We start from the raw sequence: 554476 nt of genomic DNA, 5'->3' as shown, positions 1-554476 counted from the left end.
CTGTATAACAAAGTGAATCAGCTATACACATACATATATCCCCATATCTCCTCCCTCCTGTGTCTCCCTCCCATCCTCCCTGTCCCACCCCTCTAGGTGGTCACAAAGCACCGAGCTGATCTCCCCGCAATGCATATGCTAACTATTTTAAAGTCACACACTCCCCTCCCCACCAACACACACTTTACTAGCCCCTTTCCCCTTGTACTGGAAGAACTGAAAATTCCACATTGCGTAGAATGTTGCTCCAGAGAATTAGTGTATCAATTATAGGGAGTTCAGACTAAGACCAAAGAAACAAATCAAGGTCCTACCCACTCGAGATGCAGTGTGGAGGAGAGGGCACTGAACTCTGGAAACTGGCCAAATATGGGCTCTGATCCCAACTCCTCCGTGAGCTCTGCAACCTTGACCAAGTCACTTCATCTCTCTGGGCTTTCATTTTCTCATCTGCCACAAATGATTTGGACTAGAAAAGCTATAAGGTTCTAATAGCCCCAAAAACCCATGACCCTAGATTCAAAAATGTTTCTCAATTACTATGCTACACGGGGGCAATATTTTATGTTCTTCATTATTGAGCAATTGCCACAGTCCTGCTGTTGGACTTCCCTCCTTTTCAGATGCCACATCATTTCCAAGCCACAGCCACAGATGGTTGGTGGGTATCAGTATCAGAAACCAAATGGAAGAAGCAGAACCCTCAAGAGCAAGTCAGCAACCACACGAGGCTCCTTACTCCAGTCTCAGTTTCACAGGTTTGGCAGCCCCCAATTTTTCTTACATTAGGGGAGCACACAGAAGAAGTATCTATGCAAAGTCATTTTTGTTTTTATAATAATATTTGTTGGTATCTGAGGAAATGGGAACCAGATGACAGATCCTAAACATGGTCAAACCAAGCCTAAATGAACTTAGAAAGTAAACCTTATGTTAAGTAGGTTGTCATTTTTTGTTGTTAACCTTTTATTATGAAAACTTTCAAACATATGCAAAAGTAGAGAGAATGCGATAATGAGTCCCTGTGAACCCATCACCCAGCTTCAACAGTTTTCAATTCATGGCTAATCTTATTTCATATCCATCCTATTCAGTCTCCCCAACTCTGGAATATTTTGAAGCAAATCCACATCTATATCATGCCACCTATAAATATTTCAATACATATCTCTAAAAGACAAGGTCTCTTTTTAAAAGGGTAACTATTATTGTGGTTTTAAAAACTTTTTAATTAGAATATTTTAAAATTTAACATTAATTCATTAATATCAAACAATATCAGTCAATGTTCAAGTTTCACCAATTGTCTAGTTTTTTAAACAAGTAACTTATTCAAGTCAGTATCCAAATAGGGTCCATATATTGAAATTGATTAATATGTCTCTTCAGTCTCTTTAAATATATAGTTTTCCTGCCATCACGTTTTTTCCCTTGTAATTTAGTTGTTGAAGAAACTGGGCCATTTTTCCAATACAGTTTCCCAGAGTGGCTTTTGACTATTGCATTTCCATAGTGTCATTTAACATGTTCCTCTCTCCATTCTATTTTCTATGAACTGCTAGTAAGATCTAGAGGCTTGATCAGATCGAGGTTCAGTTTCTATTTCTATTAGGAACACAAAATACCTGTCTGTCTTTTTTGTTGTGATGTTAGCAGTTATTGGTCATTGCCTATATCCATTCATTCACTAGAGTGTTCCTGGCTAGTGGATCAGTCATCATTTCTAGGCCTTTTCAGTGGGCACAGACAGGAAAGGAATTTGTCTGTCTGTTTGTTTGTTTGTTTTAAGAAAACACATAACCAGTGTGAACATAACCAGTTCACACTAATACTTACCACTTGAACTCAGGTCCACAGGGTACGTACTTAATCTCATTCTTGCATTCATAGGTCCTTTTACTCATGCTGAAATCCCAGCTCTCAATGGTAAAAAAACACACACATTTGCTCTTCACAAAATACACACATAAGGACAATATCAACAATATCATCAAAAATATTGTTACTAAAAACAGTTTAAGGGTTTTTTGGTTTTGTTTTGGAGAGGTGTGTTTATTTTGCAGGGCTTTTTTTTTCTTTAGGGTATATCTCACTAAGAATTTACTGATAAAATCCTGTATTATACAGACACTTAGAAGAGTTTTGTGTGGTTATGCAACCAACTTGATACACAGGTTTATTTGTTTCTTAATGCTTTCAATTTTTAGAAATTAGTTTTTTAATTGAACTTTCTTTTCAATTATGTGAAACACTTATGTGGTTTCAAAGTCAAATCTACAAAACAAGAAATATTCAGAGAAGTATAGCTTTGATCAGAGTCTTATTCCTTTCCTTTCTAATAGGTAACTATGTTCTTATTAAAACTTCTCTTTTTATATGTTAGCATACTTTACATGCTTCACTCCCTTTGCTTTTAAGTTAACACTGTCTTCTAAAGATTATACCATAGCACTATACAGAAATATTCCTCACTTCTTTTACAGCTACATGGTACACCATTGTATAGATATACCAATAATTTATTCAACCAGTCATCTACTGATGGATTATTTCTAATCTTTTTCAATTCCAAATAATGCTGCAATAAATAGGATGTCTCTCTTTACTGTTTTTTTTTTCTCGTAAGATTCACACGTAGAGAGTTGAGGAAGAAATTCTCCTTGCCTCTATTCTCAACCCTCTGTATCTTCCTTATCTTTGTGTCCCTAAGGCCTGGTACAGAGTCTGACACATAGTAGATGCTCAATGAATGTTTGCTGAGTAAAAAGCACAATCATTCATGTGTAAAGTCTACAAATATACCAGTTAATTTCATGAATAAAAATTAGGAAATGTTGGTGAGGCAAGCACAAATCCTATAGGTTAGTGAATAATTTACATGCTCAAAGATTCTTTTATCTTTTTTTTTTTTTTTTTTTTTTTTTCTGGTACGCAGGCCTCTCACTGTTGTGGCCTCTCCCGTCGCGGAGCACAGGCTCCAGACGCTCAGGCTCAGCAGCCATGGCTCACGGGCCCAGCCGCTCCGCGGCATGTGGGATCCTCCCAGACCGGGGCATGAACCCGTGTCCCCTGCATCGGCAGGCGGACTCTCAACCACTGTGCCACCGGGGAAGCCCCCTTTTATCTTAAAGTACTGTGAATTTAAAAACGTCTCCTAGCTACTTCATCATGAGGATGTATTTTTTTAAAGATACTCTCAGTGAATCATAGAATCTTGGGTTTACCTTCTGGGCCAATTTTTGAATTGGCCCAAACTCAATTTTTGACCAAGAGGTTGGAGGTGTTGGTAACCAGTGTGGAAAAGAAGAGTCCGGCTCCTAGATAGCTGTACATGTATACAGCAGGCAGCACCAAAAGGTTAAGGATGATGTGGTTCTCTCATTATACTGTTACTGTTTAATAGCTCTTTAATTATTTTATCATGCTATAATTCAGTTGTTTCTGTGAAGTCTGTGTTCCCTGCTAGAATGTGAGTTCTTGGTGGGCAGAGTTCATGTCTACGTCTGTCTTGCTCTGAATTTTATCCTCAGGGCCGCACACTGACCCTGGCACGTGGTAGGTTTTCAGTCAACATTTGCTGAATCAGTAAATGAATCCAGGGTTTGAACAGGAAATACCTCTGCTTGGTGCACACCAAAAAGTTCCTGGGTAGCAAACCTGATTTTAACCTTCGTCTTTAGCCGTCTTCCTCTGACACTGCTCCAGTGAGAAGAGAGAAGATGCCACTTCATTCCTGGCACATGGAGGAGGAAGTCCAGATTTCCCACTTAGCCTTCACTGATGCCTGAGCAAGGGAGCCCTTCATTACTGCTGGGCAGAGGGGACAGTTCTGGCTTCCCACTAGGCCTCCACTGATATGTGTCTGACTGGGAGGGTTAGGAGTACCTCCTTAGTGCCCCCCACATGCCCTCTACTGATACCATGTGGGCACAGGTGACTCATTACCTCTCAGCGGGAACAAAGTGTCAGCTCCCTACTCAGCTTTCTCTGTCGTCACCCCAGTGGGGGGGACTTGAGAAAACTTATTACAAATCAGATTCCCACCTGGTTTCTGCTGGCATGGCAGGGGGCCCAGAGGTTTCTTTGTGGAGGTTGGCTGGAGTGGAGTAGTTATTGTCTAAAAGTTCTCTGTCTTTCTAGGCTGCTCCTTTCCTGGCTGTTTGACTAGAGATAGCAGGGTTTTACTGGGGCTTTTTTGGTAGTGGTATTTCCAGGTTGCCAGCTTCCTCAGCTATAAGTCTGGGGTATGAAAGGCAGAAAACAAACCTGAAGAACTCACCCCTGAGTTCTTTGGATCCCCAGGTCCTAACCAGTCTGCCTTCTTTTCTCCAACTTTCAGACTCTTTTTATGCTTATTTTTTATATAATATCCAAGAAGGAATAGGATAAAGTATATACGGTGTCTTCCCAGAAGTGCACTTTTTTATTCCCTCTTTTTTAACACTGATGTGTTAGGCAGTGTTTTATCACTGTGACATTGTACGTATTCTCATCCATTTATTTGTTAATTCAGTGAGAATTTATTGAGCTCTTACCACATGTTCAACACTGAATCAGTCCCTGAAGTTACAAGGATGAACAAGATCCCACTTTCACAGTCCAATAGAGGAGACAAAACAAAGTAATGCCGACTATATAATAGGGATCTGTACAAAGTGCTATAGGAGACCCAGGAGAAAGCAATTCATTGGAATGGGGTGCAGGTGAGGGTGGAGTGGATTTAGGGAAGGCTCCACAGAAGAAGCTATTGAACTAGATTAAAGAATGAGTAGGAACTTTCAAGATGGATAAGAGGGAAAAGTCATTACAGGTAAAATAAATAACATGAACAAAGGCACAGAGGCATGAAAGGGAAGGGAACAGCAATGAGCTCCATGTGGGAGGAGCATGGGATAGGAGAAAAAGGAGATAAGAGTGGAAAATAGGTGTGAGGCAGATCATAGATCATGTCACAAAAGGCCAGAGCCACAGTTTTTCTCAAGCAAAACTTATGCAGGCTGCACTACATGGATGGCAAAACACACTTCCCCTTCAGATGTGGCAGAACTGAGTCTCCTCCCATACTTGCTTGTTATGAATTACTCTCTTTATCCAGCCAAAACACGTTTCCATCAACAGTTTGTCAATTCCAGGTTCCCCAGGCATTGCCACAATCATATCCCAAAGAGAGAGGACTGCTGTGTGTCTCTCAACCAATTAGTGGTCCATTTGTGTCTGCCAGCAAGTTAAAGCCTCAGAAACAATTTCCCATGAAGTTTATTTATGTCGCTGCTGCCTTAAAAACAAAAGATCAAGAAAATAAGAAAATAAGGAGATTAAGGCTGGAAGGAAGACCTTAAATGAAGGCTCCAAACTTAATTTTATTCCTAGTGGGAGGCCCACATATAAAGGAAGTGAGCCTGAAATTGATGGGCTTTGGCTGGAACAGCATGTTCATCTGACAGGCTACAGAAGCAGCAGCTGTAATCAAGGGGGAGGATATGGCCCTCCGACCACAATCAACATTGCTGTTGGGGACTCTCCTGGACTGGCTGTCCCCTACTGTGGTCTGTTTCATGACCCTTTGACCTTAAGGCAGGACCACAAACTTCACTCCTATTAGATCAAGTTTACTGCCCATGCTTTGAGGGGGAAAAACAAAAACAAAACAGAACAGAATTTACAAAAAGTTTTCCCAGAGCTTTAAGCTCAACTTCTAACTTATGACAACAGATATATAATATATGTAGTTGAGTGTCCAAGCTCATAATTTAGAAGACTCAAGGTAAGGGAAATATATTGTATTTATCCATATTTTTGCTTGCTATGTTCTTTCCTCCATCTTGATGTTCCAAGATGCCTTCTTTTGTCATTTCCTTTCTCTTGAGAGAACTTCCTCTAGACATTCTTTTAGAGTGGATCAACAGAGAACAAACTCTTAGTTTTTCTTCATCTGAAAATGTCTTGATTTCTTCTTCATTCATGAAAGATATTTTCACTGGATATGGGATTCTGGGTTGACAATTTTTCTTTTTTTCAGCATTTGAAAAATGTTGTGTGACCTCCATGGTTTCTGATGAGAAATCATCTGTCATTTGAATTGTTTTTTCCCCTAAAGGTAAGGTGTCAGTTCTCTCTCACTGTTTTCAAGATTTTTGCTTTGTCTATAGTTTTAGAAGTTTGACTATGATGTGTCTTGGTGTGGACTTGTTTGGATTTATCCTGCTTAGGATTTACTCAGCTTTAGATTTATGTCTTTTGGCAAATTTGGGAAGCATTCAAGCCATTATTTCTTTGAGTACTTTTTCAGGCCCACTTTCTCCTTTCTCCAGAACTCCTATGACATGAATGTTAGATCTTTCATTGTGGTTCCACAGGTTCTTCAGGCTCTGTTCTTTTTTTTTTTTTTTTCCAGGTAATTTTCTCTCTACTGTTCATATTGGGCAATTTCTATTGTTCCATATTTTAGTTCACTAATTCTTCCTCTGTCTCAGACGTGGGGAGGGGAGCATTAGCCCCTTCTCCAGGGAAGCAGGCTGGGGTCTAAGTGGAGACCAAGGCAGAAGATCCTGGGCCTGTGGGTCCCAAGGGAAGCCACACCCAGTAGCCAGTTGATAATCACTCTTCATGTTACAATTCCTTTTTCTTACCCTTGAGTCATCAATAATATCTTTTTAAAAGATACAGCCTGGCCAAGCAGTTCTATGAGGAATTAAGGGAAAGGATATGTTTACCTGTGGCCCAGAGAAATAAAAGGGCAGCAATAGGAGGAGTTGGGGAGGGGCATCCGGAACTACAGGCACAGTGGCTAGAGGCTTAGCAAAGAGGCAGTTTGCCCCCAGGTGACTGCAAAGACACAGATGTAGTGGGACCTGATGAGGTGACACCTGTCAGCCAATCCCCCAGAACCTTGAAAAGAAATGGAGTTCCTGCTCTCACCAAGTGGGAACATTCACCCAGTAGCAGATTTAATATAATCTCCTTTATATACTCAAACAAGTGAGACCGAAGAGTTATTTGGTTCACACCCATTGTATAGATGAGTAAACTTAGACTTAGGGATGATAACAGCAATAACAGTCAATAGTCATAGCCAGTAAATAACAGAGCTGGCATTTGCACCATGTTGGACTGACCTCAAAATCTATACTATGTTTACTAAAGGGGAAAGGGAAGATTCTGAAAAAATGTGTGGAGGACTAGGCAGATTGAGTCAGACACCATGAACAGTATGAGAGGAAACTTTAGAAACTGAACACTCCAATGGTGCTACCTGTTAAGAAGATACTGGAAGCCTGCAAGTGGAGACCCAGAGAACTGGGAAGAGGCAGAAGTATCTTTTGCCAGGGAGTGACTGGCCAAGTGACCAAGACAGAGCTAAGTCATGTGATTACTAAACGTGGGCAGTCACACATGTTGCTTCAAAAATGATGATAGTCCATTACACAGCATCCACTGAATGCACTCAAAGTTCACAATTCTAGAGGAAAAACTGAGAAAATAAAAAGCACAGTGTCCAGCAAGATTGCTGCCTGGCAAGTGAACCCACAACAATTTTGATGGCCACGTCTCTCAGCCTAACCTAAAACTGGCCATGGGCCACATCTTCAATGTAGAGAGAAAACTTCTTTGAGTCAGTCAGTGCCAGTTAGACTGTGCCGGCGTCCCGGATACACCACTTCCTGTGTGTCTCAGTGTGCTGGTCTGCCTGCAGAGGAGGAAAGAGACCCTACCAAATGCTGGTGTGATGCCTCAATCTTTGAGATGACCCCCAGGTCTCACTGGAAGTGTGATGTAAGTGCAATGCCCTTGAAAGCACTGAGTCAGTGGTGTACTGGTAAATGGTTAGCAACAGGCTGGCCCTTAAGGGGAAAAGCCCTAATTTATAGTGTTTGCCAATTTCTGTGGTATAAATACTCCACCATAGCCGATTTCAAACAACCAATGTGACATCACTGAACATGGAGTTGGGAAGAGATGCACAGTAGTCCATCCTTATATAACACAGATATGACTGAAATAAAATATCTCAAAAGCACAGATATGAATAGAACATCATAAAATGATTAAGTGATGAGTATTATCTTTATTTTATATAATTTATTTAATTGCAAGTTTATCTAATTTAATTTTTAATATTGACTGTGTTTAACAACTGGCTTGCAACTTTCCTGAAAATTTAACAATTGGCTCTTGTGAGCTGGTATAAGCCAGAACCAGTATCCTACTGAGCCAGTGTTCTCTTTTATGGATAAATATTGACTGAAAGGTGAACTTGTAAAAGGATGGGCATTTTACAAAGAGATAAAATATCCAAGGAGGTAAGGTTTTTGGTTTTGTTTTTGTTTTTTACTTATGCTATGTCAGAATAGGTTTGTTATATCGTTTTACTTAATGCTTTGTCAGATTGTGATTTCTCTCCTCTATTGAGCCCTCTACGGAATATATCAAAGGCCCAACCCAGTCTTCCATATGCTTCCATTATAATAAAATATAATAGGTGCCATCTTTACAGTTTTATCTGTCTCAAAGACAACATGAATGGGGGACAGGAGGTGGATGGGGGAAGATTGTAGTTAAAGAAGATAAACTGGTGGTTTAACACCACTTCACTGCCAACAAACTCTATATTAAATTTAATGCTGCTCCCAAGATCAAAGAGGCAGACGGACACATGTAGAAATCAGCAGGATGCGCTGGAGCAATTAAAGATCAAAGATATGGATAATCCCTGCCCTTGAGGATTTTGTTCAGGGATGTGTCCCCAGTGCCCAACACAGTACCAAGCAGATACACAATGGTATCTGGTGCTCACTCACTGGCCGTTGGTCCTCCCATCCTTCAGAAGCAAGCTCAGTGCTCCGATGCAGAGAGACCTATCTAAAGAAGGAATTGCCGAGCAATATGAACATACCCTATGGGAATTCAGTGCCTTGCTACATTGTCCAGAGTTCTAAGGAAGGGCTTCTTAGGAATATTTATATTGCTGGAAAAGTTACAGGAGTTTATAAATTGTAAACCTCACATCCAAACCTCCATGAATTATTAAGGAAAAGCAATTTACTACCACCTGTTTTGTAACAACCAAATACCACACTAAGGTCAGTTTCTCCTTAAACTGTTAATGGCCTCACTTATGATGGGTTCAGCTTCTCTGAGAAAACCTTCAGATTAGTTTGTAGGATTCTTGGCCACGAACTAAATCTAACCTTCATCTGGCCCCAAAGCTTTAGGGGAAATTGTATTTCTCATCAGAAGTTACCTCCTCAGAGTCTGCCTTTTTCCCCTGGACAGGATCCCCTTCCTTGAGCTCCTGGCTATAAATTTCATCTGATTTAAAAATTTTAGTGAGTCTGTGGTGAAACAGTTAGACTGCCAGTAGCACTCAAAAAATTAAAAACAACTCCTTGACCACATACTTTTCATGTTCCGCATAAATCCTCACTTAAGACATACAGAGTATGCAACTTATGGCAAATCATGTTCTCGCTTAACTAGAAGTAATTCGCCCAGGAATATTTAAATCATCTTCCTTCTTGACACTCATGAAAGTAATATTTGGAAATAGGGAATTCAAAGAATGGCCGATCAAACAAAATGTTAAATATTTCTCATTAGAAAGGTATAGACTTGACGGGGTGAAATTTCACAAATGAGACTCTCAGCACAAAAAGAAAAGGCAATAAATATTTCTCTACATATGTAAAGCAAGGAAAATAGAACTTCAAGTTCCACTCACCTTTTAAGATTAAGCATAGCTGGAAACAATAATATACCCAGGAACAAGCATGAAGCCATCTTTCCAAGGTAGGACATTGGAGGAATCTGAACCATTAAAGATAACCTAAGACATCTGTGAAAGACACAGGTTGTATTCTAAGGATAATAGAGACAAGACATTTTCAAATGTTGTATATAGCAGGATGATCAAAACCTTGAAATGTTCAAGGAAATTTTTTTATTACATATGTAAATAACTTCACAAGAAAAACATACATAGAATACGTCCACCAAAAAAAACCCCTGTTTATATAAATGTATAAACAGTTCTGAAGGTTATTTTCACACAAGCATAATTTTAATCTAATTATAGTCTTTTCATGTGTCACTATTTTATAAACTGTTTATCATGTAACAACAAAGTCCACCTGGTCATCCATCATTGTAATGACTGTCGTAGGCTGGGTTCCTCCAGAAGCAGATGCTGAGACAGACGTGAATGCAAATAGCTTCTTTAGGAGGTGATTCCAAGAAGCACTCAGAAAACCAAGGAAGTGAGCCAGGGAAGAATGCCAATGAGCAGGCTATCACTGTGGGCAACCAGGGCTCAATCCCCACTGGGGACCTTTGGAAGACAGTGTGGAACGAGCCTCAGAGTTAGCCCAACCAAGGAGGGAAGCAGTTGGGATATTTCTACACCAACAGCCATCAGTCATGGGTTGAGAACAGTTTCCAGGGGATGTTAATTCCCCAACACCTCCAGGCTGCCCTGTTCATAGGCTGAGAGGGTGCCAACAACTAGAGAAACCTCACAGGCAAAGATCTGTAGATGCCTGTGGTTGGACGTTTTTGGTTAGAGAACATGAATAGGAAGTCCTGCAGGGCCCAAGAGCATCAGACACAGTAACTATGTGATATCTCATCACATTTCTATGCCATTGTTTTTCTATTTGCTTTGAGAAATACAGATTTAATTGTCCAAGTTTCAGAAGGAAGTCAGTCAGTGTAACATCCATGTGAAACTTAGAATAAGTACCTGGGGAAAGAGATGCATTAAATTGTTTTGTAATCAATGCTGTGGAAAGCTAAGTAAATTATTATTATTCAAAAGGCATTCATTCACTTCACCTCCATTATGATAGCTAACATAAAAAAACAGAAAATAGCAAGTGTTGATAAAGATGTGAAGAAATTGGAACACTTGTGCATTGCTGGTGGGAATGTAAAATGCAGTTCCTATGGAAAACAGTATAGCAGTTCCTAAAAAAATTAAAAATAAAATTATCCATATGATCCAGCAATTCCACTTCTGGGTATATACCCAAAACAATTGAAAGCAGGGACTCAAACAGATATTTATACACCCATGTTCACAACAGCCCAAGTGTCCATCAATGGATGAATAGGGAAACAAAATGTGGTATATACATATATAAAGGAATATTATCCAGCCTTATAAAGGAAGGAAATTCTGACACAAGCTACACTATGGATAAACCTTGAAAACATTATGTGAAGTGAAATAAGCAAGTCACAAAAGAATAAATTCTGTGTGGTTCAACTTATATGGGGAACCTAGAGTAGTCACACTCATAGAGACAGAAAGTAGACCAGTGGTTCCCAGAGACCGGGGGAGGGAGGAATGGGGAGTTACCATTTAATGGGTACAGGGTTTCAGTCTGGGAAGATGGAGAAAGTTCTGAAGATGGATGTTACTGAAGTTTGCAGAACAATGTGAATATACTTAATACCACTGAACTGAACACTTAAAAATGGTTATAATGGTAAATGTTATTTTATGTATATTTTACCACAATTTTTTTAAATCCTGCAAAATTTTTTAATTTTTTTAAAATAAAAAAGTGAACTACTATTCTATGCAGCAATATGGATGAATTTTTCAAATATGTTCATTAATTTTCTCAACATCTTCCAAGCTGTATATACTTAGTTTCTGGAAATTAACATCTAGAGCCTGTGAAAATATTTTAGCAAAAGCCACTCCAGGGCCCTCTGATGTTCTTCCCATCCTTATTCTAAATGTGTACACACCAAAGGTCTTCCTCATGCCAGAATAAAGGCAGTGCTAGATCCAAAAAATGGAATGTTTTCACTTCAGCTCTTTCTCCAAGATACAGTTCACTTACAGTTGTGTGTTTCTAGGGTTTGTGCAAAGGAGCCAACTCACGAAACCAGGAGCTTTCAATACTCAAGAAGAGTTGGCAGAGGGAACTACCAGCGGTGTCTGTGTGGAGAGCTGATTGGCCCGCCCCCTTTAGAATGGTTGTCAGAATCTGCTTAGGAAGCCATCAAGGAAAGCAGTTTTCAAGTTAGTCTTTCGGCAGGCTTCTCTCCTCGGCAGGATCCTAAAGGCTCCAGGATGAAGGTAGCTTTTGTCCCTAACTCCTTTCTCTTTAGCACTAATTGAGGCAAGATTTGGGCCTGATACTGTCTTCCATATGATAGCTTGTTCTCAAAGGTGTAGGGGGTGGATGAGACAAAAGCCTCCAAATCGCTTTAAGTAACCTCATGCTCCCACCAAACTGAATTGCTTGCTGTGCCCCAAACACTTTCCCACATCCCTGCATGTGTGCACGAGCCTCCCTTCAGAGGAAAGAGACACTTCTGCCCTCTCTCCCCAACCTCTGTACATCCAAATCCAATCCTCTCCTCCACAATCCCTTGCCCAATGGCTAATTAGAGGTAATTTCTTCCTCTTCCAGAATTCCATAATGCTTTAGCAGTTCTCAGGTTTTTGCATTTGGCATTTTCTACCTTGTATTTTAGATATTGATATTTCTATCTTATCTCCCTTACTAGACTCTAACTTCCTTTAAGACAAGGTCCCTATCTGACTTACCTCATTACCCATTCCACACAGAATGTTAGTTCAGCATGTTTCCCATAATAGGAAGTCAGTGAATATCTCACAAATGAATGAGTAAACCAATGAATGAAGGCAAGCATGAAATCCTACAAGAAAAGCCCAACACGTCTGGGAAAAGCTGTGCCACTAACCATTTGTTTTTCAAATACCCATGTTTCTGGCCATGCCCTGCCCCTCCACACCTCTGCAAGAAATACAGGCTATAATGGGAAGACATGTCATCATCTTCAAACCTCTGTCTCTACCCCTTGAGCCTCTGAAGCACCAGACAAACAATAATTCCCATGGCCCTCTCTGCACACCCCCATCCCCATGCCTTACAGTCACTTCAAATCAGAGAGCCCAGATTCCTCCATTTAAGGAGCCTGAGTATAGACCACACTTTTCCAACTCTTCCCTGGAGCCCTATAGTTCCGAGGAGGAGACTGGGATGGCAAGGCCTTGGGACCCACACACATACACATTTACTCACATTGTGCTTCAGCAAGAGCAGCTCTGGTTTTCATCTATTTTATATTTTAGTTTTCCACAGAAGAGTTCATGGAGAATAGAAGCTTCCCTGCTAAAAAAAATAAGATATCTGAAAAACACTGGTGTAGCCCATGTACTTGGACTATGATCTCTAGGAGGGCAAAAGGTCAGAATTGTACCATTCATTACCCCCTCATACCTGGCACAGTGCCATAAAATTAATTAGTAAGCATCTTGGTGGCACCAGGCAAGAAGTGCCAATAACCCGAGTCCTGGTCCCAGCTCTAGTATGAACCAGTTGGGTAAGCCCCTTCTCTGAGCTTCAGTTTCCTCATTTTCAAAACAAGGGGAGGGCACAAAGAGAGGACACTCAAACTTACAGGAAAGGCACAGGATATGCAGGACACTAAGTAACAGAGACTGCAGGATCCCCGACATATCCCAAAGAAATTTCAACCTTGGCTTTAAGGGCTGAGGCCTGAGTCGCTGCAGTGCCTCACCCACTGGCAGCCCGGCGATGCCGGCTCCTAGTTAAAAGGGCCGATGCCGTGGGGCCAGGTGGCCCAATTTATGCGCAAGTGCGGGCTCCGGCTCGGCAGCCTGACTCCAAAGTGGCACGCGCAGACACGGCGGCGGCTCGAGGCTGCACATTAGAAAAAATATATATATTTTTTATATTAAGACATTGAGTTGTACTTTGAAGTGTTTGAGAAAAGAAGAATTTACCTGTACTTTTATATACATCTATTTTTATTTCATTATTAAAATTTTCAACTGTTTTAGCCAGCTTAGGCTAAGTCATGCTGCAGTAACAAATGATCTCAAACCTTGTTGATGACACAATAAAAGTTTATTTCTTGCTCAAAAACAAAACAAAACAAAAACCAAGGGATTTGTCCAGAAGATTCTAGAATACCACTGTCCAATAGAACTTTCTAAGAGGATGGAATGTTCTATACCTGTGCTACCCAATATGGTAACCACCAACCATATGTGAATAGTGAACATCTAAAATGTGGCTATTGAGACCAAGAAACTGGATTTTAAATTTTAATCAATTTAATTTAAATTTAAACAGCTATATGTGGTAATGGTTGCCATATTGGACAGCACAGCTCTAGAACATGATCTCCAAGAGCTCTTTCAGCTCTGACATTCTAGAACTCTCTAAATAACCCTGCCTCCACCTCACTACTCCCACCACCAGGCATTGTGATTACAAATCCCTCCCACTACCAAACACACACACACACACACACACACACACACACACACACACACACACACACACACACGACATTGGATTCAAAGGACTAAAGCTAGCTGTCTTCCCCAAAATGAACAGTAGGTGTCTCCCTTACCCTGAAACATCCACTGCTGCAATTACCTCAGAAGCTTTGGTGATTAAAGCAGCCATAAGACGTAGGGATCTTAGTGAGAGGTAGATGGGCAAACTGGCCAGAGCACCATAAGACAGAAGGAGAAAGGAAAACCAGATTGGAGGGACTCCATGATTCTTCTCCAACCGTGTGGCTGACAGGGTCTTGGTGCTCCAGCCGGCTGTCAGGCCTGAGCTCCTGAGGCGGGGAGAGCCGAGTTAAGGACATTGGACCACCAGAGACCTCCTGACCCCACGTAATATCAATCAGCAAGAGTTCTCCCAGAGATCTCCATTTCAACGCTAAGACCCAGCTCCACACAATGACCAGCAAGCTCCAGTGCTGGACACCCCATGCCAAACAACTAGCAAGACAGGAACACAACCCCACCCATTAGCAGAGAGGCTGCCTGAAATCATAATAAGTTCACAGACACCCCAGAACACACCACAAGACGCAGTCCTGCTCACCAGAAAGACAAGATCCAGCCTCATCCACCAAGACACAGGCACCAGTCCCCTCCACCAGGAAGCTGACACAACCCACTGAACCAAGCTTACTCACTGGGGGAGGACACCAAAAACAATGGGTAGCTGCAGGTTTGTAGCCTGGGGGCTGCAGGTTATGAACCTGCAGCCTGTGAAAAGGAGGCCCCAAACACAATAAGTTAAGCAAAATTAGAAGACAGAGAAATATGCAGCAGATGAAAGAGCAAGGTAAAAACCCACCAGACCAAATAAATGAAGAGGAAATAGGCAGTCTGCCTGAAAAAGAATTCAGAGGAATGATAGTAAAGATGATCCAAAATCTTGGAAACAGAATGAAGAAAATACAAGAAACATTTAACAAAGACCTAGAAGAACTAAAATGCAAACAAACAATGATGAACAACACAATAAATGAAATTTAAAATTCTCTAGAAGGAATCAATAGCAGAATAACTGAGGCAGAAGAACAGATAAGTGACCTGGAAGATAAAATAGTGGAAATAACTACCACACAGCAGAATAAAGAAAAAAGAATGAAAAGAATTGAGGACAGTCTCAGAGACCTCTGTGACAACATTAAATGCACCAACATTCGAATTTTAGGGGTCCCAGAAGAAGAAGAGAAAAAGAAATGGGCTGAGAAAATATTTGAAGAGATTATAGTTGAAAACTTCCCTAATATGGGAAAGGAAATAGTCAATCAAGTCCAGGAAACGCAGAGAGTCCCATACAGAATAAATCCAAGGAGAAACATGCCAAGACACATATTAATCAAACTATCAAAAATTAAATACAGAGAAAAAATATAAAAAGCAGCAAGGAAAAGCAACAAATAACATACAATGGAATCCCCATAAGGTTAACAGCTGATCTTTCAGCAGAAACTCTGCTAGCCAGAAGGGAGTGGCAGGACATACTTAAAGTGATGAAAGGGAGAAACCTACAACCAAGATTACTCTACCCAGCAAGGATCTCATTCAGATATGACGGAGAAATTAAAACTTTTACAGACAAGCAAAAGCTAAGAGAATTCAGCACCACAAAACCAGCTCAACAACAAATGCTAAAGGAACTTCTCTAGGCAGGAAAAAAAGAAGGAAAAGACCTACAATAATAAACCCAAAACAATTAAGAAAATGGAAATAGGAACATACATATCAATAATTACCTTAAATGTAAATGGATTAAATACTCCAACTAAAAGACATAGACTGGCTGAATGCATACAAAAACAAGACCCGTATATATGCTGTCTACAAGAGACCCACTTCAGACCTATGGACACATACAGACTGAAAGTGAGGAGACAGAAAAAGATATTCCATGCAAATGGAAATCAAAAGAAAGCTGGAGTAGCAATTCTCACATCAGACAAAACAGACCTTAAGATAAAGACTATTACAAGACACAAAGAAGGACACTACATAATGATCAAGGGATCAATCCAAGAAGAAGATATAACAATTGTAAATATTTATGCACCCAACATAGGAGCACCACAATACATAAGGCAAATGCTAACCATTTAAGCAATAAAAGGGGAAATCAAGAGAAGCACAATCATAGTAGGGTACTTTAACACCCCATTTTCACCAATAGACAGATCATCCAAAATGAAAATAAATAAGGAAACACAAGCTTTAAATGATACATTTAACACAATGGACTTAATTGATATTTATAGGACATTCCATCCAAAAACAACAGAATACACTTTCTTCTCAAGTGCTCATGGAACATTCTCCAGGATAGATCATATCTTGGGTCATAAATCAAGCCTTGATAAATTTAAGAAAATTGAAATTGTATCAAGTATCTTTTCTGACCATAACACTATAAGACTAGATATCAATTACAGGAAAAAAATCTGTAAAAAATACAAACACATGGAGGCTAAGCAATACACTACTAAATAACCAAGAGATCACTGAAGAAATCATAGAGGAAATCAAAAAATACCTAGAAACAAATGACAATGAAAACACAATGAACCAAAACCTATGGGATGCAGCAAAAGCAGTTCTAAGAGGGAAGTTTATAGCAACACAATCCTACCTCAAGAAACAAGAAACATCTCAAATAAACAACCTAACCTTACACTAAAGCAATTAAAGAAAGAAGAACAAAAAATACCCAAAGTTAGCAGAAGGAAAGGAATCATAAAGATCAGATCAGAAATAAATAAAAAAGAAATGAAGGAAACAATAGCAAAGATCAATAAAATAGAAGCTTGTGTTTTGAGAAGATAAACAAAACTGATAAACCATTAGACAGACTCATCAATAATAAAAGGGAGAAGACTCAAATCAACAGAATTAGAAATGAAAAAGGAGAAGTAACAACTGACACAGCAGAAAGACAAAGGATCATGAAAGACGAAAGACGAAAAGACAACCCTCAGAATGGGAGAAAATATTTGCAAATGAAGCAACTGACAAAGGATTAATCTCCAAACTTTACAAGCAGCTCATGCAGCTCAATATCAAAATAACACACAACCCAATCCAAAAACGGGCAGAAGACCTAAATAGACATTTCTCCATAGAAGATATACAGATTGCCAACAAACACATGAAAGGATGCTCAACATCACTAATCATTAGACAAATGCAAATCAAAACTACAATGAGGTATCACCTCACAGTGGTCAGAATGGCCATCATCAAAAAATCTACAAACAATAAATGCTGGAGAGGGTGTGGAGAAAAGGGAACCCTCTTGCACTGTTGGTGGGAATGTAAATTGATACAGCCACTATGCAGAACAATATGGAGGTTCCTTAAAAAACTAAAAATAGAACTACCATACGATCCAGCAATCCCACTACTGGGCATATACCTTGAGAAAACCATAATTCAAAAAGAGTCATGTACCACAATGTTCATTGCAGCTCTATTTACAATAGCCAGGATATGGAAGCAACCTAAGTGTCCATCGACAGATGAATGGATAAAGAAGATGTGGCACATATATACAATGGAATATTACTCAGCCATAAAAAGAAACGAAATTGAGTTATTTGTAGTGAGGTGGATGGACCTAGAGTCTGTCATACAGAGTGAAGTATGTCAGAAAGAGAAAAACAAATACCGTATGCTAACACATATATATGGAATCTAAAAAAAAAAAGAAAAAATTGTTCTGAAGAACCTAGGGGCAAGACAGGAGTAAAGACGCAGATGTAGAGAATGGATTTGAGGACATGGGAAGTGGGAAGTGTAAGCTGAGACGAAGTGAGAGAGTGGCACGGACATATATACACTACCAAATGTAAAATAGGTAGCTAGTGGGAAGCAGCTGCATAGCACAGGGAGATCAGCTCAGTGATTTTTGACCACCTAGAGGGGTGGGATAGGGAGGGTGGGAGGGAGATGCAAGAGGCAGGGGGTATGGGGATATATGTATATGTATAGCTGATTAACTTTGTTATACAGCAGCAACTAACACAACAATGTAAAGCAATTATCCTGCAATAAAGATGTTAAAAAATAAATAAATAAAACAGCTGTTTTCCTCCCCAGTGTGTTGTCACTCAGCTATAACTAGGCCCAGGAATCAAGTCGCTCTATGGAAACTCTCCTATATGCCAAACTGTTGGGGAGTTACCCCAAGAAGCAGAAAGTCAGGCTACTCACTGGCCCCCGGGCAGCTGTCCAGCCATTCACCACCAGAGGTTCTCCCTGCTCCCCGGAGCCCCAAGGTCCCCTCCACACTTCCTCATAGATTCCCACACTTCGTGGAAAATGGTGACAAAGGAATTGTAGATTGGTATGTATTTGTCCAAGATGACATTCTGCAAACAAATTTTGCAAGTTATTCACCTAGTCTCTGAGGCAGTGCCAGGACTTCATGTCTAACTATCCTCCCATGAAAGAGACAGAAACTGTAGCTGCCAAGTAAATAAATGGATTAGAGTGGGGGCAATCCACAGGGCACTGAGAGAGTCAGGGCAAAGATCCAGATTTTCTGCAGCTTTCCACCCTTTGTAAACCCAGGCTGACTTGAGTTGACCAGCTCCCTCATTTTAAGGAAATAGTTTCAGACATCACTGTTACACAGACATCGCTATTGCACAGTGATTAACAGAATGGGCTCTGGAGACAGCCTGGATTTGCATTCTAGGTGCACAGTGAGTGAGCTGTGTTACTTAACCTCCCTACTCATCAGTTTCCCCATGTATAAAGTGGATAGTTGAGAAAACTGCAAGAGATAATCACAGTGGCTGTCTTCTACTTGTATGTTAGTTATTATTAAAGAAGATAAGTTCTTTCTTGTAGCTCAGCTATATGATAACTGCTGTTCCATCTTACTCTTTAAAAATGTTGCCACCAAATTAGAGATGAAGCTGGCCTTCCTTCTGGGGAGAGCATCTGGCCTGAAGAGAGTCTGTGACTAAATCCTCCAGGAGTCACTGCAGTCTGGGGTGGATCTGCAGAGCCTGGAGCCTCCCCTTCCACCCATGTTCTTCGTACGGTTTGAGAAAAGTGGAAGACTGGGGGAGTCACCTTGCTCCAAGTCAACTGGACAAGTCCTGCCAGTACATAGGCAGGAAATTTAGCTCATACATGAGTGGTCTTCTGGAGGACACAGGCTAGCAAAGGGGCCAAAAGCTCCTCTCATTTGGAGGTTTCAAAAACAGTAAGATCCTTCACAAAAGGGATATAGATGGACAAAAGGCACAGTATTAGGAACAGAACCTTAGATGGGCAAGTGTCTTATCAAGTCTCTGATCCAATGACTCACCAAACTTTAAGGGCGTTGGTCAGTTTTTGGGTCAGGCAGTACTGGGCTCAAATTCTGATTTATCAGCTATTAGTGGTGCAACTTTGGTCAAGTTATTTACCCTCCTGAACTTCAGCTTCCTCACCTGTAGATTAAGAATAAACAATCCCTCTTTCACAACAACAAACGGTGCCACTCTGGAGATATTCCTATTTAACATCTTAGTAAAACTACCTCTTTCGTTATTTTCTCAGCTTAGTTGAAATTCTTCATTTCAACTAAACACATCTTAATGAAGCCTTTGTTTTCATAACTGGTCAGCTTACAGCACACACATACATATACACACACTTTCACTCCACACCATCCCCCTACACCTCACTCCACATCCCACTGCCCCAGGGCACCCTGGGACCTCAATCCCATCCCTTTCCAGATGTCAATTAAGAAGATGTGGCACATATATACAATGGAATATTACTCAGCCATAAAAAGAAATGAAACTGAGCTATTTGTAATGAGGTGGATAGACCTAGAGTCTGTCATACAGAGTGAAGTAAGTCAGAAAGAGAAAGACAAATACCGTATGCTAACACATCTATATGGAATTTAAGAAAAAAAATGTCATGAAGAACTTAGGGGTAAAACAGGAATAGAGACAGAGACCTACTGGGGGTGGGCTTGGGGATATGGGGGGGGGCTGTGACGGGGCAGGGGAGAGGCATGGACGTGTATACACTGCCGGGTGTGGGGTGGATGGATGGTGGGGGGTGGCCGCGTGGTGTGGGGGGATCGGCTCGGTGCTTTGTGGCCGCCTGGAGGGGTGGGATGGGGAGGGTGGGAGGGAGGGAGACGCAGGAGGGAGGGGATGTGGGAACAGATGTATATGTATGACTGATTCACTTTGTTGTAAAGCAGAGACTAATAAAAAAAAAATTGCACAACTCCAGAAATAAAAAAAGAAAAAAAAAGAAGATAAAGAGATCTCATTCTCCATTTACCCTCAAACACCTTCTTGAGAGATAATTTAATCTGATCTAATACAGTGGTCTGGTGGACAAAGCAAAAACAATAACTCAAATTACTTAGTGCCCACAGGAGCGCCCCAATAACTAGCTCTATTCTCCTCCAACATCAATGTGGTTTTCATCCTCTGAACATTTACTCTAGTAGGATGGGGTGTGTCTAACTCAAACAGCTAGGAAGCTACCACTCCCTGCCCAATAGCTGTGCTTTCAAGTTGCGGTTCAGTTTCTGGCCACAAAACTGTGTCTATATTGCTCTCTATGAAGCTATAAAAAGTCAAATATACTATACAACTCTTCAAATTCACCCAGACCAAAAATAAAAGATCAGCTATCTCACAGACTATCAATAAAAAACTCAAAAAATCCAAATAAAAACAGAATAAACATTTAAAATATACTAAAAAGGAGTTTAAAGTTTTTTACATTATGACTCATAATTAGCCAAATTCTTCTGGACGGATGATACGGGATATTTGGTAAACTGGCCAAGTTCAACAATACCTCTCCCTATGAATGTCAAGAATATACTAAAAGGTCACTCTTCTGTCAAATGTACAAATAATACAGAAAGCACAGGAAAGCCAGCATGGACTTTATTTTGTAATGTCCAAAAGTATAAAGAATAATATACATGAATCCCTATATATCTATCACCCAGTCCCCATCACCAGTTAATTATCAAATTTTGCCAATTCAAAGACTTTTGAGAGGGAGATTTTTTTTTTAAAGATTAGATTTTTTTTCTTTTTTTTTTTTGGCTATGTTGGGTCTTCATTGCTGCACTCGGGTTTTCTCTAGTTGCGGCGAGCAGAGTCTACTCTTCATTGCGGTGCACGGGCATCTCACTGCAGTGGTTTCTCTTGTTGCAGAGCACGTCTCTAGGCACGCTAGCTCCAGTAGCTGTGGCTCACGGGCTCTAGAGCTCAGGCTCAGTAGTTGTGGTGCACGGGTTTAGTTGCTCCACAGCAGGTGGGATCTTCCCGGACCAGGGTTCAAACCCAGGTCCCCTGCATTGGCAGGCAGATTCTTAATGAAAGGTAGATTTATACCATCATCTAAAGTATGTGTTTTCACAAAAAATAAAACAGGCACCTGGTTGTTTTAAGGGAGAGGAAAGACTGGATTAAATTTCGGAGAAACAAGAGGAAGGCGCTACCTACGCTCTGGCCGAGAGTAAACTGTAGAAGTGTGTTGCCTTGAACTAAAGTCCTTGGTCTCTAGGTGCTGAGAGAGGCTGGGGAGGAGGGATTATAAAGTTCTAACCCCCTATGTTCCTGGGAAACAAGTCTCAGGCAGCTACAGCCCAGTCAGTCTCTGACTCACTGGCAGCAGAATTTCTTCCTTCTGACTCCATCCATTCCCCACCGCAGTCACAATAAAGAACAAATCAGCCTTGCCCTCTGGGCTGCAACTGGCCAGGAATGTGAACTGCAGGTGATTCCAGGTTAGTCCAGGAGGTGCACCAACATTGCTGAGTGCCGTTTATGTGCCAGGTAACACTTTACGCCAGCACTTCTCCACGCTGAATACTGCTTTATAATCACCTGGGAAGCTTTGGGAGAAATGCCTGGGATCACCCCAGACTAAGTATCTCAGAGCGAGAACCATTACTTTACAGCAGTCCTTTCAACAGCCCAATAAGCTAGGTACCATTGTGCTCAGAAAGGATGTGGATATTAAATGACAGGGCCAGGATTTAGAAGCAGGGCTCTCTCATTTCCAAAATCCTGCTCTTCTCACTGACCACAGCACCGGACATTGGTATTTCTAAGTCTCTATTTAGGCCATAAGATCCATTCAGACAGTAACTACCAGATCTAGCTCATGGTAGGTACTTTATATGTATCTTAAATTGAATGAATAAGTGAATGGATATTTCAGGGTTAAGTGGGTCCACATAGTCCAGATCAGTGAAACAAAGAATCAGATTGCAAATGTAGGCTCAGACCAACAAAGAAAAGTGCAAAGACTTTCATGCCTTCACCAGGGTTAAGTCTTATCCTATTAATTACCTCTTCCAAGTATTTCTTCTGCTGCTTTGCCTCTCTTCTTATTTGGATTCCAATTTCATGACTGTTAGTTTGATATTGTCCCACAGGTCTTGCATGGCCTGCTCTGGGTTAATTTGTTTCTTTTTTTCATTTTTCTCTTTGTGCTTCAGTTTAGACAATTTTGATTGACTTATCTTTAAGTTCCCTATTTTCTCAGCTGAGTAAAGTCTCCTAATGAGCCCATCAAAGTGATTAGTCTTTCATCATATTTTTCATTTCCAGCATTTCTATTTGGTCCCTTCTTAGTTTCCATCTCTCTGCTGAGAGCCTTCCTATGGTCATATAGTTGTCCATCTTTTCCACTAGGGACTTTAACATAATTATTATAATTATTTCAATTCTCTTTCTGATAATGCTAACCTCCAAGTCATATCTGAGTCTGATTCTGTTGATTGCTTTGTCTCTTGACTGTGTGCTATTTTCTTTGCTTCTTTGTGGGTCTCATAATTTGCAGTGTTTACTAACACTGAGGTAAACAGGTTCATGTCTGGATATGTGAATAACTTCTTTTTCTAGGCCTCTACTGTGAGGAATTGAGTCAATCTAGTGAAGAGTTGATCTGGGTTTGCATTTATTGTTGCTACATGTACCCTAAGGACACCTCAGGCTAGAAATGCCTCTGGCGTTACCTCGTACTTCTGGCTGGGTTTGGGTTTCCAGAGAGCATTTCTCAATGTTCTGTTCCACTTCAGCCTTAGGCTTTGCCTATGTCCCTAAACCTCAAAGATATTTTCTCCTCACATTTTTGCCTCCACCTAGTAGTAGACTATTGTTATTTGTTACTCAGTTCTCGCTATCCTTGGGGTGGGAAGTGGGGAGACATTTTCTGTTGTCCATATTCAGGCCCAGTCCTAGGCAGGCATTGTGTACCTTAGTCTCAGGTGTGGGACCATCTCAGTGATCCTATCTCTGCCCTAGTGACAGAGGCTCTTTTCCTGCCTCTCCCTCAGAAACAGAGGGTTGGTTTTTTTCTCTTCCCTTCTTCTAGCTACAATGTGTCTTCACCTAGACCCTGAGGGTGAGAGTATTTGCTGCCCTTTCCTCAGAAACTTAGGGCTTTTGCTCTGTGAAGAAGGTAGGGGTAAAGCATCCTGGCAGAGCTTTGTGCCCTGCGTGCAGAGGTGGCTGCTCTTGTCCCCTGCACCAAAGGGGAGGCTCATTCCAGTCACTGCCTTGCCCCCAGCTTTCTCCTGGTGAGGTCCATGGAGAAAAGCCTGCCAGCTAGCGTCAATTCTCCTTATGTCTGTAGCTACCAGGGGCACTATATTTTTATGCTAAGCCACACTCAGCCCTGAGGGATTCATTTTAAAACTTATCTGAACTCTTCCGATCAGCTTCTATGACGTCCAGCACCTCTTCTGATCATGCCTTTCTCCAGGTACGTAGGTCCTCCCTGGAGGTACCTGTCTTCCCTTAGGTTTCAGCCTACTTGTTTGACCCGCAGCCTCAAGTCTGAGAAGTTAAAGAAAAATTATGATTTTTTAGATTATCCAGATTTTTCTTTGTTATAAATGTGGAATTAGCACTCTTTCCAACTTTCTACATCCTAAACAGAAACCAGAAGTCTGCAGCTAGAGTGCTGCAAGGATCAACTACTTGTATATTGAAAGTCCCAAGAATTAAGACATAGTAGGAGTAGAGAAAGTAACAGGAAGCTAGGATCTAAAGTTGTCAAATAAAGGGATTCCTCAAAAAGCTTAACATAGATTATCATATGACCGAGCAGTTCTATTCCTAGGTATATAACCAAAAAGCAGAGATTCAAACAGATATTTTTATGCCAATGTTCATTGCAGCATTATGCACAATAGCCAAAAGATGGAGACAACCCAAAAGTCAATCAGCCAATGAATGGGTAAACAAAATGTGGCATATAAGTACAATGAAATATTATTGAGCCATAGCAAGGAATGAAATTCTGATACTTGCTACAACTGAAATAACCTTGAAGACATTAGGCTAAGTGAAATAACACAAGCAAAAGGACAAATATTATAAGACTTCACTTACATGAAATATTGAGAGTAGACAATTTCATAGAGACAGATAGTAGATTAGAAGCTGCTGGAGGCTGGAAGGAGAGGGAAATGGGGAGTTATTGCTTAATGATTACAAAGTTTCTGTTTAAGATGGCTAAAAAGTTTTGAAAATAGACAGTGGTAATAGGTGCATAACATTGTGAATATAATTAATGCCACTGAATTGTATAGTTTAAATGGTTAAATGGCAAATTTTATGATATATATATATATATAAAACCACAATTTTAAAAATTAATAGCTACATATCAAGAACCATTGAATTGTACATTTTAAATGGGTGAATTGCATGATATATAAATTATATCTCAATAAAGTGGTTTAAAAAAAATGAAACGAAGGGGACTGTCCCAGTGGTCGCAGTAGATGCAGCAATAGTGATGTGGTGAGTGATCTAGTGGGGTGAGATGAGACGCAAAGCTGGGGGTTGGAGAATGGGGGAGGAAAATAGTTTGTCGCTTCACTACCTAGAAAACTCACCACATAGAAACCTCTGACCCTAGACCACATCTAAATGACCAAACTATAACCAGAAAGATTTGGTGGGAACCTCATAAAGGTCTCTTCTCACTCTAAGAGTTCACTCAAAGTTCACTCTAAGTCCAAAGCTCAGAAAATCAAAAAAGTTACAATTACCTCTTTCCCACCTGCCCTACTTCAGGGAAATCCCATTCCCACACGTGTCCATCTTCACTGGGAGGCAGGGGACAGGACTGCCCAGATCCCACATCACAGGGTAGGAGAAGCAAAAAAGCCCACTGCCCCTCCACTCTTGCCACTTACCACCACCAATGGAGTCCCCAGTGTTTCAGTTCAGTGAGTCATTCAACTCCAAATCCTACTTTGTGGGTCTAATTTACAAGGTCACTCCCAACTCCTAGTGCCACTCCCAACTGTCAGCCTGAGCTCCCGGAGGGGAGAAGTTATGTTCTACCACTGTCTTAGAGATCAAAATACTTGAGAAGGGGGCAGCAGGTGGTGTGAAGGGAGAAAAGAGGAGTGTTGAGAAGCACAATACAAAGGTGCATGGCTGAACAGGAAACCTCCTGGCGTCAGGCACAACTAATTACTCAGACTATCTTCCAAGAACTCTAAGAATTAGTGCTTCAAAGAATAGCTTATTTATCAACTAGATTCCATCTCCTACTAATCAATAGATTTCCCCAAAAGGCTTGAATTCCCCTACATTTCTGCATCATACCCTAGATCTCAGCAGCAGCAGTGGAGTCCAGTGGTGGGAGGCAAAAGCTGTATCATGCAGGCATGAGGCAAGGTGCTGTCAGGTGGTGCTCAAGATGGTACAAGGCCATGCAGAATTGATCTCCACAGAGTAGGTGGAGAAGAACGAGTGGCCAAGGTCCATGGATTTTTAAAAATATTTATTTATTTATCTATTTATTTATTTATTTGGCTGCACCAGGTCTTAGTTGTGTCACTCAGGATCTTCAGTTGCGGCATGCAGGATCTTTAGTTGCAGCATGCATGAGGGATCTAGTTCCCTGACCAGGAATCAAACCTGGGCCCCCTGCATTGGGAGCATGGAGTCTTAGCCACTGGACCACCAGGGAAGTCCCAAGGTCCATGGATTACATGTGGCCAAGGGGATCTGTGGTGACACACAAGAGGTGTCTGATACAGCAATATTTTTGTGATCACTTTCCATGCTATTTAATGGTTGCACAGAATGGTTGTACAAATTAATCATAATTTACTTACTATGATATGCAGAATAATGTTCCCACCCACCCAAAGCTGCCCACATCTTAATCTCTAGAGTCTATGAACCTTAGTTTACTTGGCAAAGAGGAAATAAGGTTGTAGATGAAACTAATGTTGCTAATCAGCTCACATTAAAATAGGGAGATTATCAGAGTGAGCCCAATGTAATCACAGGAGTCCTTAAATGTGGAAGTAGTAGGCAGAAGGAAAGTCAGTGTCAGAATGAGAAAGACTCCACCAGCCATTGATGTCTTTGAAGTTGGAAGGGGGCCAAAAGCCAAGGAATGCTGGCAGCCTTTAGAAGCTGGAAAAGGCAAGGAAATGGATTTTCCCTTAGAACCTCCAGAAAGGAATGCAGCCCTGCTAATACCTTGGTTTTAGCCCAGGGAGACCCACATCAGACTTCTGACCTACAGAACTGTAAAATAATAAATTTGTATTGTTCCAAGCCACTAAGTTTGCAGGAATTTGTTACAGCAGCAATGGGAAACTAATATGCTTACCTAATTCCTTACTTGGGGGCATTTAGATTATTTTCAACTTTTTCTCATTAGGAACAATAATGCAATGGAGCTCCTTATTGCTAAATTTCACAATTTTTTAAATTATGAATCATAAACATGACTTGAGTCAACAAAGATCATGCAAAATTTAACAACCCTTTCATATGTATTGCCTTCCAAAAAGATAGCAGCAGTTTGAAATACCATCAACACATGAGAATTTCCAACAACAGAGAGTATTTTTTGTGTTTTTTAATTTTTAGTAATTTGACAGGCAAAAATGTACCTAAATGTTTTAAATTGCATTTTTATTACAGATAACTTGTGCTATGTGATTATGCATTCCTCCATAGGTTAGGAATATAGGAGCCATTTTTATTTCTTCTTTTGTAAATTACTTGTTCAAATTCTCTGATCATTTTTCTTTTCAGGTGTTCATCTTTTCTTATTGCTTTATAAAAATATCCATTTGTGTCACATAGATTGAAAATGTTTGCAATTTGGCTTTGTGTTTGCTGTGTTAAGGTACAGAAACTTCAATTTTTCATCATTGAATCTACCAATCTTTTACAAATTCTGCCTTTGATGTCACATCTCAAAGTCTCTTTCTCATTTCTACATGTGTGTGAATATCTGTACCTTCATTTAGTGTTTTTATAGTTGAATGGTGTGCTTTAAGAATCTAACTTCAGTTTTCCCTTGATGATTACCCAGCAATCTCAACAATGAATGCATCAAATATCTGTCCTTTCCCCCACTAGAATAGGTTTAAAGATGTTATTTCAAAATAATTTCTTATATAGACTTGAATTCTCAGATTTTTAAAATAAACTCATATTTGAAAGCAAAAAAGTTGCCAAAGAAGAGCAATTTTCTATTTAGTGTTCTTAATTTAAAATAGTCCCCATGGCTGATTTGCTTTGTTGTGCAACAGAAACTAACATGTTATTGTGAGGCAATTATGCTCCAATAAAGATGTATTAAAAATAATAATAATAATAATAATAATAAATAAAAATGAAAGAGTCCCCATGACTTCACATTTACCCTTTAAGGTAGGAAAGGTCTAACCCTGAAGGAAATGTGAAACAAATAAGTAACCACACCATCTCTAAAATAAAGCTATGTTTTCCAGTAATAAAATACCAAACTCTTTAGCCACATAGCAGAGAAAGATAAAAAGAAAAAACCCACATCCTTTGTGTTTCATTATATATTACTAAGTCAGTACCTGAAACCAAATAGTCTCCATATGTGAGTAACAGAAGCCATGAAAATTCCTTTCCTTTTCTCTTTTCCCACTGGCATGTGTCTCCTTCTAATTCCTGGAGGTAAGACATATTTCCATATGTTTTTTAGTTTTGCTTATAAGAAAATAGAATTTTATATTGCTTTAATTTTTGTTTAATATTATGTAAAAGGGAAAAAGAAATCACAACTTAATTTCCAATAATTTTTCATGTTACCTTTTTTCTTTGCTATCTAAATGGTATATTGGCTTTTTAAGATGAAAACATACTCTATTGTGCCTACAGCAAAAATATGAAAGCATTAACTATATCTGGAGGTTATCATAAATTCAGGCCAGATCTACAGAGCTCAACCTTCAAGTGAAAAACCAACAAAGCCATTAAATTGGGGATGGATAGATGACTTATTAACTGGAGGGCTCGGTCATACAGATACAACTGAGTAGTCATAGCTCTCAGGTAAATCTTAAAACTTTGGTTTTCAGAAGGTATTTGTGAGTGCCTATTTCCAGCAGTGGGGGTGGTGAAGAAAGCAATAACATCAATGTAAAATAATCTAATGAACTGTGTGTGTGTATGTGTGTGCACGCGCCAACACTGCATAAAACTTACAATGAAGTATAGCAGTATTCTATGTGGTTTACTTATACTCTTCTTAAGTATCATTGTTATCAGCGCATTTTATATATGATGAAACCAAGGCACAGAGAGGTTAAGTCCATTTACTAAAGTCATCAACTAGTAAGTAGTAGGGCTGGGATTTGAACCCAGAGTTCACGTTCTTAACCACACACTATGATATCTTATAGCTCAATGATACCTTCAGAGCTGGGATTCTTAATGTGGGATCCATGAGCTCCTTCAAGGCCATGGATGGGCATCAAGAAGTCTGTGACTCTCCCAAAACTGTATGCAAATATTTACATGCATCTGTGTGTCAGTACTATATCAGATTCTCAAATGGCTCTATATTTCAAAACTAACAAAGGTACAGAGCCACTACTTTAGGCAAACGGTACCTCACAGTGGAAAGAGTATGATTTTTCATGATGCGGAACTGTATTAGAAGACTGCTTTGTTATTTATTAGTTGTGTGAACTTGGGCGAGGTAACTGCCCTGTCTAAACTTCATGTTCCTTATCTCTACATGGGAATAATAACACCCACCTTGCATTGTAGCAAACATCAGAACCAGTGTCTGAAACTAACCAGTGCCTGGTAAATCATAGATGCTTTCATTATTATTGCTACTATAGTTGTTGATTTTTTTTCTTGGAATTTAATATAACTTACTAAACCATCATTCCAAATAATAATCTCACCATGGAACACTGTGAGATTTTTAAGGTCAATAACACAGTGTCCAACCAAAGACTGAGACAATGCAGCCTGTAATGGGAAGTGAACAGATTAATAATGGCAGAAATAGGAGAATGGGGTTTCTCCCCAATCTGCTCTTACTGTGTGATGTTAAGTCTTCAATCTTTTTGCTTTTTGAGCTTTAAGAAAAGAGACTCTATTGCCTGACATTTTCTACCTCCCAGGGATAGGAAGGAGACAGACATTATGTTAAAGGTGTTTTGCATTCTTGAGGAAGAGAAGATCGTTTAAGTTCAAGATGCTATTATACAGAGCTGTCATGGAAAATTTTAAAAACTCTGTGCCACCTGGACTGATTTGATCTTCTCTCCCTGACACAGAGTGCACATCTATGTACTCGATCTGGATCTATTCATTATATCAGAGCTTTTCAGAGGGAAGCATGACTTGGTAAGATAGGATTTCACTCTGGATCACTCTTTTAGTTTTTCCAGTATCCTGTGAGGGAATTATAGGAGGAAAAGAAGTGCCACCTCACACAAGACGCTACATGGCTCTAATCAAAGGGCTGAAAGTCTGTGCAGGGGCTTTGATCAAAGAAAACTGGGTGTTGACAGCTGCTCACTGTAACCTGTAAGTAATTCTGAGCTCCTCTCATTCTCAGGCAGTTTGGGGGGTGGGGTGGGGGGGACAGGGGCTGTGAAAATGAAGTCCAAAACCAAAATTAGGTAGGGATGGAGAAGAAAGTATGCAAGCACATTCACTGATATGTACTATTATTATGTTTATCTCTATAAGCAAAGGCCAGATCCTATAGAATAAAATTGAAATGCATGACCATTTTCTCATATTATTTAAAATTTTTTTTCACTATAAATACCAATCTTATCAACATTTTGAAAAACAAAATGGTGAGAAATAGCACTCATAATCTTATCAACTTTACACAATCACTGTTAATATTTTGCTATATTTTGTTGCAGGCTTTTTCCTTAAGTATATTTTACACAGTTGAGCAAATTAAGTGTTCTCTATGATTACAAGTGATTTACTTACTGTTATATAATTAGTTTTGTCCCATGGTGCTACATATTAGATTGAACCATAGAAATTACTGATATTTAACTGTTTGACTTTACAAAATAACCATTTCCTATGGTTCAAACTAATGTTTTTCCTAATTGTGATTTGAAAGTCAAAATAACGTTTATCACAAGGATATGCTGCTGTTTTCTTTATCAGTACCTGTTGTTGGTACCTACTATTTCCCTGCTCACTTTTGCATAAATTGCATGAATAAAAGAAGAGACTTAAAAACTAGCTTCCCACAAAGAAGATCAAAAGAGATCTGCATTATGTTGTTGTATCAAATGAGAATTTATCAAGTAGGAAATTCAGCACAATGTACACTGTGAAGATCACCACTGGCACTCTTGATTAACAGACCCACTTGGTGCAAAGTCTGTCGGGCAAATCAAGAAATGCTTGTGCCCACCTCTCCCAGATTAGCTATCATTAGGTTCACCAACTAGACTTGGCGGCTAGCAGTTTATTTGCTCCTATGTGTGTGTGTGTGTGTGTGTGTGTGTGTTTAGATTCAGCTTTAAAATTTCACTATAAAATCGATTCATTTCTTCAGTCTTACCTATTAAAAGCCTGACTCTTTTCCATCTTTGTCATCTTTGAAGACTTAAGCAAGGTACACTGTCTCCCTGAAACACAGAAAAGCAAACCCACTACCTCTGCTCTCACTCTTAGGTTTAGTCTCTGGTTTTTGGGTTGAGTCTCTTCCATTAGGTGTTGATTCCACAAATCCAAGGCAGATGGAGAATCTGGCAGCTCCTCTTCCTGTGGCAGTCCTCTTTGGTCAGCACCCAAGCATAGCTTGCCAATCTATGTGACACAAACCATAGGCCTTGCCAACCAATGCTCTTGCCTCTGCCAGAAGACCTGGGATTTCTCTCCTGTTGCTTCTTCTTTGAAAAGATGTGAAGCTGAAGCACCTAAGATAACACATGTCTTGGGAGTTTTAGGTAAAAATAACTAAAACAGGGCTTCCCTGGTGGCGCAGTGGTTGAGAATCCGCCTCCTGATGCAGGGGACACAGGTTCGTGCCCTGGTCCGGGAAGATCCCACATGCCACGGAGCGGCTGGGCCCGTGAGCCATGGCCGCTGAGCCTGCACGTCCGGAGCCTGTGCTCCACAACGGGAGAGGCCACAACAGTGAGAGGCCCGCGTACCGCAAAAAAATAAAAAATAAAAATAACTAAAACACCAAAAGAAAAAAACCTCATAAATTCCCCCCTGCCTTGCTGTGCTTGTTTATAAATAGGAAACCATCTGAAATAACTGGTCAGATTTAATACATTAAGTTCATGCTTAATTTCATCTATTCTCTCACATAAATGATACATCGTCCTTGTTTTTTTCCAGGAAAGGCAATCCTCGAGTTATTCTTGGGGCCCACTCTACCTCCCATAAAGAGAAATATGACCAAGTATTTTCCATTAAAAAGGCAATTCCCCATCCATGCTTCAATCCACAGACATTTGAAGGGGATCTTCAACTCCTTCAGGTAAATATGGGTTTTTTTTTTCAATAACTATTTTGAAATTGCAAAATTTTGAAATTTGGTCAGTTTAACCTGAAACTAGTTTTTACACACTGGCCTCATAGCCAGTGGTTGGCTAGTGCCAGGATGTAGGGGTAAGAACTACAGCTGGGACCCAGTGCAATTGTCCAGATGTTCACCCTCTTGGAATTCAGTTCAATTTAACAGATATTGACAGAAGTCCTACTGTGGTAAGACCTGTCCATCCAAAGTGGTAATGCCACCAGCAACTCAACTGCAGACAAACCAAGTTGCATTTATTGATTCTTGCTCAGCAAGGGAGACTGTACACCCTAAGGAACCATAGGGTGGCTCAGTAAGAGAGTGTTAGATGGGGCTTATCCTAGGATCTGTCAGATGAGGGGGAGGGTTCTAGGAAGTAGGAGTTTGCTCTGAACTGACTGTTCTCAGGAAGTGGGGTAATTCTATGACTGAGTATCTCAGTGAAGCTTACTTATCTAGGAGGCTAAATCTGTGATTGATAAGAAGCAGCAATCACTCATTTTAGCCGATAGGGGGCGTTTGATCGTTTTTGTAGTGGGCACAATGACCTTGCTTTTGCCTGTACTCAAACGTGACTGCAGAGCGGCCTGGGTTTTGCTCCCTTCTTGAGGCTCACCCTGCCTGATATTGGTGCTCTATGACAAGTGTTCGTGATCAACAAGAAGAATCATGGCCCAGCTGTGAGTGCCAGTAAGCTTTTCCCTTCCTCATGAGATAAATAGGTTCTGTTCTCAAAGTGTTCACAGTCTAGTGGGAGAGACAGACAAATATATCAACAGCTCTGATCTGGTGGTATGTGACTCATCGGTGATGGAGATGACTAAGAAGGGGACTCTACGGGAGCACATGGTGTGTCCAGGCGGTCAGGGAAGCTTTCTTAGAGAAGGTGCAGGAGTTAGGAGGAAAGAAGGAGGAAAGGGCCTTTCAGGCAGGAAGAGCTGTGTGTATAAGAGGAGTCTTTCTGGAAAATGCATTTGGAAGAAGAAGGGAAGAAAGGGAAGTTATCATGAGATTTGAGAAAGAGGGGACCCAGATATTGTGGACCATGGGAAGAAGTTTGAACTTTATGGGGAAGGAAATGCGAAAGTGTGTTAAGCTGGGCAGTGACATGATCAGACTTGTTTCTAGAAGGATTATCTGGCTGCTGTGCAGAAAGTATAATAGAAAAAGCAGAACTGGAAGGCAGAGTGTGAGCTGAGGTTCACACTTGTCCAAAGGGGCTTGATGAGGAACTTCCCTAGCAGGAGTCAAGAGGATGCTCAGGGGATCCATACACTCTCATCAGTAGGAGTAAAGAGAGGGTCCTAAAGTGCCATGTGTTTCTGGCAAACTCCCCACATTCCCTGCTCCCCAATACTTATCAGTGACCCCCGTACTATCTGCCTTGAGACTCTCAGGCTGGGCCTCTCTCTCAGGTCACCCCTCCTCACCCATACTCTAATTCCCTCCAGTCCCCCTCCCTGGGCAGGGAAAGGCAATTCCCTCCCGTGCCCAGTAGAGGGCACTCCTTGGCCTACGTCCCTCCTGCGGTTTTTCTCCACAGCACGCACTTCTTTTTTTTTTTTTAACATCTTTATTGGAGTATAATTGCTTTACAATGGTGTGTTAGTTTCTGCTTTATAACAAAGTGAATCAGTCATACATATACATATGTGCCCATATCTCTTCCCTCTTGCATCTCCCTCCCTCCCACCCTCCCTATCCCACCCCCCTAGGTGGTCACAAAGCACCGAGCTGATCTCCCTGTGCTATGCGGCTGCTTCCCACTAGCTATCTACCTTACGTTTGGTACTGTATATATGTCCATGCCTCTCTCTAGCTTTGTCACAGCTTACCCATCCCTCTCCCCATATCCTCAAGTCCATTGTCTAGTAGGTCTGTGTCTTTATTCCTGTCTTACCCCTAGGTTCTTCATGACATTTTTTTTTCTTAGATTCCATATATATGTGTTAGCATATGGTATTTGTCTTTCTCTTTCTGACTTACTTCACTCTGTATGACAGACTCTAGGTCCATTCACCTCACTACAAATAACTCAATTTCATTTCTTTTTATGGCTGAGTAATATTCCATTGTATATATGTGCCACATCTTCTTTATCCATTCATCCGATGATGGACAGCACACACTTCTGATGTACCTTCGTTTGTTTGTCTGCTCCCCTCGCTGGAATGTAAGCTTCAAAGAACAGATACTTTTTGTCTTTTTATTTGTATGCCCTGTACCAGGTAGTATAGTTCCTAGTACATAGTAGGCCCTCCATAAATATTTCCTGAATAATTTTGGATAAGGGATGGAATTAAGCCAGACAGTGGCAAAGGTCATCAAGAGAAGAGATTCTGCGCTCAGGTTTCAAGAAAGTGGTGGCTGTTGTCAAGTCCCCTTCAGGAACTAAAAATCTTACCTTTACAATAGTGTGGGGTGAGTAGGGGGTGTGAGGGGATCTTGGCCTTGAAGTAAAGTCAAGAAACTCCCTCTCACCTCTGACACTGTGGCCAGTGGGCTGATGTTGCTAGAGAACTCGTGAAGAGGGCATCAGGACCTCCCTGCGGTCAACCTTCCACGGTTAAAACCTACCGATGTGCTCATCACTGCTGTGTGTGCCTGACCCCAGGAGAGCTACTTACAAACATATGCATCCCGACTCCGATTCTGATCCATTCATTCAGACCTGAAGTCCTTTCTGGGGGTTCTCCTGTCTCCTTGTCCATCCAACCAGATAAAAAGCATGAAGGCTGTGAGAAAGCATGAGTAGGAGAGGAGAGACGTTGCATGTAGGCATTTGAAGTCATGTTCTATGGAGAGATTTTAGACTATGGCCATCTCACTTTCTAAATGCTAGCAGGGTAAGGGTTGGGCACACCAACTCAGAGTGGGCACTGAGGGAGTGGGGACTGTCTAACGTCAGGAAGTGGGGCCTGAAAGCCATGCAGTGATAGGAATGTGACAGTAACCTTTGCTGCTGTGCTCCTACGTTTTTAGAAGGTCTGTAATACCAGGACTCCCTACAGCTTGAGGCAAGAAGAAAAGAAAGAAGTAGAATTACCTTCCTCTACCCTCTACTCAACCTTGATCACACTCCCTGCTCTCCTTGCCTTGACTTTTCAGAAAGAGAGAAAGCAAGGTGGTGAGCCAAGAAGAGAGCTTAGCGAATCAAAGAAAAGGGCAGAGTGTGGGTGAGCCCCCAAAGGCAGTTAGGCTGGTTAGCACTTGCTCAGAAGCGGGGAAGCCACATTTCCACATGGAAAATGAGGACACTGGCCCCTTTCCCACCCCGCCCCACTGCACCTGGAGCCCTGGCTTCCTTCCATTGGTCTTAGTACCAGTCAGTTCACAAACCTAAGACCACTTGAATAAAATAATGATTGCACTCTCCAATACAGCTTTTCAACCACAGAACTGTCAGCCAACACCTACATAATTTCATCACTGACAGGTCAACTGGACTGCAGTTCATCTAGACTAGCCTAGCAAAACATGCATGAAAAGGTGTGCTGTGACTTTTAAAAAATCAGTAACTGATGGTCAGTTAGGTTGGAACAGGACTTTGGCCATGTCCTTCGTAAGAACATGCTAAATAAGCAAGATGTCTATTTCAGTCAGAGCTGTTTTCTGGGTTTGGTTACTGTTATCCTTCCCTAAAACTGCATCTCCTGTCTCTTTTCTAGCTGGATGGTAAAGCAACTATGACCAAAGCTGTAGGAATACTTCAGCTACCAAAAACAGGAGACGATGTCAAACCCCACACCAAGTGTCACGTGGCAGGATGGGGAAGAAACAAAAAAGTTGTGTGCAAAATTTCACATGTCTTGAGAGAAGCCAACATTACTGTGATAGATAGGAAAATATGCAATGATGCCCAGCACTATAATTTTAATCCAGTTATTGATCTCAGTATGATCTGTGCTGGTGGTAGAAAAGGTGAAGATGATTCATGTGAAGTAAGTAAATTAAAACTTTTAACCGTTTGGGGGCTATAGGAAATCAGGTTAAATAGAGTGCCTAGGAACAAGAGGGCAGACTATCATTATTACTTTTTATGTGTGAGGCCTGCAAGAACGTCAGCTTGACACTGAGCTGGTGTGTGCTCCTTTGTCTCAAGGGAAACATTCTGCCCAGGGAATCTTCTCTCTTTCCTAACAATCAGGATCCCATTTAACCACCGCTTATGGATGTTGTTCAGCCCTCTCAAAACTGATCACATCGGGCTTCCCTGGTGGCACAGTGGTTGAGAGTCTGCCTGCCGATACAGGGGACACAGGTTCGTGCCCCGGTCTGGGAAGATCCCACATGCCGCAGAGTGGCTGGGCCCGTGAGCCATGGCCGCTGAGCCTGCGCATCCGGAGCCTGTGCTCCTCAGCGGGAGAGGCCACAAGAGAGGCCCGCGTACCCTCCCCCACCCCAAAAAAGAAAAACAGATCACATCAGCTGGCATTTATCAGATGGCAGGAACTATATCAAGTTCTATACTCTATGCCACTTGATCCTCAAATAGCCCCATGGGATAGACACTATTATTACCAACTCTATTTTACAGATAGGGAAATTAAGGCTTAGAAAGTTACTTCCCCAAGTTAGATAACTTGGCTCTCAGTGGGGTGGACCTGGATTTAGACTGGGGCCACCTGATTCCCAACTCCTGCGTTGTTCTGCCTTTCCATGTGCTTGACTACGGTTTGGCCCTATTTGGAACTCATGATCCGGAAGTGGTTTGCAAGGTCAGAGAGAACATGAAATGAGGGCTGATGAAAACTGGAAAAGATCCCTAAAACTTGTTTGAACTATCACAAGTACTCCTTGGTCTGAGACGGCTTAACCCGTGTCCACCTTCAGAGCAGGGAGTGACTCATATCCCATCTCATGCCTTCAGGCAGCCCCTACATTCAGTTTTTTCCCCTAACATCTACTGACCAAGAAAAGGGGATACAGGTCAAGTGAAGGAGACAATTATTTTTCACAATTATTTTAAAGGCTTCCTTTGTTATTCTTTCTTTGTTTTACTGATGAAAATGGGTTTGTACATCTTCTCCAGAATTGCCTTTTTCAAAATGAAAATGATCGGAAAATATAAACAAATCTGTGTTAATTGATGCTGAGGGCAGACAATTAATAAAAAGAGATATACAATTAGCCTTTAAAAAGGAAAGAGAGAAACAATGTGTGAGCGAATGAGTGAATAAATGAATGACTAAAAAGGTAAGTAAATATCTTTGAAAACATTCCTGTTTAAAACATATGACTTTCTTTTCCAGGGGGATTCTGGAAGTCCTCTGATATGTGATAATATTTTCAGAGGTGTCACTTCCTTTGGGAAGTGTGGTAACCCCCAGAAGCCTGGCGTCTACATTCTCCTTACCAGACAATACCTCAACTGGATAAAGAAAACCATTGCAGGAGCCATATAACATTTCTTCTTCAAAGTAGAAAATTGAGGTAACCAAGTAAAGGGGGTTTTAACTTGACCTATCTGAAGAAACACCTCACAACCCTCTTAACCTTGTGTACAAATGACAGCCTGTCTGAAATAAAATCAGCAATGAAAGAAATAACCTCCTGCCTTCACTCTTCCATGATTAGTGAAGACTGATTCATCACATGTTCTCTATCCATGGCAAGAGATTTCCCTTGAGAAAAAGTTCCCCAGTTCAGTGATTCTCTGTTTTATTCAGAATTTGAGGACTGTCACTTTTGTGTTCATCCTTAAAAGGAAGTCAATCTCAGGGAAATTTAGAATATTCTTCTTTCTTCCAAATGAAACTCCAAAATATTTGTGGCCTTAGGAATTTAGAGCCTGATATTCTATTCCATGTTGGAATAAGGACAGAGATAAAGAGGGATTTTTCACTTCTTATTCTATGCTTCTGTGTAGTTTAACTTTTTACAAAAATTCTAATTATAAATACAGTGGGAAAGATGCAATGTGTGTTTTAGATAGTTGGAAAATTTGGAATTTGAGGTTAGAGATAGTTCAGAGCAATTGCATCATTTATTAATTACAAGTAGACTAAAATTTCATAGACCAATAGGCCACAGTCCAGCCAGTATCTTGATATGTATTTTGCCTTAGCTAATCAATTTATACATGCAAGCACTAAGCTTCATTCTATGTTATTCTCTTTTGGGGGGAGTATAATTGCTTTACAACGTTGTGTTAGTTTCTGCTGTACAACAAAGTGAATCAGCTGTATGTATACATATATCCCCTCCTTCTTGAGCCTCCCTCCCCCCACCCACATCCCACCCCTCTCGGTCATCACAGAGTGCCAAGCTGAGCCCCCTGTGCTATGCGGCTGCTTCCCACTAGCTATCTATTTTACACATGGCAGTGTATATATGTCCATGCCACTCTCTCAATTCGTCCCAGCCTCCCCATCCCCACTATGTCCACATGTCCATTCTCTACGTCTGCATCTAGTTCTATGTTATTCTTAATAGTTTGTGATATGTAATAAGGAAAGTGGCTTTTTATCACCTACCATTTGTATCTCATCTTCTTGTTGTGTTTTTCTCCAAAGAGTTGATTTATAATAAACTCATTCCCTAATAATCCTGGGTGATTTATCCAATTTAATTCCTCAAACATTTCCTGAGGGCCCACCATGTACCAGACTTACGTCCAGATTTATAAATACTAAGACATGACCACTGCCCTCAAAATATTTGAAGTCTAGTAGAAAACAGGACATAAATAAGAGGACATCTGCTTCAGGTTCTGAAGAACACATAACAGAGTAAGGCTCTCTACTGTGTTGGGAAGGTGATGGGGGAAAAGATAAATAATATTTCACTCCCAGACCTCACAATTAGCCCTCAGAGCCTTCCTGCTGAGATCTTCCCTGTTTTTAGACAGACCAATAAAAATTTCAGATTCCTGACTAGAATGCCACAGACATCACAACAGCCTGGTAGAAAGAATCACTGGTCCACAAGTCAGACACCAATTCCATCACTGGACAGTATAAGACCTTGAGCAGGGAATTAGTCTGTGCCTCCATTTTCACATCTGTAAACAGTAACATAAAAGGATCTAATGGGAGGTGCCCCCCAAAATCTGAATTTGAGTGGTCCCATCCTCCTAGCTCACACCTCCTAGGATGGCTGTCATCAAAAAACAGACAATATGGGCCTCCCTGGTGGCGCAGTGGTTGAGAGTCCGCCTGCCGATGCAGGGGATACGGGTTCGTGCCCCGGTCTGGGAGGATCCCATATGCCGCGGAGCGGCTGGGCCCGTGAGCCATGGCCGCTGGGCCTGCGCATCCGGAGCCTGTGCTCCACAACGGGGGAGGCCACAACAGTGAGAGGCCCGCATACCACAAAAAAAAAAAAAAAAAAAAAAAAAAACAGACAATAACAAGTGTTGCCGAGGATGTAGAGAAACCGTCATACAACACTGATGGGAATGTGAAACGGCACAGACACTGTGGAAAAGTTTGGCTGTTCCTCAAAAGGTTAGACATAGTGTTAACATATGACCCAGCAATCCCACTCCTGGGCACACGCGAAAATCCATGTCCTCACAAAAGCTTGTATATGAATGTTTATAGCAACATCGTTCATAATAACCAAAAAATAGAAACAACCCAAAGTCTACAACTAATGAACAGATAAACAAAATGTGGTATGTCTATACAATGGAATATTATTCAGTCATAAAAGGAAATGAAGTACTGATACATGGTATCATGTATGAACATGGCTGAACACAGCTAAAGCTTGACAACACTATTCTAAGTGAAAGAAGTCAGATAGAAAAGGCCACATGTATGATTCCATTTATAGGAAACATCCAGAATAAGCAAATGTATTGACAGAAAGTAAATGGGTATTTGCCAAGGGGTAGAAGGAAGTGGGGGATGGGGAGTGGCTGCTAATGGTTGTGGGGTTTCCTTTTTTGGAGTGATGAAAATCTTTGGGAATTAGATTATGGTTAGGGTGCACAACCCTGTGCATACACTAAAAACCATTGAATTGTACACTTTAAAATGGCCAGGTTTATGCTATGTGAATTATATCTCAATTTTTTAAAAAAAGAGCTGTCTGTCTTCTAAGAATGAAACTAGAAGCAGCAACTTTCAACGGGTGCACAGGGCTTACCCAAGCGTCCCACCCAAAGGGAGGAGTTGTCAAGAACCCACTAAATAGACTTGAGAAGAACAAATCGTACAGTATCTCCAAAGGGCATCCTAGAGATTGAGAAATAGCTGAAGAAAGCTATTCTGTAATCTAACCCTCCTGTTATCACCAGTATGTCTAAGGAAAAGAGACAGGAGGGACAGACCGCTTTCTGAAAAAGGAGAGATAACGAAGAGTCATTTGTCAGTGCTCATTGTTGCAGAAATACGGTATGCTGATTCTGGAGGCCTGATGTCAGCTCCTTTGAGAGAGACAGCACTAGATCAGCAAGGTGAAAGTCTTACTGGAAGGAAATGTGATTTCAGATTCGGGGTAGGAGTTAGGGGAGTTATAAAATCCTATCTAACCAAGCAATCTTCTGCCTTTGAGCTGATGTGTCTTGCGAGGAGAGAAGATGTGCCCAGAGCAAGTGAAAAATGCCACTATGTCACACAATAGTGTGCTAAATCTGCTCTCCATTTTAAACATTACTCTCCTCCAAGTTTGGGTACGTGGGTTAGGCCTCCAGAGCTTCAGCCGAGAGCAAACTGCAACATGGATTTTCAGGAGTGCCTCTCACCAACTCAAAGACATCAGCTCCAGCAATTCTGCATCCCTCCCCAGCCCACCACCTCATCCCCAATTTTTTCTATTCCCATAAGCACATAAACATGCTTCTACCCTCCCCAGCTTAAAAAAAGAAAACAAAACTCCTTCTCCAGGCATTTCCCCCATTTCTCTGTTTTGCTCTATGTCAAAACTCCTCAAATGAGATGTCTATACTCCAATTTCTCTCCTTCCATTCTCTCTGAAACTGCAATATGGCTTTTGCTCCACACTCTACAGAAATGGCTCATCAAGGGCTTCATTTTGTTAAACCCAATGGTCAGTTTTCAGTCCCCTTTTACTTGCCTTGCCAGCAGTATTTGACACAGTGGAGCTCCTCCTCCTCTTTGAAGCCCTCTCTTCACTTGGTTTCCAGCACGCCGTCCTCTCCTGGCCCTCCTCCTACTTCACAGGTCCCTCCTTCTCAGTCCCCATTGCTGGACCTCCTCTTCTCTTCTACCTCTTCATGCTGGGGTGACCCGCAGCTAAATCCCAGGACTTTTCTTCTCCATCCTCACTCCCTCTCCCATGGCATTTAGGCTCTATGACTCTGGAGACGGTGCGCCATCTACACGCTGATAATTCCCAATCTGTCTTGAGCACAGACATCTCCCTAATTCCAGGCTGCTAGAGCCAGCCGCCTTACTCTAAAGCTCCACTTGGGTGTCTAGCAGACATCTGAAGCGCAACCTGTCTGGAGCAGACCTCATATCTTCCCTTCCAAACCTGCGTCAACTCTAGACGTCCCCGTTATTTCATGGCAGCTCCATCTTCCATCCTCCCCGTTGCTCAGACCAAAAATTCTGGAGTCTTTTTGACTCCTCTTTTTCTTTCACTGCACATCCATTCTGCAAGGGAATATTACCTGCCCTACCTTCAAAATATATCCAGAATCAGACTATATCTTATGACCTCTGCTGCTACCTGCTGGGTCCAGCCCACCATCCTCTCCGTCCTAAATCACTGCAATCACCTCCTAACCTCCCCGCTTCCTCCCTTGCCCCCATTCAGTCTGCTCCCTGCACGGCAGCCAAAGTGATCCTGTTCAGACACTTCAGCTCATGTCTGTCCCCTGCTCAAAGCCCAACAATGGTTCCTGTTTCTCTTGGGGTCAAGGTCCCATGAGGCCCTCACAGTTTTGTCTCCAGCATTCCCCTGACTTCATTTCCTTCTGTGCTCCCCTCGCTCTCTTCTCTCGAGCCATGCTGGCCTTCCTGCTCTTCCTCATACTCACCAGGAACCAACTTAGGGCTTTTCCCCTATTCCTGGAAAGTTCCCCCCGATATCTTCATGGCTAGCACCCTACCATCCTCCAAATCTTTGCTAAAGTGTCACCTTCTCAACACACCTTCCTAAATTTCCCTGCTTAAAATCGCATTGCACACATCCAATTCATGCTCCCTCCCCCTTACCCTGACCTTTATATAGTTGACCCTTGAACAACAGCAGGAGTTAGGGGCACTGACCCTCTGGACAGCCGGAAATCCATGTATAACTTTATAGTTGGCCCTCCATATCCACGGTTCTGAATCTGCGGATTGAACCAACCTAGGATCAAGTAGCACCGTAGTGTTTATTTAGTGGGAAAAAAAATCTACGTATAAGTGGACGCTCAAAATTTAAACCCATGTTGTTCAAAGTACAGTGCCTGGCAGGCACACCCAGCAACCTCCACTCACTAAAACCCAGCGTGCATAAAGCCCATGCTGAAAAAACCCCAAGTGATCAAAACAGTGGTTTCAGAAACCCACACCCTGGCCTCGTATATTCACTGACTGTTAAGCTTAGAAGGGCCCCAAAGAGCACTTAGTCCAACTCTCTCCCTCACTATGTAGAGAAGGATGCTGAAGCCTGAAGAAGTTCAGAAGCCTTACTTATAAGAAAATACTCTCTGAAATGTCAGTTTTCCTGCTCCTTCCCTCTCCAAGTCTAAATTATCTCTTCTTTAAAATATGTAGAAATAGACATTTCTGTGTATCCAATGAGACAATTCCAAATATTGAATGCTTGTTACCTACAAGGCACTCAGCCCTGAGCAATCTCCCCCACTGAGAACACTGAGACAACTTGTACAAAAAGAACTGTACTTTCTCTAAGCAGAAACCCAGCTACAGAAGTGATTTGTCTGCAGCCCTGACTGGCAGAGGAAGAAGAGCAGTGAACCTGGGACAGAGGTCCTGATCGCCACTCTGCCTCTGACGCAGCCCAGGACTCGGAAGAAACCATTCAAGCTCTCTGGGCCTTGGTTTCCTCAACCTGTCATGAGCAGAGTGGACAAGAACATCACCCTGTTCCAAAAGTGTGTAAATAAAATGTCCTCTAACAGAGGCCTTTTCACAGACATTGAGAGCAGATCTGAACTTCCCACGGTGTACAAGGCCCTGCTCGAGCTGGAGTCTCTGCCTCACTCACTCCACACTGGCTGTGCCAATATTCTTCTCTCAGTTCCACACACACACACACACGCACGCACCAGGCTTTGTGACCACCCACCTGCCCTCACACATACACTCTCACATACATCCCCATCCCCACAGGCACTCACATTCACACTTGCACACACACACACTCCCCACAAACTAGGTTTTCTCAGGTTGGCACCCTTTCATCCGGCAGGTCTGGGCTTTAACGTCAGCTGCTCATCTTCTCTGAGACAGACCGTCCCTTAGTATTCTCCATTTCGGCACCCAATTTTTTACCTTTATGTTACATACAACAATTTAAAATCATTTCACATGTTTATAAATTTCTTCCTTAGTAGACTCTATGATCCATAATGGCAAAGATTAAATCTGTTTTATTCACCTTTGCTTCTTTCTGTTTTATTCACCTTTGCTTCTTATCCCCAGCATTTAGCACTGTGTCTGGCACCTGAGAGGCATTCAATAAATATTTATGTAATGTATCAATCAATATGATTCCAGGCCTTTTCCTCAATAGCTGATTCACTCCTCTATGACCATGGAAATAGGACAGCAAATTCAAATACAAATGCATGTAACAGCATGCTATACTCTCTTGAAAAATATCGATTCATCGAGTTATGTAGATTTTCCCAATGTTGACACATTCATTGCACAGTATTTTTTAAAATACATTTGTTAATATCACTACCATCTCATTGGGAAAGTCCTTAAGTGTTTGGAAGATGTCAAGCTCGTGATAGCAGACACAAGTGTTCCCCAAATTCTAATTTTCACTTGAAAGCTCTAATTTTATCATTAGCAACACATTGCCAATTGTTTTCTCTAAAGTGACAGGCTCACTTCATTCATGTTTGAGAAAATGTCTGTCAAATACCCAAGTCTGAATAATCATTTTTCGTCTGTTAGCATTCTTTCGAATAAAAATAGTATTCCATCAAAGAGATAGATAAGTTCACAACTCAACCAATTGCACCAGTGCTTTTCCCCAAAGCAACCACTGTACTTTAATGTGTAGCCAACGTGCTTCATGCATATTTTGCACAGTTCCCACATCACAGAGAATATTAGAGACATTTACTACAGGGTAAAGATGTGTTAAATTTTTTTTTAATTTTCTTGTTTCTACTGTCTCGTCAAAGACATTCTTTTTTTTAAAATTTTTATTGCAGTATGGTTGCTTTACAATGTTGTGTTAGCCTCCACTGCACAACAAAATGAATCAGCCATACACATGCAGATATCCCCTCCCTTTTGGACTTCCCTCCCATTTAGGTTACCACAGTGCATTAGGTAGCCTTCCCTATGCTATACAGTATGTTCCCATCAGTTGTCAAAGAAATTCTTAGTTGAAACTGGTTTTCTCTTCTGAGAGTGTCTGACAATGAAGAATACAGTGACGACTAGTACAGTTTGGTGCTACTGCACTGATTTGTGCTAAGGCACCAGCAGTTTCATCCATCCTTCCCTTTGTGACATCAGTGAAAATGTCAACACAGATGAAAAAGCAACACCTTAGTATTATTATGAAAATAATTTTAATCTCGCAGACCCCTGAAAAGGTTTCAGGAACCCCTAGGGGCTCACCAACCACATTTTGAGAACTACTGGCTTCCAATATTGCAATGGCTCATTCACAGCTGGAATAAATTAAAATTTTTCCCAAGAATGTAAATAAACAGCCTTAATACACAATTTTTAGAATTTATACTTTATAGTCAAAACATCTTGAAAAAGATTGTTAGAATGAACAAAGTTAGTGGGAAAGTTAGTGGACACAAAACTTTCAATTTCAAAACTTTCTACAAAGCCTCAGTAATCAAGATAGTGTGACACTGGCATAAGGACATATGCCAATACGGTACTGACATAAGGACAGATAATGTTATAAATTGAGAGTCCAGAAATAAACTCTAATGTTTATGGCAAACTGATTTTTGAAAAAGAGATCAAGACAATTCCTTGGGAAAGAATATTCTTTTTAAGAAATAATTCTGGGACAAATGAATATCCACATGCAAGAGAATGAAGTTGGACCCCTACCTCAAACCACACACAAAAATTAATTTGAACCAGACAAAATTTTAATTAAAAAGGCAACCTAAATGTAAGAACTAAAACTGTAATACTCTTAGAAGACAATCTAAGAATAAATCTCTGTGATCTTGGATTAGTCAGTGATTTTTCAGATGTGAAACTAAAGGCACAAATGATAAAAGAGATGGATAAGTTGGACTTCATCAAAATTTAAAACTTTGGTGCTTCCAAAAGACACCATCAAGAGAAATAAAAGACAACCCACAGACTGGGAGAAAATATTGGGAAATCATTTATTTTATAAGGGACTCATATCCAGAACATATAAAGAACACTTACAACTCAATAATAAAAAGACAAATAAGTCAGTCAAAAAACAAGCAACATTTTTGAATAGCCATTTCTCCAAATAAGATATACAAATAGCTAGGAAGCACATGAAAAGAAACTCAACATTAGTCATTAGTCATTATAGAAGTGCAAATCAAAACCACAATAAGAAACTGCTTCACACCCACTAGAATAGCAATTATAAAAAATAATACTAATAGCAAACACTGGCAATAATTTAGAAACCTGGAACCTTCATTGTTGATGGGAATGTAAAATGATGCAGCCACTTTGGAAAATAGTTTAGAAGTTCCTCAAGATGTTAAACATAGCTACAATATGACCCAGTAATCCTGCTCCTAGGTTTATGCCCACACCCCAAATGAAAACGTGTGTCCGCCCAAAAATTCGTACATAAATGTTCATAGCAGCTTTATTCATAATAGGTAAAAAGTAGAAACAACCTAAATGTATATTACCTGCTGAAATGGTAAATAAAATGTGATATTTCCATATGATGGAATATTATTTGGCAATAAAAAGGAATAAAATGCTAATACATGCTACAATATGGATGAACCTCAAAAGCATTATGCTAAGTGAAAGAAGTCAGTCACAAAAGACCACATATTATACGATTCCATTTATATGAAATGTCCAAAATAGGCAAGTCTAAGGAGACAGAAAGTAGATTAGAGGTTGTCTAGGGCAGGGGAGTGGGGGAAGGAGGGTAATGCAGAGTGACTGCTAATGATTATGAGGCTTCTTAAGGGAATGATAAAAATGTACTAGAATCAGATTATGGTGATGGTTACAGAACTCTAGAAATACACTAAAAGCCATTGAATTATACACTTCAAACGAGTGAACTTGATGGTATGTAAATTATATCTCGGAAAGCTGTTAAAAGTCAACATGAGTCTAGGAAAGGTAACCATAGTCTCATAAAAAGAAACAGAATTATCAATGTTTCCTTTAGGAAATTTTCAGTAGCTGTAGTCAATTAAAATTTGATTTTTTTAAAAGTCTGCACTAAAATTATTCACCAAAAACAGAAGCAGGGTATCCCACTGCTTTACTGAAAATGATTCATCTTTGATGCCCTAGTAATATCTGGGAAAAGGAAACACAGGTGTCTCAGTAGGGCTTTCTTCCAAGGTCATGTGATTTCTGAAAATGCAACTTCTGAGTCTGAGGTCATCGAGGTGTTAATTCTGGGGATGGCTGGTTAACACCAAACACCCTGATCGAACATATGACCATATACATGTCATATAATAAAGACCACATCCTCAGCTCAGAAAAAGAGCTAAAGACATTTCTAATAGAAAGCATACTGAATACTGTTCCTTCAGGGACTGAGGATGATCCTTCTTAGAGTGAGATATTTTCCTTACTGGAACAAAGTAGCCATGTCTGACTCCCATTTTCCTTTCTTAGCTAAATCCAGAAAGAAGGAAGGAAGGAAGAAAGGAAGGATAGGAGGGAGAGACAGGAAGGGAGGAAGGAAGGAGCAACTCAGAGATACTTCCATATGTCTAAAGTTGTACAATCAAATGATCAGGGGAAGCACAATCAGGGCGCTGGAAAGAGCCAACCCTCCCTACCCCACCAGCCTCTGTCCCCACCTGCCAAACTCCAGACAGGGGCACAATAAGTTACCCTCCACAAAGTGGGGAAGGAAAATCCAGGCAGGAGCTTATGAATAAATAAGCTTCCATCCTATATCTCCACGTGCCCTTGGCTGATTAATCCTTACAAAATCCAAGGAGATGACTAGAAAGACACTTCGTTGGTGACCAACTTTTAGGTGACCAATTTTAACTCTCTGATTTAAGTCTTTAAAGAGCTTTCATTTGTGGATAGAAAAGCTAAGTTTGCTTCTGATGAAGACTAGAATCCTCGACATCTCAGCTGAAACATTTGGAGTCTCTTCTTGTATACTATGTTCTGATGGCAACGAGGGCCCATTGTCCCCACCCGCTCTGTAGAATTACAACCCTCTCCCCTCAGCAATCCTAGCCAAGGAAAGCATGCCTGCAGATGAGTGATTACTCACTGTTCTCACTTGTGGTTTGTTGGGTTTTTTTTTTTCCTAATACTCAACTTTGAAATTGGAAAGAAAGAAAAGAAAGGAAACCACATCCTTTGTGCTCTCGATATATAAATAAGAGCCAGTCAAGAACTGAAAACAGATTTTCACATTGATTGACGTGGGGACACCAGCCACAATGAGGAAGTCCTCTACCTTTCTGGCAGCCACTCTCTCAATGGTCATTTTTCTCCTTCTAATTCCTGAAGGTAAGACTGATTCTTGTCATTTCCATTATAGCAATTAAGCAAAATGGAGCAGACTCTTTGGCAGTATTAGCTAAGTGTTACTAAGAGGAGATTTTTTTCTCACAAGCCTTAACATTCTTTCTTGGATTCTACATATATCTTTATTTTAGAAAGAAAAACATCCTTCTTTCTTCTTTACAATTCCTTTACAAAAGATAATAGAACCATCAGTGCTGCCAACTAGTGGCTTGAAAACTGCCAGAAAGGACACTGTAAAAACAAGTAAACAAACGAACAAAAAGTTCTTAAGTTAGGAAAACCAATAGGACCTTTCAGGGAAGGAATAGTGATGCCTCAGCCTTTCTTGCTGCAGAAAATGCATAGATAGCTTTAATGACAAAATCGACCATACTGCAATAATAAATAAATAAATATATTTTTTTAAAACCTGACCTAGACACACCCCAAGATTCAGGAAATATTCGAATATTTATCATCATTTCTCTAGGTTAGAGTGTCCTTGGGAATACATTAAGACATTAGGAGCATCCTCGCATTGACTCTTTGGAAGTGCTATAGTGTTTTGTATGAAGCTTATTCTTTGATGTACTAAGTAGTAACCAACCTGCCTGGTTTTGTGTGAGTTGCACACGCATCAGTTTGAAATGCTGTAAAAGTCATGGGATTATCACTAGAAGGGTAATAGCCCCTGGGTAGCTCTAGGTGTTCCTTAAAAACTTTCTAGGCAGTGAAAAGCACTCTGGGGCTAGGCTGAACTGTGCTGACAAGTGTGGAGCAGCCATGGGTTTTCCCCACATTCTGACAGCTTTTGGAGATGGAAGTGCTGGGCAGGGGCTGATGCAACAACCTATCTTACCAAAAATTCCCAAGGAAGTTCTCTGGTTTATCTTGCATCTAAAAGTTTTAGAAATAATAAGGTTGCAGGGCATTAGAAACAAAAGGGTGGGCAGAGTACAATAAGTATGGCATAGCACAACTATGTTCAGGCATGTTAAATCCTCCACAACAGTGAAAACAGAGCAGATTTTAAAAATCCAGTCTTATCTTTTCTTCAAAAGAAACAACAAAAACAACTTACTCTTTGTTTCCTGTGGTCAGAGAGAGCAATGTGGGTCCCTAAAAGGAACAGCCACAGCAAAGCAAGACTTGATGCTCTGGACGGGAGGTCTCAATCCTTCTACACGTTAGAATCCTCTGGAGGGTTTGAAACAAAGCTGATATCCCAGCCCCAGTGATTTTAATTTATTGTGATTCTGGGTGGGAACCAAGAATTGCTAGTTTTAAAAGCTTCTCACCTGCTCTAAATATTATTCCCGAATCCTAGGTTGTGGGATATGGGGACTTTTTCTGAGGTGGTATGTGTGCTTACCAAACACAAGACTCTGCAAAACGAAGTATTATACTGAGTTTATGATTTCTGCAGCCCAGACGGTCCAAAGATGCATCTTTGAAATCCATCTATTTGTGATACACCCCAGGAAAATTGAGATGTAGGTGAAGTTCTCTGGGTTTCTCTAAGTTCCTTATCCTTTTACTTCTAGAGTCTAGGACTTCCGCTGCCCAACTCCCTTCTGGAAACGAGAGCCCTTCTGGACACCCACTTCCCCTTCCCCCACTCTCATCATTTACACCTCATTGTAAATCTGGCAATGAGTTAGCTTTAATAATGGAGTAACAGGCACTGTGCCCTATTGAAGGAAACCTGAGTCCCAGCCAATGGTCAGGAGAAATGTTTGGGCAGAATCCAAGAACATCTGGTGTAGGAAGCTGAGAGTATATCACACGGGCACAAGATCCTCTCAACCAACAAGTATGGTTTGCTTCGTGCTTTGGTCTCACTGTTCGGTAATAGTGAATCTCTACTCTTGTTCTATCACCGAAGAAATTTGACTAAGGCAGAATTCTCTCCCTATAGCATCTTCTCTCCTCTCTTCATTGGAAAAGGGCTTAGATTAAACCATTTGGTTCAGTCTGGAGATTGAAGGGGAGCTTCAGGTGCAAAAGATATTATTCTCTCAATTTATGAATGAGAAGAGTGCAAATTTCAATAAGCAAAAGTCTCACAATGACCAAAGAACTCAAGGGTAGGGTCACAGCTAAAAGGTACTAATATCAGTCTGTAAGCTGTGGGGTTTTGCAAGGGCTTGGGGCGAAAAGGGTGGTTTTCAAGCTTCTAAAAGCCACTCTACTTCCCCAAATTAATACTTAGCCAGAAAGGGAGAGGTGTGGGAGAGCACTCAAGGTTGTCATCATCACCAGCGGCTCCAGTGCACCTGTTACTGGTATAAACCCATGCACAGTTGTCTGCCTTTGCAAGCCCTGAGGCCTGAGGTCAGCAGCTGTGACAGATTTCCAGCCTGATAATCCCTGGAACGGCCAACGGCATGGTTTCTGTGGATGAAAGAGCAGGACCTTCTCAGAAAGTCCAACAGGAACGGGATTTACATTCAGATATCTGAAATCCACATGAAGATGGGGAGGATGCTCTCATCTCCCCTCCTGTCTAAGTGGGAAATGCATGTCTAGTCTTAGAAACATGGCTTTAGGTAGAACTCTTTGGAGGGGTCACTGATATGACCTGTCTTTTTCTTTTTAACAGATCTCTGTGTAAAAATTATTGGAGGAAATCAAGTGACTCCTCATTCGAGACCCTACATGGTGCTACTTCAAGGGAAAAGTATCTGTGCCGGGGCTTTGATTGCAAATGACTGGGTATTGACTGCAGCTCACTGTAACCTGTAAGTGCTTGGGTTTAAAAAACATTTTGGAGATATTCTAACTTGGGGGAATATTAATGAAGAGAGTAAATACCACTAAAGCCACAGGATCTTTACATCACTTACATCTTTGACAACTTGCTTTACCCCAAAAGGGAGTTGAGCCCAGACTCAGCCCCAAAGAATCAGACCAGTGAGGAAGCAGCATCCAGAGCTCTTTCGGAAGATCTCCCCTAGAGCCACCCGGCTCAGGTGCTGCAAGTCTTTGCTTCTGATCTTGACTTCATCATGGTGCAGAAGGGTGAAAATTTCAGTGTCCCCTCAGGGGCCTGAGCACCACAGTCAAGCAGAGAAAGCTTCTTTTGAATGACTTCCTGTTTTTCTTATGAACTTCTCAGGCCTTCAGCCATCTCTTAACCACCATCAACCACTGCCTTCAGACCTCTTCCAGGGCTGGTCTTTTCTCCGCTCCCTAAATCAAGCCTCTAAACCTGGGCTGTCTATTATGATAGCCACTATCATGTTGGCTATGTAAATTACCTATGGCTATATATATTTACATTTACATTAATTAAAGTTAAATCAAATTACAAATTTAGGTCCTCGGTCTCACTGGCCACATTTCGAGTCCTCAGTAGCCTACACGGGGCTCCATATTGGACAGTGCAGATTTATAGAACATTTCATCATCAAAGTATAGTCTACTGAAAGCACTGTTCTAATGTCTTAAGTGAGACTAATATCAGCTGTGTAATGGAAAAACAGCAATGTGAATATATGGTTGGTGTAGTTTATACACTAAGCTGTGAGTGATAATGACCTTCATCATTAATGCATCAGAGAGTATGTTGATTTTATTAACCAAAATGAACCTTTAGCATGGAGTAATAAAAGGAAAGAATGCTGGGACCCTCCTGCAGACCACCATCCCCTCAAACACACACTCAATGCCATGTAAATAGGGTCTTCCACTAAGCAATCTATCTCTGAAAGTTTTCTCATTTAAGTCTGCTGTTCTCTTACAAAGATTTCTTCAGTGCATTAGTCTACAACTATCGAGTGTCTTTTGCTTTTGTCTCTAGACTACTGAGACCTCTATTTTCCAGTCATCTGCAACCTGATTCTCTATTACAACTAAGGGAAGGTTGAGGGGACAGCAGTAAAACCCCAACAAAGATCCCCAGACTTGGCTTAGCTGCCATGGAATTCTCTTATCCTTAGTTTTTCAATGAAACTAGTTTAGCTTGTTATAAATAAGCTGCAGGTGATCATGATGATCATGATAATGATAAATTCATAAACAATTCACTTTTTATTCTTTAAAGTACACATTTTTTCTGAGCCACAAGCAAGTATTTTCACAGCAAGCATATTTACAAATGGGACAATGAAACTGATCAGCACATAATATGCTCAGTTTCTGATTTAAAGAGTAAACCAAATTAACGGTGTTGTGTCTGTTTTCAGGAACAGAAGATCCCAGATCGTTCTTGGGGCTCACTCAATAACCAAGAAAGAGCCTGAAAAACAGATCATGTTCGTTAAGAAAGAGTTTCCCTATCCATGCTATGACCAGGACACGCATGAGGGTGATCTTAAACTTCTAAAGGTACGGACCTTTGATTATACTTTTGATTGACTTAAAAGTCATAGAAGCTCCTACAGTCTGGCCACCTATATGGAAACCTTTCTCAGTACCCCAATAACTACAGACTGTAGCTGCATAAGGGGGTGGGGGGCCCCTGAGGGTTGGGCTAGAATTTAAATAAAAATGTGAAAATTTTTTAAATTCATTTTTATTGGATGAAATTCTTAATTATCTCATTCTGTTCACTTTTTGCTTGTCTTCCAACAGCTGAACAAAAAAGCAACAATTAATAAACACGTGGCTATTCTTCCTCTCCCTAAATTGGGGGATGATGTGAAACCAGAAACTTTGTGTCGAGTTGCAGGGTGGGGTATGTTTCACAATAATTCACCTCGGTCTGATATTTTGAGAGAGGTCAATGTCACCGTCATAGACAGAAAAATCTGCAACGATCAAAGGCACTATAATTATAACCCTGTGATTGGACTGAATATGATTTGTGCCGGAAGCCTCCAAGGTGGAAGAGACTCTTGCAGTGTAAGTAAAATAAGATCCCAAACTCTAGCTGTTGGCTTAAGTCATGCAGATGTAGAGAACGTGAAGTCACTCTTTGCCTTGTCATGACATTGGATTCTACAGCGTCCTAGTGTTTTTAAAAAGAAGTTTGATAAAACTCCAGTCAAATTAATTAATGTTCTCAGCTCAGGTGAGTTGTTCATCATAAACCATGCTAGTGCCTGTGTTGAACTACTACATCTTCTTGATTTTATATCAAAAACCACTAAGAAGCTATTTTTTCTCATTTTTCATATTAACATATATAGATCTAAGCTGAAAATATATATAACACTGAGGAGAGCTGAAGTCAGGGTTCTTCTAGGGCCTTCAGTACGTTTTCCCCATCTGAGCACCCCCCAAAAATTCCTCTGCCATTTAACCAGGTAAGTCTGAAATGCCTGCATTCCCAAGACAGACTGAAGATCTCTGGGGTAAACCCCATAGCTTCCTAGCACTGAGCTCAGCCCCCGGAAACAACTTCCAAGCATGATCCATTCCAAAGTACACACAAGCCTCCCTACCATACGCCCTGAGAAGGGCTGGGACTGGGCCCTGCTTGAAGATAGGAGTAGAAGAACCCTTGACATAGATTTAAGCTCTGAGCACTGGTTTGTCACTTCTCACTTCACTGGGATGGAGCTGAGCCCTCAGAGCCTTGCATTTGCAGAACTCTGTGTACAAGCCTCAATAGCCCTTCATCCGGCACCACCCATCCTCCCTAAAGCCGGAAACAGCCAATCTGGTCTCTAGACCTTAAATACATTTAAATATGCTGATTCTAAAGTTCCTTGAGAGAATACAAGATCACATATTGGGTGGCTCACGCACAAGAATAAAGCATGATTTACAGCTCACTGAAGCCTCCCTCCTAGTGGAACCAGGCAGTTCCAAAGTGTTATCACTGACTTCTGGGAGCATCCATCTAACATCAGATGCTCAAATGAGACTTGGGAGGAAAAGCAAAGAATAATGTAAATTCCACGAGAGCAGTACTTTTTGTCTATTTTGTTCACTGATTTAGTCCTAGTGTCTAGAAGACTACATGGCACATGGTAGATGCTCCATAAATGTTGACTAAATGAACGATGTTTGCTAGAGAAGAATGGTGTTTGTGGGAGTTTGAAGGAATTGACCTCCAAGGTCTAATTTTAATGTTCATTGATACTATATAGGGTGATAGACTGGCAGATTAATAACACAAGTTTTAAAATGTAATTTTCTCTTCAATGATTACTGTATTGATGAGTTGAATTTTATTGAGTCTTTCACATTCCATACGCTCTTTAGAGATACTGTTGTATAACTTATTTCATTAAATGTTTCTTTCTCATTAAAAAAAAAAAGAAGACTTGAGGTAGCAATTTCTGTCTATTTGAGAAGGGGAAGGAAAAGGTTGCTTCGGTTTCGTTCCTTTGGGAAGACAATTATCTGCTGGAGGAACTAGAAAACATGGCTTTCATTCTTTGCCTCAGTAGCCAATCTGCATTTGACTATTTTATCCCTTGAGTTGTTAAACATTTTGAGAAAATGACAAACAGGAGAGTTTCTAAAGCAGAGAATTTGTCTCAAAGTTAGTGGATTACACAAACAATAATACAAGTTTCATTTCAATTTTCACTGCTTCATAAACAAATCGAGAAAATCAATTTAAACATATTATTGAATATTCCCAAACATTTTGGGTTTTTAAGCACTAATTGTCAAGTAAGTCAAGGTTGGTCTTAACTTCACCTTAAGTGCTCCACATTAAATAGAATTTCTTCCATTCTGCTAGTGGTCATATTTGATGCTGGTCTTCATCATTCCTCTTGTTTTCCCCCAGGGAGATTCTGGAAGCCCTTTGATATGTGAAGGCATTTTCAGAGGCATCACTTCCTTTGGCCTTCCTGGGAAATGCGGAGACCCTCGAGGACCTGGTATCTACACTCTTCTCTCAAAGAAACACCTCAGCTGGATAGCTAAGACTATGAAACATGCAGTTTAGATAACCGTATTTCATTTCATTTGCTGTTACTTCTTTTTCTAAAATTTTTATTAGAGTATAGTTGATTTACAATGATGTATTAGTTTCAGGTATACAGCAAAGTGAATCAGTTATTCATATACATATATTCACTCCTTTTTTTTAGATTCTTTTCCCATATAGGCCATTACAGAGTATTGAGTAGAGTTCCCTGTACTGTACAGCAGATTCTTATTAGTTATCTGTTTTATATATAGTAGTGTGTGTACGTCAGTCCCAATCTCCCAATTTATCCCTCCCACCCCTTATCCCCTGGTAACCATAAATTTGTTTTCTACATCCATGACTCTACTTCTGTTTTGTAAATAAGTTCATTTGTACCCTTTTTTTAAGATTCCACATATAAGCGATATCATATGATATTTGTCTTTCTGTGTCTGACTTACTTCACTCAGTACAACGATCTCTAGGTCCATCCATGTTGCTGCAAATAGCATTATTTCATTCCTTTTTATGGCTGAGTAATATTCCATTCTATATATATACCACATCTTCTTTATCCATTCATCTGTCGATGGGCATTTAGGTTGCTTCCATGTCCTGGCTATTGTAAGCAGTGCTGCAATGAACATTGAGGTGCATGTGTCTTTCTGATTTATGGTTTTCTCTGGGTATATGCCCACTGTTGTCATGTCTTAATTTTATCATAAATAAAATCAACTTGTATCACTGTACTTGTTGCTCTCCTATAACTTTAGCAGGCAAATCTCCACCAACAAAGTGAACCAGAGTAATATAGAGACCTTGTGAATAATGCAAAGGAGAGATCAGGGACCAGTGTCACCTGTGTCATCCATGTGACAAGGGACATGAAAACTTGGCTTGAATTATTCACTTCACTGATTCAGTGGGGCCCAGCAGGAAGGACACCAAGGTCAGTCTGTCTAGTAACAAGTACAGTGAAGGGCTCAGCAATTCTGCAAGAAACAGAAACAGCCAGTCTGGAGCGTTTGGATTAAAAGGAAATGTTTGCCCTTCAAAGGCCATTGTTCCACATCAACACCTGCTATTCAGATTTATAAGTAAGAACCTGAGTCGATGGGAGAAGTAGAAACAGAAAATGCCTTACAGTATTTTCCAAAGGCAGGTGAGAAACAGAAATTAAAATTCTAGGGGATATTAATGAGGCACTTAGCTAGCCAAAAAAAGGATACAAGGAAAGTCAGCCTCCTTTCTCAGTAGTTTGAATTTAAGCCTTGGATTATCTAGGTGATTTCTTGGTTCCCCTTGTCCTTGAGTCTGGGTAGGTCTAATCAACATGGTGGTTACAGTGACTGCCATCTCATACTAGGGAGTGAGTGTTGAATTGTGGCCTGAAATTTTCCTTTGGGAAAAAACTCAAGATATTTATTCAGCGTATTGAACTTAGTGGATAGTCATCAGCCCAGTAGCCACTTCAAGATGAGATTATGTGAACAGATTCCTTTGATTTTCATCAGTTCCTTTTGGAATATAAATCTTATATTTGTGTGCATGTATACATACATAAACATATACATACACACACACACAGTATATCCAAACTAAGAACATACAGCAACACTAAGAGCAGCTTCTTAAAACAAATGAGGAAAATAGTCTAAAGACTGACCAAAATACTGGTCCTTTGGTTTTCAACCATGGCTGCCCATTAGACTTACCAGGCTCTTTAAAATGACCAATGCTCAGGTCTCACCCTTAGGAATTTTTATTTAATTTGATGAGAACCAAGACAAAGTATTCTTTTTATAAGCTCCCCAATGATTTTAATATGCAGCTGGGGATGAGAACCCCTATATTAGAAAGTGAAGTCTCATGCTGATATCTAAAAGAGATGCTCTAAGAGGATATTTTAGATGCCTGCTATATCCCTAATTAGGATTTTAATAGCAATAAGAGGATGGATGGAGTATTCCCTACTGGCAACGTTTATTACAGATTTTGAAGTCCACTTAAAAAGAGTTGTATGAAACCCTTGTTCATTGCTGGTAGAAGTATAAATTGGTAGAGCTTCTTAGGAAAAGTGGCAGTGTCTATTAAAACTGAATGAACACATATGCTATGTCCTAACAATTCTACTCCTGGGTATATACCAAACAGAAATGAGGGCTTTTTTTCCACCAAATACGTGTTTGAGGATGTCTGTAGCCACTTTATTCTTTTTTTTTTTTTTGCAGTACGCAGGCCTCTCACTGTTGTGGCCTCTCCTGCTGCAGAGCACAGGCTCTGGATGTGCAGGCTCAGCGGCCATGGCTCACAGGCACAACCGCTCCACGGCACATGGGATCTTCCCGGACCAGGGCACGAACCCATGTCCCCTGCATCAGCAGGCGGACTCTCAACCACTGCGCCACCAGGGAAGCCTGCAGCTTTATTCTTAAAAGTCAAAATTGAAAATAACTCAAATATCCATTCATAATAAAATGGATAAACAATTGTTGTATATACAATGGAATATTACACAGCAGTGAAAAACTACATGCCTGTGTCATGCATGAATGCAACAATATGAATTACTCTTACAAATATAAGGTTGAGTAAAAGAAACCAGACCAAAAAAAAAAAGAAAGAAAGAATATTTATGGTATGATTACATTTATCTGAAGGTTGGCATAAGGCAAAACATGGTGACCAAGGTCAGAATAATGGAGGGGCATTGACTGAGTGGACACAAAGTAGTCTTTGGGGGTGAAAGAAATGTTCACATCTTGATCTGGATGATTTATTCATATGATCTTGATCTTATTCATAAATTAAACACTCACTGAGCTGTACACTTAAGATTTATGTGCTTTATATGACTTATTAGTCAATAAAATTTTTATATTACAGAATTTTTGTAGCAGAGGCTTCTGTTTTGTGTATTATCTGTAAGTTCATTTTTTTCTTTACTGAAACCATATTCCAGACTTCCACCAAAACTAACAGTAGTAAAAGATATATTGCTATTTTTCTTAAATGAGAGCCTAGTTAACACACCAGTATTAATTGAGAGAAGTGATCTTTGGTCATGTCATAGTGCCGTGAGATTGTTAAGATAGAAGTAACCACATCAGAATGGTGGGGGACACTGGAAGTGGCCTCACCATTTTGCTCCTTTCCCTGCTAAACTTTTTCTTATAGTTTATACCTGGCTAAATAAGAAGAAGATCAAATGAAACCCATTATCTTAAAGAAGAAGAGTGTGTATTGCAGGAATGTAGCATATTTGCAGCTTTTGGTGACCTAAAATTTTATAAGGTAAAAATTACAAGCACTACCAAGCAGATTTTCTGAGTTTAAAAACAGGGAAAAGAACAGAATGTATGGCAACTTGTCAGGAGAGTCTTAACACCCCTTGTATTTACTATTCCACTTTTCAATTATCAAGGCTTTTATTTGTTGTTTTTTTTTTTGAGGAGGGGTATTAAGGGAGTCTGTATGTATTGGTAAAAACCATTTATGACAAAGCAAATAAATTAATCAACATATGTTAGCTGACACATGCAAAACATTCCAAAGGACACTAAAAAATATAACATCCTGACACTAAAAAGCACGTCATCTTGTTTGAGCCTCATGACAACACCATGGAGAAGGCAAGGCCAATATCCCTCAAATCCTCAATCGAATTGTCCGGAAGAAATAAGCATGTTAAAACTTAAATAAACAAAGATTCACATAGTAATAAAAGATTTTTTTAAAACAACTAGAATAGTTATATTAACACAAAGTAGGTGATACAGACTGATGCCAAGAGTTAAAGCCAGGTAACATCATTTCAAAACACTTCCTGGAGAGGTCAGGACTCATGTGAAGGTACAAAGCTAAAGAAGAGATAAGCAGGAATTCCAGACTAGAAAGAAGAGGTGTAACAAAAGCATAAGGCAGGAAATCACAAGACTTAGCCCAGGGTTAACACAGGAGGGAGTGAGGATTAATGTTAAAAAGATAGAACAGGGCCTCCCTGGTGGCGCAGTGGTTGAGAGTCCGCCTGCCGATGCAGGGGACACGGGTTCGTGCCCCGGTCTGGGAGGATCCCATATGCCGCAGAGCGGCTGGGCCCGTGAGCCATGGCCGCTGGGCCTGCGCGTCCGGAGCCTGTGCTCCGCAGCGGGAGAGGCCACAACAGTGAGAGGCCCGCATACCGCAAAAAGAAAAAAAAAAAAAAAAAAAAAAAAAAAAGATAGAACAGTGGCCTGATCAAGCTTGAAGAAGCCTTAGCAGTTATCAAATCCAAATTCCTATTCTTGCAAATGTTGTGACATACCCAAGGTCACCCAGTAAGTTTATGGCAGAGCCATAACTGGCACAGGTCCCCACCTTCATGTTCTGGGCTCAGGACTCCGAGATGGAGGCCTAGGGGGTTAGGTAATGGGAGTCATTGAGAGTTTATGAGTAGGGGACGGGAGGACCAGCACGATGATTTTAGAAATGTAACCTAGCAGTAACGTGGAGACCCATGAAGAATAAAGACAGGAAGCCAGTTAGAAGGCAATTACCACAAACTGGTCATCAGGTATGCAGGACATTACTAGGGTAAAACAAAAAACAGAGAACAAGGGGTAAACTGAATAAACAGGAGGCTCCCTGAGTAATGGGAGGACCAGGATAAGGATGACACCATGATAAGAGAAAAGGGAGTCCCACAGAAGTCCTCTTTTTGAGAAGAAATAATATGCATGCTTAACCTAGAGTAGCACTTTAATCAAATGTTTTTCAAGTGAATAAGTTGTGTTTTTAATGTATTGAGTTTGAGCTAAAGACAAAAACGTATCTCAGAAAAGAAATATCCAGAGACAGACAGAAGTATGAGGCTGGAGCTTGGGAGAAAAGTCGAGTGACAAAGAAGCGTTTAGAAATCTTTGCTGTAGATATTCTTGTGATTATAGCAGTGAAAATGCACCTCTAACGAGGAAAAGACAGAGAGAGAAGAAGAAGAAGAAGAGGGGAGGAGGAGGAGGAAATCAGAGGGAGAAGCATAGAGTCAAAGACAGTGTCTGGGAAATGCAATGGAATGAAGCAGAGTAAATAAAGTAACCTGAGAAGGACGGTCAGAAGAACAGGCATTCACCTCAGGAAAAGCACGTCATCTTGTCTGAGCCTCTTGACAACACCATGGAGAAGGCAAGGCCAACATCATTATTCTCCCATAGAAACGAGGAAGCTGAAGCTGAGAGGGGCTGGGTGACTAGCAGCAATTCCATACACAGGCTGTGCCATCAGCTGCAGCAGAAAAAACCCGGGTCTGGTCTGGACTCAAAGCCAGGTGCAGCACTCTGCCTCGGTGGCCTGTGGGAATAAGGACAGACTGCTCACGTTCCATGTGTCAAGGGCTGTTGCTGAGGACTGGGAAGCAACCTAAGCTGGGGCCAGTTATCCCATACAGGATAAAGGGCTCCTCCAAACCCCTGCCACGTTCAGAGCTGGCGCTCCCACTGCACCTTTGCCATGGAAAACACCAGTCAGGGAGGACTCTGGGTAACACCTTAAAGTGGCTAAGGTTTTGCTTCACTGTTGCCCTTCAGGGCTCTTCCCTCTTGTTTTGGTTCCCTAAGGCTGCTGTAATAAATTACCACAAACTGCACGGCTAAAGACAACGGAAATTTATACTCTCACAGACCAGAAGTCCAAAATCAAGGATTTGGCAAGCAGGGGAGATTCTGTTTCCTGCCTCTTCTAGTTTCTGGCAGTTGTTGGTCATCCCCAAATTGTAGCCACATCACTCTAATCGCTGCTTCTGTGGGCACATCATCTCTGATTCTGTGGTCACACCATCTCTGATTCTGTGTGTCTATTCTCCTATGTGTGCCTCTTATAAGGACACTTGCCATTACATTTAGGGCCCATCTGGATAATCCAGAATGATCTCATCTCAAAATCTTCAACTTAATTACATCTGCAAAGACCCTTTCACCAAATAAAGTCACACTCACAGGTTTCTGGGATTTCACGTGGATAGCTTTGAGGGGACCAGTTTTTAGCTCACCACACCCCTCATGCCTTATACCATTATTAGTTCTATCTTCCCTAACCCACCAATACCCAGGAATTATCATGGCTGTGCTCCTACCACACACTCCATCCCACTTCTTATCCTTCCCTGAAAGTCATCCTTTTGGGATCTTGGTTTCAAGAAATGAATCAAATAAACTGATGCAGCTTAATGGAAAAGGACCCAAAAATCTGTCTCACAAAACATACATGAGTCTTTCATATGGAATTCTGAAGACAATACCCTCTTTCTATTATCTATCTGATCATTTCTCAAAGAACACTCTGTGGAACAATAGTTTTATACGAGGTTGATAGGTATTAAAAATGAAAAGAGTCTTTAATGTTCACATTAATTTGGAAGCTCCAAGTTAAGAAAATTATACAAGATTCCTTATTTCAAAACTGCTATATGCATTAGAAATATTTGGTAGAAGAGGCTATAATAGGCAGCATTTCTGAAACTTATTTCACCAGAATCCTTTTCACTTGAACATCTCAAACTACTAGGGTTCCTTGGAAAATACTTTGCAAAACCTATCCTAATCCAACAGTAACTTTCACGATCAAAAACTTTAGGCCAAAATCCACAAAGCTGACTCCATGAAAGAAAGCTGGGACTGGGAAGATGAGAGGAAAAAAGAGGTTGGATATGTTTTTGAGTGGGTAGGTATTTGGGGGCACAACTAAAATCAAATGAGGTGGGTGGCCACCCCCTCATAGGAGGAGTACTGCTTACAACTCAATTGAGAGCTGGAATTTCAGAAATAATCTTGTTCTCTGACACAAGATTCTCAACAGCAAGGAGTGCAGATACACTATTCCACTCCCAAAGGAGACATTTCTTAGATACTTGGGGCTTTTTCCATCTAAACACATAACTCCCAATGCTCTCCTTCATGCATACACACACGCACACGCACATACACATACACACGTGCACAGACACACCACCAAGGAGACATGGGATTGGCCCTAGGCATGTTGGTGCATTAAAAATGTTTAAATTTATAGATATAATGCCATCTTCTTATTTTACAGATGAAGAAAAAATTTAAGAATATCGAACAATTTGTTCAAGGTCACACAGCTGATTAATGGCAGAGCCAGAACTAGAATCCAATTCAATGCTTTAACTGTTTACCACGCTCCAAATCCAACGCAAAGAAGAATCTCTTTTTCTAATGAAGGCCAGTATCCATTAGTTTTTAAAAATTAAAAAATTTTTAATTTGAGCCATATAAATGAAAAGCAACTTAATTTAGTTAGGAAAATATAGATCATTATACCAATGCTTTAAAATTAAACCTAAAAAAGAAAAATCTATTCAATAAATATAATCAGTGATAAATATTCTTTCATCCTTTATTATGGTGTGTTAAGATGAAGAGGAAGGAAGAAGAGAAAGTGGAAAAAGGAATAACAGGGAAAAAATCCCAAATGTTTTATAGAGCAGGCTTTGAAAAATATCTTGACTTAAAAAGTGGATAGCTGCTTCTAGAACTTGTTAGGAATATGGCATTTGGATGGAAACAAAAACATTCTTGAAATACATTTTTCACATTAGTGACAATCTTAGTTTACTAGATAGTGGGAAATGCCACCTTATCTCAGATGAAAGTCCTCTTTTAGGATTTACATCCTCACATGCCAAGAGTACTGTCACTGAAAGCATTCAAAGTTTGGTTTTCTTTATGCAGCTACATCCATAAATGAAACCACATACTGACGTATGTGCAATGGACTGATGAAACCCAGTCAAAGGCCAGATCTCACTTATAGACTAGAAAGTTACCTACCACTGTTTCAAACCTTGGAAATTACAACTCTCGGGGGGTGGATAGGAGGAGGAATTATAAGGTATCTTTCTTCTGTAGTCAGGTGGGTGAGACCTCTTTAACTAAAATTTTCCCCCAGAGAATTATGACTGTGGGTAACAGGGTGAGACTTACTAAGGGCATGACCACAATCTAGAACAGCATTTTTCCAGCTTTATGACCACAACTCATTGTCAAAACTACATTTTATGCAGTGACCCCATACATAGACAATGCAAATGTACTGATAACTATGACAAAAGTTATTCACAAAATAATACCTACTTTTCCATTTTTCCATTCTATACCATTCTATTTCTTTTTTTTTTTTCAGTGCTGATCTTGACCCACAATGGAAACATTGACAGACAGTAAAAACACATAGAAGCTGAAGACCTCAGCAGCCCCATGCCATGTGGCAGTGCCCCCTGAAGCATGTTCACCGAGCAAGAACCTCAAGATTCTCCCATACAAAGATTTCCCAGATGAATTTGGGAAACCGAGGAGTTCCTCTTGGAGATTCCCAATACACATAATGTATCAAAGGCTTTGAGACATTCTTAGGAAAGAAAAACTGTTCTTGTTTAACCCAGAATTTCCAAATTTATCTGACCACATGATGTGTGTTTGTAAAACAATCTTCCTGCTAAACACTTTGGGGAAATCTTGTACACAGCAGAAACTACTGAGTTAGAGATGAAAATTAGTGTCTAAAAGTTCAAAATTAACTGCATCTTCTCCAGCCAAAAGCATTTTAAAGGAAGGAGAAAAGGTTAAATGTACCCATGGACAGCTATCTAATATCAATGAAAAAAAATTCACAAGTCATTAAAACTAGAAAAGTATAACTTATTAAGGACAGAGAAACAAAAACGCACTAAGTACATTCCTTATTCTAAGCATCAGCAAATGCTTCAAGTATCTATCAGTACTCCCACCTAGCTGCCTGAAGGACCTATCTAGCTGCTGGAATTATAATTTTGTAAAGAACTGGGTTTTGAGGCTTGATTTTAAGTGTTTCTCTAAACTAAAAAGGTCTGGTGAATTGTGATAAAATATTTGCAAAGGACCAGCTCATGCTTCTCCTACATTTGTGCTGGTACTGAAGTGGCTCTGTCAAGAGCTGCCTGCACTTTTTTTTTAACGTTTTTATTGGAGTATAATTGCTTTACAATGACATGTTAGTTTCTGCTTTATAACAAAGTGAATCAGCTATACATACACATGTATCCCCATATCTCTTCCCTCTTGCATCTCCCTCCCTCCCACACTCCCTATCCCACCCCTCTAGGTGGTCACAAAGCACCGAGCTGATCTCCCTGTGCTATGCGGCTGCTTCCCACTAGCTAACAATTTTACATTTGGTAGTGTTTTTATGTCCATGCCATTCTCTCACTTTTTCCCAGCTTACCCTTCCCCCTCCCCGTGTCCTCAAGTCCATTCTCTAGTAGGTCTGCGTCTTTATTCCTGACCTGCCCCTAGGTTCTTCATAACCATCTTTTTTTTTTTTAAAGATTCCATATATGTGTGTTAGCATATGGTATTTGTTTTACTCTTTCTGACTTACTTCACTCTGTATGACAGTCTCTAGGTCCATCCACCTCACTACAAATAACTCAATTTCATTTCTTTTTATGGCTGAGTAATACTCCATTGTATATATGTGCCACATCTTCTTTATCCATTCAACTGTCAATGGACACTTAAGTTGCTTCCATGTCCTGGCTATTGTAAATAGAGCTGCAATGAACATTGTGGTACATAATTCTTTTTGAATTATGGTTTTCTCAGGGTATATGTCCAGTAGTGGGATTGCTGGGTTGTATGGTAGTTCTATTTTTAGTTTTTTAAGGAACCTACATACTGTTCTCCTTAGTGGCTGTACCATGCCTGTATTTTTATTCACCAAGTCACACAGTATAACAGCTGAAGGATATATAGTCATTTTGAGGCTAACCTGAGCTCCAGCCAGCCTGACCAGCAGAATCAGGAAGTTTTTCTGTTAAGGGTATTTTGTTGTGGCCAATAACATTCTCAGATTCTCCAAAGAGAGTCATGGTATTATCACTACCTAATATTGTATATATTTGGTTTTTGTCACACAAAAGTGTGAGCTCTATGAGGGCAAGGATATTGTCTGTCTGGTTCACCTGTGTATTCCCAGTGCCACAAAAAGTGCCTGGCACATAGTAGATGCTAAATAAATAAATGTTGAATAAATAACTTTCAGGGATGAACAGAAGACAAGTTGAGAGGCAAGAGGAAGAAGATAGAATATGTAATCAGAGGTCTACAAGAGACTGGATGCCAGTGCTCTTCCTTCATCAGCCAACACTTCTGTCTCCCTATTTCCCTCAGCCCCCCTTTAACATTTCAGACTGCACCAAAGAGCATTTAAGGCTCTTGAGGACAAGGCCCGGCTCTTGTTCTCCATCATGGGGTCTTGTTCTCAAGAAGTAACCAGTAAACATTTACAGAACTACACCGAGAAAGAACAGCAGTCTGCCTTGAAAGGGCAGAGGCTCCCCAGAGTCTCACAGTCTGGAGTGGTCTCCCCACAGAGAAAAATGTCTCACCCTTTTCATACTTCCTTATCTCCCACACATTTCAGTTCTGCTGGTTCTTCTGCAAAATAGGGTAAGATGAGTTATAATGATAACTCCAGAGTTCGGAAACACATTTTGAAAACTGTCCACAATCATCACTGCATACACGAATGCAAGAAGACATGACAGTTATAAGTGACGCACAGTCAAATTCAGAAACACTCACACCAGAGGTGTGGTGGGTGTAGGGCTTTTTCCTCTGATAAAATATATACTTCAAAGAACCAGAAGGAGAAAATCTTCCATTCATGGATTTTTCCACCAGTAGCAGCTCACTTTGCAATAGATACATAGAATTTTACTTACCTATTTACTTACCAAAAAACCCACGTGACCTGGCCAGAGCAGGACAGGACCACACAGTCACATCATTCTTAGGAGACCCTTGGCCAGTTGCGATCTCCTTTGTCTTAGGTAGCCAGATTAGGGAACAAATCTGTAATAATGACCCCCAAAATATAGAATTATGGCAATTTCTGATTCATTGAACGCATTTTAAACTGACTCTAGTCAGTATGCTCTGTCCACATCTATCCTCCAATCCATACATGGGGTTAGGGTATTAGAGGAATTATGTTAGTTCTAGGAAAGTTTATCCCAAGGCAACAAAAGGCTAAATATACAAATAGGCTTAAGCACAATGAACCTATGAATTGAAGTGGACTATGATCATTGTCCAGGAATAGTCAGACTACTCTCAAGTTTCTCAGTCAAAGCAGTGCTGAGAAAGAAGGGAAATGAAAAAAAAAAAAAGGATACACAAGTTAAATTAACTTTCAACTCACAGATGAAGAAGGTTTTACAAAAAGAAACTCTTAAGAACTGAAATTCCTGTAGACTTAGCAGGTAAAGAGAGGTGTGTTTGGGTCCTATGCTCTATCATAAGTTATTTCACAAGATTCTAGAAGATCAGAATGAAGGTAAACTCCCTGAGAGACGTTTACCTGTGAGTTTGTGCTTGGGGTCTGGATGCTCTGCCCAGTATTTATGTCCAGGATATGTAAGTGTCCATCCTTCATTCCTCCTCCAACAGCGAGGATTTCAGACTGCCAGGGACACCAATCCATGGCCTTTAAAGTTCCAAATAATCACACAGGCAGGTCAGCTTTGGAGAAGGTGAACTCATGAATGAGCTGCACACATATAAGCAGAAGTTCCAGAGCTCTGTCCCCATGGCAGATCTCCAGGACCTCTGATCCAAAAGCAAGAGCTACTTTACTCTCCAGAGATTACTTCTCAGGGAATAGAAATCACATATTGGTGCCTTTTTCAAATTTAGATAACAATTGCAAATATTTTAAACATAGAAAAACCACACAATAATATGTTTGAAAAGCTTCATTCAACACATCCTCTGGGGCAAAAATGTGCTGCTGGAAGAGTTGACATGTGCCCCTAGCATCTGGTTATAAAATACAGTCTTCCTCTGGTTTGTCTACCTGCGTCCTTAGGTTCTAGGTGAGAGAGGGACTAGAAAAGAATGGAGAGCTATACATGCTTGCTCACAACACAAGAAAATCTCATGTATTTCAAACCTTATTACATTTTAGAAAATAAAATTGCCTTTTCTTTAGTTATAAATTGTTATTGTTAATTCTGAGAAACAGAATTTAATATTATAAATTTATATTGATAACTGAAATGATTAGTAACAGTAACTTTAAAAAACATTTTAACAAATACTTCAGTTATATTTACCTGTATATCCTTATCAATCATCCTGGCAACTATTCTCATTTTTACATATTATCTTCTATATGTAAAAGTATTTTATAAAGTACTAAGCATGATGTATATACTATTTTATTTTTCTGTTGTTTTCACTTATTATACGGCTTTCCAAGTTTAACGTATTTTTCATAGTTATCATTTTTAGTAATCCCACAATATTCCATCATGTTATTATACTCTAATTAATGTTTGTTCTAATGCTGGACTCAGGTTGATTTTTTATCTTATTTTGGTTTGGTTTGCATTGGCTTGGGTTGAGTTTTTTGGAAAGAAGTGGATTTGGGGGTACTGTGTTTTTGTTGTTTGTTTTTATAAAGAATACTTTAATAGGGTTCAAGATGGCGGAGTAGAAGGATGTGCACTCACTCCCTCTTGCGAGAGCACTGGAATCACAACTAACTGATGAACAATCATTGATAGGAAGACACTGGAACTCACCAAAAATATATCCCACATCCAAAGACAGAGGAGAAACCACAATGAGATGGTACAAGGGGCACAATCACAGTAAAATCAAATCCCATAGCTGCTGGGGGGGGGGCGGTGACTCACAAACTGCAGAACACCTATACCACAGAAGTCAACCCACTGGAGTGAAGGTTCTGAGCCCCACGTCAGGCTTCTGAACCTGCGAGTCTGGCAACGGGAGGAGGAATTCCTGGAGAATCAGACTTTGAAGGCTAGTGGGATTTGATTGAAGGACTTTGACAGGACTGGGGGACACAGAGACTCCACTCTTGGAGGGCACACACTAAGTAGTGTGCACATCAGGACCCAGGGGAAGGAGCAGGGACCCCATAGGAGATTGAACCAGACCTACCTACGAGTGTTAGAGGTTCTCCTGTAGAGGCAGGGGGTGGCTGTGGCTCACCATGGGGACAGGGACACTGGCAGCAGAAGTTCTGGGAAGTACTCCTTGGCATGAGCCCTCCCAGAGTCCGCCATTAGCCCCACCAAAGAGCCAGGTAGGCTCCAGTGTTGGGTTGCCTCAGGCCAACAACCATCAGGGAGGGAACCCAGCCCCACCCATCAGCAGACAAGTGGATTAAAGTTTTACTGAGCTCTGCCCACCAGAGCAACACCCAGCTCTACCCACCACCAGTCCCTCCCATCAGGAAGCTTGCACAAGCCACTTAGATAGCCTCATCCACCAGAAGGCAGACAGCAGAAGCAAGAAAAACTACAATTATGCAGCTTGTGGAACAAAACCACATTCACAGAAAGACAGCCAAAATGAAAAGGCAAAGGATTATGTACCAGATGAAGGAACAAGATAAAACCCCAGAAAAACAACTAAATGAAGTGGAGATAGGCAACCAGAAAAAAATTTTCAGAATAATGATAGTGAAGATGATCCAGGACCTCGGAAAACGAATGGAGGCAAAGATCGAGAAGATTCAAGAAATGTTTAACAAAGACGCAGAAGAATTAAAGAACAAACACCTATAAGAATTAAAGAACAAACAAACAGAGATGAACAATACAATAACTGAAATGAAAAATACACTACAAGGAATCAATAGCAGAATAACTGAGACAGAAGAACCTATAAGTGACCTGGAAGACAGAATGGTGGTATTCACTGCTGTGGAACAGAATACAGAGAAAAGAATGAAAAGAAATGAAGACAGCCTAAGAGATCTCTGGGACAACATTAAATGCAACAACATTTGCATTATAGGGGTTGCAGAAAGAGAAGAGAGAGAGAAAGACCCAAGAAAATATTTGAAGAGATTATAGTCGAAAATTCCCTAACATGGGAAAGGAAATAGCCACCCAAGTCCAGGAAGCACAGAGAGTCCCGTACAGGATAAATCCAAGGAGAAACATGCTGAGACACATAGTAATCAAACTGGCAAAACTTAAAGACAAAGAAAAATTATTGAAAGCAGCAAGGGAAAAATGACAAATAACATACAAGGGAACTCCCATAAGGTTAACAGCTGATTTCTCAGTAGAAACTCTACAAGTCAGAAGGGAGTGGCACATGGCATGATACATTTAAAGTGTTGAAAGTGAATAACCTACAACCAAGATTACTCTACCCATCAAGGAACTCATTCATATTCGACAGAGAAATCAAAAGCTTTATGAACAAGCAAAAGCTAAGAGAATTCAGCACCACCAAACCAGCTCTACAACAAATGCTAAAGGAACTTCTCTAAGTGGGAAACACAAGAGAAGAAAAGGACCTACAAAAACAAACACATAACAATTAAGAAAATGGTAATAGGAACATACATATCAATAATTACCTTAAACGTGAATGGATTAAATGCTCCAACCAAAACGTACAGGCTTGCTGAATGGGTACAAACACAACACCCATATATATGCTGTCTACAAGAGACCCACTTCAGACCTAGGGTCACATACAGACTGAAAGTGAGGGGATGGAAGAAGATATTCCATGCAAATGGAAATCAAAAGAAAGCTGGAGTAGCAATACTCATATCAAATAAAATAGATGTTAAAATAAAGAATGTTACAAGAGAAAAGGAAGGACACTACATAATGATCAAGGGATCAATCCAAGAAGAAAATATAACAATTATAGATATATATGCACCCAACATAGGAGCACCTCAATACATAAGGCAATTGCTAACATCTATAAAAGAGGAAATCGACAGTAACACAATAATAGTGGGGGACTTTAACACCTCACTTACACCAATGGACAGATCACCCAGACAGAAAATTAATAAGGAAACACAAGCTTTAAATGACACAATAGACCAGATAGATTTAATTCATATTTATAGGATGTTCCATCCAAAAAGAGCAGATTACACTTTCTTCTCAAGAGCACACAGAACATTCTCCAGCATAGATCACATCCTGAGTCACAAATTAAGCCTCAGTAAATTTAAGAAAATTGAAATCATATCAAGCATCTTTTCCAACCACAATGCTATGAGACTAGAAATCAATTCAGGGAAAAAAACATAAAAAACACAAACACATGAAAGCTAAACTATACATTACTAAAAAAGCAAAAGATCACTGAAGAACAAAGAGGAAATCAAAAAATACCTAGAGACAAATTACAGTGAAAATACGACAATCCAAAACCTATGGGATGCAGCAAAAACTGTTATAAGAGAGAAGTTTATAGCAATACAAGTACACCTCAAGAAACAAGAAAAATCTCAAATAAACAATCTAACCTTACACCTAAAAGAACTAGAGTAAGAAGAACAAACAAAACCCAAAGTTAGTAGAAGGAAAGAAATCATAAAGATCAGAGCAGAAATAAATGAAATAGAAACAAAGAAAACAATAGCAAAGATCAATAAAACTAAAAGATGGTTCTTTGAGAAGATAAACAAAATTGATAAACCTTTAGCCAGACTCATCAAGAAAAAGAGGGAGAGGACTCAAATAACAAAAATTAGAAATGAAAAAGGAGAAGTTACAATGGACACCGCAGAATACAAAGCATCATAAGGGACTACTACAAGCAACACTATGCCAATAAAATGGACAACCTGGAAGAAATGGACAAATTCCCAGAAAGGTATAGTCTTCCAAGACTGAACCAGGAAGAAATAGAAAATATAAACAGACCAATCACAAGTAATGAAATTGAAACTGTGATTAAAAACCTTCCAACAAACAAAAGTCCAGGACCAGATGGCTTCACAGGTGAATTCTATCAAACATTTAGAGAAGAACTAACACCCATCCTTCGCAAACTCTTCCAAAAAATTGCAGAGGAAGGAGCACTCCCAAACTCATTCTATGAGGCCACCATCACCCTGATACCAAAACCAGACAAAAATACTACAAAAAATGAAAATTACAGACCAATATCACTGATGAGTATAGATTCAAAAATCCTCAATAAAATACTAGCAAACAGAATCCAACAACACATTAAAAGGATCATACACCATGATCAAGTGGGATTTATCCCAGGGATGCAAGGATTCTTCAATATATGCAAATCAATCAATGTGGTACACCATATTAACAAACCGAAGAATAAAAACCATATGCTCATCTCAATAGATGCATAAAAAGTTTTTGACAAAATTCAACACCCATTTATGATAAAAACTCTCCAGAAACTGGGCACAGAAGGAACCTACCTCAACATAATAAAGGCCATATATGACAAACCCACAGCAAACATCATTCTCAATGGTGAAAAACTGAAAGCATTTCCTCTAAGATCAGGAACAAGACAAGGTCATCCACCCTTGCCACTATTATTCAGCATAGTTTTGGAAGTCCTAACCACGGCAATCAGAGAAGAAAAAGAAATAAAAGGAATACAAATCAGAAAAGAAGAAGTAAATCTGTCACTGTTTGCAGACGACATGATACTATACATAGAGAATCCTAAAGATGCTACCAGAAAATGACTAGAGCTAATCAATGAATTTGGTAAAGTAGCAGGATACAAAATTAATGCACAGAAATCTCTTGCATTCCTATTCACTAAGGATGAAAAATCTGAAAGAGAAATTAAGGAAACACTCCTATTTACCACTGCAACAAAAAGAAGAAAATAACTAGGAATAAACCTACCTAAGGAGACAAAAGACCTGTATGCAGAAAATTATAAGACACTGATGAAAGAAATTAAAGATGATACAAACAGATGGAGAGATATACCATGCTCCTGGATTGGAAGAATCAATATTGTGAAAATGACTATAGTACCCAAACCAATCTACAGATTCAATGCAATCCCTATGAAATTACCAGTGGCATTTTTTACAGAACTAGAACCAAAAAATCTTAAAATTTGTATGGAAAAAAAAAAATTTGTATGGAGGCACAAAAGACCCCGAATTGCCAAAGCAGTCTTGAGGGAAAAAAACGGAGCTGGAGATATCAGACTCCCTCATTTCAGACTATACTACAAAGCTACAGTAATCAAGACAATATGGCACTGGCACAAAAACAGATATATAGATAAATGGAACAGGATAGAAAGCCCAGAGATAAACCCACGCACCTATGGTCAACTAAGCTATGACAAAGTTGGCAAGGATACACAATGAAGAAAAGACAGCCTCTTCAATAAGTGGTGCTGGGAAAACTGGACAGCTACATGTAAAGGAATGAAATTAGAACACTCCCTAACCCCATACACAAAAATAAACTCAAAATGGATTAGAGGCCTAAATGTAAGGCTGGACACTATAAAACTCTTAGAGGAAAACATAGGAAGAACACTCTTTGACATAAATTACAGAAAGATCTTTTTTGATCCATGTCCTAGAGTAATGGAAATAAAAACAAAAATAAACAAATGGGACCTAATGAAACTTAAAAGCTTTTGAAAAGCAAAGGAAACTACAAACAAGATGAAAAGACAGCCCTCAGAATGGGAGAAAATATTTGCAAATGAATCAATGGACAAAGGATTAACCTCCAAAATATATAAAATGCTCATGCAGCTCAATATTTAAAAAACAAACAACCCAATCCCAAAATGGGCAGAAGACCTAAATAGACATTTTTCCAAAGAAGACATACAGATGGGCAAGAAGCACATGAAAAGCTGCTCAACATCACTAATCATTAGAGAAATGCAAATCAAAACTACGATGAGGTATCACCTCACACCAGTCAGAATAGCCATCATCAGAAAATCTACAGACAACAAATGCTGGACAGGGTGTGGAGGAAAGGGAACCCTCTTGCACTGTTGGTGGGAATGTAAATTGATACAGCCACTATGGAGAACAGTATGGATGTTCCTTAAAAAACTAAAAAAAGAACTACCATACGACCCAGCAATCCCACTACTGGGCATATACCCAGAGAAAACCATAATTCTAAAAGACACATGAACTCCAATGTTCACTGCAGCACTATTTACAATAGCCAGGTCATGGAAGCAACCTAAATGCCCATTGACAGATGAATGGATAAAGAAGATGTGGTACATATATAGAATGGAATATTCCTCAGCCATAGAAAGGAATGAAACTGGGTCATTTGTAGAGACGTGGATGGATCTAGAGACTGTCATACAGAGTGAAGTAAGTCAGAAAGAGAAAAACAAATATCATATATTAACACATATATGCGGAACCTAGAAAAATGGTACAGATGAACCAGTTTGCAGGGCAGAAATAGAGACACAGATGTAGAGAACACACATATGGACACCAAGGGGGGAAAGTGGGGGGTGGTGGTGGTGGTGTGATGAATTGGGAGATTGGGATTGACATGTATACACTGATGTGTATAAAATTGATAACTAATAAGAAACTTCTGTATAAAAAATAAATAAAATTAAAAAATTAAAAAAAGAATACTATAATAAATACATTCTGGCATATGTCTTTTGTGTCTGATATATTATTTTTTTAGGTAAATTCCAAGTTTCAGAGGTGCTGATATAGGTTTCCAAATAGTTGTAACTTTTTATAACACCAGCATCAAATGAGTACATTAATCTCAACCTGAGTTTAAGCTTAATTGGAGTTAAAAATTAATCTCCCATCCCACATACCCTTTGCCAACATCCTCCATCAATATGTAGAATCTCATTCTCCTCCCTTTGAATCTGGGAGGGCTTGTGACTGGCTTACAACAATAGAATGCACCAACAGTGTCACTGCGTGACTTGTGGAATTAGTTATAAAAGGTGATGCTGCTTTCACCTTGTTCTCTGAAGCACTGGCCACAAAGTCCAACTCTCTTAAGACTGCCATGTTGTGAGGAAGCCCAAACTGACCCAATGTGGAGAAGCTCTGAGACCACATGAAGAGGGAAAGATGACTAGCCAGCCAACAGCTGTGCCGGCTCCCAGCACTTTTAGCTTCAGTCACTGTCTGACTACAACCCCATGAGAGACCCTGAGCCAGAACTGCTGAGAAGAGCCCTTCCCAAAGTCTGACCCCCAGACACCATAAAAGATAATAAAATAATCGTTGTGTTAAGCCACTAGGATTTAGGGTAATTTGTTACATAGCAATAGATAACCAGAATAAATGCCATAAATAGAAAACTTAAACAATGAAATATGGTTGTAGTTCATACAAGAAAGGCAATGAAGAACTCTAATCAGTCAACCTACCTTCAAAGTAAAGACCTTGACCTTGTATTATGAATAAATGTACAATTTAATTTTCAGTTGAAATAAAATATTTGCAGTATATACGTATCATATCTTATGGTTACCTACCTTAGTATTCTTTTTTAAATAACCATTCAGCTACACCACTGACGGGGCTGGATAAGAGGGCTTTTTCAGTAAACACAAAATTTTGCATACAATTTGAAGAGGCTGAGAAATTCTCCTGAGCCCATGGACCCCAGTTTCATCATAGAATATTTTTACGTTTTTTAGAGAGTATCTTTATGTTTATTAGCAATCATTTTCTTCAATACCCTACTTCCAATTAGCTTTTACTATAAACAAGCTGTTTTGGCAAAACTAGAATCTCCATCATGAGAGATCACACAGACGTCAACCTCTGAGTCTGCTGCTGCTCCTGCTATACTAGTTGGCTAGTCAGTGGTGAGTGTGAAAGTATTTACACTAGTGACTGTTCTTATGATTCCCCAGGTAGTAGCTGCCACAAGGCTTGGCTTGCCCAGGTTTCCAGAAACTCTTAGTTCAATTCAATGTATTTCTGATAAGACATCTAAGAATGTAAGCAGCTCTTTCCAGGAAGCAGCTCTCTGCCGATCTTTTGTCTTGTCACTTCAGCAAAACTATATTTTAACTAACTTTACACCAGATGCCCCATGCTTAACTAACCTCCAGCCCAAGCACACCTTTCAAAACTGTTGGATTTATTACCTTGACTGCTGTAGGTTGGGGTATGACGTTTAGCGGGTGACCCTGTGCATTCACACCTGGATCATGGGGCCATATAGTCAGCAGTCCGTCACTACAGCCACTGGAAAGCAGCCTGCCACCCGGCGACCACTTCAGGGCACACACAGCTTGCTTGTGGTGAAGAGTTCCAACATGGTGCTGGGCTACCCGAACATCATGATGATAAACACGGCCCAGTCTCGACCCACTGCCCAGAGGTAAAGGGGCAGGTTTAGGACAGAAAACTTGAGCCCTAATGCTGCATAAGCATAACATGAAAGAAAGTATTGTTCAAACCCCTGAAAGACCCCTTAGGACAGATTCAAAACACAGACATTTCTTGAGTTAATAAGGATGGAGTATTCTGCCTGGGTGATTCTTCCCACAAGTGAAATAGATTTGCCTGGCAGAGTTTCAAAACTGGATATTTAAAAGATATCTTTTGATAGATAACTCTAATGGCTTTAATATGATGCTTTAAAGTTAATGGCTTTAACTTTAATGGCTTTAATGCAGGCATGGAAAAAATAAATTTAGAAGATTATCATATTTTCCCAGATAGTAGTTTATGTACTGAACCCAGGAAATGTTACTTTTCTGGAATTCAGAATATTTCATATTATCTCAACGAAATGGCATATGTGTATGATATATGTGTTAGACATAAAAATGTATTATTTCCTTTTTCTATTAATCTACTATTAGTTTGCTCATGCTACTGATATCTAAAAAGAATATAAAACTATCTGAATGTCCCAGCAAAGTGCAATATGATTAAAAATCACTGGATAATGTCTCCACTCTCAGTGATTTGGATCCAAATGATGATAAAGGTCCTATCACACAAAGATAATGAACTCTTTCTGGACTAGTTTTCTCCAAGGAGAAAGTAAATAACTGCCTACAATTATTTCTGAGTTTCTCAAAGTGTTGTATCAGATTTTTAAAAACTACTTAGGCATAGCCCTGATAGCATTTTGATGAACAGTATGGACTCTGTGGCCAGACCACCTGGTTAGAAGCCTGACTCTTCCCCTTATGTTAACCATGTGACCTCAGGCTGGTGTCTCAGTTTACTCCTCAGAAAAAGAGGGTGGGGGGATATAAACCACTTTATAATGTCATTGCAGGGATTAAAACGCAATTACACTCCTAAAGAGTTAGCACATTGCCTGGCACAGTGTATTCTAAAATGTTAGCTGCTATGATTATAAGAAAGTATTTGTTCATGTTCCTCATGGATAATGAAACTAAACTTAAGCAATGTAGATAGACTGTAAAAGGAACTCGAGTATAGAATTGACCTGACTACAACAACTTCACAGGGTAAATATTTAGGCCAATAATATAAGGGCAATTTGCTTAAGTAGTTTTAAGTCTGGCATATAATCACAAGGTATTAAAATCTCAAATTTACATCTGTGCTACTTAAAGGAATTGTAAAAGGCTTCAAATTTTATTTAAATTTAAATCTACTTTAAGAAATACAGTATGAAGATGAATGACTATTATTAAATACGTATTTAGACCAATTATGTAGGCTCACAGGGACAAGTCGCTTAACTTTCCTGGTCAAAAAGAAGCAGTTAGGGCTTCCCTGGTGGCGCAATGGTTGAGAGTCCGCCTGCCAATGCAGGGGACACGGGTTCGTGCCCCAGTCCGGGACGATCCCACATGCCGCGGAGCGGCTGGGCCCGTGAGCCATGGCTGCTGAGCCTGCGCATCCGGAGCCTGTGCTCCGCAATGGGAGAGGCCACAACAGTGAGAGGGCCCACGTACCTCAAAAAAAAAAAAAAAAAAAAAAAAGAAGCAGTTAGATGACTAAATCAGTAGTTCTCAAAAGTGATAAAGTGTCAGCATCACTTGGGAAATTAGAAATGCATATTATCAGAACACCCCAGACCTACTGAATCAGAAATTCCCAGAATGAGAGCAACAATCTGGGTTTTGAGGAGCCCTCCAGGGATTCTGACAAACTGTCAAGTCTGAGAATCACTGAATTGGTTAATCTATGAGGTTCCTTCCAGCTCTAACCTCTGTGGGTCTGTGAATTGGAAATGTGCCCCCAGAAAGCTTAACATATTGCAAATTAGTGATACTGATATCAATAAATACCCATTTCAACAAAATAACTCTCTAGTAGGTATTACTTGGTACAGAGAAACTTTTCGCTTAAACAGAGTTTTACATTTTATCTGAACAATCTAATGAATCCTGAACATCACATCTCAGTATGAGTACATGCTTTAGGCACAGAGCCACCATGGTACACGTGGCCACTGGACCGCTTATAGCACCAGGTCTGAATACCTGACAGGTAGGATCATAACTGTTACTAATAATGTCTGCTTTGTTTTACTTTGGTTTTGGTTTTAAATATTGTAGTTCTGTTCACTCAGCACCCATAGTCAATTGGTGATGCAAATATAATTGGTTCCAGTAAGACACTGCTCACCTGCTAAGGATGTAGTTATTCCAGCTTAGAGCCCCAACTACTGACAAATGACCAAGCATATTTCTCAGTCGCTTTTTAGTGACCACATCCCATAACTGAAAAAAAATGAACAAGCACGGTTATGTAGCATTTTCACAACCCACGGTCTTCTCAAAGGCCTGATAGCCAACTAGTGTTGATATAGCCAATCCTTATGCTAAGTGAAAGTTCAGCACCTCTAACCCTAGTCAGCAGTTTTCAATGCTGTCTGCATATTAGGATCATTGAGGGAGCAGGCTATGGGTGCGAGCCATTCTGATTTAATGGTGGGAGTAAGAGCCTGGGGATATGGTATTTATTTTAAAGTTCTCCAGGTGAAGTCAATGGGCTGCAAAGGGTTGAGAACCACTATGACACTTCTAGTTCCTTCAAACTGTGGGAATTCCAAACCTGGAAATTCACCTATAGTTATCAACAAATAAAACTTGAGTGCCTAGACACTTTGTAAAGTCAGGAATTCTATTTACTGCTAAGAGACTCCTTTTCTGCCAGCTATAAATGATATTCTGGCTCATATTAGGAATGAGAACTTTGGCATAAGAAGAAATCATGACATAACCCTCATAGTATCCAGTATCATTACAGAGATGAGAAAACAGTAGAGCCATCTGTGGCCCTCCAACGTCACTGAACACCTGAGCAATATTGTTTACACTGTTGCTAATAACAACAATAACAATAAGGGTACAAGAGAAATTAGATAGATTGATGGAAACTTGGTAAGCTCCCATTTCAGAGAGACTATTAGAAAAAAAATTCACTCAGTTTAAGCAACTCTACTCCTGATCATGGCTTAAGGTGAGAAAGGAAGACTGGAAGGTTGTTTTCTTCTCTCCAAAGTCCTAAAACTGGGGATCTCATAAGTCCAACTTTAGTCTGAGAGAAAGAACGGGGTGGGGGGGGGAAGGAAATGTGACAGAAAGAAAGCTTGTGTGAAAAAACTAAGCAGAGTATCCCTACATCCTCATTAAACACCATTCAGAAAAGACCCCAAATGGTATATCCTCTTACTCCCCATAGCTTCAAGTACCACATCTACTATAGTTTCTTTATTTTATAATAAGCTGCTCTTAAAAGTCAATCTTAGTTACCTAGCAACTATACAGAACACATTATGAGAAAGAAAAAGCTGTCCAGTACTTGCACTTCTCCCTCGCTGGTGCCAACTGCCAGGCAGGTTCCCTCTTTTGTCCAGGACACAGAAGATATATAGTTACAAGTGACACTTAAGTCTATATTTTCAATCCTATTGTGATTATCCCCATTCCAGATGTATACAGAAGATCCAAGGGCTATAGCAACAAGATTTTGCAAATTCCAGTCTAGGATATTCAGATCTATAAGAAAAGCATTTCAAATTAGGGTGATTACACAGCCAAATAAAAATATTTCCAAATAACTTTATTTATAGGTAGAGGAGAAAGATTGATAACTTCCCTATGGTCAGCTGGAAAACAGAATCATGGATCCAAGCAGACCATGAGAAGTTCAAAAATGAGAGCTGGAATAGAATCTTGTATCAAGATACACAGTGTAATAAGCAATAACACTTAACATTTATGCTCTTATATACTTATTTAGAGGCATTTAGAAAACAAGGCAGTTTCATCTACCATTATAAATATAAATGGATTTCATCTAACAGATCATTAAAATTTAAAAGCATGTAATTCTTATGGAGACATCCTCGGACCTAGAATATACATATGGGAGATGACACCATCATTGCTAATCAAAAGGCAACCCAATTACAGTATATCTAGAAGAGGTGATCTCTGGCTTATTTATGATATCTAGAAGTTCTTAGTAGTATTCTCTATCTTACTCTATAAAAATCATATGACTGCTCAGAGAAACCATATTTGTATGACCACATACTAAACTGTACCCTATCTTATTTCTTATAAGACAGAAACTCCTATCCTGATTGACACATATCAGTACAAAACTCTGAAGCACACCAGTTTCACTAGAGCAGTCTAATCCCCTATAACTCATCCTTCCCACTGATGCAAACTACAAACTCTGAACAAAATTCAAACAACAAATACCTGAGAACTCTGGAAAATAAGCAAAAGCAGGTAAACCAAGTAAGGGAGTGAAAACTTGGAGAAGCAACCTGCCCAGGGGTGAGTTTTCCATTTTTTTCTTCACATGGCTTTACCCTGAGGGTGGGTCCCGATCATGGAGTAACACCAGCAGCTCAAACTCTGATAGAAAGCCCACCATGTTGCTAGTCAAAGAAACCAGAGAAAGGAGCCTGAAGTGGCCAAAGTGTGAGGAGAAAGCCTGGGAGGGATGGGAGGGGAGCCACAGAAAGGCATCCTCTGATTGTGAGTGTATAAACCCACACACATCTCAGCCTAACCCCAAATTGTGTAAGTGCAGGGAAAACTCAAATTATCCAATCTAAAGAACATGGAGGAAATGTAAAATAGATAGCTAGTGGGAAGCAGTCGCATAGCACAGGGAGATCAGCTTGGTGCTTTGTGACCAGCTAGAAGGGTAGGATAGGGAGGGTGGGAGGGAGGGAGACGCAAGAGGGAAAAGATATGGGGATATATGTATATGTGTAACTGATTCACTTTGTTATAAAGCAGAAACTAACACACCATTGTAAAGCAGCTACACTCCAATAAAAACTTTAAAAAAATAAATTAAATATATAAAATAAAGAACATGGAGGGAAAAAAATTTTAAAGAAATGGACAGAACCTCCGGGATTTGTGGGATAATATCCAGAGATCTAACATATGTGTAATTGGAGTAAGGTCTTGGAAGCAAGAGAGCAAGATTTCAAATGAGTTCTCACCAGAAACCATAGAGGCCAGAAGTCAGTGGAACATCTTTAAAGTGCTGAAAAAATACATCTGACAACCCGGAATTCTACATCAAGCAAAAATATCATGATAAGGGTAAAAGAAGTCTTTACCAACAGACCTGATCTGCAAGAAACACTAACAGAAGCTTTTGACTGAAAGGAAATTATATAAGAGGGAAATATGGATCTTCAGGAATGAAGGAGAATGTTGTAATTGGTAAATATTTGGGTAAATATAAAGGACAATTTTTTCTCTCTTAAAATATTTAAAACACAAATACGTATGCCTTTTTAAAGTAAAACTTAACAATGGTGGAGTTTTCAATGCATGTAGATTTAAAACATAGACAACTGGGGCCTCCCTGGTGGCGCAGTGGTTGAGAGTCCGCCTGCCGATGCAGGGGATGCGGGTTCGTGCCCCGGTCTGGGAGGATCCCATGTGCCGCGGAGCGGCTGGGCCCGTGAGCCATGGCCGCTGGGCCTGCGCATCCGGAGCCTGTGCTCCGCAACGGGAGAGGCCACAGCAGTGAGAGGCCCGCATACAGCAAAAAAAAAAAAAAAAAAAAAAAAAAAAAAAACATAGACAACTGAAGTAACTCTCCCAAAAAAGTTGGGGGCTGGGGAGACACATGTGACTGCAAGATTTTTACATATTGTGTGAAATATGCAACAGTAATTCTAAGTAGACTGAGAAAGTTTAGATTGCATTGCAATCCCTAGAGCTACAACTAAGGAGATATAGCCAGAAAGCCAATAGATCAACTTAAATAGAATAGAAGTCAAAAAGAAAAGACGTCCAAGGAATGAGACTTGGTGCATCCCAAAATTTAGGAGGCAGAGAGATAGAAGAGAAAGAGAAACCAGCAAAAAATGACTAAGAAAGAGTGAACAGAAAGCTAGGAGGCAAACCAAGACAGTGGGATATCAAGCAGGAGGGAGTGACCAACTGGCTCCAATGTGGCTGATAGAGTTAAGTAAATGAGCTCCAAGAAGTGACTGCTGGATTTAGCAATGAAGAGTTTTGGGTGATGCTTGGAAGAGCAGTTTCAATGGAATGGTGATATTTAAGAACTGACTAAAGCGGATTCAAAGACAATGGGGAGAGAAATAAGAAATTGTGAATATAGACATCTTTTGACAAGTTTTGCTGTCAAAGGGAGGAGACAAAAGGGGTTATGGCCTGAAGGGGAAGTAGGGACAAAAGGTTTTTGTTTGCTTTTTTTTTTTTTTTTTTTTTTTTTTTTTGCGGTACGCGGGCCTCTCACTGTTGTGGCCTCTCCTGTTGCGGAGCACAGGCTCCGGACGCACAGGCTCAGCGGCCATGGCTCACGGGGCCAGCCGCTCCACGGCATGTGGGATCTTCCCGGACTGGGGCACGAACCCGTGTCCCCTGCATCGGCAGGCGGACTCTCAACCACTGCGCCACCAGGGAAGCTCTGTTTGCTTTTTTTTCAATATGAGTGTTGTGCTTTTTAAACATCTCTTGAAATGAATTCTTCAATTTTCATTAGTCATGGCAATAAATTCTCTTAGAGAAGAAGGTATAGGAGGAGAATGGTAGGAGAACTGTTCCCTTTAATGATTTTGCTTTTTCCTGCTCATTCCTCTCTGTGAATGCTCCCCAGAAGCAGACCTCTTCCCTCTGCTCCTTTCTCTCTCACCAGGAGAGCTCACCAGGGCTCTCGGCTTCAATCATACTCATCTGACCTATACTCTAGCCTTTCCCCTCTTTCAACTACAAATCTCATTTCTAATAACCTGCCAGAAACTCTTGTATATCTCACTGTCTCCTCAAGTGTAATATTGCAAGAATAATCTTCCCTCCTCACACGACTTCTCCTGCTAACTTGTCTTCTCAGTGACACCATCCTTCCCCTGCTTCAAAACGTGGAATAATCTTAAACTTGTCCCTCTTCCCATATAGTTTTCCTCATGGAGAGAAAACAGTCCCTTACTTTTTGGTAGCTCTCCTGCTAAATGCACTCTGCATACTCTGCCATGAATTTTCCTTTGATATTTCTCCTAGTTGAGAATTCCCACAACAAATCTAAAAATCTACATCAGGATTTGAAATATATCCATAATCTGCATCCACCTCCTATTCACCAGTCCCCAGTGTATCCTCTTCATTGCCATTAATTACCATGAATTACCAACATCCTGCCTTTGTTCATGCTGCTCACACCACTGAAGATGCTCTACCTTCTCTCTTCCACTCCTCCAAGTCCTACCCATCTTTTAAGATCCATCTCAAGTTTGAATGTCTCCACAAAGCCTTTCTGAACAAATCCAAAGATCAGCAAACTACTTATAGTCCTTATAACTCCTTAAACCCCACAATTTATTATTTATACTCTACATTGGCATGTTGGTAGCAGGTCAATGTAGGTTAGTCCCATCTTCCCAACTAGATCACAAGCTAGTGACATAAGAAGAAGCTGGAGACAAAGAGCCAATGTGGTTGTTTGATAAGATTTATCCATGTTTAAAATATAAGCAAAAAGAGTGGATATATGTATATGTATATGTATAACAGATTCACTTTGCTGTACACCTGAAACTAACACAACATTGTAAATCAACTATACTCCAATAAAAATTTTTTAAATAAAAAATAAAAGTTGTGAGTGTAAATAAATAAATAAATAAAATATAAGAATAAGAATAGGCCACGATTTATACACTTCATTCTTCTTTTTAACATCTTTATTGGAGTATAATTGCCTTACAATGGCGTGTTAGTTTCTGCTTTATAACAAAGTGAATCAGTTATACATATACATATATTCCCATATCTCTTCCCTCTTGCATCTCCCTCCCTCCCACCCTCCCTATCCCACCCCTCTAGGTGGTCACAAACCACCTAGCTGATCTCCCTGTGTTATGCGGCTACTTCCCACTAGCTATCTATTTTACGTTTAGTAGTATACACTTCATTCTAATACAGTAAAACGTAATGTGTAGTTCTTGTGCCTCACCAAGACCAACAATACCCATTCCTGAACATGAAAATTCCACAATGAAAAAACCACTATATTAACCATATTTGGATGGTACACCATTTAAGCATGAGGCACAAGGCCATCTGGTTCTTCCAGAATAAAATTTCAAGTTTATGCCAGAGCACAGAATACATTTTGTCATTTCAACTTTTCAATTCTTGATCTAAGCAATAACTTACAATAGTCATTTCGAAGAGCGGTAAGATGAATCTTCACCTCTGGTTGGAGTATGGAATGGTTTATATCACTGAACCTTTGAATGTGGAAGTATTCATCTCTGACTCCATCACTGCAGCCTACAAGAAATGAACAGTTCTACACTACAATCCTGAAAACAAAATCTTTATCCTTGCAGGTATTAAGAGATAAGGGGGTGAAAAAAAAAGTGGTCATCATGATAAAATTGAATTATAAGTTGCAGGGGGAGGAAAGGAAGAAAAAGACTTCAGTATTAATTTAAACAATTTTTTAAAAAATATTCAATGACATTTTCTAATAAAAAGCACATGAATACCAGGCCTAAATGTAATGACAGATTTTGTGGGGAGCACACAGAGACACTACATCATGCTTTGAATATTTATTCCATCACTTAAGATTTTAAAACCAAAGTAATGTTCACATATCCATGTATCTATAACATCAACAATTATCTAATAGACCTAAGCCCTACTCTGAGTCTTTGTCAATAAGACTGTTGAGTCATTGACTTTGGCTCTTTCTCTCACTGTTTCTGTACCAGAGCACACAGAGTTACTTTTGGCTAGTGTTACCCATGACTATCTGAATTCAAGGTTATATATTGTGCTCAGTTTTACTTCTCATCAAATGACCCCACTAAGACTAAACCACAAGCCACTGTCTTTTCATCTTTCCAACCACTTGGCTTGTAATCAAACTGAGAATGACGTGATCAACAGGAAATGAGCCCACCCAGGTAACTTGTGGTCCTACAACCACATGGCTTCTAATAAAAGAATGAGAGCTTCACAATGCTATACCAAGAAGCCAGAGTGTTACTAATAGTTGCAACGTTAACTATGAAAACCTGCAGTTGTGGGCAGAACTACAAGGTTACTAGAAATACATACTCAAGCACTGCTGATAAAGGTTCAAAAAAAAATCAAGTACAAACTTCCAGTTACAAAATAAATGTCATGAGAATTTAATGTACAGCATGTATGGCATCTTTGAAAGTTGCTTAAAAAGTAGATCTTAAAAGTTCACAACACAAGAAAAAAATTCTGTAAATATATCTGGTGACAGTTGTAAACTAAACTTATTGTGGTGATCATTTTGCAATATATACAAATATATCATTACATTGCACACCTGAAGATAACATAATGTTCTATATTAAAAAAAAAAAGCAATACCCAAAGAATCAACAAAAAACTCCTGGAACTAATGAGTGATTATAGAAAGATATAAGATTAATATACAAAAGTCAGCTGCTTTCTTATATACTAGCAATAAGCAATTGGAATTTAAAATTAAAAGCACAATACCATTTATATAAGTACCTCAAAAATGAAAAACTTAGGTATAAATCTAACAAAATATGTACAAGATCTATATGAGGAAAACTACAAAACTCTAATCAAAGAAAAGCTAAATAAATGAAGACATATTCCAAGTACATGGATAAAAAGACTCGGTATTATTAACATGTTAGCTCTTTCCACCTTGATTTATAGATTCAGTGCTATACCAGTTTAAATCCCAACAAGTTATTTTGTGGACACTGACAAGCTGATTTTAAAGTGTATATGGAGAAAAGTCAACACAATATTGAAGAAGAACCAAGCTGAAGGACCTACACTATCTGACTTTAAGACTCACTAAAAAGCTACAGTAATCAAGACAGTGTAGTATTGGCAAAAGAACAAATAGATCAAAGGAACAGAATAGAGAGCCCAGAAATAGAGCCCCACAAATACAGTCAACGGATCTTTGACAAAGGAGCAAAGGCAATACAATGGAGAAAAGTTAGTTTTTTCAACAAATGGTGTTGGAAAAACTGGACGTCCACACGCAATCTGGGGAAAAAAATAATCAAATCACTTTGCTGTACATCTGAAACTAACACAATGTTGTAAATCAACTATACTTCAATTTTAAAAAATGTATCTAAACACAGACCTTATACCCTTCTCAAAAATTAACTCACAATGGATTGTGGACCTAAAAGTAAAACACAAAGCTATAAAACTCCTAGAAAATAACACAGGAGAAAATCTAGATGTCCTTGGTTTTGGCAGTGGCTTTTTTTTTTTTTTTTTTGGCCACACCACACAGCTTACAGGATCTTTGTTCCCCGACCAGGGATTGAACCCGGGCCCATGGCAGTGAAAGCACCGAGTCCTAATTCACTGGACTGCCAGGGAATTCCCTGGCAGTGGCTTTTTAAATACAACACCAAAAGCATGATCCATGAAAGAAATCACTGATATGCTGGACTTCATTAAAATTAGAAACTTCTGCTCTGCAAAAGACATGTCTAAAGAATGAGAAGATAAACCACAGACTGAGAAAAAATATTTGCAAAAGACATATGTGATAAAGGACTGTTATCCAAAACATACAAAGAAACTCTTAAACCTCAACAATAAGAAAACAAAAAACTCAATTTAAAAATGGGCAAAAGATCTGGACACCTCACCAAAGAAGATGGCAAATAAGCATAAGAAAATATGTTCAACATCATATTTCATTAGAGAATTGCAAGTTAAAACAATAATGAGACACCACTGCACATCTGTTAGAATGGCCAAAATCCAAAACACTGACAAACACCAAATTCTGGCAAGGATGTGGAACAACAGGGGCTTTCATTCATTGCTGGTGGGAATGCAAAATGGTACAGCCACTTTGGAAGACAGTTTGGAGGTTTCATATGAAACTAAATATGCTCTTATCATACAATCCAGAAAACGCACTCCTTGGTATTTACCCAAGTGAGTAGAAAGCTTATGTCCACAGAGAAACCTTCACAAAGATGTTTATAGCAGCTTTATTCGTAATTGCCAAAACTTGGAAGCAATCAAGATGTCTTTGAATAGGTGAATGGATAAATAAACTGTGGTACATCCAGACAATAGAATATCATTTAGCGCTAAAAAGAAATGAGCTATGAAGCCATGAGAAGACATGGAGGACACTTAAACGCATATTACTAAATGAAAGAAGCCAATCTGAAAAGGCTACACACTGTATCGTTCCAACTAAATGACATTCTAGGAAAGGCAAAACCATGGATACAGTGAAAAGCTTGCCAGGGTTAGAGGAGGAGGGAAAGATGAATACGTGAAGTACAAAGGATTTTTAGAACAGTGAAACTACTCTACATGCTGTTATAACGGTGGCTACGTGTCATTACACATTTGTCAAAATCCATAGAATATACAACACCAAGAGTGAACCCTAATGTAAACTATGGACTTTGGGCAATAACAGAGTGTCAATGTACATTCATTGATGATAACAAATGTACTATTCTAGTGTGGGATGTTGGTAGCAGGGGAAGTTGTGCATGTGTTGGGGCAGGGATATAGGAGAACTCTCTGTATTTTCTGTTCAATTTTGCTGTGAACTCAAAACTTCTCTAAAAAATAGGATGGATGGATGGATAGATTGTAGACAGATAAATACATAGATACATAGAGATAGATAGATCTCCTAGGATAACAAGATAATACAGGTACATTCTTTCTGCCTTTATAGAATATACAATTTCTATTCTACATCAAATCTTCAGCATGTTACAGAAACACAAACTTGTTGCTGATCAGATCAGAAGAAATGGGAGAGCTAAGGTAAGACGTGTCCCCAGATATTTTATTTTGCTTTTAAGAAATTATAACTCTAAGAATAAAGAAGTAAAGGATAAGTTTCACTCATTCATCCAACTGTACATTCCCAAATCTCCCAAAAGAATGTTCAGCAGGCCTTAAACTTGTTGTGCCTATTTTTATGCATCTAACTCTGTTTTTGTCCCTTTTATACTGCTGGGAAACAGAGGCATGAAAAATACACATGCACAAAGTTATCTTATCCCAGAGGGAAATTTAACAGGCAAGTTTCCTCGGCATTTATGAGTTGAACCACTAGTTCTCTTAAGTTTCTCTCACAGAGCTAGGCTCCTAATCAATTATTTTCCAACCATGATAACAATCTCATGAATGACACAAAGACTTCCAAGATGGAAAGAGGAAGTAGGAAGGAGAACACGTAGGGTGCAGGGTAAATTTGACTTCGGGAGCACTAAATGCAGCATGGAAGGAGGACCTTCTAGAAACTGCCACAGTAGCAATATCTCCCCACTGTATGGCTGCAGAGTCGCCCTGATGCACACATGACATCACCACCCAAAGATTTCTACCAGCTTTGGCCCCAATAGGTATACTTACAAGTCACAGGAGGAGCCTACTGTGAGGTTTCAGAGTCTTAGCAAATATGGGTGAGGTATGAAGAAATACTTTATATGCACAGCACCTGGATAAAATTTGTCCCAGTGATCCACTTGCCTAAGAGTAGTTACCTGGCTTATGTGGAATCTGTTTCACACTTTAAATCCCCTTAAAAGAATTAAGAACAGAGACCTTCATAGAACATTCCTTTCAATTAGACTCTGCTTCCAACAGCCCACCCCTTCAAATCTTCCTCAGTGCTGCCACCAAAGTCATCTGTCTAAAGCAGAGCAACAGACTTGCAAGTCAAGTCAGAAGAATGGCCACATAAGTGTATTTCCTCTGCCTCCTATTTTCAACCTCACTAGAATGACAGCAAATGACTTTTTTAAGGTGTGAAGATATAAGAACAAAGAGTATGGGAGTGAAATAGCAGTAAGAAGACATTACAGTAATTTTCTGCAAAATTAATAAAGGTTTGATAACTGACCAGTAGGAACATAAGAAATGACCCTCAAGTGCCTATAGAGGGGGCATGGTGAAGAGAAGCAAGCTGATTTGTCTTGCAGAAACCCCACAAGGGGTCAGGGCTCAGAGGCACAGGGAAGGTTTAGAATGAGATGAACACAAGTGCACATGTCAAAAGAAACCAGATGTTTACTCCCTGAATAAACCAAAAAATGACAACCTCAACTCAAGAGCACCAGCAAAAACAGATAGAGTGAAAATTGTCATAGTGAATTTGGCAGGTCACAGCTCTTTACCTTAGTACTATTTCCAGAACACCACACATTTCAGGAAGCTTCACTGAAGCTTTCTTCACTTTGAAAGAGGGAAACCAAAACTACTGTGGGAGGAGCTAAGCAAAGAAAGACAATTCAGGAAGAACAGCAATCCTTCCAAAACTGTATGTGAAATTTTTTCAGAGAAATAAGAGAAAATAGTATATACATGAAGCATGAACAGGATGCTGGAAAGAGAGAAAGAGAGAAGGAAGGAAGGAAGGAAGGGAGTGAGTGAGGGAGGGAGGGGTATAGGGGAGAGAGAGAGTGAAAGAGAGAGAAAGAGAGGCCTGACAGTGTCTAAGAAACTTTAAAATTAAAACTAGGATAGCCAAAATAAAAAATTTAATCGCAAGGCTAGTGGACAGAATGCGGTAACCACCTACAAAGTAGAAGAAAAAGTGAGATGAAAAATAGAATAGAAGAAAATAAGAGAACTAATCCAGAAGGACCAAGAATTATGGTCAACATTTCAGAAAGAAAGAAAAAAGAAACAAAGGTGAAGAAATTACTAAAAAATATTTCAAGAAACTTTCCAAGAATTAAAAGACATAGGTCTCCAAGACTGAAAAGATCCACCGGTGGGCTTGTCAGTTATAAAGAGGTTTTTTTTTTTTTATTCTACACGAAGATTTATCATCATGAAATTTTAAAACACTAATAATAAGAAATTTTTCTATGTGCATTCAGAGAGAAAAAGCAGGTGGCATACAAAGGACAGGAAGTCACAACATCATATAACTTCTCAGCAGCAACAGTGGATGCTAGAAAACAATAAAGCAATACATTTTTTCACAAAATTCTGAGTGAAACTAGAATCTGTAGCCAGCCAAACTATGAATCAAGTGTAAAAGTAGAGTAAGCACACTTTCAGACCAGCAAACCCAGAAAGAGCACAACATGGCTGCCAGGAAATAGCGGATCTAACATCAGAGAAGAGAAATCCCAGAATCACAACTGTGGGACTGGCCAAGAGAGCAGCGTGTTCAGCAGGCTCTGGGTAGGAGGCCACCAAGGAAAACAAGAACTGATGTGGGTGGGCATGTGGAAAATGTTATTGATGGCTGTGGAACAAAACATAGGAGCATTTAAGGAAAACATTCATAATTTCACAGGTATCTAATAAGTGAAAATATAAGGCAACTTTTTAAGTCTAGGAAAAAAAGGTTATACTAGAAAAGAGGCATAGTTATAGTACACTATTTGGCTTGACAGGAAATAATAGTTTTATAGTAATATGATGTGAACGTTAAATACTAATTTTACTCTTTAAAAGTGTAATATAAATAGACTAAGGGAGGTGAATGAAACAGGAGGAGAGCTAAGTTCTTACTATGCTAGAAATTTGTGATAAAGTCTAAAATTGTAAAAAAAAAGCCGTTTACACTTATTATTTAGAACATAAATGTAAATAGCACGGGGCATAGCTGGAAGAGCTAAGGGTGGTTGCCTCTGGGAAATGGGAAGTGTTGGTAAGGATGGTTAAGACAGAGGATCAGGAGAATTATCTACATTTTACAATTATGTTGAGTTTGTTCTAATAAATATAAAAATAAAATATTTTAAGATAAGGAAGAAATGAAGGAGGCAGGGAGAGAGGAGGGTAGGAAAGAAGGACAAACAGAAAATCTTTGGCCCATACCTTTCCAAATGCATTGGGATTGCTCGCACAGCTGCATTTTCCCATTAACCTGCTGAGCCACTTTCTGGGTCGATAATAGCTGGTTTAAGCATTTCTGAAAACAGACACAAAGAGGTTACTTATTCAGAAACATATGTGTACATCTCAGATGTGTTTCATGGTATAGAATTAAAACTGCTAATTCACTACGAAGTTCAAAGGCTACACATCACCGAAACCAAAACTAGAATAATTGTCATTATTTATTAGCTAACCACTGTGTAATAAACACAGTGCTGAACGTTTTACTGCTATATTATTTCTTATCTCCCCAACAACTCCAGAGGGAGGGTATCACTCAGCTACAATAAAATCCTCTTTTATTCTTCTGTCCTAAAAATCCTTTTAGCCCACAAACCAACCATATGCCAGTGACATCACCAAAGCCTGCAAGAACTGATATGTCATATTTATAGTACTCTCTGAAATTAAAAGACCTCCTCAAAACAATAAAGTTGAGTATTAGTAAGAATGCTTTCCTCAAGAAAGATTTATTTCAAGGGGTGCCTCTCAGCATTCAACCCAGAGATGGTCTCTCAGTCTGTTACTGAGATTTTCTCTGGACTTCAATTTTCCTCATCTGTAATATGTTGGGATTAAACTTATTATCTTAAAGGTCCTTTTCCACTAACACCTTTACCCATGAGAACTGGGAATATCAAGTCAGAGAGAGCTTAAGTAAATTGCCTAAATTTCCATGAGCACAAAAATCTGACTGCTATCTCTCTGGGCCAGTATATAAAGAGCACTCCTGATGTTCTTACTTCCAACTTCAATCAAAAACAGATGGGTAAATTAGTAAAAAGGGAAAAAAAGTACTTATTCTAGAAATATAATAGTAAATAGTTAAAACAGAGAAGATTCTCTTTTATCTCTTTCACAACAATACATTTAATCACTGGATCACCATAATTCAGAGAGAAGTCTCTCTGCTGAGCATCATTTTGATATTTTGGTGTTCTTCCCAGATATTGTGTCACATAATAGGCATTGCCAATCAATGAATCATGGATTTAGGTATTCAAAGTAGAACAATTAATTATAAAGCAGGGTTTCACAACTTCAGAACTATTGGCAGGTAATGCATTATTGTGGTCTACTAGATACCTAACCCTGGTTGTGATCATCAAAAATGTCTTCAGACTTTGTCAGATGTGCCCTGGGGAGCAAAGAAGCATTTGAGAAGCAGTGGTTTAAAATAACATTCCTACAATGACCTGCTGGCCAGTAGCTCAATGTAACTCTTCACAGATTCACTTCTTCAGAATCCCATAGTTACCTCAAAGCTGACCAAGGCATTGCCCAGATAGTGTGCTTCTGCTCGATATACCCAGGGATACTCTTCTCTAGGTGAGATCCACTTATTATTGGGTTGGCCAAGAAGTTCATTCGGGTTTTCCTGTACGATCTTATGGAAAACCCAAACGAACTTTTTGGCCAACCCAATACTTTAATGAGCAACTTGGCATACAGCCGACTGGATATGAGAATTCTGAAGTCTCTAGAGTTATGCAGGTCTCACTGCGGAAACACCCTCCAGATGATCTCTGAGGACCACATGAAGACACACGTTTACTGTCAAGATAAAAGACCTCACTTTATATCTGCACCATTCTTGCTGATGTTTGACTTCCCATTAGTCATGACAACAAATACTCTACATAAAGTAGTAAAAAGACTTCCATTATTCCCTGCCCAGATTCTTCAGTGATGCTGGGATGATGTTCTGGCTGGATAACAATTGCTATAACAATAGTAACTTGCCAACACCACTGTGACCCCACAGACAGAGCCACCAACTTTGCTGCCACGAGTTACCAGACAGCACAAGGGGAAGGAAAAGGGGAGTCGTGATGGCCAGGGCAGTAAAAACTCCAAACAGCACTAGAGGGTGGAAAGGACAGTGGTGTTAATAGCCAGGCCTGGGCATGAGCTCAACAGCACCCATAGTTACCTCAATAGAACCCCTTGGCCATCCACCCACCCCAAACCCTTACCCAACAATAAGCACCCAGCAAAAGACCTGCTCTAATAACATTTGTTTCCAACTGCATATGAGTTCAAATAATTAAATTTTACGTTCACAATATTTTATTGTTCCTCCAGCAAGATATATATGCCAAACACAGGAAGCACACACTCAATGAGTAACTTTGCCTAAATTGAGAATTTATGACATTCCTAGTTCAAAGTTTTCTAAATGAAACATTGATTCCTTCAGAGGATCTTCATGGGATTTGATAAACCTAAAAACATGCTACTGATATTTAATGTACACCGAGGATTTAGGGCAGACTCCTATGATCTTAAAACCATAATAAATAAGATACTTAAAAGAATTAAATTAACTTAGTAGAGAAACTAAAAAACAACAACAACAGAGACATAAGGGAAATATTTAAAAGACCATCTTATAGACGAAGAGTCAAACTGATCCTGAGAGACCCCAAAGGGCAGACCAAGTCACCACATTCTTTCCAAATAGTTGGGAAATGATTGTACAAGGGAACTTTTGGCTGAGAGGAAACATACCATAGTACATATAATTTTATTCTATTTTTAGTCTTTACCATTTTGATGGTTAGTCTCATTTTCACTTTTTTAACTGATGCTAATTAAACACTTTTTTTGTGTATCTGCCAGGTATTCTATTTCTTTTTGGAAATGCCTCTTTTCATGTCCTACACAGACTCATTTTTTTCTATTAGGAACCCATCATTTTCTTATTGATTTGTCATAGCAGCTAAGCCAGCTCTTACCTCACATTTAGGACTCAGTTGTCTGAGCTTCTCAAGATGTGAGATCTTCAGTTTTCTCTCTTTACCTACCTGGTCTTTTGAGGCAACAGTTTTCCTCTTGCCTCCATCCAGTGCATGAGGTGCCTTGCAAAAATGGAGATCAGAGCTATTTGTTTCAAAACTTCCTTTGCCCGGGGTCTTCAGTGGCTCTTTGTAGGGTCCTGCCAGAAAAACATTTAGCTTTGAATTTGGTTTTTAAAACAATATAATCTTTTAAACCTTTGGTTGGAGGTCAGCCCTTGGCATGTACCATAGAACAGAATGTGAAGATACAGGCCCTGGTCTCTGCAAAATCCTGGGTGGAGTGGGGTGGAGAGGGTGGCACAGGGCCTATTCAGAGCACTGGGTTCATAAGTGAACACTGGGTAAGAAAGTGCCTCAATGTCTTCCAAAACCAGGAGGAAATGCTAAGATTAAAGACCTGACCCCAACAGCAGCAGCAGCAGAAATGCTTTATGTCTGCCTGGAAAGGACACATTTGCAGATTTGAAGAATGGATACAAACAGTTCAATAGTTTAAAATGATGGAGCGAAGGGTACCTGGTTTGCCCAGGCTGTGATCATCCTGCCAGGAAATCACTATGGGATGCTTGCCTTCCAATCATTGACATTCACTACACGATCAGAAGCAAATCACTTTGCCTCTCCCTCTTCCTATTGCACAAAGATGTAAAGCTAGTTTGAGATGACTTTAGTAAAATACTTCCTAAGTTACAGTCATGGAAGAGTCAATGTTATTTGCATTGTTATTGTCCATTTCTATTCTCTTCTCAAGACTGAGAAAGCCCTTTACCATACTTAACTGCACTGAAAACTTTGACAAGTCATCTTCTAAAGCTAAATATCTGCTATATCACTTGTTCATCAGCGGAACCGAGGGACCACTAGATTAAGTATCTTGGCCTTTTGCGATATGACAATCCCTTCTTCATTTGGACAAATGTGTGCTAGATAAACTGTCACTAATGTTCCTAGAGCCCAACACCTCAATTTCTGGGCTATCCAAAGTCTAAGAGGAAGGAGGAATCCAAAATCTAATTCCAAGGAGGAAAGAGGGATGAAAACATGAAATGTTCTGCAAAGTTTTGTTTTTTTTAAAGGCATTTCTTTTTTATTTTAATGTATTTTATTTATTTATTTATTTATGGCTGTGCTGGGTCTTCCTTGCTGTGCGCAGGCTTTCTCTAGTTGCGGCAAGGAGCGGGGGGGGGGGGTTACTCTTCGTTGTGGTGCACGGACTTCTTATTGCAGTGGCTTCCCTTGTTGTGGAGCATGGGCTCTAGGCACGCAGGCTTCAGTAGTTGCAGCACACAGGCTCAGTACTTGTGGCTTGCGGGCTCAGTAGTTGTGGAGCACAGGCTTAGTTGCCCCGCGGCATGTGGGATCTTCCCGGATGAGGGATTGAACCCGTGTCCCCTGCATTGGCAGGCAGATTCTCAACCACTGTGCCACCAGGGAAGCCCCTTCTGCAACGTTTTAGATCTTACTCTTTGTCTTGCAAAATTATGCATCCTTGTTTTGTCCTATTTGTAGACAAGTAAAGAGGAGGAGACGCCGGCTCTCTGAACCTCAAATGAGAAAGAAAACGTTACAGTTGGATGCTAGTACTGACAATCAGCCCAGTTATCAACAAAGAGGTCAGGTCCACCAGCCTAAGGAATCCGGGACCTCTCAGGTTTTGTCCACAGAGCATGACTGCAAATGAACCTCTCTGCAAACATCCCTTTTAGGATGGGAGGGTTTTCAGTGTTCACCCTTCTGGAACAAAAAGAAAGAAACCCCACCAGCAAAACACTGAGAAACCAATGTTCCCGATTAATATGCAGTATTAACTTAATAGAAAATGAAATATACTTTCTTGTAAAATTATTTTGACTGATAATCTCTCTTAGAATTCTGAATTTCTCATGCCATGCTTTATTTGAAAATAATTAATTCATTAAGGAACTATGAAGGAAAAGGGAGCCCTTAATTTCAGCCAGAAATTCCTCTGATACAATTAGCATTAAAATCACCCCTCAATTAAAACATCTTTCAGAAGATAGCCATAAGAATGACCTTTCTTACAACCCTTTATCTCCTACTGTTTCAATCAGCTATCTTCTGTGTTGATACTTACTATTACAGGAAAATTTCATTGGCTTAAAAATGATTTGAGGTCTTTCTCACCTCTGAGATGGCCCACACTCTGTCTGTGGAGTGTGTTTCTCTCTAAATAAATCCACTTCTTACCTAACAAAAAAAAAAAATGATTTGAGCTCCCTTTCCATCTGCAGGACTATGGTGCTTCACTGTGTCTAATGTCATTGAGAAAAGAGTGGCAGTAAGTTACCATTTGTCTTAAACATACTGATAAGACAATGAATTACATTGCCTAGGATTTTAAAAAGGAAGAACAGAAATTAAATCCCTAAGTGTCAAGTTTTGCTTCTGAAGGATGGGAATAAAAAAGGTTGTGCTCCTATTGGTGGGAATGTAAATTCATGCAGTCACTATGGAAAACGGTATGGAGGTTCCTCAGAAAAGTAAAAATCGAACGATCAGCAATGATCCAGCAATTCCACTCCTGGGTATTTATCCAAAGGAAATGAAAATAGGATCTTGAAGAGATATCCACAGTAGCCAAGATATGGAAACAACCTAAGTGTTCATCAACAGATGGACAAAGAAGATGGGGTACATAAACATACAATGAAATATTATTCAGCCATGAGAAAGAAGGAAATCCTGCCATTTTCAACAACATGGATAGACCTTGAAGACATTATGCTAAGTGAAATAAGTCAGGCAGAGAAAGACAAATACTGTATGATCTCACTTATACCTGGAGTCTAAAAAAGCCGTACTCAGAGAAAGAGAGAGTAGAATGGTGGTTGCCAGGGGCTAGGGGGTGGGGAAAATGGGGAGGTGTCAGTCAAAGGGCACAAATTTCCCATTAGAAAATGAATAAACTCTGGGGATCTAATGTATAACATGATGATTATTGTTAACAATACTGTATTATATACTTGAAAACTGCTAAGAGAATAGATCTTAAATGTTCTCACCACAAAAAAATGGTAATTATGTGATGTGATGGCAATGTTAACTAACTCTATTGTGGTAATCATTTTGCAATACATAAGTGCATTGTGTCATCATGTCATACACCTTAAACCCACACAGTATTATATGTCAATTATTTCTCAACTGGGACTTCCCTGGTGGTCCAGTGGGTAAGACTCCACACTTCCAATGCAGGGGGCCCGGGTTTGATCCCTGGTCCAGGAACTAGATCCTGCATGCATGCCACAACTAAGAGTCCACATGCCACAACCCATGCCACAACAAAGACCCAGCACAGCCAAAATAAATAAATCTCAATAAAGCTGGGAAAAATTTTTTTAAAGTTGTGCTAATATGAGACATATTTTAGAAGGAGAGCTTGTGTTTCAAAGCTTTGACAGGTTAATCCTGGATCCCTGCCCACCAGATCACAGCTTTGGTGCCCATTCCCCATCTCTGTCCCAGGCAGGCATTAGACTGTCCCACTCTCATCTTTCCTTCTCTTTGCTCCCCTCTTCCATCTTTCCCTCTCTTCTTGTTTCCCTCCACTCCCCTCATCTCTTCTCTTTCTTCTTCTTATTCCTCCTCTCTCTCTCTCTCTCTCTGTCTCCTCTCTACTCTCCATCTCTCTCCTCTTCCTTTTCTTTCTCTTCCACTCATCCTCTCCTGTTTTCATCTTTTTCTTCTCCTATGTCATACCTAATTATTTCATTATTAATACATCTTTTTTCCTGACTGTTGTAGACAAGGAATCTTACCAGAGTCATCAAAAACTCTATACTTTATGAAACATAAGAGAAACATATTTGTGTGTATACATATGTATGTATACATATATTTATACAAACTTAAAATCTTTACAAAAGCAATAATCTACCAATGTAAATCTCAGAGACACATTTAAAATACAACATACTTTCTTCTGGTTTTGTTTCAGGCCTCCCCTTCCCCCTGCCCCTGGAAATTTCTTATTCAAAGGGAGAACAAGAGAAAAGCAGTTGACTAAATGTGACATCAGATATTTCTGTAAGACAAAGATTCTCTCAGGAATACATCTTTTTTTTAAGATTTCAAAACTGGCCTGTGGCATTTTTATTACCTCACCTGGAATCAAGGTCTCTTTCTCAGGAGTTATCTTCAGCACAGTTTCTGGGAGGTCAGCTGTTGAATGCTCTTCCCCAAAGGAATGGGCTGCCACATCCCTGGTTTGGCTTTGCCGCCATCTTGTGGTAATTGGGCTACTGGCAACAGGAACTTCAGCCGATAGCCTCTTCGCAAAGTTGCTCTTGAAGTTAGAGTATGTTGGATTAACTGCATCAAATACCTATTTAACAACAAAAAGATACATGATTTATAGTAGCCTCAATGATACAAAAGTTAAAATTCCTTAAAAGAGAATTATAAACAACTCACCTAGTACATTTTATATATGTATGTGTATATATATATCTGTATATATACATATATATGTATATATATATATATATATATATATATATACATATATATATATATATCACACTTAGAGCCTCTGCTCAAGGGTCTGAAGACATACCAAAGCAGTTTCAGGAGTAATTATGTTTATGCTTATTACTATTACATACAAATATAAAATATGAAGTTGAATAATACTATATACTGATCATATAAGATGTTAATATAAAATCATAAAATTTCATAAAAGCATAAAATATCATAAATTCTGGAAATAAATAGCAACTTTCTAGTCCAATCCCATTTTGAAGATGGGAAAACTGAGGCCTAACTTGCTCAACTTCTGTCCATCCCCTCTGAGAAACACCAAGAATTTGGTATTTACAGATCCTTTAGTGGTGAGCCATGACATGTAGCTATGTGAAATTAAAATGCAAATGACAAACTGAAAATGAATTACTTTTTAACAAAATGACAGGCATGTTAGGTTAATATCTTTGTATAAAGGACTCTTACAGAAATTTAGACAAGTTTATCATCCCAAGAGAAAAGTGAGCATGGGACATAATAAGATAATAAAAGAGATATATAAATGCCCCAAATACATTCAAGCTCATTAATAATCAAAAATGCAAATTTAAAATAATAATGAGATGTTAGCAATGAATTTTTAAATGACAATTCCCAATGTTGAAGGTTCTAGAAACAAACACTGGCATACAGTGCTGGTGAAATGTCAATTAGTATCTGGAAAGGACAATTTGGCAATGTGTGTCAAAAGCCCTCAAATATGTGCCTAACCTGTACTGACCCAGCAATGTCACCTCTAAGAATTTAAGGAAGAAATCAAAGATTCCAGCATCTATTGATTGTTTACCACGTACAAACCCATATGTTAATGGCTTTATGCACATTCATATTTAATCCTCTGAAACACTTGGTGAAGCAGGTCTGTTATTTATTCCCATTTTACCAATGAAGATACTGAGATTTAGAAGTTAAGTGAATTGCCTAAGACCACACAAGGAGTAAATGGAGATGCTATACCCTAAACTCATCTGTCTGACTCCACAGTCCATGCTTTCAACTGAGAACGTGAGGGTGGGTACTGCAGTATATATGTAAGGGCAAAAAGATGAGAGGGACTCAGTGTTTACCAGTGAAGAATTGACTAGGTAAACTATGTAACATCCATAAAAGGGAATACTCTGCAGCCATTAGAAATTAGGCAAATGAAATCAAAACCACAATGAAGCACCACTTCATACCCACTAAGATGGCTATAGTCAATCAATCGACCTATCTATAACAACTATTGGTGAGGATGTGGAGAAATTAGAACCTCTCTACATTGCTTATGAGAATGCAAAATGGTGCAGCTGCTGTGGAAAAAGTTTGGCAGTTCCTCAAAAATTTAAACCTCGAATTACCATATGACCAGCAATTCAACTCTTAGGTATATACCCCAAAGAAATGAAAACAGGTACTCAACTACAGGTACACAGATGTTCACAGCAGCATTATTTATAATAGCCAGAGGTGGAAATGGATAAACAAATTGAGGGTGGAATGTATGTGTGCAATGGAGTATATATATGCCTGTATAACAATATGTATATGAATATTACTCAGCTATAAAAAGGAATGTAGTACTAATAAAATGCTATAATGTGGATAAACCTTGAAAATATTATGAAAAGTGAAAGAAGCAGACACAAAAAAGTCACATATTGTATGATTCCATGTATATGAAATATCCAGAATAGGTAACTCCATAGAGACAGAAGACAGATCAGTAGTTTCCATGGATTGGGGGAAGGAGGAAATGGGGAGAAACTGCCTAATGGGTATGGAGTCTTCTTTTTTTTTGAGTCTTCTTTTGGGATGATGAAAATACTTTGGAATGAGATAGAGGTGGTGGTTGTACAACACTGTGAATGTACTAAAGGCCATTGAATTTTTTGCTTGAAAATGTTTAATTTTATGTTTAATTTCATGTTTTTTAATTTTTATGATTTCACCTCAATTTTAAAATCTTTAAAAATAGGATTAAATTCAATAAAACACAAAAATGCTTATACTATACTACCAAGTGAAAAATGGACACCATAAAAGAGTATTCCAATATGATCCTACTTCCTATCTATAAATGAAAGATAGGAAGGAAATATGCCAGAACACTAAGGCAGTGAATATTGGTTTTGTTTGGGTTTTTTAGTAAGTGTGTGTAAGGTGATCACTTGGTCGCCTGCAGCCACTCCAGCTGGTGGGTGGAGATCTCTCCCCTACTGCTGCTCTGTTTTCCTCCAGAAACTGCACCATAAAGGGCACCTTCCCCAGAAAAAGAGAAGTCAGGAGCCCGAAGCCTTTGCTGTTGTGAACAGTGTTGTTTGGGGTCAATTTTCTTGCCTTTCGATTGTTCTACCCTTGTTCTTGTTTTTGAGTAGGAACAGGAAAAGCTGAAAAGCAGGAAAGATCGAGCCCTGGAAACGTAAATCTGGCGTCTCATCCTCAGAAGCCCAGACAAGGGAGCAGCAGGGAAGGAGCTAGCAGAAGCGGGCCTGGAGGGAGAAATGTGGCCCATTCAGACTTTCATCTCCTACTTTTTGGTTTCTCTCAGACAAGGAAACCACAGATCCAGCTCAAAGACTGGAGAGACTCAGCCCCAGTCAGAAGGAGACTGGGCAGTGGGAATCTCTCTCTGATTGGAATGCTCATGTTTCAGCAAGAAAGATAGTCAGAGGGGTACGTTGTCCCATGTTTTAACAGAAGTTATAAATTGAGAATTTTCCTATCAATTTCCCTACTTTTCAAAGTTTTCAAGTGATTCAAAAATTTTAAAACGCGTGGGATTAAGTAAAGCATGTCTGTGGGCCCCATTCAGGCTGTGGGCTAGGCTAGGTCTGCAACCTCTGCAAACACCAGCGAAGCAGCCCTCACCCTTCTAGGCAGCAAGAAAGGGAACAGCCACCATATTTGAAGATATAGTTAACTTGCAACAAACATGATACTCTTGATCAAGGTTTTCCTGGAGTCCCAAATTTAACCATACATTTAAAAACAAAATAATCCTGAGTTTAAAAGAGGGAAAATAAAGAATAATTTGATATGTCAGCTAAGAAAAATGATTAAGAAATTTCACACTGAACTGACAATGAGCCATGTTTCTCTGGCTTGTCCACTGTCACTCTCTCCATACGGTTTCCCCACCTGGGATGCTCTTCAGCAGTTCTCTAGCCCACCCTCATGGCTGGGGTCAGCCACCAACTCCTTCAAGAAAGTGTCTCTGACATTCCTTTCCTCCCCATTCTAAACTGGGTTGGGCAGCCTGTGGTGGGCTATATAATTGTGATGGTTAATATTATGCATCAACTTGATTGAGGTAACAGATGCCCAGATAGCTCGTAAAATGTAATTTCTGGATGTGTCTGTGAGGGTGTTTCTGGAAGCATTTGATTCAGTAGACTGAGTAAAGAGACCCACCTTCACAAATATGGGTGGGCATCATCCGAACCACCAGGGTCCCAAATGGAACAAAAAGGCAAAGGAAGGGCAAATTCTCTCCCTTTGTGAACTGAGACATCCATCTTTTCCTGGCCTCAGACATCAGAGCTCCTGGTCCACAGATCTTCAGACTCCTTAACTTACAACAGCAGTCCGCCAGTTCTCGGGCCTTTGGACTTGGACTGAATCATACCACCAGCTTTCCTGGTTCTCCGGCTTGCAAATGGCAGGGTTGTGTGATTTAGCTTCCATAACCTCATGAGCCTCTTATCTATATCTATATCTATGCCTATAACTATATCTCTGTCTATATCTATATATCCTATTCATTCTGTTTCTCTAGAGAATCCTAATACAATAATGGCCCTGTAAGATATCCATATCCTAATCCCTAGAACCTATGAATGTTACCTACTATGGCAAAGAGGTTTCACAGATGTGTTTAAGTTAAGGATCTTGAGATGGGGAGAACATCTTGGATTATCTGGGTAACCCCTAAATGAAATAACATGTCCTTCTAGAAGGAGGCAGAGGGAGATTTGACTACACACAGAGGAGGAGAAGGAAATGTGACCACAGAGACAGAGACTGGGGTAATGCACAACCAAGAAATGCTGGTTCACCAGAAACAGGAAAAGGCAAGGAATGGCTTCTCCCCTAAAGCCTCCCCTGCTGATTCCTTGCCTTATGCCAGGGAAACTGATTTTGGACCTCTAGCCTCCATAACTGTAAGAGAATAAATGTATGCTGTTTTAAGCCTCCAAATTTGTGGTAATTTGTTACATCAGTCATTGGAAACTAATACACAGCACTCCTGTGCTTCTATAGCTCACTATGTGTGCTTCCAATAGAGCCTGGTCACATTTTATTAATAATAACAGCATTTATCAAGCACTCAATAAGTGCCAAGCACTGAGATAAGTGTATTGGAGGGTTTTTATTTAAACTTCGTCACAACCCTATGAGATAGGTACAATTATATCCCCCATTCTCCAGAGTCGGAAAGTGAAGGTTAATAGGCTTGAACAAGGATAACTTGAGAAAAGATATAGCGCTGATAAGTAGCGGATCCAGGATTCAGACCACTGCACACAATTGTACACAACATTGCCTTTATGAATGGCAGCCCCTGGAGCATGCAGTGCACAACCTGAAAACCAACCAGGGTAACCCAAGGTTTAAACTCACAAAGTGATTCAGTCCCCGTGCTTTTAGCACCTCTGCTCATGCTGTAGTCTTAATGTTTGTGTCCCTCCTCCTCCCACAAAAAAAAATCACGTTGAAATTCTAACCCTTAAAGGTAATGGTGTGAGTAGGTGGGGCCTTTGGGAAGTGATTAGGTCATGAGGGCAGAGCCCTAATGAATGGGATTAGTGCCCTTATAAAAAAGGCCGCACAGAGTTCTCAAGCCCTTTCTATCATGTGAGGGTACAATAAGAAGTCTGCAGCCCAGAAGACAGCCTTCAACCGACCATGCTGGGACCCTGACCTCAGACTTCTAGCCTCCAGAACTGTGAGAAATAAACTTCTGTTGTTTATAAGCTACCCAGTCTATGGTATTTTGTTACAGCAGCCCACAAAGACTAAGATGGCTTATATTCCACTTTTCTGATTATTTTTATGTCCTTCTACTATATTATCAATTCGTTAAGACCAGAGACTTTGTATTTTCTCTTACTATCCTCAGATTATAAGACATTTAGGGCATCTAGGAGCTCATGAATAAATGAATGAATCTCTTCCCTCAGAGGCAATGAATCCTAAAAAGCCACAAGGGATTTAAGAAAGAATCCAGAGGCAAGGAGATAAGCTATTTTCTTTCTTTCTTTTCCATTAAGAAGAGTGATTTTCAAATTGGACAGGATATCATAAACATTTCTGCAGAAACTGGAAAGTGAGATAAATTAAGCAATAGATATTCATCTGGGCAATTTAAATAAGTTCAAGTCTCTGGGACCGGATAAATGGAACCTCAGAACACTGACGACACTTCCAGAATGGATACTGATTAGTGATCTATGATGACAAGTGAGAAAATGCCCTCCCCCCCCCCAAATTTAGATAGACAAGTGTTCTCCATGGTTTTCCAATAGGAAGAACAAGTAACTAGAAATAAGTAGCTTGTCGCCAGTGGCCTGGATCACACGAGTCTTACTGGATCCATGTTGGCCTGAATGAATCTGCCTGTGATGTACAGAAGGGGTTTTGTCCCTGGCCTAATGCTGTTCAGTTTGTTATCAGTAGTTTGAATGGAAATTTATTTATCAAAATGCTTTTTCCTAAGGTGAGAAGAGAGTTAAAATATTAAAGGACAGAGTAGGATTCAGAATAAAGTCTGGGACAAAGACCAAAATCAGCAAAATTCAATTCAATAAGAGTATGTGAAAATTTTTCCCATTTAGATTTTTTCACAGCACAGGCCTAACATGGGAAAGAACTGATAAGAAGTGAAAATGATGGGCAGTATTAGACAACCACATCCAGAACATGAGTCAACAGTATAATGCAATTACTTTTTTTTAAAGTAGTACAATTTTAGGCCTTGTTAAGAGAAAAACAGTGTCCAGAAGAAAAGCAAGCAAAATCTGATTATCTCTGCACCAGTCAAAACTCATCTGGAGAACCGTGGCCAGTCTCAGAACTGTTCTTTTGGAAGGAGATGGACAAGCCAGGATTCAAAACTTGATTTTATTTGGAGGAAAGAGACTGCAGTGATAGGAGGGCAGGGAACACACATTAAATAGCCACACATGAATGGAGTGAGGGCACCTGGGGTATCTAGTCCAGAGGAAAGGAGACCCAAAAGGAACTGTCCTCTTTAAAGAGAAGCAATTTATGACAAAAAAGCAAAACTTATTTTGTGTTTCTCCCTATGACAAAACTAGGACCAATGCATGGGAAGAGGCAAGTCTGTATTCAACACAAAGAATGTTCAAAGAGTTAGAATGCAATTGTTCATAACATTTTGAATATATTATTCTCAGTCAGCCCCTCCACTAAGGACATATGGTCTGTAATGGCACAGATGAACATTTTTTAATAGTTATGTATTTTTTTTTTTTTTTTTTTTTTTTTTTTTTTTTCTTTTTGCGGTATGCGGGCCTCTCACTGTTGTGGCCTCTCCCGTTGCGGAGCACAGGCTCCGGATGCGCAGGCCCAGCGGCCATGGCTCACGGGCCCAGCCGCTCCGCGGCATATGGGATCCTCCCAGACCGGGGCACGAACCCGTATCCCCTGCATCGGCAGGCGGACTCTCAACCACTGCGCCACCAGGGAGGCCCAATAGTTATGTATTTTAACGTGCATTTTTTAATGTTTTAAATTTTTCAATGTTGATAGAAAATTTTCCCTTATAAAAATTAATTTGAGTAAAATAAATGATTCGATTTGGACAAAAAAGTTAGGTAACTAACAAATGGTATGCAGACAGGGCAAATCACTGAGGCAGTATGCAAATAACTACAGCTTAGGAAACACTGCTGTAGGTTGTGGTATTTCATCTTCAATGTTTTTAAACTTTTGTTCCAGGATCTATCTCCTGCTGAGGAAATGCCTGTCGCATAGTTTTAAATGACTCAAGTATTTATTAATAGAGAGGAAGAGGGAGATAAGGAAAATAAGACAAAGAAGGGAAAAGGGATGAATGACTTGATACTCCAAGCACATCAGTGTGCCTTGTTTACCTTTAGAGTTCACATCATATTGACACTAAATCGGGAGGAATTCAGGGCACCGGGGCCAAAAAATAAATAGAAAGGAACCTAGAGAGGTTAAAAATAAGGTCAGGAAGTAACAAAATGAAACAACTGGGAAAACAGAAACAAATATATATCTAGTGATAAATAATCTGACACACAAATATTCAGTGGGTGGGAAAAACCTAGACATTCCAAGGAAAGACATGCTGGTGATGCCAGGGTCTTTCTAGAACCTAATGGCAGAGACAAAAGTAACAGAGGTGGTCCTTAGCTCTCAGGTGTATCCCCCCAACCGCTCTTCCTTAGTCTCTGAATGTCTGCCCTTCCCACCTGCCCCACCACCAGCAGCCCAACACAGCAGCATTCTGTCCACAGGACATTTTGAAATCAGGGTCTAAATATTATTTAAAATTGATCGTGAAGACCAAAATATTTACCGTCTCATTTTTTAACTTCCAATGCCCCCTCATCCTAGGGAGAAATACAACCCAAGCAAAAACAATCAAGGTCAGATATCCTTTATTCTGCATTGCCAACACCTGCCACTGGGGGCTCCAGAGTGTCTTTAGCATCTACCCCTTCCTTTCTATCTCCCTCCTCAAGGTTGCCTTCGTTAAGACACTACCATCTCTCAGCTTGACTTGTTGCTCTGCAGGCTCTGACCCCTTCCACATAACTTCAGTACACGTGGCCAAGGTTTTGGTTGTTGTTCTCCATTCCCTCCCCTCTTCAGACCCTTACAGTGATTTCTTATAAAACTAAATGTCGGGACTTCCCTGGCGGTCCAGTGGTTAAGACTTCACCTTCCAGTGCAGGGGTGCAGGTTCCATCCCTGGTGGGGGAACTAAGATCCCACATGCCTTGCAAACAAAAAAACCAAAACATAAAACAGAAGCAGTATTGTAACAAATGCAATAAAGACTTTTAAAAACCAATGTACCACATTAAAAAAAAAAATCTTTAAAAAAAAAATCTAAATATCTAGTGATGAATAAAACCCCTTCACCAGAGTACTACAGCAATCTCACATATCACATTTTTTTCTAAGTAAACATATTTTGTTTATTACAGAGAAATAGTTTAATGTCATTAAATAATTTTGGTTATGAAGTTGGAAGTCCTAAACTCTAGTCTTGGTTGTCCCACTTACTAGTTCTGTGATCCTGGGTGAGTTATTAACTTCTTCATATTTCAAAGAATTGTTACATAATGTCTGTAAAGAGCTTTATACTACACTTGATGCCCTGTAATATAAATATATGCATATTTATATATTAAATATTTAAAATAGCTTTCTACAAACGTTATTTATTTAGAATCATGGGTAGTACAAAGCTCTTACCAACATGTCATTTCTTTAGCACTTGGTTATTTGCTGCCCTCGCTTCATGTGTGTTTTATCTCCAAACTTGATTTCATACTTGTGTGAGGCTGCTTCCATCACTTACACTTTATTGTATCTTCTGCAGTGCCTTAGTTGGTTGACTGAGTCCACTGCTTTATCCCATTTTTGACCCAGTAGCTTCCCTTAACCTTGACCTTCAACCTCATCAATGTCTTCCCCGCCTTTAGGAAGCCTTCCTAGAGCTTCTGAAAGAGAACTGAATTCTAACATATGATCCCCTAAGCAGAGAAATTTGCAATGTGGATTTATTTATAATCTGAGGATGGTCTTAGTATAGACAGAACATGTAAGCAATGATGACGATCCCCAGAAAGCTGAGAGATATGAAATCAAATATATACAGAGAAAGACTCCAGCAAGGTCCAAAATCTATCTGTGATCATCACTGTCTAGGGTGGGTGTTCTCCAAACTACTCTCTTAAATGTTTGGTTAATGGGCCTGTATGGATATTTAGATATCATAGATATATATACACATATGTTTATATTTATATCTCATGCTCCTAAGCCTTAAGAATTATAAAATTAACAAACTGGCTCTGATCTGATTTTGTCCTTGACAAGAGACTTACTTAAGCTTTCCAAGTAGTTTTCATATAGAGTGAATTTTCTGGTCAAACGAACAGGAAACATCAGGTCTGCACAATTGTTTTATTTCTGGTTGTAAAAACTGGCATGCTGGCTTATACAGCAATCTCTTGTAAATTCATACAGCATAATACTGGCCTTCTCAAGTCCTTTCAGCTCTGAATCACTCAATGGGAGATTCTTAGAAAACAATGGACTAGAAGCTAGCGTAATGAGTTTATCAAAATAATATCACCCTATGGAGTCCTGCCTGGGAGATGGTCAGTCAGCATCCCTTCCAGAGTTATCCCTCTGTCTCCTCCCTCAAAGCACAGTTATAATGGAATGAGTTTACATGGTTCAAATTACAACAGGTTCTATGAATTAACTTTTAAAGCTATTTGCTTAAACAGCCTGCGGAGTTAAAGTAGCTAGTGTAGACACAGAGACATGAAACACATCTACTGTGGAAGATAAAGGGAAACCAAAGAAGCTTATTGCTCTGCAAACCAGAAAAAAATTGAGGTCTAAAGTTTCTCAGACTTAAATGTGCATTTGAGTCATGAGGGGATCTTGTAAAAATGCAGATTTTGATTCAAAAAAGGCTGGGATGGGGCCTGGAAGGCTGTGTTTCTAACAAGCACCCAGGTGATGGCAGTGCTGCAGACAAGGACCTGACCTGGAGGAGCAAGGGCAGAGAATTTAAGCTACATAGCAGTGTTCGGAGGTAATATAAACACAGGCACTTTGACTCTTTCAATAACTCAGCTAGAGAGCTCCAAAGTAAAGTTATCACAGTTAAGAAGTGATATAATACATTTTGTATTAGTATTTGTATTTCTAGTTTTTACTAGAAATTATATTTACAAGAGAATAGTTTTCTTTTGTATCCATTCTTACCAGGTCCGAAGAGTGGGAGTGAAATAGTTTATGTGCTCTGACAGGTTTATGTGCTTAAGCTGTGGGCTTTGTTCAGCTACCTCCAAACACATACCCCAGGAGCAGGGACCAGAGCAGGGCTGACAGCCTCCTTAGCATGTCCTCTAAAGCTCCAAATACCTAACGATGATGGGAAGGGACTCTCACAGCTTCTCAAATCATTCTGTGCACTTTTCTAGCACTTTCTGGAAACTTACCACAACACCAACAGTCAGGCCCTAGTGGAACAAAGTACCTTCATTCAAAACCTGCTATGTGTCCTAGAACAAAAAATTTCACAATTCGTATGGAAACACAAAAGACCCCGAATAGCCAAAGCAATCTGGAGAAAGAAAAACGGAGCTGGAGGAATCAGGCTCCTGGACTTCAGACTATATACTACAAAGCTACAGTAATCAAGACAGTATGGTACTGGCACAAAAACAGAAATATAGATCAATGGAACAGGATAGAAAGCCCAGAGATAAACTCACACACATATGGTCACCTTATTTTTCATAAAGGAAGCAAGAATATACAATGGAGAACAGACAGCCTCTTCAATAAGTGGTGCTGGGAAAACTGGACAGCTACATGTAAAAGAATGAAATTAGAACACTCCTTAACACCATACACAAAAATAAACTCAAAATGGATTAAAGACCTAAATGTAAGGTCAGACACTATCAAACTCTTAGAGGAAAACATAGGCAGAACACTCCATGACATAAATCACAGCAAGATCATTTTTTACCCACCTCCTAGAGAAATGCAAATAAAAATAAGCAAATGGGACCTAATGAAGCTTAAAAGCTTTTGCACAGCAAAGGAAACCATAAACAAGACAAAAAGACAACCCTCAGAATGGGAGAAACTATTTGCAAATGAAGCAACTGACAAAGGATTAATCTCCAGAATATACAAGCAGCTCCTGCAGCTCAATATCAAAAAAACAACCCAATACAAAAATGGGCAGAAGACCTAAATAGACATTTCTCCAGAAAAGATATACAGATCATCAACAAACACATGAAAAGATGCTCAACATCACTAATCATTAGAGAACTGCAAATCAAAACTACAGTGAGGAGCTTCCCTGGTGGCGCAGTGGTTGAGAGGCCGCCTGCCGATGCAGGGGACACAGGTTCATGCCCCGGTCCAGGAAGATCCCACATGCCGTGGAGCAGCTAAGCCCGTGAGCCATGGCCGCTGAGCCTGCACGTCTGGAGCCTGTGCTCTGCAATGGGAGAGGCCACAACAATGAGAGGCCTGCATATCGAAAAAAAAAAAAAAAAACTACAATGAGGTATCACCTCACACCAGTCAGAATGGCCATCATCAAAAAATCTACAAACAATAAATGCTTAAGAGGGTGTGGAGAAAAGGGAACCCTCTTGCACTGTTGGTGGGAATGTAAATTGATACAGCCACTGTGGAGAACAGTATGGAGGTTCCTTTAAAAACTAAAAATAGAACTACCATACGACCCAGCAACCCCACTACTGAGCATATACCCTGAGAAAACCATAATTCAAAAAGAGTCATGTACCACAATGTTCATTGCAGCTCTATTTACAATAGCCAGGACATGGAAGCAACCTAAGTGCCCATTGACAGATGAATGGATAAAGAAGATGTGGCACATATATGCAATGGAATATTACTCAGCCATAAAAAGAAACGAAACTGAGTTATTTGTAGTGAGGTTGGTGGACCTAGAGTCTGTCATACAGAGTGAAGTAAGTCAGAAAGAGAAAAACAAATACCGTATGCTAACATATATATATGGAATCTAAAAAAAAACACAAATGGTTATGAAGAACCTAGAGGCAGGTCGGGAATAAAGACACAGACCTACTAGAGAATGGACTTGAGGACACGGGGAGGGGGAAGGGTATGCTGGGAAAAGTGAGAGAGTGGCATGGACATATAAACACTACCAAATGTAAAATCGTTAGCTAGTGGGAAGCAGCCTCATAGCACAGGGAGATCAGCTCGGTGTTTTGTGACCACCTAGAGGGGTGGGATGGGGGGGTGGCAGGGAGATGCAAGAGGGAGGAGATATAGGGATATATGTATGTGTATAGCTGATTCACTTTGTTATAAAGCAGAAACTAATGCGTCATTGTAAAGCAATTATACTCCAATAAAGATGTTAAAAAAAAAAAAAGAAACTGGCTGTGTGCCCTAAACAGGGCATTTTCTAAGGTGGCTAAAGGAACCATGGATTTCAGGATATGCAGCCCTCAATTCCCTTTCCATATCTGCCCCTAAAGTTTTCAACAAAGTTAGGCCTCCTGTAGAAAGTGACAGCCACAGAAAAAAATGAAGATAATAAGCAACTAGATGATGCACCCAAGTAGGATGGGGGATGGAGTGTTTTTGCCTTTAGTGTAGAAATATCTTATTTATTAAAGTCCTGCTTTATTATACAGTTCAGTATTTTTCTATCTACAGTTTGCAGCCCATTGGTGAACCTTGAAATCATTTTCATGGTTCAGAACCAGGCTGTTTTAAAAATGCAATAGACCAGGGTGCAACGCAGTTCAAAGGGGAAGTATCATTTAATGAAACTTCTCAGTTACACCTGTCTATGTACTGAGCTATATTGTAAAGTGAATTTCTTACTATGCATCATAATCAAAAATTTGAAAAATACTGAACTATAGCTTGCTTTATGATAGAGGAAAGTTTTTTTTAGAGCCATCATAGTTTTTAATCTATTTATTTTTACTATATTCACCTGGCATTGCCTTAGCTAGATGAGGTCATAGCGAGTAGCCTTTTCAGAAATTTCACTGCCCTTTCCACTATAAATTCCTTGAACTCATATAGCATGCTTAAGCCATATGCATTATATATACACATATAATATTAAATTCCTATAGATCATGTGTCATACTAATAGACCAATTTAATTGACACTCTGAACTATTCCTGGGTATTATACACCCAATTCCCTACATCCAGTCAATTGCTGGGAGCACCTCACAGCTTTCAAGTTACAAGGGCACCATCTTCTGGTGAAATATTTTCTTTGTTGAGTCGATATTAAAGAGCTACCCAAAATGTCCTGATTTTTCAAGCAAAAATTGCAACTGACATCATATATACATTGATATTCTTTTGAGCTTTTTACTTCATTCAGGAGTTTCACTCCATTCTCAATCTGAGAAAGGTCTTTCTATTCCTCAGCAGTGAGAGGAGCTAGTGTGTCCTTCCTGACTTTCCGTTACCCTAGGCTGGTTTCAAGTTTCAGCTCCTCCTTGAATTCCAGCCTGCTGAGACTTCCCTCTAGAATCATCCAAAATGGAGCCTCTCACAGCCTACCCTCTGAGATGTTCAGGGCCCAAAGCAAAGGTATTTGCAGTTTTGCTGTCTATGGTTCTATGTACAGTAATGTTATTTCTTCTACAACTAAAATTCCTAAAACCTAAAATCAACAGCTTTTATACATTTGAAGTGAAAGATGCAAATGGAAGAACGGTTTCTCTGGAAAAGTTTAAAGGCAAAGTAAGTTGCATCTTCTGATTTTTATTTCTGTTGTTTGTCTGTGTTCTCTGCTTATTCTCTTAATAGTCCATTTTTCACTGTTAAACGGTCATATTATAATTTAGTCTTCAAAGTAATGTTATTAGTATATCACTTTAGCCATCAGAGTTCTCAGTTTATATACTTCTAATTGATAACTGATTATGTTAACTGTTTGCTTTAAGTGCTGGATTAATACTTTAAGTTGCTTAGGAAATTCTTAGAGTTAGTAATGTGAATATGGAGTATTCCATATAATGCGAATATGAAAGTATTAATTCCATAATCTAACAACATTAAAAAGCACTCTATCAATAATCATATTTTATCTTTTATTTAAACAAATACTTTAGTTGAGTACATAGGACTTTTTCAATGGTCGTGATTTTTCAGAGTTTTAACTCATGCATCCGCGTTATGATTTTCAGCAGAATTGGGTATGTCTAAAAATATGAGATAACCATCTATCAAAGGTTGTATTCCTCCAAAATGGTTTAGGATTTTAACTACTTGCAAATATTTTTTTTAATCTTTTATTTGCTTCACTTTCCGGTTGGATTTTTTTCTTTTTCCGGGAGGTTGCACTAGTTGTAAACGTGGCTAGTGACTGCCAACTCACAGACAGAAATTACTTAGCACTGCAGGAACTGCACAAAGAGTTTGGACCATTCCACTTCAGCGTCTTGGCTTTTCCATGCAATCAGTTTGGAGAATCGGAGCCCCGCCCAAGCAAGGAAGTAGTATCTTTTGCAAGAAATAACTTCGGAGTAACATTCCCCATCTTCCACAAGATTAAGATTCTAGGACCTGAAGCAGAACCTGCATTTAGATTTCTTGTTGGTAAATATCTACCTTGCCTCACCAATTTAATGTTTTTAATTGCTTTTCATTTTTAAAACAAATATACCAGGACAATACATTCATTTGAAATGTTTTAGTGGGAAAGTTTTATAAAACTATCAAAGAGCTAGATTCTCATCCTTTGTGACTTTCTAGAAGTTATGCTTCCCTGAAATCAATGTTTTAACTTCTTGGATGGCAAAATAAATCTACTCCAATGTATTTTATTTTTATGATCATTTTCCTGAAGAATTTACTTTAAGCGTGGTCATGGTTATTTTCACGAAATATTTCAATTCTCATTTAACTAGCATGTGGGCAAATATCCCTCCCCAATATTAAAGCTATACATCCCACATCAATATTGCTGAGCATTATTAGTTGAACTTATCTTTGTGGTTAATTTCATGTTGCCTTACTTATCTAAGATATTATCCTCAAGGGTGAATAATATCTGTTTGCCAGGTGGTTTTTGGTAAAATTCAAAACAATATATCTTGATTTTTGGGGGAGGAGGGTAGTGTTAGGCTATCTCTGTAATTAAGCTAGCTACAGAAACCTATTTAAAGATTTTCCAGCGTAAACATGGTGCAGTATAGTGACTAAAAGCTAAACTTTGGCCCCAGTCTGTGTTGAAACCCCTGCTCTTTTACTTTTGCTCGGTGACATCAGGCACATAATTTCTCTGTGCCTGTTTCCTCATTTGTAAAATGATGTTATCAATAGTATCTACCCCCTAAGATTGCCTGGAGGATTAAGTGTGTTAATAATAAAAGTAAAGTACTTATTCACATACAGCTTACACTGTGGCAGACACTATTCTAAAGGACACTCAGCTAATGTCCTCTCATCTAACTTATATAGATGACAGCCTCAGTCATTTTCACTGTGGGTAATTTGAGTTTTGCTAAAACCATGACCTTAGCCAGGCAATCAAGCTTCCAATCAAACAAACCAGCTAATGATGTTCTATAATATTTCTTTTAAGTATGAAATCAGAATCATCCAAAAACATTATATTCAGTTTCTAGGGAAAGTCAATATAATGCCTAACTCCATGAATAGTAACTAGAGTGAGGTCTTCATTCCTTTTATTTCCAGGGTGCACAGGGAAAAAAAAGCCAGAGCATGTGCCCTGTAATCACCTCTCAATTACAGCAGCCAAATACTTGGGCACAATAGCTCCTAGGTTCTTCCCCTTTGTCACTAAAAAAGCTTCTGAAACTCCACTTACCCTGTGTAACCAAAAAGGTAACAGTGATTTAAGGTTTCACTAAAGTTAGATGAAGCTCCAGAGACAAAGATTATGAGTTGACGGCCAAATGAAAATTAGATCTTTGAAAACTGGCCACAATGGACAGTACCTGATCATGCACTCACAAACAAGATGGCTCTGTACAGGTGTACAGGTTGTTCACTAAACAGGAGTAAGGAGGCAAACAGGGGCTGAAACACAGACGAGTGCAAGGTATGTACCGAGGGACTGTCCCCACCTGGAAGGATATCTTTTTCTAATTCACACGAAGATGTTACACTGACTAGAGAGAGCCCTGCCCTGATGGACATTATCTTTAAAAACACATTTTCCATCATAGAAAATGGCTATTTTTCAAAGCGATTTTAAGAAGGCTTTAGTTAATAAGATGATGTTCATACCAAGTCACTGATGTTTGAGCTAATCAGCAACACTATTAATAATGAAATAACCAGTGTAAATGCTTGGCACAGTACACAAAATAAAACACGTATAAGTAAATATTAGGCTACTTTTCATTCATTATTTTTAACCTGTGCTCCCGCATTTGTTCTTTCCCCAGCATAAAGCAAAGTAGCCCTCAATTTTAAAAACTCTAGGCAGTGTGTTCCTTCTACCTACCTCATCAGCGACGTTTTTGAAAGGATAGTTAACATTTGTTTTCTCCACTTCCCTGTCTCTGCTTCCTTCTTAGATCACTGTGTTTGGCCTCTCACTCCATAACTCTCCTGAGCCTGGTGGGTCTCGCTGCCTGTGACTTCTACTCTGGCCCCTTCTCTCCCTCCCTTGCAGGTTCCTCTTTTCCTCCACCCTTAACTCTACTGATCCTCAGGATTCTGCCACATCCACATGGGCTCTCCTTAACCTGGGTGAGCTCTTGCTCTTAAGCTCCAAAGCCTCCTCTGATTGGGTGTCCCACATAACCTGAATCTCCTTGTGTACAAAAATGAATTTGTCATCTTCCTCCTAAAATCTGTTTGCTTTGCCATGTCCCCTATTTTAACAGCACAAGCTCTGCAAATAGGAAGGTCTAGATATCAATCCAGGCTCTACCACTCACTAGCATGTGACTGTGAGTCCAGGCCTCCATTTTTCTCATCTGCAAAATGGGGATAATAATAATATCCAATGTTTACAGGGTTGCTGTAAAGATTAAAGGAGAGGATCCATTTAAAGCACTGAGCATACATTACTAGGCACATAATAATTATAGTTTTTCTCATGTTAGTCAATAATAATGCACAAAAATCCTGTATGATATAATAGAAAAAAACTTCTACATCTCTTACCTAAATTAAGATGTATCAAAGGATATCTACAATTATTTAGAATTCCTTACTATATAATATGCAACAATATTAAAAACATATATATTTACTACAAAAAGTAATCCATACATTCCTATTACCAAAGACATTTAGAACATCACTTTATCTTAAAAAAAAAATGTTAAGAAACTGAAAGTTTTCAGCTAGTGACAGGGTAAATTTTTTGTGGTGGAGATCAACAAATCTAAAATAAACTAATTTATTTCATTTCTTGATTCTAGGTCAGTAGAATCATCAGTGAAGTCACCAAGTATATAGAAATCTGGTTACACAAACTTTGAGTTGCTTTTTGTTTAGTTTGGTTTTTGAAATGATGACAATCCTAGAACTTGATTCTAAAGTTGTAATTTATGCAGATACTAACAAAAATGCAAATCTTGACAAAGAATTTACTCATGAAAATATATTCTGATATTTTAGATTCGTCAAACAAGGAACCAAGATGGAATTTCTGGAAGTATCTGGTCAACCCTGAAGGTCAAGTTGTGAAATCTTGGAGGCCAGAGGAACCCATTGAAATCATCAGGCCTGAGATAGCAGCTCTGATTAGACAAATGATCATAAAAAAGAAAGAGGATCTATGAAAATGCCATTGAATCATTCTAAGGCAATAGTCAGAATACAGAAATGTCTCCATGAGGGTTTGATCCCATTTTAAATACTCTGACAATTAAATGTGGCACTGAAGGATGACTTTCCTTTTATGTTATCTTGTCAGTGACTGGTAGTGAATGTCCCCACAACAGAGATGTTACCTAAAGCAAAAATGAAGAGTAGACAAAGACTCTAAATGAAATATATTAAATACTTCATCTGACCACACTAAATAATTCAGAATACAGTCACCAATGTGCTTCAATATCCTATTGTCTGACTTGACATTTTCTAGTATCATTCTTGATGGAAATGCCAACACACTAGACCACTGTTTGAATTCAAGACACTGTGTGACATTTCCAGAGTAACTAATTATAAATGATTATTTTTATGTAATAAAAAGCAAAATAAACATTGAAAATGTTGAAATATAGATTCTAATCCTTATGTATTTTTATCTGTTTCAGGTACAGGATTTTGGGGTTTTGGGGGTTATTTTTTTAAGTACAGGTTCATGGTATGTTTTACTACACCTGGCCAAATAGTCACTTATAAATGATATTATCACAACATTTGAAAAAGCCTTCATCTTTCTCAATATTTATTATTTTCTAGAAGCAACTCAAATTCCATAATTAGAATATTAACACTTGAGTCAGTCTGTATTTTTGAGTGAAAATCCCAAGTGTAAGAAAAAAGCCACGAGTATATGATCATTCAGCTTGATTCCCCTTCAGGTTAATTTTGATAAATTCCTTACAGGTTAATTCCTTACAGGTTTTGGTTAATTCTTTACAGGTTAATTCCTTATAGGTTCCTTACAGGTTAATTTTGGTTGCTAATCTAGTCAGACTAAATTAGCCATTTGGAAAGAATTCAATGCTGCATCATTCTCATGGCTGTAGTAAGAAGGATCAACTGCAAACAGTCAAAACTCTTAACAAAGAAAAGGGAGTGATTCCAACTACATGAGTCTTAGAAACATCAGCAATCACTGAGCCTTTTGACAGAGTCACAACATACCTTTTCTACCAAAATCCTGATCTTTATGTTTTGTCAGCCTTCTAATTATTGGAAAAAAGCAACCTGCCAAGTTGATGAAGGTTAATTATTGTCCCATGAAATATATATTCATTTCATAAAGGAATTAAACAGGAATACTGGAGCCAAAAAACAATGTGAAAAAACAATCATGTAGAATTTGGCTAAGAAGGAAGACCCAATCTAAATAACCGTGAATTGGCTCTCCAATTCTGACCTGATGAGTGAAAGTGAAGTGTTTTTTTATGGTGAAATCAGTAGTGCCACCTCAGTAAATAATTCTGCAAAAGTGTTTAAAGTTCTTAAAAAAATCAAATGTATTTCCCAGAATACCTTCTACTTCAACATAAATGTCCAACCCCCAGCTCTGAATGTATTTAGTAAGCTCTCTGATGAGGGCGGAGGTGTGGTTCCCCTCAGGTCAAGAGGATGTGCAGAGGCACCTCAAGAATAGCAGTCAATATGGTTAAAATAGTATGTTTTATATTATGTGAATTTTACCACAATAAAAAAGACATAAAAAAAAAAAAAGAACGGTGCTCACTATGTGAGCAAAGCCCACTTCTACCTCTCACCAGCGGCAGGGCCTTGGGCCAAGCTCGACTACTTTTCAGTTTCCTCACCTATAAATTGGGGGTGGGGTCAAAGTGAATTAAAAGCCCCTTCCAAGTTCCCAAAGTCTTTCAAGTGATCAGGAATCAGTACTAACCTGGATTGTTGTTGAAGAAATGGAAGCCACCTCACTAGTCTATCTGTCTTTTGCAAGCTTGCCCCCAAAAAGCCTGTTAGCAATTTGAATTCTGGGCCTCTTAGCAAAATTTTATTTAGGATAATCCCTGCAAGTGTTGCTTCTGGAACACTCTTGCTGTTTACCCCCGCTTACGACTTCCAGGAGTTCATATCAGTGTTCCAGGACGGCTGGGGTGTTTATGTGCTCACAATCAGGGTGTGAGCAGAAGTGTATCTGCCAGCACCACAGAGGTTACGTAGACACCCCACTGCCCGACAGAGGGTAATGAGCTGGGGGACGACCAGGACTGTCCCAGAGAACGCAGCTGAGATGTCCATCCTGCCCCAAATCACTAGTTCTCTCCAAAGCCATAAAAAGTGGGTTTTTCACTTAGATATCTCCAAACTTGGTTGCCTTATTCAACCTATAATCTCTACTAGGTTAGGCTTGATTCTCTCCTCTTGCCCCTCTGAGTATGCAGGGAAGGCAGGTAGGTATTTGAAAGTGTGTCATACAGGTGTCCATTCAGGGTTCTGTAACAGGCTATGTGTGATAAAAGGGAGGAGAGCCATTTGCTGATGTGTTGCCACCCAGACCTCAAATGTCTCATATGAATACCATCAGGCAAACACACAGAGGAAAAAAATGCATTTTTCTTGAACTGAGCACAATACCTTCTCTATCTCAGCATCAAAAAGTCTGGGACATAAACTGCTATGAGCTGCCTGAACTGAGAAGTATAACAAAAATAGTAGGCATCCCATAAAAGAGTATTCAGCAGTTGTCCTCCTGACAAAGGAAAGGGACAAAATCAAATGCTTTTAACTGTGGTTAATAATTCATTGACGAAGTTTGTTTTTGTTTGTTTTATTTGGGAAGTGGAGAGGAGTACTTCCTACTAACTCCTGATCATCATCTTATGGCAGATGTAAAAATACAGAGTGTTGGAGAGTGGAATAAATATGAATTTGCCTGAAATATTCCCTAAAAATTGTACTTCATTTTTGAAATTGCGTACTAATTATAGCATACCTATAGTATGTATATATGTACATACACATAATTCTTAATAACTCTAGTATGTATAGCATATATATAGTGATGACTGGTAAATGTTTAACAACCAAATCTCTGGAGGAGGAGTCCCAGTTTGCAGCATTTGCAATTTCTATGGTGTGAATGCTCCCACATGGTCAATTTTAATCTACTAACGGTTTGATAACTGGCTTGTAAAATTTCTGAAAATTTAACAATCAATTCTCACAGACCAAGACAAGCTGGCTCCAGCACAACAAAATTTTTAAAACCAGACTTATGGTAATAAGGATCTCCACAGAGAAAAATCTAAAGCAAAAACATATCACATATACTCTTTACTTTTATTACAAATATATTATTTTGACAGGTTATATATAAATGTGGATGTATATGCAGTTATACTGAATTATGAAAAGCTGCTAACATTATAACTGTATAATCACACTATAATCTAACGACGTAACTGGATTGCCTGCAGGTAATTTCAAGTAGGAAAACACTCCAGTAAAAAATAAGAAAAAAATATATATATATATGTAGAGAGAGAGAGAGACAAAGTCTAAGAAGGAAAACAAAAACTAGTTCTCTACATTTATTTTCTTTAAACATACTAACTGTTTCAAGACTTCCCGATATGAGCGGGAAGGTCTTGGGTGATCCCTGTACAAAATCATGTGTATTCCTGCTAACGTGTTCCTTTGAAAGAAAAATGTCATGTTTGGGCACAGCTAATATGTGTTTGGGCACAGCTCTGTATTTATCCCTCAGCTTGACTTCATCTTCCCCCGGGAATAATAAAATCCTAATAACTGTTACACCAAGAAACTAACACATCACGCTTCTTCCCACTCTTCTTGTTCCCTCCTCCCTCTGAACGGTTAAGGCCACACCTTGCCAAGGGAAGCATTCTCTTTTGGGGGCAGAGGCTGGTGGGGGAGAGTCGTTAAAGAGCACTGAGAAACTCAGACATTTTCCAGAAGGTGTGATGGGAAGCAATTACATCCCCAGCACCAGTGAACAGCAGTGGCTGCCCCCAGAGAAGATACTTCCAACCAGCTTTGCCTCCCTCCTCCTCTTTTTTTCAACCCACTTCCGTCTTCTCTTCCTCTGACATCCCAAGTGTGGATCCCTCTCTTTCCTCCTCACTCTTACGAAAACGTTTTCTTTTTGAATTTAAACATTCAATCGCCTCCTTACCCATTGATCTCCTTGTTTATCTTTACTACACTCGATTCTTTCTTTCCTTTCTCATCATCTCAATAATAGGAACTGAACTATGTATTCTGTTTATTGAGTATAAATGTTGGCATTTTATGTCTTGCTCTTTAAAAAAAATTTTTTTAAAGTAAAACACAAAGGACAAGCCTTCTAAATTTAGTAGGTTTTATTTTTAGCAACAGATCAGTGATTTTCTACAGAAAATAACATGTTGAAATTTAACCTTAAAAAAAACAAGATGAAAACAATATTTACATTAAAGGAATACTTAAACACAAAGATGCTGAAAATGGAATGATACTAGACAACAAAAAGAGGATGAGGTTTGAAAGTAACAAAATGCATAAGAATCAAATTATAGGTATCTCTTTAACCCATGGTTCTAGAAATGTTTACATTTAAATAAGGTAGGAATTTAATTTTACCCATAACTTATAGTCCAATGCAGTAGAGAATGTGATACATTTCTCACTTCTCATTTAGGGTGTTAATAATTGACCAGACCACCAAAGTCAGTTCCATGAACTTACTGCAAATGTTTATACAACCACAGTGTGTCTGGGACCCAGCACACACCTGACACGGCTCCATGAGTCAAAATGGCCTCCAAGGGAATGAGAAAATATTTTAAATTATATTGTGCAGTCAGTTCTCCCCCTTCACAAACTAAATATCATGCTCTCTTCCAAACACTGTATGAGTCTGTGATTTTACAGAAAATGAAGACTCAAGGCAAATCTTCCAAACAATTCAGTCTCATCCCCTAACCCCCAAAATCCCCAATTCTCTTGATATTCAAGTGAAAATGTTTTAGTTGACTGACTCATCTGGAAAGTTACTTCAATTCTCCCTTTAGCTGTACACACACATGGTAACTGAGACCTACTCTAATGTCAAATTAAGAAACTAATCATCCAGAAAGAATTCTAAAGATTTAGTTGAAAATTTGAGGAAACATTTTAGGTTTTCCATTCCAAATTGTCATTATATTCTAAATTTTATATTTAAAATCAATATATAATTTCACAAATACTTTAATACTGTCTACAAGTATTAGAGACTCCAGAATATTACCTGAAATTTTTAAAATAATTAATTGGAGTAGTTTCTTCAGCATTATAAAGCTGTTTGTTGTATTATAACTGAAAAGTAGTAATAAGCATTATGGTAAAGAGTGACCCGGTTCATGGCAAAAAGTACACATACACACAAACATACCCACATATTACTTACAGATTTAATTATACTCTGATGTTCATTGTACATGCAATAAGATAGCAGTTGCAAGTTAGCTGATGCCATTCACATATTCAACCAGCTAACAATACACTGCCAACCCATCACACACAGGTAACCAGTGTACTTCGTTAACAAGAAGAATTTATCCAGAAGCAAGTGGCAGGGTAGTTGTGGCTGCTGAATTGACCCAAAGCAGCCAGCTAACAATACACTGCCTACCTGATTCAGGTCACCGCTGCTTTTCATGGCCCATAAAGTCACTGAGACTAAATTTGTAACATGAAACAGTGGCAGGACTTTCATCTTAATAGTCACATTAAAGAAAACTTACAGGCAAAACCTGTTCCTCCAAAAATACTATAAGAAATAAAACCAATATTTTCTTTAATCTATTCAAAAACTTAAAAAGAAAACTTTCAAAATACTTCCACTTAGGTTTTACAAATTAAAGGCTCAGATACTGCTATACAAGTGAATTAACAAAGTTATACATAACTGTAGCTTTTCCCATTACTTCTATTTACTGACGAAAAGACCAGTTGTCTGTATCAGGTAGTCAAATATCTAGGAGCCATGGTGATACGAAAGGTAGGCAAGACAAATCTTCAGCTTTGTTTGGGAAAAATAAATATTAAAGTATTTAGAGAATTTTAGGAGTCAAATGTCGTTTGTTTTCTCTGGCTACAAAGGCTATTAGTCATTGCATTCTGAAAGTTATGTGTTCAATTTATTGTGTCACCAATTAAATACAGAAAAATTTAAAGAAGGTCTAGAAAAAATTCTATAAAACTAGTGATGCTTTTGAAACTAAAATCTATAAGTAAAGACTGAAGGAATGTATTTAGCCTAGAGAGGAGAAAGGTGAATCATGATAATGATTTACACTGATTACAAGAGAAATTAAAGGCCTTTGGGTTCGGACTTTCAAGGTGAAAAAGTACTACAAGGGATCAACTGTTAAATTACTAACCTAAGGGCCGTAAATTATGCCACTTCTGCTCTTGACCACAAGATAGCACCATTTCAGTTTCTTTGGGGGGCAAGCTTATGAACGCAACAGAGGGGAGTGCAACTAGCAACTGTTAAAATGAAATTATAACAGCCATCTAAAGATGCACTGCCTACTTGACACATCCAAGCTTCATCTTTTGCTGTAGAGGCAAAAACTAGAATGTAACATTCAGATTAAAATGATTACCATTATTTGTCAGTCAGAGATCTTCAGTTTCTTACAAAAATGTTTTAATATATACTCTTTAATATATAGACTGTAGTTAGTGATAGTATGAGGTTTTCTTAATTTTTCATATTTTCAGACCAATTCATACTTCCAGCAAATATCTTTAGCAAGAATTAGTTTGTTCGAGGTCATATTCAAGACAGAGAACTGGAGTAAGCCCTGAACACTCACCTTGGGAGAATCTTGACCTCTTTTCTGTTTCATGTCTCTGGCGAGCACCCGCATGACCTCCTCCTTTGAAAATACAGACAACATATATGAATAGAAACTGTTTAGGAAAATCATAATATTAGGCGTGGAATGTTTCTAGATCCTTACTTAGTCAAACTACATTCACTTTTTTTTTGAAAGAAAACAGGCACCCCCAGAATATAACTAAATTACACAACTCAAAATTAAAATCAGGATTTAGAGTTTTGAACTACCTCTTGGTCCTAAACAGGTATTATAAACGGTGCCTTCGACAAGAAGTCCCTTTAGGGAGTTGGGGCGAGGAAACCAAAGGGCGTTACTCACCCATAGGATCTCTTCTTCGGTCCGGACCCTCCTCCGGGCGGTGCGCTCAAGTTTCCACTCCATCTCTGGAGGAGTTTGCCCTACCTGGCTGGAGAGTAGCCTCTCCTCGACCGCTTTTGGTTTTGCCCCCCAGGTCTAAGCCAGTCTTGACGCTTAATCATCAAACCTCTGGAGTCTTGTTCCCCAGGACGATCATATTTCACCCCTAACCTCCCATTTTTCCCCACTCCTCCCACCGCTCCCAGCGAGCTTTCCCCAGGGTACGGTTTAAAAAGCCGGCGGGGCGGCAGCCAGAGCGGGAATCCCCCTCTCCGGCTTCTCATTGGCCGGCGCTGCGGTGACGTAAGAGCCCGGGAGGGATTCCCCCTGCGCGCGCCTGGGTCCTCTCTCTCTTTCTCTCTCCCTCCCTCCCCGCCGGCGGCCGCGCCCCGCAGCCTCCAGCTCTTTGTCCGCGGAGGCGCGCACAGGAGCGCCAAGCTTTGCCGCGAGCGGTGGCGGGCCTGCGCCGGGCCAGGAGCGGAGGGCTGGACAGCTGCAGGAGGCAAGGCGGTTGGCGGGCGAAGAAGCGGGTTCTGGGAATTCACGTTCTTTCCATTTTAGAAACAAAAATGTTCTGTAATAACGAACCCTGCTCCCTTTTCCTCGGCCCCCACTTCTCATTCTCCAACCCCATCATCCTGCCTCTGCCTCTGAGGGATCGGAGGGGTGCATAACTCTCCGGCCTCCTCTCCTTTGACGCTAATCACCCTTTGCTTAAGCTACTGAGTCTAGGCTTGTTCCCTCAACGTGTCATCAGCTCTTCCTCCATCTTCAAACGGACAAGAAAACGTGGCAAGATTTCTATGCTAATGAGAAAGGGGGGGAATCATTGACATATTTATTCAAGAAATTCTTCTTTGCTCTAACCATTTGGCAATGGTCAGGTTCTCTCACTGCAGCTTCTGAGCTTTCTCCCCTAACAATGGTTAGTGAAAGTTGATGAAACGGCCAGTGACGGGGAGGACCTGATAGGGAGTGAAGACCCAGCAAGAAAGCTGAGCAGACTGGGGGCTGAGTGATAAAGGAGACGATGATACTGGGGGTTGAGGGAGGGGTTTGGAGGGAAATGACAGGGAGCCAGTTGGGCTGTGCACACCAGAGCTGCCAGGAGAGGAGAGCTGTGCCGTATGGCAGGGGTCGGGGAAACTGTCTGGGAAACCTCTGACAGTCTAGCAGCCTGCTTTTCCCCCCTCATTACCTCCTCCCTCCTCTTCCCCCCTCCCCCACAATTGACATTGGATTGCTTTCCCTCTAATGCAACATGTGGGTTTGTGAATTTGGGGAGGGAGAAGGGTTAATAGATATCAGATAGTCAAAAGGGTCAGTGATTTTTAAAATCTAAACTCATTTCTCCTGCTTTCCTTCATACTGAAATAAAAATGGCATCAAGGCTAAGATCCAATCTTAGGCCAGTTTTCCATTTACAGTGATAAAGGGTTAGAGGAAATGCTGCACAGGGTAACTTAATCTTCAAATGAGATTTATCAAAATGCTTGCTAGTCAAATAACCTTCGGATTAAAAGATCTCTAAGTTTCACCCACAAGAATTCCACTTTCCTTGCAGTGCATTCAAAGGATACTCATTCCAACTTCCAGTAAATCCTTTCAGCAAACATTGAGGCTAAGTAAAGTGAAATATCGCTGGATGAGAGTCAGAAGTATTGTTGATTTAAAGGATTAGTTTTCAATACCAACTAAAAATAGCAATACATTGAAATAAAATTAAAAACTTCTAATCTTAGTTCTATTTAAAATACCATTTTATGTTCACCCATTTATAAGAATGGGTACAAACATGGGAGTAATAAAAACCAATTCAATTAATGAGCTTGTAAATTCATGTAAATTGGGATTTCAGATCCCATGTTCCTTACAAGTACTAAGAATAGTGAATTATTCATTTAGAATTCAGTTATCTATAAGTAATACATTCAACAATTCTATTTTAGCTACTAATTCCATGGCATATCACACAGCCTCCAAATGTCTTTTCCCCCCAGTGTAAAGTAGAAAAATATTAGTCAAAATCTTCCTTTTAAAAGTTATGTTGCATTTAAATATTCAGATTGAAATTTAACATCAGAATAATGTCAACAGAAAAATCACCATTTGGCAAACACCACATACTGCTCAGTCAGGAACCATGAATGCTAAAATTGGTGTGCATATGATGAGGATGTTTGCCTCCTATAATTAAATACAAAAAGAAAAATTACAGCTTTTCATTGGACAAACCTGGCAGACACCACCTTAACAAAGTAATCGATTAAGGTCACCATTAATGACCCATGGACATCATGTGCTTCTTGATATAATGTACTGGGAAGGGTACAATATTACCTCTGTGATATTTTTGCCAAAAAAAACTACAACTTGAATAATGAAAATACTAAACAAACCCAAATTGAAGGACATCCACAAAATAATTGGCCAGTAGTACTCTTCGAAAGGGTCAGTCATGAAGAAAGACTGAGAAACTGCCACAGATCAGAAGAAACTAAGTAGACATGACAACTGAATGCATTATGAGATCCTGGATTGAAACCTAGACCAGAAAAAAAAAAAAAAAAAGAAAAGGACATTTGTTGAATAATTGTAGAAATGTGAACAATATCTGTAGATTAGTTAATAGAGTAATAGTAATGCTAATTTCCTGTATATAATCATTTATTATGGTTAAGTGTTAATATTTAGGGAAGTTGGGTGAAGGATACAATGGGATTCTTTGTACCATTTTTGTAACTTTTTCTAAGTCAAGTTAGTTCAAAATGAGAACTTAAAATAAAAAAATTAACATCATGTGTTCATACAAATAGAAAAACTATGGTACACCTGTTTAGGACAAAATAGATATATTCTATAAACATTTTATCTTAATTTGTATCAAATATGTTTTAGGAATAATGGCTAGTTCAAATGTTCAGGTGCCTGTGAGTAATTACCTGTTTTCAAAATGTTTCCTCTTTGAGAGTGGGTTTGGAAAGTAGATTTGTAATAATGAGAAAGGCTGTGAGGACTCCTCGGCAAAGGGCAAAGGCCACTTGGAAAGACTTCGAATAAGAAGGGGAGGGTTGGGGGCTTCCCTGATGGCGCAGTGGTTGAGAGTCTGCCTGCTGATGCAGGGAATGCCGGTTCGTGTCCCGGTCCGGGAGGATCCCGCATGTTGCGGAGCGACTGGGCCCGTGAGGCCCGCGTACCGCAAAAAAAAAAAGATGAGAGGGAAATAGGTAGAGTAGTGAGGCAGAGAGAAGGGCGAGTGGGAAGAAGCTTTTCCTGATTCATCTCTTGCCAGTGCTCTGTCTGAGCAGGTCCCTACCTATGGGAAGCAAAAGGATAGCCAAGCTTCCCAAATGCAGATTTTTTTCAATTACATGATCACATTTTCATGCTAAATAATAATAATGTTAAATAGCTCAGAAATGTACAACGTACAAAGTAAGCTCCCTCCATCCGCTCTCCCAAGCTACTCCTTGCCCCAGAGCATCGTCAGACCTTTTCCAGTGCATTTACATACGTACACATAGATAATTTGGCGCTGTGAATCTTTCTACATAAATGGGATCTTACTATACTTATCGGTTTTGCAACTTGCTTTTTCTACTTCACTGATTTCAACTGCTTTCCAGAAATACAAACCGGAGAGCCCCTCATCCCCAACTCCAACGGTCGGTTGTCGCGTCCCTCGGGCCGCTGCTCCTCCCGCCGGGCTGGAGGCTGGTCCCGCGTCCCGGCCCGACCTCCCCCGGGCGCCCCACCTCCCCTGCGCCAGCCAGCCCGGCTCGCGCCCCCAGCTCCCGCGCGCCAGCCCAACCCTCCCTGCGCGCTCCTTACTGGACAAAAGGGACGGCTGGGGTTCGCTCCAACGGTCCCCGGGGCACGTGCCCTGCCAGGTGGTGGGTGGGAAAAGCGCCCGCTGATGGGGATGTATCCAGCTCCAGCCTGAGTGGGACAGGTGGGGACGCTGGATGAAGGGAGACTTCCCTCACTGCGGAGGAGGGAGGGGAAAGGAAGGGAAGGAGACCATCGTGTCCTGGACTAATAAACTCTCTGAGCGTGACTGGTACCCAGAATGTATAGCTCAAAATAGCGCTGGGGAAGGAATCAGTGAATCCCTTATAATTCAGACTATCAGTAGGACAATAAAAACGTAACCTGAGAAGGTTTTAGCAACGTAAAAAAGCTTCAGTCAGAAGAGCAGTCAATAAACTACGTCACCTCTGGTTACATGACTTATTATTTTTCAATTATAAGTAGTTTGTGTATACGCATATTGTCCCGTTACTGAATGATTTCTAAGTAAAGAGTCTGTCCTTTAAAATGTCTTTCTCCAATACAAAATAATATATGGTGAGCCAAATAACTTATGATGTATTGCAGTAAAACTCTCACCACAGTCACCAGAAAGTTCAAGAACTGAGCAGAAGTTCAAGATATGAGAATGTCTGGGTAACTTTGTAAGTAATTCAATAATAACTAGAAAATAAAACTTTCTATTTTAGGTTGTTGTCCTGACACTTTCTAATTACCTTCTTACCTTATGAAGTACTTCTAAAGTTTTCAATAAGTAGATTTAGAAAGCATTAGAGATTAGGTTAATTGTACTAAATGTATATATTAATTTAGAGATAATTGCATATTGTAATATAATTTTTTCCCGTCCGAGAACATGGGATGACTTTTCTTTTGTGCAGATCTCATTTTGTCTCTCAATAAATGTGCCCTCACTTTATTCAAAAAAATAAAATAAAATAAAATAAAATGTCTTCTCCATCCATACCCCAATTAATGAAGATGGGAAGTAAAGTCTGCCCAGCTGAAAGCAAAAAAATCATATCACTTCACCTCCAACCACTTCAAGCATTTCCCCCTTCTCTTTTTCTCTGTGGTATAACTCTTGCATAGGGTACTAAGTTACCTCCCCAAGATTTTAAGGAATGTAAGGAAACTATCAAACTGAAATGAGTACATATCTGAATAAAACAACTGATGAAGTCGGGCTTATGAACATGGTACCCTCCTCAAAAGAGGGCTCATAAATGCTCTAGACCTGATAATCCTTTTTTCTAGATATCCTACCAGCACTTCAAATACAACATAATCCAAAACAGAATTGGGAATCATTCCCTATTCCCATTCTCCCCAAACCACCTATTCCTCTGCATGCACCTTGTTCCCAGGACCACTTATCTTCCTTGTACAGCAAAGTCAAAGCCAGGCTTAACTCTCTCTTTCCCATGTGCCCAAATCAAAGACAGTCGTTTTCACCTCTGTAGTATGGATTACATCTGTTCTCTTCTTGAATAATTACAAGAACCTAACTGATAATTCAACCTCCAGTCTATTCTCCTCTAGTCCATTCATTTAACATGTTTATTTGCACCCAGCAAGTGCCATGCACTAGACAAAGTAGTGGAGATCCAGTGACAAAACTATAGAAGGCAATAAGCACTATCTTGTGCTGATCATATTTCTCCCCTGCTCTAAATCCGTGAAAGGATCTTTCTTACACATAGAATTAAGTTCTAAACTTTCTAGCTCATGTACAAGTCCTCTATTATTTTAACATCTCTCTACCTTTCTTGCATCATCTCTCACAATCCCACCAGCATCTCCGGCCCCCCACAATGTAGGTAATGCCCAGCACTCTCCTGCCTTCTGGCCGTTGCTAAGGCTGCCTCACCTTTGGGTTCTTTTTCCCTATCTTCTCCTGGCAATCTTACCCATGAAATTCCAGTTACCATTTCCATAAAGCCTTCTCAGATCTTCCTATTTGGAATTTTTTTCTCTTCCCTAAGTTCCCATAGCATATCTTTTGTACTGTTTGTCTACTTAGTTCCAGCTTTTGTGTGTGTGTGTGTGTGTGTGTGTGTGTGTTCTCCACTATGTTGTAACTCCAAGAATACAAGGATCTTGTCTTTTTCATATTTGTGTCCTCTTCAGAGAATGGCTAAATGTCTTGTATATAGTAAGCTTTGTACATCATTGTACAATACAATAAATGTTTGTTGAATTGATTTGTAGATGAGATTAGTACCTTTCCTAAATCATGGAACTAGGATTATAGAGTCACAAAAGAAAACCTTAATATGGCTATGCTTAGAATGTAAGAAACTCAATTTTAAGAAATTGTGAGTTAAAAGGTGTAGTGGAAAGCAAAGGTGCTTCAGTAAGGTAGACCTGGGTCTTCCTAGGTCTGCCACTTGCTAATTGTGTGACAGGTATTGAAAATGATATTTTGCCCCTTTAAGTCTCAGGTTCCTCATCTGCAAAATGTGATAATTATTTTCTACTGTACATATTTATGATGAAATTAAGATAACTCATAGAAAGCCCCAAAAATAATAATTTTTTCTTTTGAGATAAGGTAATGGTACTTAGATGTCTAACTTTAAAAAGTATTTGGATAAAAGACACAGACCTACTTGAGAATGACTTGAGGATATGGGGAGGGGGAAGGGTAAGCTGTGACAAAGTGAGAGAGAGGCATGGACATATATACACTACCAAACGTAAGGTAGATAGCTAGTGGGAAGCAGCCTCATAGCACAGGGAGATCAGCTCGGTGCTTTGTGACCCACTGGAGGGGAGGGATAGGGAGGGTGGGAGGGAGGGAGACGCAAGAGGGAAGGGATATGGGAACAGATGTATATGTATAAGTGATTCACTTTGTTATAAAGCAGAAACTAATACACCATTGTGAAGCAATTATACTCCAATAAAGTTGTAAAAAAAAGTATTTGGATAATAAATATGTCTCTATAAAGCACTTGTCCAGAGAACACTATCCTTGGGCCCAGATCCTACACATAGTAGATGCTTGACACATAGTAGGTGGTCAATAAATTTGAGTGAATAAATTCTAAACTTCCAACCTCATTGTCTAAATAGAAATATGCTAAATCAAGAGCAATCCATATGGCTTCTCTAGTTTGATGATTATGTCACTAGAATACACATTTATTTACTTATTTGTTTGTTTTTTACTTTTTTTGGCTGCACTGGGTCTTCGCTGCTTCATGCGGACTTTCTCTAGGTGCAGCAGGAGAGGCCTACTCTTCGTTGCAGTGCATGTGCTTCTCATTGAGGTGGCTTGTCTTGTTAACGGAGCATGGGCTCCAGGGCACACGGGCTTCAGTAGTTGTGCCACGTGGGCTCAGTAGTTGTGGTGCATGGGCTTAGTTGCTCCATGGCATGTAGGATATTCCTGGACCAGGGATCGAACCCCTGTCCCCTGCATTGGCAGGCAGAGAGAATATACATTTAAATGTGCTCCAATTCTGTGCTCACCAAGTAAACTTCTGATTTAAGACTTAAGTGTAAGTCTGGGAAGAGGTTCCCCTGACAGGGAAGTGCCCCTACTCTAGACAGTTACACAGCTACAATTGGAAATGAATTGAATTATGGTTTATCCACCAGATTTGAGCTTGGTTAATGTAAATCAGTATCCCATAATTGCTATGAATTGAGAATAGTTCTGGAGAAGTAGAATAGAACTGGAGTGGTGAAATGAACAGCAGACTTCTACTCCACGCCGGATACTCTTGCTCTGCCATTAACTTGCAGTGTGGTTTTGGCCAAGTTACTCCTCTCCCAAAAGTCAGATTACTTATAAAATGAGGAGCTCTAATATTCTTTCCACCTCTGTATCATACAGTTCACAAATTACCAACTGAAGTTGGTACTATCAACTTAGTAGTTCTCTGCCTTAAGTCACAGCTAGTCATCCTTTCACCATATCTGACCATGCAACACGAATGCCCACTGGAACAGTTCCCACTAACACAGAAGAAGTTAGTTTCCTCAAGTTTAGCATGAGAAGCAGAGTGCCATTAAGGAACAATTAGCCCTAAAGCCAGGGCTTCTTTTTACAAAGCCAGAAGGTAAAGAGTTGGAGAGGCAGTTCAGATAAATCCATGCAAAAAGTTCGCTAATTAAAAAATTCATACTTGTCCCTTCTTTCCTATTTTATGATTGCTTACTCTTATACCTTCATTTTTCCAAGTTTTCTAGGAAGCATTAACACATTAAAGTTTGTATCTAAACTTAGATACAAACTTTGGGGTCTGGGATTTGATTAGATACAAACTTTGGGGTCTGGGATTTGATTTTATCCTATTGACAATCTAATAAGTTAGCCTATTACTGTTTCATGTATGCTGACAGAAGACACAAGACTCCTGGGTCAGAGACAAAGGATTTTACTGCTCACAACACAGCAAGCAACATGAGTACCATGTTTACATCAGTTCACCTTGCCCCCAAACCCCACAGGGATTGCATGAAGGACCCAAATAGGTGCCTTCCCCCACAGTCGGTTGTATTAGAGGAGAGGACTGCATTAGATTGGGGAATCCACTGCTTTTGCAGTAAGCAGAAGAAAGCCTGCTCTTTGCCCCAGATGGAGAGGTTACCCCATCCCTCAAGATTGCCTGTTGCAAATCACTTCTGAGAAATGGTTTAGATAGAGTCACCAGACCTTGCAACCCATCCTTAGCATATTCAGCAAGACATTCAGGAACATGAGAGACCCATGCGGGAGTGTCTTCCAAGACAAATGTTAGGTTTTCTGCTCCTAATCAATTTTATTTTTATTTATTTATTTTTTCTAACCATTTTAAATTGATGTATCTTTAATTTACAATGTTGTGTTAGCATCAGGTGTATAGCAAAGTGATTCAGTTATACATATATATATTTTTTCCAGATTCTTTTCCATTATAGGTTATTACAAGACATTGAATATAGTTCCCTGTGCTACAGAGCGGGTCCTTGTTGTTTATCTATTTTATATATAGTAGTGTGTATATGTTAGTCCCAAACTCCTAATTTATCTCCCCTACCCCACTATCCCTTCTGGTAACCATAAGTTTGTTTTCTATGTCTGTGAATCTATTTCTGTTTTGTAAATAAGTTCATTTATATCATTTTTAGATTCCACATATATGTGATATCATATATTTGTCTTTCTCTGTCTGACTTACTTGACTTAATATGATAATCTCTAGGTCCATCCATGGTGCTGCAAATGGCATTATTTCATTCTTTTTTATGGCTGAGTAATATTCCATTGTGTATATGTACCACATCTTCTTTATCCATTCATCTATCAATGCACACTCAGGTTGCTTCCATGTCTTGGCTATTGTAAATAGTTCTCCTATGAACATTGGGGCACATGTAGCTTTTTGAATTAGAGTTTTCTCCAGATATATACTCAGGAGTGGAATTGCAGAATCATATGATAACTCTAGTTTTAAGGTTTTTAAGGAACTTCCATACTGTTCCCCATAGTGGCTGCACCAATTTACATTCCCACCAACATTGCAGGAGGGTTCCTTTTTCTCCACATGCTCTCCAGCATTTATTATTTGTAGACTTTTTAATAATGGCCATTCTGACTGGTATGAGGTGATACCTCATTGTAGTTTTGATTTGCATTTCTCTAATAATTAGAGATGTTGAGCATCTTTTCATGTGCTTGTTGGTTTCTTTGAGAAATGTCTATTTAGGTCTCCTGCCCATTTTTTGATTGGGTTGTTTGTTTTTTCGATATTAAGCTACATGAGCTATTTGTGTATTTTGGAAATTAATCCCTTGTTGGTAGCATTGTTTGCAAATATTTTCTCCCATTCCGTAAGTTGTCTTTTCCTTTTGTTTATGGTTTCCTTTGCTGTGCAAAGCTTTTCAATTTATTTAGGTCCCATTTGTTTATTTTTGGTTTTCTTTCCATTACTCTAGGAGGTGGATCCAAAAAATATTGGTGCAATTTATGTCAAAGAGTATTCTGCCTATGTAGTCCTCTAGGAGTTTTATAGTATCCAGTCTCCATTTAGGTCTTTACAATTTTTTTTATTGCTTTATTGTCACATGTTTTATTTTGGGCATTATTCTTTTTTATTTTTACCTTTTGGCTCCCTTCACTCATTTCTCCTACCCCCAATTTTATTTTTATTGAATTTTATTATCTTTTATAAACTCGGAGTGAGACAAAATATGTGCCTTCTTGTCCTTCTGTTCCTTTGTAGCATAGAGTTATGAAAACACCAGACTTTGGAGCCAGACTGCCTGGGTTTAGAATGCTAGCTTTTTCATTTATTGCTGTGTGAACTTGGCCAAGTCACCTAACACTCCCCTCCAGAGTCTCAGCTTCTTCATCTGAGAAGTAGAACAAATAATGGTAAGATGATATGGCTGACACTATTGCTTAAAATAGATTTTAGGATTGTTTCTGTATTTCTAAATTCTTAAAACTATTCTCCTCTGCTAGCTATATAGGTGGGAACAGACTATATCATGGTATATTGAATTAGACTTGCTATAATTAGGTATTTGGGTGTTGTTGTGGTAAAAGGAGAGGGATACTTAGAGAATATTCTCTGAAACCAAGGAGGAAACATCATCCCACCAATGTACTCACTGGGGGAATGGCTCTGTAACTGCGTAGAGTCCTACAAATAGCCTGTGTGTCTTGAGGCTTTACAGCACAAATCTGGACTATGGGCTGAAGCAAGTAAGTGTAAATGTCAAAGTTCATACAGGTGTACTTATAGCAACTCAGCTGCAGTTTTCTTCTATCTTGACTCAAATACCTTCACTCTTTTTTAGTGGACAATCCTATGAGTGCCGACAAATTCATAGAGTCCTGTAACCGCCCTCACAATCAAGATGTAGAACAGCCCCATCACTTCCAACAATTCCTCAGTGCCCCTTTTATAGTCATTTCCTCTTCCCATCTTCAGCTTCTGGCAACCACGGGTCTATTTTCTCTTCCTATAGTTTTGTCTATTGCAGAATGTCACATAAATGGAATCATATGGTCTGTAGCCTCTTGAGTCTGGCTTCTTTCACTTAGCATAATGCATTTGTGATACACCCACCATGTTATTTGCATCAGTGGGTCATTCTTTCGTGTTGCTGAGTCCATTGTGTGGATTTAGCACAGTTTGTCTATTCATTCACCAGATGAAGAACATCTGGGTTGATTTGGGTTGTTTCCAGTTTTTTGAGATTGGCTCTTACCTTTTACAAACTTTTCCTCAATTTCTTTTTCATTTGACCTTTACAGCAACATGTGAAGAAGATATTATTACTATTTCCCATGGGTCTCTCACATTCCTGCATGTCTTGTTGAATATGCTAAGGATGGGATGCAGGGTCTGGAATACTCTTTATCTAAACCATTTCTCAGAATTGATTTGCAACAGGCAATCTTGAGGGATGGGGTAACCTCTCCATCTGAGACAAAGAGCAAGCTTCCTTCTGCTTACTGTAAAATCAGTAGATTTCCCAACTTATGCATTCTTCTCTAATGCAACCTACTGTGGGGGAAGGCATCTATTTGGACCCTTTACATCATCCCTGTGGGATCTGAGGGCAAGGTGAATTGAGGTAAACACGATGCTGAGGAGACCTTCAAGATGGCGGAGGAGTAAGACGTGGAGATCACCTTCCTCCCCACAAATACATCAGAAATACATCTACATGTGGAACAACTCCTACAGAACACTTACTGAACGCTGGCAGAAGACCTCAGACTTCCCAAAAGGCAAGAAACTCCCCACGTACCTGGGTAGGGCAAAAGAAAAAAGAATAAACAGAGACAAAAGGATAGGGATGGGACCTGCACCAGTGGGAGGGAGCCGTGAAGGAGGAAAGGTTTCCTCACACTAGGAAGCCCCTTCGCGGGCGGAGACTGCGGGTGGCGGAGGTGGGGAGCTTCGGAGCCGCGGAGGAGAGCGCAGCCACAGGGGTGCAGAGGGCAAAGCGGAGAGATTCCGGCACAGAGGATCGGTGCCGACCGGCACTCACCAGCCTGAGAGGCTTGTCTGCTCACCCGCCGGGGTGGGCGGCGCTGGGAGCTGAGGCTCGGGCTTCAGTCGGAGCGCAGGGAGAGGACTGGGGTTGGCGGCGTGAACACAGCCTGAAGGGGCTAGTGCGCCACAGCTACCCGGGAGGGAGTCCGGGAAAAGTCTGGAGCTGCCGAAGAGGCAAGAGACGTTTTCTTTCCTCTTTGTTTCCTGGTGCGCAAGGAGAGGGGATTAAGAGTGCTGCTTAAAGGAGCTCCAGAGATGAGTGCGAGCCGCGGCTATCAGCGTGGACCACGGAGACGGGCATGAGACGCTAAGGCTGCTGCTGCCGCCACCAAGAAGCCTGTGTGCAAGCGCAGGTCACTCTCCACACCTCCCCTCCCGGGAGCCTATGCAGCCCGCCACTGCCAGGGTCCCGTGATCCAGGGACAACTTTCCCGGGAGAACGCACGGCGCGCCTCAGGCTGGTGCAACGTCACGCCGACCTCTGCCGCCGAAGGCTCGCCCCACATCCGTACCCCTCCCTCCCCACGGCCTGAGTGAGCCAGAGTCCCCGAATCAGCTGCTCCTTTATCCCCGTCCTGTCTGAGCGGGAACAGACGCCCTCAGGGGACCTACATGCAGAGGCGGGGCCACATCCAAAGTTGAACCCGGGGAGCTGTGCGAACAAAGAGAAAGGGAAATCTCTCCCAGCAGCCTCAGGAGCAGCAGATTAAATCTCCACAATCAACTTGATGTACCCTGCATCTCTGGAATACCTGAATAGACAACGAATCATCCCAAAATTGAGGTGGTGTGGACTTTGAGGCAATACAATCCTACCTCAAGAAACAAGAAACATCTCAAATAAACAACCTAACCTTACACCTAAAGCAATTAGATAAAGAAGAACAAAAAAACCCAAAGTTAGCAGAAGGAAAGGAATCATAAAGATCAGATCAGAAATAAATGAAAAAGAAATGAAGGAAACGATAGCAAAGATCAATAAAACTAAAAGCTGGTTCTTTGAGAAGATAAACAAAATTGATAAACCATTACCCAGACTTATCAAGAAAAAAAGGGAGAAGACTCAAATCAATAGAATTAGAAATGAAAAAGGAGAAGTAACAACAGACACTGCAGAAATACAAAGGATCATAAGAGATTACTACAAGTAACTCTATGCCAATAAAATGGACAACCTGGAAGAAATGGACACATTCTTAGAAAAGCACAACATTCGGAGACAGAACCAGGAAAAAATGGAAAATATCAACAGACCAAACACAAGCACTGAACTTGAAACTGTGATTTAAAATCTTCCAACAAACAAAAGCCCAGCACCAGATGGCTTCACAGGCGAATTCGAGCAAACATTTAGAGAAGAGATAACACCTATCCTTCTTAAAGTTTTCCAAAATATAGCAGAGGGAGGAACACTCCCCAATTCATTCTATGAGGTCACCATCACCCTGATACCAAAACCAGACAAAGATGTCACAAAGAAAGAAAACTACAGGCCAATATCACTGATGAACATAGATGCAAAAATCCTCAAAAATAATAGCAAACAGAATCCAACAGCATATTAGAAGGATCATAAACCATGATCACGTGGGGTTTATCCCAGGAATGCAAGGATTTTTCAATATACACAAATCATTCAATGTGATAAACCATATTAACAAATTGAAGGAGAAAAACCATATGACCATCTCCATAGGTGCAGAAAAAGCTTTTGATAAAATTCAACACCCATTTATGCTAAAAAACCCTCCAGAAAGTAGGCATAGAGGGAACTTACCTCAACATAATAAAGGCCATATATGACAAACCCACAGCCAACATCATTCTCAGTGGTGAAAAACTGAAATCATTTCCTCTAAGATCAGGAACAAGACAAAGTTGTCCACTCTCAACACTATAATTCAACATAGTTTTGGAAGTTTCAGCCTCAGCAATCAGAGAAGAAAAAGAAATAAATGGTATCCAAACTGGAAAAGAAGAAGTAAAGCTGTCACTGTTTGCAGATGACATGATACTCTACATAGAGAATCCTAAAGATGCTACCAGAAAACTACTAGAGCTAATCAATGAATTTAGTAAAGTAGCAGGATACAAAATTAATGCACAGAAATCTCTGGCATTCCTATACACTAATGATGAAAAATCTGAAAGAGAAATCAAGGAAACCCTCCCATTTACCACTGCAACAAAAACAATAAAATACCTAGGAATAAACCTACCTAAGGAGAAAAAAGACCTGTATGCAGAAAACTATAAGACGCTGTTGAAAGAAATTAAAGATGATACAAACAGATGGAGAGATGTACCATGTTCTTGGATTGGAAGAATCAACATTGTGAAAATGACTATACTATCCAAAGCAATCTACAGATTCCGTGCAATCACTATCAAACTACCAAAGGCATTTTTCACAGAACTAGAACAAAAAATTTCACAATTTGTATGGAAACACAAAAGACCCCAAATATCCAAAGCAATCTTGAGAAAGAAAAACAGAGCTGGAGGAATCAGGCTCCCTGACTTCAGACTATACTACAAAGCTACAGTAATCAAGACAGTATGGTACTGGCACAAAAACAGAAAGATAGATCAATGGAACAGGATAGAAAGCCCAAAGATAAATTTATGCACATATGGTCACCTTATTTTTTTATTTTTATTTTTTTTTGCGGTATGCGGGCCTCTCCCGTTGCGGAGCATAGGCTCTGTACGCGCAGCCTCAGAGGCCATGGCTTACAGGCCTAGCCACTCCGCAGCATGTGGGATCTTCCCGGACCAAGGCACAAACCCGTGTCCCCTGCATCAGCAGATAGACTCTCAACCACTGTGCCACCAGGGAAGCCCAGTCACCTTATTTTTTATAAAGGAGTCAAGAATATAAAATGGAGAACAGACAACCTCTTCAATAAGTGGTGCTGGGAAAACTGGACAGCTACATGTAAAAGAATGAAATTAGAACACTCCATAATACCATACACAAAAATAAACTCAAAATGGATTAAAGACCTAATGTAAGGCCAGACACTATAAAACTCTTAGAGGAAAACACAGGCAGAACACTCTATGACATAAATCACAGCAAGATCCTTTTTGACACATCTCCTAGAGAAATGGAAATAAAAACAAAAATAAACAAATGGGACCTAATGAAACTTAAAAGCTTTTGCCCAGCAAAGGAAACCATAAACAAGTCTAAAAGACAATGCTTAGAATGGGAGAAAGTGTTTGCAAATGAAGCAAGTGACAAAGGATTAATCTCCAAAATTTACAAGCAACTCATGCAGCTCAATATCAAAAAACAAACAACCCGGGTCTTCCCTGGTGGCGCAGTGGTTGAGAGTCCGCCTGCCAATGCAGGGGACACGGGTTCGTGCCCCGGTCCGGGAAGATCCCACGTGCCGCGGAGTGGCTAGGCCCGTGAGCCATGGCCGCTGAGCCTGCGCGTCCAGAGCCTGTGCTCCGCAACGGGACAGGCCACAACAGTGAGAGGCCCATGTACCGCAAAAAAAAAAAAAAAAACAACCCAGTCCAAAAATTGGCAGAAGACCTAAATAGACATTTCTCCAAAGAAGATATACAGATTGCCAACAAACACATAAAAGGATGTTCAACATCACTAATCAGTAGAGAAATGCAAATCAAAACTATGAGGTATCACCTCACACCAGTCAGAATGGCCATCATCAAAACATCTACACACAGTGAATGCTGGAGAGACTGTGGAGAAAAGGGAACCCTCCTGCACTGTTGGTGGGAATGTAAATTGATACAGCCACTGTGGAGAACAGTATGGAGGTTCCTTAAAAAACTAAAAATAGAACTACCATACGATCCAGCAATCCCACTACTGGGCATATACCCTGAGAAAACCATAATTCAAAAAGAGTCATGTACCACAATGTTCATTGCAGCTCTATTTACAATAGCCAGGACATGGAAGCAACCTAAGTATACATTGACAGATGAATGGATAATGAAGATGTAGCACATATATACAATGGAATATTACTTAGCCATAAAAAGAAACGAAATTGAGTTATTTGTATTGAGGTGGATGGACCTAGAGTCTGTCATACAGAGTGAAGTAAGTCAGAAAGAGAAAAACAAATACCATATGCTAACACACATATATGGAATCTAAAAAAAAGAAAACAATTGGTTCTGAAGAACCTAGGGGCAGGTCAGGAATAAAGATGCAGACGTAGAGAATGTACTTGAGGACACGGGGAGTGGGAAGGGTAAGCTGGGACAAAGTGAGAGAGTGGCATGGACATATATACACTACCAAATGTAAAATAGATAGCTAGTAGGAAGCAACCGCAGAGCACAGGGAGATCAGCTCCATGCTTTGTGACCACCTTGATGGGCGGGATAGGTAAGGTGGGAGGGAGAAGCAAGAGGGAGGAGATATGGGAATATATGTATATGTATGGCTGATTCACTTTGTTATAAAGCAGAAACTAACACACTATTGTAGAGCAATTATACTACAATAAAGATGTTTTTTAAAATTTAAAAATTAAAAAAAATATGATGCTTATGCCCCCCCCCTTTTTTTTTTTTGGCTGTGTTGCGTCTTTGTTGTTGCACTCAGGCTTCCTCTTGCTGGGGCAAGTGGGGGCTACTCTTCGTTGTGGTGCACGGGCTTCTCATTGTGGTGGCTTCTCTTGTTGCAAGCTTGGGTTCTAGGCATGCAGGCTTCAGTAGTTGTGGCTCGCATGTTCAGTAGTTGTGGCTCATGGGCTCTAGAGTGCCGGCTCAGTAGTTGTGGCGCACGGCTTTGTTACTCTGCAACATGTGGGATCTTCCCAGACCAGGGCTCAAACCCATGTCCCCTGCACTGACAGGCGGATTCTTTTGTGTGTGTGTGTGTGTGTGTGTGTGTGTGTGTGTGTGTGTGTGGTACATGGGCCTCTCACTGTTGTTGCCTCTCCCATTGCAGAGCACAGGCTCCAGATGCGCAGGCTCAGCGGCCATGGCTCACGGGCCCAGCCGCTCCGCGGCATGTGGGATCTTCCCAGACCGGGGCACGAACCCGTGTCCCCTGCATTGGCAGGTGGATCTCAACCACTGTGCCACCAGGGAAGCCCCTGACAGGCGGATTCTTAACCACTGCACCACCAGGGAAGCCCCATGCTTATGCCTCCTGCTGTGGTGTAAGTAATGAAGTCCTTTGTTCTCATCTGAAAAAAAAATTATAACTATGTATGGTCACAGATGTTCACTAGATTTATTGTGGTGATCATTTCCCAACATATACAAATATCGAATCAATATGTTTTAGACCTGAAACTAATATAATATTACATGTCAATTATACTTCAATAAAAAAAAATTTTTTTATTTTGTTTAAAAGTTCTTTGTCTCTGACACAGGAGTCTTGTGTCTTTTGCCAGCACCCATTCAATAGTAATAGGCTAATTTATTAGGCTATAAACAGGATAAAATCAAATCAAAGACCCATGTCCTTAAGTGAGAAGTTTCATGAGAGACTAAAAGAGCAGAAAACTTAGTCTCATATAGCCATGGAATTTTTTATGCTTTCTCTTTTGGATCATTGTCATAGTTTGAGTTCAAGATATCTGCAGATGGCTAGAAATTTAGATGTCAGAGAAATTTAGTTAACCCCCAGGGTTAGTAAAATATTAACAAGATCAAAATTATTATTTAAATCTCTACAGAATTTATTTTTTTAATTCTGAAATTATTTGGATACCTTCATTAAAAGTCAGTTAACTCAATTGTGACAGATAAGAATTTTAAAAGCCCAATAAAATGCATTAAAAATTTGCATTCTAAATAGATGAAATTTGTTCCATGGTTGAAGTTTTCAATGTAATTCCATTTAAGCCATCATACCCTCTTATTATCCTAATTGAAATAATGTGCTCAAAGGACCAAACTGGCCTTTATACTCTATATTTTGATTTAAATTTTTAATTTTATTCATTACATACATTTTAGTAAGAATGAAATAGGTCATATTCAACAAAATCATTTCTACCTGACTTGTTTTTGTTTTAAATTCTGTATTGTTCTACTTAGCAAATTAAGCAAATCTACTTAGCAAACAATTTCCAAAGACTAAAGCTTGGTCTTTTAATCATTTTAATAATTTATGGAGTGTGGTGGTATGGAGTCTTTAAAAGAGGGAAGCATAGTCTTTGTTCAGTGACGGAAGACATTACTCTCTGAAATCCAGGCTCATCCATCTCCAGTGACATGTGAGAGCTTCACTAATTTGTTCTCACCTTGTCCCACTTCCAGTTTCTTTCACTATAACTTGACCTTTAGTCTGAAAAATTCTTGGTACTGAGAACCAGAAATACCAATAACTTTATTGATTAAATAAGAGGATTTCCTTCATGAGGATATTAGCCATTTTTCTTAATTTTTTCAGTTGCATTTTTTTAATAGAAATTATTTTTTTAATGTAAGTTTACCTTTAAAATATTTATTCTGCACATGAGAAAAATCTCAGGTCTTTTTTCTTTTTTTTGGCATGTGGGAATCTTACTTCCCAGACCAGGGATGGAGTGCAGAGGCTTAACCACTGGACTGCCAGGGAAGTCACCTCAGGTTTTTTTCTTTTACTTAAATCCACACATGGTACTTGGTTTTTAAAAATGTTCATTCAAATACTTAAGCCTATATGAAGCACAATATAATGTCTTTGTTCCCATGTAGGAATTATTAAAGCACTAAATAACATAAGTACTCTAAAAAGCCCTCTTCTTATCTGAAATCATGTGAGGTGCTTGGGATCATTAACATCCCAAATTTTACCTTTGAAAAATTAAAGGCAGGATATTATAAATAGAGGGTCTGCCTATTTAAGGCTTCACTAGCCCATGGCTTATCATTTGTATTTTTTGGTTGTATAGATGTATAGTTTTCTTTTAAGGTACTGTTCAATCATCAAAAATACTCATAAGAGTTGAAAGAGTCAACATGTCTGGAAGAATTAATTCAGTAGTATCAAAATCTAAAATTACCTCTCCAGGCTGCAACAATGTGCCAAAATAATATTTCATCAAGCTAAATATAAAATCTACACTTATTCTTAAAAAAAAAGTCACAAACTAAAAAAACGAAAACAAAAACCATACTCTTCCAAGCAAAGGATGATTATGATGGAGAAAGAGAAGTAATGTTTAAAAACTACCACCATATAAGAAAGAATTGGGGGTTTTAGTTGACTACAATTTGGTATGAGTCAACAGGATGATGTCAATGTGGCTACCAAAAAAATGCAAGCTCTATTAATAGAAATGTAATGTCAGCACAAAAACAGAAATATAGATCAATGGAATAGGATAAAAGTCCAGAAATAAACTCACACACCCATGGTCAACTAATCTACGACAAAGGAGGCAAGATATACATTGGAGAAAAGACAGTCTTTTCAATAAGTGGTACTGGGAAAACTGGATGGCTACATGTAAAAGAATGAAATTAGAACACTCTCTAACACCATACACAGAAATAAACTCAAAATGGATGAAAGACTAAATGTAAGGCCAGACACCATAAAACTCTTAGAGGAAAACATAGGCAGAACACTCTTCGACATAAATCACAGCAATATCTTTTTTGATCCACCTCCTAGAGTAATGAAAATAAAAACAAAAACAAATGGGACCTAATTAAACTTAAAAGTTTCTGCACAGCAAAGAAAACCATAAACAAAATGAAAAGATAACCCACAGAATGAGTTGAAATGGAGAAAATATTAGCAAATGAAGCAACTGACAAGGGATTAATCTCCAAAATATATAAACAGCTCATGCAGCTCTATGTCAAAAAAACCCAAACTGCCCAATCAAATAATGGGCAGAAGATCTAAATAGACATTTCTCCAAAGAAGACATACAGATGGCCAAAAAGTACATGAGAAGATGCTCAACATCACTAATTATTAGAGAAATGCAAATCAAAACCACAATGAGGTAACACCTCAAACTGGTCAGAATGGCCATCATCAAAAAATCTACAAACAATACATACTGGAGAGGGTGTGGAGAAGAGGGAACCCCCCTACTCTGTTGGTGGAAATGTAAACAGGTACAACCACTATGGAGAACAGTATGGAGGTTCCTTAAAAAACTAAAAATAGAGGTACTGTATGATCCAGCAATCCCACTCCTGGGCATATATCCAGAGAAAAACATAATTCTGAAAGATACATGCACCCCAATGTTCACTGCAGCACTGTTTACAATAGCCAGGACATGGAAGCAACCTAAATGTCCATCGACAGATGAATGGGTAAAGAAGATGTGGTACATATATACAATGGAATATAACTCAGCCATAAAAAGAATGAAATAATGCCATTTGCAGCAACATGGATGGACCTAGAGATTGTCATACTGAGTTAAGTAAGTCAGAGAAAGGCAAATTTCATATGATATCCCTTATACGTGGAATCTTAAAAAAAAAAGGGTACAAGTGAACTTATTTGCAAAACAGAAGTAGAGTCACGGATGTAGTAAACAAACTTATGGTTACCAGGGGTAAAGGGGGGAGGGAAAATTTGGGAGATTGGGACTGACATATACACACTACTATATATAAAAAAGATAACTCATAAGAACCTATCGTATAATACAGGGAACTCTACTCAATACTCTATAATGGCCTATATGGGAAAAGAATCTAAAAAAAGATGGATATATGTATAACTGACTCACTTTGCTGTACACATGAAACTAACACAACATTGTAAATCAACTATACTTCAATAAAAATTTTTTTAAAAAATAGAAATGTAGTGTCCTCAGGAGAGAAATGTTACTCCTTCCTTTGTATGAGGCAGACCATATCTGCAGATATCACTTTTGAGTATCATACTTTGCAATGGTTATCGATTATCATAACCAGAGAAATCTCCCAAGTATATTAAAGTATCTAAAAATAATGTCAGAAAAAATTCATAAACTAGAAGGTAAATCTGAGAAAAATAAATCCAAGTCTGCCTCCTGGGAAACCCAACCCGTGACACCATTTTCCTCATTCTCTCCTATGCAGTAGAGAAAATAGCCTTTCTCCTAAGGTTAATTTCTCTAGGAATTTTACCATCATCTCATCTCGGGATCCATACTGTAGTAGTATCTCCCCAGCCCTCCCTGTCCTACCTTGTTTGCAACCTTTCCCTTGGATTCATCCAGTAAGCACTGAAATGTGTATAAATCTCCAGCTATTGTTCTAGACTATCCTCCCCACAGCTAAGCTTCTCAAAAGATTTGTCTATACCCCACTCTCGGTTCCAAACTCTGGCTCACTCCTCAACCTACTCACTGTCACTTCCCCATTGCTACAGGCCATGAGTCTCACTTTTCATCTTACTTGATAAAAGTGAGCAATATTTGAGATTACTCATCATTCCCTCCTACTTGAAATTTTTTCCATTTTCAGCAACACTACACATTCTTGGTTTTCCTCCTTCTCAGTAGTTACTACTGGTTCATTCTTCTTACTAGGTTTTTGAAATGTTTAAGTTTTATCAGTGGCATGCTGATAATCGGCTGGGAGGCAGGGAGAGACCTAAAACTTGAAGTTTTTGCCAATTTCTGTGGTGTACATACTTCCACCATTGCCTATTTCAAGTTACCAACATGACATCATGCAGAGCAAATTGGCTCATGGAGCAGTACAGACCAGCTCCAGCCCACCACTAACACTGTACCTACCATCCATGGGTAATCTCAACCTTGTCCACAGTGTCAGTAACCCATACCTAATCCAGACCAATATGTTTCACAGGCACTTCAAACTTCTAGCTGGTCTGAACTAATGACCTTCCCCCCAAATCTTGGCCTCCTCCAATATGCACCAACTTAGTAAATGTGCCATAATCCATCCAGTGATATAAACCAGCATTTTAGGGGTCATCCTTGACATCTCATTCCTTCTCCGTGTTCAATCCATCACAAGGTCCAGTCAATTTTACCTCCTAAATTTTGCTCAGATCTTCACAGCCATCATCTTAGTCCAAGATACCATAAATTCTTTTTTTTAATTGGAAAAAAAAGATGGTAAAAGTCACAAGAGTAAAGTAAATAGAAAAAAAGACTAAAAAAATTACAGTGAATTTAATTGGTCTTTCCCTAGTTGGATGTATTTCCATTGAAAACATACAGATAGTTTGGAATCTTAATCTGTAAATGATCCCTTTCAGTTGCCCTCTTAGAAAAAGCACACATAAGTTTTAAGAGGTCTTGATCTGCTAATATCAAGAAATGAACAGAGCAGCTTATGGATCATCTGCAACCTGACAAGTGAAACCTGGGACACAGAAGATGAGAGAAAACGGATAAAGATTTCCAAAGGAGGAGATAATGAAAGGTCTGGTATTTGAAGCCCTATGACCCAAGTCTGTGTATGAGGCTAGGACAGGAACCCACCACTCTGAGATGTCTTCAGCTAAGCCTGTGAGCACCTTCCTTTAAGCAAACTCTTACTAGAAAACTATAGAGATTCTGCTGTGATATCCTCCTGCCCCTCCTCCTCGACCTAGTTAGCTTCTGCCCTTATTCCAGAGCTCAGTTCAAACATTACTTCCTTTCTTGACTTTTCAGACCATATCCCAACCCCCAATTATTTGATGTCATAGAACCCTCTTCTTCTCCTGCTTAGGATTTATCATAATTCATCCCAACCCAAATGAAGTGGTAAACTATATGAGACTCAGCTACAGGAGATCTTGGACAAGTCATTTAACTTCTCTTGTCCAGGAGATCTTGGCCTCATTTTTCCCAATTATAAAACTGAAAGTTTGAATTAAAGCCCTACCTTTTCTACATAGCTCTGATTTCTGTGATTCCAAGTAAAGGTTATTCCATGAGGTTCTATAATGTAGATATTAAGAAAGTGGGCTGAGGAGTCACACTTGGTTCCAATACCCCCTCTTCTACTTACTAGCTGTGATATCTTGAGCAATTATTTAATCTCTCAATTCCAGGTGAAAACATGAGTGATCATGGAACTTTACTTGAAGGTTTCTTATCAGCACTTAGTACAGGGCCAGGCACATGGTATGTGCTCAGTAAATCTATCATTGTTAGAGTGCTACTGCCCCTATAATATGTAGGCTCTAGAGCAGTGCTACCCAAAAGAAATGTAACACAAGCCACCTATATAATTTTAAACTTTCTAGTAGCCTCATTAAGAAAAGTAAAAATAAATAGGTGAAATCAATTTAAATAATTTATTTTATTTACCTAATATAAAGAAAACATAAATTCTACATGTAATCCATATAAAAATATTAATAAGATATTGTAAGATTTTTTTACAAAATGTATTAATCCTTCAAAATCCTGTGCATATTCTACTCTTGTAGCACAGCTCAATCCATACTATCTGCATTTCAAGTGCTCAGTATCCATATGTAGCCAGTGGCTATCATATTGCACAATGCAGCCTTGGAGAGGTCTTGCAGCTCTTCCCCTTTTCCCCCAGGTTGTTTAATCTGAACTATTCCAGCTTCCTCAACCAATTATTCATCCACTGGGTACTATTTTAAATACTAAAAGTAATAGTTTAATTTCATGTTTCATTCAATATAATGGAAAATTCCCTTATGAGACTGATTAAAGAAACAAACTATCAAGGGAGACTGTTAAATCTCCTGTATATAACATTAAAATTGCATACTTTATATATTATGATGTAAGTATGATGCCTGAAAGAAAATAAATTAGAAACCATATGCATTCCCTTTCTAATCAATTTTTTAATGCCCCACATCAAAATTTTAAAACTTACAGACTGATCTTCTGCATTGAACACAGCCAGGCAGAAAAAATCAGAGTAGACATTCTCATGATAACCAATTAAACTAAAACAAACTTTGTCTTTATTATGCCTAATCTTCAGGTATTTGACGTAGCTCAATCCAATAAGGATGTATTTGCACTAAATTAAAACGAAACTTGTCTTTCCTGAAGGAGGCACTGTGAACAAGAAAAAGTAATTAATTCACTAAATTCTTCAGGAAATACAGGACTATCTTATTAGGTTAAAAAAAAAGGCAACATAATATGCATCCTGGTGCCTTTGATTTCTTTTTTTTTTTAATGTAGGTATTTATTTTTGGCTGTGTTAGGTCTTCGTTACTGCGCGCGGGCTTTCTCTAGTTGCGGCGAGCTGGGGCTACTCTTTGTTGTGGTGCGTGGGCTTCTCACTGCGGTGGCTTCATGTTTTTGCGGAGCATGCGTTCTAGGCGCGTGGGCTTCAGTAGTTGTGGCGCTCAGGCTCTACAGCACAAGCTCAGTAGTTGTGGTGCACGGGCTTAGTTGCTCCACAGCATGTGGGATCTTCCCGGACCGGGGCTCGAACCCGTGTGCCCTGAATTGGCAGGCGGATTCTCAACCACTGCGCCACCAAGGAAGTCCCTGCTTTGCATTTCTTAATTGCCATTTTCTTTTCACTCTGATTCCTCAAATTTATTGTCTATTGTAGCTGCACCCATTAACTTTTTGAGTAAGTTTTTAGATTAAGACATTGTTTTCTTGAAAAAAACTATTAGCTAGCATTTATTGAATGCTATGTTCAGCCACTGTACTACAAACTTCAGCAGTGGACTAAAGAAAGCAGCTATTTTAAAAGGATATTTAACTCCCACAACTCCAAATTACTTGGTTTTGCTAGGGAATCGAAGCGTTTATAAACTTGTTTCTCTGCTTTTTTTTTTCCCTGGGACAACATGTAAGGAGTCAAGGTATGATGTTTGCCTTTATTAACTGGAGACTTGACTAAATATGAGCCTTTTTTTTTTTTTTTTTTGCTGTACGCGGGCCTCTCACTGCGTGGCCTCTCCCATTGCGGAGCACAGGCTCCAGACGCGCAGGCTTAGCGGCCATGGCCCACATACCCAGCCGCTCCGTGGCATGTGGGATCCTCCCAGACCGGGGCACGAACCCGTGTCCCCCGCACCGGCAGACAGACTCTCAACCACTGCACCACCAGGGAAGCCCGAGCCTTTATTTTGTTACCTGCTCCAAACAAAAACGAAGATCTCATCAAGGACGTTTTCTGTTTCCTGTTAATAAACACCAACCAACTCACACCAGAATCAGACCTACTTTAGCAAGGTACAAGCCATCTAAATTATTTTGTCATCTAATGTAGGAAGTTGTGATTCAAACAACCTAAATGTTTACAGTTACCTTACTGCTCAAGAAGCTGGTAAAATTTACAACCACCCTCAAAGTTGGAGAGCATAATTTGACGACATGAATTGGCTGTATGCTATTCTTATTTTTTCTTGAGATTTCACAGCTTTATCTCCTAGATATTTAGTTTTTAAAATACCCAGAAAACTTGAATTGTATCACTATGGTGGAAAACTTGCCCCTCAGCTGCAGCACAAGAGGGTCAGATCATCACACTTAAATGAAACACTTCCAACTATGCTTATCCAATAAGTAAATATACCTGTGTAAATACAGAAGCATTTAGTTAACATTTCGTACAGTTCAAATTAGCAAGTGGGTCATAATTTCAACACAATTGTGTTTACATTTCAGTAATATTATACACAAGGACCTGATTTACTAGAGTAAGGCAGCAAAGAAAAGCTTAAATTATTCTTCACGGGAATAAGAAACACACAGTAGCATCCTAGCAATATTTACAGAGTCACATGGCTGGCAATTCCTTCAGAAGCTTATGAAGATTAACATAGTGACTGTAAGCAGGACTAAACTCTGGTTGCTCTCTGTTTCTTTGAGATGTCATCATTATGTTCAAATCGTGTTCAATAGACAGCACACACTACAGGTTAAACAGAGAAATGAGATCATTTCTGCCCTCTGAAAGCTCTCAGACTAAAAGAGGAGACATGGACAATAATAATTCTAATATTGACAGACTGTGAGAGTGACATAGGAAAATACAAGGTGTTGTGGGATATTCTTTTTATATAAATAAATATATAGTCATCTGTAAGCTTCCTCTTCTTAAAGTTAAATAATTTCAAGTCCTATTTCTCAATGCTCTGTTTACTGTCTTCTTCTGAATCCTCAGGTTTCAATATTTATCTTAGATTACAGAACTCAAAACTGTACCACCATTATAAAGGTCCGAAAGGCTGAATTTTGGAAGAAATGCCTTACTTCCCTTAATTTCCTAGCATTTTGTTTGCTTTTGAGATAATTGTAGAAATGTGCATGATCCCATGCAGATTTGTTAAATATCCAGCCACAGGGTGTTGGTTAAATAAATTATTCCACATCTATATAATGAAGTGAAGTCATTAAAATATTTCAGAAATAAAAATCATAAAAGAATCATCACTACTACCACAATGTTCATTGCAGCTCTATTTACAATAGCCAGGACATGGACGCAGCCTAAGTGTCCATCGACAGATGAATGGATAAAGAAGATGTGGCACATATATACAGTGGAATATTACTTAGCCATAAAAAGAAACGAAATTGAGTTATTTGTAGTGAGGTGAATGGACTTAGAGATTGTCATACAGAGTGAAGTAAGTCAGAAGGAGAAAAACAAATACCGTATGCTAACACACATATATGGAATCTTAAAAATAAAAAAAAAAGGTACTGAAGAACCTAGGGGCAGGACGGGAATAAAGATGCAGACATAGAGAATGGACTTGAGGACATGGAGAGGGGGAAGGGTAAGCTGGGATGAAGTGAGAGAGTGGCATGGACATATATACACTACCAAATGTAAAATAGATAGCTAGTGGGAAGCAGCCACATAGCACAGGGAGATTAGCTCAGTGCTTTGTGTCCACCTAGAGGGGTGGGATAGGGAGGGTGGGAGGGAGATGCAAGAGGGAGGAGAGGGCTTCCCTGGTGGCGCAGTGGTTGAGAATCTGCCTGCCAATGCAGGGGACACGGGTTCGAGCCCTGGTCTGGGAAGATCCCACATGCTGCGGAGCAACTGGGGCCGTGAGCCACAGCTACTGAGCCTGCGCGTCTGGAGCCTGTGCTCCGCAACAAGAGAGGCCGCTACAGTGAGAGGCCCGCGGGCCCCAGCTCGCCGCAACTAGAGAAAGCCCTCGCACAGAAATGAAGACCCAACACAGCCAAAATAAATAAATAAATTAATTAATTTTAAAAAAATAAAAAAAAAAAAGAGGGAGGAGATATGGGAATATATGCATATGTATGGCTGATTCACTTTGTTATAAAGCAGAAACTAACACACCATTGTAGAGCAATTATACTCCAATAAAGATGTTTAAAAAATTAAAAATTAAATATTAAAAAATAAAATTAAAAACATAAAAGAATCATCACTACTGTTAGGTAGGAGAAAAAACAGGTGTACAATGGGATGATTCCTGTTCTTTTAAGTATATATTTGTATGTATATATGTAACAAAAATGTCTGAAGTCCCCATCAAAGTGGAGAAATATGGGTGTTTTACGTTAGTCTTTTCGCTTGCAGTCATTGATTTTGTAACAAGAAAAAAAATAATAAAATACTTCAATTTGTAATAAAATTATCAGAATTAAAACAGATTTTAAATCTTGGTTTATTAGCATGAGGCCTAACAAATCTAAAGAAAAGAAGTGTAAATTGGTTTTTATGAGAAAATTCTTATTTTTTTAGGACTTTTAAGCTACCTTTAGTATAGGCACAATATACATGCTAAATCATAATAAAAATCAGAACCCTACTGAGGAGCGGGCAGATCAGGCTGCCTCAGTAATGCTATGTAATGGCCAAAGAAAAAGATACTATTGTAGAGTTGCCTTTCCTTTGGATTCCACAAGCTTTCTTTGGTTTTTAAGATTTCTCTTTTAACATGGAAATTTTCTTGCCTGGGTCACATTATTCAGTGTTATTTATTGACATCTTAGCAGAAATTAGGTAAAAGTAAGAATCAAATAGGGTTAAACAGGGATGAGACAGAGTGACAGACACCAGGAGAGTTTCGAGTGCCAAAAACAAGCTGCTCAAAATTTTACTGAGGCAGAAAGAATGTAAATGTCCCGAGTACTTGTGTTACCAAGTGAGAAAATGTATGTAGGGTACTTTAAAAATGTTAGAGCTCTCTACCAACAATAGCTAACATTTACTGAGCTTTGACGTGAGCTCTGTAACTTGTTCCGGTTGTACCATTCGGTTTTGCATGAAACCTGTGTACTCCGTCGGTGAGTGAAGCAGCCCTGCCAGTATCTCCATTTTCCAGCTAGGAAACTGAGGCATGGAGAGGTTAAATAACATGCTAGATTCCACAGCTAGAAATGGTCAAGCCAGGATTAAAACCCAAGGGCTCTGTATGACAGACTCTAGGGCCCTTGGGTTTTAATCCTGGCTTGACCATTTCTAGCTGTGGAATCTAGCATGTTATTTAACCTCTCCATGCCTCAGTTTCCTAGCTGGAAAATGGAGATACTGAGTGAAGTAAGTCAGAAAGAGAAAAACAAATACCATATGCTAACACATATATACGGAATCTAAGAAAAAAAAAATGGTCATGAAGAACCTAGGGGCAAGACGGGAATAAAGACACAGACCTACTAGAGAATGGACTTGAGGATATGGGGAGGGGGAAGGGTAAGCTGTGACAAAGTGAGAGAGTGGCATGGACATATATACACTACCAAATGTAAAATCGTTAGCTAGTGGGAAGCAGCTGCATAGCACAGGGAGATCAGCTCGGTGCTTTGTGTCCACCTAGAGGGGTGGGATAGGGAGGGTGGGAGGGAGATGCAAGAGGGAGGAGATATGGGAATATATGTATATGTATAACTGATTCACTTTGTTATAAAGCAGAAACTAACACACCACTGTAAAGCAATTATACTCCAATAAGGATGTTAATTAAAAAAAAAAACCCAAGGGTTCCAGAACAGCCCTTAACCACTCAAAATTTTTGCTTAAATATTAGTGTTAAGGTTTTCCTGCTACTTTCTTCAAAGACACTATTTTTAGTGTGTTTTAACAGCTGCAATTGCATAGCATAAAATTCACCGTTTTAAAGTGTACAATTCAATGATTCTTAGTATATTCACAGAATTGTGCAGCCATTACCACAATCAATTTTAGAATATTTTAATCACCTCTCCCCCAAAGAAATCCCTTACCCTCCAACAGTCACTCTCCATTTCCCCCTCTCCCCATCCTTAGGCAACCACTAATCTATCTTCTGTCTCTATGGATTTGCCAATTCTGGAATTTCATATAAATAGAATCATTCAAAATGTGGTCTTTTTGACTGGCTTCTTATATTTAGCATACTGTTTTCAAAGTTTATCCACACATTGTATCATGTATCAGTACTTTATTCTTTTTATTGCTAAATAATATTCAATTGCATGGCCATACTATATTTTATTCATCCATCAGATGACAGACATTTGAGTTGTTTCCAACTTTTGACTATTATGAATAATTCTGGTATGAACATTCATGCAAAAGTTTCTGTGTGGACATGTTTTCATTTCTCTTAGGTAGATACCTAAAAGTGAATTTTTTGCGTTATATGGTTACTCTATGTTTAACTTTTAATGAACTGCCAAACTGTTTTCCAAAGTAGCTGCACCATTTTACATTTCCACCAGTAATATATGAGGACTCCAGTTTTTCCATAGCCTCACTAACACTTTTTATCTGTCTTTTTTTTTTTTAATCATAGCCTTCCAGTGAGTATAACATGGTATCTCATTGTGGTTTTGATATGCATTTCGCTGATGGCCATGTTTGGATTATTTCTAAAACTTAAAAAATCAAGCCTTCAACCAATAGTAACATGGGAAAGACTCTAACCAAGGAAAGGTCACACTTAGACAATAGGATCCTGGTTTCATTCATCTTGGAGACTTTCTCAGCACAAAGCACCATTCTTTACACAGCAGAGGTGTTCCATGACTGTTTGCTGAGTTGCACGCTCCATGTTCTTTTGTAAGTCAATTGCACTTTCCTACAGAATTAATTTTAAATGGTATTTAACTTCCAAAATTAATCCACAAAACCTTTTAAACCTATAAGGTAGCAGAACCACTGTATTAATAATACAAGTCTGAGTCCTGAGTCCTGAGTTTTAAACCTATAATGTAGCAGAACCACTGTATTAATAATACAAGTCCACGTACATAATAATATGTATGTGTATATATGTGTCTCTGAAAAATCTGTGTCAAAGAAAACTGAGGCTATCGGTATAAACTCATTTAACTTCTATCTCTTCTTACCTTTATTTCCTCCCAAACTTACCAGTATCCATCCAACTCGAAGAATATAAGTGATTTTTATATACTGTGCAAGGTTTTTTTCTTATTCATATGTCCATGTTTCCCCAATTCTCTAAATTATTATCTACAACTTCAGGATCTCCTTTATCGGTTCCTTCATTTCAACATATAAAATATGTCCTTCTCATTCTAAAAAAATCTTTTTTGCTAATTATTTTCTCTTTTCATCCAAACTCCTTGAGAGTAGCCTTTTCCCCAGTAGACTGTGAGCTCCTCAGGGAGAGGGGCTCTACATTCCTAGCCTTTCACCACATAGGAGATGTTCAATGTACCCGCCAAATAAATAAATGCATATGAGCTTGGTAGGGAGGAGGGGGAAAACAACCCAGCACAACAAATTTGCACTAACTCATGAATGCCAAACAGCCCCATATTTCTCCCAGAGAAAGTTAGAGAAGCTGTTTACTCATGATGGGGGGTGAAACTAGAGATAATTTCTCATTATTTTCTCTATTTTCTCATTACTTTCTCTATTTCCTACAACTGCATTAATGAACACATACTACTGTTATAATGGAAAAAAATCATACTTTTAAATGAGACTACTTATTAACCCAAATTAATCTTTAATCAGAGGAAAGTTGGACCACGTATCTAAGTGAAATGAGAAGATTCGGGGGAGGGAGATGTACTGGGGAGAGCAGGAGGCCTACCCTGGCTTGGCATCAGCTCTCCTGAATGAACCCTACTTTTTGTAGTTCTTTCCCCAACTCCATTTCTGAATCTGAAAATGTTTCCTAAAATGCCCACCTGCTTCTACACATAAAAGCATTTTACTAGCAGAAGATTCCCTGGACTATAATAATAACATGGAGATTTCCTATATTTTTATTTAAAAGCTAAAATTCGAATAAATAAATTAAAATCCATTACAAAATACCTTAGGTGTTTTCTTTGTATAGAGAGTAAGATGGATCAGTGAAGCAATTTTCAAAATTTTGCAAGTCAAAAATTGCTTTTTCTGAAAACATCCGGAAAACCAATTGCCTCAATTCTCAATTTCACTTTGGATATACAGGAATAACTTTAGTCTCTTCCACTTTACGTTTAAATTCTTCTGTATTGATAAATAAAAGTGGATTTTCAACAACCAGGCATCTGCACTTTCTTCATTTGTTGACCATATAAACTTCATTCTGCACAGTGTACTTGTCTTGACACAAAAGTAGCTTTAAATCCAAAATACAACTCAACTTCTCAGTTTTTTCCTTTGTCTTAAATCTTCATTTGTTTCTGTCAGTTGTTCTAGCACATAAAAATAAAATGTTCAACATTTACATTGGCAATAGTAAACACTCTTAAGATAAAACCAAGATAAACAAGAGTTTTCAAATGTCTTTCTATTTACTTAGTAATCATTAGTTTGATTCAAAGGAAAAAGGAAATGTTTTCTGCTCCCTAATAACCATAGAAGATTTAAGCCTATGAGGCACCAGGCTCTTTTTATCTTTTCAGATGAAGAAACAAACCCAAATGAGTTTACCCAAGTACATGATCTCCTAAATAGTAAAAAAAAAGGATATTTTGAGCCTATGTTTGAGGTAATGTTTGAGCCTGGAAGATTTTTTTCTTTCTCTGTTAAAGCCAAGGCTATTTATAAAACCTCTTCTCAGGGCTTCCCTGGTGGCGCAGCGGTTGAGAGTCCGCCTGCCGATGCAGGGGACACGGGTTCGTGCCCCGGTCCGGGAAGATCCCACATGCCGCGGAGCAGCTGGGCCCGTGAGCCATGGCCGCTGAGCCTGCGCGTCTGGAGCCTGTGCCCCGCAACGGGAGAGGCCACAACAGTAAGAGGCCCGCGTACCGCAAAAAAAAAAAAAAAAAAAAAAACCTCTTCTCATGCAGCAAGTGATAATATACTAGGAATCATTTCATAGACAGTATGCACAAGTATTAATAAGCCTTTCCATATTTAAGTTAAAGGAGCATCACCCTACTTAAATTTCCTACATCACATCAGTTTGCCTAATAAGAAATAGGAACATTTATGGGGCTTCCCTGGTGGTGCAGTGTTTAAGAATCCACCTGCCAATGCAGGGAACACGGGTTCCAGCCCTGGTCCGGAAAGATCCCACATGCCGCAGAGCAACTAAGTCTGTGCACCACAATGACTGAGCCTGCACTCTAGAGCCCACAAGCCACAAATACTGAGCCTGCATGCTACAACTACTGAAGCCCGCGTGCCTGGAGCCTGTGCTCCGCAACAAGAGAAGCCACCGCAATGAGAAGCTCTCGCACCACAACGAAGAGTAGCCCCCGCTTGACACAACTAGAGAAAGCCCGCACACAGCAATGAAGACCCAACGCAGTCAAAAATAAATAACTTAATTAATTTAAAAAAAAAAAACCTTCAAAAAAAAAAGAAATGAGAACATTTAAGGTCCATCCGGACTCCTTGGGAGCCAGGACAATGGAGCCTTCAACCAACTTTCACAGAAACCATTTTAAATACAGCTTATACAGTTGACCCTTGAACAACATGGGTTTGAACTGCACAGGTCTACTTATATGTGGATTTTTTTCGATCATAAATACTACAGCATTAAAAGATCCACGATTGGTTGAATAAGATGCAGAACCGCAGATACAGAAGAACCACTGATAGGGAGGGCCTACGATAAGTTATAGGTGGATTTTCCACTTTGCAGAGGATTGGCACCCCTCACCCCTATGTTGTTCAAGGTCACCATATAGAGGAGATAAACCTTTCCTCCTACATCACAAATGCAACCACAGCTTGGCACTTCCCATGGGAAGCAGCCCTTTATCTCCTCCTTGTATGCTCTGCCCATAAGCACTGAGAGATGAACATATTTCTAGACACCTTGTAACTGGGATTCCCTCCACTGTGTTGAGCATTGATCAATCAGAAAGATAAATATTCAGTATTACATGGACCAGATTCTGTTACCACCGAATGGCCATCCCACCCTCCACCTTCCTTGCTAACATACCTGATTTTATTCACCTCCTTCAGAGCAGCTTCATCCTTCAGGAGAAACCAAAGTTATCCCGAGTATGACGCTTTTCAGTCAAAGGCAATCCTGGTATCGCCATTGCCGTTACCAATAAATGGTTTAGAAATGGATATGAGATAATGCCAGCCAGGGGGGTGTGAAGGGGCATGTGGGAAATACGTCTTTGCTCATGAAAGGAGACGTGTAGTGGATGCTGGGTGCACCACCCAGACCCCCCTTCAGGACAGGAGCTCTCGCTCCTGCAACTTCCAAGAGGTCTATGGCCAAGGTTAAGCCCGCATCCAGTGACTGGTCCACATAGAGGCACATAGGTCCAGCCTCTTGCCTCAACTTGGGAAACTCAGGATTCAAGCAGCTCTAATGTGCCCTGTGGAGTCAGCTGAGGTCTCTGCTGCAGCTGCATCTTGGCTCAATTTTCTCTTGCTGGCCAGTCCTGTCTGTCATCCCTATCAGGTCCTGTTCCTGAGAGCAATCACCCATAACCTCCCTGAATGCCAATTTCCATCTCAGGAACTGCTCTAAGTCAACGTGGGAGAAGAAAGTTCCCTTTTCACTAGAAGATGTTGCTTTCTGCACGCGGAACTACAGAGCTCTGAGGGGACCATGAAGGGAAACATCTTAAGAAGACAAGTCAACAACCTGAGGATGATGGAGCAAAAAGGTGGATGAGCAATAAGGCAGCTGTCTATAAGCCAGGAAGTGGGGCCTTACTAGACATCAGATCTGCTAGTGTCTTAATCCTGGACTTCCCATCCTCCAAAACTGTGAGAAATAAATATTTATTATTTAAAAAAAGAAAAGAAAAGAAATGAGAACAGAAACAGCCAGCACGACAGAGTTTAATTAATGGAGTCTCTCTAGTTGAGGTAGAAAGTTCATATTTGAAAGACTGAACTTTAGGTCACTGTGAATAGATTGCAAATTCTGCAGTTAGCATATCACTTCAGATACAAAGAACTAATCAATTTCACATGGACTGGTGTAGACAGGGAATGTAGAAATGGACCAAGGAATGATACAAAAGAGGGATATTTTAAAAAGAAGAGTCTGGGTCAAGGACAAGTTACATGAAGCAGTCTGGCCCAGGGCTTCATCATCACCCTGCTGAGAAATGACTAATTCTTTTTTTTTTCAACTTAAAAAAATTTAATATGTGTGTGTTTTAACTTTTTGTTTGATATAATTTCAAACTTACATAAAAGTTACAAGAATAATAAGAATTCTTGTTTAACTTTTATCCTGATTCACCAAATTTAACATTTTGCCTTATTTTCTTTATCATTCTAGATAGATAGATAGATGATACATAGATAGATAGATAATAGATAAGTGTATAAATATAGATACGTGTATAGTTTACTTTTCTAAACCTTTTGAAAGTGGTGCATACCTCATGTCCCTTTTCACCCTTCATATTTAAACACGTATTTCTTAAAAACAAAGAAATTAACCTACATAATCAGGGTATGGTTATCAAATTCAGGAAATTTAACACTGATACAATACTTTTATCTAATATGCACCCTTTACTCCACTTTTATCCATTGACCCAATAGTGTAATTTATAGTACATTTTTCCTCCAGTACAGGATCTGGCCCAGGATCACATATCGAATCAGTTGTCATGACTCTTTAGTTTCGAGAAATGAGTAATTATTTTTTTTTAATATTTATGTAATTAATTAATTTATTTTCTTTATTTTTTTGGCCGCGTCGGATCTTACGTGCAGCATGCGAGATCTTTCATTGCGGCGCGGGCTCTTCGTTGTGGTGCGCAGGTTTCTCTCTAGTTGTGGTGTGCGGATTTTCTTTTTCTAGTTGTGGCACTCGGGCTCCAGGGCATGTGGGCTCTGTAGTTGTGTTGCGTGTAGTTGTGGTGCCCGGGCTTAATTGCCCTGCGGCATGTGGGATCTTAATTCCCCGACCAGGAATCGAACCCCCGTCCCCTGTATTGGAAGGCGGATTCTTTACCACTGGACCACCAGGGAAGTCCAGAGTAATTCTTTTTTTTTTTTTTTTTTTTTTTTTTTTGCGGTATGCGGGCCTCTCACTGTTGTGGCCTCTCCCGTTGCGGAGCACAGGCTCCGGACGTGCAGGCTCAGCGACCATGGCTCATGGGCCCAGCCGCTCCGTGGCATGTGGGATCTTCCCGGACCGGGGCACGAACCCGCGTCCCCTGCATCGGCAGGCAGACTCTCAACCACTGCGCCACCAGGGAAGCCCCGGAGTAATTCTTAATTGTAAACACACTTTGTGGCTGTAGGTCCTTCATCATCTGATAGCTGTGCATATACTTGTTTGCAAATGTTATCTGATTCATTTCATAGACTGTGGAGTCTCTTCAATCGGTCTTCTTTATCACTTCTCAAGGTAAAACAATCTCTTCAGGTATTTTTAAGGAGAAGCACTCTGAATGAGTACAGCCAACAAATATTCATAGATACCATCCTGGGCAAGATCTTATGTTCAGTCAAAATCTCCTCACTGTAACTGTACCCCCCAACATTTATTAAATAAAAACAAGCCTAAGCTAAGAGACAGTAAGACCTCTTAATAAGCCACTATTTACCTGATTAACTGAAAAATCTCCTGTCAATATTGCATACTGTATTAGAGTCCATAAGCTGGTCTGATAAAAATGTGTTACCAATAAATATAACACATTTAATAGAATAAGGACACTTATTCTATTACATTTTGACATTCTTAGTTTTAATTTGTCATTCGGAATTGATCTAGTAGTTCCATTTAATTGATAGGTTTCCAATCTAGCTATAAAAATTCTCCCTCCAGTATAAATCTATTAAACATTTTTGTGCCACCATGTAGCTAGCTTTAGGGTGCTTTAAGTACTTAGTGCAGAAGATAAAATAACTTCTTGAGTAAATCATTTTCTACACTAAACCCAGATACAAATGCCATTCTCCTGTTATAGGTGTGGTTTTAGGTGCTCGCATTTCTTTATGTTACAACTATACAAAAATTTTTTCTATAATATAACTGTTTTCGTTATTCATTTAACAACTTTGAATTGATTTAAAAATTTCTGTAAATGACCCAGCAATCCCACTACTAGGCATATATCCTGAGAAAACCATAATTCAAAAAGAGACATGTACCAAAATGTTCATTGCAGCTCTATTCACAATAGCCCGGAGATGGAAACAACCTAAGTGTCCATCATCAGATGAATGGATAAAGAAGATGTGGCACATATATACAATGGAATATTACTCAGCCATAAAAAGAAATGAAACTGAGCTATTTGTAATGAGGTGGATAGACCTAGAGTCTGTCATACAGAGTGAAGTAAGTCAGAAAGAGAAAGACAAATACCGTATGCTAACACATATATATGGAATTTAAGAAAAAAAAAATGTCATGAAGAACCTAGGGGTAAAACAGGAATAAAGACACAGACCTACTTGAGAATGGACTTGAGGGGGAAGGGTAAGCTGTGACAAAGCGAGAGAGAGGCATGGACATATATACACTACCAAACGTAAGGTAGATAGATAGTGGGAAGCGGCAGCGTAGCACAGGGACATCGGCTTGGTGCTTTGTGACCGCCTGGAGGGGTGGGATAGGGAGGGTGGGAGGGAGGGAGACGCAAGAGGGAAGGGATATGGGAACATATGTATATGTATAACTGATTCACTTTGTTATAAAGCAGAAACTAATAAAAAAATAAAATAAAATAAAATAAAATAAAAATAAAAATTTCCGTAAAAGTAAGTTTAACACATAACTCCATTTCCTCAACCTCGTTCTTCATGCCAAGCTCTCCCTCCGCCACTCATCCTCTTCTCTCCATTCCCTCCGAGTAGCAGAGCTCTCCATTCCTGGTATACACGCATCATGGTTGAGCCACTCACTGTGGAGTGTTTACTTTTAAGAATAAGTATCGCCAAAACTTTCTAAATTTAAATGCAAACATGCCTTGCTTTCAATACAGAAACAAAAGAAACTAAAGGTAATGTTTCTCTAAGTACTAACACCTGTAAGTTCTTTATTTGCTGCTGGATTTGCAGTTTACATTTTGTTTGTGCAATACCGGTGTTCCTTTTGCTTTCAAAGTGATATTCTGATTTTTCTTTCTAGTTTTTGCTAAGTGGTGGTTTCCAAAGCATTGCAGAAAAATCTAGCTTTAATTTCTTCCCTCCGGACAGAAGTGTGTTTAAAGTTCACTTTAAAGACAGGGGAAAGTTAAGGGGAAAGACAGGGGAAAGTTAAACTAGAGGACCAAAAGCAAGAAACAAATGAAAAAGATTCTTTTTCTTAAAAGTCTTAAAATTTACAAAGAGACAAACCTAATAAGGCCCAGTGATGTGAGGGCAAAGCTAGGAGTCAGCTGTAGAGGCAGCTCATTCATTAGTTTGCTCTGAGAACTTAGTAATGGCATTTAACTATTTTGTTCCTTCATCTCTAAAATAAAGTTAATAGTGTCAGCATGTAGACTAAACCATTGCAAAAATAAATAATAAAAAGTTATAGAAAATCTTATTGTAAAGTTTTAGGTAAAAGCCAAATGTTAGTCAAAATGAAAGCAAATATAATGAACATTATTCCACTCAGATAAATAAAAGACCTGTCAATTTAGATTTAGAAATAATACAGAGCAAGAGAATTTTTATTAATTTTGTTTGTTTAACTTGAAAAGGAAAGGGCTGATAGATGATTGAATGGGTAAATAGGTAGATAGATGATATACAGATAGATAGCATTGATATAAATGATATTGAGGAAAAGAGACAAATTTCTCATGCAGAAAAACTCCAAATAATTTATGTAGATATTCCACCCCAAAGGAAGGGAAGCATAACTCCCCAATTCTTAAGCATGGGATACACATAGTGGTTTTCATAGTGAGAAGAAGAAAGAGTAATTTTATAGTGGAGAAACCTGACAAACACTCCATCAGCCAGGTGATAAAGTGAACATCAATAGTCATAGATCATATTGATAGAATGTACCCTTGATATGATAGGATGAAAATGGCACTTTGTATTATCTTCCTCCAAAAAACACAACCTTCCCTCCGCCATCACGAGAAAAACATTAGATAAATTCCAGTAGTAGAGGGGCATGCTAAGGTATACCTGATCAGTACTCCTCAAAACTGCCCAGGATATCAAAAGCAAGAATAAGTGTTGGAAACTATCACAGCCAAGATAACATGGTAATTACTACAACAACATCAGCCACCTTAATTGACATTTAAAGAAGACTACACCCAATAAATTCAGAATACACATTCTTTTTAATGCATATGGTACATTCACCAATTTAAACCATAAGCCAGGCCATTAAACAAATATCAGTGGATTTCAAAAGATCAAAATCTTACAAAGCATGTTCTCTAACCAAAGCAGAATATTGACATCATCACAACTAGATAAAGTAGAATCTTTGAAGGTGAGGCCCACATATTTGGTACTTTTTTCAACCACCCCAGGTAATTCTAATGAGAGCCAGTGTTGAAAACCAGCAATTTAGATATGGCAGCAACTAGCACGGGAAACAGCCAAACAAGATAAAAATGGCTGTATCTGGTGAGTAGGGTGGGAATGGGAAGATGAGGAGAGGCAGATCATCATTTTTCATATAAGTTCTTCTCTATTATTTAATTTTTTAAATCATGTGTATGTTTGGCTTTGATAAAATTTCAAATTTAATACTTATAATTTCTTCCTCAGAGATGCATTCCCTGAGCTCCCTCATGTAAGTGGATTCTCTGTTATTATTCTCTATCTCTGGACTCTCTCTTCAAAGTACCTATTCCAATTTTAAATTACTTTTTTTGTGTGTTTACTGTTTATTGAATATCTCATTCTCTAGTTTCTGAGCTCCACAGGGAGATCCACACCTGTTTTATTCACCAATATATACCCAGTACTTAGCACACAGTAGGTATTCAGCATATATTAGTTAAATTAATGAATTATTAAATGGCTGGATTTATTTTTCTTTTTTACAATAAACATGTATTACTCTCGTAAGAAGAAAACTAATGCATTTTTAATATAAATCAGAATGAATGTGCTAAGCACATTCACACTTACTTAAATTCCTTTCCTAGTTTAGTCAGTTAAAGATGAAAAGAGGGCTTCCCTGGTGGCGCAGTGGTTGAGAGTCCGCTGCCAATGCAGGGGACGCGGGTTCATGCCCCGGTCCGGGAAGAACCCACATGCCACGGAGCGGCTTGGGCCCGTGAGCCGTGGCCGCTGAGCCTGCGCATCCGGAGCCTGTGCTCCACAACGGGAGAGCCACAACAGTGAGAGGCCTGCTTACCACAAAAAAAAAAAAAAAAAAGATGAAAAGAGATTCTCACACACAGACAAAGAAAGAGAAATTTATGAAGCGTTAGATGTGTTAATTAGCTCAGTGGGGGAGAATCCTTACACAGTGTGTAGCCACGTATATCAAATCACCACAACGTGCACTTTAAATGTCTTACAACTTTGTCAATTATACCTCAATAAAGCAAAAAAAAAAAAAAAAAAAAATTTTAATGAAAGAAGAAATACAATGCATTTTCAAGGCTCATTTTACGTTTTCTAAGGTCCTTATGCTTTTATTTATGATCTCTTATTCATAAATATTTTTATAAAATCTAAAGATTTGCAGGGAAGATGGAGACACAGATTAGATTTTCATGTTTAGAAGTAATTCTATATATGTGTTGCTTTTGAATAGTAGATAGTTTGCTATTTTTCTACTTTTAGGGCAAGATTAATTTATGGTTTGTCCAAAAAAAAAAAAGAACATTTCTCTCACTCATTTCTCTTTTCTGCTCTATGTACCTAATCTCTAGGGACACTAAGCTGACCTAGGTTCATGGGAAGGATGACAGCTGTTTCAACCTAGTGACCTTTGGAAGACATTTCCCTCCCTCCTACCCATTCCTCCCACAAATGTAGTAAATGGTGAAAGCCAGTCAACAGTAAATTTTTTAGATTATTATGTTTCTTCAAATGTTATTAATATTCACAAGAAGAGGGTGCCTTAATTTTGGTTGCAGCTTTATAAATGTCCTTTTATTTACACCAAATTGTGAGTAGGAGGCATCAAAGTACACGATGAATTGGTTTTGGGGTGTTTTTTCTAATTTTTTTAATTTATTATTTTATTTTATTATTTTTTTATTTTTGGCTGCGTTGGGTGTTCGTTGCTGCGCGTGGGCTTTTCTCTGGTTGCAGCGAGCGGGGTCTACTCTTCGTTGCGGCGCGCAGGCTTCTCACTGCAGTGGCTTCTCCTGTTGTGGAGCACTGGCTCTAGGTGTGCGGGCTTCAGTAGTTGTGGCTCACAGGCTGTAGAGCACAGGCTCAGTAGTTGTGGCGCACGAGCTTAGTTGCTCCGCGGCATGTGGGATCTTCCTGGACCAGGGCTTGAACCGGTGTCCCCTGCATTGGCAGGCAGATTCTTAATCACTGATGGGTTGGTTTTTGTTTTGCACCAAGTATGCAAGTCGCCTCCAGTGTGATGATGAGCAAGCATGTTTACCATCCACACTGTGTCTCAAACCAAATGCATATTTGTCTGTCAACAAAAGCCACATTTTGTATTTTGTGTTTTAAAAGTTGAGCAATATATTATACCCTTTGGAATTAATTGAAATCTAAGATTTACAATAGGCTGAGAAGATTCAATTGCATAAAGATAATATTCACAAAGATCAATAACAATTAAAGCTGTGGTAGTTTTAAAAGGTTATCATTTTCTTAAAAAACAAACTCTAAGAAAAGCAAAAAAAATGTTTAAGTTATAGAAACAATATAATAATATCATAAGGTTTCTGACTATTGTAACTTTTTTAAGAGGACTTTATACTGCAAGTGTTCCTGACTTCAGTGTAAGTAGGAATATCTGTTGGTTTCCCCCCAGAGCTTTGAGATCACCAAGGAAGAATTGTTTTATCCAGGCATCAACAATTCCTTGACACTCAGCCCTAATCCAAAGGTCTCCCTCTTCTTTGTACTCAGAAGAAGGAGAGGGGTTGTCCGCTCCTTAGCTGTCAGTGTCTTTCTGCCCTATACCCTTCCCCACCCCCCGAAGTGGCCTCTTCTTTACATGAGGAGTTTCGCCAGCTTCTCTTAGACAGGGCATCTCCTCCAAGAATCAGAACTCACTTCACTGATCGTCACCACCTGGAATGCTCCACTATGGACCTCTTCCCTGAATGGTGCCTACCCCCAAAGTTTTGATGTTACCAAGTTTTGGATCTTCTCCCCAGCATTTTGCCATTAAAATGACTACTAGTCTCTAAACCTAAGTTCCAAGGTTGAGTTTTCCCAGGAAAGGGAATTCTGATTGGCTTATTGTACATCAAGAATCTCTTGGGTCCAAATATCAAGATAATAAAACATTTTAATAGCATAAAGGACAAAACCCACATAAATTATATTTCAATAAATACTCCAGAAAAGCATTTGACGAAATCCAATACCCGTTTATTAAAAATGTTCAGGGGGCTTCCCTGGTGGCGCAGTGGTTAAGAATCTGCCTGCCAATGCAGGGGACATGGGTTCAAGCCCTGGTCTGGGAAGATCCCACATGCCGCAGAGCAACTAAGCCCGTGAGCCACAACTACTGAGCCTGCGCATCTGGAGCCTGTGCTCTGCAACAAGAGAGGCCGCAATAGTGAGAGGCCCGCACACCGCAATGAAGAGTGGCCCCTGTTCGCCACAGCTGGAGAAAGCCCTCGCACAGAAACGAAGACCCAACACAGCCAAAAATAAATAAATAAATTAATTAATTAAAAAAAAATGTTCAGTAAAGTAGGAATAAAGGGAACCTCCTTAAACTGATAAAGGGCATCTATGAAAAATCCAGATTAAACATCATACTTAATGGGGAGAGACTAAATATTTCCCTCTAAAATCAGGAAAAGCAAAAAGATGTCTGCTTACCCCACTTCTATTCAGCTTTGTACTAGAGGTACTAGTGAGGGCAATTAGGCAAGAAAAAGAAATAAAAGATATTCAGATTGGAAAGGAAGAAGTAAAACTATCTTTATTTGCAGGTGACATGACAGGATCTTGTATATAGAAAATCCTAAGGAATCTATTTTTTTTAAAACTATTAGAATTAATAAACCAAAATAACAATGTTATAGGATACAAGATCAATATACAAAAATTAGTTGTATTTCTACACATTGGCAATGAAACTATTTGAAAATGAAACTAAGAAACCAATTCCACTTACAATAGCAATATGCTGTTACAAAAATAAAATGCTTAGATAAAAATTTTGCAAAAGATGTATACGACGTACACTGAGAACTACAAAACATTATTGAAAGAAGTTAGCAAAGATCTAAACAAAGGGGAAATATCCATGTATCAGAAAATTTAATATTGTTAAGATGGCAATATTCTCAAATTGATCTATAAGTTCAACACAACCCCATCAAAACCACAGCTAGCTGGGGTTTTTGCAGAAAATCATAAGGTAGTGCTAAAATTCATTTGGAAATGCACGAGATCCAGAACTGACAAATCCATCTTGAAAAAGAACAAAGTTGGAAGACCTCACACTTCCTGATTTCAAATTTATGTCCAACTGATTTTAAACAAGGGTGTCAGAACAATCCAATGGGAAAAGAATAGTCTTTTCAACAAATGGTGCTGACATACCTAGATATCCAATGCAAAAAGAATAAAGTTTGAATACCCACTGTGTACAAAAACTAATTCAAAATGTATCACAGACCTAAACTGACAGATAAAACTATAAAACTCAGAAGAAAATACAAGAGTAAATCTTTGTGATTTTTGAGTTAGACAACAGTTTCTTAGTTATGACACCAAAAGTACAGGTGACAAAACAAAAAATAAACAAATTGGACTGCTTCAAAATAACATTTTTGCTGCAACAGATAGCATCAGGAAAGACAAACCAGAAAGAACGGGAGAAAGTGTTTTAAAGTCATTTATCCAATAAGGGACTTGTATCCAGACTATATAAACAACCTCTTACAACTCAACAATAAAAAGAGAAATAACCTAATTTTAAATGGGGCAAAGGATTGAAAAGACTTTTCTCCAAAGAAGATATACAAATGACCAATACACACATGAAAAAATGTTCAAGGGCTTCCCTGGTGGCACAGTGGTTGAGAGTCCGCCTGCCGATGCAGGGGACACCGGTTCGTGCCCCGGTCCTGGAGGATCCCACATGCCGCGGAGCGGCTGGGCCCGTGAGCCATGGCCGCTGAGCCTACGTGTCTGGAGCCTGTGCTCCGCAATGGGAGAGGCCACAACAGTGAGAGGCCCGCGTACGGCAAAAAAAAAAAAAAAAAAAAAAAAGTTCAACATCATTAGTCATTAGGGAAATGGAAAGCAAAATTATAATGAGATATAACATCACACCCACTAGTGTGGCTATGATCAAAAAAGACAAACAATAACAAGTGTTGGTAAGGATGTGGAGAAACTGGAACCCTCATACACTGCTGGTGGGAATGTAAAGTGGTGCAGCTTTGGAACAAAGACTTTGGAAAATAGTTTGGCAGTTCCTCAAAATGTTAAATGTAGAGTTATCATTATGACCCAGCAATTCCACTCCTAGGTATTTCATTTCCAAGAGAAATGAAAATACGTATATGTCTACACAAAAACTTGTACATAAATATTCATAGCAACATTTTCCATGATAGCCACAAAAATGTCCATACAATGGAATGTTATTTGGCAATAAAAAGGAATTAAGTACTGACGTGTGCTATAACATGGATGAATTTTAAAAACAGTATGGTAGGTGAAAGAAGCTAGGACTTCCCTGGTGGCACAGTGGTTAAGAATCCGCCTGCCAATGCAGGGGACACGAGTTCGATCCCTGGTCCGGGAGGATACCACATGCTGCAGAGCAGATAAGCCTGTGCACCACAGCTACTGAGCCTGAGCTCTAGAGCCCGTGAGCCACTACTGAAGCCCGTATGCCTAGAGCCCATGTTCCGCAACAAGAGAAGGCACCGCAATGAGAGGCCCGCACAGAGCTACAAAGAGTAGCCCCTGCCTGTTCGCCACAACTAGAGAAAGCCCACACACAGCAGTGAAGACCCAAGGCAGCCAAAAATAAATTTTAAAAAAAAGAAGCTAGTCACAAAAAAATACATATGATCTCATTTATATGAAATGTCCAGATTATGAAAACTATAAAGACAGAAAATAAATTAGTCGTTACCCAGGGCTGGAGGATTGGGGAGGAAAATGAGAAGTAACAGCTAACAGGTACAGTACTTCTTATAGAAGGGACTTTTTAAATTAGGTTGTGGAGATGGTGGCAAAACCCTTGAATATACTAAAAAACATTAAGCTGTACATTTCAAATTGGTGAATTATATAGTATGTGAAATATATCTTGATAATTCTGTTTAAAAAAACAGAATCTCCTTGTTGGCGATGTGGATGATGAGGGCAAGAGGGGAGTGACAACCTAAACTAAACAGACCCAGCCTTGTGTACTCAGGTCTCTTCCCAGAAAAGGGGCAATCATGATGAGTTTGGAAGCACCCCAAGAGGGATTTTCTACATTAGGAATTTCCATTATAAACAAATAAATGAAAGACAAATCTTGAAGCCTTGAGAGTTAGGCATGATCTTATACAAGTGCTCAAAGCTATCATTACCCCTCACAGAACATGGTATTTGTATTTGCTTTAAACCATGGGATGGCTTAGTAATAAGTGAATTTTCCACATCCTATCCTAAATGCAATTTCTAATTATTACTTGACTGCCCATATAAATCCTAAGTAAATCTGTGGTATTGCTTTTCCCTTACGTCAGTACAATACGAATAAATGTAAATAGTTGTCATGTCTGATTTACCTTGTGTTTTGTCAGGCAGCTAAAAGGAAATATTGGAAACAGTTGTTAGTTATTCAAGTTTGAACAGGTGTTTGCCTAAAGGAAGGCTATAGGTCTTTAAGTGTAGGAATGATTGAATCAAAGCAAATTATTACTACCCTAACTATGCTGATTTCCTTACATTTAATGGTACTCAACTTTAGCAGCCCTATTTCATGTAAGTTTTCATTACAAACGGTCTCAGGTCAATTTTGGATGTACGTGGCAATAAAATATAAACAACCAGGTGAAAATAATATATAGAACCTCAATAAATCAGTGAATTAAACTTCACTCCAGACAGAGAGAGGTGCTGGATGAAGATGGCATTCTTTAATATGAAAATGGAATTTCTCAGAAAAAGATCTGTTAGTTACTTGGGATGGCAAGAAAGACTCTGTTAACCCAATGAATTAGAAAAAAATGTAGAACTTTTAAATAGCACTTTTAACAGGCTAGTGGTCACATAAGGATGAATTTTTAGGCTTGGGCAGAGTTGCAGGACATTGAGATGTGCATGAAATGCTCTTTTCTCAAATCAATACATCTTTTCCCAACAGGAAATTTTTGCACAGCATCAGGACAAAGATGCCTCCAGGACCCTGGCAACTTTCCTTCTATAACTCAGTCTGAGGTACCTTGAGGCAGGGAATTCCACTGGGAAGCAAGAACTGGATTTATTTCCCTGTTTCTTGATTTCCTCCCCATGATTGCCTAGAAGGGTTAAGAAACTGTTGTGAATGTCTTCAGCACTCATTAATAAAGCTGCTCTCTAGCTTCCTCCATTTGACAGGCTCCAGAATTCAGCCGTGAGCAAGGGCACCATTTTTGCTCTCCAGATAACCCATGCCCACACTTTTGACATCTAACTCATGCCTATATTTTTACTTCTTGGGCAATTTTCTCCAGTTGAAAGCAAGAGAGAGATACAGCAGAAGGGAAAGTCAGAGAGCCTCCAGTGAGAAGGATTTGACACACGTTGCTGGCTTTGATACATAGGGGTCCAAATGCAAGGACCAGAGTGACATCTCTAGGAGCAAAGACAAGTACCTGGCTTGCAGCAAGCCAGGAAATGGGAACCTCTGTCTTGCAATCATAAGGAACTGGATTCTCCCAACAATCAGACTGAGTTTGGAAATGGAGTCCTCCCAGAGCCTCTAAATAAGAACCCGGCCAACACCTTGATTTCCTAGAAATCCAGAGCAGAGAACCCAGCTTAACCATCTCTGACCTACAGAATTGTGAGATAATAAATTTATGTTGTTTTAAGCACTAAGTTTATGGTAATTTGTTATAGCGGCGATAGAAAATACAAACAGATAACTATAGTGTTCATCATGTAACAGGTACTGTGTCAAGCATTTGAGATGCATCACCTCAATCAATCGCACAACTTCCATTGTCCCAGTTTCAAAACTGAGGAATGCGGCCCACTCACAGACTCAGGTCACCCAGCTGGCCCATCCTAGCAGGGCCAGGATAGCAACCATCCATCTCTATTTGACTGCAGAACCCTTGACCATTTCTATACAATGGTCAATTGTTGCTATTCAATAATAATATGTAGGGACTTCCCTGGTGATGCAGTGGTTAAGAATCCACCTGCCAGACTCCCCTGGTGGTGCAGTGGTTAAGAATCTACCTGCCAATGCAGGGGACACGGGTTCGAGCTCTGGTCCGGGAAGATCCCACATGCTGCGGAGTAACTAAGCCCGTGCGCCACAACTACTGAGCCTGCGCTCTAGAGCCCACGAGCCACAACCACTGAAGCCTGCGTGCCTAGAGCCTGTGCTCTGCAACAGAGAAGCCACCGCAATGAGAAGCCCGCGCACTGCAACAAAGAGTAGCCCTGCTCGCTGCAACTAGAGAAAGCCCAAGCACAGCAACGAAGACCCAATGCAGCCAAAAATAAATAAATAAATAATAAACAAATAAATAAATTTATTTAAAAAATAATAATGTCTAGAGGATCCAAGTTTTAAATACACACAAACATACTTATGCACTCACATATGTATATACATTAAAAATTTCTGAAAGGAAATACACCAAAATATTCAGAATAGTATCTTTAGTTGTTAGGATTACCACTTGTTACTTCACTGTACTTTCATTACCACTTGTTACTTCATTGTATTTACAATGAGTATATTTTCCTTGCATAAAATTTTTATTTCCATTTTTTTAGTTAAAAGATGAAGATGAAATTTATTAAGGAGAATCCAACCAGAGTACCAATCACTTCCTTCATCTTATTCCCAGAGGCTCGCACACTCAAAGACTCTCATCACATACCCAGGCCTCAGGCTCCAGCTGCAGCACCACTCTGAGTGCTTCCTTCCCTTTCAGGCTCCCAGGTCCCCAAGGGAGGCCGAGAACTATCCTGGGCCCTCTCTCAGGATGGAAGCCCACCTACTCCCTGCTGGGGAGGCCAAGATCTGGTGTCAGGGTCTGAGGGACACATTCCTCCTGTATTTTCTCTTTAGGCTTCCCTATATTACTGAGACCAACTAAACCTCTGTGACAGATACTGTTAGTTAGATAGGGTAAGAGCTTTTCCCAACTCCCTTCTCTCTTGCCTACCTCTCACTATAGTGGCTAGGAGAGTGAGAAACTAGATTCCCAGCCTCCCTTGAAAGTAGGGGTAACTGTGTGGCTCAGGTCTGATTATGAGACTTGAGTGAAAGTCCACCTGGGGGTTTTTTGGCAGAGTTTTTGTCTTCCCTTTCAATCTGTGAAACCTTGTACTCTTTATTTTTATCTTGAATGCAGACATGATGTCTGGAGCTACAGCAGTAACCTTATGGTCATGACACATTGAGCATGAGGACAAACTGCTAACAAGTTAGGGGGGCATAAAGTAGAAAGATAAAGTCTGGTTCGTTGATAGCATCATTAGCAGCCAAAACAAATGTTAGCAACTCCTGTCTCAACTTATTATGTGTTAAAAATAAACCCTTATCTTAAAATTCGAGTAAACTCCATTCCTATCTCAACTGCCTGGCACAGACTTTATAGTACTGGTGCTCTTTTCTGTGAGATGCAAAGATGAGAGAGAGAGAACAAGGGAGAGGGGAGAAGGAAGAACTAATTTGGGGAAACCTGTTTGTGAGTGTTTTCAACATGTAGGTGGCTTCAAGCCCCTAATTTTGTCCCATAAATCCCTATGCTGAAACCAAGACATCATGCTTGTCGCTTATGACACAGATTTCAGCCCACAGCGTCTACTTCAAGGAGGACACAGTAAGATTAACAGATTAGATTCAGTCATGTGACCTACAGGATCACGCAGCTGATGATTCTTGCTCCAAATAATTTTTTTCATGAATAAGTAATAAAATAAATGTTAAAAAAAAAAGAATTCTGAACTATCCAGTGTATTTTTTAAGAGTCCATTTGTTAGACAAAGTATGAGGAAATGTGCTCTATTTTATCACTTTCTTGTTTGTTTTCAAAATGGCCATTTAAATACAGATAACAGTTACCCAGGACAAACTGGAGAAGCAGGTTCCGCCAGCCTGCCCAGCTCACCTGTAACCTGATCTCTCCATTCAGATGGCATTTGGATGGCAGAACCAGCAATGTGGTGTTAACAGGGTTGGACACTTGCCCATGCTGAGCCCCCAAACGCAAGAAGCAGCCCTCTTGTTGAGAACTGTGGAGGTTAGGACAAATCACGACTTGACATATTATACTAACAAAACTTCACAACAGAGTAGAAAAAGGAAGCCCACGCAAAAGGGGATAAAGAAAAGGCAAAGCGAAGGCACCATATAACACCTAAGTTTTTCTTAGAAGATGAAGCCAAGAAATATAAAACATGAATGTGTACCCCAATTTTATCCATGGAATTCAAATAGATAGTTTTACTTTTACCAAGGTTTCCACACTTGGTTTCTGCCCCCCCAAAAATATGAACACCCTAAAATATGCACATTCTTTTCCATGTGGGATGTACCATTTTCTTAAAACAATGTGTGTTTCTTACTAAGTTTGCTTTTTCTGTGGTTATTCTGTCTAGACAAATAAAACTATACATAATTAATATAAACATTTATCATAAATCTTACAAAATTATGTAAATGATCATTACAAACAAACGTGTTTAGCACCTATTTTGTCAATAACCCATCGACTCTGAGAATCTTCACTTTCCTCTGTTTTTTTGCCTGCCCTAAGACAAGGGTTTAGGAATTCCTAACCCTAACCTCTCCTAATTTTTTATTCTGGCAGCTAAAATGAAAGATTCCAACAGTAACAAAATTAAGTGATCAGGGGAAGTGAGTGACGTATTGAAACGTTCACCCAGAGACCTGGCCTCTGGACCTACAATCTTTAAAAGACTAGCGAGAGCACTCGGAAGGTTCCCATGACGCTTCTTTTTGTAGAAAATTGCTTAACTTCTTAGAGCCCCCTTTTGCTTCGTATGAAAGTAGGGCATTATTATAATTATAAAATACTTAAGTGGTTTTTAGGTTCCTTCCAGCTCTAAAAAGTACGTAATTCAAAGCTGCTAAAAATAAATACTTTAAAAATTGACTGTGATATATAAGCGTATGTATACATATGCACGCACACACACACACACATACACACACGGTTTCGCTGTGAAAAGGGGAGGGACCACACAGTATTTTGTACCAGAATTTTACAGTGCATCGGTATCAAAACGTTTTTGTTCCTGAAAAAAAAAGTTTCAGGCTGGCGTCGGCCCTGCAAGTGGAGTTCTTCTGAGAAACCAGGTTTCAGCTATTCCCGTTTAGCCTCCAGGCGCTTCAGTTTGGATAGAGGGCAGTGTTTCGGAGGACCACATCCCAGCTCAACTGGGGACCCAGCGGAATTTGTAACCCCCGTTGGCTGTCCGGATGGTGAAGGCATTGCCCTGGGGGAAAGCGAGGGTACGGATGGTGCTGTGGCTGCGGATGGAGGTGCTGAAGGAGCCGCCCTCCTCCAGCTCACTGTGGCTCAGGTTCAGCGCGCTCCGGCTGCAGTCTGTGCGCAGCCCCCGGAAGGCGCCGTGCAGGTTCCCAGGCCTGCCGTCCGTGCTCGGGGGCTCGGGCTGCAGCCGGAGCCGCTTGGGATCGCGGCTCTGCAGCGCTTCATCGCAGCGCTCGGAAATCTCCCTCAGGATAGCGTCCACTTCCGCGCAATCCTGCCCCGCAGCGCTGAACAACTCCTCCAGGCTCCTTTTGGAAGTCGCCTTGAGCGGGATGGACTCGGCTGCCGCCCCGAAATCCCGGGACTGTGTGATCATCAGCTTCTACAAAAAGATGGGGAGGAGCGCCACCCTGGGGCCAGCCGGACTCGCCTCGTGCTGGGCGCTCAAAGGAGACCTGGGCGCACTTCGAACTGCGCGACTCGGCCGACTTAGGCAACGCCTGCAAGTGACTCAGAGAGCTCCCAGCGGTCCTCTCCGTTCCCCGACCCCCGCCGGCTCCCAACACGGGGAGCTGGGTGGGAGGTGCACAGAACATTTCCGACTTCCTGCAGTGTTCTACACGCGCGCGCCCCACTTACATCCAGCACCGAGGCCAGGTGCCGTGTCCGACTGGCGAGTTCCTTCAGTTGCACGTTCCGCTCCTTCAGTGAGGCGATCTCCTCCTGTTTCTGGGTCAACGTCACGTGCAGCTGCAGGAGGAGACCCAAACATTCAGCGATAGGCTACCGTGCTCGGTCTCGTCTGTACAGTCTGCATAAATTGAACCCAGATCCTAACGTCTAATTAGAAACTGGGGCCCCAAGGACGTTTACACTGGTGAGAATGATAATTTGATTGATTGATTGATTGATTGATTGATTGATTTTTACAGAGCACTTAGACAAAATATTTCTCAGTTAATCCTCAGTGTAGCGGTGAGGAGTGCTGACTTGGGCAACAGGCAGATATAGAAGTTCAACCTTCTTGTAAGTCAGTTTCCTTATCTGTAAAATGGGGCTGGTAAAAGTATCTAGCTCAATGGCTGTAATTAATGGGGAAAGTAAATAGGTAAGCACAATACCAGGCATATAGAAAGCCTTCAATAAATATTGGTGGCCCTATTAAAAATCTGGTGGGTAAGATCATTCCCACTTAGTGACGTTGTAAACTGAGGTAGAGCCAGTGGAGCAACAGCAGCTACGTAAACTCGTCCACTGCTTTTAACGTCCAAGGGGGCTCATTCCCGCTCCTGCAACCCCACTTCCTCCCGGAGCCCCATACCCTGCCCCCGCCCCAAGGACTCCTGGACGCCAGCCCAGTGTCCCTACTTGGTTATTCTCCACGAGTGCGTCCCCCAACGCCCTCTGGTGATGGTCGGCCACCTCCTTCCAGTACTGCTCTGGCGGGGGCACGTCGGGAGGGCGCAGCGGCGGTGACTGCAAGGCTTGTGGGGAGAGACAGGGACCAAACGGCAGTACGTCGCAAGGAGAGAAGGGGAAGTCTCCGCCCGCCAGGGGAGGCGACATCAAAGAGGATGAGTCTGATGAAGAGGAAGAGAGGGAGCTGGGTTTGCAGCCTCAGACTCGCGCCCAGCTAACGGCAGGGACAAAATATCACGCGGGTATAGGGTTTACGTGATTTTTGTTTATTAATAAAGCACCCCTCACTCTGCAATCCCTACGATCCCCAGGCTCTTCCTGATATCCTGTACATACACAGCAGGCGCTCAATAAATGCCTGTTGAGATGATCTGAACTGAATTTCCACGGTGGCCAGGGCAAACTTGCCTGAAGTCACACAAATGCACTACTCTGCACACTCCTGTCACTCAGCGTCTTCCAGACCACGTCACAGCGTAGGGTTCTCTCTCCCAGAACTCACACGGGCAAACTGAGAAAGCGCTATAGATCCAGCGACTCATCTCCAGTAGGAAAGGGGGGGGGGCTAAATATGGATGAGCCAGACCCTTTGATGAGTTGCTGGCGAGTCGTTGACAGGTACAGGGTTTACCACTTTCAGGACCACGAAATCCGAACTAGTCAGATTTGAGGGGTGAGGACACCCCCGCCGTTACTGATTGAACTGCAAAGAGATTGCACTTGCCTGCAATGAGCTCATCCACGGTGTCTCTGAAATCCTGCAGATCGAAGTCCGCTGCCGTTTGCTGGGAGTGGTTCTGAAACAAACCAGAGGTACAAACTAGTTAATGTTGAGCCTGGCGGGTCTGGAACACTTCCTAGACCGACAGTTAACCTCCCGGGCTCGATGGCAGGTCTGCATGCACTCGCGTTCGCAGCGGAAACTTGTACCTGAAAATCAAAGCCCTGCCCGAGACACGGAATCCAGCAGGCTTGCACTGCCATGGTGGGGAGAAGGACGCACGAAGCGGGGACCCGGTCGCGAGGGTCCTGCCGGGCGCTGAAACTGCGCGCTGCTGCGCCGCGCGTCGGTCCTTCTGCGCGCAGCACAGCCGCCCCGCGCCCGGCCTCTGGCAGATGGCACAGTCCGGCGCCGCCTCATTGGCCGGTCACCAGCCAACCAGGCGCGTCGCTAGTGCGCCCGCAGACCTTCAGCCCCGACTTACCTCCCACAGACCAAGGAGCCACAGCTCTAAGAGCTGGGAGCATGGCGTACGGACACGCCGTCCTTCCTCCCAAGACCCGCCAGCGTGCGGAGGCATCCAAAGCAGTAACTCGAGTCCACATATCCCGCCAAGGCTCAGTCACAACTAAACCACCTCTCCCCACACAGAAAGAGAAAAGGTAGGCTAAGATATAAGGGACCAGGGATGCTGTGGAAAGTGCTTCTGTTCAGCACGCAGCAGGCGTGGCCCCTCTTGCTCTTCCGTTTCTCAAAAAGTTGGAGTTGACTTTTCACGTACGGCGTGATGCATCTCCAGCATCTTGGACTGGACACTCTCCTGGGTTCCTGCAATGTGCCTGGGTGCGTGAGACGGAAGGACACTGTAAAAGGCTGGTGACCAGGAAACTTCTTATTCTCTTAATTCGTGCACAGAGTTGACACAAACTTTTACATCGAGTCTCTCTGTTAATTCTCACACCAATGTAGGAAGTAGGCAGGGCCCAGGAAGTGACTCCTCCCATGATGGAGAAGCTGAAGCTCAGAGAAATTGCGTTGTCGAAAGCCACCCAGCTCTGAAATAGTAAAACTGGAGCTTCTGCCCCAGAATGCTGGTGCCTATTTCAGTCCTCTTTCCTCTATACCTCATTGCCTCTAGCTTTTATTTCTCTTTTAGGAAAGCCTGGCTTCCAATGAAGACAGTTCTGGGAAGGGGAAAGAAGCCTCTCAAGGAGCATGGTGTGAGGGGTGCGTCCAGTATGCCCATCAGAAATATCTATTCTACTGATTCCACTATTATCAATTGTTTTATTCCTTTGGGTTAATCATATTCTTCTCCCAAACACCCTTCTTTACTATTCAAATACTTCTGAGAAGAGGAACTTATTCTGACTCTAACTTCGAAGAATGTACAAGTATCAGTTTCCTTCAGGGAGGAGAGCTTCAACCAGGGAGACCTCTAGTACCAGTTGAGAACTGAGTCTGTAAGGGGAAGGGAGCTTAGAAAGGAAAGACTGAGGGCCCCAGACAAATCCTGAAGCACAAGTACTCCCCTGGTTGAAGGAGTCAGAAATGAGACATTTCCCAAGGGCTCAAAGGTCTCCCTCAGTAGAGAAAAGCCCTTACCATGAGGAGACTAGAGGCCAACTCTCAGGGACGGCCACCCAGGAAATGCTTCCTCCTGTGCTATCCCAGGTCTTAGCCCATTCTGGACCTCAAACACTTCTAGAGCACTTCCTCTCTCTGTCCACTTTCCCCAGCAGGAAGGAGAAATATAACCAGTGTGCACTGGCCAGGGGGTTCCCCCACAGAATCTTCCCCTAGGGATATATCTCCTTCTGTACCAGTTCTGCCTTCCCGCGGGGAAAATCCTGGACCTCTTGCTTGGGCCATCGGGCATGAGCTGTCCTTGAAACTGTGAATCTTGTCTTCCCAATTAGGTAAAAACCTGGCATTTCTCCAACAAAAACAGCAGCCAAAAAACAAAAACGAAACAAAACCAAAAAACTTAACGCAGAGCATGATGTCAAATTTAAGCTCTGTATACATAAGCAAAAATTCAGCAAGAGCCTGTTTGGTTTTGTTGTTGTTGTTTGGTATGGTTTGGTTTGGGTTTTTTTCTTGCAAAATAAACATGTTGGAGAAAGGGCACGATGTAGCCCTCTGGGTCCGTTGAAAGATGCTCATGTATTGTCTTTTTTCATTTGAGCATCCAGACCCTAAAAGAACAGGAGAATGGCCTTTGCAGGGCAATTCCCACTTTTACCTGTTGCCTTCACAATCTCTGCTCTCAGTTGCCACCTACCCTGAGTCTCCCTAGGCTCTATCCCAATTCGAAGAGGCACTTAGAGAGGCCCTGGGAAGCTTCGCTCCACCACCCCAACCCCAGTTCTAGGAGGTGGTCATTTCCTCTGGAGAGTTCTGTACTTGGTCTGTTCCCGTGAAACCTCATATCCCCAGCACCTGCTGCCAGGAACCTGGAACTGGCACCCTTCCTGGAGGTTGCATTTAGCTACTCATATCCATTCATATGCATCGGTGGATGCCTTCATATCCATCGATGAGGCAGGCTTCTGGCCTCCCAGACACCAGTGCTGGGAGGTACCATCATCTGGCTGGGGAGTCTCAGTCCTAGCAAGTGGTAGAAGTGGGATGCAAGTAAGAAGATAGGTTTTTGGGGGGAAATGCCTCTTTGCCCCATGGGAGTAAGTGACAGCAGCCTTTGCAGGGGGCGAAAAGGACTTTTATAAAGTGCCCAACTGCTGAAGGGCCATCTCTGTAGAGAGCAACGTTTTCAGTCAGATTTCTTTGAGTCCTTTGTCACTCTTCCCACTTCCTCCAAATGTAAATTCTCTTCGTTTTTTCCAGTCTTGATCGAGAAGTTATTCTCCGATCTCCACACTCCTTAGACATCCAGGGAATGAAAATGGTTAATGAATGGCCGGGAAAGGCATGTTGGGAGAACAGATAGGTGCCCAGAGAGCAACTTTGCTCCCATCTACCCACCTGGTCCCTCAGTGCGCAATCTCCACGTTGCTTTATCGCAGCTCCAAGGAATAGATGGGGAGGGGAATGGGAGACCCGTCTGGCAGGGGAGCCCTCCAGATGAGCTTCCCTGTACAGAGCTGGTCAAAACAGTTCTGAGAATGCAGCCACCGTTAACATACTAGGAGGGAGGAGGAAGTTCTAATCCTCGAGCCTTGGATTTCTGCAGGACATCTCCCCCCGCTAGCCAGATGTGCCTGCGCTCCCCACCCAAAAGGATTCTTTGAGCAAACTCGAGAACTGACTCCCGAATCGAAGTTTGGGCTTCGATAGGCCGCGAGTTTCCACCAGGAGAGGTACCTGTGAGGCGGCCGAACTACCACTAGGCGGCGCGTCGGACCCGAGTAACGAGGAGCAGTCAGCGAGGTCCTGCAGGTCTATGGTGGTGAGGACTGCGTGGGGAGAACCGGAGACACGCGCCGGGCGGACCCTAAGCCTCCCCGTAAGGGCTCGCCGCTGGCATCGCCGCCAGGACTCCGAAACCCCCGGGAGAAAAGCTGTTCTGAGCCCCGCGCGCCCCACCCACCTGGCGCGGGGAACCCGAGGGGTCGCGCAGGGACCACCGGTATCACCTGGCAGCGCAGCGGGCTCGGCGTCTGGGGGATCCTCGTACACCGACACCGGGCTGCTGCCGCTGCTACCGAGAAAGAGCTTCCGCGCAGGGGCGAACTAGCCGGGCACAGAAACGGTGAGCGCGGGTCAGCCCTCACTGCCGGGAGCGTGAGGACCCTGCCCGGCTCCGTCCCGCGGCCCCACCTTCCTCTCCAGCTTCCCGGGCTTGCCGAACTGCCGGCCTCGCGGATCCAGCATCCTATTGGGGCAAATGCTGTCGAAGGCCCGGCGACCCGCCGCGGTGCCCCTGCACGCTTGCATCCTGCCTCCCCGCCCGCTTCAGGCCTGGAGCCCCGCGTCGACTGCTCGGAGGCGGCGGCCGGGCCGGGATGGCGACCCCACACCCAGCGCTCCAGAGGCTCTGAAGCCGGCCGGAAGTCGGGGAGGCGCGCGGCCGGGGTGGGGCTCAGGGGCGACTGTGAAGGTGCGGAGGGAAGGCGGGGTGGAGTAGGAGGACCGCCGCGCGGGAGGGGCGGCTCGCGCCTGAGCGCCAGTGGTGGCGCCTTCAGCCCCGGACAATCTGTGCGCGGGCGGAGGCGTTAAAACCCAACCTGGCAACGCGGCTTCCCCCGGGAGCCGCGAGCGCGGGGCCCGGGCCCGCGAGCGCTCTTTTGGCTAGCGTTGGCGCCGCAGCCTCCCGGCCACGCCATAGGAAGGGAGAGGAGGGGAGGATAACCCCTACTGGTCCCTAACGCTGGGTACCGCCTTTCCGCGTACGGACAGCGGGAATATGGAAAAGTTAACGATTCTTATTTCATTTTCTTCCCACGCCAGCCACAAGGCACGAAACAAACTTGGAGTGTCAACTGCCAAAGTCAGACCCCGGCATTTGCCCCGCCATGTAAGGTTTGCTGGGGATGTATTGTAGAAGTCCAGCAGGGACTCCCCAGAACAGCCCCAGATTACAGAAGTCCCCAAGGCTAGGGAGCCCTCCTGGGTTTGACATCCACTTGGTCTGATGCCTAGAGCCCCGCTCCGTACCCCTACCCCTACCCCGCACTTTCTCAGGCAGCAGCACCTGAGCACAGCCTTTAAAAGAGAGGGTCACACATGTCCACAGTGGACAGCCCCAAATCCCCAAAACCCGGTCTCTTCCCCGGAAGCCTCAGCTACCGCTCGAGGCATTTGGTCACTCTCTGTACAACCGGCCTTGCTTGCTCAGCCAGAGTCTTCGCTCCTCTTCCCAAGCCGGAAGCCTCTCCCAGGAAGGGGCATCTCTAGATCCTTGGGTGAGGGGTCTCTTTCAGGACCACTCTTATATCCATACGGTTTGAACAATCATCTGAAATTGAAATCCTTGTGACCCCCTATTGGGCACTTTAAATTGGTGCCTTACACCTCATAGGAGTAGTGAAAGATCCTCTTTTATTTGCATCTATTATCTGGATTAATAAACAAGATCCCCCTAACAGTGATGGAAAGCAATCCAATGATATAGTTATAGACTTAGAGACTCTCTGAACCATCTATAGATGCAGGAACCAGTGATTTCAGCCAGCTAGAGTTGGTGTGGTGTCGCTGATGGTGAGGAAGAAGCTCTGGCTTTAGAGTCGGAACCCAGGCTCCACCAGATACCTGAACCCCAGTTCTTTTGGAAACACATAACACTAACTTCAGAGGAGTTGCTGTGAAGATGAGATTGTTTATGTAATGCGACTGGTGCTTGGTGTGGATAAATCAATGTTGCTGTTTTGAGGCGCCTTTTCAGCTGCACCTCCAGGCTCCCACAGCCTCTTGCTGGCTTTGTCTCTTACTTCCTCTGGTTCCTGAGTAGCCTAGCCACTAGTCAGTCCATTCCCCATCCCTACCCTTAATGACTTCCCAGTCTGTAAAAGGAGTGGGGAAGCTCTTAGCTGAGTTTTGGGGGATCTCTACACATGGCAAGATCCAAAACAGGCCCATTTTCCATCAATGAGTTCCACACTGGAGTAGAAAAATATGGGCATTGTGCATAAAAATGTACAGTAGATTGTGGCAACAGGAGCTGGAATAGCATGATTACATGATTCCTGGTCTGGATGATTCTGGAACCAAATCCCCCATATCAATCTTAGCTGAGTAAATGCTGGTGAAGACAACTCCCCCCAAAATCACTTTTGCAGAGGTACCCCATGCCTTAATAGCCAGGCTGAGAGCTCCAGATATTTTGGAACTTGGAACAGGTGATATGATTTTCCTCCTCCTTTTCACCATCACAGACCAGCTTTTCCTCAAACAGCTCGGGGATCACCACTTCCCTCTCCCTGAGCCAAGGAGGAGAAAGTTCCTAGAGAGCTTAGCATAACAACATATCAGGAGAGAAGGGCTCGTAAGGGGCTCCTGTCTCTGGAGAGTACTTGGGTTCACAAGAAGTGCAAGGAAATTTCTCTAAGTATGTTTTGAGTTTGCTTTTTATTTGTGCCATTTGTCATACATTTAGATTTATTCTAAATGCAGTAGAACATGACTGAGTTTATTCCGCCAAAACTTTATTTTTTCAACCATACAGAAAATTTGAAAAACACAGTACAATGAACAACAGTAGCATTAACATTTTCCTGTATTTGCTTTATCTCTATTTTTTCACCAAGTTTTTTTTATCTGTGTAACTCCTCCCCCACACCCCATCATTGTGCAGGCTGCCACCAGCCTTTTTTTTTTTTTTTTTTTTTTTTGGACTGCCTTGGGTCTTTGTTGCTGCCCGCAGGCTTTTCTCTAGTTGCCACAAGCTGGGGCTATTCTTCGTTGGTGTCCGGGCTTCTCATTGGGTGGCTTCTCTTGTTGCAGAGCACGGGCTCTAGGCTAGCGGGCTTCAGTAGGTGCAGCACACGGGCTCTAGAGCGCAGGCTCAGTAGTTGTGGCACACGGGCTTAGTTGCTCCGCGGCATGTGGGATCTTCCCGGACCAGGGCTCGAACCCGTGTCCCCTGCACTGGCAGGCAGATTCTTAACCACTGCGCCACCAGGGAAGCCCCTAGCCTTCTTGAAGACTTGCTATGTGCCAGGCAGGACCTGTGCTGAGGGGTTTGTAGAGAACATCTCATTAAATCCATACCTCAACACTACCAGGTAAATGCTACTGTTACTCTCATTTTTACAGAAAAGACTTAAGCATAGACATGTGACTTGCTTAAGGTCACACAGCAAATTGACTCCAGAGTCCAAGTGTTTAAGCACTACTTTATACTGCCTCATAGCGATCTCATTTAAGCTTCATAATAGCCCCGCTATCAGTTGGCGATTGGGCTCAGAGAGGTTAATTTGCTGGAGGTTACAGATTTAGGGTCTACAGCAGATTCACAACAGTGAGAATGAAGATGATGGGACAGCTGTGGAGTCACAGAACTCCAGCAAGCCTCTGTCGCATTTCTTGACTCACTTTTCCTATCTGTAAAATGACTCCTGTAACATGACTAGAGGCAAGGACTGTACTGGCTCTCCAAATATGTTCTCCATAGTCCCTACTAAATGGAGGGCACTGAACAGATCACTTGTCCCACACTTACCTTGGGAAGAGAGGTGTTTTTTTTTTTTTTTTTTTGAGCATTTCCAGAAACCTGTAAGTGGAGGAAACTGAGCATGTGGCAAAGGGTGGAACTCTGGACTCAGATCACCTGCCTCAAATCCTGGCTGCTCCACTGTTGTTTAACCTCTCTGCGGCCCAGTGTCCTTCTCTGAAAAATGGGATAATAGACTCTGCCTCGTAGAACTGTTGAAGGATTGAAATAATGAATGCTGAACACTGTGCCTGGTACACGTAAGCACTCAATGATAGCCATGATTACTATTGCACCATTGTTACCATGGGCTCATACATAGTAGGTGTAAAACAAGAGAGAACTGTTCAACCATGTGATTGCAGGATAAATTGACTCAATTTGCAATGGCCATAACTGCCTGCAAAGCCTTCAATTTCCCACATCTGGCAGTTGTCAGGGTAACTCTTGGTTGCCCTAGCTAGTGGGACTGTGCAGTCCCCAAAGCTTCTCAGCCTGGGATCTTCTGCACCAGCAGTGTGCCCCCTGGTCCCGCTAGACAACATGGACTGCTGTGGGTTCTTTTCAGCCTCACACCCCACCCTCACCCTTTGAACCTCTAGGAGTGAGCAGTCCTCAGCCTCCTAACAAGGTCACCAGTTACAGGCCAACAAGTGACCCTGACTCGCCTTGTAACTGGAACCTCAGTCTACAGGAACCTCTCCAGACCTGGTGTTCCCAAACAGAGATGCCTGGGGGGGAGGGAGGAACCCTGCATGGTTACTGACCGCCTCTATTCCCGGATTGCCTTCACCGTCCCTCTTCGTGGACAAACACTCACATTGGTAGAATTCAGACAAACCACCACAGACAGCCTGTTTATTGGGGAAAGATTCGTCTCTTCTCTCGTGTGCTGTTAGCAAAATAAATAAACAATGAAACCCCACAATCGTACACTATTTACAACCTGCAGGATGACCTGGTGACCAACTGGGAGGCCTGAACCCTTCTCTGTGGGCCAATACTGCACTCTTTCAGAGCAATGGGAGAGGTCCAGCAGCCAGGCCAGGGGATCAAAGGAGACCAAGGGTCTACTTCATTTCAAGCTCGGGGACAGGCTGCACTTCTTGCAGATCTGGAGGGGCAGCATGTGAGTCAGGGACGTTCTGTTTATGGCCACCAGTAGCTGCAGTTTGCCCAGGCAGTCCTGCAGCGCCGCCTCAGGGTGCCCGCCCAGGCGCAAGTCCATCGGGCGAGGGAGCTGCAGCATACGGTCTGCCAACGCCAGGCAACAGATGGCCAGCAGGGAGGGGGTGTAGCTGGTGAAAGCGTAGTCAGCCAGGCTCAGCTCCGCCACCCCGCGCGCCAGGGCTTGCGCTTCCAGGGCTTCGGAGACCTCTGCCTGCCCGGCCTCCACGCGTGCGTGCGTGAAATGCTCCAGGAAGAAGCTGATGGTCGGCGCGTCCAGGCTGAAGTGCAGTTTGTGCAGCACGATGCACTCGAGGTTGCAGAGCTGCTGCCGGGAGAAGGCGCCGCAGCACAGGGCCAGGAGCTGCTTCACGCGCGGCGGGTGTACCTCCACCTGTAACACAGGGGCGCTCATCCCTCGCTGCGCAGCACCCAGGGCCGGAGGCCCACCCAGTCTCACACTCGGGAGAAAACCAGGACTTCCCCCATCCCTGCCAGCGAGATATTTGGGGCTTCGCCTCTCCATACTTCCACTGTAATCATCTGGGGTGTACTTCCAGCGCAACGCTGAAAACAGGTTTGAGAAATTTTGAAGTTTTTTTTTTTTTTCGGAGACTAGAATAGAGGGGCTAGAGAGAGCTGTTGATACGCGGCCTATTTCTTTGGGGGCTGGGTGAAAGGACTGTTCGTTTTGGGGGGAATTCTGTAGTTAAGGCTGTGGAGTATGTATGTTTGCAAAACGAGTTCAGGGAACCCAGCACTCAGCCGTGTGCACTGAAAAGCCGGGCGGCCAGACAGCGGCCGGGAGTCTGGCTGCCCCCCAGACCCCGCGTGGAGGTACCTGTTTGCAAGCGATGAGCAGGGACGTGACCCCGAGCAGCTGGAAGCAGTCTGCAGCCACAGGCGTAGTGATAAGAAAGCGGTCCAGAGTGTTCACCGTCAGGCACAGCGACTCGAAGGAGAGGCCGAACTGGTGGTGCACGGGGATTAGCCAGCTGAGCAGCTTACAGCGGGATTCCGCCGTTACCTGCCGGAGGGAGGAGGGAGGCGGGCCAGCTGAGCCTAGGGCTGAGAGCGGCTGGAAGGGACAGGGCACGAAGACCTAAGGAGCGTCCCCGGAGGGAGGCAGGAAACAGAGGAAAAACCTAAAGGCGCTGGAAAAGGAAAGAGGTGGGCAGCGCTGCTGTGGAAAAAGCACAGGCAGGGCTAGGAGCCAGGATGCCGGGATTCGTGCCTGGCGCCGTGCCGAGCGCGGATACACGTTACCTCGTGTTAATACTCTCAGCAATCAGTGGGGGCAGAGAGGTCACCACTTTGCAAATGAAGAAACAAGTTTAGGACTGTGAAGTAACTTGCCGGGGTCGGTAGGAGTCTGGACTCGAACCTAGAAACTGTCTTAACTAATCTGCATTCTACCGTGTCCCTGCTAAACAGTTTGGAGACTTCGGGCAGGTCACTTAAGCCGTCCAGGCCCCGCTTTTCTCCATCTGTAAAATGAGGCTGGTGGCCCGGCCCTCCAAAGCCCCTTCCCGCTCGGACCGGGGGCAGAAGTCGGGCTGGCGAGGGCCGGGGCGCCGCGGAGGGCAGACAGAGCAGAAAAGGAGAGAGCCCGGGAGAGGAAGAGTAGCGGCGGTGGAGAGCTGGCTCCACCAGCGCCTCACTTGTGGCTGCCGCGCCAATGACTCCCGCGGGTGGTAGTGGCTTTCCCGCGCCTTGCGGAAGGCGTAGCAGCTCTGACCGTAGTCGCGGAAGGTCTGTAGATCTAGCTGCACCAGCTGCTGGGCAGGACCGGGTAGGGGGCTGCAGCCTCGCGCCGCGGGGCTGTCTGCGCCATCCGAGCCGGAGCTGGGGGACTCGAACAGGTCGCAGACGCCAGAGTCTCCGGGTAGCGGGCACGGGTTCAGCGGCTGCAGCGGCTGCTTCCTCCGGAGGCGTGGGCGCCTGCTCTTCTTCACCGGGGCACGGAGGTTCTGGTCGTCCCGCCTCCCAGCCCGGGCGGCGGGGCTCACGGGGCTGGTGGGGCAGGGGGTCACCATGATGAAGCCGTGTGGCTGTTCTACGACTCCCCGGCTGCGGTTGAGGTGGGCACGCGTGCGCGAGAGTGCAGAAGAGGCCAGGCCTGACCTGCGGCGAGCCCATAAGTACTCTCCCTGCAGGTTCCCTTAGCCACACCCCCGGCTTCTCACTGGCTGAGCCCAGAGCGGCCCGAGAACCGCGCTTTCCCGGCTAAAGACCCGCTCCCGAGCGCGCCGCTGGCACACTCAGCTGCCGGGGTCTGCAAGGGGGAGGAGGAGCTACAGCGCGCAGGGCGCACTCGCGTTGCGCGGCCCGCTCCGTGTGCATCCCTTGTTACCCGGGCAACTGAGCTCGGGTTGCGGCAGGAGCTGAACGCGCACGGCGTGGGGTAGCGGTGGGGTGGGGCGGCAGCTAGGCCAGGTGGACGCCGGATCCAGATGAGGGGATCTAACCGCGCCCGGGAAAGAGATTCCCCTAGGGGACGCCTCCTCGTCCTTGGCCAGATGGTTTTGACAAGTGCGAGCACCTTCTATGCCGGCTGTAACCAGGTCGGTAATTTTGTAAAGGTCCGCTTCCGAGCTCCAAACGAAGGCTCCAGCTAGAATTCTGTCAGCACAGACGTTTTCTTCAGTGACCCATACAAACAATAATTATAATTCAGTTGCGTTTGTGATTTTCGTTTTAGGCAGGACCTGAGGAGCCAGCATCCCTCCTTCCGCCGGGCTGGGGAGCACAGCCTCCGCAGGTTCCTCGATGCTGCTGAGTATCTAGGGGCCAGTCCAGCCAGCCAGCCGGTATTAGTGCTCCAAACAGAAGGCTGCCCGAGGAACCTCCAACAGCAGGTCTGCAGTCCTGTGATATTTTCTCCGCAGTTTTTCCCCAAACCAAGTAAGCTGCAGCGTTTTAAGAACTTATCATTGTTGGAGGGTTGCATTTCTAGCTTTATTAAATTGCTCACCGCCTGCTATGTTCTAGGTCATTAGCTTCTGACCCCCTGCCCCGCGCGGCGCAATCTTTCTCGGTTATTCCCTGCTTCCTGTTTCCGCTGCTTCAAAGTGGAAGTTTCCTTTGAGGAAGCTTCCTTCAGAGGCTACGGAAGTAGAGCTGGAGGGGGGGCGGTGAGAGAGACTGGACTAGACGTGGCAGCTTCCTGTTCTAGTAGAAGCGGCAGTCCTTCTCCGGCCTGAGTGAATCTCCCTCGGGCTCAGACCCTTTAGGAGAAGGGGCACAAGTAGCATCTAGTCGGCCTTACAGGCATCTCCCAGTGGCAGAAAGCCCACATACCCTCCGGCTGATGAATTTTGCAGAGGTGCTCGAAGAGGTGAGTTACTAGGTGCTGTTTGGAGAGCAGGTTCAGCCATTTTTCATTCCAGAAGAAAGCTGACAAATATATGTAATCAAAATGTAAATCCTTGTCCCTAGAAATTTAGCGGAGTGTGGGGTGGTGTCTTCTAGAGATTCAGGTAAAAGAGAAGGAACAGATTTCGGGTTCCAGTCAGTGTTACTCCTATTTTCCTGTAATTCTGAGCAAGGTCTTTAGTCTTCAGACCTAAATAATGTCATTTATAACATGAGAGATTAGCTAAGACTTATCTGTATTTCAAAATACAGATGCCAGGCCTGCCTGTCTCCTCTCAGGCAATTGTTGGGGAACTTTTATAGGAGGAGCAATTAAATCTGTGGAGCGGAGTCAGGTATCAGACTTCTTCTTTGAGAGGGTGTGTAGGTGAGGAGGAAGGACCTAAGAATTCTGATTTAAAGAATTCTGATTCTTTAAATCGGCCCAGATGGCCATGTGGTATGGTGGGAAGAGTGCACAGTCAGCTCCTCGGGTTAAAATGGTCGCTCTCTTTGATGGTCATCTTGGGCAAGCTGCTTACCTTCTCTGAGCCTCTGTTTCCTCACCTGTTAGTTGTGGATATTAATACTTGCCATAAGAGTCAAGTGAAATAGGTGTGAAAACTCAAAGTCCTTTTTGGAATATAAAATAGTGGGGTCACCTTAAAATTGTCACTGGGGAGTCGATATTATCACACTGGAGATATTCTGAAAAGCAGTACCATCATTTTATCCACCTGTGGACAAGAGGCTAGTGGTACCTTGTTGAAAAGGCTTTATCCTCCCAGAGTTTGCCTGATGTTAGAGTTAACTCGTAATAGGTGGTGCCTGAGCTTTGGCCTGATGGCTCTATTCCTCAGTACTTGTGGAATGCCTGCCATGCCAGGTCTAAAACAGTTAGCAAGGCTGCCTGGGCCCTGCCCTTGCACAGCTACCACTGTAGTGGGGGAAACAAAACCACTTGTCATACTTTTTAAATTACTGAAGTGTGGTAAGGGTTATGATGGAGGATCTCCCGGGTGTGGGGTTGACAGATGAAATACAGGACTCCAGTTAAATTCAAAAGTCAGATAAATAAGTGTTTAGTATCTCAAATATTGCATAGTACCTATTTTTACTAAAAACTCATTCATTGTTTATCTGAAATCCAAGTATTGCATGGGGCATACTTATGCTAGAAGAGTATTTATTGTTTATCTGACATCCATATTTAACTGGACCTCCTAACCTCTGGCAGTCCTACCTGGGGCCGTGGGAGCCCATATGAGAAACAACTGGCCTGGACTGGAAAGGCTTCCCAAAGCAAGTGGTGGTTAAGCGAAGATAGAAGGATGGGGGTGGAAAGAAGATAAGAGGGAGATTTGGCTGCAAGTATTTAAAATAGAGAAACAGGATGTGGGAAGGTCTGGAAGCATGATTCCTGGGACATTCTAGGGCCTATCTGATGCAGAATGGCTGGAACACAGAGTTGGGGGGAAGGGAGGAGAAGAAACAGGGGAGATAAGAGATAGTAGCTAATATATAAAACTTCTTATGTGCCAGGGATTGTGTTGTGCTTTTTATATGTATATATTATACTCACTTTATCTTCACAACTCTATGAGAGGGATTCTATTATTATCCCCATTTTACAGAGAAGAAAAACTGAGGCATAGACAGGAAAAGTAATTTACCCAAGGTCATGCAGATGGTAAGTGGCAGAACTGGATTCAAATGGAGACAGCCTAGCTCTTTGCTCCATAATCACCATGCTGTACTCCTTCAATAGCAAGATCGTGCAGTTCCTTGTAGGCTACATTAAAGGTTTAGACTTTACCTGAAGCGACTGAAGATGCTTGACCAAGGGAGAAACACGATCTGTCTTTTGTTTTAAAAAAATCACTCTGATATGTGGAAAATGGATTGGAGGAAAAGAAACTGGAGGCCTTTAGGTACAGTATTTGTGGTTCAAGCTAAGGGCATTTTATTTTCCCTATGAAGCGTCTTTAAAATTAATTTCTGTTTTTTAATCTTTCTGGGACCAGGGCCCAATGCACCTTAAAGGCACTAGGCAAACCTAAAATACTTTAAAAATGTAAAAACTAATTAAACCCAGGCTGCTATGATGAAAGCTGCTTAGCCACGATTTGACACTGCTTATTTTCAGGTGGTGTTTATGAAATCTGCAAGTGAGTATTAATATAATGGAACCAACCTCGTCTTTTTTTTTTTTTCCAGTTTAGCACTTTAGCTTCTGTCAAAGCCCCTACCCTCATGCTGCCCCATGTCTAGGATTGGGGGACTGAAGTAGGAAGATTGCATTTCCTGACAGTACCTTGTTTCAGCAAACAAAGCAAGTGGGTTGCTACTTAGATATGGACAACTTTGTTGGTACCTTACATGATCTTTAAACTCGGTTTTGATGTCACTAAAAATACTTGCTTAAGACTCTGTTTTCTATTAATGTATTTAAGTGCCCAAATTGAGAAGTATTTAAGGTACTTGAAATCAGACAAGTTTTGCTGGTATTTAGTAAACAAAGGGCAGGAATTTTCAGCATATTTTAAAAAGCCAGACATTTTACTTACACATCTAAATGTCCACAGGCACCCACACCTGGGGAAAAGGCCATCTCTTTGTTACCTGCCTTCCTGGTGCTTTGCCAATTACCAGTTCATTAAGGGTTCAGTACACATGCTCAAGTGCATTGCTTCTCCCTTAGTGCATATGTGTACTTTTTCTCCCAACTCACATCCACCTGTGGCAATCTGCCTGGCACAGGTGGTAGCATGTAATGGTTAAGAGCTTTGGCCCTGGAGTCAAACTCCTTGGGTTTTAAGCCTGGGTATGCAGTGCACAAGCTCTGTAAACATGGGCAAATTGCTCAACCTTTTTATTCCTCCATTTCCCCAGCTGTTAAACAAAAAAAATGGGGTAGTAAGAGTATCCCATAAAATTGTTGTGTGGATTAGATAAAGCATATAATGTGCCCACATATTACTCAATATGAGTTATGTGCTGCTATAATTATTGAGTTTTTCCAGCTGAGGTATGTGGGTTATTTTGCCATCCAGGGTGACTGAGGAAAATAATACCTGTCATCCAGTTTGTTGATACATATAATATATGTATTACATATATATAATATCTCATATGTATCTGACTTATATGTTGATATATGTTTATAGCTGTAAGAAGCAAGGAGGCTGCTATTCATACTACAGTTCCACTGAACTTCATTTGAGATCTGAGGCGGGTCTTGGGAGTGTTGAACTAAAGATATAGTTCTCCAAATAAGCATTACCTGGGCTAACATTTAAGAAATTTTACTTCTGTAAAGTGTATGTCTTTTTGCCACATTCAGATGCTGAATTCCAGCTATGAGAAGGAAGTTGTAATATTGGGTTGGGAGGTCTCCAGCAGCAGCCTGTCCTTCCAGGGCCTGGATCAGAAAAACTAAAAGAGTAGTGAGCACAGTAGCATAATTATGCTTGAGACCAACCCGGCTCTCTTGAAATCTAGGAGACTAAGTGACTTGCCTCAGTGAGCCTTCAAAGCATTTCCTCAAACTGTGATTGTAGTCTGATACTCACTCTGCTGTTTTCCTTTTAGATGGTGGGGTTGCCCATGTGGACTCAGAGGTATCAGGAGGGAACAGCCCTTCTAGCACTGTGGATATAACATTTAGGGTGTTGACATTTACTTATGAAACAGTCAAGATGTTGTTTTACTATCAGACTTGTTTTAGGAATGTATTATGTAGCTTTATTGAGCTACTGCCAGTGTATAGAGAGCAGAGTCTTACCTGAAGACTGAGGTCATTCCTGGTGTGTTTGCTTGGAGAAAAGGTGTGCCTTCCCCAAAAGAAACCACAATAAGGGGGATATTTTTGGTAATCTGCAAGAAAGAAATGTTTCTCTCTTGTGCTTGTCCCCTCAGGTAGTGAGGTATCTAAGGAGATTTGCTCATGATGGTAGATGTTAAAGTGGCATGCCTCAGATTTTGTGATATTCTCAGAATGGGTAATTATGACACAAAACCAAGAGACTATAAAAGAAAAGATTGATAAATTTGATTATGTAAAAGTAAAAAAAAGTTTTTATAGGGAAAGATGTATTTTCAGTCAAAACTGGAAAAATACTTGTAACATGTCACAGGCTTGAGCCTAATTTTCTTTTTTTCATGTTTTATCTGTGTTAGCTGTTTCTTTCCTTTTTTCTTAAGCCCAATTTTCTTAAAATCTAAAGAACTTCTATAAAATCAGTAAGAAAGAGTGGCAATCTAATAGAAAAATGAGAAAATATTTGAATAGATAGTCCACAGGAAAATGTGTCTCATATGAAATGATGCTCAAATTCACTCATAGTAAGAAAAAATGCAAATTAAAACTATCATGAGATATTATTTTGCACTTAATCTGATTGATAAAAGTCCAAACCTTTGATAAGAGGATATAAGGAAATAGGGCCTCAATATATTGTTGGTGAGAGTGTAAATTGGTACAACCATTTTGGAAGACAATTTGGCAAGATCTGTAAACATTTATAAAAGGATACTTATTGCAGTATCCTTGTTAAAAGCAAAATATTGATTGTCTTCAATAAGGGACATGTAAAACACAGAATATTGTGTAGCCATTGAAAAGAATGACGAAGAAGCAACATGGATGCAACTAGAGATTATCATACTAAGTGAAGTAAGTCAGAAAAAGAAAGACAAATACCATATGATATCACTTATTTGTGGAATCTAAAATATGACCCAAATGAACCCATCTATGAAACAGAATCACAGACATAGAGAACAGACTGGTGGTTGCCAAGGGGGAGGGTATTGGGGGAGGGATGGAGAATGGGAGGTTGGGGTTAGCATATGTAAGCTTTTATATATAGAATGGCTAAACAACAAGGTCCTACTGTATAGCACAGAGAACTATGTTCAGTATCCTATGATAAACCATAATGGAAAAGAATTTAAAAAAAGAATATATATATATATATGTATAACTGAATCACTTTGCAGTACAGCAGGAATTAACACAACATTGTAAATCAGCTGTAGTTCAATTTAAAAGAAAGAATGAGGAAGATGTTTATGGACTGATATAGAAGATTTTCAAAATAGAGTGTTAAATAAAACAAGAGGGAGAGGGACTCTTTACTGTATACCTTCATCTAACTTCTGAATTTTGAACTATGCATATGTGTTATCTGTTTTTAAATGCAATTTTTCATATGCAGATGAGCTGAAAGTTAGAAAGCAGGGCCCCTAGGAGAGGCCTGAAAAGTGGCAATAGCTCTCATGTGGACGTTAGAAAAGAGTGGGTAGAATAAAACAGGGCCTGGGTACTGTGGGAGCAAAGTTGTATTGCTTCATATGTGAGACTTTTGTTTTGGAACTTGGTTTATATCAGGGAACAGAACTGACAAACATCCCTGCCTTCATGGAGCGTATATAGGGTGGTGGTACAGGGAGAAACAAGCCATATAGGGACTGGGGCATTGAGAGTGCTGGCATGCAGGTTGCAGGATTAAATAAGTTGGTCAGGTAAAGCTCACTGGGAAGTTTTGAGCAGAGACCTCTAGGAACTGGGGGAGTTGGCCAGGATGGCATCTGGGGGAAAAGCATCCTAGCCAGATAAAATAGCCAGTGCAAAGGCCCTGAGGCACGAGCAAACCTAGTGTGAGGAGGAACAGTGAGGAGCCCAGTATAAGGAGTTGGAGTGAGGGGATTAGCAGGTGAGGTAAAAGAGGTAATAGAGGCACATCTTGTAGGACCCTGTTATTGCCAGCATTCGCTGAGTTCTTATGCTTTGTTAGGCTGCACTTTTTTTTTTTTTTTTTTTTTTTTTTTTTGCGGTACGCGGGCCTCTCACTGTTGTGGCCTCTCCCATTGCGGAGCACAGGCTTTGGACGCACAGGCTCAGCGGCCATGGCTCACGGGCCTAGCCGCTCCGCGGCATGTGGGATCTTCCTGGGCTGGGGCATGAACCCATGTCCCCTGTATCGGAAGGCGGACTCTCAACCACGGCGCCACCAGGGAAGCCCTAGGCTGCACTTTTATTTGCTGTAGCATTTAATCATCACCTGAACCATATGAGCTACATACAGTTATTGTCCCCATTTTACAGATGAGAGACTCTTTAGAGAGGTTAAGGAGCTTGCTTGAAGATTCACAGCTAGTAAGTGGAATGCCAGGCCTTAAACCCGAGTCTGTGATTCTAGTCTGGACCTTTATCCTGATGCTGTTCTGTGTTTATTAAGTGCTAAGGGAGAACTAAGGAAGGCTTTGAGTGTACTCTTGGGCCACGGCATTGAAGGAGAACAAAGCTGAGGGGATAGAACCCCCAGAAGAAGGAGGAGCCCACGTGGTCAGAGCTAGGTGCACTTTCTCATGATAAACCTTGGAGGCTCTGCAGTCTGGTTTAGCAGGCCAGCCAGAATTGTCTTGCCCAAGTATGTGCCTAGAGGTTCAAGCTGAGCTAGAATTGAGAGCTTGGGAAAGGAAGCAAGGCTTTGAGGCCAAAGGAAGTGTGAAGCCATTTGGAGTGTGATGAGCACAGACTGTGTCTAATTTCTGTGACTCAGCCACCTCTTAGGAGGTGATCGTGTAACGAAGTGACAGTTCACTTAGCTTCTCAGAGAAAGCACGGGTACTGAAAAGATGAGTTTAAATTGTCTGGAGAGGGAATTCCCTGACAGTCCAGTAGTTAGGGCTCCTTGCTTTCACTGCCCAAGGCCTGGGTTCAGCCCCTCGTTGGGGAACTAAGATACTGCAAGCCGCGGCGTGGCCAATAATTAATAAATAAATAAATACATAAGTTAATTGTCTGGAGAGTGTAAGTTCTGCTATCTAGTGGCCTTGCTAGGAGTAGGAGGTCTCAGAAAGCAGGCTGACCTGAGGAGTGAGGGAAGTTGGCGCCTTTGCTCTTTAGTCGAGACTTATTGCCTGTTAAAAAGTGCAGCTTTCTTCCCACCTTCCATTCCTGGTGCAAACGGTGTTTCACATGAAGCAGCAGATCAAAGACAATCACTAAAGGAAGCTTTTACTTTTTTATTTTATTTTTTAAAATATTTATTTATTTATTTGGCTCTACCGGGTCTTAAGTTGCAGCATGTGGGATCTTTGTTGTGGCATGTGGGATCTTTAGTTGCAGCATGTGGGATCTTTAGTTGTGTCATGTGGGATCTAATTCCCTGACCAGGGATCAAACCCCAGCCCCCTGCATTGGAAGCATGGAGTCTTAGCCACTGGACCACCAGGGAAGTTCCTAAAGGAAGCTTTTTTTTTTTTTTTTTGCGGTACGCGGGCCTCTCACTGTTGTGGCCTCTCCTGTTGCGGAGCACAGGCTCCGGACGCGCAGGCTCAGCGGCCATGGCTCACAGACCCAGCCACTCCGTGGCATGTGGGATCTTCCTGGACTGGGGCACGAACCCGTGTCCCCTGCATTGGCAGGCGGGCTCTTAACCACTGCGCCACCAGGGAGGCCCCCTAAGGAAGCTTTTAAAGAGTTGTCTTGTTACTTGAATATAACTGTACCTGAACACTGTAGTTGTCTATCTCTGCGCCTCCACAATCATTATTTAATGAATACCTACTAAGTGCTGGGCAAGTGGTAAGACACACAAGGTCATATAGAGGGAGGAGAGGGGAGGTTGAAAGTAAAACAATAAAATATAAACGATACCAGGCCATGGTAAGTTCTCTGCAGAGATTTTAAAGCGTGCTGGCCTAGAGTGTGAATGGGTGGCCACTTTAAACTGGATGGTCAGGAATGCCTCTTTGAAGAGAGTTCTCACTTCATATGTTACTAAAGTCAGGATATCAGTCTTTTTCTTTTAATGTTGTGCAAATCCAGTCCCTAAGTGAGGTTCCTCATACTGTTGCTTAAATTGCTGTGCCATTGTGTGGTAGCAGTGTTTTCTTGGTGAGGGGTGGAGGTCCTACAAATGTTTAGATAATGATATTTAAATCCTCTAAGAGTAGTTATGTTGAGGTGAACTGCAAAGGAGTGAGAGTGTGAAGTAGACTTACTGTATACAATGGATTTTTCCCAACCAAGTGCAAGATAAAGCTAGTACATCTCTGTGTTTATTATTGTTGTTATTTTAAATGATGAAGGTCTAGCTTGCAGAAGAGTCTTCTTCTGCCCAGTGGGGCGTCCTATGTTACCATCACGTCGGACTTCTCTGTTAGATAGGGGCAGATCTATCATATCTTTTCTTTCTCTACCACATAGAAAACAAAGAAGGCAGCAATTAGTATCTTCAGTCCATGGTGAAACAACCCCCTGTCCCAAACATAAAGCAAAGCTGGTCCTATTGAAAAACAACAAGGGGGAAGGCTGAAGGGCACAATATGAAATGCGCCTACTTGGATGTCAAATCACAGGGTGCAGATCAAAACAGAGCAGCTGGTGAGGGACGCCTAGTCATATGTTTCTTAGAATTTATGAGAAAAGGCACCAAGGGCCTGCAGTTAACAAAGGCACTCAGCATGGAGCAGGTTAGGCTGCCCTATTGGGAGGCATCAGCCAGTCTCTGAGTGTGTTCAACTATGCGGATTTGAAATGAATGGACGGAGTGGCTGGATTTTTCTCCCCATGTGGCAAGTCTGGGTGTTAAAGTTATATCCTTCAGGAACAATGTTGCCTAGTACTTTTGGAGAGGCTGACAAATTTTCATTTTTCTTCAGCATTATAACCTGCATTTCTGTATGTTGATTATGTCTGCTCTTTCAGCATCGGCTTGGAGGTATACGTGTGTGAACCATTTGTGGAGAATCTGTTTTTTGTTCTAGACATTGTGCTCTCCTGTATTTTATGTTGTACCATCAATTTGAAATTCAAAGACCAATTGGAGGTTGTCTTTTTGGTGATATTCACAATACAAGTTTAACATAGAAATATGCAAACTGTAAGTAACCAAAGTAACATGTTTAGAGAATGCACCTGACTTATTCTGGAGATGTACAATCACTGTAAAATATCTAGGCATTCCAGGAAGAGCCGTGACAGTGGCATGCACCCCTTCCTCCAATATGGCAGTCAGATACTCGCCGGAATACTTTTCAGTTCATCTACCAATGTTCATTCAGTGTCTGCCCTCAGCCTGGCCTCGTGCTTTTTCATTAATAACATTTGTTGTATATTCCTGATGAGAAAAGTAACGTCTGTTTATTGCAATAAAATTAGAAAAATCTCATAATGAATAGAGAATTTAACAGTTACAGTTTTATAACAGAAAACACTGACATTTCAGTATGTATCTTTCAGTTACCTGTGTGTATATATCCAAACACATACATGCAATACATACATATATAGGTTTTTGTATATACTTTTTATTAACAAAATTAAGCTCTTCATATATATAGTTTGGTATCCTAGTGTATTCATTGCCCTAACAACTAAATCTAATCTTAATGGCTTAACAGAATGAAGGTGAGTTTCTTGTTTTTAGCACAGTCCTTGCAGGTCAGGCAGGTCTCCTGGTCAGCTTTCCTCTAACAGCGAGTTGGAGATAGATTGATCAGAGCTGCTTCTGGTTTGCAGATCACCATCTTTGGAGCTCTATGCTTCCAGCCCTGTGTTTAGGAGAGTGAGCTTGGCAAATTTGCAGTGGTTCTTTACTGCCTAAGACTAGAATGTGATTCATCAGTTTTGCTCACATTTCCATTGATGAGAAATCCAATCACATGATCCCTGCATAACCCAAGGGAGGCTGGGCTGTAGTCTCCTGTAAGCTCAAAAAGAGGAAAGAGTTCAGCCAACATATCACACTGTCTCTGTCCCATCTGCTTTATCTCACTTAACATTGTATCATGGCATTTTCCCCAAATCATTAAATATTCATCAAGATCATGATTTTTAATAGCCTCAGAGTTTCCCATCAAATGCACATGCCATTCTTTACTTAGTTAAAGTATTCCAGGAAGTTTTGTGTACAGTGACATACAACCCTCACTCCAAAGTGATTTCCTGAAGCCAACTAATCTAAGGTTTTGGACATTTAGTTTTTTGGCATTTATTTAGAAATGTTAGGATACTAATGTTAAAGATGCAAAGGAAAAATTTCTCTCTACATTAGCACAAACTTTTATGGCCCAAAACCATAAACAGAAGGGCAAAGCTGTCTCCTATATCCTCAAATGCCCCATCTTTTCTATAAATAGACTGTTTCCCTGCACCCTCCCATTTCTCCCTACTGTTGTCTCTCTTCATTCACACCCTTTTATTTTCTTCTTTCCTAGGCAGATTCCCCCCCCCAAAAACCAACTAACCTTAAGTTTACACCGCTCAGTTTTTCCCCTTTTGCGCTATATTTCAGCTCCCTCCTCAACCCCTCTCAACACTCTCCCTCCTCCAGAGGTGCTGGGCTTGCCAGCCAGTGTTACCACTCCCCTTAGTACTTTGTCCATAGGCAGTGGTTCCCAACCTTTTTGGCACCCGGTTTTTGGACCGGTTTTGTGGAAGACAAGTTTTCCAGGACAGGGTTGGGGGGTGAGGTGGGGGGGCGGGGAATGGCTCAGGTGGTAATGCCAGCGATGGGGAGCAGCAGATGAAGCTTCACTAGCTTGCCCGGCCCCCTCGCCTCCTGCTCTGCGCCCTGGGGTTGGGGACCTCTGTCCATAGGGACTTAGGATGAAGAGAGAATGTTCAACCAGCTGAGAAAGAGAAGGGGCTTGTGTAACCAAGAAGAATAGGACTTGCTTTTTTTTTTTTTTTAATTTAATTTATTTTTTTTGCGGTACGCGGGCCTCTCACTGTTGTGGCCTCTCCCGTTGCGGAGCGCAGGCTCCAGACGCGCAGGCTCAGCGGTCATGGCTCATGGGCCCAGCCGCTCCGCGGCATGTGGGATCTTCCCAGACCGGGGCACGAACCCCTGTCCCCTGCATCGGCAAGCGGACTGTCAACCACTGCGCCACCAGGGAAGCCCAGGACTTGCTTATTAATAGCTCTCAGCAGACTGTGGTTTGAGGTAAATTAACAATTCCATTTTACAACTAAATGTGAAGTGTGTGTGTATGTGTGTGTGTGTGTGTGTGTGTCTCCACCAGTCTCTAAATTCTGTCTTCTATGTAGAAATGAAGTAGGTAAGAAAAATAGCCCCACTGTGACCTTTTGGAAGGGTATAGGTCATTTGTTTTAGAATACTTTAGCTCAAAATGACTGTAAGCCAAAATCAATATAGCTTTTGGATTTATCAAAATGGCTTAGTAAAAGGTGTCAACTGAAAAAAATGCACGAGCCAAAAGGTGAGAATTATGTTTTATTCAGGGATGTTACAGAGGACTGAAGCCCAGAAACAGCCTCTCAGGTAGCTCCGAGGAACAGTTCCAAAAAGGTACAGGAAGAGCGAGGCTATATATATATAGGAGTTTTTGCTTCAAAGAAAAACATGTAGTCTAACATCAAAAGATGACAGCTAATCACAAAAAAATCAGACTTCTCAAGTTAATGATTTTAGTGCTTTTCTATGTATGGGAAGATGCAAGAGTCTGGGCTCATTGAAAGTATTCCTTTGATGTGCATCTTAACTTCTAGGGCCCCGTATCCTGTTTTTCTCCATCCTGAATTCCCCTCAGGGTGCACTGGAGCGGGGGCGGGGTCAGGGGGCTGGGGTGGCCCTGCAGCAGTGGATGGGTTGATGGCGCAACACTCCGTGTTTACTCAAATGACAGGCAACATTTTTTTTTTTTTTTTGTCCACAAAGGAAAACCCAGTGGACTAACATGGGCAGACAACCCTGCTTCTGTTTGGCCTTTACTTCAGAGAGTCCAAATACTCCCATTGGACCACAGCTACCTCACTCACCTGACCCTTTTCTCTTTTGTTTTCTAGAGGCTGAGGTAGAATCTTTTACAAACATATTGACTAGAAAACTGAGGGTAAAGCTCTACTAACTAGTTGTATGACTTTGTCCTGATCTAGTTGTTTGGACTCCTGGCTAGAGAGAATTTTAGTTTGGTGCCATTATTTACTCTAGTCGAATTCCTCTTTGCTCCTAGGTTATATTTCCTAGTCAGTGTTTTCCAGATATGTGAGGTCTCTATGCTAGATTGAATTTTACTTGTTAGACAGCTACCCTACTCATGAACACCATTATATAGCAATTCCCTTTCTATATGGCCTCAGAGATTCATAACCTGAGGGCCAGTCTGCCCAAACCTAACTTTAAAATCTCTTTCTTCATCTCTTTTAGTAGTTCTTTAAGACTATCACCCCATAAGCCCTGCCCTTATCCTGGACCTATTTTTCTTAGTCTTGTTTGGTTTGTCTAACTAATGCATACTTATCAGCTAGTTCTTAAGGCTGGTACTTTGGTGAAGTTGTCTTCTTTACCTATGACTCTAACCTGATGCTTGGATTGGTCTCCCTAGTGTCTGAGTGGCATGGACTGAGTTGACAGGGCACTCTTCATTGGAATCTGCCTTTTGTATGAGTCAGCAGAAAATACTTTCTCTGTTTATGTTTCAGATTGTGTCCTCCCTAGTGGACCTGTCAGGGTCTGGTTTCTTGTCCAAGAAATACCTCCAATTTTTCTCACCCCAGAGCCCAGTGAATAATTACACCTTTCCTGGCATGTCTGTCTTCCTTTTCATTTGCATAATTCATTCTGACACTTCTGGAGGAGTGACTCCTTCCAGCATCTCATTGTATAGTTTTACTCTAGTAAAATATAGATAAATCGATTATTGGAGTTTGTAGACAAGAACTTAAAATAATTATTATAAGTATGTTAAGGAAAACACACGGCATGGATACACAGGACAGAAAGAGAAGAATTTCATCAGAGGATTGAAATCTATAAAAAATAATCAAATGTGCATATTATAATTAAAGAACACAATATCTGAAATTAGCACTCATTTGAGGGCTTTAACAGCAGTCTGGATATAGCAGAAAACAGGATCAGTGAACTTGAAGACAGATTAACAGAAACTATCAAAACTGAATTACAGAGAAAAAAGAATGGCAGGAGGTTGGAAGCACAGAATATAAAAACAACACGTTTGATACAAAAGTATAGTCTAACAGTCCAAAAAGTCTAACATACATGACATTGGAGCTCCAGAAGGAGAGAAGAGAGGGAATAGTTCAGAAGCAATAGTTGAAGAGATGATGCTTGAGAAGTTACCAAAACTGGTAAAAGAAATCAGTAGATTCAGGAAGCTCAGTGAATCCCCAGCAGGATGTATGTATATGCATCCTAGCACTTCATAGTCAAACTGCTGATAACCAGCAGTAAAGAGAAAATTCTCACGAGCTAGATAGTATGGTTGGGGTGAGGGTGGGAAGACACATTAACTTTCAAAAAAACAACAATAATATTAATCGATGTCTTTTCAGTAGAACTCATGAAAGTCAAAATACAATGGAATAACATATTTAAAGTGCTGAAAGGAAAAACCAAGAACTGCCAACCTAGAATTCTATATTCTGTGAAGATATCCATTAAAAAAAGGTGAAAAAAAAAGAAGGTGAAATAAAGGCGTTTTCAGGCAAACAAAAGCTGAAGGAATTCATTACCAGAAGATCTATACCATAAAAAATACTAGCAATAGTAACGATAATCTTTTGGTATTTAGAATACCTGTGGAAGTAAAATATGTGGTAACAGTAGCACAAATGGTGGGAGAGTTAAATGAAGTTAAATGTTGTAAGCGTAATTGTTTTATTTATAACTGTAGGATTTTAATTTATGGAGCTGAACAACATGGAGGAGCCAATGCCATTGAAAAAAAATCTATTACTTACATTTCCTGAGAGAAGGGGGCCTGTCATGCCATGCAGGGCCACATGAGGAGCACCAGATTTTCATCAGGAGGTAGAACTAGGAGTGAGGGGAAAGCCTAGGTCAGAGTCTTTACTGGGGTTTCTGTGGGAAAGGCAACCCTCAGAGTAAACAGCATAGCGCTGGCTAGTTTGAATAATTCCAGTTAGCTGTGGGCTACAGGGGTGATCTGTCATTGCCTAGTACCTGGCCCTGGGATGATTTAGTTCAGGGGAAATACTAGCTTGGTCTGCGAGAGTTAGGTAAAGGGGGTCATTGGGAATATAAACTCAGGATCGGTTGGCTTGCCCATGAAGGGTGTGCTCCTACCCAAGGTCTTTGCTGTCTCTAAGAATTGGCTAGCCCTAGGAAGGGCAGTTTCTCCCTGGTCAGCAAGATTTTTAAAATGTCAAAACATTATAAGATACAGAAATAAAAAACATGATTAATACAATCATGCATTGTTCAGGAAGTGGTAAATGTAGTGATTTAGGGTAGACTGTAAGAAGGCAAGGATGCATATTTAATGTCTAGAGATGTGCTCTCCAATATAGTAGCTACTAGTCACATGTGGCTATTTATATTTAAAGTTAAAGTAAAAATCTAGTTCCTTAGTCATACAACCACATTCAAGTGCTCCATAACCACACGTGGCTAGTGGCTACCACAGTGGAGAGTGTAGTTATGGAACAATTCTATCAAGATAGAAATTTTTATTGCATTATGCTGCTCTAAGGTAATCACTAAAGACTAATACAAAACACTTAAGTTAATAGAGTAGAAAAATAGAATAAGAAAAATACTTGATTAATCTAAATGAAATCAGAAAAGAATAGAAAAAGGAACAAAGAACTGATATGACAAACAGAAAACAGAAAGCAAGATGATAGACTTAACCCCAAATGTAAGTCAACGTATACATTTCAGTTAAAAGGGAAAACTAATAGTACGTAAGTCAGATTTATGGGTCCCCTGGAGCTGTGGGACGCATTGACGAGGAAGGAGCAGTACAGTACAGTAATGCATTACAGGACATGTAAACCAGTGGCTTGGTGAAGGCAAGTGGGAGGTTTACTTTCTCCAGTTTCCATCCTCTACTTTTTAATATACCTTTACTACTGTTTATTTTTCATTAAATGTTCTATGAAAAAGTATCACTACACCTTTTCCTTTTGGGAGTTTTGACAGAAGACTCGGGTTATAGAAAAAAATTTCTGTGATTTATTTCTTATAAACACATGCTTCTTGTTGGCTCTGGAGAATTTAGGTGGATGACTCTGAGACTGAATGGTCAGTCAGTGCCCTCAGCTTTGTCAGACAGTCTTATACGGCTTCATTCTTTTTTTAAAAAAAAATAAATTTAGTTATTTATTTTTGGCTGTGTTGGGTCTTCGTTTGTGTGCGAGGGCTTTCTCCAGTTGTGGCAAGCGGGGACCACTCTTCATCGCGGTGCGCGGGCCTCTCACTGTCGCGGCCTCTCTTGTTAAGGAGCACAGGCTCCAGACGTGCAGGCTCAGTAGTTGTGGCTTGCGGGCCCAGTTGCTCCGCGGCATGTGGGATCTTCCCAGATCAGGGCTCGAACCCATGCCCCTGCATTGGCAGGCAGATTCTCAACCACCGTGCCACCAGGGAAGCCCCAATATGGCTTTATTCTTAGTGGGATAGCATTCTACTGCCGTGTGAGGATGAAAGTTAACCTGTGATCACTCGGAATTAGACGCTGCCCTGACAATATTTTGTAAATTCATACTAACCTTTCCATGTTCCTAATGTATTTCTAGCCTTCTTCTCAACGTCCTGTTTCTCTTCCAGCTTATCTCCACCTTTTCCCAAATCTGATTCATTCCTTTAGCTTTTTGCTGTATCCTTTTTGGTCCTTTGGTTCTATTGAGAGTAACAGTCCAGTGCCAGGACTCCAGATCTTCACTCCCAAAACTGCTCTATCCACAATCATCCTTAAAATTTCTCTTTGTTTCACACCTCACACCCAAGCCATCAGCAAATCCTATCAGCTGTATCTTCTAGAATCACTGTTTTTCACCCATATCCAGGGCTACCACCCTGGTCCCAGCCACCATTGTTTCTTATTGCAGTAGCCTCCTAAAGAGTCTCTCAGTTTCCCTCTTGTCCCTTGCCATTTATTTTCTATACAGCAGACTGTATGATCATTCTAAAATCCAAGTCAAGACTATTTTACTCATTTGTTCAGAACCTGCCAGTTTCTCCTCATTTCACTTAAAATAAAAGCCAAAGTCCTGTAGACCTTTTTTTTTTTTTTTAACATCTCTACTGGAGTGTAATTGCTCTACAATGGTGTGTTAGTTTCTGCTTTATAACAAAGTGAATCAGCTATACATATACATATATCCCCATATCCCCTCCCTTTTGTGTCTCCCTCCTACCCTCCCTATCCCACCTCTCTAGGTGGTCACAAAGCACCGAGCTGATCTCCCTATGCTATGTGGCTGCTTCCCACTAGCTATCAGTTTTACATTTGGTAGTGTATATATGTCCATGCCACTCTCTCATTTCATCCTAGCTTACCCTTCCCCCTCCCCATGTCCTCAAGTCCATTCTCTCCATCTGCGTCTTTATTCCTGTCCTGCCCCTAGGTTCTTCAGAACTTTTGTTTTTTTTTTAGATTCCATATATATGTGTTAGCATACAGTATTTGTTTTTCTCTTTCTGACTTACTTCACTGTGTATGACAAGACTCTAGGTCCATCCACCTAACTACAAATAACTCAATTTCATTTCTCTTTATGGCTGAGTAATATTCCATTGTATATATGTGCCACATCTTCTTTATCCATTCATCTATTGATGGACACTTAGGTTGCTTCCATGTCCTGGCTATTGTAAATAGAGCTGCAATGAACATTGTGGTACTTGTCTCTTTTTGAATTATAGTCCTGTATATCTTATTTTTATTTTTATTCTATATTGGAATATACTTGATTTACAATGTTGTGTTAGTTTCAGGTGTATAGCAAAGTGATTTAGTTATACATATACATATATCTATTTCTTTTCAGATTCTTTTCCCATATAGGTTACTACAGAGTATTGAGTAGAGCTTCCTGTGCTAATTATCTATCTTTATATATAGTAGTGTTTATATATAAATCCCAACCTCCTAATTTATCCCTCCCCCCAACCTTTCCCCTTTAGTAACCATAAGTTTGTTTTCAAAGTCTGTAAGTCTGCTTCTGTTTTGTAAATAAGTTCATTTGTATCATTTTTTAGATCCTACACATGAATGATATCATATGCTATCTGTCTTTCTCTGTCTGACTTACTTCAATTAGTATGATAATCTCTAGGTCCATCCATGTTGCTGCAAATGGCATTATTTCATTCTTTTTTTTATGGCTAATACTCCATTGTATATATGTACCTCATCTTCTTTATCCATTCATTTGTCAGTGGATACTTAGGTTGCTTCCATGTCTTGGCTATTGTAAATAGCGCTGCAGGGAACATTGGGGTGCATGTATCTTTTCAAAGTATGGTTTTCTCCAGATATATGCCCAAGAGTGGCATTGCTGGATCATATGGTACCTCTATTTTTAGTTTTTTAAGGAACCTCCATACTGTTTTTGATAGTGGCTGTACCAATTTACATTCCCACCAACAGTGTAGGAGGGTTCTTTTTTCCCCACACCGTCTCCAGCATTTATTATTTGTCAACTTTTTGATGATGGACATTCTGACTGGTGTGAAGTGATACTTCATTGTAGTTTGATTTGCAGTTCTCTAATAATTAGTGATGTTGAGCATATTTTCATGTGGTTTTTGGCCATCTGTTTGTCTTCTTCAGAGACATATCTATTTAGATCTTTTGCCCATTTTTTGATTGGGTTTTTTTTTATATTGAGCTGCATGAGGTGTTTGTATATTTTGGATATTAACCCCTTGTCAGTCACATCATTTGCAAATATTTTCTCCCTTTCTGTGGGTGGTCTTTGCATTTTGTTTATGGTTTCCTTTGCTGTGCAGAAGCTTTTAAGTTTAATTAGGTCCCATTTGTTTATTTTTATTTTCATTACACTAGGAGGTGGATACAAAAAGATATTTCTGTGATTTATGTCAGAGTGTTCTGCCTATGTTTTCCTCTAAGAGTTTTATAGTATTCAGTCTTACACTTAGGTCTTTAATCCATTTTGAGTTTATTTTTGTGTGTGGTGTTAAAGAATGTTCTAATTTCATTCTTTTACCTGTAGCTGTCCAGTTTTCTCAGAACCACTTATTCAAGAGATTGTCTTTTCTCCATTGTATATTCTTCCCTCTTTTGTTGTAGATATATTGACCATAAGTGTGTGAGTTTATCTCTGGGCTTTCTGTTCTTTTCTGTTGATCTATATTTCTGTTTTGCCCCAGTACCATACTGTTTTGATTACTGTCGCTTTGTAGTATAGTCTGAAGTCAGGGAGGCTGATTCTTCCAGTTCCATTTTTCTTTTTCAAGATAGCTTTGGCTAGTCGGGGTCTTCTGTGTTTCCATACAAATTTTAAGGTTTTTTGTTCTAGATCTGCAAAAAATGCCACTGGTAACTTGATAGGAATTGTATTAAATCTGTAGATTACCTCGGGTAGTAGAGTCATTCTCACAGTATTGATTCTTCCAATCCAAGAACACAGTATATCTTTCTATCTGTTTGTGTCATCCTCTATTTCTTTCATCAGTGTCTTATAGTTTTCAGAGTACAGGTTTTTTGCCTCCTTAGGTAGGTTTATTCCTAGGTATTTTATTCTTTTTGATGTGATGGTAAATGGGATTGTTTCCTTAATTTCTCTTACTGACCTTTTGATGTTAGTGTATAGAAATGCAACAGATTTCTGTGTATTAATTTTGTATCCTACAACTTTACCAAATTTGTTGATGAGCTCTAGTAGTTTTCTGGTAGCATCTTTAGGATTTTCTAAGTATAGTATCATGTCATCTGCAATCAGTGACAGTTTTACTTCTTTTTTTCCAATTTGTATTCCTTTTTCTTCTCTGATTGTCGTGGCTAGGACTTCCAAAACTATGTTGAATAAAAATGGTGAGAGTGGACATCCTTGTCTTATTCCTGATCTTAGAGGAAATGCTTTCACCTTTTTTCACTGTTGAGTATGATGTTAGCTGTGGGTTTGTCATATATGGCCTTTATTATTTTTTTATTATTATTATTTAGAATATTTATTTATTTGGTTTGCTGGCTCTTAGTTGCGGCAGGTGGGGTCCTTAGTTATGGCACATGGGCTCCTTAGTTGTGGCATGCAAACTCTTAATTGCAACATGCATGTGAGATCTAGTTCCCTGACCAGGGAACATACCTGGGCCCCCTGTAATTGAGAGTGCAGAGTCTTAACCACTGCACCACCAGGGAAGTCCCTATGGCCTTTATTATGTTAAGGTATGTTCCTTCTATGCCCACTTTCTGGAGAGTTTTTATCATAAATAAGTGTTGAATTTTGTCAAAAGCTTTTTCTGCATCTATTGAGATGATCGTATGTTTTCTATTCTTCAGGTTGTTAATGTGGTGTATCACAATGATTGATTTCTGGATATTGAAAAATCTTTGCATCCCTGGGATAAATCCCACTTGATCATGGTGTATGATCCTTTTAATGTATTGTTGGATTCAGCTTGCTGGTATTTTGTTGAGGATTTTTGCCTCTGTCTTCATCAGTGATATTTGCCTGTAATTTTCCTTTTTTATGGTATCTTTGTCTGGTTTTGGTATCAGAGTGATGGTGGCCTCATAGAATGAGTTTGGGTATGTTCCTTCCTCTGTAATCTTTTGAAATAGTTTCAGAAGGATAGGTGTTAACTCTTCCGTAAATGTTTGAGAGAATTTGCCTGTGAAGCCATTTGGTCCTGGACTTTTGTTTTTTGGGAGTTTTTAAATCACAGTTTCAATTTCAGTGCTTGTGAGTGGTCTGTTCATATTTTTTATTTCTTCCTGGTTCAGTTTTGGGAGACTGTACCTTTCTAAGAATTTGTCCATTTTATTGGCATATGGTTGCTGTAGTAGTCTCTTATGATCCTTTGTATTTCTGTGATGTTCGTTGTAACTTCTCCTTTTTCATTTCTAATTTTATTGATTTGAGCCTTCTCCCTTTTTTTCTTGATGAGTCTGGCTAAAGATATATCTGTTTTCTTTATCTTGTCAAAGAACCAGCTTTTAGTTTCATTGACCTTTGCTATTGTTTTCTTCATCTCTATGTCATTTATTTCTGCTCTGATTTTTATTTCTTTCCTTCTGATAACTTTGGGTTTTGTCTGTTTTTCTTTCTCTAGTTGCCTTAGGTGTAATGTTAGATTGTTTATTTGGGATTTTTCTTGTTTCCTGAGATAAGATTGTATTGCTCTAATCTTCCCTTTTAGAACTACTTACGCTGCATCCCACAGGTTTTGGATTGTCGTATTTTTGTTTTCATTTGTCTCTAGGTATTTTTAAATTTTCTCTTTGATTTCTTCAGTGATCCATTGGTTGTTTAGGGGCATTTTGTTTAGCCTCCATGTGTTTGTGTTTTTATAGTTTTTTGCTTGTAGTTGATTTCTAATCTCATAGTGTTGTGGGCAGAAGAGATGCTTGATATGATTTCAGTTTTCTTAAATTTACCGAGGCTTGCTTTACAGCCCAGCAAGTGATCTATCCTGCAGAATGTTCTATGTGCACTTTCAAAGAATGTGTATTCTGCTGCTTTTGGATGGAATGCTCTATAAATATCAAGTCCATCTGATCTAACGTGTCATTTAAGGCCTGGGTTTCCTTATTGATTTTCTGTCTGGATGATCTGTCCATTGATGTAAGTGAGGTGTTAAAGCCCCCCATTATTGTGTTACTGCTGATTTCTTCTTTTATGGCAGTTAGCATTTGCCTTATATATTGAGGTGCTCTTATATTGAGTGCATATATATTTCCAATTGTTGTATCTTTTTCTTGGATTGATCCCGTGATCATTATGTCATGTCCTTCTTTGTCTCTTGTAACAGTCTTTATTTTAAAGTCTGTTTTGTCTGATATGAGTATTGTTACTTCAGCTTTCTTTTGTTTTCCATTTGCATAGAGTACATTTCTCCATCCCCTCCCTTTCAGTCTGTATGTGTCCCTAGATCTGAAGTGAGTCTATTGTAGACAGCATACATATGGGTCTTATTTTTGTATCCATTTAGCCAGTTTATGTCTTTTGGTTGGACCATTTAATCCATTTACACTTAACGTAATTACCAATATATAGGTTCTTATTTCCATTTTGTTAATTGTTTTGGGTTTGTTTTTGTAGGTATCTTTTCTTCCCTTCCTCTTTTTTTCTCTTCTTTTGTGATTTGATGACTATCTTTAGTGTTGTTTTTGGATTCCTTTTTCTTTTTTGGGTGTATATCTTCTGTCTTGATAAAGTTTTGGTTTGCAGTTACCATGAGGTTTTGATATATCCGTCTTTAAATATACAAGATTGTTTTAAGTTGCTGGTGTCTTAATTTCAAATGCATTTCCAATATCCTGAATTTGTATTCTCCTCATGATTGCTGGTTTTGATATCATATTTGTGTGTGGATGATTTCCTACCTTTAATGTATGTTTTGCCTTTACTGGGTGCTTTCCCATTCATAATTTTCTTATTTCTACTTGTGGCCTTTTCTTTTCCACCTAGAGAAATTCCTTTAGGGTTTGTTGTAAAGATGGTTTGGTGGTGCTGAATTCTCTTAGTTTTCGCTTGTCTGTAAAACTTTTGATTTCTCTGTCGAATCTGAATGAGAGCCTTGCTGGGTAGAGTATTCTTGGTTGTAAGTTTTTTCCTTTTCATCCCTTTAAATATATCATACTACTCCCTTCTGGCTGGCAGAGTTTCTGCTGAAAAATCAGCTGATAACCTTATGGGGATTCCCTTGTATGTTATTTGGTGCTTTTCCCTTGTTGCTTTTAATATTCTCTCTTTGTGTTTAATTTTTGTCAGTTTGATTAATATGTGTCTCGGTGTGTTCCTCCTTGGGTTTATCCTGTGTGGAACTCTGCACTTCCTGGCCTTGGGAGACTGTTTCCTTTCCCATGTTAGGGAAGTTTTCAGCCATTATCTCTTTAAATATTTTCTTAGGCACTTTCTCTCTCTCTTCTCCTTCTAGGACCCCTATAATGTAAATATTGGTACATTTAATGTTGTCCCAGAGGTTTCTTAGACTGTCCTCACCTGTTTTCATTCTTTTTCCTTTGTTTTGCAACAGTGAATTCCACCATTCTGTCTTCCAGCTCACTTATTTGTTCTTCTGCCTCATTTATTCTGCTGTTGATTACTTCTGGTGTATTCTGCATTTCAGTTATTGTATTGTTCAACTCTGTTTGTTCTTTATGTCTTCTAGCTCTTTGCTAAACATTTCTGTATCTTCTTGGCCTGTGCCTCCATTCTTTTTCCGAGATCTTGAATCATCTTTACTACCATTACTCTGAATTCTTTTTCAGGTAGATTGCCTATCTCCACTTCACATAGTTGTTCTTTTGTGGTTTTATCTTGTTCCTTTGTCTAGAACATATTTCTCTGCCATCTCATTTTGTCTAACTTTCTGTGTTTGTGGTCCCACAGGCTGCAGGATTGTAGTTTCTCTTGCTTCTAGTGTCTGCCCCCTGGTGGGTAAGGCTAGTCTAAGAGGCTTGTGCAGGACTCCTGGTGGGAGGAACTGGTGCTGCTCACTGGTGGGTGAAGCTGGGTCTTGTCCCTCTGGTGGGCAGGGCCATGTCAAGGGGTGTTTTTTTTTTTTTTTTTTTTTTTTTTTTTGGCCGCACCTTGCAGCATGTGGAACTCCTCCAACCAGGGATCGAACCTGTGCCCCCTACATTGGGACCATGGAGTGTTAACCACTGGACCACTGGGGAAGTCCTCAAGGGGTGTGTTTAGAGGTGGCTCTGGGCTCAGGAAGACTTTAAGCAGCCTGTCTGCTGATGGGTGGGGCTGTTTTCCCACGCTGTTTGTTGTTTGGTCTGAGGCGTCCCAGACTGGGGCCTATGGGCTGTTGGGTGTATCAGGTCTTGGCATCAAAATGGCTACCTCCAGGAGAGCTCATGCCATTGAGTACTCTTCAGTACCACCACCACCAGTGTCCTTGTCCCCACGGTGATCCATAGTCGCCCCCTACCCAGGAGACCCTCCAAGACCAGTAGGTAGGTCTGGTACAGGCTCCTATGCAGTCACTGCTTTTTCCCTTCGTCCTGGTGTTCACAAGACCTTGTGTGTACTGTCTAAGAGTGGAGTTTCTGTTTCCCCCAGTCCTGTGGAGTTCCCATGATCAAGCCCCTCTGGCCTTCAAAGCCAAATGCTCTGTGGGCTCCTCTTCCCTATGCCAGACCCCCAGACTGGGGAGCCTGACCTGGGGCTCCAAACTCTCACTCCTGTGGGAGAACCTCTGCAATGTAATTATTTTCCAGTTTGTGGGTCACCCACCCGGCAGGTATGGGATTTGCTTGTGTTGCAAATGTGCCCCTCCTTCTTCTTTGTCTTTGGAAGTAGAATATCTTTTTTTTGGTAGGTTCCAGTCTTTTTTGTTGATGGTTGTTCAGCAGTTAGTTGTGATTTTGGTGCTTTCATGAGGGGAGGTGAGCTCAGTTCCTTCTACTCTGCCATTTTGTCCTCAGTCCAAGATCCACCTGGTTATGTGGAGATCTTTCTTGCGACTTTAGGTGTTTGAAATATTCTTCCAGCATTCAGTAGGTATTCTGTAAGAATTGTTTCAGATGTAGATGTATTTGTGGAAGAAGGTGAGCTCCATGTCCTTCTATTCTGCCATCTTGACTGGAGCCTACAAAGTCCTATAGATCTTAAAAGTTCTCATCATAAGAAAGAACAAAAAAGGAATAAAGAAAGAGAAAAAAGAAAAGAAGAAGAAAAAAATATTTTTGTAACTATATGTGGTGATGAATGTTAATAAGACTTATTGTGGTGAGCATTTTGCAATATACAATTGACCCTTGAACAACGTAGGGGTTGGGGCTCAAACCATCTGCCTACCCCCTGCACCACTGAAAATCCACATATAACTTTTGACTCCCCCAAAACTTTACTAATAGCCTACTGTTGACTAGAAGCTTTACTGATAACATAAACAATCGATTAACACATATTTCATGTTATATGTATTATATGCTGTATTCTTAAAATAAAATAAGTTAGAGAATAGAAAATACTATTAAGAAAATCATAAAGAAGAAAACAGATTTACAGTACTCTACTGTGTTTATTGATACTGTACAATTACATTGTTCTGTTTATGAGATGAATTGTCAGTACCTACATCAATATTGTCTATTATGATACAAAACACTGTAGATGTTATACATATTACTAACACTAAATATCAAAAATGGAAAGATAATGTGAAAGGAAATTCATATTTATTTACAGGTATAATGATTCATGCATTGATAATGAAGAAGCAGCAATATGATAGTTCAATGGTAGCCTAGTGTACTTGATACAATTGCTTTGCTATAGCCTAGCCTATACACTAATGAATGAATCGTTATAAAATTTTTATGGCAGGGCTTCCCTGGTGGCGCAGTGGTTGAGAGTCTGCCTGCCGATGCAGGGAACATGGGTTCGTGCCCCGGTCTGGGAGGATCCCACATGCCACGGAGCGGCTGGGCCAGTGAGCCATGGCTGCTGAGCCTGCACGTCCAGAGCCTGTGCTCCACAACGGGAGAGGCCACAACAGTGAGAGGCCCGCGTACCGCAAAAAAAAAAAACACCAACCCCCCCCCCCACACACACACACAAAATTTTTTTATGGCATACAGTATTACAGTCATATTCGTAATATAGCATTGGAAACATTGTTACTTAAAAAAGACGCCCCTTATCTAATATGCTGATACACGGTAAGAAAACTAACACATTGTTAATTTCATATTAAATATCACTCACCTTATGCCTATATAAGGGTAGGCTATCCACTTTAATACTAGTCTTGCACATGATGTTCTACATGATGAATACTTAGGTGATGATGATGATGTCACAAAAAAGTCTCATATAGTTCTTGCTGTAGTTATTAGATTTCCACATGAAGACACACATACACAACAGATAAGCTTATTAGCTGTATGACATGATGATTATTTACTATTCATTAAGTAGAAGTGGATCATCAGAAATGTCTTTGTCCTTGTCATTTTCACATTGAGTAGGCTGAGGGGGAGGAGGGAGAGGAAGGGTTGGTCTTGCTGTCTCAGGGGTGACAAGAGGTGGAAGAGGAGGAGGAGGTGGAAGGGGAGGGAGGAGAGGCAGGCACACTTGGTGAACTTTACAGAATACTTTATAATTTCTGACTTTTTTGCTTTTTCATTTCTCTGAAAATGTTTCTGTAATATATGCTACCAATCTTTCTTCTACCATTTGCTTTAGTTTCAGTGCCTGTATCACAGAAGGGCCCATGTCATAAAAGGAGTTAAAAGCAATCTGCCAGTTTGTCTAATGTCAATTTGTTTTCTGACACTGCTTCTTTTACATCTTCTTCCTAATAGTCTGGCACTGGTTCAGAAGCGCTCACCTCCATCAAGTTGTTTTCTGCTAATTCTTCTGGTGTGGTGTCTGTTAGCTCTTGAATCTCTCCAAGATCCATATCTTGAACCCTTCAGCTTCCACTTTTTCTGTCATATCCACAGTCTCTCTCTTTCATGATTTCGTTGACCGGCTATGTAGCAAATCCTGTGGAGTCATGCTCAACAACTGGACACAGTTTTCTCCAGCAGAAATATATTGTTTCAGGCTTGATGGCTTTCACAGCTTTTTCTATAACAACGATGGCATCTTGAATGGTGTAATCCTTCCAGACTTTCCTGATGTTCTATCAGGGTTCTCTTCCATAGTGTGACAATCCTTTTCATAGAGTACCATTTGTAATTAGCCTTTAAGGTCCTTATGATCCCCTGATATAGAGGCTGAATTAGAGACGTTATGTTTGGGGGCAAGTAGATCACTTTGACGCCTTCAGTGTTGAACTCATGGAGTTCTAGGTGGCTGGGGGCATTGTCCAATATCAAAAGAACTTTAAAAGGCAGTTCCTTACTGGCAAGGTACTTCCTGTCTTCAGGGACAAGCATCGATGGAACCAATCCAGAAAAGCGGTTCTGGTTGTCCAGGCCTTCTTCTTATACCACCAAAAGACTCATTCTTTAATTGGATTGTCTTTTCATCACTGACTTGTAAGAGATCTTCATATATTCTAAATACAAGTCCCTTATCAGAGACATGATTGCAAATATTTCCTCCCATTCTGTGGGTTGTCATTTAAATACTTTCTTTTTTTTTTTTTGCGGTACGCGGGCCTCTCACTGTTGTGGCCTCTCCCGTTGCGGAGCACAGGCTCCGGACGCGCAGGCCCACCGGCCATGGCTCACGGGCCCAGCCGCTCCGCAGCATGTGGGATCCTCCCGGACCGGGGCACGAACCCGTGTCCCCTGCATCGGCAGGCGGACTCGCAACCACTGAGCCACCAGGGAAGCCCTAAATACTTTCTTGATGGTGTGGCTTTTTTTTTTTTTTTTGCGGTACGCGGGCCTCTCACTGTTGTGGCCTCTTCCTTTGCGGAGCACAGGCTCTGGGCGCACAGGCTCAGCGGCCATGGCTCACAGGCCTAGCCGCTCCGCGGCTTGTGGGATCTTCCCGGAGCGGGGCACAAACCCATGTACCCTGCCTCAGCAGGTGGACTCTCAACCACTGCACCACCAGGGAAGCCCTGATGGTGTGCTTTAAATGACAAATGTTTTTAGTTTTTACACTTAGCTCTATGATCTACTTTTAGTTACTTTTTGTATGTGGTGTGAGGTAAGGGTCCAGATTCATTCTTTTGTATATGGATATCCAGTTGTCCCAGCACTATTTGTTGAGAAGACTGTTCTTTCCCCATTGAACGGTCTTGGCACACTTGTTGAAAATCGGCTGTCCACAGACAGATGGGTTTACTTACTTCTTTTTTTATTTGAAGTAGAGTTGATTGACAATATTGTGTTAGTTTCAGGTGTACAGCAAAGTGATTCAGTTGTATATATTTTTCAGATTATCTTCCATTATAGGTTATTATAAGATATTGATATAGTTCCCTGTGCTATACAGTAAATCATTGATGCTTATCTATTTTATGTACAGTTGTTTGTATTTAACATATTTTTGAACTCTCAATTCTATTCCATAGATCTAATATGTCTATCCTTACACCAGTATAATGCTCAGATTATTCTGGAATGGTCTTTTCATTTTTCCTCATTAGCTGAGCGACCTCGGAAAATTTAGTTGCTTAGTGTCAATATCCTCATTTGTAAATTGGAAATATGTTATCCATCTCCCCTCAGGATTGTTGTGAGGACTAAACAAGAATATAATAAAGCTTTTAGTTAAGTGCTTATCACATAATACTCCATTTAAAACAATTTTAATGGAAATCTACTTTCCATTCATAATATTTCCTTTCCTTCTGGCTAATCCTCCCCAATATAGACTATTCCTTATATTTTAAAATGTCTTGTGGGTAAGATTGATTCAGTGAGAAGAAGTGGGCATATTCCTTTACCACCACCAGGATTCAACAACCCCTAACCTGAAAAGCATGCATTTTCTCATATGACTCTCTCCTTATTTTTTATTTTTATTTTTGCCACTGTGTATTAAGCTCCAGGGCACCTTTCCACTTTCCCCAATAACCATAGAAACCGGCGTGGTCTTCTCCATCCTTTTCCTGCATCCACACTTATGAACCAACGTGCTGGCTATCCTGCTTCTGGACCTACCTTCAGTGTTTCTTATCTCCATTTTCCTCTCCACCAGCAGGGAAGCCCTTTGGGTTTATTTATTGTTGGAACAATTGCATCTCAGATTTTAAATTATGAAATTCTCTTCCTTAATCAGTTTCCTTACTTTTCACTTACAATGAATTTGGGATTAGATCCTGACCTCTAATCTTTCAGCCTCTCCCTGTTTTCTTGGTCCATGGCCTTTTTTCTGGACCCATTTGCCTGTATGTAAGCATTTTGGTCAACCATTTCAATGAGACAGTCTCATTCTAAGAACCCAAGGTCACTTGAATGCAAAAAAAGGCCCTTTATTAACTTTAGAGGCTTATCTCCTCAAGTCACTAAGCATTGCTGGGTGGGGAAAGCCAAAAAGCCTTTCCAAGTTGTTCCCTGTATTCTTCTTTAGTCCTTTCTTGGGCTCCCTCCAATGCTAATCTTATCTTTACTCTCTGCTAGTTATTTCTGTTTTGTCTGCAGATCAGTGAGCATCTTTCCTATCCTAAAATATCTCATTCTTCAGCCTCTTATGTGTTCTCTGTTTCTTCATCACATCCGTAAAGAGTATTCCTTACTTGGTGCACCGCCTTTTGGTTTGTATTCATTCCCTAAAAATTATGCTTTGTGACTGTGCAGGGCAGAGTTTTTAACATAGCAGGCCTGAGTTTGCTGTCTTTAGAAGGGCCTACTTGCAGGGTTGGCTCTTGGCTGGAGCCTGAAAATTTGGCTTTTGAAAAGTTCCTTGCTTTTCAGATAACACTTTTGCCTGCTTGGGGCACTGAATGCCTGCTTTCCTTCTGGGTGTCTGGAATTTTGATAGTTATGATTTTGGTCTTTGTGCCTGTAACCAGCCCTCAATAAAACCCTTGGATTCCGAGTCTCCAGCAGGCTTCTCTGGGCAGAGACATCGCACAACACATAGGAGGCCTGTGTGTAGATTCCTCCAGACTCCATGTGTCTTTTTCCCTTGATGATCCTGTTGTATATCTTTCTCTACAATAAATGATAGCCTCCTGAGTCCTGCAAGTCCTTCTAGCAAACCACCAAAAGTGTAGGTGGCTGTGGGACCTCTTACAGTGTCTTTCCTCGCCATCCTTAATTCAAACTGCTCTCAAAAGCTTGATCTATTTATGAAATCTGGAAGTCTTTTCTTAGTTTGTAATGTCTGTTGCCAATACTCTTGCTTCCAGAAACTTTCCTTCCTCTACTTCAGTAAGAACGCCTTACCCTGCCTCTCCTCACACCTCATTCATCTTCAGCAGACATTTATTGAATGCCTGGATGTGCCAGGCAGTGGGCCTGGTACACAATAGCGAGTGAAAACAGTCATGGTGCAGCATATGGTCTAGTGGGAGAAGACAAGCAGATGGTACATTCTGAGAAAAGTACTGTGTTGTAAGAGTGATTAAAAGGGGAGATATACTTCAGAAGGGTGGTCAGTGAGGAAGTCCATAGGATGGTCTGTGGAGATAGCAAACAGGCAGGTAAAGGCTGTTGGTAAAGAACCAAAACAGCAGAGAAGAGCACATGTAAATGATTAAAAAGGCACTTGGCATCTTCTAGGATTCAAAAGGAGTCTGGTGTGGCTGGAGCACTGTGAGAAGAGGGAGAGTGGAGAGGGGTTTGGAGGGTAGCAAGGTCCAGATCACTTAGAGCTTTGTAGGCATGTTCAAAACTTCATACTCTAGGGGCAATGGGAGGCCAGTAAAGGGTTTATTCAGCCAAGCAACAGGTATCTTTTCAAAAGATCATTCTTACAGTTGTAGAGACAATGGATTAGAGAGGGGTAAGAAGGGGAGAGCCTAGTTTGGAGATTATTAGTGATATAGGTGAAAGATGATGGTGATGTGGGTCTGTGTGATGGGTGAGATGGAAAGGAGTGAATGGACTTGGAAGTATGGAGGTCTGCAAGATTTTAACCTTACTTATCTTCTATCTGCTCTCTCCTTTGGTGATCATCTTCATTCCCACATTGTTAACTATCACCTCTGTGTGAAAGACTCTAACCCTATGATCCTAATCCTGATGTGAGCCAGTTTCACATTTTCAAAGGAACGGTTACATTTCAGAAATGTAAATGGTTCCAGAGCCATAATGCTTCTGCCACTTACTATCAGTGTGATCTTGGACCAGTTATTTCACTTCCTCATGCCTCAGTTTCCTCATCTGTAAAACGGGGATAATGCATTACCTACCTAATAGGATTGTTGTGAAGATTAAATGAGTCAGCAAACAAAAAACATCTGGGCAGTAGCTTGCACAGAGTAATCTATCAACATCAGTTCCACCAGCAGGACTCCACAATTTCTCTGTCCCCGTCAGTCACAGGTGAAACTGCCCCCAGCACCCAGTCTAGCTCTTTCACCTAACACTTCCATTTCTGTTAATGGCACTAGCCAGAGATTCTTAACCACAGTCACATTTGACTCCTTGCTGTCAAGTAGAAACCTAAAATTAGCGATTGCTACTAAGTATATTTTCACTTTTATCTGCACATAAAGTGAAAGTTACAGCTTCTTTTATTCATCAACAAATACAGTTGACCCTTGGACAACACAGTTTTGAATTGTATTGTGGGTTCACTTACAGAGATTTCTTTCAGTAAATATATTGCGAAGTTTCTTTGAAGATTTGCAACAATTTAAAAAATTTGCAGATGAACCATGTAGCCTAGAAATATCAAAAAAAAATTAAGAAAAAGGTATGTCATGAATGTATAAAATATATGTTAGATATACAAATACATACAAAATGTATGTTAATCGGCTGTTTATGTTATCAGTAAGACTTCTGGCCAACAGTAGGCTGTTAGTAGTTAAGTTTGGGGGGAGTCAAAAGTTACAGGCAGATTTTTAGCTGCATGGAGGATTGGTACCCCTGTGTTGTTCAAGGGTCAACTATATTCACTGAATGCCTACTATGAGAGTCAAGCAATTAGACTACGTTCCTACTCAATTCTAATCTTTTGTCCTTCAGATACAATTTCTGCCTTTGGTTTACACAAAAATATATTTGAAGTTCCTTAACAATCTTGATGGAAAATTCCTCTACATAATCAAGATGGAGTTTCAAAGATCCTCAGTGAAACTCAATGAAACCACTGAAAAATTTCTAAGCATGTTTTACTATCTCAAAGTTACCGACCTTATCAATCCAATTATGGGTACAAAAAGGGTTCAAGAGCAGTGATATCAAAGCTTATGACTGAGGAAAATGGTGCAAGCTACTCATCCCTGAGTTGACATTAGCTATAGCTGCCTATCCTCCAGTACTATATCTTTGTACTTACTGAATGTTACTGATATAGGTGGCATCTATTAATAGTGTATACCTTATTAGGTTTTGACTTTGAGTACCAAATATTAAAAAAGTGAAGTTGTTCTTTTTTGTGAAAATTCAATTACAACTGGTTTTGGAGCTCATTTTCTCTGCTGGGTCAAGAAGGTCTAAACTCTCTAGACATCAAGGACTGATAGGATGAGGTGGGTACAAAGAGAATCACAACACAAAGTTATAGATACTATAGACACAGACCCTGCCCATAAGGCAAATAATGATGTATACAACATGGATGATACCAAAGAATTTATTGTAAATGTAGTGGCAAATGCATTGAGAATAATCATCATTAAAAAGAAATTAGAAAATTACACGTTTAAAGTATGTGCTCTTTTCCACCACCTTTACGTTATGGCTAGTACCAATATTTTAAGTACTGAAATACTTAATGGGATGGTCCATTTTCACATAATTTCATGACTTGGTCTTCATCTTAATTGTTAAAGCAGTTGACCATGAATTTCAGTTTCAATTATTATTCTGTTTTTATCAATTCGGTAATGATCTGTAGAATCTTGTCATCTGGATGGAAGGAGAAAAAATTCCCATGAATAAACTCATCACTGACTAATTTTCCAATATGTACACATGTAAACCACAGATATACTTCATTAAAAGATTCTTTTAAATTAGAATACAGAATTAACATCAGCAATATTCACTATAAAACTAGAGATGCCTCTATAACTTGTTGCCATACAAATATTATTTTCATTATCATTATAGTTGTATTACACCTACTTTGATAAAAAGAAGGCAAAGGCCTGAAGAGATGATGTGATATAACTGTTGGTCCTTTATAAGGAATTATTTCCTTAAAAATTCTTTTAAGACAGAAGTTTCCTAACTTTTTCACCTGGCTCAAATATACTAAAGGCTTTTTGACTCTTCTATAAACTTCAGAACGTGTCAGGATTCGAACAGTATGGGCAAGGAATAAGGAACTCTTTATCCGTTTCTCCATGTTTAGTCCAAAGGAAACAAAGACATTTAACTGGGAAGTGTTCTTGGAGAGGTGTCAATGGCAAAGTGACAGACCTCTCCACACAACAAAGGAATCAAACCAATTAATCTGATGAATAGACCAATAGAGGCTACGTTATTTGCTAGAGGTTTTAACAGCTGCTTCCACTTTTAAACAGTTGGTCTGATATTGTGACTCCCTAACTACTCTCTGGATAGCTGTAATTATCAGGGCTCCAAGACTGAAATTCTATATCTTATTAGATACTTCAGTAAGAGAATGGTCTATGTTTCAATGATTGCAATGGAGAATTCTGATAACGGGGCCCATGGCCTGACACTCTGGTTCCTAGAGGCTACAGTGGCATTAAAAAAAAAAAAAAAAAGGAAAAGAAAGGTCACCTGCTGCAAGGGGAACACGGCAGGTCTAGAAAGAGCCATGATTTTTAGTTTGAGGAAGAGTAGAGTAAAAGAAAGTACAAGAGCAACGTCAGTTATTTCAACAGCTTGGTGTTATATCCCAACTTTTCTTATTATAAAGTCCAGAAAGAGGACACTAATGTACCTTATCCTCCCCCCAAGTCAAAAATATACGCTTCATCAGAGGGCAAGTTCTGCTTTCTCTTTTATGGCAAAGAGAAACACTGAAATCATTTTAAAATTCATTTTTCTTAACTTAAAAGTTGAGGTTCAACCTGTCCTTTATATAATGTAATTTTTTCTAAGGCTGAGTTGTAGTGCACAAAGTTCCTCAAGAAAAGAGCTCACATCTCTTAATATGTCAAGACCTGATCTAAGTTTCCAGCAGTATAGGAAAACTAATACAGTTTAGCGCTTATTCATTCACCTTCAGTTATGCAAATAAACAGAGTGTGAGGCTTCAGGGTAGTAGCACTAGACCAGTAGCTCCCCCCTTGCCTAACTATGAGAATTAACTGGGATACTTGTTAAATATAATCACATTGAACAATAAGTCAATTCTTAACATCATTAAAAGCAGGAAAACCAAACTGATGTGATGCAATGAGAGGAATATAGCACCAACCAAAAAATATTCTTTTCCTGAAAATCTGATTCTAATCAACTCTCTAGATATAACTACCAGTTTACAGGAAATATAAGAAACAGAGAAACACATTAAATCAAAGCATGAAGATGCAACCACCCAAATCCTAAATGTCAGAAATTCTACCAGAAAAATAACCTAGTTTACTATAAATTTAAAAATGGGGAAGGTAGTAGAGCTGAAGTGTTACAGATTAAAAGAGATTACAAAATAATAACATGGCCATCGGCCTCTTCCACAGAGGAGATTCAGTATGCCTGGAGTAGGTCTTTGGACTTTGTATTTTTAACAACTGCCAGGATAATTCTGATTATTTGGCAAGTTTGGGAAACACTATACCAGACTAAGTGGCAACTCATGTGTCCACTGCAGATTTCTGTTAAAGGATAATGTACATATTTTATACAGACTAACAGCTCTGCATTTGTGAGAATGGTAGAGAAAACATGCTGGGAACCTCAGAGAAAGTCCCTCTTTCTTATTTTTTATAATAACTGTATCACTAGTTTACTAGTATGTAAACTAGTAGCAAAATGACAAATGCTCAGTTTTATCAACCTTTTTCTGTGAAATGGCCCGAAGTTTAGAAGTGAAGCTTAGAAGAGGAAGGAGTAAACCAGAAGAATCATAAGAGGATAACTAGATTGTGAATAATGAAGAATTGTCTGCGCCTGGTGGAATTCAGCATAAAATAAATTTTATTAAAGTAATTTTTAGTCACCTGGAATTTAAGCCTCAATGAGCTATAGTGTATGCCAGTGTTTAAAAGTACACTGTTTGCTACCTACATTATAATCAAACACTTACTTTCAAGGGACATCTTAGGATTTTCAAGCTTTTTTCTTAAAACAGAATCAATGAGAATTCTTAGCTGCTTGAAAATGACAGCTATCTTAACAGGTGCCTATTGAGAGGAGACGACAAATTGAACAATGTTAATCCCAGGGAGTGGGAATGTGTTTAAATAAAATCAAAGTAAGCATGTATACCTTACAATATGCTTTAGCACATCTTAACTTTAAAACATTATGGGAAAAATATAAATAAATTACTTCCTGTAGCTAAGATACATAAACTTCAATTTCCTTATTAAGTACCCATAAATTTGATATCTCTTTCCAAAATAAAGCAACCATTATTTCAATTGTTTGTTTTCTTCTCTTACTAGTTTTTAAAATGAAATTAAAAAAAAAAGCTTTATTGAGGTATAATTTATAGATCATAAAAAATTCATTGTATACAATCCAATGATTTTTAGTTAATTTATAGAGTTGTGCAACCATCACCACAATCCAGTTATAGAACTCTACTACCACCTCAGCCTCTTTTGTGAGAACTGCACATATTTTTTAAGTTGCCTTTAAAATTTACATTTCCAGTCTTAGACAAACAGCTATCATGGTACATCAGCACAATGTATTAGATTTGCTTAAACTGGTCAACGTTGATGAGTTACAGAGAAATAAACTTATTGCTGGTAGCACTGGTTGGTCTAATTTTTCCAGAGAAGAATGAAGAATGTGACAATATGCATTTAAGCTATGAATCTGTGTCTCTTTATAGGTGGCACAATATAGCGGAAGGAGCATGAGTTTGAGGATCAGATAGTTCTAGGTTTAAACCTTGCTCTACCATTAACAATCCATGTAACCTAGGTAAGTTATTTAACTTCTCACTGAGCTTAAGTGCCTTGTCTATAGAAAGAAACTATAGAAATTATCTAAGAAGACTGTTAGGGTATTAAATTAGGGATAAACCATGTAAAGTTAACTACTGAAGTATACAACACATGGCAAATTATAATTATTACTGACAATAAATGAAATCTGTAATAGCAATATAATTTGATTTTCAAATTAAACAGATTTAAAACCATATAGGCAAGATAAAATAAGTAAGTCTTCTATTTTAAGTCAAATTATTGGAAGAAATTATGCAAACTCCAATAAAATTTTAAAAAAAACCTACCTCAGTGGTACTGGAAGTAGAAATTTTAATATAATCAATAAGATCAGTTGTAGCATGTACCTGAAAATAGATCCAGCCATCAACAGAGAGAAGACGTTCTCGGTGTTGAACTTCTATGTCACCACCAAAAAGCAAAACTGGAAAAGGGGTTATTAGGGTAGTTTCCCTCAAATATACTCGGGCATACCTTATCTGCATAAAAACAGAGAGGAAAAAAAACACTTTAAAGCTTAAAAATATTAAAAATTCATTTATCTGTTTCATGTAAGCATTTTTCTATAATTCGCTACTATACATTTTAAACCAGGTTTTATAAAGCTACATGTCTACATTCTCTTATGTGCATAATTTGTCAATTTTATAATCATCACAGTCACCACCTGTGCATTTATACTATTAAAAGGATTTTAAACGTTAATTGTAAGGCTGAATTATATACCTTGAACATAAATGAGACTATGAACAAGCAATTTTATGCTAATGCTGTTAAATAATTAACACAACAATAAAATTATGATTAAGTTTCAGAGTGTCTGGTTTCTAAAGCAAGGTTCAGCAATGGCCATTAGTCAGGAATTTGTTATGTTTTACACATTTAAGTTTGATGATATGCTGGGAGTTATTCAAGCCAATTCTTGAAATTATGGATCTTTATTAATTTAATGAACTATGATTCAAAAGGTTGACTGTTTTAATTGTAATCTACAAATATTTGTTATTAAATTATCTTAGGTTGCACTGTGATTCAAACTGTTGCCACATCATATATAGTTCTATCTCATCCCATATCTCCCTTATTTGGAAATGTGGAAAGAAGACATGTTATATGTTTTTGTTGAGAAACCGTGTACATCTTGATTTCAAATATAAACAAACATGAATAGCTCAATTTAAGAACCAAATACGGTATCTGCTGGGGATCCTAATTTCTTATGACTGATTTCTAGAATAATGCCCTGAATATTGGAATTTAAGAATGAGTACTTTACCTTCTCCTGGTATAAAAGCCATCCATAAGTTTGCAAATCTCGATTTACTGAGGATGGATGTACTTGTGCTTTGCCTTGGGCTGTCTCCACAATGCAAGCCAATTTTTCTGTAACATCAACTGATTTTGTATAGATTATCTTCCCCACATTGTCATACAGTCCAGCAGTAAGTACAGCTTTAAGAAGGGCAATTTCTTGGAAGGAAAGGGTCTGTGAGGCTCTGTTTCCTTCCAAGCCACTGGAAGTTGTAGATGATAAAAATCCTGCTGCCTTAACCAACTTTATTAACTCCTGCTTTACATCCTGGATTGGTTTGTTGAAAAGAGACAAGATCATAATTAAAATAGAGAAGGTACCAACCAACCTTGTATTTTATATTACTGTTTCCTATCAAAATTGACAGGACGCCAAAAAGCTAAAAACAGAATTATGACATGATCCAGCAATCTCACTCCTGGGCATATATCCAGAAAAAACAAAAACACTAACTCGAAAAGATACATGAATTGCAATGTTCATAGCAGCACCATTTACAATAGCCAAGATATGGAAAAAACCCAAATATCCATCAATAGACGAATGGATAAAGAAGACGATGTATGTATATACAATGGAATATTACTCAACCATAAAAAAGAATGAATTTTTGCCATTTGCTACAACTTGGATGGACCTGGAGGGCATTATGCTTAGTAAAATATGTCAGACAAAGACAAATACTGTATGTTATCACTTATATGTGGAATCTAAAAAATAAAACTAGTGAATATAACACAAAAAGACTCACAGACATAGAGAACAAACTAGTGGTTACCAGTGGGGAGAGGGAAGGAGGGAGGGGCAAGATAGGGATAGGGGACTAAGAGGTACAAACTACTATGTATAAAATAAGTAAGTTACAAGGATATATTGCCAGCACATGGAATACACCCAATATTTTATAATAACTATAAATGAACCATAATCTTTAAAATTTGTGAATCACTATGTGATACATCTGAAACTTATTAATACTGTAAATCAACTATACCTCAATTAAAAAAAAAGCCTTTGTGGAAATTTGGCATGCTAAAATTTTTCATTTATAGCCTTATTATAAACGTTAATATTTGTTAAATATTTTTCTAGTCTATCATATTACTAAGTAAAGCCAGCAGTATAAAGTATATATCTTGGGCTTCCCTGGTGGCACAGTGGTTAAGAATCCACCTGCCAATGCAGGGGACACAGGTTCGAGCCCTGGTCCAGGAAGATCCCACATGCCGCAGAGCAATGAAGCCTGTACACCACAACTACTGAGCCTGTGCTCTAGAGCTGCAAGCCACAAATACTGAGCCTGCATGCCACAACTACTGAAGCCCATGCTCCTAGAGCCTGTGCTCTGCAACAAGAGATGCCACTGCAATGAGAAGCCCACGCACCGCAACAAAGAGGGGCCCCTGCTTGCTGCAACTAGAGAAAGCCTGTGCACAGCAACGAAGACCCAATGCACCCAAAAATAAATAAATAAATAAATAAATTTTTTTTAAAGTATATATTTTTGTGCATTAGTCTTTGTATAAATAGTATTTTGTTAGTTTAGCAAACTGTTCAGATTATGCATTTTATTAATATCAGTTTATTTTCAAGTTTAGCACCAGCCAATACTTGTGAAGAAATGTCTTAATATATTACTATTCCTCAAGTTCCATAAATATCTAATATTATAGTAAAATTTTAGATGAAAGACGAAAAGACAACCCTCAGAATGGGAGAAAATATTTGCAAATGAATCAACGGACAAAGGATTAACCTCCAAAATATATAAACAGCTCATGCAGCTCAATATTAAAAAAACAAACAACCCAATCCAAAAATGGGCAGAAGACCTAAACAGACATTTCTCCAAAGAAGACATACAGATGGCCAAGAAGCACATGAAAAGCTGCTCAACATCACTAATTATTAGAGAAATGCAAATCAAAACTATAATGAGGTATCACCTCATACTGGTCAGAATGGCCATCATCAGAAAATCTACAAACAACAAATGCTGGAGAGGGTGTGGAGAAAAGGGAACCCTCTTGCACTGCTGGTGGGAATGTAAATTGATACAGCTACTATGGAGAACAGTATGGAGGTTCCTTAAAAAACTAAAAAAAGAATTATCATATGACCCAGCAATCCCACTTCTGGGCATATATCTGGAGAAAACTGTAATTCAGAAAGACACATGCACCCCAATGTTCACTGCAGCACTATTTACAATAGCCAGGTCATGGAAGCAACCTAAATGCCTATCGACAGACGAATGGATAAAGAAGATGTGGTACATACACACAATGGAATATTACTCAGCCATAAAAAGGAACGAAAGTGGGTCATTTGTAGAGATGTGGAGGGACCTAGAGACTGTCATACAGAGTGAATTAAGTCAGAGAGAAAAACAAATATCATATATTAACACATATATGTGGAATCTAGAAAAATGGTACAGATGAACCGGTTTGCAAGGCAGAAACAGAGACACAGATGTAGAGAACAAAAGTATGGACACCAATGGGGGAAAGCGGAGGCGGGGCAGAATGGACTGGGAGATTGGGGTTGACATATATACACTAATATGTATACAATAGATGACTAATAAGAACCTGCTGTATTAAAAAAAATAAAATTAAAAAAAATTTTAGTAAAAATAAAAGTGAAATCCTGCCATTTGCAGCAGTGTGGATGGATCTAAAGAGTATTATGCTTAGTGAAATAAGGCAGACAGAGAAAGACAGATATTGTATGGTATCACTTACTTGTGGAATCTAAAATAAACAAATGTATACAGCAAAACAGAAAGAGACTCACAGATACAGAGAACAAACAAGTGATTACCAGTGGAGGAAGGGAAAGGGGGAGGGGCAAGATAGGAATGTGGAATTAAGAGATATACACCAGTATGTATAAAACAGACAAGCAACTAGGATATACTGTACATCACAGGGAGTTATAGCCATTATTGTGTAATAACCTTTAATGGAGTATAAACTATAAAAATACCAAATCACTATGCTGTATGCCTAAAATGAATATTATGTTGTAAATCAACCATACGTCAATTAAAATTAACAGTATGCCAAATTTTTAGTTAACTACAGCCCATATTACATTAGGGAGGAAAAAAAGATACTGGAAAGTCAAGGATTAAATGGAGTCATCTGATTCCGTAACATCAACTGATTTTGTATAGATTATCTTCCCAAGACTTTAGATGTCATAAAATAAGAGTGTCTAAAATGTGAGAGCAATAAAAAATGTACCTGAACGCATTTTCATTCAGTCTATTTACTTCCACAGTAGCTCTCCTTTCAACATTTTTACTCAATAAGGATGGTCACATAGAGAACAGTAAGGAAGAATTAGAGGACTCTGAACCTAGACTGCAAGAACCTTCTTCATTTGTCTCTGGGAAACATTTTAATTTCCTAAAGAACTCTGACAAAGTTTAATGGCAACAATCTAAACTTGTTGCCTAAAATCTTTTTCTACCTCTAGTAGTGCCAATCAACTAAAATACTACAGGGAGGATGAGCATTTTAAAGTAAACAGGATACAAGTGATTAAAAGGTGAAGTGTACATTTAGGATTTACTTTAGGCTTCTGGTTTGTTGGGACTTAAGGGACTTTAAGTCCAGGAGAGGAAAGACCAAACAGACAGTTGCTGCCACACCACAAGGCTGGTAAAGAGACTGAAAACCTTGCAGCCCAGGGGAGGTGAAGAAAAGGCTCACAGAAGGAAGGGAGTGGGAGGCAACTTGGAGGTTGGGAGGAAGTGGAGTGGAGATAAAGGAGTGTTGATTAGCTCTCCATATCTTGAACCCCAGTCAGCTGGCCCAGAGGCATCTGTTTCTTCAATTTATCCCTTTTTCTGCTTCAAGAAGGACAAAGTTTATTCCACTTAGCAAAGTCCCTGCTGTCATCTCAGCAGTTATTTATTTTTTCTTGCATTCTTCAAGTCTACTGCATATCTGACATTATAGAAGTACACTGTTAGGCTAATCTAATAATCTAGTTTTTATTTATTAATTCAAAAATATTGACTAAGCACCTAATAGATGCTTAGGTACTAGGTTCAGCAGTTATTTTAAATCACACACACAAAAATTGGTCAAATTATATGGGAATAAAAAATATTTTTTAACCTTTTAAAATATGAGCATAGAATAGGGGAATTATGTGAGAGGTTATGGGAATTATGTGAGAGGTTATGAATACTTTTATAGCATGTCTGCACTAAACACCATTTCCCTTTAAATGTACTAAACTTGAGACATATCAATCAAACAATGTGTGGACCTTGTGTGGATCATGATTTGAACTAGCTGTAAAGAAACATTTATGAGATAATCAGGGATATTTAAATATTGTATAGTTGATGATATTAAGGAATTATTTTTTAAGGCATGGTAACGTTAAAGAAAAAAACAGTCCTATACTTCAGAGATATATAACAATCTAACGCCTGGGATTTGCTTCAGAATAATCTAGAGGGCAGATAGTGGATTAACGGGAGTATAAGTAAAACAAGGTTGAGCACGTGTTGATAATTATGGAAGTAGGAAATGAGTACCCAGGAGTTCCCTATGCTATTTTGTATGTTTGAAAATTTCCATAATAATTAAAAATAACAGCTGATTATCAGAGTTGAGAAAACCTATAGAATATCCCCAATTCAATTCCATTTTTTAAAATGAGAAACTGAGACTTAATTAACCTTCCCCAAGCTGAGCTGCTGAATAGACAACTATCCTAATTCCCAAGCTACTGTTATTTCTATGAAATCATGTTGCATCTTTGATCATTTCCTGAATATATTACGATTGTTACATACTATTTTGAATCACTGTGTAATACAGGTTAACTGCTGGGATAAACAAAACAAAAAATCACAAATTTATTAATTCAGCAAATGTTTATTAAACCCTTACTATGTGTCAAGTACAATACTAGGCATTTCTTTTTCCATATTAATCCTATTGACTATGTGACCCTGAATTAAGATAGTTGCATTAAGACCTACCTCTAGGGTTAACAGTGATGTTCTATTAAGAAAGTTCCTCCGGCAATATGCTATTTCAGAACGATAGCCTCCTTCTTGCCGTGCTTTCTTCCATCTACATAAGTAAAATGACCAAATTTTAATATGTTTCCAAACTCTTTTTCAGATTACTAACCAAAGCTTTAATTACCGTATAATCATATCAAAAGAGGAAGTTTTAGGAACTAGCCAATTGTATGTAAGAATTTCAATTACAATACAGATATTTTTTGTTCATGTATAACAGTAAATTAATAACTTCAAATACAAGGTAATATACACATAATAATAGAGTACATTGTTCATAAATTTTAGGATTATAAAAATGTGAATCTTTAAAATAATTCAACTTGACAGATGCAGTAACTAAAAATAAATTTAAATCTTAAATGTATCCTTTTAATAAAAGTCAAAAATAAATTTTTTTAAAAAGTAAATACCCTCAGGTTTGACCTACTGACAAAACCCAGATTATTTATTTACCCCAGATATGCATTGTAGATCGTCAGATGGTCTGAATCTGCCATAGCCAAAGCTGATTTTGCAAGATCCGCTTCATCTTTTCGACCAATTGGTGTGGTAAAAGGAGACTTCTCTGTCATAACTGCAGCTAGTGTTGCCTATCCATAAATAACCAAAAAATTTTATCATTAAGGAGGTATATATTGAAAGCTGATTTGAAATAGAAAGCAAATCATAAAACAATTGCACTTTCAAGTTGCATGTTTCTTCTTTTCAATTTAACGTGTTCTATAATAGCTACATATTTTCATTTTAATTAGTTACTTTTAGTTTCATTTTATGGAATTTTAAACATTTATCACTTTACTTTACACCATCTTTGTGGGTAGTGAAGTAATACCACCAGAATCAGAGATTTTAAAAAATGAATATTTGTGTGATTTATAGTCTGTCACACAGTTAAAAGAAATCCCTCAATCACAGCTCAGAGATCTTGACTCCTAGCCTGAATTTCCATTGCCTGCAATGCTCTTTAAATACTTCTTACGTAATCTGGACTACAGAACAACCCATTTGTTGTTGTTGCAGCTTTTCAGATCAACTGTCATGGCAGAGGATATTTCTTGGACTCAACACAATTCTGGTGAGTATCTATATCTGATACTAGAAAAAAAGAGACTAGAGTAAGTCATACTCTCTCCACTTCATTTTCAAACAGCCTTGATTTGTAGTCCCAGAAAAGGCCACAACTTGATATAGCTGGAAAGTTGGAATGGCAGAGCATGCATATGAGCCAAGAGATTCAGACAGAGTCACCAAGTTTGTTAATTCTGAGATAATTTGAGAAAACAGAATTGCTGGTAATTGCTAGCTCAGAAAAAAGGAAGTTTTTTTTTTTTTTTTTGCGGTACACAGGCCTCTCACTGTTGTGGCCTCTCCCGTTGCGGAGCACAAGCTCCGGACGCACAGGCTCAGTGGCCATGGCTCACGGGCCCAGCCACTCCGCGGCATGTGGGACCCTCCCGGACCGGGGCATGAACCCATGTCCCCCGCATCGGCAGGTGGACTCTCAACCACTGCACCACCAGGGAAGCCCAAAAGGAAGTTTTGATTCTACTTATGTGTGGAGTTCAAAACGCTCTAAGAATCACTTACTATATATTCAATTAAGTAAATATTTCAAGTGGGATGTTTGATAGCAGAAGTCTAGACAAGCCAAAACCCTTTTACAAAATAGTACCTACAATACACTTAGTAAATGGATGATTTTCTTGTATATAAATATAAAAAGTTAAATATTCAAAAATTCTCATTAAGCATTTAGATTTCCTGGTTTTAATGTTAGTACAATCTGTTTAGTTAAAAAAAATAAAAGTTAAAATTTGTTTCTAAACTTAATACTTCCCCAGCCAAAATGATATTTACAGTGAAGAAGCAGCAGTGTTGTTTGTCTTACCACTGGATCAAGACAGCCAAAAATGGCACCAAAAATAAGCATCTTGCCAATTTTGACATTCACAGGCAAAGCTGCAAGGTGTTGGCCCAATGGAGTCAGTTTAGGTTCATTTAGTTCACAAGCTCCAATTTTTCGGAGTAAATTCATTGCATTGCTGATTACTTGAAGTTGAGGAGGATCTAAAGCTTTGGAGAGGAAATCTTCAGGAGAACCAAGATTGCATTTCTGCAGATTGAAAAAGTGATAAATTAGTATGTGATCAGAAAGAATTAACAAAGAGATGGTCAAACTGGAACTTAATTTAAGTAAAATTTTAAGCAAAGAGGATAAATGTCTGTGTCTATTAAGGGAGTAGGAAAAAGGATGAGATCTTCCAGTCCATATCTTTAGTTTCTTCATTTCTGATTTTTACAGAATCAAAAATCTGAGAACTGAAAGATATTATAGATCTTTCAGAGTAGGAAACCTTTGGTCTAGGCCAGGATTTCTCAAGTCCAGCTCTATTGTTATTTGGGGCCAGGTAATTCTCTTTTAGGGGACCGTGCTGTTCATTGTAGAATGTTTAGCAGCATCCCTGGCCTTGACCCACTAGATGTCCATAGCATGGTCTCCCTCTCCTCCCAGTTCTGACAACCAAAAATGTTTCTTGACATTCCAGTTTTTCCCTGGTGAGCAATATCATCCTCAGTTGAGAACTACTGGTCTAGGTTATGAGTCTATATTTTCATCTATAAAGTATGAGTCCCTATGGCAGACTTAAAGCACAGTGGGTTTACTTATAAAAGATGGGGGAAGGGGGCATTTATTAAAGAGTAAATAAAATACTTGAAAATGTAGAGCAACAGAAGGTAAGATAAGTTTAAGTCTTCTTCCCCCCCGCCCCGCCCAGAAAGGGGTGAAGAACAAAAAACTCATCTAAATTCCTTTGGGATTACCATAATATGAAGACATAATTCCTCCAAAGGCACACGCAAGATTTCAGGAACAGCATAGTCCATAAAGCCTTCAAATCTGCAAAATAAAATAAAATAATACTAAATACATACTATCGGAAATGTCACACTGTACTGGTTTATGTGTTCTTAATTTCCGGGCTATGCCATACCTTTCTCTCGTGTACATTCGGAAACAGAAGCCACCTCTGACGCGCCCAGCTCTCCCCTGGCGCTGCAGAGCACTTGCTTTGCTGACAAACGTCTCCACCAAAGAACTCATCTGACTGCTTTCATGGTACCTAGAGAAATGTTTTAGGAGAGGATATGTAGATAATTGACTGAAATCAAAATCTGAAAGAACTGGAAATATTTGACTCTAAAATTAAGTTGAGGGCTTCCCTGGTGGCACAGTGGTTGAGTCCGCCTGCTGATGCAGGGGACACGGGTTTGTGCCCCGGTCCGGGAAGATCCCACATGCCGTGGAGCGGCTGGGCCCGTGAGCCATGGCTGCTGAGCCTGCACGTCCAGAGCATGTGCTCCGCAACGGGAGAGGCCACAACAGTGAGAGGCCCGCGTACCATAAAAAAAAAAAAAAAATAAATTGAAGATTAGAGTGCCTCTTAATTATGCAATAAGAATTCTTTGCGAGTTTGAGAAATGCCACTGTGAATGTTACAATTCAACGCACCTTTCACAAGATACAGTTCAACCCTGAAAACACCTCCTCTACAGGTACAATTAAAAAAATCAAGAGTTTATTTTGTACTGGATAGTCATACTCACTTCCAAATATTGCTCAAGTTTCCTAATATTAGGGACAGTGTATATAGATTACAATAGACTACTAAGGTGGTCTCCCTTATTTGTGAAATATAAACATTAAAACATTTATAAAGTAATAATCTTTCTGTTGAAGATTCAGTTAATGTATTATATGCCAATTACTGTACTAGGTACTTTCAATTATGAAATTTTAATTTTTCCCATTTACATATGAGGAAACTGATGATTACAACTGATGGTCATATTACTTGCTCAAGATTATAGATCAGAGATTTATAATCCAACTCTGATTCTAAAACTCATGCTCTTTTTTTTGGTAATCCCGTAAATAATGCTTTTGTAAAACATTAAGTTATAAACTAATTTACAAAATCTATGTTCTGAATATTTTCTCAGCACTTTTCTAAAAGTAGCAGGACATTGATATTACTTATGGGAAAACTGATGACATGAATTTTGACATTTATTCTCAGACATTTTAAACTTCCCTACAGTTTCTCTGAGACGTTCTGTTTTGGGCAGAATTAGGACATTTGAGATTTTCCTGATATGATTCTGTGATCTAGTGCTTGCTTCAGCAGCACATGTACTAAAATTGGGATGATTCTGTGATGTCTCCTAAGAATTCAAGAGTCCCAAGCCCTTTTCAGGTTAAAAATGTTTTGATTTGGAAAATTCAAACTTACTTATTTTCTTTCGTTCTTCCGGTATCAATTACAAATACAACATCTGGAATAGTGATACCCGTCTCTGCAATATTTGTTGCTAAAACAATCTGAAAATAAAAAGCCAAAACATTTAGGTAACAACTTTCAGCCATGTGCCATCATTTAAACTTCTTTGGATAGTTTAGCCAATGAATTTTTAAAAATGAATTTCAATTTTATTTACAAAAATTCACAATCTAATTGCTATTACTGTGTAATCTAAATTTGCTCTAATTAATTTTATCACCTTAGCTTATTAATTAAAGTTACAGATTCTTATTCCAACAAAAATACCATTCCCCTAATTCTAGTCAGTCATCTTAAAAATGACATATATGGAATGAGAAATTGGATCAGAGAATGGAGACTGCTCAGGAGAAATTTCACAGTTAAGTAGAAAAAAAAAAGTAATAGTTCTTCAGTAAGAAGAACTGGTGGGTTGTTGCCCTGGCTCTGCTACTTATTAGCTCTGTGACCTGGGCAAGTCATTTTACCTCTCTGGCCTCCAATAACCTGACCTGCAAATTACAAGGTAGAAATAGATGATTTCTTAAGTCCCTTTCTAGCTCAAAATTTCTTAATGGTGATGGCTGAATAGTGCAATCTTCTTGTGGCTTTTTTGTTTGTTTGTTTGTTTGTTTTCTGTTGAGTCCTTGGAGGTAAAACATTTAGGAAATTCTAGGTCAAATTCAATATATTATGGCTCTATCTCAATACTGATTGCTTGGTTTTCTTACTCATTTATCCTAGGAAACAGAACCCAAATTATTAAGATTTAGATGGGACCTAGGTGATCAAATTTTTTAGAGGTGGAATTCTTTTCTTAAGACAAAATGTTACAGGGAAGCCAAATGTTACAGATCAGAGCACACAGCCTCTGAACCCCTGGAGTTTTCAGAGCACAGTTAGAAAACCGTAAATTTAATCCAGTTCCTGTTTAAAGGTGAGAAAGGAAGTTGAGTGGGTTGCCAAAGGTCACAGACATGGCAGCAGCTTAGGGACAAGAACCCAGGCCTCCTGCATTAGAGTCCAGGCTCTTGCTGGGAGCGCTGTGTTCCCCAGAGTTTCTACATTGTGCTCGTCTTTGCCCCCGCCTAAGAAAGGGTCAAAATCTGAGAAACTCTCTTTGCCAAGTATCTCTTTATTCAGCATCCGAACAGAGGAGACGATGAAAATACTTAGATTGTTTCCTAACCTAATGGTCTCTGTATTGCAAAAATAATCAGGGATGAGTAGCAAAGAGAACAAAAAAGAATCCTCCCAGGATTCAAGTAGCTCCTGATATCCAACATCCTTTGTGGTATCTTCTTTAAGGAACAGTAGTGATTTTTCTTTTCATAAGCAACACCCATGCCATATTTTTAAACTACCACTCCCCTAAAGTTATTAATAACATATAATATAAACACCTAATATAATATAAATTGAATTTTAATATTGGGTTCACTTTTGATTATGTTAAGCTGCAGAGCATCTGGAGTCTGCATGAATTATAAAGCACTTAATATTAATAACTGTCTTTGATGATAAAAAGTCGTAACACTTTAATGAAATATTCTCAGTTGGATCACATATAAATTTGCTGTACTGAATTTTACCTTCCTGACTCCTTGAGGAGGAAGTGTGAACGCTGCAGCTTGATCTTGAGTTGAAAGAATAGAATGCAGAGCTATCACTTTATATCTGAAAGTTAAAATCATAGTTCTTAGCAAGAGTTTCTCTTTAGAAGACACTGCAAAGAATAACAAAATTTATTTGCAAATAGAAAGCAATTTTTAAATTTTTTATTATGAAAAATTTTAAACACACACAAAAGTTCTGAAAATGGTACAATGAAACCCCATATATACTCATCAAAGAGAAAAAACTTAATATGAATGAATTATACGGAATGTAGGGTTTAAAGAATTTTTAAAATATATTCTGATGCTGAAGTGATAACCATCACAGCAGTAATAAACTGTATCAAAACAGGCATAGTAAAAACCCAATTCAATATGTATGGATGGGCTTCCCTGGTGGCACAGTGGTTAAGAATCCACCTGCCAATGCAGGGGTCACGGGTTCAAGTCCTGGTCCGGGAAGATCCCACATACCCTGGAGCAACTAAGCCCGTGCGCCACAACTACTGAGCCTGCGCTCTAGAGTCCACAAGCCACAGCTACTGAAGCCCATGCACCTAGAGACCGTGCTCTGCAACAAGAGAAGCCACCGCAACGAGAAGCCAGCACACTGCAACAAAGAGTAGCCCCTGCTCGCCGCCAACTAGAGGAAAGCCCACACGCAGCAATGAAGACCCAACGCAGCCAAAAATAAATAAATAAATCTATTAAAAAGAAAAAAAAAGTGCTTCAAAGATATTAAAAAAAAATGTATGGATGATAAACTGCAATGCTGTTAGGGTTTTGCACCATCCAGTGGGCTGGGGAGGGGAGTCACCACCATCTTACTCTTAACCACAGGATTCCCTCTGCTTAATCATATTGAGAAAATAAAACAAATGTAGAAATAGTACCTAAAAATTTTAGTAGATAAAATGCTATAATAGAAATGTTAAAAAAAAAAAAAAGAGCTTTGCCATGGACAATTTTAACTAAAGGTGAAAAGACTTTGAAAGTTCTGATCAAAGTTTTAATGTGCGAAACATTTTTCTGTTTTAAAACTACCAGGAATATAATGAAGATCTGTAGTTACCGTTCTGAAAAAAATCTTCTGTCAGTTGATAAGAGATCATACAACTGTTGAATATGAGCAAGGCCTGGTAAAAAGATCAGAACTGCTCCTTCAACATTTTTGAACTGGGGACTTCTGTCTGAAATTTTTAAAAAGATACAATATTCAAAAATAAGGAACAGCATATAAGATATTAATAGAGCATCTCCAGTTAGTAGAAAAGTTTTATCAAAACAAATAGAGACACATTAGAAATAGATACATACCTAAATATGTAAGAAGTTCCAAAATGAGATCCAGGTTGATTTTATGAGGATTCATGTAGAGAATAGCATGCTGAGTGCGGCTGCTGTACTTTTGGTAAAATGGATTTAAATCGTCACTTGTTCCAGTCTGAACTGGGATGTATTCCTAAAAGAAACACAATCAGAAAAAGCCGAACAAAAATATTATGTATTTTTATAAGACAAAGAAGGAAAAAAGGAGCTATTTGCATTCATTCAAATCTGTATTTTCTCATTGTCACTATTATTTTGTTAAAATATAGCAAGAATACAATTTTTAACAGAATTAAAGTATTATAAAATTTCATCTCTCCTATTAATTTCATTTTATACAGCCCCCTTAAGTATAGCAAACCTTTTTATCTTGGCATGTAAACCCTAAATTAAAAAAGAAATGAAGAAAAACAGAACAATGGAAGCATTGTTCTGTGGCAGCTGGAAAGCACCCTGGCCAAGAGAGGTCATAATAACTTTATTAAGTAATTTACACCTGCCTCATTCCTTCTAGATTCTACTTTGGTTGCTGAATTCCAATCATCTTCTCTGAAATACTACTTTTAATTTTTTTTAAGTCTTTCTTTAGTTTCTAATTTCTGTCTCTGCAGTTTTAGGAAAAGATTTTAGTTTTTGCTTCCTTGGTTTATCTGCTTAACTAAAGGATAAAGTAACTTCTACTTTGTGCTTCCATTAGATGAATGAAATATTGTGGATATAATGAAAATACTGTATATAGTACCACTGGCCAAAATGCAGGATAATGTAGCTTTTGTGATATTTCTGAAATTACGTCATTGAAAGTAAATTAACTCTCTATGAAGATTTGTGCTTGCCCTGGATAGTATAGAGCTGAGGTTGGCTCATGTCAGGACAGAGGCTGCTAGGAAAACCAATGGCAAGGATCTAGATTTGGGTCCTGCCCCATCTTGACTATCTAAAGTGTTGAGATAGAGTAAATATCGTAAGCCAAACACTAGAGTCAGTGAAACAAAGATTTAAAGAAATGACCTTTAAAATTTGCTCATAATCATATCTGTTCTTCTACCAGATTATATTTGAATGCACTGTGTCAGCCATGTTTTTTTTTTTTTTTTTTTTTTGCGGTACGCAGGCCTCTCACTGCTGTGGCCTCTCCCGTTGTGGAGCACAGGCTCCGGACGCGCAGGCTCAGCGGCCATGGCTCATGGGCTTAGCCACTCCGCGGCATGTGGGATCTTCCTGGACCGGGGCATGAACCCGCGTCCCCTGCATTGGCAGGCGGACTCTCAACCACTGCGCCGCCAGGGAAGCCCTCAGCCATATTTTAAAACTCTTACGGCAGTTTGTGCCCTGGATATCACAATCAGATGTCTTTCAAAAATGTTTTATTTTTACCTGATACTTTTTTATTCCCCCTGCTTTGCCTGTAACATGAACGGTTATTTCTTCTTCCTCCTCCAGAAATTTCTGACAATATTCTGAGTCTTTCTCCAGGACAAAGCCTGTTTCTTCTATTATATCTTCAAGATGAAAAACCTGCATAGATTAAGGCATATAAATAGTGAACTCAAATTCATTTCAGTAAATATCACTTTAAAGAGAACAAGGGATTGTTACCTTTTGAATGTCACCAAATGCTAATTTAGAATATTACGAAAAAAGCTTTTTTCTGCATTTATTGGTAGTGAAGAACTTGGCTGATGTAGATGGATCTATTCCTAGTAGTCTCAGGACAAAGCACATTAAGGTGTGTATATTTTTTACATGTGAAAACCAATTAAAAGAGCAGCCTTTATCAGCTGAACCAAAAGGGCAAACATTAAGAATAGAAGGAAGCTTCAAAGACAAGCCTAAATTTGAGGGATGGGTGAAAAAGGAGTTCCTTATTGCTAGGCAGCTACCCCCAATCTGGATGTAATGCCTTTGCTATGGAAGTGTGTTTTACGCTATGTACCTCTGAAGTATGTTGTTCGTCAGCAGAATCCTCCTTCCAGCCCACTCACCCTCAGTCAAGGCAGCACCAGCCATCTGATTCCCAAGGCCATCTCCAGGTCCTCCCTTTCTCTCTCTTTTTTTTAAAATTAATTAACTTATTATTATTTTTTTTTTGGCTGTGTTGGGTCTTCGTTGCTGTGCGTGGGCTTTCTCTAGTTGCGGTGAGTGGGGGCTACTCTTCGTTGCGGTGTGCGGGCTTCTCATTGCCATGGCTTCTCTTGTTGCAGAGCATGGGCTCTAGGTGCGCAGGCTTCAGTTGTTGAGGCACGTGGGCTCAGTAGTTGTGGCTCGCAAGCTCTAGAGCACAGGCTCAGTAGTTGTGGCGCACGGGTTTAGTCGCTCCGCGGCACATGGGATCTTCCCCGGGCCAGGGCACAAACGCGTGTTCCCTGCATTGGCAGGCAGATTCTTAACCACTGTGCCACCAGGGAAGCCCTCCAGGTCCTCTCTTGACTTGCAATACCCTAGGAATCGTTCTAGGCTCAGACTTAAGGGCCTGTCTTATGGTGACACTCACTGGTGGGAATGTAGTTTCTATTTACATATGCATTATAAAGAAAACTTACCTCAACAGGATAATTTCTTCCTGAAATTCTCAGAATAGGGCAGTGTATGAAATAGCTAGAAAACTTTTCACTGTCTACAGTGGCACTCATTAGAATCAAATGTAGATCAGAGCGTTTCTGTAAAATTTCCTTCAAGATAATTAGTAGGAAGTCTGACTGGACACTTCTTTCATGAACCTAGCATAAGGGGAACAAAAAAATCATAAGGTCAAGTAATAGGCTAAAACAATCAGACACTCAAATCTACTAAAAGTTAATCAATATTTACATATAGTCAGTACATGCAGAAAGAGAAGCTGTATGTTTCAAATAAGGCAGATCTTCAGAATTGAAAATAAAGTCACCCTCTAAAATTGAAGTTGGTAAAAATCAGTATGTAATGAACAAGATTAGCTATGATAGTAGGACTCTACCTTAGGAGATGGTTTGTAAGTGTTCAGCTGATAAGATTAGGGTATCTCCCAATTTCACTTAGAAGCCAGTGTAACTCTTTAAGCGCTGCTACTAATATACAACTGAACAGACATAAAACTGCAACAAGACAGATGGTTTATCCACTATGTAGAAAAAGGGGAATTTTGATTAGTAGGAATCTGACAGGTTCTCTATCAACTGTCTGAGAAAAAGGCTCTTATGCCCTTCCAACAGATGCATTTTAGGGATGAGAGCATTGTAAACCTGCTATAGAGCATAAAAAAACATGGGACATTGTCAGAACTCAATATCTGCTGGATGTACCAGTCTATGTTCCAACTTCCTGTACTGGAGTTACTTCTACTCCATTTTATTTTATGAGATTAAGGCAGCATACAAAAGATAGAATACATCAAGATAACAAAAATTAAAGCAGTTTTGATCATTCATTTGCTCAGAAGGGAGGCAACAGCGGTCAAATATTCACTACAGTACTAAGTATTGTGCTAGATGCTGGGGATTAAAAAATGACCAAGATAGTCTTTTCATTTTAGAGTTTACAGCCTTGGAAGAGGATACTGTAGAGGATGGTTTGAAATTATGTATGAAGGGTAGTTAATTTTTTTTGGGGGGGGGTCTAATATTCTCTTTTTGTTTGTTTTATATTTAATTTTTTTTAAATTGGAGTATAGTTGATTTATAATGTTGTGTTAGTTTCTGCTGTACAGCAAGGGGTAGCTAATTCAGGTGGTCGGGAAGGCTACTAAGAGAGATCTGCCATCTGTGCTGAGAACTGAAATGAGTTTTAAAAAAAGGAGGAGAAAGGAACAGTATGATAAAGGGAGAAAAAGTAGTCATGGGACACAACTTGTGCAAAATCATGGTGGACAGGGGGATAATTATACATTTCAGGAAATAAACAAAAATGATGCCTTGAGCATGGGATGAGGAACGGGCAAGAGATTGAGCTGGCGAGGTACTCAGTAATCTGCCCATATGCGGTCTTGTAAACCGTGTTAAGGAGCTGAGACTTTATCCTAATGAGTCAGGGTAATGAGTAAGATATTTCAAAGCAGGGGGATCATGTGGTCTGAATTTTGTTTAAAAAAGATAACTCCAGCTATAACTGAAGAATGTAGTAGAAGAGAGCAAAACAGAAAGTAGGAAGTTTAATTAGAGGCTTTTGTACTAATTAAAAGAGATAATGGTAGCCTATATGAGGGCAATACCAGTGAATACGGAGAGGTAAATGAATGTGAGAAAAGTAAAATCAACAAAGTCTAGGTGATTGGATTTAGGGGATATGGGAGAAAGAAGAAGGAATAATCTTGGATGTTTTTACTTTGGTAGTTTGACCAGGATATTTATATCTGAAGCTCAAGAGAGAAAGATTTCCTGATAGATGAAACAGATCTGGGGAACCTCCTCAAATAGATGGTAATTTATATAGATACTGACATTTTTTAAAAAGAAAATTAAAAATGAGGATAAAACATAAAATAGAGCTAATAAAAATGTATGCTTTATTAAGTACACTTGGAAGAGGTGGGCAAAAAGTTTGGCCGTAAACATACCAGCAGCCAGAGGAAAAGCTACTTAACTCACACACTGACCAGAAACTAAAACAAATCACACAACTATTCCTAATAAGAAAGCCGGAAGTATTATCCTGAGCATCTTCATAAAGAAGGTCCTGAATAATGTAATGAACTCTATGCCAGCATCTCTTACATCATTATATTTAACATGATGATGAATTTCACTGGGTTTTTTCTTACTCTTACTGTACTTTTCAACAAGAGGTTGACATTATCACACTGAAGCACAATTCAGTAAATCAGGCCTACAGACTGCTAATACTAAAACATCAAAGAACAGCTCCCTGAAGTTGGTCTAACTTTTAAATTAGGGTTCATTCTGATATATATTTATTGATCAATTTTCTAATAATTTGGGGCTCCAAAAAAACTTACTGACTGGCTGATACAAGTATTTCATCTTACCTAGCAGTAAAAATTTCTCATTATAAATAGATAAATTAGCATTTGGACTTAAGTTGATTCTTGAGGATACTGATAAAATCTAGGTCTTAGCCATGCACAGCTGCAGCTATGACACCCCATTCCCCACCCAACACTGCCAGGAGCAAGTTACCAATGGGCCTGCTCAATCAAGCAGCCATACATCCTCTTTCTTTTTGACATCTTAGTGATAACAGTACAACTCCTTCCCCCACTGAAGATTAAAGACTCCTTAGATAAAAATGAATTCCTATCACTCATCTATAACCAAAATTATTATATTAAAAAACATCTTACCCTAAACTTGTCCAACAACAGGAAAATGGTTAAATAAATTATGGGACATCCAAATTATATACTTCTATAAAGCTATTAAAAAATAGTGTTTTTGTAGACTAATGATGTGAAAGAATTATAAAATAAATATCGCACATGCTAAACACACATATATATAAATGCACAAATGTCAACATTAATTTTTTTTCTGGATGAGACTACAGATAATTTTTATTTTCATTGTTGTATCTCTCTATACTTCTAATACTTACTAACCAAAATGAGGAAAATAACCCAATAATCTATGTATAGTCTATTAATTAAAAATCAAAGAATGACTGAACTTTCACTAATGCCTTCTGAACTTGGTGAACAGACATTCATAGAAACTTTACATCAGGGAAAATTGAAAAAAATTTCAATTTTTGAATAATAGAAATGCTGTATATCTTATTTTTCAAAAAATTATGTACAAAGCAAGTCAGTTTAACATATACTAGGCTAGTATACCATTTAAAATAATTCTAATGTGAAACTTTTGGCATAATTCAATTTTAGTGTGCATTCAAATTTGATTCAAGTAGGGGTATATCTATAGAGAAAATGACATTCTGATGAGGATTCCTTGTCTTTTATAAGAATCCGAGAAAATCCTTTAACAAATGTAGTTGAGAGGCAGCAGACTGGTAAGAGATGGCTGCAGATGTACTGCCAGGGTTTGAACCCCCAGTTGTAGAGCTTATTGGCTGTGTGAATTTGAGCAAGCTGTTTAACCTCTGTGTGCCTCAGTTTCCTCAACTGTAAAATAGGGATAATAGTATCTACTTCACTGGATTGCTGGAAGGATTAAATGAAGTTGTATATATGAAGTCCTTAAAATAGCACCTTGCATATAGCAAATGTTATACAGCATTTGTTAAATAAATCAATTTACAGGAGACACATTTGTTAGAGGAAATTAATTATTATATGTAGAGGAAATTAAATAATTATTATATGTAAAGGGTCTGGCATTCAATAAGCATGAAGAAAATGTTAGCTAGTTTTAGAAGTAACATCTTTTTAATACAAAAATGTTTAGAATTTTTTTCTGAAGATGACTACAGAATCAACTCACCTCATCTACAATAACATGAGACACATTAGTTAGGAGACCATCTTCTTGAAGTTTTCTTAGCAAAACCCCTGTTGTACAGTAGAGTAACCTGGTAGATTCACTCACTCGAGACTCCATCCGGATCTGATATCCACACAAAGAATTCTGAAGGGAAAACACAAGGCCAAGATTAGAGTCTCACAAATGATCTAGGAAACAAGCTTTAAAAAGTACAGGTGCTGATCCTGCTACCATATGGAGCAGTCTAAGTAAATCTGTTTAGTGCAATTTATTACTTTCCCATGGTTTTCAATTATATAAAACTATAAAATTAGTTTCGGCAATTTTAAACAAGAAAAACCTTTTTTCAGTTTTGAAACAAAAAGCTGTTCACCTGCTTTGAGTACCATTAACATTATTACGAAAATATTAATAGATTTAATCAATTTCTTATCTTGGAGCAAAATATTGAGGTACTGAGGAAGAGAATTTTAGAGAAGCTCCTACAATTTGGTCTACTTTTCTATCAAGATCTCATAAAAGATACAACCATTAAAAACCAGTGGTTCCTGATGGGAATCCTGAAGTCACTTCTATTCCCATCACATTTTCTTTCTCCTTCAGTCATTCCTTTGTTATACTTGTAAACATGTCTGTCATCCCCTTAAATTCCTAATAAGACAGAAATTGTCCTTTTTCCTCTTATATTTCATGAGAGAAACCAAGCAAAATTGCCAAATAAATTTTTTTTAATGAAGGGATACCTAACTTAAAGATAGAGACAAAGATGTTAAGTATCATATTTATAAAGAACAATTCAAAGTATAATTAAACTGAGCTATATGAACTGGGAATTCATTACATTTGGTTCTAAAGCAATTTTATTAATTCCTATACTTTGCTGTCACTCCGGTTAAGGTCTGGCCAGTTTTGTGTATACTTTTATCGCAAAGTGTGACAGCGGATATTAAAGTACTTTTTCTATTTTTTTTTTTATATACAGGATTTGAAAATAGTCTGGCATGTTCTTTTATATTGTTTTTTCCTTCTGTTCACTGAACCAATGAAAATCATTCAGGAATACATCCCACAGAAAAGATTTCCAAATACTTGAGATATCTGATATTACAGTTATACTTGTATGTGTTATATTCTTTGAATGATCACTTAGTATGTAATATATTTGAATATTCAACTTATTAAAGTGCATATATTTTTCCTTTTATGTGAGAATTTAATGATAATTACTGACAATCCTTTTCATATACAGGAGAGTGGCATAATATCACATCTATCCAAGAAAACATGAGAAACACCTGAGATACGCTACTGAACAAACAGCATCGGTCAAAACTCATATATGGCACAGGCTCCATTTGGGTCCCGAGGGCACAGGTTGAGTGAGGTCAGCGCTCTCTGAGGTGAGGTTGGACAGTGTCTCACCTTTCCTCCAGGTCCATTTTCACAGCCCAGTTCATCACACACTCTTGTGGCTAAGCTCACCGCTGAGACCCGCCGGGGCTGGGTGCAGACAATGCTGCATCTACTTGTTTGCCACTCGTTCAGAAGCAGGTCCTCCAACAGGAAATGTGGCACTTGAGTACTCTTGCCGCTCCCCGTTTCACCTGCCACCACCACAGCCCGGTGCCTTCTAAGAGTTTCGACAATTGAGCTCCTGTGTTGGAACACGGGTAACTGTTGCCGTTCCTTTAGCAGTCTCTGGTACTTAGGTGTGCTTTGCAACTTTCTGAAGAGGTTTCTAACCGGCTCCAAATCTTCTGCCTTTTCTGATTCCAAGGACAGTGCAGAAAAATCCTCATCAGAAACTAAATCTTCCCAAGATTCCTCAGGATCTTCAGAGGTTTCTCTCGTATTCTCAGAGTGCTGTTGCTGCTGTTGCTGCTGCTTCAGTTTATTCAGAAGTTTCGCAATGAAAAGGTCACGTGGCTTATTGGTCTCCATTTTATTTAACTGTTCCTTTCTCTTCTCCGCATCACTCCACTCCAGCCAGACATCTCGGTAAGTGGGCGGAAGTAACTGATGAACTGACTATAAAGGGAAAACACAGTAGTTATGTCGTTTTCACTAACTACTGGACACCAAAATTCAATAGGTTAGAACTTAAAAGGATAGCTGCCTCCTTCTTAAAATGTCTCTTAGTGTTACTACTTTAATATAAGATATATATGTATATGATGCAAATTTATAAATAGCATATCGTATTCAGGCTTCTAGACTTACTAGCTGTGTGACCTTGGGCAAGTAACTTAACCTCTTGGTGTCTTAGTTTCTAAGTTTGTAAAATGGGGCTAATAATAGTACCTCCCTTACAGGCATACTCCAAGGTAAACTAAGTTAATCATGTAACGTGCTTATTCCCGGAACACAATAAACTATTAAATACATGTTTATTATTTATTCCTACAGTGGTGCTATTTAAATATACAGATGATCCATAAAGCATCTTTAAAACAAAGTTCCCTCTGAGATTCCAGCAGTTGTATAGTATTACAGGTCAAAGTATTTTAAATGGACTCCACTGGATGAAACTAAGTTATCTTAATTCTGTGTTATAAAAGAGCCCACAATTATTTCTGTAACACTGACAGTCACTTCCATCAATTAAGCTTAGCTTCTGATACCTTATTCTGCAAAATGAGGGAAATAAAGACATTAAGAACTTTTACTGACACAAAATGGAAAAGAACTATTGTTGGAGTTCCACTTAATCAGTGCCTAAATTTTCAGTAGTCCTAATTCCCCATGAAGAAAGATATATATGTTTATTATAAAAAGAAGATGTTGACAATACCCCCCAACCAAAAAAAAGAGCATTGTGTTCTCTTAAAAGTGCTCTCTTCAGTAATACTTTATTTTCATCTTCCCTTAAACTGGAAGCTTATAGTCAATATAACCTAAAAGTGAAAACTGGAACCAGTGTCTAATTTTTTAAAGTTGAGAGACAATATAACATTAAAGGAAAACAAATGTTTAAAAACTCTCCTTAATTCAACCACTCTAGCACAACTATTTTTTAATCTGTAAATTAGTATAGCTTACAAAGCTGGACCAAATGGTTCAGAGCCTCTGGTCTAAGGAGAGAAAGACTGAACTATGTTTAGAAGTGACAGGAAGTCAAAATTATAAATAAGCAGAAACAAGGATTAATCAGAAGAAGCATTCAGTAAAGAGAAAATTGGCACAAAGGGCCATAATTAAAAACTAACTTCCACATGCAGATACAGTTTTATGTTGACAAAATATACCCATTACTCCAGAAATGATTTTTGAAACACTTAGGTCTAAAAAGTCTCACCTGCCCTTTCACTAAACGATAAAGAGCTAAAGTAGCTCCCAGGTGCTGAGCTTGCATGCCATCCTCTGTTAAGATTGTAGGGCATACTACCAGTACATCATCTTCAGACTTGATTACCCTTACCCTACAAAGAAGCCAAATACATTTTAAAATAAAATTGATGAAGTAAAAAAGGTCAGAATTCCATTAACCTGTAGTTTAATTATTTAAATTAAATATTCCCATGGAAGAGATCATACTACATAATGACTTATAAGCAGTATCAATCTGAGATGTGGAATTAGCTTCCTAAATATCTACTTAACTCATCAGAAAAAAAAGATTTTCATCTTAGATTTTTCTATAAGTTCATTCAGTTAACCAAAAACATACCTACATTTCCAGTATCTACCTACTGCAACTTTTTCAAAGGAAGGATTTGGACTCTTGGGAAGATTCTTCCTGACCCAATCGATCAGAAATTGTTTGGGAGATTTTCCAGTCCAGCTTCGAGCAGTATAGTCAAAATTTCTTACATCATGAGGTTCTTTCTTTTTCTCTAAAATGATAAAGATTGGTTCTTTAAAAATGGTTATGTAGTAATATACAGTCTCTTTTGAAAGATTAACGTTCTCTCACTTTTGGGAACGGACTTTTAAAAGAGAATAGGTTTAAAATAAGACAGACAGAAAGGCTTACTCTTCTTTAAGTGATGTAAGGAAATCCTCTTGATGGACAGAATCAGTGAAAATCTGGATCTTTTTAAAAAAGTATCTTAAGTTATGTGTTCTTGTAAAATATCTATGATACAATCCATGCAATGAATTGTTTAGAATACTCTGAATTACAATGTTTGGTAGACTCTCTTTTGAAAAGATATAAATCAGATGTCATTTCTCTGCTTAACAGCTGCCACTACCACCACTGTCAATAGCTTCATGTTGCGTATAAGATAAAGTCCAAATTCTTCACTACTGCCTAAAAGCCCTCTGTGGCCCATCCCTGCCTATTTGTTGTCACTCTTCCATCATGCTCACTATGCTGTAGCCACACTGGTCATGAGTCAATTCCTTAAATGCTCTAAACCTGCCTGGCCCAATACAGTAGCCACCAGCCACATGTGGCTAAATTTAAATTAATTAAAATTAAAATTTCAGTTTCTCAGTTATACTAGTCACATTTCAAGTGCTCGATATAGTTGACCCTTGAACAACACAGGTTTGAACTGTACAGGTCCACTTATATGCAGGTTTTTTTTCAATAAGTATACAAAAACACACATGAAGAACATCATGTGTAAGACTTATATTGAAGTGGATAGCCTATCCTTACACAGGCATGAGGTGATAATTAATATAAAATTAATAATGTGTTATTTTCTTTGTTTTATAACTTTGCTTTCAAAGAATTACCTTACCTTACAGAATGCCTCTCTTACAGAATGCCTCTCTCTCATAAATGGAGAAACTGCATATCAGCCTATCATCATAGGTAAGTGGTTTTTTAAAAAAACATTAACAGTGTTTCCAATAGTATATTATGAATACTACTGTAATACTGTATGCCATAAAAATTTTATAATGATTCTTTCATTAGTGTATAAGGCTAAACTAACAGTGAAGTAAAGCAGTTGTATTGATTACACTAGGGTACCATTAAAGCAATCATATTGCTGCTTCTTCATTATTAATGCATGAATCATTATACCTATAAACAACTAAGAATTTCTTCTGCACATTATCTTTTCATTTTTGATGTCTAGTGTTAGTAATACGTATAACATCTACAGTGTTTTGAATCATATAAGACAATGTTGATATAGGTACTGACAGGCGATTCATCTTGTACATAGATAACATAAACTCACAGAATCTATACAGTACAGTACTGTAAAAGTATTTTCTCTTCGTTATGATTTCCTTAATAATGTTTTTCTTTCTCTAGCTTACTTTATTGTAAGAATATAGTATATAATACATATAACATACAAACTATGTTAATCAACTGTTATCACTAAGGCTTCCAGTCATTAGTAGGCTATTAGTATTTATGTTTGACTTAAACATAGTATTATGTTTAAGTCAAAAGTTATACGCAGATTTTTGACTGCACTGGGGTCAGCGGCCCTAACCCCTGAGTTGTTCAAGGAACAACTGTACTCATATTTGGCTAGTAGCTACCACATTGGATAGTGCAGATACAGAACATTCCCATGATGGTGTGTTCTGTTGAATAGTGATGCTCTGAGCTCTTTTCCACCTTAGACTTCCAATGTACTGTCTCCTTCCTTAGAAGTTCTTTCCACCAACTCATTACCAGGCTAATACCTAATCATTTGTCAGATCTCAGAGCAAGACCTCAGCAAGGTTTCCCCAATGCAAATTAGGCCCCCTTATTAGCTCTATTATTGGAAGCCAGTTTTCTTTCTTCAACAGCACACATCACAGTGTGTAATTGTGTATCTGTGTCTGTTTAAAGCTTACATTCCCTGCTAGACTGTATACCTGAAGAGGGCAAAGATCAAGTTATTTTGCTAATAACTGTACGTGTAGCACCTGATATTATGAACAATAAAAATTCAATAAATATTTGTAGAAAGAATGTACAATTAAAAGAACTGACTATTTAGTGTGGGACTCAACTGACTGTACTACAGACTGATAAATATACTAGCTATGTCAATAATTTACCTATGAGCACAAAAAAGAACACACACAACTCTGGTGGCACAGCAGGAATCAGGGAAGGTTTAAAGAAGAGGTGCTGTTTGATTCAAGCCTCTAAGCAAGGGAAAGGTTGGCCAAGAAGGGGAAAACAGGATGAGCAAAGTCATGGAGCCATGAAACAATATATGTTTTAAAGAATGATGTAGCTGTAGTACATAGCTGGGAGAATAAGGTGGAAAGGATCTTCAGTGCCATGATACAGGGTTTGAACTTGCTAAGTGATTAAAATTTTTAACAGGAAACTCACATTTTGATCTGTGTTATGGAAAGATAATTCTGGCAGGAGTTTGGAGGAGGGACTGAAGAGAGATGAGGCCGAAACAAGATGTTTGTAATTACAAAATGCTATACAAGTTATCATAATTATTACTTTTCCAAGACAGTATGTGGAAGCATAACTTTACTGCCATCTTATGTAGTTTGCTGGAATACAAAGTAACAATTTTTCAATTATATAGTCCTTGACATTTTTCTATTTACAAATTATACCCTGGAACACTTGCCCTTCATTTTACCTTTCTCTTCTTCAGTAGCAGCTGTAGATTTTTCAAATAAATTAAAGTTCAAAGCACTTTCCCCTTCTGTGGCTACAGGAGGCTTCTTCCTTTCATTCTGTTGATGTGAAATCTTTATGGCTGGATTGAATACTGGATGGTCTTCTAAAGTTTCCATTTCTACCAAAAAAACCATGATGCTTATTTTTGTTTTATTTGTATTTGTTTTTCATGCCTTTTTACTTTGCAAAAATTGGTTTAAAAAAACAACATTCCTTCTTTTTCCTTGTAGTCAATTATTCAACACTTCCTTCTAGGAATTTGTGCTAGAAGTCAGAGGCAATTTATTTTCACATCATATACTAACATTTTCAGAACAATTACTTCACAGATGTAGAAGGCCAGGAAAAACATCTTCACTAGAAATAAACACTCATGGAATTATATCCACCTCTTGTTCTTGAATGGAGATGGTATTTTATGGTATACATCGGAGGTTAACAAACTATGGCCTGCAGGCCAAATCCAGCCCTGCTGCCTATTTCCATATGGCCTGTGGGCTAAGAATGATTTTTACATGTTTTAACTGGTTGAAAAAGATAAAAAGATATATTTGGTGACATGTGAAAATTATATATGAAATTTCAGCATCCATAAAGTTTTATGAGAACATAACCATTTGCTTATGTGTTATTTATGGCTGCTTTTATGCTGTGACAGCAGACTTAAGTAATCATTACAAATTGCAAAACCTAAAATATTTACTATTTGGCTTGTTGCAAAAAGTTTGCCAATCCCAATTATAAACTGTTAGGAAAGAGCAGACATATTCAAAAGAGGCAACCTCCATCCTAGGAAGGCCAATAGAGAAGAGATATTTATACGTCTGAGAATTTTAAAGTGTTTACCTCTTTGAAATTTCCTTATTTTTTCTTGAGCCTCTTTTTGGCCTTGCTTGTTTTTTTCTAATTTAAAGGTAGCTGCTTGCTCCTTTGCATCCAGAAGTTTTGCTGCAAGGTGCAAGTACCTTTCATTCTGTTGTTCCAAATAAGATGATAAAGAAATAAAAAGAAGAGCAAGATTAGTTTATTGTCAATGTATTATATCAAAACCTGTGATCTTTTGATCTTATTCTTTGATCCAACAAATCTTTTAGAAATTTTTCATAGAGAAATGATACAAATGTGCAGATTTGCAGGTACATAGATGTTTACTGCAGTACTGATTGAAAAGGAAAACTGGAAATCAAGTGTGGTACATCTCCACAGAGAAAACTAGTCAGCCATTGGGAAAGAAAGTGAGGTAGCAAAAGAATGAGGGTGATCCACATGGAGAAACTTCCTTGACACATTAAATAAAATAAAGCAAACTATGTAATAAAATGTAAGTATGAGCTCATTTCTGTAAAAAGAAAAATTAAATTTTTATACATTTTATAAATACATGTATTTAAAGGATTACATATGCAATAATAGGATAATACTCATTTCTGAAAGTTACCTTCCCATAATCTTTATCTTATGGAAGACAGCCAGGGACATTAAAAAAAAAAAAAAGGCCTCTGGGGAAGATGGGTGCTATAAAACTTAAGGACTTAACTCTGCTGAGCAAAAACTAGACAGAGTTAAAGCTAAACTCAAATTACTGCTTTTTTCTTTAGGTTAGGTTGATAGCAGATGAGAAGCATTAAAGCTCTGGGTGGAGAAGAGGGCATGTGCAGTGCTGCTATGAAAGACAACCGCTGAGACAAAGGGAAAAGGGACAACTAAGGAAGCACAACCACCTGAATTCTGGGACCATTTTGTGTAGAAGCAAACATCAATACAGTGTAACAGATAGAAGGGTTGGCTATAGCCTCAATTTCACCTAAATCACACTCATTCTTTCAATCTTTCCTATCTATGGCACTGATACCACCATCCCTCCACCTACGAATCTCTTGCTGACTTTGGCTTCTTAACCTTTATGTTCAGTACATCATCAATTTCTACTGATTCTTGCTTTAAATGTTTCTCTTCCAAATTACAATTTGGCACCTTATTATTTCACACCTGAGCAAGTGCAAGAGCTGCCAAAATGGCCTCCCTACCCTTTGCAAATCACCTTAAACACTACTAAATTTGCCCTAAAATGTCAAATTCTTCTTGTCGATCACCTGCCCCCATACTTCTAGCAACTCTTCACAATCAGTAGGAAAAGCTGTCAAATTCATTTTCTGGGCATCAAAATCTTCTAGTCTCAGTTTAACTCACCTGTTTACTCCTATTGGCCAGTACTCACCTACACATTTTATCCTGTTTATTGTTTAATACTCAAAGGCCCCTTGCACAATTCCACTGCTGTACCCTTATTCACATTATTTCACCCATCTGGGTCATTTTCCCATTCTTTGTTGCCTATGCACACTTCATGCATCCTTCAAGTCCCACTTTTTTCTTTGAAGTATTGACCTAATGCTCCTATCAGAAGACACCTCTTTCTCTGAACCTCAAAGTAACATGTGTAACTGTCCTAAATTATTTGTTTATATTACTTTAATACAGGCACATGGTTAAAAAAACTTATGAGGATACAGAAGAGTATAAAAAAGAAGTCTCCCTCCCACCCTACCAACCCCAGTCCTAATCGCTAGTAATAGCTTCTTGTGTATCTCTCCCGATGTTTCCTTTGCATACATAAGAATGCAAATATATGTGTGTGTGTGTATTGTTTTACTCAAATGAGTTCATTATACTACACATGCTGTTCTGCAACTTCCTTTTTGTCTTTCTAAATCAACTTTATAAAAGTATGATTCACTTCTAATAAAATGTCATTTTAAGTGTATAAGTGAATGTGTTTGACACATGTATACATCCACGTAACCATCATCATAATCAAGACATAAAACATTGCCATCATCCCCAAAAGTTTCCTCACCATGCCTAACAGTCAGTCTCTTTCCTCCATCCCTGGACTCAGGCAACCACTAACCTGCTTCCTCTCACTAGAGACAGATTTTGCATAGATGACTTTTCTAGAGTTTAATATAATGAAATTGTTCAGCATGTACTCATTTTTGCCTGGCTTCTTTCATTCTTATATAATGTTTTTGAGAGTTGCTTGCAGTGTTTGGCTGTTATTAGTAAAGTTGCTATGAACATTTGTGTATAAGTCTTTTTTTGTTGACATTTTCATTTTTCTTGAGTAAAAACCTAGGAATGAAATTGTTAGGTCATATGGTAAGTGTATGTCTAACTTCATAAGAAAGTGCCAAGCCATTCTGAAAAGTGGTTGTACCATTTCATTTTATACTCTTACAATCAGTGTATGAGTACTCAGTGGCTTCACATCCTCCCAACACTTGGTATTACTGATCTTTTTAATTTTAGCCATTTTGATTGATATATACATAGTGGTATGTCACTGAAGTTACCATTTTCATTTTTCCCATGACTAGCGATGTTGGACTTATTTTTACATGTTTATTGGCCATCCATGTATCTACTTCTGTAAAGTGTCTGTTGTCCTTTTAAAACTTCTTTATAAATTCTATACAGAAGTCTTTTATCAGATATATGTATTGTGCTATTTTCTTCCTACAACTTGCTTTTTTCACTTAACCTAATATTTTATCTTATGATATGTAGGTTTTCTCTTTCCAGGCAATGGGTTTCCTCTATAAAGGAAGGTGCTTTTTAAAATTAACCAAATAATTTAGCATACTCCTTACACAGAACAATCATTTAAAAATACTTGGTGATTATCTCTTTAAACATGGAAGGAATGTAATTAACATACATTGAGCAGTTATTTTGTGTCATTTTTTCCGTTATTTTATTTAATCCTCACATAAACCCCTAGAGGTAACTATTTCCTCAATTTACAAATGAGGAAACTAAGTCTTATAAAAGTTGAATATTTTGCCAGGTATATCCAGCTAGAAGCCCAATATAAATTTCTACTCACAGGGTCAAATTTTTCCTCTTCTAAACTTTTAGAAGTCTCACTCTTTTCTTCGTTTTGTTGTTCAGCATATCGCAAAATCCATTCTTTCATATTTACTTCCAAATTTTTTTCTTCCTTTTTTGGCTAGAAAGAAAAAACAAATATCTGAAAAATCAAAATTAGAAAAAGGTGTCAAAACTATCATCAAGTGTCACTGCTTTTATAATTTCTTTACACTCAGAAACAGTAGACACATAAGCCTCAAAAATCACATTCTTTACTGTTCAGTGAAGGACAAATGAATGGAACTCAACGTTAATTAAGTCTAAACTTACATGATCCGAAGAATACATTTACATAAAGAGGCAAAAAAATGAAAGAACTGTTAAAAACTAGTGTTGCCCTTAAAAACAGTGGTTTTGTGGGGATAATGTTTCCACAGATTTTTGCTGTTTATTTTTAAGCTTTATTGAGGGATAACTGATACATTAAAAATTGCACATTTAATGTACATATTATTAAAATGTTAATTATTTACTGTATATATATACATATAGACTCATCATTTTGATGAGTTTGGACATGCATACACCTATGATATCATCACCATGATCAAGGTACTAAACATATCACCTCCAAAAATTTTTGTGTGTTCTTTTGTGTGTGTGTGTGTACAGTATTGTACTGTTAACTACAGGCACTGTGTTGCATAGCAGCTGTATAGAACTTACCTATGTTGCATAAATGAAATTTTAAAACCATTAAGCAACATTTCCCCATTTGCCCCTCCTCCCTTTAGCCCATGGTAACTACCATTCTATTCTCTGTTTCTATGAATATGACTATATTAGGTACCTCATATAAGTGACATAATGTATTTGTCTTTCTGTGATTGGCTTATTTAACTTAGCATAATGTTCTCTAAGTTCACCCATGTTCATATATGTTTTATGATATGCAGAGTAGTTAGGTGTAATGCGTAATGAAGTGTAATGAAGTGCACCTTCCAGTATTAATGCCTTTCTGTAATCCCCTTCCATACAGATTTTGAATTGGCCACATGACTTGCTTCAACCAATGGGACATTAGCAAGAGTGATACAAGCAGAGGCTTGATAAAAATTTGTACACTGGGGCTTACTATCTCGAGATACTTGCTCTTGGAAGCCATATGTCAAGTAAGAAGTCTGACCACCCTAATATCACCATATAAGAGGAAACCTAAGCTAGTCATGTGGGGAGAGAGATGACTTGCTAGCTCCCAGCCAAGGCACCTAGTCATGTGAGTAAAGAAGCCACTTTGGATGTTCTAGTCTGAGGAGATACCTCATGGAGCAGAAGAACTGCCTAGCTGAGCCCAGTTCAGACTGCAAAATCATAAGAAATTCTTGGTTTAAGTCACTACATTTTCGGGTGGTTTGTTATGTAGCAATAGATAACTGAAACCGACAGTGATAGAAGAGTTTGGCAAACCCATTAGACATTTTCAATAAGTAAAAACATTATTGTAACCTAATATTTATACCCTTATGAACTATTACATGTGCTTCATTCTGATTTTATACAACTTTAAATGTTTAATTCTTAAATTACCTTTATCTTAGGATCTTCTTCCTGTTTTTTGGTTTTAGATTGCAGTGGAGGTGAAATAGTGGCTTGTATTTGAGGAGATTGGAATTTTGGCCTACTTAGAGGTTGTTGCTCTTCAAATTCCTGACTAAATCCTTCAGGAAGTGCATCTTAAGAGAAATTGGGATGAAAATAAACATGTACATGATACATAAAACACACAAATATTTATTAAACACTCACATAAACTCTGTCTAGACAAAGAGCACCTAATTTTATTCTACTGCTCATCTCCTAGGAATAGAAATCCTATGATGAACCTCGTTTTATTATCAAACCAGTGGGAACACTCTCTAGATGATAACCAGCCCACCTCTATTTGACCATTTATTTCACCCTCAATATGCTAGACTCCTAAATTTCCATAAGAAAATCTTAACCCTCCCCTCTCTTTGGTTGCCTGTCACAACATGCGACAGTATCCTTTATCAGTCATAGAAGCAATATGCATTCCAGGTTCTTGCCAAAGATTACAACCTTGACGCTCTGCTTAATTAAATATTATTTATCCAAAGCCAGACAGCCCTAATTTCTAAACCAAAATGAGGATACACAGCCTGACAGGTTACAGACAGGCAAACTTTGAGAATCTGCTGTGTTATGTGCATTGTAAAATGGCTATCAACAACTGAAAGCAACACACAAAAAAATAATTTCTTCTTGCACAGACAACAACCTTTAAGAAGAATATACTAAAAAGACTAGAAAAGTGTAAGAACATCCTAAAAATAATTATAACAGTGAAAAAAATTTTCAGTACAAGTCAAAAGCTTGATACAAATATCATAAACATTGAAATTATTTCAAAAGGTTTTATAAACTGAAAGACATTTATGACAATACTGCTTACCATCTGAAAGGTTTAAACAGAGCCAATCCAAGGCAGAATGAAGATCACCTCCGTGTAAGAGTGTGTTAGTCATGGCATCTTCAATGTCCTTAGTCTTAAATGAAAATGCTTGTAAAGCCATGTATAAATCCTATGAAAGGAAAATGTAAAAAAGTCATTCTGACAATTTTCTCTTTTTTCATTACTAAGTCTATTCTCCCATTCATTTTAAACCAGAAACTCTGACACAAATTATAACTTCAAAAATATTTTTTTCTTTTTTTTCCAGTTAGAAGAGTTAAATGTGCTCACTGTATTGAGATTTTTTTTTGATGTGCAGACCATTTTTAATGTCTTTATTGAATTTGTTACAATATTGCTTCTGTTTAATGTTTTGGTTTTTTGGCCCCGAGGCATGTGGGATCTTAGCTCCCCGACCAGGGATTGAACCTGCACCCCCTGCATTGGAAGGCGAAGTCTTAACCACTGGACTGCCAGGGAAGTCCCTCTCACTGTATTGAGAATCTGAGAACTATAGATAAATAAAAAAGGACCAGGAGAAACTGCTCATATTCTCATTATCTAAAGATACTGTTTGCAATGTAGTATGCTTCCTTTCAGTCATTTTTCCATGATTTTGTAAAAGCAAACTTTACTTAACATTATAACATAAGCATCTTCCCAAATAATTAGAAACTGTTCATCAATTTTAAGTTACAGAATATTCCACTGGGTAGACATATCATAATCTATTTTCCTATTGGTGACCACTTAAGATGTTTTCTTTTTTTTATTATTATTATTATCAGCAGTGCTTCAATGAACATGTTCAGACATAAAGCTTTTTATTGTACTTTCTAAAGCATGATCTTTACAGCTGGGCAGGACTGGGTTCAAATCCAGACTCTGCTTACTTTGCTACTTAGTAATTAAAAACCTCAGGCTATAATATATGTAATCTTTCCAAGCCTCATTTCCTTCATTTGAAAAATGGGGCAAAATACCTTCCAGGATTGGTGTGTCAGAGAAAATGTAAGCAAAGTGCCCACCACAAGTCCAACATAATTTGGGGAATGTAATTTAGTTTTCTTATCACTATTTTAATGCATGTACTTGTTTTTGGCACAGTTCCTTCCTTATTCTTACAGATGGAACTAATCTATATGAAATTTCAATGGAAGGTGAAAAGTCATTTTATCTCACATGTGGAGCTGTCTTAAAAATGCTCTACTAAAAATAAGTAACTTAAAAAAAGTTTGCAAAATACCTGTAATTTTTTGGCAGTAAGTCTTCCAGAAATCACTCCCTTGTCATTATTTTGCTTTTTATGCTCATTTATCACTCCAATAATTTTTTGCTCTAGTTTGTTATTAATTACCACCTGTTGAGACCAAAAAGGTCGTATCAATTAGAAGATAAATTATTAAATAACATTTAATAATTAAATAATTAGAAGCAAATCACACAGTTTTCTATATCCCTTCCAACCAAGCCCAGAATTTCAGCTGAAATCAGATACAGTGATTATCATATATTGGAATACCATTCACTGGAGCACATTCCTACCATATATTTAAGAAAAAATGGGATACGGAAAAAGCAACAACATGTGGCAAGGCAAAAATCCTTTTATAAAGCCTCTTGAAGCCATATGTCTCAAGACTGTCCTTGGACCACCCTTAGATTGCCACCACAAAGACAGATTCTTAAGCCCTATCCTAAACATACTGAATCAGAATCCTTGGGGATGGAACCCAGAAATTTGCCTTAATGTAAACCAGCCCAAGCACATTGCCTGAAAGAATGGATGCTACACTAAAAAGAGGGCAATCAAGTAAAAGTAAAAACTTATATAAATTGTAATAATTAGGTTACACAAATTATTTTGGCTTCCAGAGTTTGTTTTCTATTTTTTCCTATTGGCCATTTTACCTTCTGCTGTTTCCATATGTTTAACCTAAGATTATACAGCCAACTACCTTCAAAAATACCTTCTTTTGATCACATCTTTACTGAATGCTCACTATGAGCAATGCACAAAAACATACTTCAGGAATTCAGTCTAGCACAGGAAACATATATAAAAAGATAAACTGTAACCCAGCACGTCATTATTTAGAAAGATGTAAGAAGTGCTGATGGAACCACCAGGAAAATAACCTGGTGAGTTATGATGGACTTCACAGAGGTGACAAATGGAGAAAGGGAAATAGAGCATTCTAGGCAGAGAGCCCATGGACAAAAGCCTGGAATCGTTAAAATCATATGGGATTTGGGGGAACAATGAGATATGAACTAAAATTTTAAGTGGAGAAGAGTTATGGAGAGGAGGCTGGAAAAGTATACTAAGTCAGACCTGAAAGGATGTGTATGATATACTTAGAAGTTTGGACCTTATCCAGCTCTTCCTTAATTTCTTACAGGCTCTCAACAGATGTGTATGATTTACTTTTATTTAGATGAGGAATTACTGTACTATTTACAAAAATTTAAAACACTCCATCACTTGCTTACATTTAAGAGTATATCTTTTTTTTTTAAGGTAACATTTCTTGAAATGACTCAAAACCTTAATACTCACTTTCAAAATAGATTTATCCAGATTTGCAGGACCACCAGAATCATTTGCAGAATTAAAACTATAAATTTTCGGACCTGTATATAACAGACAATAAACAGTCAAGGTAATTTAATGATTAATATCCATTACACTATTTTAATTTTCCTCTAAAGATCGCTAAACATTAAATATTTGATTTCAGCTCTTTCTTTTCCACTTTACCAAATAACTCAATCTGGAAGTCAGCAATACTTCCGCTAAATTAGCAAAAACGTTCTACCGCTTAGCACTCTCTAGGTTAACTAGTTTCTCATAGAGTGCAAATGCCTGGGACTTAGCTGAAGACCTCTCAGAGGATATCTGATTCCTGGCAGAGAAGATGGGTAATTTTGAAGAGAAAGCACTCCTCCTAAGGCAAAAAGGAGGTGGGAGTTCCTCTCATTCTCTCCTACTGAGTATAAGGTTGCTATATTAGTTTCCAAGGCTGCTGTAAAAACTTGATGGCTGAATATACAGAAACATTCTCTCTCAATTCTGAAGTCTAGATGTCCAAAAATCAAGGTGTCAGTAGGACCATGCTCCCTTTGAAGTCTCTAGATAAGACTCTTTTCTTGCCTCTTCTGGCTTCTGGTGACCTCAGGCGTTGCTTGGCTTGTCTGCCTCCTTCTTTTGGTAGGTTTTTTTTTTTTTTTTTTTTGCGGTACGCGGGCCTCTCACTGTTGCAGCCTCTCCCATTGCGGAGCACAGGCTCCAGACACGTAGGCTCAGCGGCCATGGCTTACAGGCCCAGCCGCTCCGTGGCATGTGGGATCTTCCCGGACCGGGGCACGAACCCGTGTCCCCTGCATCGGCAGACGGACTCTCAACCACTGCGCCACCAGGGAAGCCCTTGCCTCCTTCTTAAAATGGGTCTTCATGTGGCCTTATTCCCTCTGTCTCTCTGTATGCAAATCTCTATCTCCTTTCTCTGGACGCTAGTCATTGGATTTAGGGCTCTCCCTAAATCCACGATGATTTCATCTCAAGATTCTTAACTAATTACACCTGCAAAGATCTTTTTTCCAAATAAGATCACATTCCGAGGTTCCATGTGGACATGAAATTTTGGGGGACACTACTCAACCGACTACAGTTGCCAAGTCTGTTCCAGTCAATAGAAATGCTATATATTAAGTTTTCTAACAATGAATAACCGGGAAGGAACACATTTTATTTTCAAACTTTGGTCTCATGATCTCCTTACTCTCTTAAAAATTATTGAAGATCCCAAATACTTTTTGTTTATCTAAGGTTATAATATTGATATTTATCATACTATAAATTAAAAGGGAAATTTTATTTATTTATTTTTAAAGACTTATTATTTTTATTTATTTTTGGCTGCATCGGGTCTTAGTTGCCGCATGTGGGATCTTTGTTGAGGCACGCGGGCTCTTCGTTGCGGTGCACGGGCTTCTCTCTAGTTGTGGCATGCGGATTTTCTCTTCTCTAGATGAGGCGCGTGGGCTCCAGTTGAGGCATGCGAGCTCAGTAGTTGCGGCACGCAGGCTTAGTTGCCCCGCGGCATGTGGGATCTTAGTTCCCTGACCAGGGATTAAACACACGTCCCCTGCATTGCAAGGTGGATTCTTTACCACTGAACCACCAGGGAAGTCCCAAAAGGGAAATTTTTAAAAATATTTATTAATTCATTAAAAATAAACCTACTACATGTTAATATAGTACTTTTATGAAAAATAACTATATTTTCAAAATCAAAAAAATTGTTTTCTACTTTTGCAAATCTCTTAACATCTGGCTTCTGCATTCAGTCTTCTGTAATATCACACATCATGTAGTCACTGTACACTAGAGAGAAAATGAGCATGAAAATGGTAAATAACATTTTAGAATTATTATGAATATAGTTTGATCTCATTAAGCCTCTGCTAGAAAGGTCTCAAAAATTCCCCAGGATCCCCTAAGCACACTTTGAGAACCAATGCTATATAAAAATAATCCTGGAATCGTACAAAACCTTGTTACTCTGCTTTTATAAACCTTAAAATAGGATTTTTTTTCACTTTGAGAAACCTAAACATTAAAGAGTTGCTTATTATAAATAAAGTTCAGGATTTTAGTCTCTGTTGACTTACATTGGGTTGTTCATTTTAAGATGCTAGTTAATATAATGAGGCATTTAAAAAGGAAAACCAAAGTTTCTGAAAATAACTATTTACATTTGAGCAGTCTGAACTAGGAACATTGGTGGGTCCCTGAATTACTTCTGTGCTATAGTTAAGAAGGTACCCAAAGCTACCTAGAATACGTTAAAAGATAATAACAATTCTGGTATAGTATGGTTTTCCTCATCTTTTAGTCTCAGACTTTACCTTAATCTTGGTAACCTTGCTCATAAACTCATGTCAGTGGTTATAAAGGAGAGTATATATCAGTAGTCTTTAACCATTTCTGGGGGGTCTTATCACTTGTAGTAAATTCATTCACAAATTTAGCACACTAATCAGTTTTAGAGGTCCCTAAACCCATGGAGGGGCCCCAGTTATAACCCTTTCTGAAAAGGTACAGATGGATGAATGTTTCATTACCAAGACAATACTGAGAAACAGTTCAGGTTCCTGTGTTACTGACAGAGGTAAGATTGTAAATTCCATTAATAAGTGTTTTTTGGTTTTGTTTTTTGTTTTGGCCACGCCACGCAGCTTACGATATCTTGGTTCCCCAACCAGGAGGTGAACCTGAGCCCCAGCAGTGAAACCTCTGAGTCCTAACCACTGGACCACCAGGGAATTTCCGATTGGTTTTGTTTTTTAAATTAGTGAATTAAAGATTGCAGTCAGCTCTCATTTTTCTCCTCCAACCATTCCACCTAAAACGTCCAACCATATCACTTCCTTGAGGTCAGCTTATACTGCAAACTTCAGGAGGGCAAATAAAAGATCTAAGTCCCCAGACTATTAGGAGGGGAATGAATACCCACACTGCTGTGCATTCGCTGGGTATCAATCAGGGTCTCTAAAAATGGTATGTTTTCATTTTATTCAATACTCTGAGGAACTGAAGCAATAATGAGATCTTGCCAGGGATATTACCAATTAAATCAAGTAAACCAGTAAGGCCCTTTCATTTTCAAATTCTTCCTAAAACATGTTCATGTAAGAATTTTAATCAGTATGAATGAAAACTCCAAAATCTGAAATGCATTTTAAAACAATTTGATAGAAATCCTTCTAAACTGTATTTACACTTCCTGCCATAATACATACAATAAGCAAAATTCAAAGCTTTTCATGATGCATTACTTATTATGAGTATCTATGACTTTGCACAGAGGCTTGAAGAGGCTCCCCAATTCCCTGAGACTGCTCTAATTTTCTATTTAGTGATTCTTTGGTCTTCTCTCCTGTCAGCTTCCACCTTTCAGAATGTCAACCTAATAACTCCCCACCCCCAAATTCTAATCTGTTACCTAGGAAAAAGTGATGGCACCAGAAGAAAATAGATACTGAAACTTGTAAATGAGTAACCCTATTTTCAAATACCATTCTAAGTCAATAGGCCATGGAATAAAAATGGTCCCCATTCTTCTGCCAAGTAATGTGCATAAGATGTATGACAGCTACCTTTCTTGCTGCTTAGAGACCCTTCTCCACAAGTTTTGGTTTTGTTTCAGGTGAAGGGAGTTATTGGAAATCTGACTGGAAATAAGGAAGTTAGTGTGCAGAATGTATCCCTAAGGCAAAAGCACTAAGGGTTTCGAATTTATAATGACTGTTCATGGAACAAAGGAACATACATAACTGGCTCTCAAAAATATTTATTACATTAAAGTTGAAGCACAGAAAAACTAAGTGATTTCCTCAAGATGACTTAGCAAGAAAAAAGAAGCATCAGCCAGAATCAATTTCTTGTTGCCCAATACTCTTTTTTCTTATGGAATATTTTCCTTTTATACAGTATTGCATTTTACATCATACAGTGATTGTTAACGACCCACTACCACTGAAACATTCACTTCGAGGTGCTGGTGCTGGTGATAGGTGCACTGAGGCACTGTGGCTCCCTTCTGCCCAACAGTACACATCTGCAAGGGGAACCAAACCAGCCAAGAGACCCAGTCAGGAATAAATAAGACCCAACCTTGTCCTCATGGAGCTCATATTCTGGTGGAGTAATTAAGCAACTAATTACCCAAATAGGCTATGAAGGGGAAGTACAGTGTATCTGGAGAATAAATTAGAGTTAGCTGATATAACCTAAGCAGTCAGGGTCTGTGAGGAAGTCCATCCATACTGCCAAAACTACCTGACTAATCTTAGCTAAGGTCTCTTCCCCATTTAATACAAACACCAGTCGCCCCCCAGCCCCGCCTCACTCCACCCATACGGACTTTCTTCTTGTCTTCCTGTATCATGACAAGCTTGTTCCCACCTTAGGGCCTGTGTCCTTGTTGCCTAAGCCTCAAACATTCTGTCTCCAGATCTAATAACTGGTTGCTTCAAATCATCTCAGCAGGTTTCCTCAGAAAAGCCATCTCTGTTCTAAACCAAAACAGACCCCACCACCCAATTTATTCTTTACCAAGTCACTGTTTTCTGACTTTCATGGCACTTTTTCTATTTTATTTTGGTGACCCTAAAAACTATTTATAACGGTTTTTATGAATTTATTCATGACATCAGTCCCTTAGTCTTATTTCCCTCTTAAGATTTTAAGTCTCAACTAGGTTTAAGAATTTTCACAAACACAAGCCTTATGGTTGTAAGCATCCTCCACCAGCCCCCAATAATGTAAGCCCCTTGAAAGCAGTGATCTCAGTCCGTTTTGTTCTTGTGGTATCCCCAGTGCCTAAAATCTTGCCTGGCACATAGTAGCTCTTCAAACATTATTTGATAAACAAAAGAAATGAAAAAATAGAAGTGGAAGAATACCCAGGATTGTGCCAAGAACCATTTCGTGGCACCAGTCATTTTCTACCTCTAGATGAGAGTCCAATTTTGAGAAAGTATGCTAGTACAATCCTTCAAATTGTTTGAAAAGCCAGAGAGAGATGAAAGTGGAGTAAAACAATTACATTTACATTAGGAACAACAAAGAGTTCAGAGATAATTTTTTCTATGTACTTTTCCACTTTTTTCTTCCAAGTAGGCCTATTATATGTAATATAAAAATATCCAGACAGAAAAAAAGAAAACAAACAAAATCATGTGGCAATCTTGCTGCAACATTTTTATACTGCTATATATATTGATTTATGGTTATAAAAAATTCTCTACAAATTTGGTAGATAACCTCTCATTTTCTCTTTTGATTTCTTGGTCTTAGTGACTCCTCTGAAATTTTCCTTGTCACTTACCCAAGAAATTTTTTTGGATGACTATATTCAGAGCATTTGACTAGATACTGAGGGATGTTAATACGTAACCATAAAACTGTTCCTACCTCCTACAATTTTATAGGATAGATAAAATGTATAATTGCTCACATAGGCAAGATCTAAACATCAAAAAGAATGATTCAAACAACAATGATATACATGAGCTAGGGAGACAGAAGAATTCAAAAAGTAGTTGATATCTGGGGTGGGTATTACAGGATTCTGGTAGATAGCATTAGGGATAGATAGCATTCCAATGAGAGAAAACAGCAAGAATAAACATGAGGAGGCAGAAAGCCAACAGCTGCATTTGGAGCAGTGAAAATACACCAGATTTGCTAGAGCTGAATATAGGAACTAGTAAAAAGGCTAGAAAGGGGGTCTTAGATACAAGCTGAATGGTGTGTATTTTATCACAAAGTCAGTGAAGACGCTGTAGAAAAAACTGGTAAGTGACATGATCAAAGCATGGTTCTGAAAGATCAATCTGATGCTTTATGCAAGACAGACTGGAGGAGGAAAAAAGAGCACTGCTAGGGAAACCCATTAGAAGGCTGTGTTGGTACTCCAGAAATTCATGAGAAATTCATGAGTGCCTAAACTGAGGTGTGACCAGTATAAATCAAAAGTGAAAAGGGCATACATAGAAGAGAATTAAGAAAAGACTGCACGGAGCTTGACAACAGATTGGATGTGAAGAAGAAAGGAAGACATAAAAAATAACTATTGACACTGGATAGAGGAATATGGAAAAACAGAAACAAAGAAGTCACAGGAGAAGCTAGTTTGGGGGAGAGAAGTATAGTTCAGTATTAGCCATGTTATTAAATTTGACATGCTTGCAAAATAGGGCCAAAAGTCCAAGTAAATGTAGAAATGGCCGACTTGAGCTTGGAACAGACCAGGACTAGACATGTTGACTGAGGAGTCATCCACAAAAGAAAAGACAGAAGTAATGGAAGTAGATGAACTCTCCCGAAAGGGCTGTAGAGAGAGAATCATACTGTCACAGACTGACACCTACGGTAATGGTCATATTTTGGGGTTGGGAGAATGGGAAGCCAAAGAATACAACAAATGACTAATAGAAAGTTCAAATAATTCAGAGGAATATCAAGGAAAGACAGAGAGTTAGAAAGAGGCTGATTCACAGAGTAAAAGTGCCACAGAATACTTAAGGAGAAATTCTATGTATTTGTAATTGCAGGCATAATAACTTTGTAGTTAAAGGGTTACAATATATTGTAGGGCAAAGAATTATTATTCACCTTCTAAGTGAAGGTTTGTTACCTGCCTACTTCTTCAGTCTCATCTCTTTTCCTCCTTAGGCAGTGCTTACATTCTGAGTAGCTTAAAGGCCCATGCTCTTTCGTGACTCAAGATCTTTGCACAATAGTGTTCCTTACCTCAGCCAGAAATACTATTTCCCCCCTTCTGTACAGCGTTAACACCTATTCATCCTCCCGATACTGTCACTTTCTCAAAGAGACTGTCCATTACTCCTCCCTTTCCCCAGTAAAAATCAGATTACGCTGTTAAATTCTCTTCCTTAGCTTTTCTTTGTGGCACTTATCAATCATAGAGCAACGTTTGTGTGACTACTTCATGGCTGTGTGCGCCATTAGATTGGCAAGCTCCAGGAGAGATGATTTGTCTATTTTGCTCATCCCATCCCTAACTTCATGCCAAATACACAGTAGGTTTTCAACAAATATTTGCTAGACTTACATTTCAGTAAGAACTACAAGCAAACAAGCTAAGCAGAAGAAAACAGCGTATAACTGTCCAAATCAGCTGTAAGTGGCCCGCTGATCTGCAGCCAGAACCGGCAATCTCCAAATTGAGTTATCAAACCAAACTACACAGTAAGCAAAAATGCACTGCTGCAGTAAAGATCGCTGATAATTTTGACAATAGGTTACCCATATTCGGTGTGTAAGTGCTTAAATTCTTAAGTACTGATTTTTTCCATAACACGTGGAAACGCTACATCGTGGCTGAAAATGGTTTGAGAAGCAAGTAGAAAATGGGTCTGGCTCTAGAACGTTAATAATTCCACACACTCTAGAACGTTAATAATTCTACACACTACTCTCTGCATTCGCCTCGCTGGTTTAGATGACGGCTCAGGACGGACCCCCACTGAAACGGGAGGTAATGCAAATTTCTTTTGTTCTCAGGAGATGAAGTGGAGGTTAGGTGGGGGACGCTAAAATCGGAACTCTGGAGGCCCAAGCAGCTTACACTGATCTAAAACAAGGCTACCCGATGGGGAGCCAGCAGCTCCGGGTGTGAAAGAGAGAAATTTTAAGACCGAGGGTCCGCCCAGGTGCGAAGGCTTCTCCCTCGGGACTGGCAGTAGCGGTTCAGGAGGAGGCCGGGGCCCGACCGCTCGTACCTTGCTTGACTCGGGGATCCCTGGTGCTAGTAGCGGCGGAGGGGGGCGGCCTGACCACAGGCTTCTGGTTTTGGGCCTCCCCGGCAGCTCCGGCCTCGGCGGATTTGGCTCTGGAAGCTGACACAGCGGCCCGGACCGCCGCGGCCCCCGGCGCCTTGTGTTTCTTGTTCTTGCCGCCCATGTTGCAGCTGCGGCAGAAGATTCCTCCCGGTCCAGGTCCCGGAACCACTCCCGCACCGACTCCAGAAGCTCTTCACATTCCCCAAATCCCACGCCGCCACCTTGCGTCCTCCATCCGGGCTTCTAGGCCCTGCTACAACCGCTGCTTCGCAATTGGTCCGACTCACCAAGGTCCCTCCTCCTCTCCGCCCACCTAGGCGTCTGCTGCGTGCCGGGAACCCTCGCCTCGCTCCCTCTTTAGCCAAGGAGCTGCCTATCCGCTGGTGTTTAGGAAAGGAAAGGAAAGGTCGGAGGAGAAAAAGGAGGTAGGGGAAAAGTCTCCGGGGCTGCGTGACTCGACTAATTTTGTCTCCCACGGGCCCCTGTTGAGGCTTCGCTTGGCGTCACTGTCGGTGCGGTCGCGGAGCATCTTGGGTAGGAGGGAGATTCGGTCTCCCAGCTCCGAAAGATGGCGGACGCTTTCGGGGATGAGCTCTTCAGCGTGTTTGAGGACGACTCGACCACTGCGCCCGGAGCCAAAAAAGACAAGGAGAAGGGGAAATGGAAGGGGCCGCCAGGGTCTGCGGAAAAGGCCGGGTAAGGAAGATGTCCGAAATGTCTTTTTTTCTTTCTCTCTCCTCAGTGTTGAGGGAAGAAAATCCCACTCTCTTCTGAAGACCACGAGAAGTAGGGTGTACGTTAGTGGCGTTGGGAAGTGAAGGGGGTTGACAAAAATGTTGAGGAGGGAGGAAGAACGTTGGTTTGGGGAGGCCGGGTCTTGCCGTTCTCCGGTGGCCGCAGGCAGCGTGGACTTAAGCCGCTGCAATTCCCTGACGCCTGCGTAAGGCCTATTACCCCTGCCTGCGCTCTGGGGTCGTGAGGGCAGGTCAGCTGTCTCTTAGTTTCTGTACCCCCAGCTCCAGCACAATACAGGAAACGAATCACCAGTTGAGTAAAGGGTTAAGAAGCTTAGAAAATGTGACTTGGATTGACTGGGAGGGGAAAGGGCAAATAGTAGCAGGAGACGGGAGAGAGATTCAGTCTCCCAGCTGCAGTTTTCTTGCCTATAATGAGGTGATAGCCTCACTAGCCAACCACTAGGGTTCTTGTGAGGAGTAAACGAGATAGTATGTGTAAGCGCCTAACGGTGCTTAGCACATAATAGATTCTCAGTGCTGGCTTTCTTTGATGTTATTAAGAAAAATTTAAAAAATTACTGGTCCCTGAAACTTAAAGTAAGATGATTCATGAGTAATGAATAAAATTTACTCTTGACGTTGGGGGAGGATACCCAATGGATGCTTGAATTAAATTAGTCATGATTTTGCTCTCAAGGAACTTTTCTTTGAGGTAAGGAGGTGGTACAGATACGTATTTTAAAGAGTTAGTAGGAGATTGAAATACAATAAGCTGTGTATACAGTTAAGTGCTATAAAAGTTCAGGAAAGAGAGCTATTTGTGATATCTAGAGAGCCTTATATGCAAGAAGCTGTTCTGTGTTGAGATGATTCCTTATTGACGCTTAGATTTTTTTTGATTTGTTTTGTTTGGTAGCACAAATTGGGCTAGGCGGAGTGTTTGCTTAGGGACTACAAGAGATAAGCCTGAGAATATAAATTGGTTTTAGATTATGAAGGGCCTTGAATAACAAGCATATGAGTTCTGATTTCATTTTAAAAACCCAGGTGAACATGTGTTTTTTCCCCAACTTGGTGACTGGATAGGTAGAGTGATAGTTTAGAAAAATTAATTTGGTATCAGTAGTCAAGAGGAAAGACACTGATAGTAAAAAGTAAATTTAAAAGTGTTTCAGTTATCTAATTATGAGATTATAAAAACCTCAACTCAGGAGGTGACAGATGGAAGGAAAAGGAAAGATTAAAATGTTGTGAAGGAAAAAATTGACAGGCCTTATTTAAGGAGGACGATGGAAGAGGGGGTCAAAAGAGACTTTTTGAACTTGGATATCAGGAAGAAGAAAAATAGGGAAATTTATAGGAGATTTTGATTTCGAAATTAATTTGGCTTGAGACAAAGTGAAGTGATGATAGTATATCCATATTGAAGTATCCATTGGGCAGTTTTAATCTGGGTTTGAAGAAATACCAGAACGGTAGGTATATATTTGGATGCTATTTCAATTGGTCCTGCTTGAAGTGGAGATTCCTGTGGGAAAGTATAGTTTTCCCACACATAATATAAAGATTAGAGGGATATTAGAACAATCAGGAGTTTGAAATGTCACATAAGAGTGAAACAAAGGAGAAAAATAGTCTTCCTCTCTCATTTTTTTTTTTCTCTTCCTCTCTCATTGAGTTAGAGGGTGTAGTAGTCTTGGAGAACTTTTCAGGGAAAATGAGAAAGGAGGACAGGTTCTTTTTATTTTTTTCCAAACAGGAATAATTAATAACTTCTGTAGTTTGAATGGGCAACTATGATGTTATGAAGATGATACATGTATAATTTCCTACTGTGGTAAATACTTTGTTTCAAAATTACTCAAGTAAAATTCACTTTGCAGTATATTAGGGGTAAGCTGTTTCTGCAACCTTCCAAAGTGAAAATTTGTAGGATATAAAAACAATTTATATTTTAATTTTACTAGGAAATATGTGAACATTGGAGAAAGGAAATACATAAGAAAATATAGACCATGATTAACTTACAGAACTTTGTTTACTACCAACACTTCTAACTAGGCCTAGACGTCTAGGTATTTTTAGGGAAAAATCCAATTTGCCTTATTGTAACTATCATACTATCATAATTATTTGTATCGTAGTCAGTATGTATAGCATGATTTCTATCTGATTTGTATAACACAGAAGGGCAAATCCTGGAACTTTAGAGGATCTTGTCTTTTGTATTGATATGTAATACTCTACACCAAGTGGGTGCTTTTTAAAAAAACTTTATGAGAATTGTCTGGAGAGAGAGAATAATATGAAAAACTCCATGTACTCATAACTCAGCTTCAGTATTATCAAGTCATGGTCAATTTATTCCCACACCCTTTTTTTGTAAATCAAATTCTACTAATCATCTTATTTCTCCCTAAATATTTCAGTATGCATCTCTTGTTGATAGTGACTTTCTTTTCCAACATAACTGTCATGCCATTGTTATACCTAACAAAATGTATGATAATTCGTTGATATCATTGAATAGTCAATCCACAGTAAGATTCCCCAGTTGTCTCAAAGGTATTTTTTTGTACTTGGTTTATTTGAATCAGGTTCCAGACAAAGCCCTTATACTGTTTTGCTTGTTATATCCCTGAAGTCTTTCATTTTACAACAGTCCCTTTTTTCCTTACGCTATTGATTTCTTTTGGAGGGGTGGATGAGAGGAGAAACCAGCTCATTTGTCCTGTTTAGTTTTCCACATCCTGAATTTGCTTTCTTATGCTGTCATTTTACTAGCTTTTTTATCTTCAAGTATTTACTGTAAACTGTCCTTATATCTAGAGCTGAACTATGCAATCTATAGTAGTCCCCCACCCTTATCTGAGGGGGATAGGTTCCAAGAGCCCCAGTGGTTGCCCGAAACCTTGGATAGTACCAAACCCTATATGTAGTATGATTTTCCCTATACATACATACCTACGAAAGCATAATTTATAAATTAGGCACAGTAAGAGATTAACAATTACTAAAAATAAAATAAAATAATTATATCAATATATAAGTTGAGAACTTTCACCTTTTCATTTAAAGTAAGCACTTGACGGCTTCTCTTTGGCGTTGCCAGCATCACTACTCTTGTGCTTCAGGGCCATTAATAAGTAAAATAAGGGTTACTTAAACACAAGCACTGCCATAGTACAACAGTGATCTGAAAACTTAGACAGCCACTGAGTGACTTAACAGGCTGGATACTGTTGGCAAAGGGATGATTCATGTCCCAGGCGGGATGGAGCAGGAATGTGCAAGATTTCATCATGCTACTCAAAAAGGCATCCAGTTTAAAACTTATGAATTATTTACCTCTGGAATTTTCCATTTAATATTTTTGGACCTCAGTTGACCTTGGGTAACTGACACCTTGGAAAGGGAAAACATAGATAAGGGGGGACTCCTGTAATAGCTACTACCTACCTGTAGCTGTTGAGCGCTTAAATGTAGTTAATCAGAATTGACGTGTTCTGTGAATGTAAAATATACACTGTATTTTGAAGACTTGTTATAAAAAATGTCAAATACGTCATTTTTATCTTTATATACTGAAATTATAATATTTTGTATATTTTGGGTTAAATGAAATATAAAATTTGTTTCTTTTTTAAACTATTTTAATATGGTTACTAGAAATTTAAAGTTATATAGGCACTTGCATGTATATATCTTGGACAGCTGCTGACGTTGAGACTTGATTAGAGTCATATTCAATTGTTTAGATAAGAATACAGTTGAATAGAGAGTTGAATATAGTATTAAAGAATAATGGGGCTCTTCTGAAGGAAAGTATTCTACAATGAATTTAGGTTTTAAGCTTCTCAAAGGTATAGGAATGATGTTTCTTTGTTTTATAGTTGTCACCAACTCCTAGTAGGTTTAATTACAATGCTTTGGTTGATGCTTACTTATTCAGAAAGAATAATAAAATGTTAGAACTAGAGGGATCATAATTATCATTCATATGTCTTCTTTTACTGAGGACCAAGGATATTGATCGCTTGTCCAAAGGAGATTCATGTAAGTAATATGGAACAACTGTGAATACCTATTCCACTAAATGGGGCGTGAGAGGAATTACATATTTCAGGTTTTGCCAAGCATCAAAGAATAAACTTAATTATGGAAATGTTATTCAAGCATATAGATCAGTACTACTATTTGTTGACTCTTTTTTAAAAAAAATTTTCTGTTAAGATAAAACATACCAAAAAAAAGTGCGAAAGTCATGGGACAAATTTTTGTAGTGAACACACCAATGTAAGCCCTGTTCAGGACAAAAAATAGAGTATTGCAGAAATCCATCTTTTTCCCCCAGTAAAGTGACTAACACGATAACCACATGTGTTAGTTTTTTTTCTGTTTGTAAATATAATGTAAATGGATTCATACAGAATATGTTATATTTTGTTTCTGGCTTTTGCTCAATATTGTTTGTAAAATTCTTAACTGTAGCTCTGGCAGTAACTTTTGAAGTATGACTGAGGTTTGGTGTGGGATCAGAGGAATATTCCCAATTATCTGAAAAGCCTGCTCTTTTTCAACTATAGGAGACTGAATTTTTCTAAACATATTTCAGCCAAAAACTGTATCACAACAAGTTCAATGTAGAGATAGATGAGAGTCCAGCTGCCTTCTATTAAGCCAGACATTAAAGAGACTTGCAAAAATATAAAATAATGCCATTCTTCTCATTAAAATTTTTTTGGGAAAATACTAATTTTTTTCAGTTTTAATATTTAATATGGTAAACATCAATAGATAAGACTACAGAAACAAAATTCCTTGGAATCCTCAGTAACTTTTAGAGTGGAAAATCAAAACAAAATCTCTCATTTCTGAGATCAATAATTTTGGAGCCACTGATCTAATATAGTCTAATTTCCATTTTCCTGGTAATGGTTCTTGAGCTCCTTTTCGTATGCTTATTGGTCATTTGGATATCCTCTTTCGTAAAGTGCCTGTTCTAGTCTTTTGCTCATTTTTTTATTGGGTTATCTTTTTTTTTTAAATTTGTAGCCGTCACTTCCATTATTTTAGATACATACGCCTTTTGTCGGTTATATGTGTGTTTTCTCCCACTTTGTCTTTTCTCTGTACTCTCTTAATGGTACTTTTTGATTTACAGAAACTCTTAGTTTCAATGCAGTCCAATTTAGCAAACTTACTTTTTGGTTAACAATTTTATGTCCTGTTTAGTAATACCTAAAGATAATTTTCTCATTTTATCTTCTAGAGGCTTTGTTGTTTTTGCCTTTCACAATTAGATCTAATATCCATATTGATTTTTGTGTGTAATTGGCATAGGGGTCAGATTGATTTCCCCTATGGTTATCCAATCCACAAAGCACTGTTTATTGTCACTACTTTTGACCAGTGAATCCAACCACATAAAAAAGTTTTCTCCCAAATAGTAATAATATGCTGTTAGAAAAGCATTAAATGTTTATTGAAAGTGTTTACATAAATGTCTAATGGTATTTTACAGTTTTTAAGAATATTATATTAGTAATAGTTGTGTTAATGTGAGTTGCAAAATATTTTTAGAACAGAATTTCCAAGAAAATATGAAATGAAAGAGTAGTATTCAGTTTCATTAGTTAAAATAAGAGTATTCTGGGCTTTAGCCACTTTTGATTTGTAACATCTATTTACATGACTTTTTTTGTTAATAGTGTATATTATACATGGGATAATATTTTATGGAGTCCCCCTTAAAGTAAGAAGTGCTATTGCAGAATTCATTCTAAACCATTCACTTTTCAGAAAACGTTTTGATGGTAAATTACAATCTGAGTCAACTAATATTGGAAAAAACAAGAGAGATGCAGACTTCGAGGGCACAGATGAACCCATTTTTGGAAAGAAGCTCAGGGTAGAAGAGTCAATAACTGAGGACTTAAGGTAGTATTTCCATTGTTATAAATGTTAGTAATTCTTAAGTTGGGTGGTTGCCTGAAGTTTTGAAAATTGCTTGTATGTTGTTACTTTGTGAAAATATTTGTTGAATTAGAGAAATGAAAATAAATATGCTTTATATATTCATATAAACATGTAACTGTAGGACAGTTATGTAAGTTTGGGGAAATGGAAGACAATATAGAAAAGAAAGGCTTTTAATACTTTTGAATCCAATTTTAAGAAAGAATCTTGAAGCCTGATTTTTTTTAAAAAGAAGAAATGCCATTTCATTTATTTGTTAATGTCTTAGAAGAGGATCACTGGAAGAGTGGGATAAAAGGAAAGAATAAAACTGACACAATGGAAGGGAATACTTGAGAAGGAGCATTAGGAGGAATTAGATTTTCACTGTTGCATGTAGCAGTAGAGTGGCTATGAATCTCAAGACTGCTATCAATGAGGGAGACCCATGGATATGTTTGTCTGAAATAGCTGGGTGTTTCTTTGATTTCAAAAGTTGGAACTTTTCTAGAAATTGATTCCAATTTCTTAGGTTGACCTGTTTCCTCTCGTAGCGATGATCATGACTTTGCTTTTCCCTTCTCATTTGCCATATTCTAGCTTGGCACTACAATGAAGAATTTACTCCTGTGGGGTTTTTTTTCGTTGTTGTTGTTGTTTTTTAACCGATTAGCTGTTGTTGTAGCTAGCAAAAGTAGCTACTGTAAGTGGTGGTAGACGCATCACTGAAATACTTAAGATGCACTGTTTGTCCAAACTAGTGGAATAGGTTACAAAATAATACTGATAATTTAAAATCATTGTTGCTTATTGTAGTAACTCTTGGGTTTTATCCAAAGTATGGTTATTGCTTTAAAGTAAAAAATCAAAAGTACAATCAATAATAATGGATCTAGTGCAGAAATACATCTATTTTTCTTCAATTTATCCACAGTCATGTCCTTTCAGAGTCTAAACAGAGAACCTCGATGAGTGTAACTTAGGATTTTGATGAGAAGAGGGAACACTTCTATAAATTATAGCAACATCTGTATTAGGCTAGTTTATTTTATACTTCCTATTACGTAATTTTTTTTTTTTTTTTTTTTTTTTTTTTGTGGTATGCGGGCCTCTCACTGTTGTGGCCTCTCCCGTTGCGGAGCACAGGCTCCGGATGTGCAGGCTCAGCGGCCATGGCTCACGGGCCTAGCTGCTCTGCGGCATGTAGGATCTTCCTGGACCGGGGCACGAACCCATGTCCCCTGCATAATCCACTTGGAGTCTGTTTTGTATTTGTAATAAAAGATGCTAACTCACCATTTTGAATTCCCAGCATATATAATTCTCAGAAATTTATTTTAATGTAATTTTAACAATTTTTTTTTTTAAGTTTGTCAGACTTGATGCCCAGAGTCAAGGTACAATCAGTTGAAACTGTTGAAGGGTGTACACATGAGGTAAGCACAAACAGTGGATGGTAAGTTGGTGTTATAAGTGGGATTTTGCTTTGGCCTATCTAGTTTGATGATTGACAAGCAGTTTAGCCTTAAGGGCTTTGGAAACTTAGTTTCTGTGCAGTCAGTGTACATAGTCTAGTGGAAGGAGCTGGGGGTTTGTATTCAAACCTGAGCTCAGACACTGACACAGCGCTTTTCCTAACTACAGTCTTGGATAAATTTCTTAACCTCTTTGACATTGGTTTTCTAATTTGTAAGTTTAGAATAATGGGATTTACATCATGGGGTGGTTGTGAAGATTATGTAAGAAAATTAGGTGAGATACCCAGCACAGAGTAGGGGTTTTTTGTTTGTCTTTTTGTTTTGTTTTTCAGAGTAGGAATTTAGTACATGTTTATTACCATGCTCCTAAAGTCAAGTAACAGTGACATTTTGCAGGTTCCCTGCTTTTTTGTGTTTTGCTCTGATGACTGATACATTGCAGTTTCATTGTCTGCCACAAGATGGTGGTCACTGATAGCTTGTAGTAACCATTTATCAGTGAGCGTTTATAAACATATGGGACATAAGGAAACTGTAACACTAGTTCTTTCTATTAAGCCCTTCTGCCTTTACCATGTAACCTTATATGTTATTACTACAGTTAATTGGGGAATCTTATTAAAGACTTTATTAAATAAGCAGAGTAATTACAAATTAAAAATTGCTTTTGATGTAGATCTGGAGCCTTATTTTTTTAAACACCTGTTTTTCTACTTGAAATTTCCTTATGTTCCTTTAGAATAGCACTTAGTTTGGCAGGTATAATATCCATTAGATCATTCATTAAACACTTACATTAGACCCTATTTGATGCTGTGGTCTTAAAAAGATGGGAGAGGGCTTCCCTGGTGGCGCAGTGGTTGAGAGTCCACCTGCCAATGCAGGGAACACGGGTTCGTGCCCCGGTCCGGGAGGATCCCACATGCCACGGAGCAGCTGGGCCCATGAGCCATGGCCACTGAGCCTGCATGTCCGGAGCCCATGCTCCTCAACAGGAGAGGCCACAACAGTGAGAGGCCTGTGTACGCAAAAAAAAAAAAAAAAAAAAAAGATGGGAGAAAAACCTCAAACACACACAAATTTTGCTCTCAAGAGGTCAGAAGTTCTTTCTGTCCTCCTTCATGATTGTCCTCAAGCCCTCCATTCTGTTATCTCCTCTCACTTTTTTAGCAGGTAACCTTACCCTTTACTTTATCTAGAGGTTTGAAGATATCAACTTGGAGTCACATCCACTCAAAGGACAAGGCACTGCGTTGTTTAGGCTGAGGAGAGTTGCTCTGCCAGTGTTCTTGTTTGTATCCTATCCTGCCTCCACAAAGACTTGGATCATTCCATTTTCCCTTGACTGTTTCTGGTGTCTCCTTGTCTCTATTTTCCTTTTCTTACCAGCATATGAATATTCAAAAGCTTGTCTTCTGTTCTGTGTTGCTTTTTAGCCACTGTGTTGTGTTTCTTCTTCCCCATTGTAGTCATTAGTCATTCATTCAGTACCTATCTTTTGGGTGCCAGGTATATTTTATTATTCACTGAATATAAAGAGATAAATAAAAAAAGTTATGGTCCCTTTGTTTTCAGAGTTGTTATTGAGTGCTCCGCTTAGAAAATCCCTGTTAAACTTCCTAACCTTCCAGTCATCTTTTAATCGTCTATAGTTAGATTTCTTCTTTCTCCATGTCTTTCAAACTGCTCTGACAAAAATCACCAATAACTAATTGCTAAGTCTATTTGACTCTTGATTATTCTGTTGGTTTTCTATTTTTCTGACTCCTTAGTCTCTGTAGGCTTCTCTTCTACCTGTCTGTTATAAGTTAGTGTTGCCCAGACTGTTTTCAGAGAATAAAAACAAAACTCTGATTCTCATACATGTGAAAACACAATTTGTTATTGTTGCTGCTATTAAATCTCAGAAATGTTAAAATCTTAATTGCTTTGTGTTAAATGTTTTTTGTTCATGTCATAGCAAGTATCAGGAGAGATGTGAGGGAGGTGAACCAAGTAGATGTGAGGGAGGTGAACAAAGTAACCAGGTATGGCCCCGCAGGTTGATCATACCTTGATGAGGATCACACCATGTGATTTAGGGTCTAGTCTTCAGATTTTCGGATTCCGAAATTTGATTTTGCCAGTGCACCAGAGGTTGTGCTCTTTGGATAGAATCACTTTCATCCTACTCATGGTATGGTATAACAAAAGAAGGACCTTCCCTTAAATTAATGGATAAGTAGTCCTCTTATTGTCAAACTACCTAGGAGTTAGAAACTACTTAGAAGTTTCTTGGTGTCATAATAAAGGGGAGTATGTAGTCTTAAGGGGAAGACTGGTGAAAACTATTCCTGTCCCTGGAATGGTTCATTCACTAATAAAAACAACTCATAAATTAATTCTTTCATAATGTGTGCTGGATAAACCACCAAATTCTACCCCTTTATAGATTCCATTTAGAGTTTCACATTGCTTCTAACACAGTTATTATACTGGGTATTGTTCATTGAGTTTCATAATTTATCGTTTCACTTAATTACAGTCAAGTTCTAGTTATTCCTTTTGAAACACTACACACATCATCTTGATTGTAATTGAATTGCAAATTTACCAACAATCTCTCAATATTCTAAGACAGCTAATCTTATCTCATACTTGTTTGTTGAAATTTTGCTCTTAGAAATTATTTCTAACTTCTGTGTGTACCGTACTTTGCCCTTGATGATTGATTATTTATACACTAATTGGCTTATGTATTGGGAATTTAGATATATTGTGAACTGCTCTCCAGATCTTAATCTTCACTGGAGGAAAATTAGTTTCCTGTTCCAGGAAATAATACCATTTTATTCCACATAGTTTTCTTTCATATTGTGGCATCCCTTTTTATGTCCATTCTGCTTTTTTGAGCATTCATTAATCTCAGGAAGTACATTAGATATAGAAAATACAAAGATAGCTGAGATAGGTCCTAGACCTTAATAAACACAGTTTCTTCTGGGAGATAGACTTAAGTGCTTTTAATTAGATTACTGTCAGACAAACACTAATACAAGTTTTTTGAATGTTGTAGCTTTTGCATTTTGACTTTTTCTCAAAGGTGGTTATTTAATTTTACAGTGTCTAAGACTGTCAGAAACACTTTAGTTCACCACCTTTATTTTTCAAACCATCATTGATTAGGGAGTGCTGAATGCATCAATTCTCGAATAGTAAATTGATTTTTTTTTTTTAACATCAGGTTGCACTTCCTGCAGATGAAGATTATCTACCACTTAAACCTCGCGTTGGAAAAGCTGCAAAGGTTTGTACTTTGGGCAGTACGGTTTGTACAGTTTTGTGAGTCTGTTTTCCTAAAAATCTTAAAGATAAGCTTTTAAACGAGATTCTTACACTTCCCAGTGTGTGTGTGTGTGTGTGTGTATATATATATATATACACACACACATATGTATGTACAAATTAAGAAGCTGCCACCTGAAGTCAAATATGGTGAGAACCAAATCAATAAACAACCATGCTGAAAACCAAGTATCATGTGATAAGATTTTTAAAAATGAAAATAATTCTCAACCTTTTTAATGAATCTAATGAATAGTACTGATCTTTCTCTAGAAAAAAAATGCATGTGTACAGTTTTGCATATAGTTTTGGGAGTTGAACAAGCTTCTAATGAAACTTAAACTCTTATGCTGATATTAAATGGATTTTGAAACCCTGATAGATTTTAAAAGAGTAGTATAAATTTTCCAAGTCATTTTCTTAAGTAAAAAAGGCAGTATGGTGGGGTAAACATGAACTCTTCAAGTCTAATAGATATATTATTCTGCCTTTGCTGAGTGAACTTGATTGAGGCCTTGCCTTATCACAGCCTCAGTTCCCATCTGTGAAAGGAAATTATATATACGTTAGGGGGTGCTGTGAAGATTAGTATGTGGAAAATGTGTTGCACAGTGCCCACCATAAAGCATGTTCTTGATAAATGGTAATGATTATTGTGTTGTAATTAATATATATGTAAACATAATAATTGAAAGATCAGATAGTAGAAATAACTTCTATGCTGTCTGGTTAAAGTTTTTTTTTTTTAATTCTTCCTAATTTTCTCTAGTGGGTGGCATATTTCCCAAATAGACTCATAAAGAAATGCTCCCAGAATGCTTCTAGGGGTAGCGTCTCTTGGTTTTAAGTGTACTATGATGTGTCTAGGTATCTTCATACAGATACTAATTTTTTTTATAGGAATACCCGTTCATTCTTGATGCTTTTCAAAGAGAAGCCATTCAGTGTGTTGATAATAATCAGTCTGTTCTAGTATCTGCACATACATCAGCAGGAAAAACTGTATGCGCTGAGTGAGTAACTTTCTTTTTAAATGGAATTGAGGACTGTTAATATTTGCTTTATACATTTAGGTGCTCCTATGTTGGGTGCATAAATATTTACAAATATTATATCCTCCTGTTGGACTCACCCCTTTATCATTATGTAATGCCCTTCTTTGTCTCTTGTTACAGCCTTAGTTTTATTTTTATTTGTTTATTTATTTTTATAAATTTATTTATTTATTTTTGGCTGCAGTGGGTCTTCGTTGCTGCACGTGGGCTTTCTCTAGTTGCTGCAAGTGGGGGCTGCTCTTCCTTGTGGTGCGTGGGCTTCTCATTGTGGTGGCTTCTCTTGTTGCAGAGCACAGTCTCTAGGTGCCCGAGCTAGTTGTGGCTCATTGGCTCTAGAGCTCAGGCTCAGTAGTTGTGGCACATGGGCTTAGTTGCTCTGCGGCATGTGGGATCTTCCCAGACCAGGGCTCAAACCCGTGTCTGTTGCTCTGGCAGGCGGATTCTTAACCACTGTACCACCAAGGAGGTCCTTACAATCTTAGTTTTAAAGTCTGTTTTGTTTTACATAAGTGTAGCTACCACAACTTTCTTTTGGTTTCCACTTGCATGGAATATCTTTTTCCATCCCTTCACTTTCAGTCTGTGTGTCCTTATATCTGAAGTGAGTCTCCTATAGGCAGCATATAGCTGCAACTTGTTTTTTTATCCATTCAGCCACCCTCTCTTTTGATTGGAGAATTCGTCTATTTACATTTTATTATTGATAGGTGTGTACTTACTGCCATTTTGTTAATTGTTTTCTGGCTGTTTTGTAGTTTATCTCTGTTCCTTTTCTTGCTCACTTCCTAGTTTTAAAATGAAATTTTAAAATAACTTTCTTAACCTACTCTTTAAAAAAGTTTAAATTTTTTCTATTTGATTTCTGTAAGTAAATTTAGACTCTTACCTTTATTTCATTTCTTCTACTTACTTTGGGCGTCGTTTGCTCTTCTTTTTCTAGTTTTTTAAAGGAGGAAAGGTGAGATCATTGGTTTCAGACCTTTTTCTAATACATTTAGTGCTGTAAACTTCCCTTCAGTCATGAATATGTATCATGATTCATATGTTCATTTTTTGTGCATTTTTCATTTCAGGTCTTTTCTAATGCTCTGTCTTCAGATTCATTAATCTTTGCTTCTTATCTAATCTGTCCTTAATCCTATTCAGTGCATTTTTTCATCTCAGACATGATAGTTTTCTTTGCTAGAAGTTCATTTTTGTCTGTTTGTTTTCCATGTGTCTACTTAACTTTCCTCCAGCTTTTTGAGCATACAGAATACAGGTTAAAAACTGTTTAAATGTTTTTGTGACTATTATTTTCATTTGTGTTACTCCTTGATCTGTTTTAATTAATTGACTTTTCCCTTCGTTATAGGTCAGTATTTTCCTGCTGCTTTGCATACGGCTCTGATGGGATGTTTGGCTGTTTTTTAATTTCATCACTGACTTTTGGCAGTTTAATTATGATGTGACTTCACATAATTCTTCTCATGTTTCTTATGCTTGAATTTATTGGGCTTCTCAAATCATGGGTTTCTTAGTTTTCATCAGATTTGGAAAAATTTCAGCCATTTTTTATGTCAAATAGTCCACCTTCTCCTAGTACTCTGAGGACTTCAGTTAAACTTATATCAGGTGACTTTAAGTTGTCTCAGAGCCTAGTGATACTCTTTTGGTGTTTATTCTCTGTGTTTCATTTTGGACAGCTTCTCTTAAATGGCTTTAAGTTTATTCATCTCTTTTTCTGCAATGTCAAATATGCTATTAATCCTACCCAGTTTATTTCATCTTAGATTTAGATTTTTTTATCGCTGAAAGTTTGGTTTGGGTCTTTTAATATTTTCCATATTTCTTCCAAACATGCTGTTTTATCCTTTCTCAATTTTCTTCAATATATAGAATATAGTTATACTATAGTAACTTTCAATATTCTTGTTTACTATTTTATATTTTCTGTCTCATTTTTGGATGCCTTTTTATTTATTTATTTTGACTCATTATTATAGGTTCTATTTGCCTCGTTCTTTGCTTACCTGATTATTTTTTAATGCCTGCCCAGGACATTGTGAATTTTACCTCCTTGGGTGATGAATATTTTTACATTTCTATTAACATCGTTTTTTTTTTTAAACATCTTTATTGGAGTATAATTGCTTTACAATGGTTTGTTTCTGCTTTATAGCAAGCAAAGTGAATCAGCTATACATATATCACCATATATCTTCCCTCTTGCATCTGCCTCCCATCCTCCCTACCCTACCCTTCTAGGTGGTCACAAAGCACCGAGCTGATCTCCCTGTGCTATGTGGCTGCTTCCCACTAGCTATCTGTTTTACATTTCGTAGTGTATATATGTCCATGCCACTCTCTCACTTCGTCGCAGCTTACCCTTGCCCCTCTCCATGTCTTTCAGGCCATTCTCTGCATCTTTATTCCTATCCCGTCCCTAGGTTCTTTAGAAGCATTTTTGGTTTTTTGTAGATTCCATATATATGTGTTAGCATACGATATTTGTTTTTCTCTTTCTGACTTACTTCATTCTATATGACAGACTCTAGGTCCATCCACCTCATTACAAATAACTCAATATAGTTTCTTTTTATGGCTGAGTAATATTCCATTGTATATATATGCCACATCTTCTTTATCCATTGATCTGTCTATGGACACTTAGCTTGCTTCCATGTCGTGGCTGTTGTAAATAGAGCTGCAGTGAACACTGTGGTACATGATTCTTTTTGCATTATGGTTTTCTCAGGGTATATGCCCAGTAGTGGGATTGCTTGGTCGTATGGTAGTTCTGTTTTTACTTTTGTAAGGAATCTCCATACTGTTCTCCGTAGTGGCTATATCAATTTACATTCCCACCAACAGTGCAAGAGGGTTCGCTTTTCTCCACACCCTCTCCAGCATTTATTGTTTGTAGATTTTTTGATGATGGCCATTCTGACTGGCGTGAGGTGATACCTCATTGTAGTTTTGATTTGCATTTCTCTAATGATCAGTGACGTTGAGCATCCTTTCAGGTGTTTGTTGGCAATCTGTATATCTTTGGAGAAATGTCTATTTAGCTCTTCTGCCCATTTTTGGATTAGGTTGTTTGTGTTTTTAATACTGAGCTGCATGAGCTGCTTGTAAATTTTGGAGATTAATCCTTTGTCAGTTTCTTCGTTTGCAAATATTTTCTCCCATTTGGAGGGTTGTCTTTTCGTCTTGTTTATGGTTTCCTTTGCTGGGCAAAAGCTTTTAAGTTTCATTAGGTCCCATTTCTTTGTTGTTTTTATTTCCATTTCTCTAGGAGGTGGGTCAAAAAGGATCTTTCTGTGATTTATGTCATAGAGTGTTCTGCCTATGTTTTCCTCTAACAGTTCTATAGTGTCTGGCCTTACATTTAGGTCTTTAATCCATTTTGAGTTTATTTTTGTGTATGGTGTTAGGGAGTGTTCTACTTTCATTCTTTTACATGTAGCTGTCCAGTTTTCCCAGCACCACTTATTGAAGAGGATGTCTTTTCTCCATTGTATATTCTTGCCTCCTTTATCAAAAATAAGGTGACCATATGTGCATGGGTTTATCTCTGGGCTTTCTATCCTGTTCCATAGATGCATATTTCTGTTTTTGTGTCAGTACCATACTGTCTTGATTACTGTAGCTTTGTAGTATAGTCTGAAGTCAGAGAGGCTGATCCTCCAGCTCCGTTTTTCTTTTTCAACATTGCTTTGGCTATTCGGGGCCTTCAGTGTTTCCATACAAATTGTGAAATTTTGTTCTAGTTCTGTGAAAAATGCCAGTGGTAGTTTGATAGGGACTGCATTGAATCTGTAGATTGCTTTGGGTAGTATAGTCAGTTTCACAATGTTGCTTCTTCCAATACAAGAACATGGTATATCTCTCCATCTGTTTGTATCATCTTTAATTTCTTTCATCAGTGTCTTATAATTTTCTGCATACAGGTCTTTTGTCTCCTTAGGTAGGTTTATTCCTAGATATTTTATTCTTTTTGTTGCAATGGTAAATGGGAGTGTTTTCTTGATTTCACTTTCAGATTTTTCATCATTAGTGTACAGGAATGCCAGAGATTTCTGTGCATTAATTTGTACCCTGCTACTTTACCGAATTCATTGATTAGCTCTAGTAGTTTTCTGGTAGCATCTTTAGGATTCTCTATATATAGTATCATGTCATCTGCAAACAGTGAAAGCTTTACTTCTTCTTTTCTGATTTGCATTCCTTTTATTTCTTGGATTCTTTATTTCTTTGGATTCCTTTTATAGTGGTGAGAGTGGGCATCCTTCTCTTGTTCCTGATCTTAGTGGAAATGGTTTCAGTTTTTCACCATTGAGGACGATATTGGCTGTGGGTTTGTCATATATGGCCTTTATTATGTTGAGATAAGTTCCTTCTATGCCTACTTTCTGGAGGGTTTTTATCATAAATAGGTGTGAATTTTGTTAGAAGCTTTTTCTCCATCTATTGAGATGATCATATGGGTTTTATTCTTCAATTTGTCAGTATGGTTTATCACATTGATTGATTTGCGTATATTGAAAAATCCTTGCATTCCTGGGATAAATCCCACTTGATCATGGTGCATGATCCTTTTATGTGCTGTTGGATTTTGTTTGCTAGTATTTTGTTGAGGATTTTTGCATGTATGTTCATCAGTGATATTGGCCTGTAGTTTTCTTTCTTTGTGACATCTTTATCTGGTTGTGGTATCAGGGTGATGGTGGCCTCGTAGAACGAGTTGGGGAGTGTTCATCCCTCTGCTATGTTTTGGAAGAGTTTGTGGAGGATAGGTATTAGCTCTTCTCTAAATGTTTGATAGAATTTGCCTGTGAAGCCCTCTGGTCCTGGGCTTTTGTTTGCTGGAAGACTTTTAATCACAGTTTCAATTTTTGTGATTGGTCTGTTTATATTTTCTATTTCTTCCTGGTTCAGTCTCAGAAGGTTGTGATTTTCTAAGAATTTGTCCATGTTTTCAAGGTTGTCCATTTTATTGGCATGTAGGTGCTCGTAGTAATCTCTCATGATCTTTTGTATTTCTACATTGTCAGTTGTTACTTCTCCTTCTTTATTTCTAATTCTATTGATTTGAGTCTTTTTCCCTTCTTTTCTTGATGAGTCTGGCTAATGGTTTATCAATTTTGTTTATCTTCTCGAGGAACCAGCTTTTAGTTTTATTGATCTTTGCTATTGTTTCCTTCATTCCTTTTACATTTATTTCTGATCTGATCTTTATGACTTCTTTCCTTCTGCTAACTTTGGGGGTTTTTTTGTTATTCTTTCTCTAATTGCTTTAGGTGTAAGTTTGGGTTGTTCATTTGAGATGTTTCCTGCTGCTTCAGGTAGGATTGTATTGCTATAAACTTCCCTCTTAGACCTGCTTTTGCCACTTCGCATAGGTTTTGGGTCATCGTGTTTTCATTGTCATTTGTTTCTAGGTATTTTTTTATTTCCTCTTTGATTTCTTCAGTGATCTCTTGGTTATTAACTAGTGTATTGTTTAGCCTCCATGTGTTTGTATTTTTTACAGATATTTTCCTGTAATTGATATCTAGTCTCATAGCATTGTGGTCGGAAAAGATACTTGAAACGATTCAGTTTTCTTAAATTTACCGATGCTTGATTTGTGACCCAAGATATGATCTGTCCTGGAGAATGTTCCTTTAGCACTTGAGAAGAAAGTATATTCTGTTGTTTTTGAATGGAATGTCCTATAAATGTCAATTAAGTCCATCTTGTTTAATGTATCATTTAAAGCTTGTGTTTCCTTATTTATTTTCATTTTGGATGATCTGTCCAATGGTGAAAGTGGGGTGTTAAAAGTCCCCTGCTATGATTGTGTTACTGTCGATTTCCCCTTTTATGGCTGTTAGCATTTGCCTTAGGTATTGAGGCCTTTGGTATTGAGGTGCTCCTATGTTGGGTGCATAAATATTTACAATTTTATATCTTCTTATTGGAATGATCCCTTGATCATTATGTAGTGTCCTTCTTTGTCTCTTGTAACATTCTTTATTTTAAAGTCTACTTTGTCTGACACAAGAATTGCTACTTCAGCTTTCTTTTGATTTCCATTTGCTTAGAATATCTTTTTCCGTCCCCTCACTTTCAGTCTGTTTTTGTCCCTAGATCTGAAGTGGGTCTCTTGTAGACAGCGTATGTATGGGTCTTGTTTTTGTATCCATTCAGCCAGTCTGCGTCTTTTGGTTGGAGCGTTCAATCCATTTACATTTAAGGTAGCTATCAATATGTATGTTCCTATTACCATTTTCTTAATTGTTTTGTGTTTGTTATTGTAGGTCTTTTCCTTCTCTTGTGTTTCTTGCCTAGAGAAGTTCCTTTAGCATTTGTTGTAAAGCTGGTTTGGTGGTGCTGAATTCTCTTAGGTTTTGCTTGTCTGTAAAGGTTTTAATTTCTCCATCTAATCTGAATGAGATCCTTGCTGGGTAGAGTAATCTTGGTTCTAGGTTTTTCCCTTCCATCACTTTAAATATGTCCTGCCACTCCCTTCTGGCTTGCCAAGTTTCTGCTGAAAAATCAGCTGTTAACCTTATGGGGATTCCCTTGTATGTTGTTTTTCCCTTGCTGCTTTTTCTATTTTTCTTTGTATTTAATTTTTGATAGTTTGATTAATATGTGTCTTGGTGTGTTTCTCCTTGGATTTATCCTGTATGGGGCTCTCTGCATTTCCTGGACTTGATTAACTATTTCCTTTCCCATATTAGGGAATATTTCAACTATAATCTCTTCAAATATTTTCCTAGTCCCTTTCTTTTTCTCTTCTTCTTCTGGGACCCCTATAATTCGAATGTTGGTGTGTTTAATGTTGTCCCACAGGTCTCTGAGACTGTCCTCAATTCTTTTCATTCTTTTTCCTTTATTCTGCTCTGCAGTGGTTATTTCCACTATTTTATCTTCCAGGTCACTTATCCGTTCTTCTGCCTCAGTTATTCTGCTATTGATTCCTTGTAGAGAATTTTTAATTTTATTTATTGTGTTGTTCATCATTGTTTGTTTGCTCTTTAGTTCTTCTAGGTCCTTGTTAAACATTTCTTATATTTTCTCCATTCTGTTTCCAAGATTTTGGATCATCTTTATTATCATTACTCTGAATTCTTTTTCAGTTAGATTGCCTGTTTCCTCTTCTTTTGTTTGGTCTGGTGGGTTTTTACTTTGCTACTTCATCTGCTATGTGTTTCTCTGTGTTCTCATTTTGGTTAAGTTACTGTGTTTGGGCTTTCCTTTTCCAAGGCTGCAGGTTCGTAGTTCCCGTTGTTTTTAATGTTTGCCCCCAGTGGCTAAGGTTACTTTAGTGGGTTGTGTAGGCTTCCTGGTGGAGGGGACTAGTGCCTGTGTTCTGCTGGATGAGGCTGGATCTTGTCTTTCTGCTGGGCAGGTCTGTGTCCGATGGTGTGTTTTGGGTGTCTGTGACCTTATTATTTTACACATCCTTTCTGCTAGTGGGTGGCGTTGTGTTCCCATCTTGCTAGTTGTTCGGCATAGGGTGTCCAGTACTGTAGCTTGGGTCGTTGAGTGGAGCTGGCTCTTGGCGTTGAGATGGAGATCTCTGAAAGATTTTTGCCATTTGATATGATGTGGAGCTGGGAGGTCTCTGGTGGACCAATGTCCTGAACTCGGCTCTCCCACCTCAGAGGCACTGGGCTGACAGCCTGCCAGAGCACCAAGATCCTGTCATCCACACAGCTCAGAATAAAAGGGAGAAGAAAGAAAGTAAGAAAAAAAATAGTTTTTAAAACAAAAAATAATTATTAAAAAGTAACAAAAAACAGGGCTTCCCTGGTGGCGCAGTGGTTGGGAGTCCGCCTGCCAATGCAGGGGACGCGGGTTCATGCCCCAGTCTGGGAGGATTCAGCATGCCGCGGAACAGCTAGCCCTGTGAGCCATGGCCGCTGAGCCTGCACGTCCGGAGCCTGTGCTCCACAGTGGGAGGGGCTGCAGCGGCGAGAGGCCCACGTACCACAAAAAAAAATAAGTAACAAAAAAAAAAGAAGGAAAGAAGAGAGCAACCAAATCAAAAAAGAAATCCACCAATGATAAAAAGTGCTAAAATCTGTACTAAAAGAAAAGAAAAAAAGATAAGTGAGCAGATAGATCCCTAGTACAGATGATAAAAGCAAAGCTGTACAGACAAAATACACACAGAAGCATTCACATACACACTCACAGAGAGAAAAAGGGAAAAAATATATATATCATTGCTCCCAAAGTCCACTGCCTCAATTTGGGATGATGCATTTTCTATTCAAGTATTCCACAGATGCAGGGTACATCAAGTTGATTGTGGAGTTTTAATCCACTGCTCCTGAGGCTGCTGGGAGAGATTTCCCTTTCTTTGTTCGCACAGCTCCTGGGGTTCAGCTTTGGATTGGCCCTGCCTCTGCCTGTAGGTCGCCTGAGGCCGTCTGTTCCCGCTCAGACAGGACGGGGTTAAAGGAGCAGCTGATTCGGGGGCTCTGGCTCACTCAGGCCGTGGGGAGGGAGGGGTACGGAATGCGGGGCGAGCCTGCGGCGGCAGTGTACAGCATCACGTTGCACCAGCCTGAGGCGCGCCGTGTGTTCTCCTGGGGAAGTCATCCCTGGATCATGGGACCCTGGCAGTGGTTGGCTGCACAGGCTCTCAGGAGTGGAGGTGTGGATAGTGACCTGCGCTCGCACACAGGCTTCTTGGTGGCTGCAGCAGCAGCCTTAGCGTCTCATACCCGTTTCTGGAGTCTGTGCTGATAGCCGCGGCTCATGCCCGTCTCTGGAGCTAGTTTAGGCGGTGCTTTGAATCCCCTCTCCTTGCACACTGCAAAACAAAGAGGCAAGAAAAAGTCTCTTGCGTCTTCGGCAGTTCCACACTTTTTCCCGGACTCCCTCCCGGCTAGCTGTGGCGCACTATCCCCCTTTCAGGCTGTGTTCACACAGCCAACCCCAGTCCTCTCCCTGGGATCTGACCTCTGATGCCAGAGCCTCAGCTCCCAGCCTCCGCCCACCCCAGCGGGTGAGCAGAGAAGCCTCTCAGGCTGGTGAGTACTGGTCAGCACTGATCCTCTGGGGGAATCTCTCCGCTGCCCTTTGCACCTCTGTTGCTGCGCTCTCCTCTGTGACTCCAAAGCTTCCCCCCACCCCACCCCCATCTCTGCCAGTGAAGGGGCTTCCTAGTGTGAGGAAACTTTTCCTCCTTCACAGCTCCCTCCCACTGGTGCAGGTCCTGTCCCTATTCTTTTGCCCCTGTTTTTTCTTTTGCCCCTGTTTTTTCTTTTGCCCTACCCAGGTACGTGGGGGAGTTTCTTGCCTTTTGGGAGGTCTGAGGTCTTTTGCCGGCGTTCAGTAGGTTTCTTTAAGAGTTGTTCCACATGTAGATGTATTTCTGATGTATTTGTGGGGAGGAAGGTGTTCTTCACATCTTACTCTTCCGCCATCTTGAACGTCCCTTTATATTAACATCTTGAGCTTTTTTTTTTTTTTTTTTTGCGGTTCGCGAGCCTCTCACCTCTGCAGCCCCTCCCGCTGCGGAGCACAGGCTCTGGACGCACAGGCTCAGCGGCCATGGCTCACGGGCCCAGCCGCTCCATGGCATGTGGGATCCTCCCAGACTGGGGCACGAACCCATGTCCCCTGCATCGGCAGGCGGACTCCCAACCACTGCGCCACCAGGGAAGTCCCATCTTGAGCTTTTTTCTGGAGTATAGTTTCTTGGAAAAAAATGTAATCCTTTCAGGGCTTGTGTTGATGATGATTTTAGGCAGGACTAGAGTAGCATTCAATATAGGGATAATTTTCTCCGCTATTTAATATATTTCTTGGTATTCTAGCCAGTATTTTGTGAATTATGAGTTTTTCCACCATGACCAGTGGGAACCTGAATAACTCCCAGCCCTGTGAAGCTCTGGTTATTTTTAGCTCTGCTTCATCTGGTTGGTTTCCCCCTGGCTTTGGGTTGTTTCCGAACACTTATTCACTGATTATTACTTACTTGGAAACACAGGAGTGCTCAGCAGATGTTCAGAGCTTTCCCTCTATGCAGCTCTCTCCTCTCTGGTTATTTTCCATTGCAGTGTAGGTGCCATGGCCTCCCCAGGCTCCCACCTCTGTCTGCTTAACTTAGGGAAACCTCTAGGGTCCATCTCCTAGAACTGTGAATTGGAAACTCTGTGGACAGTAATCTGGAATTACCTCATTTGCTTCCACTTTCTCAAGGATTACTATGCTTTTATTCAGTGTCTGAAATCATTGTTTCATATATTTTGTCATGTTTTGTAGTTATTTCAGGTGGATAGGTAAAGCCAGTCCTTGTTAGTCTGTGTTGGAAGTAAGTATTTTCTACATTATTTTTAATGTATGTTCTCTTTTACTACAGTAGTTATCTAATTTTGTAAATAAATACACATATATTGCCTGTGTTTTAAATTTTTTGATACATATCTTTTCTTCTAAACTGTATTTAAAGACCACAGTTCTGGAGTCTTGCTACTCAAAGTATGGTCCTGCACCAGATACATGAGTGTCACCTACAGACTTATTAGGCAGAATCTCAGGACCCACCCCAAAACTACTGAATCATAATCTGCATTTAACAAGATCACCAGGTGATGCATATGTCCATTAAAGTTTGAGAGGAACTGGGCCATTCTGAAAGTGGATTGTGCTCTTTCACGTGGATGGGATTTTGCAGTCTGTTGTAGATAGTCTTTTGTGGGTTAACTTTTTTTTTTTCCTTCGTATGTGCTGCTGTCTCTACTGTCTAGTTCGCCAACACCTTCGCCATGGCAAAAAGAAGCTGTGTACACATTAATCAGTCGTTCCGCATTTCCTTAGCCTCAGTTCCTTTCAGCCACCAGTCTGTTTTCTTTTTGTATGACTTTACCTTTTCTGGGCATTTCATATAAATAGAATGATACAATATGTGACCTTTTGTTTCTGTTTTATTTCACTAAGCATAATGATTTTAAGGTTCATCTGTGTTGTAGTTTACATCAGGGTTGGATTGCATTTTATGACTGATTAATATTGTATGGCTGGTTAATTGTATAGTATTAATATACCGCATTTTGTTTATCCATTCATCAATTTATGGGATATATGAGTATTCCCAGTTCTTTGGCTATTATGAATGATGCTGTTAGAAACATTTATGTACAACTTTTTGTTTGAACACATGGTTTTACTTCTCTTCAGTATGTACCTGGGAATGGAATCACTGGGTCATGTTTAATTCCATGTTTAACTTTTTGAGGAACCAGCAAACTGTTTTCCACAGCAGCTGCATCATTTTATTTTCCCATCATCATTTTATGAGGGCTTCAGTTTCTCCATATCCTTGCCAACACTTGTTACTACCTTTTTTTTTTGAAATTGATTATACAGTAAATTTATTTTATGATTGTTTTAAATAAAAACTTTTTAACGTGGATTTTCAGCATAGTACAAGTTAGAATAATGCAAAACATTTTTAAAGGTGAACTAATTAGGTTTCTGAAAAGAATTCCAGAAAGATAAAAAGCACAATGATGTTACTTATTTTAGACAAGATTATGGTTCTGTGGGTATCAGCATAATCCTGTATTATGTACATTGTTTCTAGATTCTGATCATGTGAAGTTTATTATTTTTAAATTATTTTTTCTTCCAGTTTTATTGAGATACAGTTGATACATAGCACAGTGTAAGTTTAAGGTTTGCAGCATAATGATTTGACTTACATGCATCATAAAATGATTATCATAATAAGTTTGGTGAACATCCATCATTTCATACAGATACAGATTTAAAGAAATAGAGAAAAATTTTTTTCTTGTGATGAGAAAGAACTCTTAGGATTTACTCTTTTAACAACTTCTTTATGTAATCTTCAGCAGTGTTAATTATATTTATTGTATTGTACATTACATCCCTATTACTCATAACTGGAAGTTTCTACCTTTTGACCATCTTCATCCCAACATCCCCCACCCCAACTTGTGGTAACCATAGATCTCATCTCTTTTTCTGTAAGTTTATTTTGAAGTGTAATTGACCTGTAACACTATGTTAGTTCCTATTACACAGCGTAGTGATTTGATAATTCTGTACATTTCAAAATGGTCACCACAATAAGTCTGGTTACAATATGTCACCATAAAAATATATTACGTAGTTATTAGACTATATTCCCCATACTGTATGTTTCATTCCCATGACTCATTTATTTTGCAACTGGAAGTTTTTACCTCTTAATCTCCCTTACCTATTTCTTTCCTCCCCTCACCACCCTCCCCTCTGGTGACTACCTGTTGGTTTTCTGTTTCTATAACTGTTTCTCTTTTGTTGTGTTTGTTCATTTGTTTTGTTTTTTAGATTCCACATACAAGTGAAATCATACAGTATTTGTCTTTCTCTGTCTGACTTATTTCACTTAGCACAATACCCTCTAGGTCCATCTATGTTGTTGCAAATGGCAAGATTTCATTTTTTATGGTTTAGTAATATTCTATTGGATATGCAATACCACATCTTTTTTTTTTTTTTCTTCTCCACATCTTCTTTATCCATTTATTGATGGGCACTTGGGCACAAGGGTTCCCTTTTGTCCTCATTCTCACCAACACTTGTTTCTTGCCTCTTTGATGATAGCCATCCTGTCAGGTGTGAGGTGATATCTCATTGTGGTTTTGATTTGCATTTTCTTAATGACTGATGATATTGAACATTTTTTAATGTGCTCTTTCTCCTTTTTATGTCTTTGGAGATATGTCTGCTTAAGTCTTTTTTTAACTTGTTCATTGGGTTGTTTGTCTTGTTGAATTGTGATAGTTGTTTTGTATTCTGATACTAGTTCCTTGTCATATATGATTTTCAAAAATTTTCTCTCATTCTGTAGGTCATCTTTTCACTTTCTTGAGTGTCCTTTCAGGTACAGATGTCTTTAATTTGATGAACTGCAGTTCATCTGTTTTCTTTTGTTGCTTGTGTCATTTATAAGAAACCGTTGCCTAATCAAGGTCACAAAGATTTACACCTATATTTTCTTCTAAGAGTTTTGTAATTTTAGCTATTATATTAGGTCTTTGATCCATTTTGAGGGTTTTTTATTTTTGTAGGTCCAACTTCATTATTTTGCATATGGATATCCAGTTGTCTCAGAATTTGTTGAAAGACTATTTTTTCCCCTCTATCTTGGCATCTTTTCGAAAATCAATTTGAGTTTTCAGGTTAACTATTAATAATTTATAATATATTTTATTTCTTCATTATGGAGAAATTACAGCTTTCCTATTGAGCAGCTGAATTAGGTATTCTTAACAGTGATCACCTAAAGAGTAAAGAAGATCATAGAGGAAGAAAACTTAAAAATGGCTCCACTCTCCCTATTCATCATTGCCTTTACCTTGGCATAATGGTGGATATATTTCATGAGTTCTGGAATATTGTCCTTTGGGATAGTCAGGGCCTATCTGGTTATTGTATATTAGTCTTTCTAGACCTTGGCTTAGGTGTAACTCAAAATTTTTCTCTTTGCAGGGGAGTTAGACAAGTGAAGCTTTGGATCTTAGATTATCATTCTAATGGCATCAGCCAATTGCAGATTAGTCTTTATCTGTTTCCGAGATTCAAACACATTATGGTCAGGTACTGCCCTAGTTCTATCCAGTGGAGTAGGACTAATTTTTTTATTTTTATTTTTTTTTTATTTATTTATTTTTTTTTTGCGGTATGCGGGCCTCTCACTGTTGTGGCCTCTCCCGTTGCGGAGCACAGGCTCCGGATGCGCAGGCCCAGCGGCCATGGCTCACGGGCCCAGCCGCTCCGTGGCATATGGGGTCCTCCCAGACCGGGGCACGAACCCGTATCCCCTGCATCGGCAGGCGGACTCTCAACCACTGCGCCACCAGGGAGGCCCAGGACTAATTTTTTTATTGGTCCACTTTTCAGAAGGTGCTGAAGTCAAAAGTTGGTTTCCTCCTAAGGCACAAATATAGAAGAGGTTTGACTATTTTTAGTTCAATTATTTTATCTCACTTAGAAAAGTATACAATAGTTTGGTGCATTATCCATTTAAAGGCAACATATATAGTCATTAGGATTCTGGGCAGTAGTGTAACTTTGTTTTCATTTTTCCTACAAAAGCAGACTGATTTTCAGTGTGGGAAATTTTCATGTATATGCTAAAACCTGCTCTCATACTCTGGGTTAGGAGAACATAAAGAGATGTTTAAGAAATTCACCAGGTTTATAGACACCTTTGAAAACCTGGTGAGGACTGCTGTGGAAACCAGTCTGGTACTTATTCAAAAAGTTAAATGTAGAATTACTATATGACTCAGCAATTCCACTCCTAGGTATATTACTCCAAAGAATTGAAAACAGATACACAGATACTTATACATGAATGTTCATAGCAGCACTGTTCACAGCAGTGAAAAGGTAGAAACAACCCAGAAGTCCATCAGTTGATGAATAGATAAATAAATCTGGTTTATCTGTACAATGAAATATTACCCAGCTGTAACATCAGTGAAGTACTGATACACGCTACAGTGTGGGTGAACCTCAGAAACATGCTGAGTAAAAGAAGCCAGACTCAGTAGGTATGATTCCATTTGTGTGAAATATCCCGTATGACTTCATTTATGTGAAATATCTCAGGTAAATGCCTAGAGACAGAAAGATTGGTGGAGGCCAGGGGATGCTGAGAGGAGGGGAGCAAAAAGTAACTGCCTAATGGGTATGGGGTTTTTGGAAGGATGAGAATTATGTTTCAGAATCAGGTAGAGGTGGTGGTTGCACAACATAGTGAATGTACTAAATGCCACTGAATTGTACACTTTAAAATGGTTAATTTTATGTTGTATGAATCTTACCTCAATAAAAAATGTGATGAGGTATATATTTTTATGTACATACCATATTTTATAATTTCAGGGAGTGGTTCATGGATCTCAGATAAAGATTTCCCCTAGGGATTCAAGGACTTGCGGTAAACTCCGGCTTTAGCTGGTTAACTGTAGCAAGTACAATATTTTATTTGTACATCTGGTGCTAGGGTTAACATTTTGGTACCAGATTATCTATGTAATTGAGTAGTTTTCTGGCCCTGATGGTTTTTTTATTTTATGTAAAGCTTTTTTTAAAAGCTTTATTAGTATATAATTTAAATATTATTAAATTCACCCATTTAAAGTATACAGTTCAGTGAGTTTTAATAAATTTGTACAGCTGTGCAACCCTCTCCAGTTTTAGACTTCCATACATACAGTTTTGTTACGTGTGTTTGCTTTCAATTCCCACCTCCAACCCTAGGCAAACACTCATCAGCTTTGTCTAAATAGTTTTGCCTTTTCTAGAAGTTTCATGTAAATGAAATCATGTAATGTGGAGTCTTTTGTGTCTTTTTTTTTCCCTGTTTAGAATAACATTTTTGAGGTTCATTCATGTTACATATATCACTAGTTCATTTCTTTTTTTTTTAATGCTTGGCTTATTTATTTATTTTTGGCTGTGTTGGGTCTTCATTTCTGTGTGAGGGCTTTCTCTAGTTGTGGCAAGCAGGGACCACTCTTCATCGCGGTGTGCAGACCTCTCACTACTGCGGCCTCTCTTGTTGCAGAGCACAGGCTCCAGATGCGCAGGCTCAGTAGTTGTGGCTCATGGGCCTAGTTGCTCCGTGGCATGTGGAATCTTCCCAGACTGGGGCTCAAACCCATGTCCCCTGCATTAGCAGATGGATTCTCAACCACTGTGCCACCAGGGAAGCCCCCATTTCCTTTTATTTATAAGTAGTATTACATTTTATGGATACCTGACATTTTATTTACCTATTCAGTTGATAGACATTTGAGTTGTTTTGTGTTTTTGACCATTGTGAGTAGTTCTGATATAAACATTCATGTACAAGTCTGTGTGTGGACATGTTTTTATTTCTCTTGGGTAGTACCTGTAATTGTTGGGTTTTATGGCAAATATATATTTAACTGTTCAGTAAATTGCCAGATTGTTTTCCAAAGTGGCTGTACCATTTTGTGTTCCTACTGATAATGGATGAGGGTGCCAGTTTCTCTATGTCCTTACCACCTCTTGTCATTATCTTTTTTGATTATACCTATTTTAGTGAGTATATAGTAATGTCTCATAGTGGTCTTGAATTTCTACAATGACTAAAAATGTTAAGTATCAATTTCCTCTGCTTATCTTAAATGAAATATCCATTTGTATATCTTAAATGAAATATCTATTTCAGTCTTTCACTGATTTTTAAAATTGAGATGTTGGTCTTACTGCATCATAAATAATTCTTTAAACTATCTTAATGTTATCTTTTGTAGAACAAAAGATTTTTATTTTGATGTTCAGCTCAGTTTTTTCTTTTATGGATTGATTGATTATGCTTTTGATGTCAATACTTAAGACATTTTTGCCTATCCCAAATCACAAATATTTTCTCTTATATTTTCTTTTTTTTTTTTTTTGCGGTATGCGGGCCTCTCACTGTTGTGGCCTCTCCCATGTGGAGCACAGGGCCTGGACGCACAGGCTCAGCGGCCATGGCTCACGGGCCCAGCCGCTCTGCGGCATGTGGGATCTTCCCAGACCGGGGCACGAACCCGTGTCCCCTGCATTGGCAGGCGGACTCTCAACCACTGTGCCACCAGGGAAGACCTCTTATATTTTCTTTTTGAAGTTTATAGTATTAGCTCTTACACTTAGAGCTATGATTTCCTTTGAATTAATTTTTATGTATGATGTGAGGTAAAGGGGGTTTAAATTAATCTTTTTGTATGTGGATAATTGTTCTAGTTGAAAAACTTATTTTTCCACTGAATTACCGTTGAATTGAATTGACTATTGAATTACTAGTGAATTGACTATAATTGTATGGATTTGGTTTTGGACTTCCTATTCTGTTGGTCTCTGTGTGTATCCTTATACCAGTACCACACTATCTTGATTACTGTAGCTTTAAAGTCAGTATTGAATTTAGGCAATTAGAGTCCTCTAACTTCCCTCTTTCTGAAAATCGTTTGGGCTTCTCTAGGTCCTTTGCATTCTTCAATAAAATTTTAAGATTAGTTTGTTAATTTCTACCAAAAAAGACTACTTGCATAGGGATTGTGTTGAATTTATAGATTAATCTGGGGAGAATTTTCATCTTAACATTGTTATATACTCTTCCAGTCCGTGAGCATGGTATATTTCTTCATTATTCACATCTTCTTTGATTTCCCTCAGCAGTATTTTGTAGTTTCAGTGTACAGGTCTTACATTTTCTTAAATCTCTTTCTAAGTATTTTATTGCTTCATGCTATTGCAAATGGCATTCTTTCTTAAGTTCATATTTGTATTGTTAGTGACTTGTATACTGAAGTACAGTTTATTTTTTAATTTTTTTTAACATCTTTATTGGAGTATAATGGCTTTACAATGGTGTGTTAGTTTCTGCTTTATAACAAAGTGAATCAGCTATACATATATCCCCATATCTCCTCCCTCTTGCATCTCCCTCCCACCCTCCCTATCCCACCCCTCTAGGTGGTCACAAAGCACCGAGCCGATCTCCCTGTGCTATGCGGCTGCTTCCCACTAGCCTATCTATTTTACATTTGGTAGTGTATATAAGTCCACGCCACTCTCTTCGTCCCAGCTTACCCTTCCACCTCCCCCCCATACCGTGTCCTCAAGTCCATTCTCTACGTCTGCATCTTTATTCCTGTCCTGCCCCTATGTTCTTCAGAACCTTTTTTTATCTTTTAGATTCCATATATATGTGTTTCTGACTTATGAAGTACAGTTTATTTTTATATGCTGATATTTTATCTTGTCAGTTTGTTAATATACTTGCTTACTAACAAGTTTTAGTAACTTTCATGTTCCATAAGATTTTCTACATAGGTGGGCATATTGTCTGTGAATAAAGACAGTTTTTGCTGCTTCTTTCTGATATGTTATCCCTTTAGTTTCTTTTTCTTATTGCATTGGCAATATCCAGTACATTGTTGAATAGTAGTAGTGATGGTAGCTGTCCTTGTCTGTTCCTGATCTTAAAGGAAGAACATTCAGTGTTTCACCATGAAGTGTGATATTAGCTATAGTTTTTTTCCTAGGTGCCTTTTATCAGGTTGAGGAAGTTCCTTTCTATTCTCAATTGGGAATAAATGAAAAAAATTTTAAAACACCTATTTGAATGGCTATTATCAAAATGACGAGAGATAACAAGTGTTGGCAAGGATATGAAGAACAGGGAACCTTTGTGCACTGTTGTGGGAATATAAATTGGTACAGTCACTATGGAAAGCAGTGTGGAGGTTTCTCAAAAAATTAGAAATAGAGTATAATCCAGCAGTCCCACTTCTGGATATATATCTAAAGGAAATGAAATTAGTATCTCAAAGAGATACCTGCATTCCTATTCACAATACCCAAGACAAGGAAACAACCTATGTCCCTCAACAGATGAGTGGATAAAGAAAATGTGATATCTATCTGTCTGTCTATATCCATAAACACACACACTGTTGATCACAATGGAAAATTATTTAGCCATCCAAAAAAGGAAATCCTGCTATTTGTGACAGCATGAATGGACCTTGAGAGCATTATAAGTCAAATAAGTCAGAGAAAGACAAAGACTGTGTGATCTCACTTTCACATGGAATCTAAAAAAGCTGAACGCATTGAAACGGAGTTGAATGGTGGTTGCCAGGGGCTGAGGTGGACAGGGTGGAGGAAGTAGGAAGATATTGATCAAAGGAAACAAACTTCCAGTTACAAAATGAGTAAGTTCTGGGGATCTAATTTAGAGCATGGTTATTATCTTTAAAAATACTGTATTATACACTTGAAAGCTGCTAAGAGAGTAGATCTTAAATGTTTTTACCAGAAAAAAAACAAAAGGTAATTAGGTGATGGAGATGTTAATTAACCTTATTATAGTAATCATTTCACAGTATATATGTGTAACAAATCTTCTTACAGTGTATAGTTTAAACTTACACAATGTTACATGTCAATTATATCTCAATAAAGCTGGGAAAAATAAGTGTATTGAAGATTAAAAAAGAAGCATTGTATTTTATCAAATCCTTTTTCCATCTATAGAGACAAGGATATGGTATTTGCTTTTTACTCTGTTAATGTGGTATATTACATCTGTTTTTTGTTAAACCATCCTTATGTTCCTGAAATAAACCTGGTTGTTTATGGCAGATGATCATCTTATATGATGTTGCCAGTTTCAGTTTGCACATATTTTCTTCTGGAATATCTTTGAATCTTATCTTCATGAGGGATTTTGGTGTGTAATTTTCTTTTCTTACAAGGTCATTGTCTAGGTTTGATACCATGTTATTACTGACCTGATAATGTAAGTTGGGAAGTGTTCCCTCCTGGTCTGTCTTCTGAAAGGATTTGTGTAGTTTTGGTATTTTCTCTTTAAATGTTTGACAAAATTTACTAATTAAGCCATCTAAACCACCTAGGCTTTTCTTCGTGGGAAGATTTTTAAATTCCTAACTCAGTTTGCTTTCTTCTTGAGCCAGTTTTGGTAATCTGTGTCTATCAAGGAATTACTTAAAGTGGAATTAGATTGATTTTAGATTATTCTTCCTGTCTAATGTAAGTGTTTAAAACTATTATTTTCTCTCTTAGTACTGCTTTACATGCATCCCATAAATTTTGGTAGTTACATTTTATTTTCAATTCAATTCATTTTTTTAATTTCTCTTGGTTTCCTCTTACGTTTACTTTTCAAGCATTTGGTGGTTTTCCATACACCCTTCTGTTTTGGTTTCTAATTTAATTTCTTTGTGGTTGGAGAAGATACTTTATGATTTCAATAATTTGATTTAATGACTGATGTGGTTGATTTTGTTGTTTTTCAGTAATGTGTCTCATGTCTTAACAGGCTTCTATTATATTTAACAAATATTTTTTAGTATACTATTTTAATTCCTCTGTTGATTTTTTTTTTAGCTTTGAGTTATGTTTTTAGTGATTACTCTAGGGCTTACAGTATACATTTTTAACTAAATCACAGCCACAATTTCTGTAAAATATTGTTACCTTGCTCTAATATTTCTTCCTCCTTTTTTTCTGCTATTTTTGTCACACATATTTCAACTATATGTTATACATCCAGTGTAATACAATGTTAAAATAATGTTTTTGCTTTAAACAGTCTTATATTTTTAAAAATATTAATTGAATAAAAGAGAAGCACAAACCCTATACAGTCTTGTATTTACCCACATATATATCCTTTTTAGAACTATACTTTTCTCTATATTCGAGTTAAAGAATTTTTTAAGAATATTTCTTCTGGGGTTGATGTGTTAGCAGTAAATTTACTCAGTTTTTATTTGGAAATGTCTTTATTTTGCTTTTATTTTTGAAAGGATAATGTCACTGAATATGTAATTCTTGGTTGACAGTTTTTTTTCTTTCAACATTGGATACTCATTCGGCTGACATTGTTTCATTCTACTCCATTATTTCCCGTCAGAAGTAAGCCTTAATTTTAATGGTATTCTCTTGTATGTTTTGAGTTGTTTTTCTCTTGCTGCTTTGAAGACTTTCAGCAGTTTGACTCTACTTCTAGGTGTGATTCCAAAGGTTTTCCTGCTTGGGTTCATCGTGCTTGTGGTGTCTATAATGTTCTTTAAAACAAAACTAGGAAGTTTTTTTATTGTTATTTTTTCATATATTTATCTTGCGTCTTTCTCAGTTTGGAACTTATATTTGGACACTTGAGGTTGTTGCATAGATCTTTGAGTGTCTGTTTATTTTTCTTCTATTTTTCTCTTTAGATTTGATAATTTCTGTTGATCTATCTTCATATTTAGATACTTTCTTCTGCCATCTCAGATCTGCTCTTGAGCCACCTAGTGGATTTTTCATTTCAATTATTGTACTTTTCATCTGTAGAGTTTTCATTTGGTTATGTTGTTATAGTTTCAGGTGTCTGTTGAGATTGCCTATTTGTTGAATCATTGTTCTATTTCCTTTAATTCTTAGAACATGGTTTCCTTACATTTTTTGGACATGTTTGTAATAGCTTCTTTGAAGTCTTTGCTAAGTCCAGCATCTGGGCCCACTCAGTTTCTCGTGACTGCTTCTTTTTCTTAAGTATTGATCACTTTCCTGTTTCTTTTTATATCTTCTAATTTTTTTGTAGCATCTGTATATTCTTTTCTCTTTCATGTATGTCTCTTACTATTCATATTTGATCATGTTTGGACAACTTTTAATTTTTTAATTGTTTATTTCACTGGGGGCATGGTTGGGATAAATTTTTTTTAAGTAATTTATTTTTATTTATTTATTTATTTTTGGCTGCATTGGGTCTTTGTTGCTGCACGTGCAGACCTTCTCCAGTTGCGGCGAGCAGGGGCTACTCCTCATTGAGGTGCGCAGGCTTCTCATTGTGTTGGCTTCTCTTGTTGCAGAGCACAGGCTCTAGGCACGTGAGCTTTAGCAGCTGTGGCACATGGCTCAGCAGTTGTGGTTCATGGGCTCCAGAGCACAGGCTCAGCAGCTGTGGCGCACAGGCCTAGCCACTCCGCGGCCTCTGGGATCTGCCCAGGCCAGGGATCGAATCTGTATCCCCTGCAATGGCAGGCGGATTCCTAACCACTGTGCCACCAGGGAAATCCCATATTTTTTTTCCCCAAATAGGTTATAAGTCTGTTGTGGATAGGAACTGTATCTTAAATAAGGAGGATCTACCATGCTGCTAATAAGTTTAGTTCTGATTTCATGGTCTATTTTTAAATACTTAACTCTGCTGAATTTTCTTCAAAAAGGAAAAACTATATTGCATTCTATTAATCTCTGCAGAAGAACTATTGGAACCTGCCTTAATTTCCAGTCAAGGACAGACTTGATGGGACTTCCCTGGTGGTCCAGTGGTAAAGAATCCACCTTACAATGCAGGGGTTGTGAGTTCGATCCCTGGTCAGGGAACTGAGATCCCACATGCCACAGGGAAACTGAGCCTGCGTGCCACAACTAACCGAGCTCATGCGCCTCAACTAGAACCTGTGTGCCGTAAATTACAGGGCCCATGCACTCTGGAACCCATGCGCCCTGGAGCCTCCATGCCACAACTAGAGAAGAGAAAATCCACACACCACAACTAGAGAGAAACCCACACACCTCAGTGAAGATCCTGCTTGCCGCAACTAAGACCCAACACAGCCAAGAATAAAATTTTAAATTTAAGTAATAAATAAATCTTTAAAAAAGAAAAAGTTTGCTGACCAAAAAAAAGGTCAGAACTGTTTATTTAAAATAACAGAGGACAGACTTGATAACTAATACATGTGGGGAGAGAATACATATGTGTTAACTTATTTGTGAAACTCAGAAAAACTCATTTTCCAGTGTTTCCTAAGTATTTATACTCTGTGTATGTATAAATTGACAGGCAGAGGCTCTGTAAACTTTTGGAGGCCCATCTAGAGAAACAAATGTGTTTTCCTTCCAAGAAATAGGGTAATAACCATTAGTAATCCATTGGTATTGGTAATTAAGTTACATTAACTCCAAGAGACCAGAGTTTAAACCATTGGTATTAGTAATTAAGTTACATTAACTCCAAGAGACCAGAGTTTAAAACGTTTTTATTCATTTAGACCAATATTCTTCACATTTATCATCGTTATTACTATTATTATAGTTTTTTGAAAGTAAATAGAATAAGACATTAATATTCTGCAAAATCTATTTAAGATACGTAATTAGGGAAAGTTTGAACACAATTTATGTGTGAATAGAATTTTTTAAATCACATACTTCTAAAGACATGGTTTTGTGAATTCTTTATTCTTATTTGTTTTCACATTTTTAGATATGCCATTGCATTGGCCTTAAGGGAAAAACAGCGTGTAATATTTACTAGCCCAATTAAGGCCCTGAGTAACCAGAAATACCGTGAAATGTATGAAGAATTTCAAGATGTTGGTCTGATGACTGGAGATGTTACTATTAATCCTACAGCATCTTGTCTTGTTATGACCACAGAGGTAATTTATATCGTGTCTCAATTAAATTAATTTTCCTTTTAATTAGTGTGGCTATTCAGTTAAAACAGCTAATGTTTTATTACTTGCTCTATATCGATAAAAATGTTACATTTTACTGTCTGAGTAGATTTACTTGAAAGGGATAGAATTCATCTTAAAACAAGTTCTAATAATTGAATTTAGTTGTAAATTACCAATATTTCTGTTATTTGTCATAATATAGATGCAGTTTTTTCTTCACAAAATATTTTTAAAGGTGTATTGTCAGTGACATGAAAATAATTTGATGGTTTTGTATAATTTCAAGGATTTCAGTACATAGTTTCGAATATGTAGTAGCTCCTTGTTCTGTGTGATTTTTTTTTCTTCTGTATCTGAGTGTTGATACAAATAGATAACTAACTTTTTAAAAAATGCCCAGTTATGTTTAGCTTCTTTCCATAATCACAGTTAAGTTTTACATATCTTTGTAACATCTTACATTTTGGACACTATTAGCTGTCTTTACTAAGTACTTTTGTACATGATTGAATTATATCATTGTATTTTACAAAGACATGGTACACTAGAGAGCATAAATTAGCTTCTGACTTTTAGAGTTACCCAAAAGCATTGCTCACGTTTCATTTTGGTGCCTAAAGTAAGTTTATTTTCCATTCTCAAAACTTTCTTCCATCCGTGGAAGATTTCTTTAACTCAGAAATCAGAATAACAGTTGCTAGAAAGTATTCATATTGGTAAGATGAGGTAGAAAAAGTGGATAACAGTATAAGATCCATTGTGTTAGATAGAAGATAACTTTAAGTTATTCTTGTATTCTAGCAAGTGTAGGTCTTGGGTTAAGCACTGTACATGCAAGGAAGTGGCTTCTTTTTCAAGATATGTGGATATGGAGATGATAATTCTTTCCATGGATTATATCTGATTACTTACTTGAGAAGTCATTTATTTTGGATTTAGGGAAGGAATATTATGTATTTAAGAGATATGTATCTCCCTAAAATTATTATCATTATTATTATTATTTTGTGGTACGCGGGCCTCTCACTGTTGTGGCCTCTCCTGTTGCGGAGCACAGGCTCCGGACATGCAGGCTCAGCAGCCATGGCTCATGGGCCTAGCTGCTCTGCAGCATGTGGGATCTTCCCGGACCGGGGCACGAACCCGTGTCCCCTGCATCAGCAGGCGGACTCACAACCACTGTGCCACCAGGGAAGCCCTCCCTAAAATTATTTTAATCTTTCCGTTAAAAAAGAATATCCAGGGGCTTCCCTGGTGGCGCAGTGGTTGAGAATCTGCCTGCTAATGCAGGGGACACAGGTTCGTGCCCTGGTCTGGGAGGATCCCATATGCCGCGGAGCAACTAGGCCCGTGAGCCACGACTACTGAGCCTGCGCGTCTGGAGCCTGTGCTCCGCAACAAGAGGCCGCGATGCTGAGAGGCCCGCGCACTGCGATGAAGAGTGGCCCCCACTTGCCACAACTAGAGAAAGCCCTCGCACAGAAACGAAGACGCAACACAGCAAAAATAAATTAATTAATTAATAAAAACTCCTACCCCCAACATCTTCTTTAAAAAAAAAAAAAAAAAAAAGGTTAAGATCTAACGTCTTCATATGTCCAATTAGCCCTTTAAAAAAAAAAAAAAAAAAAAAGAATATCCAAAATTTCTTGTTAGATAGAAGAGCTTTTGATATGTCAGAATCCTGCTAAATCTTCTCCTTTTTCTTTAGATTTTGAGAAGTATGCTGTACAGAGGTTCTGAAGTTATGCGAGAAGTTGCTTGGGTCATATTTGATGAAATTCATTACATGAGAGATTCAGGTATATTCTGTAGTGTTGTTGAGATGTGAGCATGTATTCTATTTAAGAATGGCATTAGGTAGGGCGGAGTCAAGATGGCGTACTATTAGGATGCGGAATTCGCGTCTCCTCACAACTAGGGTACCTACCAGGTACCAGTGGGGGACCACGGACACCTAAGAGACAGGAGAAAACCCCAGTGACCGTGTAGGATGTGGGGCGTGGGGGGAGTGAAGTGGGAGGAGAAGTGGAGACAGGATGGGACTGGCATCCCTGAGGGGCAGCTTAGGGAGGGGAAGGGATCCCATGCCCAACGGGGGAAATTGGGGAACCATTGGATCAAAAGGGAGCATGGCCAGGTTTCCCCTCCCCAGTTGGACCCCCAGGAACCTGTTGAGATTCCGGGCCTGATCCTCTGCCCACCTAGTCTCCCTCCAGCCACGTGGGTCCTGAGGGAGTGGGGGGGAGGAAAGGGGGAGAAAAACTAAAGGCCGGACCTCTGGGATGGCACCCCTGAGGGGTGGCTGGGGGAGAGAAGGAGTTCCTGCACCCAGCAGGACCTACCCACGATTAAGGGTCCAGTGGCAATGTGGGAGACCCCAGGGGAGACAGTGGGGGAGGTTCACGAAAGAACAGAAGGGAATGGGGCCAGTGCTTTCCCTGTCCACTTAGGCAGCAGGAAGCATTTTGGGCTCCCGGACCTAATACTCTGTCCTCGGAGCCTCCCATCTACAGAGCACAGCCCAAGCCCCGCCACTACACCCCCACCCAGGGCCCTACTTCTACACTCGGAGAATCCCTCCAATGAGCTGGGCCTAAATCCCACCCACACACCCTCAGTCAGGGCCCTACCTCCTAACTCCTGAACCCCACACTCCAGAGGCCCTCCTTTCGACATGCTGCCTTTCCCCTTCTGCTCAGGCCCCGCCCCACGCTCACCCCACCACCCGCCTAGGTCCCACCCCACCCTAAATCCTGCCACTACCTAAGTTCCACCCCCTACCTAAACTCCTTCTGCATAGCCAAGGCTTTTTTGTTTTTTCTTCCCTTTTTTTTTCTTTTCCTTTTTCCTTTTAGATTGTTGTTCTGTTTTACATTGTTGATTCATTGCTGTTGATTCTTTTATATTTTTATTTTTCCTAATCTTTTATTTTTCTAATTTTATTTTATTCTTTATACTTTGTTAGTGATCTCTCCTTATGGCTTGTTGCCCCCCCCCCCTTTTTTCCTTCTGCTGTGGTTTTATTTTACCTTGTTGCAGTTGTTTCAATTATAGTTTTATTTTTCCTAATATACCTTTATCTTTCTGATTTTATTTTCTCTTTTATTCTTGATATTGTACTACTCCTTTTTCCTTTCTTTCTTTCTTCTTTTTTTTTTTTTACTGCACCACGAAGCTTGCAGGATTTTGGTTCCCAGGCCAGAAGTTGGGCCCGAGCTCCTGTGGTGGGAGCTCCAAGTCCAAACCACAGGACTAACAGAGAACCTCAGACCACAGGGAATATCATTAGGAGTGAGGCCTCCCAGAGGTGATCATCATAGCATTAGGAACAAGCTCATCTAACTGCTTGCAAACTCCAGTGCTGGACGTCTCAGGCCCAACAACCACTAAGGCAGGAATACAGCAGCACCCATCCAAAAAAACAAAAAAAAGAAATGGCAAAAGGATATATTACAGACGAAGGAGTAGGGGAAAAACCTACAAGACCAAATAAATGAAGATGACATAAGCAACCTCCTGAAAAGGAATTCAGAATAATGATAGTAAAGATGATCCCAAATCTCGGAAACAGAATGGAGAAAATACAAGAAACATTTAACAAGGACCGAGAACGAAACAGCAGACAAGCAGTGATGAACAACACAATTACTGAAATTAAAAATACTCTAGAAGGAATCAATAACAATACCTGAAGCAGAAGAACGGATAAATAAGCTGGAAGATAAAACGGTGTAAATAACTGCCAGGGAGCAGAATAAACAAAAAGGAATGAAAAGACTTGAGGACAGTCTCAGAGACCTTTGGGACAACATTAAACGCAGCAACATTCGAATGGTAGAGGGGTCCCAGAAGAAGAGAAAGAGAAAGGGATTGAGAAAATATTTGAAGACATTATAGTCAAGAACTTCTCTAACATGGGAAAGGAAATAAGTCCAGGAAGGACAGAGAGTACCATCAGGATAAATCCAAAGAGAGACACACTGAGACACATCTTAAACTATCAAAAATTAAATACAAAGTAAAAATATTAAAAGCAGTAAGGGAAAAACAACAAATAATATACAAGGGAATCCCCATAAGGTTAACAGCTGATTTTTCAGCAGAAACCAGGCAAGCCAGAAGGGAGTGACAGGACATATTTAAAGTGATGAAAGGGAAAAACCTACAGCCAAGATTACCCTACCCAGCAAGGATCTCATTCAGATTCGATAGAGAAATTAAAACTTTAACAGATAGGCAAACGTTAAGAGAATTCAGGACCATCAAACCAGCTTTACAACAAATGCTAAAGGAGATTTTCTAGGCAGGAAACACAAGAGAAGGAAAAGACCTACGAAAACAAACCCGAAGCAATTAAGAAAATGGTAATAGGAACATACATATTGATAATTACGTTAAATGTAAATGGATAAAATGCTCCAACCAAAAGACGTCAATTGGCTGAATGGATACCAAAACAAGACCTGTACATATGCTGTCTACAAGAGACCCACTTCAGACCTAGGGACACGTACAGACTGAAAGTGAGAGGATGGAAAAGGATACTCCATGCAAGTGGAAATCAAAAGAAAGCTGAAGTAGCAATTCTCATATCAGACAAAATAGACTTTAAAATAAAGACTATTACAAGAGACAAAGAAGGACACTACATAATGATCAAGGGATTGATCCAAGAAGAAGATATAACAATTGTAAATATTTATGCACCCAACATAGGAGTACCACAATACATAAGGCAAATGCTAACAGCCATAAAAGGTGAAATAGACAGTACTACAATCATAGTAGGGAACTTTAACACTCCACCACTTTCACCAATGGACAGATCAACCAAGATGAAAATAAGGAAACACAAGCTTTAAATGATACATTAAACAAGATGGAAAAGAAAAAAAAAAAGATGGGTTTAATATTTATAGGATATTCCATCCAAAAACAACAGAATACACTTTACTCTCTTGTGCTCATGGAACATTCTCCAGGATAGATCATATCTTGGGTCACAAATCAAGCCTTGGTAAATTTAAGAAAATTGAAATCATATCAAATATTTTTTCCAACCTCAACACTGTGAGACTAGATATCAATTACAGAAAGAAATCTGTAAAAAATACAACCACATGGAAGCTAAACAATACACTACTAAATAACCAAGAAATGAAGAAATCAAATCACTGAAGAAATCTAAGAGGAAACCAAAAAATACCTAGAAACAAATGACAATGAAAACACAGTGAACCCAAACTTATGGGATCCAGCAAAAGCAGTTTTAAGAGGAAGTTTATAGCAATACAATCAGACCTCAAGAAACAAAAATATCTCAAACAACCTAATCTTGCACCTAAAGCAATTAGAGAAAGAAAAACAAAAAACCCCTGAAATTAGTTGAAGGAAAGAAATCATAAAGATCAGAAATAAATGGAAAAGAAATGAAAGAAGTAGTAGCAAATATCAATAAAACTAAAAGCTGATTATTTGAGAAAACAAAGAATATTGATAAACCATTAGCCAGACTCACTAAGAAAAAAAGGGAGAAGACTCAAATCAACAGAATTAGAAATGAAAAAGGGGAAGTAACAACTGACAATGCAGAAATACAAGGATCCTGAGAGATTACTACAAGCAACTGTATGCCAATAAAATGGAAAACCTGGAAGAAGTGGACACATTCTTAGAAAAGCACAGCCTTCCGAGACTGAACCATGAAGAAATAGAAAATATAAACAGACAATCACAAGCACTGAAACTGAGACTGTGATTAAAAATCTTCCAACAAACAAAAGCACAGCACCAGATGGCTTCACAGCCAAATTCTATCAAACACTTAGAGAAGAGCTAGCATCTATCGTTCTCAAAGTCTTCCAAAATATAGCAGAGGTAGGAACAGTCCCAAACTCTTTCTATGAGGCCACCATCACCTGATCCAAAACTAGATGAAGATGTCACACAGAAAACTACAGGCCAATATCACTATGATGAACATAGATGCAAAATCCTCAACAAAATAGTAGCAAACAGAATCCAACAGCACATTAAAAGGATCATACACCATGATCAAGTGGTTTATCCCAGGAATGGAAGGATTCTTCAGTATACGCAAATCCATCAGTGTGATACAGCATATTAACAAATTGAAGGATGAAACCCATATGATCATCTCAATAGATGCAGAAAAAACTTTTGACAAAATTCAACACCCATTTATGATAAAAACTCTCCAGAAGAGAGGCATAGAAGGAACCTACCTGAACATAATAAAGGCCATATATGACAAACCCACAGCCAACATCATTCTCAGTGGTGAAAAACTGAAACCATTTCCTCAGGAAACAAGACAAGGTTACCCACTCTCTCATTTTACCTCACCACTTTTATTCAACATAGTTTTGGAAGTTTTACCCACAGCAATCAGAGAAGAAAAAGAAGTAAGAGGAATTCAAATTGGAAAAGAAGTTAAACTGTCACTGTCTGCAGGTGACATGATACTATACATAGAGAATCCTAAAGATGCTACCAGAAAACTACTAGAGCTAATCAATAAATTTGGTAGAGTAGCAGGATACAAAATTAATGTACAGAAATCTCTTGCATGCCTATACACTGATGATGAAAAATCTGAAAGAAATTAAGTAAACACTCCCATTTACCACTGCAACAAAAAGAATAAAATACGTAGGAATAAACCTACCTAAGGATACAAAAGACCTGTATGCAGAAAACTATAAGACACTGATGAAAGAAATTAAAGATGATACAAAGGGAGGGAGAGATATATTCTTGGATTGTATGAATCAACATTGTGAAAAGGACTGTACTGTCCAAAGCAATCTACAGATTCAGTGCAATCCCTATCAAACTACCAGTGGCATGTTTCACAGAAGTAGAACAGAAAATTGCACAATTTGTATTGAAACACAAAAGATCCCGAATAGCCAAAGCAGTCTTGAGAAACAAAAACAGACCTGGAGGAATCAGGCTCCTGGACTTCAGACTATGCTAGAAAGCTACAGTAATCAAGACAGTATGGTACTGACAAAAAACAGAAACAGATCAGTGGAACAGGGTAGAAAGCACGGAGATAAACCCACGCACATATGGTCACCTTATCTTTGGTAAAGGAGGCAAGAATATACAGTGGAGAAAAGAGCGTCTGCAATAAGTGGTGCTGGGAAAATTGGATAGCTACACGTAAAAGAATGAAATTAGAACACTTCCTAAACCATACACAAAAATAAACTCAAAATGTATTAAAGACCTAAATGTAAGGTCAGACACTGTAAAACTCTTAGAGCAAAACATAGGAAGAACACTGACATAAATCACAGCAAGGTCGTTTTTGACCCACCTCCTAGAGAAATGGAAATAAAAACAAAAATAAACACATGGGACCTAATGAAACTTAAAAGCTGTTTCACAGCAAAGGAAACCATAAGACCAAAATGCAGTCCTCAGAACAGGAGAAAATATTTGCAGAAGAAGCAACTGACAAAGGATTAATCTCCAGAATATACAAGCAGCTCACGCAGCTCAATATCAAAAAAACAACCCAATCCAAAAATGGACAGAAGACCTAAATAGACATTTCTCCAGAGAAGATATACAGATTGCTAGCAAACACGTGAAAAGATGCTCAACGCCACTAATCATTAGAGAAATGCAAATCAAAACTAAAATGAGGTATCACCTCACTTCAGTCAGAATGGGCATCATCAAAAAATCTACAAAGTAAATGCTGGAGAGGGTGTGGAGAAAACGGAACCCTCTTGCATGGTTGGTGGGAAAGTAAATTAATACAGCCACTGTGGAGAACAGTATGGAGGTTCCTTAAAAAACTAAAAATAGAACTACCATACGACCCAGCAGTCCCACTACTGGGCATATACCTTGAGAAAACCATAATTCAGAAAGAGTCATGTACCACAGTGTTCATTGCAGCACTATTTATAATAGCCAGGACATGGAAGCAACCTAAGTGTCTGTCGACATATGAATGGATAAAGAAGATGTGGCACATACATACAATGGAATATTATTCAGCCATAAAAAGAAACGAAATTGAATTATTTGTAGTGAGGTGGATGGACCTAAAGTCTGTTATACAGAGTGAAGTAAGTCAGAAAGAGAACAAATACCGTATGCTAACACATGTATATGGAATCTAAAAAAAAAAAAAATGGTTTTGAAGAACCTTGGAGCAAGATAGGAATAAAGACACAGAGGTAGACAATGGACTTGACATGGGGAGGGAGAAGTGTAAGCTGGGATGAAGAGAGAGTAGCACTGACATACATACAGTACCAAATGTAAAATAGCTAGTGGGAAGCAGCTGCATGGCACAGGGAGATCAGCTTGGTGCTTTGTGACCACCTAGAAGGGTGGGATGAGGGTGGGAGGGAGATGCACGAGGGAGGGGATATGTGGATATATGTATGCATATAGATGATTCACTTTGTTATGCAGCAGAAGCTAACAACACTAAATCATACTCTATTAATAAAGATGTTTAAAAAAAAAAGAATGGCATTAGGAATTTGGAACAAGTAGTTGTTGATTTCCATGTGAGTAGAGTTCTCATAAACTAATTTGTGGATAACATGATGTGATATTTCCAGTAGGATCTCATTCAGTTACAGCTTCTTAAAAAGTAACAACTTCTGTGTGAGAAAATGCAAATTCACATTTTAAAAATGGAATTAAAATTAGTTCCCTTTAATAGAGAGCTCTCCTGTATAACTAATGCTAAGGAATTTCCAAAACTTCTAGCCTACAAAGTTAACATTCTTGATTTTTATTTTATTTTTTTAAATAAGTGCATGTTTATGGTAAAAATAAAGTGAGGATTATGAAATAAAAATGAGCAAAATATTTATCCCTTTACTTGAACGATTGCACTACTGTAATGGAAAAGTAAGTTTACTTGGAATTTTGGGTGGAACTTGGAGGGCGAAAGTTAACAGACACATGTAAAATTTAAATGTTTAATATGTACACACTTAAAGCTTAGTTTTTATTTGAATTAAAGCAGTGAGTTAACCTGTATTCATAGTGAAAGTAATACAAGTTTAAGAAATCATTTACCCTTTTTTCAAAATTTCACTTTTGTGAAATTCATAAGATTAGGTTCTATACAGAGTTATTTTGGTTTTTAAATCATGAATCCTGTATTGATTTGTTCATTTATGGGAGGGAAATTCTCACATGGATTTTTCCATTTTTTTTCCATCTGACTTATAGTTTTGTTGTTTATCAAATCTTTCTTTCATCTCTGGAGATCATGATGGTAATTTAGATGAACGATGCTATATGCTGTAGTAATGGTGTTTCTTTGAAATTTGTTACTGTGACTTTCTATAAGCCAGCAACTTCTGCTTCTCTAAGTGAGATGGAAATACTATTTCCATTGTCCTGGGACTCTTGTTAGGCTGTTTGAACAGCATTCAGTTTGGCACTGCTTTTTGCAGGCTGTTATTTCAGAGTACATTGTGTTCATGGTGGTTTAGTCTACTAACTTCCTACTAAATGAATTCATGGTTAGAACTAAAGTAGTTTACGGTAAGGGTCTGTGGCTAAAAATATCCTTGTGCAACATGGTCTGTATTTCTAATTATTGAGCTTGAGAGAAAATAATGAAGTGACATTGAATTCCAAGGTGTATTTGTATTTTTCAGAGCGTGGTGTCGTATGGGAAGAAACTATTATTTTGCTTCCTGATAATGTTCACTATGTCTTTCTTTCGGCTACTATTCCAAATGCCCGGCAGTTTGCTGAATGGATTTGCCACTTACATAAACAGGTATTTTCTTTCCCTTTTTTGATGTTTTCAATATTTAAAATGTTACAAGTTGGCCTTACTATATCCTGTACTTCATTCCTGATGCTGCCTAGAATAAAGAAGACATTTTAATGTAAAACTACTTGTTAAATCAAGCAAGCTTATCAAAATAAACCGACTAATTTTTTATAAGTGTGAATTTTCTGAGTCCCATCTCAAACCCAATACATCAAAATCTCTGGAAGTAGGATCTTGGGTTTTGAAATCTTTAACTTTTAAACGCTCCCAAATTGATCATGATGACCTGCCAGGTTTGGAAACTATCTGTTCGTACAATGAACCACGAGTACACAGAGAATTTTCTCTAAGACCTCGGTACTGGGAAAAAGCTGGGCATTTCCTGAGAGGGTGATTTGATTGTTTTCATGTGAATGCAGACTTTTTACTGACTGTATTTCCTTTTTGCTTTTCTAGTCTAATTTTAGCAGCATTAAAGGACCTTATAACAAGCTTTTGTTCATGTGTACTAAATTTATTCTTGGTTTTATTTTTCTGCCCTTATTTTTCCTTTATACCAGAATGCTGACAAATTTTTTTTTTATCCATTTATAAGCTCTCTAATGGTATTTTTGTAACATCCATGTTGCTTCTGTAGGATAGAAACACAGTGGATCTTCTGGAGGAGTTAGATCAACCTGCTGTTTTAGTAAGGCTTTGAAAAGCCTCTGGGCTAGAAAAGTTCCATTTTACCTCAGGGAGCATTCTGTGTCACCATTACTGCTGCTACGGAGAAATTGAAGTCTTCTTTAATTATGACATCACAGGTCTAGGGTATGGATCCAAGATCATATGGAAACTCAAATCATGTATTGATATTTATCCCTGATTAGGGAATTAGTAAAATTGAACAGATGGTAGTGTAATTTGATAGACCTCATTTTTCCCCATTTTTCTCTTCCTGACTTAAGGGTTTTTTTAAAAAACTTTTTTCTTTTTGAAATGTTGAATTCAAAAGTTTGTCTCCTTAAGGTGTTTTAGGTAGGTCATATACATGGTATTATTTTGAAGAAATAAAATATATGGTTAATTAGTTTTCTTTGTTTTTACAGCCTTGTCATGTAATTTACACAGATTATCGGCCTACTCCATTACAGCACTACATTTTTCCAGCAGGGGGAGATGGTCTGCACCTTGTGGTTGATGAAAATGTAAGGGAGTAATTATAATTCTTATATCTATAATATCATACTTTGCTGTTTATACCCATTTTTCTTTAAACTAGAGAAGAATGGCAGAAATCCGTTTTTTTTCTTAAGTAGTTTTGTGGTCCAGAGTTATTGTTGGTTTTTTGTGTATGTATGTTTATGTCAAAAATTATATTTAAGACTCGTATTTTTTAATGCATGGATTAGATTTCCTTCCTTTTCCAGTATTTTTTAAATGCCTTGAGAATAAGGGGCTCTGGACATGTTTTAGATATCTTATGTTTTGCTTTTCCCAGTTATTATATTAAATTATTTATTATTTAAGGAGCTCTGTTTTGAGGTATGAAAAAATATTTGCATTATGATTAGGTATTAAGTTACACAGAAAAATTTTGTGATTCCAGGGTGACTTCAGAGAAGATAATTTTAATACTGCGATGCAGGTACTTCGAGATGCTGGTGATTTGGCAAAAGGAGATCAGAAGGGGAGAAAAGGAGGAACAAAAGGTGATTTGGAACTTTGTTTTAAGAGAATTTTACATGTAAATTGTATTTTCAGGTTACATTTTTTGGGGTTTTTTTATTTAACTTTTTTCCCCTCAGGGGGCTGTATAAAGAGCTAGATAGTGTATGATAAAATTGGATGAATAAAGGTTTAATCTCTTTTTCCTCTATGACATTTACTGAGATATAGTTCATATACAATTCACCCATTAAAGTATACAATTCAACAGTTGTTAGTACATTCACAGAATTATGCAGCCGTCACCACAGTTTTTTTATTGAGATACAATTCACGTATCATAGAAGTCACCATTTTTAAGGGTACAATTAAGTGGATTTTAGTATATTCACAAAATTGTGCAACTACTATCTAATTCTAGAACATTTTCATTAACTCAACAAGAAACCCCATACCCATTATCAGTCATTCTTCATTTACTCCCAACCTCTTCCCCACCACCCCTCAGCCTTAGGCAATCACTAATCTACTTTCTATTTCTATTTTCCTTTTCTAGAAATTTCATATAAATGGAATCATGATATATGTGGTGTTTTGCAACTTAGCTTGTTTTCAAGGTTCATCTATGTTATAGCATATGTCAGTACTTCATTCTTTTTTATGGTCAAATAACATTCCATTGTATGATTTTACCACATTTTATGTATTCATTCTTCAGTTGATGAACAGTTAGGTTGTTTTCAACTTTTTGATTGTTGTGATTAATGCTGCTGTAAACATTTGTGTACTACCAGTTTTTGTGTGAACGTGTTTTCTTTTCTCATGAGAATATACCTAGTGCAATTGCTGAGTCATATGATAATTCTATGTTTAACCTTTTCAGTAACTGCCAAGTTATTTTCCATAGTGTCTGCCCCATTATACATTGTCATCAGAAGGATATGAGGTATCCATTTCCTCCACATCCTTGCCAGTACTTTAATGTAGCCTGTCTATTTGATTATAGTCATCCTAGTATGTATGAAGTCATATCTCAGTGTGGTTTTTATTTACATTTCTCTGTTGGCTAATGAAGATCCTGTGCTTACTGGCCATTTGTTTATCTTTGGAAAAATATCTATTCAAATCCTTGGCCCATTCAAAAATTACATTGTCTTTTTGTTGTTTAGTTGTAAGGATTCTTTTATACTCTAGATACTAGACCTTTATTAGATATCTGATTTGTAAATATTTTTTTCCATTCTGTGAGTTAGGGTTAGCTTTATTATTGTTGTCTGTTGAAGTACAAAAGTTTTAAATTTTGGTGAAATCCAGTTCATCAGGGTTTTTTTTTCTTTTGTGGCTTATGCTTTTGGTATCATATCTAAGAGTGCTTTGCCTAACCCAGCATCATGAAGGTTTACTCCTGTATATTTTTTAAGAGTTTTGTAGTTTTAGATTTTACATTTAAGTCTTTAATCCATTTTGAGTTAATTTTTGGATATGGTTTATGTACCTATTTTGCAGGACCATCAAATGTGTTCAAGATTGTGAAGATGATTATGGAAAGAAACTTTCAACCTGTAATTATTTTCAGTTTTAGTAAGAAAGATTGTGAAGCCTATGCACTTCAAATGACCAAATTAGATTTCAACACAGGTACTATATAATTTCAGTATAGTTTTAATGTTACGTGAAAACTAGTGTAAATATATTTCTGGTAAGACATTTTTGTGTATTGCTAGAATTTGCAGTTCACCTTACTGTTACAGCAGTAATTACATCACATTTGTAAAAACTTTAAGGCCCTCAATTTATCATTTCTTTTCCTTTCTTCTGTCTTTTATTGGAAGGTAAGTATAATACATTGTTCTATATAAAACCCAAAGACCCCTAGTAAGAAATATTAGACTCATACCTTCTTATACTTCATTGCCATAGCTCTTTGGTTATTGTGGTTTTCGGTCTGATTACTTAAGGTTAGTCTCTTGGTCAGACTACCTTCTGTTATGTTTCATTCTTCTAGAAATCCAAACTGGGAAGACCTGCCCCTGTACCTAACTGTGGTATAATTTTTGAATAAAGTAAAATAACTTCTAGCAAATGAATATATTATTCTCATTTATTAACTGTAAATATAACCATTTAAAAGTCACGCAGCTAGATAGTAGCATAGCCTAGGCAAAAATTGCAGCATGCCAAATAGCAACCCAGTTGTCATTCATTTCAGCCTTTTACATATCTGATCCTGTGCAGTGAGAAGTAAATAGTATATTCAGTCATGCAGAATCAAATTTCAGTCGTCTTGTTTTCTTTATCAAGGCACAGAACTAATCCCATGATTTTAAAGCTAATTTTTACTTTTCCATGGGTAAAAAATAACAAATGACAGATAACCCATATACCCTGCTAAAGCCAATAATATTTTTTTTTGACTGAGTGAATTGCTCTACTTAGAAATGTTTTCTTATAACTACCAGTGCTGTATGTGCTTGATGTTGCAAGGTTATATATTGATAAAGTCAAATATTTATTGACAGATAGTCACTTTATAAGCAGGCAGTGTAATGGTTAAGAGCATAGGCTTTGGAATTGCTGATGTAACAGTTAATACCAATGCCCATTATTTGCTCAATGCCTTACTTTCCTTAATAGTGAGCAATAATAATCCCTGTGTCCTGTAATTTTTTGACTTAAATATTGCATGTAGATACCTAGCGTAATTACTGTTACTGCTTTTATAAGATAGTACTTTTATTCATGGACTAACTCTGCTAGATCTGTTTTGAAAGGCAATGAATTTTATTAAATAATTATGTAGAAAATTTGATCTACTTTACCTTCTGCCTATGTAAAATCATGAGTCTTTACTTTTACTCTTTATAGACTCTTATTCTTTGTGTTGTGTGAAATTTGTTATCACTGACTCATTTAGATACTTACGTACCTTTGGGTTTTCTCTCTTAGATGAAGAAAAGAAGATGGTTGAAGAAGTATTCAGTAACGCAATTGACTGCTTGTCAGATGAAGATAAAAAGCTCCCTCAGGTGTGTGTTTAATGTCATTAAGTAGACTGTGGCTATTAACAGATAGTATATATTCACTTTGTATTTCCTGGATTTGTTACTATATTATATATTGCACTGTTTGCACACTGCAGTAAATATGTTGCATTGTGCACTGAAATGATACCTTGATTCTTATTTTGAACTTCTAAGAAGGTGACAAAAGGAAACATTTGCTGCCTTGAAGAAACTTTTCTCTGAAAGCTAGCATGATCTGGAAATTACTGCTTCTGTTCCTAATACTACAAAATTTTTAATGCTGATTTTAAGTCAGTGAATTTCTTAATTCATAAGGCTACCAGACAAAACAATAGAGAAAACCTAAGTTTAGTGAGAAATTTGATTTCTACTTTGCTTTAATTAATTAAAGTGGTTTTTTCTTTTGACTATTAGAATTGCCTTAGGAGTTCTAAAATACACTGATGCCTTGTTGCCACTCCAGAGATTCTGATGTAATTGTCTGGTGTGTGTCCTGATCATTAGAATCTTTCAGAAACTCCCCTGGTTGTTCTAATGTGCATCCGAAACTGAGAACTAATGCTTTAGCCCAACCTAATACTATATGAAAGTTTTATTTTGTGAAAAGAAAAATTGGAGGGGCATACTCTGCTTACAGACGATTGCTTTGATTTGTGTGGGATTTATGATAAGACTGCAATTGCATGTTTCTTTGTATTTAAAATGATATTTAATTTATGAAATCTTACTGTAATTTTTCTTTCCAGCTGAATTATTAGTATCTAAGAGCTTGAGCCATGTCTTTATACATACTTGTTATCCTAGCACACTTCTAATAGTAAAATTTAATGGAATTTAATAGTGTTAATGAGAATGAACTCTTCAGTAATTCATTTGTTTTTAGATAAAGTACATATTTATATTAAATATGCTTTATAGTTATTTATTTTCTTTTGGTTTGAGTTGGCCAGTATTTTTTTTTTAAATTTATTTATTTTGGCTGCATTGGGTCTTCATTGCTGTGCACAGGTCTTCTCTAGTTGTGCCGAGTGGGGGCTCCTCTTCATTGTGGTGAATGGGCTTCACACTGCGGTGGCCTCTCTTATTGTGGAGCACGAGCTCTAGGCGAGCGGGCTCACTAGTTGTGGCTCCCGGGCTTTAGAACACAGGCTCAGTAATTGTGGCTCACTGGCCCAGTTGCTCCGCAGCATGTGGGATCTTCCTGCACCAGGGCTTGAACCCGTGTCCCCTGCATTGGCAGGCGGATTCTTAACTACTGTGCCACCAGGGAACTCCTGGTGGTATTTTTTAAGTTCATTTCATGCAGATGCAAACTTTGCTATCATAACCTTTAATTTTTTTAGAGGAGATGAAGTAATACTGGAAAATTTGAATGAGGAAGCAAAACATTTATAAAGTTTATTTAAACATGCCTTTCATGTTAAAGCTAGGACAGAATTATATTGTGTTTTAAGTTTAATAATTTGTGGGAATATGGGTTTGGTTTCTAGTTTTTCTGGAAAAGTTATATAAAATTTCTTTAAACAGCATTCTTTCTTGATTACCCATTTTTCTTAATTTTGTTAGTTTCACATTTTAAAAGTTCTTTTCCTCACATCTTTTTAAAAATAAAATTGAATCCAATCGTAGGTTGAACATGTACTTCCTCTTTTGAAGAGGGGCATTGGTATTCACCATGGTGGTTTACTTCCTATTTTGAAAGAAACTATAGAAATTCTCTTTTCTGAAGGATTGATAAAGGTATGATTTTATTTTATTTATTATGCCCTAAAATTGTGTTGTGTGAGCAATTTGAAAGTTATCAAGAACACTGTTTGAGGCAACTTTTTTTTTATTGTTATTTTTTAAGTAAGTCGAATGGAATGGCTTAGGTAATGAACTTATTTTTGTATACAGTGTTACACTTCATAAATTTTGGACTGTAGGTAAAAGTCATTTGTTTCTTTTCCTAGTCTTAAAGTAAGAAATGGTATCATTACTGAATACAGTTTAGAATTTTCCAGAAGGTGCTGTTTAATTTTCAGACCTGAAGTTGATACTGTAAGTGGACTCCATTCTGTATACAGATTAAAAGGACTAGTTTAGAAAAGACAAGGAGAATTGCTGTTTAGACGAGTTTTTAGGATGTTCTCCTTTAAACCAAAGAGAGTCTAATTTAATTTTTAATATTATGTCGATGTCTGTACCCCGTAATGGGATGTTGAAAATGGGAAACAACTCCAAAATATAGTTGTAAGCCTTTATATGACTCATAAATTATTTTATGTTTAAAAATCAGATTAGAGATTTGTCATGAGAACTTCAGCACTAACTAGGATATTTAAAAGAAATTTACTCACCCTAAAGACCATACTTTAGGATTTTAGATAAAGAATTGGTCACTATTTGTACCTGGGTCCTGGTAAGGCCCTGTTGATGTCCTCATATAGATTTCATGTTTTGTTGAGACCCATTTTAAAGAATCTTTTAAGTGATACTTGTGGATTGTAGAATTCAAATAGAATAACTGTACATAAAGTGAAAAATTAAAGACCACCATTGCCCTTCACTTCCTAGAAATATCCACTAGGATACATACAAATAACATTTGATTTAATTTGTAAACAGAAGTGATTATATTACCCATGTTATTCAATTTCATCATATGCGTTGCTATTCATTCTTTTTAACAGATGAATAACATTCTGTTAAGTTGATGAAATAAAGTGTTTTTATATTGTTATCAATTGATGAAAATTTAGATTATTTAATACAGTACTTCAATGACTTAACTTGTACACATACCTTTGTGTGCTCTTTGGTAAAGTCTTAGATGTGAACATAAAGTGCCACTGATTTTGATCTCCCCTCAGAGATTTTAAAGGTGTCTCTAAAAATACTGCATCATCAATGAAGAAACCAGGAAGTGTGACTGCGTTTAGAAAAATATTCTCCAGCCTAATAATGCTTTGTCCATTAGACCAGTAGTAGTCTCTCCAAGTTACCACCACTGGAGTTACAGAAAGAAAGACTATTTTCCCTGAATTAAAAAATTTCTGGGATGCAAGGGACATTAAATATTATAAAATAAATTTACTATAATATACATAATTATATGTAATTTTAATAATTTTGTATATAAAAAACTGAAATACACCTGGGATAGCATGTCTTATTTTTGTACAATTTCATTAACAACTAATTTTTAAAATTAATGATTTATTTATACTTGAGTAATCTATTAACGAAACTAGTTTTTCAGTTTAAAATATGTGTTTAATTGTATATTTATTCATTTAGGCCTTATTTGCCACTGAGACTTTTGCTATGGGAATTAACATGCCAGCTAGAACTGTTTTATTTACAAACGCCCGAAAATTTGATGGGAAGGATTTCCGATGGGTAAGTAAAATAATTCATATATTGAAATAACTTTTAGCTTCAGTTGTTTTACCTAAGATAATTTTGGCTCATGTAGTCTTTGAGATTTTCAGTTCTAAATACTTTAAAACTTGTACCTGAGCGAATATGAGAAGTTCATCGAAGTTTAATTTCAGATCCTTTATATTTCTATCCTTTAGCCAAAAACAAAAACCAAAAACTACTTTAGGTGAAAGAGTTTGGTGATGAGGGATAGGTGTGCAAATGAGTCATGAATGCTTTAACGCATTTAAAATACGTCGAATTATTTATTTCTTCAAATTTTAAGTTATTTAAAGCACCTCTACTATAGCGGCTACAGTTGTAGCTCACTGTTTTACTCTTTAGGTTTAAAATAGAGATTTTTTTTTTTTAACAGGTTTGCACATATGTCTTTCCTAAGGCAAAAGTTGGGATCATGAGTGAAATGGTGAATTGGAGTAAAAATAAATCCTTAATCCAGAAGCAAGTAATCGCTTCTTACCAAACTTAAACTATGGGCCTAGAGCTATGGTAGATACTGAGGATGCTAAATTTAAAGCAAAACCAAACTAATCCCTACTGTGAAGAGACTTAGTGCAGGTGGAAGTTTATTTTATGGGCTCTGAGAAGTATGTGTAGGAAGAATAGAACACAAGAAAAGAAGTCATTTGTATATAAGTGGTCAGGGAGGCGTCATAGAGAAGGCCTCTATGTTTTGAGAAGGCCTCAAAGTTTTGAGAAGGCCTGAAAAACTTTCTGTAACTTGTGACTTTTTTAAGTCAAAAGAAGACTATTTCATGTAGAATATAATTTTTAATTGCAAAGTGGATAAAGTCTTCCATATGTTTTATATTTTAAGTTAATGTAAATTTTAAAATTCTTCATCATCAGTTTAAAATTACTTAATTCTTTGAATAAAACTGATGCTACAAGAAAATAAATAAGTTTTTCATGACTTTACATGCTCCTTGGCATCCAGTGGACCCCAGGGAAGGGTATGTAGTAAAGTGGGCAATTGAATTTAAGAAAACCATTTCTTGATGATTCAAGATCCTAATTATGAAATCTAAAAATCATAATGTGTCAAAATGTAACGATGCCCTTGAGTGCTGTTGAGATTTTATTGGACTGCCTTTTTGAAATGTTCTTTTCTGATCTTTAAGGTTGGTCCCAAGTCGTTAGGTCTGTTTTAGATGCTATCAGTAATATGCTTTCTAGTAGCACAGTGGTTTGTAACTCTTCTTGAGTCAAACATTTTTGGAGAGTCCGAACATGCTGGACCCTTTCTACAGAAGAAAAGTATACATGTAGTTATAGGTAAAACTTTGCCCAGTGTTCAGGTGGTTCAGTTTTACCCTGAAAGACTATGCATGGGAGGCTTACTAACCTTTCTCCCTTAGGTGGTTCTTAGTGATGAACGGACTCTTCCGAATGCCAAGGACATACAGTGAGAAAATAGAAATTGTGCTTTTTGTATGTGTTGATTTTTATATTAATCTCATTTGGAAATTAAGAAAATTTGTTATGATCCAGACAGAATTGGTATTTAATAGAGTTTGGGTCATTGTTTGCTTTCTTAAACTTTCCTGTTTTCCAGAATATCTAGTTCAAAGATATTTTTTATGCCAGTGAATTAGCCAGTATTTCTCTATAGCTATTTGATCATTTTGGATCTAAAATTTAGTTTTGCAACATTATTCTTAAGTGTTTTGCATTTTTATCTTTTTACTTAAACTTTCCTAAAAGTTCATGTTTTTAATCTTGTCTCCTGTCATGGAATGTGTAGCTTGTGCTTGTGAACTTTATGATAAGAATAATTTTAAGAATATGTTTTTCACCAGGTTTTCTCCTAAACTTTGCATTTTTAATTACATTCATTCAGATTTCCTCTGGTGAATACATTCAGATGTCTGGTCGTGCTGGAAGGAGGGGAATGGATGACAGAGGAATTGTAATTCTTATGGTAGATGAAAAGATGAGCCCAACAATTGGAAAACAACTACTTAAGGTAACAAGTTAAGCTTCTGTGCCTTCACCAGGAATTTGAGAAACATGCTTCAGGACCACATTGAAATTAATTGTGTCAGTTCAAATACCTCTCTTGAGTAGATGAGTTAATTTACTAAACTATCTGGGCTTAGGAAGGTGGAAGAGGGTAACTGCTCAAATTGCTGATACTTTGTACCCTACTTTCTGTTCTAATAGGAAAAGAGCAAGTCGTGCAGTGGAGGGGATGGAGATCTGCAGAGGGCAGAAATATTTACTTTGCCCTCCAAATTTGAGATACCTCTATATCTGCCCACTCCACTGCACAAATCTCTTCTCACCTATCAGCACAGGAAGTAGGGCAGATATTATCAGTATTGTGCACAGTTATCTTCCTATACCTTTGCAAGCCCAGATAGCTTAATAAATTAATTCTACAATCTACCATTCTGATTCATCCTGTTGAGAGATTATAATATCCCAATAATAAAGTTAAATTTATAAGCTTTATTTCAAATTAACCTGTTCATTCTGCTTGCTTAGTATTTGTGTTTTGGATTGTCTAAGATTTTTGTTTTATTTTGAAGAGCTTCCCAAGGAAGTTTGACCTGCCTGATTGCTTTCCTTCTCCTTCTCCTTCTCCATGTATTGATAGTAAGGAATTATTAAGCATATCCATAGAGAACACTGTCAATAAGATAGGAAACTTAACATGAATTAAAATATAAAATTAACTGCCAGCTGATTAGCTACTTAAAATAAATCTTCAAAACATGTTAAGACATACATAGGTCAATATCTCTGAAATATACTGTGTTCAACTTCTAAGACTCAGGAACTGCATGGAGAATTTGAGATATGGTTGTAGGAAGCCTGGTATGTTGAAGCAAAAATAGGTAAAGTTCTTTTTTCTTTTTTTTTTTTTTAATGTTTTTATATGAGTAAAGACAAAGCTTATCTGTACATATTCATAGTGATCGTATGGTGTCTTATTTTCAGTTTTAAAGATTAACACTTGGAAACCCATCTTTAAGTGTCCATATAACTTTAATTCTTTGTGTAAGGAAAATGGTCAAGACTGAAAATTTGTGTTATTCTTTTCTTTAAATTTTGTCACATATAATAAACACTATTTTTCTTACCTCGTACTCTGTGTATGGAAATAATTGAATCATGAGGTAATATTTTAATGGCAGCATCTGGTTCCTTTAGTACAGATTTTTTCATTCCATTTACTTGATATCTCTAGATTTGTTACCCTGTAAGTGTAAATTTCTATTGTCTTTCATTTCATTTAAAAAAAGTTTTTAAATTTTATTGTGCAAAGAACATTTAACATGAGATCTACCCTCTTTTTTTTTTTAATTTTTATTTTTTTATTTTTTATTTTTTTGCTGTACGTGGGCCTCTCACTGTTGTGGCCTCTCCCGTTGCGGAGCACAGGCTCCGGATGCGCAGGCTCAACGGCCATGGCTCACGGGCCCAACCGCTCCGCGGCATGTGGGATCTTCCCAGACCGGGGCACGAACCCGTGTCCCCTGCATCGGCAGGCGGACTCTCAACCACTGCGCCACCAGGGAAGCCGAGATCGACCCTCTTAATAAATTATTATGTTGTAAAATACGTTGTTGTTGACTGTTGTATAGCAAATCTCTATTTATCTCACTTGACTGAAACTTGATGCCATTTAATTAGTAACTTCCCAATTACTCCTCCTCTCAGTCTCTGACAACTACCATTCTACTCTTTAAGTCCATGAATTTGACTATTTTGGATACCTCATGTAAGAGGAATTATGCAGGATTTGTCTTTCTGTGACTGGCATGTTTCATTTAGCATAATATCCTCAAAGTTCATCCATGTTGTTACATACTGCAGAATTTTCTTTAAGAGTAAATAGTATTCTGTGTAGTTACAGTCCTCCCTTGGTATTCTCAGGGGATTGGTTCCAAGACCCCCACGTATACTGAAATACCAAAATGAGAGGATGCTCATGTCTCTTACATAAATGGCACAGTATTTGCATATAACCTATGAACATCTTTCATATACTTAAATCATCTCTAGATTACTTATAGTATGGAACTGTAAATGCTATTTAAATAGCCGTAAATACAGTGTATATAGTTGCCTATGCTGCATGACACATTCAAGTTTTGCTTTTTGGAACTTTCTGCAATTTTTTTTCCCAAGTATTTTGCAAAGCACAGTTCATTGAATCCTCAGATAGGGAACCCGAAGACACTGGGGAACGGCTGTATAGCCATATTTTTTAGCATCAAATTAGGATACTGTAATACTGAAAGAAGGGACTATTAATAATTACATCAATATATCAGGCATAAGTTGGGGTTGTCCTGGGGTCACTTGGATACAATGTTAAAATGCTATGTTGAGTTTAAGGTGATGGAGAATTCAGATAGGTGTATTCTACAGCAGTTTGAATATAGAAGCAGAGCTTGAGGTTGGAAATAAACATTTGCAATATTGAAGCCCCACATTTCTTAAAGGAGGTAATAGTAGAAAAGAAAAATAATAGAATAGTAAAAAGTTGGTCTGTTTGCAAAATTATGAAGTAGCTGAAGTTGTCTTTCATTCCTCTCTTCCCCAAGAATGTGATTTTCATACTAACTCCACATCTCCCTTTGGCCCTATTTTCAAGGAAAGTGGATAAAAATGAAGGTTTTAGGGACTTCCTAACTAATCCCCTAGGGTAAATGGCTCTTGATTTTTCAGGAGTTAAGGAATAGCACCATTTCAGACTGTTGAAAGTTCTGCTTCTTCTCATAAAATCCTATATCCATACATTTATAATTCTGAATGCAATAAGGCTGGCTTATAAACCTCAATTTAAAAGCCTCTGAATACCCTAACAGTATTTGTGTATTTTGCTATTTAAAGATTTGCATGTTTTGTGACACTTCTAAATATTTCAGCATGTATCTCCCAAGAATTTGGTCATTCTCATTTGGGCACTACATAACCATTTTCAATCTTAGGAAGTATTTGCATTTAGAAAAAAGTATTCCTGGGCTTCCCTGGTGGTGCAGTGGTTAAGAATCTGCCTGCCAGTGCAGGGTACATAGGTTTGAGCCCTGTTCCGGGAAGATCCCACATGCCATGGAGCAACTAAGCCCATGCGCCACAACTACTGAGCCTGCGCTCTAGAGCCTGCGAGCCACAACTGCTGAAGCCCATGCGCCTGCAACCTGTGCTCCGCAACAAGAGAAGTCACCGCAATGAAAAGCCTGCTCACCACAACGAAGAGTAGCCCCCGCTCCCCGCAACTAGAGAAGGCCCACAAGCAGCAACAAAGACCCAACGTAGCCAAAAAAAAATATTAAAAAAAAAAGGAAGGAAGGAAGGAGGGAGGGAGGGAGAAGAAAAGAAAAGAGAAGAGAAAAGAAAACGTATTCCTGAAGAAACATTGAAAGAAAAGTTTAGATCTCAAGGAAGTATTTTGGACATAAACCTTGTTGCAAATTAAGGTCACACTATTGTAACTAGCCCTTCTTTGGTAACGGCCACAATTAGGAGGAGAAAGTGGAATTACCAAAGTGTTGACAAAGACTGGTCTGTAAATTTTGGGGAAACACTTAGGCAGTTTTATGTCATTTCAGAAAGCTGAGAGTTTCAAAATAACTAATTTTTTCTGAATATCATTCTGAAATTTAGTGTGCTTATTAGCATAGGCTAGGTTATGCTGCAGTAACAAACCTAAATCTCAGTAACTTAAAGGTTTGTTTCTCTTTACTTGTTCATTGCACGTTTACAAAGGAGACTATGCTTATTATTGTTTAGGGATTCAAGCTGATAGAGAAGCCACCATCTTGAACATTGGCAGTCACTGTGCCAGCAGGGAAAATGTAGCTTTTCACACCAGCAGTTAAATATTTGACCAGGAAGTGATACATCACTGAAACTTATTTGCCCTCCCCACTGAGGGCAAAATGTGTAATCCTGTCAAGTACCTAGAAGGCAGAGAGCTAAACATACTTGGCCAACAGTATTTTAACTACTACTGTCCTAGTTGGTGTTTTTTCCCTCCCTTCACTTTCCCAAAGATCAACTCTTATCACTTTGTATTGGTCATTTAAAGGAAAGAACTTAATACATTTCTGTAGTATTCCTTAGTGAAGACTAAACTGTTATGCAGTTCAGGAGGTTAAAAATACTTTTATGAATTTATTTTTAAAATCTACAACATTGACATGTTTTTTTCTCTCAGGGCTCAGCTGATCCTCTAAATAGTGCTTTCCATTTGACCTACAACATGGTCTTGAACTTACTACGAGTAGAAGAAATAAATCCTGAGTACATGTTGGAAAAATCCTTCTACCAGTTTCAGCATTATAGAGCAATTCCAGGAGTAGTAGAGAGTAAGTATAAAATTACCATAACAGCCTCATTTAGCTAGGGTAGACCAAATAGCAAAATTATGGTGTTATTGACTGCTTTAGCCATTGGTTTTTTTCTGGTAAGCCAAATCATTGTAACCAACTAGAACATTTTAAAATGAAAGAAAACACTATCAGGACATAATTCTATGGTTAATTCAAATTTAGTATAATTTATTGTTATAGACATATCACATGATAATTCATATTCATGAATAATAATATTCAAAATTAATATAATGCTTTCTAAAGTCCAAAAAGTAAGTGTTCTATTGTAACTATGTTCAAGTAGAATTGTGTATTGTGTGTTGATCCTTATTCTAGAAGATCGTGGCTGATTATCATATAGAACTGATTAAAATCTAAAACAGAAGCAAAGATTTAAAACTCTGGTTTGGGTAAATCTTGTAAAAACAATGCATAGTTGTAAAGAAAAAAACCCCAAATTTGGCAAAAGGTACAAAGGAAATTTAAGACCATTTGTAATTTCACACAGACAGCCACAAAACCACTGCTAACACTTCGTGGTTCTTCCATCATTTTTATTTTTCATACATATTTTTCATATTTTTTTCAAAGTCGGGATTAACAATGTTTTGGTAATAACGATGTTATTATAGTTGATATCATTTGTTAAACATTTATCATATGCCTAGCCTTGTGTTAAATGCTTTACATTCACTAACTCACTGATTCTGGCTTTTTAAAATTTAATTTCAATTCTTTGAAAGTATGGTTTCTAATTGCATAATATTTCCATTTTATGAATGTACTATGATTTATTTAACAATAAAGGCAAATTTGAGATATCTTTCTATCACAAGTTGATAGGATACTACCACTCAATTTTATGCACTTGAAAGTAAATGAAGTGTAATAATATACCTTAAAAAAATGAAAAGGCTTGGAACATCCAAGTAACTTAAATTCTCATTTTTTTTTTTTACCCTTACCTGGATGACATCATAATTATTTCCTCTTAATTTCTTTGGTCTTAATTAAGAGAGCTTCTTCTTCATTACAAATTATAGAGCTGGAAGAAGCTTTGGCATCATTTTACAGACGTAAAAAAATAAGGCATAAGAGAAGTTAAATCTGTATATAAGGTTACACGTTTGATTGATGGCAGGTTTGACTTAGACTCCACTTCCTAACTAACCCATGCTGTTTTTATTAAAGTGTGGGTCATCCGTTTTTAATATAACAAGAATAGATGTAGTAACTTCTCTGGCTGAAAAAAAGACAATGAAAAAAATTCTTGGGCTTCCGTGGTGGCACAGTGGTTGAGAGTCCGCCTGCCGATGCAGGGAACACGGGTTCGTGCCCCGGTCTGGGAAGATCCCACATGCCGCGGAGCAGCTGGGCCCGTGAGCCATAGCTGCTGAGCCTGCGCGTCCACAGCCTGTGCTCCACAACGGGAGAGGCCACAACACTGAGAGGCTTGCGTACTGCCAAAAAAAAAAAAAAAAGATTCTTAAGCTGGCTGATATTAAGACTTACCTTTGGACTTCCCTGGTGGCACAGTGGATAACAATCTACCAGCCAGTGCAGGGGACACGGGTTCAGTACCTGGTCCGGGAAGATCCCACATGCAATGGAGCAACTAAGCCCGTGCACCACAACTACTGAAGCCCGTGTGCCTTGAGCCCGTGCTCCACAACAAGAGAAGCCACCGCAATGAGAAGCCCGGGCACCGCAACAGAGTAGCCCCCGCTCGCAGCAATTGGAGAAAGCCTGTGCATAGCAACCAAGGCCCAACACAGCCTTAGATAGATAGATAGATAGATAGATAGATAGATAGATAGATAGATAGATAGATAGATAGATAGAAAGATAGATAAGATAGATTAGATAGATAGGTAAATTTATATATACAAAAAGATGAGTCAGATTTTTTTTTTTTTTTCTGGTACACGGGCCTCTCACTGTTGTGGCCTCTCCCGTTGCGGAGCACAGGCTCCGGATGCGCAGGCTCAGCGGCCGTGGCTCACGGGCCCAGCTGCTCTGCAGCATGTGGGATCTTCCCAGACCGGGGCATGAACCCGTGTCCCCTGCATCGGCAGGCAGACTCTCAACCACTGTGCCACCAGGGAAGCACATGATTCAGATTTTTTTTTTTAATTACTTTTTAAAACATTGAAGTATAGTTGATTTACAGTATTGTGTTGGTTTCAGGTGTACAGCAAAGTGATTTGGTTATACATATATATATGTATATATCTATGTTCCTTTTTAAAAATTCTTCTCCATTATAGTTTATTATAAAATATTGAATCTAGTTCTCTGTGCTGTACAGTAAAACCCTGTTTATCTAATTTATATATGGTAGTGTGCCTCTGTTAATCCCATACTCCCAATTTATCCCTCCCCCACCCTTCCCCTTTGGTAAAGTAAGTTACTCTTTAAACTTCACTTTCTGTTATTCTTTTGTAATGCCATAGAAAATATCCCAGATACAGCAGGGGATAGAGGGAGAATTCTCCAAGTATTTTCCCATTTATTTAAAGCCCTTAGGACTTTTAGCTGGGCTCAGATTATTCAATATGACTTTGAACAAGGCTGCTACCCACACTGTGAGCTTAAACATTGCTACCAGGACTTCCCTGGTAGTCCAGTGGTTAATACTTCACCTTCCAGTGTAGGAGATGCGGGTTCACTCCCTGGTCAGGGAGCTAAGATCCCACATGCCTCAGGTTCAAAAACTCCAAAACATATAACAGAAGCAGTATTGTAACAAATTCAGTAAAGACCTTAAAAAGGTTCACATTAAAAAAAATCTTAAAAAAAAAAAATTGCCACCATTTCTCCATCTCCTGTCCTGTGTATCCCCAAGCCCCAACTGTTGTTGCTGTTGCTTTTAGTGTGGTTCTAACTGATTTTTTTTTTTTTTTGCTTAACAATGGTGTGTTAGTTTCTGCTTTATAACAAAATGAATCAGTTATACATAAAAATATGTTTCCATATCCCCTCCCTCTTGCGTCTCCCTCCCACCCTCCCTATCCCACCCCTCCGGCAGTCACAAAGCACCAAGCTGATCTCCCTGTGCTGTGTGGCTGCTTCCCACTAGCTATCTACCTTACGTTTGGTAGTGTATATATGTCCATGCCTCTCTCTCGCTTTGTTACAGCTTACCCTTCCCCCTCCCCATATCCTCAAGTCCATTCTCTAGTAGGTGTGTGTCTTTATTCCTGTTTTACCCCTAGGTTCTTCATGACATTTTTTTTCTTCTTAAATTCCATATATATGTGTTAGCATACAGTATTTGTCTTTCTCTTTCTGACTTCACTCTGTATGACAGACTCTAGGTCTATCCACCTCATTACAAATAGCTCAGTTTCGTTTCTTTTTATGGCTGAGTAATATTCCATTGTATATATGTGCCACATCTTCTTTATCCATTCATCCGATGATGGACACTTAGATTGTTTCCATCTCTGGGCTATTGTAAATAGGGCTGCAATGAACATTTTGGTACATGACTTTTTGAATTATGGTTTTCTCAGGGTATATGCCCACTAGTGGGATTGCTGGGTCATATGGTAGTTCTATTTGTAGTTTTTTAAGGAACCTCCATACCGTTCTCCATAGTGGCTGTACCAATTCACATTCCCACCAGCAGTGCAAGAGTGTTCCCTTTTCTCCACACCCTCTCCAGCATTTATTGTTTCTAGATTTTTTGATGATGGCCATTCTGACTGGTGTGAGATGATATCTCATTGTAGTTTTGATTTGCATTTCTCTAATGAGTAAAGATGTTGAGCATCCTTTCATGTGTTTGTTGGCAGTCTGTATATCTTCTGTGGAGAAATGTCTATTTAGGTCTTCTGCCCATTTTTGGATTGGGTTGTTTGTTTTTTTGTTATTGAGCTGCATGAGCTGCTTATAAATTTTGGAGATTAATCCTTTGTCAGTTGCTTCATTTGCAAATATTTTCTCCCATTCTAAGGGTTGTCTTTTGGTCTTGTTTATGGTTTCCTTTGCTGTGCAAAAGCTTTTTAAGTTTCATTAGGTCCCATGTGTTTATTTTTGTCTTTATTTCCATTTCTCTAGGAGGTGGGTCAAAAAGGATCTTGCTGTGATTTATGTCATAGAGTGTTCTGCCTATGTTTTCCTCTAAGACTTTGATAGTTTCTGGCCTTACATTTAGGTCTTTAATCCAGTTTGAGCTTATTTTTGTGTATGGTGTTAGGGAGTGACCTAATCTCATACTTTTACATGTCCTGTCCAGTTTTCCCAGCACCACTTATTGAAGAGGCTGTCCTTTCTCCACTGTACATTCCTGCCTCCTTTATCAAAGATAAGGTGACCATATGTGCGTCGGTTTATCTCTGGGCTTTCTATCCTGTTCCATTGATCCTTCTTTCTGTTTTTGTGCCAGTACCATACTGTCTTGATTACTGTAGCTTTGTAGTATAGTCTGAAGTCAGGGAGCCTGATTCCTCCAGCTCCATTTTTCGTTCTCAAGATTGCTTTGGCTATTTGGGGTCTTCTGTGTTTCCATACAAATTGTGAAATTTTTTGTTCTACTTCTGTGGAAAAGTGCCAGTGGTAGTTTGATAGGGATTGCATTGAATCTGTAGATTGCTTTGGGTAGTAGAGTCATTTTCACAATGTTGATTCTTCCAATCCAAGAACATGGTACATCTCTCCATCTATTTGTATCATCTTTAATTTCTTTCATCAGTGTCTTATAATTTTCTGCATACAAGTCTTTTGTCTCCTTAGGTAGGTTTATTCCTAGATATTTTATTCTTTTTGTTGCAATGGTAAATGGGAGTGTTTTCTTGACTTCACTTTCATATTTTTCATCATTAGTGTACAGGAATGCCAGAGATTTCTGTGCATTAATTTTGTATCCTGCTACTTTACCAAATTCATTGATTAGCTCTATTAGTTTTCTGGTAGCATCTTTAGGATTCTCTATGTATAGTATCATGTCGTCTGCAAACAGTGACAGCTTTACTTCTTCTTTTCCAGTTTGGATTCCTTTTATTTCCTTTTCTTCTCTGATTGCTGTGGCTAAAACTTCCAGAACTATGTTGAAAAAGAGTGGTGAGAGTGGGCAACCTTGTCTTGTTCCTGATCTTAGTGGAAATGGTTTCAGTATTTCACCATTGAGGATGATGCTGGCTGTGGGTTTGTCATATATGGCCTTTATTATGTTGAGGAAAGTTCCCTCTATGCCTACTTTCTGCAGGGTTTTTATCATAAATGGGTGTTGAATTTTGTCAAAAGCTTTCTCTGCATCTATTGAGATGATCATATGGTTTTTCTCCTTCAATTTGTTAATATGGTGTATCATGTTGATTGATACATTTGCGTATATTGAAGAATCCTTGCATTCCTGGAATAAACCCCACTTGATCATGGTGTATGATCCTTTTAATGTGCTGTTGGATTCTGTTTGCTAGTATTTTGTTGAGGATTTTTGCATCTATGTTCATCAGTGATATTGGCCTGTAGTTTTCTTTCTTTGTGACATCTTTGTCTGGTTTTGGTATCAAGGTGACAGTGGCCTTGTAGAATGAGTTTGGGAGTGTTCCTCCCTCTGCTATGTTTTGGAAGAGTTTGAGAAGGATGGGTGTTAGCTCTTCTCTAAATGTTTGATAGAATTCGCCTGTGAAGCCATCTACTCCTGGGCTTTTGTTCGTTGGAAGATTTTTTATCACAGTTTCAATTTCAGTGCTTGTGATTGGTCTGTTTATATTTTCTATTTCTTCCTTGTGCAGTCTCCGAAGGTTGTGCTTTTCTAAGAATTTGTCCATTTCTTCCAGGTTGTCCATTTTATTGGCATAGAGTTGCTTGTAATAATCTCTCATGATCTTTTGTATTTCTGCAGTGTCAGTTGTTACTTCTCCTTTTTCATTTCTAATTCTACTGATTTGAGTCTTCTCCCTTTTTTTCTTGATGAGTCTGGCTAATGGTTTATCCATTTTGTTTATCTTCTCAAAGAACCAGCTTTTAATTTTATTGATCTTTGCTGTCATTTCCTTCATTTCTTTTTCATTTATTTCTGATCTGATCTTTATGATTTGTTTGCTTCTGCTAACTTTGGGGTGTTTTTTTTTCTTCTTTCTCTAATTGCTTTAGGTGTAAGGTTAGGTTGTTTATTTGAGGTGTTTCTTGTTTCTTGAGGTAGGATTGTATTGCTATAAACCTCCCTCGTAGAACTGCTTTTGCTGCATCCCATAGGTTTTGGGTCATCGTGTTTTCATTGTCATTTGTGTCTAGATATTTTTTGATTTCATATTTGATTTCTTCAGTGATCTCTTGGTTATTTAGTAGTGTATTGTTTGGCCTCCATATGTTTGTATTTTTGTAGATTTTTTCATGTAATTGATATCTAGTTTCATAGCATCATGGTCAGAAAAGATAATTTGAAACGATTTCAGTTTTCTTAAATTTACCAAGACTTGATTTGTGACCCAGGATATGATCTATCCTGGAGAATGTTCCAGGAGCACTTGAGAAGAAAGTGTATTCTGTTGCTTTTGGGTGGAAGGTCCTATAAATATCTATTAAGTCCATCTTGTTTAATGTATCATTTAAAGCTTGTGTTTCCTTATTAATTTTCATTTTGGATGATCTGTCCAATGGTGAAAGTGGCGTGTTAAAGTCCCGTACTGTCAATTTCCCCTTTTATGGTTGTTAGCATTTTCCTTATGTATTGAGGTGCTCCTATGTTGGTTGCATAAATATTTACAATTATATGTTCTTCTTGGATTGATCCCTTGACCATTATGTAGTGTTCTTTCTTGTCTCGTAACATTCTTTATTTTATTTATTTTTTTTTTTTTTTGCGGTACGCGGGCCTCTCACTGTTGTGGCCTCTCCCGTTGCGGAGCGCAGGCTCAGCGGCCATGGCTTACGGACCCAGCCTCTCCGCGGCATGTGGGATCTTCCCGGACCGGGGCACGAACCCGTGTCCCCTGCATCGGTAGGCGGGCTCTCAACCACTGCGCCACCAGGGAAGCCCACATTCTTTATTTTAAAGTCTATTTTATCTGATATGAGTATTGCTACTCCAGCTTTCTTTTGATTTCCATTTGCATGGAATATCTTTTTCCATCCCCTCACTTTCAGTCTGTTTTTGTCCCTAGATCTGAAGTGGGTCTCTTGTAGACAGCATATGTACGGGTCTTGTTTTTGTATCCATTCAGCCAGTCTGTTTCTTTTGGTTGTAGCATTTAATCCATTTACATTTAAGGTAGTTATTGATATATATGTTCCTATTACCATTTTGTTAATTGTTTGGGGTTTGTTATTGTAGGTCTTTTCCTTCTCTTGTGTTTCCTGCCTAGAGAAGTTCCTTTAGCATTTGTTGTAAAGCTGGTTTGGTGGTGCTCATTTCTCTTAGCTTTTGTTTGTCTGTAAAGGTTTTAATTTCTCCGTCGAATCGGAAGGAGATCCTTGCTGGGTAGAGTAATCTTGGTTCTAGGTTTTTCCCTTTCATCACTTTAAATACGTCCTGCCACTCCCTTCTGGCTTGCAGAGTGCTGCTGAAAGATCTGCTCTTAAACTTATGGGGATTCCCTTATATGTTATTTGTTGTTTTTCCCTTGCTGGTTTTAATTTTTTTCTTTGTATTTAATTTCTTATTATTCAATTAATATGTGTCTTGTCTTGTTTCTCCTTGGATTTATCCTGTATAGAATTCTGTGCTTCTGGACTTGACTATTTCCTTTCCCATATTAGGTAACTTTTCAAATATAATCTCTTCAAATATTGTTTCAGTTCATTTCTTTTTCTCCTCTTCTTCTGGGACCCCCTATAATTTGAATGGTGGTGCATTTAATGTTGTCCCAGAGGTCTCTAAGACTGTCCTCAATTCTTTTCATTCCTTTTTCTTTATTCTGCCTGTGGTAGTTATTTCCACTGTTTTATCTTCCAGGTCAGTTATCCATTCTTCTGCCTCAGTTATTCTGCTATTGATTCCTTGTAGAGACTTTTTAATTTCATTTATTGTGGTGTTCATCATTGTTTGCTCTTTAGTTCTTCTAGGTCCTTGTTCAAAATTTCCTGTATTTTCTCCATTCTCTTTCCAAGATTTTGGATAGTCTCTACCGTCATTACTCTGAATTCTTTTTCGGGTTGACCACCTATTTCCTCTTCATTTGTTTGGTCTGGTGGGTTTTTACCTTGCTCCTTCATCTGCTGTGTGTTTCTCTGTGTTCTCATTTTGGTTAACTTACTGTGTTTGGGGTCTGCTTTTCACAGGCTGCAGGTTCGTAGTTCCTGTTGTTTTTGGTGTCTGCCCCCAGTGGCTAAGGTTACTTCAGTGGGTTGTGTAGGCTTTGTGGTGGAGGGGACTGGTGCCCATGTTCTCGTGGATGTGGCTGGATCTTGTCTTTCTGGTGGGCAGGACTGTGAGTGGTGATGTGTTTTGGGGTGTCTGTGACCTTATGATTTTAGGCAGCCTCTTTGCTAATGGGTGGTGTTGTGTTCCTGTCTCGCTAGTTGTTTGGCATAGGATGTCCAGCACTGTAGCTTGCTGGTTGTTCAGTGGAGCTTGGTCTTAGTATTGAGATGGAGATCTCTGGGAGAGCTTTCGCCATTTGATATTACGTGGAACCTGGAAGTCTCTGGTGGACCAGTGTCATTAACTCATCTCTCCCACCTCAGAGGCACAGGCCTGAAACACGGCCAGAGCACCAAGACCTTGTCAGCCACATGGCTTGTGTTACTGCAGAAATTATACTGGTCTTCAGAACAGTCTCTCTACAGCTTTGAGTGGAATTCAAACTTCAGTGCAATTTGTGTAAAAACAAGCAACCCAAGTTCATAGATCACATTGGTTTCCTTCCACAGTGTTCAGGGTCCATGGAACTCCTGACCTGCTAGTGTTGGAGGGTCTCCTGCAGAGGTGAGGAGTGGCTTGGCTTACCGTGGGGACAAGGACACTGACCCTAATTTTTAAATGGACAAAAGATCTGAATAGACATTTTTGCAAAGAAAATATATAAGTACTGAAGAAGATATATAAGTACATTTTTTCATATAAGTACATGAAAAGATGGTTGGCATCATTAGGGAAATGCATATCATAACCATATTGAGCTACCTCACACTTGCTAGGATGGGTATTTATTTTTTTAGGTAATTAACAAAATGGTGTGGTTGTTGTAAAAAATAGTTTAGCACTTCCCCAGCAACTTAAATATAGAATTACTGTAAGACCCAGCAATGCCATCCACTCATGGTATGTAAGCAGAAGAATTGGAAATACGTTCAAACAGAAACTGGTGCATGAATGTTCATAGCAGCATTACTCACGGTAGCCAAAAGGTGGAAATAATCCAAATGTCCATCAACTGGTAAACAAAATGGTGTACCCATATAGTGTGATATTATTCCACCATTAAAAGAAATGAAGTACTGATACATGCCACAACATGGATGAACTTTGAGAAGATTATGCTAAGTGAAGGAAGCCAAAGACAAAAGCCACACATTGTATGATTCCATATATATGGAATATCTAGAATAGGCAAATTCATGCAGACAGAAAGGTTTCTGGGGTCTGGTGGAGAAAAGAATGAGTAGTGTTTGCTTAAAGGGTATGGAGTTTTGGGGTAGTGAAAATATTCTAGAACTACATGATAGTGATGGTTTCATATATTGTTAGTGTACTACATGTCATTAATAGTGAATTTTATATGTGTTTTACCCAAGGAAGAATAGTGTTTGTTCACAGTGGGAAAGAGGCATAATGGAATGAGTGAGGATGGGAGGTCAGCACTAGCTGCAAGAATTGGAGCAGGGAATGGCATCAGAGATGGTTAGATTAACTAAAAGGACAGTTGCTGAAAGGGGCTAGTGTTTTGGCCACTGACTGAGTAGAGAGATAACTGTGGTTGAATTTCCTGTGTTCTGTTTTAGGAGACATAGTCCCAGGTGGTGGTGCAAGCCTGATGACATTAACAAACTGGGTTTTTTGCTGAGTTAAAGCAGCATATTAGAAGATCCAAAATAGTGCTGTCCAGTAGAACTTTCTGTGGAAATATTCTCTCTGTGCTTTTCAAGTACAGAGGTCAACAGCCACATATGGCTGTTGAGCATTTGAAATGGTGCTAGTGCAGTTGAAGAGCTAAATGATTAATTTTATTTAATTTTAATTATTTTAAATTTAACTCGCCACATAGTGTCTAGTGGGTATTATACTGGAAGGTGCTGATATGGAACATTTCTACCATAATACAAAGTTTTACAGGGCAGTGCTTGTTCAACAGTGTAGGTCTAGAATTCTCAGAAATAGCCTTCTCCCCCTATCCACAGGAGAGAATTAACTTACCCGATAAAACCACTCCAGTTCAGAATCACCTTGAGGTCACAGTGAGTTGGGGAACTGTGAGAAGAGATAGAGAAGGTGAACCTTAATGGGGAAGGGAGAAACTAGACAGCATGTATTATGGTTGTCTCTGAATCTTTTCCTCAAAGCTTCTAACCTAAACAGTCTGAATTTGTTCCCTACAATTGTAGTAGGAAAAAAAGATGTATCTTTAGTATAATTTACATAAGATGTATAATTTTGTGATGTTGTATATGTGTTTTATTTACTTACAGAGATAAAGAACTCAGAAGAACAGTACAATAAAATAGTAATACCAAATGAAGAAAGTGTAGTCATCTATTATAAGATTAGGCAGCAGCTTGCCAAATTGGGTAAAGAAATTGAAGAATATATTCACAAACCAAAATATTGCTTACCATTTCTACAACCAGGTCGTTTGGTAAAGGTATGTCATTATTTTTGTCATAAATTATTTCAATATTTAATATTTTTTGGATGAATCTTCCAATTTTTTTTCTTATCTTGGTAAAATACAGTAGTTTTTGGATCTATATTAATTTTATTCTTTTACCTGTTTCATGTGGCACTGATTAAGGAAGGAGGGGTCATGTGAAGGCCTTTTAATCGCTACTGATTTTCATTTGGGGGGATATAAATTGAAGTGGACAGTTTTGGAATTAACATGAAATATTTCCAGTTATGAAATGCTGTCCCAGAATAACGCAGTTTTAAGACCTGGATGAATTCATTAGCTATAAAAGACTTCAGATATTCTCCAAACAAATACACCATATCATTTTTAACATTTATTTGCCAACTGGGAGATTCCTGTTATTACTGTTCTGGAATCCCTTGAAATTTGGCAGTGATTTCTTTCTGTAGGATTAATTTCTTTTTTTTCCTTTTTCTTAAGTTTAACAGTGATCTTTCAAAAAAACATTTTATCAGGAAAACTCAAAAGTTTTATTAGCCTATAATGTGGGCATGATATCTAAATTGCCTTTTGGACATAAACATTCCTTTTTACTTGCTTTACTTTCTTTTCAGGTAAAGAACGAAGGAGACGATTTTGGCTGGGGTGTAGTGGTGAATTTCTCAAAAAAATCAAATGTTAAGGTAAACTGTTGTCCTAAAAGTGGAATTGTATGTAAATTTTTAGTGAAATGTTTTTTCAGGCTCAGGAAATTGATCAGATTAGAAATACCATAACCAAAAAAAAAGAAAGAAAAAAAGAAATAGCATTACCTTAAGAGAAACTAATAAATTCTATAAAGGAATTAATTTTTTGAATAATCATAAATTTTATCCTTAAAGTGGTATGGTTATTTTCCTAACATTATCACAGATTTTAATTTCATGACAGTTTTACATTTATTCTCTGAGTTCACCAGTCCTTTTTATAAATTTACTGTTTAAATTGAATATTAGAAAAAATTAGCATTTGACACTGAAAATTGGAATTTTGATTCAGGTATATGTTAGAGACTTAAAAGAACGAACTTAGGAAAGCTGGTTAATTTTACTCTCTCTACATGAAGGCAATAATAAAGTTGCTTTTGGTCATTATTTATATAAATACTTTGAAAAGATTATGTATACATAAAGTCAAGGATGATTTTGATAATTTGTTAGAAAAATTATTACCTCAAAATTAAATCAGCCTTCCCGTCTATTATATTTTCTTTACCTGCAGTAGGCACCAACCAACAAGTGCCAATATATGACCTCAGGCAAGACATTCTGAATCTTCCTGCCTGTTTTTTCTTTTCTTTAAAATGAAGGGTTTGCATGAGATGATTTCATGATTTTGTTGTCATTAACTTCTTTGTCCCGCCTATGTGTAAAGGCAATTGAGAATTAAGCTTTGGGATTGAAAGTTAGTCCTGAAATATGTAAATGAACTTTGAGATACTGAAGCCATTTGTTGTGGAGAAATAATTAAGTTCATAGGTTTGTGATAGGAGTTTTGATTAATGATCTATGATTAATCCCACTGAATAGATTATTACCATTTTCATAATTTACAGGAATGTTTTTCAAAGTATTGTCACACTCATTGTCTCATTTGATTCTAATTTAAGAAGCATTCATTGACCATAGACACAATTCCTGTACTCACTCATTTTATGAACAGAGGCAAGCAGATAATGAAAATTTAAGGCAGATTATGAAATACTTCAGTAAAGATATAAGCAAAGTGCATTTGGAGCAGGAGGAGGAAGAAATTTTGTCTGAGCTATTAGAGATGGCACCTGAGAAGGAAGAGAATTTTAAATTTTAAATGGAACCTTGAACACTAAGTAGAATTTCATTTGATGGATATTCACTGGTGGAAGTAGTATGCAGCAGGCACAGAACATTTCAGGTGAAGGGAAGGAGTAAAATAAAAAGTATTGAGATTAATCATGAAAAGTATTTAAAATACAGATTTTGAGTATGTTGGATCTAGATTTAAATATTTGAAAGCAGTGGCAGGCCATTGAAGGTTAATTGGTTGGTTGATTGGTTTGCTTGGGGTTTTTTTTGTTCTTCCAGTTTTATTGAGATACAGTTGACATACAGCATTATATAAATTTAAAGTGTACAATGTAATGATTTGACTTACATACATCATGAAATGATTACCACAGTACATTGAACACCCATCATCGCATATAGATACATTAAAGAAATTTAAAAACTTTTTACCTTGTGATGAGAATTCTTAGGATTTACTCTCTTAACTTTCATGTATAACAGCACTGTTATAACGTTATAATTATATTATAACATTATAATTAACGGCACTGTTGATTATATTTATCATGTTGTACGTTATATCCCTAGTATTTATTTATCTTATAATAGAAGTTTATATCTTTTTATTACTTTGATCTAATTCCCCCTTCCCCTACCCCTGCCTCTGGAAACCACAAATCTGATCTCTTTGTCTATGAGTTTGTTTGTTTTTGGAGCATAATTGACTGACAACACTGTTAGTTCCTATTACACAACATAATGGTATATTCTGTACATTTCAAAATGTTCATAGTGATAATTCTAGTTGTCACCAGGAAAATATTACATAGTTATAGACTGTATTCCCCACACTGTACATTTCATGCCTGTGACTCATTTATTTAGTAACTGAAAGTTTGTACCTCTTAATCTCCCTCACCTATTTCTCTCCTCCTCCCCTCCCCTTCCCTCTGGCAGCCATCTTTTCTCTGCATCAATGACTCTGTTTCAGTTTGGTTATGTTTGTTCACTCGTTTTGTTTTTCATATTCCACATTTAAGTGAAGTCATCTAGTATTTGTCATTCTCTGTCTGGCTCATTTCATTTAGCGTAATACTCTCTGGGTCCATCCATGTTGTTGGAAATGGCAAGGTTTCATTCTTTTTCATGGCTTAGTAATATTCCTGTGTGTGTGGGGGGGAGAGAGAGATGTCTTCTTTCCTCTATTGATGGCACTTGAGTTGCTTCCATATCTTGGCTATTATGAGATATACAGTAATACTGCAAGGAACATAGGCGTGCATATATCTTTTTGAATAATAGTGTTTTTGTTTTCTTCAAATAAATACTCAGGAGTGGAATTGCTGGATTATTTGGTAGTTATATTTTCACTTTTTTGAGGAACTGCCATACTGTTTTCCATAGTGGCTGCACCAGTTTACATTCCCACCAACAGAGCACAGGGGTTCCCTTTTTTCCATATCCTCACCAACATTTATATTTGTCATTTTGATAATAGTCATTCTGTCAGGTGTGAGGTGAATAGCTCATTGTGGGTTTGATTTGCATTACCCTTATGATTAGTGATGTTTCATCTTTTCGTGTACCTGATGGCCATCCTAATGACTTCTTTGGAAAAACATCTACTCAGGCCCTCTGCCATTTTTTAATCAGGTTGTTTGGTTTTTTTGATGTCGAGTTTTGTGAGTTCTTTGTATATTTTGGATATTAACCCCTTATTGGATATATCGTTTGCAGATATCTTTTTCCATTCAGTCGGTGATCTTTTAGTTTTGTTCATAGTTTCCTTCACTGAGTAAAACCTTTTCAGTTTGATTTAGTCCCATTTGTTTATTTTTGCTTTTGTTTCCCTTGCCTGAGGAGACAGATCCAAAAAACTATTACCAAGACCAGTGTCAAAGACTTTACTGCCTGTGTTTACTTCTGGAAGTTTTATGGTTTCACACCTTACATTTAAGTCTTTAATCCATTTTTAATTTATCTTTGAGCATAGTGTGGGAGAGTAGTCTGGTTTGATTCTTCCATGTGTAGCTGTCCAGTTTTCCCAATACCATTTGTTGAAGAGGCTGTCTTTTCCTCATTGTATATTCTTGCCTCCTTTGTCATAGATTAATTGCTCATATAATAGTGTGAGTCCATTTTCTGGACTCTATTCTGTTCCATTGATCTATGTGTCTTTTTTTTAATGCCAGTACCATGCTGTTTTGATGACTGTAGCTTTGTAGTATAGTTTTGAATCAGGGGGTATAATACCTCCAGTTTTTGTTTTTCTTTCTCAAGGTTGTTTTTCTTTCTCAAGATTGTTTTGGCTCTTTGTGGTCTTTTGTGTTTCCATACATATTTTAGAATTATTTGTTCTAGTTATGTGAAAAATGCCATTGGTATTTGATAGGGATTGTTTGGAAACTATAGATTGCCATGGGGAATATGGTCATTTTAACAATATTAATTCTTCCAGTCTACGATTACAATATTCCTTTCTATCTGTTCGTGTTGTCTTCAATTTCTTTCATTACTGTCATGCACTTTCCTTATAGTATAGTATAGTTTTCTTATGGTACAGGTCTTTTACCTCCTTAGTAAGATGTAGTCCTAGGTATTTTATTCTCTTTGGTGCAATTGTGAATGGAATTGTTTTCTTGATTTCTCTTTCTGATAGTTCTTTGTTAATGTATAGAAGTGCAGCAGGTTTCTGTATATTAATTTTGTATCCTGCAACTTTACTGAATTCATTGATGAGTTCTAGTAGTTTTTGGTGGCATCTTTAGGATTTTCTATGTATAGTGTCATGTCATCTGCAAACAGTTAAAGTTTTACTTCTTCCTTTCCAATTAGGATTCCTTTTATTTCTTTCTCTTGTCTGATTGCTGTGGCTAGGACTTCCACTACTGTGTTGAATAGAAGTGGCGAGAGTGGACATCTTTGTTTTGTTCCGGATCTTAGAGGAAATGCTTTCAGCTTTTTTACCATTGAGTATGATGTTAATTGTGGATTTGTCATATGTGGCCTTTATTATGTTGAGATATGTTCCCTCTGTACCTGCTTTGTTGAGAGTTTTTATTGTAAATGGGTTTTGAATTTTATCAAAAGCTTTTTCTGCATCTATTGAGATGATCATGTGATTTTTATTCTTCAGTTTGTTAATGTGGTGTTTCATTGACTGATTTGTGGATATTGAACTGTCCTTGCATCCCTGAGATAAATCCCACTTGATCTCGGCTTTGGTCTTTTTAATGTAGTATTGAATTTGGTTGGCTAATATTTTGTTTGGGATTTTTGCATTTATGTTCAGCAGTGATATTAGCTTCTCATTTTTTTGTGATATCTTTGGTTTTGGTATGAAGGTGGTGATGGCCTTGTAGAAGGAATTTGGAAGTATTCCTTCCTCTACAATTTTTTGGAATAACTTGAGCAGGATAGTTGTTAACTCTTCCCTAAATGTTTACTAGAATACACCTGAGATGCCATCTTGCACATCTTCACTTTCTTGGCAATGTTCTTTAAAGCACAAAAGTTTTAAATTTTGATATAATCCAATTTCTTTTGTTGTTGTTGTTACTTAGGCTTTTGATGTCATATGTGAGAAACCACTGCCAACATCAGGATCATGAAGATTTACCCCTATTTTTTTTCTAAGTTTTATAGTTTTAGCTCTTAACATTTAGGTCTTTGTTCCATCTTGAGCTGATTTTTATATGTGACTTAAGATAAGAATCCAACTTTTTTCTTGTCCTAGGACTATTTGTTGGAAAATTCTTTTCTCATTAAATGATGTGGGCATCCTTGTCAAAACTCAGATGATCATGGACACATGAGTTTATTTCTGGATTCTCAGTTCTGTTCAGTTGATCTATATCTTTATCCTCATGCCAGTACCATACTGTCTGTATTACTGTATCTTTGTAGTTAAGGTTTAAAGAAATGGATTGGTAAGACCTCCACCTTTATTCAAGATTGTGTTGTTGGCTATTCTGTGACCCTTGCAAGTCCATGTGAATATTATTATCTGTCAATTTCTACAAAGAAGTTAGCTGGGATTCTGATAGGGATTTCATTTAATCTTTAGACCATTTTGGAGAGAGTATTGTCAGCTTACAACTCTTGAGTCTTTCGATTGTGAACGTGGGAAGTTTTCCCATTTTTTAAGATCTTTTGAAATTGCTTGCAACAATAATTTGTTTTCCAACTATAAATTTTGTACTTCTTTTGTTAAATTTATTCCTGAGTATTTTAATCTTTTGATGTTATCATAAATTGAATTGTTCTTTTGATTTCATTTTTTAATATTTCATAGCAAGTATATATTAACACAGTTGACTTTATGTATTGATCTTGCATTCTGTAACTTTGCTAACCTTATTAGTTCTAATAGTGGGTTCTTTAGGATTTTCTTGTCTGCAAATAGAGGTGGTTTTACTTCTCCCTTTCCATTCTGGGTGCATTTTATTTCCTCTCTTTGGCTAATAGGCCTGGCTAGAACCTCCAGTACAATATTGATGGAGCAAATGCCCTTGTCTTTTTCCTGATCTTGAGGTGGGGGGAACATTCACTCTTTCACCATTAAGTATGTTTTCATAAGTGTCCTTTATTGAGTTGAGGAAGTTTCCTTCTTTTCCTAGTTTGTTGAGTGTTTTTGTCATGAGAGTTGTTTTTTGTCAGATGCTTTTTATATGCCCATTCAAATAATCATGTGGTTGTTTTTTATTCTCTTTTGTATTTAATCTGATGAAGTATATTATATTAATTGATTTTCAAATACTAAACCAACTTTGGATTCCTGGGATGAATCGTACTTGTTCATTCTCTGTTATCCTTTTTCTGTGTTAATGGATTTGGTTTGCTAATATGTTGTTGAAGATATTTGCACCCATATTCAAAGAAGATAATGGTTTGTAGTTTTCTTTTCTTTTGCTGTCTTCCCCTGGGTTTGGTATCAGGGTAATGCCTGCCTCACATAATGAGTTAGGAAGTATTCCCCTCCTCTTCTGTTTTTTGGAGGAGTTTTTTAAGAATTTATATTAATTCTTTAAATATTTGGCTGTGAGGTTACCTGCCTGGGCTTTTCTTTGTGGATTGTTTATTGATTGTTAAATCAGTTTCTTTATTTGTTGTAGGTCTGTTCAGTTTGTCTGTTTATTCTAGAAACAGTTTCAGTGATTTGTCTTTTTAGGAATTAGTCCATTTCATCTAAGTTACCTAATTTAGTGGTGTACACTTGTTCATAATATTGCTTTATAATCCTTTTTATTTCTGTAAAGTTGTTAGTAATGTCTCCTCTTTCATTTCTTTTTTTTTTAACATTTTTATTGGAGTATAATTGCTTTACAATGGTGTGTTAGTTTCTGCTGTATCACAAAGTGAATCAGCTATACATATACATATATCCCCATATCCCCTCCCTCTTGCTGTCCCTCTTGCTCTCCCTATCCCACCCCTCTAGGTCACAAAGCACCGAGTTGATCTCCCTGTGCTATGTGGCTGCTTCCCACTAGCTATCTATTTTACATTTGGTAGTGTATGTATGTCCATGCCACTCTCTCACTTCGTCCCAGCTTACCCTCCTCTTTCATTTCTGATTTTGATAATTTTAATCTTTCACCTAGCTAAAGTTTATCAGTTTTGTTCATCTCAAAGAATCAGCTCTTGGTTTCATTGATTTTTCTTTATTTTTAAGTTTCATTAATTTCTGCTCCTTTATTTATACTCTTTATCATTTCCTTCCATCTCCTAGCTTTAGATTTAGTTTGCAGTTCTTTGTCCATTGTCTTAAAGTAGAAGATTAGGTTATTAATTTGAGATTTTCTTCTTTCATAATACATTTGTACCAGTGTCTTTTATAAGACGTTTATACCAATGAATTTCCATTTGCAAGGATTTTAGCTGCATAAATTTTGGCATATTGTGTCTTCATTTTTATTCATCTCAAAGTACTTTTTAATTTCCCTTTCGAGTTTTTCTTTCACCCATTGGTTATTTAAGAATGTGTTTATTTCCATATATTTGTGAATTTCCTAAATTTCTATCTGCTTTTGATTTCTAATTTCATTCTGTTGTTGAGAACATACTTGATATTATTTCATTCCTTTTGAATTTAGTGAAGTTTGTGCAGTGACCTAACATGTCCTCTCCTGCAGAATGTTTCATGTGCAGTTGAGAAGAATGTATATTCTGTTGAGGTGAGGTGTTCTTTAGGTATCTGTTAGGTCTAGTGTTTTTTAGAGTGTTGTTCAGGTCTTCTGTTTCTTTTCTTGCAGATCCTTCTATCTAGTTCTTTTATGCATTGTTAAAAGTGGGGTATTGAAGTCTCTTAACTATTATTGTTGAAATGTTATTTCTTCCTTCCTTTCTGTCAATTTTTGCTTCATGTGTTTTGTGTTCTGCTAAAGTGTGTTTCATCTTATGATTAGAATAGCCCACTTCAGCTTTCTTTTGATTGTTGTTCATATGCTATATCTCTTTCCATCTTTTTTACTTTGAGTCTTTTTCGTATCAATGAATTTAAACTATGTCTCCTATAGACAGCATGGTTGGATATTGTTTTATCTAATCTGAAAAATCTCTACCTATTTATTGGGCTGCTTAATCCATTCACATTTAATGTTATTATTGGTATGACTAGATTGATGGCTGTCTTTTTTTGTTTGCTATGTGTCATTTCTTTTTTTGTTTTTCTATTCCTCCTTTAGTGCTTTCTTTTGCATTGAGTACCTGTTTTCTAATGTGACATTTTAATTTATTTCATGGGCTTTTTTCTCTACCTATATTTTTTGTTATTTTCTTAGTGGTTGCTAGGGGTTTCCATATACATATTAACATAATAGAATAAGCTTCAGATTTATACTAACTTAATTCCAGTTAGATATAGAAACATTACTCTTTTACGCCTCTGTTCCATTTTCCCTCTTTTTGTGGTATATATGTTATAGATATTATACCTATAAATGTTACAAACCCAACAATACATGTTATAATTATTACTTTATATAATGTTATGACTTTTAAAGAAGCTTAGAGGAGAAAGGAGAGTAAGTATATATTTATAATTTCTGTTACATTAACCTTATTTATCATTTCTGGTTGTCTTTCTTAATTCCTATGAATTCAACTTACCATCTAGATTTATTGACTTAGCCCAATACTGCTTTGCTCCCACCTACTTCTTTGTGCTATTATTGGCAAATATACTACATTTCTGTTATAGGCTCAACAGTCTCAACAATTTGATATACACATTTTGTTTTATATAATTAGTTTTTAAGTCATTTAAGAGAAAAGGAAATAGTCAATTATTTTGTCTTTTATAATTACCTTTACCAGAGTTGTTTCTTCATGTGGATTCAGTATTACGACTGGTGTCACTTACTTTCAGCCTCAAGAACTTCCTTTAGTGTTTTCTGTAAAGCTGGTGTGCCAGCAAAAAATTCTCTCAGTTTTTGTTTATTCAGGAATGTTTGTTTTTGAATGATATCTTTGCCTGCATATAGATTTCTTGGTTAAGAGGTTTATTCTGTGAATATGCTAACCCACTGCCTCTGGCCTCCATCATTTCTCCTGAGAAGTTTCTGCTATTAACCTTATTGTAGTCTCCTTGTAAAAAAATAAGTCTTGTTTTTCTCTTACTCCTTTCAAGATTTTCTATTTATGTTTGGTTTTTGCATTTTTGCTGTGATATGTGTATTTGGGCATCTTTTTGCATTTACTCTGTTTGGAGTTCATTGAGTTTCCTGTAGATTGTTTTTCAATTAATTTTGGTAAGTTTTCAGCCATTATTTTATTAAATATTTTTTCATTACTTCTTTCCTCTTTTTCTGGTATCCGCATTATGTTTATGTTGTCATTCTTATTGGTGACCTACATTTCTCTGTGGCTTTGTTCATTTTTCTTCTTTTTTTTTCCCCCTCTGTTTTTGGATTGTATCATCTCTTCCAGCCTATCTTCAAATTTGTTAATGCTTTCTTGTTCTTCACATATGCTGTTGAATTCCTCTAGTGAGTTTTTCATTTCAGGTATTTCACTTTTGAAATCCAGAATTTCCTGTTGGTTCTTTTTATCATATCTATCTATTGATATTCTCTATTTGATTATTATTGTCAATCAAATTGGGACATTGATTATTGTCCCTTCCTTTACTTCTTTAATTATGGTTCCATAGTTCTTTGCTCATATTTATAATGGCTACCTTTAATACTTTGTTTAATCCAACATTTGGTCACTCTCACAGGCACTTTCTGTTGCCTGCTTTTTTTTCTGTTTTATACGTTATGGTTCATACTTTCCTGTCTTTGTCCATGTCTCATAATTTTTCCTTAGAAATTGGACATTTTCAATAATATATTGTAGCACTCTTCATACTCGTTTCCCCCACCCCCCAAGCCAGGTTTATTGTTGTTATTTGCTTGTTTATATGTTTCATGAACAGCTACATTTTTTGAGTGAAATGTATTCCACCTCCCTCTTCCACCTACAGTGCTGAACCTTTATGTTTCTCCTTGGCACAGCCTTGGATATGCCCATAGTTACTCTGGGATGACAGTGGTTTTAAAAAGGGTCTCTTGGTGTCTTTCCCTAAACATACCCTTCTGTTAAGCCCCACTAATTGCAGGAGGCTCCTCCTAGCTTTCCCCCCACCTCCCCTCCCCCAAGGTTCGCTCCTGTAAACTAGCTGGCCTCCATATTTTGTCTGTATTTCCAGCGATTCTACACATTTCCTCCATTTGTCTTTCACCTCGGCCTTCACTGTTTTTGAGCATGCTCTAAAGTTTGAACTTCCCCAGCCTCTATTGCAAATGAAATCACTTTCTCTTGGAAGGTATTAAGAGCTGTTTTAAGGCCTGCCTCTCCCCCCAGGCACAATCTCTGAGCCAAGTTCTAAAGCTTGGTGTGGGAACAGTGGTCCACTTCTCTCTGGGTGACACTCCTGCTTTAGGCCCTGAGGGCTAAGTGGAGCATAAGAGCCTCACATCTTCTCAGCTTGCCTCTCCCAGCTTGGAATCAATGTCTTATAAGCCAGGACAAGGGCATTTGAGGCCCCAGTATTCTCAGCAGTGCTACCCCCAGGATAGCCTCTGGCTAAGCAGTGGGGACAGGGCAGAAAAGGGGAGCCCCCACCTCTCAGCCCCTACAATCCCCTACTTGCCCAGAACTTAGCCCTAGCAATAGGTAGGTGGGATCAGGATAAGAAATGCTGATATCATGCTCTTCCTGGGAAGATAGACTTCTACCTGAGATTTGCAGGCGGAGCAGCCCTCCTGTGTTCTGGGCTTCACCAGTCTGCAATTCCTGTTTTCTTGAGTTAGGAAGCAGTGAGAGGGGAGTGGTCTTGGTTTAGATATCACAAATTCTTACTGAATTTTCATAGATTTCCTTAAATATGTTTCTTTCTTTGCTATATGCCCTTAGAACCATTTCCAGAGACTTTAAATGGTTGAGTTTTTATAATTTTCTCCAGTTTTGCTGGGGAGCAGATTTGTGGAGCTCCTTATGCTGTCATGCTGGTAGTTGACAGGTTTTACATTTTTAAAGGAGAAAAATTATAGCAAATATAATTGCATTCACACACACAGACACACACAGTGGATAGGTTTCTTAATTATTTGTCTCTACTGGTCCTTAATCCATGTATAAAAATAGTGCTAGTTGATGAGAGTTCTTTTAGGCAAAGATGGAATGGGGAATAGAGAGGGACACATTCATTTTATTCTGCTTAAATTGATGGTGAAACTGATTTTTCCATTGAGCTCTTTACATTTGTTCACTAAAAATATGAAGTACATTTTTATTAATTTTATGATCTAGGTCAGAATACTAATTCAAAGATTTTTGTGTTCAGTTGGGTTTGCTAGAGAGAGAGGCATCAACTTAAAAAATTTGCACAACCTAAAAGCTGAGAATTATGTTTTATTTGGTGGACTTACTGAGAAGCCACTATATTTGAGGAAAAGTCATAAAATTATAAATCACATCAGTTCATCTAGTCCCATGTAATTAATTCCTGTTGATCTGGATGAAGTCGTCAGGTTTTCTGTTAAAGTTTTGTAACTTCTTACCTAGTTCAGGGGTATGACCTAAAGGTTATAAGGAACAGTATTTACCAAAGGTTCCTTTTATGAATCTTCTTTTATGAATCTTCATTTTTTAAAAGCATCAGAGTAAAACAGTGATTGTCTATAAATGACAAGATTTAAAATGGCATGGTTAAAGATCTGATTACAATGCAATTGACAAGAAACTTGGGTGTTTCTGTGACATACAACATTTTAAGATAATTAGGAGTTATGACTAATAACATTATACCAGGGCATATCAGATTTTTAGGAATTAAATTTTGGAATATCTACACTAATGACATTTACCTATACAGTATAACCTTAGAAGATTTATCTCCAATAAATGGCAATGCTCCTCAAGTAATTTAACATACCATATAAGCCTAATTAGTTTAACATTCCTTTCTGAGATGTCTCACAATTTCTTTGAAGCATCCTAGAGTTAGCTGGAGGTCAAAAGAACTTCAGTTAGAATTTTATGTTTGGGAAGTTTGTCAAAAATATCAAAAAGTTTCAGAACACTTGGTAAAATCACTGTGAAACAATACTTGTTCACTTAACCAGAGAGAGAAAAGATTTCACAAATACAGATCACTTAAAGGCAAAGAAACTCATACAATCTGTTATCAAAAGCAGTACTCCAAGAAAACTTGGTTCTCTTAACAGAGAGGAACCGAATCCAGTCTTGCACCAGCCTACTTTTGATAACAAAATCCATTTACATAATCAAATTTAATCTAATCCCAGTCTGACCATATACAAAACTCCTTTTCAGAGTTCCTTTTACAAACCTTCCACAATTTTCTGTACTCTTATTAGTTTGTCCCTTATATTTTCATCTAGAAACAGCTGGCTCTAGGACAAAACATTCTTTCCCCTTAACAAAATATATTTTCATTCCTCATGCCTTCTTTTGCATACATTTCATTTTCCTTACATATGGAAATGTTTCCCTTATTATCTTTAGTAACTTCAACTGCATATTACAATTGAACCCTTAAAAACCTTAATTTATAGAAAAAACCAACAAACAGCAAGTAATTGTGAACTTTTTGTCATACCAGCATTTCCTGGTTGGAATATTCCATAACCTAGAAACATCCATCTTCTCATAGCATAATTTCTTTCCTCAGTGTGGTATAAGATGTATCTAATAAACCCAAATTAGTTCCCTCTTGTAAGGAGACAGAGGTAGGTAAATTTAGACCTGTTTAGCAACTAATGTTCTAGTGTTTTATCTTATTTGAAATAACCTGGATATTCAGTGAGTTCCCATCATTTAACTTAACTTAGCAAAACTCAGGTTACCAAAAATCTGGAAAAACTATTTTAGAGAGACATACCCAAAGCATAATTATTCCTAAAAGAGTTCACCTGAAAACTCTTATCTCATTTACCTTTATTTTGTAACTTATGAAAATCATACCAGGTTAAATTTTTTCTTGCTGACAAACTATATAACAGAAATAACATGAATTTATTGATCTTCAGTAAACCTAGGTACAATAAAAGTCAGACATGTCTGTATTGATATTTCCTAGATCATGTGAACCTGAAATTCATTCTGGCCAGTTTCTTTTTTATATATATAATTTTATTTATTTATTTATTTTTATTTTTGGCTGTGTTGGGTCTTTGTTTCTGTGTGAGGACTTTCTCTAGTTGCAGCAAGCGGGGACCACTCTTCATCGCATTGCGCAGGCCTCTCACTGTCGCGGCCTCTCTTGTTGCAGAGCACAGGCTCCAGATGCACAGGCTCAGTAGTTGTGGCTCACCGGCCCAGTTGCTCCGCGGCATGTGGGATCTTCCCAGACCAGGGCTCGAACCCATGTCCCCTGCGTTGGCAGGCAGATTCTCAACCACTGCACCACCAGGGAAGCCCCCAGTTTCTTTTATATTTAGAAATATTTATAAGCACTTACTTTTAAGTCAATTAAGTAGAACTCTTTTATAAGTTTAATTTTGGTAATGTTTTCCAGAGGTAGAGACATCTCATATATATAATGTACACACATACATATAAACAGACAAAATCAGAGATCTCACAGCTTCACTTTAAAAAGTTAAGAATCAGGTATTAAAATATAAACTTACTAGTTTATAAATAACAGTTGGAATAAGTTAAATTTGCTGAGATGAATAGGGCTTCACTATTTGTGGAAAAGACTTTTAAGATTTGTATTTGTCCTTGATAAACTGTTAAGGGGGCTATGAATTAGATTTTGGGTGAGGGAGCCTTTCCAGAGACTTGAGCTTAAAAAGTCCTACCGGGCTTCCCTGGTGGCGCAGTGGTTGAGAGTCTGCCTGCCGATGAAGGAGACACAGGTTCGTGTCCCGGCCCGGGAAGATCCCACATGCCCTGGAGTGGCTGGGCCCGTGAGCCATGGCCACTGAGCCTGCGTGTCTGGAGCCTGTGCTCCACAGCGGGAGAGGCCACAACAGGGAGAGGCCCGCGTACTGCAAAAAAAAAAAAAAAAAAAAAAAAAAAAAAAAGTCCTACCTCCCCCACCCCGTGGCCTTTTTCTTCTAGGTTCCAGGTTTTACCAGACTGAGCTAATATGACTCACTTTCAAGTCACTGTGGGCTGTATTTACATCTCTAATTTGTAGAGGTTTACAAGACAAAGACAGTTGCTTTTAATTCTCTGAAGAACTGGTCTTCTGCCAAAATGAAATTAAAGATTGATTTGCCCAACTATATTTTCTTTAATTTCCTTTTTTTTTAATATCAGAAGATTTCCAGCCAAACTGAAAATTGAGTTCTATGGGTTCAATTTATCTTGCTTTCAAAGGCTTGCATAAGGCATTTAACAAAGACCCTCTTTCTGATTGCATAGGTTAGACCCAGAGCAAAATCTTTATTCTCCTTATTAGCCCCTGAATATTAGCTCCCAGTCTTGTACCATATTGAGGAAAGAAGATGAATATTTCTAGAGTTTATGGAATATTCCAATTAGGAAATGCTGGTATGACAAACAGTTCACAGTTTTACTTGCTGCTTGTTGGTTTTCACTAGAGTTTAAGGTATTTAAGTGTTCCTTTTACTGTGTGGGTTCAGGTAACCCTGCTGGTTTCTGTTAGTATGTTTAATTAATATTGTCTGAAGGGCAGATTTATATGCCCTGTCCTGTACTTCCAGGCAGGGGAAGCATTCCCCAGTGAAACATGTCTATCTCACAATATAATTAGGCAAAAGAGATGTAATAATCTTATATAAGATCTATTTAAATATACCAAATTTTATAAACTTTATCTCAGTTCTGTCAACTTTTGTACCTTTAACTTTAGTTTGTATTAGGACACTATCAACATACCTTAGTCTTATAAGGAGTCCAGAAACTTTTCTTTTTATCCCAACCATTTAATCTGTTTTTATATAAAAGGCTTTGGGATTCCCAATGAGATGTTGAGGCAAAGGACTCAGGCCCCTTTGTTGATTTTTTTTAAGTTGATTAATTGGCCCAAGCAATTGTTGGTCAGTTATCTCAGTGCAGTTTTTTCATACTTTTTTTTACCCCAGACTCATTTGGAGCCCTTTAATGTTGGGGACCAATAGCAGGGGGTCCCTTTGACCCATCCAATCTTAGGTAGTGTTGTATCAGAACCTTTTGTTTTAATCCCATTGACATCCATTTTATTTATTCTATTCTAAAATAACCATGTAAAAATTTCTTTATCCATTTGGGATGAGGCCCTTTAAAATTTCTACCTTTTTTTGAAGAAGTCTCTAGACTTTCTCTTCAGTTTTTTTCTTACTTCCCTGTTAATCAACCTAATTAACATGAATTATCCTAGTGTGTTTATTAGCATCTGGAAGACCCATGAAGGGAAAGCAGAGTGCATAAATAAAGCTTCCCAAGCCATGTTTTCTTTTCATTTGTTTGGGTTAAATTAAAGGAGTTCTCAGGTTAATCATTTTATCTTTTTCTACTTTCTGATTTGATTTTTTCATAGGTACCAATAGAACAGCTGTTTATAATGAAAGCTCTAAAAATTTACCAGTTTAGAAGTTTGTCAAATTTAAAAGATCCATCATCTGGCCATTAACGAGATATATCTCAATAGGGACTCAAACCAATAAAATGCAAGAGGCATGCCCACAAGACAGTGTGAAGGAAGCTACCTAAACAAAATCCAGAAAATTTACTCCCCAAAATAGTAAAAGACCTTCGTTGTTCAGGCTGATACAAGGAAGGTTAAGACGGCAGAAAGCCCCCTGAAAGTTGGCACAGTCAGACAAAAGATTGCTCAGAATCCCAGTCTGTTCAGTGGGCTGCGAAATGTACACACACACACACACAATGCTGAAGAAGATTGGGTAGAACATTTACCTCTCAAAGACACGGAAAGATAAATGCAAGTTCCCACTAAAAGGGCTTTTTCTTTACGGTCAGAATTCTGAAAATATGTTTTATCAAGCTGGATTTCTCTAACTTAACTGCATATGCAATAAAAGAGCCCCCATCTTAGTCATTTTTAGGGCAAGATTTCCTTTAATCCCCAATTAAAGTACTTGTAAGTGTAAGTTTTGTATGTACATAAACCTGGTAATTTGTCACTCCTTTTGTTTTGAAAGTTTTGTTCCCTGTTCTGAGGTCAGTTTTTTGAGATAAAGTAGCTAGTGACAATCCTGTGGTGGGCCAGGGTGCTGTTTGTGAGCTTAACTCCTCTAGGTTTTACCCTGGAGCTGTTTTAGCTCTCTTACGTATCTCAGTTTTTCCCTTCAGTATCCTGAGACCACTGTGGGTGCTCAGATCATGGAGTGACCAAGTCTTATGCGTATCCCCTGCAGAGCAAATTTTTAATTAAAGTGAGTGGGTTTCCCTGTAGGGGCAGCTGCATATTATGAGGGCTTGCCTCCAACCACTCCCACAAGCATCTTAGTTGCCTGAAAAAGCCGTTGCCACCTGGGAGGAGATGTTCCTTTTTTGGAACAGAAAGCTCTCATGAGATACCTCACTTTTATAACAATAAACTGTTAAAGTAGCCAATTCAAGGAAAAACGACAAGCCAGTCTTCTACCTAATTTACGCACTCCAACCTTACTCAGTGTCTTTCAGATGAGCAAAGTCTTCCCAGTGTCTTTCAACGGAGGTTAACCCGCTCAGTGTCTAAACCGAGCAAAAATCTCCCCAGTATCTTTCAACTGAGGGTAAACCAGGTACCTCTTCTTGAAACAAAGTTTCAAAGATAACCTGCTCCTTCAAAGAGGAGACTTAGGAGATTCGAGAACCAGGAGATAAACTGGAGATTAAATAAAACTTAGGAGATTCGAGAACCAGGAGAGATCACCCAAATTTGTCTGGACTCTGCGAGGAGACAGACAGGCCCAAGTGGCCTCAGCTTGGTACCAAGGCTCCGGATCCTCATAAAGTTCAGGCAAAGGAGAGTAGTCTGCTCTGGGTCCCTTTGTTAGTCGCCAAAACGGTCTACTGAAAAAAATTGCACAACCTAAAAGTTGAGAATTATGTTTTATTCGGCAGACTTACTGAGACCTTAAGCCCGGGAAACAGCCTTTCAGATAGCTTTGAGGGACTGTTTTGAAGAGGTATGGGAGGAGCCAGGATATATAGGAGTTTTTGCAGACAAACAAAAACTAGGTAGTCAGAACATCAAAAGATTACAGTTAATTAAAGAAAACCAGACACCTCAAGTTAATGAATTTAACACTTTTCTGTGTATCGGAAGATGTAAGCATCTGGGCTTATTGAAATTGTTCCTTTGATATGCACCTTAACTGCCCTGTTTTTCTCCATCCTGTATCCCCTCAGAGTGTCCCATTGGGGGTGGCCGCAGAGGCTGATAGCTTGATGGGAGGCAGCCTGTTTATCTTGATCCTGAGTTCCCCTCAGGATGCAACCATCAGGGGTGGCTTCGGTGGCTGATGGCTGCAGCATTCTTTGCTCACTGATATGGCAAGTGACATGGCATTCTTTGTCCACAGAGGGAAAATACATACTGATGAAGAAAATATTTTGAAGCATTTTAAGGAGATACAGATGCATTATCGATATTTATTTTGTATTTGTTTCTTTACATTTTATAATCTTGAGATTATCAAAATTATATTTCTCTTATGTGAAGGTTGATATTGTTGACCCACCTTTACCAAAGTACAGAACTAGAAAAAGTTTGCTGAGAAAAGTTTTATCATTTTAGGAAATAAATTTAACAGCAAGTTTTCATTTAATGCTACAATAAAGAAAGCTTTCAAAAGAGTTTCCATAGTAACACTTGAGAATACCTCTGTAATGTTGTAAATGGTTTTGGTAGTTCTACAAAGATAATTATGTATGAGATGATAGGGAGAATATTGTTTATAAATAAAATCTACAGAATTGGAATTAAACCCAATAACAGTTCTAGATTATCTAGACACATTAAAGATTCTTCATGAATCTTAGGTTATTTTTGTCCAAATACTCGTATGTCCTATAACACCTTGTAGTTAATTTATTCATCATATTGTGAAATGCATCTTACTTAGAGAGGTATTTTCCCCTCTGGAAAGCTAAATATTTTAATCACTGATTCTCCTTATGGTTCTTGGCCCCTTGGAAGAGTTAACAGTTGGTCATAACTATTTACCTCATTTTAAGACTCATTTTGTATTAACTAAGATATATATATATATATATATATATATATATATATATATATATATGCATGTGTGTGTACACACACACATAATCTTTGCAGATACAAGTCTAATTGAAAATACTGTCTTTGAATCTGTATCAAGCTGAAAAATGTTTTAAAACTTCTTTAAAAATAACCATATTTGGGCTTCCCTGGTGGCGCAGTGGTTGAGAGTCCGCCTGCCGATGCAGGGGACACGGGTTTGTGCCCTGGTCCGGGAAGATCCCACATGCCGCGGAACGGCTAGGCCCGTGAGCCATGGCCGCTGAGCCTGCATGTCTGGAGCCTGTGCTCCGCAACGGGAGAGGCCGCAACAGTGAGAGAGGCCCATGTACCACAAAAACAAAAAACAAACAAAAAAAAAACATATTTTGAGTAAAAATACGTGCCGAGAATAAACTAGTTTTCTTTTTGAATTGGAAAATGGAGCTTGTGCTTTCTTTGAGGAAATTTGTACTCAGAAGTTTAAGATAATTATGATTGTATTTTTGGTTTGTTTTGTAAACATATTTTACTATTCTGAGGCAAATGGATAGTTTTATTACAGAAATAGATTGTAGGAATGGATTCATGGTTATTTCTTGACAGTTTTTCATTTTTGCACAGGAACTGTGCAGGGTGGGTGGGAGGAGAACAAGTCATCACTTCTTTCCATGTTCCCCTCTCAATCAAAATAACTCTCCCTTAAGGGGAACCTGCCTACATTGTTGGTGGAATGTAAATTGGTGCAGCCACCATGGAAAACAGTATGGAGGTTCCTCAAAAAACTAAAAATAGAGTTGCCATTGATCGAGCAGTCCCACTCCTGGGCATATATCCGAACAAAATTATAATTAAAAAAGATACATGCACCTCTATGTTCATAGCAGCACTATTCACAATAGTCAAAACATGGAAACCTAAATATCCATTGACAGATAAATGAATAAAGATGTGGTATATATACTGCTACAGTGGGATGCTGCTCAGTCATTGAAAAGAAAAACAAAAACAAAATAGTGAACAAAATAATGCCATTTGCAACAACATGGATGGAACTAGAGATTATCATACTAAGTGAAGTAAGTCAGAAAGAGAAAAACAAATACCATATGGTATCACATATATGGAATCTAAAATATGACAAGTGAACCTATCTATGAAACAGAAACAGACTCAGACATAGAGAACAGACTTATAGTCTGACTTGTGGTCTGGGGAGGGATGGAATAGGAGTTTGGAGTTAGCAGATGCAAACTATTATATATGGAATGGATAAACAACAAGGTCCTACTGTATAGCACAGGGAACTATATTCAATATCATGTGATAAACCATAATGGAAAAGAATATAAAAAAGTGTATATATATGTATAACTGAATCACTTTGCTGTGCAACAGAAATTAACACAACATTGTAACTCAACTACAATTTTTTAAAAAAAACTTATCCCTTTATCTAATTTTATGCAAAAGAGATTATTCAAATATTGAATTAAAAAGCAAAGAGGAATTCTTTACTGAAGAAAAAAGTCTTCTATTACTGTTTGAAAAATGTTGCTCTCAAACATAAATTGTCATAATGCAGAAGATGTGATTAGTGTTAGGTCTTTGAGAATCATGTTTTTATTAGAGGATATAAAAGACTAAAAGACTTTTAATGAAATGATATGAAACCACAGAGTAGAGGTGCCAGTATACTAAGCAATAAAATAATCTGCTCTGAATATATTTTTCATCTTGTTTAATTAAGGTTATTTGAAGATAACATACTCATTTTCTGATACTGATAACTCCTTTTGGTTTCTTTTTCTAATTCTGGCATAACATGAAATAAAATTATAAACCGATCATTAGAAACTTAAAATGGCATATCAGTTGACAGTGATCATAACATTTAAATTTGTAAGTATCAAGTAATTTCTGTGTTTTTTCATCCAGTGGAGCATGTTGAAGGATGAAAAGAGACAGGCTTCATTTCATGAAATTAACATTTATTGTGCATTACGTAAGTCATAGTGCTGAATACTGAGAACAGAGTTCCTGTACACATGGAACTTAAAATTTGTGTGCCAGTTTTTAAGAATTAATAAACTTCTTTTATCCTGTTTTTTTCTAGCCTAATTCTGGTGAACTGGATCCTTTATATGTAGTGGAAGTACTTCTGCGCTGTAGCAAAGAGAGCTTGAAAAATTCAGCTACTGAGGCCGCAAAACCAGCTAAGTCTGATGAGAAAGGAGAGATGCAGGTTTGTACTTTATTTTTCATTTTCAGATTTCAGATATTTTGTACATTATTTATAATCACTAGCTTTCCTGAATGTGATTCTAATGAACATACTGTCGTGATTTCCTAATTGGAAGTTTTCAAGGTATGTGAAAGCCATCTAACACCAGTAGGATGATTAATCTCCTTATCAAATTATGGCAAGGTAATTAGTGACAAAGTGAAAGATAAAGAGAATTTAATAATTTAAATTTTCACATGAAGCTGGAATTTACCTGAGCTAAAAAAGATGTTTTATCATTATTTTGCGATTGTATCATTTTACACTTTATTCCATCCATATTGTTTATTACATTCCTGTGAAAATAATGATTGAAAATAATGAGCCAGTGTTTTGATAATGAAAAAGTGCTACCTAAGTTTCCTTAAAATCGTTTAATTTACATGTGCTTTTAATTAAATGCAAAACATTCAGCTTGCCACATGAGATACACATATTACTTAAATGTCTCCTATTTTATTTCATTTTAAAATAATTAATATAGAATAATTGTAGGTAAGCCTTACTGTGGAGAGTCCAAGTATCTATTTGAAGAGTAATATCATACTGAAATTTTGTTATTTTTAAACACTGCTTTAAGTATATGGTGTATTGGCTAGGTCTTTTAGGAAATGTCATTGTAATGATAACTTGTCATAACAGGCTTTGGTTTATGGAAAGTAAAATCTGCCACTGTAGCATCATCAGCTGCTGCTTTGCATCAGTGAAATGAATGTGAGATTCAAAGCTGACAGTATTTAAAAAGACTTTATTATTAAACATTTTAAAATAATGATTTAAAAGTCTAGTTATTTATAATTCTGAATACCAGCTAGCCTTTGATCTTTGTTCCTCACTCTTCTAATTTGTTCTCCTCCAAAATTTCACCACCATTGAAACTTACTTGATTTTCTTTTCCCTAATATTTATTTTGTCAACTGACTGCCTAACTAAAATTAGGCTAAAATTCCCACAATTTGACATATATTCATTGTGGCCAAAGGAATCTTTGAAGTTGGAATGGCAGATATGTGGCATGCATCGCAACATTCTCCTTCTCTCATGGCAGATATTAATAATAAGTCATGGGCCCCTTTTACACTCAAAGCTTATTAGATTCTTACCGAGAAAATGATCTAATGAGTAATTCATTGGAGTTAGTATTTTAGGTGAAACCTGTTTGTTGTCTGCTGTGTTCTAGGCCCAAATTTTATTAAGCATGAGCATCTGTGCCTGTTTTACTTAAAGATACTGAGAAGCTTTGCAGTACTTAATAATATGATTTTGTTGAGTTCAATAGACAGTCTCTGCAGGGAAGTCTGCACTGAACCCTGAGCAAAACTGAGTGTCTCTCCTCTGCTGAATAATTTTTTTATTCAGTTTATTTCAGCATATGCTGCTAAGGAAATTAAGGTGGGGATGTGTAAGCATGAATTATATATGTAGTCTCTGACTTAATGGAGTTTAGAACTATGGAGGGAGCATTTTTTGCTCAGAGAGGTGACCATCAAAGATACATGTGTGTATAGTCTTATAAAAGAAGTAATGAGACTTAGGCAAATTTGTAGGAATATAAGAACCTCTTTCAGACAAAAATTGCATTCCCAGCTGTGGAACCAACATGTGCAGAGCACAAAACATCCCTCTTTAAAAATAACTCCAAGATGAAATTGGGTCATTTGTAGAGACGTGGATGGATCTGGAGACTGTCATATAGAGTGAAGTAAGTCAGAAAGAGAAAAACAAATATCGTATATTAACGCATGTATGTGGAACCTAGAAGAATGGTATGGATGAGCCAGTTTGCAGGGCAGAAGTTGAGACACAGATGTAGAGAACAAACATATGGACACCAAGGGGGGAAAGCGGCGGGGGGGTGGGGATGGTGGTGTGCTGAATTGGGCAATTGGGATTGACATGTATACATAAATGTGTATAAAATTAATGACTAATAAGAAAAAAAAAGCAAATAACTAAAAAATAATAATCAATTTTTATATTGATTGATTACATGTTGAAATGGTAATATTTTTAATATATTGGTTAAATAATATATTTTTTAAAATTAAAAAAAAACCTCCAAGTTGTTCTGTCTATATGGTTGAATGACAAAGGCATAGAATAAAACAGGGAGGAGACCTATACCTTAAGAAATGGAATATGTATATAATATTATTTGCTTTTGCAAATTAATATTTTGAGTAGGAATCCTGGACACAGGGAAATAATGCCACAGGCAGTTAGTTTATAAGGAAATCTCACCTCTCAACTGCCATGATTGTATAGCACTATTTAGGGTAGGTTTGAACCCAATTTCCTTTACATGAGATATGAGGAGGAAGTGGGATTTCCATAGTTATCTTTCCCTCCTCTAACTTTGAGTGTGTGTAATGTCAAATTTAGCTTTTGATCTGCCTTTGTATAAGACTACTTTCTGAAGTGACTTTTTCTTTTACCTGTGAAATAAATCTTGAATTTATTTTTCCAAAAAACAAAATGGCTTAGAATATAGCTAGCTTTGGATAACAGTTGATTAGTAGAGGTTATGTATTCTAAAAATTGTATTCTAAATTTTGTATTCTAAAAATTGCTCTTGTCACTGTTGCTTTGCCAGCTTCAAGTGTTTCTGACCACTACCCCTTATCACAGCCATTTCATAAAAGTTAAATGAGACTCTGTGTCAGGAAGTAAAGACCATAATTACAAAGCCTAGAAAATTGATTTCTGTTTTGTTTCTCTAGGCAAAGAATTCTCTAGAATCATTCAGCATTAGATTAAAACATCTATAAAAGGACATAGAATAGAAGGTTACAGATCACAACTATACACTTAGGCTATCTAAAAAACTACTTGAGAGTCAAAATACCCTTTAATAGTGGTGATAGAGTGAGATTTAGCAGTTTTTTCACTTTAGAAGTTTGCATCAAAAGTGTACTATTACAGGGGCCTCCCTGGTGGCGCAGTGGTTGAGAGTCCGCCTGCCGATGCAGGGGATACGGGTTCGTGCCCCGGTCTGGGAGGATCCCATATGCCGCCGAGCGGCTGGGCCCGTGAGCCATGGCCGCTGGGCCTGCGCATCCGGAGCCTGTGCTCCGCAACGGGGGAGGCCACAACAGTGAGAGGCCCGCATACCACAAAAAAAAAAAAAAAAAAAAAAAGTGTACTATTACAGGGCTTCCCTGGTGGCGCAGTGGTTGAGAGTCCGCCTGCCAATGCAGGGGACACGGGTTCGTGCCCCGGTCTGGGAAGATCCCACATGCCTCGGAGCGGCTGGGCCCGTGAGCCATGGCTGCTGAGCCTGCTCGTCCGGAGCCTGTGCTCCACAACGGGAGAGGCCACAACAGTGAGAGGCCCGCGTATTGCAAAAAAAACTAAACAAACAAACAAACAAACAAAAAAGTGTACTATTACAAATTAAAATCAGATTTTTTAAATTTTAAATAAACTTTGAACATATTTTAAAATAGCTGATTTAAATTCTGTCTATTAAGTGCAGTAGCTGGACTTCCTCAGTGACAGTTTCTGTTGACTGCTCTTTTTCCCTGTATATGGACCATATTTTGTTGTTTCTTTACATATTTTGTAATTTTTTTTTAAACTGCACATTTTATATAATGTAACATGGCAACTTTGGAAATTAAACCTTAGTTTCTTTATGTTGCTATTGTAGTTGTTTGCTTGCTTGTTTGTTTCGTAGACTTTTCTGAATTAATTATCTTAATTAAGTCTCTATTTTTTGTTGTGCATGGCCACTGAAGTCTCTGCTTAGTTAGCTTAGTGGTCAGCTAATGATTAGACAAAACTTCCTTCAATGCCCATAACCATTAAGTCCACCAGTCTCTGCTTAGGGACTCTGCATGCATATTGTAGCATGCCTTTAACACTTCGCCAGAGTTGACAGCAGTACCTTAGCCTTCACTTCCTGTGTGTTCAGTCTTAAGGACACCCAGAGGTGAGAGTGTAGGGCCTTCTCTGTTGTTTCTGGAGTGTGAACACAGCCCTACACATGCATGAGGCCTTCTACGTTTCTAGTTTTCTAGGAGCGCCTTTCACATCTCCCTGTGGACATCTTACTCTCCATCTTTTTCCTTTTTTTTTTTTTTTTTTAAGCTTTTTGGTTAACCTGTTATCCACCACCTCAGAAAGTCATGATGTTAAACAATTGCCTCTTACTATTTTTAACAGATGCCCCTAGGGAAAAGGTTGTTTGCACTGAGCAAGCCCTGGGTCAGGTCAAATAATGACCTCCTTGTGAATGAATAAAGTCTTCTAGGGGACCACCAAACAGGTGAAATACTGACAGTTCTCTGGGAATGGCCTTTTGAAGTCATTTCAACCCTGTTCTGTCCCTTCTGGTGGCTGCCAGACTGATTTTCAGTGATTGCAGGCTCTTGGTTTTCAAGACTACTGAGGAGCTGAGCAGGAGAGGGAGTAAAGTAAGTTAAAACACCACAAAGCATCCAATTCTTTGGTTTGGGGTTTTTTTTTAATTAAATGCTCCTTGGATTGGTGCAAGCCTTTGTTTAATTTCCAGAGTTCTGAAGAAGTTGATTTTGACAATTGCCAGTATTCTCAATGCTTTTACGGAGAAGAGGATTTTTGGAGGTCTTTGCTCCACCATTTTCACTGGCATTCTTCTGGACAAACTTAGAGAAAGCATCTATTACATTCAATAGATTATTACATTAGTCAGCTTTTAAATTAGATCAAGACACAAATTTAATTTTTGTAAATCTGAAATTTAATAAAAATCACATTGGTTTGAATAACTTTGTCTGCCTTGACTTGATTAAAATTCATTTGGTTCAAAAAACATTCTGATTTAGATGAAAAATTCAGAAATCATATTGTGTTTCAGCTAATAGTCTTAATTGAAGAGATGACATTGGTCGAAATTTACTTAGAGTGTATTGACTTAAAGAATGTATTGACTTAAAATGTACTGACTTCTGATATTTACCTTATCATTTGCTTATCTTAAAGGGGGAAATTGATTTATGACAAACTTGCAAAGAAAAAGGTCTAAGAATAAAAATACTCCTTACTGTTGGTATTCTCACGCTTTTCTAATAATTGCCCTCGTGATTATTTGGATTTATATAGACTGATGTTGCATTATGATGAGCCTGAATTCTAGGTTCTTTTATAAAGGTTATTAGGTTTAGAAAGTTGAATCAACTGCACAATGCAAATATTATAGCATGTTTTTAAATCCTTGTGAGTGTAGAGATTCATAATTTCATGGCAACTATTCATTTGGTTTTTAAACATTTAAGTTCTTATTTACAGAACTTAAGTCTTAGGATCTCCCTTTCTTGTACTTAAGGAGACATTTGTAGGAGGGCCTTTGTAGTTTCTTTCCTGTCATTAGTGTGAGACTTAGTTGACCATTTCTTGGATGGAACTTATTATGGGAAGCAGCATTAGAAATTGGGCAGTTTCTGTCTTCCTTCTGAATCAAGTCTTCGCAGATAGTGTTTATTCTGTTTTCAAGGAAATACTTCTGCATAATGCAACTTGTGCATAATTCAACTGCAAGTACATAAAGCATACACTTCTTCTCTAAAGTCAAGTGAATTATTTTTAATTTTTCTGCCATTTTGGATTGTGTACATGTACCTCAGTACAGAAAAATTGTGTATTTCTCCCTCTGGGTGTTGGCTACCTGGTACATCATTGACAGTTTTTCATGTCCTGAGTCTTCTCTTTCCAGCCAGCCCATGTATCTAGGATTTGTATAGATCACAAATTGGCGGCTCAAAAGCCAATTCAGCCCACATGATGTCTTCTTTAAAAGTGAATTTGACAGTTTGAGAATAAAAATAATGATAGTAAAAGATTATAATCAAGTGAAAATAAAATAAGAACCCACAAGCTTATATACTCAGAATATATACTGTAGAAGGAATGGAGATGTTAGAAGAGTCAACGTTAGACAACTACCATAAGTAATATTTGACTCAGGCAAGAATAATCCATGGATGTTAAAACTAGTGAGTTGAAAGTTTAACGAAGGACTTCTCTGATGGCGCAGTGGTTAAGAATCCGCCTGCCATTGCAGGGACATGGGTTTGAGCCCTGGTCCGGGAAGATCCCACGTGCTGCAGAGCAACTAAGCACATGCGCCACAACTACTGAGCCTGTGCTCTAGAGCCTGTGAGCCACAACTACTGAGCCCACATGCCACAACTACTGAAGCCTGCACGCCTACAGCCCATGCTCTACAACAAAAGAAGCCACCACAATGAGAAGCCCATGTGCCACAACAAGAGAAAGCCCACACGCAGCAACGAAGACCCAATGCGGCCATTAATTAATTAATTAATTTTAAAAATGTAAAAAAAAGTTTAATGAAGAATGGGATACTTACAAAGTCTATAAAGAATCTCCTATAAATTTATTATAAATTTTTTTAAATAAATTTATTTATATTATTTTTGGCTGCGTTGGGTCTTTGGTGCTGTGTGTGTGGGCTTCTCTAGTTGCGGTGAGCCGGGGCTACTGTTTGTTGCCGTGTGCGGGCTTCTCATTGTCATGGCTTCTCTTGTTGCGGAGCATGGGCTCTAGGCGCACAGGCTTCAGTAGTTGTGGCACGTGGGCTCAGTAGTTGTGGCTTGCGGGCTCTACAGCTCAGGCTCAGTAGTTGTGGCACGTGGGCTTAGCTGCTCCGCAGCACGTGGGATATTCCCAGGCCAGGGCTCAAACCCGTGTCCCTTGCATTGGCAGGCAGATTCTTAACCACTGTGCCACCAGGGAAGCCCCAACTTCTTATAAATTTATCTCCCTATAAATTTATTGTGAAAGGGAAAGTAGTAACTTATAGTAGAAAATGCTAGCAGATGTTACTTTAATCAAGTAATCAAAGTTACTATCACCAATCCAGTAATGTTGACCAATGGACTGAGACCAACAACAAAAAAATCACTTGTGCCAAAAATGCATAACCTGAGTCTGATGATTCTTCATGATTACACAAACCTAAACTGAGAATCGTTCTACAAAATAACTGGCCTATAGTATTCAAAAATGTCAATGTCTTGAGAGTCACAGAAGAACTGAGGAAGTGTTCTAGATTAAAGAAGAACAAAGAAATATTACAACTAGGTTCAATGCATGATCCTAGTTTCGCTCCATGGAGTGGTGGGGGAGAAGGCCGGGCAAAAGACATTATTGGGAAAGTAGATGAACTTTTAATATGGACTGTCGATTAGATACTATCAGTGTATCGACATTAATTTCCCTCTTTTCATACTTGTACTGTGGCTGTATGGGTGTGTCTGTGTATATGTATATACATAAATATAGAGAGAGAGGGTGTTGTAGCACATGGGGCAAAATACAAAGAATTGGTGAATCTGAAGAAAGGTATATGGGAGCTTTTTATCCTAGTGCAGTGTTTCTGTACATTTGAAATTATATGAAATGTTAATACCATAAGAGAACAAAAACAGGTGGAGAGTATTCTGGATTAAAGGAGACTAAGAGACCTGACAGCTAAATGTAGTAACTGATCCTTGGCTGGATCCTGAATCCAGAAGTAGTAGTAGTAGTAGTAGTAGTAGTATCCTGGCTCCAAACGTCGTGGGGTGGTGGTCGTGGTGGTCGTGGTGGTCGTGGTGGTCGTGGTCGTGGTGGTCGTGGTGGTGGTGGTGGTGGTGGTCGTGGTGGTGGTGGTCGTGGTGGTGGTGGTGGTGGTGGTCGTGGTGGTCGTGGTGGTGGTGGTCGTGGTGGTCGTGGTGGTGGTGGTGGTGGTCGTGGTGGTCGTGGTGGTCGTGGTCGTGGTGGTCGTGGTGGTGGTGGTGGTGGTGGTCGTGGTGGTGGTGGTCGTGGTGGTGGTGGTGGTGGTGGTGGTGGTGGTCGTGGTGGTCGTGGTGGTGGTGGTCGTGGTGGTGGTGGTGGTGGTGGTGGTGGTCGTGGTCGTGGTGGTCGTGGTGGTGGTGGTGGTCGTGGTGGTCGTGGTGGTCGTGGTGGTCGTGGTGGTGGTGGTGGTCGTGGTGGTCGTGGTGGTGGTGGTGGTGGTGGTGGTGGTGGTCGTGGTGGTGGTGGTGGTGGTCATAGAGGTAGTGGTAGGAGTCTATAAAGGACATTAGTGGATCAGTTGGGGAGATTTTCATGTGGACTATATATTAGATGATGTACTATTGTTAAATTTCTACGATCTCATAATGTTGTGGCTATGCAGGAGAAGGTGCTTGTTCTTAAAAGATACGTGTTTAATTGGGTCCCATTGGTTTATTTTTGCTTTTATTTCTTTTGTCTTGGGAGACTGATCTAAAAAAAATAGTGCCACAATTTATGTCAGAATGTTTTGCCTATGTTCTCTTCTAGGAGTTTTATGGTGTCATGTCTTATATTCAAGTCTTTAAACCATTTTGAGTTTATTTTTGTATATGGTGTAAGGAGAGTTGTTATTTCGTTGATTTAATTGCAGTCATCCAGCTTTCCCAACACCACTTGCTGAAGAAACTCTCTTTTCTCTATTGTATATTCTTGCCTCCTTTGACATAAATTAGTTGACCATAGGTATGTTGGTTTATTTCTGGGCTCTCTGTTCTGTTCCATTGTTTATCCTCATTTTTTAAATGGGGAGACTGAAGCTTAAAAACTCTAGGTGACTTGATCAAGGTCACACAACTAACAGAAGACTGAATTCAAACCCAGGCAGTCTTGACTCCAGAACCCACATTCAGCCGCTATACCATTTTGTTTAGTAAAACACAGTGAATATGTTTCTTATCAGCAAGTGAATGACAGTTGTTTTTCCAGTGGTGATCAGTGTAAAGAAGGAGACCAATAAGCTGACGAAGTTGGATCTGTGAGAATGTTAACCTCTCCTCAGTTTATAGAGTCTGAATTTAAAGGGAGCAAATTTAAAGAAAGCAAATGGCATTTTTGATGGTGAGGGAAGGGTATTCTTGTCAGGAGAAAGCACGGAAGAAAGTTTGAAGATAGGTTTTCTTCAAGATTATGTCTAATGGAGTATACTGTTTTCTCTGCTTGAAACCTCTTTTCAGCTCTTCATTCTGGCCCATCCAGAGATTACATGAGTCTTATGTGGCCAACTAAACCTAAATAGACCTAAATAGGAGTCTTACCTTCCTCTGTAGTGCTATAGTACTTTTAGGTATTTAAAAAGTAGCAAGTACTGAGGGTGCAAAAATGAATGAAATATGGATTCTGTGTTAAGGGAATCACTTATTTTTATGTACCATTTATTTGCCTGTTACTTAAAGGTTTAAATTTGTTTTTACTTTTTAAATATAGTTTCTACTAGGATATAAGCTTCCACAATGATTACTATCTACTTATTATACCTGTCACATATTGTAAATGCAGTTTCCTTTTAAGAATTCAAGCTAAATTTAAGAAATGGCAGAATTTGAACACGCTCAATTTTAATTGTAACATATATATATAACTTTTCTGTTGGTAGGTTGTTCCAGTTTTGGTGCATCTCCTGTCCGCTATCAGCAGTGTTAGACTTTACATTCCTAAAGACCTTCGACCACTGGACAATAGACAGAGCGTTTTAAAATCAATACAGGTATACACGTTAATTTTATAAATTAAATATAAATTTTATGTAAATATAAATAGGGTTTATAACGAGGCAGCTGATTTGCTGTTAAATATATTGCTTTCTTTCAGAAAACCTATAAACACTACCAGTAGTGGCAGTCATTTTTAACAAAGATAGTGGCAGCAGATCTATATGTAGACTGTCCTCTCTTTGAATCTAGCAACAAAGTCAGGCTAAAGGAGGGCTCACAGAGGAAAACATGGCCACTATTGTGTGTTAAATATGTTTTGCTTTATTCGTTATGAATGAAAATAACTATAGAGTGTATTTAAAGTTTTATGTATAGGGCTTCCCTGGTGGCGCAGTGGTTGAGAGTCCGCCTGCCGATGCAGGGGACACAGGTTCGTGCCCCGGTCTGGGAAGATCCCACATGCCGCGGAGCGGCTGGGCCCGTGAGCCATGGGCACTGAGCCTGCGCGTCCAGAGCCTGTGCTCCGCAACGGGAGAGGCCACAACAGTGAGAGGCCCGCGTACTGCAAAAAAAAAAAAAAAAAAAAGTTTTATGTATAAAATCATGTGCCAGGACTTTTAACTACTTTACAGTATAATTAATACATGGATGAAATAGTCTTATTTTCAATAGGAAAAATTAAGATTTTACAGAAAATTTTATTTTCCGGTAGGAAAATAGAAAGACACTTTGTTAGTTGGTTTAGTTGGTTAGTCAATAAATATTTGAAAAGGATTTACTATGTAGTGAAGGCTATGTACTAAAATCTGAGAAAGCAGGATGCTTTCAGTGTACAGTAGGAATTTTTAAGCTGTGGTCCATGGGTGAGCTTCTTGAAATGAATAATTCTCTTGACAGTTTTATAAAAAGATTTTGTGGGTAACCCCCCCACACTTTTTTTTTATTTCTAACTGGCCAAATCCTATCTTACCTTTAAGCCCTATCCAAGACTCTGAAAGTCTCCCAGTGGGATACCAGCCTATAGTTACCTATCTCTTCCCTGAACTCACATGTTCATTATATTTAACAGTCAAATAATGTTACAAAAAAATTTAGTGATGGGGATCTGGACCCTTTGAAAGTTTATATCTTTCAGCTCAGTAGTGCCCTCCCTAGGAATCAGCCCCAAAGAAGTAATCAGAATATTGAAAACATTTACACTTGAGATGTTCAATACAGGATTATTTATAATGGCAAGAAGTTATAACAACCTAAATATACAATGATGGGCTTTATCAATAAATGGTGCTGCACCCAAAACTATTAAACTTTAAATATTAGAATTATTAATAAATTATAATACATGTCTATACATAGAGAAAACATAAAAGGAAGTATTTAGTTTAGTCTTAACTAATTTTGTATGTAAGATGAAAAATGAATTTTAAATATTTTGTTTCAGGAAGTTCAGAAACGTTTTCCTGATGGTGTTCCCTTATTAGATCCTATTGATGACATGGGCATTCAAGATCAAGGTCTGAAAAAAGTCATCCAGAAAGTAGAAGCTTTTGAGCATCGAATGTATTCTCATCCACTTCACAATGATCCAAATTTGGAAACTGTGTATACGCTTTGTGAAAAAAAAGCACAGGTATGGCAGAAACTCTTTTATCATAGAATTCTAAGTATTTCACTATATAAGTGAGTATGTATTTTTCATTTTCTTTTCCTATTGGTTTCATCACCTAAAACAGGAAAATGTCTAGCTGTCTTTTAAGTAAACTATCAACTCTTACCAGTAAAAAAAAGTTGATCACTTTGAGATGTCATTCACATAGCATAGCATTCACCCTTTTAATGCATACAATTCAGTGGTTTTTAGTATATTCACAGATATCTGCAACTATAACCACTATCTAATTCCAGAACATTCTCATCACCCCAAAAAGAAACCACATACCAATTAGCAGTCACTCCCCCTTTCCCTACCCTCCAGCTGCTGGCAACTACAAATCTCCTTTCTGCCTCTATGGATTTGCCTATTTTGGAGATTTCATATTAAAAAAAATCATACAATATGTGGCCTCTGTGTTTGCCTTCTTCCACTTAGCTAATACCTTCAAGATTCATCCATGATGTAGCATGAATTTGTATTTTATTCTTTTTTATGGCCGAAAAATATTCCATTGTATATATATACCACATTCTGTTTAACCACTCATCAGTTGATGAACATTTGGAGTTTTTCCACTTTTTGGCTATTATGAATAATGCTGCTATGAACATTTATGTACACATTTTTGTGTGGACGTATCTTTTCATTTCCCCTGGGTGGAATTAGCATAGAATTGCAGGTCAGTGAGTAACACTGTGTTTAACTCTATGTTTAACTTTTTGAGAAACTGCCAAACTGTGTTCTGAAGTGGCTGCACCATTTTACATTCTCACCAGCAATATATTAAAGTTCCAGTTTCTCCACATCTTCACTAATACTTGTTTCATCTGTATTTTTAATTATAGCCATCCTAGTGGTATGAAGTAGTAGTTCACCTTTTTAGGCTAACTAGCTGTATTCTCTAACCAGTAAAAGCATTCTTACAGCCATTCTGAATAATGAATTTAGAAAAAGCTTTTTGAAATGAATACATTTCTTTCCACTATCCACTTCTCTTCAACTAGAATCTTTTGTATATACAAATGTCACTTCCTCCTTGAAGTTTATAACTCCTTGCTATTAGGCTTTTTCAGCTTTTATCACAGGCTATTTTATCATGTTTGTCTTCCTGTCTCACAAACTAGATTTTAAGCCCCTTAGGCTCAGGTGTTTCATTTAAGCTTATTTGTGCTCTTCCATATTTCCCATAATGATCTGTTTTTATAATGTAGATGCCTAGTATTTATTGAATAAATAATATAAGTAGAAACTTCTTGGCTTAATAGAGTAATGTGTTCAGTTCGTAGTTTTACAGCACTGCCCCTTTCTAGCTTTTTGTGAACTAACGTGATGTGGCCCTGTGCCATGTTGGGCACAGCAGGTGTGTTCTCAGTGAACATGTAGCACACCATGCTGTGGCCCACTATGAAGGTTTCTTCTCAAGATGAGGAAACTGAGACACAAAAAGCTTGAGGATACTCAGTTGTCCTCCTGGCCTCATCTGTCACCGGGACCATTGCAGCAGCTCCCTGCCTGCTTCCAGTTACTCCGTACCTGACCACCAGAATCATCCTTAACAGTTTCAACACAGGAACAGAAAGACTTGAGTTTGGTTGACTGATGACTGGAAAGTATCCACGGAGAAGGTGGTTTGAAGCCACAGAGAAAGGCATTATCTGAGCCACTCAAATATAACAAAAAGGCCCTAGTGTCTGGTTGAAAGACTGGCTAAATAAAATTGTCATGAAGACTGCAATACATGGAAAAAATGCTTATGCAGGAACATTAAATTTAAAAAGTAGGACCTAAAATCGTTGTGGACTATGATTACAATTCAGCAAAAGTAAAAACGCACACCAGAAAAGACTGAAAGGAAAACTTTAAGTGGTTGTGTTTGGGCAGTGAGATTATAGTAGGTAATCCTACTCCCACCCACCCCCCATCTTCTGTAATGTGCTTGTATTGCATTTCTTAATGAAAGAAAACTACAAAGAGTTAACAACTTAGGGGGAAAAAACAAGTCTTTTTTTTTTTTTAATGATCTCCTGACCTCCTAGTGACTGCAGGATAGATTTGACATTCCTTAGCCCTGCCTAGGAAGCCTTCAAAATCTGACCCCTCAACTGTCAACATTTTAAGTGTTCATACTCTGATTCAGCTTTCCCGTCCTCTCGGACTGAAACTACAAAGTGAGGCAATACAAGGATGTTCTTGTAGCATTGTTTGAAAAAGCAAATTAATGTAAACAACCTCAGTGTTCATCAGTAGAAAATTAGATACATGAATTATGCATATCCACACAGTGGGTATCAACATGGCCATTTTTTTTAAATGAGGTAAATTTATATGTACTTTTTGGAAAAGAAGTCCTAATTGTATTGAGTGGAAAAGGAAGCTGGCCTCACTTCTGTGGGAAAAGCCCCTGTACCTATGTATTTATTCATTTATAAACATGGATATCTGTGTTCTTTTAAAGTATGTAGAAAGAGATATAGAACAGCATTGTCCAGTAGAAATGTAATACAAGCCACTTACATAATCTTAAATTCTTTAGTAGCCACTTTAAAAAAATAGTGAAAAGAAACAGGTGAAATTAATTTTAATAAGATTTTTATTTAGCTCAATATGTCCAAAATACATTTCAACATGTAATCAATATAAAAATTACTATGATAAAAATCTTAAATAGTAGACTGTCTTCTACCAACCTTTAAGCTTTATACGCCTCTGGGTACTTAGCAGTCTTCTATGCTAATATAGGCGCATCTTCAATTAAAGAAATTTTAGAAGACAATTTTTTTTTTTTCTGATAGGCCTGATAGAGCATGCTAGGTAATATAGAGTTGTCTAACATATAAAGCATTCCTTCTTATCCTCCTAGCATTATGACAATATATCTGTTCATAGCAATGTAAATAATTGCTAGGAGTTTAGATTCTAGAGTCTGATAGTCTGGGTTTGAGTCCCATCTTTTATCACTCATTAGCTCTGTGATCTTGACCAGTATCTTGATCTTGGTAATCTCTGTCTGCCTCAGTTTTCTCATCTGTAAAATGCACATTTAATATTAGTTACCTACTTTATATGATTGCTGTAAGAATTAAATGAAATAATGTAAAGCACTTGAAAAAACAGGATTTATAGTTAGCTGTCAATAAATATCAGTTACTGACCACCATAATTGCCTTCAACATTTCTACTCCTCAGTTGAAGCTTAATAAATCATCTGCAAAATTCCAAAGTCTTTGAATTTCTACTTCTCAATCCCTAAACTTTTCTGTCCGTGTCTTTCTGAACTTCAAGCCTCCACTTCAGGATCGCAGTGTTTTCTTGCTCTTGTACTGTCATCCGCTGTCACAGTTGAAAAGTATGTAATATTTTCTGATTAATGGAATTTTAAAACTCATCTACCCTATAGGATGACCTCAAAATAACATTTTCCTTTTAAGCATTCATCTCTGTCTGTAGAATAAAGACCTATTCTCTTTGCTAAATCCATTTCCAGCTTAGGCAGATTTGTTATAAAATTTGAGGGCAAAGAGAAGGAACACTTTTCAGGGCATCATAAGGGAAATATAAGTAGTTGAGAGATAAGATTCATATACTCTCATCTTTCTTTCCTTATTCTCTGAGTTACCCCCTAATTCCCTAAGGATGAAAAGCTGGAGTTGATGTCATTGCTACCTCAGATACATCATTCCTCTTGTATAATACCCTGGGACAGTAAGAAACTCCTGTGTTCTCCTCCACGTCCCCCAGCCCCCAATATAATATTTTTTGTTTCATTTCATGACTAAACATCATTTCATTTTGTTTACCTTATTATTGAACTTCTTTTGTACTTTTATATGCCTTAGATTGCAATAGACATTAAATCCGCAAAGCGAGAACTAAAGAAAGCAAGAACTGTCCTACAAATGGATGAGCTCAAATGTCGCAAACGTGTTTTAAGGAGGTTGGGATTTGCTACGTCTTCTGATGTCATAGAGATGAAAGGACGAGTGGCTTGTGAAATAAGCAGGTAAAACCTGGTTGTTCTAGAAAACTGGTTCTAAAATGGGATACTGTTTTTTAAATGAGGGCTATTAATCTTTTAGAAAAAGAGCTATATTAAAAATATAAAGTTGTACAATGCCTTCCATATTAAAATACAGGTTCTGATCATGAAGTTGAGAAATTAGAAAGGGAGAATAAAAATCTTTTGAATCCTTAATTAAGGATTAACACAGACACCATTAGTACTTCCATATGTTTCCTTTTTCTTTATTTTAATGCATTGTGGACTTTTTACATAATTGTAACCTTAGTTTATATATGGTTTTTGTATACTTTTAATTATTTTTACAGTTAGGAACATTTTCCCACCTTGAAACTTCATCTAATAATCATTATCCTTTTTTATGTAAAGTTTTGGTCTAACAGTAGGGTATTAGAGTATAGCATGTTATAGGCCACAGCTTGAAATCGGATATAAACTTTTGTAAATTGGATATAAGCTGTTGTCTATTTTGGTAATCTTTTACTACATTACAAATGACCTTAAAACTAAATGACTTAAAACAGAAGTCATTTCATTCTCTCCGATTGTTTCTGTGGGTCCAAAATGCTGGAAGGGCTCTTTAAGATGTTCTGGCTCAGGGTCCCACTTGACTGCCATCATCTTGAAGATACTTATTTTGCCATAGTCATGACCATTATTCTTGATGATTCCATAAAAGACATCTTGAAACAGTTTTTATGTTCTCACCAAGGCCCTAATGGATGCAGGCAAAGAATTAAAAGCCTTGTAGATGGTTTTGGGTATTCCTGATGAAGACTTATTCATATTGTTCTTATTGATCATCTGGTTCAGATATGAATTCAGATACCGGCAGGGGCCAAGATTCTGTGGCAAACAGGACAGTTCTAGGCCTCCAAAAGGGGGCAGTGACTACCCAGCCCCAATTAATTATTACAGAATAATGTGATATCAGAGTATTCAACTTAGAAAAGTCAAAAATCCAGATTTTTTTTCTTTTTGGTGAAATCTCTTGATTTTTAAATGTTCACAGACTAATTCAAAATTATTTTTGTAAGTCCCTGTGCAAGCTAAATAAAACATTTCTTCATGTTAGATTTGGCCTACAGGCTTGTAGTTTTCCTTTAAGCTGTGATAAAATTAAGCTTTCCTACTTTGTACTTAAAGAAACCTAGGCACTATAAGGCTAATAATTTACCCAGGATTAAATTTAGACTATAACACCAATCTACTGATTTGAATGCCAAAATTAATGTTATTGGAATTATTTCTTTGTGGTGTTAATGTAGTATTGATATTTAATAGTTAATATCGAAATTAATTTCTATTAGATATCTGTAGCTAGTTTTAGTCTTAGAAGAAAGAATATTTAGAGAGAGAGTGATAACAATATCACATATCAAAGTATGTTACCTTTCCCCCAAAATTTGCCTCTCCCTCTGGTCTTGCTAAATAAGACCCAGCCACTAAAGGCAAAAACTGGGGAGTTGTCCTAGATTCCTCCTCTTCCTTCTAGCTCTCTTCTCACATCTTCATGATTGTTTTCTCCTACCTCTGTGCTGTTTTAACTATTCCCACTGACTAAGGTGCATCCTGTTTATAAGTCTCTATAACCCATCCTTTATACTCTTGCTTTCAGAATAGTCTTTCCAAACCACAAATCCCACCATGTCATTGTTTGGTAAAAGTCTCTTAGTGATTCTGTATTGCTTTCAGAATAAATTCCATAACTTAGTGTATTCGTGCCTTTCCCTTTCTATCCTGTCTGTTGCCACATTCCACACATGGTGTTTCTTTTATTTAACATGACCTTTTCCTTGCTCCCTGTTCCTGCATAATGTTTTTTAAAGATCTTCTGAAACTTGCTTTGAGTTTCTTCAGTTTGATTTTAGGCTCCTCAACTTTTTTTGCATAATTGCCTATATAAATCTCTATTAAATTTCTCTAGTTGCAGCAAGTGGGGGCCACTCCTCATCGCGGTGCGCGGGCCTCTCACTATCGCGGCCTCTCTTGTTGCGGAGCACAGGCTCCAGACACGCAGGCTCAGTAATTGTGGCTCACGGGGCTAGTTGCTCCGCGGCATGTAGGATCTTCCCAGACCAGGGCTCGAACCCGTGTCCCCTGCATTGGCAGGCAGATTCTCAACCACTGCACCACCAGGGAAGCCCTTGTCATAGTCTTTTAAAATACTGTATTTAGATGATGCAAAAGAAGAACCAAAAGTAAGGGTAAGCTAGAACCTAAAAGAGATGTATTTAAAATCTGGAGTCAGTAATATGGACAAGGCAAGTGCAAGAAGAAACAGAAGTAATGATAAGCTAGTACCTATTATAGATATGTTTGAAATCTGAAATTGTATTTACTAGATGGATATACTCCAGATTCATAGATAACAGTCTTGATGAGCAGCAATTTATAACATTCTCAACACTAGGAAACTGTGAATAAAATGTGTGTCTGCTATGGGTATATTCTAATTAAGATTTCTATAATGTTTTTCATTGTTTTTTAAATTATTTGTAAAATAATTGAGTTGAAAACCATTTAAAAGATCCTTGGACCTAGGTAATAAATGCTAATGACTAATTTTTATGGTATTCTGAGAGTTAAGAAATGATTCTTTATTTCAATGAATATCTGCATTTTGGTATTTGCTAGAATGGGCTCTTTATAGGAAACACCCATTTCACATTTATTATTCATATATTGGTAAATATAAAGACCTGCCATTTCCTTAGTTAAATAAATCTTTGTCACTCCTCACTGACTAGTCCTCATGTTCAAATAACATATTTTATTTAAAACTATATCTTAAGGATGTGTGGGTACATATGTGTGTTTTTATATTCTGACATTTGGAGTTTACTCTCTTTTTTTTTGTTTGTTTATGGCTGTATAGTGCTGACGAACTCCTTCTAACTGAGATGATGTTTAATGGCCTCTTCAATGACCTATCTGCAGAACAGGCAACAGCACTACTAAGCTGCTTCGTGTTTCAAGAGAATGTGAGTTAATAGATTTAGCACATCTTACTTGTTAATTTACATGTCTTATAATTTAATAATATTATGGATTTTTTAATTTTTAAAATATGCCTGCATATTTACATATTATAGGTAATGTTATTAGAAATCAATGCAACTATAACCCAAATTTAGTAAGAGAGAAACAATTAAATGTATATTATCAGAAAAGAAAGTAAACTAGAATTTTATTTATAGACAATCATCATTAATCAGATTCCAAGTTAAAAATTTGCTCTATAAAACCCAGTGCATTATTTGAAGGTCTAGCTTAGTCAGACAGTCTAGAAGGAAAAAGAAAAGGTAAAATTAAGCAAAACTAGTAAAAATGAAAAGGGAGTGAGGTTGAATTAATATTCCTCTTCTCAATTTTGGAGAATAACTGAGGCAGCTGATTGTAGTAGAGGCTGAAGTCTTAGTTTTCATTGGCAAGATTTGAGATAATGGCCATACGATTCTCATCACTGGCTTGGCAGTAATTTTTTCATGTGAGTAGTTAGTTGACTTTCACCAGCTCTTAAGAAATCAAAAAACGAAATGCTGGATGGACCAGAAGGACACTAATCGTCATTTACTTTATTGCAAAAGCCAGTATGATTTATTTTAAAAAGTAAAACGCATGTTTCACATTTCAAATTCAAAACTTTATTCATTGCGTATAAAATTGACAAAATAAGAGTAAGACAGGCACATTTACCTTCTAAAAATAATGTTGCTACTATATAAATTTTTAGAGAACCTTTTACCACATACACTTAGTTTAACTTTTAAAAAAGTAAATTGTGTAAGACAGATTTGTTTTGCAGTTCTGCTGTCGATCTGTTTATCCATTAACTATTTCCTTATTTGTTAATCAGATCAAATACATAACTTCTTGGAGTAGGTGGGTATTTCCTCTCAGCTCTCTGATTACAGATCAGAATTACAACCGCAGTGGCAACGATAACAAATAGGACAGTAATCCAGAAATGATTTATGCTCTCATAAGAATGCCTGCTGTGCACCCATGAAGTAATTTAATTTGCATGTGAGGAATGCATTTCTTCACAAAATATTATGTTTGGCTGTTGTTTTCCTTAGGTTCAAAAGTTTATTACATTAATTTCTAAGATAATTGTTTAGAATGTTTGTCCAGTTTTCTTTGAACAGATATAAGGTTTAGAGATTATCTGGGGATTGGTGATCTTCTGCCTGTGTCAGACTTTGTCTTGTGGCTAATTTCTTATACTGTGCTTTTTTTTAATGTGGCAGTAAAAAAATCCTGTCTTCTGAGAGGCCATGTATGTTACCTCTTCACGGGAGTTGGGCCTAGCCAAAACACAACTCTTAAATCTTGGGGCAGGATGTCACTAAATGTAGCTGAGATTTGTTCAGTGAAGCCCTGCTATGTTATATGTAGTGTCATCAGTTCTTGTGGTGTGGTGCCTTTCAACATCAAAATGGATAATTGTACTGAAAGTACCGTGGAATTCTGTTCATACTTTAAAAGTATGTTTTCTAGCCAGAAAGGAAGGTAAATATAGTAAGATACTTGTCATAAATGCTGATAACTTCTGTTTTAAAGCATGTTGTTTCTAATACCGTGCCCCCTTATTTTTTATATCATTAGAAGTAATTTAAAGATTGCATAGTGTTTATAATATAAATATCAAGTATCATACAAATATTTATTAAGCACTCACTATGTGCAATGCAGACACCTAGACACTAGAAAGACAGCAGAACTTTTTGCTTTCATGATACTTTCATGTATGCTAGTTGATGAAGATAAACAATAAATAAATAAAATACACACGTTATGACAAAAGGTGATGAGGGTTTTGGAGAAAAGTGAAGCAGAGGAAGCAGGTAGAAATTTTGCGAGGGCTGGGGTTACTGTTTTAAGTAAGGTGATTAGAAAAGGCCTCACTGATAGAGTGCCATTTGAATTGAGACCTGAAGGAGAGATAGGCAGCAAACCGCACTCACCTGGTAGGAGAATATTGGTAAAATGACACGTAGCTTACTTACATCAGGACCAGTGCCTTCTACTTACAGTGACCAGGAGAGAGGAAAAGATCAGTAACAGTTGATCGTGAATGGACACAAGACATTTACAGTCTTGTGTACTTTTCACTAAACTGAGATGTGGAGTTCATTCATGATACAAATCAAAACCAAGTCCTATATAAATACTGATGCTCAAAGTAAAGGCAGATCTATTGCAACTAACGTATAGTTGCTTTTTTTAAATTTACCTATAATTACTTTAAATTGTCTCACACATATATACATACATACCTTTCCTGTAATAATTTTAGTTTTGTATAGTAAGTCTATCTTTGTCAAAATTTGTTCCTTAATAATAACTTTATTCTAATCACAAGTCTATAGGTTTTGAGGACCTGACTTACTCTCTTTGACAGCGTAAGAAACTAACACACAGAATTCAAGCAGCTTGTCCAAGTTTATTTGACTAATTAGTAATAGACCTGAAACTCAATTATTCTAATTGAGAAACTGATAGACTTTTCACTAGTGGGAAGACAATAATAAGAATACTGAAACTCATCTAAACTTTTAAATATTTTAAAAGTGGTTAGAGAGCTAGAAATATCTGGGTAAAACTAAAATTGAGGGCATTATTTCTAATGTTCTTTATCCAAGATTTTTAGTTTCCACAGAGTGAGAGTTGCCTAGAAGCCAAACTGTTTCAAAAAAGTATGATACAACAGTTTATAAATGTTGATGTAACTAAACTACTATGCATGTTTACAATATTTTCTCCAGTTCCATTTATGGTCACAGAAAATAGCTAGTTTAGCACACTTTGCAAATTTAGCAGTGTAATATTTTCCTCTGAAATATAAGAGAATAGTATAATTCAGGATGAGAGGAGTGATAATTTTGCTTACACAAACTAAGTTGATTAGAAACTCTAAATGCTAATGACTGAGGTCTTATAATTTGAAATTAATGGATATCATGGAAGCTTTGTTTATAAAAGCAGATAGTATACACTGCATTTTAAACTTGGGTTTTACATACAATCTTCTTTTTCTTTTATAGTCTAGTGAGATGCCCAAATTAACAGAGCAATTAGCAGGACCACTTCGTCAAATGCAGGTAAGATTTTTTTGAACTACATATTTTATGAATAGTATGTTGTGAAATAAACATTTGTGACAGTCTAATCATAATATTTATTATTCCACAGAGACAGCTTCCTTCAGGATTAAATATCATTTGATGTTAGTCTTGTCATTTACTGCTGTTTTAATAACATCATTTGTAATTTTTATTTTAAAAATTAAACATTCTCCCTCACCAAAATGTTAAGTTATATAGAGTTGCTGTGAGTACAGATTTAACATTGCATAATGTAGATAGGCTATACCAACAATTCAGTGTCTGCATCATTTTCCTTGGTGTTAAGAATAGCATCTTGATAGATTTAGTTAACTTAATTTTTTATACATTTTTCCATCTCAGTTTACAACAAATTTTAAAATCAGGTTTTAAAATCTGTTTTAGCCTAAGAAATGATTTATTTCTGGATCCTCAAAGCCACAGTAGTTTATAGTAATGAATTGGTCTCTTTTATTATTTTTCTTGGGAAGAATGGTTTTATCTGTCTTTTCAACATTAGATAGGGAAAGATGAACTATAAGACACTGCAAGAGAGGAATGAAAAGTAAATCATAAAAGAAGGCCCCTTTAAATGGAACATTTAACATTCCTTAATATTACTAAGAAATTTAAACTTCCAGAATCAGGGAAGTCTTAATAGGCCTAGGAGTTTTTGACCTTCTCAATTACCAAGGAGAAAAGAATGAAATCTAACTTCCTATTGTAAGGAAAAGGAAATATTAAGATTTATATTTTTTAAAGCATTGTTGGAGAAAAAGCATCATTTTGCCATAGGATTTATGTTTCTCTGAGTCTGGCTTGTTATTATTGTCTTTGTTTTCTTAATGAAACAATTAGAGATGAGTTAAATGTTACTGTTTAATAATTTTAATGAAGAGTTTTGGTTTTTGTAGAAAAGGTATTACTGGGTGAAAATCATGCTCTTGATATGTTTTTCTTAATTAATGTAGTGGAAAACTTTGCTGTTTGATTACTCAGCAGTGGAACAGGCACTGTGGCTACTTAGAAGCAGAATATCCAAATTGCAGGCTTATTACCTAGGAAGAAAAATATTGTATTGTAGAATACTGACTTTAGAAACCTAAAGAAAAAGTGATACGGGAGATCCTAAGTAAGAAATTTTAAGTATATCTTTTATCTTCAAAGGAATGTGCTAAAAGAATTGCAAAAGTTTCAGCAGAAGCCAAATTGGAAATTGATGAGGAGACTTACCTAAGCTCATTTAAACCTCACTTAATGGATGTAGTATATACCTGGGCAACAGGAGCTACATTTGCCCATATCTGCAAAATGACAGATGTCTTTGAAGGTATGGTTAAATTCTGTACACATATATTTCTTTCTGATATAAGAAATATACTTAGGATGGCATTGATATACTAAACAAGAATAATATATTATTTTTAATTTTTGATAATAAAAGGAAATCTTCTGCCTATGTAAATCAAAAATATTCTCCATGAATCCTTTGTATTATTTAATAAGCTCAGTCTGCTCATTATAACAGTTTATAATCCTGTGCCAGAGTCTCTGCAGTCACAGATAAGGCCTATTTACGTGGGTATTTTTACTTTTGGTTTTATTCTCTTAGTAATAACCTAATGGCTTGCTATGCAATTCCACCAAAAAATAGCAGAGCTAAAAATGCTGTCCATCATTGCATTTCTAAAAGCAATCAAAACTGTTACTCAACTGAAGAAAAATTTTAAATGAAGAAGTAAAGGTAAAGGGAATATATAAGGAGTAATCATAAGTGAATTACAAGAAGCAAATAATAAGCACAATATTTAAAGAAAACCATATTTAGAAATGCTGTATTCATTGCAAAAAGATTGGCTTATGCAGATTGTAGATATTTATAATGGTGAATTGTGTTTACACCGAACTTTCTTAAAAATGAAAATAAATGAGCTTGGACTTCATAGAGATTTATTATAAGAACATTTAAAATTTTTTTTTGAGAAAAATTATATTTTTAACACACCCTGTATACTATTCTTTTTACCCGATATTATTAAAGACTGATAGATTACTGAGTTTATGAATCTCTGCAACAGAATCAACTATGAGCCTTTACTTCACTACATTGAATTTTAATGGGTTTTAAGGTTTTAAATATTATTTTTTAATTATGGTGTGCTGTTTTAGTCCTTTCCCTAAAGTTTATTTCTAAGCCTCCATTAAATGGTCATTAGTATTATGGTCCCAAAATCTTTTTCTTAATACTGTATTCTGTTACCAGGGTGGTCATTATTTATTAGGTAACTACTGTGTGACAGGAGTTGTGCTAATAAGCATTTTATATAATTTAGATCTAATCACCAAAGTAGCACATCAGAGTAGATATTATTTGCACTTTGCGCAAGGAAACTGATTTTTAAAAGGTAAATAATTTGGTCAAGGTCATGGAGGTGTATGTACTATATGATGGCACTGTGATTTGAATCCTGGCCTCTGTGACTACAAGCACATGATAGTTGATAACTTCATCTAAGAACCATAATACCTTATCTTTGAGTTTTGGACCACCTAGAGACTTCTTAAATACTACCTAGAATTATACCATCTCTATCCACTGAAAATTCATGCTTGTAGGAATGGTAAGAAGGTCTATAATAATTGATGGTGGGTAGCTACTGTTGAGGCTGTGAGAAGAGGGAAGCATGACATCCTCATCTCACCTGTGAACATTGCTTAACACGCAGAAACCCAGATAGATGTATGGCAGCTTGTGTGTTTCAGACACACAAAGGCAATCAAGTACAGTGTCACCACTCTTCAGTCTAACTTCTTTTTGGAACATAAGGATGAAACTAATCACTGTTCTATGCCTAAATTCTACGACTTGTTAATGTAATAGCTCATATTTGTGTATCTGCTTCTCTGAGAAGGCAAACACAATGGCATAAAACAATAGTGGTGCACTGTTTGTTTTGTTTTGTTTGTTTAAGAAAAATGAAGGGACAATAGGCCTAGAAATATAGGAAGCCTTATAAAATTATCTTTGTGGATTATTTTTCTATTCTTTGTGCTTAAATGAAAAAGTTACCACAGTATGGCAGATAAATCCTAAACTGCTAAATTGAAGACAGTTTGTATTTTTTAAAATTAATTTATTAATTTATTTATTTTTGGCTGCATTGGGTCTTCATTGCTGCACACGGGCTTTCTCCAGTTGCAGCGGGTGGGGGCTACTCTTCTTTGCGGTGCGCAGGCTTCTCATTGCGGTGGCTTCTCTTGTTGCGGAGAACGGGCTCTAGGCGCGCAGCCTTCAGTAGTTGTGGCTCGCAGGCTCTAGAGCACAGGCTCAGTAGTTGTGGCACACGGGCTTAATTGCTCTGCTGCATGTGGGATCTTCCCGGACCAGGGCTCAAACCTGTGTCCCGTGCATTGGCAGGCGGATTCTTAACCACTGCGCCACTAGGGAAGTCCTGACAGTTTGTATTTCTGCCACCTATGAGTTGATGTTTTCCACAACATACTAGCAATTCCTGAAATCTGTTTCAGTTCCTGAAATCTAATTCCTGAAATCTATTTCAATTCCTTGAGGCTATTTCAGTGTCACAGTTTGCTTGAGAAATCTATGATTAAAAATTGAGGAATTCAGTGTATAACTTGAAATTGGGTCTAACATCAACACAATTTTCATGGTACCATTATATCAGCTATACCTTTTCTTTCTAAAATTGGGATAGCTCATAAAAGCAAATTATGTAATTAAACAGCAAAAAAATAACTGAGAACCTTGATTTACTTAGGATATTTTTTTTTCTAGCGTATGGTGTCTCCCCGCCACAACCTTTTTTTTTTCCTTTTTTTCTTTTTACTATGTTGCTTAGTTCATCCATTTCAGAATAGCCATTCTCTCCTCATCTTGTTACTGTACATGCTTTATATAATTGGAAAAATACTATAATCAAAGCTCTAGCCCATAGTATAGTGTGTCTTTATTTTTACAGGCAGAAAATGACTGCATTGGAACTTTTTAATGTGCTTCGGTCAAGTGTTGGATCATGTCATGTCATGAGCCTCAGGAGTAGTTTTAAGTATTTTTCAAACATCAGCTGGAGCTAGTTAACATTGTAATGATTAACACCATATGTTTGGGGGATGTCTGATGTAAGAGAAGAGTTTACACTGTGATTCAGTTGAGGAATTTTGAACACTTCACATAAATAATTATTGCCTCTGTTATCACCCTGGAAAAAATGATAGAATATAATCATTTCTTATTTCCATCAATTAAATTTGGATAACAATTAAAAATACATCTGTAGGGCTTCCCTGGTGGCGCAGTGGTTGAGAGTCTGCCTGCCGATGCAGGGGACACGGGTTCGTGCCCCAGTCAGGGAGGATCCCGTATGCCGCGGAGCGGCTGGGCCCATGAGCCATGGCCGCTGGGCCTGCGCGTCCGGAGCCTGTGCTCCGCAATGGGAGAGGCCACAACAGTGAGAGGCCCGCGTACCACCAAAAAAAAAAAAAAAAAAACATCTGTATGGGCTATATACGGGGTTTCAGTCTACTGATCCATTGTAGTAGATCCATTGTAACCTAGACAGGGCCATTACTATTTATTTCTGTCTATACAAAAACAATATTGTACTCTTCACTGTGCATGAAAGATTTGCTTTCCACTAAGCACATGTCATCAGGAAAGCTCCTATGACAAATTATCACTTGAAAGTGTTTACTGTACTTCTGCCTGTCATAGGTTTTTTTGTTTTGATTTGTTTTTGGCTGCATTGGGTATTTGTTGCTTTGCATAGGCTTTTCTCTCTAGTTGCGGCGAGCGGGAGCTACTCTTTGTTGCGGTGCGTGGGCTTCTCATTGAGGTGGCTTCTCTTCTTGTGGAGCATGGGCTCTAGGTGCGCGGGTTTCAGTAGTTGGGGCACGCGGGCTCAGTAGTTGCAGTTCGCGGGTCCTAGAGTGCACGGGCTTCAGTAGTTATGGCATGCGGGCTCAGTAGTTGCAGCACGTGGTTCCTAGAGCATGCGGGTTTCAGTAGTTGTGGCACGCAGGCTCAGTAGTTGTGGCTCGCAGGCTCTAGGGCACACAGGCTTCAGTAGTTGGGGCACACAGGCTCAGTAATTGTGGCTCATGGGCTCTAGAGCGCAGGCTCAGTCGTTGTGGCACACGGGCTTAGTTGCTCCACGGCATGTGGGATCATCCCACACCAGGGCTCGAACCCGTGTCCCCTGCATTGGCAGGTGGATTCTTAACCACTGCGCCACCAGTGAAGTCCCTGTCCTAGATTTTTAAAGCAAATGCTGTTTGGCACATTCCTACTCTCTGCCCCCACCACATGGTCTTCTCAAATGCCTTTCCACTAGCATAGTTTTACCCTTTCTTAGGAGACGGTACATCAGAGTTAGAAGGGATTTTCCAATGGATTTGTTTTTTTAAAATACTTTTGCTAATAATAATAGAGTAACATTCTATTAGTATGTATCTGTTCTGTGTTTAAATTTTGGCACAGTTTTAGTACTAAATGACTTAGGAATTAGTACCTGATACTTACTCATTTAATGAATAATTAACTGAGACCCTAGTGGGATCAGGAATTGTGCTGGGTGCAATGCAAGCAACAGTCTCTGCCCTCCAGGAATGTTTTCAGCCTAAGCTGGGATCTAGTGGTAAATGATTGCAGGAAAATATAATTATGATCCTAACCTCAGGCCTCAATAACCACTTAGATAGGAGTTATTAAATCAGATTCAGGGCGTGAACTGTGGGGAACCACTTTTGCAAATGCCAGAAAGCTGGAGGTAGAAATAAATACCTCTCCAGATAAAGAAATGTGTTGATTTCCATCCTCAATTAGAATGGTGTTGTTTAAGAACCACATGAGCCTGATGTTTATAAAATTACCCTTAAAGCATGTGTGCTCAAATGTCCATCAGTGGGTGAATAAATTGTGTATTATCCATATAATGGGACAGTATTCTATTGTAAAAAAAAAGTGAAGTACTGATTCATGCTAAAATATGGATGAACTTTGACCAGATTAAGGTTCTAAGTGAAAGAAGGCAGACACAAAAGCCACCTATTGTACAACTTCATTTATGTGAAATGTCCAAAATAGGCAAATCCGTAGAGACAGAAAGTAGATTTGTGGTTGCCATGGGCTGGGGGAAGGTGGAAGGGGGGAGGGGTGTGACTGCTTAATGGATATGGGTTTCTTTTTGAGTGATAAGAAGATTCTAAAATTAGATAGTGATTATGGTTGTACAATTCCAAATATACCCCAAACCACTGAATTTGTACACTTAATTAAAAGGGGAATTTTATGCCATGTGAATTATATCTCACTGTGAGTTTTTCCAGAGAGGTGATGTAAATCTGAGGATAAAAACAGGCAGTGACACTGGGGTACATGCTTTAAAGTGGTAAATTTTATGTGTATTTTACCACAATTTTTCTTCAGAAGGCAATGTCTAGGGCTTCCCTGGTGGCGCAGCGGTTGAGAGTCCGCCTGCCGATACAGGGGACACGGGTTCGTGCTCTGGTCCAGGAAGATCCCACATGCCGCGAAGCGGCTGGGCCCGTGAGCCATGGCCGCTGAGCCTGCGCGTCCGGAGCCTGTGCTCTGCAACAGGAGAGGCCACAACAGTGAGAGGCCCGTGTACCGCAAAAAGAAAAAAAGCAATGACTAGTAAGAATTCAGTTTTGCTTTCCACTCTGGCAAGACCAGAAAAAAAGATTTGTAACAAACAGTTAGGTTGTTAGTGTGTATGTTTCTATTTCTGGTCAGCTTCAGATAGCCTGGGGGGATGGGTCATGCCTTTGTATCTCTTATCTAACGCTTAATCTAGGTGGTCCTAATTGATGAGGCAGAATGATTTCCAAAACTGGGAGTAAGGAGAACCCTTGTATTACAGAGAACTGCAGTAGGTAGGAAGTATGCTGGGTAATTCACTTCTTCACGGTAGGCTTCATTCATCCCCTTTAAGCTACAGCCAGCTATGGACAGTGTTTGTACACACACGGTGATTTGTTGACAAGACTGAGGCCAGCACCCACAGCCATTGTATGTGCAACACTGTACCGCCTGGCCTCATTTTCTTAATTGTTTTCATGTCATCTGAAACTGTCAGAACTCATTTTCCAGAAATTGAGTGGGAGTGCTTACAAAGTGTGGCAGTGTTCACTCGCTCAGATGTGCGTTTAGTTTCTTTAGCTTATCTTAGCATTATACTTCATGTGGTTGGGCCTCTGATAGCTTTTGCAGATCCTGGCTATTAACATGAGTTTCTCAATTTGTAGAAATACCAAAACAATATCAGGTTATCTGTGATTCCCAGTACACATTTGAAATCAGTCAAAACAGAATTTGTGAGCCAGGGCACCTGGCTCTCGGATGCACTGCCCAGCAGTTTTATAAAGGATTTCTTTTCAATTCTAAATGACCTGTGAAATACACCCTGTTCCTTTTTAAAATCCTATATATATTTACATTTTTAACCATTACCTAATTTAATTCTCTTCAAATAGAAGTGTTTGCAAAGTACACATTTAATATCTGGCTGCATGAGTCATGCAATAGTCATTACCTTCTCCATTCCAGCCCCCACCCTCTCTCTAGACACCCAGAAGTTACTGCGACTGGATTTCCCCTTTCAGTGAGAGCAGGACTGGAGCTCAGCATTCCTAGCACCTGAGAACAGAAATAACAAATATAGCCAACATTTATTGAGCTCCTATTATGTTACTGACACTTGTTAAGCACCCTACATGCATTATTTCATTCATTTCTCACAATAACCCCATTAGGTATAGGAATTCTTGTTATCTCCACTTTATAGATGAGTAAACAAAGTTTTTAATATGTTAATAGAAATGATTTGGAAGGAAAGTATTGAGTTTACTTTTTGGAACTGTTGAGTTTGAGGTGCCTATAATATGTCTGGGTGATCAATTTTTTGTTGGCAATAGTATCTAGCTGGAATTGATAGCATTGTTTTGTTTTTGTAACAGTTGTTTTTCTAATTATGGCCTATTTGTAAAAAATAAGTGAGCAGCTTTCATTTACTTAAGTAAAAAGTGTTACAGCAAAAATGAGTGATACGCTAATGACTGAAGTTTGTGAAATACCAGCTTTAAAGATAAAACTTAGGGTCTACAAGTGATGATCCTAATACAGAAATATCACACATAGACCATCCGGAACCTTATGTTTGAATCAGGACTGAAACAGACTCACCAGCGCTCCTGCTAGCATTTGCATTAACGGTATCAAAAGATTTTTAAGCAGGAGAGGAGCACCGTTCCTCCTGGGATGCAGTGGGTGGGGGATAGGCTCCTTACCTGCCCTTGTTGTGTTGCTTGTGCCTGCACATGGGGGCCCAATGGAAGAGGGAGTAGGAGCTGCAACACTCATCCAGGGGAAGAGATAAAAGTGCTGTCCATTTCTCAAGTCATGAATTTACTTACCAGTGGAGCCAGGAGATGCTCCCTTCTGATCCTACAGTGGCTGGTGTCCATCTGGCAGCCTCCTGTTCCTAGGGAATAGGCTAATCCTCTTCTTACCCATATTTGTAAAGCTGGTTGGTTGTGTTTGCTTCATGGTTTTGCTTTCAGCCCCATCCTTTCCCCCACTGCAACTAGCTTGTGCATTTTTATCCTGTCTCACCCAGGTAACTGTCCTCAAGATGCCATTCAGACCTGCTTTCTCTCTCCCTCTCCCTCCCCCTCTCCCCCTCTCCCTCTCTCCCTCTCTCCCTCTCTTCCTCGCTCCCTCTCCCTCGCTCCCTCGCTCCCTCTCCCTCTCTCCCTCTCTCCCTCTCCCTCCCCCTCTCCCCTCCCCCTTTCCCCCTCTCCCCCTCTCCCCCTCTCCTTCTCTCCCTCTCTCCCTCGCTCCCTCTCCCTCTCTCCCTCGCTCCCTCTCCCTCCCCCTCTCCCTCTCTCCCTCTCCCTCCCCTCCCCCTCTCCCTCCCCCTCCCCCCTCCCCCTTTCCCCCTCTCCCCCTCTCCCTCTTCCCCTCTCTCCCTCTCTCTCTCCCTCTCTCTCTCCCTATTTTCCTCATTTAGGCCATTAATTGAGCTTTCTCCTTCCCTGGTCCTGTCTGTTCATAATTTTCTCAGCCACGGTCACAGCAAAACAAACTAGTATCTTCAACTTTTATAAAGGTTTCAACTGGTAAAGGTCTAAGATTCTTCTTCCATCAACTCTTAGCCTCAAAGTTTAAAGGGAAGCCATTGCTGTAAAGGGTGGCTAATATGGTTATCTCTGCCATTTCCAATGAGGGTATCAGATTTCTTTTCTAATCCTAGATGTAAAACTGTTAACCTGTCCTGAAAGGCGTTAACCACCTCTAGGGTTTCTCATTTGTAAAATGGTAGTAGAATGTTGGAAGTGGCTAACGACAGTCTCCTCCTACTTGGAAACAACATCTTCTGTGAAATCACTATTTTCTTCTGTTAAAGGTTGCTAGTAAAAGCAGCATTTGTTCTGTTAATTTTCAAAATCTTAATATAGTTTATTGGTGTCAGATGAGTTGTCTCAGTAACAGGAAGTAAACACCAGGTAGATATCACATAGTTGCTTCCGCATTCTCTTGGAGACCTGCTGTGGAGAGGACACAGCCACTGCTTAGAGAACTTTCCTTCTGAACCACAGTTCCTTTTTTCTAGTCACGGACAGAGAACTAGGAAGCAGCTGATATTCTTGTTTTTCCATCTGCCTTATGTACCACCAACCTGGATCAGTCTAATAATTCACTTTCTCTATTCCTATACTTTCACAGCAGAGTTCTGCTGGAGAATAATTGTATGATTTGGTGTCATCAAAAGCCATAGTCTGTAACCTCAGAATCACATTAAACCTTCCTAGTAATAATAGAAGTAGCAGGAGGAGGAGAGACTATTGAGCACCGGCTAGGTACACTTTGAACACTCTACCTCATGTAGTCTTTCCCACAGCTTGCTAGTACAGTCCCTCAAGTAGTAGATGCCATCTACTACTTAGTTTCCTTAGCTATAAAGTGGGAAGAGTAATAGTTCTTATCTCGTATTGTGAGGTTAACATCATGCATGTAATTCCTGGTCTGTCCATATCCAGAGACTATGTCCTCCATGCAGGACTTCTCTCTGGCTCTGAGACTTCTCTTAGAGGCAATTCCAGATCCTCACTGCTCTCCTTAAGCATCTACCTCAACTTTGCCCCAGATTTCTAGGTGATCACTCCTGCTTCAGAGGAAAGGGAGATGCCACTAGGCCTGTCTTAACCTAGAAATTCATGGCATATATCCTTTCCCTTATTTTCCTCTTCAGAGGAAATTGCACTCAGTTCCAGGGCCGCCTTCCACTATTTTCTGCACCTTCGCAGTCTTGAGTCACGTCCTTTCTGCTGCCATTTTAGCATATGAATATGTTTATATTTCTCATCCACGTCTTCTCCAGCTACCAACATAACATACAGTGTTTAAGAGCAGGAGCATATATATCCTGGTCTTAAATCCTACCCACTCACTAGATGAATGATCCTGGGAAAGTTACTTAATTGTGCCTTTTTCCTTAGCTATAAAATGTTAATAATAATAGCTCTTATCTCGTATTGTGAGGTTAATATCATGCATGTAGAGCCTTTAGTACAGTGCCTGGCACAAAGTAGTCAATAAGTGTCAGCTGCTGCCATCATTTTTTAGTAAGTTATCTTGTTGTCATCATCATCCTCAATCCCTCAGTCCTTTCACAAGCCAGGCTTGGCTTGGAAAGAGTAGTCGAGAATAGACCATCTTCAACTCCCTACCTCCCATTTCCCTCTTGAGCCATAGTAACCTAGTCCCCCATTTCACTGAAATTATCACAAGTCATTACTCTGATTGCCGAATTAAGAAAACAGACTCTTTGTGACTGGATCCTACTTGCCAATTTCCACTACTTCCTACTTCTTGAAACCCATTACTGCAAATTCTTTGGCATTACCTGGCAATGAAGATTTATAACAGAAGTGAGGAGCTTAGAGTATGACCTGAAAATCTTACTAAATATTTACAGTTTTTTCTCAATTATTTTAAATGTATAAACTGAATTTAATTAAAACTGAAATTTATGAAAGTAATACATTTATTATAGAAAATATAGATAAGGCACTATAGTATAATATGGTTAAATGCTTAGGCTGTAGAATCTTACTGTCTAGATTTAAATCCCGACTCCATCATATACTCCTGGCTCTGACCTTGGTCAAGTTATAATTTCTCTGAGCTTCTTCTTTTCCCTTTTTGTAAAATAGGGATAACAGTACTTGTTTCATGGAACTGTAAGGGTCAAACAAGAAAATTTACACAAAACATAGATTATAGACCTGCCACAAAGTAAGTACTCAGAAAATGTTGGACATCACCCTTTTTTCTCAAAACATGCTCAGCCTTTTCACCTTTCCTTGATGCCTAAGTCTTATTATAAACATCAATTACTTTACTCTCCTATAATAAGAAAGCCAGGGTTATTATTGTAAGATGTGTGTATATGTGGAGGTGAGATGTCAGTCTTGACCCTACTTCTCCAAGAACTCCATGGACTTTTTAATGGGAGAAGAGGAAGGACAATAAAGTATGAACTTTGAATATTTTGGTTTAAGGACTGTATTATGACCTTACATTCCTTTAGAGCTTTGCCCCTGTCACAGAATTTGTGCATCTCATATCCCAAGTGAGATAAATCCAGTTAGGTAAAGTAAGCCCTCTGTTTACATTGCATTTATCATCATTTACCTTACAAATGAGAAGGGGAAATAAGAGTAGAATAAGGAGCTAGATCATAGAGTTAATTACTTAGCTGAATCTTTCCTAGTATCCAAGTCACCATCCAGTCTTCTTTCCTCTAACTCCAGGTGTCTCAGCTCACTCCTTTTATAACCAAGTCTAGACTAGGTGAACATCCCATACGTAGGAGATGACAGCGTCCGTTTAAGAGAGGTATCCCCACTGATCTTTCAAGGTGACACACGTGCTGGTGGTCCTCTCGTTGACCAATCTTCATCCCATAAACCTCTCGCTGTGAACTAGCATCTTTGTGTTCTGCTTGCTCTGGCCCATAGGTGGGTTCAGAAACCAGGCATGTTGTCCTTATCAGCCCAGGCCCGTGTGCAACATTTTCTCAGAGAGAAAAGGTGCTGTACATGTACATGGGCACTTCCTGCTGAATCCTGATGACTCTCTTAGGTACATGGCTTATATTTTTGCCTTTGTCTAAGCTCAAATTCCATTCTGCTCTCTGAGTTAAATCTCTCTACTGTTTTTCTCCCTTGGGCACACTGTACCATAATGTGGAAGGCATTAAAAGGTAAAAAGGAGCCCTCAACACTGCACATCGAGTGTATTACAAGAGCTTGATACATGTTAATGAATTCTTCCAGTGTTGCAAGGAGTTAAATAAGGACCTGAAGTGTGAGTTAACAGCTTGCATATCAGAACTGATATTCCTAATGTATTTCAGACATTAAAAATGAAATCCAAGAGTTTTAAACTTAGGCAGGTAGCACTTAAGAATTAGGATCCCAAGGCCCCTCCTTGTGCAAGTCTGACAGAAGTGAAAGTGTTTACAACTTCACCTTTGATGCAAACACTTGTCTCAGACAGGGAGTCACATCCAGTGGGAAGAGACTGATCTCTTTTATGCTTCATTGAGGACACATTGTGTGCGGAAAGCACTGATGAAAGAGTTTATTTAAGGTCCAGAAGAATGATTGATTGCACCTTTAAAATGACAAATCTGATCCTGTTATTCCCCTGCCTAAAAATTCCCTGTCACATTCTCTTCACAGGATAGTATCCAGAGGCCGTAGTAGGCCACGCTCAGGGTCCTTGAATAGCTGCTTTTCTACATTGTCTCAGTGGTCTTCCCTTATCACTGCCTGACAGGGACCTCGTTCATAAGAGACCCAAGTTATATGTCACCTTTGCTACCTTTCACCCATGTTGCTCTCTCCTGTGCTCCCAGGGCATTTTGTTTACTTACCTCTCTAAGAGCACGTGTGAACACATTATAATAAATCCATGACTCTCTCTACCATTAGTCAAGGATGGGAATTAAACTTTCTGTATTTGTAGCCTTCCTGGTGCCTAGCAGTCACCAGTCAAGTTTACTACTGGTTTACTGCAGGAGAAGTCCCACAAAAGTTCTGCTATTCCTGATTATTTACACTTTACAAGTGATTTGTTTCCTTTTCTGTCCAGGCAGCATAATTCGTTGTATGAGACGCCTGGAAGAACTACTTCGACAAATGTGTCAAGCAGCAAAAGCCATTGGAAACACTGAGCTGGAAAATAAATTTTCAGAAGGTCAGTATCCAGCCCATAAGCTTTTTCTAATAATTTAGGCAAATCCTGTTGAGACTTGAGCTCTTGACCACAACGTAGGAGAACATTTTCAGATGCTCTTCACTGGACTGCCATGAAGGGCCATGTAGTAGTGTTCAGGGAAAATATCAGAGAGAGAGAGAGAGAGAGAGAGAGAGAGAGAGAGTGTGTGTGTGTGTGTGTGTGTGTGTGTGTTGGAAAAAGTTTGTAAATGAATATATATAAAATCTCAAAATATTTATTGTGCACTTATTGTGTGCCAGACATTGTTTTAAGCACCAGGGAATACAGCAGTGAACAAAAAAGATACAAACCCTTGCCTTAATGGGGCTCACATTCTAGTGCAGGGAGGTGGACAGTAAACAAGTCAACAAGTAAAATATATCAGGTAGCAATAAAAACGAAGAGACGGTAGGGAATTGGAGGATGGACACGATCACCTAGGGTCCCCTACTCAGAAGGTGGCATTTAGGTCCTTCACAGACACTTGATATACTTAAGCAACAACAAGAGGCCGGTGTGGATGCAGCACAGCTGAACAATGAGTAGAATAGTGGGGGTTGGAGGAAGAAAAGAAATGGTCATGTAGCTCCCAGCCCTCAGCTTTTTTCTCTGAAATGACTGGAGGTTTTGAACACAGGCGTGGTGTGCTCTGACTTGGGTTTCACAAGGCAGTTCTAGCTGTTGCATCCAGGCAAATCTGGAGATTAGCAAGGTGGAAGCAGGAAGACCAGATCAGGAAAGAACGGCTAGACCAAGGTGGTAGTAACGGGGGGAGGCATACATGCTTGCAAATAATTTCATTCCATCTGAATGCTGGCCAAGAGAAAGGACTATGAGTTAAAACATCAAAGAAGAGCAGCCACATAGTTGCTCTGAGTTACCAGCTGCTCACAGTCAAACCTGGTGATTCTGCTGGCAACTCAGTGCCCTAAGAAGCAGCTTATGAAAGCTGCTTATATCTTCAGCATTGTTAAAGAGAGGCAGACCTACTTAATCACTCCAGGGTTAAGTCTAGTTTTGTAAACTTCTATATGATAAAATGTGTTTGTCCTTAGTCCAGAAAGAATTTCACATGGTAACTGAAATATAGTGCCTTCCATTGCAGGCTGAAGAATTCATGCTTTTGGGTCAACTAACTTCTTGGACAGCTTAGTCCTTCTGGTCTGATCTTTCTGAATAATTTTAGACACCCCCGCATGCACGGGGTACTTTAGATTCAAGAGTCATGAGGACAGGGGTCTGGTTTCTAAGTTTCCCATCTCTCAGAGGTGGCTGTGAACTCCTCTAGGTGTCTTTCAGGCAAGCAAGGTTTTGTATTTTCCAGGCTTGCCTTCTTACCAAATTTAATCAGGATTGTTGTGCTGTCTTCAAAACCCCAGGGGAGAAGAATTACATTCCTTGTGGTCTTGAAATTTTAAACTGTATTTTCTTTTCTCTTAGGAATCACCAAAATCAAGAGAGATATTGTGTTTGCTGCCAGCCTCTACTTATAAAGAGTCAGCTAAAGGAATGTGGGATTTTAAATTGTTCACCACCTGTCTGATGTATTATATTTAAATCAAGCATCATTCTAAGAAAGCATATTACATACACAGTTGTACATAAGCATTACATTTTTTTAATAAAAAATGTACAGGTGGGGCATTTGTTTTAGTGAAAGGCTTGAAATTTTTTGTAATGAACTTAGAGCTATTAGATAACCATTGTGTTAAATGTAACTATATACACACAGGTAAAGTGGGCATCCAAGAGGTACAGTAGCAGCAGTCCCCTTAAAGGCTTGTATACTGGGAAGGACGCATCCTCTTGCCTTCTGGTTGCAATCATTTTCCTTTAGAAAGCAGGCCAGCTTCGTCTGGGCACTCTGCCACCTTCAAGGTTGGTGACTGTTCCGATAGTGATTCCCTGTCGTTGGTGTTTCATGCAGAGTTGTATGAGAGTCCTCCTCTTTTCTTTCCTTAAAAGGAGAATTTCTCTCCTTGAAGAAATCTGATACATATACAGCCTGTATAGAACAGGTAAGATTTAGAATGGGGCAAAGTATTTAATGATACAATCTTAAATAAGTTTAAAAACCATATACAAAGTTGCAATAAGCAGTGTGCAAAAAAATAAAAGGATATACATTACAGGGTACAGGTTAAGGGTAGGAATAAATTAGTGGCTAACAGGAATTTTTATTAAGGACATTCTGAGAGTTGCTCTGTTATGTACTGGGCAGATGGCTTCACTCTGCTAGCCCTTAATGGAAGTGTCATTCCTCATGTAAATTAGTTTTTTTTTTTTCAATTCATACTAAAAAGAAAGCTTTATAGCCAGAGCTTTTTACAATTAAAAAAAAATTTAGTAAATTTTTAAATAACTTTTGCAAAGAGTAAGTAACGTAGGTATTATTTGCTATCTATCCTAAAATGACTTTTAATAACATTGAGGTCCTTACCCAGTAGCAATTATTGAGCCACATTCTCTGCCTTAGCATAGTTTTCTCATTGGGACATTTTTTTCTACTTATTTATCCAAGCGTTTCTCAGTATCAGGATGTAGGCTGCTGCCCTGTATACTTACAACTAATATTGCAACCAGAGCTCCTTGAATGAGTCCGGTCAACACATCACTCCAGTGGTGTTTGTAATCAGAAATTCGAGAAAGGCCCACGTAAATGGACGCGGCAACAAGACCAAATTGCAGTGTAGGGCGTAAGAGTCTTGCCCAGTCTCCCTTCATCCTGGCTTGAAGATAAAGCTAACAGAAAAGAATAAAGAAAAGAGCTTAACATACCAACTGGAGACTATGTTTTATATTAATTATCACCACATTGCTAAAGGGTTGATGTTTAAAATGATAGTCACTAAATATTAATATTCATTAAACTGTGATTTATTATATATGGAACAGGGCTTTAGGCAAGCATTCTTGTACTCATTATTACCTAAAAAATCCCAAAACAAAACCAAAAGGATAAAAAATTTTAAAAAAACTATTGTCCTAGTAACATAATTTATTACTTAGACCACTCTTCAAATTATGAACAAGGTAAGCGTTTCTGACCTTCTAGGATATCAGGGGGCAGCTCCTCACCTTCCAGTTTGAATTATAACTGTCATTAGCATAGAGTCTTGGGATCAACTGCTAGCATTCTGAGCACAGGTTGCCCTTACCCTGGGCCAGGCTACTGTATTTTCTACCCAGCCATCTGGGAACTAAGTTTGCTTAATTCACCGAAACAGTTTACTTGAGAGCTCCTCTGGCCTCAAATTATTTAACAGAGCAACTGAGATTAAATAAATCATCTGTATTTATAAGTAAATACAATAATCTGCCTAAGTAAATAATACAGTTTGTAGTTTAGTCCTGATCCAGTAAAGGAGTCTTCTTTCAATAGCACCTGTACCCTTTAAGTTCTATGACTTTTCTAATCAGACCTGAGAATCTTGCCTTTGCCACTGTCAGCCTGCCTCTGACTTCAGGTGCATCCCTAAAGATAGTAATGTAGAATGAATTTGCAGTAGTTTCCTACGAACTCCTTTCAGCCAATATGTTCTCATTTTTGTAAAAAAATGTTTCCTAACTTCTATCCAATAAGAACATACTTCTTAATATTCATTTTTTAAAACTCTGCTCAGTAATTTATGGCTCATATACTTAAATTGTTTTCTGAGGACTGCATTTAATTATGTGGCTGTACCCAATGACGCTGCCTATTTAAAATAGATACACAAATCCATTTCCAGTTCTTTGGGCACTGCTGTGTTCAGTTCTCAGCACCTGGCAAAGCCCCAGAGGTTATCTAATTTTATCAAGTACTTTATAGTATAAACATCTAACCCTAAAAGAGCATACCAGTTGTTTAACTGAGTTGGACTCCTTAGCTGGCTGAAGTGCTACTGGCTTTCTGTAGAGCTCCTCTCCCCTTTTTTTGTTTGTTGTTGTTGAAGCTATAAAAACGTAAGGAGCAAAGAGGCTTGTCTCAAGATTCTAGAGTTGGGAAGATAGTTGGTTCTGGCTGGGGCAAAGTTGACATGTGCCAACTGAAGCCAAATTAGGTACCACAGCCGTGCCAGGTAAGATTCACCTCATTAGTTCTATTTTAATTGGAAACTTTTTGTTCATTTTGAGGAGGACAGTTCCTTGACTAGGGCTGAAGCCAAGTTTCATATATAAAGTTTAACTGACCCTCTTCTGGTTAGTCTTAAGCTACCTTTTCAGATAAGGGTTAAAGGCATGGGTTATTTAGACTATAAAAACATATACCTAAGAATTACAAATACTTACATGAATGCAGACATCTTAGGGAGAACTGCACCCATCCCTGCTAGCGACATAGCAATAAAAAAAACCAAAAAGCAAAAAAAAAACTATAAAATGGACGTAAAGCTAGTCCTAACCTAAAGGAAACTCAGAGACAGGGCTTTCAATGCTCTTCCTCACTTAAGATGCTAAAATCCCTCTAACAATACTTTCCTTTGAAAGAAAGAACCCTGACTTTGACTCTAGGTAGCCTGCAGACATCTGTTAAATAAGTATTAATTTGCCCCAATCTCTTTCTTAACATCCCTGTGAAAATAACATTCACTTACGGATCAGTAATCAAATAAGTTGCAATATACTTGAGGTGAACCCTTTACCCTCTAAGTACTTAGTTTCTTCTTACACGTCTACCCAAGTACAGATGGTCCCCTCGGTGTGGATCCAGAGGTCACTCCCCCTGTGGGAGCTCTGGGATTCCCCAGTTGTGATCATATACCTAACCTGTGCTCCACTCTGTGTTCTGGCCCTTCTGCTGACTAATGGCCGTATGGCCTGAGTGCAGGCTCTGGTCACAGAACAGTTCTCAGCTCTGGGTGAGGTTGGTTAATTGAGTGTGCTTCCTATATGCCTGTTCTGTGTTTCCCTGGGTCCAGGGTACTCAATGTAGCTCTACAAAAGCTAGGCACCACCTCCAGCCCTGCTCTTCCCTGGGAAGACTCTTCCATTTCAGTAGACCCCAAGGCGGTAAACACTGAGTTTCTTGAACCTTGGGTCAACCGAGTTCCACAGTTGACATGCCCTGAACAACTCCAGACCTCAACAACTCCCCTCCCGTGTTTCCAGCCAGAAGTCTGTCCTACATGAGCAGGTGCAACAAAGCACACCATGCTGTCTTTCTGGTGGCTCCACTTCCTCATCCTTTCTCAGGTTCTGCAGTGCAAATCTCTTAAGCTCCCACTCTCTGGAGGCGCTAGAGACTTGGCTTCCTCCTACCACTTATTTAACTGCTTTCCAGAATCTTTACCTCTTGCTTATTGTCTTGTTTTCCATTCTTTGACTTTGTGGATTTATAACTTTTTAAATTCTACTCCTTGTCCTTTGAGAGGGGAGAAGAAGGTATGTATGTTTCATTAAAAAGAAGTCTCCATTCCTCCATCTTTCCCTAACTTTCTTAGAGGAACTGACTATCTGATGCTTCTCAGCACTGTTATATTAGAACTAGATACAGGGACAGCTCATGCTTTAATGCCAGAGCTGATAATAAAAAGGCTCTGTAGGTCCCTGCCTTTGCAACCTCCACTGTTCCCCTTCTTCCCACACATATGTTAATCACGTGCACTAAACCCGTTAGAGGTAAGGCATTCAATTGCTTATCTCTTAAGATTTAGAACTTACGGAACTCCATATCCAGTGTTGTATATCGCACCAGACTGGTTCAGTGGCAGCATCTACAACTTTCAATTCTCCCAGGCTTCCCTGGTGGCGCAGTGGTTAAGAATCCTCCTGCCAGTGCAGGGGACACAGGTTCAAGCCCTGGTCCGGGAAGATCCCACATATGGCAGAGCAACTAAGCCCGTGCGCCAGAACTACTGAGCCTGCACCCTAGAGCCCGTGAGCCACAACTACTGAGCCAACGCACCCTAGAGCCCATGAGCCACAACTACTGAAGCCCGTGCACCGTAGAGCCCGTGAGCCGTAACTACTGAAGCCCGCACACCGCAACGAAGAGTAGCCCCCACTCTCCGCAACTAGAGAAAGCCCACGTGCAGCAACGAAGACCCAACGCTGCCCCAAAATAATTAATTAATTTTAAAAAAAACTCAATTTTCCCTCTGGGGGAAACTGCTGATGCACAGACAAAATTGAAGGGGACCACATAGCCCTGCCTTATTTTCTGGGAGGGCACTGAGTATGACTTACGACAGGCTTGACCTAGAAATCTCCTGGGCTGTAGTGTGCCCTCTGGGATTTTACACTGGGAGTAAGAAGGAGTTCTCTATTTCAGAAGTTGTAGAAATGGCATCTAATGGATACATGATAGACTACTTGCAAACTAAAGAGGAAGCAAAAGCTATGGTTAAGATAAGAATGAGCCATTTAATAGAAAAGAATGAAGTAGCCATGGTGTGGGGTGGCAGCCACACTGTAAAAAACCAGGTGGTCAATGGGACACATGGAAAAAGTTCTGTTCCTGGTGGTGTGCCTGTTCTAATCCATGTATGTCTTTACTGTAAACCATCCTCTCCTCTAGGAGATGATCTACGTAAGTCAGCTGCTTACAACCAAAAGATAAAAAAGACGCAGACCTACTAGAGAATGGACTTGAGGACACGGGGAGGGGGAAGGGTAAGCTGGGACGAAGTGAGAGAGTGGCATGGACATATATACACTACCTAATGTAAAATAGATAGCTAGTGGGAAGCAGCCGCATAGCACAGGGAGATCAGCTCAGTGCTCTGTGACCACCTAGAGGGGTGGGATAGGGAGGGTGGGAGGGAGACGCAAGAGGGAGGAGATATGGGGATATATGTATACGTATAGCTGATTCACTTTGTTATACAGCAGAAACTAACCCACCATTGTAAGGCAATTATACTCCAATAAAGATGTTTTAAAAAAAAAAAAGGGGCTTCCCTGGTGGCGCAGTGGTTGAGAGTCCGCCTGCCGATGCAGGGGACGCAGGTTCGTGCCCGGTCCAGGAAGATCCCACATGCCACGGAGCGGCTGGGCCCATGAGCCATGGCCGCTGAGCCTGCGCATCCGGAGCCTGTGCTCCGCAACGGGAGAGGCCACAGCAGTGAGAGGCCCGCGTACCGCAAAAAAAAAAAAAAAAGCCAGTTAACAGCCTCCTCTTTGTGTGTTTAACCAAAATCCTGTTTTATTTTTAAATTTGAATTTCTGTGACTCAAATGATAGAGAGTTTTACTTTTTAAAAAGGTACGTTTCGAAAAGGAAAACAGGCTGTACACCTGGGTTCAAACAAGGAGAAAAACTTAGAAAAATAAAATCCCACATCAGAACAAACATACTAAATGTCCACTGAAGGCACCATTACAAGAGAACTGTGGCACTAGGCATGGGATTTACTTCTATGACTTTTTTTCTGCAACCAGTACAAGGGTGTGAGCCCCTAAGCCGAATGACTCACCTATCATTCTCTCAGGCCCATTCTAACATTCTTCTCTGAACATGCTTCGCTTTGGCCTAGCTAACTGACTTGCCCAGTGGGTATTTCACTGGGGGGAAGGGGGTGCTGCTTGATGAGAGATTCTAGCCTCTGGATCCCTCCCAATCCTAACATCCAACTTTCTGGTGAAGGAAAAAGCTCCAAAATAGAAAGTTCACAACTAGAAATAAAAGACAAGGTGGAAACAGCAGAACAAAAGCAATGACCTGCAGCACTTCACTGAGGTGCTTCCCAGAAGCAAAAGCTTCACACTGTGATAGTACAGGATTCATGAAGCCCCAGTGCAGGGCAGCAAAGGAACAAAGGATGGAAACAAATGCAGCTGGCGAGTTTCGTTACCATGGCAATCCACAAAGCTCCAGTCAGCAGTGGAAGACTTGTAGACATAGAGGCAGGTAGAAAAGAGGGCCTAATCCAGGGATTTACACTGAGCTGGATTTGCAGTGGTAACTAAATTTTTAAGAGGGGAAGCAAAGGGAATTAACACAAGGGTGAGCCAAGGAGAGAGAATGGATGGGGGAGAATCCCCAGTTAGGTGTCCAGTCTTTGCTCGCGTATAAAGGACTACACCTCCTATGCCTACCTCCCCCACAAATTTGAACACTGTCCTGAAATATTTAAGAGAACAGTCATGTTTATAAAAGGAACACATGAGCCTGCCTGGTGGCATCCCAGCTCTAACATACAGGAAAATGCAACAGGCCTTGGATTTCCAGGAGACACAAGTTGGGAAATGAAAAAGAGTTAACAGGAAAGAAAGATACAGCATATACTTCACTAATCTTTACACTCCTCCCTCCCCCCATTTTCATCTATTAAAAGGAGGAGGATAGACAAATACCACAGGAGGATGTGATAGGGAGAGGGTGTTAACCTCAAGGCCCCAAAGGAGACTGCAGTGAGGTCTGTCTATCCCTCCCTGTCTTGAACCTGACCAGTGAGTCAAATCAAGGGCTCAGAGCAAATCAGTTACAACCACTGACTGCAGAGCCCAGTTTCAGAAAGAAACTAGTCTGAAGAGAATTAGCCTTGCGACTCGACTAATATCCTCCAAGGAATGCCCTCACTGAAACCAGGCCTCACCACTGGCCTTTGTGAAAAGGAAGGTTTCAGGGGTAGTTTTTGCCTCCAAAATGAGCAAATGCCACCCTTCCAGGTAGGGCTTCTGGTCAGGAAAATCCCATGTAAGTCTTACGGCTCAGTGCAGGATAAAGTGTCCAATCTCTCTTAGCAAAGTAAAACCTACTGAAAATGGGTTGAAAATAAGCTACTATGCCTGACATTTTTAAAGAAAGAAAAGCTGCTTAGCTGGGATATCACTAGAGATTCATAAAGGCAATGTTCTTATTCTTTCGGGCAAGAAGGACAGGAGTCAACTTGCTCAAAATAACTAGATATTCAAGCCCAGAGAGGAGCGTTGTAGGAAGAAGCTCCACCGTGCAGGCAGCAAATGCTTCACTGCCAAGTGCAGAGAGGCCTCCCCCAAAACACAGGGAAGCTAACACTTGTGGGTCACTTTATGAAGAGCCTCACAATATGGGTCACAAGGACGACGTCGTCAGAATAAACAGTGAGGACCTCCCAGTGCACAGGACCACGCTGGAAAAAAGAAGCTGTACACATTTTTCCTTTTGTGTAAAAAATTACACTTTTTTAAAAAGTAAGGAAACTCAATGTCTAGGACACTACGTAAACATTCTTCCATTATTTTATTATCCCTGAAGAGTAGGGTGTCACCTTTCTTTTGCTCTCTAACACTTCTGAAGAACAATACATTGAGCTTCCATTAAAGGGTCTAGGTGTACAACCTCATGTTTAAAATGTGATTGTTGAACAAGGTATGTTTTGAAGCTGGTTTATTGTTAGTTTGCCTTTCCGAGGCTGGCCTTGTAACACTTAACTATAAACTGCTATTTACCCCATAAAGTCTCTGACTGCAGGCATACCTTGGAGATGTTGTGGGTTTGGCTTCAGACCACTGCAGTAGCGTGAATATCGGAATAAAGAGAGTCACATGAATTTTCTGGTTTCCCAGTGCATATACAAGTTATGTTTACGCTATACTGTACAGTCCATTAAGTGCAATAGCATTTTGTCTAAAAAATAGTACATACCTTAACTTAAAAATACTTTATTGCTAAAAAAAAATGCTAACAATCATCTGAGCCTTCAGCGAGTTGTAGTATTTTTGCAACAGTAATATCAAAGATCACTGATCACAGATCACCATAACAGATATAACAGTAATAATGAAAAGTCTGAAATATTTTGAGAATTACCAAAATGTGACACAGAGACATGAAGTGAGCAAATGCTATTGGAAAAATGGTACCCATAGACTTGCTTGGTGCAAGGCTGCCACAAATCTTCAATTTACAAAGAACGTACTATCTGTGAAGTGTGATGAAGTGAAGCACAATAAAATAAGGTATGGCTGTACTTTATTCTTAAAATAAGACGGTTTCCAGCTTCCCTGGTGGTGCAGTGGTTAAGAATCCACCTGCCAGTGCAGGGGACATGGGTTCAAGCCCTGGTCCAGGAAGATCCCACATGCCGCGGAGCAACTAAGCCCGTGCACCACAGCTACTGGGCCTGCGCTCTAGAGCCCACGAGCCACAACTACTGAAGCCTGCACACCACACTACTAAAGCCCAAATGCCTAGAGCCCGTGCTCCGCAACAAGAGAAGCCACCGCGATGAGAAGCCTGTGCACTGCAAAGAAGAGTAGCCCCCACTCGCCGCAACTAGAGAAAGCCCACGCACTGCAATGAAGACCCAATGCAGCCAAAAATAAGTAAATAAAATAAATAAATAACATTTTAAAAATCATATAAAAAAATAAGAGGGTCCCCCCCATTTTCAACCACAGTCAAGGGATTATTTTCACATTTTTAAAGGACTATTTAAAAAAAAGAATATGCGACTGAGATTGCACCTGGCTTACAAAGCCTAAATATTATCTGACCTGTGACTGAAAAACTCTGCTAACCCCTGAATTAGACTAGCAACAGCATGCTCAACACAAAGAAATATACCTTGGTCTACTTATTTTGAAACATTGCTTCTAATACCAAGCCAGGCACATTGCATTGTTCCACCTTCATCTGATGAGAGACCTGGCCAGGAGAGCACTGCAAGGCAGGCCTCAGTTTATTCTTCTCTAGACTTTAATTTTTACCATCTTTAGGATTCACAGAGTTCCTAAATTTAAATCTCAAATCCTACCTTAATATTAGGCAGGATTCATGTAGTTTATGGGCCATTTGCCCGATGCTCACATTAATTCACAGTTTGAGAAACATCTTCATGAAATATCAACAGTGCTAGGTAGTGTATGGTCAATGCCAGATGAGGGACTGTACAAATGCTGAGGAAAGTAGATGGTGTCAGAGGGTCTGAGTAAGACAGAGATGGGGGCAAGGCCCAGACACAAGGCATTCTGTGGCAGGGAGGGAAGCCAAGCTGAAGCACTGACACTGAGAGGTACTTGGGCTCCTGTTGTAGTGTTTTATATAGAAATTTCATAACAGGCAGTGATATAAACACTCTGGGGTTACAGCCTCAATATGACAGTGCTGGGAAAAGTACTTTAGTGTATTCCTTACTGTACTGAAAAAAGGACAGTCTCATCCCATTCCTCTTTTCCTGAACAATCAAGTAAATTTGGAATCTTTGGCATGTGGCCAAACTCCAGGGGTGTGACTAAGCACATCAACTGGCTACGTGCAACCCTACCCTGCACTGCCGCCAACCTAGGTGGTTTTCACAGGTCTAACTCCAGGCACTATAAAGTGTGCAGGGCTCGGCTCCCTGCCTGAGGAGAACAATGGTCGGGTATTTTCTTTAAGAGACATTTTTAACCAGAAGTTAATTTCTGGGTGTCAGGAATTGACAGGGAAGTTCTGGCTATCAAAGATTGTCCTCAGAGAGGATTTAAATGACTACATCTCCCCCCGAATCTGGGACTGACGCATGATGCCAAGATGCCTAGGGGAGAGAGGCGAGTCATTGCCTAAGGAATTTGGGGCGGGGGCGTAGTGCTTAAGTGTGGTATATAAATGTGAACGCTGGAAGGCAAGGAGACATCTGTGTGTTCAGCGGCTGAAATAAAAGCTGGAGCCTACATCCACATCAACTAAATATTTCCACTGCTCCGAGTCAGTGAAATGCAGTGCATGGCTGCTCTGGTCTGCTTGCTTCTCCAGAAATTTCTTGGTCTATGACAAACCTATTTGAGCTTTTTCTTTTGCATTATACCTTTACATCTAAATAGCTGATACTGACCCAACCACCGAATACAGAGTTGAGGTAATCTGCCCTCTGCTTACAGCCCTAATTTGCCTCCTCGTTTGCTCCTGGGTGTCCACAGAGTGGGCTGGCCATCGAGGCCCTCTATAATTTCATCCTCTATACGTTAATTTCATATTTCACAAAAGAACTCAGTAAAAGTTTCTATTTGAGCGAATATACAGATATTTTAAGACGGGTCAAAGGAGCAAAGAAGAAGAGCAAAAATAAATATAAGGCATGGAGTATGATACAGCTGAGAATATTCTTTGAAATTAAAAACAATGGGTGGCAGGCTTCCCTGGTGGCACAGTGGTTAAGAATCCACCTGCCAATGCAGGGGACACGGGTTCGATCCCTGGTCCGGGAAGATCCCACATGCCGCGGAGCAAGTAAGCCCATGCACCACAATACTGAGCCTGCGCTCTAGAGCCTGCGAGCCACAACTACTGAGCCCGTGTACCACAACTACTGAGACTGCATGCCGCAACTACTGAAGCCCACATGCCTAGAGCCCATGTTCCACAAGAGAAGCCACAATGAGAAGCCCACACACCCCAACGAAGAGTAGCCCCCGCTCGCTGCAGAGAAAAGCCCACGCGCAGCAACAAAGACCCAAATCAGTCAAAAAAAATAATAAAATAAATAAATTTACAATAAAATAAATTTATTTTAAAAAAACGGTGTCACCGTTTATATGTCACCATTTTATTTTCAGAGATCTGCATCACCTGACCTTCTTCGAAATAACTGGACTAGGGTCCAGCTCAAGTAGTCAACAAAGCAAGGGAGCCTGATTAACAAGAGATTCCCAGAGAGCTTGTAGACCTTAGCAGCCTCCTCCCAAGGCCCCTATTTCTCCATCTGTGAAAGGGTGGCAATCATCCCTCCTCTCCTACTTCATGGGAGCTTTCAGAAGGAGTCAAAACTTAAGAGTAGTGTAAATGCAAATCATCATCAATATCAACCAAACCTCAGATTCTTAGTTCTCTCTCATAAAGAGGGACTTAAAGATACTGACACACAGGTGAGGGAATAACAAACCACAAAAGTAGCCCTGGTGATGTCTGGCTCTGGGGCAGACGAACATTCAAAAGCCGTTCAGTATAGTCACAAACTTTGCTTTGGGAGAAGTTCTCAGGATATATTAATAGCTCTAGCCATTGCCAGCCTTCCCCTTCTCCCCCACTCCCCATGTCCTGTTGAAAGAGAAAAAAATATGGTGGCTCCCTTTAGAAAACATGGTAATTTTTCCTAGAAAGATAAATGAACAGAGATTGCTAGAACAGTATTTGCTGTTACTACCGTCAAGTCACATTTCCCATGGCACATTTTCAGAAACATTTGGGAGAATATTTTAAAAAGGAAGCTCTAAATTCTGCTGAATTGGTACCCTGTTGCTTCCTCACAAAATTAACATAAGATGAAAGCCTTGCAATTTGCAGAAATGTTGAAGAAGCCAAAAATTTGCTCTACTGAAAAGGTTTTGAAGTTTGGGTTTGAATTTTATATAACACATCTGCAATTTTTACATTTTATAAATTTTACTTTCTTTCACTTTTTGGAATTTTTTTTTTCAAATAAAAGGAAGATTTGGTAAAACTGATGTTAAATTCTCTCTAAATGAAACCAAATAACTCCCAGCAGCCTACTCTTAACAATACACATCATGAATCTTTAATCCATGTCATGAATTTAATATCATATAGCACTTAACGTGATCAGAGGGGGAAGGGGAATGGGAAACAGCAAATTTACACAGCACAACTATATAAAAAATCCACTTACGAAGAAAATCAAGACAAAAATTACAGCTGATCTGTTAAGGTAGAGAACTTCTCCTCTCCCTTCTTTTCCCACCAAATTTTGATAATTTTATACATAGAGACACACGGACACAGAAGACATTATAAAAAATAAAAGTCAATTAAATTGACGTTTAAAGACCCCTTGTGTGTGCCCTAAAGCCTGGTCTTCCACTAACTACTCTCACAACACACTTCATCTCTAGTCTGATATGCAAAATATGGGTGCCAGTCTTCTCTAACTCTTCACTGTTGACTCTGTATAATGCAGGTGCAATTAGATTCGCCATCGGGAGACTGTATAGATGACAAGCTCCTGAAGCAGCAACTGGCTCTCCCTGAAGTTAGAACCTTTCTAGTCCCATGGAAAGCAGTCTGGGAAATGGTTCACAAAGCGGAAGGAAAATAAAACCTGCTCAAATAGGAGCAACAACAGCTGCCTTCACGTGCAATAATCCAAACTCCTCACTCCAGCAGCCCTCGGGCAAGGCCGGGCTGCTCAGCACCACGCCGTGCAGACGACGCCAGGGCTCTTGTCAGGGTGAGGTCGTTAGGGGCAGCAGTCACCTTGGCCTGTATTTCAGAGCAGTGACCTGCTGGGATTACACAGAAGCTGTTTGCATGTTCCAGAAAACCTCTTCAGAAAATATGTCCCAAAGTAAGGGGACACGTCACCTAATTCTTAGCACCAGGCTTGCAGACTTGATGGTTATCTGTTTAGGCCTCTACCATTGTCAGAAAAGTGACAAGTGTCCTCCACCACTTGTCTGCTTCAGGAGTAAAGACTCCCTATTATCCTGAAGGTTCCCAATTTGCAGCTTGTTATACAACGCGCCTGCCTGCTTCCTCTAAATGAAGGACAAAAGCTGTTTCAAACAATTGTAACTGGCTTTGGCAGGAGCACAGGCATCCATTTCTCCTCTGAACTAGTGCAGCCAGCACTGGCTTACAGCTGACTGAGAAGTGAAGCCGATGAGAATGTCGGAGGGGTCTCACAGGAGAGGACACCAAAGCTGAACACATAAAGTGCAGGCAGCACGTATGCCACCATCAACAGACACAAAGTACTTACTGCCACGAACACCATGCAGTACATGGAGAACGAAGAGTGGCCCGAGTAAAAGGACAATCTAGAAGAGAAAGAAAAGAAACATTAATTTTCTCTCCTAGAAACCAAGAATTTTTTTTTTTTTTTTTTTTTTTTTTGGCGGTACGCGAGCCCCTCACTGTTGTGGCCTCTCCCGTTGCAGAGCACAGGCTCCGGACGCGCAGGCTCAGCGGCCATGGCTCACGGGCCCAGCCACTCTGCGGCATGTGGGATCCTCCCGGACCGGGGCACAAACCCGCGTCCCCTGCATCGGCAGGCAGACTCTCAACCACTGCGCCACCAGGGAAGCCCAAAGAATATTTTTTATTTCATAAATCTCCTTACCTCCCCAGTGTACACAGCTCCCTCTCCTTACCTTCAGAAATCAGAACGGTGGGGCAGGGGGCAGTTAAATAGTCCTAGGAGGGCCTGAGGTCCGATTTCTACTCAGCATTTTATTGATACTTTTAGGATGGGTAATGAGTCACTGAGAACAAACTTGCCAAGCATTTCTGAAGTAGTACATGACAAGCTATAACTGGCATAAATGGCCTGACTTTATTACATAAAGACTTCTGAGACCATGATTTAAGTTTTATTTTCCACTTGAAGGGTTTGTCCCTGAACAGCAGTAATGAATACCTCCTTTGGAACACTCACAAAGTTGGCTACTTTTTAAGAAATAAATTCAAAATTTTTTAACTGTTATTTTAACATCTTGCCTTAGATTTCCCACCAGATTAAGTGCTTTTGTTTGACATATTTTCACACTGTGCACGGATAGTCCTGTACCTGATGAGCCAGCTCTTTCATTATTATAGTCTATAAACATCTAGGTATCATCTTTCTACCTAAAAATGACAGCATGCTTACAAAACTTAATTCTATTGCACTTAAGAACAAAACCAAGAGGAACCAGGTTCTTACGTATCTTACTTATTACACCGTACTTGGTTCAAAAGGAATCTGGTTCCCCTGATTCAGAGAGGAGAAAAGACTCCTAAAACACGTATCAGAAAGTCATGTGTGTACGTTTGGCAACTGAGAGTAAGCAGGAGAGTGGAGATTTCCTACGCAGATACTGATGATGACTCCACCAAGAATTATGATAGTCTTTTTTATAATCAGATACATTCCTAAGAAAGAGAATATTCCAACTTCCTGGGCCAAACAGGATTTACATAATGAAACTTGATCATTATCCTGGGTTTAATCTACGTAAAACAAGAAAAATAAATCACTTTTAGCCTTCCCAACTACTTGGCTATTGAAAGATCAATGCAAATCCTTGTTTTAAATCAGATAATTTGAGCAGAGTTCTGTACATTTTATGGCTAGTTTCAATAAGTTATATTGAAGAGCCTAAAGTTAATAAAAGCCAATTTCAAGGATTGTCAAGTCCCATCAAGCCAACATGACCATGATCACAGAAATGTTCTCAAAGCCAAGTAAGTTAAAAGTTTCGCTGAAACTCCATGTTCAGAGTATTCACTGTAGATTGTGCCACAAAAATCATAAAAACCAAACTCATGTAATGGCTTCGAACACCTCTGATTCATTCACAGGGTGATTTCATTAGTTGAAAACAAAATGGTTTTAGTTGTTTATTCTGAATATGTAAACAGATATTTTATCCAGTTTAAGATCAGCCAAAGAAGTCTGGCTCTGACTTCGACAGACAGGGATTAAAAACATAAAGGGAGAGCTTAGAGACTCAGTCTCTAAGTCTTCACCCACAGTAAGTTATCAAACACATCATGGTAACATTGGTTTTTATTTCCATTCAAAAGAAAACAATAAAACACCGAAAACATGAATTCAAATTATTTTCATATTCCATACAAATCTCTTTATTGATGTCTCTAGGAGATACAGCTTTTAAGGGCATTTTATTATGTCCATAATTCTCAAATGAACAAACAATTGTATGGATACTTTAATAAAATCCAAAGAGTAGTCAAAATGTAGATTGTTTTCATCACAGTGACCTCAACTGAAAAGTTTAAGATTTTGGCCCTGGTCTAAGAACCCTGCTCTGTTCTTAAGATTTTAACCAATCCTAGACTACCATCTCACTTCACTATAGCCACTCTGATGAAAGTAGATACATACAGTGACAATTTAAGCTAGCTTTCCATCAAAGCTTATGAAAGACTATTCAAAAAGAAAATTTACAGAGATAAAAATATATTCAGACATGCAGCTGCTTGCACTAACTCTGGGGCATGGTCTAGTAAACGATGAGCAAGTAGACTGGTCTTGACTATGTAACTTGCTGTGAATGGGATTCTATTCCAAATAGCAAACTTAAGATGACTTTTTTTCTTAACATTTGTCAGCCAGGGCATCCCCTTCTCCTGGGAGAACTCATTAAACCTGGTCTGAACCCCAAAATCGTAGCCTTAAGAGTGTTCACAGCCATCCGCCCACCCCACCCCCCCCAGAGTCTGAGTTCCTACTCCTCAATTCACCGTAACATCGACATCAGCATTCAGCCTTACAAACTGCAAAGACAACCAAATCCAGCTTTTATCAGTCATCAGAAGCAATCAACTCACACAAAGTGTTTCTTAATTTTTAATGGAATTTACTAAGCATTCTGGGGCTCACGGGGAGGTTAAATCACAAATAACCTCCTAGGCACCGCACTGCTCTCCTGCTACCACTTTTCTTCCTTTCCTCTTCCCAACTCACAAAACAGTAAAAAACACAGAACAGTTACACCTTTAGTTATTCTTTTAGTTGAAAATGTCTTTATTTTGCATTAAGTCTTGAATGATGATACCTTGAATTCTAGGTTGATGATTTTTTTCTCATCACTTTGAGGATATCATCATACTATCTTCTGGTAAAATGTGAGCCATATGTCTTTCTGAGTTATATGTCTTTTCTCTGTAATTGCTTCCTCTACCCCCAAAGTCTTCAATATTCTGCAGTTTTGTTATCATGTCTCTAAGTGTGACTTTCCTTTTATTTATCTGATTTAGTATTCGTTGGCTTCCTATGGCTGAGGATTTGGATACTTCACCAGTTTTGGATAGATAGGTCTCAGTAATTTTATCTTTGAACTATGTATCCTCCATCCTATTATCATTTTTCTGAGATTCTGATTCAACATGTTAGACATTTCATTCTATCCTTCCCCATCTCTTAACCTTTATTTTCTATTTTTAATCTTGGTCTCCTCAGGTCTATCTTCCCTCCCTTTCACTGTGTCTAATCTGTTTAATCAATCTGGTTTTTTAATTTAAATTACTATGTATGTATCATTTATAGAAGATCTCTTTGGATCTTTTGCAAATCTGTCTAGTGAATTTTGATTCTCTTGATCCTACATCATATTCTCAGTCTCTTCTTAATTTACTTCTATACAGCAAATATGTTGATTTTATATTCTATAGGGTAATTCTAATATCTGCAATCTTTGAGAGTTTATGTAGTTTGTTTTATCTGCTGACTCTCACTTAGAATAGATTATATGTTCATTTATATTAGAGTATGAGCTCATATTCTTGGGACTCTGCCTGCAGGGAAGCTTAAGAGTCCTTGCTTTAAAGAGAATTCTTCCAGAAATATGTGTTCTCTTCTGCTGGATTCACTATCAATCCACTTCAAACTTCTCCTTTTTTTTTTTCTTTAAGCCACACAGATAGTATGAATTTTGGCCTCAGAAGAGTACAAGTATGATATTATGATTAAGAATTCTTTTTGATGGTTCCTCCTGGGAGGACGTTGCCCTTTGAGAGTCCTTATATTATCCACGGGCCTTCCATTTGTCTTTTTATACTGCTCTGGCCTCAGCCTTTATCTCCTGTGCCCCATGTTCAGAGACTATCAAAACTCAGGCTCTAGGCTACCAGGAATTGGCAGGTACTTTCAGGGCACACATCAAATCTACAGCATTAACTGACGCCAGCCTCATAAAAATGCCTTTACTCTCCCACCAGCTCAGCTACTTATTTAAGAGATTTGTATGTATTTTAAGATTTATGTACATTTTAATATATAATACAAAACATGTGCATATGTATATGCGTGCTATATCATCTAGCATGTTTAGTTGAACTGTATCAGTAAGCATTTCTAATCCTCCATATTGCCAGAAATAGAAGCAATCTCTTTTTTTTAAACATCTTTATTGGAGTATAATTGCTTTACAATGGTGTGTTAGTTTGTGCTTTATAACAAAGTGAATCAGCTGCATATATACATATATCCTCATATCCCCTCCCTCTTGCGTCTCCCTCCCACCCTCCCTATCCCACCCCTCTAGGTGGTCACAAAGCACTGAGCTGATCTCCCTGTGCTATGCGGCTGCTTCCCACTAGCTATCTATTTTACATTTGGTAGTGTAGATAAGTCCATGCCACTCTCTCACTTCGTCCCAGCTTACCCTTCCCCCTCCCCGTGTCCTCAAGTCCATTCTCTACATCTGCGTCTTTAGAAGCAATCTTTTTTTAAACAAGACTTAGAACTAATAAAATGTTATCTAAAATAAACTGTTCTACTAGGAGACACAATAGTTTGGCAAAAACAGTTTGTTTTTAACTATAAAGTGGCCAGCACTCACAAATGTTTCCAATTATTACTATTCCACCAGTTCACTGGGTATGCCAAAGTGGCTCTGTTGCAAATTAGGAGAACTTCCTTTTTTCTCCTAAAATTCATCCTAAAATTGCTTCCTAAAGCATTCTAAAGCAGAAAGGTTGTCAAAAGACTGTTAATGGTTACAAGCTACTGAGTACCTTCTATGTTCAGGTACTTAATACCCAGAATTTCCACTCTTTACAAAAACCCCCATAATAGGAACTGTCAATCCTATTTTACACATAGAGAAAACGGAACCTCCCAGAGGTTCAGCAACTAGCTCAAAAAGTCACATCACTTTGAGGTTTAAATCTGACTCTTCCCAGCTCTTCCCCACCATACCATGATTCCATCCCTGTGAATGCCAGGCAAGCCCAACATCAATGTTAATCCTGCCATCTCCAGGAAGGGAGCGCCCATCAGAAAGAACAGGAGTCACTGCTTATACATGGCAACGTGTGTGAAGTAAATATATGAAGAAGAACTTAGATGATCTGTGACAAAATAAATGTCATCTATGTGCAAATAATCGTCTTAAGAGAATACTAATTTGTTCTTTGTATGCTATAAAGACCAAATAAAAGGAAGTCAAATTGCAAAATGAGGCATTTTCTCCAAATGTTATTTCCTGATTATAAAGTTTACATAACAGCAAATTAACTTGAAGGACATGTTAAATTTCCCTTCTGTGATAACCTTTAAACATGGACTGATCCTGTAAAAGAGTTAAAATATGTCCCACACAACTGTACATAGGAGGAATGACCCTTAGTGAACAATTTCCCCATATTCATCCTACTTTATTTCAAAAGGATTTGTAACACCAATAACTGTTACTAAATGCTTAAGCAATGAGATATCAAGTTATTATCTTAAAAAAAACTCACATCTAAGATACTTGGGGACTCAAGTAGGCTATAAAATGGGACAAATTAGTACTTTCATACTCAATTGATACAAGCACACACTTCTAAGAGGGTGGTCTGGCAACATCTATCTAAATGTATCTATCTATATGTAATTCCACTTCAAGGCATCAAGGCATCCTAGAGGAACACAGCACCAGCACAAAGATGTTTGCTGCAACACTGCTGGCAACTCAAGGACCCAAGAGGTGACTCTATCACTGTTTTTCTGAATACTACAGATCAGCTAAAAGGAATTAAGTAACTCTATGTGAACTGACAAAAAATTATCTCCAGGATACATCTTTAAATGTCATTTCTGTAAACCACATAAAACTCTAGTTCACATTTAATGTAAAAATACATAGAAAACAACAGAAAGGATACACAAACTGTTAACAGTGGCTCTGGGGAAAACTACCAAATGGGGATTAAAAAAAAAAAACTTTCACATTTTACAGTAATGGTATTAGAAACACAACCTGTTATTATAGGGATAATATATATATATGAAAATATTTTAAATGGTAATCAAAGTGTCTTCAATATGCTTGCTATAAATTTCCTACAAACCCTTCCCCACTACACACACACACACACACACACACCCCACCCCAAACTCCTCTTCCTGAGCAATAGTTTCCCTAAGAGCTTCTCTGCCAAGCGTGCTACTACTTGGAGTACAAAAGCAGCTCCCCGGGACTTCCCTGGTGGCGCAGTGGTTAAGAATCCATACCTGCCAATGCAGAGGACACGGGTTCGAGCCCTGGCCCGGGAAGATCCCACATGCCTCGGAGCAACTAAGCCTGTGTGCCACAACTACTGAGTCTGTGCTCTAGAGCCTGCAAGCCACAACTACTGAGCCCACGTGCCGCAACTACTGAAGCCCGTGTGCCGAGAGCCCGTGCTCCGCAACAAAAGAAGCCACAGCAATGAGAAGCCCATGCACCGCAACGAGGAATAGCCCCAGCTCACCGCAATTTGAGAAAGCCCACGCAAAGCAATGAAGACCCAACGTAGCCAAAAATCAACCAATCAATAAATAAAATTTAAAAAAATAAACTTTGTCCTTATTTAAAAAACAAAAACAAAAGCAGCTCCCTACCTATAAGTTCATGCCCTGAACCCAGCAGTGACTCAGGCCCTAGAAGCCTGTTTTCACATCTTTCAGTGAAATGTTTGAACATTTATGTCTATTTTTAAATATCACAAATTGTGTTTCTAATAAAAAAATATGCACATAATTTAAAACCACTGAAATTCAGTATATTAACTCTGGTTATTACAAGTAACAGAGCCAATATACATGTTAGTTTAATACTGAGTGTCTGAAGAAGGAAGATTTTTTAAAGAGATCAGACTGTCTAGAAATACAAGAACTGCAGAGTATCTCTGCTCTAAAGGAGACAAAGACAAAGGTAATAAATTGTGGAGGAACATAAGGTGATCCCAACCAATTTAATTTAAATAAAATACAACAAAAATAATGTAAATTCACCTTATATCCTTGAACCACCCAGAGATTGAAAACTTATTTCATCAGCAGCAAAAACCCTGTCATACATTCCTTGAATTATTTTTACCATGATTTTATTATATTTATATATAAAGCTATGCCACATTATATGGGGTCAATTTTAACCAAGCCACTTTATACATAAAAGTAATATGCCTATCTGAAATAAGTCACGTTACTGTTCAATTTTACTCATTAATATTAAAGCATCAAACACCACTGCATAGCCACTAACATCAGTTAATCACATACCAAACAATCAAATATCCGCAGATATTAGATCATGAACCTTAAGGGAGAGAAGCCAGCAGGACCACGGAAAATGAAAAAAAGGAGAAAAAAAGTAAGAGACAATTGGTACATGCATAGGGTATTTCTAACTCTTGATTTAATAAACCATTTGATGACTAAAAACAAATGATCATGTGTCTTGTGTCTAGGGAAGAATCTTGCAAAAAGCAGGAATCTGGAAAGTAGGAAGTTGCTGAGAACCTTCAGATAAAGGAAAGCAGAACTGTGTGTGTCTTGAAAATCAGGTGACGGGAAGAAATGGTCCCAAACTCTCATCAGGGAAACTGTGTGACTCTAACAACAGATGAGGAGAGAGTAGGTATGACAAAGGGTAAAACATGAATAGATGCACTAACTAGGGGAAGAGAGGTCACAAGTTTCCTTTGGCATGGGGGAAAATTCATGACCTGGTGCAGAAAGACTCAAATCACCTAAGCCACCTTATCTAAGCCAGTTAAAAAGGAAACAAGTGGCAAGCGGTAGATTAAACAAAGGACACAGTGTGAATAATACCTTGCCTACCAACCTTTTGAAAACACGTTGAACAAGGAGACTACTTGCTAAAAGGGAAAAGATTTCAGAGTAAGACAGAAGGAAGAGACAGTTCTAAATCACCTTCAAAGTTGTTTATCTTTTTTAAGAGGCAGGATTGCTAGCTAGGGGCAAGATGGAGAGATTTTTAGTTTAAGCCCTCCCCCAAAAAGACAACACCAAGGCCAAGAAAGCCTATTAGCACCTAGCTAGTACGCTCCACTTCCAACCCTAACGCGGAACATGAAATCACCACCAACCCTTGGGCACCAGGGTCAAGAAGGATGAGGCTCAAGACATCAATAAAACTGTCTTTAGAACTGCACCAATGCAGAACTTTAGATCTGAGCTGAAGCAGACACTGCCAGGGGCAAGAGAAGAGACAAAGGCCCACATAGATGTAAAACTATTAGAGCCCAACAGGAAGCTGGCCAGACAGGTCACTCTTGGTTCCTTTCAGATTAGACCAGATTACATCAGTAGAGATCATGCTACAGGACTAGCAGAGTGCCACTTAGAGAAACCTTTCTACACGATGGAGATAAGCAGAAAAGTCACGTTTCCTTTAGTATCTCAACTCCTTCTGCTGTTAAAATTATATCGATTCCTACTAAAATTACCCATTTTAGTGTATATTTAGATTAGAATTAAGTGGAGGAAAGCTAAATATTTTTTACAAGTATAAAAACAGAGTTACTCTCCTGTTCCAAACCCTTCATGAGCACAAACTGCTGAATGACAGACCCTTCATAAGCCCCACCAATCTCTCATCTGCTACCAAACTACTTACATTTCCCAACACACACCATGTTTCACACTCTCTGCACTTATTCGTCCCTCTGCCTGGCCTGGGCTTCCCACTTTTCTTTAATAATTATTATATAAGAGCCACTGTTTCCTCCAAGAAACCTTTCTTGAACAGCTAGGTTGAAGTTACTGCTCTTTCTTTCTCCACAAAGGAGAGATCATCAGCACTCAATGAACACATCTGTCTTAGCACCAACCTTCTTACAGTAAAATCATCTATAACTGTACTCTCTTCCTCCAATATATCAGATGGGTAGGGGTGGAACAAGACTTTTTAAATAGGAACTTCTGTATTTTTTTATTACATAAGATATGTTCGTTATAAAAATTCAGAAGGTACAGCTAAACAAAAGAAAAATTGCTGGTAAACTCCCATCCTCCCTGGCTGAGATCACATCTTAATTTATCTTGTATCCCTAACACCCAACACCATTATCACGCACAGGGTAGGTGCTCAATTTATTTTTTTAAGCTAAAGTAGAACCTAATCTCTTGAATCATCATTTAATTATCCCAGAAAATATTACACTCTTACACTTTTCATAGTTTAAACATTACATACAAATCCACCTTTTCTGCCCATCCCCCCACCACCCACAAGAAGTACACCTCAGCAATCTTGTGTTTTGTTAGTTGTACTGAACAAAATGCATAAAGTAAAACTAAGGAAAATATGTTATCTTTGCATGATAACTTCATCATGTAATTAAATGCTATGCTTAGCTTGGTCTATGCCAATAAATTGTAGCAAGCCACATACGATAAATTATCGGGTTTTAACAGCATTGCCCTCTGCTGTGTTTCCCCTCACAGTGGTTAGGAATTCTGACTTTATCATCAAAGTTCAGGGGAATTAGGAGTTTCAATGTCAAAATGTTATGAGCTTAAACATACAGTACCTAATGCATGTTTCCCAACACATCTGGCAAACATTTTAATAATGTGTGTAAAATGTCCAGAAACCTTTTTCACTTTACGATCAAAAGCAATCCGATTAGTGGAGCTGCTGATATCCACCACGATGAAGTGACAGATATATTCTGCTGCAAATAAAAAACAATTTACGTTTTTTAAAAGCATTCTCAAAGCAAATGTAAGTGGCCAAAGCCCAAAGCAAAACAACAAGGGCTGACAAATAAGGAGAAAGGTTTTACGTATTGTCTGAATGCTACTTTCCATTGCCTCTATGAAGCATGTTCTCAATTCTGAAAAGACGCATTTCTATCCTTCAATAAAACAAAATCCTGAAAACTCCCCAACTTCTTCGTAGTTTCCAAACGTTACCTGAGAAGCAAAACATTGCAGCTGCAATAGATTACATAAGAAAAAAGAAAAGAGAACGTTAGCCAAGTACATACATGTTAAGCTCATTTATTATATAAATGAATAGTAATGTTATTAGATAATGTCATCTAGTGTCTTCCCAAACCTCACTCTCCCAAAAGAGCACTAAAAATCCCATAGCAACACAAGCTTTTTCTGTCTGCTTACTCAATAGAGAACAGCATCACAAGAAAGTCAAGATCCAGGCACCTAGAAGTCATTACGTTACTGACCAGTAACCTGTTAGGAAATCAGCTGGTCCAGGTGAGGCTAGTGCCATTTTGGCACAGCAAAGTCACAAGACAGAGCAGGGCTTGCTCCTCAAACTAACGTACGGAGATCTTGTTCAAAATGGAGAGTTTATGGGTAGGGCCAATGCTGGGATGCAAGACTCTGCTTGTCTAACAAGCTCCCAGGTGATACCCAGCCTGCTGATCAGAGCAGAGAACCACACTTTCAATGGCAAAGGGAGAGAAATGAGAAGAAAAGTAATTTTGACCTCAAGTAGGAATACACTCAGGATTAAGTCAACAGTTTGGGTACTTTTTGAAGATAGTCACATCCAAGGGAATGATGATGCTTTTCCTGTTTTCCATCTTCTCTTTTTATCACAAAACCTACTTAAAACAGAAAAATACTGTGTTTTATTTAAAAATCACTCTAATGCAGATTTCAATTCTTTGAATATGTAGCTAATAAAACCCATACGTTAGGCTTGTTTTGCTGTTCACAAATTCAACTTACTTCCTACCTCTCAATAAAAATATTTATTTGCTATTAGACGAAAATAGCTAAGGGTATCGTTCACATTTATTTTGAATGAAAACTTACACTTTACCACTTGATCCATGGGGTTTATCGTTATATTTTAATCTGGAAAAAGTACTCACTAATATATCTATGAAACTTTTCTTTTCATATTTCAAAGGTGGCAATGTGGAATTCAAGAGTTCTAAGGAGAAGGTACAAAGCATCAATATGAAATAATCAGCTGATGACATGTTAATATGATTTAGTAGCCTTTTAACATTTAATATAAAGCACTGGTTGATTTATTAAAACCCAAGGATATGTGTCATCTTAATATATCCATTGCAAGACCTACATTCTAATTCAAAAACTGAGAAGAAAATCCAAGGGGTAATTCAAAAAGCTGATGGATTTGTTCATAATTAATTCTCTAAACAAGCATTTAAAAGGGGAGGAGGGGAATAGAATGAAATGTCAAACATCTAAAACTTAAAGAGTATTGCTAGTCTGGTGCATGCTGGGGAAAGGATGTTTGATTGTTTTTAAAATAAATTATGGTATACAAATATTTACCAATAAATAGTGGCAGGGAGTCACAGAAAGTGAAGAAAGGCTCTTTCATATCTTTGCAAACTTGCACCTCAGCCAAAACAGAGTCACACGTAGACTCAACTCATTCCGCCTCTCAGGAAAAAGAATGAGGCATCAAGCTAAATCTAAGGGGGAAAAAATCCTTTGCTTTTATTTCCACATTAAAACAGATAAAATTATATGGAATGCATGAATGCAACACAAGCTAAATCAGAAGTTTACATAAAAATTAGGTATCATGTTGTACAACTACATTTTCATTTTCTAATCAAAGAGGAAATGTTTCCTTAGCTTTAAACGCCCCAGACTGCCTTTATAATTTAACAAAACCCCAAAAATCAAACAGGTTATACTGAAACTAAGTCTAATAAAACACTGCTTGTATACTTTTTTTTTTTTTGCAGTACGCGGGCCTCTCACTGTTGTGGCCTGTCCCATAGCGGAGCACAGGCTCCAGACGCGCAGGCTCAGTGGCCATGGCTCACGGGCCCAGCCGCTCCGCGGCATGTGGGATCTTCCCGGACCGGGGCACGAACCCGTGTCCCCTGCATTGGCAGGCGGACTCTCAACCGCTGCGCCGCCAGGGAAGCCCTGCTTGTATACTCTTAAGTCTCCAGCCTTTAATCATGTTGCTCCCTGGACCCGAGATATATTCCATCCCAATTCTACGCATTCAAACCTTATTCATCCTCCAAAGTGCCTCCTCTACTAGAAGTAGTATTACCACCCTCTGATTTCATGTAGCATTTTATCTTCACTCCTTTAAGGCATGTATCACTTTCTATCACCCACACAATCTCCAAACATGTCTTAGCTCCTACGTAGCGGGCACCACAAGAGCAACAGGCACACCTTGGTAGCTTTTATACTAACTAGGACTTATGGGTAATAAGTATTAGTTGAATTCCAGTAACTTCCTGGAATACGCTGAAGCAGTGGTTCTCATATCAGCAGCCAAAGCACCATCTGGGAACACTTTTTTAGAAATGCAAAGTCTTGAGCCCCACCCCAGACCCACTGAATCAGAAACTCTGAGGGTGAGGCCAGCAATCTGTTATTTTAACAAACTGTCCACATGATTCCAATGTGGCTAAATGTGAGAAACACAGGGGCAAAAAGAGTCAGGGTGGTATGGGGGTGAAGAAGCAGTCACAGCTACAACCTGAACTGTCAGGTACTGCTTGCTATTCAGAACAGAGGAGGTGGAAAGAGGTGCTGGCCTTGAAGTCACCTTCTATTAAATACACTAATACTAATGCTCTCAGAGTGAAGGATCTTTTAAAATCATCCTCTCTTTCATTCTGTACATTGATATTTCCATACAGATATGACTAAAAAGAAGGTTGTTTAGTTTACTGATACATACATGCCTGAGAAATACAGATCAGCCTGAACAAATGAATCTTTTTGAAGGCATAAAGGCTTATCCAGTGATGTTTTACAATTAAGCTACACAGGAGAAGCCATTCTCTCGAAGTATAAAGCAGCTTTTACCAGGTACTTAGTACCACAGCCAGTGAGTCTAGTTACAATGGTTTTTCACTATTACAGAAGGCACACCCTCAAACTTCAGCTTTATTTACCTGCATGTGGGCTGCATTACAAAAAGAAAAGGAGTGACTTCCCTGAGGGCACAGTGGTTAAGAATCCACCTGCCAATGCAGGGGACTGGGTTCCAGCCCCGGTCTGGGAAGATCCCACATGCCTCGGAGCAACTAAGCCCGTGTGCCACAACTACTGAGCCTGCACTCTAGAGCCGGTGAGCCACAACTACTGAGCCCGCGCGCCTAGAGCTCGTGCTCCACAACAAGAGAAGCCACTGCAGTGAGAAGCCCGCGCAGCACAAAGAAGAGTAGCCCCTGCTCACTGCAACTAGAGAAAGCCCGCGTGCAGCAACAAAGACCCAACGCAGCCATAAATAAATAAATAGAGAAAAGGAAAATTATTTCTCCCACGCGACCGAACATATTGCAATTAAACATCGAAGCTATATAAGCTGCCATAATCCAAACAGAACCAACTTTGAATATCTGATTCACAAAGCCAGAGATCAGTCACTAGGAATTGATCAGGAACACTGAGTTTATTCTTAAATAAATATAATTTAAATAAAAGCCAGAAAAAAAGTAAATCTCTCAAAGAAGCCAATAGTTTCTACACTGTATTATCATAAACAGACCAGCTCACTGTGCACAATCTTAAATTCACCCTACAGGGTGAATATCAGCTCTCACAGCCCGAGATGTCATGCGAGGTCATGGTCCCATATACAGGTGATATAAAGCAGTGGTTCTCAAAGTGTGGTCCCAAGATCAACACAGCAGCAGCATCTGGGAACTTGCTAGAAATACAAATTTTCAGACCCTACCCCAAACCTTCTGAATCAAACACTTGGAGATGAAGCCCCAGAAATCTGTTTTAACAAACCTTCCAGGTGATTCTAATGAACCACTAATGTGTGAGAGCCACTAATTCTCTCAAGAGAATCTCAGCCTCCGAAGGGAGCTACAGGTCTGAACTATCTGGGATCGTCAGTAATATTTTTTCAAAAACTGAGAGCAATGCTATTCTCATTGGCACAAACACTGGCAGCTGGAAGTCCTACTGTTACAGTTATAAGCCCCTTTTATTTCATAGTAAATTCAAGGGTATTGATTTTAAACAATGAATAGGACTCTCTGGATATTACAATTATTCCATTCTAGTCCATTATGTTCTCACTTCTATGTTAGGACCCAATGGTCACCACAAATGAAGCCCAGTAAAAGTCCTGCAACATCAGTGACATCAGGCGGCACAAAAGTGTACACATGCGCAAGAAGGGAGGAGGGAGAAAGAGATAAAGAAATAAGAGAACAAATGGGGAAAAAATCAAGACCAAAAACCAAAGTTGCAAGAGGGTACTCTCATCCTAAGATGTAACTCTGACTCATTTATCGTCAACAAAAATGACTCATTCTGGGTGCCTATGTTCTCTTCTCTCCGTCAAACATTATAATTTGATAATTAAAAACTTACAGGCTGTGGAGATAAATAAAAGAGCAGATTACACCATACTCCTAATAAACTTAGAGACAATTCTAGACTGAAATGTTTTTGCATTACTGGCATCCTGACTTTAAAATTCAAGAGAAAAGGAATAGGACAGTCTGTATCCAACCAAACTATTTAAAATTCAAGAGAAAAGGAATAGGAAAGTCTGTATCCAACCAAACTATGCTCCACAATAGAACAGCAACACAAAGCCACAGTTATGTACCAATGTTATACAGCTCTGAAACCAGCTCTGAAACCAGCAACAACTAATTCATTCTGGAAACAGTGATGGAAATCACATTTTTCTCATAAGATACAGTCTTCTTAAAATTTCATTTCTATGTTTGATTTTCCTTTATCCTTGTTACAGAACCCCAAAACTTACTAACGGATGTTCTTCTTTGAAAACTATAGATAATAATGATTTGCGGGACTTCCCTGGTGGCGCAGTGGTTAAGAATCGCCTGCCAATGCAGGGGACATGGATTCGAGCCCTGGTCCAGGAAGATCTCACATGCCGCGGAGCAACTAATCCCGTGTGCCACAACTACTGAGTCTGCGCTCTAGAGCCCATGGGCCACAACTACTGAGGCCACGGGCCACTACTACTGAAGTCTGTGTGCCTAGAGCCCGGGCTCCGCAACAAGAGAAGCCACCACAATGAGAAGCCCGCGCGTTGCAACAAAGAGTAGCCCCCGCTTGCCACAACTAGAGAAAGTCCGCCTGCAGCAACGAAGACCCAACACAGCCAACAATAAATAAATAAATAAACAAACAAACAAATAAATAAAAAGAAAAAAGAGTGATGGGAAGTCTCTGAAGGGTTTAAAAAATTAAAAAAATAATTATTTGCAATATACATAGCTTTGCAATTTGAGTTATCCGGATATTCATACTGCTTTGGAAGAGATTGTTTTCCTGACCCTTACATAGGACTTTAAGTGGAAAACTGCTTGTGGGTTGATGTAGAAATGTGAAATGATGATGGGTAAAAAACCCAAGTTTACTTAAGTCAAAAATACAATGAGAGTCATAGTACACGTTGGCCAATTTGGGTACACTAGGAAGAGATAGAGAGGATGACACATATGGACTGAAAAATGTAATTCTTTTAATACCATTTTAACTCAATTATATTACTTCAAATTTTGTCCAAATGGCTTGTATAAGAAAGAAAAATATCTCAATAAGACAGGTCACAAAAAAAGTTTGAGTTAAGATTTATGTACCTGAACCAGAAAAACAATACATGTGTAAAGAATTTGTGTCCTTTAAGGAGCATTTACAAAAACATTTTCTGGAGTTTAGGTAAACACTCATCACCATAGTGACTTTCTTAAATTCCCTGGCTGAGAGAAAACATTCGAGTTTTCCTGTCTATTTTCTGTTGGTTAATGTAGGAAACATATTCTTAAAGACACAGGCATAGTGCTTGATGAAAAAGTACTGAACTAAGACTAGAATGGTGAAACCTATAAAGAAGCTCAACAAACTCTGAGCAGTACAAATATAAAGACAGAACCATAGCTAGACACATCACAGTAAAATTAACATAAGCAGTATGAGAGAAAATAATACATCACATAAAGGGGAACAAGAATACAACTAACAGATTATTTCTCATCAGAAACGACAGAAACCAGAAGACTGTGCAAAGACATATTCCAAAATTTGGAAAGGAAAATACCAAAGAATTTTATATCCAGCAAAATTATTCTTGAAAAATTAAAGCATAGAAAAGGTATTTCCAGACCAAAAAAAAAAAAAAAAAGCTGAGAATTTGTTGCTAGCAAACCTGAGCCACAAAAATACTAAAGAAATTTCTTCAGCCTGAGAGAAATTACACCAGATGGTAACTGGATTTCCAAACCCTCCACTGTGCACTCTGGAAATCCAGTTCTATAAACAAAGAAACCTGTATTTTCCTGTATCTTTAAACTCTTCACTGAAGATTCACTACATCTCCTAATCACTAAAGAGACTTTCAGCTAATTTCTTCTATTAATTTCTTTAAACGTGACTGTTTAAAGCAAAAATTACAACACAATTTTTGAGTTTATAATGTATACAGATGTAATAAATATGACAGTAATAAACCAAAGTGTGTGGAGGTTGGGGGCACAGAGCTATAATGTACACAAAGGGCTAATTTTGCCATAAGAAAGTCAGCATTGGTTAGACGAACAAAGATGGCAGAGTAGAAGGACGTGCTCTCACTCCCTCTTGTGAGAACACCAGAATCACAACTAGCTGCTGGACAATCATTGACAGGAGGACACTGGAACTCACCAAAAAAGAGACCCCACATCCAAAGACAAAGGAGAAGCCACAGTGAGATGGTAGGAGGGGCACAATCACAGTAAAATCAAATCCCATAACTGCTGGGTGGGTGACTCACAGACTGGAGAACACTTATACCACAGAAGTCTACCCACTGGAGTGAAGGTTCTGAGCCCCACATCAGGCTTCCCAACCTGCGGGTCCGGCAACAGCAGGAGGAATTCCTAGAGAATCAGACCTTGAAGGCTACTGGGATTTGATGGCAGGACTTCTACAGAAATAGGGGAAACAGAGACTTCACTCTTGGAGGGCACGCACAAAGTGGTATGCGCATCGGGACACAGGAAGGAGCAGTGACCCCAGGGGAGACTGAACCAGACCTACCTGCTAGTGTTGGAGGGTCTCCTGCGGAGGCGGGGGGTGGCTGTGGCTCACCATGGGGACAAGGACACTGGCAGCAGAAGTTCTGGGAAGTACTCCTTGGCGTGAGACCTCCCAGAGTCCGCCATTAGCCCCACCAAAGAGCCAAGGTAGGTTCCAGTGTTGGGTTGCCTCAGGCCAAACAACCAACAGGGAGGGAACCCAGTCCACCCATCAGCAGTCAAGAAGATTAAAGTTTTACTGAGCTCCGCCCACCAGAGAAACAGTCAGCTCTACCCACCACCAGTCCCTCCCATCAGGAAACTTACACAAAGCCTCTGAGATAGCCTCATCCACCACAGGGCAGACAGCAGAAGCAAGAAGACCTACAATCCTGCAGCCTGAGGAACAAAAACCACATTCGCAGAAAGACAAGGTGAAAAGGTAGAGGGCTAGGTACCAGATAAAGGAACAAGATAAAACTCCAGAAAAACAACTAAATGAAGTGGAGGTAAGCAACATTCCAGAAAAATAATTCAGAATAATGATAGCGAAGATGATCCAGGACCTCGGAAAAAGAATGGAGGCAAAGATCAAGAAGATGCAAGAAATGTTCAACAAAGATCTAGAAGAATTAAACAACAAACAAACAGAGATGAACAATACAATAATTGAAATGAAAACTACACTAGAAGGAATCAATAGCAGAATAACAGAGGCAGAAGAACGGATAAGTGACCTGGAAGACAGAATGGTGGAATTCACTGCTGCATAACAGAATAAAGAAAAAGGAATGAAAAGAAATGAAGACAGCCTAACAGACCTCTGGGACAACATTAAATGTAACAACATTCACATTTAGGGGTCCCAGAAGGAGAAGAGAGAGAAAAAGGACCAAAGAAAATATTTGAAGAGATTATAGTCGAAAACTTCCCTAACATGGGAAAGGAAATAGCCACCCAAGTCCAGGAAGTGCAGAGAGTCTCATACAGGATAAACCCAAGGAGAAACACACCAAGACACATAGTAATCAAATTGGCAAAAATTAAAGACAAAGAAACATTATTAAAAGCAGCAAGGGAAAAATGACAAATAATATACAAGGTAACTCCCATAAGATTAACAGCTGATTTCTCAGCAGAAACTCTACAAGCCAGAAGGGAGTGGCATGATATACTTAAAGTGATGAAAGGGAAAAACCTACAACCAATATTACTCTACCGGGCAAGGATCTCATTCAGATTCGATGGAGAAATCAAAAGCTTTACAGAGAAGCAAAACCTAAGAGAATTCAGCACCACCAAACCAGCTCTACAACAAATGCTAAAGGAACTTCTCTAAGTGGGAAACACAAGAGAAGAAAAGGACCTACAAAAACAAACTCAAAACAATTAAGATGATGGTCATAGGAACATACATATCGATAATTACCCTAAACGTGAATGGATTAAATTTTCCAACCAAAACACACAGGCTTGATGAATGGATACAAAAACAACACCCATATATATGCCGTCTACAAGAGACCCACTTCAGACCTAGGGACACAGTCAGACTGAAAGTGAGGGGATGGAAAAAGATATTCCATGTAAATGGAAATCAAAAGAATGCTGGAGGAGCAATACTCATATCAGATAAAATAGACTTTAAACTAAAGAATGTTACAAGAGACAAGGAAGGACACTACATAATGATCAAGGGATCAATCCAAGAAGATATAACAATTATAAATATATATGCACCCAACATAGGAGCACCTCAATACATAAGGCAACTGCTAACAGCTATAAAAGAGGAAATCAACACTAACACAATAATAGTGGGGGACTTTAATACCTCACTTACACCAATGGACAGATCATCCAAAATGAAAATAAATAAGGAAACAGAACCTTCAAATGACACAATAGACCAGATAGATTTAATTGACATTTATAGGACATTCCATCCAAAAACAGCAGATTACTCTTTCTTCTCAAGTGCACACAGAACATTCTCCAGGATAGATCACATCTTGGGTCACAAATCAAGCCTCAGTAAATTTAAGAAAATTGAAATCATATCAAGCATCTTTTCTGAACACAATGCTGTGAGATTAGAAATGATTACATGGAAAAAAATGTAAAAAACACAACACGTGGAGGCTAAACAATACGTTAATAAATAACCAAGAGATCACTGAAGAAATCAAGGAGGAAATCAAACAATACCTAGAGACAAATGACAATGAAAACATGATGATCCAAAACCTATGGGATGCAGCAAAAGCAGTTCTAAGAGGCAAGTTTATAGCTATACAAGCCTACCTCAAGAAACAAGAAAAATCTCAAATAAACAATCTAACCTTACATCTAAAGGAACTAGAGAAAGAAGAACAAACAAAACCCAAAGTTAGCAGAAGGAAAGAAATCTTAAAGATTAGAGCAGAAATAAATGAAATAGAAACAAAGAAAACAATAGCAAAGATCAATAAAACTAAAAGTTGGTTCTTTGAGAAGATAAACAAAATTGATAAACCATTAGCCAGACTCATCAAGAAAAAGAAGGAGGGGCTTCCCTGGTGGCACAGTGGTTGGGAGTCCGCCTGCCGATGCAGGGGACACGGGTTCGTGCCCTGGTCCCGGAGGATCCCACATGCCGCGGAGCTGCTGGGCCCGTGAGCCATGGCCGCTGAGCCTGTGCGTCTGGAGCCTCTGGTCCGCAACGGGAGAGGCCACAACAGTGAGAGGCCCACATACCACAAAAAAAAAAAAAAAAAAAAAAAGGAGAGGACTCAAATCAATAAAATTAGAAATGAAAGAGGAGAAGTTAAAACAGACACCGCAGAAATAAAAAGCATCCTAAGAGACTAGTACAAGCAGCTCTATGCCAATAAAATGGAGAACCTGAAAGAAATGGACAAATTCTTAAAAAGGTATAACCTTCCAAGACTGAACCAGGAAAAAATAGAAAATATGAACAGACCAATCACAAGTAATGAAATTGAAACTGTGATTAAAAATCTTCTAACAGGGCTTCCCCGGTGGCGCAGTGGTTGAGAGTCCACCTGCCGATGCAGGGGACACGGGTTCATGCCCCAGTCCGGGAGGATCCCACGTGCCGCAGAGCAGCTGAGCCCGTGAGCCATGGCCGCTGGGCCGGTGCGTCCGGAGCCTGTGCTCCACAACAGGAGAGGCCACAACGGTGAGAGGCCCCCATACCGCAAAAAAAAAAAAAGAAAAAAAACTTCCAACAAACAAAAGTGCAGGACCAGATGGCTTCACAGGTGATTCTATCAAACATTTAGAGAAGAGCTAACACCCATCCTTCTCAAACTCTTCCAAAAATTTGCAGAGAAAGGAACACTCCCAAACTCATTCTATGAGGCCACCATCACCCTGATACCAAAACCAGACAAAGATACTACAAAAAAAGAAAATTACAGACCGATATCACTGATGAATATAGATGCAAAAATCCTCAACAAAATACTAGCAAACAGAATCCAACAACACATTAAAAGGATCATACACCATGATCAAGTGGGATTTATCCCAGGGATGGAAGGATTCTTCAATATGTGCAAATTAATCAATGTGATACACCATATTAACAAATTGAAGAAGAAAAACCATATGATCATCTCAATAGATGCAGAAAAAGCTTTTGACAAAATTCAACACCCATTTATGATAAAAACTCTCCAGAAAGTGGGCAAGGAGGGAACCTACCTCAACATAATAAAGGCTATATATGACAAACCCACAGCCAACATCATTCTCCATGGAGAAAAACTGAAAGCATTTCCTCTAAGATCAGGAACAAGACAAGGATGTCCACTCTCACCACTATTATTCAACATAATTTTAAGGCCTAGCCATGGCAATCAGAGAAGAAAAGGAAATAAAATGAATACAAATAGGAAAAGAAAAAGAAAAACTGTCACTGTTTGCAGATGACATGATATTATATACAGAGAATCCAAAAGATGCTACCAGAAAACTACTAGAGCTAATCAATTAATTTGGTACAGTAGCAGGATACAAAATTAATGCACAGAAATCTCTTGCATTCCTATACACTAATGAAGAAAAATCTGAAAGAGAAATTAAGGAAACACGCCCATTTACCACTGCAACAAAAAGAATAAAACACCCAGGAATAAACCTACCTAGGGAGACAAAAGACCTGTATGCAGAAAACTATAAGACACTGATGAAAGAAATTAAAGATGATACCAACAGATGGAGAGATGTACCATGTTCTTGGATTGGAAGGATCAACATTGTGAAAATGACTATACTACCCAAAGCAATCTACAGATTCAATGCAATCCCTATCAAATTACCAATGGCATTTTTTAGGGAACTAGAACAAAAAATCTTAAAATTTGTATGGAAACACAAAAGACCCCGAATAGCCAAAGCAGTCTTGAGGGAAAAAAATGGAGCTGGAGGAATCAGACTCCCTGACTTCAGACTATAACATAAAGCTACAGTAGTCAAGACAATATGGTACTGGCACAAAAACAAAAACATAGATCAATGGAAGAAGATAGAAAGTCCAGAGATAAACCCATGCACCTATGGTCAACTAATCTATGACAAAGGAGGCAAGGATATACAATGGAGAAAAGACAGTCTCTTCAATAAGTGGTGCTGGGAAAACTGGACAGCTACATGTAAAAGAATGAAATTAGAACATTCTCTAACACCATACACAAAAATAAACTCAAAATGCTTTAGAGACCTAAATGTAAGACCAGAGACTATAAAACTCTTAGAGGAAAACATAGGAAGAACACTCTTTGACATAAATCACAGCAAGATATTTTTTGATCCACCTCCTAGAGTAATGGAAATAAAAACAAAAATAAACAAATGGGACCTAATGAAACTTAAAAGCTTTTGCACAGCAAAGGAAACTGTAAACAAGACGAAAAGACAACCCTAGGATGGGAGAAAATATTTGCAAACAAATCAATGGACAAAAGATTAATTTGCAAAATATATAAACAGCTCATGCAGCTCAATATTAAAGAAATAAACAACCCAATCCAAAAATGGGCAGAAGACCTAAATAGACATTTCTCCAAAGAAGACATATAGATGGCCAAGAAGCACATGAAATGCAAATTAAAACTACAATGAGGTATCGCCTCACACCAGTTAGAATGGCCATCATCAGAAAATCTACAAACAACAAATGCTGCAGAGGGTGTGGAGAAAAGGGAACCCTCTTGCACTGTTGGTGGGAATGTAAATTGATACAGCCACTGTGGAGAACAGTATGGAGGTTCCTTAAAAAACTAAAAATAGAATTACCATATGATCCAGCAATCCCACTACTGGGCATATACCCAGAGAAAACCATAATTCAAAAAGACACATGCACCCCAATGTTCATGGCAGCACTATTTACAATAGCCAGGTCATGGAAGCAACCTAAATGCCCATCGACAGATGAATGGATAAAGAAGTTGTGGTACATGTACACAATGGAACATTACTCAGCCATAAAAAGGAACGAAATTGAGTCATTTGTTGAGATGTGGACGGATCTAGAGACTGTCATACAGAGTGAAGTAAGTCAGAAAGAGAAAAACAGGGCTTCCCTAGTGGCACAGTGGTTGAGAGTCCGCCTGCCAATGCAGGGGACACGGGTTCGTGCCCCGGTCTGGGAAGATCCCACATGCCGCGGAGCAGCTGGGCCCGTGAGACATGGCCGCTGAGCCTGCGCGTCCAGAGCCTGTGCTCCGCAATGGGAGAAGCCACAACAGTGAGAGGCCCACGTACGGCAAAAAAAAAAAAAAAAAAAAAAGAGAGAGAGAGAAAAACAAATATCATATATTAACGCATTTATGTGGAACCTAGAATAATGGTACAGATGAACCGGTGTTCAGGGCGGAAGCTGAGACACAGATGTAGAGAACATATGGACATTCTCAAACGTATGGACACCAAGGGGGGAAAGCCGCGGGGGGGTGGGGATGGTGGTGTGCATTGGGTGATTGGGATTGACATGTATACACTGATATGCATAAAATTGATGACTAATAAGAACCTGCTGTATAAATAAATAAATAAAATTTAAAAATTTAAAAAAAAAGTCAGCATTAACTTGAAGCAAATTATGACAAAAAGATGTAATCACTAGAGAAACACCAAAAAATAACCAAAAAATTAGACTAAATGTTAGTAGAATACTTAAAATTTACACTAAAAAAATTTGTGTAATACAAAAGAAAGCAGTATAAGAAGAACTGAAATCAAGAGATGAAAAAAAAGAAATTACACCTGAAACTAATATGATGTTACTATACATTACATGTCAATTATTCCTCAATTTTAAAAAAAGATAGCAAGATGAGACAAATAGAAAACACAGAGCAAAATGGCAGACCTAAATCCACAATGGATAATTACATTAAATGTGAATTAATTAAACACTCTAATCAAAAAGCAGGGATTTTTTACACTAGATTAGAAAGTATAAACAAGATCTGACCTACATACTTTAAATATCCAACAAACGTACTTTATATTCAAATGAACCAAAAGTTTTACTTATGGAAAATATACACTATCCAAGCAATAAAACATGAGAGTACAAGAGTGGCTATATATTATTATCAGACAAAATAGACTTAAGGTAAAGGATATTTCTAGAAACAAAGAGAGACAGTTCATATATACACTAATATGTATAAAATGGATAACTAATAAGAACGTGCTGTATAAAAAAATAAATAAAATTCAAAAATTCATAAAAAAGAGAGACAGTTCATACAGAAAAGGGTACCTACAGCTGGAAAAAAGAACATTTAGAAATGTTATACAACAAAGAGCAGAATCACAAAATAAATGAAACAAAAGCTAACAGAAAGGAAAGAACAAAAACGATCAATAGTTAATAGAGATTTCAAACTCCTAAGAATAACTGACAAAACATCTCTGTAGAAAATTCATACAGATATAGATTTGAATAACACTATCAATCAACTTGACCAAATTTACATCTATAGAACATTCCACCCCCAAAACAGCAGAATACACATTCTCTTCAAATGCACATGGTATATTCTCAAGGACAGATCATATGCTGGGCAATGAAACGAACCTCAAAAAATTTAAAAGCATTCTAATCATACAAAGTATGTTCTACGATTACAATGTAATTTAACCAGAAATAAATTACAGAAAGATAAATAACTTGTAGATCAAAGAGGAAAACACAAGGGAAATTAGAAAATATTTTTAGTTAAATGAAAATGAAGATACAATATATCAAAATTTGTGACATAGCTAATGATCTAGGTTTCTACCTTAGGAAACTACAAAAAAGAGCAAATAAAACTGAAAGCAAGCAGAAGAAAGTAAATAAAATAGCAGAAATAAAGGAAATTGAATACAGAAAAACAATAAAGTCAGTGACCCCAAAAGAAACCAATGAAACTAATAAAAAGATTAATAAACTTGAAAGTTTCATGCCAGACCACTCCAGAAAAAGAGATTAAGACACAAATTATCAATGGCAGGAATGTAAGAGGCGTTTGCTCTACACTTCTTACAAACAAGAAAAGGACAGTAGGAGACACTGTGAACAACTTGATGTCAATAAATTTGATAATTTAGATAAATGGACAAATCCTTAAAAGGCAAATGACGAAAGCTCATATAAGAAAGAGATAACCAGGACTTCCCTGGTGGCGCAGTGGTTAAGAATCCGCCTGCCAATGCAGGGGACATGGGTTCAAGCCCTGGTCTGGGAAGATCCCACATACCGCAGAGCAACTAAGCCCGTGCGCCACAACTACTGAGCCTGTGCTCTAGAGCTAGTGAGCCACAACTACTGAGCCCGCGTGCCACAACTACTGAAGCCGGTGCGCCTAGAGCTGTGCTCTGCAACAAGAGAAGCCATCACAATGAGAAGCCCATGCACCACAATGAACAGCAGCCCCCGCTCACCACAACTAGAGAAAGCCTGTGCACAGCAACAAACACCCAATGCAGCCAAAAACAAATAAATTAAATAAATAAATTTTTTAAAAAAAGAAAGCGATAACCTGATAATCCTACATCCTTTTTCTTTCTTTTTTTTTTTTTTTTTTTTGCGGTATGCAGGCGTCTCACTGTTGTGGCCTCTCCCTTTGCGGAGCACAGGCTCTGGACACGCAGGCTCAGCAGCCATGGCTCACGGGCCTAGCCACTCTGCGGCATGTGGGATCTTCCCAGACCGGGGCATGAACCCATGTCCCCTGCATTGGCAGGCAGACTCTCAACCACTGCGCCACCAGGGAAGCCCCCTACATCCATTTTTTAAAAAAACATTCCTACAAAGAAAACTCCAAGTCTAAATGTATTTACTGGCAAATTCTATCAAACCTTAATACCAAACATTGATACCAAATCTAGGCAACAACTTTACAAGAAAACTATAGACAAATAACATTCATGAACACAGAAGTAAAAATCATTAACAAAACATTAGCAAATTGAATCCACTTAATATAAAAAGATTTTACATACCATGACCAAGTAGAGTTTATTCCCAGGAATGAAAAGCTGCTTTAATATTCCAAAATTAAAGGGATACATTGTATTGAGAGAATAAAGAAGAAAAACAATATGACCTTCTCAACAGCCATAGAAAAAGCATCTGACGAACCATACACTTTCAACAAAAATCTAATAAAGGACATCTACAGAAAACACATAGGTAATATATTTAATGGTGAAACACTGAGCGCTTTCTACCTAAGGTCAAGAATAAGACAAGCATATCTGCTCTCCCCACTTCTTTCAACATTGTATTAGCAGTCTTAGCCAGTATAATATAGCAAGGAAAAGAAATAAAAGGCAATATAGAAGGGAAAAAAAGAAGTATAACTCTCTTTATTCACAGACAGTATGAAGAGGAACAGAGAAAATCTTGAAGAACCTATAAAAGAAGTTACTCCAACTAATAACATTACATTAACAAGGTTATAGGATAAAAGGCCAAATAAAACCATATAAAAAAGCCAACTTTTTGTTTGTTTTCTTTCTAAACATAAGAACTAGAAATCAATTTAAAAATTTTTTAAAACCCTTTCGTAATAGCATCAAGAAATATTAAAAACTCAGTGATATATTTAACAAAATGTGTGCATGACATGGACACCAAAATCTAAAAACTATTGCTAAGAGAAACTAAAGAACATCAAATAAATGGAAAGATATACCATACTCATGGATTAGAGGACTTAATATCAAAATGGCAGTTCTTCACAAACTGATCAACAAATTAGAAGCAATCTCTATCAAAATAAGCTTTCTCTTCTCCAGCCAAGCCACTAATTATCCCTTCCAACCCAACTCCTCCACTGTACAATTCTGGAATTCCAATTCTATGGTTAAAATCCTCTGTATTTCCCTGTGTCTTCAAACTCTTCACTGAAACTTCACATCTAGTCATTAAATTAAAGAGCCTTTCCCTAGGACACTGCCTAGTCCTGTATTACTATCAAAGCAGAGAATGAGATATCTACATCCCACACCTTAAGAGTCCAGTGTTGGTCTTGATTATCTTCATCACTCCTCAAAGCCATTTCTGGACCATTCTTTCCCTCTTATAAAAAATGCTTGCTTACCTAAGCTCAAATCAACAATACCACCTTCCGCTATCTACTTCTCAACCAGTTAGCACTTAAGTCACTTTCCCCCCTTCATTAAAACTTTACACGCATATCAGTCCTCATATCATCACCTCAGAGCTTGCCATTCAACAGCCTGTCTATTCTTTGGCCTTGTTATCAACAGGGAGGTTCTATTCCATTGGCAACATTTGTTTAATGTAAGTCTTCCCTGCTAGATAGACTAAGCTCCATGAAGAGAGAAACCAGAGCTGTCTTGTTCACTGCTGAATGCCAAGCACACAGCATAATGCATACTCTTAAATAAGGTGTTTTTTCATCCCCACTAAATGCAAATACCGAGGGGTACTAGCAGGCCTCTGTGACTTACAAAAGAACAAGGACAATAAAGTGTCTGGAAATCATATATTAAAAAAAAATCAGAGGATGTTTTTCTGAGAGAAAGTATTTGTTGGATGAATAAATAAAGGAAAATGGTAACAGCTATCTTAAAATACAAGAAGGTCAAACCTATAGAAAAGGAAAGATTGACAATTCTGAGACTTGGGATGAGGAACTGGCTCTGCTACTAATTAGTGGCCTTATTCAATGTTACTGGCCCTTTGTCTGCTCATCTATAAATTAAAGGCATTAGACCTTCTGGGTTCCAAACATTCTCTTTCATTCATGTCTAACAGTGCTCCTGATGTAGAAAGTAGCCCAACAAGTATGTTATAAGAAAGCAACCTGAGGACCTAGAGCTATCAAAATATGAATGAAGTTACATTACAAAAAATATACTCTAAGCATACTAAGAGATCTAGCAGAGCTTCATACCTGGTTGGACTAGATCAGAAGTAAGCAAACTATAACCCACAGGGCAGCCACTGTTTATGTAATAAAGTTTCACTGGGACACAGCTACACCCATTTGTTCAAAGACTGTCTGTGACTGCTTTTTCCTGCTACAAAGGCAGAGTTGGATACTAGTCAACATATGGCCCACAAAGCCTAAAATATTTATTATCTGGCACCTTAAGAAAAAGTTTGCTGACCCTGGTCTGTATGATCTAAAAGGTTCATTTTATATTATTATACACTGAAGATGAAAAGAGTTGCATTAAAATGCTCTTAAATAGAGTATAGGGATAAAACAGGAAAAAAGAGTAAGTAGAGAAAATAGATCAAGCATGATCTCAGTTCATCTCCTGGTGATTACACTAGCTTCTCTCTCTCTGAGTTAGTGGATGGCTCATCTTCCAATCACTGAAACCTTCTATTCCAAGAATATACAAGATAAAACAAGCATTAAAAATTTAACACGCACCTGCCCTCCTTCACTTTTTGTGCATTCCCTCGACATATGAAGTTTTCAATGTAGCCATCACTGCAGTTGATTTTTGACCAGTCTGGGTCACAAACATCCAAGAAGTGAGGCCGTAGTCTGCCTATCGAATACTTGGCAATATCAGTCAGGGACTGACTAGCAGCTGCACCAAATAAAAATGTTCCAATGGCTTTGTAAATAGTGGCTATGTAGTTATTCCTGATAAAGGAATTCGAGTGCAAAAGGTTAAAGTAAACAGATAGGGTTTCTCCAACAATCATCTGAAAGAAAAAAACAGAAAAATAATGTTAAAGTAGCAACCAGGCACTTTAAACAAAGTAAAAAATAGAAAAGAAAATGGTAAATCACAATAAAATATTTGTTTTAAAAATACCTCCCCCTTTTTTCCTTTTCAAATGGAGAACAGGATATCTAATTCTAGACCACAAAAAAAGGTGTCAGATCAATTGATACTTTGCTTACAGAGCAATGGCAAAGCCAAAATAATTTCAAAGTCTACCTTGAAACAATAAAACCTTATTTCTTTACTTGTATTCAAATAAACTGAGCCTTAATGTAGACAATGATGTATCATGGAGGATAAAAACCATGGTTTTTCAAAGAATACAAACTTCCCAATTAGAATATCCCTTACATAAGTACTTTTATCTGACAGAGTCTGCCTTTGCATCAAACATTCCTTTGAATCAAAAATATTCATCATGTTAAAAAGGGTAAAACAGTCCCACAGAGAGGAAAAAGCCAATATAATAAAAGCAGGGATCAAACACAGAGGCCAAAGGGTACAGAGGGCAGAGATCAGCTGTCAAGGCCTCCCAGTCCTGCCTCTCCCGGAGACATTTAGGGCTGGCTTCCTTAACAAGTCTCATTAAAAGACCAAACACACACTTGATGCTCTCCTTCTCCAAGACAACATTTCAAGTGATTCCTTCCTCTTTAATTTTCACTGACTTTTGTAAAATGGGAGTCAGAGGCTTCCCAGATTCTATTAGAGTGTGTGTGTGAGCACGCACCAGTGTAATTAGTTTAAAGGCATAAAAAGGTTTTCAAATACTTCCCAAGTTCACAGGCCAATATCCTGAGAAATTTGAAAAAATACTGAATGGCAACATTACAAAAAATTACAATTGCTGATAAAATAAGCCACACTCTAGCTACCTGAGACCAAAATAAACACTTAAAAAATTCTGCTTGCTAATTTATGTTGCGGGTGGATATGAATCACAAAGTTTCACTGCTTCGCCTTAAATTCACATAAACAATTTTACAAAGCATTCAAACATTTCTATTAGTGACGACTAATTATCTTCAGGGTGAGCCTTACCACAGATGAAATAAATGGTTGCCTCCTGAAAGGGATTTCAAGAACCTGATATCAAATTTTTTTTCCTCATCTGGCTCAAAGCCTCCTAGAATTCCATAATTAGAATGTTATAACTCTGACAACTAGACTATGAACTCTACAAAAGCAAGAATGAATTTTTAGTTGAATAGAAAGCTAGTACCACCATACTGACCTAAAACAGAGCTGGTGGTCAGTAAATTTCAATTCAAGGTGCTGCCTCTTGGGTAAAAGGTAAACACCCTTAACTTAAACATATTAAACCCCATAGAAATATATTCCTCATTATAATCCTTAATGTGAATGACTTAATCAAACTTTTGCTGAGAACAGGCCTCACAGGAGAGGAAAACCACACGCACTTCTGGGGATACCATACCTCCCCAACTGTGCTTAGGGTTCTCCCCGGCGATTGCCCTAGAGGCCTTGAATTAAAGTATATTACAGTCTCCTCAGGCTGTTAAGGTGTTCCAGCAACTGCCTTGATAGATTAGCAGCAAGAAAGGATATCTCTAACGTTTTGTTATGAAGTTGATCTTTGATAATTTGAAATATGTACCAAATATATTAGTCAACCACAATTTGAGCAGTCAAAACTTCCACTTCTCAGCGGTCAGCTCTTCTTGTGTAAGCACTCAACTACTTTCCAAAAACAAGTACTGGTCTCTGTGAGTCTTCCTAGTCATAATGATCATTGTTTAGGACCACCCAAACCCTGGTTCCTGCCACTGATGACCGAAAATCAGTTCACTAGGAACATTCAGAGCACTGGGCACAGATTAAAAGTTGACCTACAGGGCTTCCCTGGTGGCACAGTGGTTGAGAGTCCGCCTGCCGATGCAGGGGACACGGGTTCATGCCCCGGTCCGGGAGGATCCCGCGTGCCGCGGAGCGGCTGCGCCCGTGAGCCATGGCCGCTGAGCCTGTGCTCCGCAACGGGAGAGGCCGCAATGGTGAGAGGCCCGTGTGCCACAAAAAAGGAAAAAAAAAAAAAAAAGTTTATCTACAGAAGTGGTACATGCTGAAACTTAACCCTTAATTCTGGGAAAGGGTGTGGGGGGCTCTAAAGCCAACAAATGCTAGGTCGACATACATCATTTTTTTATTATATAAAAAATAGACAATAGAGATGTTCTAAATTAATTCTTCTAACTTAAATGCAGGGATGTGTCTGTGCATTGCACTACACATGCAAGACATATTTTCATTTCATTTTAATACCTTATCTTGCCCTTTGAGCCATTTATACCAACTCAGCCTCTGGTGAAGTCCACGCTTAAATTAACTATGCCCTAATCTTAGAGCTGAGATTACTGGTCACGCATTATTTACTACTCCAAATAAAGACAGGATAAATTATTAAAGAACTAAAGATGATGTCTGGGGAGTAAAACAGAATACTTGGAAGATCAAAGCTAATAATTATCTAAATCAGCATGATTCAACCATTTAAAACCTATGTACCAGAGTATTTTCTCACCATCTTCTTTATATCTCCACCAACCAAGATAATTTTATACATCTCTACACTGTCACTACAGTTATGTGTCTTCCACTCAGGACCCACCTTCCCAAAGAACAGTCTAAAATCACTGGCGTACTTCCACTCCTTCCTAAATATCTCTGAATACCTCCATTCCCTTTATTCTACTGAATAGCTCTCCAAAAAAGTCAAAATGGTCTCATCAGATCAAACAGATTTTTATCAACCCAAATCTTAACTTCTCAGTAGTATAAGACATCACTGACTATTTTGTCCTTATTGAAATTCTCCCTTGGCTTCTGAGAAACTGTATTAATTCTGATTCTCTACCGGGCCCCCTCAATCACTCATATATGTGTGGGTCATTTGCAAGTCAAATCAAAGGCCTGGTATGAAATCCCAATCATAGTCCTGATTTTTTTTTTAAAGAAATAATTTACTTTCTAGAAATTAAATTAAACATATACAAGTCTAACCAAGTGCTGCCTGAAAGAAGCTGAGTTAATGAATAAACTGAAATTATTTTAAATTAGTACATAAAACCACTGCCCTAAGCAGTGTTTGTCTTTGTTGATACAGTTGATATGAAAAAAGTACTTTTACAGCACCTTTAAACAGTCTGCTCTTTGTTAAGAAAACTACACTCCACTTACTTGCTGTTTTATAAAGGTAACTTCCTCACAGGTGATGGTGAAATAATCAAAACTTCCAAGCTAATAAAATACAAATAACAAGTTTTTGCTAACTGAGTGTCTGTCAGGGTCTGTGCTACCTGTGCAGGCTACACGGCACCCTGTCCTGTTGCAGGCCTCTGGTGTGCAGCAGATTTCTGTAGTTTTGCTTATGCAGCATCCTTCTTACTGAGACACAAAGAAAAGTAGGACTGAAAGACAAGTACATTTGTAGCACTGCTTGAGTACTTGAATCCTGTCTGAAATCAGCTACTATTTGCAGAAGAGTCCTACTAAAATTTTTATATTTAAAGAGCTATTCTCTCAGAAACACATACTTTATTGTATTTATTTATTTATTTATTTCGGCTGCATCGGGTCTTCGCTGCTGTGTGCCAGCTTTCGCTAGCGTGGCGAGCGGGGGCTACTCTTCGTTGTGGTGCGTGGGCTTCTCATTGCAGTGGCTTCTCTTGTTGCAGAGCACGGGCTCTAGGCACGCGGGCTTCAGTAGTTGTGGCACTCGGGCTCAGTAGCTGTGGCTCGCGGGCTCTAGAGCGCAGGCTCAGTAGTTGTGGCGCACGGGCTTAGCTGCTCCGCAGCATGTGGGATCTTCTTGGAGCAGGGCTCGAACCCGTGTCGCCTGCACTGGCAGGTGGATTCTTAACCACTGCACCACTAGGGAAGTCCCAGAAACATATACTTTCAAAAGAAGACCCTGAGGCTCATACTCCCTCTTTAACGGAAGGATCATAGGCTTGGCTTTCTTTCTTTTAATACTAAAAACTCAGTGTAAAGATCTCTCTAGATTAAACAAACCACTGATTTCTTAAAACTTCACTATACTGTAGGAGAGTCACCAACATTACGGCAAAATCTCTCAAGTTTCATTCTAGCACCTAGGACGTGCCAGGGTCCATGGCAACAGTGAGGATACCAAGATGAACAAGGCACCACCTCTACCTTCAAGGAGCTCAGAGTCTTGCGAAACAAACATTTGTATAGCAGAGGTTTTCTTTTATTAATTATACACCACAAATTATGAGTTGATTAACTTTTAGTGCTAACAAGGAGCTGTGATCATTCTGCAATAAGACATTAAATTTCTAAATCAAGAAGATTTGTTTTGTTTTTTAATAAACTCCAGAACAGACAAGCTAGATATGCTATTATCTTTTTGGCCTGTCTCCTGGATGAGACCATATTTTCTGCCTGTAACATAAATCTTATTTCTAAAGTTACAAGTTATGGAGCTTAAAACTAATTAAAGTCATAGAATCCGAGTCAAGCGATTATAAAAATCATGTAGTCTAATCACTTGATATCTTCTCCCCAGAGCACATTCTCTAAGGATTCCCACCTGAAATCCTAGAAAACAATAATTACTACAGTGTTTTAGTACCAGTAAAAATTCTTTGTCGTGTTAACTTCTAATTATATATAGAATTCAGGCTCTTCTCTCCTATTTCTGCCGTTATCTAAAAATTCTTTAAAGTAAACTAAACATGGGTTAAATGAAGTCTTAACACCTGTTAAGATTTTTCTAGAACTCAGTAACTAGAAAGTCAGTTCATACGCACAGCCTCAACAAATTATAAAATAACATCCTAGGTAAAAAGTATGCTAGAAATACATTGATATAATAGTCATCTATTGCATTATTACTGAAACAATAGCAAATTGGAGCTCTAAAAAAAATCAAAGTGACTTAGAAAGGTTAGCATAAAACCTACACACGTTCAGTAAGGTTCTTCTGATTATACATTGTTGCTCTTTTGGCTCCACTTAAAATAGCTGAGATTATTTTGATCAAATAACATTAAAGGTTAAAAAAAACACATTGTTTTAGAAGGTTATACATTCAATCATTAATAGGTTAACACAAAACTAAGCCAATTGCCCGAAAGTGATAAACTTGGAAAAGTGGATTTAACTTACAACGATAATACTGAATGGAATGATTATTCCACCTAATAACGGATAAGGTATGGTGTCTTCTTTGTAAGGGTACTTGATGGACTCATCATTACAGAATAATCCTCGTTGGAAAGGGGTATGCCTTGAAGTAAGAATTGCAAAAGGCAATCCAGCTAGCAAAAGGAATAAATGAAAATATCATTAAAAAGGAATATCAAAACTAATTAATGGCGATAATTATCCCAGAGACCATGTTTAAAAATACATTTGCCACGAAAATAATAGAGCACATGGAAAAAGGAAATGCAGCAACGCATGCAACAGAAGTTAGAAAAATTATAGTTTAGGGTACAGATCTTTTTTCTACAGGAAACAATACCTCCAAATCCTCTATCAACGAATTTAACCAAGAGCAACTTCTTCCCTTTGTTTCTGCACAGATACACTAAACTGATTTTAGGGGAAAAAAATCTCTTCTCATGCTCTTGTTGTCATTTAATCATAGGGTTTTCAACACTATTTTCAAACCACTTTGTCAGCAGCTTTACTCCCAAAAGGTTGAAAACAGCATTTTGACATTCCCCATTTTATCTTGATATTACTGCCACATTTGGACAGGTCACAGTCAGTGGCTAAGCTATCAGAGTATCTAAATAAAGTTTATCCACTCATTTCTGTACTGCCTACAGCAAGTTTAGAGCTGCTATGAAAAGGAGTCTAAACTTAAACCAAGCTTCTTAGGAAAAGATGGACAACGGAGTCAAGCACAAAAGCACCTAAAAGAGTTCTCTCTTTTTTTCATCATCAATGTTTTCCCTAAAGATCATGTCTCACACTCATCTCATCTCAAAATGTCTAAACTTTTGTCTAAATGTGAACTTTAAGAATTCAGTCCTCCTTTACTTCATCACTGCACCCGGCATCCTGATTAATACTGACCAGGACTGCTTTCTAAGAGATAGAGTTTAGCAGAAACCCTCAACATGAGTTCTGCTTCAAGACTTTTCCAGGTATGGATGATTCTCTCCCTAAGTGACCCATTCTCTCAGCAGTAATACCATAACCACTAAGCTAACATACTCACTGTATATTCAGGTGTTCTTTCCATGAAGCTCCAAGTCTTGATGACCATTTACAGTTTCTCATCAACTCTGCTAAGCCCTAAAGGCTCAATGACAACCAAGCTTCTGCCACTCTGCCTGATGCATAGACTACAAGTATCAAATGTGTTCAATCTACAAGGGCCAAATGAAAAGGAGAAGCCCATTACTGGTTCTTTTTATTTATCTTCCTGTTTTTCATTTAGACTCTGAATACATAAACCAAAGTTTATTTTTTTGTGTTAACCAATTTGCCAAGCTGTTAAACCATTAGAAGTCTTTATGATGCAAGCAGTGGCCAAGATGGCAGAGAAGGAAGACCCTGAGCTCACCTCCTTCAACAGGCACAGCAAAATCATGATTATTTACAGAGCAACTATCCATAAGAGTGACCTGAAGATTAGCAGAAAAGATCTTCTATAGCTAAAGCTATAAAGAAGAAACCACAAGACAAGTAGAAAGGGTGAAGATGCAGTATCATCATCACCCATATTCCCAGCGTAGGCAACCCACAAATGGGAGAATAATTACAATTGCAGAGGTTCTCCCCAAGGAGCAAAAGGTCCTAGCTCCACATCAGGCTCCTCAACCCGGGGGTGTACACAAGTAATATGAACCTCCAGACTGTTTGGCTCTGAAAGCCAGTAGGGCTTACTTCTGGGAGAGCCAGAGGGCTGTGGGAAATAAAGACTCCACTCTTAAGAGAGAGCACACAAAATCTCATATGTTTCAAGACCCAGGGCAGAAGCAGTTATTTGAATGGAGCTTCGGTAGGACCCACTTGCTGATCTTGGAGAGACTCACAGGAGGCAGAAGGCAACTGAAACTCACTCTGGGAACAAGGACACTGGCAGCAGCCATTTTGGGAAGCTCATCCCACCACCAGGACACTGGTGCTGCTAAGTGCCACTTTAGAATCCTCCCTCTAGCCAGTCAATGGCAGACCAGGCCTGCCCACCAGACAGCACCAGCCCTGGGATGCCCCAAGCCAGGCAGCTAGGTGGGCAGGAACACAGACCTACCCACCAGCAGGTTGACTGCTGTAGAACCCCGAGCCCCCAGCCATCCCAGCACATGACACCACCCACCACAGGACCCAGGACCCAGCCCCACCTACAAGTGGGCCACCACCAGCACTGGGACCCCCAAGAACCACTCACATACACACACACACACAGCTAGTCATGTGACCCAGCCCCACACACCAGTGGGCCAGCACTAGCCCCAGTCCCGGCCTCACACACCAGGGGTCTGGCACCAGCCCCGAGATCTGATGGGCCCCAGCCCCACCCACCTGTGGCAGACACCATCCCCAGACCCCCCAAGGCCCTACAGCCACAAACTCTGTGCCCAGGCACTGCCCACAGAGGGCCAACACCAGCTCCAGAACTTTCAGACCCCACAGCCAAAGACCCCAGGACCTGGTTCTGCCCATCAGTGGGCCGGCACTAGCCCCAGGTCCTCCTGGGCCCTGACACTGCCCACCAGCAAGCCAACCCAAGCCCCAGGACCACCACAGCCCCCCACAGCAAGTTGCGTAAAGACCCGGCCCAGCCACTAGTAGTCTGGCACCACCCCGGACACCCAGGGCCCTGGCCCTGCCCAACAGCAGGCCAACACCAGCTGCAGGACACCTTGGGCCCCTTGGCCAGCCATGTCAGAATCCAGCCAACCACCTTCAGGCCATTACCAGGTTGGGTGGTGGATGGCCATGCAGCCAGCCAAGCCATGACCCAGCCCCACCCACCACCCAACCCCATCCACCAGCAGTTGGCAGCCTCCACACAAGGCAGGGCCTGGCAACCAACGGGATCGAGGGCCACCAACGCACACTGGTACACCCACAATTGTCAGCCAGCCACAAAAGAAGAACCCATGCAGCCCCTATAGAGGGCACCCATAGAACACAAAGCTCTGGTGACCAGAGAGGAGTACGCTGCTGGGCCACATAGAACATCTCCTACATAAAGCCACTTCTCCAAGATCAGGAAATGTAACCAACCTACCAAATACACAGAAATAAAAACAGTGAATTACGCAAAATGAGGAAACAGAGAAAAACATTCCAAGTAAAGAAACAAGATAAAACCCCAGAAGAAGAACTAAGTGAAGTGGAGATAAGCAACCTACCTGAAAAAGAGTTTAAGATAATGATCATAAAGATGGCCAAAGAACTTGTGAGAAGAATGGATGAACAGTTAGAAAATATAAAGAAGAATCAAACAGCACTGAAGAATGCAATAACTGAAATAAAAAATACTCTAGAAGGAATCAACAGAACATTATATGATACAAAGGAACTGGAAGGCAGAATTGTGTAAATCACTGAAACTGAACAGAAGAAGGAAAGAAAAAAAAAAGAATAAAAACAAATGAGGAGAGTTTAAGGGACTTCTGGGAAAACATCCAGGTCCAGGAAGCACAGAGAGTCTCAAACAGGATCAACTTAAAAGCAGCCTACCAAAAACATTATAATTAAAATGGCAATAATTAAAAATAAAGAAACAACATTGAAAGCAGCATGGTAAAAGCAACAAGTTACCTACAAGGGAACCCCCATAAAGCAACAAGTTACCTACAAGGGAACCCCCATAAAGCTATCAGCTAACTTCTCAGCAGAAACTCTGAAGGCCAGAAGGGAGTGACACAATGTATTTAAAGAGATGAAAAGTAAAAACCTACAACCAAGAATACTCTACCCCGCAAGGCTTTCACTCAGATGTGAAAGAGAGATCAAAGTTTTACAGACAAGCAAAAGCTAAGAGTTCAACACCAGTACAAGCTTGGACTACGTAACAAATTTTGGCACAGCCAGCCAGGATCCTTGCTACTCATGGCTAGCCAGCCTGATCGGGGAATTTTCGAGTAAGCCCCTAGCAGTTGCCAGGATCACTTGTCCTGAGGACCTTCCCTTCAAAATGGCCCAAAGCCAGAAACTAACACAACACTGAAAAGCAATTACACTCCAATAAAGATATTAAAAAAAAAAATTCCCCAAACCAGCACAGGCTGCCCCGGTGCTTCGCAGTCAGAAAAACGAATCAACATTTGGGAGCAGCTGAAAGGCTCCACGCAGTAGGGTTGTTTGGGCAGATAGTTACAAAGTTGGCTGTGCAGGTACAGTTTTGACCTCCGGTTTCTGGCTTTGAAAGTCTTCACAATGGACCACATTTTATATGCAACTATGGACCAGGCCACGTGGCTGACAGGGTCTTGGTGCTCCGGCCGGGTATGAGGCCTGAGCCTCTGAGGTGGGAGAGCTGAGATCAGGACATCGGTCTACCAGAGACCTCCCGGCCCCACGTAATATCAATCAGCAAGAGCTCTCCCAGAGATCTCCGTATCAACACTAAGAACCAGCTCCACTCAACGACAAGCAAGGTCCAGTGCTGGACACCCGATGCCAAACGACTACCAAGACAGGAACACAACCCCACCCATTAGCAGAGAGGCTGCCTAAAATCATAATAAGGTCACAGACGCCCCAAAACACACCACTGGACGTGGTCCTGCCCACCAGAAAGACAAGATCCAGCCTCATCCACCAGAACACAGGCACCAGGAAGCCTACACAACCCACTGAACCAGCCTTACCCACTGGAGGTAGACACCAAAAACAACAGGAACTACGAACCTGCAGCCTATGAAAACGAGACCCCAAACACAGTAAGTTAAGCAAAATGAGAAGACAGAGAAATATGCAGCAGATGAAGGAGCAAGGTAAAAACCCACCAGACCAAACAAATGAAGACGGAATAGGCAGTCTACCTGAAAAAGAATTCAGAGTAATGATAGTAAAGATGATCCAAAATCTTGGAAACAGAATGGAGAAAATACAAGAAACGTTTAACAAAGACCTAGAAGAACTAAAGAGCAAACAAACAATGATGAACAACACAATAAATGAAATTTAAAATTCTCTGGAAGGAATCAATAGCAGAATTACTGAGGCAGAAGAATGGATAAGTAACCTGAAAGATAAAATAGTGGAAATAACTACCACAGAGCAGAATAAAGAAAAAAGAATGAAAAGAATTGAGGACAGTCACAGACACCTCTGGGACAACATTAAACGCACCAACATTCGAATCACAGGGGTCCCAGAAGAAGAGAAAAACAAAGGGACTGAGAAAATATTTGAAGAGATTATAGTTGAAAACTTCCCTAATATGGGAAAGGAAATACTCAATCAGGTCCAGGAAGTGCAGAAAGTACCATACAGGATAAATCCAAGGAGAAACACATCAAGACACATATTAATCAAACTATCAAAAATTAAATACAAAGAAAAAATATTAAAAGCAGCAAGGGAAAAAGCAACAAATAACATACAAGGGAATCCCCATAAGGTTAACAGTGGATCTTTCAGCAGAAACTCTGCAAGCCAGTAGGGAGTGGCAGGACATATTTAAAGCGATGAAAGGGAAAAACCTACAATCAAGATTACTCTACCCAAATCTCATTCAGATTTGACGGAGAAATTAAAACCTTTACAGACAAGCAAAAGTTAAGAGAATTCAGCACCACCAAACCAGCTCTACAACAAATGCTAAAGGAACTTCTCCAGGCAGGAAACATAAGACAAAGAAAAGACCTACAATAGTAAACCCAAAACAATTAAGAAAATGGTAATAGGAACATACATATTGATAACTACCTTGAATGTAAATGGATTAAATGCTCCAACCAAAAAACAGACTGGCTGAATGGATACAAAAATAAGACCCATATATATGCTGTCTACAAGAGACCCACTTCAGGCCTAGGGACACATACAGACTGAAAGTGAGGGGATGGAAAAAGATATTCCATGAAAATGGAAATCAAGAGAAAGCTGGAGTAGCAATTCTCATATCAGACAAAAGAGACTTTAAAATAAAGACTATTACAAGAGACAAAGAAGGACACTATATAATGATTAAATGATCAATCCAAGAAGAAGAAATAACAATTGTAAATACTTATGCACCCAACATAGGAGGACCTCAATACATAAGGCAAATGCTAACAGCCATAAAAGGAGAAATTGACAGTAACACAATCATAGTAGGGGACTTTAACACCCCACTTTCACCAATGGACAGATCATCCAAAATGAAAATAAATAAGGAAACACAAGTTTTAACTGATACATTAAACAAGACGGACTTAATTGATATTTATAGGACATTCCATCCACAAACAACAGAATACACTTTCTTCTCAAGTGCTCATGGGACATTCTCCAGGATAGATCATATCTTGGGTCACAAATCAAGCCTTGGTAAGTTTAAGAAAATTGAAATCGTTATCAAGTATCCTTTCTGACCACAATGCTACTGAACTAGATATTAATCACAGGAAAATATCTGTTAAAAAATACAAACACATGGAGGCTAAACAGTACACTACTAACTAATCAAAAGATCACTGAAGAAATCAAAGAGGAAATCAAAAAATACCTAGAAACAAATGACAATGAAAACACAACAATCCAAAGCCTATGGGATGCAGCAAAAGCAGTTCTAAGAAGGAAGTTTATGGCAATACACTCCTACCTCAAGAAATAAGAAACATCTCAAATAAACAACCTAACCTTATACCCAAAGCAATTAGAGAAAGAAGAACAAAAGAAATCCAAAGTTAGCAGAAGGAAAAAAATCGTGAAAATCAGATCAGAAATAAATGAAATAGAAACAAAGAAAATGATAGCAAAGATCAATAAAACTAAAAGCTGGTTCTTTGAGAAAATAAACAAAATTGATAAACCTTAGCCAGACTCATGAAGAAAACGAGGGAGAAGACTCAAATCAACAGAATTAGAAATGAAAAAGAACGGGGGTATCGGCTCGGTGCTTTGTGGCCACCTGGAGGGGTGGGATGGGGAGGGTGGGAGGGAGGGAGACACAGGAGGGAGGGGATGTGGGAACAGATGTATATGTATGACTGATTCACTTTGTTGTAAAGCAGAGACTAATAAAAAAAAAGAAAAAAAAAAGAAAAAGGAGAAGTAACAATTGACACTGCAGAAATACAAAGGATCATGAGAGATTACTACAAGAAACTCTATGCCAATAAAATGGATAACCTGGAAGAAATGGACAAATTCTTACAAAAGCACAATCTTCCCAGACTGAACCAGGAAAAAATAGAAAATATAAACAAACCAGTCACAAGTAATGAAATTGAAACTGTGATTAAAAATCTTCCAACAAACAAAAGTCCAGGACCAGACGGATTCACAGGAGAATTCTATCAAACATTTAAAGAGCTAACACCTATCCTTCCAAAACTCTTCCAAAATATAGCAGAGGGAGGAACACTCCCAAACTCATTCCACAAGGCCACCAACACCCTGATACCAAAACCAGACAAAGATGTCACAAAAAAAGAAAACTACAGGCCAATATCACTGATGAACATAAATGCAAAAATCCTCAACAAAATACTAGCAAACAGAGTCCAACAGCACATTAAAAGGATCATACACCATGACCAAGTGGGGTTTACCACAGGAATGCAAGGATTCTTTAAGATATGCAAATAAATCAATGTGATAAACCATATTAACAAATTGAAGGATAAAAACCATATGATAATCTCAATAGATGCTGAAGAAGCTTTCGACAAAATTCAACACCTATTTATGATAAAAACTCTCCAAAAGTAAGCACAGAGGGAACCTACCTCAACATAATAAAGGTCATATATGACAAACCCACAGCCAACATCGTTCTCAGTGGTGAAAAACTGAAACCATTTCCACTAAGATCAGGAACAAGACAAGGTTGCCCACTCTCACCACTATTAGTCAACATAGTTTTGGAAGTTTTAGCCACAGCATTCAGAGAAGAGAAAGAAATAAAAGGAACCCAAATAGGAAAAGAAGAAGAAAACCTGTCACTGTTTGCAGATGACATGATATTATATACAGAGAATCCAAAAGATGCTACCAGAAAACTACTAGAGCTAATCAATTAATTTGGTACAGTAGCAGGATACAAAATTAATGCACAGAAATCTCTTGCATTCCTATTCACTAAGGATGAAAAATCTGAAAGAGAAATTAAGGAAACACTCCCATTTACCACTGCAACAAAAAGAAGAAAATAACTAGGAATAAACCTACCTAAGGAGACAAAAGACCTATATGCAGAAAACTGTAAGACACTGATGAAAGAAAGTAAAGATAATACAAACAGATGGAGAGATATACTATGTTCTTGGATTGGAAGAATCAACATTGTGAAGATGACTACCCAAAGCAATCTACAAATTCAATGCAATCCCTATCAAACTACCAATGGCATTTTTCACAGAACTAGAACGAAAAATTTCACAATTTGTATGGAAACACAAAAGACCCCGAATAGCCAAAGCAATCTTGAGAAAGAAAAACAGAGCTGGAGGAATCAGGCTCCCTGACTTCAGATTATACTACAAAGCTACAGTAATCAAGACAGTATGGTACTGACACAAAAAAGAAATACAGATCAATGGAACAGGACAGAAAGCCTAGAGGTAAACCCACACACATATGGTCACCTTATCTTTGATCAAGGAGGCAAGAATATACAATGGAGAAAAGACAGCCTCTTCAATAAGTGGCGATGGGAAAACTGGACAGCTACATGTAAAAGAATGAAATTAGAACACTCCATAAGACCATACACAGAAATAAACTCAAAATGGATTAAAGACCTAAATGTAAGGCCAGACATTATAAAACTCTTAGAGGAAAACATAGGCAGAACACTCTATGACATAAATCACAGCAAGATCCTTTTTGACCCACTTCCTAGAGAAATGGAAATAAAAACAAAAATAAACAAATGGGACTTAATGAAAGTTAGAAGGTGTTACACAGCAAAGGAAAGCATAAACAAGATGAAAAGACAACCTTCAGAATGGGAGAAAATATTTGCAAATGAAGCAACTGACAAAGGATTAATCTCCAAAATATACAAGCAGCTCATGCAGCTCAATATCAAAAAAACAAACAACTCAATCCAACAATGGGCAGAAGACCTAAATAAACAGATTGCCAACAAACACATGAAAGGATGCTCAACGTCACTAATCATTAGAGAAATGCAAATCAAATCTACAATGAAGTATCACCTCATACCAGTCAGAATGGCCATCATCAAAAATCTACAAAGAATAAATGCTGGAGAGGGTGTGGAAAAAAGGGAACTCTCTTGAACTGTTGGTGGGAATGTCAATTGATACAGACACTATGGAGAACAGTATGGAGGTTCCTTAAAAAACTAAAAATAGAACCACCATATGACCCAGTAATCCCACTACTGGGCAAATACCCTGAGAAAAGCATAATTCAAAAAGACTCATGAACCACAATGGTCACTGCAGCACTATTTAGAATACCCAGGACACGGAAGCAACCTAAGTGTTCACTGACAGATGAATGGATAAAGAAAATGTCGCACATATATACTATGGCGTATTACTCAGCCATAAAAAGAAATGAAATTGAGTTATTTGTAGTAAGGTGGATGGACCTAGAGACTGTCATACAGAGTGAAGTAAGTCAGAAAGAGAAGAACAAATACCATATGCTAACACATATATATGGAATCTACAAAAAAAAAAAAAAGGTGCTGAAGAACCTAGGGGCTGGACAGGAATAAAGACACAGACGCAGAGAATGGACTTGAGGACCCAGGGAGGGGGAAGGGTACGCTGGGACGAAGTGAGAGAGTGGCACGGACATATATACACTACCAAACGTAAAATACATAGCTAGTGGGAAGCAGCTGCATAGCACAGGGAGATCAGCTCGGTGCTTTGTGACCACCTAGAGGGGTGGGATAGGGAGGGTGGCAGGGAGACGCAAGAGGGAGGGGATATGGTGATATATGTATACGTATAGCTGATTCACTTTGTTATACTGCAGAAACTAACACAACACTGTAAAGCAATTATATTCCAAGAAAGATGTTAAAAAAAAAAACAACAGAAGAGTTCAACACCAGGAAACCAGCTTTACAAGAAATGTTAAAGGGACTTCTCTAAGTGGAAAAGAAAAAGCCATAATTATAAATATGAAAACTATGAAAGGAAAAATCTCATTGGTAAAGGCAAATATATAATAAAGGTAGTAGATCAACCACGTATAAAGGTAGTAGGAAGGTTAAAAGACAAAAGTAGTAAAGTCATCTATATCCAAAATAAGCAAAGCAATACACAAAACAAAAGGATGTAAAATATGACATCACAAACAGTAAACGGGGGTTGGGGGAGGGAGGAGTAAAAATGAAGGGTGGTTAAAAAGCATTCAAACTTAACAGATCAGCAACCTGAAATAATCATATATATATATATAGAGAGAGAGACAGAGAGCCAGCCACATGGTAACCACAAACCAAAAATCTATAATAGATACACTGACAAAAGAGAAAACAGCCCAAATATAACATTACAGATAGTCATCAAATCACAAGGAAAGAAAGCAAAAGAAGAAACAGAAAAGAACCACAAAAACAACCCCTAAACAATTAACAGAATGGCAATAAGTACACACATATCAATAATTACTTTAAATATAAATGCTCCAATCAAAAGACAGACCGCTGAATGCATTCAAAAAGAACTATATATGTGCTGCGTGTAAGAGACACACTTTAGATCTAAAGACACACAGAGACTAAAAATGAAAAGACAGCCTCTTCAATACATGGTGTTGGGAAAACTGGATAGCTACACTGAGAAGAATCAAACTGGACTGCTCTCTCACACTGTGAACAAAAATAATCAAAATGGATTAAAGACTTAAGTGTCAGACCTGAAACCATAAAACTTCTAGAAGAAAACATAGGCAGTAACTTCTTTGACAGCAGTCTTAGCAATATTTTTTTGAAGATATGTCTCCTCAAGCAAGGGAGACAAAAGCAAAAATAAACAAATGGGACTACATCAAACGGAAAAGCTTTTGCACAACAAAGGTTAACTATCAACAAAACAAAAAGGCCAACTACTGAATGGGAGAAGATATTTGCAAATGATATATCTGATAAGGGGTTAATATACAAAATATACAATTCAACATCAAAAAAACAAACAACCTGATTTTTAAATGGTCAGAGGATCTGAATAGACATTTTTCCAAAGACGTACAGATGGCCAACAGATGCATGAAAAGACAGTCAACATCACTAATCATCCGGGAAACGCAAATCAAAACCACAATAAGATGTCACCTCACACATGTCATAATGGCTATTATCCAAAAGAAAACAAATAACAAGTGTTGGTAAGGATGTGAAAAAAGGGGAACCCTCATGCACTGTTGGTTGGAATGTAAATTGGTGCAGCCACTATGGAAAACCATATGGAAGTTCCTCAAAAAACTAAAAATAGAACTACCATATGACCCAGCAATACCACCCCTGGGTATTTATCTGAAGAAAACAAGAACGCTAGTTAGAAAGGATATATACACCCCATGTTCACTGCAGCATCATTTACAATAGCCAAGGTATGGAAGCAACCTAAGTGCCCATCAAAAGATGAATGGATAAAAGAGAGGTGCTGTATATATACAATGGAATATTACCCAGCCATAAAAAAGAATGAAATCTTGCCATAAGCAACAACATGGATGGACCTAGAGGGAATTATGCTAAGTGAAGTAAGTCAAACAGAGAAAGACATATGATCTCATATGCGGAACCTAAAAAACAAAACAAGTGAACAAACATAACCAAAGTCATAGATACAAAGAACAAACAGGTGGCTGACAGAAGCGAAGGGCTTGGGGCAAGGAGAGAAACAGGTGAAGGAGATTACAAGGTACAAACTTTCAGTTACAAAATATATGAAATGTACAGTGTGGGGAATACAGTTAATAATTATGTTCTATCTTTGTATGGTAATGGATGACAACTAGATTTATCATGGTGATCATTTTGAAATGTACAGAAATATCAAATCACTATGTTGTATACCAGAAACTAACATAATGTTATAGGTCAATTATAATTCAAAAACAAACTAACAAACAAACCCACAAAGAAAAAGATCAGATTTGTAGCTATCAGAGGCATTGGTTGGGGGAAGGGGAATTAGATGAAGGTAGTCAAAAAGCAGAAACTTCCATTTATAAGATAAATAAGTGTGGCCACCTAGAGGGGTGGGCTAGCGAGGGTGGGAGGGAGACACAAGAGGGAGGGCATATGGGGATATATGTATACGTATAGCTGATTCACTTTGTTATACAGCAGAAACTAACACACCACTGCAAAGCAATTATGCTCCAGTAAAGATGTTTAAAAAATAATTAATTAATTAACTAACTAACTAAATAGATAGCTAGTGGGAAGCAGCTGCATAGAACAGGGAGGGAGCTCAGCTCTGTGCTTTGTGACCACCTAGAGGGGTGGGATAGGGAAGGTGGGAGGGAGATGCAAGAGGGAGGGGATATGGGGATATATGTATGCATATAGGTGATTCACTTTGTTATACAGCAGAAACTAACACACCATTGTAAAGCAAGTATACTCCAATAAAGATATTTTTAAAAAAAGATAAGTACTAGTGATGTAATGTGCAACATGATAAAGATCATTAACACTGCTGTATGTTATAAATTGTTAACAGAGTTCATCCTAAAAGTTCTCATCACAAGGGAAAAAATTTTTTTCTATTTCTTGAATGTTGTGTCTGTACGAGATGATGGACGTTCACTAAACCTACTGTGGTAATCATTAAAAAAATAAAATAAATGAAAAAAGCAAAGAGTAGCATTCTTAATCTTTCAAGAGGAATGAATAAGTTAGTCAGCTACAATGTTAGTATCTAGATACAAGGAGATAAATTTCAAGTTTCCAGTAATATTTTAAAACATTCGAGCACAGGGCTTCCCAGACGGCGCAGTGGTTAAGAATCCACCTGCCAATGAAGGGAACACGGGTTCGAGCCCTGGTCCAGGAAGATCCCACATGTCGCGGAGCAACTAATCCCGTGTGCCACAACTACAGCACCTGAGCTCTAGAGCCCACAAGCCACAACTACTGAGCCCATGCACCACAGCTACTGAAGCCCGCGCACCTAGAGCCCATGGTCCACAACGAGAAGCCACCGCAATGAGAAGTCAGCGCACCACAACAAAGAGTAGCCCCTGCTCGCCACAAAGCCCACGTGCAGCAACGAAGACCCAACGCGGCCAAAAATAAAAATAAAATAAATTTATTAAAAAAAGATTAAAATAAAACATTTGAGCACAAACATTTTCACCTCAAACAACAATAAATAAATATCTAGCCAACAAAATATTTATTAAAGAACAGGTTTATAATGTGGCTAGAACCTGAGAATTTCAGAGAATGGAAAACGGTGCTATAGGAAAGATATCTCTTACCAATAAAATAAAACAAGATAAATAAATCTAATAACTCTTAGCCTGCAGGTTCATGTTAAAAGTAAAGTATTGGGCTTCCCTGGTGGCGCAGTGGTTGAGTCCGCCTGCCAACGCAGGGGACACGGGTTCGTGCCCCGGTCCAGGAAGATCCCACATGCCGCGGAGCGGCTGGGCCCGTGAGCCATGGCCGCTGAGCCTGCGCGTCCAGAGCCTGTGCTCCGCAACGGGAGAGGCCACAACAGTGAGAGGCCCGCGTACCGTAAAAAAAAAAAAAAAAAAAAAAGTAAAGTATTGCCTTAGCTAATTTTATTACATTAGGTGGGAAGGAGAAGAGAAAGGGAAGTAAATGAAAGAGAAAATCCTTACACTTCATTTTCACTATGAATTAGAGGGCTATTTCCCTTAAGGCTCTCTATTAGCAAATGGAGTAATTAGAATTTATTCTTGCTTCATGTACTGTTTATCTAGTGTAGATGCAAATTAAAAAGGCAAATGTCTTTAAGTCTTTAATATGCTTACAAGTTTTCCAAAGCTTTATTTCTAGTAAATGCAACATTAAAAAAAAAATTAAACTAGAGCTGACTTTGCTAACTGACCCTTATACTACCTCTCATATCTGAATTCAGACTATCCTCTGATTCACCAAATTGTCTGCATACAGAGGAAGGGGTGACATGCCCAAGCCTTTAATACAAATACCACAGTTGCAGCACAAACCTTTTGCACTTAACAGTACACACCGTAGAGGTGAATACTCAGATCTATAATTTTAATTGTCGCCAGCCCTATGCAATAACTAAACGCTCAGCCTTCAACTCTAACTCAATGAGCAAATTTATTTTGTATTTACAAACAACCTCCACTTCTAGAATTCCTTTTACTTGTAAGAACTCTATATATAATAATGGAAACTTTCAGTGTCTACAATGCATATTTCCAAATTGGTTGAATTTTTTAATTAGCATTTCTTTCTTTTGGAGTAAGAAAAGGTATGTAGTACAGAAATTAAATCCACATATGATTAGTGTCCAAAACTCAGTAGGCTTTCTATCCTTATTCTCAAGAAAAATTTGTATTAATAGACCCAAATATATTGAAAAATGTTCTTAAGCATACCCATTAACAGTAAGTTGTTTTTTTCCCTTGGACCACAAAAGAAATTACTCTTAGATTTAGAAAAAAAAATTTGTGGGACACAAACAAGTATAATTAGTCCATTTTTAAAAACAGGAATATTCAAGTGGGCAAATATTGAGTGAATCCATTGTGCAAGGAATTCTGTGAAATGATACAAAGAATACAAAGTTGAATAAGGCACAGTACATAATTACAGCAGAGAATAAACAGAGATACAAAGAGCTATGAAGTTTCAAAAGAACAGGAACTGGTGAGGCTCTAAGTGGTGATATTCAAAAAGGTGCTGGTTATCAGAGTCAGAATCTCAGTAGAGGGGGTCTGGTATAGAGGCAGGATTTGGGGATAGTAAAGCATCCCTGAAGTCACAGCGGTAAAAGAAATTGTGTAAGTGAAAAGAAGTGAAAGGCGAGGCATGGGGCAATAGCAATATTAAAGGGATGAGCACAGCAAGAGGATCCACTGATGCAGCAGACTTGGTAGACTGAGGGAAGGTCAGGAGAAAGCGGCATCATTCAGGCCAAGTCCAAAGACAGCATTTCAGGAGGTGGTGATTGGTCCACAGTGTCCAATGGGTTTTCAATTGCCAAACTTAGCAAAAGTGGTTTCAATAAGGAAGAAGGAGTGGAAACCAGACCACAGAGGTTTTAGTAAGAAATGATAAGAAAATAAGCATGAATCTACCAAAAATGCACACTATCTTTCTGAGAGTTTAAGTGAAGAGACTATATCACAGAAGGCCCTAGAAATGTTTTAAATTAATATTAATATTTGCAATCTCTCATATAAACTCATGAGATGTATTACATCAAAGTCATTACCCAAAGCCATTTCATTTTCACTAAATAACTAAACCTGAATGTAGACCCCCCCCAAGAAGGATGGAGAGGAAGACCAAATCACCAGGTGTTCACTGACCCACTTAGGGCTGGAAAAGATGAGCTAGTCCAGAGTCCTGCTCTGGAAATTTTGGAACTAGAACAAAGACTGACTCAGTCAGAGCTGGTAAACAGCACTGATCAATGCACTAGAAGACTGGCAGGAGAAGAGGCTGAGGATAAATAAAGCAGGTCTGCAAAGAAAACTGAAGTGACTAGTCTGACCCGAAAATGAGAAAAGGTGAAAGCAGCTTTGGTTCCCCACTACCAAAGGGCTGCACTGATCTTGCTGTTTGGGGGGTTGTTAAAGCACCTTATATCCTTTCAACAAAGCCCAATTTCACTTAAGCTAGTTAGGGATTCTGCTCCTTGCAACCAACAGAGCCATAACTAAAACAATTGTAACCATTCCCCCTACTTTGAGACCATATAGGTTATTATTGTTTGATTACCCTCTATAATGCTATAATGAACATTTCTAAATACCAATCCTTGTTTGCATTTCTAATTATTTCCTTAGAATATATTTTTTATGTGGAATTATAGCAAAGGATATAGATGTTAAGGTCCTTGACAAACTGTTCCAGAAAAGTTTTTTTACACCACCAATTTATTCTACCAGCCACAGTATACAAATGTTACAGAAATGCAAAATTTTAAGGGTATCTGATGCTATCTTTGACATTTACTATAGGTTTTAGGGCAAAAATGAAGGGTTCCATTTACTCTTTCATCTATTCAAATCAAGTACCCTTTTCCTTTTACCTGAAAGATTACACTTCTAAAACAATCCCTTTTCACCATTTGTCAAATGACTGCATTTGTCATACAATGTTTCTCTTAATACTTCAGTTTACAAAATTCATTTTCATTTCCTTCTTCAAAACAACTTCATTGAGGTATAATTTACAAACCAAAAAATTTATCCACTCTAAATACATAATTCAATGACTTTGGTAAATGTAGAGAGTTGTGCAACCATCACCACAATCCAGTTTTAGAACATTTTCCTTACCCAAAAAAATTCCCATGAGCCCATCTGCATTCAACCTTTTTTCCCACCACCAACCCCAGGCAACCACTCGTATGTTTTCTGTATCTACATAGATTTGCCTTTTCTGAACATTTCATAAAAATGGAGTCATACAATATGTGGTATTTTGTAAGTGGTTTATATCACTTAGCATAATATTTTTGAGGTTCATCCATGTTGTAGCATGCATTTTGTTCCTTCTTATTGCTAAATAGTATCATATTGTATGTATATGTTACATTTGGTTTACCCAGTCACCAGTTAATGGATACTTGGGTTGTTTCCAGTTTTTGCCTATTATGACTAATATCACTATAAACATTCATGTACAAGTCTTTGTGTGGACATTATTTTCATTTCAAATGAGTAGACTCCTAGGAGTGGAATGTCTGGGTCATGTGGTAAGTTTACGTTTAACTTTTTAAGAAACTGCCAAACTTTTTCCAAAATAGCTGCACCACTTTACATTCCCACATTTTGCTTTTTAATATGCCCACGTGGCTAGTCGTATTACCCCATTTAAGAATCAGATTCTACGCATAGTAAACTCATACTCACCCACAAATAAATATAGCCTTCCACCTTCTACCAGTGAATATTTATTTATTTATTTATTTTTGCGGTACACGGGCCTCTCACTGTTGTGGCCTCTCCCGTTGTGGAGCACAGGCTCCGGGAGCGCAGGCTCAGCGGCCATGGCTCACGGGCCCAGCTGCTCCGCGGCATGTGGGATCTTCCCAGACAGGGGCACGAACCCGTGTCTCCTGCATCGGCAGGCGGACTCTCAACCACTGCGCCACCAGGGAAGCCCACGAGTGAATATTTATAATGGTTCAAAAGAGAATAAGTGATATATAACTCATTGCTTCCACAAACTAAACACACCAGAACACCTCTCCATCCTTTTACCAGAGACAGGAAAAGACAACATAAGATCATGGTCACACAACATCTTCTTCAACTTCCTCTTACACAAATAATAAGGATCTTGAAACCATAATATAAATGCTAACAACTGTTTTAGAAAGATTGGTGATGGAGTGTCCAGCAAAACTGAGAAACTATGGTTAAAAACTTTTTTACACGTTAAGGGAACTCTTCCAGTGAAAACTACACAAATGCCTCCAGGAAAAATTTTTGTTTTAAGTTTCATCCATGGTGTAGCATAGATTGGTATTTTGTTCCTTTTTATCGCAGAATAGTATTCCATTATATGTATATAAAACATATCAGGTGCCCAGGAGAGAGTGGCATCCGTAACCACAGTCTTAAGAATCCATAATCACAGTCCATAATCACAGTCTTAAGAATGCAGGAAACTTAAGGAAGATGTAAAAATAATTGTTATTTCTGTCAACATTAAGGGACATTATAATTCAACTAGAGAAAGATCTCAGAGATTTCTCTAATAAAGAAGCAATTATTCAATTATTTAACAATTAACTGAGTTCCTACAGGCTTGAGTTGGGAAGGGACTGCAAGTAATGGCACGGGTCTTAACGCTGGCAAATACTGGATTTATTTTGAAAGTAGCATCAACGGTATTTACTGATGGATGGACTGGATATGAGTGTGAGAAATGAGGAGTCAATAATGATCCTAAGATTTTCCATTTGGGAGACCAGAAGTTTAAAGTTGGATTAACTGAGATGAGGAAGACTAGAGACTGAATAGGGGGAGCAAGGAATAAATCCAAGAGTTCATACTTGGATGCATCAAGTTTGAGTTGCCTATTAGTAGAGATGTCAGGGAGGCAGTTGGATGTAAGGTTCACTGGGGGAAAGGTTCAGGCTGAAGATATAAATTTAACATAGAGGTGGTATTAGAGCCATGAAACTGGATGAGATCACCAAGGAATGAGTATAGAGGAGAAAAGAGGACCCAAGGACTGATACCCAGAGAACTGCAAAATTAAAAGGTCAGGAAGAAGAGAAGGAAGTTGCAAAGTAGAATGAGAAAAAGCAGCCACTAAAGTAGAATTAAAACCAGGAGAGTATAGAAAACCCCAAGAAATCTATCCCAAAACTCCTAGAACTAATAAGTGTGTGTAGCAAGATCACAGGATATAAGGTCAACCCGTAAAAATCAATCATACTTCTATATAGTAGCAATGAACAATTGGAAACCAAAATTAAAAACATAATACCATTTATAATAGTTCAGAAAACTGAAATACTTAGGTATAAACCTAATAAAATATAGGATCTGTATGCTGAAAACTACAAAACAGTGGTGAAAAAAATCAAAGACCTAAATAAATGAAAAGACATAGCATCTTCATGGATTGGAATATTTAACAAAGTAAAGATGTCAATTCTGCCCAAATTGATCTATAGCTTTTAATGCAATTCTTATCAAAATTCCAGCCAGATTTTTTCATAGATAGATAGATTCTAAAATTTATGTGGGAAAGCAAGGGAACTAGATAGCTAAAGTGAATTTGAAAAAGAATAATAAACTTAGAGGAATACTTCCTGAATTGTTTTTTAGAAAAATGTACTATATTTTATTTTTTCCCATTTGATTTTAAGCTACTCAGTATATCTTTTCTTACCACCAATATATAACTACAGTAATCAAGACAGTGTGGGGCTTCCCTGGTGGCGCAGTGGTTGAGAGTCCACCTGCCGATGCAAGGGACACGGGTTCGTGCCCCGGTCCGGGAAGATCCCATGTGCCGCAGAGCAGCTGGGCCCATGAGCCATGGCCGCTGAGCCTGCGCGTCTGGAGCCTGTGCTCCGCAACGGGAGAAGCCACAACAGTGAGAGGCCCGCGTACCGCAAAAAAAAAAAAAAAAAAAAAGAAGAACAAGGACAGACTTTGAGATAGGTTAGGTGTTGGCATCCATGAAACAAACCCTCTTCTCGTGGCTTTCTGATAAACCAAAAAGCATCCTTTTTACAGTTAGAGAAATATATATGAACAGATCAAGTGACTTGCAAAAGGTCATACTGAATTTCAGGAATAGAGCTAAGAAACAAGATTCAAATTCAGATTTTCACTCAACGAGTCTAGATCATGATTCAGAAATTCTTCTAGGTGATAAAGTCAACCTAGACAGATAAGCTCCACTACATGCTTTGGTGGCTGCTATCACACTAACCCAAGTTTCCCACCACTCTTCTCTATTCTAATCTTCACCACCTAGACTCATATTCACAACGTTTAACTGATAAAAGAAAACCAAAACAAAAGAGTTTACTGGATTTACCTACTTTCCATCAAAACAGACCCACACCACACTGAAAACAATAAGGGACTGTCAAAAAGAATGTGAACAACAGAGGATGCAGACTTGGTAGGGTTAAAATCCCAACTTGGCCTCTTAATAGCTATAAAAGAGAAATACCTGCCAACCTCAGAGAGTTGTTATGAGGAAAGAATCTATAACACAGAAGTACCTCAGACACAAAAGCCACTCAATAAATGACAGAACAAACACAGCCTTCCATTTACCATATATGCAAAAATTCTAAACCAGTGAGTACCCAATTATAATCTTTTCTTAGAGAATAAACAAAATTTTACACTAAACAAAATGGGTGCCTTCGCAGTCACTCTTTCCACCTCCTTGTCCAGTGATTTTTCTTACTGGGTCCCACAAAGCAGTTACTCTCCACATTGGAAATGGAAAATCTGCTGCTAAAACTACACAAGGGCATACTCCCTCAAGTAACAGAGAAATTAATTTGTCAGAAATTTCACTTTTTCTCTCAAATTTTGATAGCTTCTAAAAGGATGCCTTTAAGTGTATCAGAAGATTAATACTCAAGTATAAGAATGTATTTGATTGGACTTCCCTGGTGGCGCAGTGGCTAAGAATCTGCCTGCCAGTGCAGGGAACACGGGTTCAAGCCCTGGTCCGAGAAGATCCCACATGCCACGGAACAACTAAGCCCGTGTGCCACAACTACTGAGCCCACGTTCTAGAGCCCAAGAGCCACAACTGCTGAAGCCCACACGCCTGGAGCCCGTGCTCTGCAACAAGAGAAGCTATCACAAAGAGAAGCCCGCGGCCAGCAACAAAGACCCAACGTAGCCAAAAATAAATAAACTAAATTAAAAAAAAAAAAGAATGTATTTGATTGAAAACATATACAATCCCACATATTCTACCGAGAAAATCAGTGCATCACTAGACCATCCTCCCCACTCTTATTGTCCTGCCAGTGACCTCTGCTTATATTTCCCTAGATTTCACAAGATCCCCCCAAATCTAATCCCCTCTCACACTCACCCAGCCCTCTAAGCCAAGACAGCCTTTGAAAAGTCTGATTAAAAAGATTCCTCACTGCTGTTACCTACCCTGGTGCCAGAGATGCAGCAACTGGGACCTGCCTTCTTAAAGTAGGTTACCTTTCTGAACCACACTCTGAACTGGTGTTGATTGTTCACAGTCCAAAAACAGGTGTAAAAACACAAAAATTTTTCTTTCTACAAGTAAACAGAATTTCATTTCTTGTCATGTTAGAAACACAGGTTCATGATAAAGCAGTAAACTGCCATTTTTAAAATGCTATCTCATTCTCATTCTAAATATGGAAGCTTAAAGATAATTGACAGAAATGCTGGAGACCCTTTTAAAATTCTTAAAGATGGAGCCCACAATAATTTGGCTAGAGTAGAATATTAAGTGATTTTCCAGAAAGCCAGATATGAAATATAAGCTATTTGTAGCTACAGGGAAACACCAAAATGTTCTTTACAGGATAATATTTTTGCTCATACTTCATAATTACTGAATAAGGTAATATTCAAAAATCACTGTAGTGCATTGGACATGTTCATCTTTTATGGCTTACATCACTAACCCTGCACTCCAATCACAAATGAGTTCATTTCACATAAACAGTTCTAAGCCTACACTTTTAACCATAGGTCCTGCTTCACAACAAAAACTAAATAGGATTTTCAAATATTTGTTTAAAGTAACCACATAACATGACTAAGAAATAAATAATTTTAAATCAGCTTTCATTAAAAGGCCCATAATCCCTTATTCTAAAACCCAAAGCCCTCAAAATCCTAGTTCTTTCATGACATTTGGCACCAAAGCCTAACCTGAACTTATCTAATGGCAGAACTTAACCTGAACAAGTGAAGGAATGACCCCAGCCTTTATTTACTCCACTTATTTTGACTAGTCTTATTTCACTACATAAAAATTAGTGTCTTTGATTACCAGGTACTGTCCTAGACCCTGCTGAGGGCATTACCTAAGATGTATGAATCATATAACCTTTCAAAAATTCAGACAGTTCTGGCTCCAAGAGTTCCGGGTAATGGACTGTGAACCTGTATTTAGATAAAATCTTCACTGTTAAAAGATGCTAAACTCAATCTATTATTTTTCAGAGAGCCAAAAAAATTTTAATGTATTATATAGACCTACTACATAAAAAAACTTGAAGTGGTAATGGTCCCTTACATAAAATGAACTAAATATATCCCACACATATATTTTCTTAATTATAGGACTATGACAAGATTTCAGTTGCTTTCTTTTCATTATAAAAACTGAAAGCTTGCGCTGAATTTTTAAGTACTATCATGTTTTCTAAATTTAAGTCTTCACTAGATATTAAGTCTTATAAGTTAAAAGTATTTTATTTATTTAACTGTCAACCAATTTTGCACTCCTTTCCCTTGGCAAGAACCAATGCTCTCAAAGCAAAACAAATACTCTCATAAAATGAGTTAACAAATAGATAAATTATATGAAGCAAAGCCCTGAAATTTTACTCTTTACATCTTATCAAGTAATCCCATTCCTTGCAACGAAGATATAAATTATTCACTAGCTATGAGGATAATCATCATTACTAATATTATTTAGACAAAGAGCACTGACATTTCACCAGACTTTGTGAGCAAATTTTTTTTCTTTTCAAAATTTTTAAGATTAATATACTTTATTTCTTAAAGTAATTTTAGGTTTATTAAAAAAACTGAGCAGAGAGTAAAAGATACACTCCCTCCCCGTAACTACCACCCTTAATTTCCTCTATCACGAACAATTTTCATTGGTATGGTATATTTGTTATAACTGATGAACCAATATTGATACATTATTATTAACTCCATAGTTTACATTAAGGATTATTCTTCATGCTGTACAGTTCTATAGGTTTTGACAAATACATAATGTCATGCATCCATCATTACCATATTATACAGAACAGTTTCACTTCCCTAAAAATCCTCTGTACCCCAACTGTTCATTCCTCCTCTGTCCTCCCACCAACCCCTAGTAACCACTGATCTTTTTACTATCTCCACAGTTTTGCCTTTTCCAGAATGTCATATGGCTGTAATCATACACTAGGTAGTCTTTTCAGATTGGCTTCTTTCATTTAGCAATATGTTTAAGGTTCTTCCATGTGTTTTTATGGCTAGATAGCTGATTTATTTTTAGCTGAATAATATTCCATTGTATGGATGTACCAGAGTTTATCCATTCACCTACTGAAGGACATCTCAGTTGCTTCCAAGCTTTGGCAATTATGAATAAAGCCGCTATAAACATCATGTGCTGGTTTTTATGTGGACATAAGTTTTCAATGCATTTGGGTAAATACCTAGGAGCTCCATTGCTAGGTCCTGTGGTAAGACTATGTTTAGTTTTGTAAAAAACTGCCAGTCTTCCAAAGTGGCTTTACCATTTTACATTCCCACCAGCAATGACTGAGAACTTCTGTTGCTCCACATCCTCACAGCATCTGGTGTTGTCAGTGTTTCAAATTTTAGCCATTCTAATAGATGTGTAGAGGAATCTGACTGTTGTTTTAGTTTACAATTCCCTGATAAAGCATGATATGGGGCATCTTTTCATATGCTTATTTGCCATTTGTATATCTTCTTCACTGAGGTGTCTATTCAGACCTTTTTGCCACTTTTTGATTGGGCTGTTTGTTTTTTGCTGTGTTTTAAGAGTTCTTTGTATGTTTTGGACACAAGTCCTTTATCAGATATGTGTTTTATAAATATTTTCCCCCAGTGCGTAGCTTTACACAGAGCGGAAGTTTTTAATTTTAATTAAGTACAACTTATTATTTCTCTCATGGACCATGCTTTTGGCATTGTTATCTAAAAACTCACTGCCAAATCCAAGCTGCAAATTTATTTTTAATTACAAAAATGTTCAAGGAAACAATGTCACAAGTTCAACCAATTTATTAGGACCTAAAAAAGTAGAGTATATAATACCCCCAGCTAGAGTTTTCAAAATAGTATTTATGAAAGAGGAAAATAAACTTATGAAATATTAACACAAATGCCTTCACTTCACTTTTACCTAAAGTATGACAGATGACATTCCCAAAATAAGTTATACTGAGATACTCTGCCTTCAAACTCTTTGGTCCATAACAGAAAAACACAGATATTACCATGCTAGAATTTTCATGTATTCAGAGATGAAAGGTTTATTTAAAAATATATAGGGCTTCCCTGGTGGCACAGTGGTTGAGAGTCCACCTGCCGATGCAGGAGACATGGGTTCGTGCCCCGGTCCAGGAAGATCCCACATGTCGCGGAGCGGCTGGGCCCGTGAGCCATGGCCGCTGAGCCTGCGCGTCCGGAGCCTGTGCTCCGCAATGGGAGAGGCCACAACAGTGAGAGGCCCGCGTACCGCCAAAAAATATATATATATATATATATATTTTTGGCCCATTTTATAAAAAGGAATTAATGAAAAGATATATTTGACCTCTTTCATATATTTTAATATAACTGCATATTAATCTCATCACATCCATCAAAAATATTTTTGTTTGGTCATTTTGCCAGTTCAATATTTAACAAATTAAAAAATTATGTCACTTCTGCTTGAAAAAGTGGCAGGGGTAGGGGTGTAACTCTGAGTGCAAGTTTAGATGCTCTGTAAAAGGACTTAATTCCTGGTGGGAGGCAAAATGAACATTTTAATTTCAATTATCTTTTTTTTATAAATTTATTTATTTGTTTTTATTTTGGGCTGTATTAGGTCTTCGTTGCTGTGCACGGGCTTTCTCTAGTTGTGGTGAGCGGGGGCTACTCTTTGTTGTGGTGCGTGGGCTTCTCATTGTCGTGGCTTCTCTTGTTGCAGAGCACAGGGTCTAGGCCTGCGGGCTTCAGTAGTTGTGGCACACGGGCTCAGAAGTTGCGGCTCGCAGGCTCTAGAGTGCAGGCTCAGTAGTTGTGGCGCACGGGCTTAGTTGCTCCGCAGCATGTGGGATCTTCCCGGGCCAGGGATTGAACCCATGTCCCCTGCATTGGCAGGCGGATTCTTAACCGCTGCGCCACCAGGGAAGCCCTCAATTATCTTCTTATCACATATAATTCACTGATGAAGCTCACTTAGTAGAAAGAGATTTTAGGGTTTCTCAAAAATCAGATATTCCCATCCAGGAATAACATTTAACCCACTTAAATCCTGCAGATTTGTCAAGATACATGCAGTAGAAAAGTTAAAAGACAATGTCTAGTCATTTAATAGAGATGTACTCAGTGTGTGAAGCAACAGCTCTTGACCACTTAACCTTAGAAAAGGCATTCCATAACATTCCCTGAAACTACTTTTAAAAAGAAGATTTTGGGACTTCCCTGGTGGCGCAGTGGTTAAGAATCCTCCTGCCAATGCAGGGGACACAGGTTCGAGCCCTGGTCCAGGAAGATCCTACATGCCATGAAGCAACTAAGCCCATGCGCCACAACTACTGAGCCTGCGCTCTAGAGCCCACAAGCCACAACTACTGAGCCCATGCACCACAACTACTGAAGCCCACTTGCCTAGAGCCCGAGCTCCGCAACAAGAGAAGCCACCACAATGAGAAGCGTGCATACTGCAATGAAGAGTAGCTCCTGCTCACTGCAACTAGAGAAGCCTGCGTGCAACAGACCCAACACAGCCATAAATAAATAAATAAATAAATTTTTTTTAAAAAGAAGATTTTATGAGCAGAAATTTTTTCCTATGAATCCTTTAAAAAGCCACAGCATTTAGGAAACCAGCAGTGGAATTCAGTAAGCTTGGCTAATGTGCAACTGAGCTTTAGTTTTCATTATTGGCAGTATATACTCAATATTTATATAACTTTTCTTTCCTTTAGGTTCATCCAATATATTAAAATTTATCAAAATATTTTCAAGCGTTCTGTAAAATGGATGTATGACAAATACTTAATATACCAAATCTATACATTACCTCTTCCAACAGTAGTATAAAAAGCAGTTTTAAACAAAGAAAATGTTTGTGATTATAACAAATTTAAGGATGCATCTGGTACTACTTCATTTTGTGACAATTATATAAAAAAAGGGTGCTGGAATAAATGCTCATATGAACTGACTGAAGCAGTACTTTCCACAACAATGTAGACAAAAAATACAGCTCCACATCGGAATAAGTAAACAAGGAAATAAAACTTTTTTCAAACCTAAGAAATTAAGCTCCATAATACCATATTTCTTTCATTCCAGTAGACGTTCCCCCATATTTTAAGTTATCTCTAATCAGGATATATATTCAGTATGATAGTGTTCCATTTTTTTCCTGAAAAGCTATTTTAATGAGGTATCTGATATTAAGAGATGACTTGGAAATACAATATATTTCCAAAGGGTTAAGCTGAATTTTCATGGTAGTAATTATTATTAAACATAAGTGACAATCTTATTCCATTTCACATTTAGTATTTTTTCATTAAATTTTTCTATCTATATTTATTAAACACCTATTACATACCAAGCAATGTGCTTGACACTAAGGATACAAGTGGAGCAAAACAGACCATTCTTACCCTAGCAAAGCTTATTGCCTTGTCCAGTTGGGGGGAAACTGGGAAAAGGCAGCACAGCACTTACGTCAACATGGAAACAAAGAAGTTAGAATATTCAAGTGTGGGCAACAGGCCATTTTGATACCAGCTTTCTGGACTAGTACAGGAAAGGGTGGCACGAGAGACTTGTCATGCCATAAAACCCAACAAACACCAATGTCCTCCTACAGTGCAGGGCTCTTATGGCCACTTTTGCCATATATAACACTTTACTTATATATTACTTTATACCTTATAAACATATTACTAACCCATCCATTTTTTTTCTTCATAGCAATTTTTTATTACCATTTAAGTAGCTACTCAAAAATTTTAAAAAATACTGGGCCTCATTTACCTCCTTTGGGACAGTCACCTAAAGAAATATGATTTTTCAAACTATATGCCAAAAACAAAGAACTTGAGAAAATCCATATATCCACAGTAAATTATCTGCCTCATCTTCCTAAATATTGCCGAATCTCAAACTTTAGAGATGCAGTATTATATAATAATTCAACCCCCAAAACTTATTCTGTATTGTCTTTTTCCTCAGACATTAATAAAGGGAGTAAAAGTGATTTTTAAAAAGTAATCTGAAAGCAATTAGAATACCAAAAATAGGGGAAAATATTTCTTCCAAGTTGTATTTTATCCTTTAAAACTGTGAATATCATCTACTTAATATAGCACACTAATAATACTTGTAGCAATAATCTACATAATAATCAATGCTAGAAAAATACTTGTGCTGAAATTCAAAATCCTGGGGTTTTTTTGGTTGCATTCACACACACCACAACAGTTGAAAAGGATAATCCAAAGTCCATTACTCTAAATTTTGGTTTAAAAGGCTACTGACATTTCTGTGTTTTTTACAATAATCACGAAGAATGATGTCGCTAAAATCCCCAATCAAAAATGGGAGTAGGGCTCCCCTGGTGACACAGTGGTTGAGAGTCCGCCTGCCGATGCAGGGGACACGGGTTCGTGCCCCGGTCCGGGAGGATCCCACATGCCGTGGAGCGGCTGGGCCCGTGAGCCGTGGCCGCTGAGCCTGCACATCCGGAGCCTGTGCTTCGCAACGGGAGAGGCCACAACAGTGAGAGGCCCGCGTACCGCAAAAAAAAAAAAAAAAAAAAATGGGAGTAATCCACATCCTAGAGTAAGAGAATTTTAATAGGCAAACACTGCATACAATGGAGACATACAGGATTTCAAATAACACATTTTTTAATGAACTTAGAGTAAAGGTTTTTTTGCACATTAAGATATGTTTACATAAATGTTCTTCCATCTATCTGTATGCTTTCCTGCACACTGTTTCATAAGCCTGGTGGCTAAAATAGAGGTTACCAGTTATCATGGAATTTACTTCTTAGGAAAAAAGTAAATATTTCCTTAAACTAACCCCAGATTTTCCTTCCATTTTACTCCTATGAAAGTGGTTTTAATCAAATTAGGATGCACAGACTGCATGTGGAAATGTTTAATATATCTTGAAACATAACTAAATCCAAGTCCCCTTCACCTTCAGAATACTGTGCTAAAGACATCACCAAAAAATAAAAAAATAATTTGCTAGCCAAAAAAGGCAAATATGAACTGAACGCAGATATGAACTGAAAAACCAAAGAACAAGGCTATTATTCTTAGCCAATTTGGGGGAAAAATAGGGAAAGAAAAGCCAGTCTGTCCTACTGTGGAAATAAGGCTTCAGTCTGCTAAAACAATAAAAAAAAAAATGTAAGTCAACTATCTGGGGAAGGCAACTGACGAGAGACAAGTTGTCGAAAGAGAAGTATGGCATGATCTGCTGGACTACCAAGACACTCAAGGAGGTAAATCTTTATTCTGCTTCTTCTCATCCATTTCCAACTCACACAGAGAGACACAGGGCAAGGTGCAGAAATCCGAACCAAGGATAGAGAAAGTAAGCACAATATCTCAAGTGCCAACCTTAAGCTAGTTTGTGAAATTTAACCTAGAAGCAAAGTGTCCAGTTATTTAAAGTAATGAAACCCAGTATTAACGTACAAACTGATGAATAGTACAACTTAAAAAGCAGTGATATAGTTTTGATATATTCTGAGGATTTTCTTTTGCATATGTATTTACATTCTTTCTGATGAGCTGTATTCTCAAATTTAACAAATAAATCTATCTCCTTTTTTGTGGCCTCAATTTCCACTTAACATGATAAAACAAGCATAATCTGGGCTTCCCTGGTGGCGCAGTGGTTGAGAGTCGGCCTGCCGATGCAGGGGACACGGGTTCGTGCCCCGGTCCGGGAAGATCCCACATGCCGTGGAGCGGCTGGGCCCGTGAGCCATGGCCGCGGAGCCTGTGCTCCGCAACGGGAGAGGCCGCAGCAGTGAGAGGCCCGCGTACCGCAAAAAAAAAAAAAAAAAAAAAAAAAAAAAAAAAAAACAAGCATAATCTTAGTTTCAGCTCTGCCATAAAATAGCTTACTGGGCTTGAGCAAGTATCTGGGCCTAAGTTTCTTCACTTGTCTACTGAAAAGTGTTGATCCAAAATGACTTAAATGAACTCTTCATTCTAAAATAATCATTCTATAATTCTTTATGATGACATCAAGTTATTTGGGGCAATATCTCCCTTTAACTGGAGAAACACTGCCCTGGACTGAAGCAGTGGCTATATTCTTTAAGCAATCACTCACCGCACCAACCCTGGTGACAACAGTACTATGTATTTACCCCCACCCCAATCCGATCACTTCATAAAACCTCCAGCACAACAAACCCATCACTACCTACTTATTCAGTTACTTACACAGGAAATGGGTAAACCAAGCCCCACTGTGTTGAGGACAGTGGTTGTGACGGTACTGTCATGGTACGGATACTGGATGCTGTTGTCTTTACAGAAAAAGCCTCTCTGAAATGGATATATTTGGCCCAAATTTAGAACAGCCATAGGCATGGAAGCTGTTAGGGAAGGGAAAAAAAGACACACATGGTTAAATTCAATTCACTTCATTAGGAAGTAAAGTCTACTGAATGGGATGCAAATCTTAACCGTATTTTGCCCTTTCTGAAAAAGGATCACACTATTCCATTACATCCAAGAGTAAAGACTGAGGAAACCATGCATCATTAGCTTGTCCACATCAGCCCCACCTTTATCAAGTTTAAATTCTCTTACTTGCGTTGACCTCTGATTTTAGGGACAATCAATAAAGGAAACCCCAAGGGAAGACAGCAACATTGGCCCATGAAAAAAGAAAGTTGAGGGCCTCCCTGGTGGCGCAGTGGTTGAGAGTCCGCCTGCCGATGCAGGGGATACGGGTTTGTGCCCCGGTCTGGGAGGATCCCATATGCCGCGGAGCGGCTGGGCCCGTGAGCCATGGCCGCTGAGCCTGTGCGTCCGGAGCCTGTGCTCCGCAACGGGAGAGGCCACAACAGTGAGAGGCCCGCGTACAGCAAAAAAGAAAGTTGAGAAAACAAGAAGGTTTTGTATTTTACATGTTGTACGTAATTCATTTTTAACTGAATTGCTCAATACATTAAATATGTTTAAGAAAAAAAGGCAAAACTCAGTAAATACATTTAATAATCAATAATACATCATCACAGCCAAATGTAGTCAAGAAGGGAAAAGATATAAAATTTTGTTTCATATTAAAATTTAAATTAATAGGGTTAGAAAAAAATAGAAACTGTAAGTATATTTGATAATAAGAACAGAAATAAGCCCTTTGTTTTCCGAAGACAAATTAAAAATGGTTTTTATTAGCCCTGGCAAAGCTCCAAAATCACTTTAACAAGTTATACAGGAATAAGGTTCATTTCAAATTTTTCACCCAAATAAAATGAAAGACCAAAGAGAAGTTAAATAACTTAAATTAGTAATTTCTTAGTATGTTTAAATTTACCACACTTTTAGGCTTTGTTTTATACAATTCAAACAGTCAAGCATCTACTTACTATATCCTTGATACTAGAGTATGCCATACATAGAGGAGACAATTAGTGTAAAACGGGCACTCGGTTCAAGAGCCTAAATTGTACAAGTAGCAAAGGAAGGCATACTCAGGAAGCAGTTTTAAAACTCATAATACTAAGACAGATTTTTGAGGGATGATGAAATTGTTCTATATCTTGATTGTGATGGTAATTCCACAACTCTAAGTGTTTGTCAAAACTCACAGAACTGTACCAAAAAAAAAGTACATTTTACTGTATGTAAATGTTAAAAGGAATACCACAAAAGAAAAAATATGACTAATTTCTAAAATGATATAAAAGGCCCTATAGGAATTCAGAGGTCAACGTGAACTGGAGTAGTTAGAAAAGACTATTAGGGCTTCCCTGGTGGCGCAGTGGTTAAGAATCCACCTGCCAAAGCAGGGGACACGGGTTCGAGCCCTGGTCCGGGAAGATCCCACATGCCGTGGAGCAGCTAAGCCCGTGCGCCACAACTACTGAGCCTGTGCTCTAGAGCCCACGAGCCACAACTACTGAGCCCACATGCCACAACTACTGAATCCCGCGTGCCTAGAGCCTGTGCTCTGCAACAAGAGAAGCCACCACAATGAGAAGCCCGCGCACTGCAACGAAGAGTAGCCCCTGCCCGCCACAGCTAGAGAAAGCCCGCGTGCAGCAACAAAGACCCAACGTAGCCAAAACCAAATAAATACATTAATTAATTTTTTTTAAAAGACTATTAAAGAACAGGCAACTGAGCTGAACTTGAAGCAGCAGGTAAATCACAGGCAATAGGGAGGGCCTCAAGGAGAGCATTTAGTGGTAGAGGGATGCAAGAGCAGCATGAGGTCACACCAACAAGAATACAGAGAGAATGAGCAAGAAGTTTTCAAGGTACATAACATTTTATAGCGAACATGTACTGCGTGCTCACACATGCCAAGCACTAGGCTACACAGATTAACTCAATCTTTACCTCAACCTTGTGAAGTAGGTAACATCACTTCCCCCTTTTTTCACATAAAATTACTATGAGGCTTTAAGAAATGAGGAATCCTGCTGGAACTAGTAAGTAGTGGAACCAGGATTACAACATAGGCTATCTGTTCCTAGAGTCAGTGTGTATATGATGTCTCCCATGGAGGCAAGTGATTTGCTAAATTAACAGAATTGTGACAAGGAAGATGATTTGGGTGAGGGGTACCTGTCCTTTGAAAAAGCTTGTTCAGTATAAAATACATGTTATGTTCATAATAAAAACTCAACGTTAATGAAACAAAATCTTCTTTTCTACAGATTACTCTTAATTCCACAATTGTGTGGTTTTTAATGGAAGGCAGAGAACCTGAGATTTGGGGGTTTAACAAAAAGAATTATGTTTTTAAAATACTGGCCTAAGAAAGGACTTATCCTGTAGGAATAAATTAAAAAATAAATAAATAAAATATCACTGTCCTCTTTTGCTCAGGGTTAGTAATACAGTAAAATAAGGGGTTTTTAAAAATTAACTTAAAAAAAATTAGAAAGGGGAGCATTTAACACAGCTTTGAAATAATCTACTCATTAAGTGTTAAGTAGTATGTTGACAGGGAAAATAGAAAAGGACACATGAAAGAGTGTTTTGAGTATGGAAATGACTCAATTTGAGGACTGGTCACAATTGTTGAGGCAGACCTGAAGATGACACTTCAGGCTTTGGGAATAGTGAGAATGATGGTCCCTGATGGTCCCATTGACAAAAATGTGAAGTTGGGACGGGCAGCTGGTTCATGATGAAAGAAAATTAGTTGAGTATTGAAAATATTGCCTTTGGGGTAATCTGACACCTTAAATGCTCAGCCTCATCTTTCACTCTTCCCCATGCAGCTTAAGGCTCCGATCACACTGAACAATTTGCTGTTGCCTGAACATACTATGTTTTCAAAACTTTAGGTACATACATATATGTTCAGCCTTCTGTTGGGGATACCTGTCCCCTGTTTCCCTTTCCCTGGTAAGTAAGGCACTCCCTACTTATCTGCCCCATGGCACCTTGGACACACATCCATTACACAGTATTTTAAACTGCTTTTTGCATTTTGTCAGCAACTTGAGGACAAAGACCATATCATTCTTGTATCCTTCGGACCAGGCACACAGTTGGCTCTCAGTGAAAATTCACTGAACAGCGAAAGGAATATAATGCAGGATGAAGATCAGAAGAAGAGACAGATTTGCAGATTGTTGGCATTGGAGGTGGTAACAAGCCAGGAGAATAAAACAGTCTCAGAGAACGCCTAAAGTCAAGACTAACAGAGATCAATAAAAACAATCAGGTAAGGACTAATATCCATAGTGAAATCACGGAAAGAGATTGCAGGAGAGAGGGAGAGGAGATGATTACATGCTCTAGAGGGCAGGGGCTGTGTCTCTCTCATTCAGCAGAACATATTGACCATTCTTTAAACACAAGAATGAACAATAGAGAAGTAAGACAATGTTATACAAAAAGCCAACGAAAGTAGCTTAGAGTATCAAGTCTGTACTAGGTTAAATGTAGGACGTCAATGCTAAGACATCAAGAAGAGCGAGAACAGAGTAAAGACAATGAGGTCTGAGGAAAAAAGGTGTCATATATACTCTGTGAGAGAATATCTTACACCACCTCCACTAACACCACATCTTTATGAAGCAACTTCAATAATGAGCTTCAGTATTGGGTTGTCATTGTCTAAGCATGAATCTCTTTCTTCAAGTTAAATATATCACATGGGGCTTCCCTGGTGGCGCAGTGGTTGAGAGTCCGCCTGCCGATGAGGGCCACGGGTTCGTGCCCTGGTCTGGGAGGATCCCACATGCCGCGGAGTGGCTGGGCCCGTGAGCCATGGCCGCTGAGCCTGCGCGTCCGGAGCCTGTGCTCCGCACGAGAGAGGCCATGGCAGTGGGAGGCCCGCGTACCGCAAAAAAAAAAAAAAAAAAACACAATGATTTCCTCTATTACTCATATGATTTATATATATACACACACACATACACACGCACACTACTATGGGCTGAATTGTGTCTGTCCCCCCAAATTCTTATGTTGAAGTTCTAACCCCCAATTTTACTATAATTGGAGATAGGACTTTTAGGAGGTAAGCAAGCTAAATGAGGTCATAAAGGTAGGGTCCTAATTCAGTAAGATTGGTGGCCTTATGAGAAAAGGAAGAGAGAGAGAGAGATCTCTTTCCACACGCACGCATCCAAGGAAAGGCCATGTGAGGATACAACAAGAAGGTGAACATCTACAAGCCAGGAAGAGAGCCCTCAAAAGAACCTGACCATGCTGGCACCCTGATCTCAGAATCCCAGCCTCTAGAACTCTGAGAAAACAAATTTCTGTTGTTAAGCCACCTAGTTTTTGGTATTTTGTTATGGCAGCCCAAGCAGACTAAGACACACACACACACAGGTATAGCCATCCCCCCAGAGTAAACAGACACCTCTACTCTAAAAAGCAATGAAATATTCTCTATCTACACAGAAATTATTTTCAGTGGTAATTTTTTAGGATAGTAATAGAGAGTTCTGGGTCAAAGTTAGTATTATAGGAAGATTCTTCTCAAAACAAACTCTTTCATAGGACATGAATATTCTTTCCTTAATATATAAAGGATATAGAAACTATTTTTGACACTAATCATAATTCTAGGGTATTTTCCTCTTAATTGAAATTCCCTTAAGAGAAGTCACTTTTAAAAGTTCAATACTGCTAATAAACACATTTGTTAGCTACTGTATGTCTGCTCTTAGCGCTTCTTCTCTAAGTTATATTGAGGAAGATAGACAAATGAATACCTGGAGATAGATACATATATATATATATATATTTATTTCCTATATTCTTCTCCAATTAAGTAATAATTAAAATATCTCCCATTTTATATGTAGTACATAGTTCCTTAAAGACAGGTTGTTACAAAATACTCCAATGGAATAAATCTAAAATGCATTTTAAAGAGAATCAACATTAATTTCTAATATGTAGAAGCAAAGGTAAAGAAAAACAAGTCCTAAGTTTACGTTTTGAAAAGAATGAAATATAAATCTAGACATTATTAAAGTAACTATACTGACTTCAGTACCCACTACACCTTTCCCTATTTTCTCAATTTCAGACATCTAAATAAATATTACACTATAGCACAGGGAAATTCAAGTGTCCATCTTCTTGAAAATCTCCTCTCATTATTCACTCAGACATTTCAATTCCTATGACACGGCAGCCACAGTGCCAGGAAAGGAAAAAGAAAAAAAAGGGAAGGACTAAAAACACTAAAAAAGGAAAGGAATGAAAAAGACCTCACCACAAAATTTTTAATAAGAGAGAGATAAGCGCTACTGGAAAATAACACAGCTGTAACTGCAAACAGAACTGAAGCTTAGATGACTTAGACAATGTAGCAGTCAGGATCCCAGCAGGAAACAGCACCCCCAAACTGGGGAACTTAAGAAGAGCTTAATAAGGGACTATTTACAAGGTATGGTGAGGGCAAAGTCAAGAGATAGTACAACCTTCTGAAGCTGCAACCACTCCTAGACCTAAAAGGTTCAAAGAGCTATGACCTCTGGGAGAGCCAACACGACAGGAGTTGGCAGGAGGACTCCAGGAGAAGAAACCCCACTCTCCTTCCAGTGCTTCCCATCTAGAAGCCAAAGGGCAAAGTGAGCCTCCTAGTACTGAGGACAAGGTAGACAATGCTGAGAGCAGGTCCACGCAGGGAAAAAGCTATCTAGAACCGGGAGGCAGAAGGTAAGACCAGTCAGGGTCTCAGCATGAAATAGAGTCCAGTAACTAAATATAGATAACTCAGGAGAGTTTAATAAAGGGACTATTTACAGAATCTATATTCAGACTATATATTAAGAAGTTTGGACTCTATTCTGTGGGTAACAGGAGACACACAACCCAATCTGTGTCTTAGTGGGGAAAAAGACTCTGGGAAAAACTGTATAAAGGAAAAAGAAGTATGAAGTTAGAATAGAGGGAAAGTCCAGAGGCAAGGAATACTAGTGTATATGAGAGATGTTGAGGGCTTGAAATAAAGAAATAACAGTGGAAATAAGAAGAGACAGTTCTAAAAATGTTTAGGAGATTTTTCCCGCAGAACTATGGACCATGTCTCTGTATATGTATATATGGATGTGTGTCTATCTCTCTCTTAAATACATACACACACACACACACACACACACACACACACACACACACACCCCTATCTTCAGCCTTTGGACTCTACAAAATACATTTTCCATTTGTCCTTTACCCTGAGTAGATTACTATCTGATAGACTTCCCTCCACAATCCTGCCTATAGTAAGCACTTCAAGGAATATATGTTGAATGAATAAATGAACCAATGAATAAACAAGCATGCAAAAGCCTCTGAGGCACATAATAATAATTTTGTATAACTATAAACTTAGGTCCTGAAAAGTTTTAAGTTATTTTTCTCTCCACAAGACCCAAGTTAAAACAAATAAACCAAGAAAAGAACAAAAAACAAACAAAACTGGTTAACGATCTTAAGTCCAAGAACATGCTAGGGAAGCACTTCCAATTCTATATTCTAACAATTATTTCTCAAGCTTGTTTTCCACTGGGAACACAAAGTGCTAACAAATAAAGATAAAAAGACTGATACATCCACATTAATTGCTAAAAGAAATTTATGATTCACAAATTCCTGGAATCTTGAAGGCAATTTTTGTACAGTCCAGCATTATCTCCAAACAAAGCTTAAGACATGGCTATTGCAGAAGCACTTCTCTCAGCAGCACCCCGTACTCTTTTCTCAATGAAAAAAGGAGTTGGGGCCCCAATTCAATCTTCTTTCCTGATCCACCCAAAACAGAGGTCCACAAATTCCCGCAGGAAAGCAGAAGGATCAGATTTCCAGATGAAATGAGGAGTATAAAGCAATAATACTTCAAAATAGGACTTTACAAATAATTAACAATCAGCTCTAGATCCATCTTTTCCTAATCTCTTCTCTAGAACCTACAGAAACAATCAGACCTGAAATTTTATCACAAAGCACACAATAACATATCCTACGCCATAAAAGAAGTGTTGAATTCCCAATCTCAGCATCCATTCTATGCATCTTCAAAGTTAGCAAAGGACTTTGTTCCAAGATTCCCATGTAAAATGCTTTCACATACTGTACAACTTTACAGTACATACTATACTGTGCCCTCTCAGTTAAAAGGATAAATCAGGGCTTCCCTGGTGGCACAGTGGTTGAGAGTCCGCCTGCCAATGTAGGGGACACGGGTTCGTGCCCCGGTCCGGGAAGATCCCACATGCCGCGGAGTGGCTGGGCCCGTGAGCCGTGGCCGCTGAGCCTGCGCATCCAGAGCCCGTGCTCTGCAACGGGAGAGGCCACAACAGTGAGAGGACCGCGTACCGCCAAAAAAAAAAAAAAAAAAAAAAAAAAGGATAAATCATAATGTGGTCTCTTACTCACTAGGAAATATCTGCTCTTACCACAAGCACCTAAAATAGTTGGGGCAGCCTAGCTTACAAGACTCTTAAAGAGCAACCCTGCTAGTCTTGTAGTAATTTATAAACCTGAATCACAAAACACAAATATGATTAAGAGAAAGGTTTGCTTTATAGTGAAAAAACCAGTTAATCATCTTCCATGGCCTTTCTCATATATGTCCAAAAAGAAGAATGGAAATTAACATGTATTGAGCACATATAGGTCACTATCATGCTAAAGCAGCTGCACATCCACTACAACTGTATATTATCTTCATATAAAACATATTTATGCTTTAGATGTCCTACCATAAAATCTGGGGAAAAAATTTTTAAACCTAATCAATAGCATGAGTATGAATCATATACATAGAAATATATGTATATGTATATATTGTTTAGTAGGCAAACTAATCTTTAAAAAACATTATATTTAGTATAGTTTCATTTATATAAAACAAATTACTTGCATTTATATCTAAATATACATTGGAAAGCCTAGAATATATAACCAACTTTCAAGTAGTTATTTCCAGATGGTATTAATACAAATCAGGTAGAAAACTAATTTTCCACTGTATGTACTTCCATGTTTGAGTATTTCATAATAAAACAAAAGATCATGATCATTAATTTGGAATTTTAAAAAACACTTTATCACAATGAAACCCTTCTCACTGTGTTTCCTGAAATTGTTATACATGCAACTTAACTGAAAAAGTCCCATCTATGGTAAAGAGATTGTTTGAAACCAGGGCAAAGGAAAAGGCCTATTTTTCTATTCTGTTTAAAACAAAAAGCAAAGTAATAGTAACAAAGTAACAGAAATTATCCTTTGGCTTTTATGCCTGATTGATAGGCTCTCAAAGAAGTAGGCCTACAGTGAGATTATTACTTTTGGGGGTTTTCCTCTCTTGCAACTTTTGAAAACTACAATGATTTACCACATATGAAGTAGGTAGATCATAATAGCTACAAGTTTAATATCTCCTAAAAAGTGTACAAAACAAATTTCCAAGGTCTAAGGTTTTTCAACATCAGAAATTTTGTTACAACACTTTAGGCCCTTCCAGAACATGCTTATCTTATAGGCAGTAGAAATAATCTAGAGGGTCATCAGTTTAGTAGAAGGTCATCAGTTTAGCAGGGGTAATCAAATACAAGCCATAATGAATATACTTATTTTAGTCACCACTTCTTGAAAAATCTTATAAAATAATGGTACTCAGGCAGATCATTCTAAAAGGGTGGCACTGTCTTTTTAATTATGTAGTAAGCAAAGTAAAGCAAAGGAATATTACTCTAGTGGGTCTTTCAAGTTTTTGATTTAAACAAAACCTCAAAACTGATTACATATTAATATAAACCATTAGTCTGATGGAGAAGAGAGGAAAGAAAATAAACAATTTCATTTAGGGCAGTGTCTAATGAAATTTTCTGTGATGACAAAAATAACCAATACAACATGCTGTCCAATACAGCAGCCACTAGTCACACTTGACTAATGAGCACTTGATATGTGGCTGGTGAGAATGAAGGACTAATTTTTTAAATTTTACTTTAATTAATTTCATCTTAAATAGCTACATACGGCTAGAGGTTTTCATAATGGATAATGCAGATTTAGGGGGTTAAAAATAAACTAAGGTTGAGAGCCATCAAATTTCATTAACACTTAATACACAGCAAAACTAATTTTGATTCCCTAACTTAAGAGGAAATAATTATGAAGTACTTGAGTAAACACAGATTTAACTGTGAGCCAATGCCCAGAATAAAATTCCCCTACGTGAATACCTTTGCTTCCTTTAAAGAACCTGTCCCTGCTGCATCCCTCAAATTTAAGAACCCTGAATTGGCTTCTCTCTCCAGGCAACTAGCCTTCCTATAAGGGGAAGGAAGAGGGCTGGTCAAGTTTGTCTGGGGTACTCTCCTACCTGGCTCACCAACCTCAAATCTTCCCACTCTTCTGTCGTGGGGTAAGAAGCCCTTAATCTCTAACCCAGCAGAGTGCCTTCTTGTCTCTGGCTGCCCAAAGCCCGCCTTTACAGCACCCCATCTGCAGAGCAGCTACCAACTGCTTCTTCTTACTCCCAGAATTATTCATACCCTGAATGGAGGCCATGAACACTCGGCTTGGCTGTATACAGATAATACTAATCAAAGGCATTTAGGTTTTTGTAATTCATTCCAAGCAGCACAATACGTATGCTTATAAAATACAATATAGTTTTAAGTTTCACTTCTGTAAAAGCTAAATTCTGTTCTTAGTACACTGCCTGATCATCTGCTTCTAACCTAAGGAATTAGAAGGGATACTCAATCTCTCTCAAGTGGGCAGTAGTCATTACTGTTAGAACAGAAAAAAACAGAATTCTTTCCTGGTAGGCTTCTCAAGTTATCCCACATAGTGAAGTCTCTAAAGTAGCAGTTCTTAACTTCTTGGGGTTCACAGACCCCTTTAAGATTCTAATGAAACTATGGACCCTCTCTTCAAAAACACATGAACTTTTGCCATATAGTTTCACAACCTGCATGCACACACACACACACCCAAAAATGGTCATCTATGGACACTTCTGCTATAAAAGTATATGAAACATAATAAAAATAATTAATATCCTAAAGTCCACAGACCTAAGTGATCAGTAGAATATGACCTCAAAGAAGCTAGAATTAATTCAACCTGATATTCCTACATCTTCCCTTAATTCTCCTTCCTCCTTCCCCTCTTCCCAATTTTACCCTCTTCCCATCATCCCTCTTTGCTCTTTATACTTCATCTCCTTATTTGGCTATATTATAGAACTAAAGTCACTTTTAGTATTACTTCCAGACTTATTGCAATATTATGTTTCCTGTTCTAATTTCAAGAGTCAAAGTTTATTTCTTTAAAGAAAAGTACAATATCTGTTGAATACCTACTATTTGCCAGATGTTTGCCTATATTCTATCTCTAACAATTCTACACAGGGGAAAGAAAGAGTATCCCCCTAAATCTGCATGTCTGAAAACTTCCAAGTCACTAAGTCATAGAAAAGTTAAGATATAAATCACAAAATAGTTTGATATGAATGAAAATATGGCAAATCAAAATTTAAAGTACAAAGTTAAAATACTACACGTGAAAATGTAGTCTTAAATTTATACATTAGAAATTAATGAAACAAACATTCAACACAATATCTTTTTTTTTTTTTTTTTTTGCGGTATGCGGGCCTCTCACTGTTGTGGCCTCTCCCGTTGCGGGGCACAGGCTCCGGACGTGCAGGCTCAGTGGCCATGGCTCACGGGCCCAGCCGCTCCACGGCATGTGGGATCCTCCCGGACCGGGGCACGAACCAGTGTCCCCTGCATCAGCAGGTGGACTCTCAACCACTGCACCACCAGGGAAGCCCAATATCTTATCTTTTAAAAGCTCGAGAAAGTGAAAGAATATAGGAGATTAATGAAATAGAAAAAGGAAAAATCAGATCAATTGGTCAAAAAATCACATCAATAAAACCAAATGAGTTTTTTAAAATATAAATTTATTTATTTTTGGCTGCATTGGGTCTTCGCTGCTGCACACGGGCTTTCTCTAGCTGCGGCAAGCAGGGGCTACTCTTCGTTGTGGTGCGCGGGCTTCTCATTGCAGTGCCTTCTCTTGTTGCGGAGCACGGGCTCTAGGTGCGCAGGCTTCAGTAGTTGTGGCTCGCAGGCTCAGTAGTTGTGGCTCGCGGGCTCTAGAGCGCAGGCTCAGTAGTTGTGGCGCATGAGCTTAGCTGCTCCACTGCATGTGGGATCTTCCTGGACCAGGGCTCGAACTCGTGTCCCCTGCGTCGGCAGGCAGATTCTTAACCACTGCGCCACCAGGGAAGCCCCACCAAATGAGTTTTTATAGGTTAACAAAATAATCAGTCTTGCTCAAGTTTAAGAAAACAAAACACAAATACAGCAAATTATTAAAAATTTTAAACGGCACTAACTATATCTCTGAGCTGAATTTTATCAGAAACTCACAGATGTTAAGCAACTCACCCAAGAGTACACAGCTCTTGGGTGTGTACTAAGGCAGATACCAGTATTACCCAGTTGGTAAAGAGGGAAGCCAGGATTTTAACAAAAAGTTCCTCTTCTTTTCACATCATACCACCTCTCTTTTAGGAATGGACACTAACCACCAGGGTCTCAGTTTCTTAGCTACAAATGAAAAAGAAGAATGACATCTCTCAGGTCCCTTTTCAACCCATGATTCTATAAGCTTAAGCTGGTCTGTGTAGAGACAAACAGCTGATTTCCTTCTGTTGGTTAGACTTGCGGTGAAGGTGGAGTTGTTCTGTGTGACCTAGCATATATCTTAATCTACTACACTTGGGTTGATTGAGCCATCCTAATGTGTAAGTACAGTTTGAGGCAAACTATGGAAGAGAAATAAGAAACCTCAGCAAAACTTACAAGAAAAATAAACAGCAAACTTACAAGAAAAATAAACAGTGAGGGAACTGCTTCTAGGAGCTGATGTTTTACCAAAAAGGTAATGGATAAAACCCATATGTAAGAAATATTCTCCCTTCCAAAAAAAAAGTCCAGCATATATAAATTTAACCATGTTTGTTCATTTCTCTACATGTATATTTGGATCTAACAAGTAAGTCTACAGTTACTTTCGTGAAATTTGCTTCTACAAACCCTTTCATTTTCTCCTTTTAGAAGGCCAAGGTTAAAAGTAAATAAAATTTTTTTGGCTCTTTACTACTTTGTGTTACCTGGGCAGTTTTTAGAAAATTCTATTCATTCCAAATTTAAGGAATGTTCTTTATTTGGTGTCCAATTCAGTTTGAACAAAATACATTTTGGAGAGAAAAACATGCAATATTTTTCTTGCTTTCTTTGGAAACAGGTGTTGCAAATCTTTCCAGAATCACATGAAAAATCTTCCTGCCAATTGACAGGACTTGTATGTTATTTCTGAACATAAAGGGTTTTCTCCCCCTCCTTTATAAAGGATCATTACATGTCCAAAAGTAAAGAAAGTCATTCAAAATTTTACCAACTTAACAAGTGAAACTAATAAGTCTGCCAGGTAAGATAGCTTGTTTCCTCTACAGATCAAATGCAGAGACTCCTTCCTGATTCTTAGTCCTGATCATTTGACAAATGTTTCATGTCTAGCACACAGCTAGACATTCATATCTGACACTCAAGAGAGAATGCAGAGTAAAGATGAATATCTGAAATTTCAATTATAAAGGGGATAGCTGAAGCCATGAGATTTTATGAAGATCAGAGAAAGTGACAACAACCATAATGTTAGAAAGAAAAAAGAAAGACAACATAGCCGACTACTAAGCAATGAACTACCAGGTAAGTAGGATAAAGAACATGAAAGAATAGTGTCAGGGAAAATGAGGGGGCACTTTTCAAAAATGTCAATAACAGCTTTTACTTAACTCCCTGAAAGTATGCTAGATGGTCTTTAATAACTTTAAAGGGGAAATGTTATTACATCATCTTGAAGATGAAGACACCTACCCAAGGCAACTTAGGTTGCAGAATTAGGATTTAAACCCCGGGTCAACGAGGCCGTGAGCCTTCTGGGTTCAGATCGTCTTAACAATAGCAGATGCCACTTAAAAAGCTACACACAAGAGGTCACTGATGACTCCCGATAGAAGGACTGCAGTACTCTGAGTGAAAACAGAAAAACTGCAAAGAATTAGAGAATGAGAGTAAGTGGGTAGAAACTTTTAAATGCCTTGTGGTAAAAAGGAAGGAAGGGGGAGAACTTGGTCTCTACCTTGAAGGACAAATACGGCAAAAGAAGGTTAATGATTTTTTTGGTCTTCTCTATGGTGCAAAACATGTGACAGTGAGCTGATGTGGTGAAATGCAGATGGTGGGAGAGGAGGACTTGAGAATGAGCATGAATGGATGGAGCTGGATCCATAGGAGATGAGAGGAAATGTAAGCATACACAGACGACCAAGACTATCAACTCATCAAGAGCAGGGTTGGCTAGTGTTGGGGTTTTTTTTAGTGTTTCCTGTTTGATTTGTATTGCTATGCAATGTAGTCAGGTCCTGGTTACTCTCTGGGGATGCCATATCCAGTTATTAGTATTGGCTTCACTCCCCTGGGCCCTTTGGCCCTGATGAAAACAGTGTGGCAAAAGGGAAGAAAGGGGGCTGAAACAGTATGAGCACCTCTATGGGTCTGGCACCATACTGAACACTTAACAGTAATTTTCACTTAATTCTCAGAATACTAGAACACAAGCTCCAAGAAGGCATGAATATGTTTGTTTTATTCTCTGATATACCCCAAGCACCTCACACAGTGCTTAGAACAAGGCAGGCCCTCAACAAATATTTGATGAATGAACAAAGAGTCACCTTGGTATTATTATCCCCATTTTAAAGATGAGAGGATGACTCAGAGAGAATAAGTAACTTAAAGTCATACCTGTAATAAGGGTGAAATTTAAAATGTTTAACAACTAGTACTGCACCAGCACTGGCCACTCAGAACAGCTGCCAGTTGGTGCTGGAGGAGCTGGGTTCTGCTTCAACCTTTTAGTTGTGGGATCTTGGGGAGGTCCACGGGAGGGTTGTGGGCAGGGGAAAGGAAGACTCAGATGTATACTGTCTACCAGCCTTGATAGTAAGTGATGCATCCAGGATTCAAACATGCACTTATCTGACTCTAAAGCCTTCTAAATGAAGTGGGAAACAGTACCATTTGCTAAAAAATGAGGAGAGCAGGAGATAACTGGAGGTTTTAATAGAGTAGAAAAAAATATTCAAAATACCTGCAATGGGAAACAATTAGTAATGAATTAAAGATTGATACCTGAGCTCAGTCTGTTGCCAGACAATTTAAAAAAACAAAAACAACAGGATGATCCAACTATAATAGGGTAGAGGGAAATGAGGAATAAGAGAAATATGAATGGGCAAAGCAAAACTACAGTATAAGGATTTTCAATTCCAGGTAAATAATTTGGATATGCTTCAACAAGAAATGAAAAATCAACACTGGCTCCTGAGCAAGAAAGGACTTGACAAAAGCTGTACCTCAAGAAGATGAGTTTGTGCAAGGTAGAGGGGGAGAAGGTGAAGAGTGTGGAGCCACATGGGAGGGGTCAGTGGTCGAGAGCACTATATATTTGGGTGTGATTCACAGAGATGGCACTCAAAGTATCCAGGGGCAAGAGTTCAAAGAACAGTGCACCCTCGGCTTTTAGGAAACCTACATTCTGGTCACTGGCTTGTAGTCGCCACCTCTCTGTGGCTGACATGGTTTTACTATAAAAAGTACTTAGTTATCTTGTTGGTTTTCTGCTTAAGTTGGAACAAAAGGGATAAAGTGCAGTTTAGATATAAGTGACATTTACCAAAGAAGGTTTTTACTTTTTCTGGTTTTCTGTCAATAATTACCTATAATATCCTCAACCTTGGAGTCTCTTAGTTCATTAAGACACTTAAAATAAATTTGTGTATGTACTTAAACAGCTTTAAAAAAAAATCCAGGACAACGACATGGGTAGTTTAATATGGACCCTGATACTTCCGCACAAAAAACAAGTTAGCCTATTTATTTATACGATAACAAAAATAAAAAGCAGAAGTTGGTCACCTGTTGTTACTGTCCCAGAAAGGCACACAGTGCCAACTGGCCAGGAACAACATTAATTCCTTCCACCCTCTTATGGTAACAGCTGTTCCCTTTTTTTTTCATGCTGGCAAAGGTCACACTCAGTAGCAAACTTTCCATGCTGATTTCTACATGCAAGAGGCAAGGAGATGGCTGACATAATAGGGTGTGGGGAGAGACAGCTGATTTTTTTCTATTTTACTTTCTCCTGGGCACTTATCCAGAATCTATTTGGGGCTTCTTTGATATTTGAAGCTATAACTATTAATCATTTCTCAGCCAAAAAAAAAAAAAACATGCTGTTTACATGAAGCTGGACTTGGGGATGATATAAGCACATTTTGAAATAAGCAAAAAACTATAGCAAAATTACACAGTAACGTTTACATCATTAATGGCCGCCTAATTAAAAATGCATTATGTTAAGTGAAGAGGCCAGACTCAAAAGGCTACATATTGTATGATTCCATTTACTATATGGCATTATATGACATTCCATTTATATGACATTATAGGATGAAGAACAGACCCATGGTTGTCAGAGGTGGAGAATGGTGGGAGGAGCTGACTAAAAAAGAGAAGCCTGAGGGAATTTTGGGGGGCGGAGGGAACAGACTAGTTCTGTACCTTGATTGTGTGGTGGTTACATGACTCTAAGTTCTAAATTGTCTAAATTCACAGAACTGTATCCCAAAAGAGTGAATTTTACTATATACAAATTTTTTCTTAATGTTGGCTTAAGCCTCATATCACCTCTCTCGACTCCCCTCTTACCAAGCTCCAAACAATGACCCCACCCCCTCCACCTAGCTAACGTCTACCTGCCATTCTAGCTTCTTTCTATTCAGCTCCTCCTGGAATCTTTCCTTTGGTGTGGCAGCGTGGGGTCCCAGATGGAGCTGAGGCTTTGTAGTCAGATACACCTAGTTGGGTTTACTCTGGGCATTCTCCCAGTTACTACTTGAGTGAGCATGGGCAAATGATCTACCTATCTAAGCTCAGTTTCCTCATATGGTGGATGCAAATAAATATAATTTATGTACCTCCCTGTTGTAAACTAAGAGCCTAGTAATATGCCTAGCATATTACCTGGCACATTAAGAGAGCTTAATTAAATGCTTATTCCCAGATCTTTCTCCTCTGCCTACTGCCTTCACAACAACTGCTCTCTTTCTGAGTTTCCACGGACCTGATACATACATAAAATTATCACAACACTTAACTGATGTATTGAAATTATTTATCTCTGGCAAATAAAATGGGTCTATATCTCTCTCTGATCCCTGAATTCACAGAGGCCAGCATGTTCATTGCCTGATAGTTAATGAATTGTTTGAAGAAGAGCTTGTCCGCCTGATCTGGTCTTATTGTTAAAGAAGGAAGTACTGGAAGAGAGAGAGAAGCAGGCAGAAAAGGCCAGAACACACTGAGATAGTCTGGGATGGGCGAGCCAAGAAGGTTTTCCAAAGTTTCTACTAAGATGTTGTATACAGAATTACAGCACAAAAACTGCAAATAACCTAAATATTAAAAAATGGAAGTAAAGTGGATTATGCCAAATACAAACAATGAAACACACATAACCATTAAAAGTAATTTTGTATAAGACTATGTTAAAAAGGGTACTTGAAGTAATATCCCAACTTGTTGCTTTTTTTTTTTAGAGCACACGTTTTTTGTTTGTTCGTTTTTAAATTCTTATTTTATATCAGAGCATAATTGATTAACAATGTTGTGTTAGTTTCAGGTGTACAGCTAAGTGATTCAGTTATACATATACATGTATCTATTCTTTTTCAAATTCTTTTCCCATTTCGGTTATTAACAAAATACTGAGCAGCGTTCCCTGTGCTATACTGTAGGTTCTTGTTAGTTATCTATTTTATTATTTTTTTTATTTAAATAGACTTTATTTTTTCCAGAGCAGTGTTAGGTTCACAGTAGAATTAAGTGGAAGGTACAAAGATCGCCCACATACCTCTTTTCCCCACACATGCGCAGCCTCCTACATTATCAATAATCCCTCCAAAGTGGTACATTTGTTACACTTAATGAACCTACATTGACCAATAATTGTCATCCAGTGTCCACAGTTTACATTAGGGTTCACTCTTGGTGTAGTACATTCTATGGGTTTGGACAAATGTAGAATGACATGCATCTACCTTTATAGTATTACAAAGAGTAGTTTTGTTGCCCCCCAAATCCTCTATGCTCCACCTATTCATCCTTCTCTCTCCTCTAACTCCTGGCAACAACTGTCCATAGTTTTGCCTTTTCTGGAATGTCAAATAGTGGAAGTCATACAGTATGTAGCCCTTTCAGATTGGTTTCTTTCACTTAGTGATATACATTTAAGGCTCCTCCTTGTCTTTTCATGACTTTTTGCTTAGTCTGGATGTACCATAGTTTATTCATTCACCTCCTGAAGGATATCACTGTTACTTCCAAATTCCAAAATTTTGGAATTCCAAAAATTCCAAATTTTGACAATTATGAGTAAAGTTGCTATAAATATCCACATGCAGGATTTTGTATGGACATAAGTTTTTTACATTTGGGTAAATACCAAGGAGCATGATTATTAGATCCTGTGTAAGAGTATGTTTAGTTTTGTAAGAAACTGCCAAACTGTCTTTCAAGCTGGGTGTACTATTTTGCAATCCCACCAGCAATAAATGAGAGTTCCTACTGCTCCTCTCCCTCACAGTCCACATACTTCTTTTAAATTTCCAGTCATTTCCCTGGTTTATTCTGATTAATTTTCACAAGTGTTATGATAGTTTTTTATACTCTTGAAGCCCCTCTTGAGTTTTCGAGTCCACATGCCACATTGTAGCTAGGTTATCTTTTAACTGACAAATGTGATGAGGCTCTTAAATCCAAGTACTGCCATCAGTAAGTGGTCTCTCTACTCCTTAAAATAATTTCGCATCATATCACATGACATGAAATGACAGCACAGAACAACATAAGACATAAAACTGTATGATCTACTCATCACTCTAACTTTATTTCACACCAATACCTGCTTAGGAATTGTCTATTCCCTTTAATGAAAATGCTTTTTATTGTTTCCTCCCTCTTTTTTTCTTTTTCTTACCACTATCACTAGGCCTCAACTACATTTTCAATAAACTATAAGCTACTTGAGGGCAAGAAATGAATCTTGTTTAAAACAGATGGCTAGGGGCTTCCCTGGTGGCGCAGTGGTTGACAGTCCACCTGCCGATGCAGGGGACACAGGTTCATGCCCTGGTCCGTCCAGGAAGATCCCACATGCCATGGAGCGGCTGGGTCTGTGAGTCATGGCCGCTGAGCCTCCACGTCCGGAGCCTGTGCTCCGCAACGGGAGAGGCCACAACAGTGAGAGGCCCATGTACTGCAAAAAAAAAAAGATGCCTAACATTGAATACAGAGTCTGATGTCTACTATACCTACAGTTTATATTTATTGAATATAAATATGTAAATATAAATAGATTTATTGAATAAATGATATAGATATATATATATAAGCATATTTGGAAAAATATTTTCTTGCTTCAAAATTAATTTTTAAAAATTTTCCAGTCATGTCCAATAAAATCAACTGCTTCTAAAATTTCAGTTGATTTTTTTGGGACCTTATCAGACTTTACTGTAATATATTGTCTTTTAGGTAACTAGATTCAGTTTGGTAAAATTCTATTCCTAATTTTTTCTTAATATTTTCATAAGAGAGAATGGATATATATATATGGATATATATATATATGGATGTTTATATATATATATAAAATGTCTTTGCCATGTTAGTATCAAAGTTATGCTGGATACATACATGATTACAAATAATGACTTTGTATGTTGAATTCTGTCTGAAATTTATTTCTTCAACATTGGAAGGATATTCTCAGTTAATATAGACTTCTAGCTTGGTCTACAAGGACTTTAGACAGATCTTTTTTTTTGGCGGGGGGTGGGGGGGAGGGATCTATCATTTCTTTTGAGAAGTTTCCTAACAGTCTTCTTTAGCTCATTTGAAGACAGTGTATTTCCATTTAGAGCACAGGTTTTTTTTTTTAAGTGTCTGGAAAGATATATAACCAAAATGTTAAAAAAGAGGTCATCTCTGGGTGGCAGTAAGATTAGTAGTGATACTTATATTCTTTTCTGGGCTTTTTAGAGTTTACTAATTTATTACATGTTAATTTTAGAAAATTTGGAAATCACAGAATAATTATTTTAAAAGAAAAAACTAATCTAGATTTTACTAATGATGTTATTCCATATCCAAGACTCAAATGTCGAAAAATGGGGTTAAATGCATTATGCTGAATCCAAATAATTGGGCTTCCCTGGTGGCGCAGTGGTTGAGAGTGCGCCTGCCGATGCAGGGGACACGGGTTCATGCCCCGGTCCGAGAAGATCTCACATGCCGCGGAGCCTGCGCGTGCGCGTCCGGAGCCTGTGCCCCACAACGGGAGAGGCCACAACAGTGAGAGGCCCGCGTACCGCAACAAAACAAAAAAAAATTTTTTTTTTAATATATGTAAGAGTGAATCAGGGGAAGGTTCCTCTTTGAAACATAGTTTCTACAGAGTTTATTCAGTCTTTAGCTTAAAGAAATTGACCTGCAGGGTTTCATCTGGGTATTATTTAAGCTTATAAGACAAAGCATCCTGTGTTCAGGTGAGATCACCTGATTAAGTTACTTCTCTCTTTGAACTAATGAGACTTCCAGTCTCAGCAATGCCATCCACAAACTTCCCTTAACCAACGAAGTCTCCCTTATTAGCAGCTGGGCAAGAGACAACTTCTCCCATTCAGCAGGAGGACCTATATTCCAAAGAATAAGAAGTGTATGTTTGGGCTTCCCTGGTGGCGCAGTGGTTGAGAGTCCGCCTGCCGATGCAAGGGACACGGGTTCATGCCCCGGTCCGGGAAGATCCCACATGCTGTGGAGCGGCTGGGCCCGTGAGCCATGGCTGCTGAGCCTGCGCGTCCGGAGCCTGTGCTCCGCAGTGGGAGAGGCCACGACAGTGAGAGGCCCGCGTACCGCAAAAAAAAAAAAAAAAAAAGTGTATGTTTACTATCATACTGATTCTTGACTAAAGCTGGCAAACTCTAATGCCTTTATAGAATTTATAGAATATCATTGTCTAGGAAGGTATATACATAAGTTAATTCCTCTTTAGAGACTGTTTATGGTGGTGTTTGGGGGGCAGATATTAAATCCTTAAATCCTTTAAGACTGCTTTAGCAACTGAACTTGTAGAAAAGAAACCTGACTGACTTGATTTCACCATTTTGGTACAAAATATGCATAAGAAGTAATTCAAGAATCAAAACTACAAATAAACTTTAGGATTTCCCTGGTGGCGCAGTGGTTGAGAGTCCGCCTGCCGATGCAGGGGACACGGGTTTGTCCGTGTCCTCCCTGTCCGGGAGGATCCCACATGCCGCGGAGCAGCTGGGCCCGTGAGCCATGGCTGCTGGGCCTGCGTGTCCGGAGCCTGTGCTCCACAATGGGAGAGGCCACAACAGTGAGACAGGCCTGCGTATCGCAAGAAAAAAAAAAAAAAACTACAAATAAATTTTAAACAACCAAATAAAATCCAGACCTGAGACCTCAACGGCTTTTAAGAGTTCACATGCCCCCACCTATAAAAAAAAAAAATGTATTGTGTATTTTAAATCTTAAAAGTATTTATGTGGATCCATCACGTCTAGTCTGAAATTATGCCAAATGGCAAGGTTCCAGAAACTAAAATAAAGTTATACTAAGGTGTGTCTCAGAAGGAAAACATAAAAACTCTAACTTTGGCAGGAAGTTACCAAAGTGGCATATCTAAATTAGTAAGCTTTGTTTAAAACACACACTTTTTTTAAAAGGCACACAAGCCAAAAAGTTTGGTAAAATTCTTTTTTTAATAGTTATTATTGCAGTAGCAAATCATATATCCGTTTTCCCAAAAATCTATGTTTATACCACTCAAGTTATTTTATACAGAAGATAAGTTGCAAGAAGGAAGAACTCCCACAAATTATTCCTTTATGGCTAAGAGCAAACATGCAATGCTGAAACTACACAATAAATAGCAGCTGCCATGGGAAGCAAGAAAAAAAAGACAGGCAGATACTAGTTTGTTGAATGCCTACTAAGTACCAGGTACTTTATTTACATAGGTTCTCATTTATTCCTAACAAATCTGTGAAGTAGACAGTATCCGCTCCATTATGCAAGTGAAGAAACTGAGGCTCAACAAGACTAAATAAGAATTTGTGTGACCTGAAGCAAGAATATATAGCAAAGCAGAATTTTGAAACCAAGTCTACCAGGCTTCATATCCCAAACTCCACCACATTTGGTAACAGTTACTTTGGAAAACAAGGATATCAAATAATCCAGTGTTCCCAGTAAACAGGGTTCTGTAAGAGGAGTTCAACTATTGCTATACCGTTGACCCAAAAATGGTCCCTCTATCTGGCAAGATCATTCTTCCCCCATTGAACATATCACAGGAAACCATGACAACGTATTATCCCAGACTATTGGCTACTACACTCTCCCTTCTAAGTGCAACTTTTTAAGAGAATTACCAATAGCCACAGATTTCCACTTCACCAACTACTCACTTCTCAGCCCACCCCAATTTATTTTTTTAACATTTATTTTTTTTAATAAATGTATTTATTTTTGGCTGCGTTGGGTCTTTGTTGCTGCGCAGGGGCTTTCTCTAGTTGCTGCGAGCGGGGGCTACTCTTTGTTGCGGTCCGTGGGCTTTTCATTGCGGTGGCTTCTCTTTGCTGCGGAGCACGGGCTCTAGGGGCACAGGCTTCAGTAGTTGTGGCTCGCAGGCTCAGTAGTTGGGGCACACGGGCTTAGTTGCTCTGCGGCATGTGGGATCTTCCCGGACCAGGGTTTGAACCCGTGTCCCCGGCATTGGCAGGCGGATTCTTAACCACTGCGCCACCAGGGAAGCCTCCAGCCCACCCCAATTTAAAAATGGCTTTACATAAGGTTATCAATGACCTTTGTGTAACTAAACCCAATGGACACTTTCCAAGTGTTATCTTACTTACATTTCAGGAGAATGTAGACATTGTTACCACTCTCTCCTTGAAGCATTCTCTTCACTTGGCTTTCCAGAAACATTCTCCTGGTTTTTAAAGTGTTCCCTCCCTCTCAGTCTTGGTATTTTTCATTTCCTCCAACCAATCTAAAAAGTTGGTGTTTCTCATAGCTCGGTCCTAAACCTTCTTTCCTTTTCACTTTATAACTTGTTCCTGAGATTTCATCAGTTCTCATGACTTCAATTACCATGAATATGCCAATGACTCCCAAAAGTCAGACAGTTCCTCTGAGCTTTCGACCCATTTATCCAAACAAGGACTTGATACTTCCTCTTGGAAATCTCAAAGGCACCTTAAACACAGCACGCTGAAAACCAAACTCACTATCTCATCTCCACCCCCCTTCCCATCTCAAATGGGTTCTCTCCTAGTGCTCCCCAGCTCAGTTATTACAGAAACCAACGTCTATCCAATTATGCAAGCCAGAACTTTCAAAACTATCTTTGACATCTCTCTCTCCAACTTTCCACTTTCAATATGTCACCAAAACCTGTCCATTTTACCTCTCAGATACCTCACAAATCCCTTCAAACTTTTCTCCATTTCCACCAGCACCTCTTTACTTTCACTACCATTATCTCATTTGGACAGCTGCAACAGCCTCCTAACTGATCTCCCTAAATCCATTCTTTTCCAACTTCAATCTATTATTCCTCCCTGCAGCCAAAGTCATCATTTTAAAAAGCTACCCTATCCTCCTTATTCAAAACCCTTTTTATAAACTCGCATAGTACCCATACCTCCCCTTCATAGCACTTATTAGTTCATTTTTATATTTATTTGTGTGATTATATGCATCTCCAACTGCCTAAGACAGGGCCTAGCACACAATATGTGAAGAACTAATATTACTGGAATTAACAAATGCCTACTATGTAGTGGACACTTCATCACAGCCAAGGAGAACATACAGATGAAGACCCAGTCCTTTTCAGATAAAGAAATTGAAGTTGTCAACTTGGGTGATTCACCCTAGTGGTAGGTGATAGAACTAGAATTCAAACTCAGACCAGTATGTTTCCAGTGTCCATATTCTTTAACTTTTATGCATCCTATCAATATAAAATAATTCTGTAAAACTTTTATACATTAGTAAAAATAAATGGAAACTTATTTAGTATCTTGATAACATATAAAATATTTTAATAAAGTTCTGTTGAAATTGCAAGGTAACACCCTACATTTAAACTGCTTTAAAATAATACAACAGTCCATTCCCCTCTTATTTTGAGTAATCAGTTTGCACAGACATGATGCTAGCCCCCTCAAAAAGTACCCACTCACCCCCTTTATTATACACAGTACTAATATGTCTTTATCTCCTATAACATAAACACCCTCTTCTGAATTATATTCAGATAATACACTAAAACATGCCTATGGCTAGCCCCGATATGAGCTATAACATTTCTGCCACAATTCTGTTTGATGTACCTTACAGTTCAAAATTTCAAACTCTTCTTCTTTTAATTTACAAAATATTCAACCAAGTTATGCTGTCTTCCAATCTCAGTATTTCATTCCTTTTTTTAAAATTTGATTGATTGATTGATTGATTTTGCTGCACTGGGCAGCTTGTGGCTCTTAGTTCCCCAACCAGGGATCGAACCCAGGCCACGGCAGTGAAAGAGCCGAGTCCTAACCACTGGACCGCCAGGGAATTCCCCTCCAATGTCAATATTTCATTCTTAATTATGAAAAGTCTGAGGACATGAAGTAAGGGTAACTATAACAAAATTTTTCCAGCAATCTGCTCTTTTTTCCTAGTAAATCCAAAACATAGGTTCAATTATAGTTGATCAACCTAAAGGACAAATTCCTTACCTCAGGAAATTTAAATTACTATAAATAAATGTGACCCTTAGATTTATCCAACTGAAAATCAGAACCTCCACTACAATCTCTTTACTGGGCAGCAATCTCAGGCCTTGTGAGGTACATCCTCATGATTAATCCTACTGGCCCTCTTCCTCTCAAAGAAGCTTCACCCTCTCCTGACTTCCTCTTGGAAGGTAAAAACAGACTATAGCAATGTTCACTTCTTTGTTTTTTTAAACTTTCCTTTTCCTCACTCTCCTCTTTGCCTCCCTTTTTATCAGAAGAAATTAAGTTAGCCAAAGCCAACATCAGGGCCTCTGGCCTACAGAGGCTTATGAGTTTAAAATTTCAGTCACAACTACTCAGTGTTTTTAAGTGTAAGTTTTAAATTATTAGCAAACAAAAAATATGACTCTTAAATAGGACTCAATTTTGTCAAAATTTTCTTACAACTTCGGCCATGGTATTTTAATTATGATGTACATATTTCTAATCGGTGGTGGGTTTCCAGGGCTATAGGATAGACAAAACTCCTTAACTGTTCAATGATAGCTATACCCCAATGCCCTACGTAGTAATGAATCATTCTGCCAGCTACAGCTAAACAGTAACATTAAGGTCTCACCATTCCAATCATTAACTGGCTAACAAACTGCAAGCCTAGTACTGAGGAAAACAGAAACATAATCCTAGATAATGTTATTATTTTATTTCAAAGAAATCTCTCTCCTATTTACTATTCTGCAAGTCACTGGAATAGAATATAGCACAGGTGGATATAAAGTTAGAAGAGATTCCCCTGGCATTTCAGATCTTTGCCAAGAATCTGACAGTCTTAGCCAAAGACAAATTGCTGTTGATACAGATGACAATCTCCTGATATTAAGCAGACTAGGTTAGAATTGTGGTTTCTTTCTTTTTTTCGTTTTTTCTTTTTATTTTGATAGTAGGTGAACATTATTCTTTATCTTTTTTAAAACTGAAAATCTCCCTTCACTGAAATTTCAGTGAGTTTGACCAAATTATATTTTGCTTTGGCTTCTCGAGGTAGCATATGTTACCATTTCTCACAATATGGCTGACATAAGAGTAACCAACTAGTTGCAAGATTTCATGAGCCATTTGGTCACTGATAAAGTCATATACCTATGTGTGGCGAAAGAAGAGACTCAAGCAGGGGGCCTGCATTACTTTGTATCAGGGCCCATTTTTCCTATATCACTACTTCCTGAATACTTCAATCAGTCTTCAGCTTTTTCCTATTTTTTGCTGACAACGCTCACTGTCTTCATGGCCAGGCTAGATTTATAACTGATCTCCTGCAAGTCTGCTGCAGTTGCTCAAAATGCCCCATTTACCATGTGCTCTTTGTTTTCCTACCCTGAGTCCAGTGGTATCAACTGCTCCAATATATTCTGCAGCTACTGACTCTCCTTAATAAGCAAGGTTTGCTCACCCCTATGATCTGGAGAGATAGGCAAGGCCGACATTCTTCTCACTATAATTTACATATAAGTAGATGAAGGAGCCCAGGTGATCTTGCCCATGTGATCAGAGAGAGTAGCAGAAGACTAGAATTTGACTTCCAAGCCAACCTCTTTCACTACCAGACCACACTCTGAACCCTTTAAAAAAAGTTACATAAACAAAATTGTTATTCAGTGAAAAATCATCCACAATGTCAAATCCTAATGCAAAAACTTATCTTCTTAAAAGGTAACTTATTTATTTATTAGATTTGGTTAGTAATTAAACTATATTCAATGGCAGAACTTAGAATCTCTCATATTAATGTAGATATCCAACAGTAGCTATAAAGTTGAGTATTACCCATAACTTGCCTAACAAGTTTTGATAACAATCACAAATTAAGAGACCTTTTCTCCAATTGGGCCACTGGGTTAGACACAGACAATATTTGAGAAGGAGCATATTCAAAATTCCTCTCTTGTATCAATGCCATTTTAAAAAAAGTAAAATACAATAAACATCACTTGCTTCTGCTGCACTGTATAACTATGCTACGTATATTTTCTAAATCAAATTGGGATGTCATTTGAAAAGTGTGGGTTTTTTAATAGTTGTTTTAAGAAAAATATTATAAAAGTATAACTTTGAATTACATTTAGTCATACATTTAACAAACTGCCTCTATGAAGAAGACTGTTACCTAAAATTAGGACTATCCAAGAACACTGCAGATGGATGTGATCACTATATACATTTATTTTTTAAACTCTATGGAAAGAAAAAAAGGAAAAATTCTTATTGATCAAGAGAAGTTATAAGAACTCGTTATGTTTAGCTGTATTGCAGCTGTGCTTCAACCTGTATTGCAAGTTATTAGCTTTTGACCAGTTTATATTCAAGAAATAAAATCTTCGCGTTTTAAAATGTGAGTACTAAGAGAACTTAGGACTATCTCGACCATGCCATTCACACACACCTTCGTTTATTCCTATTTCTAGTCTGCTCTTCTCTCTACAACCACAAACATTCGTTTGGGTACTTTGTCTATGAGCTGTGGGAACGTCGCTTACCTAGAAGTAAAATGAGAAGATCTGAGTAAGGTATCTGACTCCAGAAAGAAACAGGTTAGAAGTAATCAAAACATCTCCCATAGTGATCTGGACACTAAAAACTGAACTATGAACCAGGTTCCAACTTAAATGCTATTTAAGCTGAAGCTAGAACTACACTGAATAACGTTCCGCAAGAACAGTCACCAGCACATGGTATCAAATTTAAATAACAGACTGGGTCAGCGGTACTACAGTGGTTTATTAGCGTCACAGTGATACTGATGACAACAGCAGCACAGGCAAGGAGCACGCTAAACACGTCGCACACGCTGTCGCGTGCCTCAGCCCATCTAAGTTCGCGGCACCATGAGGAAGACACGGTTCTCATCATCCGTTTCCTCATTAGATGACAAAACTCACGGAGGGTTGAAGCAACCTGCCCAAGGTCGTACAGTTAGGAATAGATGGAGTGAGCATTCCAGCCCCGCAAGAGTGGCTGTCTCAAGTCTACTGCCTGCTCACTCAGGCAACAAATACCTGAATGCCTACCATGTGCCACGCACGCTCTAAGCACCGGTATTACAGTGTTTCCACCCAGTAATATAGAAGGATTCTGAACTATCTACAGGAATTATCTCCAGAATTTAGCACTAGCCGAAAGTGATGTTCCCAAAGGTTGACAGCACCTCTGCCGGAAAGTAAAAGCAGTGGTCTCAGGAGAAACTATTTTCAAATACAGACAGACTTCATGCAAATTCCTACTTCTCTCCCCTTACAGTGCTCTGTGTACCTCTTGGGGATGGAGACCCTATCTCACTCATTTTGTTTGTTTGTTTGTTTTTGTTTGTTTCTTTTTTGCGGTACGCGGGCCTCTCACTGTTGTGGCCTCTCCCGTTGCGGAGCACAGGCTCCGGACGTACAGGCTCAGCGGCCATGGCTCACGGGCCCAGCCGCTCCACGGCATGAGGGATCTTCCAGGCCCGGGGCATGAACCCGTATCCCCTGCATCGGCAGGCGGACTCTCAACCACTGCGCCACCAGGGAAGCCCTATCTCACTCATTTTTAGTAACCTAAGTGTTGTGACATATCAGGCACTCAACTTAACCATACAGTATTGTCATTGTTTGTTATGAGTCCGACTTCCAGAGAAAGCAAGAAGCTATTTGAGATCCATGGGTTTTGTTTTATTTTTTCACCCATTTTGTATTACCAGTGCTAGGGCATACAATGAGGCTAATACCATAGGCTAATACCATACAGTTCTGTGATGATTCATGAGTTTATGTAAGACACTTACCAAAGGCTCATTTATTCATTCAATAAAGAACGTTTTTCTTCTCTTCTTCTCATTTACCTCAAGCACCTAAGCAGCCAACCCATCTCTCTTCCTGCTGACGTAAATGAACCAAAAGGCAAGGCAGAACCTGGCTTAACAAGCTGCCAATTAACTCAAGAGCTCATCCGCTACACATTTCCTATATGTCATTTTCCTGGGCACTCCACCCTGAAAAAAGACTCAGGAAACATTTCCAAGCAGTGACAACTGAGAACTAAACCATGAGGCTCTAACTATATCTGCTGGAGTGAGTTACGAAAGGTGACTCTAAACTCTATACACCTGACTCATGTGTAATGCAATGAAGGACAAAGGTCTTCCTTTACTGGGCAGAAATGCCTATGACAACAACGTACTTGAAGAAAAAGTCTGTGGGTATGTTACTGAACAGGGCAAATCAGTTACATCTTCCAGTATGATATACCCTCCTAGCAAACCCTTAGTAGTTATTATGCGTTTGACTTATGAAAAATTAAAGTGCCTCCTTTAGACAGCAGACACACGCTCAAAACATGATAAGCAGAAACTGACTCTGCAGCAACATCATATAGAATAAAGATAGTCATAAAACATTTAGGCCACCGAAAATAACCACTGCTTTTACAGCCAATTAATTCCCTCAATCCTTCATTCCTCACCCTCTTCATTTCTCAAACCTGGACCAGTCAATCTGAATTCAAAAGTTATAACCCTTAAAAATGCATTTCCCAATTCTCAACCACACCACTTCTTACCTGAGTTACACTGGGAGTTTCCCAACTGCTCTAGGCCTTAGCTCCATCATCTACAGAATGAAGATGAACAAGCTATCGTCCCTGAGCACGTTTTTGAGAGACCTCACAGCCACACAGGGCCTAGTGAGCACTAAGTAAATGTCAGTTATTATTATTATCCACTCTGACATTTAGAAATAAGTTTACAAAATTCACTATTAAGAATATCGGGGCTTCCCTGGTGGCGCAGTGGTTGAGAGTCCGCCTGCCAATGCAGGACCCACGGGCTCGAGCCCTGGTCTGGGAAGATCCCACATGCTGCGGGGCAACTAGGCCTGTGAGCCACAACTACTGAGCCTGCGCGTCTGGAGCCTGTGCTCCACAAGAGAGGCCGCGATAGTGAGAGGCCCGCGCACCGCGATGAGGAGTGGCCCCCACTTGCCACAACTAGAGAAAGCCCTCGCATAGAAACGAAGACCCAACACAGCCATAAATAAAAAAATAATAAAATAAAATAAAAAGAGCCGGTGACACGTACATGCGCCGAGCCAGCGCGAATTAAAAAAAAAAAAAAAAAAAGAATATCATGGATACATACTATATTCCAGCCACACGGGTCTCTTTTCTGTTACTAATGCCCTTTTGCCCCTTTAGCCCTCAACACCTGCTCTTCCCTATGCCTGGAATCATCATCTTCCAGCTCCTCCATGACCAACTCACTTTCCTCCTTAAATCTGAAATCAAAAATGCCCTCATTAGAGAAGCCTTCCTTGAGATTGCCACCTCCCACATCTCACTCTCTTCTAACCTTGTTTTCATTCTTCCATGGCATTCACAAACATCTGTAATTGTCTTATATATTAGTATAGAGACCTTACCTATCTTTTTCACAGTGATAATTACAGCTCCTAGCATTGTACTAAGCACATAATAGCTAATATATAAATAAATGAAGGATGTTGCAAAATCATATATTTTAAAAACTTAACATTGTGTTAAACACAACATAAAAAATAGTACCAGGTTAACACATGTCAAAATAAATATCTGAGGGAATTCCCTGGAGGTCCAGTGGTTAGGCCTCCACGCTTCCACTGAAGGGGGCCTCGTAGTCAGGGAACTAGGATCCAATAAGCCGCATGCCGTGGCAAGCAAGCAAGCTAGCAACTAAATAAATAAATAAAACCTGATTGGAAAAACAGGGGTAAGAGGGAGAGGGGGTATGAAGAGGTATTACACAGTAGCTTTTTCTTTGCTGCCTGCTTAACTGCAGATAGGAATTCAAACAATAGAATTTACACAAATGAGGATGCACAATTAAGGTCATTCAAAAAATTTAGGAATATTAAGTCTACTTTTTTACATGGTCACTCAATCATTTCCAAGGCCTGGGCAATAAAAACAGTGAAGGTGATCAGAGTGTGGCTAACTCCATTTTCTTGATTAAGCTGAAATTCAGGACTTAACCACTGTATAAAGTAACAGTTTTTCCATTTGTTTAATTACATTCTACCACAGACTATACAGATCGATTTCTACCATAGCTGGGATTACCACTACCTGAAGATCATATATGTGGTTTTTACATGTGACTGATAAAACACTACTATTTCAAGATATTCTGTAAGCTTCAAAGACATTCCATGAGTACTCATGGGAAACGGTTTAAAGTTTGTGTTTTTGTCCCTATTAAAAAATGAGGTTGATGTTATTTTTACTAAAATAATGATGTTGTTATAGTAGGATTATAGGTGATTAATTTTATTTGACAAACACATTGTGCACATTAAGTGCAAGGCACTGCTCTAAGCCCTTTATATATTGACTCATTTAAGCCTCACAACAACCACACAAGGTAGGTACTTTTATCATTACACAGCTGAGGCAACAGAGGCACAAAGAGGAAACTTGCCCAAGGTCACACAGCTAGTAAATGGAGGAGCTGGAATGTGAACCTAGGCAGTCTGGATCCAGAGTCCATCACTAGACTGTGCTGTCTATCTAATGTTTTAAAGAAAAAGTCATTCCCAATGTTAGACTAGTTTCAGTTAAGTAAAAAACAACTCTGAGCCATCTGGGCTTTAAACCTAGACAGCAAGAAGGTTGAAGGGAAGAAGGAAAGCAGGCTGGAGTGGAAAAAGTGAAAATGAAAAATAAGGTAAGTAGAAAAAGAAGAGGGCCAAAAAGAAAGAAGAAAGTTACTTGTAACCACAGCTCATAATACCTGAATGAACGCTTTTTCAGAAAGAAAATAAGAAAAGAGGCAAGACAGTTTCCATATAATCCCTAACTAGCTTATTACATAGACTGTATATTTCCATCTCATATGCTGAATTAAGCCACCTAAATTAGGAGGAAACAATTAACATTCCAAATTCCTTTCCATAAAACTGAAGCTACACGTTAACTGGTTCACTTAAAATGTGGATGTTTAATGACTTACTACCAACTTCTTTTTTAGCAGGGTAAACAATTTAAACTTTAATTTCTTATCAAAAAGAATTAGAATAATTCCACAAGCTAAGTAACACATAGGAAACTTTGGTAGAACTCAGCCAAAAATGACTAAACAAGAAAGAAATTAATAAAGATTCATAGCATGTCCAAGAGTTTCCAAAAGGATGTAATTCAAAAAGAATATAAAGGAAAAAATTACTTTTCATAAAAGCTATAGAGGGGAATGGCCTCAGAATATTTCCATACTCTATTCCAAGCAAGGTAAATTTAAGTTTAATGTCAACTGTATAAAACCAACTAGAGCCAAATACTATCAATTTCTTCCAGGCCTCTGCTTTTGTTCCAAACTAGCCAATTAAAGGTAGAAAAAGCCTTGCAACAGGAGGCCAGTGTGACCCAAGAATAGGCCAGTTTGACAAATTTCTGTTCATCTTTTGAGATTCCTTCTCTCTGTGGCTGAGAGGAAAGAGAACAGTTACATAAAACAGAGAAACAAGCACAGTACACTTTCATCAGAAGCAAAAGAAGTCTGCTGAATAGAAGTTAACAGAAGTTTAAATGGCAAGTAGGACAGGCACTATGTCCTATTTATTTATTTACCTCTTTGGTATCTAACAGAATGCCCAGCACCTACTAGATAAGAAACAAATACATGAGTGAATTCACCCAATAATGAGTGAATGAACAAATAAATGTTAGGAGAAAAGGGAAGGCTGCAGACTATTTAGCAAGTGAGACTCTTTCATTAAGTATTTGATTTTTACTTGAGAAAGGGGCCCAGATTCAGGGTCAGGAAAGGGAGCACTCGTGAGGCGTACTACTTAAGGGGCAGGATGATGTCAGCATAATTACTGGAGAAGAATAAGTAACAGGGATTCCACAACCACCTATGGATGCCAATGTTTTTTGCTGCCACATTTTCCCCTAAATTTATTGACTCTGATCTGGCATAATGGTGATACCACGTTTGCAGCATGCTGAGGTAACCATGACCCCCTCCATTCCAAGAAAGCCAATGGTGGGGCCCATGAGTTGCTGTATCACCTGCTATTATGGGAAACTGTAACTGGTGTCAAGTGCAGAAAGGGAAGTTACCTCATCTGTTTGGACATAACATGAGTATTATCAGAAGGGCCCTGAACAAAAAAACAACACATCCAAATAAGGTTTTCAAGAGAGAATTTAATGAAGGAATAATCTTCAAAAGTACAGGCAGGGTTTAGGGAAAGCAGCAGGGGATGGTGGAATACTCCCACACCAGCAACATGAGGAAGTCATTATCATCTCTAGGCCTAAAGGGGCAAGTAAAGGGTTACCAGAACCCAGAAAGATCTGTAACTGTAGCTGGCTGGCACAGAAGGCCACTGAATAGAAGCTGTGACCTACTCACAAAACACAGAACAGCTCTGGCAACACAAATCCAGCAGGAGTAAACTGGCTCTTCCAGGCCTCCTGCTCTTGTCCCATTGGTCAAAGCCAACCAGAAACCAAAAAGCAAGAGCAGGGTGGAGAAAAGATCTGAAGGGGCAAAAGGAGAATATACAATACAGAAGGATATTCCAAATGACCGCCACCCAGAAAAACACAGGCACATAAAAAGGTTTTGCCAGTTCCACCCAAATCTTCTAGGCGTCATGAGAACCTGCAAAAAAGTCATAAACACAGGTACTTATTTGGGTTCCCACTGCCCTACATCAAGTTGAGGAAGAAAAAAAAAAGATTCTAAGAGTAGTCCTAGGTAATTTTTGTCATTTCTGCATCTCTAAGAATAAACAGACAACCCTTTTATCTATAATGCATCTCATCTAGAGCAACTCTCTTCTTTGTACTCAAAGGCCATATATTCCATACCTTCATTATTACACTTATCATAATGTGTTGTGACTCTTGTTTGTTTCTCCCTCATTAGACCCTGAACTCCTTTAGGGCACAGATTGTCTTATTCATCTTTGTATCCCTAGCACTTAACATGAACTTGGAACAGAGTTAGCCTTCAATCAATGTGCACTGAATCAATTAGTGGACTCAGTGTCCATTAACTGGCAGCCTAATGCCAGGGTGCATAAAATCTAGAATGACCCTCAGCAATTAAACACTAATAAGTTTTATTCAGGACATGGTTTAAACCATTGAGCAAAAACACAGCTTCCATACCAGCCCACTACCATTCTCTGTAGAGTAGCTTTTCTTGTGTGCTCAGATGGTATTTATGGCCTTTTCTACAATCATAGAACTCATTATCAAAAGAGCCAGAGAAAGATGGCAAGACCATGCTCCACCACAGAAAAGAATCAAATATAGATCAGCTCTCAAAATTCTCACTCTTCTTCCAAGAATTGACCAGATCCACTAAAGGAACTAATAATCCGGGTATATTATATGGAGGAACTCATGTTTCACAGCGGTGATAACACTGATTTGGGGTAGAATGCATATACACATGTGCACACATGCACAACCCACACACACCCCCACAAGCATGTTTAACTATCACTTCAACAGACGTCACCTTCTGTAATATTATAAAATAGCCATGTAACACAATCACATAACATTAGCATATCAAATGGATACACTATATGATGTTGGGTGATCATTAACAGAACCTGGAACATATTCACATTATAATTATGAATCACTTTCACATAACCCTGTACTTATGAAGTGCTTAATCATCTTTTTGTTGCTATAGTCAAATCTCGCCTGTAGTTCTCCAAAGAAAAAGAAAAAAGTTAATGCCAGGTTGATAACCCTCTTTGAGCTATCACCATTTTAGGCCGCCAATCTCCTGCTGTCAGTAAGGTGAATGAAAACCAAATTTAAAGTTTGGTTTAAAGTGGACCCTTAGACTCCACTAGAAAGGTGAGTTTGCTATAAAAATATATTATCTCCCAAAACTCAGCATGAAAATGCTTCGTATCTCTAGCATCACTGTTCTCCTTCATTGCTGCTTGTAATGGAGAGTTGATACTGTTAAATCTAATGTCATCGTATATACCAAATTAAAATAACACTTCACTTTCTATTTAGGAATAGGGAATTCTGGGCTTATCTTGACAATACACTGAATTACTTTAAAACTCTAGTAACACAAGAACAGATAAAATGTGTTTCAAATAGATCGGTATAAGTATCTGATACTAAATGCATAAGTCCCCAAAACAAGTTTTTTCCAAAACCATCGAAGATACTTAAAGTCATAAACACAATTTTATCTTTTTTGAGAGACGTCATAAATTCCGCAACTGTCAGGTCCATGTAGCAATAAAATTACTCTTACCTCTATAGGACAATTATGTGATGTTTCCATCATATTGAAAATATAGACTGCAAGAACCTACAATTTATAAAGTTGTACTGCATATAGTTTCCTCCATTATACATGAATTAAAACAAAACAAAACATAGATTTACCATATGGCTTTCTGTTTAATAACACTGAGCTACCTCAGAGCAGTATTATGTTTCACCTATCCTGGTTCAGTGTTTGGCCCAAAGAGAAAACATGACGTTTGTTTCATAAATTACCGACTCCCACAAGGCAGGAAAAGGGGAAGTTTATATATAATTCTGACAATACACAATATGTGGCAATGACAGAATAATATCCAATATATTAGAATTATCAGTCACTTATGACTAAACATTTTCCTCTCCCTTCACTATAATATAAATGAAGTTTAACAAACCTCCACTAACATTCAGTGCAAGTTAAAATACATTTTTAAATATAACATCTTTAACAAGGTACGCTTTTCACTGAAAATAAATTTGAATATATTTAATGTAATTATGAATATGTCCGGACATCTGAAAGGATCACTTGTGCTTCTATAAAAAGAGTGTTCCAAAATCGTGTTTCCCTTTCCTAAACTGAATTCCTAAAATTCACTGTGGAGCTATACACTAAGTGTCTCCGTAAACAATAAAGATGTTTCATAAATAAAAAAGAGATTTTTCCTCAAAAAACAGGTAACAGGATTTGTAAAAAATTCGGCAAGACTGCAAGCACCTAAATGGTCAGGTTTGAGGCAAGAGAATGGAATACTGGATTAAAACCGGGGAAAATTTCCTATCACTGAAAAGCTATTATGCAGACCTGCATCTAAGATGCTAAAGTCACAGCTCTCCAACCAACGCTGAGAACTTGCCAATACCATTACTTCGATACTCAACCATGAGTAGGACTACCCAAACATCGAGGTCTTCTTGTTGTCGTTTTTTCCATAACATATAAATAGTTCAAAGATAGTGCCTTACACAATACATACTGAAAAGGTGAAAATCTCTCCTCCCAACGCCTATCCCTTAGCCAAATGACTTCAATTCTTTCTTGTCAAAATAAAAGAGCAACTGGCAACCAGAAGACTCACAACTGAACTCTTCTGTCAGAAAGACAACGCCAAATTTGCTGCAGCCAAAGAAATGTCTAGTGCTCCTTCTGGGCTCTCACAGGAGATGGAAAGCTACACAATGGCAAGGTCTGTGCAGAGAAGGACACAGCATGTCTGGGGCACACCATCCCCACTCCAGCCCCAAAAAAGCAAGGTTCTTCAAACCTAAAGGCAAAAACCTGGCATCATCACACCCACTTAACAGCCTGACAATTTACAAGCTGGTAACACCTTCTAATTAGGAGAGTTCTAGTCTTTCATAGACAGAAATGTAAACGGCTTCCCACAAATAAGATAAACCTGGCACTGGCGCCAGTTACTGAGAACCCCCAATGCATCAAACCTCCCGTTTCGCTACTGAACCTGATGAGCCAGTGACCAGGCTTCTCTACAGCTGAGAGGGGAAGAGCCCACCCTCCGGGCTGGGAGTGGAAGGGAAACAGAGGACAGGAGAGCAAGGGATGGAGCGCAGAGGCGTGAACAGCGTCCAAGCAGGGTGGGCTCAGCGCACCGCCGGGCGACAAACAGCAGCGGCCACGCGGGAGCCGGGGTGCGGGCTGCGAAGCGGGGTCCCCGGGCTGCGTAAGCCGCCCCCACCGTCTCGCCCGGCACGGCTCGCGCGTCAGGCACACACACACACCCCCACCCCACGCCCGTCCGCGGCTCTCGCCCAGTCCCCTCCCGGCGAACACACACCCGCAACCCACCGGTGCACCCACACCCCGGGCTCGCGCGCACACGCCCCTCCGGCCGGCGGCGCGTACGTACCCAGCAACACGCAGAGCACATCGAGGGCCACGTACGGCAGCCGCGTCTTGTCAAACATGGTCTCGGCGCGGGCGGCAGACGAGGCACCCGATTCACGAGACCGGGCCGGGGACTGGCGACGGCTCCTCCCAGCCGGAGGAGAGCAGCCGAGGGCTGACGGGGACCCTGCGGCGTTCTGACGGGCAGCAATGGCGCCCGCGACCCCTTCCCTCGCAGCTCCCGCAACCACTCAGTCGGGGCCGAGAGGCTCGTGTGCCAGCCGCGGCGGGTCCGTTGCCTCAGGCCCTCCTCGGTCGGCCCTGGCCCGCCCCGGCTGCTCGCTGTCCAGATGCAGGCGCCGTCTACAACAGGCGGGGCGTCCGGACTCGTGCTTTAAGGATGGGGACCGGTAGGGAGGAGGAACACGGGCTCGGCCCCTCCCGCGGGGCAGCGCGGGACCCGCCTGCGCGCGGCCTCGCGGGCTGGGGGAGCGCGGCAGAGGCGGGGCGGCCAGTGAGGGGTGACGGGGCGGGGCCGGGGAGACACCAGGCCGGGGCGCGCCAGCCAATCGGCGCCTCCGGCCCCGCCCCGCCCGACCTGCGCAGCCCGCCCCTCAAGTGGGCCGCGCGGCGGACGGCGGAGCGTGGGGTCATCTCCCGTGCGGTGCGAGGGTTGTTGCTCAGATCCATTTTCTGCCGGTGGTCGTCTAACCTGGCCTCCGCATCCCTGGCCGCCGGTCATTGCTGACTCGAGGGGAGAGCTGGACCCTCGACCCTGGCTGCCTGCCAGCTCTCCTCATGGGGATTGGGTAATAAAGAGGAACGGGGTAGTCAGTGAAAAAGACTCTCTCCCTGTACAAACTTTAGCCAGGCTCCTCCGAGCCCTCTCCTCGCCTGGGCCTCCATTGAGGCCTTCGAATCTGGCAGGGCAGAACCCCGTATTAGCGTGAATTCTGCTAAGTCATCCCTCTACCCTTGGTATCTGGTTACTTTTCATATGTGATCAAATTCCTTTATATGTAAGTCCTTTAATATATGTCCTTGGCCTGCCTTTAAGCAGGAATCCCCCTACCCTTAATGTCTTCTCTTAATTTTCCATCCACTAACCCGCTCATTCTGCTTGTCTGTTGGCTGTCATAAACCCCCAGATGTCTTTGCCTTAGTCGGAGTTGAGCACAATTGCTTTCTCCTGTTGCAAGTTATGACCCCCTATTGCAATCGTTTGGAATAAAGTCTTCCTCACCACTTTAACAAGTGTCAGAATGAGTTTTCTTTATTCCTCTCACCCCTGATTCCAGGAGGACCCTAGCAAAGTTTAGTAATCTCAGTTTCCTAACCTGTAAAATTGGGATGTTGATAATCCCTGCTCTGTGTTTTAGTCAAGAAGTGATAAAGCCCAGAAAAAATACACATGAAAGTGTTTTCTAAAAGCTTAAACCCTCTACAGATGTTAACCATTGGTATCTCTCCTCCTCATTCATAAGATGTGAGACAAATTGAAAACTGTTACCTAGTACTTCTGACTTTGCCTGCAAAACAGTCATAAAATGAGTGGAGAGATACTATCACCCTCAGGGAATCTGAAGATCTTGCCCCAAGTGATCCCCCAACAAGCAAAAAAATGTATTTGAAGAAGCATGTTTTTCTTTAAAAGGAATATGAACATTGGATTTCACCTTTTGTTTGAATATCTTCTGAAAGCTTTAAACACTTTATACCTGAGAAAGATGTGCCATTGTTTATTCTCTGACTTCCCTTACTTCCAGAGTTACAGGGACCCCAAATTGCAAGGCCACAGTGAATTGAACTTACTTGTGGTATGTAAGTATTTGGCATGTGTTAGGTGAATATCGTGATAGAAGTGTGTTGGTGTATAGGAGGCACTCAAGGGGACAGGGTGTTCACCTGGGAGCTCTGGAGACTTCACAGGAAGGTGAGAGTCACATTGTTCTTTCCTGTGTCTCCCACACCAACAGCCATTTTCTTAGGTGAGAAGCTAGTAGACAGTTAATATATTAAGACATGTTTTCCCTTTGGAGGAATTACAAATAATAGCTTTAAAAATAGATCAACAGAGAATTAATTCCCTGGCAGTCCAGTGGTTAGGACTCCGTGCTTTTTTTTTTTTTTTTTTTTTTTTAAATAATCCAATCCCATGCAATTTTATTTATTCTGGGCTCCTGCAAGAGGGGCTATTTTATTTATTTTTTTTAAGATTTTTAGAAATTTCATGTAATGTCTGAAACATTTATATTAACATATTTCCATACAAATAACCCAAAGAAAGTTTAGTATTAGTTGTTTTTTTTGTTTGTTTGTACTGCAGGTTCTTATCAGTCATCAATTTTACACACATCAGTGTATACATGTCAATCCCAATCGCCCAATTCAGCACACCACCATCCCCACCCCCCCGCCGCTTTCCCCCCTTGGTGTCCATACGTTTGTTCTCCACATCTGTGTCTCAACTTCTGCCCTGCAAACCGGCTCATCTGTACCATTTTTCTAGGTTCCAAATACATGCGTTAATATACGATATTTGTTTTTCTCTTTCTGACTTACTTCACTCTGTAAGACAGTCTCTAGATCCGTCCACATCTCAATAAATGACTCAATTTCGTTCCTTTTTATGGCTGAGTAATATTAGGACGCCGTGCTTTTACTGCCAAGGATCTGGGTTTGATCCCTGGTTGAGGAACTAAGATCCCAGAAGTCGATGAGCATGGCAAAAAAAAAAAAAAAAAGATCAACAAAGCAAAGTCCATTAAAATGCATTGTCATGCCCTGTGATTTTAAATGGGATCTGTGCTATGTGCAGATGATAAGCAGTAAGTCTTCAGTTGAGAGAATGATTAAGAAATGTCATTTTGTTTTGAGGTGGGGGGTTTTGTTAGTTTTTGGAGAGTGTTGTTTATTTGTTTTGGTTTATTATCAAGATTGGGTTCTAGTGTGATCACTAGAATTGAGAATGAGTTAAATAACCTTGAAATGATGGTGAAAATAATGAAACACTGATTATATAGTGACACCATTAACACCCCCTTGGGGGTAGGTACTAGTGTGTCCCTGGATAGGACATGAAACCTTAGAGATTTTCTTAAATGCCTAGCAAAGTTTATGCTGGGGTCTGTATTTTTGTCTCTGTAATACAGCCATCAAATACAAAAGCAAAATAGAGTGGGCTTGGGAAGAATAGTCCTGAAGAATCTCTGAAGAAGAGAAACTAATTTCCTCTCTTCTTTTATTACTAAGCATTTTGAAAAGGAGACTGTAATCTACAACCTCCCTTTTAATTTCTTCTTAATACTTGTGTAGTCTCACTACTGTCCCCACTCCTCTACCGGCACTGTTCTTTAACATAGTGTTATTGGTACGTCTCCATCTCTCTGTTCCAACAGCGCTTACTTCTTTTTATTTTATAAAGTTTCTGCACAGTAATAAGAATAAAACCCTTTAGAGCATTTGTGTTTGTATGTGCTTATGTCCTTTCTCCCCACCTGGACTGAAGCAAAAAAGTGTTTATTATACTCAAAAAGCATTGGAAAACTAAAACAATTAAAAATGTAAGTGTCTGGTTCCCTAGTACATGCGTCTCCCCCCCAAAAAATTTCACAATATGATATAATCCTTTTTGTACTTATTGTCAAAGCTATTTATTACCTTACTAAAGTTTTTTTATTATGTAACATTTGATACATACATATATATATAACATATAAGTAAGTTATGAAGCATAATAATAGACAACTGGGAATCCACTACTCAACTTAATACCTAGAGCATTGTGGTATCATTGAATCTACCTGTGTGTTCAATCCCTTTCTTGTTCCCTGCCTCAGGAGAAGTAACCACTATCCTGAATTTTGTGTTTATCTTTTTCTTGCTTTGTTTTTTTCAAAAACACATGACCACATGTGTATGTATCTCTGAAAATATATATTGTTTAGCCGCCTTCTTTTTTTTTTTTTTTTTTGTACGCAGGCCTCTCACTGCTGTGGCCTCTCCCGTTGCGGAGCACAGGCTCCGGACGCGCAGGCTCAGCGACCATGGCTCATGGGCCCAGCCGCTCCGCGGCATGTGGGATTTTCCCGGACCGGGGCACGAACCCGTGTCCCCTGCATCGGCAGGCGGACTCTCAACCACTGCGCCACCAGGGAAGCCCTAGGCTTCTTGTATTTTATCTTTTAAAAACATTATGCCATATAGGTAGTCTTCTGCCCTTGATTTTTTTCACTCATTTCTTACACCCATTCATGTTGCTGCAATCATTGCAGGTGTATCATATAAATGTATCATTTTACTCATTCTTCTGACAATGACCATCTGGGTTATTTCCATTCTTGCTATTACAAATAATGCTGCTGTGAACATTCATGTACATGTGTCCTGTGTGGAATCGCTAGCTGTGGAACTGCTGCATCATGGGGTATGCAAAAATCCAACTTCACTGGAAAATCCCAGATTGGATTGCTAAGCGGTTATACCATTTTACTCCACCCCCGCCAGTGGTAGATAAGACTCCACATTTACAGCAACACTTAATATTTTGAGATTTCTTAATTTGGGGTAATTTAATAGATATAGTCTATATTTCAACATAGTCTTAATTTGCATTTCCCTGATCACTAATGTGGTTGGGCATCTTTTCCTAAATTTATTCACCAAAAATGTTTCCTCTTCTGTCAATTGCCTACTCACATTTTTGCCTGTTTTTCTATTAGGTTGTTTATCTTATTTTTATCAAACTATGGAAGTTCTTTTTATATTCTCAGTAGCAATTCTTTGTGTTATAAACTCTTCCTTCCAATATGTGGCTTGTCATTTCACTTCCTTTATAAGCAGCTATGTGACAGAGTTATTGTAAATGTAATGTAAATGTCTACTGGCAGATTTGTGTGAAAGTTTTTACTTTCCTGACCAAAGGAAAAGGCTGGTTTTGCTTCCCTCTGCTTTCTACCTTCCTTGAACATGGACATGATATTTAGAGTTACAGCAGCCACCTTGTGATCATGAGGGAATGGTCAAGAAGAGGAACATCACTGGTCTTTTTAATCTTGAGCTGCTAAAACAACCAGCAACTTGGCTACCTCCAGATTTCTTCTAATGTGAGGGAAAAAAATTGCTTAAGTCTCAAATATTCACAACTGATACAAGGCTCAAGAGTACTTTGATTACTATTTCTGAGAAATCATATATTATACTACTCTAAGAAAACCTTTTACTTGAGCTAATTTAATTGAATTTCTGGTCCTTGAAACCACAAAGCCCTGAATAAAACAATTTTCGTATCTAGAATGGATGTTGAAGAATGGTTTGAGCATAGAGGCAAAACAAGTGACATATTCTGGGGTCTTTGAGTAGGAAAGGCTGTGAAACAAGGAACTCACATTGAGGACTAGTGGAAGATAAGGTTCTAGAAGGTAGGTTATAGCACTTTGTAGTTTTAAAGTGTGTCTGGAGGTAAAAATACATCACTGAAAATACATAGCAACATGCTGAAAACAGTCATTTAAAACAATCTAGTATGAGAGGAAGTCATAATCTCTGCAGTGGGCTGTAAATTCAAGATGAATAAACCTTATTTTGTAAAGCATATTTAATTTCAAGTCCTCTTCTGTGTTTATTTCCATTTTATTATCTTCTGTGGTTCCTAAAATCTTGTTTATGGCTTCCAGCCCTTTTTCAGCTTTGTTGCTGAGTATTAAGGGGAAAGTCTTCTATTATAATTGAGCCAGTCTACAAATGTGAGGAGAGTACTTGCGAGAGTAATTCACCTCCGTAAAAGGAGGTGAATCCCTAGGATCAGAGTTGGAGTCCTTGTGGGTGGACAAACCAGCTCCACCAAGATATTCTTCCACCAAGACTCTCCTTCAGTGTCAAGTTTGGAGGGCCTTAGTTTTCTGTTTGTTTTTTTAGGAAGACAATATTTCCTTAATCGGCTTATTGAGATAATCAAATATAAAAATGTAGGTGCAGTTGCCTTGCAAATGTCTGATCTAGGCAGACACACTACATATTTTTTCAAAAACAAAGATTTCTGTGAATCCACATCTATTATTTCTGCTTCCCTAACACCCACTCAGACGCAAATTTACCATGGTTCCCTAGTCTACCAAAGAAATGGGGCTGGTCTTGCTGAGTTATTCTGGTCTCAGGTTATCACCACTTCCTTTCTCTAGGATGCTCACAAATTATTCCTTTAACCATCTCTTTAAAATAGTATATCACCAGAGGTAGAGAAGTTATTTGCCTATAAAATATCTATAGCCTTAAAGACATCATATATATTTTTCTTTAAAAAAATCTTGAGTAGGATTGCCATCCAGTTACTAGTCTTTAATCAGACTCCACCTTCTTCAGCTGTTTTAGAAATCATATTAAAATTCTCCCTTCTCTCATCTTTTAATTTCTTTTCTGTTCACAACCCCCAGTTTGTGCTTTGTTAAACCTCATCCCTGTATTGATATAACTGGTTAACTCACCTCCTTAAAGCAAAGGGAGTAAGCCTTCTTCACCTCTGTATCCCCAGCCCCTAGAGTTGTACTTGGCCCAATGAAGTCACATGCAGGTTTCTTTGTTGTTGTTGTTAAACTGCTTGAATAAACAAATGAACAGAAAACAAAAAATAAACAACAGTCTAGGAGAGAGTCAAGCTATGCCCCCCATGCTTTCTGTTGTTATTCTAGCTTTTCCCCCCCAAATTTAAGCTTCTCTGGGGCCAGAGGTGAGGAGTAGGGTTAATTTTCCCTCCGCTATTCTTACAGGCTCATGACACCACTTTATAAGTACATTTTTGTGTCCTCGATAATGTGAGCTACAGTTGACCCTTGAACAATTTGGGGGTTAGGGAAGCTGATCCTCAGCTGAAAATCCGAGAATAACTTTACTGTTGACCCACCGTATCCTAGGTTCAACATCCACGCCTTCTACCGAATGGGGATCAGGCAGGGCTATAGTATGCATTTAGTGAAAAAAAACAAGTGTAAGGGGACCTGAGCAGTTCAAACCCTCGTTTGTTCAAGGGTCAACTGAACTTTTAAAAGTGAATCTTTCCTCCTTCCTCACATTTAAAAAAAAATTAATACTAGTATTTTCCCAGATATAGACAGTTTTATGGTATTTAAAATAAAAGTTCTAAAAGGAGGTCACATGAGACAAACACCTATTCTTATGTCTAAATTAAGTGGAGATTATCATATTAAGTGAAGTAAACCAGAGAAAGACAAATATACGATACCGCTTATATGTGGAATCTAAAAGGAAAAAGGATACAAATGAACTTATATACAAAACAGTAATAGACCCACAGGCATAGAAAACAAACTCATGGTTACCAAAGGGGAAAGGGGGGAAGGGATAAATTAGGAGCTTGGGATTAACAGATACACACTACTATATATAAAAGAGATAACCAACAAGATATATATATAGATAGATAGATATCACTTTGCTGTATACCCAAAACTTACACAACATTGTAAATCAACTATACTTCAACAACAAAAAAATTTTTTTAATAGTGGAAAAGAGATTATTTTCTGTAAACAACCCCAGTAATAAATATCATAAACTTAAAAAAAAAAAAGTGGATCTGTCCCCTTCTAAGTGACTGTATTATGGAATACTCCTGATTGGACTGCAAAGGAAACTTCCCCTGCTTTTCTTCCTCATTAAGATCAGAGTCAGAAAAGCATTTCTAGGAACTTCCTAACCCTCAGAGCCACCTTCTTTTCAGAGTTTCTCACATAACGAATTTCAACACCTTTGGATTTTTAAAACACTGCCCTTTGTAAAATCTATGGCAATGACACTCAAACTTTACACATTAGAATCATCTGGGGCATTGTTTAAATACACAAATTCCCTTCCCCAACCCCAGGATTCTATTCTAGGATGGAACTCAAGCATTGTTTTATCATGTTTAACAAATGCCCCAGGAGATTCTGATGCCCATCAGAATTTGAAAACCTCAGGTCTAGTCAGTCCACATTTTCAGTCTCCAGACAGATTTTAATAAAATAAATTACTTTCTTCAAAGTAATTGCTAGGCAGTAAGACTGCAGTACAACGTAGTAATTCAACACCTGGGCTCAGGAATCAGGCTCACTGAATACACGTGAGCAAATTACTTAAAACTTTCTATGCACCAGTTCCTTATTTGTAAGATGAGAATGATAACAACAGTACCTTCCTCATAGGTTTGTTGTGAGGATTAAATGAGATGATACGTCTAGAACACTTAGCATAGTGCCAAGGCATATAGTAGGTGCTCAATAAATGTTGGATGTTATTATTCAAAGATTCCTGTCATTTCATCAGAACCAGGTTGATGGTGTATCCTATTAACCTTGGCCTAAGGACAGTGTCCAGGGGCGCTCCAAACCCTTTGCAATTGTATGTTAAATTCTATGTGTGAAATTTTGCTGTGAAATGGATCTATAGATAGCTCTTCCTAGATTTTCAAAAGGGGTCTGTGACACTATACTGAGCTCTAGAAACTTGCTGCTCAAATAGTGCCCTCAACTGGCAGTGTCTGCATTACCTGAGGCTTCTCAGAAAGGCACACTCAGATTCCACCGAGGACCTACTGAATCAAAATCTGCATTTCAAAAAGATCCCAAGTGACTCCTGTGCACGTTAACATTTGAGAAGCTATGCTCCAGAAATTTCCCAGGTTTCCCTGATAATGAGAATCACCTGCTATGCTTATTAAATATGCAGGTTATCTAGGGTCTTGGAAATTCTGATTTATTAAATCTGGTAATTTTTAAAATTACTCTGTGTGATTGTTATATTTAGGGAGGAAACACTGCTCTCAAAACTGAAGCTATCATAGTGGGAAGCAGCCGCATAGCACAGGGAGATCAGCTCGGTGCTTTGTGACCGCCTGGAGGGGTGGGATAGGGTGGGTGGGAGGGAGACGCAAAAGGGAGGGGATATGGGAACATATGTATATGTATAACTGATTAAATTTGTTATAAAGCAAAAAATAAAAAAATTAAAAATTAAAAAAAATTAAAAAAAAAAACTGAAGCTATCAGCAAGTTAAGAATTTGTTAGATAACCTGTTTATAGCTGAACCAGCCTTCCTGCACCAGACTCTTCCCCTTTGCATACAAGAACGGAGGAGATCGAAGTCGATACTTCAGCTGCTTCAAATCCCAGATGCTTCCCAGTTCTTACCCATATGAATCCTTGTGATAAGTCCCTCTGTTTTCTCTAACCAGCTTGAGTCTATATACCTAACTTCAAAAACTGCTTAACACAGGGCTTCCCTGGTGGCGCAGTGGTTGAGAACCTGCCTGCCAATGCAGGGGACACAGGTTAGTGCCCTGGTCTGGGAGGATCCCACATGCCACGGAGCAACGGGGCCCGTGAGCCACAATTACTGAGCCTGCGCGTCTGGAGCCTGTGCTCCACAAGAGAGGCCGTGATAGTGAGAGGCCCGCGCACCACGATGAGGAGTGGCCCCCACTTGCTGCAACTAGAGAAAGCCCTAGCACAGAAACGAAGAGCTAACACAGCCATAAAAATAAATAAATAAATTTTTTTAAAAAGCCTAACACAATGCCACTAATTACCATGGTGGATTTTTTGAGGGTTTTGTTTGTTTGGTTTGGTTTTGGTTTTTTATTGAAGTATAGTTGACATACAATGTTAGTTTCAGGTATACAATTTTGTGACTTGACATTTAAATACGTTATGAAATGATCATCATGATAAGTCTAGTAACCATCTGTCCCCATACAAAGTTATTACAGTATTATCGACTATATTCCCTATGCTATACATTACATCCTCATGACCTGTTTATTTTATAATGGGAAGTTTTTACCTCTTACTCTCCTTCACCTATTTTGCCCACTTCCCGCCCTCCTCCCCTCTGGCAACCACCAGTTTGTTCTCTGCATCTATGAGTCTGTTTCGGGTTTGTTTTGTTTGGTTGTTTGGGTTTTTCTGGGTTTGGGGTTTTTTTTACATTCCACATGTAAGTGAAATCACACGGTATTTGTCTTTCTCTGTCTGACTTATTTCACTTAGCATACCACCCTCTAGGTCCATTACCTTAGGGTTTTTAAAAATATTTGATACATATAAAGGAGTATTTGTAATGTGTGTAAATTGTAAAGCATAAGAAAATAAACACCTTAGGACTCACTACCCGACATAAGAGCTAAAACGTCTCCAATATGGTTGACGTTACCTGAGTGCTGCTTCCCAATCCCAAACCCCCAGCCTGCTCCATTTTCCACCACCACTAACCCAGAGGTTACTACATTCTAAATTTTGTCTTTATCATTGCCTTTATTTAAAAGAAAATCATGACTTTACCACATATTTGTCCCTGGTTAATATTTTACATGTTTTGAGCTTTATAAAAACAGTATCGTATCATGTACACTAGTAAGTGAGGATTTGCTTTTTCACTCACCATTGTTTCTGCTGCTTATTCATGCTTCCTGTTGCTACAGATCAGTCATTGTCACTAATGGATAAATTTCTCTTTATGTGAATATGCCACTCATTATTATTATTATTTTTTTTTTTGCGGTATGCAGGCCTCTCACAGTTGTGGCCTCTCCCGTTGCGGAGCACAGGCTCCGGACGCGCAGGCTCAGCGGCCACGGCTCATGGGCCCAGCCGCTGCATGGCATGTGGGATCTTCCCAGACCAGGGCGCGAACCCATGTCCCCCACATCGGCAGGCAGACTCTCAACCACTGCGCCACCAGGGAAGCCCGCCACTCATTATTACTCCATTCACCTATCAACAAACATCTGGGTGGATTCCTTTGGACTTTTAAAATGCACTTCAAAAAATACACCTATGAACAGTCTTGTATACGTTTCTTGGTGCACTTTGGCAGGAGTATCTCTAGAGCATTTAATAGGAGTGGAATTGCTAGGGTATTGTGGTAGGCTGACAATGGCCCCCAAAGATCTTGTTAACTTATATGGAAAAAGAGTCTTTGCAGATGTGATTAAGTTAAGGACCTTGAGATCAGAAAATCATCCTAGATCATCCAGGTGGGCTCTAAATACAATCACAAGTGTCTTTATAAGTGGGAGGCAAAAGGAGATTTGATTCCAGACAGAAGAGAAGAAGGCAAAATTCCCTGTCAACACCTTGAATCAGTCCAGTGAAACTGATTTTGGACTTCTGATTCCACAACTGTGAGAGAATAAATTTCTGTTGTTTTAAGCCATCAAGTTTGTGGTGATTTGCTACAGCATCCATAGGAAACTAACACAGGTGTGCATATGTTCAAGTTTACAAGATAAGGCCAAACAATTTTCAACCCAAATTAGCAAGTATCCAGAAACTATGATGTGTCAATGTCATGTATCAAATATTAGCTCTAATGGTGGTTCCAGAATTCCTAAATTCTTAAATTCCAGAATTTAAGAAACCTCTCTTAAAGCTGTATTTACACAACACTTTCAAAACAACTGGAAAAAAAAATCAAAGGTCCTATCAGAGAACATGGGTAGAGAGAGTAGGTTGCCATTGACTGGCACACTCTCAAGTTATTATTTTGCTGGCTTATTAATAACAACGGAGTTCTCTGTTTGCTATATTATTCTCTTATTGTTGACGACCTTGGAAAGATCATCTTCTTGGCCCCAGGTCAGGGAGGTATAACCAGCTCTCAGATGTGTGAATGGGTTTTTAGAATCACTGGCATGCCATGTGTTTACTTGAATGATTTCCCTATTTATGAAGTTATTTTTGTTGTTACACCAAGGGCAGGTATATGTGGGAGCACTTCCCTGATCTCTGTACCTTGCAGAAACAGCACTTCTTTTCATGTCCTTTCCAAGGACAGTGAAGAGGTCGAACTGTAGATAAGCCCTCTGTGCCCTTTACTCTTGCATATCTGTTTTGACGCAATACAGTTAAGAACTCCCAGTCTTGCCAAACTTCTGACATTCTAGGGTCATTATTGCTGCTGCTGACAGTGGCAGCTCATAAGGGGTGAAAGCATGACATATTTCTTAAAAAATGCATTTCCAACAATCAGGAGAAGGAAGGTGTATTAGTTTTCTATTGCTGCTATCACAAATTGCCACAAACTAGTGGCTTAAAACAACACACATTTATTATCTTACAGTTCTATAGGGCAGGATTCTAACGTGTCTCACTGGGCTAAAATCAAAGTGTTGGCAGGACTGTGCTCCTTTCTGGAGGATCTAGGGGAGAATCCATTTCTTCGCCTTCTCCAGCTTCTAAAGGCTGCCCATATGCCTTGACTCATGGTCTCCCTCATCCCCACAGCCAGCAACATTGCACCTCTCTGAACATTCTTCAATCATCATATCTCCCTCTAACCACATCTGGGCGAAGTTCTCCAGTTTCAAGGACACCTGTGATTTTAGTTTGGGCTCACCCAGATATCCCAGGATAATCTCCTCAAAGTTCTTAATTTAATTACCCCTGAAAAGTCTCTTTTGTCATATAAAATTACGTATTTACAGGTTCTGATAATTAGGACATGGATGCCTTTGGAGGGGAAGCATTATTCTGCCTACCACAGAAGATCTGTTTAAAGGGGAAAATAGAGAACAAATGCTATGCTTACTTAGCTGCAAGTGCTATAGACATATAAGCCATATAAGCAACTTGTTGTGCAGAGGGCCTGTTAGAGCACTGGAGGTTGAATCAATTGCCAATAACCAATTATTTAATCAATCATGCCTATGTAATAAAGCTTTCATAAAAACTCAAAAGAACAGGTTTCGGAGAGCTTCTGGTTTTGTGAACATGTGGAGATTTGGGGGGAGTGGTCCCTGTGGAGAGGGCATGGAAGCTCTTCGCCCTTTGCCCACCCCTTGTCCTATGCATCTGTATCCTTTATCATATCCCTTTATAATAAACTGGTAATCCAGTAAGTAAAATGTTTCTCTGAGTTTGTGAGTTATTCTAGCCAATTAATCGAAACAAAGGAGGGGGTATGGGAATCTCTGATTTTTATCCAGTTGGTCAGAAGTACAGGTAACAAACAACCTGGACTTGCAATTGGCACCCTGAGTTTCAGGGGGTCATCGGAACCTTCCATTTGTGCAGCCAGTTGGTCAGAAGCACAGGTAACCTGGGTGTCTAAAGCAGAGGGCGGTCTTGTGGGACTGAGCCCTTTACCTGTGGAATCTGATTCTATCTCCAGGTAGATAGTGTCAGAATTGCTTTGAATTCTCAAACAACGTACAGACATCCAAGAATTGGTTGTTGGTATGGGAAGCCTACACACACACACACACACACACACACACATTGGAACTGGATCTGGGAAGTCCTTTGCAGCTGGATATATTGGTTGTCTTTTGAGGAGCAGAAGTTCTTAATTTTAATACAATCCAGACCAATGTGTCAATTTCCCCCTTTATGGTTGGCATTATGGATGTTCTTTCTAAAAAAAAAAAAAAAGAAGCAAACAAACCCTTGGTTTATATTTTAATTTTAACTTTGTTTTCTTTTTCAACTTAGAAAAAGATGAATGCTCATTCTTTTCAAATTAACTAATTTATTTACTTATTTATTTTTGGCTGCATTGGGTCTTTGTTGCTGTGCCCGGGCTTTCTCTAGTTGTGGCGAGCAGGGGCTACTCTTCAATGTGGTGTGCGGGCTTCTCATTGCGGTCGCTTCTCTTGTTGCGGAGCATGGGCTCTAGGCACACCAGCTTCAGTAGTTGTGGCTCACGGGCTCTAGAGCACAAGCTCAGTAGCTGTGGCACACGGGCTTAGCTGCTCTGCGGCATGTGGTATCTTCCCGGACCAGGGCTCAAACCCATGTCCCCTGCATTGGCGGGTGGATTCTTAACCACTGAGCCACCAGCGAGGTCCCTGAATGCTCATTCTTTTAGAAATGTATGGATAATGAAAAAAAAATTTTAAAATCAACAATAATTCAATACCCCCCAAACAAAGACAATTAGTGTTTATTTATTTTTTTTGTCTGTGTTGGGTCTTTGTTGCTGTGTACCAGCTTTCTCTAACTGCGGCGAGCGGGGGCTACTCTTTGTTGCGGTGCATGGGTTTCTCATTGTGGTGGCTTCTCTTGTGGCGGAGCACGGGCTCTAGGCATGCGGGCTTCAGTAGCTGTGGCACGCAGGCTCAGTAGTTGTGGCTCGTGGGCTCTAGAGCGCAGGCTCAGTAGTTGTGGTGCACAGGCTTAGCTGCTCCATGGCATGTGGGATCTTCCTGGACCAGGGCTTGAACCCATGTCCCTTGCATTGGCAGGTGGATTCTTAACTACTGCGCCACCAGGGAAGTCCAGTATTTTTAACCTTTAAATAACTCTGTATGGGGACAGATAGTCACTAGACTCATCATGGTGATCATCTCATAATGTATGCAAATGTCAAGTTACTATATAGTAGATCTGAAACTATTATAATATTGTACATCAACACTTTAATTTTTGATTTTAAAAATTATATGTCCTAGGGGCCTCCCTGGTGGCGCAGTGGTTGAGAGTCCGCCTGCCGATGCAGGGGATACGGGTTCGTGCCCCGGTCTGGGAGGATCCCATATGCCGCGGAGCGGCTGGGCCCGTGAGCCATGGCCGCTGGGCCTGCGCATCCGGAGCCTGTGCTCCGCAACGGGAGAGGCCACAACAGTGAGAGGCCCGCATACCGCAAAAAAAAAAAAAAAAAAATTATATGTCCTAGTTATTGAGTGAGACTAGTTACATAGAAATTTTGATTTCATGGAATTTTAATAAATAAAAATATTAAATGTACCAACTTACAGTGAAAAATTAACCCATTAATCTCAATACGTCTGCTTTCTCCTAAATCTTAATTGTTTTCCCAGTAATACTAGACTTTCAGTTTCCTAAGGATGTTAACACTTTACTACAAAACTGTGGTAGAAATTTAATGTGACAAGCAACTGATATTGCATATCTCATTAACATGCATTTTTTGCAAAAGCAAGATACTGACTAATGTTCACTGCCAGGAAGATAAAATAAATTCTTAGCTCAAAGTCTTGGTTTTCTAGTTTTAAAAAACCCTGACTTAATCTCTAAAAGATATTACAGTAAGTCCCCTACACACGAACTTTCAAGTTGCGAACTTTCAAAGACGCGTACGTGGTTTGCATGTCCAATCACGTAAGTTAGCTCATGTGACTGTCATACATTGTCACGTGTGTGCATCCTCTACAAGTAGTTGTGCTTTTGTGTACTTTACTGGACAGTACTGTACACAGTACAGTAGTACAGTATCTTTATTTCAAGCCCAGGATGTCCAGAAGCAAGCATAAAAGCAGCAGTGATGTAGCTGGTACTGCTAAGAAGCGCCAAGCAAAGACGGTGGAAACAAAAGTGAAAATAATTGAGAGAGTGGCGCAAGGCAAAAAGATGGAATTGGGGGCCCAGGAAAAGGACAAAGAGAGACAAGAGGAAGAAGAAGTAACTGAAGAACCGAAGAGAGTCACGACGCAGGAAGTGGCAAGTGGATTTTCTTTGTTTGAGGAGGCACTGTTAGTTTTTGAGGCAAAAGACCCGAACATAGAATGGTACACGAAGGCTGCAGCGACAGTTCAGAATGCAATCCAGTGCTACCGTGTCATCTATGACGAGAAAAAAAGAGCTACTACCCAAACATCACTGGATCATGTTTTCAAGAGGGTAGATAGAATTGAATCCAGCAAGGAACAAGAATCTGTGCCATCAACGTCAGGCGTGAGTGAAATTGCAGCTTGCCCTCCGTCTCCTATTGCTAATGATCCTTCAGTTCTACCATCTCCCACCTCCTCTCCCTCCTCCAGTCAATAACTCTTCTTGCCTGTTCACTCAATGCCAGCCCCTGTGTGCCAGCTGTTGTACTGTACTACTGTACTTTTCAAGGTACTGTACTGTAAGATTAAAAATGTTTTCTTTATTTTTTGTTTGTTTTTTATGTATTATTTGTGTGAAAAGTATTATAAACCTATTACAGTACAGTACTATATAGCTGATTGTGTTAGTTGGGTACCTAAGCTAACTCTGTTGGACTTATGAACAAATTGGACTTATGAACTCACTCTTGGAACAGAGCTCATTCATATGTAGGGGACTTACTCTATACAGTTCCAGAAGAAAAAAATCCTGGGTGCTTAAAAATAAAAATTAATAGCTTTAGAAAAATAACCTTTCATTTCTTTTTATGCCAGAAGTATTTGTTGGATAGAGGTGAAAAGAATCTCTTTCTCATTTTTCACCCTAAATCTGATCAAATAGTTTCCCTTGCAAACTATGCACATCCAGTCAATAAATATTGATTAAGCAGTTACTACATGCTAGACACTCCAGTGGTACGGTTTCCACAAGACATTGTACTCTTGTGTCCCATTTTTAAGCTAACAAGATACAGTCTGTGGGGAGGAACCAAGCTTTATCACATGTTTGGGGAACCCTGAGGCATACACCTCAGGGCCTCACCCCATGACTGAGGCCCTGTCTGCCTTATTCTTGGCAGCCTGCCCCAGGACTTATTCTATCTGCTTCGGGAATGACTGGAGAACTGGTTCTGAACCCTAGCTAGCCCTACAGTTGGGGCCCTGTATCAGCCGTGATCCAACAAGGAAAACAGAAACATTCTGAGTATTTAAAATAAAGAGAATTTAAGAAAGAGAATTGGTTACATGGGTGATGGAGTAGTTGAGAAATTAATATGGAATTTAAAGCATTCCAGATATTAGCAGCAGAAGAAGGAAGGCACTTCCACTTCACACCTGGAGGTACAGAGATTGAAAATGATATGATTCGAGACTGAGGGCTGGAGTCAACTTGTGGAAACAAGAACCACAGTGGGCCTGTCTGATGGAAGCTGAACGGTGAAAAAGACACAATTGCAGCTAGAGAAGGAGGCTAAGACAGAGATGTGGGGAAAATGCCCTGGCTTCTTCCTTCTGCCCTCCAGATTTATGCCAATATCTCTCACTGGCTAATCCCATTGGGAAGTCAATCTACAGGGGCCTAGGAAACAGCCTGCAGGAAAAAGATACCCTGCTGTACTGAGCAGAGCAGAGAAAGAGTTGAAGAAAGATCTGATAACAAGTAGCCCAGAACTGGTATAGGACTGGTTTGAGGCTTCTTGGATGCCAGATGCTTACCTGTCTTATAGTTCACGTGCAGCTGAGCTCTGCAAGCTAGCCTACCAGAATTCCCTAGTATCTCTTGCTGGAACTCCCTATTGCCAGCTTCTTGCATGAGTGCACATTGGAATCACCTGGAGACCAGATGATTCCTGGGTTTCTCCTCAGAAACTGAATAAGAATTTTTGGAAATGAAGTAGAAAAATCTATACTTTTTACACCTCAAGATGATTCTGATGTAGGTGATCTGTGGACTCAGTTTTTTAAAAGCAGCGCTTAAAGATGAGACTACTCTAGTCCAAATTTCTGGATCCTCCAAGTTTTCTTTTACCCTACTAGAATGAAACCATCATGCTGAGCTGGACTATAGAATGAGAGTAGCCTCCAAACAAACACACACTATTTAATATATAAATAGATTGAACTTTATATTTACATTATCACTAAAATCCGAATGATGGATTAATGTCAATATCATTCTTATTAACTGGATAGTGTCTGATGATTTTGTGAATATTCTGTTTTGCTGGTCTAAGTTGAATTAAGCATGGCATTAAAGCAGAAAACTGTCTCTGCAATCTGATTTTGGTTAATTTTGAGATTGGCCATTTTAGACTTTAGCCATAATTATGTATATTTCACATAGTTTAAAAGGCACTAAACATGGGCTTCCCTGGTGGCGCAGTGGTTGAGAGTCCGCCTGCCAATGCGGGGGACACGGGTTCGTGCCCTGGTCTGGGAAGATCCCACATGCCGTGGAGCAGCTGGGCCCATGAGCCATGGCTGCTGAGCCTGCACGTCCAAAGCCTGTGCTCCACAACGGGAGAGGCCACAACAGTGAGAGGCCCGCGTACTGCAAAAAAAAAAAAAAAAAAAAAAAAAAGGCACTAAACATCAGAAGCATTCATCTGTAAAAGATAGAATTAGAGAGGTGGCCAAAATGGCAGAGTAGGAAGACCCTGAGCTCACCTCCTCCTAGGGGCACATCAATACAATTATTTATAGAGCAACTATGGATGAGAATGACCTGAAGACTAGCAGAAAAGATTTCCCACAACTAAAGATATAAAGAAGGAAGCACAATGAGATGAGTAGGAGGAGTGGAGACACAATATAGTCAAGTACTATACCTGCAGGTGAGTGACCCACAAATGGGAGGATCATCACGATTGCAGAGACTCCCCCTAGAGAGCAATGGGTCTGAGCCCCTCACTGGGTTCCCCAGCCCAAGGATCCTGCACTGGGAAAACAAGCCCCTAGAGTGTCTTGCTTTGAAGGCCAGCAGGGCTTGTGTACAGGAGAGCCAGAGGGCCCTAGTAAACAGAGAGTCCACTCTTAAAGGGCACACACAAAGCTGCACATGCTCTGAGATCCAACACAGAGGCAGTAATTTGAAAGAAACCTAGGTTAGACCCACTTGCTGATCTTGAAGAGCCTTCTGGAGAGGTAAAAGGCAAGTAGGACCGCATCTGGGGACACATATGCAGGCAGCAACCGTTTTTAGAAGCTTGTTCTACCACAAGGACACTGGTGCTGGCAAGCGGCATTTTGGAGTTCTCTCTCTAGCCTATTAGTGCCAGGGGCTTACCCACCCACCACCTGGTAAGCACCAGCGCTGGGAGCCCCCAAGCCAAGCAGCCAGTGCCCCAGGACCCAACCCAACCCACCAGCAGGCTGGCACCAGCCTCAAGGCCCCCAGGACCCTGCAGCCAACTGTGCCAGGACCTGACCTCAGCCACCAGCAAACTGGCAGACTCCATATGAGGCAGGGCCTGGCAGCCAACTGGGCCATGGGCCAGCCCCACCTACCAGCGTGGCCATAGTAGTTGGCCACACCACAACAGAAGGGCCCATGCAGCTCACATAGAGGGTACTGCTAGAGCATATAGCTCTGGTGTCCAGGGGGGACTGTGCAGCTGGGCCCTATAGGATGTTTCCTACATAAGACCACTTCTCCAAGATTGGGTAACATAACCCTCCTACCTACCTAATACATAGGAATGAAAATAGAGAATTAGGCAAGATGAAATGGCAAAGGAATGCATTCCAAAAGAAGAAACAAGATAAAACCCCAGAAGAAGAACTAAGCAAAGTGGAGGTAAGCAATCTACCCAACAAAGAGTTCAAAGCAATCATCATAAAAATGAAAAGTGAACTCAGGAGAAAAAGTGAGTAAGGAGAAAAAGTGAGTAAGCACAGTAAGAAGTTTCACAAAGAGTTAGAAAATATAAAAAGAATGAAACAGAGCTGAAGAATACAATACTGAAATAAAAAATAGACTAGAAGGAACCAACAGTAGATTACATGATACAGAGGAATGGATCAGCAAACTGGAAGACAGAGTAGTGGAAATCACCCAAGTTGAATAGAAAAAAGAAAAAAAAAATTTTAATGAGCATAGTTTAAGAGACGTCCAAGATCACATCAAGCTAAAATTTGCATTATAGGGGTCCCAGAAAGAGACAAGAGAGAGAAAGGGGCAGATAACTTATCTGAAGAAATAATAGCTGAAAACTTCCTTAACCTGGGAAAGGAAACAGACATCCAGGTCCAGGAAGCATAGAGAGTCCTAAACAAGGTCAACCCAAAGAGATCTACATCAAGACACACTACAATTAAAATGGCAAAAATTAAAGATAAAGAGAGAATCTTAAAACAAGCAAGGAAAAAGCAACTATTTACGTACAGAGGAATTCCCATAAGACAATGAGCTTACTTTTGGAAGGGGCTGTGCACCGTGCAGCTTGTGACATCTTAGTTCCCCAACCAGGGATCGAACCCACACCCCCTACAGTGGAAGCATGGAGTCCCAACCACTGGACTTCCAGGGAATTCCCTAGACTATGATCTTACTTTTCAGCAGAAATTTTGCAGGCCAGAAGGGAGTGACACAATATATTTAAAGTGATGAAAGGAAAAAGAAAACCAAAACACAAGACAACAACAACAACAAAAAAACGACTTCCCTAGTGGTGCAGTGGTTAAGAATTTGCCTGCCAATGCAGGGGACACGAGTTCAAGCCCTGGTCCCAGAAGATCCCACACGCATCGGATCAACTAAGCTCATGTGCCACAACTGCTGAGCCTGCATTCTAGAGCCCACAAGCCACAGCTACTGAGACTGCATGTCACAACTACTGAAGCCAATGCACCTAGAGCCCATGCTCCACAACAAGAGAAGCCACCACAATGAGAGCCTGTGCACCTCAACAAAGAGTAGACCCATTCACTGCAACTAGAGAAAGCCTGTGTGCAGCATCGAAGACCCAACACAGCCAAAAATAAATAAATAAATAAAGTTATATTAAAAAAAAGAAGAAGCAATAATGCTCTACCTAGCAAGGTATCATGCAGAGATAAAAAGTTTTACAGACAAACAAAAGCTAAAAGAGTTCAGCACCACCAAATTGGCTTTACAAAAAAATGTTAAAGGGACTTCTCTAAGGAGAAAAGAAAAGACCACAACTACAAATAAGAAAATTATGAAAAGAAAAAATCTCAATGGTAAAGGCAGCTATATGGTAAAGATGGTAGATCAACCAACCCCTTATAAAGCTAGTAGGAAGGTTAAAAGACAAAAGTAGTAAAATCATATAATCATCTCAGTAGATGCAGAGAAAGCTTTTGATAAAATTCATCATTGATTTATGATAAAAACTCTCCACAAAGTGGGTATAGAGGGAACATACCTCAACATAATAAAGGCCATACATGACAAACCCACAGCTAACATCATTCTCAATGGTGAAAAGCTGAAAGCATTCCCTCTAAGATCAGGAATAAGACAAGCATGCCCACCCTCACCACTTTTATTCAACATAGTATTAGAAGTCCTAGCCAGAGCAATCAGAGAAGAAAAAGAAATAAAAGAACCCAAATTGGAAAGAAGTAAAACTTTCACTGTTTGCAGATGACATGATACTATACATAGAAAATCCTAAAGATGCCACCAAAAAACTATTGGAATTAATAAATGAATTCAGTAAAGTTGCAGCATACAAAATTAATATGCAGAAATTTGTTGCATTTCTATACACTAACAAAGAGCTATCAGAAAGGTAAAATAAGAAAACAATCCCATTTACAATTGCATCAAAAGAATAAAATACTTAGGACTAAACCTAACCATGGAGGTAAAAGACCTGTACTCAGAAAACTATAAGACATTTATGAAAGAAATTGAAGATGATACAAATAAATGGAAAAATACATCATGCTCATAGATTGAAAAAATTAATATTGTTAAAATGACCATACTATCCAAGGCAATCTACAGATTCAATACAATCCCTATCAAAATACTAATGACATTTTTCACACAACTAGAGCAAATAATTATAAAATTCATATGGAAATACAAAAGACTCCAAATGGCAAAACGATCTTGAGAAAGAACAAAGCTGGAGGTATCTCATGTCCCTATTTCAAGTTATATTACAAAGCTACAGTAATCAAAACAGTATGGTACTGGCACAAAAATAGACACATGGGTCAATGGAACAGAACAGAGAACCCAGAAATAAACCCATGTTTATATGGTCATTTAATCTACAACAAAGGAGGTAAGAATATACAATGGGAAAAAGACAGCCTCTTCAGCAAATGGTGCTGGGAAAAGTGGACAGCTACATGCAAAAGACTCAATATATACACATCATATACAAAAATAAGCTCAAAATGGATTAAAGACTTAAATGTAAGACCTGAAACCATGAAACTCCTAGAAGAAAACAGGCAGTATGCTGTTTGACACCAGTCTTAGCAATGTTTTTGGATCTGTCTCCTTAGGCAAGGGAAACAAAAGCAAAAATAAGCAAATGGCATAACATCAAATTAAAAATCTTTTGGCACAGCAAAGGAAAACTATCTACAAAATGAAAATGCAGCCTGCTGAATGGGAAAAGATATTTGCAAAGGACACATCAGATAAGGGGTTAATAACCAAACGATACCAAGAACTGAAAACTCAACGTCAAAAAACAAACAATCCAATTAAAAAATGGGCAGAGGACCTGAATAAACATTTTTTCAAAGAAGACATACAGAGGGCCAACAGACATGTGAAAAGATGCTTAACATCACTAATCACTAGGGGAATGCAAATCAAAACCACAATGAGATACTGTTTCACACCTGTCGGAATGGCTGTTATCAAAAAGACAACAAAGAAGTGTTGATGTGGATGTAGAGAAAAGAGGACCCTCATGCACTGTTGGTAGGATTGTAAATTGTTATAGCCACTCTGGCACAGTATGAAGGTTCCTCAAAAAATTAAAAGTAGAACTGCCACATGATCCAGCAATTTCATGTCTGGGTATTTACCCAAAGGAAAAAAACCCCACTAATTCTAAAAGATATATATACCAATGTCACTGCAACATTATTTAAAACAGCCAAGATACAGAAGCAACCTGAATGTCCATTGAGAGATGAATGGAAAAAGAAAATGTGGTATATATATACAATGGTATATTACTCAGCCATTAAAAAATGAAATCTTTCCATTTGCCACACCATGGATGGATCTAGAGGGTATTATGCTAACTGAAATAAGTCCCTGGTCAGAGAACTAGATCTCACATGCCGCAACTAAGAGTTCACATGCCACAACTAAGAGTTCACATGCCACAACTAAAAGATCCCACATGCTGCAACAAAGACCCCACACATGGCAACGAAGATCCAGTGTGCTGCAACTAAGACCCAGTGCAGCCAAATAAATAAATAAATATTTTTTAAAAAGTCAGACAAAGACAAATACCATATATGGAATCTAAATAACAAAACAAACAAACAAATAAAACAAAATGAAAAGACTCATAGGTAGAGAACTGGTGGTTGCCAGAGGGGAGGGGTGTGTGTGGGACAAATAGGTGAAGGAGATTAAGAGGTACAAACCTCCAGTTATAAAATATATAAGCCACAGTGATGAAGTATACAGCATAAGGAGTATGACAGATAATATTGTAATAACTTTGTATGGGGACAGATGGTTCCTAGATTTGTTGTGGTGATCATTTCATAATATATGCAAATGTCAAATCCTTATGTAGCACACCTGAAACTAACATAATATTGTAGACCAGCTATACTTCAATTAAAAGAAAGGAGATTCCAAAAAATAGGATAGGGAATGGTTTAGCGGGTCTAATATTAGTCAAATATCAGTTGTTAAGATAATAAATGACCTCTGATTATACTTGAATTCAAGATTTGGGGTTTTAAAAATTATGTCTACCTATGTGTTTTTATGTAAGAAGAACTTTTAGTACAATAAGGAAGACAAAATTATATAAGATTCTTCTGAACCTTAAAAGAATTAATAACTCAAGAAAGCCTAAATGGAGTATTAAATCAGAATTATATTAGATTGTGTTCATTTCAAATTTGTTAGAAACTTGAAATATGATGCTAAGTACAACTGCATATATGAAATGGCAATATGATTGGCAGTGCTAGAAAATTTAGTTAAAGTAAGCCTAATAAAGCAGAACATTTGCTGAAAACCGCATAGGAAATTGTGTACTCTTATTGAAGCTTGTCAGTTTATTCCCCTTCCAGAAAAAGGTTGGACCCCTTCTTGATTATATTCAAGTTAAGGTGCAAGCCAGATACATCTATCCCTTTCACAAAGTGTTCACAGATGTTCTACTAGATTCTAAAATGCTCTATTAGATTCTACTAATATCTGTTGGCCAGAACTGGTTCATATTGCCACCTTAGCTACAAAGGGTGTGGGAAAGTAGTATTATTAATTAAATGTACCACTTCCCTGAGGGGGGAAAATGGAGCTCTATTTTTAAGAAAGAAGGAGAGAAAGAATCTGGTTAGAAAATTAGAACAATGTCACAAAATGTTTATTGTATGTTAGAGTGTCTATCAGGATAGGTGTGTATGTATTAATTCAGATGTTTGTGTGAGCCTAATGTGTGCGTTAAGGTCAACAGAATTGGTTATAAATTCATTCAGTAGGATTTCCCTGGTGGTCCAGTGGTTAAGACTCTGTGCTTCCAATGCAGGGGGCATGGGTTCCATTCCTGGTCGTGGGAAGTTCACTTGCTGCAGGGTGTGGCCAAAAATTAATTTTAAAAAATTCATTTAATGAATATTTGTTTCTTGGGAAAAAAGAGAGTTTGATTTTTGCATATTTAGCCCTTCTCCTTATCAATATCTCATCTATTATTTTGTTTCATTTCTTGCTTATTTTACACCCAACTGCTGTCTGAGGATGTACCTCAAGGACCACAGTCCTGGGGAAAACAGAGAGCTGAAGAAGTGGGGCTGTGAGCCTGGATCTGGCTTGGACCTGAGCAGTTTTCTTTAATGTTTTAAATATTAGGTTTCTATATAAAATTTAATTTGAAAAAAGTGTTCCATTTACTCATTTTTTAAAATTCTGGATTATGGACAGTGCTTTACAAAGAGCAGATTAATAAAAGTTTCCAGAATTGCATGGCCCGATACACTTCATGTTTCTGGGAATCAGGCTCTTGATAGAGGTGTGATTTAATGCAGCTTGGAGACATGGGTTTGAACAGGCTCATTAGTCTGCATTTTAAGTATTGTGTTTATTAACTACCATGGTTTGAAACTATCTGACACCTGTTAGCCAAGAACAATGTATGCATAATCCAGGGGATGAGAAACCAGGGCAGCAAATATTATGATCAGGAAACACTGTGGTTTCCTAGGTTAACTGCTAAAGAACCATTTTAGCTAGAATCATCCTCTCGCTCTGACATGACTATTTTAAAAAATATTTTACTGAAGTATTAGCAGATGTAAAGTAGTATATACAGGATGGATTAAAAACTGACTATTTTTTAGACTTTTCACTAAAATCTTAGGTGGCTTAGATGTGCTATCAAGAAATATTTTTTCATCTTTGAAACATTGGCTTATTCCCTTAGTAAAATTATGGAATGTGACTTTTTGTATCTTTTCCTATCTTTACAGATATAAAGAAAAATTTAAAAATTGTTTATGTATTTTTTTGCCTCGAATAAGACGTGTTTTATAGCCACACTGAGTCCCATACAGGATGTGGTTAAAGCCAGCCACTAGCATTAGTTGTTAAAAACAGTGAGGGGTAAGTGTCTCATGTATACAGTATTCATATGGCTTAGAAGTATGAATTCACTTGGTGAGACATTTTGCATTGAAATGACACTTACAAAGCTAATGTGAGATCATGAAATGATATAGTCTTTAGTGGAAGTGAAGGAGATAATTATATATAATGTAATTATTATTTTACTTTAAAATATATGCACAATGTCCCTTGATCCAACAATTCCATTTCCCAAATAGATGTGCAAAGATAAATATGCAAGGATGTCTACTCCATTGTTTACAATATCAAAAAATTAGGAACAACAAATCTTTCGAAGTAGAGATTAGAAACAATACTATGGTACATCCCATGCAATGGGATACTATATAGTCATTTTAAAAATGGAGTTGATACTTACATCTGGACTTTGAAAGATGTCTAGATATATTGTTATGTGAAAAAAAGCAAATTACAGAACAGACTATATAGTATAAGCCATTTGGTAAAAATATCAAGTGATAATATGTAGTAGATACATATTAGACACTATGTATCAATATAGATATTGTATATATCACTTTATGTTTTATATAATATATATATAATCTTGATATATAGTAGAGAATATTATCATCTATTGTGGGTTGAGACTCTAGGAAATGTTAGTTTCTCCTTTATTTCTTATGTAAATTGTTTATAGAATGTGTGATAATTTATAATACAATATTATACATATGATTTATAATACAAAATACATAAAATTTCTGCATAGAAAAAAGGCTGTTACAATAATTGTTTCTAAAATATGGAACTTTGAAAGATTTTTAAAAATTATTTGTGCTCTAATAAATATTATTCTATGTGTATATGCTGTAATTTTTTTTGCATTTTTATTTTATTTTTGTGGGTTTCTCATATATGGCCTTTATTATGTTGAGGTAAGTTCCCTCTATGCCTACTTTTTGGAGAGTTTTTGTCATAAATGTGTGTTGAATTTTGTTGAAAGCTTTTTCTGCATCTATTGAGATGATCATATGGTTTTTATTCTTCAGTTTGTTAATATGGTTTATCATATTGATTGATTTGCATATATTGAAGAATCTTTGCATTTCTAGGATAAACCCCACTTGATCATGGTGTATGATCCTTTTAATGTGCTGTTGGATTCTGTTTGCTAGTATTTTGTTAAGGAATTTTCCATCTGTGTTCATCAGTGATATTGACCTGTAGTTTTCTTTTTTTGTGACATCTTTTTCTGGTTTTGGTATCAGGGTGATGGTGGCCTCATAGAATGCATTTGGGAGTGTTCCTCCCTCTGCTATGTTTTGGAAGAGTTTGAGAAGGATAGGTGTTAGCTCTTCTCTAAATGTTTCATAGAATTCTCTTGTGAATCCATCTGATCCTGGGCTTCTTTTTGTTGGAAGATTTTTAATCACAGTCTCAATTTCAGTGCTTATGATTGATCTGTTTATATTTTCTATTTCTTCCTGGTTCAGTCTGGGAAGGTTGTGCTTTTCTAAGAATTTGTCCGTTTCTTCCAGGTTGTCCATTTTATTGGCATAGAGTTGCTTGTTGTAATCTCTCATGATCCTTTGTATTTCTGAAGTGTCAGTTGTAACTTCTCCATTTTCATTTCTAATTCTGTTGATTTGAGTTTTCTCTCTCTTTTTCTTGATGAGTCTGGCTAAAGGTTTACCAATTTTGTTTATCTTCTCAAAGAACCAGCTTTTAGTTTTATTGATCTTTGCTATTGTTTTCTTTGTTTCTATTTCATTTATTTCTGCTCTGATCTTTATGATTTCTTTCCTTCTACTAATTTTGGGTTTTAGTTGTTCTTCTTTTTGTTCTTTTAGGTGTAAGGTTAGATTGTTTATTTGAGATTTTTCTTGTTTCTTGAGGTAGGATTGTATTGCTATAAACTTCCCTCTTAGAACTGCTTTTGCTACATCCCATAGGTTTTGGGCTGTCATGTTTTCCTTTTCCTTTGTTTCTAGGTACTTTTTGAATTCCTCTTTGATTTCTTCATTGATCTTTTGGTTATTTAATAGTGTATTGTTTAGCCTCTATGTGTTTGTATTTTTTACAGTTTTTTTTCCTGTAATTAATATCTAGTCCAATAGCATTGTGGTCAGAAAAGATACTTGATACGATTTCAATTTTCTTAAATTTACCAAGGCTTGATTTGTTACCCAAGATATGATCTATCCTGGAGAATGTTCCATGAGCACTTGAGAAGAAAGTGTATTCTGTTGTTTTTGGATGGAATGTCCTATAAATATCTATTAAATCCATCTTGTTTAATGTGTCATTTAAAGCTTGTGTTTCCTTATTTATTTTCATTTTGGATGATCTGTCCATTGGTGAAAGTGGGATGTTAAAGTCCCCTACTATTATTGTGTTACTGTCGATTTCCTCTTTTATGGCTGTTAGCATTTGCCTTATGTATTGTGGTGCTCCTATGTTGGGTGCATAAATATTTACAATTGCTATATCTTGCTCTTGGATTGATCCCTTGATCAGTATGTAGTGTTCTTCTTTGTCTCTTGTAATAGTCTTTATTTTAAAGTCTATTTTGTCTGATATGAGAATTGCTACTCCAGCTTTTTTTGATTTCCATTTGCATGAAATATCTTTTTCCATCCCCTCACTTTCAGTCTGTATGTGTCCCAAGTCTGAAGTGGGTCTCTTGTAGACAACATATATATGAGTCTTGTTTTTGTATCCATTCAGCCAGTCTATGTCTTTTGGTTTGAGCATTTAATCCATTTATGTTTAAGGTAATTATCAATATGTATGTTTCTATTATCATTTTCTTAATTGTTTGGGGTTTGTTATTGTAGGTCTTTTCCTTCTCTTGTGTTTCCTGCCTAGAGAAGTTCCTTTAGCATTTGTTGTAAAGCTGGTTTGGTGGTGCTGAATTCTCTTAACTTTTGCTTGTCTGTAAAGGTTTTAATTTCTCTGTTGAATCTGAATGAGATCCTTGCTGGGTAGAGTAATCTTGATTATAGGATTTTCCCTTTCATCACTTTAAATACGTCCTGCCACTCCCTTCTTTTTTTTTTTTTAATATATATATATATTTTTAATTTTTTGCTTTATAACAAATTTAATCAGTTATACATATACATATGTTTCCATATCCCCTCCCTTTTGCGTCTCCCACCCACCCTCCCTATCCCACCCCTCCAGGCGGTCACAAAGCACTGAGCTGATCTCCCTGTGCTATGCGGCTGCTTCCCACTAGCTATCTACCTTACGTTTGGTAGTGTATATATGTCCATGCCGCTCTTTCACTTTGTCACAGCTTACCCTTCCCCCTCCCCATATCCTCAAGTCCATTCTCTAGTAGGTCTGTGTCTTTATTCCTGTCTTACCCCTATGTTCTTCATGACATTTTTTTTCTTAAATTCCATATATATGTGTTAGCATACAGTATTTGTTTTTCTCTTTCTGACTTACTTCACTCTGTATGACAGACTCTAGGTCCATCCACCTCATTACAAATAGCTCAATTTCATTTCTTTTTATGGCTGAGTAATATTCCATTGTATATATGTGCCACATCTTCTTTATCCATTCATCCGATGATGGACACTTAGATTGTTTCCATCTCTGGGCTATTGTAAATAGGGCTGCTATGAACATTTTGGTACATGTCTCTTTTTGAATTATGGTTTTCTCAGGGTATATGCCCAGTAGTGGGATTTCTGGGTCATATGGTAGTTCTATTTGTAGTTTTTTAAGGAACCTCCATACCGTTCTCCATAGTGGCTGTACCAATTCACATTCCCATCAGCAGTGCAAGAGTGTTCCCTTTTCTCCACACCCTCTCCAGCATTTATTGTTTGTAGATTTCTTGATGATGGCCATTCTGACTGGTGTGAGATGATATCTCATTGTAGTTTTGATTTGCATTTCTCTAATGAGTAAAGATGTTGAGCATCCTTTCATGTGTTTGTTGGCAGTCTGTATATCTTCTGTGGAGAAATGTCTATTTAGGTCTTCTGCCCATTTTTGGATTGGGTTGTTTGTTTTTTTGTTATTGAGCTGCATGAGCTGCTTATAAATTTTGGAGATTAATCCTTTGTCAGTTGCTTCATTTGCAAATATTTTCTCCCATTCTGAGGGTTGTCTTTTGGTCTTGTTTATGGTTTCCTTTGCTGTGCAAAAGCTTTTAAGTTTCATTAAGTCCCATGTGTTTATTTTTGTCTTTATTTCCATTTCTCTAGGAGGTGGGTCAAAAAGGATCTTGCTGTGATTTATGTCATAGAGTGTTCTGCCTATGTTTTCCTCTAAGAGTGCCACTCCCTTCTGGCTTGCAGAGTTTCTTCTGAAAGATCAGCTGTTAACCTTATGGGGATTCCCTTGTATGTTATTTGTTGCTTTTCCCTTGTTGCTTTTAATATTTTTTCTTTGTATTTAATTTCTGATAGTTCGATTAATATGTGTCTCGGAGTGTTTCTCCATGGTTTTATCCTGTATGGGACTCTCTGAGCTTCCTGGCCTTGATTGACTATTTCCTTTCCCATATTAGGGAAGTTTTCAACTATAATCTCTTCAAATATTTTCTCAGTCCCTTTCTTTTCTCTTCTTCTTCTGGGACCCCTATAATTCGAATGTTCATGCATTTAATGTTGTCTCAGAGGTCTCTGAGACTGTCCTCAGTTCTTTTCACTCTTTTTTCCTTATTCTGCTCTGTGGTAGTTATTTCCACTATTTTATCTTCCAGGTCACTTATCCGTTATTCTGTCTCACTTATTCTGCTATTGATTCCTTCTAGAGAATTTTAAATTTCATTTATTGTGTTGTTCATCATTGTTTGTTTGCTCTTTAGTTCTTCTAGTTCCTTGTTAAACGTTTCTTGTATTTTCTCCATTCTATTTCCAAGATTTTGGATCATCTTTACTATCATTACTCCGAGTTCTTTTTCAGATAGACTGCCTATTTCCTCTTCATTTGTTTGGTCTGCTGGGTTTTTACCTTGCTCCTTCATCTGCTGCATATTTCTCTGTCTTCTCATTTTGCTTAGCTTACTGTGCTTTGGGGTCTCCTTTTCTCAGGCTGCAGGTTCGAAGTTCCTGTTGCTTTTGTTGTCTGCACCTAGTGGGTAAGGTTAATTCAGTGGGTTGTGTAGGCTTCCTGGTAGAAGGGACTGTGGATGAGGCTGGATCTTGTCTTTCTGGTGGGCAGGACCATGTCCAGTGGTGTGTTTTGGGGTGTCTGTGAACGTGGTATAATATCAGGCAGCCTCTCTGCTAATGGGTGGGGTTGTGTTCCTGCCTTGCTAGTTGTTTGGCATGGGGTGTCCAGCACTGGAGCTTGCTGGTCGTTGAGTGGAGCTGGTTCTTAGTGTTATACGGAGATCACTGCGAGAACTCTCGCCGATTGATATTACGTGGGGTCAGGAGGTCTCTGGTGGTCCAATGTCCTGAACTTGGTTCTCCCCGCTCAGAGGCTCAGGCCTGACTCCCGGCCGGAGCACCAAGACCCTGTCAGCCACACGGCTTTGGGGAAGTCTGAGGTCTTCTGCCAGCATTCATTATGTGTTCTGTAGGAGTTGTTCCACATGTAGATGTATTTTTGACGTATTTGTGAGGAGGAAGGTGATCTCCATGTTTTATTCCTCCGCCATCTTGCAGGTCCTCTCTGCACTTTTTCGTTTTTCTTTTTTTTTTTTTTGGTGGCTGTGTCACACAGATTGCGGAATCTTAGTTCCCTGACAAGCAAGAACCCGCGCCCCCTGCAGTGGAAGCATGGAGGCCTAACCACTGTACTGCCAGGGAATTCCCTCTACTTTTTAATTTTAAAAAAAAGGGAGAAGATGGTAGGGAGTCAGGGAGGGAGTTGTTAGAGATTGGAATAGGTCATTTAAATACCTAAATGTCTTCTATCTTTAATTTATTCTCTTTGGTCACTGTTAATGTTGCATTTTCAGAATGCCAAACATGCAGTTAGGTGGATTAGGCTATTTAAGAAGGCCAAAGTAGGTGGGGGAAAGGCATCAGGGATAGATCTATGAATTGCTTTTGCTGGGGGGTTTCCACCAAATGTGTTCTTACCACTGTATAAATCACATAAACTGCTGACGCTGGAATCCCTCACAGCAGAGGACACTTGCTCCTGGGGCACAAGTCCTCCATTTGCTTGTAAGGGGGCATCAGTGCATCTGACTCCAAGCTAGAGTCAGTCTTAAACAAATAGTGGCTTTGAATTTTCTAGAGCATTAGAGTCTTGAGGCAATAAGTCCTTCAACTCTATGATGTCAGCTTATTTCTCAGAAGAGCTCCCAGCTGAGTTGTTCTGAGAAATGTTGACCGTCTGAGGCAAAGATGTAGACACCAGCTCCTCACCTCAGAGATCCCTTTTCTGGTAAACTCTCTTGTGGGCAGATTTTTAAATGCTGAGAATATGAGGCAGACTTCAGATGTCCCAGAATTTGAATTCTATAGGTCATGGTCCATAAATGGACTATGGAACCACCCACAGGAGACTGCAACCAGGACCTCTGTTTTTCCAGCACCTACATCCCTGCTGATTTTCCATCTTTCTAAGAAAGGAGGGATGGGGGCCATGGATCAACAAATGGCAGCCAGATCAAAATCCCATGTCACCAACTAAGACCACAGCAGGTGGGATTTGCCACAAACCCAGAAAGAACCAGATTTATGGCATTTGAGTCACTAAATAGCAGTGTCATTTTGCAAGGAGCTTGCTGATGGAAATCATTTCATTGATGGAAAATCATCACATTGCTTCACTTCTTTGCTGTTGTGTTTTTAATTGGCGTGCCCTAAGGCTTTGTGGCAGGAGTTGCAGAATACATAAATAAAGTCATTTCATGACATAAAACCTTTTCAAGTGCCAAAACTCTGAAAGAAGAGTTGATTCAAATGCCACAGAGACAAAAATGTATTTTTCTGGGACAAAGGAAAATGAATGATTTAAGCTTGTGGCAACTTTTAGTCTCATTCATGCACACACAGAGATAATCTTTTTTAAAAATTCTGTTCAGCACTTGGGTACAAGCACAGGGTGTACCCAGGAAGTTCAAATGTCAATGATCGTTATTAATACCCTTGTTTTCCTCGCTTCCTCATTGCCAAGTGAAACAAGGAATTAAGCACAGGCTCCAGCAGGAAAACAGCCATGAGTATCCTAGATAGAAAAGGCCCCATCAGCTTTTCCATTTCCTATAGGGCAGAGTTCCTTTTCATGTAAGCATGGTGCCTTGGAGAAGGATACCAAGTGTGTCATACTGGTTACTGTCTCATTTCACTGAGTAAAAGTTTCCTACACGTCCCTGGATACGATGGAAACAGAAAGGGCACTCCCCAAAAGGTGGTTACCTGCTCAGCAGTCAGAATAAAAAGAGATCCTGAGGGAGCTACTATCTCAGTGGCTGTGTTTTCTCTCCGGAAATGCAACCTCCATTTGGGGTCAGGTGTGGTTTGTGTTGTTTTCTCTGGGGGGGTTTGCACAGACTTCTCCTATCTCTGTAGAGAGTTCACAGTCAGTTCTGAGACAGAGACTAAAGCAGGGATGCTTTGGTCCCAGAGGTATGCAGTTTTCGGCTAAAGTGCCCAAAGGAATGTCCCAACCAGGCATTTCTACCAATGAGGCAAGCTAAGGGATTCTTTCTACTTTTTGGAACTTCACTGAGCTGTGGAAGGAAGAAATGAGTATGGTTTCCTTTTTTTTTTTTTTTTAAGCTGAAACAGGAGCAGGATTGTAGCTATCACAAGCTGACTAAATATTTTTTTTACAGCACCAAAGCCTTTAAAATCCTTGGAACACTGGTGAGAACTAATGTTTATGTTGGGACCTTTACATTAGTTGAGGAGGGTATGTGTGCAAGTTACATATGCACAGTGCCAGCCGCTGCCCAGGGGCTCCACATCTGAGGAGAGTGGGGAGAGCGAACCATTCTATCCATGGTCTGGAATAACTTAAAACTGCAGGGGAAAAGACTTCAGCTCAACAATCTGAAAATGGACGAATCAGAATGAGGTTTGCAGCAAGCCCAAGAATGCCCTTGACATTCAAACCATGCACCCTAGCTTCCCTGACTGCGACATGTAATTCTACTCTTTCTACCCTGCCTGTGGACGGTCTGTGTAGTGTCAGAATTCAGCCTGCAGGCCTCAAAACCCTGTAAGCATTCTAATTCTTGGATATAAGCCTAAGACACAGTTGCAGAGGATTGATTTCCATCCTCTCCCTTAACAGAGGCCACCAAATTTTAAAACATATAGAAAAAAGGAGACTGTGTGACTTGAAAATTTTACTTTAATCAGATTTATGCCAGGATGACTTAGCATTTATCCAGTAATTGGTTCCCAAATTGAAGCTTTTTTTTTTTTTTAACAAATTTATGGATCAGTTTACTGGAATGTTCACCAGGTGCTCTTTTGCATTTTTAAAATATTAACTTTTCGTAGGGTTGTTGAGCCAGTTTACATGAGAGTTCACACTTGGGAAAGTCATTCAGAGTGTGACTGTAAAGGTCATTACCATGCTTTAGAAAAATAAAAAAGGGTGAATCAGCAGGGTCATCTTTCATGTGGGAAATATGGTTGGCTATTATTGTCAAAGTATAATATTTAGAAAGTGAAAAACATGGCCCAAATATTTAAGTGAGCACATGCCAAATGTTTATTTACCTTATTACTTGGGGAGCCATCAAGATGGTAAAACTTGTTCATAAGAGAATTCAAGAGACTAAGTATATGTAGTTTAGGAAAGAAAGAATCCAGGAATAAGATTGCTAAATTAGATTCTTTTAAAAATGAGAATGCAGGGCTTCCCTGGTGGCACAGTGGTTGAGAGTCTGCCTGCCAATGCAGGGGACACGGGTTCGTGCCCCAGTCCGGGAAGGTCCCACATGCCGCAGAGTGGCTAGGCCCGTGAGCCATGGCCGCTGAGCCTGCACGTCCGGAGCCTGTGCTCCGCAACGGGAGAGGCCACGACAGTGAGAGGCCCACGTACCGCAAAAAAAAAAAAAAAAAAAATGAGAATGCAGGGACTTCCATGGTGGCACAGTGGTTAAGAATTCGCCTGCCAATGCAGGGGACACTGATTCGAGCCCTGGTCTGGGAAGATCCCACATGCTGCGGAGCAACTAAGCCTGTGCACCACAACTACTGATCCTGCGCTCTAGAGCCCTTGAGCCACAACTATTGAGCCCACACACCACAACTACTGAAGCCTGCGTGCCTAGAGTCCATGTTCTGCAACAAGAGAAGCTACTGCAATGAGAAGCCCACGCACCACACCGAAGAGTAGCCCCCACTCACTGCAGCTAGAGAAAGCCCGTGTGCAGCAACAGACCCAATGCAGCCGAAAATAAATAAATAAATAAATAAATTTTTAAAAATGGGAATACAAAATAATGCATCCACTTTGGAAGACAGTTTAGCAGTTTCTCATAAAGCTAAATATACCCTTACCATATGTCAACTGAAAAAAAAGGCACAACCTAAAAGTTGAGAGTTATGTTTTATTTGACAGGCTTACTGAGGACTTCAGCCCGGGAAACAGCCTCTCAGATAGCTCTGAGGGACTGTTTCGAAGAGGCAAGGGAGGAGCCAGGATATACAGGAGTTTTCAGAAAAAGAAAAAAAACAGGCAGTCTAACGTCAGAAGGTTACTGCTAATTAAAGAAAAAACAGCCATCTCAAGTTAATGAATTTAGCACTTTTCTATGTATGGGAAGATGTGAGAATCTGGACTTAATGACATTACTCCTTTGATATGCGCCTTAACTATCTAGAGCCAGTATCCTGTTTTTCTCTATCCCGAATCCCCTCAGGGTGCACTGGCAGGGGTAGCTGCAGTGGCTGAGGGCTGATGACTGCAACATCCTTTTTTACTGATATGGCAGGCCACATTCTTTGTCCACACATATGATCCAGCAAACACAAATGAGTTGAGAACTTATGTCCACACAAAAACCTGCACACAAATATTTATAGAAGCTTTATTTATAAGTGCTAAAAGCAGGAAAACTACCAAGATGTCCCTCAATAGGTGAATGGACAAATAAACTGTGATATATCCATACAATAGGTATTATTTAGCAATAAAAAGAAATGACCTCCAAAGACATGGAGGAACCTTAAGTTCATATTACTAAGTGAAAGAAGACAGGCTGAAAATGCTACATATTGTATGATTCCAACTACATGACATTCTGGAAAAAGCAAAACTAAAGACAATAAATAGATCAGTGGTTGCCAGGGATTCAGGGTAGGTGGGGAGGGTTGAATAGGTGAAGCACCGGAGATTTTTAGGGCAGTGAAAGTATTCTGTATGATACTATAATGGTGGGTACATAACATTATGCAGCTGTTAAATCCCTTAGAACTGTACAACACAAAGAATAAACTGTAAGGTAAACTATGGACTTTAGTTAATAATGTATCAATATTGGTCCATCGATTGAAACAATGTTCCACACTAATGCAAGATGTTATTAATAGGGGAAAAAAGGGAGGTGGGGTAAAGAGGAAGGAGTGTATATTAAACTGTCTGTACTATCTGTTCAGTTTATCTGTGAACCTAAAATTCTAAGAAATAAAGTCTATTAGTTTTTTAAAACTTCAATGCCCTTAGGGTAATAGAACTATAAACTTCATGATTCCTTTTTCTATCCAACAGAAATAATTTACAACTCTACTCTGCAAAAATCATTTACCACTTAATCTTCTACAGGTTTATGTCTAATTTCACAGAGTGTAGGCCCTAAGCAATAATAAATAATAAGTTAAACAAAGGTGCATTTCTCTAGAGAATTATGTAGTTATGTGGGTAGGCCTGTTAGACAATGCCAGTGTGACACTGAAAGGACAGACATACAGTCATCCTTTTGCCTTATTTTTAAAGTTTTGAATATTTTTTCTTAACACGATAACATGTCCTATTTGCTAGAGGAAACAATTTTGCCACACTTTTGGTCAATCTTGCAAATAAATTTCCAAATTTTGAGCTAGCTAGTTGTACCAGTCAGGGTCCAATCAGGAGTCAGAAAGCAGAACAATTATTTTAACAGAGAGAATTTAATATAAAGAATTGTTGGGCTTCCCTGGTGGCGCAGTGGTTGAGAGACACCGCCTGCCGATGCAGGGGAACATGGGTTCGTGCCCCGGTCCGGGAGGATCCCACATGCTGCGGAGCGGCTGGGCCCGTGAGCCATGGCCGCTGAACCTGCGCATCCGGAGCCTGTGCTCCGCAACGGGAGAGGCCACAACGGTGAGAGGCCCGCGTACCGCAAAACAAAAAAATATGGTAGAAGTAAGTAACTTCAGGAGGTGATTACCATGTTTAGGACTGGAGGACCAAAAGGTAGAGGCCGGATTATTAAAATTTGGAACCATGGGGGTGGGGCCTGAAGATGTAAGATGCCTCAGGGACTCAGAGGAGAGATCGAGGAGTCAGGACCCAGATCTCTGGGAGGGGGTGTGGTTGGATGGCGTGGCATCATTGAGTGTTTGAAATGAGGCTGGTGCTTGGAATGCAGACAACTTGCAAGCTGGAATCAACTAGAAGGAACTGCCACTGCCAGGGTGAAGAGCTGTTTCCAGGCTGTTGCCGATAGGAACGACAAACAAATGGCAAGGAGCCAGTAACTTGTCCCCTTGGAGCTTTCTATTGGCAGAACCTACAGGGGAGCCAACTGGCTAAGGAGAATTGTGGTTTGTATCATAAAGTAGTGAAGAGTAGGGTGAGTTTGAGGTTGAGACAATAGCTTAACAACCAGCACAACGCTCTAACTGGAACACTTGTAATTAATATGTTTGCTATTGTGGAAAAGCATCAGTTTGGGGATCAGATGGATCTGATTTTGAATCTTGCTAAAATGTCTACTGGAGTGTTACTTTGGGTAAATTCTATATTATACTTAATGTCTCTAAGGCTTCGTTTCCTCATATGTAAACAGGGACAAGAATATTTATCTCAGGAGGCTTTTGTGAGCATTAAATAAGATCATGTATGTACATTACCTAGCATGGTGGCAGAGTCAGGATTCAAACCCAGGCAACGGGGACTTCTGAGCCATTCTTAATCACTATATATACTGGCTTTCCAATTTACATGGAGAACTAACTGGTAAGTCAAAACATAATACAGTTTGGGGGGTAGGAGGGAAGCCTGTGTGTTACAAAAGACAACATAAGGAACCCTTGTGGTGATGGCACTGTCTGTATCTTGACTGTGTGGTGGATACGCAAAACTACATAGATGATAACACTGTATAAATAAACACACACACACACATGCACACGAGTCCAAGTAGAACTGGATTGTATCAATGTCAGTATCCAGGTTGTATTATACTATAGTTTTAGAACATGCTACCACTGGGGGAAACTGGTGTACACAGGATCTCACTGTATTATTTCTTACAATTGCATGTGGATCTACAATTACCTCAATTAAATTTTCAATTAAAAATAATAACACAGGGCTTCCCTGGTGGTGCACTGGTTGAGAGTCCACCTGCCGATGCAGGGAACGCGGGTTCGTGCCCCGGTCTGGGAAGATCCCACATGCCGCGGAGCGGCTGGGTCCGTGAGCCATGGCCGCTGAGCCTGCGAGTCCGGAGCCTGTGCTCCACAACGGGAGAGGCCACAACAGTGAGAGGCCCGCGTACCGCAAAAAAATAAAAAATAATAATAATAATAATAACACAGCTTGTCATTGATGCTAAGACTACCTTCTATGATGCCCTGCAAGATAAGGAAAATATCAACTGGGGATATATTCATGTCATACTCAACATTTTAAACCATGTTTGAGGTTTTGATGCCAATGGATTTAACTTTATAATCATAGGTAAAAGCTATGAAAGGAAGTCAAAATGGAGTTGGTATTGCTAAGAGAGCACTCTTAAATGGAACTCTTAGGAAGTGTGACTTTTGCAACATCTCAGCTTGGATGGAATCTGAACTTTTGACCTGATGAAGTTATCAAAAACACCGGCCAGAAACTCAAGATACTTATCGGACCCTTATCCTAAAATAACTCTTGACAGTCTATCTACTTATCAGACCCCTACCTTAAAACAACTAGTGATTCCTTAAGGACAAATATTTTCATGTCAAAGTTTATCATAATTCTCTCCAGGCAACTTTTAACAAACTTGTGGCTTTTTGTCTGTATAAGCTCCTGACTCTTTCTTTTCCTTGGAACACTCCTTCGGAGTTACCCAAATCTGTGTCTCCCGAAATGCAATTCTTAAGACCCCAGATAAACTCTTTTCTTATTTGCAGCCTCCTGCATCATCATCATCATCATTTTTATTATTTGGTTGGCAAACTATATTACCTTCAAATGATATCTGGGCTCTATACAACTTAATAAATCAGATATTTTGAAAGATTTGGTACAATATCCCAAAGCATAAATGCAAAACTTGAAGCAACACAAATTGTTTAGTCTCTATCAAACAATTACTGAAAGTGAAACATAACTGAAATGTGCTCCAGATTACCACAAAATGTTCTTTTTGGTCCAAATCATCCAGAAACTTTACCTAAATTCTCTCCTGTGTTTGGACACAGCCAGTAAACTAAGCTTGGTCATCATTTTGAATGCCAAGGTGAAGTGACATTTCAAAGAACCCCACTGGTCCCATATTAAGAAAGTTTTAAAAAGTATATGTCAAAAAGATTTTGCCAAACAACAGAAGTAATAAATGAAATCTAGCTGGTTTCCTGCAGAGCTTTATCTTCTCTTTCTGTGGATTTGTTCTTATGCAAGTTGTGGGGAATTTATTTGGTTTGGGGTGTTTTCCTGCTGTGTGACTGTGGTTGAAATAATAAGTTGTTCTGAATCAGTTGCCTCTTCTCTAAGGCTATCCTGTGATTAACAACATATCTGAACTAATTTCTTTGCTTATGTCAGGCTTACTGGCCCAAGAAATGATTGAAAAGAGTGATAAATACACAGGGCAGGGATTTCCCTGGTGGTGCAGTGGTTAGGAATCCACCTGCCAGTGCAGGGGACACAGGTTCAAGCCCTGGTGCGGGAAGATCCCACATGCCGCAGAGCAACTAAGCCCGTGCGCCACAACTACTGAGCCTGTGTTCTAGAACCTGTGAGCCATAACTACTGAAGCCTGTGCACCTGGAGCCCGTGCTCAGCAAAAAGAGAATCCACCACAGTGAGAAGTCCGTGCACTGCAACGAAGAGTAGCCCCCACTCGCGGCAACTAGAGAAAGCCTGTGTGCAGCAATGAAGACCCAACACAGACAAGTAAATACCTTAATTAATTAATTTTTGAAAATGTACAGTGCAGGTTTTAATGGCCAGACAAAAACAGAATTATTCTGAGGACTTATTACTTATCTCTACTGTGACAGATGCTGATGTATCTGTCTTTTCTTTAGGCTTGGAGCATCTCTCTCACCACTAAAACTGTCAAAAGCCAGAAGAGAGGAAGGAATGAAGATAAATCCTTTTCTTTGTGGCTTCATATCACAGTCCCATCTGTTTCCATAGTCAAGTGGAAATTTATGATAAATCATGCTCTGTGATGCCATATAATTCTACCTTTGAAATATAGTTAATTTCTCAGATTAAAAAGTCTATTCCAAAAGGGGGAGAAAAACCCCCACCAAATTCTTTTATTGGGTTTATTGAATTAGCACCTTGTTTTGAACTCTAAACAATGGCATACTATTATTGTGCTCTGAACAGAGTGGTGTTCCACAAATTCTTGTTAATTATCCGAGGTAAGAAGTGAGAAGAAAAAAATCCGCATATGGAACTATCCCAGTTGGAATTTGATGAAGACATGTGGCTTAAACAGAATCCAACCCTCTTCTTTGAAAATATGTTTCTACTATTGCTTTCCTTTAAATTAAAAATATTCTGTCTGTACAGTAAGAGCTAAAATTTATATCTCAGAATTTCCTAAGATACCTTACAATTGTGGCATGAGGTCAAGCCACCAAGAAAAGACAATGGACTGAATTGATGAGCAGAGGAGGAAGTTGCATACTTGTCTGGGCTTCTTCCTCTCAGGCTCCCACGAACTATACCGAGGAGAGGCTGCCAGTGCAGTACAAAGGTCTGCCCTTTGCTACAAATAACTGTGCTATTCTGAGGCCATCAAGGCCTCCACAAGGCAATGAAGCCAGTGCATTTGTGAGCTGAACTCAGTCATAAACAATTTAAGATTCCAGCAAGGAAGTTTCTAGTGGATCCTGCTAAATCAGGATGAAATCAGTATTAGATTAATTCCTTTATAAAACTATATGTGCTGAGAGTGGGAAATAGCAGGAATTCTCGATGGCACTTCTAAGTCTGAATCCCACAGAGACAAACTAGTTTGGCCCTGATCCAAGCATGCAAATTTCTCTCTATTCCTAGTCAACTGTGTTACCAATGACAGTTGTTCAGAAGGGTGAGAGGAGGAAGAAATCTATGAATATCCATCACCCCTAGAAAGCCAAGTATAAGCCCAGCAGCTGGGTTTTTTTTTAACATCTTTATTGGAGTATAATTGCTTTACAATGGTGTGTTAGTTTCTGCTTTATAACAAAGTGAATCAGCTATACATATACATATATCCCCATATCTCCTCCCTCTTGCATCTCCCTCCCACCCTCCCTATCCCACCCCTCTAGGTGGTCACAAAGCACAGAGCTGATCTCCCTGTGCTATGCGGCTGCTTCCCACTAGCTATCTGTTTTACATTTGGTGGTGTATATATGTCCATGCCACCCTCTCACTTGGTCCCAGATTACCCTTCCCCCTCCCCATGTCCTCAAGTCCATCCTTTGCAACTGCATCTTTATTCCTGTCCTGCCCCGAGGTTCTTCAGAGCCATTTTTATTTTTATTTTTAGATTCCATATATATGTGTTAGCATACGGTATTTGTTTTACTCTTTCTTACTTGACTCTGTATGACAGACTCCAGGTCCATCCACCTCACTGCAAACAACTCAGTTTCGTTTTTTTTTATGGCTGAGTAATATTCCATTGTATATATGTGCAACATCTTTATCCATTCATCTGTCGACCAGCAGCTGTTTTTATAGTCAAAAGACAGAATGTTAACTAATAATCAGAAAGTTAACACAAAATTATCTCAAATTAATCTTTCTTCTGCTATTGCAATCATAATATTCTGGGCCATGCCAGGATATAAGTTGGTAGGGGCAATTGTTGTTATGACTATTTTTCTAGTCAGCACATCTCCTGATGTCGCTATTTTCGCTAATGGTACCATCACTTACCTATCATCCAGCCTTGAAACCTCAAAGACTCACCTTAAACTCTTCCATCAATTGCCACATATAATTAACCAATACAGTCAATCTATTATTTTTTTATCCCCTGCCAAATGTCATACTCAGTATTGGGCTGGTCCTTCGTTTTGAAGAGCTTCTTTACCAGACTTATGTTGTTTTTAAAGCTTCATTACTTGACACGGTGGCAGAAAATTATGGAATCCAGGCTGTGGTCAGTTACTGAGCTTCATCTACGGATCTATACATTCTGGAATCTGGTGGGTTCTATATGATAAATGCTTCTGTATATGAAGCAATTTGATTTTTAGGTGAAAAGTACTGAAATGTGAAACATTTTGCCAAGAGGAATTTAAGAGACTGACTTGTACTTTGCTATTCAAAGTGCGGTCCACAGACTAGCGTTGTTTCATCTAGAGCTTGTTAGGAATGTAGACTCTTGAGTGCTACCCTGACCTCCTGATTAGAATCAGCATGTTAATAACAAGGTTCCCCTGAGGAGATATGCACAGCAAAGTCTGGGAAGCTCTAGGACAATCCCTATCTTGAGATCCAGAATGATTGTATGACAAGATGAAACGAAAGGGGCAGTGTGAGATAATAGAAATAATTCTGAAGTAGGAACCAGAAGTTGTGTGTTCCATGTTTACAAGTTGGGACCCCGGAAAAATCACTTAACCATCCTGGGCCTCACTTTCCGATATTTCAAGTGGGAATAATATCTCCTTGCTGTTTCATGGGGTGGCTGTGAGGTTTGCGAAAAAAATGTGAAAGTGATTTAAAAATCATGTAACATTTACACATATTTTAGAATCATTTTTAAAAATTGCTTTTCTCAGGATCACACAGCTTCTTTGTAGCAGGGCAGGGACCGCAACACAGCTCCCTGACTTCTAGTCCAGTCCACAGCGAGTGAGGCTCCCGTCACCACAGACTTTAGAAGGCCCTTGGCGTTGCAAGAAGCAGCGTTGGAACAATCTTTTTTTTTTTTTTTTTTTTTTTTTGCGGGCCTCTCACTGTTGTGGCCTCTCCCGCCGCGGAGCACAGGCCCCGGATGCGCAGGCCCAGCGGCCATGGCTCACGGGCCCAGCCGCTCCACGGCATATGGGATCCCCCCAGACCGGGGCACGAACCCGCATCCCCTGCATCGGCAGGCGGACTCTCAACCACTGCGCCACCAGGGAGGCCCGGAACAATCTTTTAAGAAAAGAATTTGACAATTCATCTCAAGAGTGTTTCAATGTGTTAATACCCCACGACCCTGTAGTTTCTCTACTACGAACCTAACTTAAGGAAATAATTGAAAAGAGATGAAGAGTCTTAAGTAATTATGTTCACCACAGATTTACTTATTATAGAAAAAAAAACCCCTGCAAATCTTAATGTCCAACAACAGGGAATGGTCAGATACGTTGTAAGATGTCACAGGACAGTATATCATGAAGCTATTAAAATTTTTGTCTAAAAAGAGTTTTCAAGAACATGAGAAGATGTTTGATATAATATTAAGACAAAAAAAGAGATAGATCAGAAAGTTATATAAGTATGATCTCAACTATGCTCAAAAAAATATGTGTAGGGAAAAGGCTACAAGGAAACATAAGAAAATATGAACTGTGCTTGTTTCTGGGCAGCAGCATTTTTTGTTCTGACCTTCATTTTTTTAGAATGAGACTGAATGATTTTGATCAGTGTATGTGGGCATGCCTAAAATGGATTAGGAGAAGTGACAGTTTTTCTAATGATTTGTGCAATGGAAATTAAGTTGTGTTTGTTGGTTAGTAACTGTGGCTACATTTTAAACAATTTTTTCTGTCTTTGTCTCTGTCTGTCTCTCTTTCTCTCTCAGCTTGAATAAAGCATATGTGCACAAGTTAAAAAAAAAATTGAAGTGGTCCCAGCAGTACAGTTAGGGAAACTATATAGTAAATCTCCCTCCTACACCATTCCTCAGGCCAATTCCCCATCCCAGAAGCAAACACTGGTATCAGCTTCTGTTTCCTTCCAGAGGTAGAGTATACACTTCTCCCAAAAGGTAGTACACTGTAGACTGCTGTGCACCTCTTGTTTCTTTCTTTGTAAACTTTTTCTTTTTATTTATTTATTTATTTATATTATTTTTTATAAGGTTTTTTTTAATTAGTTTCTGCTTTATAACAAAGTGAATCAGTCATACATATACATCTGTTCCCACATCCCTTCCCTCATGCATCTCCCTCCCTCCCACCCTCCCCATCCCACCCCTCCAGGAGGTCACAAAGCACCGAGCTGATCTCCCTGTGCTATACGGCTGCTTCCCACTAGCTATCTACCTTACGTTTGGTAGTGTATATATGTCCATGCCTCTCTTTCGCTTTGTCACAGCTTACCCTTCCCCCTCCCCATATCCTCAAGTCCATTCTCAAGTAGGTCTGTGTCTTTATTCCCGTTTTACCCCTAGGTTCTTCATGACATTTTTTTTTAAATTCCATATATAGGTGTTAGCATACGGTATTTGTCTTTCTCTTTCTGACTTACTTCACTCTGTATGACAGACTCTAGGTCTATCCACCTCATTACAAATAGCTCAGTTTCATTTCTTTTTATGGCTGAGTAATATTCCATTGTATATATGTGCCACATCTTCTTTATCCATTCATCCGATGATGGACACTTAGGTTGTTTCCAGCTCCGGGCTATTGTGAATAGAGCTGCAATGAACATTTTGGTACATGTCTCTTTTTGAATTATGGTTTTCTCAGGGTATATGCCCAGTAGTGGGATTGCTGGGTCATATGGTAGTTCTATTTGTAGTTTTTTAAGGAACCTCCATACTGTTCTCCATAGTGGCTGTACCAATTCACATTCCCACCAGCAGTGCAAGAGGGTTCCCTTTTCTCCACACCCTCTCCAGCATTTATTGTTTCTAGATTTCTTGATGATGGCCATTCTGACTGGTGTGAGATGATATCTCATTGTAGTTTTGATTTGCATTTCTCTAATGAGTAAAGATGTTGAGCATTCTTTCATGTGTTTGTTGGCAGTCTGTATATCTTCTGTGGAGAAATGCCTGTTTAAGTCTTCTGCCCATTTTTTTTTTTTTTTTTTTTTTTTTTTTGCGGTACGCGGGCCTCTCACCGTTGTGGCCTCTCCCGTTGCGGAGCACAGGCTCCGGACGCGCAGGCCCAGCGGCCATGGCTCACGGGCCCAGCCGCTCCGCGGCACATGGGATCCTCCCAGACCGGGGCACGAACCCGTATCCCCTGCATCGGCAGGCGGACTCCCAACCACTGCGCCACCAGGGAGGCCCTCTGCCCATTTTTGGATTGGGAACTTTTTCTTTTTAAAGAATTCAAACCTTCAGGAAAGTTGCAACACTAGTAACATAAACTCTCGTATGCCTGTCACCTAGATTCATCAATTAATATTTTGCCATAATTGCATTCTCTTTATATCTATAGATAATTTTGATTATCATTATTATGGTTACTATTATTATTGCTGAACCATTTCAGAGTGAGTCGCAGTGCTCAAGCTCAGCGGCCATGGCTCACGGGCCCAGCCGCTCCACGGGATGTGGGATCTTCCCAGACCGGGGCACGAACCCGTGTCCCCTGCATCGGCAGCCGGACTCTCAACCACTGCACCATCAGGGAAGGCCTCAGACATCTTCATCCCTAAATACTTGTTTGTGTATCTCCTAAGAACAAGGACATTCTTGTACATAACCATGATACAATGAGCAACTTCAGGAAATTTAATTGTCCCAGTACTATCCTTGGTGACAATTTTTTTTATCTGCGTATATTGAAACATATTGTAAGCAGTTTGTAAAGCAACCTATTTCTTTTTTAACAGTAATATAGCATCCCACTGAATGGATGAAGCATCATTTACTTAATCAGTATCCTATTGATGAAACTTCAAGTTGTTTCCAATCTTCCCCTACTCCACACAATAGGCAAGCTGCAAATTTCTTTGTACACCTATACAAGGAGGTGTGTATCTATCTGATAAGTTGCTTGAGATGAGATTGTTGTGTCAAAGATTATGTACATTTTGCTTTTTGATGGCTGTTGCCAAAACATAGCTTCAAAGAGGATGTACCACTTGACACTGCCACCAAAACTGCGTGTGATTGCCAACTGTCTTTCATCTGACCTAATGCTGTTTATTATCAAATCATTTGATCTTTGATAACACATATGTGAAAAGTGTGCTTTCATTTTTTTATTTTTCCTATTGTGAGGTAGAAACGATTTCATATCTTTAACATGTCATTTCATTTCCTTTTTAATGAATTGTCTTTTGTTATTATTTTTGGGTCTGTCTCAAACTCACGCGTAATCCCAAGTTGGGACTCCCAGGAGTCCCTGCTAGAAAGCAGGGGGGTTTTTTGGGGGTTTTTTTCCACGTTAAGTCTCAGGTATCTCCACAGCTTGAGACCCCAAATGTTTGGGGATCCTATTGTCTATTCTTAGCAAGCACTTGGCCTATCAAGTGTTCTTTAATAAGCATTGCTTTCACTGATGAACTGGGTATATTCTAGGCCTTTCATCATCGGTTCTCTCCTTTACTAGAGTCCAGATGGTACCAGTGGATGTATTGGGAAGCCATAGATATCATCCAAGACAGGTCTAGGTCTAAGTTGTCCATGAGGTGAGCCCATCTGTGTTCTTCTGCAGACCACTCCCGTGATATGAGGTTTCTCAGATGACAAACTGGTCTGCTTGATTTTGTTCTCTGCCTCCAGGCCTGTCCCTAACGTTTGTGGAACCTAGGGCAAGAATACAAATGAAGGCCCACATACAATGCAACTAATTATGAAAAATAATAAATCAAGCCAACATGCTGTACACAGCATATTTCAACCCCCTTCCTTTACAAAAATACCTTCATAATGACCTGGAAGGCTGGCTTCAAGTTTGGCATTATCAGAGTTCTTCAGAGTTCCACACTGGAATGTAGAACACCAGCTTCTGGTCTATTCCCCATTCCCTTTGCACCCCTTGCCCAACCCAGGTCCCACTCCTGGGATTCTTGCACACACATGTGTGGACACCCCAGTCACCCATACCTCCGCCGATCAACACCTGTTGTTCACCTTTTGGGCTTGGAAAATGCACACTACCAGCTCAGTGACCCTCTGGAGGTCACATTTCGGGAAGAAGGCTGTGCAAGAAGCAGGTGCAGGGGCCTGTTCTAGTTCCCAGATGCTTAGAGCATGATCTAGAAGTGGATGAGCTTGGCTCCTTGGATTTCTGGGCCTGTGGGAGAGATGGAGGCCAGAGGAGGACCACAGCTGGGCTCCCTAGATCCTGTAGCCCAGGAAAGGCCCCTTGACCAGCCCTAAGCCAGTGCCATCTGCCTCCTTGTCTACCTAGTACGTCATCACACAGTGTATTACTGAAGAACTCTCTGTGACTTGGCTTTTTGTATACTTTGGAAAAAAATTTGACAGTTTGTTGAGTTTTCCTGGTGGCAAGCTTCTACAAGGACTTTGTCATCTTCAGGTTATCGCAGCAAGATGTGTAAAACTACAAAGTACTTTATGCTTACTTTCATGTGTATGTGTTTCAATAGCACATGTATTCATAGAGATATTTATTGCTGTTATTGTTCTAACTAAATATACATTTTTTCTTACATAAAAGTAATATATGCTTAGAATAAATAATCCAGACATCGCTTAAAGGTAAAAAGAAAAATGCAAAAAAAACCACCTATAATCTCACCATTTAGGAAGAACCACAATTTACATTTTGGTATAAAGACTTCTAAACATTTTTCTGTGGATACACACACACATGCTTTTTTATGCAAAGATGAAATTATTCAATTCATGCAGTTTTCTGCTGTGCTTTTCCTTTTAACAATAGTTGACAGATAGCTTTCCATTTCAGTGAATTTAAATTTGCATCATCGTTTGTAATGGCTATAGAATATCTACTATATTTATTTGTTTATTTATTCAATAAATAGTCATATATGTACCAGTCACTGAGCTAGGGTCTTGAGATACAATCATATGTAAGCAAGTTTTTAAAAACACAAATTTCCCATAATTCATTAAATTAACCCCCTATAGCTGGACAGTAAAGTTTTTCAATTTTGCTATTATAAAAAGTTACGATGAATATCCTGTACATAGATTTTTATGCCTGTGCCTGAATAGTTCCTTAGAATAAATTCCTAGAAGTGTTAATTGCTTGATCAAAAGTAAATATATTGGGCTTCCCTGGTGGCGCAGTTGTTGGGGGTCCGCCGGCCGGTGCAGGGGGCGCAGGTTCGTGCCCCGGTCCAGGAGGATCCCACATGCTGCGGAGCGGCTGGGCCCGTGAGCCATGGCCGCTGGGCCTGTGCTTCCGGAGCCTGTGCTCCGCAACGGGAGAGGCCACAACAGTGAGAGGCCCGCGTACCGCAAAAAAAAAAAAAAGTAAATATATTTTAAATATTGATAGCAATGCAGATCGACTTTCAGAGAAGTTGTTCCAATTGACATCTCATCAATAGCACTTACTGCTCCATATTCTTGCCAACACCAGGTGTTAACAATTTCTTAAATCTTTGCCAATCTAGTGGGCAATAATTAAAATAAGCGTTATCTCTTTTTCTTTTGTAAACTGACAGTTCATATCTTTTACCTTGGGATGTTCATCTTTTTCTTAGTGAAGGTAAGAGTAATTATGTACATTAAGGGAATTGTCACATATTTTACAAATACTTCCTAATTTTTGTTTGTCTTTGGACATGGTTGTGGTATTTTAGACACATTGAAGTTATTTTTCCCTAAATAGAACTGCCCATAAATTTTTTTAAACATCTTTATTGGAATATAATTGCTTTTCAATGCTGTGTTAGTTTCTGCTGAATAACAAAGTGAATCAGCTATACATATACATACATCCCCATATCTCCTCCCTCTTGTGTCTTCCTGCCACCCTCCATATCCCACCCCTCTAGGTGGACACAGAGCACCGAGCTGATTTCCCTGTGCTATGCAGCTGCTTCCCACTAGCTATCTATTTGACATTTGGTAGTGTATACATGTCCATGCCACCCTCTCACTTCATCCCAGCTTACCCTTCCCCCTCCCTGTGTCCTCAAGTCCATTGTCTATGTCTGCGTCTTTATTCCTGTCCTGCCCCTAGGTTCTTCAGCACCATTTTTTTTTTTTTTTAGATTCCATATACATGTGTTAGCATATGGTATTTGTTTTTCTCTTTCTGACTTACTTACTTCACTCTGTATGACGGACTCTAGGTCCATCCACCTCACTACAAATAACTCAATTTTGTTTCTTTTTATGGCTGAGTAATATTCCATTGTATATATGTGCCACATCTTCTTTATCCATTCATCTGTCGATGGACACTTAGGTTGCTTCCATGTCCTGGCTATTGTAAATAGAGCTGCAATGAACACTGTGGTACATGACTCTTTGAATTATGGTTTTCTCAGGGTATATGCCCAGTAGTGGGATTGCTGGATCGTATGGTAGTTCTATTTTTAGTTTTTTAAGGCACCTCCATACTGTTCTCCATAGTGGCTGTATCAATTTACATTCCCACCAACAGTGCAAGAGGGTTCCCTTTTCTCCACACCCTCTCCGGCATTCATTGTTTGTAGATTTTTTGATGATGGCCATTCTGACTGTTGTGTGGTAATATCTCATTGTAGTTTTGATTTGCATTTCTCTAATGATTAATGATGGTGAGCATCCTTTCATGTGTTTGTTGGCAATCTATATCTTCTTTGGAGAAATGTTTATTTAGGTCTTCTGCCCATTTGGGTTGTTTGTTTTTTTGATATTGAGCTACATGAGCTGCTTGTATATTTTGGAGATTAATCCTTTGTCAGTTGCTTCGTTTGCAAATATTTTCTCCCATTCTGAGGGTTGTCTTTTGGTCTTGTTTATGGTTTCCTTTTCTGTGCAAAAGCTTTTAAGTTTCATTAAGTCCCATTTGTTTATTTTTATTTTTATTTCCATTTCTCTAGGAGGTGGGTCAAAAAGGATCTTGCTGTGATTTATGTCATAGAGTGTTCTGCCTATGTTTTCCTCTAAGAGTTTTATAGTGTCCAGTCTTACATTTCGGTCTCTAATCCATTTTGAGTTTATTTTTGTGTATGGTGTAAGGAAGTGTTCTACTTTCATTCTTTTATATGTAGCTGTCCAGTTTTCCCAGCACCACTTATTGAAGAGGCTGTCTTTTCTCCATTGTATATTCTTGCCTCCTGTATCAAAGATAAGGTGACCATATGTGAGTGGGTTTATCTCTGGAGAACTGCCCATAAAGTTTAATAGTGATCGATGATTAATAAGCTTATTGAGTTGAAAGAGTTTGAAGTGATCAGGATCTTTGTGTGTAGAGACACCAGTATGAGTGTTCAGATCTCCTGTTGAATTCTTGGCAGAGTGAATTGAAGCCCTTGGAAACATGCAAGAGGAACAGTAGAATTACCTGAAATTCTGTTCCTTTGCATGGGGCAGCAGTAGTTTGTGTTGAGAGGAAAATGCAAGCTAAGTGATTTAAAGAAAGGGAGTGGGGAAAGAGGAAACAACCAGTTTGGCTGTAAGAGGTCTCAGGAGGAAGATGGGGCAGAGAGAGAGAAAGAGATGTAGTGCCTGTGGTGGGGAGTGGAAATCTGAGGAAAGAGAAAGAGGTTTACCTATAATTTTTAGGAAGTTTGTTGGTATGATAGCCAGTTCTCACAAAACCTGTGGAACAGAAACCATGTTACTCATCCTACTTTGAAGTTGGGCTTGGATATATTTTTGGATACAAGAGTGGGAGATGAACCCCAAGGCAGCTGCTGGTGAGTGCATTGCCAGCCCAAGGCACCCAACTGTGTTTAAGGTCCCCAGCATGGTCACACTGAGGTTGACTCCCCAGTGCTCCATCCATTGCCACATAATTAATCCAAGCTGCTCATGGTAACTGCTCCCTCACCAGGACTCTGTTCAGGAACTTCTGCCAATGAGATGTCAGGGAATCCTTGCTGGGGCTTTCAGAAAACAGAAGTAAGTGTCTCTCCTGTTGAAAAATAACAGGGAAACACATTGTCCCAGGTTGTGTGGCCTCAAGGGGAAATTGCTTTAGAGAGAAGCTGAACAGATAATTAGCAGAGAGACAGACAGAAAGAACTTCGGTCCCTAGTGACATTGTTTTTGTTGTTGTTTTTTATTTTATTTTTGGCTGCATCAGGTCTTAGTTGCAGGATCTTCATTGCAGCGCACGGGCTCTTCCATTGTGCGTGGGCTTCTCTGTAGTTGTGGTGCATGGGCTCCAGAGCACCTGGGCTCTGTAGTTTGCAGTACATGGGCTCTTTAGTTGAGGTGTGCGAGCTCAGTAGTTGTGGCATGCAGGCTCAGTTGCCCTGCAGCATGTGGGATCCTAGCTCCCCGACCAGGGATCACACACCCGCACTGGAAGGCAGACTCTTAACCACTGGACCCCCAGGGAAGTCCCCTAATGACATTGTTAAGCCACTGAATCCACCAACCCTGAAGTCTGCCCACCCTGTCATATGAGATAATAAATGTCCTTAATCTTTAAACCTGTGGGAGTCAGCCTCTGTTACTTGCAGCTGAAAACATTCTAACGGACTGACACACAGAGTAAACTGTGAACAAGCTGGAACCCTGGCAAAGTGCTGAATTCCTAAATGTAATAGTCTGGACTCAGTGCAGACCAAATGTTTAGATTGGACCTGAACTGCTTTCAGTTCCCAGAACATGCTGTGTTCTCTCCCACCTCAGGGTCCTTGCATATGCCATTTCCTCTTTCTCCTCAGTCTGCTCTTTGTGTCCCTGACTCTGGCTCAACTTCAGGCCTCTAGTAGGAAGCAAGGGGTCCAGAAAGATTTCCCTGGCCCGTCATGTCTGAGTGGGTGTTCCTTCCACATGCTCCCACAGAGCCGTGTGCTGTAAATTGCCTGTATCTCCCTGTGAAGGCAGGAATATATCTGTGTTGGTCACAGTTTGGATGAACCTTGAAGACATTAGCTAAGTAGAAGAAGGCAGACACAAAAGGCCACCTGTCATATGATTTTATTTATATAAAATCTCCAGAACAAGCAAATCCATAGAGGCAGAAAGGAGATTTGTAGTTGCCAGGGGCTGGAGGGTAGGGAAATGGGGAGGGACTGCTAATTGGTATGAGGTTTCTTTTTGGGGTGATGAGAATGTTCTGGAATTAGATAGTGGTTATGGTTGCAGATATCTGTGAATATACTAAAAACCATTGAATTGTATACTTTAAAAGGGGGGGGAGGCTATGCTATGTGAATTACATCTCAATTTAAAAAAAGAAAAAACTTCCACCGTTTTCCGTTTTAGCTGATGAAACCAGCTAAAAGAAAATGAAAAATATCAATATATACTCATTTATTTAGTGAAATACATAGAATTTCACAATAAAATATAAGTCATACTAATTGTAGCATATGTCAGGGCTTCATTCCTTTATGTTTCTGAATAATATTCCATTGCATGCATATATCACATTTTATTTGTCCATTCATCAGTTG

The 554476-nt window shown here is 39.0% G+C and overlaps 9 protein-coding genes across 15 annotated transcripts; 4 read left to right on the top strand and 5 right to left on the bottom strand.

The window, feature by feature from the left end:
- Positions 1 to 28256: 28256 nt before the first annotated feature.
- Positions 28257 to 37575, top strand: LOC309804583 (granzyme A; the record flags this gene model as incomplete). The annotated part of the gene is made up of 5 exons (XM_082622005.1): positions 28257 to 28317; positions 30042 to 30189; positions 31990 to 32131; positions 35839 to 36111; positions 37423 to 37575. The coding sequence occupies 5 exons, from the start codon at positions 28257 to 28259 to the stop codon at positions 37573 to 37575; spliced, it is 777 nt and encodes a 258-aa protein (XP_082478131.1).
- A 10285-nt stretch (positions 37576 to 47860) lies between these two features.
- GZMA (granzyme A) lies at positions 47861 to 55539 on the top strand. 2 transcript variants are annotated; one of them, XM_082623175.1, is made up of 5 exons: positions 47861 to 47979; positions 50579 to 50717; positions 52164 to 52305; positions 52552 to 52821; positions 54665 to 55539. In XM_082623175.1, exons 1-5 carry the CDS (start codon positions 47910 to 47912, stop codon positions 54824 to 54826), a joined length of 783 nt encoding a protein of 260 aa, XP_082479301.1. In that variant the 5' UTR covers positions 47861 to 47909; the 3' UTR covers positions 54827 to 55539. The 2 variants fall into 2 exon arrangements, with proteins under 2 accessions (XP_082479301.1, XP_082479302.1); XM_082623176.1 differs by having other exon boundaries at positions 52552 to 52825; positions 54669 to 55539.
- A 4475-nt stretch (positions 55540 to 60014) lies between these two features.
- CDC20B (cell division cycle 20B) lies at positions 60015 to 121957 on the bottom strand (the record flags this gene model as incomplete). Of its 3 annotated transcripts, none has more annotated exons than XM_082620489.1 (12): positions 60015 to 60115; positions 65559 to 65676; positions 66185 to 66310; positions 74746 to 74971; positions 77219 to 77313; positions 78398 to 78594; positions 83260 to 83376; positions 89914 to 90007; positions 92781 to 92911; positions 96900 to 97119; positions 121550 to 121612; positions 121895 to 121957. In XM_082620489.1, 12 exons carry the CDS (start codon positions 121955 to 121957, stop codon positions 60015 to 60017), a joined length of 1551 nt encoding a protein of 516 aa, XP_082476615.1. The 3 variants fall into 3 exon arrangements, with proteins under 3 accessions (XP_082476615.1, XP_082476616.1, XP_082476617.1); XM_082620490.1 differs by having other exon boundaries at positions 65571 to 65676; XM_082620491.1 differs by lacking the exon at positions 66185 to 66310.
- Positions 110611 to 115305, top strand: GPX8 (glutathione peroxidase 8 (putative)). Of its 3 annotated transcripts, none has more exons than XM_082620493.1 (3): positions 110611 to 110681; positions 111431 to 111692; positions 114696 to 115305. In XM_082620493.1, the coding sequence occupies exons 1-3, from the start codon at positions 110631 to 110633 to the stop codon at positions 114857 to 114859; spliced, it is 477 nt and encodes a 158-aa protein (XP_082476619.1). In that variant the 5' UTR covers positions 110611 to 110630; the 3' UTR covers positions 114860 to 115305. The 3 variants fall into 3 exon arrangements, with proteins under 3 accessions (XP_082476619.1, XP_082476618.1, XP_082476620.1); XM_082620492.1 differs by having other exon boundaries at positions 110613 to 110834; XM_082620494.1 differs by lacking the exon at positions 111431 to 111692 and having other exon boundaries at positions 110613 to 110834.
- A 49676-nt stretch (positions 121958 to 171633) lies between the features above and the next one.
- On the bottom strand, positions 171634 to 177729 carry MCIDAS (multiciliate differentiation and DNA synthesis associated cell cycle protein; the record flags this gene model as incomplete). Its single annotated transcript, XM_082621473.1, has 7 exons — positions 171634 to 172074; positions 172332 to 172442; positions 173061 to 173272; positions 173836 to 173908; positions 177157 to 177248; positions 177429 to 177525; positions 177613 to 177729. The coding sequence occupies 7 exons, from the start codon at positions 177727 to 177729 to the stop codon at positions 171634 to 171636; spliced, it is 1143 nt and encodes a 380-aa protein (XP_082477599.1).
- A 4289-nt stretch (positions 177730 to 182018) lies between these two features.
- On the bottom strand, positions 182019 to 184146 carry CCNO (cyclin O; the record flags this gene model as incomplete). The annotated part of the gene is made up of 3 exons (XM_082622911.1): positions 182019 to 182504; positions 182952 to 183137; positions 183772 to 184146. The coding sequence occupies 3 exons, from the start codon at positions 184144 to 184146 to the stop codon at positions 182019 to 182021; spliced, it is 1047 nt and encodes a 348-aa protein (XP_082479037.1).
- A 32403-nt stretch (positions 184147 to 216549) lies between these two features.
- On the bottom strand, positions 216550 to 263549 carry DHX29 (DExH-box helicase 29). The gene is made up of 27 exons (XM_082624148.1): positions 263246 to 263549; positions 255492 to 255565; positions 254178 to 254291; positions 252932 to 253061; positions 252046 to 252191; positions 250475 to 250597; positions 247435 to 247561; positions 246548 to 246706; positions 243700 to 243865; positions 243328 to 243451; positions 241455 to 242060; positions 240033 to 240176; positions 236205 to 236381; positions 235039 to 235179; positions 233650 to 233794; positions 233405 to 233522; positions 232309 to 232393; positions 230690 to 230778; positions 229391 to 229519; positions 229221 to 229296; positions 228286 to 228510; positions 226851 to 226987; positions 226350 to 226443; positions 221303 to 221605; positions 220374 to 220505; positions 219153 to 219249; positions 216550 to 216838 (listed from the first exon to the last, which is right to left on the bottom strand). Exons 1-27 carry the CDS (start codon positions 263424 to 263426, stop codon positions 216792 to 216794), a joined length of 4089 nt encoding a protein of 1362 aa, XP_082480274.1. The 5' UTR covers positions 263427 to 263549; the 3' UTR covers positions 216550 to 216791.
- Positions 263550 to 263696: 147 nt separating this feature from the next.
- MTREX (Mtr4 exosome RNA helicase) lies at positions 263697 to 390714 on the top strand. Its single transcript, XM_082624149.1, has 27 exons — positions 263697 to 264001; positions 269845 to 269982; positions 271370 to 271436; positions 274702 to 274764; positions 275703 to 275815; positions 298665 to 298839; positions 300572 to 300662; positions 308532 to 308656; positions 309745 to 309843; positions 310245 to 310347; positions 311810 to 311941; positions 313250 to 313329; positions 314956 to 315066; positions 316606 to 316707; positions 318590 to 318715; positions 322922 to 323072; positions 333654 to 333826; positions 334429 to 334497; positions 354402 to 354530; positions 363982 to 364092; positions 365481 to 365669; positions 369530 to 369693; positions 372590 to 372695; positions 375762 to 375818; positions 376989 to 377151; positions 389020 to 389124; positions 390586 to 390714. The coding sequence occupies exons 1-27, from the start codon at positions 263874 to 263876 to the stop codon at positions 390636 to 390638; spliced, it is 3123 nt and encodes a 1040-aa protein (XP_082480275.1). The 5' UTR covers positions 263697 to 263873; the 3' UTR covers positions 390639 to 390714.
- PLPP1 (phospholipid phosphatase 1) lies at positions 389365 to 503066 on the bottom strand. 2 transcript variants are annotated; one of them, XM_082624150.1, is made up of 6 exons: positions 502605 to 503066; positions 466182 to 466336; positions 431655 to 431935; positions 403745 to 403802; positions 391711 to 391887; positions 389365 to 391150 (listed from the first exon to the last, which is right to left on the bottom strand). In XM_082624150.1, exons 1-6 carry the CDS (start codon positions 502660 to 502662, stop codon positions 391019 to 391021), a joined length of 861 nt encoding a protein of 286 aa, XP_082480276.1. In that variant the 5' UTR covers positions 502663 to 503066; the 3' UTR covers positions 389365 to 391018. The 2 variants fall into 2 exon arrangements, with proteins under 2 accessions (XP_082480276.1, XP_082480277.1); XM_082624151.1 differs by lacking the exon at positions 466182 to 466336 and adding an exon at positions 437107 to 437258.
- Positions 503067 to 554476: the final 51410 nt, after the last annotated feature.

This window comes from Mesoplodon mirus (assembly GCF_964341445.2).
Source record: "Mesoplodon mirus genome assembly, chromosome: 5".
Lineage (NCBI taxonomy): Eukaryota > Metazoa > Chordata > Mammalia > Artiodactyla > Ziphiidae > Mesoplodon > Mesoplodon mirus.
Note: the sequence above shows the minus strand (reverse complement) of the source record. Positions and strands in the feature narration are given on the sequence as shown.

Excerpts from the sequence above, each read along its gene's own strand:
- MTREX (XM_082624149.1), top strand. The coding sequence starts at position 263,874 with ATGGCGGACGCTTTCGGGGATGAGCTCTTCAGCGTGTTTGAGGACGAC. Across the intron at positions 269,983-271,369 it reads TCAATAACTGAGGACTTAAG|TTTGTCAGACTTGATGCCCA; the intron begins GTAGTATTTCCA and ends TTTTTTTTTAAG. Across the intron at positions 364,093-365,480 it reads GCGTTTTAAAATCAATACAG|GAAGTTCAGAAACGTTTTCC; the intron begins GTATACACGTTA and ends ATTTTGTTTCAG.
- GPX8 (XM_082620492.1), top strand. The coding sequence starts at position 110,631 with ATGGAGCCTCTCACAGCCTACCCTCTGAGATGTTCAGGGCCCAAAGCA. Across the intron at positions 110,835-111,430 it reads TGGAAAAGTTTAAAGGCAAA|GTTGCACTAGTTGTAAACGT; the intron begins GTAAGTTGCATC and ends TTTTTCCGGGAG. Across the intron at positions 111,693-114,695 it reads TGCATTTAGATTTCTTGTTG|ATTCGTCAAACAAGGAACCA; the intron begins GTAAATATCTAC and ends CTGATATTTTAG.
- GZMA (XM_082623175.1), top strand. The coding sequence starts at position 47,910 with ATGAGGAAGTCCTCTACCTTTCTGGCAGCCACTCTCTCAATGGTCATT. Across the intron at positions 47,980-50,578 it reads TCTCCTTCTAATTCCTGAAG|ATCTCTGTGTAAAAATTATT; the intron begins GTAAGACTGATT and ends TCTTTTTAACAG. Across the intron at positions 52,822-54,664 it reads GTGGAAGAGACTCTTGCAGT|GGAGATTCTGGAAGCCCTTT; the intron begins GTAAGTAAAATA and ends GTTTTCCCCCAG.
- DHX29 (XM_082624148.1), bottom strand. The coding sequence starts at position 263,426 with ATGGGCGGCAAGAACAAGAAACACAAGGCGCCGGGGGCCGCGGCGGTC. Across the intron at positions 235,180-236,204 it reads GAAGAAATTATCCTGTTGAG|GTTTTTCATCTTGAAGATAT; the intron begins GTAAGTTTTCTT and ends TAATCTATGCAG. Across the intron at positions 230,779-232,308 it reads CTCCTCAAGGAGTCAGGAAG|ATTGTTTTAGCAACAAATAT; the intron begins GTAAAATTCAGT and ends TTTTATTTTCAG.
- PLPP1 (XM_082624150.1), bottom strand. The coding sequence starts at position 502,662 with ATGTTTGACAAGACGCGGCTGCCGTACGTGGCCCTCGATGTGCTCTGC. Across the intron at positions 466,337-502,604 it reads TGTGCTCTGCGTGTTGCTGG|CTTCCATGCCTATGGCTGTT; the intron begins GTACGTACGCGC and ends CTTCCCTAACAG. Across the intron at positions 391,151-391,710 it reads CTCTGGTTGCAATATTAGTT|GCTGTATATGTATCAGATTT; the intron begins GTAAGTATACAG and ends TGTTCTATACAG.